This window comes from Mesoplodon densirostris, chromosome 8 (assembly GCF_025265405.1).
Source record: "Mesoplodon densirostris isolate mMesDen1 chromosome 8, mMesDen1 primary haplotype, whole genome shotgun sequence".
Lineage (NCBI taxonomy): Eukaryota > Metazoa > Chordata > Mammalia > Artiodactyla > Ziphiidae > Mesoplodon > Mesoplodon densirostris.
This window is the reverse complement of record NC_082668.1, coordinates 96,360,493-96,792,834: the sequence shown is the minus strand read 5'-3', so window position 1 is coordinate 96,792,834 and position 432,342 is coordinate 96,360,493. Positions and strand designations below refer to the sequence as shown.

At 39.4% G+C, this 432,342-nt stretch overlaps 5 protein-coding genes, 1 non-coding gene and 3 pseudogenes across 13 annotated transcripts; 7 read left to right on the top strand and 2 right to left on the bottom strand.

Moving 5' to 3' along the window:
- Positions 1 to 28,728: 28,728 nt before the first annotated feature.
- On the top strand, positions 28,729 to 35,034 carry LOC132494764 (52 kDa repressor of the inhibitor of the protein kinase-like; annotated as a pseudogene).
- Positions 35,035 to 35,083: 49 nt separating this feature from the next.
- TTN (titin) lies at positions 35,084 to 318,314 on the top strand. 5 transcript variants are annotated; one of them, XM_060105899.1, is made up of 312 exons: positions 35,084 to 35,174; positions 37,403 to 37,606; positions 39,093 to 39,380; positions 39,864 to 39,949; positions 40,062 to 40,306; positions 44,801 to 45,107; positions 45,472 to 45,624; positions 46,273 to 46,410; positions 47,910 to 48,041; positions 49,262 to 49,396; positions 49,992 to 50,129; positions 50,618 to 50,755; positions 54,037 to 54,330; positions 54,427 to 54,549; positions 55,737 to 56,018; positions 56,279 to 56,344; positions 57,058 to 57,316; positions 57,533 to 57,593; positions 57,706 to 57,921; positions 58,844 to 58,986; positions 60,241 to 60,446; positions 61,001 to 61,234; positions 61,345 to 61,589; positions 62,421 to 62,677; positions 62,795 to 62,959; positions 63,060 to 63,228; positions 63,336 to 65,029; positions 65,166 to 65,447; positions 66,241 to 66,507; positions 66,605 to 66,877; positions 66,979 to 67,242; positions 67,336 to 67,596; positions 69,245 to 69,505; positions 70,048 to 70,311; positions 70,404 to 70,664; positions 70,782 to 71,042; positions 71,470 to 71,730; positions 72,247 to 72,388; positions 72,477 to 72,642; positions 74,404 to 74,635; positions 76,084 to 76,368; positions 76,602 to 76,727; positions 87,225 to 87,413; positions 92,902 to 92,946; positions 104,418 to 107,171; positions 107,965 to 108,243; positions 110,643 to 111,206; positions 111,709 to 111,990; positions 112,091 to 112,369; positions 112,783 to 113,061; positions 113,159 to 113,437; positions 113,557 to 113,844; positions 113,959 to 114,237; positions 114,330 to 114,611; positions 114,707 to 114,985; positions 115,099 to 115,377; positions 115,479 to 115,757; positions 115,882 to 116,169; positions 116,295 to 116,573; positions 116,709 to 116,990; positions 117,091 to 117,369; positions 117,491 to 117,769; positions 117,883 to 118,161; positions 118,265 to 118,552; positions 118,792 to 119,070; positions 119,304 to 119,585; positions 120,655 to 120,933; positions 121,046 to 121,327; positions 122,106 to 122,384; positions 122,498 to 122,785; positions 122,940 to 123,218; positions 123,313 to 123,591; positions 123,695 to 123,973; positions 124,092 to 124,379; positions 124,499 to 124,786; positions 125,329 to 125,610; positions 125,871 to 126,149; positions 126,269 to 126,550; positions 126,698 to 126,976; positions 127,070 to 127,357; positions 127,526 to 127,804; positions 127,899 to 128,177; positions 128,279 to 128,557; positions 128,697 to 128,984; positions 129,128 to 129,415; positions 130,710 to 130,991; positions 131,212 to 131,490; positions 131,912 to 132,193; positions 132,310 to 132,588; positions 133,108 to 133,395; positions 133,507 to 133,785; positions 133,900 to 134,178; positions 134,268 to 134,546; positions 135,144 to 135,431; positions 135,568 to 135,855; positions 136,395 to 136,685; positions 139,656 to 139,943; positions 140,530 to 140,622; positions 140,743 to 141,028; positions 141,809 to 141,992; positions 142,199 to 142,288; positions 142,385 to 142,652; positions 142,761 to 143,021; positions 145,093 to 145,302; positions 145,504 to 145,581; positions 145,684 to 145,710; positions 146,122 to 146,181; positions 146,491 to 146,574; positions 148,450 to 148,524; positions 149,538 to 149,585; positions 150,683 to 151,087; positions 151,793 to 151,855; positions 152,215 to 152,286; positions 152,451 to 152,528; positions 153,108 to 153,197; positions 153,426 to 153,506; positions 155,090 to 155,176; positions 155,580 to 155,663; positions 158,329 to 158,433; positions 158,657 to 158,737; positions 158,884 to 158,964; positions 159,135 to 159,218; positions 159,462 to 159,563; positions 159,982 to 160,098; positions 161,884 to 161,964; positions 162,157 to 162,225; positions 162,459 to 162,542; positions 162,704 to 162,787; positions 163,073 to 163,156; positions 163,379 to 163,462; positions 164,255 to 164,335; positions 164,638 to 164,844; positions 165,748 to 165,825; positions 166,033 to 166,107; positions 166,314 to 166,406; positions 167,190 to 167,267; positions 167,464 to 167,637; positions 167,845 to 167,928; positions 168,120 to 168,197; positions 168,701 to 168,784; positions 169,045 to 169,128; positions 169,338 to 169,421; positions 169,618 to 169,956; positions 171,486 to 171,560; positions 172,604 to 172,678; positions 173,345 to 173,437; positions 174,035 to 174,112; positions 175,084 to 175,152; positions 175,305 to 175,394; positions 175,532 to 175,825; positions 176,663 to 176,743; positions 177,887 to 177,964; positions 184,025 to 184,108; positions 184,220 to 184,303; positions 184,387 to 184,470; positions 189,849 to 189,932; positions 190,236 to 190,319; positions 190,403 to 190,486; positions 190,620 to 190,703; positions 190,837 to 190,920; positions 191,050 to 191,133; positions 191,267 to 191,344; positions 191,747 to 191,830; positions 192,302 to 192,391; positions 192,663 to 192,740; positions 195,719 to 195,838; positions 197,200 to 197,268; positions 199,450 to 199,530; positions 200,429 to 200,503; positions 201,152 to 201,244; positions 201,684 to 201,746; positions 202,094 to 202,183; positions 203,992 to 204,039; positions 204,597 to 204,998; positions 205,170 to 205,448; positions 205,696 to 205,971; positions 206,136 to 206,275; positions 206,903 to 207,029; positions 207,122 to 207,385; positions 207,676 to 207,942; positions 208,079 to 208,342; positions 208,431 to 208,570; positions 208,728 to 208,854; positions 208,972 to 209,238; positions 209,347 to 209,613; positions 210,440 to 210,706; positions 210,799 to 210,938; positions 211,361 to 211,487; positions 212,278 to 212,420; positions 217,404 to 217,527; positions 218,061 to 218,327; positions 220,230 to 220,327; positions 221,011 to 221,179; positions 221,276 to 221,542; positions 221,649 to 221,915; positions 222,008 to 222,286; positions 222,378 to 222,786; positions 222,891 to 223,015; positions 223,118 to 223,384; positions 224,163 to 224,432; positions 224,525 to 224,827; positions 224,919 to 225,221; positions 225,471 to 225,658; positions 225,749 to 225,863; positions 225,970 to 226,254; positions 226,352 to 226,503; positions 227,199 to 227,346; positions 227,658 to 227,835; positions 228,130 to 228,251; positions 228,345 to 228,632; positions 228,740 to 229,036; positions 229,163 to 229,349; positions 229,822 to 229,937; positions 230,030 to 230,329; positions 230,443 to 230,742; positions 230,832 to 230,937; positions 231,027 to 231,223; positions 231,307 to 231,612; positions 231,711 to 231,989; positions 232,545 to 232,844; positions 232,951 to 233,253; positions 233,366 to 233,728; positions 234,037 to 234,339; positions 234,471 to 234,770; positions 235,613 to 235,909; positions 236,011 to 236,295; positions 236,386 to 236,679; positions 238,023 to 238,322; positions 238,430 to 238,738; positions 238,831 to 239,021; positions 239,417 to 239,846; positions 241,156 to 241,464; positions 241,598 to 241,746; positions 241,833 to 241,865; positions 241,964 to 242,093; positions 242,183 to 242,482; positions 242,576 to 242,893; positions 244,241 to 244,537; positions 244,648 to 244,947; positions 245,033 to 245,347; positions 245,439 to 245,587; positions 246,671 to 246,821; positions 246,911 to 247,192; positions 248,971 to 249,273; positions 249,963 to 250,265; positions 250,363 to 250,644; positions 250,740 to 251,039; positions 251,133 to 251,435; positions 251,531 to 251,839; positions 251,953 to 252,234; positions 252,357 to 252,656; positions 252,741 to 253,034; positions 253,125 to 256,091; positions 256,413 to 256,733; positions 256,832 to 257,116; positions 257,214 to 257,513; positions 257,805 to 258,107; positions 258,537 to 258,812; positions 258,916 to 259,215; positions 259,311 to 259,613; positions 259,780 to 260,079; positions 260,790 to 261,077; positions 261,438 to 261,734; positions 262,299 to 262,601; positions 262,703 to 263,008; positions 264,136 to 264,423; positions 264,518 to 264,808; positions 264,899 to 265,186; positions 265,594 to 266,181; positions 266,282 to 266,386; positions 266,842 to 267,039; positions 267,143 to 267,439; positions 267,757 to 268,344; positions 268,436 to 268,738; positions 268,847 to 285,952; positions 286,763 to 287,059; positions 287,168 to 287,755; positions 287,850 to 288,152; positions 288,270 to 288,566; positions 289,936 to 290,223; positions 290,336 to 290,635; positions 291,308 to 291,610; positions 291,700 to 292,005; positions 292,109 to 293,875; positions 294,197 to 294,490; positions 295,210 to 295,497; positions 295,615 to 295,914; positions 296,014 to 298,080; positions 298,182 to 298,484; positions 298,603 to 298,908; positions 299,003 to 299,293; positions 299,389 to 299,685; positions 299,815 to 300,120; positions 301,014 to 301,319; positions 301,405 to 301,686; positions 301,860 to 302,453; positions 302,575 to 302,862; positions 302,972 to 303,271; positions 303,757 to 304,059; positions 304,622 to 304,924; positions 305,026 to 305,610; positions 305,739 to 306,044; positions 306,160 to 306,459; positions 307,321 to 307,896; positions 308,007 to 308,312; positions 308,676 to 309,269; positions 309,391 to 315,050; positions 315,179 to 315,335; positions 316,093 to 316,784; positions 316,881 to 317,034; positions 317,570 to 317,872; positions 318,016 to 318,314. In XM_060105899.1, the coding sequence occupies exons 1-312, from the start codon at positions 35,084 to 35,086 to the stop codon at positions 318,312 to 318,314; spliced, it is 103,092 nt and encodes a 34,363-aa protein (XP_059961882.1). The 5 variants fall into 5 exon arrangements, with proteins under 5 accessions (XP_059961882.1, XP_059961883.1, XP_059961884.1 ...); XM_060105900.1 differs by lacking the exon at positions 104,418 to 107,171; XM_060105901.1 differs by lacking the exons at positions 49,262 to 49,396; positions 110,643 to 111,206; positions 111,709 to 111,990; ... (117 more) ...; positions 195,719 to 195,838; positions 197,200 to 197,268 and adding an exon at positions 89,563 to 90,135.
- Positions 318,315 to 337,487: 19,173 nt separating this feature from the next.
- PLEKHA3 (pleckstrin homology domain containing A3) lies at positions 337,488 to 362,582 on the bottom strand. Its single transcript, XM_060106302.1, has 8 exons — positions 362,169 to 362,582; positions 358,290 to 358,406; positions 351,645 to 351,800; positions 348,808 to 348,944; positions 347,119 to 347,283; positions 343,994 to 344,037; positions 342,238 to 342,353; positions 337,488 to 338,786 (listed from the first exon to the last, which is right to left on the bottom strand). Exons 1-8 carry the CDS (start codon positions 362,206 to 362,208, stop codon positions 338,659 to 338,661), a joined length of 903 nt encoding a protein of 300 aa, XP_059962285.1. The 5' UTR covers positions 362,209 to 362,582; the 3' UTR covers positions 337,488 to 338,658.
- On the top strand, positions 357,238 to 357,588 carry LOC132495397 (small ribosomal subunit protein eS26-like; annotated as a pseudogene).
- A 1,793-nt stretch (positions 362,583 to 364,375) lies between the features above and the next one.
- Positions 364,376 to 373,969, top strand: FKBP7 (FKBP prolyl isomerase 7). 2 transcript variants are annotated; one of them, XM_060106614.1, is made up of 4 exons: positions 364,376 to 364,706; positions 365,738 to 365,889; positions 370,819 to 370,949; positions 373,629 to 373,969. In XM_060106614.1, exons 1-4 carry the CDS (start codon positions 364,456 to 364,458, stop codon positions 373,788 to 373,790), a joined length of 696 nt encoding a protein of 231 aa, XP_059962597.1. In that variant the 5' UTR covers positions 364,376 to 364,455; the 3' UTR covers positions 373,791 to 373,969. The 2 variants fall into 2 exon arrangements, with proteins under 2 accessions (XP_059962597.1, XP_059962595.1); XM_060106612.1 differs by having other exon boundaries at positions 364,377 to 364,706; positions 370,816 to 370,949.
- Positions 373,970 to 377,670: 3,701 nt separating this feature from the next.
- On the bottom strand, positions 377,671 to 415,398 carry PJVK (pejvakin). 3 transcript variants are annotated; one of them, XM_060106287.1, is made up of 6 exons: positions 415,288 to 415,398; positions 382,431 to 382,626; positions 381,538 to 381,679; positions 380,120 to 380,237; positions 378,157 to 378,255; positions 377,671 to 377,963 (listed from the first exon to the last, which is right to left on the bottom strand). In XM_060106287.1, exons 3-6 carry the CDS (start codon positions 381,607 to 381,609, stop codon positions 377,671 to 377,673), a joined length of 582 nt encoding a protein of 193 aa, XP_059962270.1. In that variant the 5' UTR covers positions 381,610 to 381,679; positions 382,431 to 382,626; positions 415,288 to 415,398. The 3 variants fall into 3 exon arrangements, with proteins under 3 accessions (XP_059962270.1, XP_059962268.1, XP_059962269.1); XM_060106285.1 differs by lacking the exon at positions 415,288 to 415,398 and adding an exon at positions 385,456 to 385,695; XM_060106286.1 differs by lacking the exon at positions 415,288 to 415,398 and adding an exon at positions 385,456 to 385,695 and having other exon boundaries at positions 381,538 to 381,658.
- Positions 385,514 to 406,472, top strand: PRKRA (protein activator of interferon induced protein kinase EIF2AK2). Its single transcript, XM_060106284.1, has 8 exons — positions 385,514 to 385,736; positions 386,314 to 386,483; positions 390,013 to 390,094; positions 392,517 to 392,595; positions 393,644 to 393,761; positions 395,707 to 395,801; positions 402,275 to 402,449; positions 405,773 to 406,472. The coding sequence occupies exons 1-8, from the start codon at positions 385,672 to 385,674 to the stop codon at positions 405,928 to 405,930; spliced, it is 942 nt and encodes a 313-aa protein (XP_059962267.1). The 5' UTR covers positions 385,514 to 385,671; the 3' UTR covers positions 405,931 to 406,472.
- On the top strand, positions 397,769 to 397,875 carry LOC132495554 (U6 spliceosomal RNA). The gene has a single exon (XR_009533284.1). It is a non-coding gene; the product is annotated as a U6 spliceosomal RNA (small nuclear RNA).
- A 6,014-nt stretch (positions 415,399 to 421,412) lies between the features above and the next one.
- LOC132494763 (protein FAM136A-like) lies at positions 421,413 to 421,855 on the top strand (annotated as a pseudogene).
- Positions 421,856 to 432,342: the final 10,487 nt, after the last annotated feature.

The following is a 432,342-nucleotide window of genomic DNA, read 5'->3' as shown; positions in this document are numbered from 1 at the left end:
TCCATTTATAATAAGCAGAATCTTGAGCTGCGTCAAAGAGCCAAAAAATTTGCATTCACAAAATGAAACAGTGTCCTGCTCAAAGCAACAACAATTCATTTCTCCTCTCTCTTCACATGAGATGAGATTTGAATGTTATCAGCTGTGCATGAATTCAGCCTCAAAATGGAAAGCACAAAGCTGCTAATTTGGCTTTTCCTCAAGAATCCCCACACCATTATTCCTTATGTGGGTGAGAGTTTATATAACATCATGAACCACCCAAAATTGGGGGTGAAAGTTGGATGCATGACACTCCTCCAGATGAACTAGTCTTTGATTCTGGAGTCTGTTTGGCCAGATAGCTCTTCCTTCTGTTCAATGGAAATTTCATTTGTTTAAGCCAGGACTTGGCAAATCCAATTCTTTGGATCCTCTTTTTTATACCATAAAATTAACACCCTATCCTCCTAAGAGGACAAGGGAACAGAAAGAATTGTATAGACAAGAACGTTTGTGTGCATATATTTCCAGTTAACGTAATAAAAACCTAGTGAAATTAAAACATATTTTAACTATAGGCATTGCTGGAAAAACTGATGACTTTTCTTTAAACCAAAACAATAATAGGTACATAATTCGAAGTTTCCGATCTGTATTCTGATGGCTCCCTGCTATGTCTCTTTTCCCATTTAGAACTCACTTAATAACAATACTTGTGAAATAACAGCTCCAGAGCTGGCTAATGAAATAAACTTTTCCCTTTGTCATTCAGCAACAGTTCTTTTGCAAGAACTTTATTGATCCAATAACTACAAAATGACATTTTATCTTATATTAGCATTAAAAATCATAGAATAAAATCTTCTGAAGATAAAAATTCACAGGATGAAATACAAAGGAAGCTTATCCATGGCAAATAATCTCTAACCCTTGTTATTCTAATGATGCCAGAAAGCCGCCTTTCTTTGTAATAAGTATTATGCAAACCTCCATACAAACAGGCTGTTGGCAAGCAGGGCAGCTGGAAATGCAGACAAAGTAGGAAACTAGGTACCTGGCAGGATCAGGAAGGCTAAATGCCCATCTGCTCCAAAGTGTCTTTTCTAGCAGCCATTGCCATGCCGACCCTCAAAGGCCTACCTTTGATTCAAGTTAACGCAGCTCTAGAAGATGCCTCTTAAATGCACATTTATTCATTTCTATTCTTTTTAAAGGAGTAATAGAATTTCTCCTCACATCCTGGTCTAGGTAATCAGATGAACTAAGAACATTTCCCCCACCAAAAATCCCCGATAGATTCTTGTGAGGAAATGGGGTATGTGGGAACCTGAAAGATTTGTGTGCTGTGTTCCACTAAGTGTTGGGAAATATAGGACCAGAGGGGAAAAATAGCCAAACATCGGGATGAGGAAACTGAGTCAGCTTTGTTATCCTCCCTCGCAGTATGAATTTCCTACACATCTAGGCAACGTATGTGAGGAGCTGCCTGAGAGGAAGTTAGAGGCCACAAAAAAATGTCTGCATGACATTTTTTGTTATTCAATTAGAGGACTGTACTGGTTGAAGTGTCAGGGTGAGCCCTAAATCCACAACTGGTGTTCTTGTAAGAAGGCCATGACAGACCTGGAGACACAGAAGAGACACATGGGAAAAGGCCAAGTGATGTCAGAAGCAGGTTGGTGTAATGCAGCTGCTGCAAGCCGTACGACACCAGAGGTGGCCACCCCCAGAAGTGAGAGGAGCAACGAAGCATTCTTCCCTAGAGACTTCAGAGAGAGCCTGGTCCTACTGATGCCTTCATTTTGGACTTCTAGCCTTTAGAACTGAGAAAGAAGAAATTTCTGTTGTTTTAAGCCTTCCAGTTTGTGGTAGAGTCCTCCTTCAGTATCCCTGGGGGATTGGTTCCAGGATACCTCCTCCCCCCACAGATACCAAAATCCACCAGTGCTCAAATCCCTTACATAAAATAGCGTGGTACAGTGGGACCCTCCTTTATCCACAGGGTCTGCATCCACAGCTACTGAAGACCGACTGTTCTTTGTTACGGCAGCCTGAGGAAACCAATGCAAAATGTTTTAGAAAAATCCATACACGTCTTTCTCTGGAAAAAAAAATTCCCAGAGACGTTCACTGATAGACAGCAACCAGTGTTGCCAATAAACACTCCCAGGTTGTGCTTCAAGGCCTCAGTTCTCTTCTTGATTTAGGGGATCATCTTGGTATATTTCAGTCAATCAGCAACTATTCATCTTCTACATGAACATTTTCCCCTGAGTATACCACAGTGTACCAGATAAAGATATTAAAATAAAACTATAGGCCAATATCACTCATGAACGTAGACCCAAAAATTCTCAACAGAGTACTAACAAATCCAATCCAACAGTGAATAAATAAACTTACACATACAAGTGGGATTTTTTCCAGGTATGCAGGCTGGTCCTATATTCAAAAATCAATCAATCCACCACATCTACAGGCAAGAGAAGAAAAATCATATGATTATATCAATTGCTTCAGGAATAACATTTGAGAACATTCAATATGTGTTCATGATAATTTTTTTAAAACTCACAGAAAACTAGTAACAGAAGAAATTTCCTCAACTTGATAAAGAGCATCTACAAAAAAACCCTATAACTAACATCATACTTAATGATGAGAGACTGGACACTTTCTCCCCAAGACCGGGAAGAAGGTAAGAATGTCCTCTCTCACTACTCTCAGCCCACATTGTACTGGAAGTCCTACCTAGTGAATAAGACAAGAAAAGGAAACAAAAGTTCTGTAGATTGGAAAAGAAGAAATAAAATGCTTTTGTTTACAGAAAGCATGATTTTCTATCTATAAAATCCCAAAGAATCTTCCAAAAACTCTTAGAACTAATAAATAAATATAGCAAGTTCACCAAAAGCAGAAGGCCTGCACCAATGGTATCCAGGAGAAAGGCAGGGAGTTAGCAATAAAAGAATCATGGTGAATCAGGCATCTTTTGAGGCCAAGGCAAAAGGTGGGCAACCTGAATTTGTCTCTTTCCAACAATTGATTACAGACATCATGGATACTTGTAATCTAGTTGCAACATCTCACACTTTATTTTTCTTGCAGCTTCCTGCGTTATTTTGGGGGGTTTTGAGAGAGGTAAATTATTTGAAGGAGACAGTGCTCAACAGAGCAAGGGAATATTTGATGTGGAACATAAACTTTATCATTTGCTGCCATTGTCATTATCACTGAAAGAGAAAAATTAGAAAGACATTGTAATTATAATGTTGTAAAGCTGAGCTTTCCCCAACAATAACACATTAATATTAGAACAAAAGGAGTCTTTTAGCCTCTGACATCAAATCCCAGAGTGGATGATTTATCAGTTGGTACTGTGCTGCACTACAAGAATGAATGTATCTCCCGCGGATAAGTGCTTTTCCTATCAGCAAGGATGGACTCATGCTGCTAGTATATTTCTAAGATTTCTTGGTAGAAATCAGAGCTAAAATATGTCAGCCATTATATTATACTTTCAAAAGTAATCAGTTTCATAAAGTCATATATTGGTCTATTAATTAATTAAAAGATGGAAAACAAATGACTACTTTGGTACCTACATCTAACAGGAAACTTCAATGAAACTAATCATTTTGTATTTTCTAGATGGTAACTATAAGTACTTTCTTCATTTCCATGTTCTTGAAGGTAATTTTTGGTCATATATATCATTTGTCTAAAACGTAATTGATATTATACATTATCACTTAAAAGAAAACTAACTGATGTACCACAAAGGCCAAGTATTAAACATATATTTTATCAAATGCTTTATACATTTAATCATATAAACAGTGAAGCCCTGTTACAACTCCATCCAGGACTTATAAATGGATATGCAAGCAAAGCAGTCATAGTTTTAGTTCAAATCTATGGCAGCATATTATATAATTGCACAAATATTGATTTACTATTACAATTAAAAATGGATCATGAACCATGAAGAATGACTCAGGCTTAACAGAATGTACATGTGGGAGTCATGACCACAGTCTAAGGTTATGGGGCTGGTTTTCTTGACACTTGAATCCCATTCTTCTGTGCTCTGACTCTATCCCATCATAGGTAAAAATTCAGTAAGTTAAGGGATGGCACCATCTCACAAAGAACCTCGGAATTAGGAAAATCTATATGGTTTCTTTAAATGTGAGAAATTGTTCGTAGCAGTTATGCAGCACAGTGTGTCACATGTCATTAATGTCACTGTGAATTAATAAAAAACTTTTCAAGAGTTTTGGATCTTGGTGCTGTATATGTGTTTGTGTGTGTGTGTGTGTGTGTGTACACCTATTTCTTAGTATGAGTTCTTATCCATATGAATTAGGTAATATATAAAATTCCCAGGTGATGTATGATTAATCAGGTTAGGAAAACACCTCTTGTTAATGGTACCAGTGCCCTGAGGAACTGATGACCAAGAGTTAAAATAGACATTTCTTATTTTAACAGTGGTATAATACAGACATATATTTATGTGCATGCCAGAAGATAAAATACTCAGCACAACTCCCCAGTTTTTTAAATGTATGATTAAAAATCGGTGTTTCCAAACAGGATTCCCAGATTACTGATGAACAAGGGGAAAATACTCTTCAGATCTGTATACAAATATATCAGCTCCAAATATAAATCCATTTAAATTCCTCCTAGATAGCAATTCAGAGAGTTATTTCTAAGTAGAACTTAGAGGTTACTTTTATTTAAATGTAATAACAATATCATAAATCATGCTTGAGAAGCAGCAGGGTTTTTTTAATCCATTGGCTATTGTATTTGTATCTTCCATATAAGGTACTGAATGTGGCTTCTTAAAGATGGATTTTTCTAGTTCATTTTTCAAGGTTATACAGCATGTATGATTACTACAGGGACAAATGTTTTGTGTGTTCACTTCTTTTTTTACTGCTAATGGTTTATACATGCAAATAATGAAATGTATATTATGTCTACTAAGTACGTGGAAACAATGTAGAATTCACTTGCCTGATTCTTAGCTCCACTGAGAATTCTTTAAAATGTAATTTAACATTAAATTCTTGTAAAGGTAATCATTTTAATCTGATTTTCTTATACACCTTTTGCAGATAGGGGATATTTATTCTTGTATGAATATTGATTCATAAATGCTCTTAAGGAATGCAGTTGCTCCAATTCAAGAGAGAAAATTGTCATGGTATTTAATATTTGATAGGGAATATAATCCTATATAACATCCCATTGCAGAATAGTGACCTGTTTATAACAGGACAGTAATCACATTAAGTGAAGACAGTTTTCCAAAGTCAAATATAATGGTTTCTCACTATGGTATAGTCTTTCACCATGAAAAAGGAACTAGCTATTGAATTCGTTTCTCCTATACTTTCTCACCATGTCATTAATTTTAATGGGAAAAAGTTTAGAAGGTATGAAATAATAAAGAATTTGTTTTGCCTGGCACTAAGTGACTAACTGTATACTGCATAGATAAGTTAACCCAATGGTCATATTAAACATTTTTTAGGTTCATGGAACTTAGCTGGTGAAATTCACTGAAATTGAATTCCATGACAGCCACAAACAGGAAATATTGTCTAAGGCAATAAATAGGTGAGATGATAAAGACAAGATGTCAAGCAATAGCTATAACAATATGATTAAATGACAGATGGGACCGAGGATGGAAACCATTGAAGGAAATACAAACCCAGTTATAATTATGTGTTAGTGTTCTTCTCTGTGATGTTGGTTTAAAAAAATTGTGTCCTCTTGCTTTCTTCTGTTCTGGAGTAAACTCACATAAATGTACATATGCATACACATCCATACGTATCTACAAACTTGCATATAAATGCATCTAATTGTATCTATATTCATAATGGGTATCTTCTGAAAATCTTACAAAGACTTGGTATAGAAAGTCATCCCAGGCATCATCATCTGTCTCCATATGACCACTCCATCAGAGCTGACCCTGATAATCCTGGCATAGCTTCAGGAACACTCCTCCAGTTTAGTATGCAGACATTGTCATGTAAACCTCTAAGACTTAGCCTCTTTGAGCCAACCTGCACAGTTTCAGATTGGTAGAAAAGAGGAACATTTCTCCATTGTGTGTCCACACTTGGCAGCCCCTCCCCTTCACACCTGATTCTCTTTAAGAGTTAGTATAAGGTAGGAGGAAAATATTTTTCACAAATGTTTTAGAACTACACATCTTAAAGAATAAGTTGCCATAAGTCAACTGCTTGACTTTATCTGGTGTGTCTTTTAGAGCCTTGCTATAGAGGACTAGCAGCATCAGCATCACCTAGGAGCTTGGTGAAAATGAAGAATCTCAGATTCCACCCCAGCCCTACTGAATCAGACTCTACATCTTAGCAAGATTCTCAGGTCACTTTTATACATATTAAAGTTTGAAGAACATTGTTTTAGAGAATACTTTGGTTTCTAAAGACTTCAAGCCTTGTATGCAGTAACTTCATGTTGGTGACATCTGTGCTCCAAATTTATAAGATTCAAAATGGAAAAATTCAACACTGTCATAGGAATATTGAGACAGATTGACAGATTTCTATAGTAGAAACAGTAAAAGAAGTTAGAGTGGTAGGGATCATTCTGAAATCTGCAGAGTCCTGTTTGAGAATGAATTTAGGTTCAGGGATTCCACGTTTAATCAGACAGTTTTGACAATGTGTGGTATTTAAGCAATGCCACCAAGAACTCTGCAAAATAGTTTCCAGAAGAGTATGTTCTATTCTATGTTCTAAACCCATAGTGCTAGCCAACAAAGTCTCTTAGGGCCATAGTAGGTCAGGCAGATTATAATGACTAAAGTGCTTTTCTGTTTGAAAATATGCCAAAGATTTATTCAGAATGGAGACAATATTCTCTGCATTAAGAACTTCTTTTGGCAGGGTGGAGCGGGGGGTGGCGGGAAATCAGAAACCACTTGCAATTATATTCAGAGTTGTATGCCCCGCCAACGAGCATAAACAGCCAACAAGTCAATGCCAGCATTAAATGCCCTTTGGAAAGTTTACCAATGAGTTCCCAGAGCATACTATTTCAAGTGACCTAAAAACTTGAGTTATGGTGTGATCACGTAAACATTTTGCAATGAAAGTAACTAATCTAAATTTTAGATTATTAATGTTTATTGCTGCCATTTCTGTAAGTAGAAATTACCAAGGAAACTTTGTTGTTCATGTTATAAGCATTAAAGTATATTTTTGACTCCAAACACAGTACGAAGTTTATATGGCTATTTTAATAACATTGAGACATATATTAAAAATTACTATCATTGATATTTAAATTATATGACATTGGCTGTATAGTACATTATTGGAAATAAGCAAATTATAACCAAGGTTCACTGTCATTTTAATTTTTTAATGATGGATGTGACTTTACATGTCTAATCTAGAATTGTCATTTGGAGATAAATTAGATGAGATAAAATGCAGCCCCTATTCTGATGTTGCTCTGAGGAACCTAGAGGCAGAAATCTTTTTTTAATTGGATAAACATAGGCTTTTTGTTGAGGTTGTCTTTTTTTTTTTTTTTACTTATTTATTTATTTTTTATTTTTTGCTTTATGACAAATTTAATCAGTTATACATATACATATGTTCTCATATCCCCTCCCTTTTGCGTCTCCCTCCCACCCTCCCTATCCCACCCCTCCAGGCGGTCACAAAGCACCGAGCTGATCTCCCTGTGCTATGCGGCTGCTTCCCACTAGCTATCTACCTTACGTTTGGTAGTGTATATATGTCCATGCCGCTCTTTCACTTTGTCACAGCTTACCCTTCCCCCTCCCCATATCCTCAAGTCCATGCTCTAGTAGGTCTGTGTCTTTATTCCTGTCTTACCCCTATGTTCTTCATGACATTTTTTTTTCTTAAATTCCATATATATGTGTCAGCATACAGTATTTGTCTTTCTCTTTCTGACTTACTTCACTCTGTATGACAGACTCTAGGTCCATCCACCTCATTACAAATATCTCAGTTTCATTTCTTTTTATGGCTGAGTAATATTCCATTGTATATATGTGCCACATCTTCTTCACCCATTCATCTGATGATGGAGGCTTAGGTTGTTTCCATCTCCGGGCTATTGTAAATAGGGCTGCTATGAACATTTTGGTACATGTCTCTTTTTGAATTATGGTTTTCTCAGGGTATATGCCCAGTAGTGGGATTGCTGGGTCATATGGTAGCTCTATTTGTAGTTTCTTAAGGAACCTCCATACCGTTCTCCATAGTGGCTGTACCAATTCACATTCCCACCAGCAGTGCAAGAGTGTTCCTTTTTTTCCACACCTTCTCCAGCATTTATTGTTTCTAGATTTTTTGATGATGGCCATTCTGACTGGTGTGAGATGATATCTCATTGTAGTTTTGATTTGCATTTCTCTAATGAGTAAAGATGTTGAGCATCCTTTCATGTGTTTGTTGGCAGTCTGTATATCTTCTGTGGAGAAATGTCTATTTAGGTCTTCTGCCCATTTTTCGATTGGGTTGTTTGTTTTTTTGTTATTGAGCTGCATGAGCTGCTTATAAATTTTGGAGATTAATCCTTTGTCAGTTGCTTCATTTACAAATATTTTCTCCCATTCTGAGGGTTGTCTTTTGGTCTTGTTTATGGTTTCCTTTGCTGTGCAAAAGCTTTTAAGTTTCATTAGGTCCCATGTGTTTATTTTTGTCTTTATTTCCATTTCTCTAGGAGGTGGGTCAAAAAGGATCTTGCTGTGATTTATGTCATAGAGTGTTCTGCCTATGTTTTCCTCTAAGAGTTTGATAGTGTCTGGCCTTACATTTAGGTCTTTAATCCATTTTGAGCTTATTTTTGTGTATGGTGTTAGGGAGTGATCTAATCTCATACTTTTACATGTCCCTGTCCAGTTTTCCCAGCACCACTTATTGAAGAGACTGTCCTTTCTCCACTGTACATTCCTGCCTCCTTTATCAAAGATAAGGTGACCATATGTGCGTGGGTTTATCTCTGGGCTTTCTATCCTGTTCCATTGATCTATCTTTCTGTTTTTGTGCCAGTACCATACTGTCTTGATTACTGTAGCTTTGTAGTATAGTCTGAAGTCAGGGAGCCTGATTCCTCCAGCTCCATTTTTCGTTCTCAAGATTGCTTTGGCTATTTGGGGTCTTTTGTGTTTCCATACAAATTGTGAAATTTTTTGCTCTAGTTCTGTGAAAAATGCCAGTGGTAGTTTGATAGGGATTGCATTGAATCTGTAGATTGCTTTGGGTAGTAGAGTCATTTTCACAATGTTGATTCTTCCAATCCAAGAACATGGTACATCTCTCCGTCTATTTGTATCATCTTTAATTTTTTTCATCAGTGTCTTATAATTTTCTGCATACAGGTCTTTTGTCTCCTTAGGTAGGTTTATTCCTAGATATTTTATTCTTTTTGTTGCAATGGTAAATGGGAGTATTTTCTTGATTTCACTTTCAGATTTTTCATCATTAGTATATAGGAATGCCAGAGATTTCTGTGCATTAATTTTGTATCCTGCAACTTTACCAAATTCATTGATTAGCTCTAGTAGTTTTCTGGTAGCATCTTTAGGATTCTCTATGTATAGTATCATGTCATCTGCAAACAGTGACAGCTTTACTTCTTCTTTTCTGATTTGGATTCCTTTTATTTCCTTTTCTTCTCTGATTGCTGTGGCTAAAACTTCCAAAACTATGTTGAATAAGAGTGGTGAGAGTGGGCAACTTTGTCTTGTTCCTGATCTTAGTGGAAATGGTTTCAGTTTTTCACCATTGAGGACGATGCTGGCTGTGGGTTTGTCATATATGGCCTTTATTATGTTGAGGAAAGTTCCCTCTATGCCTACTTTCTGCAGGGTTTTTATCATAAATGGGTGTTGAATTTTGTCAAAAGCTTTCTCTGCATCTATTGAGATGATCATATGGTTTTTCTCCTTCAATTTGTTAATATGGTGTATCACGTTGATTGATTTGCGTATATTGAAGAATCCCTGCATTCCTGGAATAAACCCCACTTGATCATGGTGTATGATCCTTTTAATGTGCTGTTGGATTCTGTTTGCTAGTATTTTGTTGAGGATTTTTGCATCTATGTTCATCAGTGATATTGGTCTGTAGTTTTCTTTCTTTGTGACATCCTTGTCTGGTTTTGGTATCAAGGTGATGGTGGCCTCGTAGAATGAGTTTGGGACTGTTCCTCCCTCTGCTATATTTTGGAAGAGTTTGAGAAGGATAGGTGTTAGCTCTTCTCTAAATGCTTGATAGAATTCACCTGTGAAGCCATCTGGTCCTGGGCTTTTGTTTGTTGGAAGATTTTTTATCACAGTTTCAATTTCAGTGCTTGTGATTGGTCTGTTCATATTTTCTATTTCTTCCTGATTCAGTCTTGGCAGGTTGTGCATTTCTAAGAATTTGTCCATTTCTTCCAGGTTGTCCATTTTAATGGCATAGAGTGGCTTGTAGTAATCTCTCATGATCTTTTGTATTTCTGCAGTGTCAGTTGTTACTTCTCCTTTTTCATTTCTAATTCTATTGATTTGAGTCTTCTCCCTTTTTTTCTTGATGAGTCTGGCTAATGGTTTATCAATTTTGTTTATTTTCTCAAAGAACCAGCTTTTAGTTTTATTGATCTTTGCTATCGTTTCCTTCATTTCTTTTTCATTTATTTCTGATCTGATTTTTATGATTTCTTTCCTTCTGCTAACTTTGGGATGTTTTTGTTCTTCTTTCTCTAATTGCTTTAGGTGCAAGGTTAGGTTGTTTATTCGAGATGTTTCCTGTTTCTTAAGGTGGGATTGTATTGCTATAAACTTCCCTCTTAGAACTGCTTTTGCTGCATCCCATAGGCTTTGGGTCGTCGTGTCTCCATTGTCATTTGTTTCTAGGTATTTTTTAATTTCCCCTTTGATTTCTTCAGTGATCACTTTGTTATTAAGTAGTGTATTGTTTAGGCTCCATGTGTTTGCAATTTTTACAGCTCTTTTCCTGTAATTGATATCTAGTCTCATAGCATTGTGGTCGGAAAAGATACTTGATACAATTTCAATTTTCTTAAATTTACCAAGGCTTGATTTGTGACCCAAGATATGATCTATCCTGGAGAATGTTCCATGAGCACTTGAGAAAAATGTGTATTCTGTTGTTTTTGGATGGAATGTCCTATAAATATCAATTAAGTCCATCTTGTTTAATGTATCATTTAAAGCTTGTGTTTCCTTATTTATTTTCATTTTGGATGATCTGTCCATTGGTGAAAGTGGGGTGTTAAAGTCCCCTACTATGATTGTGTTACTGTCGATTTCTCCTTTTATGGCTGTTAGTATTTGCCTTATGTATTGAGGTGCTCCTATGTTTGGTGCATAAATATTTACAATTGTTATATCTTCTTCTTGGATCGATCCCTTGATCATTATGTAGTGTCCTTCTTTGTCTCTTCTAGTAGTCTTTATTTTAAAGTCTATTTTGTCTGATATGAGAATTGCTACTCCAGCTTTCTTTTGGTTTCCATTTGCATGGAATATCTTTTTCCATCCCCTTACTTTCAGTCTGTATGTGTCTCTAGGTCTGAAGTGGGTCTCTTGTAGACAGCATATATATGGGTCTTGTTTTTGTATCCATTCAGCCAATCTGTGTCTTTTGGTGGGAGCATTTAGTCCATTTACATTTAAGGTAATTATCGATATGTATGTTACTATTCCCATTTTCTTAATTGTTTTGGGTTCGTTATTGTAGGTCTTTTCCTTCTGTTGTGTTTCTTGCCTAGAGAAGTTCCTTTAGCATTTGTTGTAAAGCTGGTTTGGTGGTGCTGTACTCTCTCAGCTTTTGCTTGTCTGTAAATGTTTTAATTTCTCCATCAAATCTGAATGAGATCCTTGCTGGGTAGAGTAATCTTGGTTGCAGGTTTTTCTCCTTCATCACTTTAATTATGTCCTGCCACTCCCTTCTGGCTTGTAGAGTTTCTGCTGAGAGATCAGCTGTTATCCTGATGGGGATTCCCTTGTGTGTTATTTGTTGTTTTTGCCTTGCTGCTTTTAATATGATTTCTTTGTGTTTAATTTTTGATAGTTTGATCAATATGTGTCTTGGCGTGTTTCTCCTTGGATTTATTCTGTATGGGACTCTCTGTGCCTCCTGGACTTGATTAACTATTTCCTTTCCCATATTAGAGAAGTTTTCAACTATAATCTCTTCAAATATTTTCTCAGTCCCTTTCTTTTTCCCTTCTTCTTCTGGAACCCCTATAATTCGAATGTTGGTGCGTTTAATGTTGTCCCAGAGGTCTCTGAGACTGTCCTCTGTTCTTTTCATTCTTTTTTCTTTATTTTGCTGTGCAGCAGTTATTTCCACTATTTTATCTTCCACCTCACTTATCCGTTCTTCTGCCTCAGTTATTCTGCTATTGATCCCATCTAGAGTATTTTTTATTTCATGTATTGTGTTTTTAATCGATGCTTGATTCATCTTTAGTTCTTCTAGGTCCTTGTTAACTGTTTCTTGCATTTTGTCTATTCTATTTCCAAGATTTTGGATCTGGGAAATAGAATCTTGGATCATCTTTACCATCATTATTCTGAATTCTTTTTCAGGTAGACTGCCTATTACCTCTTCATTTGTTAGGTCTGGTGGGTTTTTATCTTGCTCCTTCTCCTGCTGTGTGTTTTTCTGTCTTCTCATTTTTGCTTATGTTACTGTGTTTGGGGTCTCCTTTTTGCAGGCTGCAGGTTCGTAGTTCCCGTTGTTTTTGGTGTCTATCCCCAGTGGCTAAGGTTGGTTTAGTGGGTTGTGTAGGCTTCCTGGTGGAGGGGACTAGTGCCAGTGTTCTGGTGGGTGAGGCTGGATCTTGTCTTTCTGGTGGGCAGGTCCACGTCTGGTGGTGTGTTTTGGGGTGTCTGCGGACTTTTTATGATTTTAGGCCACCTCTCTGCTAATGGGTGGCATTGTGTTCCTGTCTTGCTAGTTGTTTGGCATAGGGTGTCCAGCACTGTAGCTTGCTGGTCGTTGAGTGAAGCTGGGTGCTGGTGTTGAGATGGAGATCTCTGGAAGATTTTCGCCGTTTGATATTATGTGGAGCTGCAAGGTCTCTTGTGGACCAGTGTCCTGAAGTTGGCTCTCCCACCTCAGAGGCACAGCACTGACTCCTGGCTCATCAATTTGGGATGATTTGTTGTCCATTCATGTATTCCACAGATGCAGGGTACATGGAGTTGATTGTGGAGCTTTAATCCGCTGCTTCTGAGGCTGCTGGGAGAGGTTTCCCTTTCTCTTCTTTGTTCTCACAGCTCCTGGGTCTCAGCTTTGGATTTGGCCCCGCCTCTGCGTGTAGGTCGCCGGAGGGCGTCTGTTCTTCGCTCAGACAGGACAGGGTTAAAGGAGCAACCTCTTCGGGGACTCTGGCTCACTCAGGCCGGGCGGGAGGGAGGGGCACGGAGTGCGGGGCGAGCCTGCAGCGGCAGAGGTCGGCGTGACGTTGCACCAGCCCGAGGCGCGCCGTGTGTTCTCCCAGGGAAGCCGCCCCTGGATCCCGGGACCCCGGCAGTGGCGGGCTGCACAGGCTCCCGGAAGGGCGGTGTGGACAGTGACCTGCGCTCGCACACAGGCTTCTTGGCGGCGGCAGCAGCAGCCCCAGCGTCCCACGCCCGTCACTGGGCTCCGCGCTTTCAGTCATGACTCGCGCCCGTCTGTGGGGCTCCTTTAAGCAGCGCTCTTAATCCCCTCTCCTCGCGCACCAGGAAACCAAGAGGGAAGAAAAAGTCTCTTGCCTCTTCGGCAGCTCCAGAGTTTTCCCGGACTCCCTGCCGGCTAGCTGTGGCTCATTAGCCCCCTTCCGGCCGAGTTCTCGCCGCCAGCCCCAGTCCTCTCCCTGCGCTCTGACCGAAGCCCGAGCCTCAGCTTCCAGCGCCGCCGGGGCGAGCAGACAAGCCTCTCGGCCTGGTGAGTGCCGCTCGGCACCAATCCTCTGTGCGGGAATCTCTCCGCTTTGCCCTACCCAGGTATGTGGGGAGTTTCTTGCCTTTTGGGAGGTCTGGGGTCTTCTGCCAGCGTTCAGTAGGTGTTCTGTAGGAGTTGTTCCACGTGTAGCTGTATTTCTGGTGTATCCGTGGGGAGTGTTGAGGTTGTCTTGTATCTTTTTTACAGGTTAATTGAAATCCTTTAATAATGTTTATTAAAATAGTGGAACATGGATTTTATAAAATATATCATGCATTTGAGCCTGTTTTAATCATCTTGCATTCAAACAGAAATAGAAATGGGCACTTGTTTTAAATATATGGGCTATTCTGTATTACTCCTCTTAAACGTTACTATTTTGAAGTGCTAAAGACCTGAATTCTAATCCTAGCTCTGATACAGAAAAGCTCTGAGGATTATGACAACTAAAATCTCTATCCCTCATATTCCTTGCCTGTGAATGATTTTATAAATTAAACCATCTCTAAAAGTGCTTCCAACTCTCACTGATCACTAAGGGGTATTAAATACACAAGTACATCCTTGGTTTTCTCATTAGAACAGGCAGATGATATTACCAAGGACTTGGTGTTTGGGGGCCAAGTGACCAAGAGGCCAGCCAAGTTTAAGGATAAAATTTAAAGAAAATTTCCTGGGAAGAAGAAGGCAAATAAGAACTTTCTTTGCTGGGAATAGTACACACTTCGCGGTCATAAAATGTTCTCTTTATTCAACAGAGAAGAAAAGAAAAATATTATGGTAGGACTCCAAATAGAGTCAGTTAAAAACATGGTATACCCAAGCACAGGCTCTTATTCAGCCTCTAAAAGTCCCAGCCTCAATGCCCTTTAATGTAGAAATGCTGTTGCAGTCTATGATTCAGTTGAATGATAAAATAATTGAGAATATAGCACATAGTAGTTGTTGACAAATTATCCCTATGTTAGAAAAGAGACAGTTAATTGGCATAGATCTTGTCATTCTCTAGAAAAATGCAATCCTAGTTGGACGTTCTCTTTTTATGGAATGAGTATGAAATTGTGTAGTGGCGAAATAGAACATAAAAAGTCATTTGGACATGTTTAGCATGTGGAATCTTGAACTTCATAGGTAGGCAACCTCATAAGACTGTAGCACTCCAAACAGGGTTATCAACATGTCCACCCACACAATATCTGCTTTCAAGGAAAGCTCCGTGTCAGTTTCAGGCAATTAACAAATTTTAGCTTTTATTATATTGAAATGAAGTCAAATTATTTTTCTGTTATGATCTCTTTTGAAATAAGCTTTTACATACTTCTAATGATTTCTTCTAAATGGTTCATATAAATTAATGCTTTTTAAAAAAAGTATATTATTTGATTTCACTTTGATCTACTTTAGCTCTCATTCTCAGGGAGAAACTGAGTTAAAGTCACTGTTTTAAACAATATTTTTTATTGCATTTAGAGTAATTACAACTAGAACACTTAATAATTTTATTCTAAATTGAACTAAAGCCTGGACAAAAACATTTTTAAGTGCCCAACATGTTCAGATATCATTTTCCTTGTTTTTTAAGTTTTACTAGGAAGAGATTGTGTTTAATTAAGAATACATATATAAAAGGAAAATTTGATTTGTGAGATTATAAATTCTGCTTTTCAGAGCGAAGATAATCCTGAGAGAGAAATTATCTGAGCCTTATCTGCAACCCTGCCACCCATCCCAGACACAGAAACACACACACACACACACACACACTCTCTCTCTCTCTCTCTCTCTATCTCTCTCTCTCTCTCTCTCATTCTCTACCAGTCCAGTGTGACCAAGCCAAGGAGAATGAGGGGCAGGAACACAGTCACACAAGTCAGAGCCAAATAAGAAGAATAAAAATAGAACCTTAAGCTTTCAGAAGCACAAGTTTTCAAAGTGAGCCAGAGGACAGAGCAATAGCTATATATTTAAACAGAAGTAACTACAACTTTCTAATCACTTACCCTGTGATAGAACATAAACTGCAGTAAATCATGACTCAGTGTCCTGTTATGTATCCCATAAACAAGGGGGGGGTATCGTTGGTGTGCTTTACTTGGTGAATATGCTTATGCAGATGCTTCATAAACAGATGCAATAAATATATTCTCCTATGTCTTTTAATTTAATAGAAAGCTTTTTTAAAAAAAATACTCAACTTATATGTACATTGACCAGAACATGTTCTGTGTGGAAACTGCATTTTGCTTGGGTTTTGAGAAGAGCATTCCATAAGATATCTATATTCTTACTAAAGTTACTTAAAGATAAGGAAAATGTGGTTTTCGTGGTGTATTCCTCTAAGGCTGGGCTTCTCAACCTCTGCACAATTAACATTTGGGTCCAGATACATCTTTCTTGTGGGGACAGTCCTGTGCATCGTAGAATGTTCAGCAGCATCCACAGCTTCTACCCACTAGACAACATTAGCACACCCACCCTCAGTTGTGACAACTAAAATGTCTCCAGATATCACCAAATATCCCCAGCATAAAATCATCCTCAGCTGGCAACCACTGTTCTAAAGAACAAGTTAGCACAGCCTTGGTCAGGATCAAACAATACTGCTTTTTTAGCAAAATTTAGAAAATAAAATCCAGCAATTAATGTGGCCTTCACACAATTTTACTGTTGTTTCTTTATTTAACCTTTTTTTTTTTTTTTTTTTTTTTTTTTTTTGCGGTATGCAAGCCTCTCACTGCTGTGGCCTCTCCCGTTGCGGAGCACAGGCTCCGGACGTGCAGGCTCAGCGGCCATGGCTCACGGGCCCAGCTGCTCTGCGGTGTGTGGGATCTTCCCGGACCGGGGCACGAACCCGTGTCCCCTGCATCGGCAGGTGGACTCTCAACCACTACGCCACCAGGGAAGCCCTTAACCTTTTCTTTTATCAGCTTTTTTTCTTAAATGGATTATTACTATCCTGGATAGATTACTAAGGTTTTAGTTTAACAAATTTGTTATGAGAGCTGAAATTTCCAGCTTCTCACCCTCCCCCCAGTATAATGATGATGTTCAATCAAATATGTCAAATAGAAGCCCACAAAATTCATCAGATTGGAGTCTACATCCTCCTGGAATTTGAGCGGGAAAAAATGTGGAGAATTTTTTGGTAAGGAGGCTAGGTCCGTTTGCCATCGAAGTCTACATGTACACTTCTAAATGTCATGGATATTAATTCTGTTTAAATCTGTGCCTATAGTATAGTCTCTAAGGTTGTGGCTCTTTAGTCTGGAAATCCGTACTCTGACAAAATCCACCATAAAGCATGAGAATTTGTAGCTTAAAAACAAGTTTCTTCTCCTGTCAGTTCCTTCTCTCATCTCTCTATGTGAAGAAAATAGAATTTAACAAGATGACTATAGTCAAGAGTCTTGACATGAAGTTACCTTAATAGGTTTTATTTTTACTTTTGCTTTTGTTTTTTTAAATTCAGGGAACCTATTGGTGGTTGCTAGATGCTGGAAGATTGCAGTAAAAAGAAAATTGTTATTGTTTATAAATACTTCTGAAAATGAACACGCTTAAAATACAGCATATGTGTAGCTACTATCAGCAATTACAAATACCTTTTTTCTTTTTTAGTACTAGACAAAATTCCAGCATTTCTAGAAAATGTTTGACCCGCCCACCTCCAGGAAGGAGATTTGATTCCACATTGTAGTGCCTGGAATACTGGCTTATCGGTTGTGACAGACGTACAACACTAAAGCAAGGTGTGTGTGGGAAAGGAGTATATGGGAACTCTCAGTACTTTCCTCTTAATATTTTTGTAAACCTAAAACTTCTCTAAAAAATAAAGTCTATTAATTTTTTCAATGGATTTGAAAAGAAAAAAACACTAATTTTTGAAGTGATAAAAAAGTGAAATCTAGTCAAATTGCGGTTCCTAGGCATAAAATGGATTGATTGTTCTAAGCATCATTTAGATTTTTAATTTGTGACACTGTTTAATAATAAACAAACCTATTAAGAGAAAAATATTACAGGTCCCGAGAATTTTAAATTTCATTATTTTTTAATACTTGATAATTTAAATGTATGCAAATATTAAACTAAATATAAGGCCATTATATTTATAAAATTAGGAAACAAAAAAACTGCAAACCAGAGAGAAACAAAACAAAACCAATAAAATTATACTTATCAGCATTTGTCAATGTGTCAGATGACATGTTGTTGAAACTAATCACTACTTAAAATGTGAATATGGTTTTACAGCAAGCTACAAAGGAAGGAGAATTACCATCCAAAAGGTTGCTTGGTGAGCATGGAGTCAGAGAGGTAAGTTTGAGTTCATTATCATTAGACTCAGATGGTCTGACACACTTATCTTCACAATATGATAAAGGTTCCGAGAATGTGTGGCCCAACAGAGTGTGCCCTGTCTGCCTTCTTTCAGGTGGTGCTGGAAAGGATGAGGAGAGCCACCGCTTCCCTTGGTAACTCCTTCTACTGCACTGCATTTCTGAACAACATGCTCATGACTTATTAAAAGTCTTTTTTTTTTTTTTTCCTTTTTGCGTTATGTGGGCCTCTCACTGTTGTGGCCTCTCCCGTTGCGGAGCACAGGCTCCGGATGCGCAGGCCCAGCGGCCATGGCTCACGGGCCCAGCCGCTCCGCGGCATATGGGATCCTCCCAGACCGGGGCACGAACCCGTATCCCCTGCATCGGCAGGCAGACTCTCAACCACTGCGCCACCAGGGAGGCCCTAAAAGTCTTTTTTTCTTTGCATTCTACTCTAGCCTGAAAGCCATTCTGTCTCATTAAGGTAACTTTGAAAATCTATCTACCATCCAGGAACAGTCATTAGACTCAAGTCTGTTTCCTAATAGCAACCCTATTTCTCTGATTTTTGAGTTCTGGGGTCTGCCTCAGTGTTACCTCTACCCCTTAAGTGGATTGCCACGCCTACCCACTCACTGCCAGTGGCGGCCTTTAATGAGCCAATATGTCATTACTCATTCAGTATTAAAAACCCAATTAAAATGTTGATTGTCTACAAGCAGTAGCAAATGTGATGTGACATGTCTCTGGAATCATATTCTTATGTATTCAAGCATCTGTGTGTCTTGTGCTGTGAGGTGGTGTGCCCCGACATTCGATATAAAATCTGAGCTAAATACCTGAAGCAGATAAGAACTCATCATAGATGTAGATGCTGATCTTTCACACTTCTCTGGGAAGAATTGGTGGATGTTTCTATTTTCCATGAAAATCCTCCAGCTACCCTTCTATTTTTTCCTCCCTTCACAAAAGAAATTTCTTGAAAGAGGTTTATACACTTCCATCTCCCACCACTTCATGGACACATCTCCCTAATGTTAAAATGATGCTGAATCCAAATGGCACATTCCAGCAACCTTTGGAACCATTCATTTCTCCCTCATTCTTAAAGGATTCATTTCCTTTGGCTTTTGTGCTACCATTCTCACCTGGGTTTCCTCTTATTCTTCCTTCTCCATCTTTTTGCACATCTCCTCCTCCTTTCAACTGTTGCACTTTCTCAGTTATCCATCCTAGTTCTCTTGTCTTTTAGACCTCCCTGTTCTCCTGAGTGAGAGATCATTCACTCCCAAAGTTTCAGGTGCCAACCAAATGAGCCAATAGCTGCTGAAGGTTTATCTCCTGTTTAGACTCCCATTATAAGCTCCAGTTTCTACCATCTACTCTGCACCTCAGCTGAATCTCCCACTATCCCCTTAGTTTTGCCTATATCAGAACTTACCTTTCCCCAAGCTTGTGTCTCTCCTTATGTCAGTAAAAGGCGTTATTACCAACCCACTTACTTAAGCCAGAAGTCTTGGGATCATCTTTACATCCATTTTCCTCACTCCAAGGTCTCTAATTTTTAAGAACTCATAATCATCTCTCAACTTTGACCTCTTCTTTTATCTTTACTGACATCACCATGCTCTGGCCTGATGAGACAGCCTCCCTACCTGGTCTTCCTGTCCCTCAAAGATGGTCATTCTTGCCCTTCCTTGTCAGATATAGGCCCAGAAGGGTTATCACACAGCTGGATAGAAATAAAACTAGGCTAGAACCCAGATCTCATACCTTCCAGCTACACCATGTCTCTGGCTGGGGATTTTTCCCTGCTTTAGCCTGGGAAAGAAGGATCTCTTCCCAACCCCATTCATCTCTTCTTCCCCTCTTCCAGCAGTATGTCATGCTCCAGCTCTCCCAATAGGCTCTCAGGTCCAACTTCTTGAATATCATACAAACTCCTTTCACAACTTCTTGAATATCATACAAACTCCTTTCAAAGACATGGATTATCTACAAAGAAGGCATTACAGACAGTGGGAAGATGGTCCATCTTTGGTCAGGCTAAGGGATGTACCATACTTAAAGATCCCTCAGTTCTGAATATTCTTGAGTCAAACTCAAGTCTTTCAGTCTCTGGCTTTCCTAGAAGGGTGACTTCTGTTCATACCCACAATCTCATAGCCAGTCTATCCAGCAAGTAGAATTGAATCCACACTATTTCTGAAGCTATTATGAACTATTAAGTTAAATTGTTGGATTTATTAATTTGGAACTGCAAAAAAAGTTAATCTTATTCTTACCTTAGTACAAAGTTTATGTCTTTTACTCTTCTAAAAACTCTTTTAATAGAAGGTCCTCAGGAGGTACCACTTATTTATAGGAATTTCAAGACAATAAGACAATGGGGTGAACTATCCTCCTCACCCCCAAGTCCTATTTTAATATTATTACATTTTTCTATTCTTAAATGGGTCACTGATCTGGAATCATTGAATATAGAATGGATAAGAAGAAAAATATATTGAGTTATATCTGGAACTTTCTGTATGAGATAATGTTAAGGAAAAAACTGGAGACGTAGCATTAGTTTCTGCATAGTTATTTATCAGATACTACTTGCAGAATAAAGATGTGGAATATTGGAATCTGATGAATTAATCAACTTGAAAAAATCTTTCAGAAGGACACAGCAGGGAAAGGAATTATCAGGGAACAAGTTGAATTAAAAGATATTAATTATTGTGAACCATCACCTCCTGTTTCTTATTGTGGTTTTTTCACAGTGTCTATAGTGAAATCAGTAAAATCTAGTTATATTCCATTATAAAAGTATTTGTTCATTGTGATTTGGATTATGATTTAAATAATATTAGATTCATTTAATTCCATTGTAAGACTTATAGCCTTTTCTGAACATGAATGTTCCATCTTTTTCAAACACGTTAAAGGAATTTTTCTAAAGGAAAAGAAATTCCTTGCATGTGTATTTCTCTATTTTAAATAGCTTTTTCCTCTTATTATACATAGCAATAATCTTTATTGTAGAAAACTCAGAGAATATAGAAGAGCAAAAAATAAGAATATCAAGTTAACCCATCATCTACCACTCAGAGACAATTATTATTAACATTTTAGTATTTATATTTCCAGGCTTTTTGCTGTGTGCATGTGCACACACACACACACACACACACACACACACACACACACTTGTGTATATAGCTATCTATAAACGTATATGACATCAATACTCTCCAGCCAAAGACTATCAGCAGCATATCCAAAGTTAAACACGTTGGGCTTATTGTTTGTTGCAACAAAGACCACATACCGTAGGGAAGCACAGGGCACCTCAGTAACAGGGCGGTTGAAATAACTTAGGATTTGGGCTTATGTTAGGTGATTTTAGGGAATTTTAAGGAAACAGAGCCTTGCTGTGAATTGGAGGCAGAGGTGAGTGTATGTTTGGGTATCTTAATAAATGTTATCTATAGGGTGGGAAGAATGAAAAGAGGTAGAAGCTATAAACTAGTAAAGAAGCAGCAGTCACTCATATTAGCCAGGATAGACTTCTGGGTCATTTATGTGGCTTGGGCAGTGTTCATGTTTGTGTTCAGACAAGACAGTGGGGTGGTTTTGTTGTTGTCTTGATCCATCATAGTCCCAGAGTGGCCCTGTTCATGTTAATGTTCTGTGATCTTGTTTATATTCAACAAGAGGACACAGACCGAGCTGGGAGTGCCTGACCAGCTTCTGGATATCAGGGCCTGCTTTCTTCTCTTTCAAAGCTTAGAGAGTTTTGAAACTTACAGTACTTCCCTCCTTCTTTGGAATTTGACTAGTGTAGATCGTGCCACCCAAAATTATTTACTTGGTGACTTGCTCAGTCTTTTGTTTATGGCATCTTAGTTTCCCATGTTGCTTAAGATAGCCTGTCCAACCTGTGAGGTTCCACAAATATCTTTACGTATGTAGTTATAATATTTTATTATGTTCTTTTTACTTTTAGATATTTCATCCATTTAAGATTTATGTTACCGCAAAAAAAAAAAAAAAAAAAAAAAAAAAAAAAAAAAAAAAAAAAAAGATTTATGTTACATGGTATGAGGTGCTTTCTTTTTTTTAAGATTTTTTTTTTTTTTTTTTTTACGTGAACCATTTTTTTTTTTTTTTTTTTGCGGTATGTGGGCTTCTCACTGTTGTGGCCTCTCCCGTTGCGGAGCACAGGCTCCGGATGTGCAGGCTCAGTGGCCATGGCTCACGGGCCCAGGCGCTCCGCAGCATGTGGGAACTTCCCGGACCGGGGCACGAACCCGTGTCCCCTGCATCAGCAGGCGGACTCTCAACCACTGCACCACCAGGGAAGCCCTACGTGAACCATTTTTAAAGTCTTTATTGAATTTGTTGCAATATTGCTTCTGTTTCATATTTTGGTTTTTTGGCCACAAGGCATGTGGGATTTTAGCTCCCTGAGCAGGGATTGAACCCGCACCCCCTGCATTGGAAGGTGAAGTCTTAACCACTGGACCTCCAAGGAAGTCCCAAAGTTCTTTCTTCTGAATAAATATTCAATTATATCAGCACCATTGTGAACTAAACCATCATAAATTCATTCCTCGGATTTCCTTGTATCTATTTCTGGACACTCTGTTCTATTTAATAATTTATTTTTTATTACTGTGCTAATACCTGGCAGTTTGATTGCTGTACTTTTATAGTAAGTTGTAATTTCTGGTAAAGCAGGTTCCCTTTCACCATTATTCTGATTTTTCAAGAGCTACCAAATGGTCTATTGTATCAGTATAAATACTCCCTATTGGCAGACATATAAGATATGTCCAGGTTATATTTCCTATTACAAATTTTTAGAACAAGGGTTTTTTTCCATCATTTAATATGATTCTATGTGGCACAAATAGAGAACAAAACCACACATTAATGTGTCTCTGATCTGCTATAGGCTCACTTATTAGTAGGTGACACTCTGGTACACAGCTGTATTGTACACATGATTCAAATTCACATTTCCCCCAAATTAGCTGCCATGGCTCTATAACATTACAATGTGTCAAACCCACAAATGTTAAAACCTTCAATGTCAAGAACCCACGTAAACAATTCTCACCCCACTGGATTTATCTTACTAGTATGCACAGCCTTCTGACCCTCAGAACTTCAAGGATCAAATGCTTAAACTGACTAATCCCTTTAATATCTTTTTCTAGTGGTAATTCCTGCTCATACCCACTGCCAAATACTATCCCCTAAAGTCTTTAAACAAAACTCTTAGAAACAGAGGTATGAGGCAGACAGCTTGGCTTCGCTGGCTCTAACATTGACACGTGACATGGCTTCATCTTCAAAGCCCTTTTGTGTCATGAACTCATGAAAAACAATGTGTAGCTAGAACCTTTGGCCTTCTCCTGTGGCAGCAAGTTCTGACACTGAGAGAGAGATTTGCATTTCATGCTGACCTTCTCCAGGATGTTTGCTTGCCTCTTACACATTTTACAAAGAGAAGATTCATTCAGTGTCTCTAAGGACTGTTCTACATCAATAGTCTACAATCCAAGAGCATAATTATCAAACTGGAAGTGGATTTACTTACAAAAATATAAATTACTTGGTAAGTGTAAAGTAGTGATTGTTGTTAATGCCAGTGAGAAAATGTGAAAAACTTTACAACAGGGAATGTGAACTTTGTTAAAAACTCTTAAAAATAATGTTAATCACTTGTCAGTCAATCACACAGAAAACCAGGATCCTAGCCAGAGTACTCCTGGCTTTCAGTTTCAATTCCTATCAGAGGAACACCTGAGAGACATGATAGTTACCAAAGATCTTTCATATATGATAAATCCTACTTACAGATCAGGGGGTGGAGCCCCACTCCCACTCATTTTTTTAAACTTGCACTATATCTCATCAACTCCTCATTCAGTTGCATTTATGAGTTGCCTTTTAATGTTATGCCCTTGACTTTTGTTAAAAGCTTCCACCAAAAATATCAACATATAAATTAGGTCACTACATCTGTGATAGATACATTATTAAACACTTTATGTTCTGTATATCACTCAGTACCCTCTCTGTAAAGTTGTGCCTGATAAATTTTTAAAATTCAATGTTAAAAAAATTGTACTTCCCCAAGGAATTGGTATGCTTCCCTCTCTAGATTGAAAATCATGTCTCTTTATTCTTTAACTTTCAGGAAGCTCACCATCTAACCTGAAGATCATCTATAGTAAATAGAGTTGCCATCTTGGTTTGTGAGTTTATGTTATTCTTTGACATGGTTTTATTTTTCTACTCTGTTTCTATTTTCTCTGAAAGTTATTCTTTATTTCCATTTCTCATATTATTTTATCCACTTTTGCTGAAATACCTCAATTTTTTGTGTGTGGAATGAAATGTAAAGTTTCCTGCCAAAGTTATCCTCTCCATGAGAAGTTCTGTTTTTGTTTCACCTTACACTGCCCTCCTCCATCTCTGGGTTCCTGGGCACTTAGTGTACCAATCATTTTGATTCCTCCCTTCCACCATCTCCCCTGCTTTGTTACATAGCTCTCTTGTCTTTCCAACTATTAAGTGAAGGATGTTATGTTTTCTGTAGCCCCCATAGTTCTTGGTACATGGAAGACTCTCACAAATCACTTGAAAAGAAAAGGAAACAGGGAGAGAAGAAGAGAGAAGGGAGGAGGAAAAGAATAGCAGTCTGAACTTAATGTAAAAAATACATGCAGCCTGTAGGGAAGAAGGGGTAAGGAAGAAGTCTATTGGAAATTGAAACAATTATCCAGTAAATGAAGGTAATTGCTTAGGCTTGTTTAGCTTAGGGGGGAGAGAAATGTTTATTATTTTTTTAAATTTATTTTATTGAGGTATAGTTGATTTACAATGTTGTGTTAATTTCTGCTGTACAGCAAAGCGATTCAGTTATACATGTACATTTTACTTTTCATATTCTTTTTCATTATGATTTATTACAGGATATTGACTATAGTTCCCTGTGCTATACAGTAGGGCCTTGTTGTTTACCCATTCTATATATAATAGTTTGCATCTGCTAATGCCAAACTCCCAAAATCCTTCCTTTCCCCATGCCCCTCCCCACCTTGGCAACCACAGTCTGTTCTCTATGTCTGTGAGTGTTTCTGTTTTGTAGATAAGTTCATTTCTGTCATATTTTAGATCCCACATATAAGTGATATCATATGGTATTTGTAACAAGTTTTTATTATTGTCTCTATACAACTAGGTTAGGTCACAGTCAGGCAGGAAACACATGCAACTCTATAGCATAACTGAAGAGAGTTTAGTAAAGGGACTATTACAAGGTGTGGGCGGGTTCATGAACGCTAACAGGGGATGGTGAAGAGCCCTGGGAAAAGCACCAGTAGAAAGCCCAGCTAAAAACATGGCACAGGAACAATTACCAGAACCCAAAGAGAGTACCTGTAGGAAAGGGGTCCCCAACAAGAGCATGGTCACAAGTAGAAGAAGGATGCAGCCAAACTACAGCTAGGCAAGGAGGGAGCCAAAGGAATAAATACCCCAAACTCCCTCCTGCCAGCACATCCCATAGAATGGAAGGGGGTGGGTAGTGGATAGAGGGGCAGCCAGAGGATATACAGTACCCCGCACTTCACTTTCACACTAAGGGCTTGCTTCAAAAGGATTCTACGTTTATAATTAGGTGAGGAACTGTAGGCCACAAGGGTGGGGGGAGGAGGGTGGGGAGAGGAGGGTGAGGGGTGGAATTTGACTAGGAATTTGAAATAGATGGGGTAAAACACAGAGGTAAAAGGCCTAAATCTCTGCAACAGACATACAGAAACTTCAGAATTCCATAAGAACATAAATCATCGTTTAAGGTTCAAAGGGTCTTTCAAATATTTCAAAGCTTACCTTTGTTTTCAAGACAGTAGAGCTGCCTTCAGGGTCATTTTTAGATTTTTGTCCCACACAGGCTCTTTTTCTTTTGGAGAATCCTCCACCCCTTAACATATCAACCATATTAAAATGTACCCACCATTAATGCAGTTGACTAGTTAACATGTCTTTTTTTGTAGGCATTTGATAAACATCTATTATTTTTCATTTTTGCAAATTCCTTTTTATATTTCAGAGCAAAACTTATTTTTCAGCTCCAAAGACATTTTTGGTCCCAAAAGAGCCCTTAATTCTTAGGTCTGTGCCTGCAGTAGTCACTGGATAAAATGAGCCAGACTGCCTCACTTTGGTGTACGTAAATCTTATTATTTGACAGTAATATCACTACCAATGAGCATCTGCTTGTGGTTGGATTTTATCTGGTTTAAGTTTTCCTGTCACAACCTCCCAGAAACCCAGCTTATATCTTCTTTAAGATTCCAGTAGTTCTTGAGCTTTGCTTTAATTCCACGTATAAATGTCATGTCACCTTCTGAGGTCCTTCCGGGAAAGACATGACGTGTGTTTCTATGAGCTCACTCTTGGACTTCTCAAATATTTCTTAGAAAACACTATTCTGGATATTCAGCTGGGTAGTTAGATAATGGATCAAATTAATATTATCAAGCACAGAAATCATTTTCTTTTATGTCATGTTTGGCAGCAGCAAACAAACTAAATGCTTACCATCTGTCAGATTCTCCCTGTCATTTAATCTTCCCCCAAACCCTTTGAAGTAGATATTATAATCACCAATTTACAACTGACAAATCTGAGACTCCAAAATTCGAGTTGCCTAAGCCCATGTAGGGTAGGAGCAAAATTCCACGTGCCCCTGGAGTCAGTGCTACTGAGATACACAAGACCAACTTTTTGATCTTTCTTATTTTGATAGAAGTATCACATGTGTCTAAAATAAACTTTTCGTATTTCATGTGCCATTAAATGTGAGTGACTATTAGTACACCTGTAAACAATTGTAGAAAGCAATTAATTCAATCTTACTACTAAAGCACCTGTAACTGGAAGTAGTAAAAAAAGTAGGACAAAGAGAAGCCTCAAATTTTAAGCAGCACTTCCTTGCCCCCCATGTCCCCAATGTAGGTTTGCTTGCCTTTGTAACTCAAGGAACACAGACGCTAATCCATCAGAACGGGTTGTTTCGGTCAGCACATTCTTCCCTGTGCACTTCCTGAATTTGCTTTTCTATTTCTCTGTGTAAAAATAGCTCAATGATAAGCCTGTATTTCAACTTTGAAACACTTTATGAGTGGAAGGGACTTTATAGGTATACTATTGCCACATATTACTGTGCTTGTTATCTCCTTGAGAGCAGAGATTCTGTCTATTGCGTGCATTGCTATAATCCCAGTGCTTGAATCGTGTTTAACACAGTAAGAATGCACAAAAAAATTTAATGAATTATAAGAGACCTTAATTTTACTCTTTTCTCTCACAAAGGATTATTACATTAGTCTTAAAAACTGTACCCATTTCTCAAATAACCCCTAGTAAGTCCTTCCTTTGGTAACTGGTCCAATGGAGTATAAACAAAGTCTGACAGCAACCACAGTTGTGTAGATGGAGACACTGCCTGAGTTTTACACATATCCTAGTCTAGGTTTCAGTCATAGATTACTGAGAATTTATTAGTAGTTTATGTGAACCACAATCTCCAAAAGTACAGGAACCATAACTGTCTTGTTGGTCACCACTGTTTAGCCATCATCTAGCACAATGCCTGGCAAAAGTCTCCACTCATTAGACATTTGTTGAGCCAATAAGCAATGATAGAATCCCAAATTATAATAATTTAGCACAGTATTCAGCACCGAGCATATGCTTAATAAATATTTATTGAATTGCTATGACTATAATGTTCAAAAAGAGAATCACACCATGCATTCCAAAACTAAGTAGGCATTAAATTTGAATCATCAGCTGTTTTGGATTATCTGTGGGACTCCTCCCCACTGTTAAGGTGGTAAATTAAGATCTTACTGCATCAGCAAACTCCCCAAATCTGAGTAGTATTTGGTTTCCACTGGGCTAGCTTACTATATGCCAACTATGGAATATTTAATTTTAAAGCTAATGCTTAGCATGATATCACATATTGTCCATTATTGTTCACTAATCCAATAACATGGACTCTTTCCAGAGTAGTATATTAGCTATTTACTAACTGATCTCTTCCTCCCTTCCCCTCCCCTCCCCTCCCCTTCCTTTCTTCCTTCCTTCTTAACTTTGAATGTCATATAAGGATGTAAATGCCAAAAGGCAAGTATCTTGACAATACTGCAAAGTCTAAAAACTTCCAAAAACAATGAGTAGATAAGCAGCTTTGGAGGATAGACCCTTGACCTTATGTCTGTAATATATATGGTCCATCTTCCCTGCTCTTGAGCTCTCTGTATTGCACCACGTCAAGATGACACAAGCTTCAAGATTTTATTCATTCATTCCGTCTAATTCCCATAAAAATTAAAGTGGTTTGATTCTGGTTCTAACAAACATAACAATACATCACCATGCTTCATATGAGGTCAAGTGAATCTAAAAGCGTATATACAGGCCCTAACGAGCCGGCCGGCCTGCCCGGCTCCCCTCCCCGGCCCCGACGGGCGGGCCGGTGGGCTGCCCTGAGGAAGGGGGAGGGGAGGACTGGGCCGACCGGCAGTCAGACTATGAGGCCGAACTTCTGCACGGCCCCCCAACTGCACGTGGAAGAGCTCGCGGTTGGACCTGGCCTTTTTCAGGTTGCCGCGGGATCCAGCCGGATGCCAGAAGTGCATGGAGAATTGTAGGAGAGCCGACTTAGAAGATAAAACACCCGATCAACTAAATAAACATTATCGATTGTGTGCCAAACACTTGGAGACTTCTGTGATCTGTAGGACTAGTCCTTATAGGACAGTTCTTCGAGATAATGCAATACCAACAATATTTGATCTTATCAGCCATTTGAATAATCCACACGGTAGACACAGAAAATGAATAAAAGAATTGAGTGAAGATGAAATGAGGACACTGAAACAGAAAAGAGTTGATGAAACTTCTGAACAGCACCCAAAACATAAGGAACTAAACAACAGCAGTGCTCAAAACCCCAGTGCAGAAGAAGAGGGTGAAGAGCAGGAGGAAGACATTTTACTTTTAACCCTTGAAGAGAAGGAAAACAAAGACTACTTCAAATCTTTATTTGAAATTTTGATTCTTATGGGAAAACAGACCATACCTCTGGATGGACATGAAGCTGATGAAATCCCAGAAGGTCTCTTTACTCCTGATCCCTTTCAAGGCCTGCTGGAGTGCCGGATCCATTCTGATGAAGAGGTTCTGAGAAAGTGCTGTGAGACAACAGCAGTGAACACATTGTTCTGTTTGAAAACACAGCAGAAAAAGGTGCTAGAGATCGGGGGGGCTGCATTCGAGAGGAAACCCTCAGGGAAGTGAGAGGCTGTCACTTCTTTTCCATCGTCCCTGACGATGTGGTGGACATAGCAGGGGAAGAGCACCTGCCTGTGTTGGTGAGGTTTGCTGACGAAGCTCACAACCTGAGAGAGGAATTTGTGGGCTTCCTGCCTTATGAAGCTGATGAGCTGATCTCCCTGTGCTATGTGGCTGCTTCCCACTAGCTGTCTACTTTACATTTGGTAGTGTATATATGTCCATGAAAATACCAAAGAGACTTTTAAAATAGGCTTTCTCTTATATTTGATATTTGAAAAAGATCTGTAAGAAATTTGAATATCTTACAGAAAAGTGTAAGGTGTATACGTAGGCCACTTAATCACTGACTATCTTGACCTGTAGGCCCCCCGTTGAGTACATTAGTCATTGATAATCTGCCTGTTTTTTTTTTTTTTTTTTTTTTTTTTGCGGTATACGGGCCTCTCACTGTTGTGGCCTCCCCCGTTGCGGAGCACAGGCTCCGGACGCGCAGGCTCCGGACGCGCAGGCTCAGCGGCCATGGCTCACGGGCCCAGCCGCTCCGCGGCATATGGGATCCTCCCAGACCGGGGCACGAACCCGTATCCCCTGCATCGGCAGGCGGACTCTCAACCACTTGCGCCACCAGGGAGGCCCAATCTGCCTGTTTAAATGGCCCGTTTCACCTCCCATACTTTGGAGACCTAACTGTTCTTCCAGAAGATAGCATTGAAAGTACCATGTTACACTCTGTGATCTCTGCTAATGGCACTTTGGAATTGTATTAGTTAAGTCATTTTAGACATAACATTTATCACTGTGGATCCAGTTGTCAGGTATTGAGTTATCAGTTCTTTGAAGAAATAAATTGTGAGGAGGTATGGGAGGAAGGAATACTTTTTATAAACATTACAATGAAGCTCATGACTGACCTTTGAATATTAGGAGTTTTAAGTATGCTGTTAAAAATCTGTAAGGGACAGTTAAGAAAATTATCAGACTGTAATAGAAACATGTGAGCTCGCCAAACAAGGATTTCAGTGTAGATTCTGTCTTTATCAAATGAAGCTAAAGGAACAAGTTATAGTTAAAGTGTGAATGGAAGAGCCTTCCCTTGTTGTTCCACATCCGGTTGTTGCTGTTTGCGTTCCTTTACTGAGGCTACATCTTCATAAGCTTTTTGGCAGGTATATGTTGAACACTTCTGTTTCATGGTCAAGACAGGATCAGAGGCCATGGATACTGACAACTGATTTGTCTGTTTTCTTCTGTCTTTTTCCATGACTGTATCTACTGCCTCATCTTGATTTACAAGCAAAACCTACAAAACCTACAAAAATAAGTGTTTTGTGGTTTATCTAGGAATAATACAAAAAATATTACTGTTCTTTTTGGTGAAGAAAATCAATTTTGTATAGTTTATTTCAGCCTAAATAAAATGTGTATTTTGTTTTAAAAAATAAAAAATAAAAGCATATATACATACACGCACTCACCACACACACACACACACTTGCACACGTTTTAAATAGATAACCAGTTATCTATTTAACAATGCAAATCAGAAAGATCACATGACATTTCTAGTCTTGCTTCACTTTATGACTGGCAGGTTGCCTGTAACATAGTCTGTAATTGGGAATAATTTTTAAGATATATAACATGAAACTAGTTGTTTCTGAATAAAGCAATCAAACAGGATTTTGTCAGATAGCATCTGTAGTAGGAAAAATAATACCAACAATACAGATATCACTGCTTAAGAAAAGAAGACAAATGTTTAAATAAATATGTCATCTTGTCTATATAGCTATATTACATAAGTTGGCCCATATATTTTAGTCCTGTTTAATGTTAACAAGTTAATCACTGTAGAAATAATGACCAAGAATGAAATACTCAGGAAGTTGAAAAGTCTAATGCATGGCCTTCCACATCAGGGGAAATTTTTATTACAGACATAAATGTAACTTAAAATTTAAAATTTTAGTCTTTTATTAAGAAAAATCTCTTTTTATTATCAACAAGACAATTTTCTTCCCTCTTAGTGAAGCTTTACAAATCTCTCAGCTGAACTATTTTAAAGCTCTTCTGGTATGCTCTTTTGTATTTGAAATATCTGTTGCTTGAAATTAAATTCAGTTCTAAAATAGCAACTATATCATCTCCTAACTACTTCCCATTAGTAAGAGCAAACTCCAGAGATTAGTAAGGCAGCTTTCATGTGCCTGAAAAAGAACCCTATGGATGTTTCAAACAAAAGACTTGGCTGCTCATTAAGGATCAGTGCATGTATATTTGTAAATATTAATGCCAGGAAAACATGAAATCTGGAAAAAAGAAATCCTTACACTGTCTAGGCTAAATCTAAGCAGAGTTCAGATTTTGCCTTTCAACTTTATTTCTTGCAGGGCTGTATAAACACTTAGCTCATTAACATTGGCTTAACTCTCCCCAAAGTACAAGTGGATTCTGGAGAAAGTAGATAGTATAAATGAGCTCTCTTCAGTGCTGAGGTTTTTAGGCACTTGTTCTTTGAAAAAAAAAAAAAGGTGAAGTCTTACTCATGAGATAAACTCCCTCATCTGTTGTCATGATTGACAGGTCCATTTGGTTGGTTGTATGGGGGAAGGGAACAGGAATGGGGCCTCACTCAGGGCAGAGTCCTCAGGTTTGGAGCTGTTTTGTATAATTGGCCACAGGTGTCTTCTATTGCCATAAATTCTCCTCAGACCAGCTTTTTCAGATTTTAACTTGGGCAACAAGTACTCTTCCCCAAGCCTCAACAGAGTTAGTTTTTAAGTACGGTTCTATTCCCTTGGTAAAGCCCCTTTTGAGATGCTAAATTTAGCACTGCCAATCAGAAGAACAGGTGGTCTGCGCCGCTACCAAATAGGTCCCGCTCCCATCATGCTTTCCTCGGAGAGCCAATCAGCCAGCGCCCTGCCCTGAGATGTGGGGCTGTCAGCAGATCTGGCAAATATAAGGGCTGGGCCCGACCCTGACCCGTGAGCAGTCGTGCATTCCCAGCCTCGCCTCGGGTGTAGGGATTGCATAGAAAAGCAAAACTACACAGTCTTGACTGTGTAGTTTTGTTTTTAAGTTTAGAGGCTCACCGATTCATGCTGGAGATGGTCGAAAAAACCAACTCTAGATAGGACGTCGTTTCAGAAGCAACCTTGGGCTTAGTCCCACCCTTTTTGGGCACTCCTGAGAAATCAGGTGAGCAGCATCTTTTCTTTCTTATTAGTAGAGTCCCTTCCTTATCGATTTCTAGTTCCCCATTTTCTTTGTATGCTAAATGCCTATATAGAGCTGTTTGTCTAACTACTTGGTGCTGGTTCTGATCCTCTATTTGAATCTGCTTGTTAAATTCTGTTTTGAAATATGTGAAGGCTTTTCCTTTCAAAAGTTCGATGCTTTAGCGTATCAGCAAGGCAGTGATTCAAATTGTTTGAATGCACCTAATATTCTAAAAGTATTAAAAGTTGAGGTCTGAAATGGTGATAGAAATGCTTGCTTCTTTTATAGACTTTTTTTGTTTGTTGAGAATGTTCAAGGTTATATTACTCAGTGATAAAGTGAGACACACCAAGAATAGCTCTGATAAAATGCATGTGGTATCAGCTACACCCTGATGACTTTTTAAGGGAATCAACTGCTGAGGTATCAGTTGCAGGACAGTGACAGAACACTTGCCTGCTGTCAGTCAACGCTGGAGAGTTTATTTTGGGAGCATGACATTTTAGATGCATACCTTCAGCCATAATTAGACAAAGGCCTCTCAAGAGCAAATGCTAAAGCAACAAAATTTACCTGAACAATAGGAATAGAAGACCTGTTTGGGCCAGTTAATTGCAATATATATAGAAATTTGGAAAAAAAGAAAAACTATATAACTGTTTTCTAAAATACTCAGAATTTCACTATGTGTTTTAAATCAACTCATAATCAAATTATGTGACATAATTGTTGATGCTAAGAAGGGTAAGAAATAATGTTTCAGAGACTTCTTATTTCAAATTATACCTTGATTTCCCATCTTCCTGGAATTAGATTACTAATTGTAAATGCCTATAAATATATAGGTATATAAAACATAAATGGTGTAAAAGAATATAGCTATTTTTAGAAGATGCACTCACTTAGAAACAGGAAGAGTTTGACACAAAAAGTTATTTTTGTGTCCTAAAGATAATATGCTACACTAAGAAGTTCTTGGCAACAGTTTCTTTTGGATATTATCTAAATTTTTCAAATATAAATGTTATTATCTCAGAGAATTCTAGTTTCATTTTCTTTATAACTAAGTAAAAAGTTACAATAAGGTACAGAATTAGATGATTGCTCCACAAACTTTTAATAAATAGAGAATTTTATGAAAAATAGTAATGAAGCAATTGACAACTGAGAATCTGCTTTTTATACCAGAATAGTGGCATAGTCACATTCAATAACAAGGTATTTATGTCTCAGAAATTTCTTCTCATAATCTCTCTAAAACTGATAGGCAAAGTACTTGCTTCCACTTAAAAAAACAACTGCCGATTTCATGTTAATTTCTTTGATTTTTTTCATATTTGTGCTATGAAAGCGTAGGTGCTTTCACTTCAACTGCATTTCAGACCAGCCTTCCATTTTTCAGAGTTTGCACATTGTTCCTTATTAAGAACTCAAGTCAGTATTTTTCTTTCAGATCTATAATAAATACTGGCCTGCTCAATTAAATTTAAACTTTCCTGAATATTCACTTCAACAGTAGCAACATTTACTGAGCAGTTACAATATGAAGAAATATTAAGGACTAAAAAACACGGTATGCTGTCTACAAAAGGTTTGCATAGTTGACCAGGCTTTCCAAACTTTTCAAGTAAGGAAAGAAATTGCAAAGTTCAAGTTTTTAGTTTTGGTGACTATTTGAAATAATCACCTGGATTACTTAAGGTAATAGTGCCTGAATCTATGTCAACTTTATAAATACAGCTACAGTGTCTGAAAAATATTGGGAGGAAGGAAATTTTTTAAAACAATTCTTTCTGACATTGAACCAATGAAAAGATTCGTTTTACACTTTTCACACATATCTTTTATTATTCGTCACTACCCCTAGCTTCCTCCAGCTTTCCCTTTCTCCCAACTCTCTCTCAGATTTCCCCACCTTTGGTAAGACTGAATTTCCCTCTTCGACCACTAGGGTACATTCCTTGCTCTGCTTGCTTCGATTTTTTTTTCCCATCCCCCCTTAGACGTGCTACTCTGTTAGGCTACAAGTCAACTCAGAGGCCAAATTCAGGACACAAAAGAGAAGGCCTGCCCATCACTCCGGGCCCACAGACGATCTGAGAAGCAACCCATTTGGAAAATGTGTGTCTGCCGTCTTCAGAGTACCTCCAGAATGGCCCTAAGCTGTGACCTTCTAATTCTTTTCTCTTCCTTTTCAGAGTGCCTAAAAAGATGACAACTCAAGCACCGACGTTTACGCAGCCGTTACAAAGCGTTGTGGTACTGGAGGGTAGTACCGCAACCTTTGAGGCTCACATTAGTGGTAAGCTCACACGTTCACACTGTCCCTTTGTCTTCTTTGCCTCCTGTCCATTAACTTGCTGTAGGACTTGACACCAAGTTTAAGCCTTGCTTTGACTTTGTGAAATGGGCCCACCTCTATGGAAGGGTCATTGTAAGAGTATACTGTTCACAGAGTTCCTACAAAATCTGAAAATATAATGGCTTGAAAATGTTTTATTCATATTTATAATTCCACAAAGCAAAATAATTAGCATTGGATTAAATTAGCTGTCAGAATCCAGCTGCTAAATAGGGCAAAATTTGGTCATTCTATCTTTGGATTCAGCTGCAGAGCCAGACTGGAAGCCAAGAACTCCAGCCCAATAGGGGCCAGTCATGGAGCTGCTGGGCGAGTAGCCTGTGTTCCTGAGCCTCTGTGGGTTTACGTGGAAAATAACAGTACAACTGACTTTCCTCAGTGGCAGAACTTTCAGTGATGAGCTAACTCCTAAGTATTTTATTATTTTATTTTCAATCTTTATTAAGTGATTCTAGTCAATGAAAAGATTTTCCAATCATTTTTAAAGGACACCCCAAAATAATATATGCCACTCTGGTTCACATATTAAAGAGAAACAAACATTAACCCTAGAATTGTATTTAACAGGAAGTTCTTCCGTCTCTTTTTTTTCTTCTTTTTCTTTATAACTCAGTTTAGGGATGGTTTTGAAAATGGATGATTTCTGGGACCTATCATCATGTGACAAAATGGGGATACTCTATGAACTATATTGTAAATAATCTCAAAATTATTTAATCTCAAATTTAATCAATATTTTCTCCTTCTGCAGTATTATAACTGGTCATGTAAGATTTTATGGATTAATTAAAAGTTGATGCTTGATGTACCTCTATGGTACACTGTTCCTCTTTTTCTTTTCAACTTTATGGCTTATAATAAAGATGTAAAATGAGATTTCCTTTTCCTTTCTCTTTCCTTTTATTTTCTATGTACCAATCTTATTCATAACTGGATAACACTTTATTTTACACTGCACAAATAACATATTCTTCAATTTCTATTGTATATGTATATAGAGACCAGTTCAATTCTTCTCTTGTATGATAATCTCTGACTTCCAAGTAATTTACTTATTTATCTTGTAACACTCAGTAACTTCTGAACTGAGCAGAACACATATGGCTTCAGTGGGAAGTTTGCCTGCTTGTGGAGTAATGGAATCTGGCTTCCTCATAACTCCTTGTTCCTTCACACTTTGTGCTAATACATTCTTAGAAAAACACCACTGAAAATATTTGAACACCCATGAATTCGTTAAATAAACTATTCACTTGGCCACGGTGGGAGATTGGCTAATATAAGGACAACAAAATAAACTTTCTCTCGCTTATCCTCACCTCCTCAGTTTAAGGAGTTAGATCACCAGCCTTCATGCCAAAGGCAAAATAAACGGGTGCTCTGAATTTGCCTCATGCCTTCTGAATGCAGAATTTTAGTATACTTAAAGCAGCCAGCCGTGTCCATGTAGTCATTAGCTCCGTGATTCATGGTGGGCGAAGAGAATTTGACTTTTCTACCTGCACCTCCAAGAATCCATGTTGTTCTGAAAGACTTGGTTCGGCATCATCTCTTATTGTATGAGAAGCTGCCCCTCCTTTGTATGGCATTTTTACTGAAGCACATTTGAAAGGCAGGAGAGGTCACGAAGACAGTGTCCCTGTAACCCAGAGGAGGTAGAGGGCTGAGCGTGTCCTCTTGTGCTTATTCGGCTGAACTTTTAGATCCCTTTGCCGCTTTTGTTCTTCACTTGATTTTGAAGAGGACAGCAGTCACTTTTTATCTCACAGTTTCCTTGACTCTTCATTTTTATAAATCTCTTTCATGATTTTAATGAAGTCTATTAAATTGCATCAGATAGAACCCTGGGCAGGAGGGCAGGTGATGGCAGTTCTAGTCCTCTGTGTGCCACTGCCAGCTGAGGGACCTTGGAAAAATCATTGAGCCTTTTTTGGCTTCAGTTTCCTCCCCTATAGAATGAAGGTGCTGGCCTCCACCTGAACCCACAGACCTTCCTAATGGTCTGTAAGTTTACACTTTTATCACACAGCTGTCAAATTTTCACTATCATTAAATAGCATGACTCTCTGGATAGCTTTTATGGTTTAGGACAAGGAAGTGAACATAATGGGACAGAACAGAGGACTTTGCAGTGCCCCAAACATAAAGATGAATTCTTTGTTCTCCAGGTTTCCCAGTTCCTGAGGTGAGCTGGTTTAGGGATGGCCAGGTGATTTCCACTTCCACTCTGCCCGGCGTGCAGATCTCCTTTAGCGATGGCCGCGCTAGACTGATGATCCCCGCCGTGACTAAAGCCAATAGTGGACGATACTCCCTGAGAGCCACCAATGGATCTGGACAAGCGACTAGTACTGCTGAGCTTCTCGTGACAGGTAGGCTTTAGGGGACCTGCCTGTCCCCTGCACCACCCCCAGAGGGCATCTCCAGGACCTGGGGTAGGGAGTCCCCCAAAAGCTACTGAGCACAAGCAGATGCATCTCAAATCTAGAGAAGGGCCCACTGGACACTGCATTGATAGCAAAGTTGTTTGTCTTTTGGAATTTGGTTTTCCTCAAAAAAGTGGCTGAGAACTAGTTCCTCTATACACATATTAAGCACTCAAAATTATATTAAGGAAATATTAAAAATCGTGTTTCTGAGCAAGTAGAAAGGCTTGGAGCCTTGTCTCTATGCCTGTTAAGGAAATATGCGTATCTCCAGGAATTCACACTTTAACAAGCACGTAGATGATTCTGATACCAGTGGTCCACAGACCACCCATTTAAGAAATACTGCTCTAGCCTATAACACTTAATAATGCTTCATTGCCTTTCCATTTCTAAAAACATTGCACAGTAAGCATACACAGAAATAGGGCAAATACTTGTTTATGATTCAAATGCAGGACACAGTTTCCCCACAAAAGTTACCACCAGTCTTCGTGGCCTCTGTCATTTTTCTCCATCCTTTACTTCTTTGTAAGACATTAGTACAAAGAACATTGCATTACTTCACACATTACATAACAATATCTTTCATGAGCTGCATAATGTTATATATGTTTATCCAATAAACTGTACGTTCAGCACTGTTTAAGTATAGGGCTATCATTGACCAAAACAGAAGGAACATCAGGTAACATCAGGTATGAACTTTAACATACATCCAGAAAATTCAGAAAGGGAAAATGCACAAGGTTGACAGCATCTGCTGTTGTTTATTACTCAAAAACATGTCAAGATTAATCCCACTCACCCTTCACATTTATTTTATTAAAAACTTCTTCCAGCATAATTAGCCAAAAAAATCCCCTTTCTGTAGCATCTAACATTAAATCATGTCATTATTTGGATTAACATTTTAAATGCAAGTACATATTTGGGTTATTTGAATACTGATTAAGTTAGAGACAATTTAGGATTTTTTTAATTTAAATTAAAATTTAATGATTCTGTAAGTCACAGGTGTATCCAGCAAACCAACCACTGGAATTCATTTTAGTGCAACTTCCTGAAATATGTAAAGTTACCTTAACATGTTAATATAGTGCTAGATGTGAAGTTGGGAGGAAGTGCAGGAAATATCCTCTAGAAATGTTATAACAAGATCTAGGCTTTTTCTTAAAAAAAAAAATGTGGTGGCCTAGAACAGCTAAACAAGACAAAGCAAATCAAATATGGTGGCGGGGTGCCCTCTGTCACCTCCTGGCTCTGCTTTTACTGTCATCTGATGGATGAGCTGGGCTCAAGGACAGTCAAGTGTGTTTGGTTCAGCTAGCCATTGCCTGGTTTGGACACCAGAGCTGTAATCATTTAAAAATAGATTGTTGGGAGTGCCCTGGCTGGCGCCAGTCCTAATTTTCTTCCCTTCCTGCTGCAGCGGAGACAGCACCACCCAACTTTGTTCAACGGCTGCAGAGCATGACCGTGAGACAAGGAAGCCAAGTGCGACTCCAAGTGAGAGTGACTGGAATCCCTACACCTGTGGTGAAGTTCTACCGGGACGGAGCCGAAATCCACAGCTCCCTTGATTTTCAAATTTCACAAGAAGGCGACCTCTACAGCTTACTGATTGCAGAAGCATACCCTGAAGACTCTGGCACTTATTCAGTAAATGCCACCAATAGTGTTGGAAGAGCTACTTCCACTGCTGAATTACTGGTTCAAGGTATGTGCTGGAGGTTGAGAAACAGGGAGCAGGGAAGGGGAAGGATTTAGGACCAAGTGGTGTCAGGGGCCTACCTGCCTGCCCTCTGAGGTCTGGGGATGCTGTGAGTTAAAATCAAAGCTGGCATTTCAACACCCATGAAAAGTCTCTGAGATTCTGCACAGGAGTTTAGAATCATTGAAGCAATCTGTGGTTTTTAGCCCTACTAGAAACTGGGAAGTATTTCAGTTAAGTCACCTATGTTTTCAAATTATTGGCAAGCGATGGAATTTTTTTAAAAAGGATTCTAATTAAATTCATATCTAATAATAAATATTTTCTATGTTTAAAGCTAATTTATATTCATACAAAATCCAAAACTTTCTGCATTTTTGCCCATTGGGACACAGAAAATCGTATTGACTTTGTAGTCAGAATTAACGTAATCCCTTTAAAAATGGGTCCTTGTGTTCCCTCTAAATATTTATCTTTCCCTTCCTACAGGTGAAGAAGTAGTACCCGCTAAAAAGACGAAGACAATTGTTTCGACTGCTCAGATTTCAGAAACACGGCAAACTCAAATTGAAAAGGTTTTTTTTGTTTGTTTTTTTTTAAATATATATTGTCAGATTTTAAGCCTTTCAGATTGTTTCTTCATCAACAATTCCTCCTCACCATGGGCTTCGTTTTTCTCTTTTACAGAAGATTGAAGCCCACTTTGATGCCAGATCAATTGCAACAGTTGAGATGGTAATAGATGGTGCCACTGGGCAACAGCTGCCACATAAAACACCTCCCAGGATACCTCCTAAGCCAAAGTCAAGGTCTCCCACACCACCATCCATTGCTGCCAAAGCACAGTTGGCTCGACAGCAGTCCCCATCACCGATAAGACACTCCCCGTCCCCGGTCAGACATGTGCGGGCACCGACCCCATCTCCCGTCAGGTAAAGCCTTTTAAAAGGGATCATTATGCATTTTTGAATTAGGTTTAATCCAATAAGATGAGATATAAAAGGAAGAAATAAGAAATGTGGGGTGTGATAAAGGAGGTAAACCAAAAAGACACTGGTTATGATTTTCACAAATCCTCACTGTCCACTGGTAAATTGGAGAACTTTATAAACTCTAATTCTGAATTCTTATTTGTATACCATTTAGTATCTGCTTTAGGAGTCAAGAAAAAGCACAGCGAAATGAGAAGAGCACAGAATTTAGGGTTGGAAGCCCTGCATTCACTCAGCTTGATTACTTGTTAAAATGTGACTTAGAAAATAATTATAATAATAAAATAATCACTAATATATACTGACCACTTTCTCTATGTCAGACATTTGATTGGCACTCTGTGTATATTATCTCATTAAATATTCATAGCAACCTCTAAGAATTATCACCCCTAATTTTATAGCTAGGTGACCAGAGCTAAAGAAGTTAAATAATTTGCTTAAGGTCTTAGTCGTGTCATTTGTAAATTATAGAGAAACACAGTAAGAATTATCTCAAGGTGTGTTGTGAGGGTTCAGTGAAATAATTAGTTGAAGGTATCTTGTAGATATAAAATAATTATACAAGTGTTCTTCTGCTCTAATAATAAGTAAAACCTTCTAAATATTTTGCTTATGTTACTTTGTCTAGAATATAAAATGGATTTCTATTAGGTTTCTATGCTTAGTTAATATGGAGGTATATTAGAAAGTAAGACTGTATCATCAGGGCTCAGAAACTATTGGGTTGGCCAAAAAGTTTTCGTAACCTTTTACAGAAAAACCTGAACGAACTTTTTGGCCAATCCAATATATAAGCAAGTATAAATTATCCATAGCAAATTTGAAACTTTGGGATTTAGCTTAACATGCTGAGGTTTTTTTACATGATAAACTGATAAAAGGGGAAAATTTGGAGTAAATAAAAAAGTGTTTCTTGACCAATTTAATTTTTTAAATGTAGAGAAAGTTCCCCTGCCACGAAAAATTTTAAAAGAAGAATAATAAGTGGATAGTTGATCTAAAAAATATTCAAACTTATTGTGAAGTTACTGTAATCAAAACAGTATGGTATTGGTAAATGAATAGAAAATACATGGGGAAAGCAGAACAGAGGGTCCAGAAGTAGAATTCAAGTATCCAGGAAATTCAATGTTTAATCAAAGTGACCTTTTAGTTCAGTGGGGAAAAGGATACTTTACTTGATAAAGAATGCTGGCCCAGTTAACTATCCATTTGGGAAAAACGGAATATAAACTTCTACCTACACCATTTACAGAATAAATCTCAGCTTGAGTAAAGAGCTAAATTAAAAAATAAATCACAAAAATAAAAGGGAAGAAAATTTGTGAAAACAACTGTAGGGAAGAGCTTTTAAAAATAGATTTACAGGGCTTCCCTGGTGGCGCAGTGGTTGAGAGTCCGCCTGCCGATGCAGGGGACACGGGTTCGTGCCCCGATCCCGGAAGATCCCACATGCCACGGAGCGGCTGGGCCCGCGAGCCATGGCCGCGGAGCCTGTGTGTCCGGAGCCTGTGCTCCGCAACGGGAGAGGCCACAGCAGCGAGAGGCCCGCGTACAGCAAAAAAAAAAAAAAAAAAAAAAAATAGATTTACAGACTCAACAAGATAAAAATAAAAATTTATGTATGGCAAAAGCAAGGTCCTTGCTACACCAAACAGTGTATTTGTGAAAAAAATTTAAGGGTGCCTCTTCCTCGAGATATGTCATTGCCTCTGCCATAAAATATTAAAACAAACATACAATGGCTACAGTGTGAATTGTAGAAGCCTAGAAACAGTGCATAATCTACACAACTGTACATGTTGATGCTGGATAAGACCCTATAAATAAGCAAATGCAAACCGTGGATCTCGGGGGAAATGTTTGCAATACTTATGGCAAAGGACTAATACACTAGATGTATCAAAAAGCTTCCACAAATTAATTATTAAAGAAAAAACAAGCAACACAAATGAAACAAAAATTGACAAAAGACAAGCATTTCACACCAGAGGCAATGTAATGTCCAACAAATATATGTAAAAATGCCAGATATTTTCCAGTCTTTATTATAGTGGCCACTTTAAAGATATTGGTAAACACTCATATGAAGCCTTGACCAAAAAGCTAGTTTTAAAAACGTGTCTGGCTATCAAAAAAAGTGTTCTATCTCAGGCTAACTCTAAGTTTGCATACCACGAAATCACAAGACAGGCCACATGTGATTTCTGTGGGAGATAACAACCTCACCGTATTTTTAATCCAAGCCTAAGAGTCATTTAGAATTACAGAGCTTCCCTGATTCTATGGAGTATTTTGACTGTCTTAGAAGTACTGAGAATTCATTAATAACAATCCCAATTATTTAGCCCCCCAAATTTGCTTTAAAATAAGAAATTTAAATATCAATTTGTGGAGAAAATAATGGTTATCCAGGATAGGCAATTTCCTAAAATGTCTCACAGTCTGATCTTGATTTTTGTTGTAGAGAAAGGCAAACATATTTCATTGAATAAGGTGCATTGTATCTAGCTGTGACCAGGTGATAATTTTTTTTTTTTATTGTAAGAGCAGAAATAAGCACTTTCCTATAATGACTCAAATTACATTGATTTTCACAGTTATGGGCTTACCTGCAACCTGCTGCTAATCACTCATGTCATGCTAATCATGTCTTTAACTCTATTTGAATTAGACCCACTTTACTAGGTACAGCAAAAACAAGACATAGGTTGAAACTTGGAAATACATGTCACTTTGCTTTTCTTCAATTGGTGTAAACCCTACGTTATTCTAAACTGGTCTTTGTTATGGTTCTAAGGCAATCACTTTCAGAGTAGATACTTGTTCCCCTAGACCTACCTTTAGTTGATCACAACTCCATTTATAAAATGTAAACTGATTTTCACCAAAAAACCCTTCTTCAAGAAAATGATTGAACATTTCTTCATGAAACTGGTTAATATTGTAATGTACTATTAATTTACTCTGTAATTTAGAGCAGATATCAACTGTACCTTGAGCCTTAATTAGAATAATTGTTTCATTTATGATCAGTGTAAGTTAAGTACCCTATGTAGTGACAGAATACATTTATGAACATTTTCCTGCATGTAGTAGTTAAATGCAATGATAAGGCAATACTGCCACCTAGAGGGAAAAGTAGAATAAACCCTTTGGATCAAGAATTAAATTATGAAAAATTTCATCTTAAAATAATGCCTGGAAGTATTACTATAGATTAGGAACTGTCATTTTTGTCTGTAAATGCCTTGATTCAGTACCCAGATTCTTGAACTGATGCTATTTCAGTTTGGACACACATAAAAAACGATGAAAACTGTTTTGGAAGAAACCACTTTATCAATTTAATCAAGAACTATAGAATCCTTAGGTTTCAAATTATCCACTATAAGGATATTTAAAAGAAGACCAGAGTACAATACAATGAGGGCAAGGGTAAACAAAGACAGAATAAATTTAAAACAGCAGTTCACCATACTTTGACCAGAACAGCAGTTTGCAAAGTGCATTGCACAGCCTACACCCAAAAAAGTTCTGCAAAAAGAGTAATGAGAAAGCCTTGCAATTCACAGGGCATATGGGCATGATGAAGGCTGTGGGAAATCCTGCAGGAAAATTAAAAAAAGGTTTACCTTGTTTAGCCTTGAGTTGCACGAGCATTTTGATTACAGAAACCTTTCTTCCTTCAACACCTATTTGACATCCCCTCGCACCACCATCCCCAGAATTGGGAGTACAGAGAAATTTAGAGTTATGGTTACCATATTTGCTGTGTCCTTTCTTTGACTGTATTTTAAGGACACACCTTCTGCTGTCTTGACTTTTCTAAACACAAAACGGTGGGGCAGGGCACAGAATTCTTTAGTTTAGGATTAAATCTGATTCTCTTACAGAATTACAGCAGATGAGAATAAGGCCCACTGAGATTTAAAACAAATTACTTTCAAGTACATTACTTGCCTCTGTATAGGTTATTGAGCCACAGATTTTATTTTTATTTTTTAAATTTTATTTATTTATTTTTGGCTGCATTGGGCCTCCATTGCTGCGCGTGGACTTTCTCTAGTTGTGGTGGCTTCTCTAGTTGCGGAGCACGGGCTCTAAGTGCGCAGGCTTCAGCAGTTGCAGTGTGTGGGCTCAGTAGTGTGGCTCACAGGCTCTAGAGCGCAGGCTCAGTAGTTGTGGCGCACGGGCTTAGTTGCTCCTCGGCGTGTGGGATTTTCTTGGACCAGGGATCCAACCCGTGTCCCCCCGCATTGGCTGGCAGATTCTTAGCCACTGCACTACCAGGGAAGTCCCAAGCCATGGATTTTAAAACTCTGCCTTAAATTAAACACTTCTAGATTTTTCTTCCTTTATTCATATCTGATGACCAAGGGAGTAGTTCCTTGTCTTGGCATTCTTTGACCTCTGCCATTTGATTTTCAGGTCCGTGTCTCCAGCGGGGAGGATCTCCACGTCCCCCATCAGATCCGTTAAGTCTCCGTTACTCGTCCGGAAGGCTCAGATGCCCACCATGCCCCCAAGCCCCGAAGTGCCTCCCCCTTGGAAGCAAGAGGGCTACATGGCTTCATCTGAGTCTGAGATGAGAGTGACAAGTGCTACTCAGATCAGGACAGAGGAGAGATGGGAAGGGAGATACGGGATCCATGAGCAAGTGACCATCAGTGGAGCGGCAGGGGCTGCCGCCAGTGCTACCTTTGCGGCAGGGGCTGGTGCTGCTGGGGCTGCAGAGGTACTGTCAGAGCTTCCTTTCTCTTCCTTTCACGTCTGGTTTCTCCCAACATAATCCTGCCTTGAAACGCAGTCTGTGTAGGTTGCAGGGAAAGTGCATACGAACATAAGAGTATAACCGAAACTGAAAACCCAATTTGGCTTATGCTCTGTAAAAGCGTTTTTTAATTGGAACAAAGGCTCTAAATCTGTGAGCTTTTCATAAACGTAGGTTTTGACAGTACCTACCATATCTCTCTTGGCAGTGATAAATGCTTACGCATGTGTCTACTGTACTCTAGGTGGCTTGGTTTCCACTGTTCTTTTGTATTTTCTTCCGGGCGTGTCATTTCACAAAGTAATGTGCTTGGTCACTGCCAATCCAGGTGAAACAAGAAACTGACAAAAGTGCAGCTGTTGCAACCGTTGTTGCTGCTGTTGATATGGCCAGAGTGAGAGAACCAGTTATCAGTGCTGTAGAGCAGACTGCTCAGAGGACAACCACGACTGCTGTGCACATCCAACCTGCTCAAGAACAGGTAGGCCTGGGGCCCTGTGCATGCAATCAATGCTCACATCGCTTTGAGGGCAACACTAAGCCCACCATGGCCCAGACTCTTAGGCCTTTCGGAGCAGGAGGTGGTCTGAGACCCAAGGTGTTCAAGATACAAACATTCTAAGTACCTGGTCTAAGACAGCTAGACAGGTAAGAGTGAACTCTAAGAAAGTCAAGACAGGAGGTCAGACAAGGTATCCAAAGTATCAGGGAACTCCTGAGTTAAGACAGGCAAAGGTGGCCGAGAAAGTCAGCTGAACAAGACAGTACATGTGCGTTCAGAGCTGTAGTTCCAGACCGGTCCATCCAGAGCTCAGTCTCTCCAAGAGCCAGGCAGGAAAACCATTATTTCAGGGCTGCCATTACCTTTCTCTAACCTTCCCCCAAAGACCTTTGCTTTTACTTTCCTCAAAACAAACGTGACGCTTGATTCATAGCTGAAAGGTGTTATAAATCCAAGATAATTTCCCATCTCATATTTGAATAGATTTTCTGTTATCATTTAAAATCACTCTAGCTTTCCTCCTTGTCCTCTCCTGTGTGACATTTATGTCTTTATCCTGATTTATTTTTGTGACTTTTTATATGAGGCACATTACAGTATTTCTTTCCTTTCCCCTATGAAAATCAGATAAAAAAGGAGGCAGAGAAGACTGCTGTAACTAAGGTGGTAGTGGCCGCCGATAAAGCAAAAGAACAAGAATTGAAAGCAAGAACCAGAGAAGTAATTACCACAGAACAAGAGCAGGTGCACGTAACTCATGAACAGGTGAAAATGGTTTTTGATATGAAATTATTATGTGATTACCAGCGTCAACACAGATAATAATGTTTACCACGAAGGGTGTTGTTTCATGAGCAACACGGTTGTTTCACACTAATAAAATCCCCTGTATCTCTGTATCCCTGGGTACTGGATACCAAAGTCCCTTAGAGTCACCAGACGCTTCCCTTGTGTAGACAAAAGGGACCTCTGGGAACACACAGCAGAAGTAGAAACAGGGCTCTCATCTACACTGGCCTGGAGATGCACTGGCTAAATATGTGACTACGAGGGACAGAGAAGTAGATGCTGAGGTGGGAACTGGGAAGAGTGGAAAAGAACACTGAACACACAGTGCTTTGAAAATAGCTTAGCAACTGCTTTCTGACTCCTTAAGAGAACATTTGAACATGGATTTGAAATGAGATGGAGAGCATGGCCTTCTCGGGTGAAATAACCAGAAAAATTGAAAAAGACAGCCCCATGCTTGGAGGCATTCAGGAGCAAATTAGATGAGGCCAACCGATAGGGCTATTGGCCACCCAAGCCGACTGTCAGTTGGGAGGTTTGGGAAGATAACTCTCAAGCCTCTTTTAACCCTGAGATCCTGAATTTCAGTGATGACGCCTGAGAATGGCAAAGAGGCAAATGGAGAAAACTGCCCCCCCAGCACCCACTTTTCCCCCACATATACCTTAGGTGTCCAGATCCAAACACAGTATCTTCAGGGAGTTAAGGATTTGGAAAACATTTTGCCTGGGATGTGTACAAAACTTTTCTCCCTTTAATGTCTCAATTTTAGAAAAGTAAGTCTTGATATTCCAAACCATCACAATATTTAGGAAATTTTTCGAAGCAAAATTATTGTATAAATGTGGATTATGAATCATCTATACTTGATTTTTTATATATAAAATTAAAGGGTCAGAGAGTATTACTTCTAAGGTCTTCCATTCTAATATCCTGTGCTCTAAGATTTCCTTTAGATGACAAAGTGACACAAAATAATATTGCCATATATCCATTTATAAAAATTGGAAGTCCTTTTTTTTTTTTTTTTTTTTTTTTTTGCATGCGGTACGCAGGCCTCGCACTGTTGTGGCCTCTCCCATTGCGGAGCGCAGGCCCAGCGGCCATGGCCCACAGACCCAGCTGCTCTGTGGCATGTGGGATCCTCCCAGACCGGGGCATGAACCCGCGTCCCCTGCATCAGCAGGCGGACCCTCAACCACTGCATTGGAAGTCCTTTTAAAGAAGACTACACTCTCCAATTCAAAGCAGTGTTGAATCCAATTTTTTTTCTCTAAGCAACATAACTTATGGTTTAGGCAAATAAAGAGCATGGTCATATTAATGAAAATGAGATCATTTATTTTATTTAGTGATATCTCTAGAAAAAGGACTTTTCTTCTTTTACATCCTATTTTTTTATATTTAGTAAACATTATGTCACTTCCATTAGAGATCGGGAGACAATAAGGTTTTGTTTTTATCGTTGATTTCAGATAAGAAAAGAAACTGAAAAGGCATTTGTACCAAAAGTAGTAATTTCCGCAGCTAAAGCCAAAGAACAAGAAACTAGAATAACCGGAGAAATTACTACAAAACAAGAACAAAAACAAATAACACAAGAAACGGTAAGTCAAATTTTGTAAATACCTTGTAATTTGTTGACAAATATCATATTCCAGCCAGCTACATGTACCCTCTAACCAAAACCTCTAAGTGGAGGAGTCTTTTGTGTGTATTTTCTTTCTGTTGTTTCTCTATATCTAGTATTGAAACTCTTTCATGATGGAAATTCTGCTCTCATTACACAATTTTCCACTCAACTGATCAGTTTCAAGGAAATTGTCTATCTACTAGAATAGTTTGGGGCACATCAGTGACATTTCTAGAGCATAATTAAGTGGAAGATAGATATCACTCCAGCCCAGTTACCCACTGGTACAACCAGTTTTTTCATGCATAGCCTAAGCCCTTGGTCACTTAAATTGTAACACACAAACTTGACATAGTTGGAAGACACATGCATGCGTATGCCCCTACACACACACACCAGCCACAAACACTCCAACTAAATATCAAGGGAAAGTGAGGAATTGCTGGACATCAGAGAAGACCAGTACTTCTTCAAGAAAGGGCTCTAATTCCTGGTTGATCAACAGTGACCCAGAAGTGTTTGCTGCTTTTGTGCTGTAGAGCCAAGTTGGAAAAACCCCAATATCACCAAAATCTACTTCTCTCCCATGTATGAAATCAAGCCTTATTGGGTCTAGCAAGAGGCAACTTTTGAATTCTTTCATGTTCAAGTAGATTTCAGTGACACTGTGGTTGTTCCAACTTGCCCAGCCTCTCTTAATCTCAAGCTCTTTGTTGATCCCAGAGCTACTTTTTTAAAAAAGATCCAGCTTAGAACACTATATACTTAAAAGGCTGGCCAGAGGTCTTTGGATGAAATTCCCTCTCCTTACAGTGAGTGAGAGACTTTGAATGCACAGGAGCCCAAGTTGGCGTAATGAAGGGCATAGAAATCCCTGTTGCCATTGCAATGCTGGTGACTGGCGAGTTCAGTCTAACTGTAGTTGTCTAGCCATTTGCTAGCGGGTGCTCATTAAGTTCCCTAATGTGTCAACATATCTTAAAGATGAGACCTTTTCAGTTTCTAGGACAATTTACTCAGGGGCAGGTGGGCAGAAAAGAAACCCACTCCTGGGTTTTAAACACAAGTGTAGGCCCTCAAAATGGAACTGTGATAACACCGAACATTCTGTATTCTCTCGAATGTTGGAAGGATATCTTGCCATTTCTCCTGTGCCTTTTGAAACTCAAACCTTCATTTTACTCTGAAAATCAGATAATACAAAAAGCTGAGACAGCTGCTGCATCCATGGTGGTAGTTGCCACTGCCAAGCCCACAGACTTAGAAACAATTCTGGGAGCTCAAGAAGAAATTGTCACACAAGATCAAATGCATGTAACTCATGAAAAGGTGAAAACTTCCTGCTGGTGTGAAATTCACTCTTGTTTCATTCCATTTGCAAGCCACCTACATTTTCATCCTGGGTCTTAATCATCACCTTTTCACCTCCTTCTCTTCTTATGCCTCATACAGAAAACTTCAGAATCTCTCAGGAACCTTTTGCTGTCTATCTAGCTTTCACTGCCACTTTTCATTCCTAACTTTTCAGAATTTCTTTGGATTCTTACTAGTATGATATTATAATTCACCTTAATATTTAACATGTTTCTATTGAAGACTCCAGTGTACAAGTCAATTGATAAAATGCAAAATTATGTATTTTTTATGACTCTATTGGTATAGAGTCATAAAAAATTATGAGAAGAATAAGGTGAGAAAGAGAAATGCATCCTTTTATTGCTCATCACATTTTTTTCTTTTAGACTGAACTAATTTTGATATTGTTACCAATGAGACAGTATGGATGATCAAAGCAACTCAGATGATAAAATGTCCTTGCATAGGAAGAAATATTCTTCCTGTCTCAGCTTTGACTTAATTTCTTTTATTAGAGGCTATATGAAACTTAATGACCATTTTCTCATCTTTTTTATTGTATGACCAGATAATGAAAGAAACTAGGAAAACAGTGGTACCTAAAGTCATAGTTGCCATGCCCAAAGTCAAAGAACAAGATTTAGTATCAAGAACTAGAGAAGGCATCACTACCAAAAAAGAACAAGTTCAAATAACTCAGGAAAAGGTGAATACAGATATTCGAGATGGGAAAAGTTTCATCTTTAAACTAATTTCCAGTAAACCATTAACTACAATGTGATATGAATTATTGATCTGTATTTTCCTTTTTGAATCCCCAACTAAAAACCACATGGTGAATGTATGACTTCTTACCATTACTTTTATTTGCACATTTGATTTTCATTCGTCTGTAACATTTGTAATTCATTTTGTTCACCATTATCCTTTGCACGAAGATTGACATTTTTAGCCTGACTTCTAAAAAGCAATATAAGGAATCATCTGGAGATTTTTTCTTGTAGTTAACGTTTCTAAGGTTTGTGGTTCCCAGTCAGTGTGTACAAACACTGCCCAGTGCAAGTTAACTTCTTTTGTGTAGTTAACCCTGAATAACCTTGTCTTGCATCCCCACTAAGGGGGGGAGGGAAGTGTCATACCATATGCATCTGAAGCCCTGTACAATTTAAACCTGAATTTTACTATAATAATCAGATGAGAAAGGAAGCTGAGAAAACTGCCTTGTCTACAATAGCAGTTGCAACTGCTAAAGCCAAAGAACAAGAAACAATACTGAGAACTAGAGAAGAAATGGCTGCTAGACAAGAACAAATCCAAGTTACTCATGGAAAGGTGACTATTGCTATTCCAAGTGTGAAATCCCCTATTATAATACATTAACACTAAATCTCATGTGAAATCCCCTATTATAATGCATTCCAAATCTCAGAATTTCTTATGAGACACTATTAACCTGATTTATTTTTAGATGTACAATTGGAAACTAAAAAACTGAATTATTTATTATTGTTAATATTACTACATATTCCTTTCCTCACTTATCTCTTCATTATTATTTTCCATTTTTTATTATTAACAGCTAGAGACTCTCCAGAAGTTGATGATTGAGATTGCATGCAGGCTAATTTTAAGATACTCCATGGACATTAAAAAAAAGTGTTCAAGTAAATAATGACTCTTACTGTCAAAAAGATGTACATTTTGAAGTACAGTATTAAGTATAAATAAATCCATTATACTACAGTGTAGAGTATGGACTTATTTCAGGAAAAAACCCATAATTTTCATCATGTGAAACTCTACCTTTTTTTCTCCCTGTAAATATCAGATGAGAAAAGAAGCTGAGAAAATTATGGTGCCTGCTGTAGTAGCTCCCACTAAAGCTGAACAAGATGCAATATTAAAATCTAGAGAAGAAATTATCCAACCAGAGTAAATACACATCAATCATAAAAATGTTATTTGTAGCATGTATTTGTGGCTATGAAATTTCCATGAATTTACCTTCTTCCCAGGACTCTATACCCCGGGTGAACTATTTACCTAATTTTATTCTTTATTGCTAATATAGTAACTGGAAATTAGCACTAGTTTTTCAATTTCTTTAGCGTCATAACTGAGTCCTGTCTGTATTTCCCTCAATGCTGTTTTCTATCTCTACATCTTTGGGGTTTTTTTTCTAAGACACAATTTAAGATCAGCTTTTTTAACATTTACCTAAGTCTAATATTGAATGGCGTATCAGCCTTCTAGAAGTCTCATTGACGACAGAAATTCCAATATGTAACATACTTCATGAGTGATTATATTTACATTTTTGTTCTGAATCGCATAAATTTGACTGTCTTATTTTTGTTGTTAAAAATTAGCTTAAAAAAATTAGCTAAGAATGGAAGCTCAGGAAATGTCTAGACCCAAAGAAATAGTTACCACTACAAAATCTGCGAACCAGCCACACTGCCAAGAACTAGAGAAGGATTTGCCATTAAGCAAGAACAAATACATCTTTTTCATGAGGAGGTGAAAACTGATGCTGTGGATGTGACAAGCCTTGTTTCATCCCATTTCATCATCAGCTCTCCTGACTTTTCATCCATAATGAGTCGCTGTGCTCCTGCTGCTCCATTTAATTGCTTAACTGATCAACAGAACATTAGAGACCATTAGATTCAGTCCAGTCCTTCCAGTGCAGCAGTCAGCACTTCTAGTTGTGGAAAGTCAGATCAAATAACATTAGAGACCATTAGATTCAGTCCAGTTCTTCCAGTGCAACAGTCAGCACTTCTAGTTGTGGAAAGTCAGATTAAGTAACACTTTTCTTTGTGTCTTCTAAATTAATTCTCAGCTTTAAACTGGTATGAGTTAGGGTCTCCAATTCTAGTCCAATTCTTCTTCCTGATTATCTAGGTTCCAAAAATATGAGGGATATTAGAGTCAGTCCACTAAGAAATAAGAGCAGCTATCAGCATAGATTACTCATTTGTGGCTGTCCATCAATGAGTATATGGGTCCACCAGCATGTGTATATAGAGCTGACATATGTTAACTAAGGAAAAAACATATAGATGCTTCCCCAACTTAAAATATCTTACTATAGTTAAGATTCTTTTTTGCGTAAGTTTTAAATTAAGAATAACATTCATATATGTCAGTTAGCAAAGGACAATTTCTTTGAGCTTAAGTTTTCTCATTATTAAAATAAGTAAAATGAAAACTCAAACTATTTCATAGACTGGTTAAAAGATTCAAATGAGATATAATGTACATGTAATCATTCTATAAGCAAGGTAATTTATATGTGTGTGTGTGTATATAGTTGAAGATGTTAACATTTTAAAACATCTATAAAATTAAAGTCAACTAATGGCCTATATGGTTTAAAAAAAGAAACAACCAGAAGAATGAACTTAACCCACCTAATCCTCACGTATATTTTACATTCTTCTAAGATGCAACCTAAAGTGAAAATGGTATCTGCAATTCTTCAAGGCAGATTAGATTGTTTGTGGCTTCCTAGATGGAGAACTGGATGAAGCCTATAATCACTAAAGGCCCAATTTCGTCTCAGAAACACCTCATTTATATCTTACATGGTTCAGAGAATAATTTTAACAGATATAGAGGTAGCACACTTGAAAAACACTTCAGATGCAATCTAGATTCTATTCACAGCAGCAGAAAAGAAAACTGAACATTAATAAAATATTCCAGCATTCTTTTAAAGAGCACTGATGGACATGGTGATGTGATTTTTGCGATATGCTGTTTCCAGGTACTGCAGAGAATAATAACATATGAGCCATATCAACTGGCTTGCTTTCTTTAAAAGAGAAACTCCTTTGCGAAATGTGTTTCCATTTATGATAATCAGATTCATGGAAATGAGAAAACAACATTTCTTTTTCCTTCTTCACTGTAACTTACGATAGTAATGACAGTAAATTGAACTTTGCTGTGAAAGATTGTTCTCTTGAATCCAAATATGATAACACTTTCATTTTCATCACAGTATCTTCATTCATGTGTTTTAAGAAAGATACTTTCTAATAGACTAAAAATTTTTTATACCTAGGGAATCATAAGTAAATTAATATGTTCCCTGTGTGTTCACAAGTTTTCATGTTATCTCAGATTTGCATGTGACTACAATTCTGTAGCAACTGATTTTTCTGGATGGGAGTGTGACAGTATTGAGTGCGTTTTTATCATCACCTTCATTGCACCGACACTGGACTAAATGATCAGCAATAAAAATAATCAACGAAGAAAACCAGCCCCGAAGTCCTGATTTCACAAGTTCTAATTGACTGTCTGCCATGGACAAAGTACTAGACAAACTCAAAACCTCCTTTCTGTTTTACATATACATTGTGTTGTCCTATGTTGTGTTTATGTGATTTAATGTCTAATCTATTTAAGCAAGGATTCAGAGTGTATCTAACTAGATGTCCACACATTATAATAATCAGTGAAATATTAAATTCCTAAATGCATTTCTAAGTCTTATTTCTGGAGACATTAACATAGCTGTGTAACGTAGGTGCCGTCGGCCCATCGTGCCTTTAGACATGACTGACATTACTGAGTATTAATTCTGGAAACCTTGTCTGCAGGTGGGCGTTGGGGAAAAGGCAGAAGCTGTAGCAACAGTGGTTGCTGCAGTAGACCAGGCCCGAGTTCGAGAGCCCAGAGAACCCGGGCACGTTGAAGAAATGTATGCTCAGAAGACCACTCTGGAGTATGAGCACAAGGAACACGTTTCTGCCGCAAAGGTAGCTGAGCATCCGCCACGTCCAGCCTCTGAACCGCACATTGTCCCTAAAGCAGTCAAGCCTGGAGTGATCCACGCTCCTTCTGAGACTCATATCACAACTACAGATCAAATGGGAATGCACATATCATCACAGGTGAGTCTGGACCCACTGACTGTTCCTGGTAAAGCAAGCTTAACTGCTGTGGTCACCTGGTGAACACGGGTATCACTGAGTTCCATTTCCATGCAGATCAAGAAAACTACAGATCTAACAAGTGAAAGATTAGTCCATGTGGATAAACGCCCCCGCACAGCAAGCCCTCACTTTACCGTTTCAAAAATTTCTGTTCCTAAGCCAGAACATGGATATGAGGTAAGAAGTTAATGAGCTTGACAAAGAAATGTTAGGCTCAAAGGAAGAAAGTATCTAATGTGTGACGTAGGGTATCTTTGGCAAAAGCCGATGTGGGCCTCTTTTTGATGATGTCTGTTTGCTTTCACGGTGGACTCAGAAGCCCCTGAAGTCTGAAACTTGCCCAGCAGGGTGAGCCTCGGCTAGCAGTTAGTTATCTTACTCTGAGAAGACGCAAATCCATACAGGCTTCTTTCTTTTTGCATTTTGTAAAAGGTGATGTGTTACACAGTTCAGTTTTCCTTATTCTGTGAGACATTTCAGAGTAACTTATATGAGAATTGATACCAATAATAAAGACAGACATTGAGAAATCATGTGTTCGTATACTCACTGTAGCAAAATGGAGAGGTGGTCCTGTGTGGTAGTTGGGCTGGATTGTGGAATCACACAGCCCTGGATAAGTACCCTGGCCCCTGCCCCTTATTAGCTCTGTCATCAGGGGCAAGTTAGTACATGTAAAATCCTTAGCAAGTTGACAGGGCCTAATAACCCTGAATGTTAGTCACAACTGTTCTAACTTTACACACCCAAGGCATAGAATCGAAACTTTGTATGCTTCCAAGGATTGTAAGGTATATTTAATACCTACATTTGGGATAGTCTCAAATTACTATTGAAACCAAATAACCATGGACAGAAATAGAATAAGGAAGCCCTTAAAATATTTTTCTAAGCGTCTCCATTTTCACCTTTCATACAGATTTGTGGCCGAAGCCTAACTGTGCTGTTTTAAAGTAGTTCTTAGGAATTAACCAAGTATTTAAAATTTTTATTATTTTTGAATTTCCCACCGTAGTATTTTCAAATACAGCTTCATTGGGATGGTTAAGTGAAAATTATGACCGAGTTTTAGAAGACCTTCAGTCCCTTTATGATAAGAGCATAAAACAAGAAGCTCTAAGTATAACTCTGTAAGAAAGATTTTCAGATACATTTTAGAAACCGGCAGGAATGACAATGAGCTTTATAACTGGCTTATCTCTGACATTTCATTAACTATGAAAGTGATAATGAGAACAATAAAAAAGGGACCATATAGAAAAGAGACTCAGATTCACCCCAGGAATACTAGTGGCAAAGCAGGTCCGAGTAATGACTGGGATGACAGTTGAGTGACTTTATTTTCTGACTCCGTTTCTGTTCAGGCATCGATAGCCGGTAGCGCTATTGCCACGTTACAAAAAGAGTTGTCAACCACACCTTCTGCTCAGAAGGTCACCAAATCCGTGAAGGCACCTACTGTGAAGCCCGCTGAGGCTAGAGTGAGAGCAGAGCCCACGCCTTCACCCCAGTTCCCCTTTGTGGACACACCAGAAACTTTTAAGAGTCAAGCTGACATTGAGGTGAAGAAGGAAGTCGGGGTGCGCATCACTGGTGTCACAGCCCGTGAAGAGCACTTCGAAGAACTGCACGAGCGTGAAGCCAAGGTTGGTCACCGGAGCGCCCGCTGTCTCTTGATCCATTCCTATGGAGGAGGGCCAGGCGCTTGGCCAGTCTGTGCTACAGAAGTGGTCAGCCAGGTGTCCTGCCTTTCTCCATCACCATGCTCACACTTCATTTTATTGAGCACGGTGTGGGTCAGAGCTCTTTTTCTCAAGTTATTTTTATAATGTTGCATAGGCTAAGAGCTTATGAGGCTTCCCCTAATTTCCTGAGCATCTTGTAACATCCTGTGTAAAAATTGTAGGTAACAGAAACAGCAAGAATACCTGCACCTGTTGAAATCCCTGTTACTCCACCAACTTTAGTCTCGGTGAGTAAAGTTGATTGTGTTGGATCATATGCATATCTGATCAAATAATTCTCATATATGCAAAGATCAGTTTCTCAAACTGGAAAATTCCACGAGTGCATTTACAAGTACTAATTTTAAGACCACATAATCTTTGGCAAGGAGAGGGGGCGTTCTGTGTGACAGCCATCAGTCACGTATTCAACAGATTTAATGAGTTTCTGTTGTGCATACGGCACTATCACAAAACCAGTCTGGCCCTCTTTGAAACCTTTGTCTTACTATCAGAGAAGATGTACGTAAATAAGCGTAATATAATGTAGAAGGTGATAAGCCCTTCAACAGAAGGAGCGTCTGGAGGAAAGCTAGATTACTTCCAATTGAAGGTAGCATGGAAAGCTTTGCTGAAGAGGCAGCGTCTGCTGCTGAGCCTTCAAGCTTCGTTAGGATTTGAATATGTGCAAAAAACAGAGGGTACAGAGTTGCCCCATTATATGGTATTAATACAGTTCTACCCTATGAACCTGGAAATGCCCTACATTTATTTCAGATTGGGGATATTCCAATTTCCAAGGGAGTTTCTCTACTAATATTTCTAGAGTCTCGATCTTAAGAAAGCATTTTATGACATTTAGAGTGTGCAAGGTCAAACCACCCCCACATTTGCTACAACGCATAGAGATGATTCATGAATATGCACATGTAGCAATACTTCCTTTTTCTTCTCTCTTTAGGGCTTAAAGAACGTGACTGTTATTGAAGGTGAATCTGTCACCTTCGAGTGCCACATCTCTGGATACCCATCCCCCAAAGTGACATGGTACAGGGAAGACTACCAGATAGAAAGCTCCATTGATTTCCAGATAACCTTCCAGAGTGGAATTGCTCGTCTTATGATTCGTGAAGCCTTTGCAGAAGACAGTGGGCGATTTACTTGCAGTGCTGTGAACGAGGCTGGGACCGTCAGCACATCCTGCTATCTAGCTGTGCAAGGTCAGTGGCCACACCCCCACCAACCTTCCACACATGCCATCACTGTCGCCTGACACTGCTTTTCACCATACGGTGTCTGCACACCTCGTAATGGTGCGCCCTTTTGGAATTGAGGGGTTGATTAGGGGGTCAACTTAACTGTGATGCTAAGCAGAGGTCACTAATGAAACAAACTAAATATCTCACTTAACAAGAGAAACTTCTGTCTTCTTCTAGTGTCAGAAGAGTTTGAAAAGGAAACAGCTGTGGCTGAGAAAATTACCACAGAAGAGAAACGGTAACACATTTTTTGCTAATGAGTTTTGTTGTAGTACTGTTTTGCTTTTTCATTCCTTTCGTATTGGCAAATTGCAGTCCAGAAGCTAATATGAAGGGAATTCTCTTTCCAGCTTTGTCGAATCAAAGGATGTGGTAATGACAGACACGAGCATCACAGAGGAACCAGCAGGGCCTGGAGAACCTGCCGCTCCTTTCTTTATTACAAAACCAGTGGTGCAGAAACTGGTAGAAGGCGGGAGCGTTGTATTTGAATGCCAGGTTGACGGCAACCCAAAGCCCCACGTCTACTGGAAGAAGTCCGGTGTTCCTCTAACCACTGGATACAGGTATTTTGATGGCTGAATGATAGAGTTCTCTGTGATTTGTCTGATATGTATATGAAGCCAAGAGAGAAGTAGAATTTACCTACCCCACCATCCCTCAAAGGTAGGCTCTTTTGTTATGGAGCCTTCATAGTGTGCTTTGAGGTATCTTCATGTTTTCATACAAAGTCTTATTGAGAAACAAAGCTATGTGACAAAAGTGGATGGGTACATTTCTTTATATTCTATTTTGATACACTTATAGTGCTAGTGAAATGGAGAAAATGGTGTGGATTTTTACACACACAACATATTCTTCTAGAAGGGATTGGAAAACAACTTTCAGTAAAAATGCTTAGTAATTAAGCCACTAAAAGATAAAAGAAAAAGGGTCATGTAATGAAGAAGAAAGCTAGTTATACATGAAAATCTATGCTAATAAATTTGCTGCAATTGAATATAAAATTAGGTTTGAATTTCCTGCAACTTAAACAATCTAAAAATGTAGCCATCGTATCTTGAGAAGAAATATAGTGTACCAAAGGCTTAATATTGAAATGTTTAAAGGAATTTATTGTTTTGATTATTCATTTGATCTTCACATAAAACAATGAATAAAATAATGAGCAAAGAGAAATATCTAAGTGTTTAAAGGGCCTCATCATTTGCTAACATAAACACTGAAGCCCCTTATTTCCATACAGTTGATTCTGGTAGTATTATAGTCTGTTATTTATTTTAAAGAATATATATTACTATTATTTAAAATGAAAATTTTAACTTGCTTGGCCCACATTACTCATGCTCATGCATTTTCCTCAATTTTCAGCAATCTTATATTCTATGGTGGAGCTTAGTCCCATGTTTAGGATCACTGAATTTTATACCACAGATCCACATAAGGCTTACTTATGGCTGAATTTTTTGTTTGTTCATTTCCATAAAGATACAAAGTGAGTTACAACAAACAAACTGGCGAGTGCAAACTGGTGATTTCGATGACGTTTGCCGATGATGCTGGAGAATACACTATTGTTATTCGTAATAAGCATGGAGAAACTTCCGCATCTGCCTCCTTGCTTGAAGAAGGTGAGTGCAATTCTAAGTGGTTCCGTGTGCACAATAAGAATGGAAATGCAGGGAAGTAGCAGTGCCGTGTGATTGTCAAAAGGCCTGTTGCTATATCCTGGTTCTGATACTGGCTGTGTCCCCATCTGACCCATCTCTTGGCCTCAGCTGTATAGGAAATATTTTAGATCACACAGCCTCCAAAGCCATACCAGTGCTAAACTTCGAAGGTTCTAACAATAGTTTCTTTTCGGTACATTTATTTCTAAGCATATAATGCCTTTGAAAATGCAGGGGTTCTAAATCCAGTTGCCTTCCAGATCCAGACAGATACTAGTGATCGCAAGGCAGACAGTGGCAAACTGGAGAGAGTATACGCCCTGCCTCAAGGGGGCAGTAGCTCCCCAACTCCAGTACGTTGTTGCCAGGCATGCAGTACCAGGCTCAGTGTTGCTAGAGCTTACGATATTTTTTTTTTAACATCTTTATTGGAGTATAATTGCTTTACAGTGGTGTTAGTTTCTGCTGTATAACAAAGTGAATCAGCTATACATATACATACATCCCCATAGTTCCTCCCTCTTGCGTCTCCCTCCCACCCTCCCTACCCCACCCCTCTAGGTGGACATAAAGCACCAAGCTGATCTCCCTGTGCTATGCGCCTGCTTCCCACTAGCTATCTACTTTACATTTACATTACATTTACATTTGGTAGCATATATATGTCCATGCCATGGAGCTTCTGATGTTTTAAAGAAAAGCTAGAAATCAGGATTTTCAATATTTATAAGTAATTTGAAAAAAAAAGTGTAATAACATTTAGGTTAAACAAAATTTATCTGTGGGTCTCCATTATCTTTGCCTAGATATTCACATTTATAGTGGGTCATCCACGTTCTGTCTCATTTGAGCTGCACAAAACTCCTTAGGGTTAGGATATTATCCCCATTTGGCAAAGCACTCAAGACCCAGGAAGATAAATGAATTGCCAGAAGCCACATGGCAAATTAGGAAGACCTCTAGGGTTGATCCCAAAGGACTGACTACTAATATAAAATTCTTTCTACAATAGTAGTGGCTGCCTTGACTTGTTAACGTAAGTTTGGGTTTGAAATTCAATCTAATTAGTCTATATTGAGCACTTTGATAGTAAAATTTGGCAGATCTGGCTTTTGGTTATCAACTTTCCATGGTGTAGGACTTGCTTGAATGAATAGTGGCATGAAGGCTTTTTCATAAGAACATTAAAAATTAACTTATGTTCTTAACTCCTAGCTGATTATGAGTCACTGATGAAGTCCCAGCAAGAAATGCTTTACCAGACACAAATGCCTGCATTTGTGCAAGAACCTAAAGTGGGAGAAATAGCACCTGGATATGTATACTCTGAATATGAAAAAGAGTATGAAAAAGAACAAGCCTTAATTAGGAAGAAAATGGCCAAAGATACTGTAATGGTCAGAACTTTTGTGGAAGACCAGGTGAGTATAACAATAATGACCAAGTAAATCACTTCATACATTATACTTTCCTCCCACAATGCCCCTCTTTTTGTTTGATATTTTCATTTTCAAGTGATAGGTCAGGGTTAGACTACTATAAACATGTCCAGGTTCACTGCTGACGAGGTTCCTTAATCTTCATAACATGTTGCACATATGACTTTAGAAATAGGAATTACATATAAGCAGGAAAAACAAATACTAGCACAACCAAGTTCATTACTGCTAACATTTTTTCATTGGTAGGATGAACATCGCATATATAACCCATACTCTTAGAATGTCATTGACCCAAGACACCACAGCATGAACTGACAAAGATGACTGGAATGCAGATTTAAAAACAAAACAAACAATGACCCATCTAATTCTCACTGAGAAGCAAACAAAAAAGCAAAAACAAAAGCCTTCTAGATTTTTCTTCCAGTTAAAAATTTTAATCAAACCTTATCTCTGAAATGAATACTCTTAAGGAATTTCTATCAGTCGGCATATATCTTTTTTAATAAACTGCCATCTTTTTCACTGCGTAGGAATTCCATATTTCTTCCTTTGAAGAGAGACTTATTAAAGAAATTGAATACAGAATAATAAAGACTACATTAGAAGAACTTCTTGAAGAAGACGGAGAAGAAAAGATGGCAGTTGACATTTCTGAATCTGAAGCTGTTGAAGCAGGATTTGATTTAAGAGTCAAGAATTACAGAATTCTTGAAGGGATGGGTGTTACTTTTCATTGCAAGATGTCTGGGTATCCATTACCCAAGGTAAAATATAAACATTGATCATATATCCATGCCACAATAAGGACATAAATAGGTTACAGTATAACCATTTTATCTAAATTTTATTGACATATGCATGATATTATTTGCAGATTGCATGGTACAAAGATGGCAAGCGCATCAGACATGGAGAGAGATACCATATGGACTTTCTACAAGATGGCAGAGCTAGTCTGCGCATACCTGTTGTTCTTCCGGAAGATGAAGGCATCTATACCGCGTTTGCCAGCAATATTAAAGGAAATGCAATTTGCTCAGGGAAATTGTACGTGGAGCCCGCTGCGCCACTTAGTGCTCCAACTTACATACCCACGCCAGAGCCAGTGAGCAGAATCAGGTAGACTCGTGATAATTTGTGTTGACTAGTATTGAAATTGTTTAAAACACCAGATATCTCTGTAGCAAATTGCTATTGTGTGGCAGAAAAAAATTGAAGGATGAGATAGCACAGAAATTTGCCATTCGCAATACCGGCAGGTGCCCAGTTTTTATTTCTTGCCCCTATGTAAGCTGAGAAAAGCATTTTCATTGTGGAGCATATTATTTATTTTCCCAGTGCTGTAGCTAACGTAATGAAAGCTATAAAGGTTTATTTGACATCAGATTTTACATATGTTACCCTAATTTATACAACAACCTTGCCATGGAGAGATTATCATTGCTATTTTGGAAGTGGGAACACTAAGCTTCCATGACCCTGTGAAAATTGCCTTAGTTCACCCAGCCTGTGTGGTGGTGTCAGCACTTGAAATTCAGTCCACGCCAGTCTGGCTGCAGTGTATAGATGGGGTTTGGGATTTTTTCAAATATAATTTCTATGTTTTTCCTCTTCTGGGATAAAGAAGTATATTTTTCTTTTTCCATAAATGTATTCATGTGGTTGTTTAAGCAACCAGCATTTATTGAAATATTTTGGTAGTTGAATCAAAAAGTTTCGGTAACTAATTAAACCCAGTGGTGAGGGAGAGGTGGCATTAAGGACCATTCTAAATGAACAGCATAGCTTTGGGGGCAATAATAATGTATTCTGTTTTGGATCCCAGCAAGTTTGAGGTACCTTTTAATACGTACACAAAGTAAATTCTAAAATAACATTAAGAAAGAGCTTTGTCTCGCTGAGTTTTCTCTATGCCTCATGAAAATATTCTGCTTTGCCTTTTTCTTTCAGGTCCATCTCTCCACGTTCAGTGAGCAGATCTCCGATACGCATGTCCCCTGCACGGATGTCCCCTCTACGGATGTCCCCGGCACGGATGTCTCCTGGACGTAGGCTGGAGGAAACAGATGAGTCACAGCTTGAGAGACTGTATAAGCCAGTCTTTGTGTTGAAACCTACTTCTTTCAAATGTTTAGAAGGACAGACTGCCAGATTTGACTTAAAGGTCGTGGGTCGACCTATGCCAGAGACCTTCTGGTTTCATGACGGTAAGTATAAGTTTTTGCTCAAAAATCATTAAACACAAAAGTAAGCTTATATGTGTGTCTAACAATTTAAAAATAACGATTTTAACATGTTTTCTTTTTTACTCAATTTTTTTACAGGTCAGCAAATTGTCAATGACTATACCCATAAAGTAGTCATTAAAGAAGATGGTACCCAATCACTAATTATTGTCCCTGCAACACCCAGTGATTCTGGAGAATGGACTGTGGTTGCCCAAAACAGGGCAGGAAAATCATCAATTTCAGTGATTTTAACCGTGGAAGGTATTTGCTCTGAAGATTAAAAAAGAAATTACCTTATCACCTGGGATATAAACAGGTAGTTCAGCCCTACTCACTCAGAATCATGACCTTTCTCTTTCAGCTGTGGAACATCAGGTAAAACCAGTGTTTGTGGAAAAACTGAAAAATCTCAACATAAAGGAAGGTTCCCCACTTGAAATGAAAGTCAGAGCTACGGGTAACCCCAACCCTGACATCATATGGTTGAAAAACAGTGAGATCATTGTACCTCATAAATATCCAAAAATCAGGTAAATTTGCTTGAAAAATAATAAAACTAAGCTCATTACACAAATCCAATAACCAAGGAAGCCACAACTACTTCTGTACTGATGATTAATTTTCCCACTTTTAACAGAATTGAAGGAACCAAGGGAGAAGCTGCCCTTAAAATTGACTCCACTGTCAGCCAAGACTCTGCCTGGTACACTGCAACTGCCATTAATAAGGCTGGCCGAGACACTACAAGATGCAAAGTAAATGTTGAAGTTGAGTTTGCAGAGCCTGAGCCAGAGAGAAAATTAATCATCCCACGAGGGACATATAGAGCAAAGGAGATTGCAGCCCCAGAACTGGAGCCCCTCCATTTGCGATATGGTCAAGAGCAATGGGAAGAGGGTGACCTCTATGACAAAGAGAAACAACAGAAACCATTTTTCAAGAAAAAACTCACTTCCTTAAGACTCAAGCGCTTTGGGCCTGCCCACTTTGAATGCAGGCTAACACCAATTGGTGACCCAACGATGGTGGTGGAATGGCTCCATGATGGAAAGCCACTGGAAGCTGCCAACAGGCTCCGTATGATCAATGAATTTGGGTATTGCAGCCTTGATTATGGAGTTGCATATTCCAGAGACAGTGGTATCATTACTTGCAGAGCTACTAACAAATACGGAACAGATCACACATCTGCTACCCTTATTGTCAAAGATGAGAAGAGTCTCGTGGAAGAATCTCAATTGCCTGAGGGGAGGAAAGGCTTACAGAGAATTGAGGAATTAGAGCGGATGGCTCATGAAGGTGCCCTTACAAGTGTGACAACCGATCAAAAAGAGAAGCAAAAGCCAGACATCGTCTTGTTCCCAGAGCCAGCAAGAGTACTTGAAGGGGAGACCGCCAGATTCCGTTGCCGAGTGACAGGCTACCCTCAGCCCAAAGTCAACTGGTACCTCAATGGGCAGCTCATCCGCAAAAGCAAACGATTCAGAGTTCGCTATGATGGCATTCATTATCTGGACATCATGGACTGCAAATCATATGATACAGGTGAAGTCAAGGTCACTGCAGAAAACCCTGAAGGTGTGATAGAGCATAAAGTGAAGCTTGAGATCCAACAGAGGGAAGATTTTAGGTCTGTCCTTAGGCGAGCCCCTGAGCCAAAGCCTGAGTTTCACATACATGAACCTGGAAAACTTCAGTTCGAAGTACAAAAGGTAGACAGACCTGCTGACACCACTGAAACTAAGGAAATTGTGAGGTTGAAAAGGGCTGAAAGAATTACTCGTGAAAAAGTGCCTGAAGAGTCAGAAGAGCTGCGTAGTAAGTTCAAGCGCAGGACTGAGGAAGGCTATTATGAAGCCATTACTGCTGTGGAGCTCAAGTCTCGTAAGAAGGATGAATCCTATGAAGAACTTCTAAGGAAGACAAAAGATGAACTTCTCCACTGGACCAAAGAGTTAACTGAAGAGGAGAAGAAAGCTCTTGCAGAAGAAGGCAAAATCACTATTCCAACTTTTAAACCTGATAAAATTGAACTAAGTCCTAGTATGGAGGCTCCTAAAATCTTTGAAAGAATCCAGAGCCAAACAGTGGGCCACGGATCTGATGTACACTTCCGGGTCAGAGTGGTGGGGAAACCAGATCCTGAATGTGAGTGGTACAAAAACGGTGTAAAGATTGAGCGCTCTGACCGAATCTACTGGTACTGGCCTGAAGACAATGTCTGTGAGCTGGTCATAAGAGATGTGACGGCTGAGGACTCTGCCAGCATCATGGTAAAAGCCATCAATATAGCTGGGGAAACCTCAAGTCACGCATTCTTACTCGTCCAGGGTAATTTGAATTTCTTTCACTTGATGGATCTGTTTCTATTTAGCCATGAATATCCAGTAGTGTATTTCTTTTTATTTTCTTTTCCCATTATCCAAATTGTGAATTTAATGTGCTTTTTTTTTCCTTTTTCTTATAGCCAAGCAATTGATCACTTTCACACAGGAATTACAAGATGTTGTTGCTAAGGAAAAAGACACCATGGCAACATTTGAATGTGAAACCTCAGAGCCATTTGTCAAAGTGAAATGGTATAAGGATGGCCTGGAGGTTCACACGGGAAATAAATATAGGATGCTCTCTGACAGGAAAGTTCACTTCCTCTCCGTCCTGACAGTCGACACATCTGATGCTGAAGACTATAGCTGTGTACTTGCCGAAGATGAAAACGTAAAAACAACGGCTAAACTTATTGTCGAAGGTAGTAAATAATGATTTCATTCCTAAGTTTTAAAGGCACCCTTAGTATGTGATAAAATTAGCTATGCAATTTTCACTTCATAAAATGAGTTACTTGGGAATTAAATATAAGCTCCATAGCAAGATTCATGAATTTATACTGGTAATTAAGAATATTGACAATTTGGGTTTTTTATTTTTATTTTTTTTGGCTGCACTGTGCGGCATGTGGGATCTTAGTTCCCCGACCAGGGATCGAACCCGCACCTTTGGCAGTGAAAACGCTGAGTCCTAACCACTGGACCACCAGGGAATTCCTGACAATTTGGATTTTGAAAAGCAAGGTCATTCTGATATCTTGCTTTTAAATTTTTTATTGAAATATAATTCTGTGCTTTAAAAATACTTTTTAGGGCCTCCCTGGTGGCGCAGTGGTTGAGAGTCCGCCTGCCGATGCAGGGGATACGGGTTCGTGCCCCGGTCTGGGAGGATCCCATATGCCGCGGAGCGGCTGGGCCCGTGAGCCATGGCCGCTGGGCCTGCGCGTCCGGAGCCTGTGCTCCGCAGCGGGAGAGGCCACAACAGTGAGAGGCCCGCATACCGCAAAAAGAAAAAAAAAAAAAATACTTTTTAAATTAAAGTAACTCCTTTTAATTGACAATTTATTTCTCAGTCCAGCAGTTAAATATTAAGAATATTCCTGATAGTATGGGGGGTGGGGGGCGGGATAAGAGATTTACAAGGAATTTTCTCTATCCTAAGTCTAGATGCATAACTTTCCAGGGAAATTAACTTCTCCTTCTCTTATGCCTCAGGTGCAGTCATTGAGTTTGTGAAAGAACTTCAGGACATAGAAGTTCCAGAATCATTTTCAGGAGAGTTAGAGTGCATTATAACCCCGGAAAATATAGAAGGCAAATGGTATCATAATGATGTGGAGCTTAAATCCAATGGCAAGTACACAATTACATCTCGCCGTGGACGTCAGAACCTCACAGTCAAGGACGTGACCAAAGAGGACCAGGGAGAATACAGCTTTGTTGTCGACGGGAAAAAGACAACCTGTAAACTAAAGATGAAACGTAAGCCTTCCCCTTCCTGTCAGCCTGCAGTGAGCATCTCTATGGCTTATTGATAATAAATAATCATAACATTCTTTTTTCTCCCCATATTTCACAGCCCGCCCCGTTGCTATCCTACAAGGACTCAGTGATCAAAAAGTCTGCGAGGGTGACATTGTTCAGCTTGAAGTTAAAGTCTCCTTAGAGAATGTGGAAGGTGTCTGGGTGAAGGATGGCGAAGAAGTGCAGCCAGGCGACAGGGTTCACATTGTGATAGACAAGCAGTCACACATGCTGCTTATTGAAGACATGACTAAGGAGGATGCTGGACATTACTCCTTCACCCTTCCTGCCCTTGGACTGTCAACCAGTGGGCGCGTCTCTGTCTACAGTGAGTGCGACTTACATAGTCTTGTTGTATGCTGTCAAGTGAGCACACGTTTCCAACAACATTTGTATTCACAATTCTTTTGTGTGTGTGTGGTTTTGCAGGTGTTGATGTGATAGCACCTCTAAAAGACATTAACGTGCTTGAGGGCACCAAGGCTGTGCTCGAATGTAAGGTCTCGGTCCCTGATGTGACTTCTGTTAAGTGGTACTTAAATGATGAACAAATCAAGCCTGATGATCGCGTGCATGCCATTGTCAAAGGCACTAAGCAGCGACTTGTGATTAACCGGACCTATGCTTCAGATGAAGGTCCTTACAAGCTGATGGTTGGCAGAGTTGAAACCAGCTGTGATCTTTCTGTAGAAAGTAAGAATTGTCCCACGTCACTTAGTATTATTTTAAGCATTCTATTTTCCCAGTATAATAGTAACCAAGTGATTATTTTATTTTTCCCTCCAGAAATTAAAATTATCAGAGGTCTTCAGGACCTTACCTGTACAGAGACCCAAAATGTGGTCTTGGAAGTTGAACTGTCCCACTCAGGAATTGATGTCTTGTGGAATTTTAAGGACAAGGAAATCAAACCCAGTTCTAAATATAAAATTGAAGCTCATGGAAAAATATATAAGTTGACGGTTCTAAATATGATGAAAGACGATGAAGGGAAATATACATTTTATGCTGGAGAAAATATGACATCTGGAAAACTTACTGTGGCAGGTTAGTACATTAATCATTTAACCTAAGTTCTTATGTAGGGCAGTTGTTTTAACTTAAGAAATCATTGCTCATTTCCTCCCAAATTCCCACCAGTTTCCCACTTCCTTGCCTCTGCTTATGCTGTTCTCAAAACCAATAATACCCTTGACACTATTCCCATCAGCCTAAGTTCCAAATGTTCTTCCAGGAAGTCGTAGCTCAAAAGCCATCTCCTTTGTGAAGCCTTCCTTGATCTTCCCATTTGTAGAAGATCTTAATACTCCAACCTCAGGATCACTTTATGTGTGTTTCTTTCATGACCCTGACTCATATACTTGTTTTATTCCCCGTTTCTTCTTCCCACACCTGAGTAGATGCTCCCCAAATGTGGAATTGCTTCTTTCTCATCTTTGTGTAGTCCAATACGTTGCACATGATAGATTGATGAGTTAACGTTTGGACTGAGTTTTATTTAAACTCTCCTACTGTAAAGATGTATTTCTTTTTTTTATTGCTCTTGTTTCATTCACTTTTGTTTTCTTTGTTCCCTTCATACTTTATAATTAACCCAATGAATATTTTAAAAATATACCTCAATGTATGTGTCTGTGTGTCTCTTGTGAAATGAAGTAGACCATTCTCAGCAGAAGCCACCAGCTTAAAAATGAAGAATCAAAAGTCTAAACCAACTGTAAAGAAAAAACTAGGCATCATCATTCATTTGTTTGGTACATAACAATTTAGGTTTTGAGGAGATTAAATTGTGCAGTCCGTGGTATATAAGCAAGTCAAGTGGGAATAGTGTCTTCTTTGGTATGAAAATTTCATGGTTTATACTTTATTACATTATAAGATTTCCTCAAAGATTTGACCATGAAAAAAACTTCTGAAACAGAATTTTAGATTCTGCGCTTTGATATGTTTAATATAAATTACATGTTTTTAAATGTGTGGAAACAAGAAAAAACTATGAGCCTCTATGTGATTTCACCCAACATTTTTAAAGTACCTGCCATTGGCCAGACGCTGCTAGGAACTCAGGATACAAAAATGAATATGGCATGATATTTTTTTTGAGGAATTCACAATATAGAGAGGGACAGATACATTATCAACTAACTTGATGAAGGAGTAATTATTTCTGCCAGCGGATGATGGCATTGGAGGCAATGGGGGAAAACTTTGTAGAAGAGTAGACATTTGTCAAAACAGTGATTTTTTAGTATATAGGAATCCCTAATCTTCTAGAAACATTGATGACTATACATTTTGTTCAGCAAAATTTTTTCCAGTCAGATATTAGATGTATTTTCAGGAAATCATCCTTAGAAGACTAAGCAGAATGCTTTGAGGAAGGAACTGAGTTACGGGCCGTCCATGAGGTGTGCTTCACATTAAGGTTCTCATAGTTCTGTATAACCTAACAGTTGCTTTTCCTTTGCAAAACCTTTCTGATTCCAGTAGTTTCCCTGGTTATCAGTGATGCATACTTAGAATGAGGGGTTTCTGTGATACCTTCTTAAAGTACGTAAAAATAATCTTATTAGACATTTCATGATGTTCAGAATCATGTTTTAAAATTTGATGTTTTATATTTAATTGTGCAAAGATTTTTCTATTGTATAAATATTTTTAAAAGACTCACACTTGTACTTCTCTTGTTCCAAAGGGGGTGCCATCTCCAAGCCACTCACAGATCAGACTGTAGCTGAATCCCAGGAAGCTGTGTTTGAATGTGAAGTTGCCAACCCAGATTCCGAAGGAGAATGGCTGAAGGATGGCAAACACCTACCACTGAGTAAAAACATCAGAAGTAAATCTGATGGCCACAAAAGGAGGCTTATCATTGCTGCCACCAAACTAGATGACATTGGAGAATACACCTACAAGGTGGCCACTTCCAAAACATCTGCCAAACTTAAAGTTGAAGGTCAGTGATAGAATAACAGATTTATCCACTAAAAAATCGTATTATATTTTTGACAGTTATTCTAAAAGTCAAATGGTATAATCATTTTGGATGCCATAAATCCACATTTCATAAAATCATTATAAACTCTCGAAACTTCTTTCTGAGCCATGTACCACAAGGTGCAAAATTGCTTATGAGTTAATGTGAAGAAGCCACGTCTTAGGTTCCAGCTCTGTGGAGCAGCAAATTAGATGCTCTCAGTCCATATTCTTCTTTCACTCTTCTCCAATCCATTGATTAAGTTATTAATATACAGCTATGCAAACTACATCTCATTCAAGTATAGAAAAGACATTATACAAGGTATATTTCAAACTGGACCCCAGGTTTTCCTGAATAATCTCGAAGTGTCTTTTAAAAACTCTAGAGATGCTGCATAACTGCAAATTCTTTGATAACCATTCTTTTGCAATATGACCCGGTAACAATCTTATCTGGGACTTCTCTTACCTGAATGGTATCATCTTTATTTTCTAAACAAATCATAAATTTGTCTTCAGCTGTGAAAATTAAGAAGACTCTGAAGAACCTCACGGTGACAGAGACGCAAGATGCTGTTTTCACTTTGGAGCTCACACACCCTAATGTAAAAGGTGTCCAGTGGATCAGAAACGGGGTTGTGCTGGAATCCAATGACAAGTACACTGTCTCAGTCAAAGGGACAATTTACTCTCTGAGAATTAAAAACTGTGCCGTTGTGGATGAATCTGTTTATGGCTTCAAGCTTGGAAGGCTGGGAGCCAGTGCCAGACTGCACGTTGAGAGTAAGTTGACTTAGAAACACTTTACACGTAGCCAACTCGTGGTTACCATGAAGTTAACCATATCACTAAATGGCTTCAACTTTCCTCATTAGCCGTCAAAATCATTAAGAAGCCAAAGGATGTGACTGCCTTGGAAAATGCCACCGTTGCCTTTGAAGTTAGCGTTTCCCACGACACAGTGCCAGTGAAATGGTTCCACAAGAATGTGGAGATTAAGCCGAGTGACAAACACAGGCTGGTTTCAGAAAGGAAGGTCCACAAACTGATGCTGCAGCATATTTCCCCCTTGGACGCTGGGGAATATACAGCTGTGGTGGGGCAATTGGAATGCAAAGCGAAACTATTCGTGGAGAGTAAGTATGAGGCAGCCCCTGTGGCATTTCTAGGTGATCTCCATGTATTCATTCGTTTGCTCCATCTTTTTTTTACAATAAAATATATTAACCGAAGTGTTCTCTGATTTTCCCAAGCATTACATATTACAAAAACCATGAAAAACATTGAGGTACCTGAGACCAAAACTGCCTCCTTTGAGTGTGAGGTCTCCCACTTCAACGTGCCTTCCATGTGGCTAAAGAATGGGGTGGAGATTGAAATGAGTGAAAAGTTCAAGATCGTGGTGCAGGGAAAACTCCACCAGCTGATCATCATGAACACCAGCACAGAGGACTCAGCAGAATACACATTTGTCTGTGGCAATGACCAAGTCAGCGCCACCCTGAAAGTGACCCGTAAGTAAAATATATATACAAATATATATATATATATATATATATACATATACACACACACACAGAATATCCAGTAGACTCATTGTTATTCCATAGCCTATACTTTTTCTTCCTGACCAGTTACCTTGATTGAAACATCTACTGTGTCCACACTGAGTTAGGCATCTGGATAAAATTTTTGATTAGGGTAGCATTGAAAGGCTACCTATAAAGATGCTCCATTGTCTATCTCTTACTTTTTCTGTTCCCCTGTCACTTGACATTGTCCTGTAGAGGGGTACCTGGAAGGTATCATGGCTCATCTCTCTGAACTGTGATACCTAAACAGACCTACTAAGAACATTCCAAGTTTTCATTCTGTGCCTGTTATAACCCACGTCGTATTGACACAAAATCTCCTTGGGTGTATTTCCTTCCCCCTTTGCAGCAATCATGATTACATCCATGCTGAAGGACATCAATGCTGAAGAAAAAGACACTATTACCTTTGAGGTAACAGTGAACTATGAAGGCATCTCTTACAAATGGTTAAAGAATGGTGTGGAAATCAAATCAACTGACAGGTGCCAGATGAGAACCAAAAAGCTTACCCACTCACTGAACATCAGGAATGTTCACTTTGGGGATGCTGCTGAGTACACCTTTGTGGCTGGAAAAGCTACCTCGACAGCCACTCTTTATGTGGAAGGTATGGTTTCATAAATGTCATATCCATAAAAATAAATGGCAAACACACTATATAAAATGTTAGAGCATCAGCTAATGAATGGATAAATAAAATGAGGTATATCCACGCAATGAAATATTATTCAGCAATAAAAAGGAGGTACTGATACATACTACAACATGGATGAACCTTAAAAAACTTTATACCAAGTGAAAGAAGCCAGTCACAAAGAACCACATATTGTATGATTCCAGTTATAGGAAAAGTTCGGAGTGCACAAATCTGTAGAGACATAGATTGGTGCCTAAGTCTGAGGGGAGAACAAAGGGAGGGGTCTGGAGGGTGATGGCTAAGGGGTACATGGTTTTTTGGGGGTAATGAGAATGCTTTGAAATTAATTACAGTGATGGTTGCACAGCTCTGAATATACAGAAAGACACTGAATTGTATACTTTCACTGGGTGAATTGTATAGTATGTGAATTATATCTTAGCAAAGCTGTTGGAAAGATTAATTTTTTTACATGCTGTTCTCCAGCTCGTCATATAGAATTTAGGAAACACATTAAAGACATTAAGGTTCTCGAGAAGAGGCGAGCCATGTTTGAATGTGAAGTTTCTGAACCTGACATCACTGTGCAGTGGATGAAAGATGGCCAAGAGCTACAGCTGGTGGACAGGTCCGTTGGTTTGTTTGCCACATCCCAGTGATTCCCAGTTTCCTTTGAGTCATCATACATTAAACCTCAATTTCCCTTTCTTCCACAGAATAAAGATACAGAAGGAGAAATACGTCCACCGCCTTCTGATCCCATCCACCCGGATGTCTGATGCTGGGAAGTACACAGTGGTGGCTGGAGGCAACATGTCGACTGCCAACCTCTTTGTAGAGGGCAGAGACGTTCGCATCCGAAGCATTAAAAGGGAGGTTCAGGTAATTGTCCACATGCTGAATTTTTGGAGTAGTCATCAGTAGCTCCTAATCTATCGTTTTGTCACTTAATTTTTTTAACATATTTATTGGAGTATAATTGCTTTACAATGGTGTGTTAGTTTCTGCTGCATAACACAGTGAATCAGCTATACATATACATATGTCCCCATATCCCCTCCCTTTTGCGTCTCCCTCCCACCCTCCCTATCCCACCCCTCTAGGTGGACACAAAGCACTGAGATGATCTCCCTGTGCTATGCGGCTGCTTCCCACTAGCTATCTATTTCACATTTGGTAGTGTAGGTATGTCCATGCCACTCTCTCACTTCGTCCCAGCTTACCCTTCCCCATCCCCGTGTCCTCATAGAGAATGTCACTTAATTTTTTGACTTTTAAATTTTCTAACCACAGTCTTCTAAAAAAATGAAATCAGCTTATCCCTACCAGCTTACACTCTTGTGCTGACATCAACTTAGTCACAGTTTCCTCTCGCTTAGGGAATAAGTGTATCCTTCGCAGCTGTCTAAATACTTTAATGAAAGCAGCTGTAGACACTTCACTGTCAAATGGCCACTTACCCAAGCAACATCAGCCCTAAAGGAACTAAAATTTAAATTGTGGTGTTCGCACAGCAACTGGAATTAAGGGAATTCAGAACAAGGTGGCATTTTCTCAGAAGCCTTCTACCTTGGAGAGGCAGCTGTGTGGGGACTTGACTGGGAAAATTCCCTCCGAGGTCCAAGAGGAAGACCAGTTTGAGCAAAGCTGGATTCCTAGCAGGGATGCTGAGCAAACACCTTTGCTCTTGACTGCACATGTACAGCTTGTCCTCATGGGTGCCAGTCTTCCCACGTGATGTAACGGGGAGATAACATGTGAAGAGAAGTATCACTTGAGCTCATGTTTATCATATTGCTCGTCCAAGGAGAGCCAGGCATTACATTAGGCCAGAGTGAAAAAGCCTTCGATGCATACTCAGATAACCCACATATGTCCTGCATCCTTTATTGACCAATTCTGAACCTTGATTTTGCCACTTTTAAAAATGAGGATAATAGTTCCTACCTAGCCTACAAGGTTCACATCATATGCAATCACATTGAATAGTAACTTAAAAGAACTTTGTCAATGATAAACAGCCTTCAGATGTAAAGTGTCATTATCTCTTTTTTATTTTTATTTTATTTTATTATTTACTTTTGGCTGTGTCGGGTCTTTATTGCTGCGCGCAAGCTTTCTCTGGTTGCAGTGAGTGGGGGCTACTCTTTGTTGCAGTGCACAGGCTTCTCATTGCAGTGGCTTCTCTTGTTGAGGAACACAGGCTCTAGGCACTCGAGCTTCAGCCGCTGTGGTGTGCAGGCTGTAGTTGTGGCACATGGGCTTAGTTGCTGCACGCCATGTGGGATCTTCCCGGACCAGGGATTGAGGGATTGAACCTGTGTCCCCTGCACTGGCAGGCGGATTCTTAACCACTGCGCCACCAGGGAAGTACCGCAAAGTGTCATTATTTCTGTTATGATTAACTAAGGAGCAAACATTTAAGGATGAAATCATTGCCTTCATGCAGATGTAAGCAAAAGAAGTATGGGCACCTTTTGTCCAAGGATATGCAGGAAAACTTAGAATGTGCTATAACCAGTCAACTTTCTATATCATAAAATATAGGTTTGACATGCTCTTCAAATGAGCTGTTTTGGAAACAGGTTAAAACCGAAAGGACACCAGGGCTTCAATTTTCTTTTCCTGTTGCTCCATTAAAAGGTTATTGAGAAACAACGTGCTGTCGTTGAGTTTGAGGTCAATGAAGATGATGTAGATGCCCACTGGTATAAAGACGGCATTGAAATCAATTTCCAAGTTCAAGAACGACACCAGTATGTGGTGGAGAGAAGAATCCACCGGATGTTTATCTCTGAGACCAGGCATAGCGATGCTGGTGAATACACCTTTGTGGCAGGAAGGAACAGGAGTTCTGTTACCCTCTACGTCAATGGTAGGTAGAGATATTAACATATTTTGTGCATCCATCTGTAATAATCCTCCCTTTCAACTTACTGAAGTTCTGGTAGTTTCCAGGCAATTTCTCAAGAACCCATGGTACTCATATGTTTGAAGTCATTACATTTATTTTCATATTATACCTGTGGAAATGGGATGGTAGCTGTTAAAAGGACAAAGATGTCATTTCCAGAAGGCACCTAATGGCTAGATCCTTATTTAGTTTGGTCAACATTATTGAACATCCACTGTATGTCAATTATAACAGACCCCAAATGGGTTTCTAGGTACGGTTTTCAGCTGTTCTAGTTCTCTGCCCTTGGCCCTAACTGCTTGAATACTAGTAGCACTACCAAGTGATGGGGCATTTCCAGCCTCTGGTGGGGCATTTCCAGCCTCTGTTAGGGCATGCCTGGGAGAACCTAGGAAGCCACAGGTGAGCTCCATGCCCTAGGACCAGAGTCTGACTTTAGTGGGGGATTCCATATGCTACCAAGTCCTCAGAGGAGCACCACTTTCCTCATTAGAAACCTTAGAGCTGAATCTGCGGCTGGTCTAGATCCATTCCTGTCCTGACCTTGGGTCCTACCTGTCTGAACACATACCCCTGAGACAGATCAAGGAACAGTAAGAGTAATCTCAAGTTTCATAAAAATGAACCATATTGCCAACATCCCCTTGGTCCCTAGAAGACCAAATGGTCATGGTATCCAGTTATTATTATTTCTATATTAGTGGTAGAGAAACTGAGGCACAGAGAACTAAAGGTCTACCCATATGGCTGTGTCAGAAATCAGCCTCACAGAAGTCATTTCTCCCCATTTCTTGGTTCCATGAACGACCCAGTTTCCCTCAGTCATCACAACACCAAGAATATGTTTTAATTAGCATAACAGGAAAGCTGAATTTTTAAAAAAATTACCTAATTGCCTTTAGATCTAAAATGACATTCATTCATTCATACATACTGATTGCACTTCACTGGCCCCTGTATATTAAAAAAATGACTATTACATATACACAAATACCTGAAAACTGAACCTGAATGGGATGAGCCACCTCACCACATGATTTGCCCAAACGACTGTTAAAAATAGGTAACATATGGAAGTGTTCTAGCATTCTTTAGAGGACTGTCCATTGTCACCCTGATCCAGATCCCAGCCAGGAAAGGGGTGACCGTGTTATGCTGAAAAACTCAGCACTCCCAGCATCACCCCCACACACACACCAAATATCAAAAGTATCTCCCTCTACTTAGGGACAAAATTTCAATTTTTTTTCCTTCTTAGCACAAAGAATGTTCTAATATTCTGAGGCAAGTAAAGATATCACCATTCCGAAGTTTTGTTTCGGGGTGCATAACCACCTGGCAACAAATTAACGTAGATTTTCCTATGCTTTCCTGTGTTTTCATGGGCTATTTGTTTCTTTCCTTCCCAGCCCCAGAACCGCCCCAAATTCTGCAGGAGCTCCAGCCTGTTACCGTGCAATCTGGCAAGCCCGCCCGCTTCTGTGCTGTGATATCTGGCAGACCACAGCCCAAAATTTCCTGGTACAAGGAAGAGCAGCTGCTTTCCACTGGTTTCAAGTGCAAATTCCTTCACGATGGGCAAGAGTACACACTTCTGCTCATCGAAGCCTTCCCAGAGGACGCGGCCGTCTATACCTGTGAAGCCAAGAATGACTATGGAACTGTCACTACCTCAGCATCGCTCTCTGTGGAAGGTAGAAATGCCTTGCTACTTCTCAGCTTAAAGTAAAACCTAGGAAACCCGCTTTTGCATCCTCCCAGGGCATTTAAAAATACAGCTTGGAGCTCCTAAAAGTAGATTGCTACCTAACTTAGAAACTTTGAAAGGGCTCCACTGCCAGATAAATTAAGAGAACTCGGCATGCTTCATTCTGTGAGGTCTGTAGGCTGACTTACTCCTGACAAGTCTTGTGGTCCCTTCCTTTAGTTCCAGAAGTTGTGTCTCCTGATCAGGAAATGCCAGTTTATCCTCCTGCCATCGTCTCCCCACTTCAGGACACCGTCACTTCTGAGGGACGGCCAGCCCACTTTCAATGTAGAGTTTCTGGAACAGGTAGGTTTATAAGCAAAGGTAGAGTTGCTAATATTTAAAAAGAATGATGTGAGGAAAAGGTTTTCTTACCTCTCATGCATAATTTGAAGTTTCATGGGCATCTTGCAGAAAACTTACTTAGATTATTGAATTGAGAATTAGATCAGTGTTTTCCACTACTGGACTGTACACCTAAAAATGGTTAAGGTGATAAATTTTATGTTATGTGTTTTTTTTAACTACAATTTTTAAAAAAAGGAATGAATTCAGTGTTTTTCAATGTTTTAAACTTGAAAAATGTCATGTTTTCTTTATGATTGTAGTTACACTTTTGTTATCTCTTGAAAAAATACGACAAAACCTACAATTATTATTAGATTAATTATAATGGCATCTACATATGTTTTAAGAGTCCATTTATATGTAAGACGTTCAGTCTATGGACAGTGCTTGTGTGAAAAGCCATATCCCTTTGGAAGGTGGTATCCTGTAGTGGACAAAAGTGGGGGCGTTATGATCAGAGAGGTTGGATTTGAGTCTTGGCTCCACTCTGTGACCTTCGGCAAAGACCTGATTTCTCTGGTTCTCTTTCCCTCATGAATAAAGTGAGGATAATATTGCATTCAGTCTTAGAATGTATATTTCATGAGGGCAGGGATTCTGTCTTAGTACCGAGAACATGGTGCCTGAAAAGCAGTAGCTACTAGAAGGAAAGCTCTGTGAAAGCAAGGGTGGATCCTTGTCCTAGAATAGCTCCATACATAGTAGGTACTCAGTAAGTAATTGTTGATCGGACAAAAGAATGCTTGTTAAATGGCTGATATCAATCGCTTCAGATCATTGTCATGATTATGTCAGCTAACCCACATCAGCACGTATCGCAGCGCCCCTCATACAGTAATCCCTCCTTCTGTTAGGATTTTTAATTGGTGCATGTTTCCCAGAAACACCAGCCCCTCCCCTCACCCCAGGAGTCTGACCTTAGTAGAATGAGACAAAATGTTTAGAGCCATTTCTAGCCAATGATGATTGTAGACCTACCTCACATAGGGACAGGGTAAATCAACCTTATCCCAAACGAGAATCACTCCCTCATTTGCTTGACTGTTGTATACCACCATAAAGGGAAATTCTCCAGGCTCGGGCATCTCACAGCACTCCTAATAAACATTTGTTTTGCTTATTGTGCTTCTCCCATTAGGTTATGGCCAAGTCTCTGCCTTGCCAAGAGCCGTTTTCTTAAGCAAGTTAGCATTTCAGTTGGGCTTCTATCACCTAGTGATTTCCTCCTCTGGGATGGAGATGCTGATCTAGAAACCAAATAGACCTGTTTGATTTTATGAGCATAATTAAAGGATATGAGGTATATAAAGCACTTGCAGGCATGGCTAGCAAGTGACTGGTGCTCAATACATTAATTTTATTATGGCCATTGAGAGGAATTATAGAAACATAAAAGTCTGGTATTGGGTGACCAACATAGATAAATACTATAGACTTTGTGACTTCAGAGCATGGTATTTAAAAAATGCCAAATATTAAGAAATGAGGACTGATTCGGTAATATCCTACTAAAAAGAAAAATGCATTTTAATATCAAATTCACTAAAGCCATACTAAAGAATTTATCCATTCATTGAATTTTTAGAGGAAATTTTTCAAATAAATATATGTATATGGATTATCTAAAGTAGTAGTCTTAACTATATTTGCATAGTGCCCTTTAGTTTATAAGTCATTTTATAGTTTGCCTTTAAGGCATTGCAAGCATACATTTGAAGCTCTCTACAAGACTCCAATTGGGGTAGAAAAAGAAAAATATCTTTTCAATGTGACTGATGTCCTTAAATATTTGAATGGACTTTATAAATTCATGTGATCATTAACTCTCTATGTGTGGTAATATTAATACACATACAGAGGTTTTAGAACCCTTTCATAAATGTATTTTCTATATGACAAAAATTAAATTCACTGAATAAATGCCTTTTTAAAATAAAAGCTCACCATATCACGTTTCATGCCCCTCAGACTGAAAATATTCACACAACTTCCCTTAAGAAAGTAAGTGCAGCTCTGCTTTCTACAAATTGGAAAAAAATATGAGTCTGCAGAGGCCCCAGTCTCATGTTTTGGGGAACTCAGTACTTGATGAAGCATGGAGCATGGTCCTGAGCAATCTGGTGGTGCTTTTGTTAAGTGGAAATGTTATCTATTGAAGGTCTCTGGTGCCACCTACTGGTGGAAGAGAAGTTTGGAAAAGTAGAATTTTAAAACTTGTAGTAAAGCTAGCTTTTTGCTAGTGCTCACTCTACAGATAATGGTCAGTATCATTTGGTGGCTTACAGAGTGGCAGCTAGCTAAGTGAGATGGTAAGTTTAGCAATGAGGAATGCCCACTGTTCATTTAAGCTTTTTTTTTGTTTTATTCTACCAACATCTGTGTTCCTGCTATTGAGACATTACACTAGGTTCTAGGGATGCCAGGACCTGTCTCTTGCCTTCATGGAGCTCAGTGTGTAGGTGGGGAGACGTGCATGCACAGCTTGATCCCAAGGTTGTAAGTGCTGTAACAGCCCACCTACTCAGTGCTCTCTCTCTGGGAGAGAGCTGGAGAAAGATGCACGGACTGCACATTGAAGAATTAATAGGCTCATGAGCACAGTCGTGCTCCAGGCAGAGAACAACATTTATAAAGTCATAAAAGCTTGCCAGAACACTCCATGTGCTGGCAGCAAGTGGTTTAAGTATGGGTGGAAAGTGATGTAATGAGTGGACGAGAAGCTAGAAAAGAAGGCAAGGGCCGGATCCTAAAGTGTTGGTATTCTGTGCTTAGGACTTTAGATTTTATCTTGTTTACTTTGAGGAGCCACTGAGAGATTTTGAAACCCCTGGGTAACATGATCAGGGTTTCTTTTTAGAAACAACACTCTGATCATGAAAGGAGGAATGAACAGATGTGGGAGGTGAGACTGAAGGTAAGGGACCAGCAGAGAGGCTATCATATTATGATAGGCTTGGAAAGTGTTGACAACTGAGAGAGTCAGGAGAAAGATGGGGATAGATTGCGCAAGAGTCCAGGAGGTAGAATGAACGAGACTCAGGGACCAAATACAGTGGAGTGGTGGGGGTGAGGAACTGGGGCAGTGGGGTGGCCTCACAGAAGCCATGAGAGGCCAGTGACTGACGCAGAGAGTGGCAGCCCAGTCAGAAGTACCAAGTCCATTACCAAGACAGGTCTTGCCCTTTAGCTCATTTATTATTGGCAATTCATGCCTGTCCTCCTGCTTCACTCAATTCACCAGAGGAAGAAGTTGTCAGGCAGAATAAGCAGGGAACCTTGTGAGGGAGAGAGAGTGCCAAACTCTCCATCCTTCCCTTTCCATTGATGTTTAAACAAACAAACCAAGTATTTGTAGGATGACTTTTACATCCCATGTGATGATGGTATTACTTGTATATCCTATGGCCCTGTTTATTAGGTAAGTTATTGCTGATCCCTTGTGATGTTAGACATTCTCGCTTTAATGACTGACTTGGGCCTGTTGTTTATAAAGCCCTTTCCCCTGTGTATGTCATTGAATTCACAAAGCAATTTTATAGCCCATGAATAGCCCATGAATTATTATGCATCTTATTTTACAAATGAGAAGACTGGTCCAGAGATTAACTGACATGTCTAAGGTCACACAGCTGGTAAATTGTAGTCTCAGGATTGCATTTCCTACCTTACCTTGCTACCTAAGGAAGTAAAAAGATTTATTTCTTTAAAAGGGGAACTTGTAGTTTATAACAACTACCCTAGTAGGAAGCAGGGGAATATTCATAAACCAATATTTATGCAACAGTGCAAACAAATACTAGAGGATTGGACTATTAGAAGATCCCCATGGGTGGTTTTGAGATAAGGAAGTAATATAGTGACCACATTCCAAAAACAAGATGGCTTCTGATTTTTGGCTTTTGAAACAAGTAACTAAATTTGAATCCATGCTTGACTTACAGGGCTATTGCTTTAGTGGCAGTATAATATTTTTTGAAGTGCACATCATCTTAAACTGTAACAACATAGTAATATTTATCCTTGATCTGGGGTTTTTATTTTCTATCATTTTAAGATGGTTCAAATCCTTGTGTGGAAATAGCTAGTTTTATTTTTTTTTAATTTTATTTATTTTTTTATACAGCAGGTTCTTCTTAGTCATCAGTTTTATGCACATCAGTATATACATGTCAATCCCAATCGTCCAATTCAGCACACCACCATCCCCACCCCCTGCGGCTTTCCCCCCTTGGTGTCCATACGTTTGTTCTTTACATCTGTGTCTCAACTTCTGCCCTGCAAACCAGTTGATCTGTACCATTTTTCTAGGTTCCACATACATGCGTTAATATACAATATTTGTTTTTCTCTTTCTGACTTACTTCACTCTGTATGACAGTCTCTAGATCCATCCATGTCTCAACAAATGACCCAATTTCATTCCTTTTTATGGCTGAGTAATATTCCATTGTATATATGTACCACAACTTCTTTATCCATTCATCTATTGATGTGCATTTAGGTTGCTTCCATGACCTGGCTATTGTAAATAGTGCTGCAGTGAATGTGTCTTTTTGAATTATGGTTTTCTTGGGTATATGCCCAGTAGTGGGGTTGCTGGATCATATGGTAATTCTATTTTTAGTTTTTTAAGGAACCTCCATACTGTTCTCCATAGTGGTTGTATCAATTTACATTCCCACCAACAGTACAAGAGGGTTCCCTTTTCTCCGCACCGTCTCCAGCATTTGTTGTTTGTAGATTTTCTGATGATGGCCATTCTGACAGGTGTGAGGTGATACCTCATTGTAGTTTTGATTTGCATTTCTCTAATAATTAGTGATGTTGAGCAGCTTTTCATGTGCTTCTTGGCCATCTGTATGTCTTCTTTGGAGAAATGTCTATTTAGGTCTTCTGCCCATTTTCTGATTGGGTTGTTTGTTTCTTTAATATTGAGCTGCATGAGCTGTTTATATATCTTGGAGTTTAATCCTTTGTCCGTTAATTCACTTGCAAATATTTTCTCCCATTCTGAGGGTTCTCTTTTCATCTTGTTTATGGTTTCCTTTGCTGTGCAAAAGCTTTTAAGTTTCATCAGGTCCCATTTGTTTATTTTTGTTTTTATTTCTATTACTCTAGGAGGTGGATCAAAAAAGATCTTGTTGTGATTTATGTCAAAGAGTGTCCTTCCTATGTTTTCCTCTAAGAGTTTTATAGTGTCCAGTCTTACATTTAGGTTTTGAATCCATTTTGAGTTTATTTTTGTGTATGGTGTGAGGGAGTGTTCTAATTTCATTCTTTTACATGTAGCTGTCCAGTTTTCCCAGAACCACATATTGAAGAGACTGTCTTTTCTCCATTGCATATCCTTGCCTCCTTTGTCATAGATTAGTTGACCATAGGCGTGTGGGTTTATCTATGGGCTTTCTATCTTGCTCCATTGATCTATGTTTCTGTTTTTGTGCCAGTACCATATTGTCTTGATTACTGTAGCTTTGTAGTATAGTCTGAAGTCAGGGAGTCTGATTTCTCCAGCTCTGTTTTTTTCCCTCAAGGCTGCTTTGGCTATTCGGGGTCTTTTGTGTCTCCATACAAATTTTAAGATTTTTTGTTCTAGTTCCGTAAAAAATGCCATTGGTAATTTGATAGCTATTGCATTGAATCTGTAGATTGCTTTGGGTAGTAGAGTCATTTTCACAATATTGATTCTTCCAATCCAAGAACATGGTATATCTCTCCATCTGTCGGTATCATCTTTAATTTCTTTCATCAGTGTCTTATAGTTTTCTGCATACAGGTCTTTTGTCTCCCTAGGTAGGTTTATTCCTAGGTATTTTATTCTTTTTGTTCCAATGGTGAATGGGAGTGTTTCCTTAATTTCTCTTTCAGATTTTTCATCATTAGTGTATAGGAATGCAAGAGATTTCTGTGCATTAATTTTGTATCCTGCAACTTTACCAAATTCATTGATTAGCTCTAGTAGTTTTCTGGTGGCATTTTTAGGATTCTCTATGTATAGTATCATGTAATCTGCAAACAGTGACAGTTTTACTTCTTCTTTTCCAATTTGTATTCCTTTTATTTCTTTTTCTTCTCTGATTGCCGTGGCTAGGACTTCCAAAACTATGTCGAATAATAGTGGTGAGAGTGGACATCCTTGTCTTGTTCCTGATCTTAGAGGAAATGCTTTCAGTTTTTCACCATTGAGAATGATGTTTGCTGTGGGTTTGTCATATATGGCCTTTATTATGTTGAGGTAGGTTCCCTCTATGCCCACTTTCTGGAGAGTTTTTATCATAAATAGGTATTGAATTTTGTCAGGAGCTTTTTCTGCATCTATTGAAATGATCATATGGTGTTTCTCCTTCAATTTGTTATTATGGTGTATCACATTGATTGATTTACGTATATTGAAGAATCCTTGCATCCCTGGGATAAATCCCACTTGATCATGGTATATGCTTCTTTTAATGTGTCATTGGATTCTGTTTGCTAGAATTTTGTTGAGGATTTTTGCATCTATATTCGTCAGTGATATTGGTCTGTAATGTTCTTTTTTTGTAGTATCTTTGTCGGATTTTGGTATCAGGGTGATGGTGGCCTCATAGAATGAGTTTGGAAGTGTTCCTTCCTCTGCAAATTTTGGAAGAGTTTGAGAAGGATGGGTGTTAGCTCTTCTCTAAATGTTTGATAGAATTCACGTGTGAAGCCATCTGGTCCTGGACTTTTGTTTGTTGGAAGATTTTAATCACAGTTTCAATTTCATTACTTGTGATTGGTCTGTTCATATTTTCTATTTTTCCTAGTTCAGTCTTGGAAGGTTATACCTTTCTAAGAATTTGTCCATTTCTTCCAGGTTGTCCATTTTATTGGCATACAGATGCTTGTAGTAGTCTCTTAGGATGCTTTGTATTTCTGTGGTGTCTGTTGTAACGTCTCCTTTTTCATTTCTAATTTTATAGATTTGAGTCCTCTCTTCTTCTTGATGAGTCTGGCTAATGGTTTATCAATTTTGTTTATCTTCTCAAAGAACTGGCTTTTAGTTTTATTGATCTTTGCTATTGTTTTCTTTGTTTCTATTTCATTTATTTCTGCTCTGATCTTTATGATTTCTTTCCTTCTGCTAACTTTGGGTTTTGTTTGTTCTTCTTTCTCTAGTTCCTTTAGGTGTAAGTTTAGATTGTTTATTTGAGATTTTTCTTCTTTCTTGAGGTAGGCTTGTATAGCTATAAACTTCCCTCTTAGAACTGCTTTTGCTGCATCCCATAGGTTTTTGATCATCTTGTTTTCATTGTCATTTGTCTCTAGGTATTTTTTGATTTCCTCTTTGATTTCTTCAGTGATCTCTTGGTTATTTAGTAAAATATTGTTTAACCTCCATGTGTTTGTGTTTTTCACGTTTTATTCCCTCTAATTCATTTCTAATCTCATAGCGTTGTAGTCAGAAAAGATGCTTCATATGATTTCTATTTTCTTAAATTTACTGAGGCTTGATTTGTGACCCAAGATGTGATCTATCCTGGAGAATGTTCCATGCACACTTGAGAAGAAAGTGTAATCTGCTGTTTTTGGATGGAATATCCTATAAATATCAATTAAATCTATCTGGTCTATTGTGTCATTTAAAGCTTCTGTTTCCTTATTTATTTTCATTTTGGATGATCTGTCCATTGGTGTAAGTGAGGTGTTAAAGTCCCCCACTATTACTGTGTTACTGTCGATTTCCTCTTTTATAGCTGTTAGCAGTTGCCTTATGTATTGAGGTGCTCCTATGTTGGGTGCGTATATATTTATAATTGTTATATCTTCTTGGACTGATCCCTTGATCATTATGTAGTGTCCTTCCTTGTCTCTTGTAACATTCTTTATTTTAAAGTCTATTTTATCTGATATGAGTATTGCTACTCCAGCTTTCTTTTGATTTCCATTGGGTTTGTTTTTGATTGGGTTTGATTCTTTTGATTTCCATTGGGTTTGTTTTTGTAGGTCCTTTTCTTCTCGTGTGTTTCCCACTTAGAGAAGTTCCTTTAGCATTTGTTGTAGAGCTGGTTTGGTGGCGCTGAATTCTCTTAGCTTTTGCTTGTCTGTAAAGTTTTTGATTTCTCCATTGAATCTGAATGAGATCCTTGCTGGGTAAAGTAATCTTGGTTGTAGGTTCTTCCCTTTCATCACTTTAAATATTTCATGCCACTCCCTTCTGGCTTGTAGAGTTTGTGCTGAGAAATCAGCTGTTAACCTTATGGGAGTTCCCTTGTATGTTGTCGTTTTTCCCTTGCTGCTTTTAATAATTTTTCTTTGTCTTTATTTTTTGCCAATTTCATTACTATGTGTCTTGGCGTGTTTCTCCTTGGGTTTATCCTGTATGGGACTCACTGCCCTTCCTGGACTTGGGTGGCTATTTCCTTTCCCATGTTAGGGAAGTTTTTGACTATAATCTCTTCAAATATTTTCTCTGGTCTTTTCTCTCTTTCTTCTCCTTCTGGGACCCCTATAATACGAATGTTGTTCCATTTAATGTTGTACCAGTGGTCTCTTAGGCTGTCTTCACTTCTTTTCATTCTTTTTTTTCTTTGTTCTTTTCTGCAGCAATGAATTCCACTATTCTGTCTTCCAGGTCACTTATGCATTCTTCTGCCTCAGTTATTCTGCTCTTGATTCCTTCTAGTGTAGTTTTCATTTCAGTTATTGTATTGTTCATCTCTGTTTGTTTGTTCTTTAATTCTTCTAGGTCTTTGTTAAGCATTTCTTGCATCTTCTCGATCTTTGCCTCCATTCTTTTTCCGAGGTCCTGGATCATCTTTGCTATCATTATTCTGAATTCTTTTTCTGGAAGGTTGCCTATATCCACTTCATTTAGTTGTTTTTCTGGGGTTTTATCTTGTTTCTTCATCTGGTAAATAGCTCTCTGCCTTTTCATCTTGTCTATCTTTCTATGAATGTGGTTTTTGTTCCACAGGCTGCAGGATTGTAGTTCTTCTTGCTTCTGCTGTCTGCCCTCTAGTGGATAAGGCTATCTAAGAGGCTTGTGTAAGTTTTCTGATGGGAGGGACTGGTGGTGGGTAGAGCTGACTGTTGCTCTGGTGGGCAGAGCTCAGTAGAACTTTAATCCACTTGACTGCTGATGGGTGGGGCTGGGTTCCCTCCCTGTTGGTTGTTTGGCCTTAGGCAACCCAACACTGGAGGCTACCTGGGCTCTTTGGTGGGGCTAATGACAGACTCTGGGAGGGCTCACGCCAAGGAGTACTTCCCAGAACTTCTGCTGCCAGGATCCTTGTCCCCACGGTGACCCACAGCCACCCCCCGCCTCTGCAGGAGACCCTCCAATACTAGAAGGTAGGTCTGGTTCAGTCTCCCCTGGGGTCACTGCTCCTTCCCCTGGGTCCTGATGCACACACTACTTTGTGTGTGCCTCTAAGAGTGGAGTCTCTGTTTCCCCCAGTCCTGTCGAAGTCCTGCATTCAAATCCCATTAGGCTTCAAAGTCTCATTCTCTAGGAATTCCTCCTCCCATTGCTGGACCCCCAGGTTTGGAAGCCTGACGTGGGGCTCAGAACCTTCACTTCAGTGGGTGGACTTCTGTGGTATAAGTGTTCTCCAGTCTGTGAGTCATCCACCCAGCAGTTATGGGATTTGATTTTACTGTGATTGCGCCCCTCCTACCATCTCATTGTGGCTTCTCCTTTGTCTTTGGATGTGGGGTATCCTTTCTGGTGAGTTCCAGTGTCTTTCTGTCGATGATTGTCCAGCAGCTATTTGTAATTCTGTTGTTCTCACAAGAGGGAGCGAGAGCACCTTCTACTCCGCCATCTTTCTTCCTACTCGCTAGTTTTATTATTATTTATGATTACTCCTACTTTGAAAAAAGCCAAATATATCTAGGATGCCCAAATTCCATGACTCTTTCCATTTTAAAAACTTTCTGTTGTGCTGAGACCTTCCAATGCTTGTCTACTGGTAACAAAATAATAGAGATTTTTTTCTTCATCCTTTAAGGGTGTCGCTTTTAGACTTTGTGGAATGTTCATCTTCTCAGGTCTGTTTTTGATGGGTCTTTCTGCCTAACCAGAGTGCAGATTTTCCTCACTTCCTGTCTCAGTGGGTAACCACAATCTCAGATCAAACCCTTTATGATGACTGTTTCTCAGGACAGTCTTTTTCTCATTTGACTGAATATGTCAAAACCTCATCTTTGCTTCCATAGCATGACATGCAAATGGTAAAAAAGAATATAACTAAAATTGTAAAATTTCAAACATTATAACCCATCTATAAGCTGGATTTTTCTAGAATCATGTTTCCTTCTTAAAAATGAAAAGAAATTATATAAGATCAGATGTGGCATGCCCAAAAGAAAAGTATAATGTTATTTAGATAAATATAAAATTAGTCACTAATATAGTCAATATTGTGTTTGCGGGTAAATAAAAATATCCACTTGTTCCAGTGATTTAAAGATCCTTTTCCTTTCATGTTACAGATCTAAAAGTGTCTTGGTACAACAAAGACAAGAAAATCAAGCCATCTCGGTTCTTTAAAATGACTCAATTTGAAGACACTTACCAACTGGAAATTGCTGAAGCTTTTCCAGAAGATGAAGGAATTTATACTTTTGTTGCTAGTAATGCTATAGGTCAAGTATCAAGCACAGCCACTTTGAGACTGGAAGGTACAGTAAAACAACTTTACGAACCACATTTAAATATAGATCTAATCTCACAATGTCAGTAACAAATCACTGAGGATTTCACGTAAATCATCGTTGGTCCTACCATTCTCTTAATGTGACTAATTGTTTCCATGTTATATGTGATGTTCTCACTTTTCAGTTACCCCTTCTCATTATGAATCACAAACCATCATTTTTTATTTTGCCCTGCTTTGTCTCCATAGAATTTTGTAATGTGTTGCTCTCATCATCAGCTTTCATGCTTCCTGATCAGCATGCATCAGAATGGGGAGAAATATGCTAAAGAATTAGATAGATTTGTTTTCTCATCTGGCTAGGATGCAAATTCTAAAAAAAAAAGTCTTTAAATCTAAGAGTGTTACCATCCGACCATTGTACTGACACAATTCTGATTTCACAGAAGCTACAGTGGGTGATTTCAGGTCTGTACACCAGCTGGATGTGTTTACCGGCATTCAAAGAATGCCTGAGGGTTGAGGGGCTCCACTGTAAGATGGTTTAACATCTCTGTTACTTGGGGCTCTTCAGCTGCAATCAGAAACACTTCCTCGGTATCGGGGTGGGGAGCACTTTGATTCAAAATGAGATAGTATTTTTATAGAATCAGGCTGTTTTTCCTGAGCTAAATTAGTCTCTGTAATATTAAGCATATACAAATACATAAAGAGTTAGGGCAACTTTTGCTTTTTTCCTTGATTTTAAACACTTACTATAACCAGAGGTTTTCTTAATAATCAACGTATGTGGTTTACAAAAAAGAAAAGCTGGTTTGACAACCAGAGGGAAAAAAATCACAATAGAAAACAAGAATACCTAAACTTAATTGCATACTCCATGACTGCCTTCATGCACAATGTAGTGAAGTTCCTTAGACTAGTTATGTCTCAGCATGTTTGTCTGGAAAATGGAAGGAAACTTGTGTGACTTTGAATCAATGTGTGTATGTAGTGACATACGTTGACAAGGCATCAGGATTGGTCTGGATTCTAGTTCACCACTGAAATTTACAACAGATCTGTAGACAACTCCCAGTAAGTTCTGGTTTCAGTGCAGGGTAAGACATTAAAAGTTGGCATGCTTCTTTTCAGGATTTAGCAAACTTGAAGAAGTTACATCAGACTCTCAATGGCATGTCTCTTCATCAGTTTCATTTAAGAAGGAGCCCCTTGGCCAAAAGCCCATCTTCATCCAGCCTCTATCAAGCCTCAGGGTGCACAGCGGGGAGACAGTCAGATTCCATGCCAGGGTTTCTGGCATTCCCAAGCCAGAAATCCAGTGGTTGCATAACCAGCAACCAATCCTACCAACAAAAGATGTAGTTTTCCATTTTGAGGAGTCCACAGGCATTGCTTTAATGCTTATAGTTGACGCTTACTCAGAGCATGCCGGGCAGTACTCTTGCAAAGCAGCCAATAGTGCTGGGGAAGCCATTTGCGCAGCTATACTCACAGTGACTCCAAAAGGTAAAGAAAGCCTGGCTTGCTTCAAAGACTTTGATCTGCTGCATCCCTCCTACTCCCACTGTTACTAATGAGTCTCTGCTGTGTGTCTTGGTGCATATTGTGGTCAGTGCATAATTTATTAACAAAGTAACACCCAGGTGCCCCTAAGTCCTCAATTATAGTTTAATCAGTGTACTTTAAATCTCACTGAAGTATGTGTTCTGGGCATTACACTAGTTATTATTTGGTTAGGCATCAACTATGCTTGACATTTTTACTTTTCTAAACAACATCTCATCATTGCATCATTAATGATTTATTTGCTACCTATTTTTGATAAAGTATATGGTGGAGGGAGGACAAATGATATCCCGAATAGAGTCAGAAAAAAAGAGGGAGCGGCTATGTCATTCTGGATAGCTGCAATGACAACAAAAAGAAAGAAGCAGATACTGTATGGCATCCGCATGAGCCGTCATCATCCGTCCATCACTGGATCACTGGGAATGAATTTTCTTTTGTGTGACCCTGACATCCTGGAGCACACTGCATCTGGCATGCTGCTTCCAAGTAACAGTGACGTCTTTCATCTTCATCTTCCATGCCATGTTATGTTACTAACCTAGCCAGGTGACAAAGCTTAGATCCTAATATTCTTTTCTTTTTCTTGTCACTTGATTGTACAGTGCAAGCCCTAGCTAGGCAAAGTTCTGGGGAAAATGTGAGAGAGTCCACCAAGTCCCAGGCAGTGGCAGATTCCTGTTTCACAAAGCAGGAGAGCAAAATATCCCAAAGCGATATTAAGTCATTTCAAGGATCATCATATGAATACGAATTTCAGGTTTTTGAAGGCGTATCTCAAAGTTCCACCCACACAGCTGCATCCATTCGAGATGTAGAGTTGCACCGTACTGCATCCCTTTCACAAATTGCAGAAAGCACTGAGTTATCTGAGAAATGTGCTGAAGAGCCAATGGATGAAGCACCAAGGATTCTCCTATATCTTCAGGACCTCTCTGTAAAGTGCGGCGACATGGCTCAATTCCTCTGTGTTTTAGAAGAACCTTCCGTTGACGTAACCTGGACTCATGAAGGTGTAAAGATAGAGGAATCTAAGAGAGTGAAGCAGTCACAAAATGGCAATACTCAGTTACTTACCATATTTAATGTTCAGCTGGTAGACCAAGGATTGTACAGCTGCGTTGTACACAATGAGTACGGAGAGAAGACAACATCAGCAGTACTAAGAGTAGAAGGTGGTTATTTGATATTTAGCTCTGACTTGCTTCATTTCATCCTCATCGCTTTATGCAGCTTTTCCATCATGCAGATTGAATCAGTGAATATATTAAATAGGATACCCTTAAATTAGCACTGTATTCATAAATGACTTATGAAAGTCAGCCAAGTCATTGGCCAAATTTAAGAACATGTAACTTTCCAGTCTAGATTCAAGGAAGTTTAACTTTCAAATCTGAGTTCACGAAGTTAAGGTTTGTTTCTTTTCGTATGTGCTCTTTTTTCTAATATTTACCAAATGTGCCACCTAGGAAGTGTACCAAAGAAAGTTCAGATGTTAGAGTTCATCAAGTGTTTATTGAGTATTTATTATTGTTCCTGGCACTGTCTGGACCAAAATTAGTAGTCTTTAGATATTTCTCAATAAATGCTGCTGCTTTATAGTCTCAGATCCTCCCAGAATTGTAGAATTTATCTCACAGCAAGATCATTATTTTTGTTGTTATTGTGCTTGATTCACCACTGTGTCTAGAAGGGGCACAAATATATTTGTCTGGGCAAAGGATAACTTCTTCCTTCCCTCCCTGGACTTTCTTTTTGGATGCTAATAAAATGAGAAAAGTATTCTTCAGGTACTAGAAGCCTGTGCTGTGTGTCTGCAGCAAAGGACCTTCACTGAATCCCATGGAGGAAAACTGGTGGAAGAAGTTTAGGCATCTCCAAGGGTCTATGGAGAGCTGCGGCCTCTAGCTCTTCCCTGATCTGGCCATGTTATTGTTGAGGCATCAGAGATAAATGGGGGCAATACAGTGCTGTGTGCACAGCCATCTCTGCACTGAATTTTGAGATAGATTCATTAATTCACTTAATGTATCTGCAATCCTCACTCACCAAAAGGAGGATTTGTTTTTTCTTAATCTGACATTTTGGTCTATAGCTATTTCTGATTAATTTTCAAAGCCTAAGAAAGGAATAGCTCAAGAACTGAGGTCTAATTATGCAAATTAGGTAGAAAATTCCACCATCCAGAAAGCTGACCCTCAGTTTCACCATAGCTGCTGGCTAGCACAGTAATCACACAAGAAACTGTCTATCTGGAGGCGTTGTCTACAAGTCACGTAGGTGACAACTGTGATGGTTTCCGCAGCAAGATAATTGGGAGGCGGTGTGGTGTGGAGGTGGGAGAAATGTAGGTCTTTCAACTCGCTTCCTAAAGAACCTAGTGCCCTAGGACAGTGCTTCATCATCATGTTCCCAGGGTGGATTTGAGCTGGACATTTTTGCCTCAGGATTTCCAGTTCACTCAGTTCCAACAATTATATTATTAAAATGTTCTTGGGCTTCCCTGGTGGCGCAGTGGTTGAGAGTCCGCCTGCCGATGCAGGGGACACGGGTTCGTGCCCCGGTGTGGGAAGATCCCACATGCCGTGGAGCGGCTGGGCCCGTGAGCCATGGCCGCTGAGCCTGCGCGTCCAGAGCCTGTGCTCCGCAATGGGAGAGGCCGCAACAGTGAGAGGCCCATGTACCGCAAAAAAAAAAAAAAAAAAAAAATGTTCTTGGTGCGTGAGCTTTTTTTTTTCCCTTGGGAAGTCCAGGCTGCCTTACTTAAGAAAGTTAAAAGAGAAGCCACTTTTCAGAGTTTGAAGAGTGAAGGATCAGGCACAGTTATCTGATTATCTAATATAGGCCAGTCTTTATCTGTTCCTCTTCGATTTGGGCCTAATAATTTTACATAGGCTAGTTATCCATGAAAATCAGGTAGGAATGTGAACCCCCGTAAGTCTGTTTGAGTAGAGTTCTTATGTGCATAGTAAGCATAGATATATCCTAGTTTGGGGACTAATGTGCTGCTTTCCCTCTCATCCTAATGACATTCCATCTTCTCTAAATTCCACATGTGTTTTACAAACACAACTAATTTATTCCTTTTCCAAACTTTATTCTTACCTAGCAAAAGAATCGCAAACCAGAGCACTTACCAAAATTACCCTTGGTTCAGACACTAAAAGTATTAAAACACTCAAAGAGTCCCAAATTAAAACAACCCATGAAGTAAAGAGAGCATCATCAAAGAAAACATCAAGTTTGTCAGTAACTTCATGCCAAAGACCACAAGGAACTGAGAAGCCAGGGCGGCAAGCACACTGATTTGTGTCACGCAGATGGGAGAATGAGAGTGTTACCTGAGCACCTGCTTTCTCCGAAGCCACCCAGAGATGATTGTGTCTAAAGGCTGTGACTTTTCCTTATGTAATAAAAGTAATTTTAAGTTGAGGGCTCTTTGTTCTGCTCTTTAACATATAATTGGACTTCGCGTGATGTTTTAAAGGTGGTTCAAATCAAAGGAGTATTTACTAGCAGAAAACTCTTAATTCTGCAGGGAAAGCTGAGAATGGCCCTCAGTTTAAAGTGGCAAGTTAGAAAATGCATGTTCCTTCTAAATGTGATTTCATCTCCTACCAAGTAATCAGTCAACAAGACATTAAAAAAGAAATATTCCTTTTGTTTGTGGATTGCTTTTCTCAGTGCATGTAAAAGGCATGGGGAATTGTGGAACTAAAAGTGGAAATTTCATAGAGAACCTAAAATAAAAATGTTTTAAAATCTTTCATCATTGTCATGTACTTTACCAGTTCATTGATTTGTTTGGCATGGATTTTTGGGGGTGCATTTGGGGGATGTAGTTTTCTATTATAGTAAAGAGAAAATTGTGATTGTATGAATCATAAATTGAGGCAGAAAGTACATGGAATTAATCATGAAAATCTCTTGTTTTTGCATTCTAGCTCCTGAATCAATGTTGCATGAGCAGATTGAGATGGAGATGAAAGGTATGGTTATATTGAATGTGAGATTTAAGTAGAAATTCTGAAGGATTAATAGAATCCTTGAGCTGCCTTCTGTTAGTAGTATTGAGAAAAATGTCATAGATGTACAAATATATCTCCTACAGTATATATTACTGTGTTGCATGCCTGGTTTAGTATGCTGATAGTTACATGCATTTCACAGTAATTTGTTTTATGGTAATTTAAAATCTTATATTTAAAATTTATCAGCCATAATCAACTTCATGTTTGCAGCCATTTTCAAAAGCGTGTATTAGAAAAGGTTGTCATCTTAATGCATGAAATCATGAACTAGAAGTTTGTTTTCAAAATCACAGTGAATTAAATTGAACAATAGACAATAACCTAGCTGTCATTCTCAGAATGCAACATCATGAATGAATTATCATTGAGATGCTTTTTTATTTAGGGTGTGTGAAAATGTTACATTCCCATTCTGGTTTACACTTCATGCACATACATCATTTTAACATTGATATGTCTCTTACACTGGCTTGCAGATAGCTGCCTTATGTGATCCTTATTGCCTGCTTTTCTTTGCATAACATCGTGACTTTATGGCTGTATTAGTTCGAATAAACGCCTTCTCATTTTATTTTATTTTAGCTAATCATTTATGGTTATAGTTCTCGTATATATATCTTAAATAGTTAATTCTCCAAAAATACAATAATTTAATCTATAATCAAAAGGATCAGAAAGGGCGTTTATTCCACTCTCTGCAAGTCAGGTAAGATTTTCCTCTTAGCCATCAAAAGGACAGTTTTCCTGCTCTCAGAACAAATATGCACAGGAACATGTTATTTTGAAATGCATTTTTGCTTGTTCAAGAAGAAATTTCAGCAGTTTGAAGAAAAGACCAGACAACGAACGATTTTCGTGTCAGAATCTTTTAAACAGAGCATGGTGTTGCGTTTATTCGAACAAATATGGTGAGTGAAATTTTTTATGGATTTGTGAGAATCTGTAGCATGCACTTTATTTCATTTCCTATTTTGCAATTTCATTTATTTTCAACTTTTTCAAATACTATGGAAAATAGTAAAATGCTTTATAATTGAACTTTTTTTCAGAATTGTTCTCTGAGGAAGCATCTGGACATTCAGAAAGAGATACCCGTGTTGCCTTCTCAGATTCTGAAGACATAGACCACAGCTCCATGGCTGCTAAAAGATATGCAAGTAGAATATCATCTACAAGCTCCTGGCCCAAATATTTCAAGCCTTCTTTTACCCAAAAGCTTATGTTTAAATATGTTTTTGAGGGTGAACCTGTTGTTTTTACATGTAGATTAATTGCCTGTCCAACTCCAGAAATGACTTGGTTTCATAACAATCGACCTATCCCAACAGGTCTTCGACGGGTTATAAAAACAAAGAGTGATTTACATCATCACTCTTCCAGCTTAGAGGTTAAAAGGGTCCAAGACAGAGATACTGGAAGTTATAGATTATTAGCAATTAATAGTGAAGGGTCTGCTGAATCAACTGCATCGTTGGTTGTTTTTGAAAAAGGGCAAGATGAGAAATATTTAGAATTTCTGAAAAGGGCAGAACAGACACATGGAAATATGGAGGCTTTAGTTGAAAGGAGAGAAGATAGATTAAAGGTTGACCTGAGGTTTACTGGCTCTCCCTTTAACAAGAAACAAGACGCGGAACAACAGGGAATCATGCGAACTATACATTTTAAAACAGTAAGTCCTGGCAGGAAAACAGATTTAATGTATGATGAAGAATATTTAGAAAGTAAATCTGACACAAGGGGATGGCTTAATGTTGGTGAAAGTTTCCTGGATGAAGAGACCAAAATGAAGTTGCAGCATTTACGGGAGGCTAGAAAAATGTTAATGGAGAAAAAGAAATTATCTTTGTTAGATATGTCATCTGAAATAAGTTCAAGAACTTTGAGAAGTGAAGACAGTGATAAAGACGTTCTGTTCTCTCGAGAGGAAATAAAAAGCAGGTCTGTATCTGATCTAGCTGACAATAGGGATAAGGTAGATAATTCAACTGAGGGTATTGTCCAAGATCCACAGGTCCTTCCTAATCTAATGGATCAAAATGTAGAATCTGGAGAACCTCCCACAAGCTTTCAAACTACTGTTGATGAGGAAATTCTCCAGACTGAAATGAGAATGAGCCAAGAGGCATTCCTAAGAGAAAGTCTATCAAGGGACCATTTATATGGTAGGATTCTAGTAAATGAGAATATCCAAGCAAGAGAACAACTTGAGAAACTTATGACCCAAACGGAAATTGTAGAGTCATCTAAAGATATCATAAATGTAAGTAAGAATGAGGAAATATATGAGACCCCTGAAAAGGTGTCTCAAGTTACTATACCATACACCAGTGAATCTTTTGGTGCAGTTGTAAATATTCAAGAAAGTGAAGCATTAGATATTGACAGAATAAGAAAAGATGATTTGAGAGAATTTCAACACTCCACTTCCACAAAAGTTGATGAATTCAAAACTGAACAGGAAGAAAAAACCACAAGATTTTTTGAAAATTCTTTCCAGAAACATCCACAACGTTGCCCACCTTCATTTCTTCAAGAAATTGAACCTCAAGAAGTTTATGAAGGTGATAGCTGTGAATTTGTGTGTCATTTTCAAGGATATCCTCAACCCATAGTGACATGGTATAACAATGATATACCAATCCCATGTAATCGAGGCTTTATCACTCAGACCTTCAAAAACTATTCAACGTTAACCTTTTCTTCTGTCCATCCTCAAAATGAAGGTTTCATTACCTGTGTGCTGTTTAACCAATACGGAACAGTAAAAACAACCGGTGTACTTAAAGTGAAGTCAAAACAAAGGCATGATGTCGAAGCACATAGGGTCCCAGTGTTGCATGACTACACTGATGAGGAAGAGGAGCTGACATTGGTGTTTGACCAAGCAAAAGGCGTTCCTCCATCTCTGAGACAAGAAGGCCAAACAAGTCTCCATATGTTAAAAGCTAACCCACCAGTTCCTCCCTCTGCAGACATAGAACTGCTTTCCTTTCCTGTAGAAATTCAGATAACGGCAGCTACTCCTACCCCAGAACAGGATAAAGAGTCAAGAGAGTTGTTTCAACTGGAGGAGTTGGAGCCTAAAGCAACACCTCAAGATGAGGCTACTCGGTCACCAAAGCACAAATTTATATTTTCATCTGATATTACTAACGAGCCGCCAGAAGTGTTACAAGAAATGCCAAAGCATGCCAGTTGTAGAGAAGGGGATTCCATAGTCCTTGAATGTTCACTGTCTGGTGAGCCTAAACCAGCTGTGACATGGTTCCACAATGGAGTCCTTTTAAAGCAGAACCAGAAGTTCCAGTTTGAAGAAGTTAATTGTAGCCACAGGTTATACATTAATGATGTTAATTCTCAAGATTCTGGAAAATATGAATGTGTTGCTGAAAACAGTTCAGGAATGGTTGAGAGTGTTTCAGATCTAACAGTGGAACCTGTCACTCACAGGGAATATAGTCAATTAGAAAATATGGGTGGAATTTATGCCAAATATTCCAAAGATCAACACATTCAGGGAGAATCTGTAAGGGCACACTTTTATGATTATCCAGCCAGTCCTTTTACTCCCCAATCCAATATAAAAGAATATTCTATAGGAGAATATTTTCAAAGCCTTGAGACAATTGAACAGATAGACCAGAAAAGCCAGGTTTCTTGCACATCTTCTAGAGAAAAACTGCCCATATTTATGCACGGTGCTTCTAGATCCATAACAATCAACAAGCCTCTCCGAGCTGAACTCATACAATGTCAGGATGAAGAGAAAGAGGAACATGTAAATGAAAAATCAAAGCTACACCAAGCAGAGGGGACTGTCTATCCATTTGTTGATGATTTCAGTGAAGTTAAAATTAGGAAAGAAGTAAGAAATGATTTGGAGAAACTTGGTGGACCAGAAAGGGAAAACGTGCAAGAATATGCCCAAAGTGACTATTTATCAAATATCCACTCTGAGAGAACTTCTGATGGTTACAATACAAAAGAATCGTCCATCATTGTATACGAAGAACCCTTTGGTGAAGGGAGATACTACCCAGGAAAAAAGGTGAGGCATAGAATCATTGCATTTGAAAAGTTACAACACATAGAAAAAGGCGTTCTAGAAAAGAGACCTACCAAGAAATCATTTGTGAATCCTCCTCAAAAGAAGCTTGATGACAAAGACTTTCCCTTAAAGCAAAGAAAATCAAGATCAAGTAACCTAAACACAAATATGCATCAGGCAGAGGAAATGCCTCCAAACACTGAACAAGATTCATCTAACATTGTAATGAATTTAAAGCTGCTTTCTTCTCAAACTCATAAGGTATTTGAATTACAAGAGAGGGAACAACAAAAGGAAGTAGGTCTTACAGATCAATCTGCAGTTTCTGAAAGGACTAAACATGAAGCACCTGTTACATTTGACCTAAAGCAATTTCATGCTCAAATAGAAAATGCGGATGTAAAATTTCAAGAAGTTAGACTAGATAGTGATCAATCAGAAGAAGCTTATTTTCAAACCCAGCATCCTGCTTCTGAAACAACCGAGGCTGAGAGCATTGTATTTGATCTAAAACAAATGTATTCTCATTTAGGAGACGCAGCTGAGGAGTTTCAAGAGCAAGAAACTAGGCAACAGCAGGAAACACCATATAAAGAGGAAGTTCCTAGCACTGAAACATTACAATCTGATACACAGAATACCTCTCAAAGCGCACAAAGTAACATATTTACCGATCCAGAGATTTCTTCCAGTAAGGAGTTTTTAGATAGGACTGTGAGGGAGAAAAGTGGTAGTGATGAAAATGCCTCTTATCTGGAAAAACATATGCAGGAACAAAATTTAGAAATTGTAAATACTGATATTTCTCTTAAAACTATTTCTGAAGAGATCCATAGTGAATCGTGTGCGCTACTTTCAACCTCATCCACAGATGTAGGAAAAACTGATATTTCTGAGAAAAATGGGGATAGGAGTTTCATTTCGCATGTGAAAAAAGCAAGTGAGGAAAAGCTTATAGAGGTTTGTAAAAAGGAGGAGGAGCATATTTTGGAACCAGGGTTGGCATCATTTCAAAAGCAAGATGGAGGGACACAGGGATATGCTGCTGGAATTTTGGGAGACCACATAAGTGATGTTCAGGAAGCAGACACGTGCCGCAGAAAAATTTCCCTGAGTCAGCACTTTCCATTCTTGATGACTGAGGAACAACGGAATCCAAATGAACAAATGAGTGAGAAAGTGGATGCTCCTGGAAAAGAAAAATGTTATGAAGAAATTCAAGTTCAGAATGAAACTTCTTTCTCTAGTACTGAAAGAGAAAAGATAGAAACTTGTTTTTCTGAAAACCCTCCTAAGTTGGATGAGGCACACACAACGGAGGTAATGGAATGTGAGACCTCCCTAACACAGTACTTACTGGCTGCTGGAAAGCGTGAAGTTCCTGAGACTGCAGACACCAAGCACAAGGCAGATCTTGTCCAGAGTGAATCAGTCACATCAATGGAGGTCGAAGAAGTAACTTTCAGCACTGTGTATGAGTACTACAACCAACAACAGGAATCACTGGGACGCCCATTTTCTCCTGAATCTGATATTTCAATTGATGTGGGAAGTACAAGCAGTGAAGCACTCTCTGAGCTAGATCAGTTTTATACCCCACCATCCTCTGTTGAACATTTTGAAACTCCAAAGTCTCCTGATTTGTATCTTCCTCCTATAGACACAGCTAAAAAATCCTCAACAAATTTAGGAGGTAAGACTATTGAAAGGACCACACCTTTAGAGGAAGCTACTGAAAGGTACTCAACACCTTCCGAAGGCAAGGTAGCAGAAAGGTGTTCCACATCCCCTGGAGAGACCCTGGAGAGATACTCCACACCTCCAGGAGAGACCCTGGAGAGATACTCCACACCTCCAGGAGAGACCCTGGAGAGATACTCCACACCCCCTGGAGAGACCCTGGAGAGATACTCCACACCTCCAGGAGAGACCCTGGAGAGATACTCCACACCCCCAGGAGACACCCTGGAGAGATATTCCACACCTCCTGGAGAGACCTTAGAGAGGTATTCCACGCCCTCAGGGGAGACACTAGAGAGATATTCTACACCTTTAGGAGGAGAAACAGTTGAAAGATATTCTATTCCTACTGGAGGACCAAACCCCACTGGGATCTTTAAAAGGTGCCCATCAAAACTAGAAAGGGAGGACAGTCCATCAAGTGAGCATTTCAACACACCTACAGAAGAGAGAAGCTCAGCTTATGAATTATGGCGTTCTGATTCCTTTGGCACGCCCAATGAAGCCATTGAACCAAAAGACAATGAAATGCCTCCATCTTTTATTGAGCCTCTGACCAAAAGGAAGATCTATGAAAACACAACCTTGGGCTTCATTGTTGAAGTTGAGGGCCTTCCAGTTCCTGGTGTGAAATGGTATCGAAATAAATCTTTGCTAGAGCCAGATGAAAGAATCAAAATAGAAAGGGTGGGTAATGTGTGTTCTTTGGAAATCGCTAACATTCAAAAAGGAGAGGGAGGCGAGTACATGTGCCATGCTGTAAACATCATAGGGGAAGCAAAGAGCTTTGCACATGTAGACATTGTGCCCCCAAAAGAGAGAGCAGTGGCCCTCCCACCTCCAGTAACACATCAGCATGTCATGGAGTTCGATTTGGAAAACACTGGGTCATCAAGAACCCCTTCTCCTCAAGAAATTGTCCTGGAAGTTGAATTAAGTGAAAAAGATGTTAAAGAATTTGAGAAGCAAGTGAAAATAGTCACAGTTCCTGAATTTACTCCTGATCATAAAAGCATGGTGGTGAGTCTGGATGTTCTCCCATTGAATTTAGCAGATCCAAGTATGGCTTCAAGGGAGGGAGAAGACAAAGATTTAAAAATTGACTTAGAAGTATTTGAAATGCCTCCTCGCTTTATAACGCCTATTTGTGATTTTAGAATTCCAGAAAACTCAGACGCTGTGTTCAAATGTTCAGTCATCGGCATCCCAACTCCTGAAGTGAAATGGTATAAAGAATATATGTGTATTGAGCCAGATGATGCTAAATACGTGATTAGTGAGGAGAAGGGAAGTCACGCCCTTAAGATTCGCAACGTCTGTCTTTCCGATAGCGCAACGTACCGGTGCAGAGCTGTGAATTATGTAGGGGAGGCTATCTGTCGGGGATGCCTCACCATGGGAGACTCCGAAATGTTGGCTCTGCTGTCAAAGAAAAGTAAAGTGACATTGAGCAGTGTGAAGGAAGAATTAGTCTTAAGGAACAGATATTCAGACAGCTTTTTTGAATTTCAGGTGGAGGAAGGGCCTCCCAGGTTTATCAAAGGTATTTCTGACTGCTCTGCACCGTTAGGTACAGCAGCTTATTTCCAGTGTTTAGTCCGTGGCTCTCCGAGGCCCACGGTTTACTGGTACAAAGATGGGAGATTGGTGCAAGGAACAAGGTTCAGTGCCGAGGAAAGTGGCATAGGGTTCCACAACCTGTTCATAACAAGCTTAGTGAAGGAGGACGAAGGTGAGTACAGGTGTGTAGCTACGAACAAATCGGGCATGGCTGAGGCCTGTGCAGTGCTTACCCTAATTTAAAGCTCCTCATGTGATGTGTTAGTGCCCCCATAATGATGAGAACTCACTTGAATGCTTTCACACTTTCCAAATTATATAGTTCTAATAAATCTCCAAATACGTCTACTCTATTTGAACACATTACATTGAAAAACCCCAGGGAAAACCGTTTCTCTATGTGGAAATCTCATGTTTGTAATACATGTAAGTATTCTATTATCTAAACTGTGGAATTATCACCTGTGTCAATTCTGCTGTGAATCATCAAACACTATTAAACATCTCCTTGGCTACCTAATCGTTGGTACTTCTACTTTATTCTCCTTCTACTCCATAAAGTCCTTCAGCAGAATGCATTCTCTTTTAGCAGATAAACTCTGTATGTCAAGTAAAATGTAAAATGGAAGACCATGTCAGATGACCACACAGACAAATTGGTAAGGTAAAATCTCTCTGCCCTGAGTATAAGTCATTTTGGAAACGATAACTCTTTTGCACCCAAATACATGCTTATTTACTCAGACTTCGAACAAACCAAGCAGCAACAGAAACCAGCTTTGCCCAATTGGTAACTAACTCTATAATCTGTTTTACCTTGCAATCTTCATATTTATTTTTAGCTCTTTAAAAAATATTTTCATTATTAATATCCCTCTTCTTAAGTGTTTTAACTCTTGCTGCTTTTGAAGGGACCAATGGTGCTCTCTTGGTGGGTAGAGTTCACCTAGACATTTGCAGAATATGCAAATAAATATCTTTCCACTTTTGGAACTACCTCATTTTCTCAATTTCTGAGATAGCGTTAAGTGTAAAATGCAGCACTAATTTGATACTGGACTGGGGATGGGACAAGAAACTAGTATATTACATTTATATATAAATTTTAAGCTGCAGTACAATTTCAGAATCTTTAAAATTTAGAAAAAGAAGGTGGGACATCTCTAGTATTAAAGCAATATGGTAATTTATATTTCAGATTATATACAAATAACAAGATAATTAGCTTTCCTGTCATTTTCTTTGAATTTTATTTTTAAAACTAGAAATTAATAAGCATTCAAATTTAAGATGTATAAACATATATGTTTCTAAAGTGGCTGTTTTTGTTTTTCAAAATTATAATTATAGTAAATTCACAAAATCCTTAACGTACCTATGTGCCACTGTGAACTAAATCTTCTCATATAAGCTGTAATAAACATAAGGAAACTTAGTTTTTTCTTACCTGAAAACGAAGGGTTAGACCAAAAGACCACAGAGGTGATTGTTGAACTATGATTCTGTGTCATCCCAGTGGTAACTTTTCTTAATATAATTCGGAATACATTTTAGTTTTGCAACAGATGACAAGAGGAATAATAGAATATAGTAATTAGATTGTAAGACTTCTCTTCCTCCAACTGTGTAAATTACTGTCACCTAATGGCTATTTTCTCCCCTGCATTGAGCAATTTTTACATAACATGATCATATTAAATACATTAATTTTACTTTAATTCTAAAACATGAATCATTTAATTTAAATTTAATTTTCAAGAGAATCCATGTATCCAATCATGTTTATTATGCTTCTTCTGTCAAATTTTTTATTCCCACAATGGGACTTCCCTAAAAGCCTTTCAAATTAAAGAAGAAACTGGGAGAATGTGTAGGATATAGACAGAGCAGTCAGGCTTACACCCCACCCACCCCACCCCCCAAAGAACATTCGCTTTGCTTTCTTTGAGTCACCATAACTCATCAAGATAGATACACTATTGTGGAACAATCATTTCTGTTTCAACCAGTGAGCAGACAATATCTGTGATAATAATTATAGATATGATATATATCTATATATCACATTATAATATATCACATCATAATATATATTATAATATATATTATATATTATATGTATATTATTATATATAATATAATATATATATTATATAATATATATATCTAATATATCACATCATAAATCCCTTAAATAAAACTAATTCTATAGTTTAGGGACTTAAGGATTTATTCTACTCTGAGTCACATAATGGATGTTTAAATAAATTAGAAATTCAGGTCATGATAAACATGATAAGCACACTTTACCCAAACATACAGCATAACAATAGTTCAAACCTGTTCTTAAAAAAAAAGAAAGAAAAGAAAAAAAGTTTTAGTGCCATATTGGATTGGCAGTAAGGGCTGAAAACTATACTTTTATGCTTATAAAAAGGTGGGCTTTATTTGATTTTGCTCATTAGAATTCTGTTAGTCTTAAATTCATTGCACTTGAGGATATTCAGAATAACAATGACTGAATAAAGAAAAATAAGCCTTGCCCACCCTTGGCTTACTTATTAATTGTTGTAGATAATTAAATGGAATTTTTTATTTTCTGACTCAATGGCATATAACTTAAAAGCCTGAAATATGAATTTCTCTGATGCTGGATAAAGAATTCATTGTTTTATGCATAGTAGAGTTTAGACATAATTATTAGCTGCTATTACTACACGTATTTTTAACTACACCTTTCATGTTTCAGGACTCTTGAATTTCATCTAGTATCTTTCGTATAGTTAATATACCATGTTTAGAAGAAAGGAAAAACAATTGAAAATATTTCAACATGTTAGTGAGTAGGGGTATTTTCGCTATACTGACATTCACTCCCTTTACAGATATTTTGGGAGTTCAAGTGAAAAGGGAAAGCTGACATGAGTGATATATTATAGATTAAATGTTAAGTGGTCACCTTTGGTATGTGAAATTAATCAATGTTTTTACAGCTTACTAACTGAAATAATAATAACTGAGTTTGTATGCTACATGCTATAGGTAAGTTTTACCAGTATATTTATATAAGCCAACAGATACTGGAGTCCTGCCTTTTACTGCTTATACATTTGAATTAAAGCATAAGACTATTCCATGTGATGCAAGTAGAGTAAACTAATACAATAGTAAAACTGCTCTAGGTAAGGTAATAAAACTATTATTAACAGAGCTGTTCTATTTACCTAATAGATTTAATGAAAAGCTAATTCCTTGTTATCAAATTACATCTTTCATCCTGTCCATGATACTGTTTAAAGAGTATCTGTTATTCACTGTTTGTTTTCCTGTTCAATAATATTGTGTAGGTATTTCTCATGCAATAAAATATAATTAAATTTTTAATGTTGGAGTTTTCTCTCATTTCTGATTCTCCCATTTTCTTAACATAAGCCTCATTATAAAAGCTTTGTTGAAGTAATAGGGCAATTTACACAGGCAAAGGAAGGCTTGCATTTCTAGTAACTGAAAACAGTTATAAGCAGTAACTAGAACATAGATGTTTTATTTTGAAAATAAACAGTCTTGAATTTGACAATGAAGATCACTCTTAAACTCAAGAAAATTCTAAATGTAAATAACAATTCTGGATCTTTTTAGAAATTTATTTAAATGATCCTGAATTCTTTTTAAATTAATTAATATTTAGTGGAATTTTTATTTAAAAGTTATGTTTTAAAGAAAAACATTTGGATCCTGAATTCTTTGATTAGCAATATTTAGCCAGCCAGCAGTTTCTCAAACTTTAGAATTAGGACTGTATCACAAAGGAAAACTCATAAGAACATCTTTAAAATTTATAAACTCTAACACAAATGAAATGGACTGAAAGTTGCATCAGTACAGTATTTATAATCCTATAATAATCTAAGGTTAAAATTTTAGAAATGTGCCTTTTGATAAATTAATCTCAAGATCATCTAATGATTTCAGGAATAAAACAGAAGAAGGCCCTCAACTGGTGCATAATTCTTTGACGACTTCTTTGTTTGTTTAAGTAAAATTGATAGTAAAATAATAATCATTTTTCCCCATACAGAGTTTTCTAGTTCTCTTCTGTCTGCTGAGGAAGAAGGACCTCAAACCTCTAGCTCTGGCCTTCAGTTATCTAATAGAAATGAAACACTTGAACTTTTGTCTGAACCTCCAGTTCATTCAACTAAATTCGATTCCAAAAAGGAAGGCAGTGTCCCAGTTTTCATCAAAGAAGTGTCAAATGCTGAAATAAGCATAGGGGATGTGGCTAAGTTGTCTGTTACTGTCACTGGTATTCCCAAGCCCCAAATTCAGTGGTTCTTTAATGGAGTAATGTTAATGCCTTCAGCTGACTACAAATTTGTTTTTGACGGTAATGATCACAGCTTGATCATTCTGTTCACCAAATTAGAGGATGACGGAGAGTATACATGTATTGCCAGTAATGAATATGGACAGGCAATATGTAGTGCCTATCTGAAAATAAATTCCAAAGGAGAGGGGCTCCAAGAACCAGAATCATCAGAAGAGAAATCTTCTCTGGAAAAGCTCGAAGGTCCTTGTCCTCCTTACTTCCTTAAGGAGTTAAAACCAATTCACTGTGCACAGGGGCTCCCTGCCATCTTTGAGTACATGGTGCTTGGAGAGCCTGCACCCACTGTTTTGTGGTTCAAAGAAAACAAGCAGCTTTGCACCAATGTTTATTACACTATCATTCATAATCCTAATGGTTCTGGGACATTCATCGTCAATGACCCTCAGAAAGCAGATAGTGGTTTCTATGTCTGTAAAGCGGAGAATGTGTGGGGTGAATCCACCTGTGCCGCAGAGCTGCTCGTGCTTCTGGAAGACACACAGATGACTGATGCCCCCTGTAAAGCAACGTCCATGCCAGAGGCTCCTGAAGATTTTCTCCAGACGTCGTTAACGGTCCCTGCAGTGGAGGCACTTGACTCAGAACAGGAAACTGCAGCTCTTGTAAAGGACACCATTTTGAAAGCTGCTTTAATTGCAGAAGGAAAACAGCAGCTTTCTTATGAGCATATTGTTAAAACCAATGAACTGAGCAGTCAAGTTACTTTAATAGCTGAGCAACTGCAATCCACAGTCATGTTAGAGCAGGATATGCCCACTCCTGAAAGCATCAGTGAACTTCTTCCCATCAGTGACACTATTCATGTCCAGCCTATCAAGGAACCACCTCCCAATGTACAGCTGCAGGTTGTCCAGTCCCAGGACACCCTCCCCAAAGAAGATATTCTAATGTATCAAGAGCCTGAATTACAGGTGGTTCTATCAGATACTGAAAAAATCTTCCCAAGTGCCATGTCCATAGAGGAAATTAGTTCATTAACAGTTGAGTCTCTGCAAACTTTATTAGCTGAACCTGAAGGGAGTTATCCACAGTCATCAATAGAAGAAACGCCAGCCCATTCATATCCAACCTCTGTGGCTGAGGAAGTACTTTTACCAAAAGAAAAGATAGTATCCACAGTGGACAAAGAGCAAAGAGTGATCTTTCAAAAGCAAGAGGCACAAAGTGCTCTCATCCTGAATCAGAGCTTAGCTGAGGGACACGTGGAAAGTTTCCAGGATCCTGACATCATGATCTCCCGGGTCCCTTCAGAACACACGTGTACAGAAGGTGAAATCTTAATGGAAAGTGTGGATCAACTGGACAGTGCAAAGCAAGATTTCGCAGCCAGCGTTGAGGAAGGCAAGTCCTTAAGGTTTCCATTAGCAGCTGAGGAAAAGCAGGTACTGCTTAAGGAAGAGCGTTCTGACAGCTTGGCAATGCCCCCGAACCAAACCACTGAGTATAAAAAAGAGCCCATGGCAATAAATGGTGTGCAGGAGGTGCAGGGAAGTGACCTTCTTTCTAAGGAAAGTTTGCTTTCTGATATTCCTGAAGAGCAGCGGTTAAACCTGAAAACTCAGATCCGCAGGGCTTTGCAAGCAGCAGTGGCCAGCGAGCAGCTGAGTCTTTTCTCTGAATGGTTAAGAAACATTGAACAGGTAGAGGTCAAGGCCATAGACTTCACCCAAGAGCCCAACCGCATTATGTGCACCTACTTTATTACCTCAGTGAAGTCTCTAACAGAAGAATTAACCATCACTATTGAAGGCATTGATCCTCAAATGGCTAACTTGAAAACTGAACTTAAGGAGGCTTTGTGCTCTATAATATGTGAGGAAATGAACATCTTAACAGCTGAGGAACCTGGAATTCAGAAAGGAGCCACAATAGACTTGCAGGAAGAAATGGATTCTTTTTCTAATCCACAGAAGGTTGAAGCAATCACTGAACCAGAGGTTGAATCGAAATATCTTGTCTTAAAGGAAGAGATAAGTTATTTCAAGGTGGAAAGTCAGGTCAAAGCCGTGGGCGCCACAACTGCTTCCGCTGCTGTCTCTGATGAAAAACTGGATGAGACACCAAAACCATCAGAGGAAAAAGAGAAATCCTCTGAAGGTGGTACTGAGAAGGCTGGTACGTTAGAGATACGGGAGGCTGAAGGTAGCTCCCTCAGAGAGGGTGGTCCTGATGTACAGACGCCCTTGGTGGACACGATTGCCAAGGAAGGTGACACCGTAAGCCTCACGTCATCCATAACAAATGCCAAAGAGGTGAATTGGTATTTTGAGAGTAAACTGGTACCTTCTGATGAAAAGTTCAAGTGTTTACAAGATCAAAAGACATATATGCTAGTGATCGACAAAGTAAATAGAGAAGAACATCAAGGGGAATATATGTGTGAGGCCTTGAATGACGACGGAAAAGCAGCAACTTCAGCAAAACTCACTGTAGTCAAAAGAGGTTGGATTTTAAGGATTCAGTGAATCAAGCTCTAACATTCACTGGGTTGTAATGATTTCGGTTTCCTCACTGAATTTTTACTTATCTCTGCCATCGCCAGAATGCAGTTTATTTAGAGTAAGAATGAAATCACAGACAAAATCATGGTTATTAACTTTCCTCCTTTTCCCTTACTGCCTTACTGGGTGGTATGTTATATCTACACTACTACTTATTTTTAAAATGAAACGTGTTTTCATATATTTCATAATACTGATAAATGCTTTTTAGTCTCTTTCTATATGAAAATACTTTAATGATATGTAATATACAGCTGTCAGTGAATACCTAGTTACCCTGAAATCGCCAGTCTCATCCTTAACTTCAAAATAACCATGATTAATTGTCCATTTGTGTTTCTTGTTTCGATTATCTTTTTTGCTACTGTTTCACTTCATCACTTTATTTAGTAGATCATGTTTTTTCACATTATTCGCAGTGTTCCTAGTCAGCATGGTCTATTTAAAGAATATATCTTGTTGTTATGCATGTAAGCCAAGAGCATCACATCATTTTCATCATTTTTTCACAATTCACTGAAAAGTAACAATTGAATATATTGAAAGCTGCTTACTGTCTTCTTTTGCCTTCAGTGATCTTCCTCATTTTCCAGTCACTTGTCTTAAACTGCTGCAATCCACTTCACTAATTTCAACTGTTTCGCTCCATTAACAGCACCAAAAGTTAGAAGGAAAAGAAAAATGTGGGGTACCTGAGAAGGAGGCGTGCTAATGGGCTCTGCTTCCCTTTGCAGCTGCCCCAGTGATCAGGAGGAGAATTGAGCCCCTGGAAGTAGCCCTGGGCCACCTCGCCAAATTCACCTGTGAGATCCACAGCGCCCCCAGTGTCCGCTTCCAGTGGTTCAAAGCTGGCCGAGAAATCTATGAGAGTGACAAGTGTTCTATTCGGTCTGCAAATTATGTCTCCACCTTGGAAATCCTGAGAACCCAGGTTGTTGACTGTGGCGAGTACACCTGCAAAGCTTCCAACGAGTATGGCAGTGTCAGCTGCACAGCCACACTGACTGTGACAGGTAAATGCCATACACTGACACGGAAGTTATTCCATTTCATGTTATTGCCTATTTTACTTTTTGTAGAGGTGCAGGAGGTACTTGTCCTACCAACTGGAGAGACCAGTAGCCAAGATGGTAACACAGTGGCTAGGTAGTGCAGAGCCTATGAGAGACAAGAAGTCATTGTTTACAGTCATATTTCTAAAAACAGCTAAAGAAAAAAAAATTTTTATTTCAAGAGCAATGTGAAGGAATCACACAAGCAGTGGCTCCTGATAGTTTGGTTTGGGTTTTTGTTTTGTTCTGTTCTTTTTATTAAATGGTCTGGCTTGACCTCTAGCATAAAAAATTTCAGGACAGTTTGGTGCTACTAAAAAGTAAATGATGTCCAAATGTGTGTAATAATTTGGAACCAGTTCACCAATTGAGAACAGAATTACAAAATGAAAAAAGCCAAAACATAAGACTAAAGTCAAACAAATCCTAATAAGAGACAGGGAGCTAGTACAGAACTACAAACTAGGATTCTCACCCTAAGCTTTACTACTAATTGAAAAATAAGAGTAACTACACAAATATTCTGTTCTCAATTTCCTGAGGACACACAGGATGACTGTCAAGTAGGTAACACTCATCAGGTGTTGGGGGTTTTTTTTGGTTTTTTTGTTTTTTGTTTTTAATTTATTTATTATTTATTTTTGGCTGTGTTGGGTCTTCGTTTCTGTGCTAGGGCTTTCTCTAGTTGCGGCAAGTGGGGGCCACTCTTCATCGCAGGCGCGGGCCTCTCACTATCGTGGACTCTCTTGTTGCGGAGCACAGGCTCCAGATGCGCAGGCTCAGTAGTTGTGGCTCTTGGGCCTAGTTGCTCTGCGGCATGTGGGATCTTCCCAGACCAGGGCTCGAACCCGTGTCCCCTGCATTGGCAGGCAGATTCTCAACCACTGCGCCACCAGGGAAATCCTCATCAGGTGTTTGAATTCCCTCATTAGCAAAAAAAAACAAAAACAAAAACCTCTTTCCTACCTCTTTTTCTCTTTCTTTCTCTTTTGCTTTCTTCCTACAAAGGGAAAGTGTGAGTATGAACTTATGAACTATGGTTTAGGGTCAGAAGTAGCAATGACTTGTGCTGTTGACAGAAGCGTGCACGAAATGCCAGGGTGAGACTGTCCCTTTGTCTTCTTTTTCTTTTTCTTTTTGAAGTATAGTTGATTTACAGTATTACCTTGGTCACCTTTTTCAATGACAGCATGGAGGGGAAGGGTAAATGCAGCACGTGTCTTTTTTTTTTTCCCTCCTGTTTTTATTTTTTTATTGGAGTATAATTGCTTTACAATGGTGTGTTAGTTTCTGCTGTATAACAAAGTGAATCAGCTATATGTATACACACATCCCCATATCTCCTCCCTCTTGCATCTCCCTCCCACCCTCCCTATCCCACCCATCCAGGTGGTCACAAAGCACCGAGCTGATCTCCCTGTGCTATGCGGCTGCTTCCCACTAGCTATCTATTTTACGTTTGGTAGTGTATATATGTCCATGCCGCGTCTTTGACTTGAAAAAGCCAGGGTTTCCTGTAGCTTCCTCTCCTCTACAACTCTTTTATATCAGAAACTCCACACCCCCAGGCCCATGGTGACCCATTCAGTGGATTTCGCTTTGTGATCAGAGTCTCCGTACTGCCAAGTGCATGGCATTATTCTTAATGACACTTTGGGAAATTTCTTTACCCAAAATAGGCCTGTTCAGTAATGGGACTAACACTTGAGCTTCAAATCACAAGAGGAAAGAAGAAAGAGGAGGATTTTTTTTTTAATCGGAAAGAGAGGCTCCTAAAAGTTTGCTTCCAAATGCAGAATGGACATGGGAAATTACTGCTATAAATATTCTTACAAGTGTGAAGTGATTTAGCGGATACATTTAAAATTGTGCCATTTAAGGATTTGCTAGTGGTCGTCGACATGAGGGTTAGAGAGACTTTATAAAACTACTAAAACTTTTTATTACTTAATATCCCTACTCTTCAGAAAAGTCAAGTACATTTTCTTTATCTTCCTTGTATGGTCTTCTAATTTGCAGAATTAAAGTGCCAGCTGAATTGCTTATCAGATAATTCGAACAATTAATCAGCTCATAAAATGGGCAAAGCTTTAGCAATAGTGAGTCAATGTTGTGAAAGAAAGGAACATTTGTTCTTTCCTTTGATAGAGACATTTAAAGTGCCGTCTTGCTCCTCTATAAAAAAACACTCTCATCCCTTTCCTTTGACACATCTTTTCACCTTAATACATTACCCTACTTTAAGTAATGTTTCATGTCTATCTAAAGCTATTACTCATCTTTTTTCTTTCTTGGAATATGTAATTACAGCAAGAGTTTTGTAGGGACAAAATATAACACTGAAAACTTTTCTTTTTCAGAGGCATATCCACCAACCTTTCTCTCCAGACCTAAGTCCATAACAACTTTTGTGGGTAAGGCAGCCAAGTTCCTCTGCACAGTGACAGGGACTCCCGTGATTGAAACCATTTGGCAGAAAGATGGCGTGGCCCTCTCACCTTCCCCTAACTGCAGGATTTCAGATGCAAAAAACAAACACATTTTAGAACTCTCAAATCTTACAATTCAAGATAGAGGAGTTTACTCCTGTAAGGCTTCTAACAAGTTTGGAGCCGACACTTGCCAAGCCGAGTTGGTCATAATCGACAAACCACATTTCATTAAAGAACTAGAGCCTGTGCAATCAGCTGTCAATAAGAAGGTACACCTTGAGTGCCAAACAGATGAAGACAGAAAAGTCACAGTTACTTGGAGTAAAAATGGGCAAAAGCTCCCCCCTGGGAAAGATTATAAGATCTGTTTTGAAGATAAAGTAGCATCACTCGAGATCCCTCTGGCCAAACTAAAAGATACAGGAACGTATGTTTGCACAGCTTCCAATGAGGCTGGAAGCAGCTCCTCTTCAGCGACAGTAACTATCAGAGGTAAGGAGTGTGTGAATAATATTTCCACTCCCTTCTCTGGAGTCGGTGCATTTTGTGATTAAAATAATTTCATCCAAGCAGCCTTTTTGGTTTGGGGAAACCCTGGCATTGTTTGATTTTCTTTTTTCAGTCTTCTTCAGAATGCACCTATTCTTGTTTGTTTAAAACTGTCTGCCATTAACGAAGCTTGCTTAAAACTTCTTCTAAGAACTTCAAGTGTCTAGGCAATCCTTAACTATCTTCTTTCATAAAATTGCTCTTTGTATAAGTAGAATTTCGTTGGTTTTGTTTTTGTTTGTTTGTTTTAACCAAGAGTCTGGGAAAATGTTTTGGAATCATAGAAACATAGAAAGTTATTGAGTACACCACAGCCTTTTCAGAAATTTCAAGAAGACATTTTATGTGTGTTGTGTGTCTCTTTGTTGTATGATGTCTACTTTTCTTTTGTGTAGTTTATGATTCAGATATCTTTTCCTTTCTCATTTTTGTTAACTTCATGTAGAGCCACCATCCTTTGTGAAGAAGGTGGATCCCTCTTATTTAATGCTCCCAGGTGAATCAGCACGCCTCCACTGCAAGCTGAAAGGCTCACCTGTGATCCAGGTTACTTGGTTTAAAAATAACAAAGAACTTACTGAGAGTAACACAGTCAGAATGTCTTTTGTCAATTCTGAGGCTGTCCTTGATATTACGGATGTAAAAGTTGAAGACAGTGGGAATTACTCGTGTGAAGCAGTGAATGACGTTGGCAGTGACAGTTGCAGTGCCGAAATAGTTATCAAAGGTTTGTTTACTCTGTCGTAGTCCATTGTTTTTCTGAGAAAATATTTTCTTTTCAATTGCTTATAACACATGATTTATACAATGCTTTCATGCTTTTGTAGAACCTCCTTCTTTCATCAAAACTCTCGAGCCTGCAGATATAGTGAGAGGAACAAATGCCCTCCTTCAGTGTGAAATCTCAGGCACTGGACCATTTGAAATTCGCTGGTTCAAGGATAAGAAGCAAATTCGAAGTAGTAAAAAGTACAGGTTGTTTTCTCAGAAGTCTGTTGTGTCCCTGGAGATCTTTTCGTTTAATAGCGCGGACGTTGGTGAATATGAGTGTGTGGTTGCTAATGAAGTTGGGAAGTGTGGCTGCATTGCAACCCACTTACTAAAAGGTTAGTGCTTGAAAAACTGGTATCTCTTTAATAAATTGTCAAAATAGCTTTCTTAAACCAAGGAAGGAAAACTGGTACTTTCTTTTCTTCTCCTAATCTTTGAAAATATGTTTTGCCTTTGGCTTCACCTGGGACCCTGGGGAAAATCCAGTCTTTATCTTGAGACCTGTATAAAGATTTAACCTCTGATAACAAAAGTGAACTACATAATAAGCGATTTTGTCAGCTGATAACCGTTTATCTTCCTTGCTTCTTTCTCTTGGATGGAATTGTAATTCCTCTTGAATTTGATTTCTTCTAATTAACCAACACTATGGAATAGATGAATGTAATCTAGATAAAGTTCTTAAATGCATATGGTGTTGAAGTGTTTGGGAATTAATAAACTTTGGATGCTCTCTTTCTTTAATTAGAACCACCAATCTTTGTAAAGAAAGTAGATGATTTTACTGCACTAGCAGGACAAACGGTTACCTTACAAGCTGCTGTGAAAGGGTCAGAACCCATTTCTGTCACATGGATGAAAGGACAGGAGATCATTAAAGAAGATGGAAAAATCAAAATGAGCTTTGAGAATGGTGTTGCGGTCTTGATAATCCCTGATGTGCAGATTCGTTTTGCTGACAAATACACGTGCCTAGCTGAAAATGAAGCTGGAAGCCAAACGTCTGTTGGGGAACTAATAGTTAAAGGTTCGTGTAAGAACGTTTTAACTTTGAGTTGATATTTCCTTTTAAAATGAAACCTTAATACACACTTCAGAATTCTAACTATTTAATACCATTGTAGAACCTGCCAAAATCGTTGAGAGAGCAGAACTGATCAAGGTGACAGCAGGAGACCCAGCCACGCTGGAGTATACAGTCACGGGTACCCCAGAGCTCAAGCCCAAATGGTACAAAGATGGGAGACCTTTGATTGCCAGTAAAAAGTATCGAATAAGTTTTAAAAACAATGTTGCCCAACTCAAGTTTTATTCTGCCGAACTGCATGATAGCGGCCAATACACATTTGAGATTTCCAACGAAGTGGGCAGCAGCTCCTGTGAGACAACTTTCACTGTTTTAGGTTAGTACCTTTAGAAACCTGTGCTTCCATATTCCTTTGAAACCCAACAAACAACCAAAACTAAAATCACTGAGCACTGTTCCACATTGTTCTTTCTTCTCTTCTTGTGCTGTGAACAGATCGAGACATTGCTCCATTTTTTACCAAACCCCTACACAACGTGGACAGTGTGGTTAGTGGGACCTGCAGGCTGGACTGCAAAATCGCTGGCTCCCTCCCCATGAGGGTGTCCTGGTTTAAGGATGGTAAAGAAATAACTTCCTCTGACAGATACAGAATAGCATTTGTGGAGGGCACAGCCTCTTTGGAGATAAGCAGAATAGACATGAATGATGCAGGGAATTACACCTGTCGAGCCACAAATTCCATGGGAAGCAAAGACTGCAGCGGAGCCCTGATTGTGCAAGGTTGGCTGGAAACTGTGCCTTTCATTCTTACGTAGACGATGTTCAAATTAAGGCTTCTTCCCTTCAGTCGCGCCTCTTAACTCTCTGAAATTCTTTCTTATCCCCCTTCTTTAGAACCACCCAGTTTTGTAACTAAACCGGCATCAAAGGATGTTCTGCCTGGCTCGACCATCTGCCTGAAGAGCACCTTCCAAGGGTCTACCCCTCTCACAGTCAGATGGTTTAAGGGTGACAAAGAGCTGGTTTCCGGTGGAAACTGCTATATCACCAAAGAAGCTTTAGAAAGTTCCCTGGAATTCTATGTAGTAAAAACCTCCGACTCAGGCATATATACCTGTAAAGTCAGCAACGTGGCTGGAGCCGTGGAGTGCAGTGCAAAGTTATTTGTAAAAGGTTTGCATAGTTTTCTTGACATCTTTGTGCCACCATTGTTAGAAGTTCTTTCCTCTTTCTCACGTTTCTGGGTGATTTCTTTCCTTCCACAGAACCTGCCACATTTGTTGAAAAGTTAGAGCCATCACAGCTGTTAAAAAAGGGAGACGCCACCCAGCTAGCCTGCAAAGTAACGGGCACCCCTCCAATTAAAATAACGTGGTTTGCAAATGACAGAGAAATTAAGGAGAGCAGCAAACACAAAATGTCTTTTGTGGAGTCCACCGCGGTTCTAACACTTAAAGATGTTGCCACTGACGACAGCGGTGAATATATGTGTGAGGCTCAAAATGAGGCTGGCAGTGACCACTGTAGTAGCATTTTAATAGTCAAAGGTTTGTGTTCACATTGTCCCTTGTGTTACCAAAGTTGTGGCCCAGGGCACAGACTCCACCCCCATTAACTCACAATAATTCCTTTTCCACTATAGAGCCACCTTACTTTACCAAGGAATTTAAGCCCATTGAAGTGTTGAAGGAGTATGATGTCACGTTGCTGGCCGAGGTGGCAGGCACCCCTCCCTTTGAGATCACTTGGTTCAAAGACAACACAACACTGCGAAGTGGTAGAAAGTATAAAACCTTCATTCAGGATCAGCTGGTTAGCCTGCAGATCCTCAAGTTTGTAGCTGCGGACGTGGGTGAATACCAGTGTCGGGTGACCAACGAGGTGGGCAGCAGCACCTGCAGTGCCAAGGTGACTTTAAGAGGTTAGTGTCAGTTCTAATGACGGACCGGCTTTTCTGCGGTGTCAGTGAATTTTTTTTTTTAAGCCAGTTTTGCTGTAGAGCTGGTATTCATTGAGAATTCATTCTTCTACTAGAACCCCCAGCTTTTGTAAAGAAGATCGAGAGCACCAGCTCCCTTAGAGGAGGTACTGCTGCCTTCCAGGCTACTCTGAAGGGCTCCTTGCCAATCACGGTGACTTGGCTAAAAGACAACGATGAAATCACTGAAGATGATAACATAAGAATGACCTTTGAGAACAATGTGGCCAGTCTGTACCTCAGTGGCATTGAAATCAAGCATGATGGGAAATACGTCTGTCAGGCCAAAAATGATGCGGGAATACAGAGATGTTCCGCATTACTCTCAGTAAAAGGTTGGTTCAGAAAGTTTGCTGTGGGTTTTAGGAAAAAATGCAGATGTAAGCCTTTCAGCAGAGTGGTTCACAACCCACACCTATCCCTTTGTTTTCTACAGAACCTGCAACAATCATTGAGGAGGCTGTGTCTATAGATGTCACCCAAAGAGACCCAGCCACTTTGCAGGTTAAATTTTCAGGGACTAAGGAGATTACAGCCAAATGGTTTAAAGATGGCCAAGAACTGACCCTGGGCCAAAAATATAAAATCAGTGTCACTGACACGGTCTCTATACTGAAGATTATTTCTACAGAAAAGAGAGATAGTGGAGAATATACTTTTGAAGTCCAAAATGATGTCGGGAGGAGCAGCTGCAAGGCCAGCATTAATGTATTAGGTTGGTACAGCTTTTCTATGGAGAGAAACTGGGCATTTCTGTGCTCCTTCTTCTCTTGCAATTTTAGAGAAAATAAAAATTGGTAGATTGACCAACCATTTTTCTTTTCTTTTTCATTGCATAGATCTTATCATACCTCCCTCATTCACCAAAAGGCTGAAGAAAATGGACAGCATTAAAGGGTCTTTTATTGACTTGGAATGTATAGTGGCTGGGTCACATCCCATGAGCATCCAGTGGTTCAAAGACGACCAAGAAATAACAGCTAGTGAAAAATACAAATTCTCTTTTCATGACAATACTGCCTTCTTGGAAATCAGTCAGCTGGAAGGTACAGACAGTGGGACCTACACTTGTTCTGCCACTAATAAGGCAGGACACAACCAGTGCAGCGGCCATCTGACAGTCAAAGGTTGGCAATTTTTATCCCCGCCTCTCAAGAACTTATTCCTCTCTCATTTCTTAATTCTTACCTTGACTGATCATTCTAAAAGAAACCATTCCTTTCCCCTTTTGCTTCTTTTTCTTTCACCCCAGAACCCCCTTACTTCCTGGAAAAGCCACAGTCACAAGATGTCAATCCCAATACAAGGGTTCAATTAAAGGCGCTTGTGGGTGGCACTGCACCCATGACAATAAAATGGTTTAAAGATAACAAAGAGTTGCACTCGGGAGCAGCTCACTCAGTTTGGAAGGATGACACCTCCACCATTCTAGAGCTCTTTTCAGCCAAAGCTGCCGATGTGGGGACCTACATTTGCCAACTGAGCAACGATGTTGGCACAGCAACCAGTAAAGCCACCCTCTTTGTAAAAGGTCTGGTCTCTACATTTTTTCATTGTCTCGCTTGCCTAGATTTTCTTGGAGGGAGGGAAGAGGCTTAAGAAAATGATTCTCATTGGCCTTTGGCTTAAAAAATGTTCAATGTCACATGTTTTCCCCCATCTTTAGAACCTCCTCACTTCATTAAGAAGCCCAGCCCAGTCCTAGTGCTGAGGAACGGACAATCCACGACATTTGAATGCCAAATAACAGGCACTCCTGAAATCAGAGTTTCTTGGTATCTGGACGGGAATGAAATAACAGCCATTGAGAAACATGGCATTTCCTTCACTGATGGTTTAGCCACTTTCCAAATTTCTGGTGCCAGGGTAGAACACAGTGGGACTTATGTCTGTGAAGCTCGTAACGACGCTGGCACGGCAAGCTGCAGCATTGAGTTAAAAGTGAAAGGTTCGTTACTGCATCTTCTCTCCTTTCTGGCTGTGCTGCTGGCTAGTCCTCGGGTCTTCCTTTGTGTAAGCTGTTCTTTGTCTTCCTTTTGAATCTTTAGAACCTCCCACCGTTATCAGGGAGCTGAAACCCGTGGAAGTAGTCAAAGATAGTGACGTGGAGCTGGAGTGTGAAGTTATGGGAACATCTCCATTTGAAGTCACTTGGCTGAAGAATAACAAGGAAATTCGAAGCAGCAAAAAGTATACGCTGACTGACAGAGTGTCAGTGTTTAATCTCAATATCAACAAGTGTGACCCCTCAGACACTGGTGAATACCAGTGCATCGTATCCAACGAAGGCGGCAGCTGTTCTTGTAGTGCTAGAGTCTCTCTGAAAGGTCAGTTAGACACACAAGGAGCAGGCTACCTGATACAAATTCTGTCATGCTCTTTAACCTTGTATGATGGGTAGGAGTTCAAATATACCTCTTCTTTTCACACTGTCTACTTTAATCACAGAGCCACCCTCGTTCACCAAGAAGATAGAAAACGTCACTGCTGTTCTGAAAAGTTCTGCCACCTTTCAGAGCACTGTGGTGGGCTCTCCTCCCATTTTTATAACCTGGCTCAAGGATGATCAGATTCTGGATGAAGATGATAATATTCACATCTCCTTTGTGAACAATGTGGCCACAGTTCAAATCAGATCTGTGGATAATGGACACAGCGGGAGGTACACGTGTCAAGCCAAGAACGAGTCAGGAGTTGAGAGGTGTTATGCTTTCCTTTTAGTACAAGGTGTGTAAGCTAATCCCTTTCAAGAGTTAACCTGTGAAGACAATTTCACAAGCAGTTCCTTGGTTCCATGGAATTATTAATGCAACTCATCCACGTTTTCATTCTTACTACAGAACCCGCTCAGATCCTAGAGAAACCGAAGTCTGTTGATGTCACTGAAAAAGACCCAGTGACCTTGGAGTGTCTTGTGGCCGGAACGCCAGAACTCATAGTGAAGTGGTTTAAAGATGGGAAACAAATGGTGCCCAGTAGATATTTTTCAATGAGTTTTGAAAATAACGTGGCCAGCCTTAGGATTCAGTCAGTAATGAAGCAAGACAGCGGAGCGTATACTTTCAAGGTGGAAAATGACTTTGGAAGCAGTAGCTGTGACACCTACCTGAGAGTGCTAGGTTTGTATCTTGGCCCCAGTCAGCTTCCCTTATGTATATTTTTGTCCTTGGTAAACAAATGGCAACATATTAATGGATGTGTTTTTCTGTTTGCATTGGACAGATCAAAATATTCCTCCATCATTCACCAAAAAATTAAGCAAAATGGATAAAGTTCTAGGCTCTTCCATTCATATGGAGTGCAAGGTTTCTGGCTCACTTCCTATTAGTGCTCAGTGGTTTAAGGATGGAAAAGAAATAACTACAAGTGCAAAATACAGGCTCGTCTGTCATGAAAACACTGTGTCGCTGGACGTTAGTAATCTGGAATTAGAAGATACTGCAAATTACACATGCAAAGTCTCAAATGTAGCAGGGGGTGAGGCATGCAGTGGCATCTTAACTGTAAAAGGTTAGAATTTCTTTACCTCTTCCTGACCCTTCTCTGCGATTGCTTTTCAAGTATAACACTCTATGCTGGAGTCTTTTAAAAGTCTCCATAATTCTTTTTCTTTAAATACATATATATTGAGTTCAAGAAATAGTCAGTCATTACCTCTTTTCAGTAATGTTTTTTATATGTCCATAAAACTGTCAAAATAACCCAACAACAAGGAATTTAATTATATGTATTTCTCTTAAAATCTATAGAACCACCAAGTTTCCTAGTGAAACCTGAGCGACAACAAGCCATACCTGATTCTACAGTGGAATTTAAAGCTATACTAAAAGGGACACCACCGTTTAAAGTAAAGTGGTTTAAGGATGATGTGGAACTTGCCTCTGGACCTAAATATTTCATTGGCTTGGAAGGATCAACTACCTTCTTAAATCTCTATTCAGTGGATGCTTCCAAGACTGGACAATATACTTGCCAAGTTACCAACGATGTTGGTAGCGACTCTTGTACCACAGCGTTGCTTGTGACAGGTGTGCCAGTTTGATTGTTTTATGTTTCTGTCTGACCTGTGGCTCCTGTCCTTTCTGTAATCTTTTACAATATATGTACCCAGTCAAGAAAGTACCCTTCTTTCTAACACGGTACACGCTATTTGCCAGGCATTGTTCATGTTTTTCTCTTTCCTATGTAGTACCTAATTGAACTTTTGTTATTTATATCTGCTCTGTTCCCTCATAAATCTCCTCTTTTCTTTACTCTCTAGAACCACCAAAGTTTGCAAAGAAACTAGAAGCAACCAAAATAGTGAAAGCAGGTGACTCAGCACGACTTGAATGCAAGATAACTGGATCCCCAGACATCAGAGTTGTGTGGTACAGAAATGAACATGAACTCCCAGCCAGTGATAAATATAGAATGACTTTCATTGACTCAGTGGCCGTCATACAGATGAATAGTCTTGGTACTGAGGACAGTGGGGATTTCATTTGTGAGGCTCGGAACCCTGCTGGCAGCACAAGCTGCAGTACCAAGGTTATAGTAAAAGGTAGAAACCTCTTTCCTCTGTTCCTCATTACCTGAAACCCACCTTCTTCTCCCCGGGCTATCATAGCTCTTCATTCTTTTGCTATCATTTTTAGCTTCCATTTGAGATCATAGAACATTTTCCCAAACTAGTATCATTTCCATTTTTAGATGTTTTTTCTTCTTAAGATTTGCTTACATGTAGCCAATCACTCTGAGATATTTTTCTTGTTATTCCAATGCCGTAATTCTACTCACCTCAACACATTAGCCAAGCAGTTCAAATTTGATGTTTCCAAAATGCTCAAAAAAACAAAGTGGGCATTTTAAAATTAAATTTTGCCTTCAATCAACTTATAAATATATCATCATCCTCACTATAATCTTTATCTATCATTAAAAGCAAGGAATATTTACCATATATATACAAGGTTCAAGCAATACAGATTTTAACCTTACATTTACAACAGGACAATTATATATAATTTTCTCTCTCAAAAGTCAGTTCCTATTTTTTTAAATTATATCACTATACTTTGTTGCAAATAGTACTAGTACTTTCCAGAATTTTTTTCACAAAGTCCGAGTTTGTCATATTGTAAGGTGATTATTGCAAAAAACATTGGTTGACATGGAAGACTTAGAGCACAAATGTTGTGATAACTTCCAAGTGTCCCAATTGTAATGTGTATACAAAAAATTTCATCCCTGAAGTCAGGACTACATACCTCATGCAAATCATATTGATTCTTACACTTGGGTTTGGGGGTTTGTTTGGTTATTGTTTTGTTTTGCTTTACAGTTTTGTGTGTCAATCTTTATAGTCCCAGAAAAAGTAGTAAGGTGGAGTAGACAGAATGTTGAACTGCTCAGTAGGGTCACCTGAGGTCTAGCCCGGGTTCTTGGCCAGTGAAGCAGAGTGATTTTGTAAAGGCTGATGGCTTCTCTGAAGCTGTTACTCCTCAACACTAAAGTGATATGCTAGACCTATTATAGTATCTTGACTTATTCTTCCAATTTAAAAACAAAGAAATAAAAATATTCTATGAAGTTAAGTAACCCAATTCATGAGGAATTCTTGTTTTTTACAGAACCACCTGTTTTTAGCAGCTTACCTCCTGTGGTAGAAACCCTTAAAGATGCTGAAGTTAGTCTTGAATGTGAACTTCTGGGAACACCACCATTTGAGGTGGTTTGGTACAAAGATAAGCGACAACTCCGAAGTAGCAAGAAATACAAGATCGCATCCAAAAATTTCCATGCAAGTATTCACATTCTCAGTGTCAACACTTCAGATATTGGTGAATACCACTGCAAAGCACAGAATGAAGTAGGAAGTGATACTTGCATTTGTACTGTAAAATTAAAAGGTAAGCATCATTTCCTGCTCATGGCAGGAATGTGCAAAATGCTTATTTGTTTTCTCTCTTCTATTATCTTGACAATCTTTCCAACAATCTCCATCCATCTTTCCCTCTTCAGAACCACCAAGATTTGTCTCCAAACTAAACAGCCTCACGGTTGTAGCTGGTGAGCCCGCTGAGTTACAAGCATCTATAGAAGGCACCCAGCCTATTTCTGTCCAGTGGCTTAAAGAAAAGGAAGAAGTGATTAGAGAAAGTGAAAACATCAGAATTACATTTGTGGGAAATGTTGCAACTCTGCAGTTTGCAAAAGCAGAGCCAGCTAATGCTGGGAAGTATATCTGCCAAATCAAGAATGATGGTGGAATGAGGGAGAACATGGCCATGTTGACTGTTCTAGGTTGGTACAATATGGTGTGATAGGTCCTTGATACAAGGAGGTGCCAAACGCTGAGACGACTTACTAAGAGATACTGGTAGAACCTCCTGTTTTGAATTTCTAGAGCTATATCAGTCGTCACCTATTTCAAAGGTTTAGGGGAAAGGACCTTTCAAACACTCTTTTCTGTGTCCGTGAGCCTAACAAAAATGAGCCGTCTCTTTTATTATTTTCTCGATGGGTTAGGAGATGTAATCATGACTATCTTTTGTTGAAGCATGAAAAAATTGGGAGCCCAGCATATGCTACAAGGAAATTTTTTCCGAGAGTAATAGTTGTTAAAGCTGACCAGAACTCCAAAGATCAAAGTTTGATAGGCACGACTTGCACTTTCATCTTTGGGCATATTCATTTTCAAGTTTGCCATTGTTTGGATAACAACTTTCAAAAAACTGTCTTTAGCACCTTAAAGTAGAATAGAAATACTGAGTAATTCATAACAACATGTAGGCTTTGTTCTAGAGAGGGTCAAGTGCAAATCAATATATATCGACATTGATTTGTACATTGAATTGTTTTGGAAGTCAACTAATGCACCAACATATTTCTTAATAATAACTCGTATAATTTCATGACAGCGTGTAATTATGGAATCACATTTTAAGGTCTAGAGAAAGAGAGAGAGAGAGAGAGCCCTAAGATATCCCTATCATTGGAAGAAACAGTGTTAATGAATTTGATAGTAGAAACAAGGTAAAGGTAACAGGCTTTGACAGATGGCTATCACATTTTATTTCAGAGCCTGCGGTCATTGTCGAGAAGGCAGGTTCAATGACAGTGACTGCAGGAGAAACGTGCACTCTGGAGTGTAAGGTGGCTGGCACTCCTGAACTCTCAGTCGAATGGTACAAGGATGGAAAGCTGTTGACCAGCAGCCAAAAACACAAATTCAGCTTCTACAACAGAATCTCTTCCTTAAAGATTCTCTCTGTTGAAAAGCAAGATGCAGGCACATACACTTTCCAGGTTCAAAATAATGTCGGAAAAAGCAGCTGCACAGCTGTGGTTGATGTTTCAGGTTAGTTCAGATATGTTCTTCCCATCGCTTAAGGAAACTCCTTTCACACGCTTTCTTCTCTCAAGTGTCTTCTATTCTTTCAAACCACGAGTCTCTTGCCTCTCCTCCTGCAGACCAAATGGTTCCTCCCTCTTTCACACGAAGTCTGAAAGATACAGTTGGGGTGCTGGGTACATCTTGCATCTTGGAGTGCAAAGTAGCTGGATCATCGCCTATCTCTGTTGCCTGGTTTCATGAGAAAACCAAGATTGTCAGTGGAGCAAAGTACCAAACTACGTTTTCAGATAATGTCTGCGCGTTGCAGCTGAATTCTCTGGACTCATCGGACGTGGGCAATTACACATGCGTGGCTGCTAATGTCGCTGGGTCTGATGAATGCCGTGCTGTGTTGGCTGTACAAGGTCAGTGTTATACACTCACACCCTTTCCTATGAGTTCCTCTTTGGGTGCCTATCCAGGTTGACACACATTCAAAAGTGCTCTTCTTTTTGATTCAAAATTGCAACTAAATTCGATGCTTACAGGATCTTATCATTGACCTCCTTGTCTATGTAGAGCCACCCTCTTTTGTGAAGGAACCTGAACCTTTGGAAGTACTACCAGGCAAAAACATCACCTTCACAAGTGTCATTAGAGGAACACCTCCGTTCAAGGTTGGCTGGTTCAGAGGTGCCAGAGAACTGGTGAAAGGAGACAGATGTAACATCTATTTTGAAGACACTGTGGCAGAACTGGAATTATTTAATGTCGACATATCTCAGAGTGGGGAATATACCTGTGTGGTTTCTAACAATGCTGGCCAAACATCCTGCACTACCCGTCTCTTTGTAAAAGGTTTGCTCCAGTGCATTTGTGCTTCCTACTTTTTAAGGGACATCTTTGTTTGTGTTTTCACTGCGTTTAACTGCTGTGCTTTGTCACTCCCCAGAACCAGCTGTATTTGTGAAGAAATTAAGTGGTCAGTCTGTAGAACCAGGGAAGTCCATCATTCTGGAGAGCACCTACACTGGAACACTCCCCATTTCAGTTACCTGGAAAAAGGCTGGTGCGAACATTACACCATCTGAAAAATGCAACATAGTCACAACAGAGAAGACCTGCATCCTGGAAATTCTGAATAGCACAAAAGGAGATGCAGGACAGTATTCTTGTGAGATTGAAAACGAGGCAGGAAGGGATGTTTGTGAAGCTCTGGTATCTACATTAGGTGTGTTTCTTATTCTCAAATGATTGGCATTTGTCTAACATGAGGCATGGTTTGTGTGCTTTTCTTTAATTCCAGTTGCTGACTGTGAATCTTTCTTCTTTAGAACCACCTTATTTTGTTACGGAACTGAAGCCTCTGGAGGCATCAGTTGGAGATTCAGTTTCTTTACAATGCCAAGTTGCTGGGACACCAGAAGTTACAGTGTCTTGGTACAAAGGCGATACCAAGTTACGGTCAACTCCTGAATACAGGACCTATTTTACAAACAATGTGGCCACACTTGTTTTTAATAAAGTGAACATCAATGACAGTGGAGAGTACACATGTAAAGCAGAAAACAGTATAGGGACTGCTTCTTCTAAGACTGTCTTCAGAATTCAAGGTGATGATATTATTTTAGAAATTTAGAAGTTTCTTTTTTCCTTGTCTTCACTCTTATCTTTATGGGGAAATTTTTATTTCATCTGCTAACGCCTCAAGTATTACTTGTCTTCCGACAGAGCGCCAGCTCCCACCTTCCTTTGCAAGGCAATTAAAGGATATCGAACAAACTGTTGGGTTACCAGTTACCCTCACTTGTCGGCTGAATGGCTCTGCACCCATCCAAGTGTGCTGGTATAGAGATGGGGTACTTTTACGAGATGATGAAAATCTACAGACATCATTTGTAGATAATGTGGCAACTTTAAAAATTTTGCAAACAGACTTGAGTCACTCTGGCCAGTACTCCTGCTCAGCTTCTAATTCACTTGGAACAGCGTCTTCCAGTGCTAGACTGACAGCAAGAGGTTTGTTCCCATATTACTCTCTCTCTTTGCAAACCATGACTTCTTATTCATTGTCAAAGTAGAAATGGCCAATAAAAAAGAGAAAAACACCCACGTTGCCTTTTCTTCTCATCTTTCAGAACCTAAGAAATCTCCCTTCTTTGACATCAAGCCTGTGTCTATAGATGTTATTGCTGGGGAAAGTGCTGACTTTGAGTGTCATGTTACTGGTGCTCAACCAATGCGAATTACTTGGTCAAAAGATAACAAGGAAATCCGTCCTGGAGGAAACTACACAATTACATGTGTGGGAAACACTCCCCATTTGAGAATTCTTAAAGTAGGCAAAGGAGACTCTGGTCAATATACTTGCCAAGCAACCAACGATGTTGGCAAAGACATGTGCTCAGCTCAACTCAGTGTAAAAGGTATCTTCACATGGCGTTTACCAATATCGTTCTTTCCCATGTTGTGTAATTTTCTTTGAAAAGTTTCTTTAGTTTTTAAATGTTTGGGATAAAGTAACTGGATCATGTTGGAATTTGTATGTTAGTGGTGGAGGCAACATTCATCGAAGTTCTGTTTTCTGTTTATTTTGTTCTTTAAGTTAGTGTATCTCTAAGAGTAGTCTTATCAGAGGGTTGTTTAATTGAAATTTGTTAAATGTTGTTTCAACTCTCTCTTTTTTCACTCTTTCCTATTATATGGCATTCTGACTTACCATTTTGATCACATACCTCTATAATACATTAACTTACATGTTTTAGTTTCCGTATCCAAACTACAAAGATTAACTTGACAATTAAATTCTCTATTAAAAATATTAAAATTTATTTAATAGAAAAGATAATATATTTTAACACAAAATTCTCAGAAAGTACATATATTCTTACTAATAAACCAGATTAAAAATGTATTTATGGACTCTTCAGCTACAAACGTAAGCTGTTTTTTTCCTTTGACTTACTAGAACCTCCAAAGTTTGTTAAGAAATTAGAAGCTTCAAAAGTTGCAAAGCAGGGAGAATCCATCAAACTGGAATGTAAAATAAGCGGTTCCCCAGAAATCAAAGTTTTGTGGTTCCGAAATGACGGTGAACTTCATGAAAGTTGGAAATACAACATGTCATTCATGGATTCTGTGGCATCGCTCACCATCAATGAAGCCAGCACAGAGGACAGTGGGGACTATATCTGTGAAGCCCATAATGGTGTTGGGGACGCCAGCTGTAGCACAGCCCTGACGATCAAAGGTTAGACATGCTAAGCTGCTTTCTTTCTTCCTTCTCCTCTGATCTGGATTCTTTCTCAGCAATGTTCTGAGCTCCAAAATAAAAAGGCTAGTTAAGGGGATTTCCTTGCAATTCTTAAACTAGTTTTAATGACTAGTCATTTCTTATGTTAGTATACTGTCATATGGTCACACCAGGCACTCAACGATTTAGACTCTAAAATATGTTTTCCCTTTCATTAGGCAAATGCGCTCATTGCTTATCTTCTTTTCTTCTGGTAGCACCTCCTGTTTTCACCCAGAAGCCTTCTCCAGTAGGAGCCCTTAAAGGTTCTGATGTTATCTTCCAATGTGAAATTTCGGGAACCCCCCCATTTGAAGTGGTGTGGGTTAAAGATCGAAAGCAAGTTCGGAGCAGCAAGAAATTTAAAATCACTTCGAAAAATTTTGATACAAGTCTCCACATCCTTAATCTGGAAGCCGCCGATGTAGGAGAATATCACTGCAAAGCTGCTAATGAGGTGGGAAGTGACACGTGTGTTTGCACTGTCAAGTTCAAAGGTTTGTATCCATGGGCACAAAAATATTTATCTCTTGCTTTCATCTTTTCTTGCTTGACCAATAATGTGTGTGGCTGTGATTCTCATCTTTTCTCTCTAACCACATATTTCTTTCATTAGAACCCCCACGGTTTGTGAAGAAGCTAAGTGACACCTCAACCCTCGCTGGGGTTGCCGTTGAGTTGCAGGCCATAGTGGAAGGCTTCCAGCCCATTGCTGTCGTCTGGCTGAAAGATAAAGGTGACATCATCAGAGAGGGTGAAAACACTAGGATTTCATTCATTGATAATGTTGCAACACTCCAACTTGGGAGCCCAGAAGCATCTAACTCTGGAAAATATGTGTGCCAGATCAGAAACGATGCCGGAATGAGAGAGTGTTCAGCAGTCTTGACTGTCCTAGGTTAGTAACAAAGTACAGCCTGAGAAAAAAATCAGGTTGATTGACCCATGATCATTGCCTGCACCTATTACTCTTAGCCAATAATATACTGATTACACTCTTAGTTTGAAAGAAGACTTTGTGTTCAATGCAATATACTTCTTTCAGAACCAGCCAGAATCATAGAGAAACCAGAACCCATGACTGTCACTACTGGAAATCCTTTTGCATTAGAGTGTGCAGTGGCTGGGACACCAGAACTTTCAGCCAAGTGGTTCAAAGATGGGAAAGAATTATCTGCAGATAGCAAACATCACATCACGTTCATCAACAAAGTGGCTTCACTTAAAATTCCTTGTGCAGAAATGAGTGACAAGGGGTTATATAGCTTTGAAGTGAAAAACAGTGTTGGTAAAAGTAACTGCACTGTGTCTGTCCACGTTTCGGGTGAGTAGTGTGAGGTTTTTGTGAATATACCATTTTTCCTGGGGTAGAAAATAAGGCTTCTCTTTCAACGGAAAACTACCCTTCTCCACGTAGATCGAATTGTGCCTCCTTCCTTCATCCGCAAGTTGAAGGACACCAACGCCATCCTGGGGGCCTCGGCGGTTTTGGAGTGCAGAGTCTCCGGCTCCGCGCCCATCTCCGTGGGCTGGTTTCAGGATAGAAATGAGATCGTTAGTGGGCCTAAATGCCAGTCCAGCTTTTTGGAAAACGTCTGTACTTTGAATCTGAGCTTCTTGGAGCCCTCTGACACAGGCACATACACGTGCGTGGCCACCAACGTGGCTGGGTCAGACGAATGCTCGGCCGTCCTGACTGTCCAAGGTCAGTGCGCAGGGACCAGGCTGCTGCATGACTTAGTGTCTGCCTCACAGGGGATTTCTTTATTTTGTGTTCGTGTGTAGTCTTAATTCCCTTTTCTTCAAGGAGCAAAAGCACTACTCAATTGGATTTCTTTTTTCTCTTGATCTCTTCCACTCTTGGGGTATCTAGAACCACCATCTTTTGAACAAACCCCTGATTCTTTGGAAGTTCTTCCTGGAATGAGCCTCACATTCACCAGTGTCATTAGGGGCACCCCGCCTTTCAAGGTCAAATGGTTTAAAGGCAACAGGGAACTGGTGTCAGGGGAGTCATGCAGCATCTCTCTGGAAGATTTTGTCACAGAACTGGAATTGTTTGAGGTGGAGCCATTGCAAAGCGGGGACTATTCTTGCCTCGTGGCTAATGACGCTGGCAGTGCTTCCTGTACCACGCATCTTTTTGTGAAAGGTTTGCTCTTTTCTCCAAAACGTAAATCTTTAGCATTCTTTTCTTATTCTTTATTTGAAGATACCACTTCTGCCCTGCTGTTTTCTCCTTATAGAACCAGCCACCTTTGTGAAAAGATTGGCTGATTTCAGCGCCGAGAAAGGAAACCCCATCGTTCTCGAGGCCACATTTACCGGCACACCTCCCATCTCGGTGAGCTGGATGAAGAATGAGTTCCCCCTTACACAATCTCCAAACTGCAGCATTACCATGACAGAAAAATCTACGATCCTCGAAATTCTTGATAGCACAATAGAGGATTATGCACAATACAGTTGCCTCATAGAAAATGAGGCCGGTCAAGATATTTGTGAAGCACTGGTATCTGTCTTAGGTGTGTTGACAGTTACCTCTTCTTATTGCTCTCTTTTCTTTCTTTTAAAACATCCTCTTTTAGCTAGTATGATTGATTGATTACCATCCTTTCTACCTCAGAACCACCTTATTTTATTGAGCCTCTGGAACACATGGAAGCAGCCGTCGGAGAACCTGTAACTTTGCAGTGTAAAGTGGATGGAACCCCAGAAATTAGAATTTCTTGGTATAAAGAACACACAAAGCTACGATGGGCTCCTGCGTATAATATGCAATTCAGAAATAATGTTGCCTCCTTAGTAATCAACAAAGTGGATCCCAGTGACATGGGAGAATACACGTGCAAGGCCGAAAACAGTGTGGGGACAGTGGCTTCCTCAGCTGTGCTCGCTATCAAAGGTGATGATGGTTCTCCTAACAAGTCTTGCTGTGTGTTGACAGATCCACTTTCTTAAAAATGTCACAATGTTAATGGGTTGAATTATGCTGTGGGTGTTTTCTCTCTTGTAAATAAGGATTGTCTGTGACTCCCTTCCAGAGCGCAAACTTCCACCTTCCTTTGCAAGAAAACTGAAGGATGTTCAGGAGACCCTTGGCTTCCCAGTTGCGTTTGAATGTCGCATCAATGGTTCAGAACCTCTTCAAGTGTCTTGGTACAAAGATGGGGTACTTTTGAAAGATGATGCTAATTTGCAAACATCTTTTGTTCATAATGTAGCAACTCTTCAGATTTTGCAAACTGACCAGAGCCATGTTGGTCAGTACAATTGCTCGGCTTCTAATCCTCTTGGGACAGCTTCATCCAGTGCAAAGCTCTTCCTCTTAGGTGGGTAGCTGATCACATTACCCTCTTCATCATAAAGCAGTTTCACTGCTCCAGGCCACCAAAGGTCTGGTGCCACTTAGTTTCTGCTCCACGTCTGGGAGCATGAAAACTGAAGTCACCATGTTGGTCTTCGTTCTTTTCAGACCATGAAGTACCTCCTTTCTTTGATCTAAAGCCTGTGTCAGTAGATCTTGCTCTTGGAGAAAGTGGTTCTTTTAAATGTCACATAACTGGGACTGCACCAATCAAGATCACTTGGGCCAAAGATAACCGAGAGATTCGCCCTGGAGGCAACTACAAGATGACTTTGGTTGAAAATACTGCCACTCTGACGGTTCTCAAAGTAGGCAAAGGTGATGCTGGGCAATACACCTGCTATGCAAGCAACGTCGCTGGAAAAGACTCTTGTTCTGCTCGTCTGGGTGTACAAGGTACTTGTTCAAGCGAAGTAGTAAGGTCTTATTTCAACGTCTGAAAATATAGGAGAAAGCGTGTGCTTGAAAGATACGTTTAGGACTGTGGTCTAGGAGTTGGAAGTGATTGAATAGATCCAGGGTCTTCTAAGTGGGAGCAAGTTTTTTATAATGTTTATTTAAAAGAATATAAAACTGGTCAAACATAGACTGAAGGTCCACTTTCAAAGGCTGAAAACAGAGACTAGAGGGAGAGTGAACAAAAATTTTTCATGGAATTGCAAGAAAATCCAAGTTTGAAAGAAATTATCTTAGGACAATAAAAGGAAGTTGTCTCAAATGACTTACTTTCCACATTAGTTTATAAATTAATGGATTTTGTTCCTCGAGGGGCTAGCAGAGCCCCAAACTATCAAGCCCTTCAAGAAGAGTCAGATTGTGTCAACTTCTTTTCCTCTACTAGCCCCACTTAAATAACAGTGGAAGCCAGGGGACTGGGGAGTACATCAATATCTTACATCGTGGAAGGCAACCATGTCTCTCTGTAGCGTGTTCAAGGCTGCTGTGGTCAGAAATCAAACATTTAACTCAATGAGCTGCTGGTCTAACCCATGAGAGCATTTTTAAGGGTTTTTCTGGTGATAGTTTATAAATAACTTCAAATTAAAACAGAGTTAGATTTAGCAGCCCACGTGCTCTGTGATACATTGCTAATTATTTTTATCTCCCTAAACTTGAATTTTTTGATTCAGTTAATGAAGAAAGCGGTTGCTCTCCCCACTTCAAAGGGATATTATGAAGGTTGAAGAAATATCTATTTAAGGCCCATAAGAGAAAATGGCACTTTAAAATGTTAAGATATCTGACCCAATTTTGCTACTCTGACTCTTCATGGTACATAACTGATATCTTTGCAGCCACAGGAAATAGACTGTCCTGCACTGGTTCACGTACAAGAAAGTAATCAAACTCTCTCAATCCCTGTAAACCATAGTGTGATTTCACCAACAGATACACACTCTGACTATGATCTTGCACAAAGTGATTCTTTTGCTGGTAGGAGGATGGCACAAAAGGGATTAATGTCTCTTCCTCTTTCCTTTTGCAATAATATTTGATGTGGGTGCTTACAAAAATAAATATATTTTATAGGAATTTTCTAGTTAAGTCTCACCTAACTATTCTTCTTTGAACTGCAGCAAATAAATTTGTTTTCCAGAGCTAAAGACCTCTCTGTTTGATTTTTCACTTCATCCTGAATTATACATGTCTTCCCATCTCTTCCCTTGTGTTTTCTGTCTTGCTTCCATAGAACCCCCCAGGTTCATTAAGAAGCTAGAACCTTCAAGAATCGTGAAACAAGATGAATCTACAAGATATGAATGTAAAGTAGGAGGGTCTCCAGAAATCAAAATTTTATGGTATAAGGACGAGACTGAAATTCAAGAGAGCAGTAAATTCAGAATGTCATTCCTTGACTCGGTGGTGGTATTGGAAATGCACGCTCTCAGTGTGGAAGACAGCGGAGACTACACATGCGAGGCCCACAATGCAGCAGGCAGAGCAAGCAGCAGCACCTCCTTAAAAGTTAAAGGTCAGCTCCTACCCTTCTTTCATGTTTTTCACGTTAGCTTCCTCCTCGCTGTCCTCTCAATTCCCTGTTTGACTCTCCGTCGAGGTTCTAAACATTTTAAAGGACACAATAGAAAATCGAGTGTGATGTTCTCTCTCTATGGTGGAATGGAAAACTGATTCTTATTTGTAACTACATAGTTACAGAACACATCCTAATTTTCCTTTTTTCCTAATTTTAGCACCACCCGTTTTCCGCAAAAAGCCTCATCCCGTTGAGACACTGGAAGGAGCTGATGTTCACCTTGAATGTGAGCTTCAGGGCACCCCCCCATTTCAAGTTTCTTGGCATAAAGACAAGAGAGAACTTAGGAGTGGCAAGAAGTACAAGATAATGTCTGAGAACTTCCTGACGAGTATTCACATCCTGAACGTCAGTGCTGCAGACATTGGGGAATATCAGTGTAAAGCCACGAACGACGTGGGGGTTGACACCTGTGTTGGTTCCATCACTCTGAAAGGTTAGAGTGACTCCATCCTCTTCTGCGTACAGTTCTCCTTCTAACTTTAATACCCTGTTGGCCCCTCAGCTCTTGCCCCATCCTTTACCACTAGCTGTCTTGTACTTTTCCCCTCTCTCCTTTCTAAATCCTTTTATATTTAGTGCGCATCCCATTTCTAAATCCTACTAATTACCCTTTTAGACAATTTTCCCCGTAGGTCTTGGCTGGATTTAGAAAGCTAGAGAGGCCAAGATGTTCGACTCTTTCTGCTTAGTACAAACTCTAATGCATCTCTGCTCCCATTCACCAAAAATGCCTCTTCTTTAAGAAATAGAAACAACACATGAGCACCAGTTTGATTCCTAGCATTCATAGCTTTGAGGGAAATACTCATAGCCCCACACATTTGAAATCCCTGATTTTGCCTCTTTTTCCTCAGCACCACCAAGATTTGTGAAGAAGCCCAGTGACATTTCTGCCATCGTTGGTGAAGAAGTGCAGCTTCAGGCTGCTATTGAAGGCACTGAGCCCATTTCCGTGGTGTGGTTCAAAGACAAGGGGGAGATGGTCAGAGAAAGTGACAACATACGGATCTCTTATTCAGAAAACATTGCAACCCTACAGTTTTCAAGAGCAGAAACAGCCAATGCCGGGAAATACACCTGTCAGATCAAAAACGATGCTGGAATGCAAGAGTGCTTCGCCACGGTGTCCATCCTCGGTTAGTGCAGATAGAATGTCATCATGAATAGAAGGCACACACTTACCAGTACTCGTGTCTTCTTTAGTTTTTCAATGTGATTTTAACATTTGAACACAATTTACATCTCATTTCAGAGCCTGCAGCAATTGTCGAAAAGCCAAAATCCATAAAAGTGACCACGGGAGACACCTGTACCTTGGAGTGCATGGTCACTGGCACACCCGAACTCACTACTAAGTGGTTTAAGGATGCAAAAGAGCTGACAAGTGATAACAAATACAAAATAAGCTTCTTCAACAAACTATCTGGCCTTAAGATTATTAACGTGGCCCCCAGTGACAGTGGAGTGTACAGTTTTGAGGTGCAAAACCCTGTGGGCAAAGACAGCTGCACAGCCTCTGTTCATGTTTCAGGTTGGTTGGTTGGGCTTTTGTTTCAATGTTATGATAGTATAGTTCCTGGTTTACATACGTGTGTATGAGAAACTCCACATTCTACAGCATGACATGAGTCTGACATCCTCTGAATCAGCAAAATCAGAGGTAGTAGACCTATAGAGTTAGAAGAAAACCAAGTCCAAAAGTTCTATCCCTTCCTTTTGGAGGAATTTCCATAATTCAGGGTGGTAGGAGTAACACTTAATCCCTGGATGAGGAATAAGGATATGTGGTCTTCTACTGTCACTTATGCTGGAGTGATTCTCCACATAATGATTCACAGCAAAGAGAGACCAAAATTCCTAATAAGTCAACTAGCACATCTTGTCCACTGATTCTCAAGGCTTTCCACGGTGTGACCCCACTGGGAACTCTGTGATATCCTCACAGAAGGGCCAAATGGATCTAGGCATATTCCATCAAAAAGACAAGAATTCTCTCTTCAAATCATTTTATAACTGATGTCCTTGTTTGTTTGATTTTTGTCACATTCAGACCGAACTGTTCCTCCTTCGTTCACAAGAAAATTGAAAGAGACAAATGGTCTGTCTGGTTCCTCAGTGGTAATGGAGTGTAAAGTCTATGGATCACCTCCAATCTCCGTCTCCTGGTTCCATGAAGGAAACGAGATCAGCAGTGGGAGGAAGTACCAGACCACCCTGACGGATAACACTTGTGCCTTAACTGTGAACATGCTGGAAGAATCGGATGCCGGCGACTACACATGTATAGCTACTAATGTGGCTGGTTCTGATGAGTGCAGTGCTCCTTTGACTGTGAGAGGTCAGCTAAAAATAACAGCAAAATAGAATTGCATTTCATTATTTATTCAACATTTTTGTCATCAAAATTCAAAAGTAGTAAACTTTTTCCGGTATGTGCTTTTTCGTTTAGAACCACCATCTTTTGTTCAGAAACCTGATCCCATGGATGTTTTAACTGGAGCAAATGTAACTTTCACAAGCCTTGTAAAAGGAACACCCCCGTTCAGTGTCAGCTGGTTCAAGGGTAGCAGTGAACTAGTACCAGGGGACAGATGTAATGTGTCTTTCGAGGATTCAGTTGCTGAACTGGAGCTGTTTGATGTAGATACATCACAAAGTGGAGAATATACCTGCATCGTTAGTAATGAAGCTGGCAAAGCTTCTTGTACAACACATCTCTATGTAAAAGGTTTGTTTGACTGCCATTCTGCATTTTTACAATTAATGTACATGAAGTAATAGGTGTGCCTGTATCTGTGTGTGTATGTGCTTTATTTCATGTTTTTCAATTTGCCTGCTACAGCCCCAGCCAAATTTGTGAAGAAACTCAATGATTACAGCCTAGAGAAAGGAAAACCCCTGATCCTAGAGGGCACATATACTGGAACTCTTCCCATTTCAGTTACATGGAAGAAAAATGGCACAAATATAACTCCTTCTCAGAGGTGTAATATAACCACAACTGAAAAATCTGCAATCCTGGAAATTCCAAGCAGCACAGTGGAGGATTCAGGACAGTACAACTGCTACATTGAAAATGCTGCCGGGAAAGACTCCTGTTCAGCACAAATCCTGATACTAGGTTTGTTATGATTGCACATTCGTATCTTTATATACAAATAACCATCCTGGCATGTCTCCTTCATGACTGGTTATCTCTCTTGGCTGCAGAACCACCATATTTTGTCAAGCAGTTGGAGCCTGTGAAGGTGACCATTGGAGATTCTGCCTCTTTGCAATGCCAACTTGCTGGGACCCCTGAAATTGGGGTGTCCTGGTATAAAGGAGATACAAAATTGAGACCCACGACTGCCTACAAAATGCATTTTAGGAACAATGTTGCTACACTGGTTTTCAACCAGGTTGATAGTAATGACAGTGGAGAATATATCTGCAGGGCTGAAAACAGTGTGGGAGAGGTTTCTTCATCAACTTTCCTGACTGTTCAAGGTGATTGCAATATTTTTTAAGTGAATGAATGTGTTTCTTTTGAACAAGATTTAAAATATCTGGCGAGGGTCTTCTTTTTAGGAAAATCTTTCCAAATGCAAAACTTTCTGCTTAAGTAGTTCTGCCTACAGATTAGCAGTTGATCTTTTTTGATCGCCTTAACAGAGAGAGATAAAATGACTAAATCTTCAGTTGGAAGGATCATGTCATCATTTGTCTCTATAATTAAATCTTTCAGAAAAATGAGTAACTGTATTTTTAAAAATTCCACCCATGGGTGTCTCATGCACATTGCTAGAAAGCAGTCTTAAAAAGTAAGAAAATCTGCTACATGCCGGAGACGTACCTTAAGCCAATCAGTTTCTCTGTTGGCTTACATATTTTTACACCTAGCATGTGTCAGCGTGGCATCAAAGTAAAACTTTTGCTCCAAAAATTTACCTGCTTTTCTTTGAGTCCAAGTTAATTCAAGATATGGGAATACCTCCTGATATTTTTGTAGGACTCCCATTATTTATATAACAATAATTGTGAGAAGAATGTTCAGTAAATTCGAAATGTCCAGAAGTATTCATTACTTTAATTCCATTCCTACAGAGGAAAAACTCCCACCGTCGTTTTCTCGACAGTTGAGAGATGTTCAAGAAACGGTCGGGCTGCCAGTTGTTTTCGAGTGTGCTGTCAGTGGATCAGAACCTATCTCGGTGTCTTGGTTTAAAGATGGCAAGCCATTGAAAGACGGCCCCAACGTACAAACATCATTTTTAGATAATGTAGCCACTCTCAATATTTTTCAAACAGATCGGAGTTTTGCAGGCCAGTATTCTTGCACAGCTACAAATCCTATAGGTTCTGCTTCTTCCAGTGCCAGACTCATTCTCACAGGTGTGTGGATTCTTAAATTTCTATTTCTGTAATTAAAATTTTTATAACCAAATTTGATATTAGGGGAGGATGACTTGTGTGAACTGGGATGGTCAGGTATGGAGCCTGAAACCTTGTCTTTCTGCTCTCCTCTCAGAGGGGAAGAACCCACCCTTCTTTGACATCCCTCTTGCCCCTGTGGATGCTGTGGTGGGAGACAGTGCGGACTTTGAGTGCCATGTGACTGGGACACAACCAATAAAGGTCACCTGGGCCAAAGACAACAGAGAGATCCAAAGTGGTGGAAACTATCAGATTAGTTATCTGGAAAACAGTGCCCACCTGACAATCCTAAAAGTAGACAAAGGAGACTCTGGACAGTATATGTGCTATGCTGTCAATGAAGTGGGAGAGGACTCCTGCGTGGCTCAGCTCAATATAAAAGGTATCTTTGTATATCACATCCTAAGGGTGTGGTTTTATTAGGACAGATAAAATTTAGCACATTTTTAAACCACTGACATAAAAGTGTTTCAGAAGAAATAAGTTTCTCTAAAGAAAAGGTGATCTTTTAAAATCTGTATTTCTGTAAGTTTTTATATATCCTACATAACCCCAAGACCACTCCTTCCCCCCCTTTTTTCTTTTTTTTTTAACAAATATCTGGTTCTGTAAATGACCATAAGTTATTCTTATCATCCATCCCATAAATCAGAGAGCAGTTTAAAATAAGCTTGTGAAAATAAAGAAAAAAACCCCACAACACTGTAAATCAACTATATGCCAATGTAAAATTTAAAAATTGTTTTAATTTAAAAATAAGCTTATGGAAGGAGGCGAAAATGTTTAGGAACATTACACTGATATGCTGTATTCAGTTGGTCAGCATTGACTTTGAACTTAAAATATGACCTTTATTGAAAAGCCTCCTATTAGTAACCTACTTCTGGATTCCACTTCATATATCCTTGAACTTTCTTACAGAGCGGCTAATTCCACCAAGTTTCACTAAAAAACTCTCAGAGACAGTGGAAGAAACAGAAAGGAACTCTTTCAAACTCGAGGGCCATGTTGCTGGTTCCCAGCCTATTTCTGTCGCTTGGTACAAAAATAACATAGAGATCCATCCAACGTCTAACTGTGAAATCACATTCAAGAACAACACACTTCTGCTGCACGTCAAGAAGGCAGGCATGGACGACGCTGGTTTGTACACGTGCAAAGTGTCGAATGATGCAGGCTCTGCTCTGTGTACATCTTCAGTCGTCATCAAAGGTAAGTCACCTTCAGAGCCCCTGGCATGATGTGTTTTTCTTTACTGCCTATTAGACAGCCATGTGTGTTTCTTCTGACATCTCGACCAAGTAAGTTATAACAGATATGAATATATATTATTTAATTGGCTTGCCACAATTCCACATATGCTTACTAAAAATATATATATTAGTTGTAATTTAAGTACGTGGCCCAGGAAAGTAGGTGTCATATAATAAATGGACTATACCTTAGCTTGTAAATCACATCTCGAAATTCTCTCAGGTAGTTAGAAGTCTAAGTCTACTTTGAAATTCATACATAAGTGACATATAAATTTTTATGAGGCACAATTGTTTTGAAATTTTTTAAAATTTTCATCATTGAATATTGCATTACCTTTGCTTATTATGAGTTCTATCACATTCTGAAACATTCTCTTTTCTAAGGATATTTCTAAAGGATTATTTTCTGACATATATTGCCCAAAGCTTTTAGCCTGTAAATGAATATTAACCTCATACAAAAGGGTAAAATTTGCTCAGAAAGAAAAAAAATGGGTGGAAAGATGTTGCATATCATTATGAATACACAGTCATAGCTTGAGGCGAAGAAATAGACTGTATTGTTTAAGGAGATCTTCTCAATCTGATCCTCTAACCATAATGGCTTCATCCATATAACTTTTTTTGCTTTTTTTTTTTTCTTAACATCTTTATTGGGGTATAATTGCTTTACAATGGTGTGTTAGTTTCTGCTGTATAACAAAGTGAATCAGCTATACACATATATATATCCCCATTATCTCCTCCCTCTTATGTCTCCCTCCCACCCTCCCTATCCCAACCCTCTAGGTGGTCACAAAGCACTGAGCTGATCTCCCTGTGCTATGTAGCTGCTTCCCACTAGCTATCTATTTTACATTTGGTAGTGTATATATATCCATGCCACTCTCTCACTTCATCCCAGCTTACCCTTCCCCCTCCCCGTGTCCTCAAGTCCATTCTCTATGTCTGCATCTTTATTCCCGTCCTGCCCCTAGGTTTGTCAGAACTTTTTTTTTTCTTAGATTCCATATATATATGTTAGCATATGGTATTTGTTTTTCTCTTTCTGACTTACTTCACTCTGTATGACAGACTCTAGGTCCATCCACCTCACTACAAATAACTCAATTTTGTTTCTTTTTATGGCTGAGTAATATTCCATTGTATATATGTGCCACATCGTCTTTATCCATTCATCTGTCGATGGACACTTAGATTGCTTCCATGTCCTGGCTATTGTAAATAGTGCTGCAATGAACATTGTGGTACATGACTCTTTTTGAATTATGGTTTTCTCAGGGTATATGCCCAGTAGTGGGATTGCTGGGTCATATGGTAGTTCTATTTTTAGCTTTTTAAGGAAACTCCATACTGTTCTCCATAGTGGCTGTATCAATTTACATTCCCACCAACAGTGCAAGAGGGTTCCCTTTTCTCCACACCCTCTCCAACATTTATTGTTTGTAAATTTTTTGATGATGGCCATTCTGACTGGTGTGAGGTGATACCTCACTGTAGTTTTGATTTGCATTTCTCTAATGATTAGTGATGTTGAGCATCCTTTCATGTGTTTGTTGGCAATCTGTATATCTTCTTTGGAGAAATGTCTATTTAGGTCTTCTGCCCATTTTTGGATTGGGTTATTTGTTTTTTTTGATATTGAGCTGCATGAGCTGCTTGTAAATTTTGGAGATTAATCCTTTGTCAGTTGGTTCATTTGCAAATATTTTCTCCCATTCTGAGGGTTGTCTTTTCATCTTGTTTATGTTTTCCTTTGCTGTGCAAAAGCTTTTAAGTTTCATTAGGTCCCATTTGTTTCATCCATATAATTATGAGGCAGTTCATCAAAATCACTTTACAGTCTAACTTCCTTGAACAGCTGGGAGTTAATTACCAACTCTGATGATCTAGCTGGCCATGTCAGGGTGCACAGACAGTAGGTTAATATCATCAATAGATTAATATTACTAATAGCTAATATCATTGAGTTAACTTTTTATAATTCTAATTTCATCACTCACTTAATAGTATTTAAATGCGTTTGATTTTAAAAACATTTAGTTAAATGAAGAACGTGTACTTAGCGGTGGCTTTTTTACATTCATGATGGTTTTACATTGAGTAGATAAATACCTTCTTTAGAATTCTGAGGCTTTTTATCCATAGAGTCTAAAAATGAATAGATATCAGAAGTTTTCATCTTTGCAATCATGAATATTGCTTATTTTCCTTATATGTAGGTCTCAGAACCATTCAATAAAATCATTACATAACACCAAGCTATACATGGCCTTCCCATCATGTTACTGATATCTTCTTCACTGGTGTTCAGTTGAGCACTGAGCCTCAACGCCTCATTCCTTTGGGCAAAGGTTGGATTTTAAATGCTACTGTAGCTGCATATAATAGCTAAAGATGATCATAAGAGAAAATCACATATTAACATGTGGACTCATGGTTACTCAAATGTTGGCTTTCTTTCCCAAAGGGTAACAAACATTGTGTATCATGAGCAGAGTTCTCCAATAGGCCCTTCATTTTTAGGGTTCAGTGAAAATACAGCTGCATGCAGGTTTGAGAGAATCAACGGTGTGCTATATGACATCGAAATTTATAGGAACAGCCAGTGCAGTGTTTGCAGTGCTTAATGTTTGCAAAACACAGATGCTTGGGTAATTCATGGGCAGCATGGCATCTGTTCTTTGCTTGTTTTTAAACCTTTTTCTATTTATAAAATCCAACACATGTAACTATTGCTTTCAGAGACAAAGGTACATGATTCAGTTCTATTATAACAACCAGTGCTACCTGTTAGAGGCAAAACTTGTTTCTTTTCTGAAGTTTAATATTTTTTTGTTTTTATGTTTTTTGTTTATATGTAATATTTTTTGTTTTATGTTTTTATGTTATGTTTGTTTTTATGAAAATCCCTTTCTAATTCTAGCACCTAAGAAGCCACCTGTGTTTGATCAGCACCCTACTCCAGTAACAGTTAGTGAAGGAGAATTCGTGCAGCTCAGCTGCCACGTCCAGGGATCCGAACCGATCAGGATCCAGTGGTTGAAGGCTGGCAGGGAAATAAAGCCCTCAGACAGATGCAACTTCAGCTTTGCTAATGGGACTGCTGTGCTGGAACTCAAAGATGTGGCTAAAGCAGATGCGGGAGATTATGTGTGTAAAGCTTCAAATGTGGCTGGAAGTGACACTTGCAAATCAAAAGTGACCATTAAAGGTACAGACACCTCAAAACTATTATTTGGATTAAGTCAACTGCTTGTGTTTATTTGCTTATTACAATTTAAGTAAGAATGGAATTAGATTTTTAGAATTATCAGTTACTGCTCATTTGCAATTTATAGTCTCCTTATTATAATTGAGATATTAGGTAATTTAGTGGCAATAATTTCCACACAAATTTTCTGAAAGTACCCCAAGTTCACCATCACACTTCTTGACCTTTTTTTCACCATATCCAGAAGGATGTAACTAAGTGGAGTTCCAAAAATGATCCTATAATAATGTGACATAAGGTAGCCTGATATCATATCCCTAAAGGAAATCTATATAATAAAACCAAGTGGAGAAATATAAAACTTGATGCTGGTAATGTGACTGCAGTTCAATCTGCATGTAATAGCTACAACTAGTTATAAATGTCTATGAAACTGCTTTGTCTTCTATAGTCCACTCTCATATAGAATGTGTAATATTTGAGACATTGCCAAATTCTTAAAGCCTGTCTTTCAAAGGAAATTACTTATTACAATTTGAAGGTAATTGTGATTTTTTTAAAAAAATATGTAAACATGTTTTTTTAGACAAACCAGCTGCCGTCCCAGCAGCTAAGAAAGCAGCAGTAGATGGAAAACTCTTCTTCATATCAGAACCTCAGAGTATGAGAGTTGTAGAAAGTAAGTACTTCATGAAAATTACATCTTCATCTATCTTGTACATTTTACTGCTGATTTCATTTCAGAAAAACTGGTTTTGGAAAATTAAATTTTTATTGATTTGTTTTCATTGTTCCTTAGAAACCACTGCAACATTCATTGCGAAAGTTGGAGGTGATCCAGTTCCAGATGTTAAGTGGACAAAAGGGAAGTGGAGACAATTGAGCCAAGGAGGTCGAATTTTTATCCACCAGAAAGACGGTGAAGCAAAGCTGGAGATCAGAGGCACCACAAAAACCGATTCTGGATTATACCGATGTGTCGCATTTAACAAGCATGGTGAAATTGAAAGTAATGTTAATCTACAGGTGGATGAAAGGAAGCCACAAGAGAAAATTGAAGGAGATCTTAGAGCAATGCTGAAAAAGTAAGTTCAGTAAAATACCATGCATGGTAATGTTCCATTCATGGACCATCCCCTCCAAGATTCAGATTGTGAAAGAACGTTAGCATATAGACATTTTAACAGAAACAGATAAGCAAATACACAGTATTTGAGTGGAAGTTAGTGGTGCATTAACATCAATTTCTGAATAATCTTGAGAAAATTTTGAGAATGAGGTGAATTTTTATTAAAATTTTGAACAAAGGAAATGGCCTGTAGAGAAACCTGTGTGTCTAGGCATGAAATTTTTGTTTCTATGTATAATTTCTCTTGCTCTGAATGGTCTTCTAGATCAACCATTTTAAACATTTTCCATAACTGCCAATAATTTCAAAACCAATTATGTTTCAACATCACTGTTAAGCAATTAATCAACATTTAATTTCTACATATTTTCCTCATGATATATGTATTCTTTATTGATGCTTTCCATGGCTATTATTATTTTTCCTTATAATTCTTTCATTAGCCTCTTTCGTTGTAAAGCTTACAAAAATATTTTTGTTATCCTTTCTTAAACTCTGATCAAATTTCCATACTTTGTGACTATAGTCTGATCTTAATCCACTCCACCCCCAAACCCACAGTTTTGTTTGTTTGTTTCACAAGTAACATGGTAAAATTAGTAGTTCTTAAAAAAAAGGACACAAAACTATTCCTTTGTGAAAAAAATTTTATTATATTTATAATCTTTGAATGATGATAGACAATTCAAAATAAGTAGAAGACAGGTGATTCATGTTTATTTCTTATTTCATTTAGGACTCCAGCCTTAAAGAAAGGAGCTGGGGAAGAAGAGGAAATTGATATCTTGGAACTTCTCAAAAATATTGATCCAAAAGAATATGAAAAATATGCCCGCATGTATGGAATCACTGACTTCCGGGGTCTTCTTCAAGCATTTGAAATGCTAAAGCAAAGTCAAGTAGAAGAGACACATAGATTGGTATGATCTTTTGTATATAGTATCATCTTTAAAAATTCACACTTGAAACATCTAACATACGCCTTTTGAGTTTCCAGAACCCTACAGTTGTATAAGATCAGTTAATATAACCTAAGCAGCATCAAAAATGGAAGTTAAATATAATCATTTGTCCTCTAATTCAAATTTTATTGCATATGTAATACTTACGCTTTTTTTCTCCCTAGGAAATTGAGGAAATAGAGAAGTCAGAGAAGGAAGAGAAGGAATTTGAGGAGCTTGTATCATTTATTCAGCAAAGGCTGTCACAGACGGAGGTAAAATGAATTATGCTGATCACAAAATGAACAAATTATTATTGGAAATTACAAGGGAAGGAGTGACTAATGCATTTTAATTCTTTATTCTCCTAGCCTGTCACTTTGATCAAGGACATTGAAAATCAGACAGTTTTGAAAGATAATGATGCTGTGTTTGAAATTGACATTAAGATTAATTATCCAGAAATCAAGCTTTCATGGTACAAAGGGACTGAAAAACTGGAACCCAGTGATAAATTTGAAATAAGCATTGATGGTGATCAACATACACTCAGAGTCAAAAACTGTCAACTTAAAGATCAGGGCAATTATAGATTGGTGTGTGGTCCACACATCGCTAGTGCTAAACTAACTGTAATTGGTAAGGAAAAAGAGTTTTATTATTTTAAAAAAAACTTGTGAGATGAATTTACTACTGAATACATCACATGTGATATTGTACAAAATGTATATTGTGTCATACCCACAGAGCCTGCCTGGGAACGGCATCTTCAGGATGTTACTTTGAAAGAAGGCCAGACTTGTACCATGACTTGCCAGTTTTCTGTGCCAAATGTAAAATCTGAATGGTTCAGAAATGGCAGAATCCTTAAACCCCAAGGTAGATATAAAACAGAAGTGGAGCACAAAGTCCATAAGCTGACCATTGCAGATGTTCGAGCAGAAGACCAGGGTCAGTACACCTGCAAATACGAAGACCTTGAAACTTCAGCGGAGCTCAGAATTGAAGGTGGGTGAAAGACTGTGGCTGGAGTTATCACAGCGTCAGTCAGTGGCAAATGTTGTGCAGGACCCCTGCAACCCTGCCATCACATGTATCTTAAAGCGCTGTGTGGTCTCATTTACCAACATACGTACTCATAGCATTTGCTCACGTCTCAAAATCCATTTGAAATCAAAACGGAAGTATTCACATAAGTGCTGATTCTGTTACATAGTTCTTTTTTTTTTTTTTTTAATTTTTTTTTTTGCGGTACGCGGGCCTCTCACTGCTGTGGCCTCTCCCGTTGCGGAGCACAGGCTCCGGACGTGCAGGCCCAGCGGCCATGGCCCACGGACCCAGCCGCTCCGCGGCATGTGGGATCCTCCCAGACGGGGGCACGAACCCATGTCCCCTGCATCGGCAGGTGGACTCTCAACCACTGCGCCACCAGGGAAGCCCCATAGTTCTTTTTGACCTGAAGTAGATTTCAATCTAAACCATGACATGACTTTCTAACACTTATTTCTGTTAAATTTCATAATTATGCTAAATTCAGTAATTTTTTACAATTCTGTTAAATGCCATAATTCTCACAGCTATGATTTTGAATTTTAGAAATAAATCTTAGAAAGGACCAGATTTCATGGCTATGTATCTTGAGGATCTTGGCTAGGAGCTGACATTTTGTTTACAGGAATCAATTTGACTCTATCTGTATGAAACTTTATAGATAAAATTAACAACATATGTGATGTGTGATTAGCACCTATTTTTCAAAAATAATTATTTCATAGGAAAATCATATTCCAACCTCTGAATCTCTGAAATGAAGTGGAATCCTAGGACTTAGGAGCAACAATATTTATTTCCTAAAGACCTACACCTTTAGACTGTATTCAGCAACATTTGGCTCTAATCATGGGCTCTACTTCTAGGCGTTGCCATTTATAGCTGTTGAAATAACTATGTGACTTATTTACATAAGCATTTCAACATCTCTGACTTGCTTTACAGTGGATATCAAGGCCTGGTTGTATTTTAAAGTTCAGAAATTTTACATCTTTTTTCATTTAAAGGATCCAGTTGAAACCACTTATCATTTTTTAAATAATTGCCTCCTTTTATATGATCCTTCAAAGAAAAGCTCACCAGAGTACATATGACATCTAAGCTATTCATGATACTGCAGTACGTTGAATTCCAGCCTTCCAGATAAAATTTTGCAGAAGGACCTCCACGCCAGCCTATTCTCTTGCTACATACCCTGCCTTTCCCAGTGGGTGGACTTCATGCCTGCCCACGTGTGCTTACAAAGCAGGTTTCAGAACTCTTCAAAATGAATCCTTTGAAATTTAGAAGTGCAGATTTCCTACTGAGTTTGAAATTATTTTAACAGGGAAAGTTAGACAAGCCAAAAAATAAACAATTCTAGATCCTGAGTAGCAGAATTATTTTACAGAGGAAAGAAAGAATTTCAAAGGGGAATGAGAAGTGTACAGTAAAAATTTAAGTTTATGTGCCCTTTATTTTGAAGCCCCCATTTCACTAACTTTTTTTTATTTTTTTAATTATTTTATTTTTTGCGGTGCACGGGCCTCTCACTGTTGTGGCCTCTCCCGTTGCGGAGCACAGGCTCCAGACACGCAGGCTCAGCAGCCGTGGCTCACGGGCCCAGCTGCTCCGCGGCACAGGGATCCTCCCGGACTGGGGCACGAACCCATGTCCCCTGCATCGGCAGGCGGACTCCCAACCACCGCACCACCAGGGAAGCCCTCACTAACATTTTTAAAGTTTAAATTTTACTTTTGGGTTATAAGCACCCTTGACTATTGCCTTCATGTAAATATTGTAAGGACTTTCAGGGATTTCTTTAAACTTTCCCACATTGATCCTGTAGGAATACACTTAAGTATTGGGATAATTTTTTGTTACTGATGCGAAGAAGTGCACTTTCTTCTTGTTTTATCTGTTCAGCCTTTTTCTGCTATTTTCCAATCAGATAAAAAGATAAGAGACTTTAAACATCTGTGGGGAAAGCACAGTGAAAGAAATTCCTCCCCAAACAATCTAAATTTGAACTCTTTTTGTACTTAAACAGCTGAACCAATTCAGTTTACGAAGCGCATACAGAACATTGTGGTGAGTGAGCATCAGTCTGCCACCTTCGAGTGCGAAGTGTCCTTCGATGACGCCATTGTAACATGGTACAAAGGACCAACAGAGCTGACCGAGAGCCAGAAATACAACTTCAGGAATGACGGTCGCTGCCATTATATGACCATCCACAACGTGACCCCAGATGACGAAGGTAACTTAATTGACAGTGTCCCTGTGACTATATAATTTCAACTTTGTCTGTTTTATTTATTTCTACTCTAGTTTATGCTTATACTCTGTAGTTCTATCTAGATTACTTTTTTAGGAAAGAGGAATATAAATAAATACTATATTTAAGAAGCATTATTTACAAACATATCAGAAAACAAACGTTTCATGATGTTTTCCTTAGGTGTCTATTCAGTAATTGCTCGACTGGAGCCCAGAGGTGAAGCAAGAAGCACAGCAGAGCTGTACTTAACAACTAAAGGTCAGAAAACACCCCATTCAAATCACAGTGCAATCTTGGAAACAAAGTAGCCTGCCAAGACAATTCTAAATTTTAAAAAATATCATTTTTTTTCTTTTGCAGAAATCAAACTTGAGATGAAGCCTCCTGGTAAGTTAAAAAAAAGAATCAATCCTTACAATACATTCAGTGTAATTTTGTAAATGATAGAAGCCAAACTAACATGTCTAAAAATATTATTTCTTTTTTTCAGTAAAATATTATTCAGTAAAATTATTTTCAGTAAAATAATACCAATGTTAGGCTTTGTGAGTTTGGGAAATTAGAGATAATGAGGTCACATTCAGCTGATATCTAGGATCAAGTTTGGCGGTAGAACAAATTTTCACAGGGAATAAATTTGCATGTGTGGCTGCCTACAAAAGAATCTTAATATCTTTGTTTCTATATGTTAAATTCTGCTGTTGGAAATGCCTGACAATCAAACACATCTTAGTTGTCTAATAAATATCTGTGTTTTCAGTCTCTCGGTGCTTATTATCATTAAATGTCCCTTTTCAGATATTCCTGACTCCAGAGTTCCAATTCCAACCATGCCTATCAGAGCAGTACCACCAGAAGGTAAGATCCAGCACCATGACCCCTGGGCTTGAAGCTGCAGTATCCTACCACTAGGAACTTACCAATGCCAAACCATAGCATACAGCAAGAACAAATTCTTTCTCATCATATTCTTCACTGTGTAATTAAAAATCAAAGCAAAAGAGTAGTTACAATTATAAATAGATGCTAATTTTGTTTGCTCTGATTGTTGAATTGCTGCTATATCACCTTTGAAGTACTGAAAGAAATGCATGAGACTTTTCATCATATTTCACACAAAATAAGAAACCAAACTATGTTACTTATGATGGCATTTATTTTCTTCAGAAATTCCTCCTACGGCGGTTCCTCCCATCCCCCTGTTGCTACCATCACCTGAAGAAAAGAAACCACCAGCAAAACGTATTGAAGGTATTATATGTTATCTACCTAAATGTCAAAATATAGAACTATTACAGACCTGGAAAATGTCGTTTAATGCAACATGTTGGCCCTCTAGTGGTCAGCAGTTTGAATTGCCTTTCAAAATGTAAATTATATGCTCTTTAAGTATTAACTAAATATGTAAGAAATGTGCCTAAAAGTCTGAAAATCATCAGAAAAAAAAACAAATATGATGCTTAATATTAAAGTATTTTATTTTAAAGGAATCACTTAAGCATTAATGGCAAACTGATTTCACATTTCATATTTTCCTAACTACTACATAAAGCAATAAAATAATACAGTCAAATTCTAGTGAAGCTTATAGAAATAAAAAATACTAGTGTATAGTCAGATTTAAAATTATAGATTGTGTTTTTTCCCAATTACACTGTTAACTACGCTAAAATTCACTATTTTGTTATAAAAATATGATTTAGAATATCTTTGATATTTTTAATTTATTTTTTTAAGCTAAGGAAAGAGCTCTCCAATAACCTCATGAGTGTGCCAGGAAATTGTCCTTTTCAGATATTTCAGTAGATAAATTGTACTATTTGTGCCCCCAAACTGCTCAACTAATCAATCAACAGACTGCCTGGGACTTTCTAGAGTTCTGGGGAGTTCAGAATTGCTGTCAGAATTCTCCCAGCATCATCAGGAAAAAATTCTGCATGTCAAAGTCACATTTTTCCAAAGTCAAGCCACCATTACTGTAGTAGTTTCCATGGTTTGACATGCTAGTTCCCTAATATCTACTACAATTGGTGTCAAAAGCTTGAGCTAGTTTTCAGCCAGCCTCAGGGGAAATTCAGTTAAAAAAAAAAAAAAAAAAAACACTTCCAGTTTTATGACTACTACAATCTCAATAACAAAGAAAAGCATTTTTATAATTTATATGAACATAATTAACTATATTTCACCTACTTATGATAGCAAAAATGAATAAGAATCAAAAATCATAAAATAGATTTCCACTTATATTTGTTGTCAGGAATAATAATTTATCTTAATGAATGATTTGAGTGTTAGTGTCAACATGACTTAAGTTTGAGTGCCCACTGGGAAACTTGAGAAATTAAATCATATTTTAAAAATTCAAGAGTGTTATTTATTCATGAATACTAGGAGCCCATAATCAAGTTACGATCAGGGGCCAGGATCAAGGTATAATGTCAGAAATGACAAAAGAAAACTTCCACAATATAGCATAGGTGGGACTTTAATTTTACTAATTCACTTGTTATTCTTTTTCCTGAAAAATATAAGGTGTTCTTACCTAAGTGAAATGAAGATGAAAAGGTGTACCTCTTCTATTTATGATATCACTTGGGTCTACTCTAGATGTTTGAAAACTTTAAGCAGGCATAAAATCAGTGAAGATGTAAGATCACCCTTCATATTCTATCTCCCTCCAAAAAAATTGTTCTGTTTTCTAGTCCAAGATCTTTCTGAAACAGATATCTTGCAATAATGTGCAGAATCTCTTGTTACCATCAAAACATATTTTTTAAAAAAATATTTCAGGACTTACCTTGTGGTGCAGTGGTTAAGAATCTGCCTGCCAATGCAGGGGACATGGGTTCAATCCCTGGTCCTGGAAGATCCCACATACTGTGGAGCAGTTATGCCCATGTGCTGCAACTACTGAGCCCACGGGCCTAGAGCCCATGCTCCTCAATAAGAGAAGCCACCACAAGGAGAAGCCTGAGCACCACAGCTAGAGAAAGCCTTTGCACAGCAATGAAGACCCAATGCAGCCAAAAATAAATAAATAAAATAAATTTTTTTAAAAATTCAGTAAACCTCCCAGTTTCATGAAAATATTTTAGTAAAATTTACATCTGACATCTCATTTTTTAGTGACCAAAAAAGCTGTGAAGAAAGATGCTAAAAAAGTTGTCGCAAAGCCCAAAGAAGAGGCACCACCACCTAAAGGTATTATAATTAATCAAAATTCATTCTTACTGCTTTTCTCTTGGTTAAAAATTTAAATCCCAAATAGTGGAGGATAGAGGAAGGTTAAGAGTGTGAATTCACAAAATGGTACCTCTTCCTTTACTCACCCTCACCCTCTTCTTTGATTCAGTCCTCACTTTCTCTCAACTTTCTTTCTTTTCCCCTTTTTTTCCTCCCCTATCCTCCTGTGTCTGTGTCTACACATGGCACCCAATGGCAACACCAGAGAGTTCTCATTATCTCTGGATAGTGATTTAAAGAAGGTACTGCCCTCTGGTCCAACAGCTGGTCTTGATCAAGTCACACCAACAGAAGGTCAAGGGCTGGCACTAATTTTAAGTGGCCACTCCAGCACAACTCAGCACCCTTCCTGGTTCACCTGAGCTAAATGTCAATACTTGCAGGGAAAAAAAAATACCTTTTGCAGGGGGATCAATTTAGTTACTTTAAATTTTTATTATATCCTGGAAAATTTTTAGGAAGAAGATGGTATAACTAAATTTAAGCAAATAGTTTTATCCATCTGGCTAAGATTAAAGTACAGCAACCTCCTAAAAAAAGGAGAATCCAGGAGCATAGGGCACGATTCATTGAGACTTTTTTTTTTGTGGTCATTTGTGAGATGTTATAGAATAAGAAACATCTCAAAAAAGCATGGCTATTTCCCAAACTTTATTGTTAATCACTGAAAAAATTAAACATGCATTATTTTTAGCATCAGACATACTGAATATTCTCTTTATGTTTCATGTTAATTTAAATTGTTTTGAATCAACATAAACTAGAATAAAACTTCAGCCTTCCTGCGTTTTCATTAACATGGCATTGCATAGCATTTCTGGTGAGCTAAATTTGGATCTTATAAAAGCATTTGGTATATGGGTAGTAGTCACAGATCATACAAATGGCTTACAAGGGTATACAGGATTAGTAAGCATTAAAAAACTTATAGTCTAAAGATAAACATGTATTTTATGTTTTCAAAGTTCCAGAGGTTGCCAAGAAGCCCCCACCTCCTACTGCCTTAATTCCAGCAGAAGGTAAATGAAATATTTTATTCTATTTATTTCTGAGATTTGCATCTCTACGTGGTATTCTTATTTTATGTATCAGGCTTCCAACTTATTATAAAGTTGTAGAGTCTCCTCTGCTACAGTAAAATTAGCAGTGGAAATGATGGCTACTTCATACTGGTCTAATTCCAGGAAAGAAAAACCCAGGCAAATGTTTATGCAGCCTCAGTGCGGTGGACTCAGGGAAAGAAGTGGTGAAGGCTAGAAAGGGAGGGGATCCCTTATTGTTTCAACTGTAGCTAACACAAATGTTAAGGATCATATGAATAATGTTAGCCTTAATATCTTTAAAGTTGTCATATGAAAGCAACTAATTGATTTGGTTACATGATTTTAAATATTATCTTTATCAAATTGACTAAAAAGTTATATTCAATAGTCAAAAATATAGCTTTAAAATTAGTACTGTTGGGCTTCTCTGGTGGCGCAGTGGTTGAGAGTCCACCTGCCAATGCAGGGGACGCAGGTTCGTGCCCCGATCCGGGAAGATCCCACATGCCGCGGAGCGGCTGGGCCCATGAGCCATAGCCGCTGAGCCTGTGTGTCCGGAGCCTGTGCTCCGCAACGGGAGAGGCCACAACAGTGAGAGGCCTGCGTACCACAAAAAAATAAATAAATAATAAATAAACAAATAAAATTAGTACTGTTTTTGAAAGAATAGTTTGGAATTTAAGTAACTGCAGAAATATTAAAAATAAATTCCACAAAATGATCAAATATTAAGATATTCCATGGGGGGAAAAAAGGGTTTTACAAACTGGAGTGCCCATGAAACAATGGAAGATGTGTTCATTCGATAATATTTACTGAATGCCATCTTGTTCACACCAGAAAAATCCTCAGGTTAAGAGTAGAGTGTCTCTTGACCCTCCTGACTGTGTTCCATAATCAACAAAAATTTAAACAGAACCAACCCAAAGAAAACGTAAATGATCAATATAAGGCTGAGATCTCAGATACTGATATTGCTTGACTACATAGACTTTCATTTCGTGAAGTACTTGTATGGATATAATTAACATGTTCATATTATCTTTTTAAATTAATTAATTAATTTATTTTAGCTCCTGAAGTGATTGATGTATCCTCCAAGGCTGAAGAAGTGAAAATAATGACCATAACCAGAAAGAAAGAGGTTCAGGAAGAGAAAGAAGCTGTGTATGAGAAAAAGGAAGCAGTCTACGAGGAGAAGAAAGTTCACATAGACTCTTTGGAAGAACCTTATGACGAACTAGAGGTAGAACCATACACGGAGCCATATGAAGAACCTTACTATGAGGAACCAGATGAAGACTATGAAGAGACCCAGGTAGAAGCTAAAAGGGAAGTTCATGAGGAATGGGAAGAAGATTTTGAAGAAGGGCAAGAATACTATGAAAAGGAAGAAGGTTACGAGGAAGGGGAAGAAGAGTGGGAGGAGATTTCCCAAGAAAGAGAAGTCGTCCAAGTTCAAAAGGAGGCTTATGAAGGTATGTATTAACTGGGTGACTTTTTTCTCTTTTCCTCATTTTTTGCTCAGTTCTTTATATTTTCAAGGTTATTAACCTGATTTACAATGGATATGAAACAGATGAAATGATTTTTCTATTTTTTAAAGTTAGACATCTTTAGAAGCTTTTTTTTTTTTTTTCTTCTTCTTTTTGCGGTATGCGGGCCTCTCACTGTTGTGGCCTCTCCCGTTGCGGAGCACAGGCTCCGGATGCGCAGGCTCCGGATGCGCAGGCTCAGCGGCCATGGCTCACGGGCCCAGCCGCTCCGCGGCATATGGGATCCTCCCAGACCGGGGCACGAACCCGTATCCCCTGCATCGGCAGGCGGACTCTCAACCACTGCGCCACCAGGGAGGCCCTAGAATCTTTAAAAGCATCATTTTCTTCAGAGTTACTTTCATGCTTTGATATTGTATGTTGAATCATTTAATCGTATTACTAAGACTGAATTCCAAGTGCTCTTTTCTAATGCAGAGGTTCAAGTTTTAGTTTCACTGCCTCACTGCATCTCTGCTTGATCCTGCTTCTAAATCCAGCATGAGTAATCCTGTTAGCAATAAAGATCCCAAATACAATCATTTACACAGTTGTATATGATTCTTAACTTATATCATTTGCCAATTGATACAATCTATTAGAACTTAACCTATTCAAGCACCCCTTATTACTGTGTTTTTGTTAAAGAATCACGTGAGAGGAAAATTCCAGCAAAAGTACCGGAAAAGAAAGAAGTGCCACCTCCTAAAGGTATGTAATTGGAATTATTTATATAGATCACATCATTGACGTCATTATCATGGCTTGCTGGGCAAAAATGTATGAATCACCAGTTCAATCCAATAGGCACAACTTCTTCTGGAAGCTTCATTGTATCAGTGATTTTTTTTCTAAGAATATCTACCTACTTCATCTAATTCAAATGTAAAATGATGATAAAAAGATTGTTGTGGTAAATATAAAAAATAACCAAAATACTTGAAGTACAGAGGCTTGTACTTAAAGTTCAGTGCAACAAACTTGTCTCTCTTTAAAAAATGAGAGAAAAAGAGAGAGACTATTTTAATAGAAATTCTAAAAGTACTGCAATTTTTTTAAAATGCTTGCAGTTGTAAAGAAGCCCGTAGTTGAAAAAATTGAAAAGACTTCTCGAAGAATGGAAGAAGTTCAAGTCACCAAAGGTATTATCATTTAAAACATTTCTAGTACCATGTACACAAGTAATTGTTTACTGATATATAGTCACATGTTAGTTATTTATATAGTCATCTAAACTAAGATATTTTAAAATTTTGTGCAAAGCAATATTCTTCACAATACAAATATATTTGTACATATTTTTAAGTACCCGAAGTTTCAAAGAAGATTGTTCCACAAAAACCTTCTCGGACTCCAGTGCAGGAAGAAGTTATTGAAGTGAAAGGTATACATCTTTGTCTTTCAGCTACAAGTTTTAAACATTTTTATTTATGTGTATGACTATGTATACATATATTACTGAACAACTCACAAATCTGAAATCACCAAAATAAAGACATATTATATATATTATATACATTTTATGTTACACATTTATATAATTTAAGTAAATAATAACATTATCTTTGTTTTTAGTATCACTTTAAATTACATAATTTTTTTTAATTAAAGAAGGATTTGTGTTTAATCAGTAGTCTTCTAACTTTACTGTGCCATGCATTCCATTCCATATAATATTCCTCATCCCCTCATTTATATGAGTAAACCCTAATGGATTTGGGAAAGCACCACATCACGTGTGAAGAAGTTGTGTCTATTTGATTCCCATTTAATAATGTTTGATAAAGGCTGCATGGATTGTTTGTCCCTATAGATCAAAACGTGATTTGTTTTCTTGTCAATACTGAGTTTGTTCTCAAGCTATCATATTAACCCACTCATTCTGTGTCTAAACAAGCCATGTATTTGATCTAATGTCTTGAACTGGAAAAAGAAATACTAATGTGAAATACTCTCTTTAAAGTACCTGCTGTACATACAAAGAAGATGGTTATTTCAGAAGAAAAGATGTTCTTTGCTTCTCACACAGAGGAGGAGGAGGTGTCAGTCACAGGTATAAGGCAAATTTGAATATGGGGCTCAAATGGAAGGGCTTGAGATGGATTTTTATCCCTCTTCTTATCTAATTTGTGATTATGTAGATATCTCTGTCTCCTTGTGAATCTTTGTCATCTTTTCATTTCACATTTGTCTGTTTTAATTTGTATTTCAATATTCTTTGTAAATTGCAATACCACCCATAGTATGGCATACCATGAACTAAAATGTACATTTTTTAAAGTGCCTGAGGTACAAAAGAAAACTGTTACCGAAGAGAAAATTCACGTTGCTGTTTCCAAAAAGATTGAGCCTCCACCTAAAGGTATTAGTGATTTATTCTAAGTTTAAAATCTTTCAAAAGTTCCAAAGTAAATATCTGAATATGTTAATATTAAATAATAAACTTAGTCACAGTCCACAGACCTATAGCCACTATGTGCAAATGACATCATAGGGAGATGAGAAGACCATGAGGAGGGTTTTGGAGAGAGGAATGACAATTCCTGGAGGCTCTGTTCCCTGCTTCATGGAGCTTACAATCTAGTGGCCAGCTGTTTAGAAAAAGAAATAGTGTCCTGGGGGCTTCCCTGGTGGCGCAGTGGTTAAGCATCCGCCTGCCAGTGCAGAGGACACGGGTTCAAGCCCTGGTCCGGGAAGATCCCACATGCCGTGGAGCAACTAAGCCCGTGCGCCACAACTACTGAGCCTGCGCTCTAGAGCCTGCGAGCCACAACTACTGAAGCCCATGCACCTAGAGCCCGTGCTCCGCAACAGGAGAAGCCACCGCAATGAGAAGCCCGCGCACCGCAACGAAGAGTAGCCCCCGCTCGCTGCAACTAGAGAAAGCCTGTGCACAGCAATGAAGACCCAACACGGCCAAAAATTAATTAATTAATTAATTAAATCTATTAAGAAAAGAAATACAGTGTCCTGGAGCCAGCTCATACCCACTCACCAGAGCTGATGGTTAAATTTTCAGGAATTTTGCTACCCAGCATTTAACGCCTCCATGATTAAAAGTTAAATTATATAAAATTAAATAAGTTATATTTAAAACTATGGCAATAAATGCTCAAAACTCATTACTATTTTCCTATTTTACTATTATCTATGTTTCTGAGGTTATGTTGATGGCCTCTGTGTTGTGGAAATAGTGGATAATTAGGCGCTACTTCTCATCCCTTCCCAACTCCGAGACAATGACATCATCATTGGTAGCCAGGATGCACGTATTTGCACCACCACAGAGGCTGGAACTTGGAAACTGGCAGTGGCTACAAATTAGGGCTCCCCTCCCTCCACCGACCCTCTCCTACACCCAGTCAAATTGTTAAGCATTTAGGATACAAAAATTATTTAAGATAATTGAATGCAGTTGTTCTAATGCTGCAGCTTTATAAAAGTAAAGTTTCTAAAACTGGTGTCTGAGGAACAGACACTGGCACCTCTGAGGAAGGGGTGCTCCTACCTGTTTCTAGGAAAGTGGAGGTTCCTTCAGTTAAAAATGAGTAACAGGGGCTTCCCTGGTGGCGCAGTGGTTGAGAGTCCGCCTGCCGATGCAGGGAAAATGGGTTCGTGCCCTGGTCTGGGAGGATCCCACATGCCGCGGAGCGGCTGGGCCCGTGAGCCATGGCCGCTGGGCCTGTGCATCCGGAGCCTGTGCTCCGCAACGGGAGAGGCCGCAACAGTGAGAGGCCCACATACCGCGCAAAAAAAAAAAAAAAAAGAGTAACAGTCACATTTTCTAATTAGCCACTAGTTCATTGCCCTTAATCCTTGATTAACACGTAATTTTCTTGCATTCAATTGGTATAAAACCAGAATGTCTACTCTTTAAGTCTTGCAACAACATATGCCTTGTCAAAATGCACAATTTCTCAAAATCGACCCTTTTTTTTTTTTAAGTCCCTGAGCCACCCAAGAAACCAGTCTCAGAGGAAGTAGTCCCTGTTCCCCACCTTCCTAAAAAGGTGGAACCCCTACCAGCCAAAGGTAGAATCATATTTTTGAAAAACATTTCTTAATGTCTATCTTCTTGTACCTTTTTCTATTGGCTCTGTGTGTTAATGAGATAGTATCTGTAAACTATTTGTAATATATTTTAATTCTGTGTATGTTGATTTCATTAACTTGTGGTAATATGTTACACAAATGTCAATAATACTTTAGACTCCAGACCATGCTGATAGGGTCTTTGTCCACTTCGTGTAATATATGTAATGTCTGTATGGTTTTGATGTATTTAGCGTGTATTTTCATCACAAGTTACATGCTTGATATTAAATTACTTCTTAAATTCTTACACTCTTACTGAGGATTTATGCTTTAATGTAATCTTAAATGTCTCACAAGGAGGCTAGAGTTCTCAATTGTTTCAACAATGGTGTCTTTAAAGTTCCTGAAGTTCCCAAGAAACCTGTGCCAGAGGAGAAAAAGCCAGTTCCTGTGCCTAAGAAGGAACCTGCCGCTCCCCCCAAAGGTACACCAGAACTGATCACAGGCTGACCCTTTGCCCCAAATGCCAGTGCTTTGTTTTATACAGTCTTCGTACTTACTCTGCTGTCTACTTTGTGTCTTTTACATGCCCCTTGTGTTTTTCATTTATTTGTCAGCTTCGGGGGCTACACTCGACATACATTATTTGTGATACTGAACATTAAAAAAAGTTACTTTTAAAAAGTAACTATATCAAACTGCTGTCTTAAATTTTTAATATCTTCCCTCTCCTAGAGAAAGAAGAAATATTTATGAAACTAATTTTCTACAGGGCACGTTTCTAGGAAAAACTCTTTCAGCCCTCAACTATGTGACTTTTTCTTAATAAGAAAAAAAAACTTTCATGAGTTATGACAAGATACAAAGACTAACAGGAGGGTGTTTGGCAGAACTGAATGGTAATGGGGTAAAGATGTACACAGTGCTTCTGGGAACTGCCACTCTTCTGAAAAGTCAATAATGCCTACCCTTAAATAGTTGGAAACATCAACTTTTGGCATTTACTTTCACCATGTTTCTTGAGATATTAACTGAACATTGACATTTGCCATAAATGTTGCAATTATCTAATTAGTGAGTCAAGGGACCTTTCATATAGCGATGTTTGGATTCAAATGTGCTAATTCTTGCTTTAATTTTTTGGATTTGGTTGGTTTTGGGGGTTGTAGTGATAAAAGACACTACTTTATAGAGGCAATGAAGTAACAAACTGCACACATCTGGTCAGTTATAGAGAGATCCAGTATCATCCAGCTTAGGAGAAAGCAGGCTCATACATTTTAAGAAGTGTTCTCTTTTGCCTGATTTCTCAGTGTTTCCATTTTCTTCCTTAATCAAATCTGCTTCTCTCTTTCTCAAACTCTTGGCTGTTTCAGAATTCTGGGTCTTTTTCTTCTATTCTTTTTTTTAAATTGAAGTACAATTGTTGCACAATATTATATAACTTACAGGTGTACAATATAGTGATTCACAATTTTTAAAGGTTATACTCCATTTATAGTTATTATAGAATATTGGCTGTATTCTGTTGTACAATATATCCTTGTAGCTTATTTTATACCTAACAGTTTGTACCTCTTAATCCCCTACTGCTCCTCCCTACTTACCTCTCCCCACTGGTAACCACTAACTTGTTCTCTATATCTGTGAGTATGCTTCTTTTTTGTTATGTTCACTAGTTTGTTGTATTTTTTAGATTCTACATGTAAGTGATATTATACAGTACTTGTCACTCTCTGACTTATTTCACTTAGCCTAATACCCTCCAAGTCCATCCATGTATTTGCAAATGGCAGCACTTCATTCTTCTTTATGGCTGAGTAGTATTCCATTGTAAATATATACCACATCTTCTTTATTCATTTGTCTGTTGATGGACACTTAGGTTGCTTCTATATCTTGGCAATTGTAAATAATGCTGCTATAAACACTGTGGTGCATGTATCTTTTCAAATCAGAGTTTTTATTTCTTTAGGGTCTTTTTTTTAACCAAATGATTTTTAAGAATGATTTCTGATTATCTAATCATTAAAATATAATGATTATATGAAAATAAAATATGATTATAATAAAAAGGTTATATTACTAAAACCAGTACTAATACCAAAGCCTCTTGGTCACTCCTGGAGGAGACTCAGAGGCATGTCTCATTTATACATGAAAATAAATACACTTAGTAACATGTATGTATAAACATCCCATGTATACATAACATAATATATACATGTATGAATGTGTATCTGTATAACTACATCAAGATATTGCAAATGCAAGTGTAGAGGTGCAGATGTTCAAAAAAATTGCCAGTATCTTATTTAAAATGGAAAAAATTACTACTGATAATGCATGCTGTTAGAACTACACCAGCCACTTAAAAATTCAACATCATCAACACTTAAAATAGGTAAATTAAACCCATTGTAAACCTTCTTTGGGTCATAGACCCTATTGAAAACTATGGAGCCTTTTAGAGAAAAGCACATATATACATACCCACAAAATTTTGCACACAGAACTCCCCAAAGTCACTGACACACAGATGTCATACTGAGAGGGCTACCCTAGCTAAAGAGTGTTTCCTGAGTTTTATAGATGCTACAGGTGCACCAAAAAAGAAAAAAACATTCGGAAGAGAAATAGAAAAATAATAATAATGATATAGATGAAACCATTCTAATGACATCTTAGTCTAAGATAGTCTTAGATAAAGTATACCCATTGTTATTATGGATTCCATTTCTCAATACAAAGAGTAAAGGGATTTTTCTATATACTATATCCACACTCTATATTGTTTATATAATTACTGAGTAATTTGGTATTTTTATTGGAGTATAATTGCTTTACAATGTTGGACTAATTTGTTTTTATCAAAAGCATACCAATATATAAAGAAAGAATGAATTCTGTGCACATCCTTCTGTGTATATAATTCGTTTTTAATCTCCTAAATGCCTCTGTAACATTACTTGGGACATTTACCACATGTGACCTTTAGAAAACTATAGTTTAATTTTGTGCATTATTTTGCTGATGCATAGAAAACCTATAACATTAGTAAACTACGTAAAGATTTGTGTGTGTGTGCCTATATCCATTCATAAAAGTGACATATGGCTGAACTAACGTTCTATTTTAAAAACTTTAAGTCCCAGAGGTGCTCAGGAAACCTGTCCCTGAAGAGAAGATACCTGTCCCTGAAGAAAAGATTTCTGTTCCTGTTGCAAAGAAAAAGGAAGCTCCACCAGCTAAAGGTACAATGACTTGTTTAGTAAGGAAGCCCGTTTTTAGGTCTTGAGTATAAAACATTTTTGTGATTAATTATCTAATTTAGTTTGTTTCACTCAAAATGAATGTTTTATGGTGTAAGAATTCAACAAAAGTGTCTGTCCACCTGCCTACTTTCTTACAAAATATCTGTCCATTAGCTGCTTTGGAAAATATAAAGTTAACTCTCAAAATTAATGTCTTTTCAAGTTCCTGAAGTACAGAAGAGGGTTGTCGCAGAAGAAAAAATAACCATCGTCACTGAAAGGGAGGAATCTCCACCACCAGCAGGTAACCTCATCCCATTTCCACAAAATAACCTTGTCTTCCCTTCAAGCTTCTTTAATTGCATATCTTCTTTAATGGGCCTGCAAGTTCTATGTTGCTCATTTACTTTGCCTTTCTGAGTATTTTTAAATCAAATACTATCCTTTAAGTGCCAGAAATACCAAAGAAGAAAGTTCCTGAAGAAAAAAGACCTGTTCCTTGGAAAGAGGAAGAAGTTCCACCACCAAAAGGTATTGTCTCTCCATCTTTCCAAGAACTGTCTTTATAATATTATGTTCCTAGGCAAACAATGATTTTGTTAGTCTTGTGGTATATGTGCATCGTGAGTGTGTGTCTGTGTTTTGTGATGGTCTTCAATGAGATAACACTGAAGTTCTAAAAGCGCACAATGTTTTTAAAGTGCCCGCTCTGCCTAAGAAACCTGTCCCTGAGGAGAAAGTTCCCGTGCCAGTTCCTGCTGCTAAGAAAGCCCCTCCTCCCCGAGGTAGGATTTGTCTCAAGCCTCTGACAAAAATCTTTTAGCTGGTGGATTCTTTCTCCTATCTGGTGTCTTCTTGTACCGACCCTTTGTCTCTCTTGGATAGAATTTTTGTGTGTATATACTCGTGATACGTTATGTAATTTGCTAGTGAAAGTGGTGTACTGTGCAAATCTTCCCCAAACTTCAGGGAGAGAAAATTGTTAAGGTTCTTGGTTTCTAAGCTTCAACTTTAATCCTTTCTTAAAGCTGAAGTTTCTAAGAAAACTGTCGTAGAGGAAAAAAGATTTGTTGGTGAAGAAAAACCATCCGTTGCAGTTCCTCAAAGAGTGGAGGTCGTGCGGCACGAAGGTATATAATCAGAAGTGAGGGGAGAAATGAGTTTGCGTGTGTTTCCTCCAAGTCTTTTCTTCTTACCACATAGTTTACTTTAGAAGTTGTTCTTATCAGTGTCTGTTGTAGCCTCTGAGACTGAATGTTTTGTGTCTGCATTGGTCCTGAGTCATTCTAAGAGGGTGAGTGGGGTGCTGAACATGTGGTAATTGTGAAAGTGGCCTCATTTGGGCATAATCTGAATATTCTTCTCAGTCTTGTGCTGTACTGTCCCCTCATCTGAACTCAGCTCTCTCCTTCTTGTAATGAAGAAGCACTGTGAAACCACCCCCTAAGCAGAAGAAGAACATTACCCATCTATAGGGAACTCATGGTTATAATCAGTACTTCAATGGGCTGTTCAGGCTGAATTTAAAGTAAATCTTATCTTTTAAAGTATCCACAGAGGAGGAATGGAGTTATTCAGAAGAAGAGGAAAGAATATATGTTTCAGTTTATAGAGAAGAGGAAAGAGAGGAGGAGGAGGAGGAAGTGGAGGTTACAGAATATGAAGGTAAATAATGCAGATAAGCTAGTGGTGAGCTGGCATCTTGATAAGCTGTTTTCCTTCACAGATTATTTATCAGATTAATGAAAGTGACACAAATTCAGGGAACGTCTACTTGTCTTATTTGATGTATCTTTTGATCAAAACACAAGACTCAGGAGCATTAATTAAACATCCAAAGTATTCCTTGTCCATTCCCTCTAACTTGGCTCTGTAGGAAACAAGTCTTCATATTTATAGGTAACTAATGGTGCAAGTATCTCCATACACATTTATCCTTTCAGTAGATGGGACTTGGTTTCAGTATGGTGGACTGCCATAATCTTCACCTTGGTAGTCTAATGTCTAAAACATGGGTAACAAATAGCAGTGTTGATAGCACAACTCACTAATGTGTCCTGACTCACAGATTTTAAATGAATAAGAAATTATATACATTATTACATTCCAGAAGTCAAGGCCAGGTTTGAGAGTGAAGCACTCAACACATAGGGCTTTCCAATATTCCATGTATGGAGAAAACAGTCGTGCAATATCTTTCATTAGATCAATTTGTTATTCAGATGTTCACATACCTATAAAGCTAGTTCTCTATAGCTTAGGATTGAACAGCGAGCTTTATTTCAATGTTGGGATACCCTTTAAATGAATTAAGACACCCCTAGGTTTACTGCTGAAGTTCAGCATTCTGGCTGAAGCTATATATCTGAAAGAACTTTAATAAGAAAGTTTTAATGTAGCTCTGCTTTAAAGATTAATCCATAAGTTTCTCAGTAAATTAACTGTCTTCCCAATGAAAAGATGAATAGAATTGTACAGGCAGATGCCCTTGAGTGTATCTCTGGCTAATAAAAGGGGCCCTGCCTCTTCTCCACTTGGAAGAAAAGTCCATGTGAAATCCAGATGTGCAGTCTTAATGGAATGGCTTAGAACAGAGCAAGACTTGACTCCCTAGAGGAAGCCCACCAGTTCTGTTGTGCTTCCTGGGAAAGGCCAAGATGCGCATAAGTCAGGAATCTGATGGATTCAAAGAGGGTCCTATCCCTTCTAGAAATGTTTGGGAAACCATAACATGTACACAAGGAAAGTTCTCATTGCATGAATATAATTTCAGTTTTTTATACATTATAAATTTCTTTTAGTACTATAGACTCTGATTAAAAGGAAAGACATTTTATGATATTCTTATGTTTCCATTAAGCCCAAAGATTTAGGGAAAAGATGGGTAGCCTGTTAAGTTTACTCCTAGTGTTTGTAACTAGATCTTTGTATTCTATAATTCATCTTATACACATAGACTCAAAAATCATAGGAAGGCTCTTTCCTTGTCCACCATAGCTACTCTCGCAAAACCTGGGGGAAAAGTCTTGTTTCCAAGTCCTCAGTAGGTTTTTCGTATGTAATACAGGTTTTTTCTTTCTTATGGACCTACTTATGATTCCTCAAGTATATTTTTGAAACTTGTCTTCAAATTCCTGTGTTCTTGTTAACTTAGCCGCTAGGATTGTTTTTACGTCTTGCACTTGTCCTGTTCTTCCTGTGAATACAAGCACTGTTATCTTTATGTTATACTTAAAATTAAATTACTGAAACTTATTTTCTATGCTCTTTATTAAGGCATATGCTTTGATTAAAATCTTCTTCTTCGGGTATTTTAAATGAGAACAATCAGGGAGTTGGAAAGTGTTAAACTTTTACTATTTTACTTACTTTTTGACATAATAAAGTACAGCTAAAATTAAACATGAAAAACACTACAACCTATCTTCTTTGAAATTGATATCTTTAAAGTGATGGAAGAGCCTGAGGAATATGTTGTAGAAGAAGAGCTGCACTTTATTTCTGAGAAAGTGGACGCTGAACCAGCCGAAGGTAGACCAACTCTTAGATTAATTCTAGCCCCATGTGTGTTTGGCTTGTCCCATTCTTAATGTCCTCTTGTAGTTAATTTTTTGTCTGTTTTGAAAATGTTGATAAATATCATGTGTAATAAAAATATTCCTTAAATTTTTATTAAAAAGAAATCTTGAAATTTCCACAAATGTATTTTATAATCTTTTCAAGTGCCTGAGAAGAAAATTGTACCAAAACCGAAAACTCTTGCTAAAATAGAGGAGCCTCCACCAGCTAAAGGTACAATTCTCTCTCGAAGAAATGGGATACGATTTGTCTTAATAGCTATACTAATGCCTTTAGTTTGAATAACTGCCTCAGTTTTGTCAGCATATATGTGTAAACATTTTTACTGACTATAGACATTAATGTTTGTGTAAGTGTGTGATCTTTTCATAAAGTGAGTTCTTTGCCCCAACATTACACTTCTCCTGTAATGCAAACTAATATTCTTAAACCTAATATTTCTAAAGTTCCTGAAGTACCTAAGAAAATTGTGCCAGAAAAGAAAATTCCTGCTGCAGTTCCCAAAAAGGAAAAGGTGCCACCAGCCAAAGGTATATTGGGCTTTCCTTTATTCTTGAATAATGCCTGTCTTTTTAAATCTTAAATTGATACATTCTTCAAATTTTTATGACATCAACAAGAAAATCAGTGTGGCTATGTTTAGTGTTTTTCACATTTGTATGTCTGACCGTGTTGTGCAATGTCTTTTAAGTGCCAGAAGAGCCAAAGAAACCAGTTCCTGAAAAAAGGGCTCCCCCCAAAGTGGCTCAGATAGAAGAACCTCCTCCCACCAAAGGTAAACAAAACCCCCCAGCACAACAACTAGAAACATGTCTTGTCTTTCTCATCCTCTCACTGCTGTCCTTGGGTCACCCCTTCTGTATGGAGGTTATTGGTGTATGTTGGCCGCAAGGATATATTATTGCCTTGTCTATGGTGGACTATTACTTGTTGTGAAGTTCATTTGTGTGTACCTTGTAAAATTGTTATACTCTAAAATCACAATACTTTCTGGCTAATACATTTTTTAAAATTCCACTTTAAGTAATATAACTCCATAATACTAAAATTATCTTTCAAGTGACTGAGAGGCACATGCAAATTGCCCAGGAAGAAAAAGTTCACGTTGCTGTAACTAAAAAAGTGAAGCCTCCAAGACCAAGAGGTACATGGGGCCTTTCAATACACAGAATAATGTACCTACCCTATTCTCTTTACCAACTACACTAGTTATGGATGTTGGTTTTTTGTTGTCATTGTTATAGTTGTTTTATGTTTGAAATTGTGAAAATATCAAGTCTTTTATGTTTGAGTTACTGCTATACAACTACCTTTTTGTTGTTTGAATGAGGAAAACAGTTCTTTAAAGTGAAATCTGTCTTTAAAGTGCCTGAGGAACCCAAGAGAGCTGTTCCAGAAGAAAAAGTTCCAAAACTCAAGCCTAGAAAAGAGGAGGAGCCACCAGTAAAAGGTATACCAACTTTTCCAAAAATCAAAATAAGCTTTCAGGTATCAAAATAAGCTTATAGGTATAATTAATCTAGTGGAATTGGGATCCTTAGAGAAAATAATTTAAATATGTATACAAAGTAAGTAATATGCATATGCTATTCCATATCATCTCAAAACTAAATATTTCTGATACCAGAAAATATTGTCTCTTCTTCTCAAAAAAAAACAAAAACAAAAGTGAAACTCCATACAAACATGTAGATACTTTCCCTTAAAACGTATTTATCTTCTAATGTGTCTTTGTCTATAACTAAACTCCTTTGCAGAAATGCTTGTTTTGTGTGGCAACCTTTGATGAAATTAAAATTTTTTAAACCCTCAATTTTCTACATTGTGCCAGTAGAGCTTATGAAAACACCTTAGAATTAAAGTGAAGAAACTATTCATGTGATGCAACCTTCTGTCTAATGCTTGTTTGATAGTCATTGTTTATACTGTCTAGTTGTCTTTTTTTCTTTTATAAATATTACTTGATTTCTTAAAGTCATTCAATGTCTTTTAAGTATTAAGTAGCTTAGAAAAAAGTATATATATATATATATATATATATATATATATATATATATATATATTAGAACATGTTTATTTCCAAGTCTATTAATTTTTCTTACCACTTAAATGAAAACTTTAAACAATGAGCATGGTTATGGTCATCTTTGTCCTCTTTGTCCTTGGATTGTGCATACACAAGTTCTCTTAACACGTTATTCTGAATCTTGCAATTCACTTTTAATAATTACTCTTTTTAAAGTGACTGAACTCAGGAAAGGAGCTGTTAAAGAACAAAAGGTATCCATTGAAGTTCCAAAAAGAGAACCTCCAGCAGCTAAAGGTATATTGTGCTTTGACTAAATAATAAAATGAAGCATGAACCTACACAGCTCTTTGCCTGTTAGTTTCTAATTTGACTCTCATTCTTTATTGGCTTATTGTTGCCTAAAGGCAGGGAATCTAACATTTGAAATTATAAATAGCAAATGTACACTCTGTAATACCTTGGCCAACAAAGGACAGTCAGGGTCTCCCATAACCAGTGCATGAGACCATCACAAAGGAATGAGATCACAGCACATTGTCACTATGGTCCCTAAATGGGCTTCAAGTAAAATGCACCTGTTGTCAATATTATTCCAGAAGTAACTGTAACAGCAGAGAAAGAACGGGCTTACACCCAGGAAGAAGAAACTGTTTCAACACAATGGGAAGAGGAATATGAAGAATATGATTATAAAGAATTTGAGGAGTATGAACCAACAGAAGAATATGATCAATATGAAGAGTATGAGGAACATGAATTCGAACATTATGAAGAGTATAAAGAACATGAAGAATATGTCACAGGTATGAGCAGAACTGCAAACCTGGAACCACATTAAATGTGAGCAAAATCCATAGAACAGGATAAAATTTTGAATGCCCAAAGAAATTTGGAAAGAACTTTGTTTTGTTTGGCAAATTCAGAATTTATTTTTCTTGGATAACTTCTAGGAAAAAAAACTCTATAAATCGTAAAGTTACTGTTAGTGTTTGGTTCTGGGCATAATCTATTTCCTCTCCTTTTTGCTTATAAGAAAATGTCATTACGTTTCTTTCTCCAAAAGGTCAAGAGTCTATCTTCAAGCGCCCTTGATCATTCTAATACATGACCCAAAATTTCTCAACATATCTCATCCTGAAGCTTGTTATTATCAAACATAATAGGCTATTGAGAAAACACCCTACCCTCGGGTTCCCATCATCAAAACTTCACAAAGACTGCTTCAAAAGTAAACACAGAGAAAGCCAACACAAGCCATTGTGTTTTATCTTTGTGAAGCTCAAATCTGTAGGAATAAGTTTCTATTGGAATTTCAAAATGAAGCAATATTATTTCACTTATTCTATTTTTGATGTTTCACCGCCTAACTTTGAGAATGTTCTATGTAGTTTTACAAATAGAATTAAAAAACAATATTATATGGGGAGGAGTTTAACCATGATTTTGTCTACCTGAAGTGAAATGATAATATAATACGTAAAAGGGAGTCACAATTACCTAACTGAAGTAAATAGCAATAAAAACTTTTTTAGGTCTTTTATACCTTATTCTACTTGGATCTCTGATTCTCACTCACCTCTAGAGGCTATGTCTATGCTGTAGATAAGATATGTTATTTTAGTTCTTCATATCCATTGAAGAAATATCATTTTTTTATATTCTAACAAAAATGTCTAACATTAAATACCCTGTATATATTTTTAAAGAACCTGAGAAGCCCATCCCAGTAAAGCCTGTCCAGGAAGAACCGGTTCCCACAAAACCAAAGATCCCACCAGCTAAAGGTAGAGTGAGAAAAATATTATCAATCATGAGACCTGTGGTGCCTACACGTCTGTCCAACTATAAATCCATGTTGAAGTGGCAGTGTACCAATCGTGTGTGTGTTTGGGGTCATTATGTTGTACATCATATTTCTTATTTTTTTCTTCTTACTACTCTTAAGAAATTTGGTTCAGGTTTTTAAATCTGTTAATATTGATGTCTTAAAGTGCCGAAGAAAGTGGTTCCTGAAGAAAAAGTACCAGTTCCCATTCCTAAGAAACTCAAACCTCCACCACCCAAAGGTACATGGCAGCGTAATAACTACCAAAAACATCTTTTTTACTTATGTTCTATAAACGTGTCTTACTACCTTGTCTGATGTTCTTTGTCTTTACTGAATATATTGTTTGGTGCTGATTCTTACATTTCTTGGCGTTTCATGTATTTTTATTTACATGATGTTCGTGTGGTTGGTTCTAATGGTCTTTAATAATTAATATCTTTAAAGTGCCTGAAGAAGCAAAGAAAGTTGTTGAGGAAAAAATACACATTTCAATTACCAAACGTGAAAAAGAGCAGGTGACTGAACCAGCTGATAAAGGTATAATTTCCTTCCTCGATTGTGGTCTTTTATAATGTCTCTTTTAAAACTAAAGCAGCTGTGTTTTGCTTTTTTTTTTTCTTCACTGTTTTGTGTCTTTTATATTAATCGTTAGGTGGATGTTGGATGTAAAAATCTGTAAATACAGGATAAAAAGATAATGTTATCTTAAAAGGAAAAGTTATTTCAAAATATACCCATAGCTTCTTATACAGTGGCTGTGTCCTAACACATGGCTACAATACATATAAAATAGAATGTTTGGATTTAAAATCAGTGACCATTTGGCACATTCCTGACTTATCTAAATTGATGTGATGATATAACAATATTCACCACAGTTTAATACCTGTTTATTGATCCTAAAGTCATTTTGAAGTTTGAAAAAAAGAGTTAACTCAATGTCTAACCATTTTTCCCTGCTTTTTACTAAGTATTAAGTAACTTCACTGCAATTTCAGAAAGTATACTTATCCAGAAGTAAATTTAGCTTCTCAGTAAAGGATGTTTCATACAAGCAGAGATACCTGAACACTAAACATCACTTCACACTTGGTCTCTGCTACCTCAGACCTCCCTGAGTACTTTTGTATGTTTTTATTCCAGTAAGGTTCAGAATCCTTTCCATGGAGAATCTGAAGTTTCTTATAAATGAACAATCACATATCTCTTATATGAGAGGCACTTGCAGCATTACTGTATTTCCTTAAAATACAATAAAGCAAGCATTCGCTGGGTTCCCTGTTTCTGACAATAAAATTTCCTTATACTTAATGTTTTAAGAGCCCATGAAGCCCAAGAGGGTTGTCACAGAAGAAAGAGTACCTGTTCCTAAAAAAGAAGTAGCAGCACCTGTTAGAGGTACCTATATTCACTCTTTTTAATGTGTTGTTTGTCTCTTTTGGTATGAAATTCATGTTCAGTTCTATGTGTAAAGTTCTTCTGTGGGAAAGATAAAGCCTATTCCTTCTTCTATTACAAATGGCTATGTTCCTAACGTGTCTTAATCTTATTGAATAATTGGAAAATATCCAATGTAAATATAATATCTTTAAAGTGCCTGAAGTACCTAAAAGACAACCAGAAGAGATTGCCTTTGAAGAGGAAGCTGTAACCCAAGTAGAGGAATATTTTGAAGAAGAAGAGTACATTCATGAAAAAGAAGAACTCATAACTGAAGAAGAAGAGGAGCTCATAACTGAAGAAGTGGTACCAGTGGTACCCGTCAAAGGTAGATTGTATCTCCTGCCAAGGGATAAGCAGCAGCATCTTTTGTATCCAATTTGGTCAGATTCTGGGGTTTATTAGCACTGATGACCAATTCTGCTTATTTTAGAAAAAGACACTTTTAGATGCTGAAATATGATTTCTGTAGTTGCTTTTCACATTTTATATCTTTTCTGCAACATTTCCAAAATTCTTCATAATATCTTTAAAGTGCCTGAGGTACCCAAGAAACCTGTTCCAGAAGAGAAGAAACCTGTTCCTGTTCCCAAAAAGAAGGAAGCCCCACCAGCAAAAGGTACACCACCACTCTTATCATGAGCATATAAAAGACTTCCTCTGCATATAAATAGCTAATTATCTTGAGTTCAGAACCTTGTGTGTGTTACTGTCTATTCTTTGAAACTGTCCTGTTGTTTGTTAACTATCCTTTGTGTGGATGTGTTGTTACTGGTAGTAAGAACTTATCAATAAACAATGTCTTTAAAGTGCCTGAGATTCCTAAGAAGCCAGAGGAGAAAGTTCCTGTGCCCATTCCTAAGAAAGAGAAGGCTCCACCAGCTAAAGGTACATCTCTTTGTAATCCATCAGTGGAATAGTGTAATAAGTTACCCATGTATTGATAGTATAACTTGGTGAGCCTTATCAGTTCTTTCCCCATGATGATATTAACAATATTAATGCCAAGACAAGCTGGTTACTGGAGCAGTTTATTGTGTATTCATCTCTGAATTTTACCATCAAAGCATGCTGGTGCTTCATGCTTGGTTCCTCCTCTTTAGTGGAAAGTTCTTAGAGTAAAGTAAATTCTAACTGTAATACCAAAATGGACAAAATCATCATTTACCAGACATTGTGTGTTGTCTTTATCAGTCTATGTTTTTTCAGTGTTTTTTAATCTTAATTTTTGTGCATTTTCTGGCCTTTGTTTTGTGGCTGTTATAATTATTATTTTCATTCTTAAAGTGAAATTGTTAGAATGTCTTTGATGCTTCAATAAGGCCTAAAATTGCTAGATTCTTCTCTATGGGTGAAAAATTTGACACTAACCCTATTTGATATCTTTAAAGTTCCTGAAGTACCCAAGAAACCTGTACCAGAGGAGAAAGTGCCAGTACCGGTTCCTAAAAAGGTGGAAGCTCCACCTGCCAAAGGTACATGAACTTGCAATGTCATAAAATTTTTTAAATTTCAACTTTGCATATGAGTAAAAAATTAAATGGTTCAATTACGTGCTCTTTGGGGATGCAACGCTTTAGTATTCCTTTATGGAAAAGAAAAGATTTTATTTTAAAGGTAAAATGCTTCTTGAAGTAACTTGGTCATACTCTTATGACCTTAATCTTTTTGAAACTACGCTTAGACTCAAAATTTTAGGTTGTATAAAATGTTTCTCTAAATCATTTCTTTAAAGTGCCAGAAGTGCCCAAGAAACCTGTGCCTGAGAAGAAGGTGCTGGTTCCTGCTCCTAAGAAAGTAGAGGCTCCATCTGCAAAAGGTACGTCACTTCATCATTTAAAGTCCATGGGAAAAAACCTTACATTTACATATATTCACATACAAATTCCCTTATAACATTACATGTTTTAAACAATTGTCTATCTTGTTAGAAATATAAAAGTCAGATATTTCATGATTCCTTTTTATGTCTATTGCTCTAAGACATGTAAAAGAACACATTCTTAAAGACAAATAATATCTTTAAAGTGCCAGTGGTGCCCAAGAAGGTCATCACCGAAGAAAAGGAGCCAACACCTGTTCTGAAAAAAGTGGAAGCTCCATCACCCAAAGGTACATTAATCACGAACAAAACCAAGGCAAAAAAGGAAAACTAACTGGCATTATACAGCCTCACTAATTATAATTACTTATGTTGGTGACAGTTGATGCTTTATGATCACAGAATATTTGCTTTTCATGTTGTCCCACTGTTTTGAATATTGTACATAAAAGTGATGCTTGTCCAATTGAACAAATATCTTTAAAGTGCCAAAGAAACGTGAGCCAGTTCCAGTTCCTGTAGCTCTACTTCGGGAAGAGAAAGTTGTATTTGAAGAAGAAATTGTTCTTGAAGAGGAAGTTCTACTTGAGGAAGAGGAAGTTCCACCAGTGGAAGAGGAATTTCCACCTGAGGAAGAGGAATTTCCACCAGAGGAAGAGGAATTTCCACCAGAGGAAGAGGAAGTTCCACCAGAGGAAGAGGAAATTCTATCAGAGGAAGAGGAAGTTGCTCCTGAAGAAGAGGAAATTCCTCCTGGGGAGGAAGAATTTGTACCTGAAGAAGTTCTTCCAGAAATTAAACCTAAGGTGCCAGTACCTGCACGAGGTATAGCAGTTCTTCTTGAAGTCATCAGGCCTCTTTTGTGTTGAATTCTGCCTTTCCATCTTTTTGTTCATCTCTAATTTTATCTATGTTGCTTTACTCTCTATGTCTTCTATCATCTAAATCTTAGAAAACGTTCCAGACATGTGTGCTCTTATTGTTTTTTGTCTGTCTTGTGTGTCTATTTATTGTAAATCGTCTGAATGTCTTTTCAAATTTCATGATATGAAATGTTATTTAGTTGTTTGTGGCCTTATTCTTATGTGTCTTTTTGTTACATATACAGTGCTGTACATGTGATTTTTAATGTCTTAAAAATGAATGTTTTTAAGTGCCTGAAGTGCCAAAGAAACCTGTACCAGAGAAGAAAGTCCCTGTTCCAGCTCCTAAAAAAGTGGAACCTCCACCACCCAAAGGTACACCTCCCCAAAGTGAATACACATTCTTCATCCATACGTTCACCAGAAAAAATTATAGCTGAACTGGGATTTAGGAAAATTTATGTTTATAAACTAGATTAGTCACATTAATTTCTAAAAAAGTTCAGGAACACTGATATCCACTTTTTATTGGCTGCAAAGCAGTATTCAAGAGCAAAGATGGAAGGAAGTATTGTCCCAAAACTGCCCCAAAACTTCTACCCAATTCCCTATAATTTTATTAAACATAATAATTTTCATATAGATATTTTACAAGGCTAAATTATCTACACAAAAAATACCTGAAAAATATGATGAACAAATCTTCCTAAATGTCATCCTTCAACCATGTATATTAAGTGCCTTTATAACATCAGGATGAAAAGGTAAAAGAAGGAGTAATGTATTTATGAAAGCATTGCATAATAGCTTATGTCTTCTGATACATACATACAAATGGTAGCCCAGCAGGTTTTGATTTTAGCCTTGAATTTGTATCTTGCTGTGTTAGCCTGAGCAAGTCCTTTAACTGATCTGAGCCTAAAGTTCCTCTCCTATAAAATGGGGATACTAATGTCAGTTCTAGTGGGCTCAGATATTATTGTGAGGATAAAATAAAGTAAGGTATATAAAAGTACTCTATCACTGAGTGAATAGTATCCAGATTTATCATATTCAATCAGTTCATAGTACAGGACATAATATATTTATGCCTTAAAGCTCAATAATACTTACTGCAAAAGTTTATGACATCACTACTTAAAATAAGCATGACCTCTCCACTAGGTTAAATAGTCTTATAAGCAGTGAAACAGTAAAGCCGATCCTTTATTGGATTTTAGGAATTCAGAAATATTTTTTAGATAATGATTTAATTAATTTCTAGTGAAATTTAAGTGGATGAAATGACAGCATCTGTCCTCTGGTATTCAAATAGGTTGCTGATCCCTTCCTCCACAAAACCTAATTATATCGTCACACTTGGGCTCCTGACTTGCATTAGGTCCCTACCCTGAGCAACTGTTGCATGTTGGTCTTTCTCTGTGGACTTCCTGTGTTCTCTCTTTTTTGTCCCTTACAATAAATTCTTATCATGGAATGATGTCTTTAAAGTGCCTGAGGTTAAGAAGAAAGTGCCAGAGAAGAAAGTGATCACTCCCAAGAAAGAGGAGGCTCCTCCTGCCACAGGTACTGCTATTTCCAAGCGAATTAGACACTGCTGTTTCTTTCTTCACCTATAAAAGCCAAAATGTCCCATTTCCCAGTATTTGTTAACATAACTTACATTATCATGGTGTCCATTGTCTTTGTGTTTGTGAAATGAACTTACAAAATAAAATAATGTCTTGAAAGTGCCCGTGGTGCCTAAGAAGCCTGAACCAGAAAAGAAGGTGCCTCCTCCTGGTCTTAAGAAAGCAGTGGCTCCTCCTGCGAAAGGTACATCACTCCCAACAGGGGTGTGTTTGCTGCCCCGATGTTGAACTGTGATGCTCTTCACTTAGGGATGTTCCATATAGACGTTTGCATTGTGTGGTCTGTGTATAGTCATTAGTTGGGACTCTGCTGCACCCGTGTTTGTGCTGTGTCAGTTCTTCCACTTTGTGTTTGTGTATTTTATGTTGATTTGTCTATGTATGTTGTTCCTACAAAATAAAAATACTAAACTTGTATATCTTTAAAGAGCCTGAAGTACCTAAGAAACCAGTCCCTGAAGTATCCATTGCTCTCCCTAAAAAAGTAGAGGGTCCAGGGGCTTCCCTGGTGGCGCAGTGGTTGAGAATCTGCCTGCCGATGCAGGGGACACGGGTTCAGGCCCTGGTCTGGGAAGATCCCACATGCCACGGAGCAACTGGGCCCGTGAGCCACAACTACTGAGCCTGCGCATCTGGAGCCTGTGCTCCGCAACAAGAGAGGCCGCGACAGTGAAAGGCCCGCGCACCGCGATGAAGAGTGGCCCCCACTTGCCACAGCCAAAAATAAATAAATTAATTTTTAAAAAAAAGTAGAGGCTCCAGCAGTAAAAGATAGAATGTCTCTTTAATGGACCCTTTATCTGAAACCACAAACCTCTTATTTTTGTCTCATTAACTGATGCTATGAAATGTCAATGTTTCATCTGGTGCATGTGCATTCTGTTAACTGTCTTGTGCTGAAAAATGGGGAACTTGGTCTTTATGTACTCCTCTTGGTTCTTGCATTTTAAGCGCCTAAAACAATCAATATCTTTTAAGTTCCTGAGGTGCCTAAGAAAGCGGAAGAAAGACGAATCATTGTCCCTAAAGAAGAGGAAGTTCCACCAGTTGAAGGTAGATGACTTTCTAAGAAAATAGCGTTTTCAAAAGCATCATTGTCTTATTTTTGTCTAATATTTTCAGGAGGTAAATGCACATTTCACTCCAGAAAATAAATGTATTCACACTGTAAAAGCAATTATTCTTTACATAGTAGAAACTGGATAGGCAAACTAAAACCGATCGAATCTCTCTTCTTACATGCTTAGGCTGTTTGTTTCCTTGTTTGTTTTATTTGTTTGTTTGTTTTACTTTAATGAGAATCTTTGAAGGGAAACCGTATTTGCCATGGGAAATTTTTCTTCAGGTGACTTGGTGGGCAGTTGTGGGATTAGCTTCTCCAGGAGGAGTTCCAGTTAAGCCTAAGTAACTGGTGCAGGAAATCTGACTTCTACCCCTAAGTGAATGTTTGACTTCAAAAAAATCCACCTCCATTAAAAATAATAATAATTTAAACTAAATTCTTTCTGAAGTTCTTTCCAGTTCTAAAATTCTGTGAAGGGCCTAACATACTTTGAAGACGCAGTAAGACTTTTTTCAAGGATGAGTGAGTTTTCACATGCATTTAGAAGGCTGAGTTAACTATGCTGATAAGACAACCTCAGTTTTCAGATGTATCATTTTAGTCTAATATTCAAATGAATTATAAAAATAATTTACAAAATAATCATCTTTTTAAAGTGTTTGAGGAGCCTGAAGAGCCTATTCCAGAAGAAGAGATCCCAGAGGAACCACCTCGCATAGAGGAGATTGAGGAGGTGGCGCCACCTACAGGTACAGCTTCTTTTATGAGTTGGACATTTAAAATGTCTGGTGTTCCGAATATTTCTCAGAATTCATCTAAACCTGATATTCACCAGTATACTTTTCTTACATCATATCAATGATAAATTGAAGATTAATTACAACTGGCACCTGAAACTTTGTGTTCCTTTTCTTGACCCAACTTTTTCTACTGCGTGTACAATTCAGTTAGAATGAGAGAGAGAATTTTATGCTATTGACACTTTAATGTTTTTCTGGCCAGATGCTATTGTAATACTTTCTCCTAGTTTTCAATCCTTAGTTTTTTTCTTCAAGTGGGGAAAAATCTACTTCTATGGTGTTTGCTCTTTAGAATAATTGTTAGGCTATCATTGCTAAAGACTATGACAATCTTTTTATAGTTGATATTATGTTTGCTTATAGGATTTCCAAGTAATATCTTTCTCACCTTTAGAGTCAATACTTCATATAAGCAATTACCATTTAGGTTGCTAATATATTTTTTAAATAAATCAATGTTTTGTGTTTGGGGGTCTTTTTGGTATATGGTTGTTGTCCTGTTAATTGCATGTCATTTTTCAAAATGTCCATGAAATATCTTTTAAGTGCCTGAAGTGGTTAAGAAAGCAGTACCTGAAGCACCTACTCCTGTTCCTAAGAAAGTGGAGGCACCACCAGCTAAAGGTATAACAAATCCTTTTATTAAAGACAATATCTTTAAATTCCCATTCATTTTCTTTTTAAAAAACAAAAGTATCTTCATTCATTACTTTCTTAGAGTCATTTAAATAGGAAACTTATGAAATTGATTAAGAACCTGTCAAATATAATTCATTCGATTGTTTTAGCCTTTTTTGGAACGTTAATGAATGAGTATATGTGTGTGTGTGTGTGTGTGTGCATGTGTGTGTGAATTATTCCAGAATATTCTTATTTAGCTGAGAATTTTAATGGTAATAGTACATCTCTCTATACTTATATACATTACAATGGATCCTTCCCAACATTCCATTCCTAGATTTTATTCCATTACATAAGTCAAATTTTCTCGTGTAATTATTATAATAATGTCTACTGTGTTATTTTATGGAGGGGGGTTATCTGTTCTAATGCTTAGATAATAATTATTTTAAAGAGCCTCGTGTCCCTTTTGTAATATCTGGCCAGAGCATTCAAGATTATTACAAAACGTCTATCTCTCATTGTTCCTAATTAGGTTAATGCTTCCGTAGCACTCCTAATTGATTAAGTTATGCTGTCCCTATTGCAATAGACATCCTCAGCAGACACGATAGTGCCCAGCAGAACATGACACCTGTATCAAGGCTTAAGTACTCTATGATGGTAATCACTTGAAAAAAGCCTTCATCAAATTAAAAATAGTAGAAGTAGGCCCAATATTGGTAATCTCTGCTATTAAAAAAAAAAAAAGATAGCACAGGTTCTTTGTGGACATACCTTCTTCTAAGGTGTGGCTAGTACAAATGAGTGATTTGGAAAAATATCTTTATAGCCTCTAAAATTGGTGTCCAATTTTACAATAGAGTGACTTCTTAGACTTCGATTATTGTAATGTTGATGTTGTTTCTGATGTTTTTATTTCATGTTTATCATTGAGTATTGTCAGCTAACTGAAACGCCTCATATCTTTAAAGTGCCAAAGAAGGTTCCTGAAGAAAAAGTACCTGTTCCTGTTCAGAAAAAAGAGGCCCCTCCTGCCAAAGGTACATCTTCTCTTTTTAACCTGAACTTTCTTATAATCTTTTTCATTAAGATTTTTATGTTTTATGTCTACGTGTCTTGATCGTTTTTGGTGTCTTCTGCCTATGGAATCTTGCTCTTGACAGTCTCAAATATTAAAACTATATCTTTAAAGTGCCTGAAGTTCAAAAGAAAGTCCCAGAAAAGAAAGTCCCTGAAAAGAAAGTCCCTGTGCCTAAAAGAGAAGCTGTTCCCCCAGCTAAAGGTACTTTGGGGAAGATCTTTAATTTTCACGTGTTGCTGCATGAAAGCCTTTCTCAGCTGTTTTTATATTTTGAATTTACATCTTCATTTCTGCTGTGTTTAAAAAAGATAGATCTCTTAAAATAGATGCTCTTTCAGGGAGAGCTGTTCTTGAAGAAAAAATATCAGTTGCTGTCCACAAAGAGGAAGTAGTAAAAGAAAGAGCAGAATTAGAAATAGTGGAAGCACAAGTGGAAGAAGCTCGTGAAGAAGAGTTCCATGAGGTTGAAGAATACTTTGAAGAAGAAGAGTTCCATGAGGTTGAAGAAGTCCTCAAAGTAGAAGAGTATAGAGCTGAAGAAGTACATGAAGTTGAAGAAGTCCATAGGGTAATAGAAGTCTTAGAGGCTGAAGAAGTGGAAGTATATGAAAAACCCAAAGCTCCACCTAAAGGTATAGGGAATTGTGCAGATATTACAAATTATTATATGTTGCTCTAACTTCTTTTTTAAAGTACATTTCGTATTCAGTTTGGACATTAGAAACCCACTTACTTTCCATGATAAAATCATGAAATACTTTAAGCATGAGTTTAAACTACTTGATAACAATGATTGATATGGAGTAGAGATTAACCACAGAGTATAATTTTAGCCAACAAGATAATAATATTTGATATCTACTTACCTAAGGAGATAACATAATTCACGTTATGAATTTGTGGATTCCTTTTTAAATCCAAGTAAGAGTGTTACATGATTGTTACAGGTACCAAAATATCTGGCCAGTGTCATCAGTTGAGTGAGCAAGAAACTCCTCAGTTCACTGAGGAATTTACATGTCCAGGCAAAAGAACCATTGCTTTATTAGCATTTCAGTCAACTGTTCACAAACTGATAATTATTTATCCAAATCTTCCACCATTTTATGATATTTTCAGGAGAAATAACATTAAGGAAGGAAATGAAGTGTGGTAGTAGCACCTGCATTCTAGTATATTCTGAGGATAAACCTACAAATACATTCTCTGCAAGTCTACTCCAGCTCTTGAACAAATTAATAATATGTGTGTAATATGGAGGAATGTGTGTGTGCTTAGTATACACAGTAAATTTACAATACAGATGAAATTTAGCAAAATCAAGTCTTTTTTGGAAGTAGGTGTGGTATAAATTTTTTAAATATGAATAGAGAAAGCATTTTATGAGCCCTCATTGTACTAATTTTAGTCATCGTGGGCCATGATACTTCAGGAGTTCATTCTAAACCAAAACACTAATATCTTTAAAGGGCCTGAGATATCCGAGAAAATCATCCCTCCAAAAAAACCACCTACTAAAGTTGTTCCTCGAAAAGAGCCACCAGCTAAAGGTATTTTATTGGTGAAAAATTACTTAACTAATTTTACATACAGTAGCACCTTGGCTGCTTTACAAGTTTGAATTCTACTTGATGTTTTTCTTCTGTGTTTTGTGTTTCTGGAATGTCTAAAACAAACTAATATCTTGAAAGTGGGTGAGGGGCTAAAGAAAGTTCTATCAAAAAAGAAAGTCACTCTTATACTTAAAATACCCAAAGCAATATCACTACTAACCAAACAGTGAACCCAGTTTTCCTTCTTTGGTACTCTTTGATTATATATTCACTCACCTGTTTATTGATACATTCTTGTTTTCCTGTTAATTATTAATTTTAATGACCTAGTAAATATAAATACATTGTGACTGTGTGTTTAATGTCCCTGCTTTGTTCAGTTTCTGTTTTGTTTTGTTTTTTTTATTGTGTTGGGTCTTCACTGCTGCGTGCGGGCTTTCTCTAGTTGCGGCGAGCGGGGGCTACTCTTCGTTGCTGTGTGCGGACTTCTCATTGCGGTGGCTTCTCTTGTTGTGGAGCATAGGCTCTAGGCACGCGGGCTTCAGTAGTTGTGGCACATGGGCTCAGTAGTTGTGGCTCGCAGGCTCTAGAGCGCAGGCTCAGTAGCTGTGGCACACGGGCCTAGTTGTTCCGCGGCATGTGGGATCTTCCCGGACCAGGGCTCAAACCTGTGTCCCCTGCATTGGCAGGCAGATTCTTAATCACTGCACCACCAGGGAAGCCCTGTTCAGTTTTTAAACCTCTTGAATTTCACAATAAAAATGAAAAACAGTAGCTTATAAATAATATATACTTACAGCTTTAAGTCTCTGAAGCATTTAAGAATGTTATCACTGAAGAGAAAATATCAATTATTCCACCAAAACAAGCAGAAAGAGCACCAGCTGAAGGTGTCTTATTTGTTTTTCTTGTCAAGTTCTTATGATTCTTACATGGGAAATTCCCTTGGATTTTTGTTGTTGTATTTGTTATCAAAATTCAACTCATTTTAATTACTGTAATGTATTTGATAAAGTGATGTCTGTATTTTATACTGTGGCTATGTTCTTTTCTGTCTTTACATTTCTCTTACGCTCTACTTGTTAAAAAATCTTTATGAATGTTTAAAAGTAAAAGAAACTATCTCTACTGTCTCCAAAGTACCTGAAGTACCCAAGAAAATTGTGGTAGAAGAAGAAGTACGTGTTCCTGAAGAGCCTGAAGTTCCACCAGCTAAAGGTATCTGCCTTTGCTGATTCGCCACTAATACAAAACTCCCTTTTATTCATTTATTATGAGAAGAAAGAGAGAGAGATTGTTCTCCCCTCAATGCCACAAAATGGCTGAATTATGTAAACTTCAATTTATGTCCCATAACATAATCCTCCCTTTTGTGACTACCCTCTGGGAACACAGGCCTAAGCCTAAAAGTTGGTTTTATTTGTATTGATCCTCTTCTTAAGCAATATTTAAATATTGACCCCTCAACTTCTTTTTCAAAAATAATTCATTTTAGAAGTTATTTTGAAGTAGCTCTGGAAACAAATAAACATGTTCCAAGTGACAATAGAAAATCATGTTGTATCCAAAGGGCAAAGTCCTTCTAATATGACAAATCAACAACTCATCAACAAGGCCATCTAGAGAGATGCATTGATTGTGTGTTTAGATGACTTATAATTTGGGGATTTTTTGACATTCTCCTTGTTAGATGCCCCTGTTTGTCTTGATATTTTACACACAATGATGCAATTTTTTAAAATAAAACAAATATCTTTAAAGCACCTGAAGCACCCAAGAAAATTGTTCCAGAAGAAAAAGTTCGTGAAGCTGTTCCTAAAAAGCCTGAAGTTCCACCAGCTAAAGGTATACACTGATACTAATCACAACATGAAATAACGCTATGTTTAGTTATTCATGATTTAAAGTGAATGTGAGTGATGTAAATATTTGTATTTTGTTTCTTTATATTCTTAATATCTTATATTTGGTATTTATTACAATTAATATACTAATATCTTTGAAGTTCCTGAGGTGCCTAAGAAAAGTATTCAAGAAGAAATATCACCCATAGTTCTTTCTGAAGATGCAACGATGTACAGTGAGTGTAGAAAAACTGGTGGTTCTCTTTGGTTTGTCTGTGTTTGTCTTCATAGCTTTAAAAGTAAATATACTAATATCTTGTAAAATCCTAACATGCCAAAAATATTTGGCTAAAATTAGGTAATTTGAATGATTATTAGCCTCAGACAAGGTATATTTCCTCACCAATTTAAAAAATAAAGAGTCCTGTATGTATACCGTTGCCCAATTTTAGAAAAGTCATTTGTCATGTTGAATTTGTCATTGTCTTGTTAACCTGTTCTATGTACAAATGTCTTCTGCTTTTCAGCAATTCATTTTCTCAGACCATAAGGCAACTTTCTTTAACTTGATAATAATATTTTACTTGGATATGTAGAATCAAAATACTTCAGCATTAGTATTTTTTACTCTTTGCAACAATTGTTGTACACATTTTGGCAGTGCTATTCAAATACCGATAGATTTACAAGGCCATTAGAACCTCAAAAGAATTCTCAAACCATTTTTGGTTTTGCCTTCATGAAAAATTATAATTAATTAATTTGAAGAGTAAAATAATATGAGTAAAAAAGTATTCTGAATAGAATACTGTTTAATAATCTGAATAGTGAAAATGCCAGCAGTCAAGATATCCTTCCATTTATTTGAATGGAAAATTTAAATCCAATTTTTGTCACCCTATAATAATAGGTTTGGATAAAAATATATGATGACTCCCTCCTTAGAATACCCTTTCTATGCTTGAGTTTGGTTATTATTATCAGCCAGTCTTCCTTTCTGATATCTGGAGAAATCTTTATTTTTCAGTTGCCTTATTTTCCAAATATTTTATCATTCTTATTTTTCTTTTCTTCTTCCAATCTCTGAATGGTTTTCACATTCATATTGAATATGAAGCCATAGACTAGATTTGGTTTGAAAATATAGATAACTAGTTTCCTGGAACAGGAAAGGACTTAGATGAATTTCCAGTAGGTCAAATATTGGAGAATTCTTGATATGCAACTCAACATCGATCCTGTTCCTTAAGAAAAAAATCCATAAAAATTAACAATAGGGAAATTTTACCAGTATCTTTCTGCAGACAAAGTAAAAGAATTATATACTAGTCCCTGACCAGTGAATTCCTCAATTTTACCATCATGATCATAAAGAAATGCTGAAAAGTCCTATATCATAAAACTGGGAATGAGGCTTTTTCCTAGCCAGTGTGTTATTGTCACTAACTTGGATCTATGTAGTACTAGTCATTTGAGTTAGAGATGTGTATTATGTATTATGTTTTTCTTAACACTATTCTTCATCCACCCTGAAGTGCCTCTAATTGTATAAATACTAATATCTTTAAAGTTTATGAAGTATCTGAAGAATCATCTCCAGAAGAAAAAGTACTTGTGACTCATCCTCAAAAGACAAAAACCAAAGTAGCAAAAGGTATATAATACCAATGACCCAGTGAAGAAAATTTATTTTTGGCTCATTTTAAAAGCTCAATACTTTCCTTCACCATTTATAAATATAACTATACTCATATCTTTTAAGTGCCTGAACCACCCAAGAAAGTTGTTCCAGAGGACAAGATATATGTGACTATTCCTAAAAAGAGAGAAATACCAGCAACTAAAGGTACATTCCAACAACATCAAACTGGGATGAATATCTCTGGCTTCAAGACTCAAAAATTGCATGTTATATAATCTACTGTTTTTATAACTTCTAAGTGTAAACTTACTAATATCTTTAAAGAGCCTGATACAACCAGAGAAGTATTTCCAGAGGTGGAGTTACCTGAGGCTGTTCCCAGTATTCCAGAGCATCTTCCAACTGAAGGTATAATTCTTAGTTATGAAAATCTAAATAAGAAAACCTTTCTTCATCAGTCTGCAAAATATGTTCACTGCTTTGTGTAGATTTTCATGACCTTTAATGCTAAAATACTAATATCTTTAGTGTCCCTAATGTACCCAAGACAAGGAACTATCTATGACTTGCTCCTAAAAAGTCAAATCCCACTCATATAATGAATAAACATTAGAACAAAAATAAAATTTCTAATTTAAGGTTATAATATCTGCTAATATCCCTAACTTTCTTTGTAAGTCATGTCTTCATGTCTTTGCCTTTCTCAATTAAAAAATACTAATATCTTTAAAGAGTTGGAAGTCTCCAAGGAAGATGTTCCAGAGAGACAACCTCCTGTTACCAAAAGAAGAAAAATACCACCACCAAAAGGTAAAAGCCAGAAGAAGGTTGACTTTCTTATCTCATGACTGTAGTTGTACTCACCACGTGTAAAAATACTAATACCTCTAAAGCTCCAGATGCTACCAGGGAGATCACTTCAGAGACATGGGTCCCCCAAAGGAGCAGCTCGACTGGGTATATACATGTCCCCATGAGTCATAAGGGGGAAAAGTCCATAACTTTATACACATGGAGATGCTTGGGCTATAAATTTTATCTATGAGCCCTCCAGGGAAAATATATATACATATAATGTGCAGATGTGACCCAGATGGAAATAGCTATTGCTGTTTCCTTACAAAATAAAATTCAAACTAGCTAGAAAAAAAATCTATATGAGAGATCACCTATAACATTTATATCCCTGAAACTAGACTGAATAGGCTCACCCCACACCACTCTAAAGCAGAAATCAGTGCCATAAAATGACAGAGGTGCTTGGCTGTAGACTATAGGTTAGTAATTCAAATGCTCCATGGGGTTGAAATTCCAGGATATAATACAACTACCTGTTGAATTGCTCTTCTATTAAAATAAACTTACTACCAACAACAAGTGCATAAATTTGAAATAACTGAATTCCCCTAAGACTTAAATATCATAGAAATATTTTTAGAAAACCATGACTTAAAGAAAATAAAATATTAAATTCACTGTGGAACTGTTCTATCTGTAATATCATCTCTACCCGAGAGCCTTCTAAAACCAGGGCAGTTAAAACCAAAACCAGTTAAAGTTGGAATTCTGCCCTGAATATTTATTTGCTCCTCTCATTGTCTTTTATTTTTAAAGAGTCCTACGTTTTCTCATTTTGAATATTTCCAGATAAGTCAACAGATGAGAACGTTTTAAAACATCTCCCAAAATTCTTCACCATGCCCATGATATTCTGTAATTTAAAGAATATCTGAACATTGTGACAATATTTTCTCTAAAATATTTTAGTTGTTCTCCTTCCTCCTTTACTTGAAAAACAATCACCTTTTTAAAGTACCTAAGGGACTTCCCTGGGAGTCCAGTGGTTAAGACTCCATGCTTCCACTGCAGGGAACATGGGTTTGATCCCCTGGTCAGGGAACTCAGATCCTGCAAGCCGCCTGAGGCAGCCAAAAATAAAATAAAATAAAGTGCCTAAGGTGAGGGTACAAAATAAAGCCAATCCAGGTAAGGAGCTGTTTTATCCTCTTCAAACTAATAGCAAAAGGTACATTGTTAATTATTTAAAAATCAGTTTTTTTCACTTAAAGGTAAATTTTTATCTCAGTTCCTATGTATCTACCATTCAAAGAAATAAAATTACTAATATTGATAGTGCCTGAGGTGACCAAGAAAACAGCTCCCGATAATCAAGTATTCATACTGTTACCAAAGAATCAGATTTGGGGAGTGGGGAGGTCACCCAGTCTGGGACATTCCTGTAGGTGGGGTTTTGACTAAAACTCTTCATTGCTCTTCATCACTCTGAAGTACAATGAATTCATATCTTTAAAGTGCCTGAATCACCTCAAGAAGTTGTCCCTGTAAAGGAAATACTCATAGCTGCTCCCCCTGAAATTGAAACACCTTCCACTAAAGGTGTCATTCATTCTATCATTCCTTCCTTCATTTATTTAACAAATGCCCACTATGTGCATGGTGCTGGGGAGCTGGGGAATAATAAACAAAGACAAGATTTGACTCCTTTCTTCAAGACTTTGTACCTCATCCAGTTCTTGAAGGAAGCACCCTTGTAGACATAAAAGTCACTTTGGTTCAGTTAATGTCATTAATGTCTCCACTGATCCCTTAACCTCTAAGTATAATATAATACTAATATCTTCAAAGTAGCTGAAGCCGTGCAAGAAGTTGCTCCTGAAATGAAAGTATCTGAGGATGTTCCTAAAGAGGCAGAACCTCCACCTGTGAAAGGTACCTGTCACCTCTGAACAGATACTGAAGAAATTGTCTGTCTTCGGTTCTTAAAACTATGTTTTTCTAATGTTCTTCCTGACTCCTAAATGTAAACATACTAATATCTTTAAAGCACCAGAAGCTCCACAAGAAGTTCCCTCTCAAAAGAAAATGTGTGACTGTTCCTATCAAAACAGAAAACCCTCCTATTAAAAGTGTTCATTCAACAAATACTTCATAAGGAGGGTCTACAGGGTCATAGGACCTCCACTAGTTGCTAGAGAAGGGTGAGCCCATCTTCTCAAGGATGCTGCTAATCCCATTCAACTTAGTTGATTGGTGCGGCAAGGGGAGAACAGGCAGAGAAGAAACTTCTAAAAAACTACATTTCCTAACATATTATGGTTATTGTTTTCATTCATCATTTTAACTCCTAAATGTGAAATACTAATGTCTTTAAAGTGCCTGAAGCTGCTCAAGAAGGTGTTCCTGCAAAAAGAGTTCCTTCCAAAAAAAGAGAACCTCCATCAGTTAAAGGTACAAGTCCCCATGCTGTCAAGTTCAAGAAGAAATAGCTCCTGTAGCCTTGAAAATATTTTGCTGTTCCTACTGATCTTTGCAACACTAAATGTTAAAATACTGATTTCTTAAAGTGCCTGAAGCTCACCAAGAAATTTTCCCTGAAAAGAAAACATATGTGGTTCGTCACGAAACGACTGAAGCCCTTCCTGATGAAGGTATATGTTGCTGGAAGCTTAGAAATTTGGGGAAATGTCTTTTCCTTTATAAATGTATTTCCTGTTTGTATTGATTCTTGTAACTCCTAAACGTAAAAATATTAATATCTTTAAAGTGCCTGAGGTGGCCGAAGAAGTTGTCTGGGAAAAGAAAGTGCATCCTCCCCAAAAGCCTGAAGTTTTATCTGTCAAAGGTACATCCTAACAGCCCCTCAGGAGGGAATAGAGAGGGCTAGGGAAAGAACCGCCTTGCTGGCCTTGAAAGTGCTTTTGCGGTGTAAATGTGATTCTTGTCTGTGTTGATCCTCATGACTCAAATGTAAATTTACTAATATCTTCAAAGTGCCTGAGGCTCCCAAAGAGGTTTTCCCTGAAAAGAAAGCACCAGTGGCACCTCCTAAAAAGCCAGAAGTCCTACCTGTTACAGGTATTTGTCACAAACCTTAGGCCTAAAAAGGCATAGCTCTTCTGCTCTTGAAAATAATTTGTTCCAGTGATCTCATAACTTCTAAATGTAATTTTACTAATATCTTTTAAGTGTCTGAGGCTCCCAAGGAAGTTGTCCCTGAGAAGAAAGTACCTGTGATGCCTCCTAAAAAGCCAGAAGTCCCACCAGCCAAAGGTAGCCACCTCCATGTTGCTATGTTTGATACTGTCTGTTTGTCTTTACTCTGTCTAATCATGAAAATACTAATCTCTTTAAAGTACCCGAGGTGCCAAAGGCAGCTGTCCCAGAGAAGAAGGTGCCTGAAGCTATTCCTCCCAAACCGGAAAGTCCTCCCCCAGCAGGTAATGACAATGCTGTACATACCAGGGAGAAAAATAACTGCTATTTTAGCTAGAAAAAAATTATATGTATAAATCCCAGTACATACTGGGATATACGAATATATCTTGGTGTATGATTGCATGATATAGTCATTCATTATTTCCACCTTTTCTAAACACAAATTATCAATATTTTTTAAGTGCCTGAGGTGCCACCAGAGGAAGCCATCCCTGAAAAGAAAGTGCCTGTGGCTCCTCCTAAAAAGCCAGAAGCTCTACCTGCTAAAGGTATTTATCCTTCCGTGTTGTTGGTCTCCTGTTTTGGGGGCTGGGAAAAAGTGTTAAGAAGTGTCCGCCAGTTTCATAAATGATACTTGCTTGGGCAAATGTGTTGTCGATATTCCCATTTTATAGTTTCAACTAATAGATACTAATATCTTCAAAGTTCCTGAAGCTCCTAAAGAAGTTGTACCTGAAAAGAAAGTGGCTGTACCCAAAAAACCAGAAGTCCCACCAGCTAAAGGTATTTATTCCCACTGCTGTGTTAAGAATATATATTGTCTTGTCCTCTTCATGAATATTGTAACATACGCCTTCACTGTTCCCAAATTCTAAAAATACTGATATCTTTCAAATACCTAAAGCTGCTCAAGAAGTTGTCCCAGAAAAGAAAGTTCCCAAGACACCACCCAAAAAACCGGAAGCCCCACCTGTCACAGGTACATGTTGGCCCAGAGATCATTCTGTAGAAGAAATGTCTCTTCAGTTCTTGAGAATGATTTTAGTCCATTGCTATTCATTAACCTAACCATAAAACTACTAATATCTTTCAAGTGCCTGAAGTTCCTCAAGAAGTTGTCCCAGAAAAGAAAGTTCCTAAGGCACCGCCCAAAAAACCGGAAGCCCCACCTGTCACAGGTACATGTTGGCCCAGACATCACTCTGTGGAAGAAATGTCTCTGGAGTTTTTGAGAATGATTTTAGTCCATTGCTATTCATTAACCTAACCATAAAACTACTAATATCTTTCAAGTGCCTGAAGCTCCTCAAGAAGTTGTCCCAGAAAAGAAAGTTCCTAAGGCACCGCCCAAAAAACCGGAAGCCCCACCTGTCACAGGTACATGTTGGCCCAGAGATCATTCTGTAGAAGAAATGTCTCTTCATTTCTTGAGAATGATTTTAGTCCATTGCTATTCATTAACCTAACCATAACACTACTAATATCTTTCAAGTGCCTGAAGTTCCTCAAGAAGTTGTCCCAGAAAAGAAAGTTCCTAAGGCACCGCCCAAAAAACCGGAAGCCCCACCTGTCACAGGTACATGTTGGCCCAGACATCACTCTGTGGAAGAAATGTCTCTGGAGTTTTTGAGAATGATTTTAGTCCATTGCTATTCGTTAACCTAATGGTAAAACTACTAATATCTTTCAAGTGCCTGAAGTTCCTCAAGAAGTTGTCCCAGAAAAGAAAGTTCCTAAGGCACCGCCCAAAAAACTGGAAGCCCCACCTGTCACAGGTACATGTTGGCCCAGAGATCATTCTGTAGAAGAAATGTCTCTGGAGTTTTTGAGAATGATTTTAGTCCATTGCTATTCATTAACCTAACCATAAAACTACTAATATCTTTCAAGTGCCTGAAGTTCCTCAAGAAGTTGTCCCAGAAAAGAAAGTTCCCAAGACACCACCCAAAAAACCGGAAGTCCCACCAGTTTCAGGTATTTTTCACCCCACTCTTTATTCTATAGAAGAAATGCCTCCTCTGCTCTGGGAAATATTTTTAGTCCATTGCTATTCATTAACCTAACCGTAAAACTACTAATATCTTTCAAGTGCCTGAAGTTCCTCAAGAAGTTGTCCCAGAAAAGAAAGTTCCTAAGGCACTGCCCAAAAAACCGGAAGCCCCACCTGTCACAGGTACATGTTGGCCCAGAGATCATTCTGTAGAAGAAATGTCTCTGGAGTTTTTGAGAATGATTTTAGTCCATTGCTATTCATTAACCTAACCATAAAACTACTAATATCTTTCAAGTGCCTGAAGTTCCTCAAGAAGTTGTCCCAGAAAAGAAAGTTCCCAAGACACCACCCAAAAAACCGGAAGCCCCACCTGTCACAGGTACATGTTGGCTCTGACCTCAGTCTGCAAAAGAACTATCTCTTCTGCTATTGAAAAGTTTCCGTCTATTGCCTTTTGTTTACTGAAGTGTAAAACTATTAATATCTTTCAAGTGCCTGAAGTTCCTCAAGAAGTTGTCCCAGAAAAGAAAGTTCCCAAGACACCGCCCAAAAAACCGGAAGCCCCACCTGTCACAGGTACATGTTGGCCCAGAGATCATTCTGTAGAAGAAATGTCTCTTCATTTCTTGAGAATGATTTTAGTCCATTGCTATTCATTAACCTAACCATAACACTACTAATATCTTTCAAGTGCCTGAAGTTCCTCAAGAAGTTGTCCCAGAAAAGAAAGTTCCTAAGGCACCGCCCAAAAAACCGGAAGCCCCACCTGTCACAGGTACATGTTGGCCCAGACATCACTCTGTGGAAGAAATGTCTCTGGAGGTTTTGAGAATGATTTTAGTCCATTGCTATTCATTAACCTAACCGTAAAACTACTAATATCTTTCAAGTGCCTGAAGTTCCTCAAGAAGTTGTCCCAGAAAAGAAAGTTCCTAAGGCACTGCCCAAAAAACCGGAAGCCCCACCTGTCACAGGTACATGTTGGCCCAGAGATCATTCTGTAGAAGAAATGTCTCTGGAGTTTTTGAGAATGATTTTAGTCCATTGCTATTCATTAACCTAACCATAAAACTACTAATATCTTTCAAGTGCCTGAAGTTCCTCAAGAAGTTGTCCCAGAAAAGAAAGTTCCCAAGACACCACCCAAAAAACCGGAAGCCCCACCTGTCACAGGTACATGTTGGCTCTGACCTCAGTCTGCAAAAGAACTATCTCTTCTGCTATTGAAAAGTTTCCGTCTATTGCCTTTTGTTTACTGAAGTGTAAAACTATTAATATCTTTCAAGTGCCTGAAGTTCCTCAAGAAGTTGTCCCAGAAAAGAAAGTTCCCAAGACACCGCCCAAAAAACCGGAAGCCCCACCTGTCACAGGTACATGTTGGCCCAGAGATCATTCTGTAGAAGAAATGTCTCTTCATTTCTTGAGAATGATTTTAGTCCATTGCTATTCATTAACCTAACCATAACACTACTAATATCTTTCAAGTGCCTGAAGTTCCTCAAGAAGTTGTCCCAGAAAAGAAAGTTCCTAAGGCACCGCCCAAAAAACCGGAAGCCCCACCTGTCACAGGTACATGTTGGCCCAGACATCACTCTGTGGAAGAAATGTCTCTGGAGGTTTTGAGAATGATTTTAGTCCATTGCTATTCATTAACCTAACCGTAAAACTACTAATATCTTTCAAGTGCCTGAAGTTCCTCAAGAAGTTGTCCCAGAAAAGAAAGTTCCTAAGGCACCGCCCAAAAAACCGGAAGCCCCACCTGTCATAGGTACATGTTGGCCCAGAGATCATTCTGTAGAAGAAATGTCTCTTCATTTCTTGAGAATGATTTTAGTCCATTGCTATTCATTAACCTAACCATAAAACTACTAATATCTTTCAAGTGCCTGAAGTTCCTCAAGAAGTTGTCCCAGAAAAGAAAGTTCCCAAGACACCACCCAAAAAACCGGAAGCCCCACCTGTCACAGGTACATGTTGGCCCAGAGATCATTCTGTAGAAGAAATGTCTCTTCATTTCTTGAGAATGATTTTAGTCCATTGCTATTCATTAACCTAACCATAAAACTACTAATATCTTTCAAGTGCCTGAAGTTCCTCAAGAAGTTGTCCCAGAAAAGAAAGTTCCCAAGACACCACCCAAAAAACCGGAAGTCCCACCAGTTTCAGGTATTTTTCACCCCACTCTTTATTCTATAGAAGAAATGCCTCCTCTGCTCTGGGAAATATTTTTAGTCCATTGCTATTCATTAACCTAACCGTAAAACTACTAATATCTTTCAAGTGCCTGAAGTTCCTCAAGAAGTTGTCCCAGAAAAGAAAGTTCCTAAGGCACTGCCCAAAAAACCGGAAGCCCCACCTGTCACAGGTACATGTTGGCCCAGAGATCATTCTGTAGAAGAAATGTCTCTGGAGTTTTTGAGAATGATTTTAGTCCATTGCTATTCATTAACCTAACCATAAAACTACTAATATCTTTCAAGTGCCTGAAGTTCCTCAAGAAGTTGTCCCAGAAAAGAAAGTTCCCAAGACACCACCCAAAAAACCGGAAGCCCCACCTGTCACAGGTACATGTTGGCTCTGACCTCAGTCTGCAAAAGAACTATCTCTTCTGCTATTGAAAAGTTTCCGTCTATTGCCTTTTGTTTACTGAAGTGTAAAACTATTAATATCTTTCAAGTGCCTGAAGTTCCTCAAGAAGTTGTCCCAGAAAAGAAAGTTCCCAAGACACCGCCCAAAAAACCGGAAGCCCCACCTGTCACAGGTACATGTTGGCCCAGAGATCATTCTGTAGAAGAAATGTCTCTTCATTTCTTGAGAATGATTTTAGTCCATTGCTATTCATTAACCTAACCATAACACTACTAATATCTTTCAAGTGCCTGAAGTTCCTCAAGAAGTTGTCCCAGAAAAGAAAGTTCCTAAGGCACCGCCCAAAAAACCGGAAGCCCCACCTGTCATAGGTACATGTTGGCCCAGAGATCATTCTGTAGAAGAAATGTCTCTTCATTTCTTGAGAATGATTTTAGTCCATTGCTATTCATTAACCTAACCATAAAACTACTAATATCTTTCAAGTGCCTGAAGTTCCTCAAGAAGTTGTCCCAGAAAAGAAAGTTCCCAAGACACCACCCAAAAAACCGGAAGCCCCACCTGTCACAGGTACATGTTGGCCCAGAGATCATTCTGTAGAAGAAATGTCTCTTCATTTCTTGAGAATGATTTTAGTCCATTGCTATTCATTAACCTAACCATAAAACTACTAATATCTTTCAAGTGCCTGAAGTTCCTCAAGAAGTTGTCCCAGAAAAGAAAGTTCCCAAGACACCACCCAAAAAACCGGAAGTCCCACCAGTTTCAGGTATTTTTCACCCCACTCTTTATTCTATAGAAGAAATGCCTCCTCTGCTCTGGGAAATATTTTTAGTCCATTGATCTCTTTAAGCTAAGCATAAAACTACTAATATCTTTTAAGTGCCTGAAGTTCCTCAAGAAGTTGTCCCTGAAAAGAAAGCACCAGTGGCACCTCCTAAAAAGCCAGAAGCCCCACCTGTTACAGGTACCTGTCATTCACCTTAGATTTAAGAAGATAAAACTCTTCTGCTCTCGAAAACATTTTGCTCTAGTGTTCTCATAACTTCAAATGTAATTTTATTAATATCTCTTAAGTGCCCGAAGCTCCCAAGGAAGTTGTCCCTGAAAAGAAGGTGCCTGTGATGCCTCCTAAAAAGCCAGAAGTCCCACCTGCTAAAGGTATTTGTCACTGATCTTAGGCTTAAAAAGACATAACTCTTATACTCTGGAAAATATTTGTTCCAGTGATCTCATAACTCCTAAGTATAATTTACTAATATCTTTTAAGTGCCTGAGGCTCCCAAAGAAGTCGTCCCTGAAAAGAAAGCACCAGTGGCACCTCCTAAAAAGCCAGAAGTCCCACCTCTTACAGGTATTTGCCACAAACCTTAGGCCTAAAAAGGCATAGCTCTTCTGCTCTTGAAAATAATTTGTTCCAGTGATCTCATAACTTCAAATGTAATTTTATTAATATCTCTTAAGTGCCCGAAGCTCCCAAGGAAGTTGTCCCTGAAAAGAAGGTGCCTGTGATGCCTCCTAAAAAGCCAGAAGTCCCACCAGCCAAAGGTAGCCACCTCCATGTTGCTATGTTTGACACTGTCTGTCTGTCTTTACTCTGTCTAATCATGAAAATACTAATCTCTTTAAAGTACCCGAGGTGCCAAAGGCAGCTGTCCCAGAAAAGAAGGTGCCTGAAGCTATTCCTCCCGAACCGGAAAGTCCTCCCCCTGCAGGTAATCATGAAACTCTCCAAAGCAGTATTTTTAAAAAGAAAAACTCTCTTCTTAGTGCTGTAAAAATCTTTTTGCAAAATATTTCATATACTTTAGTCAATTCTAGCATTAAAATGAGCTTGTGTCTTTAAAGTGCATGAGGAGCCTGAGGAAACTGCCCTAGAAGAGCCTCCAGCTGAAGTTGTGGAAGAGCCAGAGCCTGCTCCTCCTCCAAAAGGTACTGGCCAGCTGATAGGTTGCCTTTGCCAATCTTAGCTCTTCTTGTCGCAAAACTTCTGGGCATTATGGGCTTTTCTCTTGTTTCTCACTCTTCTTCACTGATTCTAAAACATAAATTCTAATATCTTTAGTGACCGTGCCACCTAAGAAACCTGTCCCAGAAAAGAAACCACCTGCTGTCATTGCCAAGGAACCTGAACCACCACCAGTGAAAGGTATTTCCCACTGCCACTGCTTCCTACAGAAAAATGTCTGTCGTTACAAAGCTATGTTCTGCTGCTCAGCTTAATGATTTCCATATGTCATTGAAACTATGAGCTAATAACTACTAATATCTTTTAAAGTGCCCGAGGCGCCCAAGGAAGTTGTTCCTGAAAAGAAAGTGCCTCCAGTGGTTCCCAAAAAACCAGAAGCCCCACCTGCTAAAGGTACTCATAACTGTCCAGTGTTTCATGGAGGTGGATACAGCCTTTATCTCTTGAAAAATGTTTTGCTCTGTGTAAATGTGATGAGCGTTTACAAGTGATTCTTCATAATGTTAAAATACTAATATCTTTTAAGTGCCTGAAGTTCCAAAAGAAGTCCTTCCAGAAGAGAAAGTAGCTGTTCCCAAAAAGCCCGAAGTCCCACCAGCTAAAGGTACATGTTACTAATGAGATTCTGTAGAAAAGCACTCACTCTTGGTTTCAAAAGTCACTTACTATAGGAAACCCTTTTGTTTGTCAAACATCTTATATTAATAACTACAAACCTACTATACTGGATGTTTAGGGTTTTAAATGTTTTTAAATAGCATCACTAAAAAAAAAACTGGTACATCTGTTATAAGTATTAGAAGAGTTTACTAACATGGTTTTGTTAATCTTAATAGGCTACATTGTCTTCCCACTATGTGGATCCAAGAACAGATCACTGGCCTAATCGTGAATTTTGTTCTTGGATCTCTCCCTGGGTTATTTGAACTAGATGTGAACTAGATATGGTATAAATTTCATGTACTTCTCAACTACCCAGAAGTAAAACCAACTCATATCTTTTAAGTGCCAGAGGTACCAAAGAAACCTGTCTTAGAAGAGAAACCAGTCGTCCCTGTTCCCGAGAAAGTAGAGTCCCCTCCTCCAGAAGGTATATGAAATGCCATTTATGAGCTTACCACTTATGACTGTTTTTAATTTAAGCCTTGTTCCTCTTCTTTTCTAATTCAGTATCTCTTGGTCATTTTCTGTCCTTTAATTATTTGTCTTACTTCACTATTCTTAATTAGCTCCAATCTCAAATCTATTTTGGGTCATCAGTCAGCGGTATCTACACTGGCCATCATAAGCTGTTTCAACAAAGCTTCTCTAATGCACACAAAGTAGGACAGGAAAACTATTGACTATAAATAACATTAAACACCAAAAGGGCTTTTCAAGCATTCAAATCAATAGAAACAGAAATCAGTCAAACAAGATGGATTTCATCTTAACAAAAACAAGAAACGATATTAATAGAAACAAGGGAAGAAATCAAGATGACTATTTATTGTGTGATGCATTTTATGCATTTTAGAATATTGTTCCACACATTCAACTAAAATTAACTATATCTTTAAAGTATATGAAGAACCTGTGGAAATTGCTCCTGAAGAGAAAGAGCCAGTTCCTGTTGCAGAAGAGGAGGAACCAGAAGCCCCACCTCCAGCAGGTACAAGACAGGATTCACTGAATGGGAAAATACATCATTTGATTTTTATGTCTATTATATATCTTATTTAAGGTAAACTCTGTCTTCTGTCTCCTTCCTTAACATTTGACCTCATTGGCAAGAACAAAAGTCAATTGCACACATAAAACTTTTGTCCTACAGAGTTTAACAATGTGCATAGCAAAGAAATGTGTGATCTTTTTTATTTATTCATAGCATTAAACTTTTCATTGTAATCATCTGACTCTAAAAGAAATTCCTATCTTTCAAGTGCCTGAAGAGCCTAAGAAGATTGTTCCAGAGAAGAAAGTTCCTGTCATCAAAAAACCAGAACCTCCACCACCTAAAGGTACTTACAGTAAAATAAATATTTACTTCATTTTTGTGTGCTGTCTAAAACTTGACATTCTTTCCTTATTTTGTGTTGTTCTGTATTATGTGTTGAACTGTCATCTGTATGTTACAGTGCTGAACAGACTTGTCAAGTTTATGTGTACATATTGCATCTTGCAATTTTATATTATTAAACGCTACTAATATCTTTAAAGTACCTGAGATGGCGAAGAAAGTTGTCCCAGTGAAGAAAATCCCAACTGTTAAGAAGCCAGAAACACCGGAAGTTAAAGGTATTCACATAATCATTGACATCATAATTTTTTTTAAAGTACTCTGATATCTTAAAGTGGAATCCAATAAGTTGTCTTCATTGTTAGGGACAAAAATGTCCTTATTTTGCTTTCATTAATTTTAATGCTGCTCTGTTAATTATAGTTTCTTTATTCTTAACATTTTTTTCAATGTCTTTAAATATTCTTTTAAAAATAAAACTAATATCTTCAAAGTGTCTGAGCTGCCCAAGAAACTTGTTCCAGTAAAGAAGGAACCTGTGCCTGTTACCAAAAAACGAGAAGTCCGGCGAGAAAAAGGTACCTACCATGAAGAAAAAAATATGTATTTCTCTGAATGCTGTCTGCACATCTTAATAGTAGTTCTTAGAGCAAAAAATACTGAAGTATAAGTATATGCAAAAACAAATTTTACAGAAAAAAGGGGGAAATAATGAAGACAAAGAGAGAAAATGAGACAGACAAGTAGGAGAAATCCAGCCTATCCTGAGAGATAAGGCTGGATATAAAGATAACAGTCATATTTTGGAGTTCTTTGAATGCCAGTATAAGGCATGCACTTTAGTCTGTGGGCAATAGGAAGCTTCAGCGGTGTATAAATTAATAGGAGTTGGGCTTCAGATAACTGGCAGCAGTTCAAACTCTTAGAAAAGGATGATAATAGAAAAGAGCCACTGCAGTTACTTAAGGTCTTCAAAAATTGGATAAGATCAGTGGTGATAGAAATGGAAAAGGAGATTGGACTTAAGAGAGGTGGAGATTGAGTTGGTGTCTATTCTTAAAGCAATTAGGGAAATAGAGGAGCCCAAGATGATTGTAAGGGTTGAAGCTAAGCCATGAGGATGGTTCATTGGGTCCCCAAACTAAATTAATATTAGAAAGAAGATAGTAAATATATTTTTCAAGTATGGAAGTTGGGAACGTGCATCTGGAACTTAGGAAGGAGATCAGGGCTGGAGATGTAGATGTAGAAGTTATCACCATGGAAATAAGAGTTGAGAGTGCAGGAGTGATTGCTCAAAGAATGTAGAGCCAATTTTTAAAAGCATCAAAGTTGACCTGTGGAGAACATCTACACTTAAGGGTACACAGAGGAAGAGAAATAAATGAAGAAGGCTGCAAAGACTCATTTATAAAAAAGGGTGCCTTGCCTCCAAAGCCATTTTCCCCACAGTCTTATAAGATAAAGTACTTTCCCATGTATTCTTTGCCTGATCTTTGCAGTATCTTGTACACCTTCTAAATTCTTAATAGTAAACAAAATCAATATCTTTAAAGTGCCTGAAGTTCCCAAGGAAGTCATCACAGAAGAGAAAGTGTCAGTTCCTACCCCTGAAGAACCAGAAGCTCCACCTGTCCAAGGTACGTGACTACTCTATAAATCTTGGAAAGACGACAGTTGTCTTCATCATCTTGCTTTGGTTGTAGATGGATCATTTGTATTTATCTGTTGTCTGTCTTATGTAGTGAAATTATTGGTACTTTTGAAGTCTTCTGAAGAATATGTTATAATGTGTAACTAAATTGATACGTTGAAACTTAGCATTGCAGTATTCTATTCTGAATTCAGTCTAAAATATAAAACACTGTGTTTTTTAAGTTGAAGAGTCTCCTGAGGAAATAATATATGAAGAAAGAGCATCCATAACCATTGGTAGAAAAGTGACTCCCCCTGTTGAAGGTATACATACATATATATATATATATATATATATATTATATAAATATAAATTTTTTTAATCTCTTGAAAACTCCTGTTAGAAATACAAAAGTATTTATAGGGTAACATTCCTTCTTGAAATTTTATATAAAACATTCTAGCATGTGTTTGACTGCTTTATTTTTCAAATCATTATACTTCTTTTGAAGTAGAATCTTTGATTATTCTTGATGGTAATTATAAATTTCAAAAGATACAGTTTACTGAGACAACACTGGAATAATTGTATTGGATCCTCAAATGATAACCCAACATCAGATATTAAAAGTCATCTCATTTGCCATCAACATACATCAGATAGTCATTAGAAAGCTTGAGTATAAGAAAATAGAAATCTTACCTCTTTTTCTATGTAAGTGAATTTGTGTATTTTTGTTTTTGTGACTGTCATCTCTGCATCTATGTGAAATTTCTATGAGTCTTTGTGAAGGACTTTATATTACAGTCTCTTATCCTTTGTCAACATTCTTTAAAGAACGTGAAATTGAAAAGTATGTTAAGCCTGAAGAACCTGAACCTGAACCACAGCCAGAAGAAATACCAGTACAAGGTATTCAGTTAATTGGGCTTAAGTCTTCATCACCATATTCTTCATCTGATACGTATGTGTTTTGCGTTGTTCTACGTGTACAGCAAGTCTCTCTGCACCTGTATGTAAAATATTGTTTTAAATGTGCATCTCAGTCTTATGTATTCATGTCATTTGTACTATTTATTTCACATTAATGTGGCATATATGGATGCTTCCTTTGTTGTTTTTATTAGCGCCTATGCTGTATTTCTCATTATCTATGTACAGTGTTGATATTCTTATATTTTATGCTGGACACTTTTACGTTTTATGTTGGATACCAATAATATGTATTCAAAAAAGCACACTTTTTACTTCATAAATATACCAAAATTTCTACTGAATATACTGTATATCCACATACCAATTAACATATTCATATACTAATACTCCTGAAATACTCTTTTAAGAACCTGAACCTGAACCTGAAAAGAAGGTTATTGAGAAACCAAAACTCAAACCAAAGCCCCCAGCTCCTCCTCCAGCTCCACCTAAGGAAGACCTGAAGGAGAAAATGTTCCAGCTTAAAGGTATAAAATGCCACTTCCAAAGTTTTATTAACCTGCTCCAAACTTCTATCCAGACATCTGAAGTGGTACTTGCAAGAAATCTATTTTTAAAATATGTACTTTCGGACATGATCAAACTGTGGGAATTCCATAGAGACCTGTGTTTTATGCTGCCCTGGGTGCCTTGTTGGGCCATGCCTGCTGCCCCAAGAGTCAGAAAGTGCACCATTGTTAGCTTCATCCTGGCCATCTCAATCCAGGAGCTGTCCAACTAACTTTCTCATGCAGAATGGGGTGAAAGGATTTTCTGATTTCAAAGCGTGGCTGCTATGCATATCTTTGGGGTCTTGTGCATGTGGAATGTAGAAGAAAACTCTGCAAGATATTTTTAATTTTGCAGTAGCAAATTTATACAAAAGCCAAAACTTTGTTCTTAAAGAATGACATATGCTTTAAAATATACTATAGATAATATATTTATGGCATCCAATAGCTGATGTGTTCATAAACCATGAAAGGAAAGTATATGAACGCTCTGGCACTGCTTCCCCACTTTTTTTTTCTTTTTTCTTTTTGCAACTTAATAAAAACCCAATTGTGTTCCGTGGTTGTCCTCACCATAGCTAGGAAGAGCGGTTATGGATACATTTGATATCCAGCATCTCTTCCCATTGTTAAACTTTCTTTCATTCTCTTTGCATTTAGGTTTTTCTTTGAATTGATTCAACATTACTTAATTTTTTAAAATAGCATCTTTAAAAGCTGAAATAAACTAGCAAAATCATATTATTCTTTTTATTTTAACAAAATGTTGTCTTATTTTTGGTGTCATGAGATTTCATGAGATTTCCCAATCTAAAATAATCTAGATATAATCTTAGGTGAGCAATTTTCCCATACTCACCTACACATGTATACAAAGCCAGAATTTTCCATGGTAAGACTTCTTTCTTGCCTCTCTACAACCCTCTTGGCCTGTAGGGGAAGCTTCTGGCATTTTTAATCAGACATAGAAAAGTGATCACTTCTTAAAAGGCTACATATCTGTTGGTTAATATATTCCATGAGGACACACACTTAAATACATTTCCCTTCATGTAAAATTTATATGCAAAGGAAAATTTCTTCCTCCTGCAAAGAACAAAAATTATCTTCCTTCTCAGCCAGACTGTAACTTACTACTCAAGTTTGGAGTAAAACTGCAATCTGTTTTCATGGTTTGAACGCTTCTTGTATGTTCTTCAGTGGCTGTTCTTGGCTGTTATTAATGCTTTTGAGTTATAAGCAAAGCCTGGTTTTGATCCTTAGAGCAGGTATTTAATAATTTGCTTCAGATAAGACTAAATAAACAAATAATGAAAGTAAGATCATCTTCTTTAAAGCTGTTTCAAAGAAGAAAGTTCCTGAAAAACCTGAGGCTCTGGAACCAGTGGAGCTTACACCTCTGAAAGGTATTTCACAGTCTAGAAAACGCTCATATGCAGTATCCCTTCATCTGACTCCTTGCTCTTCCTGCTTTCTAGAATGTTCTTCTTCTTTCCTTTTTAAAAATAATCAGAGTAGTCTCATTGATTTCTTGTATTTTTGTATCTTTTATGGTCCTGCTTCATGAGTATTGCATTCTTTGTCTCCCATCAATTTCATACATTCCTGGATAGATGTTTTTTTCTTTATCTCATCTACATATGTCTTCTTGCATTTTCCTAAACTCAAAAATATTAAATTTTACTGGTTAGCTGACATTAATATCAGGACATGTTTTAGATTAAAATGCTGTGCAACTTCACCTGAACAACAATATTTTAGCCAGTGTTATAAGCACTAAAAATAAGTCCTGTTCTCCTTCTATAGTATTAAGGTGATTTATAGGGATTTCCTTGTGGCTTTCCTATCTCTTTTTTCTCGTGGACTCCAAGACATTCTTTCAGTGTACAGATCTCATGTTGTAGGGAAATTTCATTATCACTGCAGGTCATTTTTTCAAAATTTATTTCTCTTTAAACAATATTCTTCCCTATTTAAACTTAGACCCTAAAGAAAAATAAATGAATCATAAAACATCTATTAAAAATAAAATTGTGAATTTTTCCAATAAGTATGGTGGGTAACAGTGTTCTGTTTAATTAACACAACCAGACTCATAAGTTGAATCTGTTCTTGTTTCACTCTGGAATTTTGGAAAAATCACCCATCTGAATGTATATTTCCTGATTTATAAAATGGAGAATACAAAATAATATTACTATGGATGTTAACCAGTAAAGGATTATTACAAAGCCACGCAAATATTAAAATGACATGTAATGACATATAATTACTTTAAAAGTAATAACTACAATGGTGTGTTCTACACCTGAGTCATATGTCAGTAAGATCTTAAAATAAAATAATAATATGGAAAAACAAATACAAAGATATACTTTCACTATATCCATTAAATAAGAAAAGGATATTATGCCATTCCAACTTATGTTAATTAAATGCATGGGCATCTCCAGTTTGATCAATGAAAATGGTTTACATTACGAATATTGGTAACTTGAAAATAGTATCGAAGGCCAGCACAATTTATCATGGATAAAAAAATTTAATGTTTAACTGTGAAATTTTACTTAAAATATCAGTACTTGACAGAAAAAAGTCATTATTTAAAGTGAAATATTTACATATTTGCCTTCTGCATGTTTAAAATTTGAAGTAAGAGACTTAGGCATGGCTGTGTTTTCACATAAAACAAAAACTTTTTAATGAATTGCAAATGTCTTTTTTAAAGCACCAAATGGGAAATTTAGAAATAGCTAAGAATTCAGATTGTAGGTGTGTGAGCAAATATAATGTTACATGATACAAATAAATAATGCTTTAAATTAGATTTTAATTGAGATTAGTAGAGAGGTAAAATGGTTCAGTAATCAGTAAGTGTTTCTCTCTTTTTTTTTTTTTCCCATTCAAAACCATTAGGGCTACAGTAGTAATAGGAGGCTGCTGTATATAGTATCTTCTGCCATGCTTGATATTCACTAAAGATGGGATTAATTCGAAATTCCTTGGGTCCATTTTAGTTTAAATTCAAGAACATTTTCTTATTCATTAAAAATAAGCTCTAACACCAGCTTTCAAATTCTATAGTTCTATAATTTTAGGTTAGTATTAGTTCAAAAAGGGGACCTTAAGAAAGGATGCTTCTTAAGAAACTTATCAAACTCCAGATACTTTGGGTTTCTTCTCTCATCAGTGGAGAAGATTGAATAATGTCACTAACACCTACTATAGTTGATGATCAGGGAGATAATCAGAGTAGATATGGGCAATCTACAATTGCAGATTGGGGCAAAGATGCTGTCAAGAACCTTGTATTTGATGAAAGATTCATAAAGTCAATATAGATACTTTTAAGATGAATGAATATATTTGCCTGTAGTTAATGCAATTGAATTTCATCACAAGGTTATATAGATGTTTGCAGAGGAAACAACTTGAAGTGTATTCTTTGCTTTCAAATTCTGTGATATTTATATGTAACAAAAATTATTACTTATACAGTAGTTACTAGTTTTGAAAGAGACATTTTTCTTGTTGAAATTTACTTTTTATATGAATTCACTTCAAAATTTAAATCATATTCTTTTAAGTGCTTGGAGGTGAAAAGAAAGTTCGCAAATTACTTCCTGAACCTAAACCTCAACCAAAGGAAGAAGCTGTTCTCAAAAGCGGTATAGTATTTTTCAACTGTTATATCAGCTTGAAATACACACACAAAAAGGACTTGAAAGCTTACAAAATGTTTCTGTCCTTTGGTTTTCTTTTAATTAGATTCCCAATTTATCAAAATTCATCTGTAGTTATATTGAAAATTAAATGTGATCATTTCCATCTTTTTAAAAGAAGACAAACTTTGTGAGCAGAGTATCTTGAAATTTACATTAATAGACATGACTAAATTGATAATATTCTAAACTAATGACCGTAGCTGCCATTTTCATAATCAAATTATGTAGTAAAATACACTAAACCTCTTAAATACTCTAAATTACACCAAACTATTTAAACCTAAACTCAGCATTCAGTTGTAAAAAGTGTAACACAGGATTACCACAACTAATAAATAACATTTTCTAAAAACTTAACTTTTTTTTGACTTATAAAATATTAAAGAATTAGAAACAAGATATTTGAATGAAGAATCAAATTCTAACATTTTCTTCACATAGAATTACTTATTTCTAGGCTACATTTCTTTGGCCATCTCCACTTCAGTAAACTTTATACTTATTTAAATGCTTCTTTTCTCATTAAATTATGACATTGGATTGTGATTAGAATTTGTTGCTATTCAAATTATTCATTTTGTGTTTGGGTCATTTCTACCAGGGATTTAACTTTGAACAGACTATCTACATAGATATAAAGTGACTCTGAGTGTTGTTTTAATTAACGTAACAACCTTTGATTTTTTTTAAAGCATTTTTAGTGTAAATACCAAGTTTCCCAGTGCACTAGCTTGCATGCTTTTCACTTTCCTTTCTTTGTACATTATTTGCATTTGTCAAATTTATTCAACATCTTCATTTGTTTGTCTTGGTTTACATATAAATATTTTTGTCTTTTAAGTTCTAAGAAAGAGACCTGAAGAAGAAGAACCTAAAGAAGAACGTAAAGAAGTAGAAAAAATTAAAAAACCTGCAGGTAGGAATCTCAGTAACAATTTGTGAAATTATCTTTTAACAAAATGGACATTTAACAAAAAGTTTATCTTGTAAACATAAATGGAGTTAAATATAAATGTAGCTTCATATTTCATCTGTCACATAGTCTATGTTTTCCATTGTCTGCTTTCTGTTTAAATATTTTTATAGTACTCAAATACATTCATGCATTTCCCTGCACTTCATTATTATTATTATTATTATTATTATTATTATTATTTTGCCACTTAAGTTTTCCAGTAGAAACAGTTGTGAAATAATCAAGTTGGCTGCAAAATAACTTCATGGGAGGGTGTCAGAAATGTTTCATAAAATTTGGGTGCTTTTAAGTGGGCTGATTTTTATCATTCGCCTAGTCACAAAGAGTATATTTGGAACTATTTCGAAGTGATTTGGAAAGGGAGAGATAATGGAGTTGGGAGGCAAGTATAGGTGAAATAAAAGAAAGAAAAATAAGTTGAAGCAGAATCAAGAAGAGAAAATAGAAATTAATTGATAGACTATAAGGGTTTTTTTAAGCCATCAATAGAACTTTTGAAAAAAGTTTGATCTGATTATTTCAGATCAGTTGATTTCAAAGGATTCAAATCCTAAAATAACGCTAGAAAATCATCTTATTATCTTAAAGTGCCAGAACCACCTCCAAAAGCTGTTGAAGAGGTTGAAGCACCTCCAGCTACTGTGACCAAAAGGGAAAGGAAAGTTCCTGAACCAGCAAAAGGTACAAACTTCCTGGCATTTTCTTAGTTGTCTCTAAAAATACAAATATGCATCAATTAAAATATCATTACACTGGCATTAAGATTTGAACACATGACCTTGATCTGCTCATCTCATCCAGCTTAATTTTCTTTACCATTTCACTCTCATATCCACCCATTTGTTAAATAAATTACTAAGTTTTAAAAACTAAAACAATTGTATTTATGGGCAGTGAGATGAAAAACAACATTAGAACCAGTAAAACTGCCTTACTATATTTTCTATGTATTTTGTTTAAAATGCAAAATAAATTTGGAGTGAGCATTTGACTTGGTGACTATATGTGTACAAATTCTAATACCTTCCAAGATATGTTAAACATGCCCAATTTTGGTTTGACTTTGTGAAAAACTTCAAAAATAGTGTGATAATCTGCTTATTACTGTGAATTGTTTTAGTGCCTGAAATTAAGCCAGCAATACCTCTCCCTGCACCTGAACCAAAACCAAAGCCTGAACCAGGTAAGCAAGCTTATCCTCAATGTCGACAGCATATTCCTTCATGTTTCACACAATTAATGTGTAGCTAATAAGAAAAAGGGAGTAAAGTCCGCATGCATCAAATGATTTCTAATGTCCCAATGTATTATTAGATTATATTGCTATATTTTATTTAATATCATACATTACATATATTCAAATATATTATTATATTGTATATAGATTTTATTATAGTTAGAATATATTGTTCTCTGAAAAACCAGTTATTAGGAGATTTTAAAGTTACATCAGAGAAGGCAAATAGGCCACCAAATGATGTTTTAGGAAGTGACAAAGGATACATTAATGCAATGGACATCTTTCTACAGAAGTGAAAATAATCAAAGCACCTCCTTTGGAGCCCACACCAGCCCCTATCGCTGCCCCAGTGACGGTGCCAGTCGTTGGAGAGAAAGCAGGTACTTGTTCTGTGGTTTTCTTTTTGCTTGTTTGTTTTGATGGCTTAATAAAAACTTCATTAAAAATCAAGCTCTCTTCTTGTTGAAACATAGGCATCATTTCAATTGTGGGAGCTTATATAAATTCTCAATTAAATTTTCTTCATCTGCTACTCTATAGCAACCTAATCTCTCACCCATGGCTGCCTATTGTGTTTCAACTGGAATGTACATTCCTGCAAAACACCATTTCTTTATATGCTTTTGAGATTAAGTAATGAATATGTTCAGTGCTGATGAAAATTAAGATGTACAGATACTCTCTAAGGACATACGTATAGGAATCCCATGGAGATCAAATTTCCCATGTGCCCTGCAGGAATCATTTCTCATTTTTTAAAAAGATTGCATTTTGAGATAATGAAAAAGCTCTGGAAATGGATAGTGTTGATAGTTGCATAATATTGTGAATGTACTTAATGCAACTGAATTAAGTTGCATTAAAAATGGTTAAAATGGTAAAATTTTGTGGTTAAAATGGCAAATTTTATGTTAGGTATATTTTACCACAATGAACAGGAAAAAAAAAAGGACTGCATAGTTCAGCCTTTAAATTTATATAAGAATTTAGATCAATAATAATTTTCTTAAATGTACTAACTCAGTAGTACAGATATCTCAGGTACAAACAAAATACTTATTAGCTGTACATGAACTATTAGTAGTTCATCACTTAGGTGATAATCTCAAAACCAAAAATGATTTGACATGTATTGATCATTGATAAATACACGTCCTAACTATTTGATCTTTGACTACTTCCTTCATCTCTATAAATTTTAATTTCCTAGTCTGTAAAATCAGAATAATAACTATAACCACCTACTAGGATTATTGTGAGGATTAAATATATGCAAAACACTTAGCACAGTGCTTGGTACATAGTAAGCACTATAGAAATATTTGAGTTTTTATTGTGTTTAATAACATGAGACAATATACTATGTTCTTCTGGCTGTAGTTTAATTTTAATATTTATATTAACATATTTTGTCACTGATATTTGTGGTTTGGGCATTATTCTTTTAAGCTTTTATGATTTCTATGTGATAACTTTTATTAGTTCAGAAAAAGACGATAACTGCCATTGAGATAATTAAGTATGTATAAAAATACAGCTTTTCTCACATCCCCAGAGCCTGACACTAGGGAATTGATTCTACAGTTTATACTGCCCCTGAGTGAACTGAATTAAACTCTAAATGTAGGAACTGTCTTGGTTCTGCCTTAGTTCATTGTCTAATTAAGGTAAATCTTCAAAGGAATCCGTGCATTTGTAGAACATAGACCCTTTCTTTGTCCTTAGTCTTCTCCGGATTTATCTGCCCAACTTAATATAAAGAAAGCCCTTTAGTAACTTCTGGGTCATTTCCCTTTTGCCTACATTGATTCCTTGTTGACAAAAACGTATTTCCTTGGTTCACATAACCAGCACATACATAAACATATAAAATACTTTACATAGCTCAGCAAGAATAAAACTCTTTTTCACAAGGAAAGAGTAAGCCTTCCAGAAATGGGAGAATTACTTGCTGAAAGTAATTTTTTAATCCTGAAAACATTGGCAATTTAGCTTGGTCACATCACTCTCAGAATATGCCTTCTTGGAAATATCCAAATATTCTCCATGGAAGTCATATAAATCCAATTTTTTCTTTATGCATTAATATTTATAATAAAGAGCATGACTCATCCCATGTGGTTTACTACTAAGCATGAAATAAGTCTGAAAATTGTTTAAATGCTGAGTTTTTTTTTTTTTTCAAAAGCCAAAGCACCGAAAGAGGAGGCTGCCAAGCCAAAAGTTCCCATGAAAGGTAAGATTCATTTCCCTGTACCTGAATTGTAACCTTTCACTCTGGGAAACTTTACATTCAAGGGAAACTTTCTGTACGAGGGGGGAAAAATTCAAAATTTACATTAATCTTTAAGACTTCTAATTGATTCGGCAAAAACAGTATGTCTTCTGATATTGCAACTAATATACCTCTAATATTATTCAGGTGGGTAATACATATATAAAATATATACTTTAGCATAATAAACCCTATAAGTTCCTAGTTTCATTCTTCATATACATGATATTTATACATGACAGATAAAATACTTAGACGCTAATCTGGACATTATATATTTGGCTTTAAAACTTGAGAAAATGAAGAGCGTTTATTATTCATGGATTCCTTATGCCACCTCATTTCTTTCTGAAAGAAAGCAGGATAACTTCAATTGACCTTTCAGTTGCCTAGTCTTTAATTTTCTCTTCTTGTCTTCTGGTCACTCTATCACTGGTTTCATCCAGCAGACAGCCAGATATGCACTTTCTGACCCTTATGGAAATGCCAATTCAACTTTTAATTTTATTTTGAATTAGGTGTAGCCAAAAAGACTCCTTCACCAATAGAAGCTGAAAGGAAAAAGTTAAGACCAGGAAGTGGTGGAGAGAAACCGCCTGCCGAAGCTCCATTCACCTACCAGCTGAAGGCCGTGCCACTGAAGTTTGTGAAAGAAATCAAAGACATTGTCTTGAAGGAAGCAGAGTCAGTTGGCTCTTCTGCAATCTTTGAGTGTTTAGTCTCCCCCTCCACTGCAGTTACAAGCTGGATGAAAGATGGTAGCAATATCCGTGAGAGCCCAAAGCACAGATTCATCGCTGATGGGAAAGACAGAAAGCTGCATATCATTGACGTTCATCTTTCTGATGCTGGCGAATACACCTGTGTTTTACGTCTGGGAAATAAGGAAAAGACCTCCACTGCGAAACTGATTGTTGAAGGTAATTTCCAGTCTTATGAATACAGTCTGTATTAGACTTTAACACAGTAAACCTCAATAGCAACTTTTACTGTCATTTTAGACAAAACCTCGTTTCCAAGTTTTATTTCATTGAAAATATTGTATGTATTGAAAAGTCTCTGCAGATTCTTAATACCACAATTCTCCACAGAACTTCCTGTGCGTTTTGTAAAAACGCTTGAAGAGGAAGTCACAGTGGTCAAAGGACAGCCATTGTACTTGAGCTGCGAGTTAAATAAAGAACGTGATGTGGTCTGGAGGAAAGATGGCAAGATTGTGGTGGAGAAACCCGGGAAAATTGTGCCCAGCATCATTGGCTTGATGCGGGCCCTGACCATCAGTGATGCAGATGACTACGATGCAGGGACGTACACAGTGACCGTGGAAAATGCCAACAACCTGGAGTGCTCATCCTGCGTGAAAGTAGTAGGTTAGTACTTTGCTGGAAAATTTAGTTCTACTTATTATTATATTAAGAAAAGAGAAGAGAGAATTTTATTTCCCAGTATCAGGATATCAGTAGTCGTATACCTTATCTAAGAGGGGGAATATCAAATCATAGCAGATTAATCATGTCCAGTTTTGAGAATTTTTTCTGATTTCTGAAATTTACTAAGGAAGTTATTTATATTACTTGTTCAGATCATAATTATCTTTCTGACCTCACTGTCATACAGAAGTCATTAGAGACTGGCTGGTGAAACCCATCCGAGATCAGCATGTGAAACCCAAGGGGACAGCTGTTTTCACCTGTGTCATAGCAAAGGATACTCCAAACATTAAGTGGTTCAAAGGATATGATGAAATCCCCTTGGAACCAACTGATAAGACTGAGATAGTAAGAGATGGAAATCTTATACACCTCAAGATTAAGAACGCTATGCCAGAAGATATTGATGAATATGCAGTGGAAGTTGAAGGGAAAAGGTACCCTGCAAAGCTGACACTTGGAGGTATAAAAATCTTACCTTTTATTCTCAAAGATAAGTTTTGTATATGAGCCTGAGGCAAAACAATGTACACACACACACACACACACACACACACACACACACACAAACAAAAGCATCTTTAGGTTGTTGAAAGCCTTATGGTATTTCATCCTTTACCAATACAGATCGTGAAGTTGAATTGCTTAAACCGATAGAGGATGTTACCATTTATGAGAAAGAAAGTGCAAGTTTTGATGCAGAAATCTCAGAGGCAGACATTCCCGGAGAGTGGAAACTGAAGGGAGAACTTCTAAGGCCCTCACCTGTGAGTAATTTCTAATTTTAAGTTGTTAGTCATATACACAAATGAACCTATCTACAAAACAGAAACAGACTTGCAGACATAGAGAACAGACTTGCCAAGGGGGAGGCAAGATTGGGGAGGGATGGATTGGGAGTTTGGCGTTAGCAGATACAAACTATTACATATAGAATGGTTAAACAACAAGGTCCTACTGTATAGCACAGGGAACTATATTCAATATCCTGTGATAAACCAGAATGGAAAAGAACATTAAAAAATGTATACATATGTATAACTGAATCACTTTGCTGTACAGCAGAAACTAACACAACATTGTAAATCAACTATACATCAATTAAAAAAATAAGTTGTTAGTCATATAAAATAACTACATTCTGTAATCATGTTTGACATTCAGATTGGTTCAGTAATGATGGAGTTACTTCCAGCTTCTGAAGTCTCAAAGAGGGGAAGAAATTTGATGCATTATTTGTGGACAGCTCGGCAATTTTTTAAAAATTTTATGACAAAACACTTTTCCTTATTTTTATTATTAGTAGTATTACAGTTATTTTTATGACTCTGTAGAAATCTGTATCTGAAACATTCTATCTCATTCAAATGCTAACTAAAACTGTCATTTTTCAGACGTGTGAAATCAAGGCAGATGGTGGAAAACGCTTCTTGACTTTGCACAAAGTCAAACTGGATCAGGCCGGTGAAGTTCTTTACCAGGCACTTAATGCAGTCACGACTGCCATTCTGACAGTAAAAGGTATTGGCCTTTAGAACTCGTGGAGTGTGCTCAACTTCATCTTACAGTCCTCTGCATTCTGAAAAACCTCATTCTTAATGTTTGATTTTCAGAAATCGAACTTGACTTTGTCGTGCCCCTGAAGGATGTCACGGTCCCAGAAAAGCGACAGGCTCGATTTGAATGTGTCCTCACTCGAGAGGCAAATGCTATATGGTCTAAAGGACCTGATATAATCAAGTCATCTGACAAGTTTGATATCATTACTGATGGAAAGAAACACATTCTTGTCATCAATAATTCTCAGTTTGATGATGAAGGGGTCTATACCGCTGAAGTGGAGGGCAAGAAGACCTCAGCAAGATTATTTGTTACAGGTGAGAGCTGGTGAGATCTGCCTCTAACATCCCATAGTTAGGCACATGAATATCTGACTTTAAAGACAGAACACCAAGTTCTAACAGCTGTAAGTGACCATCGGCCCCATGACTTTATTTTCACATTGCCATCAAAACAACCCCCTTAATTTTTTTTTAATGGCGGATAGCTCCATTTGAAAAGGTGACTCAATAAATGCCATGTGAAACAGATTCTGTCTACCAGACAGATTAGAGTGGAATATTTCTGAACTAAATTGTATTTCTGAGCATATTACCTTGCATTGCAGGTATAAGATTGAAATTCATATCACCTCTTGAAGATCAAACAGTGAAAGAAGGTGAAACAGCAACTTTTGTCTGTGAACTTTCTCATGAAAAAATGCACGTAGTCTGGTTCAAAAATGATGCCAAACTCCACACAAGCAGAACTGTACTCATCTCATCGGAGGGCAAGCTTCACAAGCTGGAAATGAGAGAAGTGACACTGGATGATATATCCCAGATCAAAGCTCAGGTTAAGGACCTGAGCTCCACAGCAAATCTGAAGGTCTTAGGTATATGTGACCAACTATAACCAGAGAGCCAGTTTTTGGGTGGTGGGAGTGGGTAATAAACATTTTGCAACCTGTAACTCTTTAATTACCTTTCATTTTCACGTTCTTCTGATTATCTGCTGAATGTCTTTCACAGAGGCCGATCCCTATTTCACTATGAAATTACATGATAAGACTGGAGTCGAGAAGGATGAGATTATTCTGAAGTGTGAAGTGAGCAAAGATGTGCCAGTGAAATGGTTTAAAGACGGGGAAGAGATTGTACCTTCACCCCAATACTCTATCAAGGCAGACGGCCTGCGCCGCATCTTAAAAATCAAAAAGGCAAAACTGAAAGACAAAGGCGAATACATGTGTGACTGTGGCACAGACAAGACAAAAGCAAATGTCACTGTTGAGGGTGAGTTGTGTAAAATTTTTAAATGTACCCCATCTGAACCTGCAGTTTATTTGTTCAGTCATTTGAACAAAAGTCTGTATAATTTCAGCCCAACTAATAAAAGTGGAAAAACCTCTGTATGGAGTAGAAGTGTTTGTGGGTGAAACAGCTCGCTTTGAAATCGAACTTTCTGAACCAGATGTCCATGGCCAGTGGAAATTAAAAGGAGAGCCTTTAACTGCTTCCCCTGTAAGTCACAATGATCTGATCACACAGGCGGGGGGCTTGCTTGGTTGTTGGTGAAAAATGATACATTTTTGGTATGAAATCTCGATTATTTGTAGAAATAGCCAGTGATGAAAATGATGTTCTCCTTTCTCTTTCCCCCTAACCTCACTCCAAACAGGACCGTGAAATCATTGAAGATGGGAAGAAGCATATTCTGGTCCTTTATAACTGCCAGCTGGATATGACAGGCGAGGTCTCCTTCCAAGCTGCCAACGCTAAATCTGCAGCCAATCTGAAAGTGAAAGGTACACTCCACCTGCCAGCCACCCTTCTGTATTTTCCTTGCCAGGCTTCCTTATGGGACCCAGAATTGATGAATGGAATCATATTCTGGCTTCATTCACACCCTCTTCTTTTTTCAGAATTGCCACTTATCTTCATCACGCCTCTCAGTGATGTTAAAGTCTTTGAGAAAGATGAGGCTAAGTTTGAGTGTGAAGTATCCAGGGAGCCCAAAACATACCGTTGGCTGAAAGGAACCCAGAAAATCACAGGCGATGACAAAACTGAGCTTCTTAAGGATGGCACTAGGCATTCGCTGGTGATCAAATCTGCTGCTTTTGAAGATGAAGCAAAATACATATTTGAAGCTGAAGATAAGCACACAAGTGGCAAACTGATCATTGAAGGTAAACAGTTTTATCAGATAGGCCAACTTTAATTGCTTTTTTTTTTTTGCTTTTATATATCTTCCTTTAAGGACTGGAATTAATAAGGTTTTTTTTTTTTCTTGATAGGAATCCGACTCAAATTCCTCACCCCACTCAAGGATGTAACAGCCAAAGAGAGGGAAAGTGCTGTGTTTACTCTGGAGCTGTCCCATGATAACATTCATGTTCGCTGGTTCAAGAACGACCAGCGCCTGCATACCAGCAAGTTCGTCTCAATGCATGATGAAGGGAAAACGCATTCCATCACATTCAAACACCTCTCTATTGATGACACCTCTCAAATTAAAGTAGAAGCTATGGGGTTAAGTTCAGAAGCCAAACTCACTGTGCTAGGTAGGTGCTTTTTTTTTTTCAATTTATTGTATTCAATTCATCAGAAATTTGTGGAGTAGCTACTATATAAAATTCTTTCAATGGTTATATTGCATGAAAGCAACACCTGTCCTTAAGAAGCTATCACATATATTATTAGGCTTGTTTCTCAAATGTTTTTACCTAAAAATATGAGGATTTTAAAGGGATAGACTCTGGCTCACAAAATAGCCAGTTCAAATCAGAATTAAAACTCAATTAATTATTGAGCCCTGTCATGTTTAAAATAGAAATATAAATACTTCTTCTCCCCTCACTTTATCAAAATTATTTCAGAAAAATGTTTTTCAAGTCCCTAGGAATCACAGAACTTACATTAATAAAGCTCATTGTTTTTCCTGGGCCCTTAATATTAGGCATATTATATACAAAGTCTAACATATATAGAAACTATCAAAGGCAAACAATTGACATAAGAAAAACTAATCATGTGAATCTGAAAGCTTACAGGTAAACGAGGCATAAGAGATTTGCTAAGAAATTAAAAATTCATCTGAATAATGAAGGAACACATAATTAAGTTTGAAACTAAATGTCATTGTATCTTTCAAACTACTGTTAATAAAATACTTCAAAAATAATATAGATGGATAAGATTTTGATAAATCCCAGGCATTGATTCTGTTTCTAACTTTTAGAGAACTTTTGAACATAAACATGTTAAATGTTTGTGGAACCATGGTGCAATTTCTAAACATACCCAGACCTCTGTGAGCTGCCCCTTAAACTTTCCAAGAGACTGTCATCTCCTTAAGTGGTTAATAAAATTTTTTCACTTTACTTGCAGAGGGAGATCCATACTTTACAGGAAAGCTTCAAGATTACACTGGCACAGAGAAAGATGAAGTGATTCTACAGTGTGAAATTAGCAAAGCAGATGCACCGGTGAAATGGTTTAAAGATGGACAGGAGATAAAGCCATCTAAAAATGCTGTTATTAAGGCAGATGGCAGGAAGCGCATGCTAATCCTAAAGAAAGCCTTGAAATCAGATATTGGACAGTACACCTGTGACTGTGGGACAGATAAGACCTCAGGGAAGCTTGAGATTGAGGGTAAGGACATTTCCACGAGTTTCACTCTTGAAGCTGTTGGAGTTATTTCTGCCAGAGGCCAATGACACATGCTGACCCTGCACTTTTTCTAGATCGGGAAATTAAACTGGTGCGACCCTTGTACAGCGTGGAGGTGATGGAGACTGAGACGGCCCGCTTTGAAACCGAAATCTCGGAAGATGATATCCACGCCAACTGGAAACTCAAGGGAGAGGCGCTACTCCAAACACCTGTAAGGCTATTTCTGAACTTGTCAACACGTAGAGGAGCTGTATGAAATAGAAAAGGACAGGAGAAAAGTCAGACTGCATGCAGGGCATTTAAAACATATCAGGTTCTTTACCAGACCTCAAACCAGAGAGCTATTAGGGTCTATGAATGGGCTTGGACAGGTACACTTGCATTATTTTTGATCCAGCATAGTGGTATGAGGCTGTAGATATTCTGTAATGCTGCTAGTTGGTTCAAAATGATGTGGCTAAAATAAACATTGCCTTCATGAATAATATTTGTTAGCTTTCTTTCACAAAACTCAAAATTATATAGTCACCTCACCAGTTATTTGTAAGTTCCTTTAATTAAGATATTATATCCTCAGAAAAAAATACCAAAGAAGATGACTTCCTACGAAACCTTTTCTTTCTTTGGGTACAGGAGTGTGAGATCAAGGAAGAAGGCAAAATGCACTTCCTTATTTTGCACAACTGCCGCCTGGACCAGACCGGTGGGGTAGATTTCCAAGCTGCCAATGTTAAATCTAGTGCCCACCTCCGAGTAAAACGTAAGTATTATGTGTTTCTGCTGAAAACAAATTGTATAGTTCTGCAGCAAATGGATATGAGTGAAATTAATTGGATTTATTCAATTAATTAGAAAACATTATTAAAGTATAGAAACTGGCTTTCTTGTATTTACTTTTTGTCATCCTCATACAACTGTGGTTCAGATTCTAAAGTTCTGGAAATTTCACTGACCTTGCCATTTGAACAAAAGAAAATTAAGTTAGAATCTCCCACTTCGTAATTCTTTCACTCAAAGTAGATATGCATAGAAAAAGAATCTAACTCAGAACACTTAAAGACCCTTAAAGAAATCCTTCAAGTGGCTGTACAAGTATAGCACCATAAAGAAAAACTTTGCTGTGTGGGCATTTCAGACTCATTTCAGGCTAACATTTTTGGAAGGTGCAAAATTGTTTATGGGTTGGACAGGCTATGACATTGAGCGGCCCTTGTCTTCTCCCAATCAGAGGCTTGGTTATTTTGGAAGTCGCATACCTTACGTAGCAAAAGGAACTTGACGCCCGGCACAGAGACAGATGCAGCACTAATTTCTTGCTGACCTTATATATCAGAACGAAAGGGCCCCTACAGATATCCACTCTCAGGCCACTAGCTCTCCCCTTCTGGGCACCAAGGGGCCACGTCCACATGGGAGTGAGAACGGTGGGCAGTCCTGTGGCTCTTTCCTTCTTGAAGAAAGCAACCATGGAGATTAATAACTAAATCTGTATTTATCCTTCTGGAATTACAAAATGAGTCACCCAAAGCTTTTTCCTTCCTCTCGCAAAGCACGAGTCATTGGTCTTCTGAGGCCTCTAAAGGATGTCACAGTGACTGCAGGAGAAACAGCCACCTTCCACTGCGAGCTGTCTTATGAGGATATCCCAGTGGAATGGTACCTCAAAGGGAAGAAACTAGAGCCCAGCGATAAGGTAAGAAGCAGGAGTGCAGTTGCCTTGCCTTGCTCTTCCTTTTCCCTCAGTTCTTTCATCTTCACGTGTGTGTCCCTTGTTCTTTGCTTTCCTACGTCCATCCCCTCAGCTCCCTTTCCCTTTCTTTTCCCTACTCAAACCTGATTTCTGCTGAAATTGTAAAGCAGATTCTTCTCATTTTTGTTGGTTTAACCTGATGATATTTTTATTGAAATGGAAATTAACATTTTAAGTATGATCAAGTTTTAGGTTTTTGAAGAAAAGGCAAACACTCATTAGCTATAAGTGATAGTTTAATTCATCGAAAGACAGGAAGGATCAAAAAGGCTTTCTGATTCAATGCGTGCTAACAAGGGTACAGATTAAGATTTATGGCTAATTCTCTCCATGCTATCTAGTGTTCTGCATATAAGAAGATTAAGAGGAGAGGATGGAAATTCCATTTCAGGCAGTTGATCAAGTAGTTGAGATAACTTCTGGGCAGATATCTGCTCTTCAAGCATTTCTCCAAAGCTATTTTTAACCCTCAAGTGCTTTGTGCCAATTCTGGAATGCAAGTGGACTATTTAAAGTGCAACGGATGGTGCTGGCAAGAAAGAAGGGCTCTGTGATTACCCACATGTATGAACAAATATACTTTAAGAAGTTTTAGGGAATAACTAGCTTCTGGTGTTACCCCAAATTTCACCCATAAGTAAAAACCAGAGTGATTATTCAGATAGGCCCAAAATACAGTTTACCCAAATTGAGCTATGTATTTTTTCCCCTAAGACAATGCGTGTGTCTAAATTATCTTTATAATTCACCATTAATTTTTAATTCTTGAAATAAAATTATAGAAAATGCCCAACATGGGTTGGAAAGAAAGCACAAGGCATTTCATTGTTCTCTGTCAGTTTTTTTTCAATATTTTTAGAAAGAGTATCAAATGTGGCATCAAGCTCTCAGTTTAAATCAAGCTGTTAAGAATTATAGGAATGTAATTTAAAAGGGATTCAGTTTAACAAAGAGCCACAAAGTTGATTAAAGTATTAGAAGGGAAATGCCTTTGAACAACTGTTCTCAAACAAACAAACAAACAAACAAAAAACTAGTATTCTGCCAAAGTGATTGAAGGGTGATTCAGTTAACAGTCATCTGAGAGATAAAATCTGCCTGCTATACTGACAATAATGACCAGTTGATCTCCTGTTTCGAAGGATAGAAAAAGCAGCCATACGTTCAAATTGCAGCAAGAGAATTAAGTTTAATATGAGGAAACTGTCCTCACCGTGAGGTCTTCTAAATACTGAACTGGGTGATGGAGGCATCTCCACCTTCAAGTTTGCTTTTTAAAAATATACATTTGTCCAGTTAAGTGTGGTTTAACTACTTTCATGTCTAAAGGCAGAGACTTGGTTGACTTCAAAATCCTTTCTAGATCTATAAAATCATGATTTGAATAAAGGAACACTGCTTAAGGACAAAAGATATTATTCTTTTGCTACTAAATATTTTTTGCTCAAATTAAGAGCTTTTATTAAAGATCAGTCATTATTTCTAATGTAAAAACTGTACTATTTTATTTATTTTTATTTTTTATTTTTTTAAATTTTTATTAGAGTATAGTTGATTTACCATGTTGTGTTAGTTTCAGGTGTACAGCAAAGTGAATCTGTTATAAACATACATATATCCACTCTTTTTTAGATTCTTTTTCCATATAGGCCATTACAGAGTATTGAGTAGAGTTCCCTGTGCTATACAGTAGGTCATTATTAGTTATCTATTTTATTTATAGTAGTGTATATAAAAACTATGCTATTTTAAATTAAAATATAGACTCCTAAAAATCTGAGTTACATTTCTTTTACTAAAATACACACACACACACACACACACACACACACACATTTATCTTATTGTCACGGAACTTTTTTCTCAGGTTAGAAAGGATCACCTTACTATAATTCTATTGGGCCTTTTTGTGTCTCTCTTGGCATAGGAATTTTAATCTTTTACTTTAGCCACCTAAAATACTTCAGCCTTTTGTGAACTTGGTCGTATATTATCAAAAGTCTCTTTTTATAAAGAACTGAAATATAAACTGTGAAACAAAGTCATTTTACTACATTTTGCAGGTTTTGTTTAAATTAAGTCTATCAGAGCAAACTAGCTATTATCAATTTAATTCAGGCCTTTCATCTTCACTTTGGTATAGTTTTTGGAGGCTAAACATTCTGCAACCAAACAAAAACACATTATTAGAATAGAAAATCAAAAGAGAAGATTTCAGACATGAGTTGTGGTTTTTTTCCCCCCTTTGGCCATCAGTCCAGGAAAAGACTGCTAAGTCCTAAATGGCCACTGAGAATTTTGTATTTAAACTTTAATAGCTTGGTCACAGTCATAATGCCTATTGTATTATAGTAATATGCTTCCATTATAAGTTAACAATATTTTAAAGGAATAATCTCTAACATTACCTTTACATAATCTACCACAAAATCTTCAGCATTCACATTATTGGTTTATTTTTATAAGGTAGCTGTTAGTTTTTTGCCCTTTAACATAATCAGTGTATACTCTATATGAGCTATTTCCTAAGAACCACTGTGTTCTGAGCCAAGTTCTCAGTAACAGAATATTCTAGAGTAGCCTCAGAGGAATTTCAATGATAAAACAACATGTTAACAGATAAGACATATCTGTTGGTGGATTAGAACCTGAGATACATTTTCAAATAGCCCTAAATCACAGTCCAAATTTTAAATTCAAAATTTATATTGAAACGTCATCACAGGAACAGTTTTTCTCCCATTCAAGCACCATGTCCTTGAATAAGTAGCTGTGTTCCTAGGACATATCTTAATTACCTTCTCCTATTTATTTTCCCTTATTATGTTTTTGTCTTTCTCAATTATTAAGGTAGTTATATTAATAACCATGACCAGCTCTTCACTAAGGAAAAACCTTTATATGAAATTTTATTCCTGACTCTTTTACACCAGCATAATAAACAGTTCCACTGGTGAAAAATTTTGTATCAAATTCTTAACTGTAAGTGAACTCTGAAGCAAAGTCAATCTGTATGACAGGGTACAGTGTCTTATGGAATTTTTGGATGGTAGAACTGGAAGAACCTCCAACTGTCTTATTATTTACTGTCAGGATGGCCCTGTCTGTAGCCTGATTTTCAATTGCACATGCCACAATTATGGGACCTAAAGGCAGCCCATATCAAGGCAGTGTATTCTTTTCTTGTTTTTAATTAATTTATTTATTTATTATTTATTTTTGGCTGCATTGGGTCTTCGTTGCTGCGTGTGGCCTTCTCTAGTTGCAGCGAGCGGGGGCTACTCCCTGTTGAGGTGTGCAGGCTTCACATTGCGGTGGCTTCTCTTGTTGCGGAGCTTGGGCTCTATAGGCGCGCGGGCTTCAGTAGTTGCAGCTTGTGGGCTCTAGAGTGCAGGCTCAGTAGTTGTGGCACACGGGCCTAGTTGCTCCGCGGCATGTGGGATCTTCCCGGACCAGGGCACAAACCTGTGTCCCCTGCATTGGCAGGTGGATTCTTAACCACTGCGCCACCAGGGAAGCCCAAGGCAGTGTATTCTTTTTGACAATTCATTTTCCTACAGTCTGTACCCCTTCAAACCACCTAAGGTTGCATTTGCAACAAGAATTTATCATCCAAATGTTAACGGTAATGGCAGCATTTGTCTTGATATTCTAAGATCACAGTGGTCTCCTGTTTTAACTAGTTCTGAAGTTCCTTTATCCATTTGTTCACTGCTATGTGAACAATTGTAGCCCTGCCTGATACCTGATTTTACCAGTCATGAGGTGCAAATACATGAAAGGGAAGAAGAGGCAACATCTTCATTTGTGTTTTTGAACAAAATTAAGAAATTGTACAAATTATTTTAATCACAGTTTAATTGGCTTGCAAAATAATTTTAATTGCTAAAATAAATGGGAAGAATTCCAGCTCATTGCAAGGCAAACACCTTGCATTTAGAACATAAGTTTACTTTCAACTTACTATCTGCAATCATTTTTTCCCCTTCCTTTCATGATTTAGCTATTCTAAGTTCTTCCTTTATATATATAAACCCAGAAGCAGAATGGAGGCAAATATATATGTATGCATATAAATACACACATATAAATTTGCCTAGGCATTTCAACATAAAAGTCCTCCTAGTAACTATGTAAAGGTAACTGAGAAACTATAAAAGCCTAAAATTTCCTTAAAAGATTCCAAATTATTGGTTAGAATTATTTTCAAATACATATATACTATACAAATGATTATAAAACAACTTGGAGAGCACTATTTCAAACTGTTTACCTGAATGAACTAAATGCACCAAAAAATATATATATATATATACACACACACACACACACACACACACACATACATATATATATATATATAGGAATGCCGTTTCACATATTCTTTTTTTCTTCCAGTTTTATTGATATATAATTGACATACAGCACTGTATAAGTTTAAGGTGTACAGCACAATGATGTGACTTAGGTATATCATGAAATAATTACCATAATGTTTCGTGAACATCCATTATCTCATATAGATATTAAAGATATAGAAAAAAATTTTTTCCCATGATAAGAACTCTTAGGATTTACCCTCTTAACAACTTTCATATGTAACATAGAGCAGTGTTAATTATATCTATCATGTTGTACATTACATCGCTAGTACTTATTTATCTTATAAATAGAAGTTTCTACCTTTTGACTGCCTTCATCCAATGAACCCCCATCCTCACCCCCCACCCCCAGAAAACACAGATCTGATCCCTTCTTCTGTGAGTTTGTTTGTTTTTGAAGTATAATTGACCTGTAACACTATATTAGTTCCTGGTACATAACATAGTGATTCTATATTTCTATAGATTTCAAAATGATCACCACAATAAATTTAGTTACCATGCATATATTCTTAAACTGCATCTTTTTTTTTTTCTAAAAAAGGTGGTCACACGTTCAGAAGGAAGAGTTCATACACTTACTCTGCGGGATGTAAAGTTAGAGGATGCTGGAGAAGTCCAACTAGTAGCAAAAGATTTCAAAACGCAAGCCAACCTCTTCGTGAAAGGTAATCACATGGCTTATTTTTTAAAACATGTATAATGCAGAGGTTCATAAATAATGCCAACTCTCAACTATCTGTATATGGTAAGTACCACAGATCATTAAAATTCACCAAATATCAGAAAGTCTAATTTTACTTTTTGGCTTGACAAAATATTTCACAGACTACTAAAAAAAAAAAAAGCCAAAATTGGCTAGAATAGGTTTTACTTCCTTTTTCCATCCCCACTGTTTTTACTGCATTTCATAAACAGCTGGAGGGAGAATTATTATCAATAGGTATCTATCACTCTCTTAACCAAGAGTTGGCTATTATTTCCTTGATGTTTCATATTCTCTAAAAATGCTTTTCCTCTGTATATAAAAATAATGATGAAACATCATTATTAGACGAAAACATCTGAGTGGAATCAAAACTTACAAATGAAACTTAAAAACAGAAAAGCCCTCAAGATACGAGAGGAAAATTGAGGAGGTGCTGAAACTCTTGGAGAAAGAAAGGAGAAATACCTTGGCTAATTAGTATGATTCTTTCAGAACCCCCAGTTGAATTCACTAAGCCTCTTGAGGACCAGACGGTCGAAGAGGAAGCCACTGCGGTATTGGAGTGTGAAGTATCCCGAGAAAATGCTAAGGTGAAATGGTTCAAAAATGGGACAGAAATTCTCAAAAGCAAGAAGTATGAAATTGTTGCTGATGGCAGGGTCAGGAAACTTATTATACACGGCTGCACCCCAGAGGATATTAAAACATACACTTGTGATGCTAAGGATTTTAAGACTTCCTGTAACCTGAACGTCGTGCGTAAGTATTCTTCTTACACAGCACTTTTCACTTGCAACTCTTTGATAACAACAACAAAAAAAAACCCACTTTTTGCATGCCCTTCTTGGCCTAACCGCATTTCTTGGCAACTTACAGTATCGATACTGACGTAACATGATATTTTATGTGTTTAAAAAAAAGAGACAGAGGTCCTTCCACTACTACATCTGGTCTGAGAAAGGCAGAGTGATCACTTTTTGCTATGCTTCTCACTGAGTAGTGAGAGATGTGCTCTTTGTCTACATGGGGTAAGCCTACTGCAGGAATATCTCAATACAGATGAGGACAAATTGAATTTTAAAAGACAAGAAGGGTGCCATAAAAAAAAAAGGAGGGCTTCCCTGGTGGCGCAGTGGTTGAGAGTCCGCCTGCCGATGCAGGGGACACGGGTTCGTGCCCCGGTCCGGGAGGATCCCACGTGCCACGGAGCGGCTGGGCCTGTGAGCCACGGCCGCTGAGCCTGCACGTCCGGAGCCTGTGCTCCGCAACGGGAGAGGCCACAACACTGAGAGGCCCGCATACCACAAAAAAAAAAAAAAAAAAAAAATTTAAAAAAAAAAAAAAAGGAAAGGAAAGCAATTGCCACTTGGAAGGAAAATGAATTTTCAGGTATGAGGAACCACTAGAAAATGATCATGAAATTTCAGTCTGAATAGGAGCACACTAGAGGTCTGCTGTAATATGATAAAGCCCATTCACATAATGCTGTCTCTGAGAATAAGAATGGAAAAGAAGATGGAAAGAAGCCTGTATCCTTTGAGTCCTATAAATGAAGAGAGCACTAATGGTTTTTAGCACTACTTCTTCCTCTGGTGGAAAATAAAACGTCTTTTTTCAGAATGCCACATGCTAGCTCATTTTTTTCATTCATTCATTCATTTGTCCAGCAATAATATTTTAGTGTCTTTCTTTTTGTGCAGTATTTGCTGTTGGTTTAGTTGCTTCCCATCTGTCAACAGCTCATAGTGCCTTTGATTGTGTTTCCATGCATCTTGGTCTGTTTTATTCTTTCCACTTTGTGGCTGCTCTGCTTTCGCTTATGACAGAACAGCTTCTTGGGTCTCCTTCTTCCCTTTGTTACCTACTTTATCTCTATTCTAAGAAGGCTCAGCAACAATGAGCATATCTTCAAGCCTATTAGCCAGCACTTGTGTCCCAGAATTTCATTGATCAAGAAAGGGCATCTTGGGAAGGACTCACGAGGAACCCTGAAAGAAGGAAGGGCATGTGGGCAGCTCTCCAATCCTATATATCCACCGACTTAATTCTGGAGATAAATGAAACCAGAGATTAAAAAAAAAAATCACCCTTCCCTTCAAAGCATGTTGTTTTGTCACACTAATAGACTTTATACCTGACTTATACGTGACCTCTTTGAAGCTGACACACACCAAAAAAGCTGAATGTATGTGATTTCAATTGCAAACTCATGTCTCTTAGCCATAGACAAGACTGATTATAGATTTTCAAGCTGCACTGCCATTGAATTCTTCTAATTTCTCAAAGATTATGCTGCCTGCCTTAAATAAGATAATGATTCTTTGCTACTGGTGTTTCCTTTGACGGTATCAACTTTCAACTCTGGAGAGGTATCAATGAAGATTTTTCCTCCAGCTATCATTCAGAACTGAGCTGGCGATAGATAGATAGATAGATAGATAGATAAATAGGAAGAATTAGTTGGACATACATTATGCCACATAATTTTATGAAAACTAAAGAGATATGTAAAATGCAAAGTATCACAACTGAATGGCAGCTCCAAGTGATTTCCAAATCAGCTGTAGCCTGCTAATATGAAAAAGCCTGCAAAAGCACCATAGTGTGTCAGAGTGAATTTCTAGAAACCTCATTCTGAATTCTGATGACCTTCTCTTACAGCTGCTCATGTGGACTTCTTAAGACCACTCACCGATCTTCAAGTAAAAGAAAAAGAAATGGCTCGGTTTGAGTGTGAAATTTCCCGAGAAAATGCCAAGGTCTGTGATTGTGTGGTTGCTAACTTGTGTTTTCTGATCACTTTGTTTACTTTTGGTCTGACCAAAATGAAAAAAACAAAAAAAATGAATCAAACCTCTCTGTAGTCATCTCTTTACTTTTAGATTAACGATTATTACTTTAGTGTGAGAGACATACTTGATTTAATTGTTCTCTTTTTAGTATTACTGTTATTCATTTGCTATTACTTGAAAAACACTGGACTTGCAATCAGGAGATTTAGATATTATTCATTTGAACCATATGAAATTGATGTTTTCTTAGGTTAAAAACAATCAAATAAAAAAACAACAATCAAATATCAGCAATCTCATATGTCTCAACTCAGTACTCCTGGTTGCCATTAACTACCATTGGCAAGTCAACTTTGAGTCCTGGAAAACAAAGGAGTTGGTCTGCATGAAATCCAAGGCCCTCTATGGCTCTAATACATGATCCCGTTATTTTTAATAACTGGTAATAGTATCACAGCTGCTCATTTAATAATTGAAGCAGTTTGTTCTTGTTTTGGGGGGCTTGGTTATATTTACCACTTCGGTTCTTCTTCATAATGTAAAGTCTTACTGACTGCTTTTAGAAAAGCTTAGGATCATAGTTCCTCTTAAGGACACACATGTGAAGGAACAACAGAACTGATAAAGGTATTTATTTATCTTAAATATAGGTTCAGTGGTTTAAAGATGGTGCTGAAATTAAAAAGGGCAAAAAATATGACATCATATCTAAGGGAGCAGTCCGCATTCTTGTCATCAACAAATGTCTAGTGGCTGATGAAGCAGAATATTCCTGTGAAGTAAGGACAGCGCGAACTTCCGGCATGCTGACAGTCCTGGGTAAGAATGAAGTCTTTCTTTGCAGGAGTATATGTGTTGGGAAAAATAAAATTTCCAGTTTAATTCAATGTTTTTTGCTTTTAATTCTTCTTGCAGAAGAAGAAGCTGTCTTTACAAAAAATCTTACCAACATTGAAGTCAGTGAAACAGACACTGTAAAACTGGTTTGTGAGGTCTCCAAGCCCGGAGCAGAAGTAATTTGGTACAAAGGGGATGAAGAGATCATTGAAACAGGAAGATATGAAACACTTACTGTTGGACGAAAGAGAACCCTGATCATTCAGAATGCTCACCTGGAAGACTCTGGCAACTACAACTGCCGACTCCCAAGTTCTCGAACCGATGGCAAAGTCAAAGTTCATGGTATGAAAATTACAGTGAATACTATTGTATTTTAAGAAAATCATACTTGTTGCATGTAAGGTACAAATGCTTAATTTTTCAATATCTTGCAACTTTTTCTTTCCAGAACTTGCTGCTGAATTTATCTCAAAGCCTCAAAACATTGAAATACTTGAAGGAGAAAAGGCTGAGTTTGTCTGCTCTATATCAAAGGAAAGCTTTGCAGTCCAGTGGAAGAGAGACGATAAGACACTTGAATCTGGAGATAAATATGACATAATTGCTGATGGCAAAAAGAGGATCCTAGTTGTGAAAGATGCCACATTACAAGATATGGGCACTTATGTAGTCATGGTTGGGGCTGCCAGAGCAGCAGCTCACTTGACAGTAATTGGTAAGTTTGTTTGTGCTTCTTGGATTTACTTATATTTGCATCTACCACATTAGTACTTCTTCATACTATAAAATCTTGTTGATTGCTTTCAGAAAAACTCAGGATCATAGTTCCTCTGAAGAACACCCATGTGAAGGAACAACAAGAAGCTGTCTTTAACTGTGAGGTCAATACCGAAGGTGCCAAAGCCAAATGGTTCAGAAATGAAGAAGCCATATTTGATAGTTCAAAATACATTATTCTCCATAAAGACCTGGTCTACACCCTCAGAATTAGAGATGCACAATTAGATGATCAAGCCAACTATAATGTGTCTCTGACCAATCACAGAGGTGAAAATGTTAAGAGTGCAGCCAATCTAATCGTAGAAGGTAAGTCACTTATTTGACATTAGAGATTTTAAAAATCAATTTCTATTACGAAAACAATTAAAATCAACACTCTTCTTCTCCTTTCCAACAGAGGAAGACCTTAGGATCACTGAGCCTCTTAAAGATATTGAAACAATGGAGAAGAAATCTGTCACATTCTGGTGCAAGGTGAACCGTCTCAATGTAAGACTGAACTGGACCAAAAACGGAGAAGAGGTGGCTTTTGACAACCGTGTTTTGTACAGAATTGATAAATATAAGCACTCTCTAATCATTAAAGACTGTGGCTTCCCAGATGAAGGTGAATACATTGTCACTGCTGGACAAGATAAATCTGTTGCTGAACTTCTCATCATAGAAGCCCCTACAGAATTTGTGGAACACTTAGAAGACCAGACAGTCACTGAGTTTGACGAAGCTGTCTTCTCCTGCCAGCTCTCCAGAGAGAAAGCAAATGTAAAATGGTACAGAAACGGGAGAGAAATCAAAGAAGGCAAAAAGTACGTGAGAGCTTCTCAGTCTCTATTTCTGTAGCTATATATACAAGTTTGCCAATTTAGTGGTCATTATGCAAGCTAACCAATAATTCAATCTCTTCTTTTAGATACAAATTTGAAAAAGATGGCAGAATACATAGACTCATTATAAAAGACTGCAGGCTGGATGATGAATGTGAATATGCTTGTGGAGTAGAAGACAGGAGGTCTCGAGCTAGACTCTTTGTGGAAGGTACATATTAAGTGAAAGGACGATTTTTAATACTAGTATGTTTTTAAATGTTGTTAATCCCAATACAAACATGTTTGTATTTATTTCACATTTGCTTTTCAGAAATCCCTGTTGAGATCATCAGGCCTCCCCAAGACATCCTTGAAGCCCCTGGTACTGATGTTGTCTTTTTAGCTGAGCTCAACAAAGATAAGGTGGAAGTCCAGTGGCTAAAAAACAACATGATTATTGTCCAGGGTGACAAACACCAGATGATGAGTGAAGGAAAGATACACAGGCTACAGATTTGTGACATTAAGCCCCGTGACCAGGGTGAATACAGATTTATTGCCAAAGACAAAGAAGCCAGAGCTAAGCTTGAACTGGCAGGTAGGTCTCTTTCTTTTATTTTCAAACATCCTCACAATACCACAGATACTGGGTAGGTTTCAGATTTCACAGTTACTTAATGAGAAAATGTTTGTGAGAGCTTTTTATTCCTATTAAGCCTTGTCCACATGTTAACTATTCTAATTCCTCTTACCACCAAGTGTCCTGAGTAAGAGGAAATTGACAGCATTGCTCTTTACATGCGATAACCTTGCACAGCTCCTGGCACGTGGCAGCTGTTCGTTAACTCCTAGAATTAACCTATTGCCCTGAGAGTCTTCCCAGCAAACCCAGACCTAGAGACAGCCCCATACTTTTCTACTTTCCAGATCCCTGTGGGGCCTCTTAGGTCTGTTCTCATCCTGACCCAAGCTTCCAAGACATCCTTAGAGGTTGGCATTTTGAAAGAGCCATTAATGTACCTCTTGTGCATAAGAACAAGTTTATCTAGTTTATCTTGAACTAAGTATGAGGTGCCTATTTTATATAAAAAACAAAAAACCAAAAACATGTTCTGTGCACTATATTCAGGCCTCTGTTATTATTATTGGCAAAGAATGGAGATTTTTGTGGTTTCATATCATACTTAGTCCTCTATTCTTCAGAGTCTGATAATTTGCAAAATAAGCCGTGAGAACTCTAAGTCAGCTAGTGTTCTCTCCTGTAAAGTTACTGCACGTAACCAGTATTTGCTAACAAATGCATAGTAAAGAAGCTGTGGCATAGCTGGACTACAATAAATAACTCAAAAGCATTCACATATTATTTTTCTCACTAGCCGCACCTAAAATCAAGACAGCTGACCAAGACCTGGTGGTTGATGTTGGCCAGCCTCTGACCATGGTGGTGCCCTATGATGCCTACCCCAAAGCAGAAGCTGAGTGGTTTAAAGAAAATGAACCTCTATCTTCAAAAACTGTTGATACTACAGCTGAACAGACTTCTTTCAGAATTTTAGAAGCCAAGAAAGGAGACAAAGGAAGGTATAAAATTGTGCTTCAGAACAAACATGGAAAAGCAGAAGCATTCATCAATTTACAAGTTATTGGTAAGCCCTTGAGTCATTTGACTTTATTGGCAAAGCATAACTAAAAGCGTGATAACACACTAAAAAAAAAAAAATGTATATGTGAATTCCAGATGTTCCTGGGCCAGTACGTAACTTAGAAGTGACAGAAACATTTGATGGTGAAGTGAGCCTCGCTTGGGAAGAACCATTAACTGATGGTGGAAGCAAAATCATAGGTTATGTTGTTGAAAGACGTGACATCAAGAGAAAGACCTGGGTTCTGGCCACTGACCGTGCAGAGAGTTGTGAGTTTACTGTCACTAGACTACAAAAAGGAGGAGTTGAGTACCTATTCCGTGTGAGCGCAAGAAACAGAGTCGGCACTGGTGAACCAGTAGAAACTGACAGTCCTGTAGAAGCAAGGAGTAAATATGGTAAGAAGAAGTTTTTAAGTAAATTGTAAACTAGCTTATCTTTGCTTTTATCCCTGAGATAACCTAAAGCCCATGTTTTCTGGAAATCCAGATGTTCCAGGCCCTCCTTTGAATGTAACGATCACTGATGTGAACAGATTTGGTGTCTCATTGACATGGGAACCACCAGAGTATGATGGAGGTGCCAAGATCACAAACTACGTCATTGAATTAAGGGACAAGACTTCTATCAGATGGGAAACTACCATGACAGTAAGAGCTGAAGACCTGTCTGCAACTGTCACTGATGTGGTGGAAGGACAGGAGTACAGTTTCCGGGTTAGGGCCCAAAACCGAATTGGAGTTGGAAAACCAAGTGCAGCCACACCCTTCATCAAAGTTGCTGATCCAATTGGTGAGTCCATCAAAAAAAGGGAAATAAGTACTCCATTTAATCAAGAAATTAAGCTTATCGATTAAAATAAATCAAATTAAACAGAAGTTAATGAAAAGAACATCAGAAAAATTTGAACAAAATTGTAGAAATCCAGACTGGGCCTGCTTGTATCCAGTGAATATGGGGATGATAGAAATGATTACAGCATTATCTTAATAAGCTGTCACTGAACTAAATGGTATGCTCCAACTCTTTCTTCCAATCCAGAGAGACCAAGTCCTCCTGTGAACCTAAACTCCTCAGATCAGACTCAGTCATCAGTTCAGCTCACATGGGAACCTCCTCTGAAAGATGGAGGAGGCCCAATATTGGGCTATATAATAGAACGATGTGAAGAAGGAAAAGATGATTGGATTCGTTGCAATAAGAAACTTGTCCCTGAACTGACTTATAAGGTAGGGCATGTGTATCTAAAATAAATAGTCAGTAAATGATCATGGACTTAAATGTATATGTATTTTACAAATATTGATTCATAATTTTAGGTTACTGGATTACAAAAAGGAAATAAATATTTATATCGAGTATCTGCAGAAAATGAAGCTGGTGTTTCAGATCCATCTGAAATTCTTGGTCCTCTAACTGCTGATGATGCATTTGGTAAATGGATATTTTATTTTTAGATTTGGGAACAGCACATAGCTACTTTGGGGTACCAGGGATTTAAATACAGTACTGGAAACTCATTAAGTTTTCTTTTTGGTAGTTGAACCAACAATGGATTTAAGTGCATTTAAAGATGGCCTGGAAGTTATTGTGCCAAATCCTATCAAGATCCTGGTTCCAAGTACAGGCTATCCAAGGCCAACTGCTACCTGGTCTTTTGGAGATAAAGTACTAGAAGCAGGAGACCGTGTGAAAATGAAAACCCTATCTGCCTATGCTGAGCTTATCATTTCTCCAAGTGAACGTCCAGACAAGGGCATTTACATGCTGAAGTTAGAAAATCGTGTGAAAGCAATTTCTGGGGAGATTGATGTCAGTGTAATTGGTAAGGAACAAAACTTTTGTGATCTAAGGTGATTTGACAGTATTAACAAATATTGGTTCAAGCTATTAATGACTTCTGACTGCATTTTTTTTTTCAGCTCGCCCAAGTGCACCCAAAGAACTGAAATTCGGTGAGATAACCAAGGACTCAGTACTTTTGACTTGGGAACCACCAGATGATGATGGAGGAAGTCCATTAACCGGATATGTTGTTGAAAAGCGAGAAGTCAGCCGGAAAACATGGACTAAAGTGAGTTTTGAGCAGCAACTACAGAAAAGAGAGTGGAGGAAATCCCGGAATGTCGAGATGCCTTGCAAAGTTTTTATGTTTTTACCTTTACCTTGCTGAAAAAGTACCTAAAACCTTTTAAAATGTATTGATGCTAATGCTTCCTGAGGTAGTTCAACCAAGATTTGGTGTAATTGCCTCATTTTGTGAGCCTTACCAGATTTTCAACTAGGTTTATTAAAAAATAAAACAAAACTTACCTACTCACTTGGTACCTGATAAGTATCCAATATGCTCTTTTAAGCTATAAGCCATTCTAAGGACACTAAGTACTTAACTCCCTGGTGGTCATACTTCTTCTCACTCCACTAGATTACCTTAGTTTGCCTAATCTGCCATTTTCTCTCCTCAGTTTATACCATTACTGTTTTTTACCTTGATTTATCATATTTCTAATAACCAAGCTGGTAGAAAGAATCAACACCTTATTTGTCGACTTTTTAATGTGTACAAACCATGAAGCAGTTCCACCTTACATTAGGCGTCAAATATTATTATGTCTTACTTTGCAATTTTTTCCTTAATATGAAGTTAATGTAATAATAATCCTTAGCATTCAAAACAACTTCCATTTGTAACCCTGCTCATGGTAAAAATATTTTGACTTAGGCAGAGTTTTTGGAAAACAGTTTATTAACTGTATTGCTTTGTCCCAGGTTATAGACTCTGTGACCAACCTAGAATTCACAGTTACTGATCTTGTTCAAGGAAAAGAATATTTATTTAAAGTCTGTGCTCGTAACAAGTGTGGCCCTGGAGAACCTGCATATGTTGATGAACCTGTAAATATGTCAGCTCCTGCAAGTGAGTACATTCTTGATATTTTCTTACCTAGCCTCTTGTTACCTGTTTTTGCTTTTATTTTTATTTATGTATTTATTTATTTATTTGGCCGTGCCACGCAGCTTGTGGGATCTTAGTTCCCCGACCAGGGATCGAACCCATGTCCCCTGCACTGGAAGCACAGAGTCCTAACCACTGTACCACCAGGGAATGCCCACCTGTTCTTTCTTTTAGACCTGGAGTTGAAGTTATGGGGGAAAGACACAGGTTGGCAGTATGGAGATTTCACAGATGGCCTATCTAAGACTGACTCTCTCTTTAAAATGCTATAGCGGTACCTGACCCACCAGAGAATGTTAAGTGGAGAGATCGAACAGCCAAGAGCATCTTCCTAACATGGGATCCACCTAAACATGATGGTGGTTCACGCATCAAAGGATATATAGTTGAAAAATGTCCACGTGGTTCTGATCGATGGGTCGCTTGTGGAGACCCAGTTGCAGAAACAAAGTAAGTTTTTAAATTATTTGGCACAAAAGTAAATATTTACTCTTACTAAAATGGGCTTTCTTTTGGGAAATCTAAATGTTAAGTTTAGAACTTCCTTGGTGTGCCTGTCTGATTTTTAAAAGTGCTGCTGAACTTACCCTTTAATCAAGGTTTTCATTAGTTAAAATGTTGAAGCAATCCAGAATTAAAGGATAGTGTTATACCAGGAGTATGAATTTTGGAAATATTATGAATACTACACAATGGAACAGATTAAATGCATTAAGTAAAATATCCTATTTTGTTTCCTGACAGAATGGAAGTAACAGGTCTTGAAGAAGGCCAGTGGTATGCCTATCGCGTGAAGGCCTTGAATAGGCTAGGAGCTAGCAAACCAAGCAAACCCACAGAAGAAATCCAGGCTGTGGACACACATGGTACTTACTTTTGGTTTTTGCTTTATCAGTCAGACTTTTGACTTTAATTCTGCCCAAACTTGGTAACATCGTAAATAATCTTTTCCAATTCAGAGGCTCCAGAAGTTTTCCTCGACGTGAAGCTCCTTGCGGGTCTCACTGTAAAAGCGGGAACTAAGATTGAACTTCCTGCCACTGTAACTGGCAAACCTGAACCTAAAGTAACCTGGACAAAGGCTGATATGCTTCTGAAGCAGGACAAAAGAATCACCATTGAAAACGTTCCTAAAAAATCCACAGTGACGATCGTGGATAGTAAGAGAAGTGACAGTGGCACATACATTGTCGAGGCCATGAACGTCTGTGGTCGGGCCACTGCTGTGGTAGAAGTGAACGTCTTAGGTAAGGGAGGCTCTCGTTTTAAAAATGGGCAAACTCATTCCAGCTACTTTTGAAAATAAAACATATTAAACAAATGCTTTTCTCTGAGTGTGTAATGTCATCCACAGATAAACCTGGACCCCCAGCTGCTTTAGACATCATGGAAGTGACCAACGAGTCATGTCTTCTCACATGGAACCCACCACGCGATGATGGCGGATCTAAAATCACAAACTATGTCGTGGAGAGAAGAGCGACCGACAGTGATATGTGGCACAAGCTCTCGTCAACTGTCAAGGATACAAAGTTCAAGGCAACCAAATTAACACCCAATAAAGAATACCTCTTCAGAGTTGCTGCAGAAAACATGTACGGTGTTGGTGAGCCAGTTCAGGCCACTCCAATAACGGCCAAATATCAGTTTGGTAAGTTTCTCATTAATCAGGTGGCTAAAAAAAAAAAAAAAAAAAAAAGATACTTGTGTCAAAGTTGGATTTAGGTGTCATATTTATATACAGGACATATAACACATATGATTATCCTGTCTATAGATCCACCTGGACCTCCAACTCGCCTAGAACCTTCTGATATCACTAAGGATGCAGTGACCCTCACATGGTGTGAGCCAGATGATGACGGTGGCAGCCCCATCACGGGTTACTGGGTTGAAAGATTAGATCCTGATACTGATAAATGGGTTAGATGCAATAAGATGCCAATAAAGGATACAACATACAGGTACACCCAAGCTCTCCATCAAGATGTCAAAAAAAGCAGTGTATATAAATTTTCATTCTTTAGCATTCCTTTTGATTATACCTGATTATATATTACTATAAAATTTTAAATTATTTTTACTTATCTTTTCTATTACCACATAATTTCCAAAATGATATAAATTCCATTGAAGGGCACATTTCTTAATTTCTTACCATAAAATATAAACTGTCTGGAAGTTCCAAAGTGTTTGGTCCTCTAGTATATTATGGTAATGATTATTATTATAGATATTATAATTAGATTGGCACATGTGACCAAATCTAAAGTGTGTGACAGTTAAAAGGCAATTTTTAATTTATATTGAAATATTTCAGTTAAATATCCAAACCAGTTTTTCACAATTTAAATAAATTAGCTTCTTCTATGTGAAACAAACAGAGGTTTCTCCTTCTTATTGTGGTATTCAACTCACACTTTGTTCCTAATTCAGAGTGAAAGGTCTCACCAATAAGAAAAAATACAGATTCCGTGTGTTGGCTGAAAATCTTGCTGGACCTGGAAAACCAAGCAGATCAACTGAGCCAATCTTAATAAAGGATCCCATAGGTATTATTCATATATTTTCTGTGATTATTTTGAAGCTTATATTAATTCCTTTTGACAAACCTCAATAATGATTTCATTTCATTGGCTTGCAGATCCTCCATGGCCCCCTGGAAAACCAACCGTGAAAGATGTAGGCAGAACATCATTAATGTTGAATTGGACAAAGCCAGAACACGATGGAGGGGCAAAGATAGATTCTTACGTCATTGAAATGCTAAAGACTGGAACAGAGGACTGGGTCCGAGTGGCCGAAGGGGTTCCCACCACCCAGCATTTGTTCCCAGGGCTCATGGAAGGGCAGGAATACTCATTCCGAGTTAGAGCTGTGAACAAGGCGGGCGAAAGTGAACCCAGCGAACCCAGTGACTCTGTGCTTTGCCGGGAGAAACTTTGTAAGTCACTCTTAATTATTTCATCCCTGCTATCTAATCTCTTAGTGACTACTAGAAAATTTAGTGAAGACTGAATATTGGATAATAAGAAATTGAATTTTTTTTCCCTTCAGATCCCCCATCACCACCTCGCTGGCTTGAAGTTATCAATATTACAAAAAATACAGCAGACCTAAAGTGGACAGTTCCTGAGAAAGATGGAGGGTCGCCCATCACCAACTACATTGTGGAAAAGAGAGATGTGAGGCGGAAAGGCTGGCAAACAGTGGACACAACTGTCAAGGACACCAAGTGCACAGTGACCCCACTGACCGAGGGTTCTTTATACGTGTTCCGAGTTGCTGCAGAAAATGCCATAGGACAGAGTGACTATTGTGAAGTCGAGGACTCCGTCCTGGCCAAAGACACCTTTAGTATGCTAACTTCATCTTTGTGACACCATTTGTAGTGAATTGTCACTTTTCTCCCTGGTTTTTCTAACCACTGAATATTTTGCTTTCAGCCACCCCTGGACCTCCCTACGCTCTGACAGTGGTTGATGTGACGAAAGGACATGTTGACCTGAAGTGGGAACCACCTAAAAATGATGGTGGAAGACCAATACAGAGGTAGAATTTTAATTAACTCATAAAGAAAAATTTACATTCGGCTGAAAATTCTTTATTCATGCCCATGAAATGCTTTGTTATTTCAATAGATATGTCATTGAGAAGAAAGAAAAGTTAGGTACCCGTTGGGTGAAAGCTGCAAAGACCTCAGGACCTGACTGTAACTTTAAAGTAACTGATGTCATTGAAGGAACAGAGGTCCAGTTTCAGGTTCGGGCAGAGAATGAAGCTGGAGTTGGACACCCAAGCGAACCCACGGAAATCCTGAAAATTGAAGATCCAACAAGTAAGTAGTGTTGATTATACGAAGGATATTGTCTAGAGCTTGATGATGAGACTGTGGATGTGAATGTTTCACTCTCTTTTCAGGTCCTCCTTCACCTCCCCTTGACCTGCATGTGACTGATGCTGGGAGAAAGCACATTGCCATTGCTTGGAAGCCTCCAGAGAAAAATGGTGGAAGTCCTATTATAGGATACCATGTTGAAATGTGTCCAGTAGGCACTGAGAAATGGATGCGAGTTAACTCTCGCCCAATAAAAGACTTGAAATTCAAGGTTGAAGAAGGTGTTGTGCCCGACAAGGAGTATGTTCTGAGAGTGAGAGCCGTCAATGCTGTTGGTGTCAGTGAGCCATCTGAAATCTCCGAAAACGTGGTTGCCAAAGACCCAGACTGTAAGAACAGTTTCTTTTTATAATTAATAAAGTAGGCTTTACTCATGCACTGCATTTTGACACACCCTTTTTATCCCCTTTTGGATTATCTCTTACAGGCAAGCCAACAATTGATCTGGAGACTCACGACATTGTCGTCGTTGAAGGTGAAAAATTAAGCATTCCTGTTCCCTTCAGAGCTGTCCCAGTCCCAACCGTTAGCTGGCATAAAGATGGCAAAGAAGTTAAAGCAAGTGATAGATTAACAATGAAGAAGGATCATATCTCTGCACACCTTGAAGTTCTCAAGAGTGTCCATGCAGATGCTGGAGTTTACACCATTACCCTGGAGAATAAGCTCGGCTCAGCAACTGCCTCAATCAATGTCAAAGTCATAGGTAATCATTCTTTGATGAAACACCAGACATTCTTCACCTGTTGGGAAAATTGGTTAACTCTGCAATATTAGTATAAGTGGTTTCATGAGCTGGCCATTTGTAAACTAAATGTCATTTCAGATGATTTCTTCCCATATGAGAAGCAAAGCAATTCTGAAGAGATGAAATTGCTATTTAAACTCTGATTACACTAATTTACTTCTGTTGTAATTATTAGCATGTGAAGTACTAATTTAAATAAAAGATATGGCATACCCAAAGAATGTTTAAATAACCAATATTCATTTATTAATTGTATTTGCATGTTTTCATAAGTGTTCTCAACCAGGAGTGGTAACATTTTCTGCCCCCTTCCCCCCCACACATGGATGGTGTTTCAAAATTTGGGGGGCCATTTTTGCTTGGAACAAAGACTAAGGGGGAAGCTACTGACATTTACTAATTGGGAGCCAAGGATGCAAAATGGCCTGCAATGTCCTACTCAGAGAAAGAGTGTGCTCTTAAGATGCTGACTTTTCAGGTTACAATAATAATTGTCAATTTGATTTCTAATAGGCCTACCTGGACCATGCAAAGATCTTAAAGCAAGTGACGTGACCAAGAGTTCTTGTAAATTAGCCTGGGAACCTCCAGAATATGATGGTGGAAGCCCAATTCTTCATTACGTCCTAGAACGCAGAGAAGCTGGGAGGAGGACGTATATACCAGTCATGTCTGGTGAGAACAAACTGTCTTGGACTGTCAAAGATCTCATACCAAATGGTGAATACTTCTTCCGTGTTAAAGCTGTCAACAAGATTGGTGGAGGCGAATATATTGAACTGAAAAATCCAGTCATTGCTCAAGATCCGAAGCGTAAGTTTAAGCATGAATGTAATAGAGCTAAGAGTTAATATGCATTTTTTTTTAATTTTAAGAAGATGGGTTTCCCTATATTAACAGGTTTTTTCTTGTTCTTCAGAGCCCCCTGATCCACCTGTAGACGTTGAGGTACATAATCCTACAGCTGAGGCAATGACTATTACATGGAAGCCACCTTTGTACGACGGAGGGAGCAAGATAATGGGTTACATCATAGAAAAGATTGGTAAGGGTGAAGAGAGATGGAAGAGATGCAACGAACACCTGGTACCAGTCCTGACCTATACAGCAAAAGGCCTTGAAGAGGGAAAGGAATACCAATTCCGTGTGCGAGCAGAAAATGCTGCTGGTATTGGCGAACCTTCTCGGGCCACTCCTCCAACCAAAGCTGTAGATCCTATTGGTAAGTTGTGTTTAATGGGTTTGCCATTTTCCCATTGTAAAAGAAATGAGAATAGGTTTTGTCAGATATTTTAATCAGAATTGAAAACAATTACTGTTTTTAATCATTGCAGATGCCCCGAAAGTCATTATGAGAACAAGCCTAGAAGTGAGACGAGGTGATGAAATAGCACTCGATGCAACTATTTCTGGGTCACCTTACCCAACTATTACGTGGCTAAAGGATGAAAATGTTATCACACCAGAGGAAATTAGGAAGCGGGTAGCACCCTTGGTTAGGAGGAAGAAGGGTGAAGTTCAAGAAGAAGAACCATTTGTCCTGCCTCTGACACAGCGTTTGAGTATCGACAATAGTAAAAAAGGAGAATCTCAGCTACGTGTCCGAGATTCTCTCCGACCTGATCATGGCCTGTTTATGATCAAAGCTGAAAATGACCATGGTATTGCAAAAGCCCCTTGTACCGTCAGTGTGCTAGGTAAGTAGGTAAAACTACACCTTCCAATGGAAGAAAGTTAATATAAGAGTTTTGCGGGCAGTTAATAGAAGTGGGAAATAGCTTCAGCAAGGTATCCTCGGTCCCATTTTTTTCTCCTGGCTATGTAAAAGAAATCAACTGACCTTGTTATTCATTAGCTAATGTGATACAAAGATAGAGAGATGTAGGAAAAACAGAAGTTTATGTCACAGAAGCACACTGTCTTTAGAAGTTTAGAAGCACACTAAACATTTACATTTTCCATTGCTACACAAATTTTTAACCACTTCTGTCTTTCAAAATATCAGATATACCAGGACCACCAATCAACTTAGTATTTGAAGATATTAGAAAGACCTCAGTCATCTGTAAATGGGAACCACCCCTTGATGATGGCGGCAGTGAAATTTTAAACTACACTTTGGAAAAGAAAGACAAGATAAAACCTGACTCAGAATGGATTGTCGTCACTTCAACACTTAGACATTGCAAATATTCAGTGACAAAGTTGATTGAAGGAAAAGAGTACCTCTTCCGTGTAAGAGCTGAAAATAGGTTTGGGCCTGGACCACCATGTGTTTCAAAGCCACTTACAGCTAAAGATCCATTTGGTAAGGATCTTTAGCATTTAAACTTTGCCTTTTTATCATATGTTGGTATATATATTATCACAGCTTGTAAACTTGAATTTTTATGTCATACTAGGGAATTAATTCAAATGTGCCTTTTTAATTCTAATCAGAACCACCTGATGCACCCGATAAGCCCATTGTGGAAGATGTCACCAGTAACAGTATGCTAGTGAAATGGAATGAACCAGAAGATAATGGAAGCCCCATCTTAGGTTACTGGCTTGAAAAACGTGAGGTGAATAGCACACACTGGTCTCGTGTCAACCGAACCCTTCTGAATTCTCTGAAGACCAATGTAGAAGGCCTATTAGAGGGACTCACCTATGTCTTCAGAGTATGTGCCGAAAATGCAGCTGGACCTGGAAAGTTCAGTCCCCCCTCAGATCCCAAAACAGCACATGATCCAATCTGTAAGTAATTCCTTAAGAAGAAAGTGGGGTATAGCATGGTCACTATAATTAACAGTACTGTTTTATATGCTTGAAAGTTGTTGACAGTGTAGATCTTAAGTGTGATCAAAAAGTGGTAATTGTGTGAGGGAATGGTGGTGTTAACTAACATTATTGTGGCAATCATTTTGCAATATATACATGTATCAAATCATCACATTGTACACCTTAAACTTATATACATTATATGTCAATAATATCTCAGTCAAACTGGAAAAAAAATCAAACTAAATACTAGCAATGACTATAGACACATATGTTGAGGTTGCAATGTAAAATTTTAAACATCTGTATTTATAACTTAAAAGTTTCACAAAGCAATAATTACCCATATTACATGCAATACACTGTGGGGGGAAAAAGTGGGATCACATAAGCTACTGCACATTTTAAAACCATCAGTGAGTTGTTTTTTTTAAAAAAAATATTTATTTATTTATTGGCTGCATTGGGTCTTCGGTACCGAATGCAGGCTTTCTCTAGTTGTGGTGAGCGGGGGCTACCCTTTGTTGTGGTGCGTGGGCTTCTCATTGCGGTGGCTCCTCTTGTTGCGGAGCACAGGCTCCAGGCACACGGGCTTCAGCAGTTATGGCACCTGGGCTCAGTAGTTGTGGCTCGCGGGCTCTAGAGCACAGGCTCAGTAGTTGTGACACACAGGCTTAGTTGCTCTGCAGCATGTGGGATCCTCCCAGACCAGGGCTCGAACCCGTGTCCCCTGCATTGGCAGGTAGATTCTTAACCACTGTGCCGCCAGGGAAGTACCCATCAGTGAGTTTTGATTTCTGTGTCTGCATTCATTCTAGCTCCACCTGGGCCACCTGTCCCAAGAGTCACTGACACAAGTTCCACAACTATTGAACTGGCATGGGAACCCCCAGCTTTCAATGGTGGTGGGGAAATTGTTGGCTACTTTGTTGATAAGCAGCTGGTTGGCACAAATGAATGGTCCCGCTGCACAGAGAAGATGATCAAGGCCCGTGAGTACACTGTCAAAGAAATCCGAGAGGGTGCCGATTACAAACTTCGAGTGAGCGCCGTCAACACTGCAGGTGAAGGACCACCTGGAGAAACAGAACCCGTTACTGTGGCTGAACCACAAGGTACTTAAAAGTTACATACATAAGATGATGGATATTTTCCCAGTATGAGATTTTTTTTTCCATCTTTCTTGGGCTAATGTATGACTGTTCTCTTTCAACAGAGCCTCCAAATGTGGAACTAGATGTTTCTGTCAAGGCTGGAATACAGATCGTGGCTGGGAAGACTCTCAGAATTCCAGCTGTGGTAACTGGTCGTCCAGTGCCAACAAAAGTGTGGACCATAGAAGAAGGAGAGCTGGATAAAGACCGTGTTGAAATAGAGAACGTTGGAACCAAATCTGAACTAATTATCAAGAATGCATTAAGAAAAGATCATGGCAGATATGTGATTACAGCTACCAATAGCTGTGGTTCTAAATTTGCAGCAGCCCGGGTAGAAGTTTTTGGTAAGGAATATTACATGGATTTCCACAGGATTTTTCCTAAGTGATACTATCTTATTGCATTGATTTTTTTGTTGCCGTTTTATTTTTCAGATGTCCCTGGTCCAGTTCTTGATTTGAAACCCGTTGTAACAAACAGAAAAATGTGTCTGCTTAACTGGTCTGATCCAGCAGATGATGGAGGAAGTGATATCACGGGCTTTATTATTGAAAGAAAGGATGCTAAGATGCATACTTGGAGACAACCAATAGAGACTGAGAGATCTAAATGTGACATCACAGGTCTCCTTGAGGGACAAGAATATATGTACCGTGTGATTGCCAAGAACAAGTTTGGCTGTGGCCCTCCTGTTGAAATAGGACCAATTCTTGCAGTTGACCCACTAGGTAAAAAAGGTTTTCATTGTGTATATAAAGTAAATACTGACTGCTTCTAGTTATGTCATTTATGTATAGAGAGCTTTATGGCTTCAAACTACCAACAGTCTCAAGATCTATAGCTGGAATAATGAGAAAGTAATGAGAAAGGTAAACTAAATAACTACCAGCAACTTTAAGTATACCATGTTTACAATAATTTCAATGTAATTTTTGCACAAAACTGGGCATGGTTTTGCGTGCTGAAAACCCTGAATCACTGGAGCTTAGCATAACCTAAAAATAGTTTAGAAATATTACATCTTAGTAAGAAAATACACTGGAGTAATTAATTTAATAGTTCAGTAGTCAAAGAGAGTTCATTGTTTTTGAAAGATTATAGGACAGAAAACTGCCTTAGCGTAAATGCTTTAAGTCTTCCTTTAGCCCTCAAGTAGTCCCCACACTGGAAGGATGAGGGGGCACCAAAACCAGAAAGAGCCACCAAAGAATGGAAAACCAACCAAAGGAGATCTCCTTGACCAGTATAAACAAATAGGAAGCCCTAATATTGCACACACTTGGTAATGCATGCTGACATCCCATTCTAGAAAGCAAAGTCTTTGAGGATGCCCCGTTCCCCAAGAGACAGAGGAGTTGTTATTCCTCCTCCACCACCACCACCACCACCACCACCCAAGAACAGGAACAAAATTACCTCCTCACTGTAACAGCTTATCTCAAAACGTCTACTACAGCTCAGGTTGTGCCAGAAAGAACAGAACAGAGTTGGACTTCTACCACTAAGCTCTGCTTCTGGTCGCAATAATAGTCAAGAGTGGATTGGGTCTAGTTTCACCATGCAAAGCTTATTCTTTCTATCTTGTCCTTCAGGACACAAAACTACAGCAGCATTACATAAATTCTCTTTCCACCCCCTGTTAAACCTACACTTGAGGCAACATGGTTCAATGTATGTTCAGTAGACATATCCATTTTCTGTTAATAAGAAAGGAACACTTGCTCTTAGCTGGTCATTCAAAGCAAAACTTCACAGACAGCCCTCCTAGGTCATTAAAATTAGCAGCTTTCCCACTGACAGAGGTAAAATATCTAAAATGCTAAATATAAAAATGCATACATGCACCTCAATTTTTAATCAATAATCTTGACTATAGAGTTTACTAAGAAAAATTCTGACTATATGAATGCCTGTAATTCTGTTAACTGAGATATTCTGAGGATTTTAAAGACAGATGTAACAATATGCCAAACAGAAACCTATTTTTCACATAATTAATCTGAATTGAAATGTGATTTCTTACATGAATACTTATTTCATTCTTGTCATTTCAACCTGCCTCTGGTTAAAGGTCCTCCAACGTCTCCCGAGAGGCTTACATATACGGAAAGGACCAAGTCCACTATCAACCTTGACTGGAAAGAGCCCCGCAGTAATGGTGGCTGCCCCATCCAAGGCTATATCATTGAAAAACGGCGTCATGACAAACCTGACTTTGAAAGAGTTAACAAGCGACTCTGCCCAACCACATCTCTTCTGGTTGAAGATCTTGATGAACACCAAATGTATGAGTTTCGTGTCAAGGCCGTCAACGAAATTGGTGAAAGCGAACCATCCCTGCCTCTTAATGTGGTCATACAAGATGATGAAGGTGTTGAATCTGAACATAATAATCATTTTAATGCACTTTATCTCATAGGTTGAGCAAACATCCTTATGACTTGGCTATTTTTTTTCCCCTTTCCCTTCTCTTTGCAGTGCCTCCAACTATTAAGTTGCACCTGTCTGTTCGAGGAGACACCATCAAAGTTAAGGCGGGAGAGCCTGTTAACATCCCTGCAGATGTGACAGGCCTTCCAATGCCTAAAATTGAGTGGTCCAAGAATGAAACTGTGATTGAAAAGCCCACCGATGCACTTAAGATAACCAAGGAAGAAGTATCCCGAAGTGAGGCAAAGACTGAGCTTAGCATTCCCAAAGCAACCCGGGAGGACAAAGGCACTTACACGGTGACTGCTTCTAATCGCCTTGGCTCAGTGTTCCGAAATGTCCAAGTTGAAGTATATGGTAAGTGACACGCTTTCTTATATATAAAAAAAAGAAATCCAGTGTCTGTTTAAGAATTTGCTTCTCAATCGCCTCCTTTGGTTCCATTTCAGATCGTCCATCCCCACCAAGAAATCTTGCTGTTATTGACATTAAAGCTGAATCTTGCCACTTAACGTGGGATGCCCCTCTAGACAATGGTGGGGGTGAAATCACCCATTATGTCATTGACAAACGCGATGCAAGCAGGAAGAAAGCTGAATGGGAAGAAGTCACCAACACTGCTGTAGAGAGGAGATATGGGGTAAACTCTTCTAAGTATTTTCTTATGCACACTTAAAGGACATAACTCTGAATTAACACCATTCTAGCATGACCTTGGAATTTAATGATTAAACTCAAAACCACACACAAAAAGCTTAAGTATAGTTTTTAGCATTTTGCACATAAAGCCACTTAGTAAACACTTTGATATACAGATCCTCTTTTACTTGAGAGAGCCACTATTAGGTGCAATAAATTTACACATTCTCATTTTAAAAGACTTTCTCCATGTTTGAGTGGAGAAACTCAGATAACTGAGTTTATAGAAGTATTTTTTTTACAGTCTTCCCTACCAAAATAACTGGAATTTTAAAACAAGTGAAAATCAATGTAAGTATATTGTTTTTAAGAAATTATTATTCATCTGATTTCTAGATCTGGAAACTTATCCCCAATGGTCAGTATGAGTTCCGAGTTAGGGCAGTGAATAAATATGGAACCAGCGATGAATGCAAATCAGATAAAGTGGTCATTCAAGATCCTTATCGCACTCCTGGACCTCCGGGAAAGCCAGAAGTTTTGGAGCGCACCAAAGGGTCGATGCTAGTGAGGTGGACTCCTCCTCTGGACAACGGCGGCTCTCCAATTACTGGCTACTGGCTGGAGAAGAGAGAAGAGGGAGGTGCCTACTGGTCACGTGTTAGCCGAGCACCGATAACCAAAGTGGGATTGAAAGGCGTGGAATTTAATGTTCCCCATTTGATTGAAGGTGTTAAATACCAGTTCAGAGCGATGGCAATAAACGCTGCAGGAGTTGGCTCTCCCAGTGAACCATCAGACCTAGCTGTTGCAGGAGATCCCGTATGTAAGTATGCTTCCATTTCTGGAATTTATCAAGGGCAAAGCCACTAAATGGATAGTTCTGCTCTTAAATTTCTTGTATATTTCTATGCCAAATTATTTTATTTATTAAAATAAAAAGTTTCATACTTATATAGACTATCAGAAGTATATATGTATGTGTGTATACATACACACACACACTATGCACACATATTTAATATGTACATATACATGTATATGCATACACATACATACAAAAACTCATACAGTGTTTAAACACTTAGATTAAATCTAGTATTGTATGAGGAATCACAATAATAAGGACCCTGGACTATAAGCTCCTCTCTGTTCCCATACCTTAAATAAACCTCTCTCATTAATTAGCTACTGTGGAAGTTATCTCCCTCACTAAACAGTCAGACCCTCCAGTAGGAGTTCAACAAAAGCAAAAGGTTGTTAAATTTTCAATAGTATATATTGAATAAAGATATAAGATCTTCAAGCACAGTCTGTGAGGTCAAATAAAAGAAAAAAACAATTCTGAAAGATCTATGAGCAGATCAGTTCAAAAATCAAAATACCATGGCCTTAATGATTAATTTCATTTGCTATATAAATGGATTTTCTGTGGGAAAAAAAATTCAGCTATCTGTTAAAAAGACTTAAAATAATCTAAGTTCTATACAGAGCATATATAAAAAATGAATTAGTCATTCATCCTGTAAGCCGGTAGTAAACATATGCTATGTGCAAAGAGCTGTCCTAGGCACTGGAGAGGAAAGAGCTATGGTTAAAAAGATGAATGGAGTAAAAGAATTTCCATAATCGTAAAGCACTGTCAGAAATGTGATGGATTGTCACTTGATTAGGGACAGGGTCAATGGCTACAGTAAAGGGCTTAAGATTAGTTTGTGTTCAAAGGTTTACCAGCTAATGATGAAATCATTTTTTAATTTTATGGTAGGTTAAATTAAAATAAGCTTTTAGTAGAGAATATTGCAGAATCTCTTCAAAGGGATCTCAAAAGTAAAATAGCTTTTCACCGATTGTGTGTAAATAGAATATTGCTCTATCTAGAGCTAGTCAGTAATTTTTCTACTCCCAGTTAGTTGTTTGCTTTCTTTGTTTTAGCATTAATGCTAAATGAAAATAGATTTTCTTATATTTCTCTTCTCTAGAAGGTAATTTATTCCTTTGGCATTCCTATTTTAATATTTTAATAGATTAAAAATAAGATATGATCAGGTATAGTAAAACATTCTTATAGTATATAAATCTATCATCCCACTGGCTTCAAAATCTGATTTTTTTATTTTTTATTTTTTTATTAGATCCACCTGGGCCACCTTCTCGCCCAGAGGTCAAAGATAAAACAAAGTCAAGCATCTCACTAGCATGGAAACCTCCAGCCAAAGATGGTGGCAGTCCGATCAAAGGATACATTGTAGAAATGCAAGAAGAAGGTACTACTGACTGGAAAAGCGTAAACGAACCAGACAAACTTCTAACTACCTGTGAATGTGTGGTGCCGAATTTGAAAGAGCTCAGGAAGTACAGATTCCGAGTGAAAGCTGTCAATGAAGCTGGTGAATCTGAACCAAGTGATACAACTGGAGAGATCCCTGCCACTGATATTCAAGGTACTAGTCCTTAATCCATTTATGTATTCATCTTTTGATCTTATTATGAAATTGATTCATTTGTTGAAGACATGTCAATTACTTTTTTGAAAAAGGTGAGCTAAATCCTGTTATATTATCCATGGTATTACAGAGGTACCAGAAATTTTCATTGACATTGGAGCACAAGACTGTCTGATTTGTCAAGCTGGCACACAGATTAGGATTCCTGCTGTCATCAAGGGACGCCCAACACCAAAATCATCTTGGGAATTTGATGGAAAGGCAAAGAAGGCAATGAAGGTAAGAAAATTATAATTCTCTGCATCTCCCATTGACTCACTCTAAGGAATATTTACACTATAACTGACTATCTTCTTTTCTAATAGGATGGGGTTCATGACATACCTGAAGATGCACAGGTAAAAAAAAAACAAAAAACTGAAGTGATTCAGAATCGGATTGACTTCAATACTGCTATTATTTCATTCAGTGTATGACTGCTATTTTCTTTGTACAGCTGGAGACTGCTGAAAACTCATCCGTAATTATTATTCCGGAATGTAAACGATCTCATTCAGGCAAATACAGCATCACAGCCAAGAACAAAGCAGGACAAAAGACTGCAAATTGCAGAGTTAAAGTCATGGGTAAGAAAGACTTTAAAAGTTATTATGGAATAAGAACAAATTATTTTAAACAAGGCACCACTGTTTATATTGTGATTTGCATCCAACAGATGCACCAGGGCCACCCAAAGATCTGAAAGTCAGTGACATCACAAGGGGTAGTTGCAGGCTTACATGGAAGATGCCGGATGATGATGGAGGAGACAGGATCAAAGGCTATGTTATTGAGAAGAGGACTATTGATGGAAAAGCTTGGACTAAAGTCAATCCAAACTGTGGAAGCACTTCATTTGTAGTTCCTGACCTCATCTCTGAACAGGAATACTTCTTCCGCGTGCGGGCACAAAACCGTTTTGGTATTGGTGCTCCCGTGGAAACCATTCAGAGGACCACTGCCAGAGATCCAATATGTAAGTTTTTAAGTCTAAGATTAAAGTAGCTTCCTAAACTTGAAATATATTGTTATAAATAATGATTAATACTTTCTTTAACTATTTTTAAAGATCCTCCTGATCCCCCTATTAAACTCAAGATTGGCCTCATAACAAAGAACACAGTACACCTGTCATGGAAACCCCCAAAGAATGATGGGGGCTCCCCGGTCACCCACTATATTGTTGAGTGCCTTGCGTGGGATCCTACTGGGACAAAGAAAGAAGCATGGAAACAGTGCAATAAGCGCGATGTGGAAGAACTGGAGTTTACGGTGGAAGACCTGGTAGAGGGTGGGGAATATGAATTCAGAGTCAAAGCTGTCAATGCCGCAGGAGTCAGCAAACCTTCAGCCACTGTTGGCCCCACGACTGTCAAAGACCAGACATGTAAGTACCAATGCGTTATCTATCAGAGAATGTCCTCTTCGTGAATGCCTTCCTAGATACTCAAGAACAGTCCAAAATAAAAAGAGATGTCTCTGTACATCAGAAGCTACCATGGGTTGAGTCTGGACGTGGGCCCATTACCCAATCACTCAAGCCCTCAACTTCCACAGAATTATCATATTTCCTTACATATTACCTTTCCTTTACTGAAAGGAGATACTGTTTGGAATTTCCTTACTCTAATTTTTCTCCATGGCAGGCTGTTTTACTTACCAGAAGTTAAAACAGTTCCTCTGCATGCTCCTCAAAAAGGGCAGAAAGTAACCAGTTATTTGCTTAGCAACTGTTGAGACCCATTTATCTTCACAATCGAGTTTCTTTTTCTTAAGTAGAAACTTATATACCATCACAGCCATGAATAATCTGGGAACAGCATCAAAGGAAATGAGACTGAACGTCCTTGGTAAAGGTTACGTGGTTTTATTAAAACTACATGATTTTCTCTATTTGAGAAAAAGATATATCTACTTTAAGAGATAGGGCTTCCCTGGTGGCGCAGTGGTTGAGAGTCCGCCTGCCGATGCAGGGGAAATGGGTTTGTGCCCCGGTCCGGGAGGATCCCACATGCCACGGAGCGGCTGGGCCCGTGAGCCATGGCCGCTGAGCCTGCGCATGCAGAGCCTGTGCTCTACAATGGGAGGGGCCACAACAGTGAGAGGCCCGCGTATAGCAAAAAAAAAAAAAAAAAAAAAAGATAAAATATCCACACAAATATGGTAATAATTCTTCCTCTCATTATTGTTATCATCATTACTGCTGTGTATTTGTTAGTTCTCTCTTCTAAATATAGGAAAGCTGTAGTCACTACTCCCTGTGCATATTCTTATACTAAATTCATGAAAAATGGAAAATTGCTTTGCCTCTACTAGCAGTTAGTTATATTTCTTAAAGGGGGAATTCATCTCAGAACGAACAAAGTAGGTCCCCTCATTAACTCTGCATAAATATTAGGGAATATCATGAAAGAACTCCCAAGTCTAAGATACTATAGTTTCACTTCTCTCTGCCCTTTTTCAATATCTACAATCATAATGATGCCAGGTAAGAGAGAGACAGTAGCTGATACATAGCCACATGTAGATCAATAAAGGATGATGACCACATATGCCTGTTCCCTAAACTGGTATAAATTAGCTGAAGACAGATCTGTTCTTTATGTTAGGTAGGGCTATAAAGCCTGCTTATAGTAGATCAAATAACTTTATCATCACTGTGAATTCTACTTTCGATCCTTCAGTGTTTGTTTTATGTTCCTAATGACAACTTTTTTTTTTTTTAATAATCTAGGCCCACCTTCAATTGAGCTAAAAGAATTCATAGAGGTTGAAGAAGGAACTGATGTTAGCATTGTGGCCAAAATTAAAGGTGTGCCATTCCCAACACTAACCTGGTTTAAAGCTCCTCCAAAGAAGCCTGATAACAAAGAACCTGTTGTCTACGACACCCATGTCAACAAACTGGTGGTGGATGATACCTGCACTCTAGTTATTCCACAGTCTCGTAGGAGCGACACTGCCTTATATACCATCACAGCTGTGAATAATCTGGGAACAGCATCAAAGGAAATGAGGCTGAATGTCCTTGGTAAAGATTACATGGTTTTATTAAAACTACATGATTTTCTGTCCATAAACGTAATATCTGTCTTTAAGATCATTCTCCTAATAAAGTTTTCTTTTTTAAAACCATTTTAGGTCGCCCTGGCCCTCCAGTGGGACCAATAAAGTTCGAATCTATTTCAGCAGATCAAATGACATTATCTTGGCTTCCACCTAAAGATGATGGTGGGTCTAAGATTACAAACTACGTAATTGAGAAAAGAGAAGCTAACAGGAAGACATGGGTGCATGTCTCCAGTGAACCTAAAGAGTGCACGTACACAATTCCAAAATTGCTAGAAGACCATGAATATGTATTCCGAATCATGGCCCAGAATAAATATGGCATTGGGGAACCTCTTGACAGTGAACCAGAAACAGCAAGAAACCTCTTCTGTAAGTCGGACATGTTTCACATTCAAAGTCATTCTTATTTGTGTTTTTCAAAATTTCTTATAAATCACTGTGATTTTTGTCACAGCTGTCCCTGGAGCACCAGATAAACCAACAGTTAGCAGTGTGACTCGAAACTCCATGACTGTCAACTGGGAAGAGCCAGAATACGATGGAGGCTCTCCTGTGACAGGATACTGGCTAGAAATGAAAGACACCACTTCAAAGAGATGGAAGAGAGTTAACCGAGATCCTATCAAAACCATGACTTTGGGTGTTTCTTATAAAGTGACTGGTCTTATTGAAAGTTCTGATTATCAGTTCCGGGTATACGCAATCAATGCTGCTGGTGTGGGTCCAGCAAGTCTGCCATCAGACCCAGTGACTGCTAGAGATCCCACTGGTAAGCCTTAAAACCATTCTTTTTCCTCCCCCCACCCCGCAAAAGTGCCATGGAAAAGTCAAGAATACTAATGCATACTGGTTCTTTCCAGCCCCTCCTGGACCTCCATTTCCCAAAGTCACAGACTGGACTAAATCATCTGCGGATTTGGAGTGGTCTCCCCCACTAAAAGATGGTGGATCCAAAATAATGGGATACATCGTTGAATATAAAGAAGAAGGAAAAGAAGAATGGGAAAAGGTAGCTAACACTTGGCATTATGGAAATGTACTATGAATAAACTGAGTATTTAGTAGTTATTCTCAATCCCATTAACTCCTATCTGTATTTTTTTATTAAGAAATCAGAAAAATAACATATAACTTAATTGATAATCAAAACATCTCTTAGGTCAAAAAACCTAATCAAAAGTTAAGTCATGTTATTGTTAACTTATCTTTTGGCTATAAAGCCTGAAAAGATAGAATAAGTGATGCATATATGTGGAATCCAGAAAAATGGTACAGATGAACCAGTTTGCAAGGCAGAAATAGAGACACAGATGTAGAAAACAAACGAATGGACACCAAGAGGGGAAAGCAAGTGGCCGGGGGTGGGGTGGGGGTGGTGGGATGAACTGGGAGATTGGGATTGACATGTATACACTAACATGTATAAAATAGATAACTAATGAGAACCTGCTATATAATAAAATAAAATTCAAAAAAAGAACCTATTTTATCAAATTATATAATAAAATGTACCTATATATATATAAAAGGATGGAACAAGGAAACAGTACAGTTTTTTTTCAATCACTTGACAATATTTTAAAACATAATCCCTTCCATTCAGTATTTACCTGTAATATCTGATCCCTAGAACCTAAATTGGCAACAATTTTCCCAAAGAGAGTAAATATGCTGTTGCTATGCTTTGGAAAGCTATTAAAACAAAAAACTACAGTAGTCCTCCCCCTGATTCCCAAGGGATATATTCCAAGACCCCAGTGGATGCCTGAAACCATGGATAGTACTGAGCTCTCTCTATATATACTATGTTTTTTCTTCATTAATGGGCAGGTAGCATATACAGTGTGAATATGATGGACAAAGGGATAGTTCACTTCCCAGGCAGGGATGGAGCAGGATGGCCCGAGATTTCATTACGTTACTCAGAATGGAACGCAGTTTAAAACTGATGAATTGTTTATTTGTGGAATTGTTTTCCATTTAATACTTTTAGGTTTCCGTTGACTTCAAGTAAATGAACACAGAAAACAAAACCATGGATAAGAAAGGACTACTGTATTCTAATTATAAAATGCTTGTGATTTTTCCCTAGGCTAAAGAAAAAGAAGTGAGAGGAACAAAACTTGTTGTGACAGGATTAAAAGAAGGAGCATTCTACAAATTTAGAGTTAGAGCAGTCAACATTGCCGGCATCGGAGAACCTGGAGAAGTCACAGATGCCATTGAAATGAAGGACAGAATTGGTACTTACTAATATTTCTATTATTTTATCAATATTTGCATTTTGGATTGGAAATGAAAAGCACATTTGTTATTTTCAATTGTTTTCCAGTATTACCTGACCTTCAGTTAGATGCCAGCGTCAGAGACAGAATTGTGGTCCATGCTGGAGGGGTGATTCGGATCATCGCCTATGTATCTGGCAAGCCTCCTCCAACCGTTACCTGGAGTATGAATGAAAGAGCTTTACCTCAAGAGGCCACCATTGAGACCACAGCCATTAGCTCATCCATGGTCATCAAGAATTGCCAGAGGAACCACCAAGGCATCTATGCTCTTCTTGCCAAAAATGCAGGGGGGGAAAGAAAGAAGACAATTATCGTTGATGTATTAGGTAACAACTTTCAATTTGTCCACGTGTCTTTAAAAAATAACACTTTATTTCATCTACAATAAAGCTATATTATTTTTTTAAAAAACCATGTTACAAATATTTTGGAAAATAAGAAAAATCACCCACAATCCCATTGACCACCATTAGCATTTTTTTAAATTTCCTCCTTTTTTTTTTTTTTTTTTTTTTTTTTTTTGCGGTATGCGGGCCTCTCACTGTTGTGGCCTCCCCCGTTGCGGAGCACAGGCTCCGGACGCGCAGGCTCCGGACGCGCAGGCTCAGCGGCCATGGCTCACGGGCCCAGCCGCTCCGCGGCATATGGGATCCTCCCAGACCGGGGCACGAACCCGTATCCCCTGCATCGGCAGGCGGACTCTCAACCACTGCGCCACCAGGGAGGCCCCCTTTTTTTTTTTTTTTTTTTTTTTTCTTTTTGCGGTATGTGGGCCTCTCACTGTTGTGGCCTCTCCCGTTGCGGAGCACAGGCCCAGCGGCCATGGCTCACGGGCCCAGCCGCTCCGCGGCATATGGGATCCTCCCAGACCGGGGCACGAACCCGTATCCCCTGCATCGGCAGGCGGACTCTTAACCACTGCGCCACCAGGGAGGCCCCCTCCTTTTTTTTATCCTATCCATATTTTATATGGCTGTACTCCTACTATAAAGTCTTATGTGCTGCCTTTTTATATAACATGCCACCATAAGCATTTACTATGTTATTATATAGTTTTCATAAAAGCAGCTTTCCTGCAAACGTCCATGAATGTTTAACAGTTTGCTAAGGTTGACCATTTTCACATCATAGGACCTGTCAGTTATAATAAGACAAAAATCCCTTTGAAGGTGTCAGTATTCTAATTGAAGAGAAGCGTCATATTTGGTTATCAATATTGCATTTCTAGCCACTGAATATCGAGTTGAACTCTACGAGCCTTGTTCATGCCTCTCACTGGCTGCTCCACTCCAGTGATTTGCTCAGAAAGTGAAGCCCTCCCACTTAGATCTCTCTCTCAGCACATCTCTAGGCACAACCATACTCCAAACACACAGTTTTTATGTGAAAATAACCAGTTCTCTATTGAACATAATATTATGAAAACAGGTTTTGCTTTCATTAATGAAAATGGCATGAGGAAAAAGATCTCATTGAGCAATGGTCCTTCAAGCTTCTAGGTTGTTTCAAACTCCTAAACAGTCTTCTGTCCAATGGCTATTACTTTAAGAACTGGTATACTTCCAGGTTAAATTCCAAACCTCTCAAAGGTCATTCTGAGATTTGGGGTCTCCCGTGCTGCTCAGATTCACTGGTCACCCAGAAAAAAATTCTCTCCCCCTTTCCCCTCTGGAGAGTAAACTGGACACAAAAGTAGTCATGCCACTCTTCACCCCTCTCCTGTCTCCTTCTGTGCATTTTCCTCCCAATATTGCCCTCTTATCTGACTCACAAATTACTATAAAAAATGTATATGTGTGTGTATGTATGTATGTATGTATGTGTGTGTGTATATATATATATATATGTGTGTGTGTGTGTGTGTATAAAACTGTTCCTTCAGTTTCTACTAAAGCAGGGGCAACCAGTAACTACTGCAAACCTACTTCATTTAAAAATATGGTTGAATATAGACACAAGGAAAGAAAAACAATTAATAAACACAAAATCTCACTCTTTCCATAACAACATTTTTGTCTCCCTTTTAAAAACAGAGGGTAACAAATATTGAGCCCAGCAGTCCATTGATGTCAAACAACTGAAAACCTTTTCCTCTTATTTCCAGATGTGCCAGGTCCTGTTGGAATACCATTCCTGTCTCACAACCTAACCAACGACTCCTGCAAACTGACATGGTTTTCTCCAGAAGATGATGGAGGCTCTCCAGTCACCAATTATGTCATTGAAAAGCGGGAAGATGACCACAGAGCATGGACCCCAGTGACATACACAGTTACCCGACATAATGCCACCGTCCAGGGTCTCATTCAAGGAGAAGCCTACTTTTTCCGAATTGCAGCTGAAAATAGTATTGGCATGGGCCCGTTTGTTGAGACAACAGATGCGCTTGTCATAAGAGATCCAATAAGTAAGTACAATTGAAAACAATTTCATCTTTAGTCACTTCTTCACTCAGTTAATAGAAGACTATAGTGACAAAGTAGGTACACAAATGCCAAACATTTCATTCATTTGGCAAGCATTCATTAGGCAAATACATAGTCTCTGATGTTGGTAGTATTTGAACATGACTGTGAAAGAGATTGTGGGAATATATATGATTCTTCAAATCCTCCCATGTAATACTACATGGATTCTTTTTTTAATTTCCAACTTAATGGCATGAACATGAAGTATTTTCCTAACTCTAAAACTACCAACTCTGGGGACTTCCCTGGCAGTCCAGTGGTTGGGACTCTGAGCTTCCAGTGTGGTGGGGTGGCAGGCGGGTTCAATCCCTGCTCAGGGAACTAAGATCCCACAGGCTGTGTGGCGTGGCCAAAACATTTTTTTAAATAAATTAAAAGGCATTAAAACTACCAACTCTGGGGGACTTTGCTGAATTATTTGGCCTCAATGAACCTCTAGTTCCTCATCTGGAAATTAGATTGTATTGAGTGCCTTTCAGCTCTACTCATTTTATGTTGAGATTTCTTTTGTTACTTATCAAAACAAATAGTTTAATGTTTAAATGCAATCCTCAAAAAGCATTATTTACTACATTTTCTATTACATTCTTAACATGACATTTGTCTCACTGTCATTCCACACTTGCAGCTGTACCAGAGCGTCCTGAAGACCTAGAAGTCAAAGAAGTTACTAAAGATTCTGTTGCTTTGACTTGGAATCCCCCTAAGTATGATGGCGGATCCGAAATTATCAACTATGTCCTAGAAAGCCGTCTCATTGGAACTGAGAAGTTCCATAAAGTTACAAATGACAACTTGCTTAGCAGGAAGTACACTGTGAAAGGCTTAAAAGAAGGTGATACCTATGAGTACCGTGTCAGTGCCGTCAATATTGTTGGACAAGGCAAACCATCATTTTGCACCAAGCCAATCACTTGCAAGGATGAGCTAGGTATGTGTCAAATGCAGCTTACACTTTGAAAACGTGTACACTTATAGGTTTACCTTAAGACATCAAACTGACTTTCCTTTACAATTATACATTTCAGCTCCTCCAATGCTTGACCTTGACTTCAGAGATAAACTCACGATTCGAGTTGGTGAAGCTTTTGCCCTCACTGGCCGTTACTCAGGCAAACCAAAGCCTAAGGTTACTTGGTTCAAAGATGAAGTTGATGTGCTAGAAGATGATCGCACTCATATAAAGACCTCGCCAACAACACTTGCTCTAGAGAAGCTCAAGGCCAAGCATTCAGATTCTGGCAAATACTGTGTGGTTGTGGAGAACAGTACAGGCTCCAGGAAAGGTTTCTGTCAAGTTAATGTCGTTGGTAAGTATTATTTAGCAAGAATTAGAGACATTCTGTTCTTTCCAAAGCAGAAGTGGAAATAACATTTTGTGGTGTGATTTTTTTTTTTTCCTCAGACCGTCCTGGACCACCAGTAGGACCAGTTGTTTTTGATGCGGTGACCAAAGATTACATGGTTATCTCTTGGAAGCCACCTTTAGATGACGGAGGCAGTGAAATTACTAATTATATTATTGAGAAGAAGGAAGTGGGCAAAGAGGTTTGGATGCCTGTGACATCTGCAAGTGCTAAAACAACATGCAAAGTTTCTAAACTGCTTGAAGGAAAAGATTATATTTTCCGGATACATGCTGAAAATCTGTATGGAATAAGTGATCCTCTGGTATCTGATTCAATGAAAGCCAAAGATCGTTTCAGTATGCATCATATTTCTTTTCAGTGATTCAATGTTTGATATTGTTAACGGGAAGAATTAAGTTCCTAACATATTTTGCTAATGTTTGTTATAGGGGTTCCTGATGCACCTGACCAGCCAATTGTTAAAGAAGTTACCAAAGACTCTGCATTAGTCACCTGGAACAAGCCAAATGATGGAGGAAAGCCCATCACAAACTACATCCTGGAAAAGAGGGAAACTATGTCTAAACGATGGGCTAGAGTTACCAAAGAGCCTATCCATCCATACACTAAATTTACGGTTCCTGATCTTCTAGAAGGGTGTCAGTATGAATTCCGGGTTTCTGCAGAAAACCAAATTGGTATTGGAGACCCAAGCCCACCATCCAAACCAGTCTTTGCTAAAGATCCAATTGGTATAGTACTAAAGCATTCTTTCGGCTTTCATTTTATCCAACTTTGTTTTCAGCTATATTCTAACTCCTTTTTGGTTTTCTCTTTTATTATGTAGGGAAACCAAGTCCACCTATTAATCCTGAAGCAATAGGTACAACACATAATTCAGTTGATCTAACCTGGCAGCCACCACGTCATGATGGTGGGAGCAAGATTCTGGGTTATATTGTTGAATACCAGAAAGTTGGAGATGAAGAATGGAAAAGAGCCAATCACGCTCCTGAGTCATGTCCTGAAACTAACTATAAAGTCACTGGTCTTCGGGATGGTCAATCCTATAAGTTCAGAGTAAGAGCAGTCAATGTAGCCAGTGAATCAGATCCAGCTCATGTTCCCGAGCCAGTGCTAGTAAAAGACAGACTCGGTGAGTATAATGTTCTCAGCTGCCTTTGCAAGGAAGACAGGTTTCATTGTCTATGCTTAAGTGTAAAATATATTAACAAAACAAATTTGTAAGTACTGTTCTGTTTACTCTAGAACCCCCTGAGTTGATTCTTGATGCCAACATGGCAAGAGAACAAAACATAAGGGTTGGTGATACTCTAAGACTTAGTGCCGTCATCAAAGGAGTGCCATTCCCAAAAGTAACTTGGAAAAAAGAAGACAGAGAGGCTCCAATTAAAGCAAGAATTGATGTTACTCCAGTTGGTAGCAAGCTTGAAATTTGTAATGCTGCCCATGAAGATGGTGGAATTTATTCCTTAACAGTGGAGAATCCAGCTGGTTCAAAAACTGTCTCCGTAAAAGTACTTGTATTAGGTAAGAATTTTAGTACTTGTGATGTACTTAATGCAATAGCGTATAAAAGTAACTCTAAATACATTTTGAGTTCTTATCTGGATTAAATCACTTATATAACTGCATTACTTAACACTTTTCAGATAAGCCTGGGCCACCTAGAGATCTGGAAGTCAGTGAAATTAGGAAAGATTCTTGTTACCTTACTTGGAAGGAACCACTGGATGATGGTGGTTCTGTTATTACAAATTATGTGGTTGAGAGGAGAGATGTTGCCAGTGCCCAGTGGTCACCTCTTTCAACTACATCAAAGAAAAAGAGCTACTATGCTAAACATCTTACTGAAGGCAATCAGTATCTCTTCCGAGTAGCTGCTGAGAACCAGTATGGACATGGTCCTTTTGTAGAAACATCTAAGCCCATCAAGGCTCTGGATCCCCTATGTAAGTTGCTCTCTTTGGATACAAAAGTACTGTTTTACTGTTTTGAGAAGATTGTTTATTCATCATAACTTCTTCTTCTTAAAGATCCTCCAGGGCCACCCAAGAACCTACACCATGTAGATGTTGACAAGACTGAAGTCTCCCTTGTTTGGAATAAGCCAGATCGTGATGGTGGCTCTCCAATCACTGGATATTTGGTGGAATATCAAGAAGAGGGCACCCAAGACTGGATTAAGTTCAAGACTGTGACAAACTTAGAGTGTGTTGTTACTGGATTACAACAAGGGAAGACCTATAGCTTCCGTGTAAAAGCTGAAAACATTGTGGGTCTTGGTCTTCCTGACACAACTATCCCAATAGAATGTCAAGAAAAACTAGGTAATTTTTTGATTGGAATTATTTTCTTTCTTTTTTAAATTATTCATATTGTGAAAATCAAAATCTAATTTCCTCATGTTTCCTTTCCAGTGCCTCCATCTGTGGAGCTGGATGTGAAATTAATTGAAGGCCTTGTGGTAAAAGCTGGAACTACAGTCAGATTCCCTGCCATTATAAGAGGTGTACCTGTTCCTACTGCAAAGTGGACAACCGATGGGAATGAGATTAAAACAGATGAACACTATACAGTTGAAACTGACAACTTCTCATCAGTACTCACCATTAAGAACTGCTTAAGGAGAGACACTGGGGAATATCAGATCACAGTTTCCAATGCAGCTGGCACCAAAACAGTGTCTGTACATCTTACTGTTCTTGATGTTCCTGGTCCACCAACAGGCCCTATTAATATTCTGGAAGTTACCCCTGAACATATGACTATCTCATGGCAGCCACCTAAGGATGATGGAGGAAGCCCTGTGATAAATTATATTGTTGAGAAAAAAGACACAAAGAAAGACACATGGGGTGTTGTCTCTTCAGGAAGCAGTAAGACAAAGCTGAAAGTCCTACATCTGCAGAAGGGCTGTGAATATGTCTTCCAAGTGAAAGCAGAGAATAAGATTGGCGTTGGCCCTCCCCTTGACTCCATACCTACTGTTGCTAAACATAAGTTTAGTCCTCCATCTCCTCCTGGTAAACCAGTAGTTACTGACATTACTGAAAATGCTGCAACAGTGTCTTGGACTCTGCCAAAATCTGATGGTGGCAGTCCAATAACTGGTTACTATGTGGAACGTCGAGAAGTAACAGGCAAATGGATGAGGGTCAACAAAACCCCTCTAGTGGACATGAAGTTTAGAGTGACTGGACTCTATGAGGGAAATACATATGAGTTTAGAGTTTCTGCTGAGAATCTTGCAGGACTAAGCAATCCGTCCCCAAGTTCTGATCCAATAAAAGCTTGCCGGCCCATCAAACCACCTGGACCACCTATTAATCCTAAGCTGAAAGACAAGACCAGAGAAACAGCTGACCTGGTGTGGACAAAGCCTCTCAGTGATGGTGGTAGCCCCATTCTGGGCTATGTGGTGGAATGTCAGAAAGCTGGAGCAACACAGTGGAGCAGGATTAATAAAGATGAACTCATCAGGCAATGTGCCTTTAGGGTACCTGGACTAATTGAAGGAAATGAGTACAGATTCCGTATAAAGGCAGCTAATATTGTGGGAGAGGGAGAGCCAAGAGAACTAGCAGAATCTGTGATTGCAAAGGACATCCTTCATCCTCCAGAAGTAGAACTTGATGTTACCTGTCGTGATGTTATTACCGTTAGAGTGGGCCAAACTATCCGCATTCTTGCTCGGGTCAAAGGCCGACCTCAACCAGACATAACTTGGTCCAAGGAAGGCAAAGTATTGGCCCGAGAAAAGCGGGTTGACCTAATTCACGATCTACCTCGTGCTGAGTTGCAAATTAAAGAAGCTGTTAGAGCTGATCATGGCAAGTATATCATCTCAGCTAAGAACAGCAGTGGACATGCCCAAGGTTCTGCTATCGTTAATGTCCTTGACAGACCTGGACCTTGCCAGAATTTAAAGATCAGCAACGTAACCAAAGAGAACTGTACAATTTCTTGGGAAAACCCTCTAGATAACGGTGGCTCAGAAATAACAAACTTCATAGTGGAATATCGCAAACCAAACCAGAAAGGCTGGTCAATTGTTGCTTCAGATGTCACTAAGCGATCAATCAAGGCCAACCTTTTAGCCAACAATGAATACTATTTCCGAGTTTGTGCAGAGAATAAAGTAGGTGTTGGGCCAACCACTGAAACAAAAACCCCAATTCTGGCTATTAACCCTATTGATAGACCAGGTGAGCCTGAAAACCTTCATATTGCAGATAAAGGAAAGACATTTGTCTACCTAAAATGGAGGCGGCCTGATTATGATGGTGGTAGCCCAAATCTATCATATCACGTTGAAAGGAAGCTGAAGGGCTCTGATGACTGGGAAAGAGTGCATAAAGGAAGCATTAAAGAAACCCACTACATGGTTGACAAATGTGTTGAAAACCAGATTTATGAGTTCAGAGTGCAAACGAAGAATGAAGGTGGGGAAAGTGACTGGGTGAAGACAGAGGAAGTTGTTGTAAAGGAAGACTTGCAGAAACCAGTACTTGATCTGAAATTAAGTGGTGTGCTAACTGTCAAAGCAGGGGACACCATTCGACTTGAGGCAGGTGTTAGAGGCAAGCCATTTCCAGAAGTTTCATGGACCAAGGACAAAGACGCGACAGACTTAACAAGATCACCAAGGGTCAAGATTGCTACCAGTGGTGATTCATCTAAATTTTCTCTTACTAAAGCAAAGCGAAGTGATGGTGGTAAATATGTAATTACAGCAACTAACACAGCTGGCAGTTTTGTGGCCTTTGCCACTGTCAATGTTTTAGATAAGCCTGGGCCTATAAGAAACCTGAAAATTGTTGATGTGTGTAGTGATAGGTGTTCTCTTCGCTGGGATCCACCAGAGGACGATGGTGGCTGTGAAATCCAAAATTATATTTTAGAAAAATGTGAGAGCAAGAGAATGGTTTGGTCTACCTTTTCTGCTACTATCTTAACACCTGGTACTACAGTAACACGTCTCATAGAAGGGAATGAATATATTTTCAGAGTCCGTGCAGAAAATAAAATAGGCACAGGGCCTCCAACAGAAAGTAAACCAGTCATTGCAAAAACCAAATATGATAGACCTGGTCGCCCTGACGCCCCAGAAATCACTAAAGTAAGCAAAGAAGAGATGACTGTGGTTTGGACGCCACCTGAATATGATGGTGGAAAGTCCATCACAGGATACTATTTGGAGAAAAAGGAAAAACATTCAATACGATGGGTCCCTGTCAACAAGAGTGCGATCCCTGAGAGACGTCTGAAAGTACAGAATCTCTTCCCAGGACATGAATATCAGTTCCGTGTCAAGGCAGAAAATGAAGTTGGAATTGGAGAACCAAGCTTGCCATCAAGGCCAGTGGTGGCAAAAGACCCCATAGGTATGATGTTCTTGCTTTTTCTGGTATTACACCAACTCTTAATCTCAGGCACAGAGGTATTAGACAAATAAGTTAAATCCACGGCATCGAAACTGATCTTAGCCAGTAGTTTTCCAAATAGATCTTTTACCAAATCGCCTAAAATGTACAAACAATGGTAGATTCTAATTTTATGAAGGAAAATAAGGAGGACTGAGTAATTGAGAAATTGAATGTACTATCTGTGGTTAATTAAGGATGGACTATATAGAATTACTCATTAACGTATCACTAGTAGTTGTTAACCATGTGTAAATTTATCCTTATATAATTTACTTTCAGAACCACCTGGTCCACCGACCAATCTAAAAGTGGTTGATACAACCAAAAGTTCCATAACTCTTGGGTGGGGAAAACCGGTGTATGACGGTGGCGCACCAATCATTGGATATGTTGTGGAAATGAGACCAAAGAGACCAGATACATCACCTGATGAAGGCTGGAAAAGGTGTAGTGCTGCAGCGCAACTCATTCGCATGGAATTTACCGTGACCAGCTTGGATGAAAACCAGGAATATGAGTTCAGGGTTTGTGCCCAAAACCAAGTTGGCATTGGGCGCCCTGCAGAACTAAAGGACGCTATTAAACCTAAAGAAATCCTAGGTGAGGCCCTATGTTATCACTTGATTCATTCATGTTTCACTTCTCACATGAGTTCCCCACATTCTGAAGTCAACTGACGACTTTCGTGTCATCTGCAGAACCTCCGGAGATTGATTTGGACGCCAGCATGAGAAAACTGGTCACAGTGAGAGCAGGATGCCCTATTCGACTATTTGCCATAGTGAGAGGGCGACCAGCCCCTAAGGTCACTTGGCGAAAAGTGGGTATTGATAACGTGGTCAGAAAGGGACAAGTTGATCTGGTTGATACTATGGCCTTCCTCGTCATCCCAAATTCTACCCGTGATGACTCAGGAAAATATTCCTTGACGCTTGTGAACCTGGCAGGAGAAAAGGCCGTGTTCGTGAATGTCAGAGTATTAGGTGGGTTATAAACAAGCGTCTTCCTCCCCTTCAAAAATGCCTTGGTTAATAAGGAGGCTGAGGGGACTCGTATATATGATTTTGTCGTCCTTCACAGATACTCCTGGACCTGTGTCTGATTTAAAAGTTTCGGATGTCACTAAAACATCATGCCACGTTTCCTGGGCCCCTCCCGAGAACGATGGTGGGAGACAAGTGACACATTACATTGTGCAGAAACGTGAGGCAGATAGAAAGACGTGGTCGACAGTCACCCCGGAAGTCAAGAAAACGACCTTCCACGTCACCAATCTTGTCCCTGGGACTGAGTATTTCTTCAGAGTAACTGCTGTCAATGAGTACGGCCCCGGCGTCCCAACAGACATCCCCAAACCAGTGCTCGCAACAGATCCTCTAAGTAAGTTACATCCTTTCTCCCTCCTTTTAACTCCAGTCCCCAACCTCAGCAAAATCAAGATACCGAAACATTTTACTCCACTAATGAAAGGGCCTTCACTTGTAGAAACCGAAACAGTACAAATAAATATCTAACTCACTCACTGAAGACTTTTGATCTGACTCATCCGTGTCCTTTTTACTTTCAACATCCCGAACCATAGTTTCCATATACTTTGAAGCAAGTGGCATATGAAAACATGCATATTTCCAAAGGGATGGATTAGGTTACCTGGGTGCTTTTTTCTTCTAGGTGAGCCGGATCCCCCCAGGAAACTAGAAGTTACTGAAATGACAAAGAACAGCGCTGCGTTAGCCTGGTTACCTCCCCTGCGCGATGGAGGCGCTAAGGTGGATGGCTACATCGTTAGTTACAGAGAAGAAGAGCTGCCTGCAGGCCGCTGGATAGAGTACTCGGTGGTGAAAGACCTCAGCCTTGTAGTCACCGGCCTCAAGGAAGGAAAGAAATACAAATTTAGGGTAGCGGCCAGAAATGCCGTTGGAGTCAGTTTGCCAAGAGAAGCTGAGGGAGAGTATGAAGCCAAAGCACAGCTGTGTAAGTAGTCAGAGTCATTTTCCATGGGATAAAAGTTTATGAGGATTTTCTTTTGACATGTAGATGTTTATCCCTGAAGAATCTAGTTCCAGAAATACTTGAAATATAGTAGAGAACAGTGGTTTGGAAACATCTGGACCCACAACAGGTAGTAAATACACCTTAAATCATGACACAGGGCACACATACATATATATGACTTAGAAAAAGTTTCTTAGAGCAACACCCATTCTTATCATGTGTGCTGGCCTCAGATATTCTCAATTCATTTCAATCCCATTCTCTTTAAAAAGTATTAGCAGTAATGCAAACATTAATTTGAACCCACTAATGGGTTGCAATCCACAATTTGAAAAGCACTAGTATAGTTCCCCACCAGAGGAAATTTAACCTCCCTGCCAAATTAATGTATCTTCATCTTACTTTTAGTGCCACCCAAGATCCTTATGCCAGAGCAAATTATTATCAAAGCTGGGAAGAAACTCCGAATTGAAGCCCATGTGTATGGAAAGCCTCAACCCATCTGTAAATGGAAAAAAGGAGAAGATGAAGTTGTCACATCCAGCCACCTGGCAGTACATAAAGCAGACAATTCTTCAGTTCTGATCATAAAAGATGTTACTAGGAAAGACAGCGGTTACTATAGCCTCACTGCAGAAAACAGTTCTGGGACAGACACTCAGAAAATCAAAGTTATCGTCATGGGTAGGTTACGTGTTAGACAAATGGCCACCCAAATATGAGTATCAGAAACATTTTTTCCAGTCAAATCCCTATTCTTATATTTCTTTCCTCTCGGTTCACGCAGACGCTCCTGGACCCCCTCAGCCTCCGTTTGACATTTCTGACATAGATGCCGATGCTTGCTCCCTGTCATGGCACATCCCCCTGGAGGACGGAGGCAGTAACGTCACCAATTACATATTGGAGAAGTGTGACGTGAGCAGGGGTGACTGGGTGACAGCGCTAGCTTCAGTGACAAAAACTTCCTGCAGGGTTGGAAAACTGATCCCAGGCCAAGAGTACATCTTCCGGGTCCGTGCTGAGAATCGATTTGGCATTTCAGAGCCTCTCACGTCTCCAAAGATGCTGGCTGAGTTCCCATTTGGTATGTTTCTTTCCGGAAGAAAAAAAAAAATTGTGTTTTCTTTCTAGTCTGTTACTTAGACTAGAAACTGATATTTCCCTGATCTTCATCTCCAGATGTTCCCAGTGAACCCAAGAATGCACGAGTCACTAAAGTCAACAAAGACTGCATATTTGTGGCGTGGGATAGACCAGACAGTGATGGAGGGAGCCCCATTACCGGCTACCTGATTGAACGCAAAGAAAGAAACAGTTTGCTCTGGGTGAAAGCTAACGATTCCCCTGTCCGGTCAACTGAATATCCCTGTTCTGGCCTGGTAGAAAGCCTTGAGTATTCATTCAGAATCTATGCCTTAAATAAAGCTGGAGCCAGCCCACCCAGCAAACCAACTGAATATGTAACTGCAAGAACGCCAGTTGGTGAGTAATTTTTTTTTTTTAAGTATTATGAGGACACATTTAAATCTTGGAGTTTCTGAAGGTTACTATTTCCATTCAGGAATATGTTCTGGGTGATACTGTGAAACACAGAGTTTCAAATTTCTGCTGTTAAGATAAATGCTGAGAATATCTCTTTTGGTTTTAGATCCTCCTGGAAAGCCTGAAATTATTGATGTTTCCAAGAGTACTGTGTCCCTCATCTGGGCCCGTCCAAAGCATGATGGAGGCAGCAAAATTACTGGCTATTTCGTAGAAGCTTGCCAACTTCCTGGTGATAAGTGGGTACGGTGTAATACTTCACCTCACCAGATTCCCCAGGAAGAGTACACAGCTACTGGCCTAGAAGAGAATGCTCAGTATCAATTTAGAGCAATTGCCAAGACTGCGGTAAACATTAGCCAGCCTTCTGAACCTTCTGATCCAGTGACTATCGTGGCAGAAAATGGTAAGATTCTGTTGAACATTACAGGCAAAGGCGGCCAGCACTCATAATGTATATTTCTCCTAATAAAAAACTAAATCTACACCTATGGAAATATGGACAAGTAAAATGATAGGTACTTTGTATACAGACACTAAAAATTATGATTATGGAGAATCTTAATAATATGCTAAACTAAAAAACAGGATACAAAACTGTGTGGACCGCATAATTTTAACCATACACAGGCACAGGCACAAAAAGATGCCAAAGAGGACTTCCCTGGTGGCGCAGTGGTTGAGAGTCCACCTGCCGATGCAGGGGACACGGTTTCATGCCCCGGTCCGGGAAGATCCCACATGCCGCGGAGCGGCTGGGCCCGTGAGCCATGGCCGCTGAGCCTGCATGTCCGGAGCCTGTGCTCCGCAACGGGAGAGGCCACAGCAGTGAGAGGCCCGCGTACAGCAAAGAAAAAAAAAAAAAAAAGATGCCAAAGAAATGCACCAAAATGATAAGAGTGAAGCTTTAAGGATGCTGGAATGATGGGCGATCTTCACTTTTTTCTTTATACTTTCAGTGTTATCAAATTTCGGCATTTCTTTTATAATGAATAAGTTACTTTAAAAAAAATCCCACCTTGAAAAAGACAGCATATGAATTTCCCACTTTTATCAGTAAGCATTATATAATATAGCTTTGCATATATTAAATCCTTTAATCTTATTTCTTTCCAGTTCCTCCCAGGATAGACCTGAGTGTGGCTATGAAATCTTTGCTCACTGTGAAAGCTGGAACTAATGTTTGCCTGGATGCTACTGTTTTTGGTAAACCAATGCCCACAGTCTCTTGGAAGAAGGATGGGACGCCGCTGAAAGTATCGGAAGGCATCAAGATGGCCATGCAGCGGAACCTGTGTACCCTGGAGCTGTTCAGCGTGAATCGGAAAGACTCAGGGGACTATACCATCACTGCCGAAAACGCAAGTGGCTCCAAATCAGCCACCATCAAGCTCAAAGTGTTAGGTAACTAAAGCACTTCACTAGAATCTCATGTTCCACTTTGGTTAATGTGATGTCATAGAATTTACAAATAGGTGAGAAGAGATACCTATCTCGATGTATCTTTCTTCATCGAGGAATTATTCTCATCACAGAACAACAGCGTTTTACAGCCGCAAAGAACACTAGAGATCACATATTCCAGTTACCTAATTTTAGATATGAGGAAATTAAGATTTGGAAAAATTAAGTAACTTCCAAGGTCGTATAGGAAGTTAATGACAACACAAAGGCTGCAGCCCAGCTCTCCAGACCTCCACTCTACTCATTCCCTATTTCACATGTGTGAGTGAAAGACTTCACTTTTCTTTCTTATCCTTTCAGATAAACCAGGTCCTCCAGCATCTGTTAAAATCAACAAAATGTATTCAGATCGTGCAATGTTTTCTTGGGAACCTCCTCTTGAAGATGGAGGCTCAGAAATCACCAACTATGTTGTTGACAAACGTGAAACGAGCAGAACCAACTGGGCACAAGTCTCTGCCACTGTGCCCATCACCAGCTGCAGCGTGGAGAAACTGATAGAGGGCCATGAGTATCAGTTCCGAATTTGTGCTGAAAATAAATACGGAGTGGGCGACCCGATCTTAACTGAACCAGCAATTGCTAAAAACCCATATGGTAAGAACATTTTCCTAAGGCTTTTCTCTTTTTTTTTTAAAACATCCTTATTGGAGTATAATTGCTTTACAATGGTGTGTTAGTTTCTGCTGTATAACAAAGTGAATCAGCTATACATATACATATATCCCCATATCCCCTCCCTCTTGCATCTCCCTCCCAACCTCCCCATCCCACCCCTCTAGGTGGTCACAAAGCACGGAGCTGATCTCCCTGTGCTATGCGGCTGCTTCCCACTAGCTATCTATTGTACATTTGGTAGTGTATATATGTCCATGCCACTCTCTCACTTCGTCCCAGCTTACCCTTCCCCCTCCCCGTATCCTCAAGTCCATTCTCTACGTCTGCGTCTTTATTCCTGTCCTGCCCCTGCATTCTTCAGAACGATTTTTTTTAAGATTCCATATATATATGTTAGCATACGGTATTTGTTTTTCTCTTTCTGACTTACTTCACTCTGTACGACAGACTCTAGGTCCATCCACCTCACTACAAATAACTCATTTTACTTTTTAAATATTACCTTTTAGACTGGGACATTAACTTGTCAATCAATCTCTGCAGACCCACCCGGACGCTGTGATCCTCCTGTTATTAGCAACATAACCAAAGATCACATGACAGTAAGCTGGAAACCACCAGCAGATGATGGTGGCTCCCCCATCACTGGCTATTTGGTTGAAAAGCGGGAAACCCAGGCAATTAACTGGACTAAGGTCAACAGAAAACCCATTATAGAAAGAACGATAAAAGCAACAGGTCTCCAAGAAGGCACGGAATATGAGTTCCGAGTTACAGCTATAAATAAGGCTGGACCAGGCAAACCCAGTGACGTATCCAAAGCTGCTTATGCCCAAGATCCTCTGTGTAAGTTTTCATGAGAGAGTCCAATATTCTCTCTTATAATCAACATTCAACAACTGGGAATGAGGTTTTAATGAAAATTTTCTGTTATTATTTATCCTCAGATCCTCCTGGTCCACCAGCTTTTCCCAAAGTATATGATACAACCCATAGCTCCGTGAGTCTATCTTGGGGCAAGCCAGCCTATGACGGTGGTAGCCCTATCATTGGTTACCTTGTTGAAGTAAAACGAGCTGATTCTGATAACTGGGTGAGGTGCAATTTACCACAGAAGCTACAGAATACCCGCTTTGAGGTTACCGGCCTAATGGAAAACACAGAGTATCAGTTCCGCGTGTATGCCGTTAATAAGATAGGATATAGTGACCCCAGCGATGTGCCAGATAAACACTGTCCCAAGGACATTTTAAGTAAGTATTATCAGGAAAAATATACAGAACTCTTCTCATCAGTCATATTTTAAGAGGGAGTATGGAACTCCCTTATGTAGATTTATTTATTTATAAGTTTTAGGGTTGGTAACTCTACAAGTATCAACACATTTTAGGAGAGCTGGGTTGGTACTTTATGGTATTGTATAATAAGCTAAATGGAATGCAAGTATGAGAATTTCATGTCTTCAAAAGAATATGGAATATAGGAATTTTATTCTGAGAATAAAAAGATTTTTTAAAACTAAGTAGTGAGCTATTTATCATTCTTAGGTTTTTATTTTCTCTTCTAATCTACCCCCCTCCATAAGTATATAATGGGTAAGCTCTCCATCATCTTAATTTCTCGTCTCACCGTTTCTTCTATTCACTTATTCTCCCTAACCAGCGCTTCTTTTACTTTGAATTACTTGGTATTATACTTCACCCTCTGTGTACTTTTTTTCCTACAATGAAATGAAGAGTATATAGCAGAGTGCCTTCACTGGAAGAAAGCCAAAAACCAATCATCTACTTTTAATGTACAAAGAGTTTAAGAGTATATAAGGTTCATGAGATGAGATGCAGATCCTCCAGGGAAAACTTGGGTCCGCCTATAGGATACTGGAAAATAGAAAGATCAATAATTGCTACAGAGTTTTAAAGTCGTTGGCAACGGGACTTCCCTGGTGGCGCAGTGGTTAAGAATCTGCCTGGCAGTGCAGGGGACACGGGTTCGAGCCCTGGTCGGGGAAGATCCCACATGCCGCAGAGCAACTAAGCCCATGTGCCACAACTATTGAGCCTGCGCTCTAGAGCCCATGAGCCACAACTACTGAAGCCTGCGTGCCTAGAGCCTGTGCTCCGCAACAAAGAGTAGCCCCCGCTCACCACAACTAGAGAAAGCCTGCACGCAGCAACGAAGACCCAATGCAGCCAATAAATAAATAAATAAATAAATAAATAAATAAATAAAATAGTTGGCAAAAGTTTTGAGGATTATATTAAGGATTTTCTAAAGAACTAGAGATCAGTTATGGAAAGAAACATATTTTAGGAGTGATCAGGCCAGTTCTTGGAAATACATTTGACCATTATTATTCTCTCTTTACTCCAACATTAAACAGTTCCACCTGAGGGAGAACTTGATGCTGATTTGAGGAAAACACTCATATTACGTGCTGGAGTTACAATGAGACTGTATGTACCAGTAAAAGGACGTCCACCTCCCAGTATAACTTGGTCTAAACCAAATGTCAATCTAAGAGAAAGGATTGGACTGGACATAAAGTCAACTGACTTTGACACTTTCTTGCGCTGTGAAAATGTGAACAAATATGATGCAGGAAAATATATCTTGACTCTGAAGAACAGCTGTGGTAAAAAAGAATATACCATTGTAGTGAAAGTGCTTGGTAAGTCCACTTGAAAAAACAATCATTATATGTTTAAAATGTAGTCTATGTATTTTTTACATATTCATTTCTTATTTACCCACTATTTATTCAGATACTCCTGGGCCACCCGTCAATGTGACTGTCAAAGAAATATCCAAAGATTCTGCTTATGTTACCTGGGATCCTCCCATTATTGACGGCGGAAGCCCCATCATAAACTATGTGGTAGAAAAGCGTGACGCAGAGAGGAAGTCCTGGTCCACCGTGACAGCGGAGTGCTCCAAAACAAGCTTCAGAGTTTCTAACTTGGAGGAAGGAAAATCCTACTTCTTCAGGGTGTTTGCAGAAAACGAGTACGGCATTGGTGATCCCAGTGAAACACGTGATGCCGTGAAAGCTTCCGGTGAGCAAATAAGCTACCATCCCATCATTTTGAGTGACATCTTACCTTGGTTATCCAGGGCTTAGACTTATCGTTTCTCCTTTGCTTTAGAAACCCCTGGACCAGTTGTGGACCTTAAAGTGATGTCTGTGACCAAGTCATCTTGTAGAATAGGCTGGAAAAAGCCTCGCAGCGATGGTGGGAGTCGAATTATCGGATATGCCGTTGATATCCTGACTGAAGAAAATAAGTGGCAACGAGTCACGAAATCACTAAACTTACAGTATTCCATGAAAGATTTGACTGAAGGGGAGGAATACACCTTCAGAGTGAGTGCTGAGAATGAAAACGGAGAAGGGACCCCAAGTGAAATCACTGTTGTGGCAAAGGATGATGTCGGTAAGCCTTCAGCCATCATCTCCATTTTCCCTTTGTCATCAAAAGTGCCCTCTTGAGCCCTACTCACTGGCTTATGTAAAAATCCTTTAAAAACTATAACGACCAGAAAAAATTAACTGCCTGGCATTAAAAATAACAACAGGGCTTCCCTGGTGGCGCAGTGGTTGAGAGTCCACCTGCCGATGCAGGGAACACGGGTTCATGCCCTGGTCCGGGAAGATCCGACATGCCGCGGAGCGGCTGGGCCCGTGAGCCATGGCCGCTGAGCCTGCGCGTCCGGAGCCTGTGCTCCGCAATGGGAGCAGCCACAACAGTGAGAGGCCCGCGTACCACAAAAAATAAATAAATAAATAAATAATAAAAATAATAAATAAAAATAACAATAACTTATCTCTGCTGTTTTACAGTGGCTCCTGACCTTGACTTAAAGGACCTTCCTGATTTGTGCTACTTGGCTAAAGAAAACAGCAACTTCCGTCTTAAGATCCCCATAAAAGGCAAGCCAGCTCCATCCGTGTCCTGGAAGAAAGGAGAAGATCCTCTAGCAACAGACACAAGGGTCAGTGTCGAGTCATCTGCAGTTAACACAACTCTTTTAGTGAATTACTGCCAAAAATCTGATGCTGGAAAATACACAATCACACTGAAGAATGTTGCCGGCACCAAGGAAGGAACTCTCTCCATAAAAGTTGTTGGCAAGCCTGGCATCCCCACCGGGCCGATCAAATTTGACGAAGTCACAGCAGAAGCCATGACCTTAAAGTGGGGTCCTCCAAAGGACGACGGAGGTTCTGAGATCACCAACTATATCCTAGAGAAGAGAGATTCTGTAAACAACAAGTGGGTGACATGTGCCTCAGCTGTCCAGAAAACCACCTTTAGAGTCATGAGACTTCATGAGGGTATGGAATACACCTTCAGGGTCAGAGCCGAAAATAAATACGGTGTAGGAGAGGGCCTGAAATCGGAGCCAATTGTTGCTAGACATCCATTTGGTAAGTGTCTCAAGGTCAGAAAACATAAAGCAAAACGTGGTTCTGGCTTATTTATAATACATTCCTGATTATAAATCTTGCATTATCTACTTTTTCCTAGATGTGCCCGATGCTCCCCCACCTCCCAATATTGTGGATGTCAGACATGATTCCGTATCTCTAACTTGGACTGACCCCAGGAGAACTGGAGGCTCTCCAATTACAGGTATTTAGTTGGCTCTTACCCTACAGCGTTTACATTAAGATTTCTTCCAAATCTTCCTCCCTGAAAACAAGTTGAATCTGTGCTCCTTATTTATAGCACTATCTGCACATACAAAAATGTATTTTCCTTTTTTCAGTTCATTATGCATTCAGTACATGAAGCATTAAGCTAATTCATTAAGCTAATGCTTAATTTCAATGAAAACCTCCTAATGTAATAGTTAATAAAGGCTTTCTTAATGATATCTATTTTTGTAAGTTAAAGTTTTTTGATAGAAGGTGCAATAAATGTCTATTCCAAGAGGAAAAAATGGCTCTATGCCTAGGTAACAAAAGTATACATACAAGCAAGAATGATTACTTGTTCCGTGCATGTGTGTGTGTATGTATGTATTTAAAAATCAGGCTACATTTGTACTTTCTATGTGAACTGACACATCACTGGATCTTTTGTAGGGTATCATATCGAGTTCAAGGAAAGAAATAGCCTTTTGTGGAAGAGGGCTAACAAGACTCCTGTTAGGATGAAAGACTTCAAAGTGACAGGACTAACTGAAGGTCTGGAATATGAATTCCGAGTTATGGCAATCAATTTAGCAGGAGTAGGCAAGCCAAGCCTGCCATCAGAGCCAGTTGTGGCACTTGATCCAATTGGTAAGTCATTATACAAAGCAAAATCCACGTGTATTTTCTTCATGAAGAGAACATTGGTGTGTGTTTGACTGGGTTTCTTTGTCTGTTTTTTGCTTTATCTTAGATCCTCCTGGCAAACCTGAGGTTATTAATGTAACAAGGAATTCAGTGACTCTCATTTGGACTGAACCCAAATATGATGGTGGTCATAAGTTGACTGGATACATAGTGGAGAAGCGAGATCTTCCCTCTAAATCTTGGATGAAAGCCAACCATGTTAATGTCCCAGATTGTGCCTTTACTGTTACTGACCTTGTTGAGGGTGGAAAATATGAATTCAGAATTAGAGCAAAGAATACAGCAGGTGCTATCAGTGCTCCATCAGAAAGTACAGGAACCATTATTTGCAAGGATGAATATGGTAGGTCTATTTTACTTTTTTTTTTTTTTTTTTTTTTTTTTTTGTGGTACGCGGGCCTCCCACTGTTGTGGCCTCCCCCGTTGCGGAGCACAGGCTCCGGACGCGCAGGCTCAGCGGCCATGGCTCACGGGCCCAGCCGCTCCGCGGCATGTGGGATCCTCCCAGACCGGGGCACAAACCCGTGTCCCCTGCATCGGCAGGCGGACTCTCAACCACTGCGCCACCAGGGAAGCCCTATTTTACTTTTTATGCACATAAACGATAGTAAATTAAGCGTCCTTCCTTTTCTGATTAAAATGTTCTTTTTTTCTTTGCAGAGGCACCAACCATTGTCCTTGATCCCACAATAAAGGATGGGCTAACAGTTAAAGCAGATGACACCATTGTTTTGAATGCCATTAGCATTCTCGGCAAGCCTCTTCCAAAGTCAAGTTGGTCCAGGGCAGGAAAAGACATCAGACCATCAGACATCATTCAGATAACTTCAACCCCAACATCTTCCATGCTTGCTATCAAGTATGCCACTAGAAAAGATGCTGGTGAATACACCATCACTGCTACCAATGCTTTTGGCACAAAGGAGGAGTACGTGAAGGTGACAGTCCTCGATGTACCTGGTCCCCCAGGTCCGATCGAAGTCAGTAATGTTTCTGCTGAAAAAGCAACGCTTACATGGACACCTCCCTTAGAAGATGGCGGCTCACCAATTAAGTCTTATGTTCTTGAAAAGAGAGAAACCAGCCGACTTTTGTGGACAGTGGTTGCCGAAGATATTCAGTCTTGCAGGCATGTGGCAACCAAACTTATCCAGGGAAATGAGTACCTCTTCCGGGTCTCAGCTGTAAACCAGTATGGCAAAGGGGAACCCGTACAGTCCGAACCTGTCAAGATGGTAGACAGATTTGGTACGTAGAACATATAAAGGAATTGACATGTAAGCATTTGCAGCAGAATTTAGGAAATCATAGATTTCTCATAAATTTGCTTTCTTTTCAGGTCCACCTGGCCCCCCTGGAAAACCAGAGGTGTCCAATGTCACTAAAAACACTGCCACTGTCAGTTGGAAAAGACCAGTTGATGATGGTGGCAGTGAGATCACAGGGTATCATGTAGAAAGGAGAGAGAAGAAAGGCTTGCGATGGGTGAGAGCAACAAAGACTCCAGTTTCTGATCTCAGATGCAAAGTAACAGGACTGCAAGAAGGAAACACCTACGAATTCCGTGTCAGTGCAGAGAACAAAGCAGGAATTGGTCCACCTAGTGATACTTCAAATCCTGTTCTAATGAAAGATGTAGCATGTTAGTATTTATCTTTTTCAATACAGCTCATTTGGGAGTGCCAATATTTTATATAATTTATACAAAAGCCAAACCCTTAACACTTTTGTGCCTTTGTTTCCTTTTCAGATCCCCCAGGACCACCCTCAAATGCACGTGTCACTGATACCACCAAGAAATCTGCTTCTTTGGCATGGAGCAAGCCTCATTATGACGGTGGGCTTGAAATCACTGGCTATGTCGTAGAGCATCAAAAAGTAGGAGATGATGCCTGGATAAAGGATACGACAGGAACCACCCTCAGAATTACCGAGTTTGTCGTCCCTGATCTTCAGACTAAAGAAAAATACAATTTTAGAATCAGTGCCATGAACGATGCAGGTGTTGGGGAGCCAGCAGTGATTTCAAATGTTGAAATCGTAGAACGGGAGATGGCTCCTGATTTCGAACTAGATGCTGAGCTTCGAAGAACCCTTGTTGTGAGAGCAGGACTCAGTATTAGAATATTTGTGCCCATTAAAGGTCGTCCTGCTCCTGAAGTGACATGGACCAAAGATGATATCAACCTTAAAAACCGAGCTAACATTGAAAGTACAGAGTCGTTCACGCTCCTGATCATCCCAGAATGTAACAGATATGACACCGGTAAATTTGTGATGACCATTGAAAACCCCGCTGGGAAGAAAAGTGGTTTCGTTAATGTCAGAGTCTTGGATACACCAGGACCTGTCCTTAACCTGAGGCCTACTGACATCACAAAGGAGAGTGTCACCCTGCACTGGGACCTCCCACTGATAGATGGGGGCTCACATATAACAAACTACATTGTGGAGAAACGAGAAGCAACACGGAAATCTTACTCCACGGTCACCACTAAGTGCCATAAATGCACATACAAAGTTACTGGCTTGTCTGAAGGATGTGAATACTTCTTCAGAGTGATGGCAGAAAATGAGTATGGAATTGGTGAGCCGACAGAAACAACAGAGCCTGTAAAAGCCTCCGAAGTACCATCACCACCAGACAGTCTTAACATTATGGACATAACTAAGAGCACAGTCAGCCTGGCGTGGCCTAAACCCAAGCACGATGGTGGCAGTAAGATCACTGGCTATGTGATCGAAGCCCAAAGAAAAGGCTCTGATCAGTGGACCCACATCACAACCGTGAAGGGGTTAGAATGTGTTGTGAAGAATCTAACTGAAGGGGAAGAATATACCTTCCAAGTGATGGCAGTGAACAGTGCAGGGAGAAGTGCCCCTAGAGAAAGCCGACCCGTCGTTGTCAAGGAGCAGACAATGCTTCCAGAATTGGATCTCCATGGCATTTATCAAAAATTAGTCATTGCTAAAGCTGGTGACAACATCAAAGTTGAAATTCCAGTGCTAGGTCGGCCAAAGCCCACAGTTACATGGAAGAAAGGAGACCAGGTTCTTAAACAAACCCAGAGAGTTAATTTTGAAAACACAGCAACTTCAACCATCTTAAATATCAACGAGTGTGTAAGAAGTGATAGTGGGCTCTACCCATTAACAGCAAGGAACATTGTGGGAGAGGTTGGTGATGTCATCACCATTCAAGTCCATGATATCCCAGGGCCACCTACTGGACCAATCAAATTTGATGAAGTTTCATCTGATTTTGTCACCTTCTCTTGGGACCCACCTGAGAATGATGGAGGTGTACCCATAAGCAACTATGTAGTAGAAATGCGACAGACTGACAGTACCACATGGGTTGAGTTAGCAACCACCGTTATACGCACTACCTACAAAGCCACTCACCTTACTACCGGAGTGGAGTATCAATTCCGGGTAAAAGCTCAAAACAGATACGGAGTTGGACCAAGCATCACATCAGCATCTGTAGTTGCCAACTATCCATTTAAGGTTCCTGGGCCTCCTGGTACCCCTCAGGTAACTGCAGTTACCAAGGATTCAATAACAATCAGCTGGCATGAGCCTCTTTCTGATGGTGGAAGCCCCATTTTAGGATACCACATTGAAAGAAAAGAACGAAATAGTATTCTCTGGCAGGCTGTGAGCAAAGCATTAGTACCAGGCAACATTTTCAAATCAAGCGGACTTACAGATGGTATTGCTTATGAATTCCGAGTGATCGCAGAAAACATGGCTGGCAAAAGCAAGCCGAGCAAGCCATCTGAACCTATGTTAGCTTTGGATCCCATTGACCAACCTGGGAAACCGGTTCCTCTAAATATTACTAGACACACAGTGACCCTTAAATGGGCTAAGCCTGAATATACTGGAGGTTTTAAAATTACCAGTTATATAGTTGAAAAGAGAGATTTTCCTAATGGACGGTGGCTGAAAGCCAACTTCAGCAACATTTTGGAGAATGAATTTACAGTCAGCGGACTAACAGAAGATGCCGCATACGAGTTCCGCGTGATTGCCAAAAATGCTGCTGGTGCTATTAGCCCACCATCTGAGCCATCAGATGCTATCACATGCAGGGACGACATTGAAGCACCAAGGATAATGGTGGATATCAAATTTAAGGACACAATTATAATAAAAGCAGGCGAAGCATTCAAGCTGGAAGCTGATGTTTCAGGTCGCCCACCTCCAACAATGGAATGGACCAAAGATGGAAAGGAGCTTGAAAACACAGCAAAATTAGAAATTAAAACGGCAGATTTCTCTACTAATCTGGTAAACAAGGATTCACTAAGACGGGATGGCGGTGCCTATACCCTTACAGCAACCAATCCTGGTGGTTTTGCTAAACATATTTTCAATGTCAAAGTTCTTGACAGACCAGGCCCACCTGAAGGACCTTTAGCTGTATCTGAAGTGACATCAGAAAAATGTATATTGTCATGGTTGCCTCCACTGGACGATGGAGGTGCCAAAATTGATCATTATGTCGTTCAGAAACGTGAAACCAGCAGACTGGCATGGACAAATGTAGCTTCAGAAGTCCAAGTAACAAGACTAAAGGTCACTAAACTTTTAAAAGGCAATGAATACATATTCCGTGTGATGGCTGTAAATAAATATGGAGATGGAGAGCCACTGGAATCAGAGCCTGTGCTTGCACTAGATCCTTATGGACCTCCTGATCCACCCCAAAATCCTGAAGTTACAACTATTACTAAAGATTCCATGGTTGTCTGCTGGGGACATCCTGACTCTGATGGCGGCAGCGAAATCATCAATTATATTGTGGAACGGCGTGATAAAGCTGGCCAACGCTGGGTGAAATGCAACAAAAAGACTCTCACTGATTTAAGATATAAAGTGTCTGGACTGACAGAAGGACATGAATATGAGTTCCGGATCATGGCTGAGAACGCTGCTGGAATCAGCGCACCAAGTGCTACCAGTCCATTTTATAAAGCTTGTGATGCTGTGTTTAAACCTGGCCCGCCAGGTAACCCACGTGTTCTAGATACAAGCAGATCATCCATTTCAATTGCTTGGAACAAACCTATCTATGATGGTGGTTCTGAAATCACTGGGTATATGGTTGAGATCGCCCTGCCAGAAGAAGATGAATGGCATATTGTCACTCCACCAGCCGGGCTCAAGGCAACTTCTTACACTATCACCAACCTCACAGAGAACCAGGAATATAAAATCCACATCTATGCCATGAATTCTGAAGGCATTGGGGAACCTGCACTTGTTCCTGGAACTCCAAAGGCTGAAGACAGGATGCTGCCTCCAGAGATTGAACTGGACGCTGAACTGCGCAAAGTTGTTACCATAAGAGCTTGTTGTACCCTGAGACTTTTCGTTCCAATTAAAGGAAGGCCAGTACCTGAGGTGAAGTGGACCCGGGAACACGGAGAATCTTTAGATAAAGCTAGCATTGAGTCCACAAGCTCTTACACCCTGCTTATCGTTGGAAACGTAAACAGATTCGACAGTGGCAAATACATACTAACTATAGAAAACAGCTCAGGCAGCAAGTCTGCATTTGTCAGTGTCAGAGTACTGGATACACCAGGCCCTCCACAGGATCTGAAGGTAAAGGAGGTCACTAAGACATCTGTCACACTGACATGGGAGCCTCCTCTTCTTGACGGAGGTTCAAATATAAGTAACTATATTGTTGAAAAGCGGGAATCAACAAGGAAAGCATATTCAACCGTTGCAACAAATTGCCACAAGACTTCCTGGAAGGTAGACCAGCTTCAGGAAGGCTGTAGTTACTACTTCAGGGTTCTCGCTGAAAATGAATATGGCATCGGGCTGCCTGCTGAAACCGCAGAATCTGTGAAAGCATCAGAACGACCTCTTCCTCCAGGAAAAATAACTTTGGTGGATGTCACAAGAAATAGCGTGTCACTCTCTTGGGAGAAACCTGAGCATGATGGAGGCAGCCGAATTCTAGGCTACATTGTAGACATGCAGAGCAAAGGCAGTGACAAATGGACCACATGTGCCACAGTCAAAGTCACCGAAGCCACTATTACTGGATTAATTCAGGGTGAAGAATACTCTTTCCGTGTTTCCGCTCAGAATGAGAAGGGCATCAGTGATCCGAGACAACTGAGTGTGCCAGTAGTTGCCAAGGATCTTGTCATTCCACCAGCCTTCAAACTTCTATTCAATACTTTCACTGTACTGGCAGGTGAAGATCTGAAAGTCGACGTTCCATTCATTGGACGCCCTTCGCCAACTGCAACCTGGCATAAAGATGATGTACCACTGAAGCAGACAACCAGAGTAAATGCAGAGAGCACAGAAAATAACTCACTACTGACGATAAAGGAAGCCTGCCGAGAAGATGTTGGACATTACGTAATTAAACTGACTAACTCAGCCGGTGAAGCTACTGAAACCCTTAATGTTATTGTTCTTGACAAACCAGGGCCTCCAACGGGACCAGTTAAAATGGATGAAGTGACAGCTGATAGTATCACTTTCTCCTGGGGCCCACCTAAGTATGATGGTGGAAGCTCTATCAATAATTACATCGTAGAAAAACGGGACACTTCCACAACCACCTGGCAAATTCTGTCGGCTACTGTTGCAAGGACAACAATAAAAGCTTGCAGGTTAAAGACTGGATGTGAATATCAGTTTAGGATTGCAGCTGAAAACAGATATGGAAAGAGTACCTACCTCAATTCAGAGCCTACTGTAGCCCAGTATCCATTCAAAGTTCCTGGTCCTCCTGGCACACCGTTCGTAACGCTCTCCTCCAAGGACAGTATGGAAGTACAATGGAACGAGCCAGTCAGTGATGGAGGTAGCAAAGTCATTGGCTATCATCTAGAACGCAAGGAGAGAAATAGCATCCTCTGGGTTAAGTTGAATAAGACACCCATTCCTCAAACCAAGTTTAAAACAACTGGCCTCGACGAAGGCATTGAATATGAATTTAGAGTCTCCGCACAGAACATTGTGGGCATCGGCAAGCCAAGTAAAGTGTCAGAAAGCTACGTAGCCCGTGACCCATGTGATCCACCAGGAAGGCCAGAGCCAATCATTGTCACAAGGAATTCTGTGACTCTTCAGTGGAAGAAACCCACATATGATGGTGGAAGCAAGGTCACTGGTTATATTGTTGAGAAGAAAGAACTGCCCGAGGGCCGCTGGATGAAAGCCAGTTTTACAAATGTCATTGACACTCAGTTTGAAGTAACTGGCCTAGCTGAAGATCACAGATATGAGTTCCGGGTTATAGCTCGAAATGCTGCAGGAGTGTTTAGCGAGCCTTCAGAAAGCACAGGAGCAATAACAGCAAGAGATGAGGTAGAACCACCACAAATTCGTATGGATCCAAAATACAAAGACACAATTGTGGTTCACGCTGGTGAGTTATTCAACATTGACGCAGATATTTATGGCAAACCAGTACCAACCACTCAGTGGATAAAAGGTGATCAGGAGCTTTCAAATACAGCTCGATTAGAAATAAAGAGCACTGATTTTGCCACCAGTCTCAATGTAAAGGATGCAATACGTGTTGACAGTGGAAATTACATACTGAAAGCCAAAAATGTTGCAGGAGAGATATCAGTCACTGTAAATGTCAAAGTTCTTGACAGACCAGGGCCACCTGAAGGACCTATTGTTATATCAGGAGTTACAGCAGAAAAATGCACACTCGCTTGGAAACCCCCACTACAAGATGGTGGGAGTGACATCATAAATTATATTGTGGAAAAGAGAGAAACCAGCCGCTTGGTTTGGACTGTGGTTGATGACAATGTGCAAACTCTCAGCTGCAAGCTTACTAAGCTTCTTGAAGGCAATGAATATATCTTCCGTATAATGGCTGTCAACAGATATGGTGTTGGCGAACCTCTTGAATCTGAGCCAGTAATTGCCAAGAATCCATTTGTAGTGCCAGATGCACCAAAAGCTCCAGAAATCACAGCGGTGACCAAGGACTCAATGGTTGTTGTATGGGAAAGGCCAGCATCTGATGGTGGCAGTGAAATTCTTGGATATGTTCTTGAAAAACGGGATAAAGAGGGCATCAGATGGACAAGATGCCATAAACGTCTGATTGGCGAACTGCGCTTGAGAGTAACTGGACTCTTAGAAAATCACAATTATGAATTCAGAGTCTCAGCTGAGAATGCTGCTGGACTCAGTGAACCAAGCCCACCTTCTGCTTACCAAAAGGCTTGTGATCCTATTTATAAACCAGGACCTCCAAACAATCCTAAAGTCATTGATATTACCAGATCTTCCGTCTTCCTTTCTTGGGGCAAACCAATATATGATGGTGGCTGTGAAATCCAAGGATACATTGTTGAAAAATGTGACGTGAGTGTTGGTGAATGGACAATGTGCACTCCACCGACTGGAGTCAATAAAACAAATATAGAAGTCGAGAAGCTGTTGGAAAAGCATGAGTACAATTTCCGTATCTGTGCCGTTAACAAAGTTGGAGTTGGAGAACATGTCGATGTCCCTGGACCTATTATAGTTGAAGAAAAACTGGAAGCACCAGACATTGATCTTGACCTAGAACTAAGGAAAATTATAAATATAAGGGCAGGCGGCTCCTTAAGGTTATTTGTTCCTATTAGAGGTCGTCCTACACCAGAAGTTAAATGGGAAAAGGTGGATGATGAAATCCGAGACGCAGCTATAATCGACAGCACTAGCAGCTTCACCTCTCTTGTTCTTGACAATGTCAACCGATATGATAGTGGAAAATATACTCTCACGTTAGATAACAGCAGTGGGACAAAGACTGCCTTTGTTACTGTGAGAGTCCTGGACACGCCAAGTCCACCTGTTAATCTGAAAGTCACAGAAATCACCAAAGACTCAGTATCAATTACATGGGAACCTCCTTTGTTGGATGGAGGATCCAAAATTAAAAATTACATTGTTGAGAAACGTGAAGCCACAAGGAAATCATACGCTGCAGTTGTAACAAATTGCCATAAGAGTTCTTGGAAAATCGATCAACTCCAAGAAGGTTGCAGTTACTACTTTAGAGTCACAGCTGAGAACGAGTATGGTATTGGCCTTTCTGCCCACACTGATGATCCAATTAAGGTTGCAGAAGTCCCACAACCTCCAGGAAAAATAACCGTGGATGATGTCACCAGAAACAGTGTCTCTTTGAGTTGGACAAAGCCTGAACATGATGGCGGCAGTAAAATCATTCAGTATATTGTGGAAATGCAAGCTAAACACCATGAGAAATGGTCAGAGTGTGCTCGAGTCAAGTCCCTTGAAGCCATAATTACCAACCTAACTCAGGGAGAAGAATACCTTTTTAGAGTTGTGGCTGTAAATGAAAAGGGAAGAAGTGATCCTAGGTCTCTTGCAGTTCCAATAGTTGCCAAAGATCTGGTCATTGAGCCCGATGTAAGACCTGCATTTAACAACTATAGTGTACAGGTTGGCCAAGATTTGAAAATAGAAGTGCCAATTTCTGGACGTCCTAAGCCAACCATTACCTGGACTAAAGACGGTCTTCCACTGAAGCAGACTACAAGAATCAATGTTACTGATTCACTTGACCTCACCATACTCAGTATTAAAGAAACTCATAAGGATGACAGTGGACATTACGGAATCACAGTTGCTAATGTTGTTGGTCAGAAGACAGCATCCATCGAAATTATAACCCTAGATAAGCCTGACCCTCCAAAAGGACCTGTTAAATTTGATGAAGTCAGTGCTGAAAGTATTACCTTGTCTTGGGAACCTCCATTATACACAGGGGGCTGCCAGATCACTAACTACATGGTTCAGAAGAGAGATACAACCACCACAGTATGGGATGTTGTTTCTGCTACTGTTGCCAGAACTACACTCAAGGTGACCAAACTGAAGACTGGTACAGAATACCAATTCAGAATATTCGCTGAAAACAGATATGGACAAAGCTTTGCCTTGGAATCTGAGCCAATTGTAGCTCAATATCCCTACAAAGAACCAGGCCCTCCAGGCACACCATTTGTCACAGCCATTTCCAAAGACTCCATGGTTATACAGTGGCATGAACCAGTCAATAACGGAGGAAGCCCAATCATAGGTTACCACCTTGAGAGAAAGGAAAGAAATAGTATTTTGTGGACAAAGGTCAACAAAACTATTATTCATGACACCCAGTTTAAAGCACTCAATCTTGAAGAAGGCATTGGATATGAATTCAGAGTTCATGCTGAAAATATTGTTGGTATAGGCAAAGCAAGCAAGAATTCTGAATGCTATGTAGCCAGAGATCCCTGTGACCCACCAGGAACCCCAGAAGCAATAATAGTTAAAAGACATGAAATCACTTTACAATGGACCAAACCAGCATATGACGGTGGAAGTATGATTACGGGTTACATTGTAGAGAAACGTGATTTGCCTGAGGGTCGTTGGATGAAAGCCAGCTTCACAAACGTCATTGAAACTCAATTTACTGTGTCAGGTCTTACTGAAGATCAAAGATATGAATTCAGAGTCATTGCAAAGAATGCAGCTGGCACAATAAGCAAACCCTCTGACAGTACTGGACCGATAACTGCCAAGGATGAGGTCGAACTCCCAAGAATTTCAATGGATCCAAAATTCAGAGACACAATTGTGGTAAATGCTGGAGAAACATTCAGGCTTGAAGCTGATGTCCACGGAAAGCCGCTACCTACCATTGAGTGGTTAAGAGGAGATAAGGAAATTGAAGAATCTGCTAGATGTGAAATAAAGAACACAGATTTCGAGGCATTACTTATTGTAAAGGATGCCATTAGAATTGATGGTGGACAGTATATTTTAAGAGCTTCCAACGTTGCAGGTTCTAAGTCATTCCCAGTGAACGTAAAAGTGTTAGATAGACCAGGACCTCCAGAAGGGCCAGTCCAGGTTACCGGAGTCACCGCTGAAAAATGCACATTAACATGGTCTCCACCACTTCAAGATGGTGGCAGCAACATTTCTCACTATGTTGTTGAAAAGAGAGAAACAAGTCGGCTTGCCTGGACCGTTGTTGCTTCAGAGGTTGTAACCAATTCTCTGAAAGTTACCAAACTCTTAGAAGGGAATGAATATATTTTCCGTATAATGGCTGTCAACAAATACGGTGTTGGAGAGCCTTTGGAATCTGCACCAGTACTCATGAAAAATCCATTTGTGCTTCCTGGATCACCAAAAAGCCTGGAAGTCACGAACATTGCCAAGGACTCCATGACCGTCTGTTGGAGCCGTCCAGACAGTGATGGTGGAAGTGAGATTATTGGCTACATTGTAGAAAAAAGAGACAAAAGTGGCATTAGGTGGATAAAATGTAATAAACGCCGCATTACAGATTTGCGTCTAAGAGTAACAGGATTAACAGAAGACCATGAGTATGAATTCAGAGTCTCTGCAGAAAACGCTGCTGGAGTTGGAGAACCAAGTCCAGCTACAGTTTATTATAAGGCTTGCGATCCTGTGTTCAAACCTGGCCCCCCCATCAATGCACACATTGTAGACACCACTAAAAATTCAATTACACTTGCCTGGGGTAAACCCATCTACGATGGTGGCAGTGAGATCCTGGGATATGTAGTAGAAATCTGTAAAGCAGATGAAGAAGAATGGCAAATAGTTACTCCACAGACTGGCTTGAGAGCCACTCGATTTGAAATTTCAAAACTCACTGAACACCAGGAGTATAAAATACGAGTCTGTGCCCTCAATAAAGTTGGTTTAGGTGAGGCTACATCAGTTCCTGGTACTGTGAAACCAGAAGATAAACTCGAAGCACCTGAACTTGACCTTGACTCTGAATTAAGGAAAGGAATTGTTGTAAGAGCTGGTGGATCTGTCAGAATTCACATTCCATTCAAAGGTTGCCCAACACCTGAGATCACTTGGTCTCGAGAGGAGGGTGAATTCACAGATAAGGTCCAAACTGAAAAAGCAGCAAACTATACCCAACTATCAATAGATAACTGTGATAGAAATGATGCTGGAAAATATACTCTCAAGCTGGAAAACAGCAGTGGATCTAAATCTGCCTTTGTAACTGTGAAAGTTCTTGACACCCCAGGACCAGTACAGAATTTGGCAGTCAAAGAAGTGAGAAAAGATTTTGTCCTCCTGATATGGGAACCACCCATCATTGATGGGGGTGCAAAGGTCAAGAACTATGTTATTGACAAACATGAGTCAACCAGAAAAGCATATGCTAATGTGAGTAATAAATGCAGCAAAACAAGCTTTAAAGTTGAGAATCTTACAGAAGGAGCCATGTACTACTTTAGAGTAATGGCTGAAAATGAATTTGGAGTTGGTGTTCCAGTGGAAACCACTGATGCTGTGAAAGCAGCTGAACCTCCTTCCCCACCAGGAAAGGTCACACTCACTGATGTGTCCCAGACTAGTGCATCGCTGATGTGGGAGAAACCTGAACATGATGGTGGTAGCAGAATCCTGGGGTATGTTGTTGAAATGCAGCCCAAAGGAACAGAAAAATGGAGTGTCGTGGCTGAATCCAAAGTCTGCAATGCAGTTGTTACTGGTTTGAGTTCTGGACAAGAATATCAGTTCCATGTCAAGGCTTACAACGAGAAAGGAAAAAGCGATCCAAGAGTGCTTGGTGTTCCTGTCATAGCCAAGGACTTGACTATACAGCCTAGTTTTAAGTTACCATTTGACACATACAGTGTCCAAGCTGGAAAAGATCTTAAAATCGAAATTCCTGTTATTGGCCGACCGAGACCTGAAATTTCATGGGTCAAAGATGGCGAGCCTCTTAAACAGACAACAAGAGTAAATGTTGAGGGAACAGCTACATCAACTATTTTGCACATTATAGAAAGCAACAAAGATGACTTTGGAAAATACACCATAACAGCAACAAATAGTGCAGGTACGTCAACTGAAAATCTCAGCATTATCGTTTTGGAAAAGCCTGGACCTCCAGTTGGACCAGTTCGGTTTGATGAAGTTAGTGCAGACTTTGTGGTCATATCTTGGGAACCTCCAGCCTATACTGGTGGCTGCCAAATAAGCAACTACATTGTAGAGAAGCGAGATACAACTACCACCACTTGGCACATGGTATCAGCAACAGTTGCAAGAACAACAATTAAAATAACCAAACTGAAAACAGGCACTGAGTACCAGTTTAGAATTTTTGCAGAAAACAGGTATGGAAAAAGTGCCCCCTTGGATTCTAAACCAGTTATTGTACAATATCCATTTAAAGAACCCGGACCACCTGGCACTCCTTTTGTGACATCAGTCTCGAAAGATCAAATGCTTGTGCAGTGGCACGAGCCAGTTAATGATGGAGGCAGCAAAGTTATTGGCTACCATCTTGAACAGAAAGAAAAGAACAGCATTTTATGGGTCAAATTAAATAAGACTCCCATTCAAGACACCAAATTCAAAACAACTGGGCTTGATGAAGGCCTTGAGTATGAGTTCAAAGTTTCTGCTGAAAATATTGCTGGCATTGGCAAGCCGAGCAAAGTGTCGGAATGCTTTGTTGCTCGTGATCCATGTGACCCACCAGGTCGCCCTGAAGCCATTTTTATTACAAGAAGCAATGTCACACTGAAATGGAAGAAACCTGCCTATGACGGTGGCAGCAAAATAACAGGTTATATTGTAGAAAAGAAAGATCTACCTGATGGCCATTGGATGAAAGCCAGCTTTACTAATGTATTAGAAACTGAATATACAGTGAGTGGACTTGTAGAAGACCAAAGATATGAATTCAGAGTAATTGCAAAAAACGCAGCTGGCAACTTTAGTGAACCATCTGAAAGCACTGGCGCCATTACTGCAAGAGATGAAATTGATGCACCAAATGCCTCACTGGATCCCAGATACAAAGATGTCATCGTTGTTCACGCAGGAGAGACTTTTGTCCTTGAAGCTGATATCCGTGGCACACCTATACCTGATATTGTTTGGTCAAAAGATGGAAAAGAGCTTGAAGAAACAGCTGCCAGAATGGAAATTAAGTCTACTATTCAGAAAACAACTCTTCTTGTCAAAGACTGTATACGTAGTGATGGAGGACAATATATCCTGAAACTCAGCAACGTGGGTGGTACAAAGTCTATACCAATCACTGTAAAGGTACTTGACAGGCCAGGGCCTCCTGAAGGGCCTCTGAAAGTTTCTGGAGTTACTGCTGAAAAATGTTACCTGGCATGGAACCCACCTTTACAAGATGGTGGTGCTAATATCTCACATTACATCATTGAAAAGAGAGAGACAAGCAGACTCTCCTGGACCCAGGTTTCAACTGAGGTACAGGCCATTACCTACAAAGTCACTAAACTTCTTGCTGGTAATGAGTACATTTTCCGTGTCATGGCTGTGAATAAATATGGAATTGGAGAGCCTCTGGAATCTGAGCCTGTTGTAGCCTGTAATCCTTATAAACCACCAGGTCCTCCTTCACCACCTGAAGCCTCAGCAATCACCAAAGAGTCTATGGTCGTAACATGGGCACGCCCAGTGGATGATGGAGGTGCTGAAATCGAGGGCTACATTCTTGAAAAACGAGATAAGGCAGGCATTAGATGGACCAAGTGCAACAAGAAAACACTAACAGATCTTCGATTCAGGGTAACTGGCCTTACTGAAGGGCATTCCTATGAATTCCGAGTTGCTGCTGAAAATGCAGCTGGTGTGGGTGAACCTAGTGAGCCATCTGTTTTCTATCGTGCATGTGATGTTCTGTATCCACCAGGACCACCAAGTAATCTAAAAGTGACAGACACTTCCAGATCTTCTGTCTCCCTGGGGTGGAATAAGCCAATTTATGATGGCGGTGCTCCTGTTAAGGGCTATGTTGTTGAAGTCAAAGAAGCCACTGCTGCCGAATGGACAATGTGCACTCCACCAACAGGATTACAAGGAAAGCAGTTCACCGTGACCAAGCTTAAAGAAAATACTGAATATAACTTCCGTATTTGTGCCATCAATTCTGAAGGCGTAGGTGAACCTGCAACTATACCTGGTTCAGTTGTTGCTAAAGAGAGGCAAGAGCCACCAGAAATAGAACTGGATGCTGATCTCCGAAAAGTGGTCATTCTGCGTGCAAGTGCTACTTTACGCCTATTTGTCACTATCAAAGGTCGACCGGAACCTGAAGTTAAATGGGAAAAGGCAGAAGGCGTTCTCACTGACCGGGCCCAGATTGAGGTGACCAGCTCATATACAATGTTGGTAATTGATAACGTTACCAGATTTGACAGTGGTCGGTATAATCTGACACTAGAAAATAACAGTGGCTCTAAAACTGCTTTTGTTAACGTCAGAGTTCTCGACTCACCAAGTGCCCCTGTGAATTTGACCGTAAGAGAAGTGAAGAAAGATTCAGTGACACTGGCTTGGGAACCACCGCTTATTGATGGCGGGGCTAAGATTACGAACTACATCGTCGAAAAACGAGAAACTACAAGAAAAGTGTATGCTACTGTTACAAACAATTGCACGAAGAACACTTTTAAGATTGAAAACCTGCAAGAAGGATGTTCTTACTACTTCCAAGTCTTGGCTTCCAATGAACATGGGATTGGTTTGCCAGCTGAAACAACTGAACCTGTTAAAGTTTCTGAAACACCCCTCCCACCTGGAAGAGTAACTCTTGTTGATGTGACCCGTAACACAGCTACAATTAAGTGGGAAAGACCAGAAAGTGATGGTGGCAGCAAAATTACCGGTTATGTAGTTGAAATGCAGACCAAAGGGAGTGAAAAATGGAGCATCTGCACACAAGTTAAGACTCTAGAAGCAACTATATCTGGCCTAACTGCTGGAGAGGAGTATATCTTCAGGGTAGCTGCACTTAATGAAAAAGGAAAAAGTGATCCAAGACAACTTGGAGTGCCAGTAATTGCAAGAGATATTGAAATAAAGCCTTCAGTTGAGCTTCCTTTCAATACTTTCAATGTAAAGGCTAGAGACCAACTGAAGATTGATGTTCCATTTAAAGGAAGACCTCAAGCTACTGTAAGCTGGAAAAAAGATGGTCAGACTCTTAAAGAGACAACTAGAGTAAATGTTTCTTCTTCAAAGACTGTAACATCACTAACAATTAAGGAAGCTTCAAGGGAAGATGTTGGAACTTATGAATTATGTGTTTCAAACAGTGCTGGATCCATAACAGTTCCTATTACTATAATTGTGCTTGACAAACCAGGACCTCCTGGACCTATACATATTGATGAGGTTAGTTGTGACAATATAACCATTTCTTGGAATCCTCCAGAATATGATGGCGGCTGCCAGATTAGCAATTACATCGTTGAAAAGAGAGAAACCTCTTCTACAACATGGCACGTAGTTTCACAGGCAGTTGCAAGAACATCCATTAAAATAGTTCATCTAGTAACAGGAAGTGAGTATCAGTTCCGTGTCTGTGCAGAAAACCGCTACGGAAAGAGCTCCTACAGTGCATCTTCAGCTGTAGTTGCAGAGTATCCATTCAGCCCCCCAGGTCCTCCTGGTACTCCTAAAGTTGTGCATGCCACAAAATCCACCATGTTGGTAACCTGGCAAGTGCCAGTTAATGATGGAGGAAGTCAAGTACTTGGCTATCACCTTGAGTATAAAGAAAGAAGCAGCATTCTTTGGTCAAAAGCAAATAAGGGCCTCATCACTGATACTCAAAGGAAAGTCTCCGGCCTTGATGAAGGACTGATGTATGAGTATCGTGTATATGCTGAGACTATTGCTGGAATTGGTAAATGCAGTAAGTCTTGTGAACCAGTCCCTGCAAGAGACCCTTGTGACCCTCCTGGACAACCTGAAGTCACAAATATCACAAGGAAATCAGTGTCACTTAAATGGTCTAAACCACATTATGATGGTGGAGCTAGGATCACCGGATACATTGTTGAACGTAGAGAACTACCAGATGGCCGGTGGCTGAAGTGCAACTTTACTAATGTACAAGAAACATACTTTGAAGTAACCGAACTTACTGAAGATCAGCGTTATGAATTCCGGGTTTTCGCAAGGAATGCTGCTGACTCAACTAGTGAGCCATCTGAATCCACTGGACCTATCACAGTTAAAGACGATGTTGAGGCTCCAAGAATTATGATGGATGTCAAGTTCCGAGATGTTATTGTTGTCAAAGCTGGAGAGGTCCTTAAGATAAATGCAGACATTGCAGGGCGACCTCTGCCAGTAATTTCCTGGGCCAAGGATGGTGTAGAAATTGAAGAGAGAGCAAGAACAGAAATTGTCTCAACGGACTACAATACTTTGCTAACAGTGAAAGACTGTGTCCGACGAGACTCTGGGCAGTATGTGCTAACACTGAAGAATGTTGCTGGAACTCGGTCTTTGGCAGTTAATTGCAAGGTACTTGATAAGCCTGGCCCACCAGCAGGACCACTTGAAATAACTGGCCTCACTGCTGAGAAATGCTCTGTTTCTTGGGGACCGCCCCAAGAAGATGGTGGTGCAGCTATCGACTATTACATTGTAGAAAAACGCGAGACAAGTCGCCTCGCTTGGACAATATGTGAAGGAGAGTTAAGGACAACATCCTGTAAAGTGACCAAGTTGCTCAAGGGCAATGAATACATCTTTAGAGTAACCAGTGTTAATAAATATGGTGTTGGCGAGCCCCTGGAGAGTATGGCTATAAAGGCATTAGATCCATTTACGGTTCCAAGTCCACCCACATCTTTGGAAATTACGTCTGTGACCAAAGAGTTCATGACACTTTGCTGGGCAAGACCAGAGAGTGATGGAGGCAGTGAAATCTCTGGATACATAATTGAAAGGCGAGAGAAAAACAGCCTACGATGGGTGCGTGTAAACAAAAGACCAGTTTATGATCTGAGAGTGAAATCAACAGGACTTCGGGAAGGATGTGAATACGAGTATCGGGTATATGCAGAAAATGCTGCAGGACTGAGCCTTCCAAGTGAAACCTCTCCCTTAATTCAGGCAGAAGATCCCGTGTTCTTGCCATCTCCTCCATCCAAACCCAATATCATGGACTCAGGCAAGACCAATATAACTATTGGCTGGGTTAAGCCCTTATTTGATGGTGGGTCCCCAGTAACTGGATACACTGTAGAATTTAAAAAATCTGATGAAACTGACTGGAAAACTGCCATTCAGAACTTAAGGGGCACAGAATACACAGTAAGTGGACTAACCACAGGAGCCGAATACATTTTCAGAATAAGATCTATCAATAAGGTCGGTGCTAGTGATCCCAGTGATAGCTCCGATCCCCAGATAGCAAAGGAAAGAGAAGAAGAACCTGTATTTGATCTTGACAGTGAAATGAAGAAGACCCTGATCGTCAAGGCCGGTGCCTCCTTTACCATGACTGTGCCTTTCCGAGGAAGACCAGTGCCCAGTGTCTCCTGGAGCAAACCAGACACTGACCTCCGCACTAGGGCTTATATTGATTCCACAGACTCTCGTACATCACTGACTATTGAAAATGCCAACAGAAATGATTCTGGAAAATACACATTAACAATTCAGAATCTTTTGAATGCTGCTTCACTGACCTTAGTTGTCAAAGTTTTAGATTCTCCTGGTCCTCCAGCCAGTATTACTGTACATGATGTCACCAGAGAGTCTGCAGTGTTATCCTGGGATGTTCCTGAAAATGATGGTGGTGCACCAGTGAAGAATTACTACATAGAAAAACGGGAGGCCAGTAAGAAAGCATGGGTCTCAGTGACCAGCAACTGTAACCGCCTCTCCTACAAAATTACCAACTTACAAGAAGGGGCGATTTACTACTTCAGAGTCTCTGGAGAAAATGAATTTGGTGTTGGTGTACCAGCTGAAACGAAGGAAGGAGTAAAAATAACAGGTATGTTTTAAGAACAAAGAAAACCTACATATCCATATTCATTTTCCTAGACTAGTGTGAATCATTTTAATTACTGTTTAATCTTAAATGCTTTTGGTTCACACCTCGAACAATTCATACTATAGCACAAAATGAAATCTTACTACTAGAGAAAGTTTTTCATTGTTTAAAAAAAGTAGGGACTTCCCTGGTGGCGCAGTGGTTGAGAGTCTGCCTGCCGATGCAGGGGACGCGGGTTCGTGCCCCGGTCCGGGAAGATCCCACATGCCGCGGAGCGGCTGGGCCCGTGGGCCATGGCTGCTGAGCCTGCGTGTCCGGAGCCTGTGCTCCACAACAGGAGAGACCACAACAGTGAGAGGCCCGCGTACCACAAAAAAAAAAAAAGTAGATATTTACATAGCTGGAGTTGGATAATATATTCTGAATTTAAGTATAATTGAATTTGACTGCACATATATATATATAAACATATAGAGTGTGTGTGCAGAAATTGTATGATAGTGTTTCTGACAAGATTGTTCATCTCATTCCTACACCCATGATAAATTTGGGATAAATTTAATCATTTTATTTGGTCATTTGACACTTACTCGATTTGAATGCTATGACATGCTATAACATAAGATGACAAAGCCTGGGAAAGTTCTGCTTGGCTCAGAAGCCAAACTGATCATATAAAAAGAAAGACTCAAATAAAAGTAACTCTGTGGCCTTCATTAAAAATTTTTTCTTTTCACAATGCAGGAAGAACACATGTGGGGAAAAAATGTTGTAATAACTTCTCTTTCTTCTGATGTTTTACTTTCTTAGAAAAACCAAGCCCACCTGAAAAACTTGGAGTAACAAGTGTATCCAAAGATAGTGTTTCCCTGGCCTGGTTGAAGCCAGAACATGATGGTGGAAGCAGAATTGTACATTATGTCATTGAAGCACTAGAAAAAGGACAGGAAAATTGGGTGAGATGTGCAGTGGTAAAGTCAACCCATCATGTCATTTCTGGTCTGAGGGAGAATACTGAATACTTTTTCCGGGTGTTTGCTGAAAATCAAGCTGGTCTGAGTGACCCAAGAGAGCTTCTGCTTCCTGTCCTTGTAAAGGAGCAGCTAGGTATGTCAAATTTTATGCAGAAGCAAAATTTGAACTTATTTGCATTGACTTAAATTAATTTGCAATAAAACGTTTTTCACCTTCACCTTACATACTCTTATTTTTCAGAACCACCTGAAATTGACATGAAGAACTTCCCAAGTCATACCGTCTATGTTAGATCTGGTTCAAACCTTAAAGTTGATATTCCAATTTCTGGAAAACCACTGCCCAAAGTGACATTATCGAGAGATGGTGTCCCGCTGAAAGCAACCATGAGATTTAACACTGAAATTACCGCTGAGAACCTGACCATCAATCTCAAAGAAAGCATTGCTGCTGATGCTGGAAGATATGAGATCACTGCTGCCAACTCCAGTGGAACAACCAAAGCTTTCATTAACATCATCATACTGGACAGGCCTGGTCCCGCAACTGGCCCTGTTGTGATTAGTGATGTAACTGAAGCGAGCGTGACTCTCAAATGGGAGCCACCTAAGTATGATGGTGGAAGTCAGGTTACCAATTACATTGTACTCAAGAGAGAGACAAGTACTGCAGTATGGACTGAAGTGTCTGCGACAGTTGCAAGAACCATGATTAAAGTCATGAAACTGACCACAGGAGAAGAATACCAATTCCGCATCAAGGCAGAAAACCGCTTTGGCATCAGTGATCACATAGATTCGGCTTGTGTGGTTGTCAAACTACCATACAGTAAGTTGTCAAACTTTTCAAAGATCCCAGGTTTCCATATACATAAATGTTTTAAATGTCTGTATTAACCTGTGGGGATTTCTCTCTTTTGTAGCAACACCTGGACCGCCATCTACACCATGGGTCACTAATGTCACTCGAGAAAGTATCACCGTGGGCTGGCATGAACCAGTGTCCAGCGGAGGCAGTGCAGTTATAGGCTATCACCTGGAAATGAAAGACAGAAACACTATCTTATGGCAGAAAGCCAACAAAATGGTCATCCGCACCACTCACTTCACAGTCACAACCATCAGTGCTGGACTTGTCTATGAATTCAGGGTGTACGCAGAAAATGCTGCTGGTATTGGAAAACCCAGCCATCCTTCAGAACCAGTCCTAGCCATTGATGCCTGCGGTATGTATTTGTCATAAGGAGGACAGTTCTCACTACTTAAAAATGCAAACCTTCTTTCTGCAAAGCAAAATAATGTTGAAATAAGTGCCACTAATCTGCTTCCTGTCATTACCACAGAACCCCCGAGAAATGTCCGTATCACTGATGTTTCAAAGAACTCTGTCAACCTTTCATGGCAACAACCAGCTTTTGATGGAGGAAGCAAGATTACAGGCTACATGGTTGAGAGACGAGACCTTCCAGATGGCAGATGGGCCAAGGCCAGCTTCACCAATGTTACCGAGACTCAACTCACTGTCTCTGGCTTGACTCAGAATTCCCAGTATGAATTCCGTGTCTTCGCTAGAAATGCTGTCGGTTCCATCAGCAATCCATCCGAGGCTGCAGGCCCCATTACATGCGTCGATTCCTATGGTAAAAGCAGTTTTAGCAGTTTGAATCCCGACAGCAATTTAACTCAGTAGTTTGTCTTACTTTTGTGGTCATAATCCTAAGGATAACTTTTACTATGTACATTGTTAGAGTTTTAGAAGAAATTATGAGTTCGCTGTGAGTCTTAGGAAAATTCCATAACCCCTCCAGGCCTCTTGACTTAACTGTAAAACATGAGATTTGGACTACAGGATACCTAAAGGGCTTTCTGACTTCAACCTTTTACGATGCTTTGATTACATGAGTTGGTGTTTTCACTCTTCTATTTAAAATTTTCAGCATCAGTAATTAAAACCATGGTTGAATGCCCAGAGAATATTCCTCTGAAATAAGTGAAAGACTAAACAGAGGCATTAATGATGATAATATGAGCAGCCACTAACATTTACTGGGTACTTTCCATGAATTCTCTCCCCTAGTTCTAATAGCCTTAAGATAAGCCCATTTTACAGAAGAGAAACTGAGGTTTAGAGCACTTATATAACTTCCCCAACATCAAGCAGCTCATTAATGATAGGGTGGGTATTCAGACAGACTCCAGAATTCTCTCTACATGGCTGTCAGTCCAAAATACACATACTTGACCATTCTGGAAAATAAGTGGCACATTCAACTCAACAGTGCTTTGAACATTAAAATTTCATGAGAGTTAGGTACCCTGTGACACTTTTTCTAAAAGTCCCCATTTTCAAGGAGGAGTCTCTATGGTATCTGGGCAAAAGTATCCACTCCCATCCTCATGCTGAGAATCCCAGGGCTTCTCGTTATGAACCAGGCTTTGTAGACACTGAGTCAGTATTTGTGAGACTGTGAAGCAAGTCAAATTAATTGTGTTTCTCAAAAATTTTAAGCAGCCTGGCAGAAAATCAGTCCAGGGAAGTTTACAGCTCTGTGAGTAGATCATTCAGAATTCAAGGGTCTGATGTGAAATGCCCCCACTTGGATACCAGTGAACTGGGAAGGGAAAATAAAAAGAATCAGAGGTAGTCAGAGGAAGGAGAACTAGAATAAAAGAAAACATATAATTCAGCTTCTGCAATGATGCTCCGCTGCCATATCCCACTGCATCACTGGAATAAAACACCTGATAGATGTTAAAATACATTTCAAGGGCATTTAAGTCCCTGTGAAATTAGTGCAGTGTCACTGGGGTACAGAGCTTACTCACAATCTTTCTTCCCCATCTGTGATAAAAGAGTGGCTTGTAAAATTAAATGTAAAATATAAATAGTATTAGAACTACTTCGTGTGTATTATTTAATAAAGGCCAATGAGCTTACTTTGAAGTTGTTGCAATTATTTATTCCATCCTTGTGATTTTCTAAATATTTCTCATCCATTTTTCTTGCAGGTGGACCCGTAATTGATTTGCCTCTAGAATATACAGAAGTTGTCAAATACAGAGCAGGTACATCTGTGAAGCTCAGAGCTGGCATTTCTGGCAAACCTGAGCCTACAATTGAGTGGTATAAAGATGATAAAGAGTTACAAACCAGTGCACTGGTGTGTGTCGAAAATACCACTGACCTTGCAGCTATACTCATCAAAGATACAACTCGCCTTAACAGTGGAAGCTATGAATTAAAACTAAGGAATGCCATAGGCTCAGCCTCAGCCACCATCAGAGTGCAGATCCTTGGTAGGTGGTGAATACGGACCCACATCATATTTTGTTTGCCTAAAACTTAATAATTTTAAATTAGAAGCCTTTTAAAATTTACTAATCTACCATTTTGTTTTTTCATTCACAGACAAACCAGGACCTCCAGGTGGACCAATTGAATTTAAGACCGTCACTGCTACAAAGATAACTCTTCTCTGGCAGCCTCCAGCGGATGATGGCGGTGCAAAAATCACTCACTACATTGTGGAAAAGCGTGAGACAAGCCGCGTCGTATGGTCTATGGTGTCTGAAAATTTGGAAGAGTGCATCATTACGACCACCAAAATTATCAAAGGAAATGAATACATCTTCCGGGTTCGCGCTGTGAACAAATACGGAATTGGTGATGCACTGGAATCTCACCCAGTGGTAGCAAGGAATGCATTTGGTGAGACATGATTTCATTAGAAAACTAAAATCAAATAAAATGAAAATTTAAAAATAAATATAGGGGCTTCCCTGGTGGCGCAGTGGTTGAGAATCCGCCTGCCGATGCAAGGGACACGGGTTCGTGCCCCGGTCTGGGAAGATCCCACATGCCGTGGAGCGGCTGGGCCCGTGAGCAGTGGCCGCTAAGCCTGTGCGTCCGGAGCCTGTGCTCCACAATGGGAGAGGCCACAGCAGTGAGAGGCCCGCGTACCGCAAAATAAATAAATAAATGAATAAATGAATGAATGAATAAATAAATAAATAAAAACTGGGAATTCCCTGGTGGTCCAGTGGTTAGGACTTGGCACTTTCACTGCCGAGACACGGGTTCGATCCCCGGTTGGAGAACTAAGATCCCTCAAGCCATGCAACGCGGCCAATACATACATACATACATACATACATACATACATACATACATACTATTCTGCTAGTTTATGAATATGTTTTCAGAGCTTGATTGACTTTTATTTTCTTGTTCATCATATCGCTTCTCATTATCATCCTTTTCACCAGGTAGAAAGTATAATAAATGAAACTAATATTCTTAGATAGGATTTGAAGATTAAAAGGTAGAATTTATCAGTAATGTTGATCCTTTGAACTCATTTTCCTCTTCCTTTCTAAACAGTCACACCTGGGCCTCCGAGCGTGCCAGAGGTGACAAAGATAACCAAGAATTCGATGACTGTTGTCTGGAACAGGCCAGCTGCAGATGGTGGTAGTGACATAAGCGGCTATTTCCTTGAGAAACGAGACAAGAAGAGTCTGGGATGGTTTAAAGTCCTAAAGGAGACGATCCGTGACACCAGACAGAAAGTGACAGGACTCACGGAACACAGTGACTATCAATACCGAGTTTGTGCTATAAATGCTGCTGGACAGGGTCCATTTTCTGAACCATCTGACTTCTACAAAGCTGCGGATCCTATTGGTAAGTGTGGTGTCTTCACCTATGTCTTCTTTCATGTCACCAAACTGTACATGATTATGTAATTACGGTATTGTGATTGGCCATGCCAGATCCTCCAGGCCCACCGGCTAAGATAAGAATTGAAGATACAACTAAATCATCCATCACTCTTGGCTGGAGTAAACCCATCTACGATGGGGGCAGTGCTGTTACTGGATATGTTGTTGGCATGAGACAAGGAGAGGAAGAGGAATGGACTGTTGTCTCTACAAAAGGAGAGGTCAGAACTACAGAGTATGTGGTATCTAACCTGAAACCTGGAGTCAATTACTACTTCCAGGTATCCGCTGTAAACTGTGCCGGACAAGGGGAACCTATAGAAATGACTGAACCCGTACAGGCCAAAGATATACTTGGTACGTACCTACTGGTATGATTGTGTTTTTATTTTTTTAATAGAGGAAATCACTCATTTCCTTGCTTTAAAATTCATTGTATATGCCCATTTTATGTCTACAGAGGAACCAGAGATTGACCTAGATGTGGCTCTCAGGACCTCCATTATAGCTAAAGCCGGTGAAGACGTACAAGTGTTGATTCCCTTCAAAGGCAGACCTCCACCTACTGTCACATGGAGAAAAGATGAGAAGAATCTTGGCAGTGATGCCAGATACAGCATTCAAAACACTGATTCATCTTCATTACTCATTATTCCTCAAGTCACTCGCAATGATACGGGCAAATATATTCTCACAATAGAAAATGGCGTTGGTCAGCCAAAGTCTTCAACTGTGAGCGTTAAAGTGCTTGATACACCAGCTGCCTGCCAGAAACTACAGATTAAACATGTTTCTCGAGGCACAGTCACATTGCTCTGGGAGTCTCCCCTCATTGACGGAGGATCTCCCATAATTAATTACATCATTGAGAAGAAAGATGCCACCAAGAGAACATGGTCTTCAGTGTCACACAAGTGTTCTAGCACATCTTTTAAGGTAACAGATTTGTCAGAGAAAACTCCATTCTTCTTCAGAGTTCTTGCAGAAAATGAAATTGGAATCGGGGAACCCTGTGAAACTACAAAGCCAGTGAAGGCTGCCGAAGTACCAGCTCCTATACGCGATCTCTCAGTGAAAGACTCAACAAAAACATCTGTTACCCTGAGCTGGACCAAGCCTGACTTTGATGGTGGTAGTGTCATCACAGATTATACTGTGGAAAGGAAAGGTAAAGATGAACAAACATGGTCACATGCTGGCATAAGTAAGACATGTGAAATTGAGGTTAGCCAACTCAAGGAACATTCAGTCCTGGAATTCAGAGTGTCTGCCAGAAATGAGAAAGGACTGAGTGATGGTGTCACTATTGGGCCAATTACAGTGAAAGAACTTGTAATTCCACCGCAAGTTGACCTGTCAGAAATCCCTGGGGCACAAGTCACTGTGAGAATTGGGCATAATGTGCACCTCGAGTTACCTTATAAAGGAAAACCCAAACCATCTATCAGTTGGCTGAAAGACGGTTTGCCACTGAAAGAAAGCGAACATGTTCGTTTGAGTAAAACTGAAAACAAACTTACTTTGAGTATTAAGAATGCAAAGAAGGAGAATGGAGGGAAATACACCATTATTCTCGATAACGCAGTTTGTCGAAACTCATTTCCCATTACAATCATCACACTCGGCCCACCATCAAAGCCCAAAGGGCCCATTCGATTTGATGAAATCAAGGCTGACAGTGTCATCATATCATGGGATGTGCCCGATGATGATGGAGGAGGAGAAATTACCTGTTACAGCATTGAGAAGCGAGAAGCTTCACAAACTAATTGGAAGATGGTGTGTTCCAGTGTTGCCCGGACAACCTTCAAAGTTCCTAATCTAGTCAAAGATGCTGAATACCAGTTTAGAGTTAGGGCAGAAAACAGATATGGAGTCAGCCAGCCACTTGACTCAAACATCATTGTGGCAAAACACCAGTTCAGGATTCCTGGCCCCCCAGGAAAGCCAGTTACATACAATGTGACTTCTGATGGCATGTCCCTAACTTGGGATGCTCCAGTTTATGATGGTGGTTCAGAAGTTACTGGATACCATGTTGAAAAGAAAGAAAGAAATAGCATCCTGTGGCAAAGAATTAACACATCACCAGTATCTGGAAGAGAACATAGAGCTACTGGACTAATGGAAGGCCTGGATTACCAGTTCCGTGTATATGCTGAAAATTCTGCCGGCCTAAGCTCACCTAGTGACCCAAGCAAATTTACCTTAGCTGTTTCCCCAGTAGGTAAGTGACTGAGGATTATTCAAATATACTTAATTCCACAACTGAATGTGTTAGTGACAACTCAAACACTGCTTTTCTTCCATGTATCACCTTCTCACATATTTCCTTGTCACTAGAGAGCTGGTCAAGTAAAGCAAGGGGGATGATTTTCAATCAGTCTAAAAGAGCAATTTAAAATTCTTTTTGTTAAAGACTCTGATACAAAAAAAATTGCAATTAATGGCTAAAATGAGTTTGGGGGATTTATTTATTTTCCTTCCACTGAAGATTAAGAGTTGATTACAGAAATAATGATGCCTTTAACTTGCATCTAATTTTTAGACCCACCTGGCACCCCTGACTACATTGATGTCACCCGGGAAACCATCACTCTGAAATGGAACCCACCACTGCGTGATGGAGGCAGTAAGATTGTGGCCTACAACATCGAGAAACGGCAAGGGAGCGATCACTGGACCAGATGCAACTTTAGCGATGTCAGCGAATGCCAGTACACGGCAACAGGACTTAGTCCTGGGGATCGATATGAGTTCAGAATACTTGCAAGAAACGCTGTTGGAACCATAAGCCCGCCCTCACAGTCTTCTGGCGTTATTATGACAAGGGATGAAAATGGTAAGCATTTACAACCAATTTCCAATGTAACTAAGAGCATTCACATTTTAAAATATATATACATATATATATATATATATATTGGGCCCCTGGTCTATAAAAATGGGAAGAGAAACAACGTTTCATACAGATTACCAAAGGTTGTTAGGTGGATGAATTAGATTTTCTACCTTTCAGATGAAGAGGAGAAAAAAATGTAATTAACATCAATTCTTTTTACCACGTCTATTATTTCATTTCCATATAAATAGCATGCAAGTGGGAATGAGTTTTTAGCTTTGTGATTTCAGTCATTTATAATAAATAAAGAAAAAAAAGTCCCAAGAATAACTGTCCCTCTCGACTGAAGTTACCAAAATTCAACACAGGTCCAACAGCACAATTATCACCTTGCCTGAGTGCAGCTGATGGCCCGGCACAGGAACTTGTTTGAATATGCAGCAGTATTAGGAAGTAAATGATCCGTAAATGTTTCATTTCTCTTTTTGCAAGTGGAAATGCAAGATTAATAACATGCCAGATATAACAAAGGCGATAACCTAATAATATGCAAATGTTTAACCCCACACTCTAAATTCTCAACTATCAATCCTACTTTCAAAATAGCCTTTGGTATAAGCATTACTCTTTCAGGCTTTATGATATGGTGCTAATGAAAAACATGCTTATTTAAGTCTTTATTAAGCCAAACTAATGCATATTATCTCTTTCTTTTATAGTTGCACCGATTGTAGAGTTTGGCCCTGAGTACTTTGAGGGTGTCACTATTAAGTCTGGAGGGAGCCTTAGAATTAAAGCTTTGGTGCAAGGACGGCCAGTACCTCGAGTAACTTGGTTCAAAGATGGGGAAGAAATTGAGAAGGGGATGAATATGGAAATAACTGATGTCCTTGGATCCACCAGCCTCTTTGTCAGAGATGCTACTCGGGACCATCGTGGTGTATACAGAGTGGAAGCCAAAAATGCATCTGGCTCCACAAAAGCAGAAATTACAGTGAAAGTACAAGGTACTCCTAAAATAGCTTCTTAATCTTACAATGTACAGGACTTGGATTAAAGACATGCCTGATTGCATTTTAATGGACAAGGAGAAAGAAACTAACTCTGGAACCTTTTTCTTATAGATACACCAGGAAAACCAGTTGGGCCAATAAGATTCACCAGTATAACTGGCGAGAAGATGACCTTGTGGTGGGATGCTCCACTCAATGACGGCTGTGCTCCCGTATCGCACTACATCATTGAAAAACGGGAAACCAGCAGACTTGCTTGGGCGCTAATTGAGGATAATTGTGAAGCCCTCAGCTATACCGCCACTAAACTAATAACTGGCAATGAATACCAATTCCGTATTTCTGCCGTCAACAAGTTTGGTGTCGGCAGGCCACTGGATTCTGACCCAGTGGTTGCTCAAATACAGTACAGTAAGCAACCATTTTTACTAAGTGGTACTATGTCATAAGGTTAACTTCCAAGCAAATGTGTCTAATTGGTTTATTTCTTTCTTTGTTTTCATTTTACAGCTACTCCTGATTCCCCTGGCACTCCAGAACCTAGTAATGTAACAGGCAATAGCATTACCCTGACATGGGCAAGGCCAGAATCAGATGGTGGCAGTGAAATTCAACAGTACATCCTTGAAAGGAGAGAAAAGAAAAGCATGCGATGGGTGAAAGTGATCAGCAAACGACCAATCTCTGAGACAAGATTCAAAGTCACCGGTCTGACAGAGGGCAATGAATATGAATTCCGTGTCATGGCTGAAAATGCTGCAGGAGTAGGACCTGCAAGTGGTATCTCAAGACTAATCAAATGTAGAGAGCCAGTCAGCCCACCAAGTGCTCCCACTGTGGTCAAAGTGACAGACACATCAAAGACAACTGTGAGCTTAGAATGGTCTAAGCCAGTGTTTGACGGAGGGATGGAGATAATTGGGTATATTATTGAAATGTGCAAAGCTGACTTAGGAGACTGGCACAAGGTGAATGCAGAAGGATGTGTGAAAACAAGATATACAGTTACTGATCTACAAGCAGGTGCAGAATACAAATTCCGGGTTAGTGCTGTCAATGGTGCTGGAAAAGGAGACAGCTGTGAAGTGACCGGCACCATTAAAGCAGTTGACCGATTATCAGCTCCTGAGTTAGACATCGATGCCAGCTTCAAGCAGACTCATATTGTGAGAGCTGGGGCCAGTATTCGCCTCTTCATTGCCTATCAGGGTAGACCGACTCCAACAGCTGTGTGGAGCAAACCTGACTCTAACCTTAGCATTCGGGCTGATATCCATACAACAGACTCCTTCAGCACCCTCACCGTGGAAAACTGCAACCGAAACGACGCAGGGAAATATACCCTTACTGTGGAAAACAACAGCGGTAGTAAGTCAATCACATTCACCGTAAAGGTGCTAGACTCTCCAGGCCCACCTGGCCCAATTACCTTCAAGGATGTGACCCGGGGATCTGTTACATTGATGTGGGATGCCCCTCTCCTTGATGGGGGTGCCCGAATCCATCACTACGTGGTAGAGAAACGAGAAGCCAGTCGCCGTAGTTGGCAAGTGGTCAGTGAAAAATGCACTCGTCAGATCCTCAAGGTCAACGACCTGGTAGAAGGCGTTCCATACTATTTCCGTGTTTCTGCAGAAAATGAGTACGGTGTTGGTGAACCCTATGAAATGCCAGAACCAATGGTAGCCACAGAACAGCCTGCTCCACCGAAGAGACTTGATGTCATTGACACAAGCAAATCCTCTGCAGTCTTAGCTTGGCTTAAACCTGACCATGATGGAGGCAGCCGAATCTCTGACTACCTGCTCGAAATGAGACAAAAGGGATCTGACTTCTGGGTTGAAGCTGGTCACACCAAACAGCTGACTTTCACGGTGGAGCACCTCACTGAGAACACTGAATATGAATTCCGCGTGAAGGCCAAGAATGATGCTGGCTACAGTGAACCCAGGGAAGCCTTCTCTTCTGTCATCATCAAGGAGCCTCAAATTGAGCCCACAGCTGATCTCACTGGAATTACCAATCAGCTCATAACTTGCAAAGCAGGCAGCCCGTTTACCATTGACGTGCCAATCAGTGGTCGTCCCACCCCCAAAGTAACATGGAAGCTGGAAGAAATGAGACTTAAGGAGACAGATCGAGTGAGTATCACAACAACAAAAGACAGAACCACCCTGTCTATAAAGGACAGCATGAGAGGTGACTCTGGAAGGTACTTCTTGACCCTGGAAAATACAGCTGGTGTTAAAACCTTTACCATCACAGTTGTGGTCATCGGAAGGCCAGGGCCAGTAACTGGTCCCATTGAAGTCTCATCTGTCTCAGCTGAATCATGCATCCTATCATGGGCTGAACCTAAAGATGATGGAGGCACCGATATTACTAATTACATAGTTGAAAAGCGTGAGTCAGGTACAACAGCTTGGCAGCTTGTCAATTCCAGCGTCAAGCGCACTCAGATTAAAGTCACTCATCTCACAAAATACATGGAATATTCTTTCCGTGTCAGTTCAGAGAACAGATTTGGTGTCAGCAAGCCTCTGGAATCAGCACCAGTCGTTGCTGAGCATCCATTTGGTAAGAAAAATAAAAATCATATTTCCAAGTCTCTATTATTAAATATTTCCCCTGAATTTTATAAAACTGTATTCATATTTGATACCTTTGCTTATATTTAGTCCCACCAAGTGCACCTACCAGACCTGAGGTCTACCACGTGTCTGCCAATGCCATGTCTATTCGCTGGGAAGAACCCTATCATGATGGTGGCAGTAAAGTCATCGGCTACTGGGTTGAGAAGAAAGAACGAAACACCATCCTTTGGGTGAAAGAAAACAAAGTGCCATGCTTAGAGTGCAACTACAAAGTGACCAGTTTGGTAGAAGGACTGGAATATCAGTTCAGAACGTATGCACTCAATGCCGCGGGCGTTAGCAAAGCCAGTGAAGCATCAAGACCTATGATGGCTCAAAACCCAGTTGGTAGGTATCAGAATTTAAGGGTACATTTGTTTATCATCATCATCACCATCATCGTCATCATTATTGGTACTAGCAAAATTCAGAGTTGCATTTAACCTTATTTTTGCATCCCTTCCAGATGCACCAGGAAGACCAGAGGTGACAGATGTCACCAGATCAACGGTGTCACTGATTTGGTCTGCCCCAGTGTATGATGGAGGCAGCAAGGTTGTAGGCTACATCATAGAGCGTAAGCCAGTCAGTGAAGTTGGAGATGGTCGCTGGCTCAAGTGCAACTACACCATCGTATCTGACAATTTCTTCACCATTACTGCTCTCAGTGAAGGAGACACTTATGAATTCCGTGTGTTGGCCAAGAATGCAGCAGGCGTAATTAGCAAAGGATCAGAATCTACAGGCCCCATCACTTGCCGAGATGAATACGGTAAAGAATAGTCAATGCTCTCCTTTTAAGTTATCACAATTTCTATAACAATAAACTATCATATATTCATTCACATCTATTTTGCCTATGACAGCTCCACCCAAAGCCGAACTCGATGCCAGATTACAGGGTGATCTGGTTACCATCAGAGCAGGCTCGGATCTTGTTCTTGATGCTGCAGTTGGTGGCAAACCTGAACCCAAAATTATCTGGACCAAAGGGGACAAGGAACTAGATCTCTGTGAAAAAGTCTCTCTGCAGTACACTGGCAAACGAGCAACTGCTGTGATCAAGTTCTGTGACAGAAGTGACAGTGGAAGATACACTTTAACGGTGAAGAATGCCAGTGGGACCAAGGCCGTGTCTGTCGTGGTCAAAGTTCTCGGTAAATATGTCAAATGATCTTTGATTTTCATAGCTTTCTCAAGCGTGGGCAGAAAGAAACACCTTCCTCATTGCTCATCCTTACACCTGTTTCAGATTCCCCGGGCCCATGTGGAAAGCTCACCGTCAGCAGAGTAACAGAGGAGAAGTGCACTTTAGCCTGGAGCCTTCCTCAGGAAGATGGAGGTGCAGAAATAACTCACTACATCGTGGAAAGACGTGAGACTAGCAGACTCAACTGGGTGATTGTGGAAGGCGAATGCCCAACCCTATCCTATGTGGTTACCAGACTCATCAAGAACAACGAATACATATTCCGAGTGCGGGCAGTAAACAAATATGGCCCTGGTGTACCTGTTGAATCAGAGCCCATTGTCGCCAGAAACTCCTTCAGTGAGTATTAACACTCAAACAGTTCAGCAGTTGAAATGTAATGGGATCAGGGAGAAGGGAGGACAGTCATAGCAATGGTGATTTTGTGTGATTCTGATCATCCTTTTATTTTCATAAAAATATAAACAGCTATTCCATCACAACCTGGCATACCTGAAGAAGTTGGGGCTGGCAAAGAGCATATCATCATTCAGTGGACAAAACCTGAATCTGACGGTGGCAACGAGATCAGCAACTATCTAGTAGACAAACGTGAGAAGAAGAGCTTGCGCTGGACACGTGTGAACAAAGACTATGTGGTGTATGATACCAGGCTGAAGGTGACTGGCCTGATGGAAGGTTGTGATTACCAGTTCCGGGTGACCGCAGTAAATGCTGCTGGTAACAGTGAACCCAGCGAAGCTTCCAACTATATCTCTTGCAGAGAACCATCATGTGAGTTCCAAGAATCATACATAACCCTAATGCCCACCAAAACCACATTACAAGTAATTTTCCAACATGCCTTTTCCAATAACTTGTAGAATTTGTGAATGGTCTAGAAAGGCATATGCTTATTAGAAGGATCTTAAATACAGCCTAAGACAGAAAACATTTCAACTACTACTTCTGTCAATAAGTTAGCAGTTACATTGCTAAAAACTGTTGCAGTATTTTTCCAATCTGTGAAAAAAATAAACTATTCTACTACCAATATGAAAGGGATGTATTTTGCAAATCTTCCTAAGAATGGAGAGAATTTTGTTGTAATGATAATAACTACTGAAAAGAAAAAAAGACAACATCTCTTTTAAGAGGCTTAGCAGAACATAAAGCTTCTTGTATTTTAGTGAGCACCTAACAAAGTAATTGTCACAAGAGCTTCAGAAATAAGTGGCAAGTCCTTGTACAAAGTTTAAGCCCAAGAACTAAAAGGAATAAATCACTTGGATTGAATTGAGGAAGTAGAAGAAACTTATTCCTGTACTTATTAGCAATGTAGAGGTGACAAGTGATATTAACCCTGTTGAAAGCTGAGCAACTAAAGAACAGTCCCTGAGAATGGGTACTGTTAGCAATGAGCTTAGCAGGACACAGCATAGCTAGCCAAAGTGGCCAGAAAGAAACATCTACCTTTCTAAAGAAGTTTAACTCTTAAAACAATAATAATAGTAATAATAGAGCATACAGTGCTATCCTGCAATATCAGAAGAGCCTGGTTACAGAGAGTATCTTGGTGAGTGTGGACAAAGAACAATAATGCCTCAGTGAGTCTTGAAAACCAAAAATACAAATCTCAAGCTTCCTTATTTGTGTAATACCTGCATGCTTATTTTAAAATTTCACAGATACCCCTGGACCACCTTCTGCTCCGAGAGTTGTAGATACCACCAAACACAGCATCAGTTTAGCCTGGACCAAGCCCATGTATGACGGTGGCACTGACATCACAGGATATGTTCTTGAAATGCAAGAGAAGGACACTGATCAGTGGTACCGAGTGCATACCAACACCACAATAAGAAATAATGAATTCACTGTGACAGACCTTAAAATGGGCCAGAAATACTCCTTCAGAGTTGCTGCTGTGAACGTGAAGGGCATGAGTGAATACAGCGAGTCAACTGCTGAAATTGAGCCCATGGAAAGACTAGGTATTTATAATGTAAGGCTTTAGGTGAATTATTTTCTCATCACACCTGTTCATGAATTAATTAAGTTTTGACATTTACTTTCCAGAAATACCAGATCTTGAGCTTGCAGATGATTTAAAGAAGATTGTGACCATCAGAGCTGGAGCCTCGTTGCGGCTGATGGTGTCTGTATCTGGAAGACCACCACCCGTCATCACATGGAGCAAGAAGGGCATTGACCTTGCAAGCCGGGCGGTCACTGACAACACTGAGAGTTACTCTTTACTTATTGTGGACAAAGTTAACCGGTATGATGCTGGAAAATACACCATTGAAGCTGAAAACCAATCTGGCAAGAAATCAGCAACTGTCCTTGTTAAAGTATATGGTAAGTATTTGTCTTAAAATCAACTATGCTGTGAGTAGATCCTTTAAAAAGATACATCTTGACCTCTGATTATCACCTCTCTAAAAGGAACTATGTTATTTTCCTGCCCCCCCAAAAATCTATCAACCAATCAGGCAAATAGGGAGTATGGATCTTTCTTTCTCTTGTTTTAGATACTCCTGGTCCCTGTCCTTCAGTGAAAGTTAAGGAAGTATCAAGAGATTCTGTGACCATTACTTGGGAAGTTCCCACAATTGATGGTGGAGCTCCTGTCAACAATTACATTATTGAGAAGCGTGAAGCTGCCATGAGAGCATTCAAAACAGTAACTACCAAATGCAGCAAGACGCTCTACAGAATTTCTGGACTTATAGAAGGAACCATGTACTATTTCAGAGTGCTGCCAGAAAATATTTATGGCATTGGAGAACCTTGTGAAACATCTGATGCAGTTCTGGTCTCAGAAGTACCTTTGGTGCCTGTGAAGCTAGAAGTTGTCGATGTCACCAAATCGACTGTTACCCTTGCCTGGGAAAAACCACTCTATGATGGTGGTAGCCGGCTCACTGGCTATGTTCTTGAGGCCTGCAGAGCTGGCACCGAAAGATGGATGAAGGTTGTCACCTTAAAACCCACAGTCCTAGAGCACACTGTTATTTCCTTGAATGAAGGTGAACAGTACTTATTTAGAGTAAGGGCACAAAATGAGAAAGGTGTGTCAGAACCAAGAGAGATCATCACAGCTGTGACCGTACAAGACCTCAGAGGTATGTACCAAATCACCAAAATAACAATAATGGTAAAGGAAAATGAAGGAAACATTCAGAATTCATGACACTTTGTCATTACAAATAATACTTATGAATAAATGCCTACTTTTTCTCATAGTGTTGCCAGCAATCGATCTTTCTACAATGCCTCAAAAGACCATCCACGTCCCAGCCGGCAGACCAGTAGAGCTGGTGATACCAATTGCTGGTCGCCCACCTCCTGCTGCCTCCTGGTTCTTTGCTGGCTCTAAACTAAGAGAATCAGAGCGTGTCACAGTTGAAACTCATACTAAGGTAGCTAAATTAACCATTCGTGAAACCACTATCAGAGATACCGGAGACTATATACTTGAACTGAAGAATGCAACCGGAACTACTTCAGAGACCATTAAAGTTATCATTCTTGGTAAGGATGAGAGACCAAGACACAAGCAAGCTGTTGTTGTTTAGTCACCCAATTTTGATTTGAAGTGAAAATTAACCTCCGGGATTTCTTTTTTTTTTTTTTTTCATAGACAAGCCTGGACAACCAACTGGGCCTATCAAGATTGAAGAAATTGATGCTACTTCAGTGACCATTTCCTGGGGACCGCCTGAACTGGATGGTGGTGCTCCACTGAGTGGCTATGTGGTAGAACAACGTGATGCCCATCGTCCAGGGTGGCTGCCAGTGTCTGAATCAGTGACTAGAACAACATTTAAGTTTACCAGACTCACTGAAGGAAACGAGTATGTGTTCCGTATCGCTGCGACAAACCGCTTCGGGATCGGCTCGTACTTGCAATCTGAGGTTATAGAATGTCGCAGCCGCATCAGTAAGTCCTGGATGCCCCCCACCACCACCACTCTCCCCACCTCTGATTCTAAATATTAACAAGAAGGAATTTGTTCTTAATATACCCTCATGTAAGTAAAAATAGGTCAGAAAGTTAATCCCAGGGTCTTTCCAAGGTCTCTAAACCTCCTTTTCTTGGAAGTTTTCAACAGAGTTGGGTTTTTTTTTTAATGGAAGAAAGAGAGGAGGAGGGAATTAGGGAAGGATGGATGGAAGGAAAGGGGGGAGGGAGGACTGGCTGTTACAGTGAGAAACAGTACAGAATACATGCTTAATAAATGTTTATAAAATTGAAGAAAATGAGGAACAGCAAGAAAAGTACAAAAATGAAAACATGAGAAAAACAGTTGCAAGAGTCTTATATGTACCATTTTAAGATGGTATATACAAGACACACTTATACAAATGTATGAGTCTTTAATTTATTCATGGTGCCATGTTGTGTTAACCTCTGTCTTGCTGCAGATATTCCTGGACCTCCAGAAACGTTACAGATATTTGATGTCTCACGTGAGGGCATGACACTTACTTGGTACCCACCAGAAGATGACGGTGGCTCCCAAGTGACTGGATATATTGTGGAGCGCAAAGAAGTGAGAGCAGATCGATGGGTCCGTGTAAATAAAGTACCAGTGACGATGACACGGTACCGTTCCACTGGCCTTACTGAAGGCTTAGAATATGAACACCGTGTCACAGCCATTAACGCGAGAGGAACTGGAAAACCAAGCCGTCCTTCCAAACCCACCATTGCCATGGATCCAATTGGTAAATACCTTCTGTATAAGTTTACTGAGGTATAATTTAATGTGGTAACAGTCACCCTTCTGAAATATAGAATTCTATAAGTTTTGTATAACCACCACCACAATCAAAATATAGAATATTTCCAACAGCTCAAAAAGTTCAGTTGTGTCCTCTGTCATCAATCCCCTCCCCACTCCAACCCCGGGCAACTTTGGGCAAATAACTTTTTATATTCTTCTGTTGAGTCTATTTCTCCCTCTTTAAAATGGAACTCACAATACACACCCTATATCACAGTTGAAATTGTAAAGCAAGTTAATATTTTTGGAAGCACTTTAAAAACTGATGGCAAATGTAAGATAGTATTAGTGATTATAAACAAAGTACAAATAAGACAAAGGAAAAACCAAGAGCTTTAAGTAATGTTAACTGATTTAAATGAATTAAACATTTACAAAATGAAAAATATTCTAATGTTATAGTCCATGTTTCCACAACTCAGTGAAATTGTTAGGTGGCACATTTGATTTTCAACTTTGCAGAAACTGTAACAAGTATGTTGTTGTCTTATTCTTATTCCCAGCTCCTCCAGGAAAGCCACAAAACCCAAGAGTTACTGATACAACAAGGACATCAGTCTCCCTGGCCTGGAGTGTTCCAGAAGATGAAGGAGGATCTAAAGTCACAGGCTACTTGATCGAAATGCAAAAAGTTGATCAATATGAATGGACCAAATGCAACACCACCCCAACCAAGATTCGGGAGTATACTCTCACACACCTACCTCAGGGCGCTGAATACAGATTCCGTGTCCTAGCTTGTAACGCTGGTGGACCTGGGGAGCCCGCTGAGGTACCAGGAACAGTCAAAGTCACGGAAATGCTTGGTAAGACATATGATCATTTACTTTCTGCTGTAATTGCCTTAAGACTTATTTCCTACACCCGCCTCCCAAAATGCTAACTGTAACCCTACCTTTCTTCCCAGAATATCCTGACTATGAACTTGATGAAAGATACCAGGAAGGTATCTTTGTAAGACAAGGTGGGGTCATCAGACTTACCATACCAATCAAAGGAAAACCATTCCCAATATGTAAATGGACCAAGGAAGGCCAAGATATTAGTAAGCGTGCCATGATTGCAACCTCTGAAACTCACACTGAGCTTGTAATCAAAGAAGCAGACAGGGATGATTCTGGCACTTACGACCTGGTTCTGGAAAACAAATGTGGCAAGAAGGCTGTCTACATCAAGGTCAGGGTGATAGGAAGTCCCAACACTCCAGAAGGGCCACTTGAATATGACGATATACAAGCTCGCTCTGTAAGGGTCAGTTGGAGACCCCCTGCCGATGATGGTGGTGCTGACATCTTAGGCTACATCCTCGAGAGACGAGAAGTGCCTAAAGCCGCCTGGTACACCATCGACTCCAGAGTCCGAGGTACATCTCTGGTCGTAAAAGGCCTCAAAGAAAATGTGGAGTACCATTTCCGTGTTTCAGCAGAAAACCAGTTTGGAATAAGCAAACCCTTGAAATCTGAGGAACCAGTCATACCAAAAACACCACTGAGTAAGTGCTCTTCCAACCATAACACTGTAAAAATCCTCTCAGTGCTCTTTTGTTTCGAAAGGAAAGCCACCAGCTTACAAGAGTTGGGACTGCACTCTAACACATGTGTTTTCCACTTGCATTCCTAGACCCTCCCGAGCCTCCAAGCAATCCCCCAGAAGTACTAGATGTGACCAAGAGTTCTGTCAGCCTCTCCTGGTCCCGGCCCAGAGACGATGGTGGTTCTCGGGTCACAGGCTACTACATTGAACGCAAGGAGACATCAACTGACAAGTGGGTCAGACACAACAAGACTCAGATCACCACCACAATGTACACCATCACCGGGCTTGTTCCCGACGCAGAATATCAGTTCCGCATCATCGCACAGAATGACGTTGGCCTAAGCGAGACCAGCCCTGCTTCTGAACCAGTTGTTTGCAAAGATCCATTTGGTAAGGAAAGAGTTTCCAAAGGGGTTAGAATCAGAGAGGCAAACCACCTTTGCTCTTTTTCTTTTATTTCAGCAGGAAAGCTGATTTCCTTTTCAACTGTTTTCAAATATTTTAGATAAGCCAAGCCAACCTGGAGAACTCGAGATTCTTTCAATATCCAAAGACAGCGTCACTCTACAGTGGGAGAAACCTGAATGCGATGGTGGCAAAGAAATCCTTGGATACTGGGTTGAATATAGACAATCTGGAGACAGTGCCTGGAAGAAGAGCAGTAAGGACCGCATCAAGGACAGGCAATTCACAATAGGGGGTTTGCTGGAAGCTACGGAGTATGAATTCAGGGTTTTCGCTGAGAATGAGACAGGGCTGAGCAGACCTCGAAGAACCGCTATGTCTGTAAAGACGAAACTAACATGTAAGTAGCTGTTAGTTCTCTGCTTATGGTTGACAGACTGAGCAACATGTTAAGGCTAATTCTTCCTCTGGGCTAAGCAGATCTCCAGAAAGCTTTACTGGAGAGCAAGTGTTTGGAAAGAAATCACTCACTCTGGCATATGCACACACGGGGAATAGTTGATGCATTCTTGAGGAAGTCATTCCAAGCACATAACCTCAGCAGTGAACTGTTAGGTGCAGTGAACTGATTCCTAAAGCAATTTCTCCCTTGAATACAATGTTTTTTTTTTTAATACTCCTAGTAAGACTTGAAGGGTCAACAAAGGTACCCCACTTCAGTGAACGTAAGTAAGGGCAAATCTACAGATTTATAGAGAACTAATATTTCCCCAAAACCCTATATATTGTTAATGCCTCCCGATCATAAAAAGTCACTCTACATAATAATATGATGATGTGCTCATCATTCCAGATGATCCTCCAGTCACTGTGAAGCCTTTTTAAGAATTAGACTCGGGCTTCCCTGGTGGCGCAGTGGTTGAGAGTCTGCCTGCCGATGCAGGGGATACGGGTTTCTGCCCCGGTCTGGGAAGATCCCACATGCCGCGGAGAGGCTGGGCCCGTGAGCCATGGCCGCTGGGCCTGTGCGTCCGGAGCCTGTGCTCCGCAATGGGGGAGGCCACAACAGTGAGAGGCCCGCGTACAGAAAAAAAAAAAAAAAAAAAAAAAAAAAAAAAAAAAGAATTAGACTCATATGTAAATAATGGTGTCTAATAAAGTATTAATCAATAGGATGAATTCATTCCTGATATACAAGGACAGAGGATTATAGATTCAGTAGTAACAATAATGCATTAATGTTATCTTTCATACCCTTCAGCTGGAGAGGCCCCAGGAGTACGCAAAGAAATGAAGGATGTCACCACCAAACTGGGTGAAGCTGCTCAACTCTCATGCCAGATTGTTGGAAGGCCTCTACCAGACATTAAATGGTACCGATTTGGTAAGGAGCTGATACAAAGCCGCAAGTACAAAATGTCTTCAGATGGACGCACACATACTCTAACAGTAATGACCGAGGAACAAGAAGATGAAGGCGTTTATACCTGCGTAGCTACCAACGAGGTTGGAGAAGTAGAATCCAGTAGTAAGCTTCTCCTGCAAGCAACGCCACAATTCCATCCCGGTTACCCACTGAAAGAGAAGTATTACGGTGCTGTGGGGTCAACGCTTCGACTTCACGTTACATACATTGGCCGTCCAGTACCTGCCATCACTTGGTTCCATGGCAAGAAACTTTTGCAAAACTCAGAAAACACTGCTATTGAAAACACTGAGCAGTATACTCATCTCGTCATGAAGAATATCCAACGTAAGACTCACGCTGGGAAATACAAAGTTCAGCTCAGCAATGTTCTTGGAACGGTGGACGCCATCCTTGATGTGGAAATACAAGGTATTTTATTTTCATTTTCAGTGGGTTTTTTTTTTTTTTTTAAAGAAAAAAGAAAAATATCTTGGGAGACACACTACAGAAACCACTCCAATTGTATTTTCTCCCAACAGATAAACCAGACAAACCTACAGGACCAATTGTGATTGAAGCTCTATTGAAGAACTCTGTGGTGATCAGCTGGAAACCACCTGCAGATGATGGAGGCTCCTGGATCACCAATTATGTGGTAGAGAAATGTGAGGCCAAGGAAGGGGCTGAATGGCAATTGGTGTCTTCAGCCATCTCAGTGACAACCTGTAGAATTGTGAACCTCACAGAAAATGCTGGGTATTACTTCCGGGTTTCGGCTCAGAACACACTTGGCATCAGTGACCCTCTAGAAGTCTCCACAGTTGTGATCATTAAGAGTCCATTTGGTGAGTACAACCTCTACAGTCTTCCTATGGCAAAATTCCATCTGTATGTAAAACTTTTTTTTAAACAGAAATAACTTTTGAAAGGAGATAGCAAAGATTCAGCTAAAGTACAAGTGCCTTTTATCTCACTTAAATTGAATTTTTGCTTATCTAAAAGGGCACATGTATACCCTATCCCCTTTTTCTCTAAAAAGGAACTTTGTGTTTTGGTAAGTTTCTCAGCATAAAGTAACCAATTTCATTTTTCTGGATTAGTTATTCTTAATAGAACTTTAGGTTCATAACATTTTTTATAAAATACGCTCTTCATAAAGCTGTTTGTTTCACCCCGTGAGTCACATGCTTTTTGTTTGTTTTAAACAGAAAAGCCAGGTGCTCCTGGCAAACCAACTATTGCTGCTGTCACAAAAGATTCTTGTGTTGTGGCCTGGAAGCCACCTGCCAGTGATGGAGGTGCAAAGATTAGAAATTATTACCTTGAGAAGCGTGAGAAGAAGCAGAACAAGTGGATTGCTGTGACAACAGATGAAATTCGAGAAACCGTCTTTTCAGTGCAAAACCTTATTGAAGGTCTTGAATATGAGTTCCGTGTGAAATGTGAAAACCTAGGTGGGGAAAGCGAATGGAGTGAAATATCAGAACCTGTCACTCCCAAATCTGACGTCCCAATTCAGGCACCACACTTTAAAGAGGAACTGAGAAATCTAAATGTCAGATATCACAGCAATGCTACCTTGGTCTGCAAAGTGACTGGTCATCCAAAACCAATTGTGAAATGGTACAGACAAGGCAAAGAAATCATCGCAGATGGATTGAAGTACAGGATTCAAGAGTTTAAGGGTGGCTACCACCAGCTCATCATTGCAAGCGTCACAGATGATGATGCCACAGTCTACCAAGTCAGAGCTACCAACCAAGGAGGGTCTGTGTCTGGCACTGCCTCCTTGGAAGTAGAAGGTAAAAACAAATCAGCAAACATCATTTTGGTGCTAGATTACATATTATTAATTGGGGGGGTGCTCTTAAATAGTGTTGGGAATTGCTAAATTATATTCTTCCTTCTTTTATTCTGATACAGTTCCAGCCAAGATACACTTGCCTAAAAATCTTGAAGGCATGGGAGCAGTCCACGCTCTCCGAGGTGAGGTAATTAGCATCAAGATCCCATTCGGTGGCAAACCAGCCCCAGTGATCACCTGGCAGAAAGGACAAGATCTCATCAACAACAATGGCCACTACCAAGTTATTGTCACAAGATCTTTCACATCACTTGTTTTCCCCAATGGAGTGGAGAGAAAAGATGCTGGTTTCTATGTGGTCTGTGCTAAAAACAGGTTTGGAATTGATCAGAAGACAGTTGAACTGGACGTGGCCGATGTTCCCGACCCACCCAGAGGAGTCAAAGTTAGTGACGTCTCACGAGATTCCGTCAACTTAACATGGACTGAGCCAGCTTCTGATGGTGGCAGCAAAATCACCAACTACATTGTTGAAAAATGTGCGACCACTGCAGAAAGATGGATCCGCGTAGGACAGGCCCGAGAAACACACTATACCGTGATCAACTTATTTGGAAAAACAAGTTACCAGTTCCGTATAATAGCGGAAAATAAATTTGGCGTGAGCAAGCCTTCTGAGCCTTCAGAACCAACCATAACCAAAGAAGATAAGACCAGAGCTATGAACTATGATGAAGAGGTTGATGAAACCAGGGAAGTTTCTATGACCAAAGCATCTCACTCTTCAACCAAGGAACTCTATGATAAATATATGATTGCTGAAGATCTTGGGCGTGGTCAGTTTGGAATTGTCCACCGTTGTGTTGAAACATCCTCAAAGAAGACATACATGGCCAAATTTGTTAAAGTCAAAGGGACTGATCAGGTTTTGGTAAAGAAAGAAATTTCCATTCTAAACATCGCTAGGCACCGAAATATCTTATACCTCCATGAATCATTTGAAAGCATGGAAGAATTAGTTATGATCTTTGAGTTCATATCAGGACTTGACATATTTGAACGCATTAACACAAGTGCTTTTGAACTTAATGAGAGAGAAATTGTAAGCTATGTTCGCCAGGTCTGCGAAGCACTTGAGTTCTTACACAGTCATAATATTGGACACTTTGACATTAGACCAGAAAATATCATTTACCAAACAAGAAGGAGCTCCACCATTAAAATCATAGAATTCGGTCAGGCCCGTCAGCTGAAGCCAGGGGACAACTTTAGGCTTCTGTTCACTGCCCCTGAATACTATGCACCCGAAGTCCACCAGCATGATGGTGTCAGCACAGCCACAGATATGTGGTCACTCGGGACACTCGTGTATGTGCTGTTGAGTGGTATCAATCCATTCCTGGCTGAAACTAACCAACAGGTAATTGAGAACATCATGAATGCTGAATATACCTTTGATGAAGAAGCATTCCAAGAGATCAGCCTTGAAGCCATGGACTTTGTTGACCGGCTGTTAGTGAAAGAGAGAAAATCTCGCATGACAGCATCTGAGGCTCTCCAGCACCCGTGGCTGAAGCAGAAGATAGAAAGAGTCAGTACTAAAGTGATCAGGACATTGAAACACCGACGTTACTACCACACCCTGATCAAGAGAGACCTCGACTTGATTGTGTCTGCAGCCAGGATCTCCTGTGGTGGTGCAATTCGATCTCAGAAGGGAGTGAGCATTGCTAAAGTTAAAGTGGCATCCATTGAAATTGGCCCCATTTCTGGGCAGATAATGCATGCAGTCGTTGAAGAAGGAGGATATGTCAAATACATATGCAAAATTGAAAATTATGATCAGTCTACCCAAGTGACTTGGTACTTTGGTGTCAGACAGCTGGAGAACAGTGAGAAATATGAAATCACCTATGATGATGGAGTGGCCACCATGTATGTCAAAGACATTACCAAATTCGATGACGGTACCTACAGATGCAAAGTAGTCAATGACTACGGGGAAGACAGTTCTTATGCAGAGCTGTTTGTTAAAGGTGTGAGAGAAGTTTACGACTATTACTGCCGTAGAACCATCAAGAAAATTAAGCGCAGAACAGATACCATGAGACTCCTGGAAAGGCCACCAGAATTCACACTGCCTCTCTATAACAGGACAGTTTATGTGGGTGAAAATGTCCGGTTTGGAGTAACTATAACTGTCCACCCAGAGCCTCGAGTAACATGGTATAAATCAGGTCAGAAAATCAAACCAGGTGATGATGATAAGAAGTACACATTTGAGTCTGACAAGGGTCTTTACCAATTAACAATCAACAGTGTAACTATGGATGATGCTGCCGAATACACTGTTGTCGCAAGAAACAAATATGGTGAAGACAGCTGCAAAGCAAAGCTGACTGTGACCCCACACCCACCTCCAGCGGGTACCACCCTAAGACCCATGTTCAAACGGCTACTGGCAAACGCAGAATGCCAAGAAGGCCAAAGTGTCTGCTTTGAGATCAGGGTGTCTGGCATCCCCCCGCCAACATTAAAATGGGAGAAAGACGGTCGGCCACTGTCCCTCGGGCCTAACATTGAAATTATCCACGAAGGCTTGGATTATTATGCTCTTCATATCAGGGATACTTTGCCTGAAGACACGGGTTACTATAGAGTCACAGCCACAAACACTGCTGGATCCACCAGCTGCCAGGCTCACCTACAAGTGGAACGCCTGAGGTACGTCAAACAGGAGTTCAAGACTAAGGAGGAGCGCGAACGACACGTACAGAGGCAAATTGACAAGACGCTAAGAATGGCTGAAATTCTTTCCGGAACTGAGACTGTGCCACTGACACAGGTCGCCCAGGAGGCACTGAGAGAAGCTGCCATCCTTTACAAACCAGCCGTCAGCACCAAGACTGTAAAAGGGGAATACCAACTTGAGGCAGAAGAAAAGAAGGAGGAGAGAAAACTCCGCATGCCTTACGAAGTACCAGAGCCACGCAAGTACAAACCGGCCGCCATAGAAGAAGACCAACACATTAAGCAGTTTGTGCCCATGTCTGACATGAAATGGTACAAAAAGATACGCGATCAATTTGAAATGCCTGGGAAGATGGACAGAGTTGTACAGAAAAGACCCAAGCGCATCCGCCTTTCAAGATGGGAACAGTTCTATGTGATGCCTCTTCCACGCATCACTGATCAATACAGACCCAAGTGGAGGATTCCCAAACTGTCCCAAGACGACCTTGAAATGGTGAGACCAGCCCGCCGGCGTACACCTTCCCCTGATTATTACTTTTATTACAGACCCAGGAGACGTTCTCTCGGTGACATCTCGGATGAAGAATTACTCCTGCCCATTGACGACTACCTGGCAATGAAGAGAACAGAGGAAGAGAGGCTGCGTCTTGAAGAAGAGCTGGAACTGGGTTTTTCAGCCTCACCCCCAAGCCGGAGCCCTCCACGTTTTGAGCTTTCGAGTCTGCGTTACCCTTCCCCACAAGCTCACGTCAAGGTGGAGGAAGCAAGAAAAGACTTCAGATACTCAACGTATCACATCCCAACGAAGGCGGAGACCAGCACGAGTTACGCAGAGCTGCAGGAGCGGCACGCCCGCGCCTGGCACAGGCAGCCCAGGCAGCGGCAGAGGATCATGGCCGAGAGAGAGGACCAAGAGCTGCTGCGTCCAGTCACCACCACCCTGCGCCTCTCGGAATACAAAAGTGAGCTGGACCACATGGCGAAGGAAGAAAAATCTAGAAAGAAATCAAGACGCCAGAGAGAAGTGACTGAAGTAACGGAAATTGAGGAAGAATATGAGAGCTCCAAACACGCTCAGAGAGACACTTCCTCCTCGGTGTCCAGGCTGCTGAGACGCCGGCGCTCCCTGTCTCCGACCTACATCGAGTTGATGAGGCCGGTGTCCGAGCTGATCCGGCCGCGGCCACAGCCAGCTAAGGAATATGAATATGAAGATGACGTAGAAAGAAGGTCTCCTACCCCAGAGAGGACTCGCCCACGTTCCCCCAGCCCTGTGTCTAGTGAGCGTTCACTGTCAAGATTTGAGAGGTCGGCAAGATTTGATATCTTTTCCAGGTACGAGTCCATGAAAGCTGCTTTAAAAACTCAGAAGACATCAGAAAGGAAGTATGAGGTTTTGAGTCAGCAGCCTTTTACGCTGGACCACATGCCTCGAATCACACTGAGGATGCGCTCCCACAGGGTACCGTGCGGCCAAAATACACGTTTTATCTTAAATGTTCAGTCTAAGCCAACTGCCGAGGTCAAATGGTACCACAACGGTGTAGAACTCCAAGAGAGCAGTAAGATTCATTACACCAACACTAGTGGGGTCCTGACCCTGGAAATTCTGGACTGTCATATTGATGACGGCGGAACATACCGTGCCGTGTGCACCAACTACAAAGGTGAGGCTTCTGACTATGCAACCCTGGACGTCACGGGAGGGGATTACACCACCTATGCTTCCCAGCGCAGAGACGAAGAGGTCCCCCGATCTGTTTTCCCTGAGCTGACGAGAACAGAGGCATATGCGGTTTCATCATTTAAGAAAACATCTGAGATGGAAGCTTCCTCTTCCGTCAGGGAAATGAAATCAGAGATGACAGAGACAAGGGAAAGTCTCTCATCATATGAACACCATGCATCTGCAGAAATGAAAAGTGCTGCAGTCGAAGAAAAGTCGCTGGAAGAAAAATCCACACACAGGAAGATCAAGACGACTTTGGCAGCAAGAATTCTCACGAAGCCAAGGTCCATAACGGTGTATGAAGGCGACTCTGCAAGGTTTTCTTGCGATACAGATGGTGAGCCGGTACCGACTGTGACATGGCTGCGTAGGGGACAAGTCATAAGCACTTCCGCCCGCCACCAAGTGACCACCACAAAGTACAAATCAACCTTTGCGATCTCTTCAGTCCAGGCTTCGGATGAGGGCAACTACAGCGTGGTGGTAGAGAACAGCGAAGGGAAGCAAGAGGCACAGTTTACTCTGACCATTCAAAAGGCCAGGGTTACTGAAAAGGCCCTGACATCACCACCGAAAGTCAAATCCCCAGAGCCTCGGGTAAAATCCCCAGAAGGAGTCAAGTCTCCAAAACAAGTGAAATCCCCAGAACCGGTGACTTCTCACCCAAAAGCTGTATCACCCACAGAGATAAAACCCACACCAACAGAAAAGGTTCAGCAGCTGCCAGTCACTGCCCCACCCAAGATAATTCAGTCCTTGAAAGCAGAAGCTTCTAAAGATATAGCAAAGCTGACCTGTGTGGTCGAAAGTACTGTACTGTGTGCAAAAGAGGTCGCCTGGTATAAAGATGGTAAGAAACTGAAGGAAAATGGGCATTTCCAGTTTCATTATTCGGCAGATGGTACCTATGAGCTCAAAATCCATAACCTCACTGAATCTGATTGTGGAGAATATGTTTGTGAGATTTCTGGTGAAGGTGGAACTTCCAAAACTAACTTCCAATTTGTGGGACAAGCCTTTAAGAATATCCATGAGGAAGTTTCAAGCATATCAGAAACCAAGAAAGCAGCTCAGAAAACTGCTGAGTCAACAGAAACCAAGAAAGCAGCTCCAAAAACTGCTGAGCCAACAGAAACCAAGAAAACTGAACCAAAAGCTCCTGAACCAGTTTCCACAAAACCAGTAATTGTTACTGGGCTGCAGGATACAACTATTTCTTTAGACAGTGTCACTAAATTTGCAGTTAAAGCTACTGGAGAACCCCAGCCGACTGTCATCTGGACAAAGGATGGAAAGGTAACCAGTTCTTAAATGATCCTTAATCTTATCTTCTAAAACAACTAACCTCTTCCCTCTTTCCCATCTCCCAAAGAAAGTTTAAAATTAGATCACTTTTTAAAACTCAATTCACGTGCATTCTACAGGCTATAACACAAGGAGGTAAATATAAACTCTCTGAAGACAAAGGAGGATTCTTCCTAGAAATTCATAAGACTGATACTTCTGACGGTGGACTTTATACTTGTACAATAAAAAATTCAGCTGGATCTGTGTCCTCTAGCTGCAAATTAACAATAAAAGGTAGGTTGGCTTTTATTCTTACCAATAGTTTTCAGAAAACAATATGAAGGAAACATTTCTAAACACTATTCCTTACACACACACACACACACACACACACACACACAAAGTATTCAAATAAAACTGTTTTACCAAGTTACAGAATACCATTTGTACACAAATGTACAAATACACATATTTGAAGTTAGCATATACTTTTATATTTATTAAGTGTCTAATTGTATGTGGTGTTATATAAGATTCCATAGAGATTATATAAGATTACTGCTCCCAGGAACATTTAAGAATAACATCAGGTGATTATACAAAATGGCACTTCTTCCCTAAAACTTCACTCTTGCTAATTTTCTAAAGCAGTGGAAAGTTAATGAAAGAATTGTATCAGTTTTCCCAATAAAAATTAGCTTGCTTTCATCTCAGTCTTCTAAAACATAATTCAATTGTTTTAATTACTCAAAATCTCCTAAATCCACCCATCTCCTAAATCCTTCAACTATTCTTTTCAAAACTTTTTTTTCCCTTAAGTCGTAAAAATCATTCTTCTGTTTAGTTTAGTTTAAATAATCATTACACTGATCTCCAAAGTCATGCATGACAACTTTCCAAGACTGGGACTGAGAAAGAGTTAGGTATCACCTACACTGCATGTGTTAAGTTAATATTTTTTCTTTGTATACTATTCACTTACAGAATCCACAAGAGAAGAGGGTGGGGCCTCTTTCCAATTCAGTTTGCCTTATAGAGCTTTCTTTTTCAGCTGTAAAAGACACTGAGATACAGAAAGTATCTACACAAAAGACCTCCAAAAGTACATCCCAGAAGAAGGCGGCTGTCCAAGAAGAAATTTCCAAAAAAGCCCTAATTTCTGAAGAAACCAAGATGTCAGAGGTTAAATCTCCAGAGAAGCTGGCCCTCAAGGAGGAAGCTTCAACAGTTCTGATTTCCGAAAAAGCCAAGAAATCAGAAGCGACCTCCCTGGAAAAATCCATTGTCCATGAGGAAATCACTAAAACATCACAGGCATCAGAAGAAATCAGAACTCAGGCCGAGATTAAAGCATATTCTACTCAGATGAGTATACCTGATGGTCAGAAAGTGACTTTAAAAGCCAACATTGCTGGTGCCACTGATGTGAAATGGGTATTGAATGGGGTAGAGCTCAGTAACTCCGAGGAGTACAGATATGGCGTCTCAGGCAGCGACCAGACGCTGACCATCAAGCAGGCTGGTCACAAGGATGAAGGGATCCTCACCTGCATTGGCAAAACCAGCCAAGGAATCATCAAGTGTCAGTATGATCTGACCCTGAGCAAAGAACTCTCAGATGCTCCAGCCTTCATCTCCCAGCCCAGATCTCAAAATGTTAACGAAGGGCAAAATGTTCTCTTTTCTTGTGAAATCAGTGGTGAGCCGTCGCCTGAAATCGAATGGTTTAAAAACAACCTGCCAGTAAGTTGAGTTATGAATATATTACTGAAGAAAACTTTAAATACTCCCTCTACTCCTGAAGAGCTCAAAGAAACCCTTTTTTTCTCTTCTTTTTAGATTTCTGTTTCTTCAAATATCAGCGTAAGTCGCTCCAGAAATGTGTATTCTCTTGAAATCCGAAATGCCTCAGTAAGTGATAGTGGGAAATACACAATTAAGGCCAAAAATTTCCACGGCCAATGTTCAGCTACTGCTTCCTTAACGGTCCTTCGTAAGTATATCTTTACCATTTTCCTTACTTGCTTAAGGCCCTTATCTGAGTTTTTTTGTTTGTTTTTTGCTTTTGTCTTCTGAGCCCAGCAAACTCTCTGGAGCCTCATTAAGTTCCATGTGTAAGAGACACAGGCCTCCTGTGTGAATTCATTCTTAACGGTCAACGTTTCTTTACAGCGAGACAGAAACATGGATAAGTTAACTTTCAAAGCAAAGCTACCAACTGTCCTATTACCTGTATTTTCAGAATGCACAATATAAAAATTATTTTCTGTATGACTAATCATTTTTCTCCTAGTGATTCTAGCACCTGCATGTAACGTAATGATAGAAAGATAAGGATTCGTTTCTGGGAGACACTGAGCTAGCTCTTGACAACTGTATGTATGTATTTGCTTATGCTTCCACAGCAAATTGTTTGTGTTGCGTTTCTGTGTGTGTGTCTAAGTGTTCCATTTCTGTAAGTCAGTGTCAGATGTCACCAATTAACCAGATGACATTGGTGTTCACTGTGTATCTGCTATGCTCCACAGCTCTAGTTGAAGAACCTCCCAGAGAGGTAGTATTGAGGACAAGTGGTGACACGAGCTTGCAAGGAAGCTTCTCGTCTCAGTCAGTCCAAATGTCTGCCTCTAAGCAGGAGGCCTCCTTCAGCAGTTTCAGCAGCAGCAGTGCTAGCAGCACGACCGAAATGAAATTTGCAAGCCTGTCTGCCCAAAGCATGTCCTCCATGCAAGAGTCTTTTGTAGAAATGAGTTCCAGCAGTTTTATGGGAAAATCTAGTATGACACAACTGGAAAGCTCAACTAGTAGGATGCTTAAAGCAGGCCTAAGAGGTGAGCAATCAAATTACTGGTAGAGGTAGAGGTAGACAAGCCTAGTAGCATGGTAGAGCCCTTAGTACACACAATTCAGTAGAAAGCAAATTGTTATATTTTCAGTGATCCTAAAACTTTTTTGTTGTTGTTGTTCCATAAAGGAATTCCACCTAAAATTGAAGCTCTTCCCTCTGACATCAGCATTGACGAGGGCAAAGTTTTAACAGTAGCCTGCGCTTTTACGGGTGAGCCTACCCCAGAAATAACATGGTCCCATGGTGGAAGAAAAATTCAGGATCAAGAACAGCAAGGGAGATTCCATACTGAAAACACAGATGACCTGACAACTCTGATCATCATGGACGTACAGCAACAAGATGGTGGACTTTATACCCTGAGCTTAGAGAATGAATTTGGATCTGACTCTGCTACTGTGAATATAAATATTCGATCCATTTAAGAGGGCCTGTGCTCTCATATTCAGACATTCTTAACCTTTCCTGAACGATTCACATAGACTAATCTTTCTGATCTGTAAATACTTTTTAAAAAATGTAGTTTTGTATCAACCTAAATGAGTCGAAGTTCAAAAATATGCACTTCAATCTTTTCTTAATTGTTGACCTAAGAAGATTATACATTTTCTAGTGACATGTACATACTGTATATAGCCGAATTAACGGTTATAAAGTTTTGTACCATTTGTTTTATGACATTTTACAATGTAACTGTTGAAACTAACTGTTGGTAGGAGAAAGTTTCTTATGGAACGAATACCCTGCTCAACACTTAATCAATCTTTGTGCCTCAACATAATGTTGATGTCTAAGTATGCCTCAATGGGTCGAGAAATTCCCCATTGAAGATGTCCTATCCACCGACTTGATGCTGTGCACGTCACCTGATATGTGCACCAATACTTACTGAATCAGAAATGTAAGGCATTGGTGATGTTTGCATTTACCCTCCTGTAAGCAACACTTTAACGTCTTACATTTTCTCTGATGATGTCACCCTCAAAATGATGACTTAAATATTACCAGAGCAAAGTGCAACGGCCAACACTTTGTTCGCTCATTTCACACTGTCTCTGACCATAGAGAGTGCCTGGGTAGCTTGGAAAAGCAACATCACCTGGCCATCCCCTCATTTAACCAAGCTGTTCATGCGTTCCTATGCCAGAGCAGTGCCAACTCTTGGAGGTCCCGGGGTGCAGCCAACGCCTTCGTGTGGTAGCTCTAAATTTAAATTACACCAGAGAAACCGGGGCAACTAAGCAATGAGCCACAGCAAAAAATAAAGAACAACAACAACAAAATAAAGCTGTCGTTAAATTAAAAACAACAAAATATTACTAACTGCCCAAAATATCAATTTGATGTAGTTCTTTTCATGCAGGTTTAAATTCAATTGTTAGTTATAATTGTTGGACCTCCTTGAGATAGTAACAACAAAATAAAGCAAGCTATCTGCACCTCAAAATTTGTGACTGGTTGTTTTCTGTAAAATTCTGGGGTTGGGGAGGTATGTGCCTTTGCAAATCACAGAAATGATCATAGATAAGAAGGAGCAATTCAAGTTCTTCACAGCAAATATTTAAATCACGATGTTGAATGCATCCCACAATTTTTTTAAAGCATAGATATGATTCTCATGGATAAAGTTACCCCCAAAAGTTAACAAAAATTCCCCAAAATAATAGATCAAATCTTCTAAACTTATTATCAAGAAAAATATTTTTATGGGAGCTGAATCGTTAAATCCAGAGATACTGAACATCTATAATTCACGATATTTTGTGCCAGACAGCAACGCAAAGATGAGCAAGATGAAATAGACCCTGTCCCTCAAGGAGTATAGAAAAGAATATGACAATTTCAGGGAAAATGATCAATTGTGCAACTGAATTCATTACTGACTACTGCAGCTCCAAACTGAGACAGAAGTCTTCAAAGCTAAAGAACTCGTTTTAAATGGTATAGTCCTACTAGGCTTTTCAAAACAACTTCATAATAAAATATCTAGCACCAGAAAAATCTGTATTTATCCACCTCAATTAGATAATCCTAATTGTAAACTTATAAAGTTGATTCTTTGCCTAAATTACCCCCTAAATGTAAGTACAAGCGGCCAAAGCTGAAGCAAATGCACTGTCAATTCTTACTCGCCCAAAGAAGATCTTGGGTCTTCGTTAATTTATTCAGCAAGTGTTCTGTCTTAAGTCAGATTCCCTAAAAGCAGAGCCTAAGACTAGACTCTAGTATAAGTAATTTTTTGAGGGACTGCTCTCAGGAAAAAGGAAGTGAGGGAAGCAGAGTAGAGGAAGAAAGCTAAGCAAGACTGTGGTCTCCGCGGGAGCTTCAGCCGCATCCCACAGGGAGCATAAATTGCATCAGAGTTGGTTCCACCTGGGAGCAAAGGCGCTGACCTTCTGTACCCGCTTATCTGCCACTTAGTGCCTACAGGCTGGGGGCTTGTGGGAGCGGGGGCGGGAAGAGGGAAATAACGTCCGGGGTGAGGGGCACCCCTTGGCCAGAGCAATCTCTGCAGACTAGGGCAGCTAAACAGCCAATACACAAGAAACTGGGCCGGGTACACATCACCTGGATCTGGGAGGTACGGACAGCACCCACTACACCATCTAAAAACTTGAAATGCCAGTTCTTACCTTAAAACGAGAGAGGCAGGGATTCCTGAGGACAACTCCCAGCCCTGACAGGCTCATGTTCTAAGGAGTCCTATCCGTGGCTGAGGCGCAGTCCGTGCTGCTCAGAATTCTGAAGCTTAAGGAACTGTAGCTGCAGCTCCCCAATCCAGAGATCCATTTTGGGCCTGGGAGAAAGGGGAGGGGCTAAGATCTATCCCAGGAAGGAAATCCACGCCAAGCCGAGAGGCCCGACTTCTTTTCAACCAGTAGCAGAAGCCCACGCCTCTGAGAGCGGCAGGGCGTGGCCAAGGGGTCACACGTGAGAGGACTGCGTAGGGAGGACCCTGGGAAGTCTCTCAGAGGCCCTTCGGCTGGAACTACAAGCACCCCTTCCCCTGTTTACCAGCAAGCCTCCCTCTGAGAGCGCCTCCAATAACGGCGCTCCCCCGCGTAGGGTGGGTGGGGATTCCTGTCAATCCCACCCCACCTCCAACAGCCCCAGGAGTGCCTTCCCAGCAGCTTTGCATTTCCGGTTCAGACCACCTTGTCTCTCCCCCCCCCCTGTCGGCAGGGGGCGCCAGAGAGCAGCAAGCAGACGCCTTCTTCCTGGTTCAACCCTCCGATCCACAAAACCTGAGTCATCTTCACTCTGTTCCTGCCCCTCTTTCTGCTGAATCCTTCCTGTCTATTTTATAAAGCCCCCACTTGGCTACACTCATAAGCGGCATAGTGTAGGAATTACATATGCGCACTCAAAACCCAGAGTACCAACCCAAATCCAGCATCTGCTATTTGCTAACTTGGGTCACCTGGAGTAATTACTGACCTTCTGTATCCCTTGATGTTCTCACCCATAAGGTGGGAAGAACAGCATCAACCTCACAGGTTTTGTGAGGATTAAACAAATCACTACGTGTGAAACTCTTAGAACAGTGCTGCCACAGCACCCAATAAACACCAGCAATCAGTATTATATTAGAGACCACCATGCAAAACATCGAAGTTAGGGACCAGAACAACATTTTAGAGGGGGTGTAACACAGACCTCACTTGTAATCACCAGATGTATCATTTTGCTAGGGCTGCTAGAACAAAGTACCACAACCCTTGGGGGGCGGCGGGGAGGAGGCTAGGAGTCCTAAATGAAAGTGTCAACAGGACTGGTTCCTTCTGAGACCTGTTAAGGAAGGATCTGTTCCAGGCCTCTCTGCTTGACTCGTAGATGGCCACCTGTTCACCTAGCATTCTCCCTGCATGCATGTGTGGGTACAAATATCCCCTGTTTAGAAGGACATCAGCAATATTGGATTAGGTTTCACACTAATTTTACCTTATTTTAACTTTATTATCTGTGTAAAGACTATCTCCAAACAAGGTCACATCCTGAGGTACTGGGGTTTAGGACCCCAACATATCTGTGGGGAGGGGTACACAGCTCAACCCATAACACTAGACAAGATGGGCATGAGACAGCACATCTTTAAAAGACGTGTCTTGGTCGAGTTTCTCAAAAGATGAATTTATTCTCTCTAACCAGTAGTAGCCAATTATATAGATGAACCATCTAGAGGTAGGGAGGTAGGTAAATCAGAAACAGCCAGTAAAATAACAGGTTAAATTGACAGTCTCCATGGTGAGACATTCTTCTTCAAGAATAATGTTTTATGATTGTGCTCCAGGAAAACAAAGTAATTTGTATTTGTTTATTCAGCCCCAAATGTAATTTTAAGAAAATCGGGCAGAGAAAACCTAGTTTCCTTGTAATAGGAGAAAACAGTGTCTGCTAGGTAAATAGAAGGACTTTTGCAAGACAGATTGGCCACCTTTTCCTGGTGGCACAGTGGTTGAGAATCCGCCTGCCAACGCAGGGGACACAGGTTCGAGCCCTGGTCCACGAAGATCCCACATGCCGCAGAGCAACTAAGCCCTTGCATCACAACTACTGAGCCTGCTGCACTCCAGAGCCCACGAGCCACAACTACTGAAGCCCACGTGCCTAGAGCCCGTGCTCCACAAGAGAAGCCGCTGCAATGAGAAGCCGGCGCACTGCAACGAAGTGTAGCCCCCACTCGCCGCAACTAGAGAAAACCCAATGTAGCCAAAAATAAATAAATATATTTATTTTAAAAAAAGAAAATAGATTGGCCCATCGATTTTGTGTGTGTGTGTGTCTGCGTTGGGTCTTTGTTGCTGCACGCAGGCTTTCTCTAGTTGCGGCGAGCGGGGGCTACTCTTCGTTGCAGTGCGCGGGCTTCTCATTGCAGTGGCTTCTCTTGTTGTGGAGCACGGGCTCTAGGCGTGCGGCCTTCAGTAGTTGTGGCATGCAGGCTCAGTAGTTGTGGCTCACGGGCTCTAGAGCACAGGCTCAGTAGTTGTGGCGCTAGAGCTTAGTTGCTCTGCAGCATGTGGGATCTTCCCGGACCAGGGCTTGAACCTGTGTCCCCTGCATTGGCAGGCGGATTCTCAACCACTGCACCACCAAGGAAACTCTTGCCCATCGATTTTTATTCTAAGGGTATAAAAATAGTCTTATGCCTTTTGGTATGTCTGGGTCAATATTTCCCAAACTCTTCCTCGAGATGTTGGTAGATATTATGGGAAAATTGTCCCACAGACAAATAAACTTAGGATTTGGGAAATCGTACTTCTCTATGCAGGAATTCCCAGAGCCTTTGATGAGCTAGTGTGTGTTGTGGTCCTCCAAGAGGCGATACAATGCTCCCCGAACTTATCTGATGATGGAACTGTTTTCACTGGTACTGTACATGATGTAGGCTGAGACAGGCCACAGTAGGTGGAAACATGGGAGGTGTGAAGAGGATTGGATCTTGGTAGAGGAGGAACTGGGTATCACCTAAGAAATGAAATTAAGTGCTATGATAAAAAAAAGAAAAATCCAAAGCGTTTGAGAGCACATTGCTAGGGCACCTGATCCAGTCAGAGAATTGGGGAACAGTCAGATTAGAGGAAGTCACATGTAGAAGCTGTGACCTAAAGTGTGGGGTGAATTGAGAAGATAAGGAGCTTTCAGGCAGAGGATCCTTGCGCCTACAGAGGTCTGGGGCAAGGAGAGCACGACACATTCAAAAAAGGAGAACAAGTTAATAAGGGGGTGCAAGAACCTCTGAAGGGCTGGAGGTGAGAAGCAGGGCAACATTGCAAAAGGCCTCTTATACCATATTACGGACTTTGGGCTTTTCTCTAAGAGGTAAGGGAAATCATGAAAGAGATTTAAGCAAACTAGTTACTTGATCAAATTTTACTTTTACAAAGTCTTTAGCTGTTCTGAGAAACTATGACATGTATTTGCCATTCTATGCCCAAGAGCTTATTTCCTCGCAGGGGACTCCACTCATAGGAAGACCTTCACCTATCACCAAATTTCTAACCCATAATGTCCCTGTAATTACCATTCCTAGGCTTTATAGCCATCCGTGGAAAGGTCTTTCCTAAGACTGGGGACTTAGGGAAACATGTAATAAAGCCAGACTGGTAGACTCTCCAGGTAAAGGAAAAGGTGTGGGAGAGGGGGTGACTTGTGGAGACAGGAGGGCAACTTACTGCCGCAATTCTTCTCGGTGACGATGACCACTGCTGTGGAACTGCAACGGAGGTAGAAGAATCTGGCCCAACAAGCCAAGTTCTGAGGATGCGATGTCAGGAATGTGGCTCCTGGGGATGACTCCCACTTACTCCTGCTCCATTTTAAGAAAAGGTGGGAAGCAGGTAAGAGCAGTGGGCAGGTATGCCAACGCTTTCCAATCTGTCAGGAAATCACTGCAAAAGATAGCATGTCCTAAAAGTGAGGATTCCGAACCTGAAATTCATGCTTATCCTAGAATCTTTAGGGGTCCCTGAGCTCCCTGAGATTATGCATATATTTTTTCTCCTTTTTTTTTAAGGGACATTGTTCTTAGTTTTCATTTCATTTTTAAAGATGCCAATGATTCAAAAAGTTTAAGAGATACTGCCCTACACATTTCAGAGAGGGAACCAGCAGATAGATGCCCAAGCCATCTCAGAAGTATCTACACACAGCTCCCTTAAAAACAGGATAAGCCCTGCTTTGGAAACCACTTCCATGGCTCTGGTGCTTGGCATTCCTCTCCTTCTGCAGCCAGGAGGGGCCTCTGTTAACAAGCCTTGTGTTGGTGTGTACAGTTGCCCCTCAGTATAGCGGGGAATTGCCGGGGCGGGGGGGGGGGGATTGGTTCCAGGACCACAGTGGATACCAAAATCCACAGATGCTCAAGTCCCTTATATAAAATGGCGTAGTATTCGCATATAGCCAAAGCACATCCTTCTGTATACTTTAAATCATCTCTGGATTACTTATAATGCCTAATAGAATGTAAATGCTATGTAAATCGTTGTAAATACAATGTAAATGCTATGAAAATATTTGCTGGTGCAGCAAATTCAAGTTTTGCTTTTCGGAACTTCCTGGAATTTTGTTTTTCAAGTATTTTCTACCCGTTGTTGGTTGAATCCAAGGATGTGGAATCCATGGATACAGAAGGCCGACTGTACTTACCTACAAGCTCTCCTGAGCCAGCAGAGCCTCAAAGACAAATGCTCCTTGCTAAGGATATAATAAGTATAAATTCCCTGAGTTATAGGGGAAATCTCAGGGATGTGGAGGGAACCTGGTCTGACACCAGCCTCAGCCTCAGAGAGGAACATGGGGGCAGAATTCTTCTCTGCAATTGTAACGGGAATGAAGCCAGCTCTTTGTTGACAGCCTCCAGTCCATCTGACATCACTGCAATGTTTTTAGACTTTAGTCAGGACACCTGACTCCTCATTCCCCCACCTGCTGAGAACCCTGGCCCACATCCATACGGGGGGCTGGCTGTCCCTCCCCTACTCCCACTTCCCTGCCTCAAACAACCCAAACAAGCTGGAGAGAAGGGACACCAGCAGGCCCATCTGGCCAAGACCAGAAGGGAGACCGAGATGCCCTGTCCCGATAAGCAGAAAGACCACCACAAGGAAGAGAATGAGGCCTCCTGGAGAGGGCCTCCAGGAGGAAAGCGGAAAGTGGAGTACACTGAGATCCAGAGCCTTCGGATAACGTGCCCAAATTCACACAGCTAGTAGCAGAGCTGGATCTAGAAGCCTGGTCTCCGTTTATCACTGTGGTCTTGCCACCCCTCACGACTGCAAAAATCAAACCTGCTGGGGGGTGAGATGGCCAGAGAGAGGGTTTAAGGAGAAGAGGGCCCTGTTCCCCTTCCAGGTCATTACAGCTCCAGGGCAGGGTAGACAACAACATCCCTTCAGGTCCCTCCCAGAAAAAAGGGCCCCTGCATAGTCAATTCCTCTTCTCCAAAAGCTAAGGCCAGAAATACTGATCGTTTTTTTGGCATTTGCAATATAGCCAGGAAATAGGGTGCTTATCTGACCCAGGATATCATAGGAACAGACAGAGGTGGCAAAGCCAAAAGCTTTGTGGAAACAATGTTACGAGCCCTAAAGAAATAACAGAAAAGAACCTTTCCAACCTACAAGGAAGGAGGCATCCTGACAAAACCATCAGCTGGATTCTTGGTGGGTGCTGAGACAAAGGGAAACCAGCTGAGACCCTAGAATGTTTAAGGTAGGGGACTGCGGCCATGATAGGGGAAGTTTCTGAAAGCTGGGAGTTGCGTAGATATTACTCCAGAGGACTTGGAGGGTTTGGTTTTCTTCATTTCAGTTTATGACTAGGATGAGTATCTTTTCACTCAAATTTCTTTCTTTCAAAAAAGAATCCTCAAAGTAATGGTATGAATGAAGAAGTATCCTTACAAGGACCATACTTTCCATTTTTCCTTAATACACAAGGCGGCTGTGAAAGGGATTGAAAGAGCATGGCCTTCAGCCTGGTGACCATTCTTTGAGTTCCTTTCTCTTTCCCCATCTTAGGGAGAGAGGAATTTGATGGTGATGGTGATAGTGACGGCAGTTTCTGTCACATGTGCTCTAGATCAGAAAATCATCTTTAGTTATTAACCTGCTGACATGAGCACACGTTGCTAGTTTCATTTTCCAACCCTGTGTGAAAATGTCTTGACTCGCTTAGGACAGAAAACCAGAGATAGAAGCAAAAGGCCAGGTATATCAAGATCAACATTCACCTAATACCACCTCCAACACTGCTTCTCAAACTTTAAAGTGCATAGGGACCACCTGCACTTGCTCAAACGCAGACTCTGGTTCAGCAGATCTGGGGTGGGGACCTGGGAGTCTGCATTTCTAACAAGCTCCCAAGTGAAGCTGATGCTGATGATCCTCAGACCATGCTAAGAACAACCTGGAAAAATGTCTGGCCTTTCACACTGTTAGATGATGGTCCCAAACTTTAATGCTTTTTATATACACCTCTTCTTAAATGCAACAGTTAGGAGTGGGAGTTTCCACCTGGCTCAGTGGTCTTCAACCCTGGCTACCCATTGGAATTACTGAGGAGCTTTTAAAAATAACACTGTAATTGGTCTGGGTCAACCTAGCATCAGGAAGTTTAAATGCTCCTGGGGGTTTCTAATGAGCAGCCAAGGTAGGGAACCCCTGATCTCGCCAAATAAGATGATCCATTTAATGTTTCCACTTCAAGGTTAACTGTTATTCTCCTAATATCTTTTCTCACATCACAGCACTGACTTTAACTTAGCCAAACAGAGCTTACATTTAAGTATGCAGCAAACGAGTAGTCATATTTGTTTCTAAAGCAAAGGTTACCCTTCCTTAAATTTCCAAAATTTTTCTTAGTGACATGGCAAACTTATTAAGCATTTTTCCCCACAGTGTTGACATGGCTCAGTTTTACTGATTTATAAAATTGCTACAATACTTTAAACAAGCAGGATTTTCATAACAAAAATATCGAGTACACCTTTTGGCATTTGGAAGGAAAAAGAATGCTCACAAAATAATTATACATATATTTTAAATGAAGTTTATTTTTCCCTCCCGGGAATAAAAATCCTATTCTGAAAATGTTTCAAAATTAGAGTGCTTAGTTATATCAATCTAAAGCCATTTTTGCTATTAGGTTACTAGGTTTATTTAGAGACTAGCTTTTCAATCAATTTCAATATTTCCAATTTATTTAACTTCTAAAGTTACAAACTGTTCATTTAAATACCCACAAACTCTTATTGCAAGAAGCATATGTATTAGTTAAAACTAACCAAAAATAGACATTTAAAAGGAAAAAATAAAATAAACCATGTGTTTGTTTCCAATAATATTTATGCACACAAAAAGCTATTTAAAAACAATCATGATATTTTCTAATGCTTGCTTATTTTATGTTAGTGTGCAAATGTAATACTATTCAACTAGCTAACTAAAAAAGTAAACATTTAGGAAAGCCAACTGTAGTTAAGATAGTCAATTTATCTCAACTATTAAAAATGAAACAGTGAGTTTTTAAGTACACTGGAGAATTAGAAAGCAAAGATGAATACTAGCAACATAGTGCTTAGTAAGTGGTCAATACTGACTGAACAAAATTTTTTGAAGAGGTGGATAAATATATACCCTATCCTAAATCTAGATGCCTCCAATAACTCCCCACTCTTTCCAAGTAATTCATTTTCCAAGAGTCCACCAAATATGGAGATACTGAGGAGGCTATTTTGGGGAACTCTATAACCATCAATCAAAATGGGAGAAAAAGTTACAAATATCAAATCCTGTTGTACACCTGCAACTAATATAATGTTATATGTCAATTATACCTCAATTAAAAAAAATAAACCTCTATTTTGTATGAGCCATTAAAAAATAGAGAAAAAGATAAAAGAGTGAATAAGAAAAAAAAGGAAAGTTAGAATTGGAAAAGTTCATATGACTTTCTCTGGCTAATTACAGGTAATATTGGAAAGCTCTTAGAAACTTACTTTGAACATTCAACCATGATTTTAATAACATTCAACCATGATTTTAAAAACATTCAACCATGATTTTTATAACATACAGCCATGATTTCCTCAGAGCTCGTAAAAAGGAAAGGTTGAGATAACATAGAATTTTGACAGAGGGCAAAACAAACAAACAAACAAACAAACAAAAAAACACATGAGTCTTTTACTGTCTCTAGAGCAAGCTAGAGACTTGAACTTAAAAACATCATCTAAAAAATTATATCCATTCCTTTACTCCCAGAAGAAAGAAAAACACCTGCAGGTTTCAAATGTGACAGTGACAGATGCAAACATTATAGCTGAGGAAGTCACATGTTCCCCCAAAGAAACTGTTATGAGGACAAAAAATGATAGGTCATTGGTAGGTACATTTTGCTAGGCTTCATGACTTAAGCCAAATTTAAGGACACTGTGTGGCCAACGTAGCCTGATTCACAAAAGCAAGAAAGAAAACTTGCAGTCTGTACACTCTCCCCCCAAAAGTCACGACCTGTATTTTAAAAACACAGCAAGGAGAAAGAAGGGCAACTTGTCTAAGGAGGTTTGCTACTTACGCAAAACCACAAATGAACTAAAACTCTTCTCCCAAGTGATGACTAAGGGTGATCTAAATGCAAAAGGTGACACATGCAAAGCACTGGTATGCTATAGAATTTCACTTCCTAAACTCATACTTTTTAAAGTTTTTTTAAAGTATGGCACTGTTTTTTTTTCCTGAGCACCACATCAAGGTTGCAAAGGTCTTTGAATTCACAAAGACACTGCTAGTAAGTTAATGGTGTGCATTACTCATGCACATATATACACTTGGCCTGAATAGAGAGATGATGGGTTATTTTTGTTTCCATTTAAAAATATATACACATGATTAAGTTCACCCTCGTGTGATAGTGGAAACTGAAAACAGGGAATCAGTTATGAGTTGTTCAACTTGGTTTATTGTGAGTGCTTGAAAATGGAATCTAGCAAAATTCTGCAAAGTCAGACCACAATCATTGCCCTATATTCTGGATGACAGAATATCCTTGCCACCATTCCCACACCTTCCCCACCAAGCCCACAGCAGACATCATTAATCAAGTAGGTAGGTCACTCTCTGCTGATCCTAACCTCAAACTTAGAATCCCCAAAAGCCACAACTAACTGAGCAGAGTTGGCACAGAAGGAAAAAAAACCAAGAAGACAGTATGCCAATGGTCAGGTACGTTAAACCACAGGTATTTACTGCCTCACACTTCTTTCTGGGCAACAACCGCAAAACAAGAAAACAAACAAAATAATAAAGTCAAATAGGAGTTGTATATATGACTTGTATTCTAAGGCCTCACCCAAGATGGGGTGTCACGACAAGGAGCTCTAAACAATCGTCTGGGTATGCCAGTTCTGAAGGCATGCTGAAACACCTGTATAACCTAGTAACCACAAATGCCACAGGAAAAGGGGAAGTATAGAAATTTCCTATTTAATTTAAGTACAGAGTCTGATTCTGATGGTAAGACTTAAAAGGTATTTGTTGTATGCTCATTTACCATACAAATTTGGCAACTGAAGGTTTTTAATCATGTACACATTCCAAGACAGAAATCTAGATGCTTTTTTACCATCTCTAGGCCACTTCTGATTGCTGCCAAACAAAAAACACAACTCTATTTTGACCAAGTAATGGTAGCTTCTACAGCAAACTTATTTTATCCTTTGTAGCTCAACTTGTAAAATCAATTGTAAAACTAAATATAAATAACTAAACATATCTCAAAACAAAATGGTTCCAAGTTGCATTGTCCACAACCAAAAAAAATGCATACAGAACTGTACACACACACACTCACACACACAATTAAAGAAAAGCACTAGAAACTCCAGGATTACTTTCAAAAGAAAATGGCCTCATTCTAGCTATCTAGAAAAAGCCATCAATTCATAGTTCCTTGCATAGAAGGGTTAAAAAGGAAATAAAAGAGCGAGAATGTCAGGTCAGTAATGGCAGTGGTCAGAATTATTCTACTGTCACACACAAGACATACTTATAAAGATATGTAGAGTCACCTTCTCCTTTATTACCAGCTGCGCCACATAGATGTGCCACTGTTTACTTAACCACCTTGCTTTTGATGAGGGGATCTGAATGACTGCATAAAAGTCACTTACACTTACATAAAACAAAAGTCAATGTGTGGGCTTCCCTGGTGGCGCAGTGGTTGAGAGTCCGCCTGCCGATGCAGGGGATGCGGGTTCGTGCCCCGGTCTGGGAGGATCCCACATGCCGCGGAGCGGCTGGGCCCGTGAGCCATGGCCGCTGAGCCTGCGTGTCCGGAGCCTGTGCTCCGCAACGGGAGAGGCCACAAGAGTGAGAGGGAAAAAAAAAAAAAAAAAGTCAATGTGTAGAGGAAAGGTCTGGAAGGGCACGTAGCAGAAGAGTGGTTACCCTTGGGAGAGCGGCGGTGACAAGGTGAACTTTCACTTTATTCACACTGTCTAAATGATTACTTAATAAAGAGAATATATTCAGGTACAGCTTTAAAAAAAAAAAATAAGAGGAATCGGGGGGAATAACCCAGCTCTCTCAGAGTCTGAAGTCCAGAGTGCTGAGACAGAAAGATGATAGCACTGAGCGGGACTGAAATGCTTTCCTAGGACCCCTCCTTTTCACTACACATAAGTACTCTTCATTATTCTTCATTCCTAAACTGCTACATCTCATCCAAGATGACCACCTCTGCCTACTAATACCAAAAAACGGTGGGAAAGAAAAGAGTGTGTGGGTATAGCTCCTGACAGCCATGGATCCTTTCATGACACTACTCTCTCTCCTGTGTTCCTAACTGTCCCCATGCTACCAAATCTGGTAATATACTTTATATTGAGATTTAAGTGGGTGAAACAGTCTTCGTGACAACTTTCAACAGCACAACTATCAACAGCATCCTCCTCTCACTCTGACACTAAGGAGGAAATTCATTACAGAGTCATGTATTTTACTCATCTTTGGTATTCTGAATATATTACCCCTCACTGATGTCAAAGGAATTACTTAATTTGTTAAGATTCCTGTATATTAATTCATTTGTTTTATCTATCAAATTAATCAAAACATAATCCTCCCTTCCATAAGTTCTGGATTTTATAAATTCTGGGTTAGTTATTTATTCAGCAACTAATGTTAGTCCAGAAGCATATGAACTAAAATACTAAATGAAGAGGTAATTTAAACACTTAAGTGTTTCAGGATATAGTTACAAAATATCTACCATTCTAATCAATCGCATGTGAGTTAACCTTGGTTCTGTGTATCCCGGTTGCTCTTGTATTCTTGTACTTTAACATCCTGGTTACCAAGCTAAATTGAGGTAATGCAACTGGCCCATAGTAAGTGCTTTATTATCAAAGAGACCAACAAAAGACTATCTGGGGGGAAGGGGTGCACATTACAGGACAGAAGGGGGAAGTTCCATCCTATGCAAATATACTAGCTTAGCTGCTGCATTTGGGAAAGAGGCAGCATAAGGGCTCTAAAGATGCAGACATTAAAGTTCCAGAGATGAAATGTCAAAGCAAATAATGAGACATAATAAAAATAATATATTTACATCTAGGGAGGGGGAAATGCCAGCATCAAGCTAATAGCAGGCGCTGTTTGACCCTGCCCATGACTACCTGTTTCATCTGTCCTACCAAAGTCATCCTGGTAATTTGCAAAGAGGTTTATTCACACTAAGAAACTGGCCATTCTTTTGTAGAAAAATTTCTAGCATCTCTAGTGTACTGATATTTACAGCCCTTTGTCACAACCATGGGACTCTAGTGAGAGAGAATGCAAACCTCCTTACAAATGAAAATTCCCCTTCCCCGAAGTATGCAACTCACTATCCATAAGAAGAGTAATGTGAGCACCTACTCACATTTCACCTCTAAAAATTAGTATTCAGTGTTATCATATACACTCTTAATCCAGACACAAAGACGACTTAAAATAATTGAGCAAATGCAGACATTCTGCTTTATGTAAGTTCATAACATTTTCTGAAAAGTATACAAACATTCACTAGGTCATAGGTGCAGTGACTGGCGTCTACTATTTCTCTATTTCTGTACTCTATATATTCAGAGAATCTCATCTACTGGCTGTAAGGCATATAAACATCACCTCCTTAATTCTGTTTTCTATACTTCATATTTAGATGATTAAAATAAAACTCAATACCAATAAAGCTTAAAAGCACATCAAAATTGTTATTATATGCTTTTAAAACTTTTAGCATAACTATTACTGATTGGATTTTTAAGGCTTTAATGTGTCTTAAATAACATTTAACCTGAGCATTTCACGTGAAGTCTAGTTAAATGCAGCGTCAATAATATCAAACACTAGAGAATTCCCTGGCGGTCCAGTGGTGAAGACTACGCCTTCCAATGCAAGGGGTGCAGGTTTGATCCCTGGTTGAGGAGCTAAGATCCCACATGCCTTGTGGCCAAAAAACCAAAACATAAAGCAGAAGCAAAACTGTAATAAATTCAATAAAGACTTTAACAATGGTCCACATAAAAAAAATCTTTAAAAAAACAATAATAATAATAATAATATCAAACACTAGATTTTCCCATATATCAATAATTCTTCCTTTGGTGAAAACATCTTTATTCAAGTCTAAATGGGTTATTGAATTAAGACTGATAGTACTACTAATAATAATGGTAACAATATTTATAATAGCTAATACTTATTAACACATACTATGTGCCAGGCACTGGTCTAAGTGCTTCATATGTATTGATTCTTCTAATCCTCACAACAACCCTATGAGGTAGGTAATATAGTAAAACCATATTAATTGAAAATCATTAGAGAGCGGAAAGAACGAATTACAGAATAATACTTTCTAAAATTTTCTACACATTATTACAATTTAAACCTACACTTCCAGTTAAATATAGTAGACTGACCAACATGTCAGAACAGACTACATAGCCATGAGATTTCAACAAGTTTATACAAATAAAATCCAGGAGGAGGTGTGATAACTAACCTAGCAGAGTAGAGGAAGTTAAAGCCTATGTACCCAGAAGAGAGGAGCCAATACACTCAACCAAACACTTAACAAGTTCAGAACCTGAAAGTAGTAGGTGCTGCAGAAAAAGGGGATGAGGCATAGGGCTGAAATTAGGACTAGATGTTTATAAAATGGGCAACTGGACCCCAGGTCCTCTCCCCACTCTCCACAGCCAGACAACCTACCCACTCCCAAACTCCATCCACTGGAGAAACTGAAGCTGAGGGTCACCAAACATAGAAGACGACTGCGGTGGGGTGGGGCAGGGTATGTGGAGGCCGAAAATAGAAGGATTAAGTAAAAAACCACATACAAACTGTGGAGTCCTCAGCCCTTTTTTCCCACCCTGCTGCTAGAACGAGGAATCCTTCCTAAGGAAACTGAATAGCTCCAAAGAAAAGACCTCCTCGGAAATTTAGGGAACTCCAAGACAAAAGGCCAGCTCTCTGCCTGAGGCAGATAACTGATAAACCCAGCCCACACATAAAGAACTATGAAGTTAGCTTTTTAGTACCTAATCCTTAATATGAATGGATGACCTCTCCAACTTTCTAAGAAAGCCTTCAGAATGGAAGACACAATTCAAAACAAACAGAACAGGAAACAATGCAGGAAACAGGAAAGACATGAGGAAAAAACCCATAATCATCCTCATGAAAATGGAACAGAGAAAAAAGATATCTTAGAAATTAAAAGATACAGCTAAAAAAAAAATTCAACAGGAGAGCTGGAGGAACAGAAAAAGAACAATTACAATACTACAACTGAGGAGAGAAAAGAGGATCAATTAGAGGTCCAACATTCTTTTAAAATTAGAGGATCAGTCTGGGAGGTCCAACATACAAATGACAGGAATTCTAGAAAAACAGGATGGAGAAAATGGAGGAGAGAAAATTATCAAAAAGATAACACAAAAAGTTTCCCAGAATTGAAGTAGACAAGTCTGCAAATTGAAAGATTCCACCAAGTCAAGTACCCATCAACATGAATGAATAAAGACCCACACATCCTCATGAAATGCTGGGCATAAAGAGAAGCTCTTAAAAGCTTCCAGAGTGTAAAAACAGGTCCCACAGGAATCATGAAGGCTATAAGACAATGGAGCACTGCCTTTAACATTCTAAGAGAAAATTACTTTCAACAGAGACTCCAAACTACCAATCTATCAACAGTAGAGACATTTTCAGACCTGTAAAGCTTCAAAATCTTTACCTCTCATGCACCTTTTCCCAGGAAGTTTTTGATAGCGGATATATTTTGACAAAAAAAGTACAGTAAATCAAGAAAAAAGATCCAATAAACAGGAGATCCAACATGAGACTGAAAAACAAAGGGATCCCAGAATGACCACCAAGCCATGCACGGGTCTGGAGAGCAATGGTCCAGATGGCAGAAGATGAAGGACTGTGGAAAAAATGTCCCCAAAGGGAAAAGAAAAAAAAACAAAAAAAAGGAACTGATGGATTATCTAATGTTTTTTTAGCATTTAAGCCTTTGGATACTCATCGTGACAGGTATATTAAAAACTAAGCAAATTTTAAAGTCAGGAAATTATTATTGTAATTCAAGGAAAAATAAGATTCTAGTAGAAAGGAAACAATGATAGGAAATAATTGATAATGATCAATAAACAACATTTATATCTATTGATTTAACAAAAAAGTTGTGATTAAATCTACATTGGGAGGGGTGGGGGAGGTGAGGATATAAGTAAAGTAATCCTGTCTGCCATAAAAGGAATTCAAAAAATCATTTTTAAAATTGACAAATCAAGAAAGCGTAATAAAACATATTTTCAAGGAAGGTAAATACGAGAACAAACCACTAAGAGCTAAAAGTACTTGTCTCCATGGTTCTAAGAGGAGGAACTACTCCTTTTCATTATAAGCCTTCTACTTCTACTTGAGCTTTTAAATTATGTGCATGAATTACTTTAGTAAAAAGAAAGCTAATTTTTTTTTTTTCTTTTTGGCGGTACGCGGGCCTCTCACTGCCGTGGCCTGTCCCGTCGAGGAGCACAGGCTCCGGACGCGCAGGCTCAGCAGCCATGGCTCACGGGCCCAGCCGCTCCGCGGCATGTGGGATCTTCCCAGACCGGGGCACGAACCTGTGTCCCCTGCATCGGCAGGCGGACACTCAACCACTGCGCCACCAGGGAAGCCCAAGAAAGCTAATTTTTAAAAAAAGAAAAGAATTCAAACTTACAAATTCAGTATGAATTCAAAGAAAGGAGGATTGTGGAACTGGAAAGCATGAGAAGGAAGCCCTATCTACCAGCTACAGTTCCTTACCCCATCAGGGCTATTCACAGAGAGACCTCCTCAAAGGAGCTCCTGCAGCCTAACCAGGCTTTCTTACAGGCCAGGATATTCCCTCTGCACCAAGTGGCAGGAGCAACCGACAGACCCAGAGGCACTTCATTTAATAAAAGTGAAGAATTGGTAGAGTCCAAATTAATGATACTATGTGTATGGAATCAGTATAAACAGCAATAAAATATTGCCATATTACAAGGATACATTTCCTGAGATCTTATGATAATTTCTAAACACTAAGTATAATAACACACAGTGGAAAATCTACAATTCAGGGTGAAGTTCCATGGCGACAGTCAAAATGAAGATACTTTATCTCTTGCCTTGGAATTTAAGCTTAAGCAATAGCATCCATTTCTGGACTTATCCTGATTAAAGATAACACAATAATTCAGTGTAATATAACAAAGTTCAAATTTGGTCCATTTACAAAAGAATTCTCATCAAAGTTGTTTTAATCATAGAAGCCTTGGATTCCCACACAACACAAACCAGGTACTTGAAAAGTAAAGCAAGTACTAGTTCTGCTTAGATCACTGATATACCAAGAGTCTCTAAATTTCTCAACAACCCCATGGCATAGATAAAGCAAATCAAGAACAACCAATAGTTACACATTACAGAAAGTCCTGACAAACTAAAATTCTTATGAAATTGTTCTTATTTGGTTCATCTTTTTCTTAAAATTCAAAAAAGTCAGGCACACTTGAAAATACATTGGGCTCCTCAAAATGCAAGGTTCCCTGAAGCTTTATAGGTTGCTTCATGCTACCAACTCACTGATCAAAACCTAGATGTAATTCAAGATACATTGATATCCCCTAAAAAAAAAATGATTTCACAAATGTGTTGGTTCCTAAGGGAGAAAAGGTGGCTCCAGTCACAATAAAAGCCATACTTACGAATATAGCAAACTTGTTCAAAGGACCTGTTTCAAGGAAAAAAAAATGATATGAACCAGAAATAACTGTATTTTATTTTTTTAAATATTTACAGAAAACTGTTCAGGAACTCATATTTTTTGATAAAGCAATAGAAAATGGATTTATTTTCCATGAGTTCAAAAGCTTTGTTATAGTGTTTTCATTATAAACCTACTGGTTCAAAAAGAACTACCAGAGAAACTCCCACAATTAGTACCACCTTGACCTTCATAGTCTTATCACCACTCATTCTTACTACAAAAAATAAAAAATAAAAAAAATAGAAGCAGCAAAAAATCTGATTACTCGCTCAACATGAAAACTTACTACATTATCAAACTTCTTTTTTCTCAAATTAGACATATGAAGTATAACATATGAGCAGAAAGATTCCTCTTAATATAGTCTAATGACCTGTGTGCTATTTAAAATCACAAATACTTTAAGTAGCATAGAGTTTATCTAAATGTATATTAATGTATATAGATTACGTCCATTTTAAACTTAAGAAAGAAAGCCTATAACTACAGACTTATTTTAATAAGGAAACACCAAATATTAATTCTTTTTTAAAAATTCTCACATAAACTTACAAGAGAAATTTAAAATGAATAGGATGCACTATTCTAACCTCACAGGCAAAAAAAGCTAAAAATATGCCTCATTTGTGTATTTACTATGAGGTCCAAAGATACAAACAAAATCAAAGCAATAAAGAATATTATTACCACTGATAAAGATTAGACAAACTATCAATAAATGTAAAAAATACAATGTATTATATGATGAGTTTGAATGCAAAAACCACATATTTATTAAACATATGATTAACTTAAAAACACCAAACCAGTTTGTTTTAAAGTGCTCCTCATCCAAAACCTTGGACAAAACCATCACTCCAAAGTGAACTGAAAAAACAGTTTACAAGGCAAACACTGACAATAGGTATGGACAGGCACTACCAAAAAATGCTATTTGTTCTTTAATTAAATAATGCCATTCTCAAGTTACGTAGGGCAGTACCTTGACAGATTCCTTTTTTATAAATATTCATAAATAAAAAATGTCTAGATATTCTAAGGAGCTGCAAACATTAATACCTTACAACAGCAGCCTACGTCTATTTTCGGAAAAAAGCACTAAAATCCTCTTCCATTGCAAGTCATTTATTTCTCTGGTTGAAGTGAGCAAGGTCACTACAATATTAACCTCTTTTCTAGAACAATGTAAATAACAAGGTATACACATCTTAAATTTGGTAGGTCATAAAAGTTAGGATGCAATCATTTTTTTTGATGCAACAGAAAAATAAATAAGTAAAAATTAAATACTTTAACCCAATATTTGGTATCGACAAATCAGTAGTGTCAACTTCATATACAAAGGACAGCACAATCTGGTTTTTAAAAAATCCTCAATGTCATGGTATTTGGGGTAAAAATATTTTGAATATTAAATGTTTCCTTTTTGCTTAAAGGAATATAATACAAACACCATCAAGCTGCGACCGTAACTCACTTTCAGCTGGGGTAAAGTGACCATTTGGTCCATGGCACAAGTTACATATATCACACTTCTGTCAAACTGAAACCTTAGGTTTATAAGATTTCATGTTTATAAGCTACAATACACACTGACTAAGATGTCAGTCCCTCACAGTATTTTAGAAAAATATCTACATTTGTCCTTACAGATGTCAAAATGTTACACCATCATTTGTTCAAAAAAAAAAAAAAGATGCACATTCATACTGTGAAGTTATTAGGAAAATACTCTTGCAAATAAACTATATAAAGATAAAATACACTTCAAAGGTATGTGGGTTGTTTTTTGTTTGTTTGTTTTACAATATTCTATAAAGTGCAGAGAAATCCTAAGGGAAAATTACTCCCTATAACATAGTTTAATTACAGCAGCTTTTGCATAGCAATACTTAGAGGAAGTTGGACACTTCCGTTTCCTCAGGAAGAGAAGGATGGAAGAGGATCTTCCGATTCAGATTTTTTTTTGGCCATAAGTCTGCTTTCTTCAGGAATGGTTGCTGATGCCAAATCTCCATTAAGTGTATTTCTGGAACAGTGAACAGGTCCTATTAAGAAATTGATTAAAAGGTTAAACATCCTATCAATATTAACTCCAGTCCTCCATGAAAGAATATTTCCTATTCAGGGACATGAAATTCCTTTAGCTTCTTGCTAACTTTTTGATCGTTTGTTTACGAGTAAAAATGTAACTTTTCTAGTATTGGCAGTTGTAAGGAGAAACTCCAGAGTTCTTGAGAAATTATGAAACTATCTGAAGTAGAGATACTTGTTTTGTTCATTGCTAGAACCAAGGTTGGCACACACCAGCAGCCAATAAGTATCTGATGAATTGAATTTAGTCTTTCTTAACTATTGCTTTTCCAACCTGATCGTTTTAATGCTGTTGGTATCCTCCTCATTTTCTAGGCAAAGAAACCAAGTCCCAAAAAAGATTACAAGCCTAATCCAAGAATCACACAATTGGTAACAGAACTGGAACTAATTCAGGTCTTGCTCTTTTCATCACAAGACTTTCTTTTTTTTTAATATTTTAATTTTATTGGAGTATAGCTGATTTACAATGTTGTGCTAGTTTCAGGTATACAGCAAAGCATCACAAGACTTTCTGAGCAAAGCTGACAAGGTATGTCGCAGTGAAAGTTCTCACATCTCCATTTGGGATGCAGCTCACAAAACTATCACTGCAGCTGCCAAGTGAGCACATCAAACACATTGGCATGGTCCTATTCACTTTCACATGTACATTTTTTTTTAATTTAGCATGAACATTTATTACTTTTATAATTTAAAAAAATCTAGTTAATAAAAGTAGAAGCAGCTGAATCTCTCAAGGAAAAGAATACGCTGCAATAAAGACTTTCAACTAAGATTGCTAATTTGTAAAACAAACTTTCTAAGAAAGAGCACTAGTTCAGTCTCTGCTTTGTCAACTAACTGGGACGCTAAACTTTACGATAAACAGAAGGAAATCTAAGGATAAAACTCTGACCTACCCTACACTTGCCAATTTTAAAAAGTTCTAGAGAAGTGAGATATATGTATGTATATAAATATTAACGCATGTGTATATAAATATTAATGCATGTATGAGTGTGGGTGTGTGTAACTAATTTTGTTACCCTCCTTAACAGCTATATTGGGGGGTGTTAAATGGAATATTTACACTTAGATCTTATAAAAACAGTTTTCAAAAATTCAGAACCAGAGTGCCTAAAAGAGAAGAGAGCTAAGGAAAATGGCTGGCTTTAAAAAAATTAATTTAGCTATCACAAATGAAAATGACACCCTTAAAAAAAAGAAATGGCAGGACTTCCCTGGTGGCGCAGTGGTTAAGGATCCACCTGCCAATGCAGGGGACACGGGTTTGAGCCCTGGTCCAGGAAGATCCCACATGCCGCAGAGCAACTAAGCCCGCAAGCCACAACTACTGGGCCTGTGCGCCACAACTACTGAAGCCCACACGCTCTAGGGCTTGGTGCCGCAACTACTGAGCCCGTGTGCTGCAACTACTGAGCCCGCACGCCTAGAGCCCATGCTCCACAACAAGAGAAACCACCGCAATGAGAAGCCCCTGCACCGCAACGAAGAGTAGCCCCCACTCACCGCAACTAGAGAAAGCCTGTGTGCAGCAACGAAGACCCAACGCAGCCACAAAATTAAAAAAAAAAGAAATGGCATCTAAAGAAAAGTACAAGGCGGAATAGAACTCTTTCATAAGCTCTGGATGAAAAGGGTCATATATAAAAGGCAGAAAGAGCAAGGTAAATCGGAATGTATGTTAGCTGCTCCAGGTGACATTTTTTCCCATACTTAAGCTCTTTAACCATCTTCCTCTTTTTCTTATCACTTCCAAGATCTAGTAAATTGGCCCAGGAAAGTTTCTTTCTCCCAACCCCTTCTGACACTCAATCCTTTTCCTTCTTTCATTTCTTTACTCATTGCCCCAACTTATATTCAAAATGATAATGAGCATAGTGTTCTATATCAATAAATAGATTAGTTCTGTAAGAAAAATGGGCATTAAAAAAAAAATGCAGGCTTCCCTGGTGGCGCAGTGGTTAAGAATCCTCCTGCCAATGCAGGGGACACGGGTTTGAGCCCTGGTCCGGGAAGACCCCACATGCCGCGGAGCAACTAAGCCTGTGTACCACACCTACTGAGCCTGTGCTCTAGAGCCCGTGAGCCACAACTAGTGAGCCCACGTGCCACAACTACTGAAGCCCAGGCTCCTAGAGCCTGTGCTCCACAACAAGAGAAGCCACCGCAATGAGACATCCATGCACTGCAACGAAGAGTAGCCCCCGCTCGCCGCAACTGAAGAAAGCCCACGCACAGCAACAAAGACCCAACACAGCCAAATATAAATAAATAAATAAATTCATTTTTAAAAAATGCCATCAACTTCTAAAAATCTGAAAATGATCAGCAGGCCCCTTTAGAATCTCAACCATTTTCATGAACTTTACATTTCTCCTCTAATTAAACCTGTTTAACCTTCTGGTTAAGTAAAGCAACTCTATCTTATGCAATGTTTTCAATTTATTCAAATACTAGAAATCCAACACCATTGTTTAGTCCCATTTCAGCCACACTATAAATCAGCTGGGCTCTTCTAGGCCATCTAAAGAATTTAACCACCATTCACCATGTCATTTCCATAAGGGAAATAAAATCTTGTTCCAAACAGCTGACTTACAAATAAACTCTTGGAACACAATCTGTTGCTTAATTGAGAACTGTATATAATTTCTATCCCACATGTTTCATGGGCAATAGTAAAGACTCTGAAAAGCAAAAGTCTATTAATGGAGTTGTAATAATAATACCGTATTTGCATTCACTGAAAATCATGGTCACTACTGTCGAAGTAGATATTCTGACAGACTTTCAAAGGTTTTTCTCTGAAGAGAAAAATAATTAAATTTTAACATAAATCACAAAACCTTTCCTAATGTATTCAATCACAGTATGCTGACTCTTTAAAAATAAGGAAGAAAAAGGTACAGGAATAAATGTTATTATAATTCATCACCACCACCAGAAAAAATTATTGTCCTTGGCCATTTCAAATTCTTTAAGTAACAATGCTGATTTTTTTTCTTTGAACTTAGAACTTGCCTTTATTTTCCCCTAGAATCCTACCTACAATTTATGCTTTCTTCTAACATGTTTTTTAAACGCAAACACAATGGGAATATAAATTACTAAGAGATTACTAAAATGCAGTGGGAGTAAAAGATTTTGATATTACATATATAAATCTAAGATATGGTATTTACAAAGAGATACTTTGTACTTCTTAATAACAAAGGTGACTGTAAGAGGATATATGAGCTTCTGTTGATTGTGTGCTAGTTGCTCAGCTCTGAATGAAGGAATTAATCCACGGGCAAAGTACAGTGTTCACTGTCAGTATCCTTCATTTCAACAATTAGAGAGCCCCACACCAATTTTGCTGAACAGGCCAAAGGGAGAGACACAGCCCTTCTAACTTACTATCTGGGTCTTCGAGAGGAACATCATTACAAGAGTCTGTATCTGAGTAGGTTCTTCGGCGCCGCTGGGAGAGTCGGTGAAGTGTAGACACTGTTTCTTTTATAGAGTGGCTACTCCTGCAAGTTAAATAAAAAGCATTAAATTGTAAGGACTTCAACAAATGAAAACACCCTCAACTGCAGTTTTCAATGACTTCTCTTTAAATGAAAGAAGAACTATTTTAATACCCAAAGTTCTATTTTAGCAACATTCTACTCCTTCAGAGGTCAGGCCACAAACAAGTCAAATCATTTAGAATCTAGTTGGTAAGCTGGGGAATACAGCCTCTGAGCCAAATTAAAAGGAAAAGAGGTACAATGAAGAAGTGATTTCTTTTATAGAGGAAGTCCAGCTAGAGAGTAAACATATCAGATGGTTAACAAGTGTTTAAAAACTAAAAGTTATGGATTTCACAAGTGCATGCATCTAGCGTCATCCATAGCCAATCTGAAACAGCAGAGCAAAGGGGACGGGCAAGCAGCGTGGGAGCATGCTAGGAGCCAACTCACTGAGAGCAGCAAGAGCGGATAAAGACAGCAGCAAATGGAGGCTAGGAAAACTAGCTTTAAAAAATCAGCTTGGAAAACTAGAAAAATCAACCTAAAAAATTCAACACAGAAGCAAATCACCACCACTCGACAGCACCTCAACTACCACTGGATGACAGCCCAACATTACTGTTCTTAATGACAACTCTGATTCATCAAAAAAAAAAAGTTTAAAAATTCTTATTATATCTTATTCAATAAGGTAGAAAGGATAAAATACAGGTCAAAAATTTCTGTCATAAAGATAAAAGTTTGTTAAAGGAATCAAGCTTTTATTTTTCTGAAAAATTCAGTTGATGAAACTCTTCATTCCCCGATAGGATTATATACACACATCACTGGACTCTTCTCAGCACATAATAGTTCAATCAATTACATAACCATCAGAGGGAAAAATAAAGTGACAAAATAATAAGGGGGTTCAGTTAGCACTTTTTTTTTTGGAAGGCACTCAATAGATGTTTACAGAATGAAAGATTAGTTAAATTCTATAGTGCTTTACAATTTTCTAAAGTTTCACACGTGTGATTTCATATAATCCTACAATAACCTTTTGTTCCCCCTACCCCTATATTAATGTAGAGAAATAAATGCTAATGTCACTATAATTTCATCATTTTCCAAAGACAACCAGAATAAGACAATCATAGCAACTTAAAGGAATGTTACCTACCAAGATAAATAGCCTGGGATATTGGCAAAATCTAGAACGTAAATTTTTTAAATGTGTTGATATGAATACATACTTTAAAATATCAATTAGTTTTTCTCTCTTTTCAGTAACACCTTAGCTCCTATTATAACAACAGCTCAGCATGAATATATGATGCTATAAAAAACTGTAGTAAAATAAGCCTAAGCTTGGAGCCTTAATACATCAAAAATGGATTTCTATTAACCATCGTTGGATATAATTTACATCTAAAAAAAGGATGATAGCTGGCAAGGTGCTTACCTTGCTGACTAATTTATTCACTCATTTTTTTCTTTACCTACTACCTACTGGGGCCAGGCCCTATACTAAGCACTAAGAAAAATAATGCTGAGCAAATCAGAACCAGACTTTGCCCATACAGAGTTTACATTCCACTTTATGTTAAAGACCCAAAGAATTTCCCTAAGTAGGTATAATTTTGAGAGAACTTGGTCAAGAGAAAAGGTTATTTTACCTCTCTGAACTGCAAGAACCAGGGTGGCTGACAGAACGCTTCATCTAGAAATTTAAAAAGAAAATAAGCATAATTCATATGTCAAGTAGAATAAGACAGCTCTAATATATTATTATTATCATAATTAACATAAATTTACTCAAAGAAAAAGATGGCTGGCCAAAAAAATTATTTTTTACAGAGCCAAGTAACATTATTAGCACAATATCAAGCTCTCTCCCCAATAATTATTAACTGAAATCTTTCTCAACACATACAAAAACATGTGGATTATTTTCTCAATATTAAAAACTAAATTTTATAATATATATATAATACATGTGTTTGATAAAGATATAAAAAACAGTATACTTAACAAGTCCCCAAAAAATCACACTATTTGTGATGTAAAGGAGTATCTAGCAAGCCAGAAAAGAAAATAATCTAATAAATGTCTCTTTTTTTTAAAGGGCAGAGCTTCTCCTTACCATTCATTATTCAAGTAGCTATTACACAGATGTTCTAAAGTGTGGTTTTCATGGAAAACAGCATTAATAATTCAAGTCTTTTAAGAACTCAGAAGAGGAACCCTAAGCCTCAAATAGGTTTCTAAAAACATACACTTAAAATATAAATAAATAAATAAAATCTGAGTCAGCAGAGTATTAATATGACAAATACGAAACATAATTTAGATCTAACTACTCCATCAAAAAAACAGAGGCAGCCAAGTAGATTATTTCAATGCTTAGCAAAGTAGCAAAAAAGCAACGTTTATATCAAAGGCTAAGGATGGTTGCTTTATATACAGGGGCTCAAGAGTCTTACAAGTGAGTCCAAGTCTAACAGTTATGTTACGTAAATGCCTTCTACAGTTGCTCTGAGAAATCCCAGTTGAAATGAGAACAATTATGACCCATCCAATTTGTAGTCCAAGGATATCTAATATGATTAAAATAAAGATACAACTGGACATTAACATCTCCTTTAACAGAAATCATCTCCTTTAGGATTACTCACATGGCAACACCCCCACTACAATTATCTGTGGATCAAAATGACAATTGTTTAAACTTCTATGATGATTTGAAATATAACTGAATGCAAGTTAATTTAAAGAGGGACACGATGAGATAACCATATAAAGTAGGTATAAAGATCAAGTTAATTTTAGAATTCTCAAATTTTTCAGCTTTTTTATTTACTCATGTCGTTAAAGAAAAAGAAAGAAAAAGATTTCCTCTTGAAGACTGTCTGACCTTACTTTCTATGCTACGTGTCTCCAGAACTATTTACCATAAGCCACAATTTTTGCCTTATGTATGAAGTAAAACGGCACAGTGAGGAAAAATAAGTAGCCTCTAACCAGTATTTCCTAGATTAACTTATTGATTTCTTGTAATGTTTCTACTGATAAAAAGTTTTAGTTTAAAAGAGACAGTTGTTATAGCTTCTTATACATAAAATACACATATGACCTCTCTGGACTATACAACATTTATAACAGAAGGCATTCTCCTCAGAAGTTCAATGCAGAAGTTAGGCAGGTTTGAGGTGTTTTCATTATATTTGATTCTATAAAGTCCATCTTAAAAAAAATACAGTGTACCCCTTGTATATCAAGCTCAAGAACATAGCACTATACATCCATCTCAAAAGATCAGGATTTTTTGTTCAACTATACATGTTATTTAGCAGTCCACAATAAACCTAAAATTGTTCTAAAAAGCAACATTGTCAAACTGTGATCTACTAAACAACACAGTCCTCCGAGTTAAAAAATAAACAAAAGGGTTCAATCATCAAATAAATTTCAGAAACACTACACACCACCTCTCCTCAGAGATTCATAATACACTTTAGCATAAAAGAGGTTCTAAGAAGTCCTACATCAGCGAAACCCAATTTGTTTAAGTTAACCTAGAACTTCCCAAACTAATCTGGCCATAAAACTCATTTTCATGGTACACCTATCTCAGAGGACGCTGTTGGTCCATCATAAATTATTTAGAAAACAATGATCTAGAGACTTCCCTAGTGGCGCGGTGGTTAAGACTCTGAGCTCGCAATGCAGGGGGCCCAGGTTCAATCCCTGGTCAGGGAACTAGATCCCACGTGCATGCCACAACTAAGGAGCCTGCCTGCCTCAACTAAGGAGCCCATGTGCTGCAACTAAGGAGCCAGTGAGCTGCAACTAAGTCTCAGTTGCACAGCAACCAAATAAAAAAAAAATTTTTTTGAACACTTTAGGAAAACAATGATCTAAATAAATTTAGGTAATAATCTTTACTAATTCTCATATGACCAAATTTGCTGTGGTGGGTAAGAGAACCTCGGAATAAGTTGTACCCTATTATTTCTGCCAATAAATAGGTCTGCAGGTAACTGCTAAAATAAGAGCCAGGCGGCATTCTTCATTCCACAAAAGGGCTCACGAAAATAGCTTGATGAAAAAAATGTAAGTTTTCATCAAACCTCATCTCACCTCCAAGTTCCCCACAGCATGCTAGGGCAAGTTTATTACCTTGTAAAGGACAATGAATCCATCACCCTTGGCAAAAAAGAGTACTCCCTGTTCAGAGTAATCAGAAGATAAGAACCTAATGTTAAGGACCTAACATTAAACAGGTTACATCTACCTCTGATGTAAAAAACACCGTATTTTACAGATGAAAAAAATGAAGTCCAGAGAGATTAAGTAACTTGCCTACTTGGAAGATTCAAATCCAAATGCTGACTATAAAATACTGTTTCCCCTGTAACATGTTGTTTCGAATCTCTTACAGCTCCTCTAAAGATTTATTTAATTTTATCCCCTTGTGAGTAAATCTTCACCCCATAGTGGTGTTTTTACCAAACAGAAGAGTGTTACCCAACCTTTTCATGTCACAGCACCCACAGAGCACTATAATATTTTCCTGACACACTGGGGTAAATGGCATAGCCCTTCCAAGGGGAGGGGATCAGGACCTTGGCTCATGTTGAGCCCATCAGCTGAGAGGCTCCCATACAGAATCTGAGTACAGTAAAAAAAAAATTCAACCTGTTGACTATTTCCCTCCTACTGCCAGTTTCCAGCCTTAAAAATAAACACAAAAAACAAAACCACATGCAGTATCACTGGAAGAAAAACCAGAAATTCCAACCATTTGAACAGGAGAAGGTGACACAGGAGAAACTAAGGGATCCGGATGGCACAGCTGAAACATCTCGGGTTTAAACTTGGCATTCGCTATCTTCACACATTCCTCAAGCGTTGTGATGAATGTATTACACGTGGCACTAAGCAGAGAAGAGGCTTCATTCATGTTCTGAAAAATTACATGCAAAGAGTTGAACAGACTCACACACAACTATGTGGATTCACGTACCACCTTACCATCAAGTAATGAAACATTACCTTCAATGGATACCTTACTAGGTTATGCTCCAATCTGTTTAAAATGCATTACCTTAGAAAGTTGAAAGCAATGCATGAATAAGAATTATCTGTCTCTCAGGTAAACAATGTATGAAATTAGACTCCAAGAAAAAAATAACTCTTACATTTAAACAAAGTATCATATTGAAAAACTGTGTACAAAAATTTATCTTAAATAAACCTAACCTAGACTGTAAGTTTCTAACTATCAGAATTCCAAAGGTAGTCACAGCAGTGGAACACCATGAGGGTTACTGAGTGCCAGGTAGAATTCATGTCTACCTGATGCACATTCTCCCATTTCTTCCTTGGTAGAATAAAAACTCCAAGTTCTTTTTGGGACAGCAGAGTGCCTTGCTCCTGGGGGATGAATATAGACTGGTCTAAGACAGTCATGTCTATTCCATGACCCTTTGTCAAATACTCATTTTTCCTAGTTTTCGTGGACCCAGACTAAAAAGATAATGAGAAGTCTGCTGGGGTTTCTGGGATTTTCATTCCCTGATAAAAGCAAAGGACAGCAAACTGAGATGGTCTCTCTCCATCCTGGCTACCCCACTGCCTCCTGCTTCTGTGCGAACTTGTAGTCACCTTGAAGGCTAGGGCATGAGGAGAAAAAGCCAACACACCAAAAATGGCAGAGTGGAAGGATAGAACAAGATTGGGCCCCCGACACTGTCCCTGAGCCAATGGAGCAGATATAAGGGCACCTGCCTGCAGAGAGCCCGTGGTGAAACAGCAAGTGCCTTAGGGTTTAATGTACTTGCATCTAAAGGCATCCTACCTCACCTAACATTCCTACCTAGTAGGAGAAGGCCACAGGAAAGTAGGAAGATTTCTTGTCCCACTTCTCCCAAGTTAGGCAAAAGGGGACTGGGAACCAGGCTGGCCTTTCACCCAGAGAGCAGTAAGGCTCACTGGTCCTACTTCACCAGAAAGAATGAGCCTATTTCATAGCCAGGTCCTGCAAATCTGAATTTTTATTCCTACATCACTGCTCTGAGAATGATTCTTTTTTTAAATTAGTTTATAAAGCTAAATTATAAACCCTCAGTAGTTAAGCTAGGACCTAATTACAAAAGAAAGAGCACAGCAGCTGTCCAATGAACTCATGCAGTTAGTCTGGAGAACAAAGCCGGTAATGCTTCTTTCCCACCCCAACCACCAAATAATCAATTGGCTGCAAAGACAGGCCTTGATTCCTTGGAGTAATGTGCTGCTTGCTGCTTTACTCTGGTTATACAGACATAGTCTAAAAGATCCTACAAACTTCCAGATAGTCTACAGTACGAAGAGGTCTGAATAGCTGAGAATAACTCATTTTGAAAATGCTTCTCTGTCATCTTATGTAAGAAGCTCACCCACCATGTGCTGCAAAGCATAACCAGACATGAACGGATCATCTTGGATATACCTCCATGCTGGGAGATGAATGATTCTCATCATGGTGAACAAATTCTTGGATCGTATGAACTTGCTTCATTAGGAGGTCACAGTAGAGGCGAAGCTCAGACATTTTGGTTTTCAGAGATTCACTGGTTTCACTTATTTCTGAAAGGAACATTTGCAAACATTCAATTAGACTATTTTCATACTTCAGAGGCAAAACAACAAAATGGAATCATTAAAAAGTAAGGCAGGGCTTCCCTGGTGGCACAGTTGTTGAGAATCTGCCTGCCGATGCAGGGGACATGGGTTCGTGCCCCAGTCCGGGAAGATCCCACGCGCCGCAGAGCGGCTGGGCCCGTGAGCCATGGCCGCTGAGCCTGTGCATCCGGAGCCTGTGCTCCACAACGGGAGAGGCCACAACAGTGAGAGGCCCGTGTACCGCAAAAAAAAAAAAAAAAAGTAAGGCAATAGATATGAATACCTGTAGCTTAAGAGGTGTGAGACCTTGGAAACAGAATGTAAGGTTTTCCCTGAGGAAACATCTTCTCTTTAGATAGCTGGAAAAAACTGGCAGTCATATGTCTGACATGAAGTTTAGGTAGATTAACTTCCAGAGACAGGCTGATGACAATGAATGTCTTATACAGGATATTTCCATTCCATTACTCATCTTTAATTTGATAAGCACTTGTATTTCTTTTTTTGTGAATTGGCTTTTCTTGTCCTTTACACATTTTTCCAGTTCTGATGTTTGGTTTTTCTCTTAGTAATATATAAATTGATAAATTTATAATTTATAAAAGTTCTTACGCATTAAAGACAGCAATCTTTCATCCCTCCAAAATACTGCAAATACTTTTCAAGACCTGTCAGCTTTCTTTCAGTTTTCTTTATTGTATTTTGGTAAACAGAAGTTTTTCACTTTTATGTAGTTACAACTGCTCTATATAAACATTCATTTATTTTCTTCCGTTCCTTTCACAGCTTCATTTTCACATAATATTGGTTTAAGAATTTTTTTTAATTAAGAGCCTATGTTCCTTTCTTTAATATATCCAGACAGACTAAACATCCAACCATAATCTCAGCCACTCACTTACCAATACCTTCTAAACTAGATGTGCAAGCAGCAGAGGAAGGAAAAAAAGTATACACAGTAGATCCTGGTGCTTCTCCATATTCCTGGAGCCAGAGGCACTGCTTTGTGGTACTAGTCATGAAGCCCCTCTAGCCAGAGTAGACCAAAGCAGCTCTATCTGCCCATTTAACCTAAATTAATTTTTACCCAAGTTTAAGGCCATTCCTTCTTTTTAATTGTAGCAATATATATATATAACAAAATGTACTATTTTAACCATTTTTAAGTATACAGTTCGATGGCATTAAGTACATTCACATTACTGTACAACCATCCATCTCTAGAACTTTTTCATCTTCCCCAACTGAAACTCTACACACATTAAACACTAACTCCCCTTTTCCCCCTCCCTTAACCCCTAGAAATCACCATTCGACTTTCTGTCTCTAATTTGACAACGCTAGGTACCCCACATAAGTGGAATCATACAATATTTGTCCTTTTGTGACTGGCTTATTTCACTTAGCATATATTCAAGATTCATCAGTGTAGCATCTGTCAGAATTTCCTTCCTTTATAAGGCTGAATACCATTTTATGTAGATACCATACTATGTTTATCCATTCATCTGTCTATAAACATTTGGGTTGTTTCTACCTTTTGGCTATTGTGACTATACATTCCCTCTTTTTTTTTTTTTTTTGATGAGGACCATTTTTGAAGTCTTTATTGAATTTGTTACAATATTGCTTCTGTTTTTTTGTTTTCTAGTCGCGAAGGCACATGGGCTCTTAGCTCCCCAACCAGGGATGGAACCCGCACCCCCAGCATTGGAAGGCGAAGTCTTAACCACTGGACCACCAAGGAAGTCCTCATTCCTTCTTATCCTACCCTTAACCATATTCTATCTGTGATGTTCTTTCACATATTTGAAAACTGTTATAAATTCAATCCTTAGCCTTCATTTTTCAATGACCCATAATTTAGTTGTTTTCACTAATTTAAGTAACTTCTATTGTTTTTTAATTACAAAAGTAATACATGTTCAGTGAAAATTTTTGAAAATCAAAAATATATAGGAAAAAAACTGCAATCTCACTACCAAGATATAAATACTGTTATTATTTTCACATTATATCCACATATAATTGAACTAATACCATAAATTATTTGCTTGGCTTTTTTTTTTTCTTTTTGGCCACGGATGCATAGCTTGCGGGATCTTAGTTCCCCAACCAGGGACTGAACCCAGGGCCGCGGCAGTGAAAGCGCCGAGTCCTAACCACTGGACCAACAGGGAAGTCCCTTGCTTTGCTTTTGAACAGGCAATATCTGTAGCTGGTAAAGTCAAAAGGTATGGTCAAAGGGTATAAAGTGAAAAGTGAGTCTCTCCCACAAATTCCCTTTCCAAAGGTAACAACTTGACCAATTCTTACATATCTTTCCTGAGCTGGCCAAGGAGTGGCTATGTAATTTTGAATCCCGCTTTTTTCAATTATCACTTAACTTTGGGCATCTTCTCATATCATTATAATTCCTTGTAAACATTTTACTGGCAACATAATATATCAGCCTATGAAAGCACTATATAGTTTACTGAACCATTCCCCTAAATTTAAACCTTGGCAATGTTTATAAATTTTTTCACTATAATGAACAGCTATGTACATAGATCTTCTACATTTCTGATTATTTCTTTGGGATAAATTACTGTAAGTGAACATGACAATTTACATTTATGTTTAAGAAAATATTCTCACCACAAAGGAAAAATTTATAGTTACCTTTTTCTTTTTTCGTCCTAGTATCAGACAAACAGGCTTTGGAGCTCCCCAGAGCAACCAGCCACCTTTGTCTTTCAGCTGCATTCACTGCCTTCATGTAGAAATGCTGCTCTCCTGGAATGATTAATTCCATTCTTGTGTTGTCTGCTGAATGGACTACGATGATAAACAAAGGGGAAATATAGTCACGGACTCAAGTAATTTGTGGAGAATCAAATCATCACTTATACAGTATTAGATGTTTCAGACCTAAAACAAAAAACTCTGATTCAAGAGGCAGGCAGTGCCACCTCCTTAAGGCGCTATCCAGGGGCACCCTCCAAGCCACCATTCTCACATATACCCAGACTGGCAGTGGTGTCAAAGTGGTGGTAGCATGTGAACAGAAAACGACAACAAATTAACTACTGAAAAGTGAGATCTAAGAACTCCCTCCCCTGGGGCCACCAGTACACCTGTCACACTTATCACACTCTTTTTTTACTAATTTCTTTGAAAGCAGCTTGTGTTTTCGTACACCGCCCATCCCCCACCCAAGCCTAGAATAGTGCCTGGCATAAAGTGCAATAAATGGTAACTAAGGTAAGCTTCCATCAGAACAACAGTCCGCAACTAATGAGCATCTCATAACCACCTGGAAAGCATAAGTGTTTTAAAAATCTCCTCTTCCCCTCCACCGTCCTCTTCCTCTCCTACACACACCCTCATCCTGGATCTCTGACAAAAGAGAGCTAACCATATCGTATGCTGAGCCAATCGTAAATCTTGGTTGTAAGATTAATTTGTGTTACATTGTCATTAATCAACAAATATTTACTCTGCTCAGAGCAGTGCTGGTAGAGGGGAGGACAGAAGAGGAGAAGAAAGGTGTCTTTGCTCTAACAGAGGGAACAATTTTATCCAGGAAACAAACCGATACACTAAAAATAAAACACCTAAACGTTGAACTCTTTGGTACAGAGACTTCATGTGTGATTATACTGAAAGGTAAGAAGAGGCAGGAAGTTAAAAAGTCTTCAAGAAGAAGGATCTGACGACAGCAGAACTTGGTTAAGAGAAAAAACAGCACAAGAAAAGCCCTAGATAGGGGCTTCCCTGGTGGCACAGTGGTTGAGAGTCCGCCTGCCGATGCAGGGGACGCGGGTTCGTGCCCCGGTCCGGGAAGATCCCACATGCCGCGGAGCGGCTGGGCCCGTGAGCCATGGCCACTGAGCCTGCGCGTCCGGAGCCTGTGCTCCGCAACGGGAGAGGCCACAACAGTGAGAGGCCCACGTACCGCAAAAAAAAAAAAAAAAAAAAAGAAAAGGCCTCAATAAGGAACTAAACACAATATGTACTGAGGATATCAGGAGACAGGCCTAAATAGAGCCTTGTGTTGGATTACAAAGTAATGATACATTCGTGAATAAACAAGCTGAGTGGAGCCAAATTATGAGGGGCCCAGAGTGTCTGGCAGAAGCCCTAATTTAGATGATTACTTACTGAAAACATTGACCAAATGCTCAGTGTACTATGGCAAATAAGTGCCACAAAAACTTTGCTATCTTATTATTCTACTTATATAGACCATTCTTGGATACAGATTGTAAAATATATGATCATGCAACAGTCAATGATGGGTGCAAAAAATTTTTGGCTAGGATATAACTACTGAAATCCCAAAGCTCCAGGAGTAACTCTTTTTTGCTACTTGCTAATATTAGTGAAAGCGCCAATAGATACCTTTAAAGAAAACAATGCTCTAATTTCCAAAGATGTTGCTACAAAATGAAACTACAATAAGATTTAGTTTCATTTTAAAAAATACCAGAATTTATGTGTCAGTCAAGGGTTGTCCCCTCCAAAGTAGTTACCTGAGAAGGCAACAAACTTAAGAACAATGCTCCCAAAACATCAAGCTCCTAGGAAAAAATAAACTAAGACCTCTACATGCAAAACTGCAAAACATTACTAAGAGAAATCAAAGACCTAATTAAATACAGGAATATATCATGCTAATGGATCAGAAGACTCTTGTCAAGAATACACTTCTCCCAAAATTGATGTATAGATTCAATGTAACTCCAATCAAAATTCCAGCAGGTATTTGTAGAAATTTATAAGCAGATGCTAAAACGTATAAGGAAATGCAAAGGGCCAATATTAGCCAAGACAATGCTGAAAAAGAACAAAGTGAGAAGAGTTAGGCTATCAGACACTAAGAAGTATAAAGTTAAAGAAATCAAGATAGTGTGATATTGACACAAGGATAGAAAAACAGGCCCACGAACAAAAGACAGTCCCCAAAAAACCCACACATACATGGTCACTTGCTTTGTGATGACCTTACAGTGCAATGGGTGAAAGGTTGCTCTTTTCAATAAATGGTGCTCAGTCAACTGGAATCTTGACTCCTACCTGACACCATATATAAAAACGAATTTTATGTCAACCACCAACCTAATATAGACCTAAATATAAAAGGTAAAACAATAAACCTTCAAGAAGATTTCTTCAATAGGACATAAAAAGTTCTAATTAAAAAAAATTTTGACAAATTGGGTATTACTGAAATTAAAAACTTCTGTTCATCAAAAGATACCATTAACAGAATGAAAACACAAACCACAGATCAGGAGAATTATCTGCAATATGAAAACTCATTCAGACTATACGAAGAACTCCTACAAATCAATGTGAAAGACAGCCCAGTTTAGAAATTGGGCCAAAGACTTGAAAAGGGACTTCAAAAGAAGAGGATGTTCAAATGCCTAATTAATATCTGAAAAAATACCCAACATCATTAGTTATTGAAAAAAATGCAAGTTAAAGCCACCATGAGAGGGACCTCCCTGGTGGCGCAGTGGTTAAGAATCTGCCTGCCAATGCAGGGGACACGGGTTCGAGCCCTGATCCAGGAAGATCCCACATGCCGAGGAGCAACGAAGCCTGTGCACCACAACTACTGAGCCTGCGCTCTAGAGCCCCCACAACTACTGAGCCTGCGCTCTAGAGCCCGCCAGTCACAACTACTGAGCCCACATGCCACAACTACTGAAGCCCGCGTACCTAGAGCCTGTGCTCCGCAACAAGAGAAGCCACCACAATGAGAAGCCCGCACGCCACAACAAAGAGTAGCCCACACTTGCCGCAACTAGAGAAAGCCCGTGCACAGCAATGAAGATCCAACGCAGCCAAAAATAAATAAATAAATAAATTTAACAGTGATTCAATCCGTTAGTGTCTTAAAAAAAACAAAAACCACCATGAGCTAGCACTAGGTATAGCAGAAGAATTCAAAATCTTCAAATTGCTAATACTAAGCTTTGGCGAGCATGAAAAGCCACTGAAACTCTCATACTAGTTGGAAAACAAATTGGTACAATTACTTTGGCATTATCTGAGACAAAAAGTCTCTCCTTGATCAAACTTGTCGGGCTCTTCTGAGCCCTCTGCTTGATTAGGCCCCATCTGGGGCTTCCGGCTCTGTCCTAGTAGAGTCCACTTTTAGCAAACATCCTGCTAAGTTAGTTTAGCCAGAATCCCCCACCCTCAATATCTGATCACCCTCCTTATCTGACCAAATTCCACTTCCCACCACCCCCAGGTAATATCTGATCACCCTGACCTGTCTCCAATAAGAATCCTGTTAGGTCGGTTTAATCAGAATCCCCCTTTATCTCTGAAGTTTCCTCCTTGTAATTTTCCATCCACTGATTCCCCTATCCCGCCCCCTGCCACTCTGTTCCTTGGCTATAAACTCCCACTTTTCCTTGTTGTATTCAGAGTTGAGCCCAATTTCTCTCCCCTACTGCAAAACTCCATTGCAGTAGCTCCTATACCTATTCCAACAGGCCTGAGTAAAGTTTGCCTTACTGGGTTTTTTTAATAATTTTTTTAATTGAGGTATAGTTGATTTACAACATTATACTAGTTTCAGCTGTACAACATAGTGATTAAAAATTTTTATAGACTATACTCTATAGTTATTATAAAATATTGCCTACACTCCCTGTGCTGTACAATACATCCTTGTAGCTTATTTATTTTATACGTGGTAGCTTGTGCCTCTTAATCTTTTACCCCTATCTTGATCCTCCTCCCTCCCCTCTCCCCACTGGTAACCGCTATCTTGTTCTCTACATCTGTAAGTCTGCTTCTTTGTGTCTTACTGTTTTAACAAAAGTCAAGAATAGTATTTTCTTTAATATCTGTTAAAGCTGAATGTATGAATATTCAATGTCTCCCTTAGCAATTCCACTCGTTCTAGATTATAATGAACAGAAATGCATATATATGTTCAACAAAATAAACATATGAGAATGTTTATGGCAGCTTTACTTATTATAGTCCCAAAATGGAAACAAAATGGAAAAAACAAACAAACACCCATCAATACTAGAATGGAGAGCCAAACTGTGGGACAATCACACAATAAAAATATTACACATCAGTAAGAATGGTGAACTGTTACAAAGAACGACATAGATGAATTTCACAAATATAATGTTGAGTTAAGCCAGACGCAAAAGAAAACATTGACTTATTCCATTTATATAATGTTCAAAAGCAGGCAATATTTAAATATGGTGATAAAAGTCAGATTAATGGTAACCTTTTAGAGAGATTAGTGGCTGAAGTAACATGATTATTATCCCAGCATCTAGAATGCTGATAATATTCTAATTCTTGATCTGGGTGGTGATTACACAAGTGTATTCACTTTGTAAGCATTCTTAAGGCTGAATATTGAAGATCTGTGCCCATTTCTGTATCTTATTCTTTAAACAAATAACAAGGACAACAAAAATGCCGCCATGGCTTGAAAAAGTGCTAGAGTTGCCTTAAGAATTCTGCCACTAACAGCCTTTTAAATATCCTCAAGGTTGTCAAATCTTTGAACTTTGAATGTAGTTTGATTTCTGACGAGTCAGAATCTCATTTGGAATCAAATATGAAGAATAAGATGAGATAAAACCATCATTTTTTTAATATCTTTTTTTCTTTTTGGCCGCAGTGCGTGGCACGTGGGATCTTACCCCAAAGAGGTACCAAACCCTGTGTGCCCCCTGCAGTGGGATCACAGAGTCTTAACCACTGGATGGCCAGGGAAGTTCTCATAATTTTTTTTAAAAATAAAAATTCATGCTTTGAATGTGCTTTTCTTGTGTGATTTATAAAAATAAAACAAAATTACACCCCATATAGTTCAGGGAATATGCAAGTAACAATGCTGAAGTCTTTCTATATCTTAAGTAGCCATGACCCCCTGTAGGGTTTAACACGCCCTTCTCTAGTGCTTTATTTTTTCCTTCAATTCTCTTTGAAGAATTCAATACTTTTCATTATCATTTTGTCTGATTTCTCCTACCTACTTGCACCCTACATATCCCAACCACACACACAAATGAATCAATGGTCCATGAAACCTTCCTTCATGAAAATTACAGCATGACTTACTGCTTTTTTCTCCCCTTTTGAAAAAGCACAGTATGGAAAAGGAGTGGGGAAGGTAACTTTACAGTAGAGAAATCTGACAGACACTACAGCAGACAGGTGGTCAAGGTTAATGTCAAGAGTGATATGTCAGCTCTCTCGGGTCCTCACTTCCAAGATGACCAAGAAAAGAAGGAACAACAGTTATGCCAAAAAAGGGCCATGGCTATGTGCAGCCTATTCACTGCACCAACTCTGCCCAATGCGTGCCCAAGGACACCATTAAGGTCATTAATTAACACAGTAGAGGCCACAGCCATCGGGGACATTTCAGAAGTAAGTGTCTTCGATTCCTATGTGCTTCCCCACCTGTACTTACATCAAAACTACATTACTGCGTGAGTTGTGCCAGTCACAGCAAGATAGTCAGGAATCATTCCCGTGAAGCTCGTCCCAGGTGGACCAAACACTCCCACCCCAGTTTAGACCTGCGGAAGCTGCCCCATGACCTCCACCTAAGTCCACGTAAAGAGCTAAGTCCTTATAGACTGAAGAAAAACCATCCTCTCCAAAAAAAATATTAAAATGGAAATTATACATTGGGAAAAATGTTGATAGCATGTACTCCTGATATGATGTGATCTTCCTCCCTAAAACCCATAACCCCAGTCTAATCATGGGGAAAACACCAGATAAATTCCGATAGAGGAGCTTCCTACAATATTCCTGACCAGTATTCCTTGAAACTCTCAAGATCATTAGAAAAAGAAAGGGAAAACATCTCTATTACCCAGAAGAGCTTATTTCCAATTCAGCAAAGAACCAGAGTTTATGACTCTGAGTTCATACTTTATCAAAAACCTGCGCTGGCCTCATCATCTTTAGAGTTCAGCTTCCAATCTTTACAACACGCTTCAATGAAAATGAAAGAAAACACTTGTAGACTCAGCACGGACACTAAAGTGGCATCCACAAGAAATTGCTTTTTCAAGTCCACACTGGAAGACTAGCACTAGTACTTCGAATTTCAATTAAAAGTATATTTATAGAGGGAGAAATATCAAAAATTGTGCCTAACAATGCTAAGTGCCACTTCTGAATGCTAAGGAGATAAATGGCATTAGAAGATCCCTTCCTGGTTAGAAATGCTTTTCTCCTCTTTTTGCAGTATGCTGAAGAACCCTTTACTTACCTAACTACAAATTCATCGAATTCCATATATTCACTTACCTTTAATTTCACAAACTGCCATCTTTATACTTCCTTTGCTCCCTTTGCAAACATCATCTTGTGAATCATAGTAGGACAGGATTCCATTATCTAAAACAAACCAACGAGGCTGCCAACCTACAAAGATCATAAATAACAAAACAGCAATAAAAAAGTACTTTAATCACACAGAAAACTATGATTACAAAATTTACCATCCATGTCATTTCTTGGCTCTAAAATAACATTCTGACAATGAAATTTTTAATTGCCAAGATCTGCCCAAAATACTCTTGCATCAATCTCCATTTTGCTGGAAGAGATTTCTGGAGAAACCTCTAGATCAGAATAAATATGCGGAATAATACCTTTATTCTGGCTTACAACCTTCTCATTAACAACCCATCAGACCCATCTTCAAAAATAGCCCTACACACAGAAAATAGCCCAAACACAATTGCCCCTTTTTTCTAAGGGAAACAGAGTCAGGTTATAACATAATGGAAAAAGCAACAGAAGACATGGATTCTAGCCCCAGTTTTGCTATCATTCTTTGTCCCAGGTTGAATAATCTGAGATGAATCTTTCATCCCATTAAATATCAAAAATTCCCAGTCTCCAAAATGAGTGAATTGAACAAGAAGACCTCTCAGGTGCCACCTCGCCCTCTAATTCTGCAATGTGGCTTTCCTCTCTCCTGTAAAATACTCTGCCTAAGCCAACTCCCTTGCACACAGTGAGTGCTGAATGAATTACAGTCTCTCACACAGAAGTTGCATACCCTGTGGTGAGAGCATGGAGCCACCACTCCTCTCTCCTTGCCCTGCTGTTGCACAGCTCAGGCAGAAATGCTAGAAATTGAAATCATTCATTTAATTAGCATTGACTCAATGACTACAGCACACAACCATCACAGACTTGGCTCTAATGCGAAGCTGGGGGTGATGATGGCTTTCCTTGAAGCTCAACTCCCACTCTTGCAAGCCAGACTCAGTGTTCCCTGAAATCTTATCAAGCATGCCACTAATTTACAACAGTTCACTGATTAATAACATGGTGACCATGCTGGAGGCAGTGCGACGGCCCTTGTTCTTTCTGTGACTGTTAACTGGTCACTTTAGACACTGTCTGCTATAGTAATCAGTTCCGTTTTTCTGGGCCAAATAGTACCAAGACAGTGACAGATAGGGGAATCATTCTTACACCCTGATATAGACCCAGGATTTACCTCCCCAAAAGGCTTTACCTATAACACTTTTGAAATGACAATGCTGAGTCATCATAAAAAGGTTAACAGCAGGGAATGTGATAGTACAGTTCAGAGGGATGGATATCCAAAACCAAGTTTCAGAGACTCGGAAAATTCTTTTTATGAAACTCTATATTCCTTAATGAGGTCTAGCAAATTAGAAGGTAAGTTCTTCTGGTACATGAACTTTATCTCGTTCATCACTGAATTCCCAAAACCTGGGAAAGGCACACAACAGGTGCTAAAAAACAATGTACTTCTCAAGTGATTGAATGAATGAATGATTACAGAAAACTGAGATATTGCCTGTTACCCATCAGAGTACAGATATGCAGTATATCCAGTATATCCATAATGTATTGGGCATGCACAGGAATGATGAGGATGGTATCTTTCCAAACATTAATTCACCTTGGCAAACAAATTATAAGAAGGTTATGGTGAAAATACACTCCTCTATCCCCAGTCTAGTGTGCCTAGAGGACAAATTGTGATTTTGTAAGCCTGCATTATTGTGATTCTGTATCTCTTTAAAATAAATATTGAGCAAAATGATTAATTTAGAATTTGTACCAACTTGAAAAGTGACTATAGTTAAGTATATTAATCTAGCTAAGACTGTTAATGATCTCTACATACCTCTTTGAAAAAATATTTAATAAAACAATCTCTAATTGATTCACACATATATATAAGGGCTATATCTGTGAAAAAATTCATAGCTATTCCCTTTTCTAATACCTTTTCAAAACACACATTCTTTTTATCTCAAACTACCAAATGATACTGAAATTCTTATTCTCTACAAAGGATTCTTAAAGAACACTGTCATCAAACTGGAAGGTTCTTTAAAGATCACTTAGTATGAACAGCTATTCATCCTTCTGACCTAAGATGAACTAAAAGTAATAATCAGCATGCCACTGAGCCAAATTTAAATTTTAAAAATAGAATTCTTCCAAACAAAAGATTTCATCAAGCTTCTACACTGCATACTAGCAGTTAACTTAAATGCTCTGCAAAGATTAAAACCTTAAGTACACAACGTTAAAAGCTCAACCAGCTGGTGCTCAGCGACAGGAGATGAGAAAGAGGGCCAATAAGACCACATTTAGCTCCAGGAATAAATTTTGACTCATCTTAGTAATCACCCATTGCTCTGGGCTATGCATAAGATCCTCACATGACCTCCCAAGCCACTGTGCGCTTAGAATGTTTGCAATGAGATGATCATCTGCATCTCAAAGCATAGTAACTACCATCTCAAAGTTAAACTAAACAGCATAACTGTTCTCACAACAGCCCATGTGAAAATGCCTAATAAAAAAAATTCGCTTCGTTTTTTAAATGTTTCCTATTAAAACATACCAGTTACAGAAATAAAGTGTTTGACGTTTTAATGCAAACAAAACATCCATGTATCATAAATGTTAAAGCATTCGCTGCTATAAATCTGTCTTTAACAGTCCAATTAATCAAAAAAACAGAGACAACTGTAGCTCAGTGCTTATGTCTTTAAGTGTTTATGTGCAAATTTTGCACATGGTCAGATGGACACAAGTTGAATGTCTGATACAATTACTAAGGGGTTCAATACTTTTGGCAGAGTGAACAAGTGGGCAGCAAATCAAGATTGGCCTATTACACTAAACGAAGAAATCTGTTTGCTATTTAATCTTACTTTAAATCCACTCCCCTTTAATTTGGTGAGATCACAGAATTCTGGAGTTGGAAGACACCTTCAGGATAAACTAGTTGATCACCCCTGCCCTATGAGACAGATCTTGAGAGAAAAAGTGACTTGTCCTTACTGTTAGCTGATGGCAGAGATGGGACTACAACTCAGATTTAAGGCTCTTTTAATAAGCCAGACTGTTGGTGTCATGGAAAAGGGCCCTTCCCTGCTGGTCTCTCATTTCTACAGAAACACCTAGTTCTTCGGTGTTCTTCCTTTCAACCAACTTCATGAGTGAAACTGACTTGCCTGCTCCACCTTCTGTGTCTTGCACCTTCTCCACAATTTCTCACACATTTACCTGAATACCAAAACATAAGGATAACTCATTGACAATCAACCCCTAAGAGAATATAATCTGGGAACAGCTTCCAAAATCTTGCTTGTTATGCTTGAACAACTTCAACGAAGAGAACTTTTAAAATAAACCGTGTTGCTAAGGAAAATTAAAAGAAACAGTGAAAAGAATTCCTAAAACGAAATCTTGATTTTAAAGGGCCCATTACAGTCCTATGCCCCAACAACTCAGTTATCAACAAAATGCTGAATTAAGTGTGAGTAAAGGCAGAGACTGCAGAAACACATGTAGAGTGACTAGGAATGGTTCCGGAAGCTACAGGAGAAAACAGAAGTATTATTACACGGGCAAAGAAATGGTCAGGTGCACTTCCCACCCTCAGGATGGTGCGCAGCCTCGAACTGTCCCCTGCAGAGGCCAGATGGGCACTTACAAGGGACAGAGAGAGCGATTAAGCCCGGGAACCAGACAGAGCCGATTCGCTGTGAGGGTCCCCGCCGGCCTGGCGGAGGGAGGAGGAGCCCCTTACCCGCCTTCTCCGCAGCCTCCCTGCCTGAGCCTGTCCAAGTCCTCTCCCCGCCGCCCCCACCCCCACCCCGGTCAGCCGAGCCCTCATACCCGTGAGATAGTTGGTCCACTTGTACAGAACTCCCTCCATGCTTCAGAGCCCGGCGCGGCGCATCCTCCTGGCCCGGCGCCGGCCGCGGTGAAGGGGGAAACGCGGGGCCTGGGCAGCCCCTCCCGGCCCGCCCGGGCCCCTCCCCGGGCGCCCCCAGCCGACACACAGCAGCCCTCAGCCCGCGCTTGCTGCCGGGACGTGGCGGCCCTCAGAGGCCGGGACGGCGGCCGCCGCGTCGTGCTTGGGGGCCTTGAGACATCCCCGGGCGAGCCCCGTTGGCGTCGGCAAAGTCGGGACAGCGGCCGGCCTCCCGCTCGCGCTTCAACCGCCCGGCTGCTCCCTTCCGCGCCCCGGCGCTCCTTCCTCCTCGCCCGCCTTCCTTTCCCCCCGAGGTCTCTCGTTTATTTTCATTGACCCCGACGTCGCTTTCACTTCCTGGATGAAAGGGGCCGGCTCGTCCCGGAAAACCCCTCCCCAGCGGCGGGGCTGGAGGAGCGGCCGCGGCTTGCTGCCACTCAGCCGAGCCGGAGGCTGCGCGAGGAGGGCGGGCCGGAGCCGTGACTCCTCCTCATCCTCCCACAGGCCCTCGGCTGGCGGCCCTGGGCTCCCCGCTCTCGCCCTGGACACCGAGCCCCGGACCGACGGCCCCCCCAGGGCCTAAGCCTCAGGGCCCGGGACCGGCGGACTCGGACCTGGCTGCGTGCGCAGCCCCCGGGCCGACCCGAGGACTAGCCGCTCCCCTCCCCCACCCACGTCGCACTCGTAGGCCTCTCAGGTTTTCCTGTAACTGAGCCTCAGGTCTTTCTGGTGGTTGTTTTTTTTTTCCAAAAAAAAAAAAAAAAACCTCCTATTTATGTTTCCTTCGTATCCTTCTCCCATTCAGGGGGCCCGAGAAATTATCTTCTAGGAAGTCAGTGTGCCATTGAGAGTCCTCCGGCAAGGAACCGCGAGGAACTGTCACCACGCCGACAATGAATCTTAGCCACAACTTCATTTAGAATATAAAACACGGAAGCAAGGGTTGGACTTTATTTTTAAAATGGAAGTTTTCTCTAGCCTTTATGATTTTTTAAAATCCTGTTTTGAAATGACCATCCCCTTGTATAATTGACAATAATTTTCAGATTTCTGTAATTTCACAAGCTTTAAGCAAAGCCGATATAAGCAGGCTCGGTGCTGCGGCTTTTAGGCTTTTAGCATCACTGAGGCGGATAACACCTCCCCTTCCAGAGCCTATTTCAGGCCTTCGCTGAGGTCCTTCTGGTTTGGGAAAAAGTCTTCGGGTATTCGCTTGGAAATACGGCGAACTGACGGATAGATGGACAGATGGAAATGTATTTAATAAATCGAATACGTATAGTTAAATGTTAATGATAGAATCCAAGTAGTGGATATAAGGCCGCGGTGATGGGGTAGTAAAATTTATTCTGTATGTTGTAAAGTTCTTCATGCTAAAATGTTGGGGGTGAGGATATAAGGCTGGCTTTGTGTCGGACTTGGTCAAATCCCTGCTGCGTATTAGCCGTGAGATTGAAACAGAATGCCCAATACTCAAATTACCTAGTTTTCTCGTCTGTGGAATGTGGATAATTACCTGTGTCGCAGAGTTGGTAAGAAAAGCAAAACTGTTAGGAGCTTTACCCGCACTCCTAGAAGCCCTCAAATCAAGGGCGACCGCGAGTGGTGAGGGAAGGAAATGCAAACCAGCAGCTGGTCCCGAATCGTTGGAGTCGGCTCTCGGGAACAGCCGTTAACCCCGCTTCGGGGAGCAGCGGTACTAGTGTGTGGCTTAGCCTAGTACCGCTTAATGCATGACTTCGACCCCGAGAAGGCGCTTCAAAGACACCGCAGAAGCAGAATGCCTCCCCCGATGCCCACCAGTTCTCTAGGGATCTGAGGAGACGCCTTTCATGCCCAGAAATGACAATCATATCCTCGGACTATGACATCCCATCAGAGTCTTATTTCCTCTTTTGCCAGTTTCAAAAGGTAACGCGAACGTTACTATCGAACCCTGAGGAAACTGTAAATTATGCGGTCTTAGCGAGGAGATGCGGTGCAAGTGTGGAGTGCTGCCTTAGCGACTGAAGACAGCCAGCCAAAGCGCGGGGTACCACCAGGACGAAACCAGCAGCCGACGCGCAAAAATTCCGCTGCTGGGCGCGCCGCAGGGAAAGGGGGCGGGGCCACGCTTCGCCCCGCCCCCGGCCTTTTATGACGTAGAACAATGCCTGCCACGCGTCGGAACTAGACTGCTGGCGCGGCCACACCGCGCCAGTGACACGCATGAGGGAACGCGGTGGTCATCTGGAGCCGACTCTCGGAATTATGCATTTCTTATTTAGGTTAATCATTTTCTTTTACCTGTGGGGCATTTTTACTGCTCAGGCACAAAAGGCAGAGGAGAGCATAGAGGAAGTGAAAATAGAAATTTTGCATCGTCCAGAAAATTGTTCTAACACAAGCAAAAAGGGAGACCTGCTAAATGCCCATTACGACGGCTTCTTGGCTAAAGACGGCTCGAAATTCTACTGCAGGTAGGAAATGATGCGAACAGCTCCGGCGTCCAGTTGATGCACTAAATCTAGCCTCCCTCCACCAACCAGAAACCTAATTTGTTGTTTGATTTGTTCTTGTTTTTTAACAGCAAGAGTTTAGCCTTTTATTTCTAGGGGGGAAATCAGATTTGATACAGTATTTCCCTATTATATGGAATATTATTTTAAATTACTGAAAATGTTGGCCCAAGAAATTATTAAAAATACACACATCCATACACTCCGCCGACCAGCACCACTACCCTTGGTACCTATAGAAGTAAGTCAAGGTACTGTTTGTAAGAATGCTCACACTTTTCCTTTGCTGTGGGCTGGAGCCTCCTTACTGAGGACTACGTAGAGTTGTTTAGGAGATATTACCTGGCCTTCAGAAGCACGATATTTACTGGCTGAAGGCCACTTTCCAGCTGTATCAAGAAGCCACTACAATGACTTTCTCTGGTGACTTCCGGACCCTGTGTCCTGCCTGCCCCCTCATCCCACCACTACTTACTCTGATTTAATTGATGATTTATTACTCAGAGGTAGAATGTCTTTTCTCCTTCTGTGCTATTACCCTATAAAAATACAATTGGGGAAAGTTAGTTCTTTGCATCTAGAATAGAGAAATTTAATAAGAAGAAAAGATACAAATTTTAATCGTGGTTCAAATGACTTTTTGAGGCTAAACCTGTACCATTATTTTTGAGACAATCCAGGCAGCTAGTTAGGGGCAGGAGACCCATTAAAAAGTTAACTGTTGAGTAGTTTTTGTAAAGATGACAATCAAAAAAGAAAATGAGATGACCCCTAATGACTATCTTTGGGCAGATTATACCTCTGTCTGGCTATTACGAGGGAAGTTTGAGCCAAACACCCCACTAGGGGGTTCAGAATGAATCTTAATATAGGAAAAGAGATGGTTAGAGAGGACTCCAATTTTAAATTGGAACTAAATGCTCAGCTGTATTTTAAAGTTTGATTTTATTTTTCTTGAAATCAACTTACCTAGGTGTTGTTTTTAATTATAGCCGGACACAAAATGAAGGCCACCCCAAATGGTTTGTTCTTGGTGTTGGACAAGTCATAAAAGGCCTAGACATTGGGATGACGGATATGTGTCCTGGCGAGAAGCGAAAATTGATTATACCCCCTTCATTTGCATATGGAAAGGAAGGCTATGGTAAGGTGTTTTAACATGTATGTCTCTAAGTTATATTTAAAAATAAATCATAGACTTCGGGTATATAGTCGAAAACTCAAAAGCAGACTCTCAAAGTTAAATAAGATATAGAACATAGGGTCCAATAAACTTTAGCTCTATCGAGTCCAGTCATCATTAAAGAAAGAGAAATTAAAAAACAAAAATGATATACCATTTTCACCCATCAGATTAGCAAAGACATAAAAGTTGGCAAAGGTATGGAAAAAACAGCAGTCCCATGCATTATTGCTGGGAATGTAAATCATTCGACCTCTTTAGCAATTTCTATCAAAATTTAAAATGCACATATCCTCTGATCCCATAGTTCCATTTCCAGGAATGTGTACCAAGGTACATCTTAAAGAACATGGATTGCAGACTTTTTGGGGTAGCAAGACTGCAAACTACCCGAGTATCCCTTAGTGGGAAATTAGTTAACTAAGTTATGCTATATCTATACAGTGGATTATTGTGCAGCCAGTAAAAAGAATGAAGTAGAGCCATATGTTTTAATGTGTTAAAGATAAAATGGGATAGAATATATTCCTGCAACAAATATTTATTGAGCATCAGTGCCAGGCTCTATTCTAGGCACTGAGCATAAAGCAGTGTACAATGCAGAAACAGTTTCCTAACCTCAATGAGAGCTTACATGTGAGAGGGGAAATATCACATATGCATCACGTATCTACAAAGACTATCTAAAAAGTACACCATCTGATGGTATTAAATGTTCCTGGGAAGGAGGCCTGAGGGTCAAGGGTAAGGAGATTTCCTCTCATTCTGTAATATATTATAGTATTTAAATTTTTTTACTGTATGCATGTACTAAATTTTATATTGAAGTATAGTTGACTTAAAATACTATATTAGTTTTAGGTATAAAACATGGTGACTCAATATATTTATAGATTACACACCATACAGAATTATTACAGTATTATTGACTATGTCCCCTGTGCTGTATATAACATCCCAGTTGGTGGGAATGTAAATTGGTACAGCCACAACTGAAAACAGTATAAAAGTTTCTCAAAAAAGTAAAAATAGAACTACCATATGATCCAGCAATTCCACTCCTGGGTATTTTTCTGAAGAAAATGAAAACACTAATTTGAAAAGATATATGCACCCCAGTGTTCATTACAGCATTATTTACAATAGCCAAGATATGGAAACAACTTAAGTGTCCATCGATGGATGAACGGATAAAGAAGATGTGGTACACACACACACACACACAAACACACACACACACACACACACACACACACTCTGGAATATTACTCAGCCATGAAAAGGAATGAAATCTTGCCATTTGCAACAACATGGATGGACCTAGAGGGTATTATGCTAAGTGAAATAAGTCAGACAGAGAAAGACATGTATTAATTTTTCCAAAATTAAATTTTTAAAAATCACTAAAGTTAGAAGTGGAGCGGAATAGAGAAATTTTTAAGAGGGGAAAATGGGCAGTGTGGTAGAGGGCTGGTTTCTATATTGCATTCTCAGTTGGGTCCTTGCTTCCTATTGCTGTGTGAAAACTATAAAGATTTTTCTTTTGGCCATACCCCAGGGATTGTGGGGATCTTAGCTCCCCGACCAGGGATTGAACCCATGCCCCCTGCAGTGGAAGTGCAGAGTCCTAACCACTGGACCATCAGGGAATTCCCCAAAGAAAGAATCTTTACCTTCTCATTCTATTTAGAGCCCTTCTGAACCCCACGTATTTGAAATATTTAGTATATAATTAAAGTAATTAAAGATTTTCTACAATGAAATGTTGTCTTTATCCCCCAATATTGCGTTGAAATGGCACACCCTCTTTAAGGCTGTTAGTTTACTCATTAGGCAGAATGGTTCCCTCGCCTATTCTTTCCAGCAAGAGTAGGGGATCACTGCCCCAAATTGGATTGGAGGGAAGTTAGTGGTGCAAATCAGATCCAATCAGATTTAAAGCTCCTAAAGAGACAGTTCCAGATAACTACAGCTTCACTTTCAAAGCTTTTCGCCAATCGTTTGGTTCCATCAAAAAAGCTCCCACAGGGCTTCCCTGGTGGCGCAGTGGTTGAGAGTCCGCCTGCCGACGCAGGGGACACGGGTTTGTGCCCCGGTCTGGGAAGATCCCATATGCCGCGGAGCGGCTGGGCCCGTGGGCCATGGCCACTGAGCCTGTGCGTCCGGAGCCTGTGCTCCACAACGGGAGAGGCCACAACAGTGAGAGGCCTGCATACCGGAAAAAAAAAAAAAAAAAAAAAAAGCTCCCACAGAACCATAATTAGTGTATCCTATTTTTAGTTGTAAAGGAACATAGGAGAGGGAGAGAAAATTGAAGATAAATTGGACGCAGTCTTGTCCTAAAAACGCTGTCATGGGTTGAGGTCAATTCTAGGCAAAATGATATAGGCAGAGTTTGCCTTTCAGTCTCCTTAATCTCATTTTCAGAGTTTCTCTTTCTCTCTTGTAGATACCTCCACATTCTGCCTGCTACCAGGGCACCCACATCTCTCATCAATAGGTGCTCATCTTGGGTCCTGTTACCCTGTGACAAATGAGTACTTATCTTATCCTTTTTGTAAACTAATCTATGCTTAGATACAAATGACTACCCAGTCTGCCTAAGCTATTAATAAGCCAGACCCTTGCTACAAAAATGTAGAAATTTGACTTGAAGTTAGTTCATATTCAATTTGAGGTGTCTTCAATAAATATATAAAAATAATCTCACTAGTAACATCACCAACACCTACATTTTACACGTAAGGAAACTGAGGCCCGACAAAAGTGTGTTCTTTGGAATGTAGTTAACTGCTAGTTTACCTGCATTATTTATAATAGCTTACTAATAGCTTGAATTCAGTTATTTTAAAAGCTGCTGTGTATACCATAAGTAACTGCTTAACAAACAATATCTTGATTGAATAAGTTTTAAATAAGTTGTTATTAAGACCTAACATTAGCTATAACTTTATTTTAGGTAGTACTTGAAGAAGTCTTTTCCTGTGCGCAGTATCTTTGCCTAATGTCACAGAGCACCCCTGCATGTCTTGAAATGCATGTGACTTATTAGTGCTTTAATTAACAGTACATGTGGTATGTACAGATTCTTTACATTAACTCCTAATTCTTTGATCTGCTTCTCTAAATACAAGTAATTCTATAGCAAATGCATATTTTTCTCTTCTTTATACTGTAATTTTTTAGTAAGATAAAACTTAACTGGCAATATATTCTATGTTTACAGTAGAATTTTTGGGAAACTTAGACTTGTAATATTTTTTAAGAAATTTGAATTTGTGTTTTGAATTCGTTTTTAATTATTGTCAGAAGAAGTTATTTTTCTGTCATAAAGAGGTCTTAACTGGACAGAATAGGAATGGGTTTTGTAAAAATGATCAATCAATCTCTAGCTCTTTTACTATAAAGTCAGGTAATATGTGGTATGTTGGTTGGGATGGTCACATTAGTCATGTAATATGTGGGTAGATTTTTCTATGTCCTGGCTTTGGAGATGGCTGATCCACTTATTTTGGCTGTAACTTTCAAGCTTTTTTCTTTGGATTATATAAATACTTTAGCAAGAATTCTCCACTTTTTCATTTAAAAAATTACTATTTGCTTCAAAGGACAAACTTAGCCATTTTTTAAATAAATGATAGAGGCCATTCATTCAACAAATATTTGAGTAACTATAAAGTACTGGTGACAAAAGCCACCCAGTGCCTCTTAGCAAGTCATTTCTGCAGGTCATTTTTATGAATGGCCCTCTGAAGTAGCCCATAGATTGCTAAAGTCATCTGTGACATCACTTAATAGATTAACTTTATTAAAGAGAGCTATTTAATACTTAGAAGGCTTTTTTGCGATTATAAATTTCTTCATGAAATTGTTACTGGTTTGTTCTGTCATTGCACTATTTTTTGTCTATAAAGAATTTGAAAGACATGTATACTAATACATATATTTTATTCATACTTCCAAATAACTGAACAAAATCATTTTCTAAAAGATACCTATCTTTGAAATTGTTCTGCCTGTGAATTTCTTCTCTGCACTAGCTCTCTCCTGTATAACGTTGGGGTATATTAATAAAAATTACATGATTTAGGTCTTCCCTGGTGGCTCAGTGGTTAAGAATACACCTGCCAGGCTTCCCTGGTGGCGCAGTGGTTGAGAGTCCGCTTGCCGATGCAGGGGACACAGGTTCGGCCCCGGTCCGGGATGATCCCACATGCCGCGGAGCGGCTAGGCCCGTGAGCCATGGCCGCTGAGCCTGCGTGTCCGGAGCCTGTGCTCCGCAACGGGAGAGGCCACAACAGTGAGAGGCCCGCGTACTGCAAAAAAAAAAAAAAAAAAAAAAAGAATACACCTGCCAATGCAGGGGAGACGGGTTAGAGCCCCAGTCCAGGAAGATCCCACATGCCACAAAGCAGCTAAGCCCATGCGCCACAACTACTGAGTCTGCACTCTAGATACCATGAGCCACAACTACTGAGCCCACGTGTCACAACTACTGAAGCCCACATGCCTAGAGCACATGCTCTGCAGCAAGAGAAGCCACCGCAATGAGAAGCCTGCGAACTGCAATGAAGAGTAGACCCCGCTCGCTGCAACTAGAGAAAGCCCACCCACAGCAACAAAGACCCAACGCAGCCAAAAATAGATTAATTTTTAAAAATACATGATTTATATTTATTTCCATTTAATCAGGAAATAATGGTCCCCTGGGTCTTTAGAACTGACTTGGTTTGAAGACATATGGAAAAAAGTGTTCCTAAGAAATATTTAGAAAGCAATTTTTATAAATATGAAATAATATAATCATAATGCTATAATGGCTATTTGTAAATAAATATTTGAATGTCATCTTCATGTAAGTTAAAGTGTTAAAATTTACACCTTTAGCAGAAGGCAACATTCCACCTGATGCAACACTGATTTTTGAGATTGAGCTTTATGCTGTGACCAAAGGACCACGAAGCATTGAAACATTTCAACAGATAGATATGGACAATGACAGGCAACTTTCTAAAACTGAGGTAATTCAAACAGATTTCATATGTACAATCTAATTTTTTGTCACATCTGTGTTATAGCTATTATTTTTACTTCTACCTAGTATGGACTGATTAATTTGCTTTTATAGAGCTGGTTACCAAAAAACTAAATTCGAAGAAGAAAATGTAGTTTTTTAATGTAAAACTTGAAACTAAGTCAGACTGTTTAATTTCCTTTCTCCCTGCAAAAGGGTCATTAAAATACCAAACTAATCTCTACGAGGCATTTCTGGCATCTAGCCGACAGGAGAAGATCTTTTCAAGCAGCACTGTAGGAATTTGTAACTGGGCAAATAATTCCCACCTCATAGGATTGTGAGGATTACATGAGATTATTAAAAGAGCTAGGAAAAATTTGAACTGTGTAGCCCAGAAAGTTGGTAAACAGGGTCCTGGAGTTCAGTTACCTAGCTTCTGCATCCTTAAAAAGCTAAAAATAGAGTTGTCATGTGATCCAGCAATCCCACTCCTGGGCATATATCCAGACAAAACTATAATTCAAAAAGATACATGCACCCCTATGTTCATAGCAGCACTATTTACAATAGCCAAGACATGGAAGCGACCTAAATGTCCATCGACAGACGAATGGATAAAGAAAGTGTGTGTGTGTGTGTGTATACACACACACACACACACACACACACACACTGGAATATTACTCAGCCGTTAAAAAAGTGAAATAATGCCATTTGCAGCAAGATGGATGGACATAGAGATTATCATACTAAGTAAACTAAGAGAAAGACAAATATCATATGGTATCACTTATATGTAGAATCTAAAAAAATGATACACAAATGAACTTATTTAAAGAATAGAAATAGACTCACAGATGTAGAAAACAAACTTATGGTTACCAAGGGGGAAAGGAGGAGAGGAGGCATAAATTGGGAATTTGGGATTAACAGATATACGCTACTATATAAAAAATAAACAACAAGGACCTACTGCATAGCACAGGGAACTATATTCAGTATCTTGTAATAACCTATAATGGAAAAGAATCTGAAAAAGAATAGATCATAGGGCCTCCCTGGTGGCGCAAGTGGTTGAGAGTCCGCCTGCCGATGCAGGGGATACGGGTTCGTGCCCCGGTCTGGGAGGATCCCATATGCCGCGGAGCGGCTGGGCCCGTGAGCCATGGCCGCTGAGCCTGCGCGTCCGGAGCCTGCGCGTCCGGAGCCTGTGCTCCGCAACGGGGGAGGCCACAACAGTGAGAGGCCCGCATACTGCAAAAAAAAAAAAAAAAAAAAAAAAAAAGAATAGATCATAGATATATAGATATTTGTATAACTGAATCACTTTCTGTGTACCTGAAACATTGTAAATCAACTATACTTCAATGCAAAAAAAAAATGATAATAAAATACCCAGCCTTGTTTAACACGATCTCCAAATCGTTGTGCTTTGCTCTCTTTAGTTATTATATGTATTAATACATGATTTATTTATATAATATACATAATTTCCAATAGAAATATAATTGAGTTACATACATAATTTTAAATGTTTTAGTAGCCACATTTTAAAAAGTAAAAAGAAACAAGTGAAATTAATGTTAATTAATTAACTCAATATATCTAAAATATTGCCATTTCAAAAAAAAAAAAAAAAAAAGGTCTTCCCTGGTGGCGCAGTGGTTGAGTCCGCCTGCTGATGCAGGGGACACGGGTTCGTGCCCCAGTCTGGGAGGATCCCACATACCGCGGAGCGGCTGGGCCCGTGAGCCATGGCTGCTGAGCCTGCGCGTCGGAGCCTGTGCTCCGCAACTGGAGAAGCCACAACAGTGAGAGGCCCGCGTACAGTTAAAAAAAATAAATAAAATAAAATAAAATAAAATATTGCCGTTTCAACATGAAACCAATATAAAAATTATCAATGACATTTTTTATTATCTTCAAAATTTGTTGTGTATTTTACCTTTACAGTAGCTTGTCTCAGTTTGATCTACCACATTTCAAGTGCTTAATGGACATATATGGCTAGTAGCTACCATGTTAGGCTGTGCTTATAATGTGTCTTTGCTTAGAGAAATGTCACATAGAGAAAAGAGAATACTTCAGAATACCTGTTCTTTATTTGACATTAGAGAGATGATCATAATTTGTAGATTGGGGGAGAGCTATAGAAGCATAGAAAAATTAAGAAAATTAAATTTTATTTCAAAACCTGTAGTTGGGTTTTTTATTCATTATACATATTTACTATTGGGTTGGCCAAAAAGTTCATTCAAGTTTTTCATAAGATGGAAAACCCCGAACGAACTTTTTGGCCAAGCCAATAACTTTATAGATTATAGAAATGCCAATTTGGATTTTATTCACTAATGGAAATCCTTAAGCGGGAGTTTCCTTTGATAATGTGGATAGTGTAGATTATTGGAAAGCATTTAGTTTCAACAAAATTCAATTCAGATGTTAATCTGAGTATGTACCACTAACCACCTATAACCTTGGGGGAAGCTAGTTTGAAGATCAGTTTCTCTTCAGAAAATTGCTTCAAAGGTTGAAAAAATTAAACCTCAAATAGCTTTTTAAATTTTTATATCACTTATTATAAGCAGTCTTAGATATGAGTTTCTTTATGTAAACATTTTCTCAAAGTTGCTGGAAATTTCTTGTGATATCTTTTTATTAAAGAAATATTATTTTGGCCTAGATAAGTCATTACCTGAAAAAGGAATTTGAAAAGGATGAGAAGCCACGGGACAAATCATATCAGAATGCAGTTTTAGAAGATATTTTTAAGAAGAACGACCATGATGGTGATGGCTTCATTTCTTCTAAGGAATACAATGTCTATCAACATGATGAACTATAGCGTATTTTTATCTCTAAATTTTCTTAGCTATTTACTGTACTTTATATGTAAAACAAATTCACTTTTCTCTGAGTTGTATTTTCTATTTTTCCCCCATGAACATATTTTGATCCCTTCAATACATGTAATTTTGGAATAATAAATGTGAGGCTGTTTTGCAAAATTTAACTTTCAAGTAAGGCATGATTGTGTTTCCTATTGCTTTATTCTGTTAACATGAATTGCAGCACCATAAAATCGACCTCTGCATCCTAGTGGGCAGCTTTTCCCCTTCAGGTTATAGGAGGACATCTATGTCAAAATCCACAAGCTTGGGCTTCCCTGCTGGCGCAGTGGTTGAGAGTCCGCCTGCCGATGCAGGGGACACGGGTTCGTGCCCCGGTCCGGGAAGATCCCACATGCCGCGGAGCAGCTTGGCCCGTGAGCCATGGCCGCTGAGCCTGCACGTCCAGAGCCTGTGCTCCACAACGGGAGAGGCCACAACAGTGAGAGGCCCGCGTACCACACACACACAAAAAAATCCACAAGCTCTTCTCAACTCTAACCTTAACAGCATGTATAGTTATGTAAATATCCAAATTTTAATATTTAAAGTGCCCCATATTTTTAAAATATTTAATAGGGACCCAGGACTTAACATTTCATTTGTTTATACATTTCACAGCATTATGGATAGTAGGATATAAAAATCATAGGACCGAGGAATCTTCCTTTAGTATGCATGCAGGAAAGTATTAGTTGTATAACTCTGTCAGAGAGCCTCAACATAGTCTGTACTTTTTGGTGCAAGTTTCTGGCCTTAGGTATTTGTTCCAATGACTAATGTTTGAAAGACATTTCATCAGACCAAAGGCTTTGTGCCTCTATCTTAGAGCAGGCATCATAAAGTCTGTACTGCTCTGACTCTTGCATTCCCTCAGACATCATTATACGGCTCTTCCTTCTCGTAGGCCTTTATATCTACCATCCCTAACTTTTTGTCTTGATAGTTTTAAATTGATGCTACGCTATTTCTTAGTCTCCCTTTCTCTAGGTATCTCTATCCTATGTCACTTCTCACAATGTTCTTGTTATTAACCATGATCGAGCATTACAAACTGGTATGCCATCAAGTTTTTGATAAATATGTAGAACTTATTTCACACGAGGATATCAGATGAGGATGCAGATGAAGATATAAAGTGCGATGGCAGTTTTGTGTCATGGTCAAATCATTGTGGTCCAACATGTTAAGAGGTAAGAGATGCTGTAGAAGATCATGTTGGTACCCAAGAAAGGACACATATTTATTGGAACATGTAAGATATACTTACTGTGCATGTAGAAATGTGTGGTTAGGCAGTAAATAGCTCTATTCAAAACAATTGAGTTCAAAACAAAGTCTTTTCCATTTTCTGAAACTTGCTCTTTCCAAACCATTGTTCACTGTTCATCTTTTAACCTCTTTAAATATACTGCTAGAAATCCTATAATTTAAAAGTATAAGGGCAACACAAAAACCACTAGATTAGTGGATATCACATATGCATAGCACAGTTAGACACTTTGTAAAATAAAAACCTTTACTATCTTTTCTTTCCCCCCGATATTTCTTCATTCCTATCCCTATTTTTATAACTCCTCACTTAATCATCAACTTTTATCCCTTTACTTCCCTCAGAAAAACGTGCTCCGTTCAAGTAAACTAAGTTGCTAATACAATATTATGTTTTGGTTTGGAAACTGCCCCCATTCTCTATATCCATATCAATAAAAGTCACTAGAGGTTTTTTTGATCAGTATACTCATATTTGCACCTGAATCATATACTCTGCCCCAAACAAAAATACTGTGAAGGCTATATATGGAAATTATCCTATGATACAAACTTTCTAATTCTAACCTTTCTGTCCCATTGTTTTCATACCAAGTGCTTCTAAATTTACGTTTATTTATTTATTTATTTATTTTTGGCTGCTTTGAATCTTCGTTTCTGCGCATGGGCTTTCTCTAGTTGCAGCGAGTGGGGGCTATTGGGCCTAATCAAGCAGAGGGCTCAGAAGAGCCCGACAAGTTTGATCAAGGAGAGACTTCCTGTCTCAGATAATGCCAAACTGTTTACCAAAGTAATTGTACCAGTTTGTTTTCCAACTAGTATGAGAGTTTCAGTTGCTTTTCATGCTCGCCAAAGCTTACTATTAGCAATTTGAAGATTTTGAATTCTTCTACTATACGTAGTGCTATCTCATGGTGGGTTCTTTTTTTAAAACACTAAATGGATTGAATCACTTTTAAATTTATTTATTTATTTTTCGCTGCATTGGGTCTTCGTTGCTGCACGCGGGCTTTCTCTAGTTGCGGTAAGCGGGGGCTACTCTTCCTTGAGGTGTGCAGGCTTTGCATTGCAGTGGCTTCTCTTGTCGTGAAGCACAGACTCTAGGCGTGTGGGCTTCAGTAGTTGTGGCATGCAGGCTCAGTAGTTGTGGCTCGCAGGCCCTAGAGTGCAGGCTCGGTAGTTGTAGCGCACAGGCTTAGTTGCTCCAAGGCATGTGGGAGCTTCCCAGACCAGGGCTTGAACCTGCGTCTCCTGCATTGGCAGGTGGATTCCTAACCACTGCACCACCAGGGAAGTCCCTAAACTTATGTTTTAAAAAATTATAGATGATGGTAAATGAACATGGAGATTTACTCTAAAACTCTAATCACATTTAAATAGTTAAAAAGATAAAATGTTGGGCCTCCCTGGTGGCGCAGTGGTTGGGAGTCCGCCTGCCGATGCAGGGGATACGGGTTCGTGCCCCGGTCTGGGAGGATCCCATATGCCGCGGAGCGGCTGGGCCCGTGGGCCATGGCCGCTGGGCCTGCGCGTCCGGAGCCTGTGCTCCGCAACGGGAGAGGCCACAACAGTGAGAGGCCCGCATACCGCAAAAAGAAAAAAAAAAAAAAAAAAAAAAGATAAAATGTTAATCCTTCCACATACATATAGTATACAAGTATTTCGTATTTACATAATTGCCTAATGACTTCATAGGCATATGCATAGTAGTGACTGTTGTACTATACTCTTTGATTTCTGGAACTTTAACACAGTATTTTTGTAATTATTTTAAAATGGTGTATAGTAAATAATTTAGGTTGCTTGTGTATAAAAAAATTTCAGATGTCTTACAGAGTAGATGCAAAAGATCTCACAGAACTAAATACGTTAAATGTTTTAAACATTTTCAAAGGAGAAAAGAAATAAACATGTCCCAGCTGCCTTAACTTTAAAATGACTGTAGTGAGTTTTTATAAAGACAAAGCTGGCGAGCACATATATATGTACATCACAGAATGGCAGCCCATTACTACTATCAGTCATCCTTAATTGTGTACACAAAACCCCACACTGAGCTCAGTGTGCTTTTAATTTGATACCACAATTAAACATTTAGGATTACATTAAATTATTAACACATTTTTCTCATTTTACCAGACCTAGGGCAATAGTTAAAGCACCATAAAGTTGCCACTTGTGTACTCTTGTCATTCTTAGATTTTGAATTAAAAGCCAACTAAAAATAAAATTGATATCTAGAAAATTTCTATGTAAAATGAGACTAAATCCCAAAATATACTTCTAAAGTGACTGGCAGATTTTACGAAGGAATATCTATATTCTGAATTTTATATTTAAACCTTTTCCAATATAAACATTATTAATCTTCATGACAATTTATGAGGTAGACACTATTATCATCTCTATGTTATAGATGGGAAAAATGATGCCCAGACAGGTTAATTTCTTGTTCCCCTACCTCTTTAATTTGCTACAACTCATCAAAGCAAACCTAGATAATTTTGGAAAGGTGTGTGGCACAGTTGCACCTAAAGCACCAGCAAGATACATTGATTTTCCATTTTATTTCATTCTCTTGTGCCAAATATCAAAACAAGGAACTGCATGAAGTCTCACATACTTCTGCCCATCGACAGAGCACTGAAAGCACCCATAAACCGTCTCCCTTTTAAAGTTCCCCATGCCACAGAGTATGCAAGGTCCTTTTGGAATACTGTGATTAAGTAAATTAACTCGGATATGAGTCCCTTCTTTGAGTGAAATATCACTCATGCTGAGAGATTTGTCATAATAGTCAGAAAAAAGATCATCTAAGTAAAGCTGTGAACGAGAAATGGCATCCATCACTCTTCTATCTAAAAGGACAAAAAAAGAAATGTGTTAAAAGTCAAATAAAAAATGTATAGCCAAACTGCAATTATAACTATGTGTGAATCTAAACCATCAGTCATGAAATTTGGCTTTTAAATTTAAATTCTTAACACAGGATTACTGAAGAGATAACCTCAAGTGTTAATCTGAGAAGAAAAAAATCTTCAGTGGACATACTTCTTTCAAATAGTATATTTCTCAATCTGTAGAGCAGTGCAAATGTTGCCGTTTCTTCCATTTCAAATCCTCCTTTTGACACTGAAGTGACACAAAGGTCTATAAAAGAAATTTTAGAAGATGTTATAATTTGAACAACTCATATTTTATTGGGAGTTTTAATTGTGGTTGAATTCTGGTATGTGCCATTCATTTTATTTTTTTAAGTTAAATTTTACATATTTTTAGAAAAGGTAACATTTACATGGTACAAAATTCAAAGAGTACAAAAAGAGGATACGGTGACAAATAAGTCTCTACGTTGACCCCAGCCTCAGTTTTACACCCCAAGGTAACTACTGTTGTGTGTACTTCCAGAAATACTCCAAATATTTTACATGCATAAAGAATATGTATATATGTATGTAAGTATGTATATATATAAAACTGTTTAGGCTCAAATAGATACACATTTCTTTAAAATATCATAGAGATTATTCCATGTCAGGATCTTCAGTGCTACATAATTCCTAGTGGCTTCACAGTATTCTATTATGTGGATGAACCATTATTCAACTAGCTGCTGATAATATACCTTAAGGTTATTTCCAGTCTTTTGCTATTATGAACTGACTATCCTTATACCCCCATCATTTCATATATGTATATCTATAGGATAAATTCCTAAAAGTGTAAATAAGGCTAAAATGTATGTAATTTAAAATTTTGATGGACATATCAGTTCTATCAGTTTACACTTCTAGTGATCAATATTACTGTAACAACCTACACCCTTGGACTTCCCTGGTGGTCCAGTGGTAAAGAATCTGCCTTGCAACACAGGGGATGCAGTTTTGATCCCTGGTCAGGGAACTAAGATCCCACATGCTGCGGGGCAACTAAGCCCATGAGCCACAACTACTGAGCTCGTGCACCTCAACTAGAGAGCCTGCGTGCGGCAAACTCTAGTAGCCCATGCACTCTGGAACCCGAGCACCACAACTACAGAGCCCACGTGCCCTGGAGCCTGCATGCCACGACTAGAGAAGAGAAAAGAGAAAACCCGCAGGCCACAACTAGTGAGAAGCCCGCGTGCTGACACGAAGAGCCCGCACGCCACACAAAAGATCTCGCGTGCCCCAACAAAGATCCCGCATGCCTCAGTGAAGATCCCACATGCTGCAACCAAGACCCGATGCAGCCAAAAGAATAAATAAATAATAAATAAATAAATCTTAAAAAAAAAAAAAAACCTACACCCTTTAGTGTCCCAGATAGAATTTAATTAGTATGATTTGTTTCTGGACTCCCTACTCCCTCCTCCGACAGAACTGCAGAAACAGAAGCAGGTCTAAAAATGTTCATAAATCACCATGGCTAAGGGGCTCCCTTGCCTAGTCCTTTGGGCTACACCTAGACTTGAGCTGGCTGGTCTAATAATCTTAAAACCTGTGAAATGCAGAAATTTAAACTGAGCTGCACTGCAGTATTATATAAGGTGACAATTTGGGGGAATTATTTGTAACTTTAAGGTTTTAGGGAGAGTCCAGAGTTGGGGGAGCTGGGTCTATGAAAGGAAAACCGGAAGAAAGGTTGTCTTTGGGTACCCTGGTTTGGATGCCTTGACATCTGCGACATCTTACTGTCTACCTGCTCTATTTGCCATCACCAAAAGCTACCTATTAGATGATAATTTTTTATTTTCCCATATAAGTCAAGGAAATACTGTCAGTGGATTGTGTTCTCACTCAGCTGTAATTGTAAGTGGGTGGTGGGAAGACTACAGCCTTCCCCAAGAAACAAGGATGAGGTAATGAGTAAGTAAGGACTGGAGGGTCTTTCCCAGTTACTTCACCCAAACATAATATTGACAGTACTGAGAGCAGCACTCTTCTATTATTAGACACTCAGAAAGAGACAGAGATTCTCATTAAATCCTTCTTTAAAAATATGATCATTTCGGTGTTTCATGCAAATCACTCACCAAAGGCACCATCCAAGTAAATGAAGAGTTCGAAAACACTGAAAGCTATGGTTGTGTGTGCTGGAAAAACAATAGCTTTGTCCCTTCCCTTGGGGTTCTGTTCATCCATAAAATGAAACTATATTAAATAAATTAAGTAACATGGTTAAGGAGCACAACACATAAGGATATATTTTTGGAGAAACAAAACATTCCCTACAATCCTACCAAAAACAAACATCCCCACCCCTACAAGCAAAGAATTCTCCTACTTGAATTCAACTGTTTCTAGCAGAGGTCCAAATTAATGGTCCATTGGAGACTTGTGATCTATATTAGGAAATACCTCTCACTACTTTCTCAGTTACTTTGTATCAGAGCCAATGATTAGTGCTAACACATGGGTAATGCTCTCTGGCATAGAAACCTTTTTCTTTCAACTGCAAACCAACTGCCTTTGAGTGCTACAGTTGTTTTTAGCCTGTTCTGTCCACTGTTCCAAAGCAATTACCAACAATTAAGTAAATGTTTCGCTCAGTTCATGCCCCCAAAATGATCCAATGTTAAACAATTTGGTGGGCACCTAAATGTAGCCACTGAACAGAATCTTCATTTGCAAAGATTTGAAACGATTATCATTGTACCCTATCTTTCTAATAATTCATTTTAATAAAACAAATCAAGTCATTATTATGTGTCATTATTAGGTGAATGACAAGGACAAATAATACCATAATTGAGCTAAACATTAAACACAAATAGCTTTCAACATTTTTAAAAGGAGTTAACATTGAATGAAGCATGTTTGGCCATTAACAATATTATTTTAGAAAAATTAATTTAATATAAAAATATAAACTCGGGCCTCCCTGGTGGCGCAAGTGGTTGAGAGTCCGCCTGCCGATGCAGGGGATATGGGTTCGTGCCCCGGTCTGGGAGGATCCCATATGCCGCGGAGCGGCTGAGCCTGCGCGTCCGGAGCCTGTGCTCCGCAACGGGGGAGGCCACAACAGTGAGAGGCCCGCATACCGCAAAAAAAAAAAAAAATAAAAAAAAAAAATAAAAAAAAAAAATAAACTCAACTTTTTAAAATTCAAGTAAAAACTGTATCACTTAAAAATAAAATCAAAGAACTCAACATAACCACTCAATTTGTATTCTTAAAACAGCATAATAGTAATATGAGGGACTCCATCGTGCACATTATTTCACAAGGATTAGTGTTTTCTAACATTATTTTACATGTTTATAATTCAAATTTTCTTGGATTTTTTTCATATTCTAAAACAAAACCATTGGTGTGCAAAACCCTATATACAATAGCAGCTTTTTAATCTCAACATTTGACAAAATACACAAGGCTCATTAGAAACTGAATACTTAAAAAATTCCCATCGCAGCTTTTTAGTAAGAGAAGTCTAATGAGTCTAATGGTTTACCCTCATGGCTTCCCCACGAATTCCAGCGTGCACAGACAGTGAGCACTGTCGTGTGGTTCGGATGCTTTCCATGACCACACACAATACTGCCTTTCTGCTGCTCCTTGACTGACGTATCAAACTGTGGTCAAAATTAATTTTTCTAAAATCAAGAAGACAGACATTCACAAGAATCTGTAACATCTAACTATGTATAATCAAGTACATTTTTTGATTATCATGTGTTACTATTCACGATCCACCTTAATTAAAAGTAAATCAAGGCAGTCCTAATACAAATCAGAAGGTGTGCTCAAAAGAAATTTAATAATCTGCCTCTCCTTTCTATTTTGTTAAAACATGCATACTATAGGAGTCTGCTGGAGGAGACTCTCTTAGTGTATTTGCTGCAAGCAGATTCCTGAAGTCTTATAATCTTATAATTTAGCAAATGCGGCAGAGCCAAAGTGATTTTGCAGAACAATTAAATATTTTTTAAACCAAATGATTCCAGATATCTACACTGATCCAAAGCTTGGACATGTTACTAATTTGCAGTATTTCAAATAAATCAAACAAATTACTCTAGTAAAATATAACCCGAATGTTTTAAGCACTCTTTGTAATGACGTTTATATAATTTAAATATTTAATAAAAACATGGAAGTAGGGCCTCCCTGGTGGCGCAGTGGTTGAGAGTCCGCCTGCCGATGCAGGGGATACGGGTTCGTGCCCCGGTCTGGGAGGATCCCATATGCCGCGGAGCGGCTGGGCCCGTGAGCCATGGCCGCTGGGCCTGCGCATCCGGAGCCTGTGCTCCGCAACGGGAGAGGCCACAACAGTGAGAGGCCCGCATACCGCAAAAAGAAAAAAAAACAAAAAAAACAAAAAAAACATGGAAGTATTATACTGACCGCGTAGTAATTTCCTTGAGTAATGTTGATACTTCCACTTCATGTTTGGTTACTACACCAAATGAAGCTTTTACTGCAACTGAATCTGATCCAGTAACATTAATCCCAACGTCGTTCACAATATGGTTGCCTCGCCTTCCATACAGTGAAACGTCTGATTCATCTTCATAATTCAGTAACTGATAAGATGAAACACCTTTAAGAAAAGGAAATCAATATTTTAAATGTCTTGAATTCATCTACTGTAAATATGTATAGTAGCACATTAATTTACCATTTAAGACTTGATTACCCAAATGTTGAGAATGGCAACATCTTAAACCAAGATTAAAAACAGCAATTCAATTAATTTGACAACAAGATAAATAAATATCCAGAGTACTTTAAATGAATTCAAATTCTCTTTCAGCCAACAGCATACTTAAGCATCAAGATCCACTGGCTAGCTGAAAGAAAAACAAGTGTTTATAAGAAAAATTTGTTAAAATGTCAATATTAGCCTGTTAATACATTTCAGCTTACCAACCGCAGTAACTGAATCAAAAAATAAATACAAATTACTTTCATCGCATTTAACCATGTGAGATAGGCAAGACTGAATAATACCCCCATTTTATAGATGAAGAAATATACTATTATGTCATATTCTAAGTTGATTTGGTTAAAACAATTTTAAAATAACTGAAATTAAATTATACAATAAATAATCTTATAAAATACATTTGAAATTATTCAACCAATAAGAGATTTGATACTATACAAATGTTAGGCATTGTTAACAATATTATTACTGTCACAGTAATAAGAGTTGCTTTTATCAATGAAAATACATAAATATTATGAACATAGGTAGCACAGACAACCTATGTTTAGATTACCAATAATATAGCTGAATGAGTAGTCACTCCCAAACAGACATTTAAACTTACCAGCTGAAATTTCTCTGTCTCCTAGAAGAATATCTTTCAGTGTAAAAGGTGTTGAAGTAAATTTATATCTAGGAAATAGAAAACATCTCTTCTTTTTTACCACCAGACTTAGAGGTTGGTATTTGTCAGCCTCACTGAGGCTTGGAACGGGAACTAATCTCCCTCCATCTCCAACTTGTTTGACAAAGCTCTTGGTAGCCGCAGCAAACATATTAATACGGTATTAAAACGTCATGAACTGCAACCCTCAGATAACAAATCCATGTTTTCAAAAAAAAATCAGGCATAAAACTAAGTCTTGCTTGATTTTAAATATAATTATACACGTTAAAAATACAAAGCATGGTTTCACTGAGTAGCTTACCAGTGTACAGTTTACAACACTACCTCCCCTGGTGTGCTCAGGTAATGAATTATAGATTAACGGTGTAAAATGATATACTAAAAGCAAGTCTAATTTGGAATTGCAGTCTATAACACTAAAATATACACAGAAAACTACTAATCTTTAAATATTATCAATGTCCTTGATGACGGTCACAGCTGATAGTGGTTTGCCAGGTTTGAAGGAAGCATATATAGCCCTACAGGGAACAACAATACGTTAGCCACTAACATTAGCCCTGGACGCCATCCACAGTGGAGCTAGTCCAAAGGGAATTCCTTCACAAGTCCATTGTGCCAATTTTGGCAACAGAAAAGCACTATTTCTGTGTTATGGTACACAGTTCATTCTTTGAACATTTCATTCACTTTCTTTGTATGTTTACAAAACCAAGTGATTAATATAAAAATAAATTCACAGAATATAAGGAAACAATTGTATGCAGAACTTTATAAAATACTAAATGAAAGCCATATTACATGTAACTGCATAAAATCTGCCTTAGGAGTTTCTTATGAAGCTGGCACATAGTGTCTCTCTGATATAGAGTACTGCTGCATTTATTTTCTTTTTGTTTCATCATTACTATCCAGTTACTCAACCTTTAAAGAGAGCTGTATAAAGTTTAGACTTGTTTTTAAGAGATTTTATGGCTAACAGTAAATCTTAGAAACAAATCTGAGTGCTGAAATAGTGTACTGTCATAGCTATGTGGATGTTAACGTAATTTTGAAATAGTGGCTATGTGGTACTTAAAATAAGATATTCATTAAAACAGCAATGGATAGTAATCGATATACAAACATTTATAGAGGGGTAGAGGGAGGAAGAAAAAACAGACTTAATTCAAGCCTCAAATAATGTAAATCACTTTGATTAGACTCCGGACAGCTTTTTCATTTGCTTTCAAGTACCCAGTGTTCGAAAGAAACAAACAAAAAGTTCCTAATAAGGACCATTCCTGTGAATAGCATTGTGCAAGGCAATCTTCCAGAAACGAGAAAGCACAAGGAGTCATTCCTGCAACTGGCAAGCAAAACCCCTAGAAGCGATACGACATCTAACGTCGCTGTCTGATCCCCACCAAAGGTGGTGCATCCCAAGCAAACGCCATTGCAACCAACACAGGTGTGCAGAAACAGCATTTAATTAGAATCGGGTCCACAGAAAAGCCTTCGTTTACACCTAACGTGCCTTGCTGGGATCCGCTAGCCCAGCACTCATCAGGCGACGAAAGCCTAGAAGACAATGGAGCCCACCCGGGGGTGAGAGGAGTGGGTGTCCGGACGTTCCCGCGAGCACCTAAAAGCAGGACTCCAGGACAGGAGCCCACCGCAGCCCTCAGGAACGGGTATACCGCGAGTCTCAGGCTTCGGGCCCAGGCCTAGGGAGGCTCTCCGGCAATTTAGCATTTGGAATTTTGAAATCATTTTCTTAAAGTGACGCACGGCTCCTCTTCCCCGTCCCCCGCAACCCCCACCCCCCCAAAAATGGCTGAGCTTCAGGCCTCACAGACGCTGAAGCTTGCCCGCCCGACGACAAGCCTCTTTCTGGGCAAGGAGCGGCCTCCTTTTGAGGACACACAACTGCGGTCTCCACTAGCCGCTGGGCCGAAGGTGGCGCACGGGCTGCAGCTGTAGAGGGCCAGGGCTGCGAAGGGGGCGGGGCCGCCGAGGAGCTCTACCCAAGCCGGGACAGCAGGAGGCGTTACCTGGAGCCGGGACCGGCGCTATCGCACAGAGGCTCCGCCTCCGCCCCCCGCCCATCCCCTGGAGGGACGCAAGCGGGCAGGAGAGGGGGAGTCGGAGGAGGGGAGGAGGTGGCGGCGTCGGCTCTAGATCGCTTCTCTCGGGGACCGACGACCCGCGGAGCGAAGACGTCGCTCCACACTGCTCTTCCTCCCGCCGCAAAGCCGTCCCTTCTGGCCATGTCTCAGAGCAGGCATCGCGCCGCAGCTCCGCCGCTGGAGCTCGAGGACAGCGGGACCTTCAGGTCAGCGCCCGGGCGGTCGGGACCGAGCGGGGCAGGGCCGGGAGTGGTGGGCAATAGAGGAGGGGGCGGGGGAGCCGGCTGTCCAGCGGCATTCTGGGTAAAGCCCCTTCCTGGCGCTCGCGTCCTGGCGGCTGCGGGCGGGCGCTCGGCCCCGCCTTCTCGGCGGCGAGCGGGCCGGGGTCTACGGCCCGGCCCCGCCCCTCCTGCGGCCTCGGGAGGCGCGGGGTGGCCGGAGGTGGTTCCCGGCCGCCGCCTGGGAAAGGGGTTTGTAGGCTTGGTCCCGGGAGGTTGCAGCACCCGTGCGTACCTCCCGATTCCCCCGCGAATTCCTCCTACCCGCATTCAAGTTATCTCCCTCAAGACCTCCCTCACCCTGCCCGCCGCCCGCCGCCCGCCGCCCGCCGCGCGCCGCAGCGGGGCGGCGAGACTGTCGCGCCTTGCCAGCTCTAGCCCTGGCCGACGGGGAGCTTCGGTGCCTCCGGCGTCACCGTTGGTGGCAGTTAAAACTAGTCTTTATTTGCTTCTGCTTCCCTCCCCGCTTTGACATGCAAAGCACAGCTTTTTCTGTTTTTTGCAGTTTGGGGAAGATGATCACAGCTAAGCCAGGGAAAACACCAATTCAGGTATTACATGAATACGGCATGAAGACCAAGAACATCCCAGTTTATGAATGTGAAAGATCCGATGTGCAAATACACGTGCCCACTTTCACCTTCAGAGTAACCGTTGGTGACATAACCTGCACAGGTCTGTATGCACAATGAACCCCGATGACCATGTGGGTTGGCGGGTCAAGACTTGGTATTGCTTCTTAGTTCGGAAAAGTACCCTTTTTACCAGAGACAACGGTGAGGAGCAGGCTTTTAAAACTGATACCTTTCTCAGGTCATTGGGACTTTCCAGCTTCCTGATTCTCCCTAATTTTCTGTTCCCCAGACACCAAGAGAAGCTCAGAAACATACCCTAGGATCCTCCTAGTGATCTTCCAAGAATTAGGGAGAAGCAGGAAAGGCTCTTGGAGCAGCCATAGCTGAATCAGTAGGTGCTGTCAAATTTCATAGGTTATAGCAGATGCCAGGAGGCATGACCCCAGAATTTTCTGAGCTGCTCCCCTCTCTGTATGGACTCATTTGGCACTTTGGGCCCATTGTACCACACTCGGTTCTGTATCCAAGCAAAATGAGGAAGGCGGAAAGCTCAACTACACTATATTGCATAGCAGCTTCTAGTTCCTGGCACTGTACAGTATTTTAATAAGATGTTATCACCTTTTTTATACATGAGGAAATAGGTCCAGAGAGATTATAAGAAACATGCCCAAGGTCACACAGCAATGAAGTTTCAAAATTAAGATTCACCTTATTATGGTCATTGAACCTGAGCAAATGATAACTGAAGTAGCCCATTTGTAAATGTAGATATTTTATTCCTTATGTATCTATTTAATTGCAAACACAAAAAATATTGAATACTAAATTTAATTTGGAAGAATGCCAAGAAAAAAATTCAGCAAGAAGGCTGAAGTTCCACCATCTGGTAATCTGAAGGCATCATTTGTTTGTGTCCCTGAAAATCTGGAGTCCGCTATTTTCATTGAAGCCACTTTAAGAAAATTTTGAAGCTTTTTTGTCTATGTGGGGCAGGTGGATTGTAGCTAGATTCTAGCTAGAAGGTTCCTCATATGAACCATGGAATCAACATTTGCACTACTGCTTTAGCTGGTCTATTTTAAAATATTCAGTGAAAACTCAAAAGTAGCCTTTTTCCCTTCAGTGTGTTTTAGATCAGAGATTAACAACCTGTGGCAACTGCTTAGTCCCCCTACTCTTCTCACACTGTCCTGTCTTCCTGTGCAAGCTTATCTACCTCCGTGGCTTCAAATACTATCTAAAGGCTGATAATTCTGAAATCTCTGTCTTCAGCCCAGGTGCAGTTACAGAACAGTGTATCTGCCTGTGCTTGCTAGGCATTTTTGCTTGGATGACCCAAAGACACCTCAGTCTCCCACTGTCCCAAACTGAATCCATCTTCTCTCTCAAATCCATTTCCCCTGCATTCCCCAGCTCAGTAAAGGCACCACCGTCACCCGTCTGCTTACAGTAGAAATTTGGGTTTCACCTTCTTGACCCCTTCTCCCTCTGCCTAGGTGTCCAGTCTGCCACCAAATCCTACTTCCTAAATATCTCTCAAATCTGTCTGCTTCTCTCATCTTTCTGTTGCTACTATCCAAGCCACATGGATTATAGTTGCAGCCTCATAGCTGCTCTTTTAGCTTCTATCTTGTGTCCATTTTCCACACAAAAACCAGAGTGTTTTTTCTGGCATTCACATCTGTGCATGTACTTCCTCTTTTTAAAATCCATTCAGTGGTTTTCCCATCACCCTCTGGATGAATATAAATTTAACATCATTGACAACCTTACTTCTCCAAATGTGGTCGACAGCAGCATTGCTATCACCTGGGCACTTGAAAGAAGTGCAGAATATCAGGCCCCATCCAACACCTACTGTTAGTATACATTCTAACCAAATTCCCAGGCAACTCCTAAAGTTTGACAAGCACAAATTTAGGAGACCGTTCTTTGACCTCTCCTACCCTTCAACTCTCTAGGCTTTTACCTCAAAGTTCCTTTCCTCAAGCTCTTACTGTCCCCTACAACCTGGGGCCTGAGAACACCATGCTGTGTGTTACCTCTGAGGCTCTGCGTCTGCCTACAGTGCTCTCCTAATCCCCCAGCTCTCTTCACCTAACTTTTACTGATCTTTCAGGTCCTTGTTTAGTTACCTCCTCCTTCATGAAACCTTTCTGAATCCTTACCAAGAGTAGGGGAGCTATCCCTTTTGTAGGCTACCCTACAACCTGCACTTAGGCCTGCTGTGATACTCCACATTTCAGACGTCTTTTTTTTTTTTTTTTTTGCGGTACGCGAGCCTCTCACTGTTGTGGCCTCTCCCGCTGCGGAGCACAGGCTCCGGACACGCAGGCTCAGCGGCCATGGCTCACGGGCCCAGCTGCTCCGCGGCATGTGGGATCTTCCCGGACCGGGGCACAAACACGTGTCCCCTGCATCGGCAGGCGGACTCTCAACCACTGCATCACCAGGGAAGCCCCCAGATGTCTTTTTATAGACAGAATCTCACACATTAGGCTGTATAATCTTTAAGGGCAAGGACCCTGCTTAGTTCTCTACTACAGTTGACCCTTGAACAACACGGTTTTGAATTACGCAGTCCACTCATACGAGGATCTTTTTCAGCAGTAAATACTACAGTACCATACAATCCACGGTTGGTTGATTCCTCAGTTACCGAGGAAGCTAGAAATGGAGGAACTAAAGATACAGAGGGCTGACTATAAATTACGGGTAGATTTTCAAGAGCGCAGAGGGTCGGTACCCCTAACTCCCACATTGGTCAAGGGTATATCCTTAATACCTATGTTAGTGGGTAAATAAGTGTGGTTTATGTGGTCTCCGACACTTGAGAGCCATGCTTGAAATTTATTCCATGTTCCTTTTCTTTCCTCCACACAGGAGGAATGGACATCAGCATTCTGATATCACTTTGGAAGGGTTCTCAACACCTAGTTTGAAGTCAGAAGGAAAAAGATTGAATTTACAATTTACTTGTGTGGTTGCTTGCTAAAATTAGGCATCAATCTCAGTGATTAGCCAGGCCTAGTCCCTTCTGCCTCCTTAGCTACCCATGTAAGGGATACAGATTATTATATGGAAGACGCTTAATGTAGTCTCTCAACTTCTTCCCTATACAGACCTTCCCCCACTGTATCCAGCAGGTAGTCATGACTGCTTAGCCAAGCAGAGGGGTTTAGTTCAGTACAGGAGGGGTTGTTACAGTGAACGTGCGCAGTGTGCTGTCAAATGTGTTGCTGTAAGTGGCTCCTTTAAAGGAAACTCCTTGCTATAGAAGAATTCCCTTTCTACGAATAATGGAGTAAGTTGCATTTCTTCAGGAGGAATGACATAGTCTACTTTATTACTTTATGTAATAAGCATGTATAATGTATACCTGTATAACGATTTTTATACAGGTATACAAAAATACATAGAATTTTTTAAATCACAGGGATTTTTTAATGTATTAACTTCATATGGTATTTTATTTCAGTGTATAACTATGCAAGTGTATGTTTTTATTACCTAGTGTGTATGTATATAAAATGTGTAGTGACTTTGTTTTGTATTATGCAAACATCTATGTAAGCCTCACATTTTCACAGCATGTAAAGAGGTTTTTTTTTTTAACCTTAATTCAGGTGAAGGTACAAGTAAGAAGCTGGCGAAACATAGAGCTGCAGAGGCTGCCATAAACATTTTGAAAGCCAGTGCAAGTATTTGGTGAGCTAAATTTCTTTGTATTCTGCAGCTCAAAATTATCATGGCTGAGGTAAGATTAAAAGTTTGAACATGCCCACAAAAGCAACAAAGTAAACAGTTGTTAATATCTAGCTCTAAAATTCTATTTCCTTGTGAAGACCTGTCATCCACTAAAGACAACTTTATCCATAAGAAATTAAATCCAGCTATTAATTAGTAGATGAAGGCTCTCATGAACTAGGCTTTCTTCTTTTTTTTTCCCAGATGAGGTGCAACACTAGAAAACCAGAGTGTTTCTGGCAAATATCTTACTGGATTAAGAGTTTGTTTCTACACTGAAGAAAACAAGGTGTGAGACAGAAAAAGATCAGCTAAAAGTATTCTTTTAGAAATTTGAATTTGAAAGGAGACAAAGAGATTTCCTTCTAAATGGGATGTTAATTCTTTTTTTTTAAGTAGATTTATTTGATTGATTGATTGATTTTTTGGCTGCGTTGGGTCTTCTGTGTCTGTGCACGGGCTTTCTCTAGTTGCCGAGGGCTTCTCATTGCGGTGGCTTCTCTTGTTGCGGAGCACAGGCTGCAGGCGCGCAGGCTTCAGTAGTTGTGGCTCGCGGGCTCTAGAGCGCAGGCTCAGTTGTGGCGCACGGGCTTAGCTGCTCCACGGCATGTGGGATCTTCCCGGACCAGGGCTCGAAACTGTGTCCCCTGCATTGGCAGGTGGATTCTTAAACACTGTGCCACCAGGGAAGCCCCTGGGATGTTAATTCTTGACAAATATTTCCAAAATAAATTTGTTATCACATTAGGTGCTTTTGGAAGGAGCACTAGTCCTGGAGCATCTCATGTATTGTAAATTGGTGTCCTTTGATTTCTAATGGGCACATCCAGGAGCACATTTTGCCTGCAAATTCTTCCCTTTACATGCACTCAAGTATACCTGGAGTACAATCTGGTATATCTGCTCACAGCTGAGAGCAGAGGCCCATGGGAATTTAGGATGGGTTTTTTGTTTCCTAGTCATAGAAGAACTTCTGGCTTAGGGATATATGGATATTTAGGTTCTCATGCAGCGTTCTTCCCGTTTACTTAGTAATTCTAAACCTTTTAGGTAGTTTAGAACCAACCAGCAAAAGCCTTGGATCTCACAAAGTGATGCTTGATTCTCTAGGGTCATACATTATAAATGATTTATGCTAGCTTTCTGGACATGCCAAATGGCATGGCGGGTTTTGGATTTTCCCCTTGCTGGTGACGGCCATGCCATTTCTGTGCAACCCAAAGGTCAACCCAAAGTGTTGCATATATTCATAGAAATTAGTATACAGAGTGTCCTTTCTGCACATGGGCACTTCACTTTGTCAGCAAAAAAGGCTAACAAACCTTACTATGTATTTGTGCTTCTTGACAGATAAGATGGGAATTGCTAAGCTGTAAATCAGGCTTAAAGTGGCCTAATATGATACAGAGACTTTCTCACTTCTCCATCACAATTACTTGGGTAGCTTCAGTATACAGCATTGTAAGTGAATATTCGTATCTCATCAGCTTATGTAAAGCTTGAAATTCTGGCAGGTAGGAAAGAAACTTGAGGAGATGGCAATAACAACCTCACTGGTCATGGAAGAAATGACTCTAAGCTGCCTAGGTGGCAGTAACCTTGAAATGCAGCTTGTTCCACGTTAGGCATCCATCACCCAAGTAACTACTAAGTTCACACTACTTAGAAGAGGTTGTTCTCTTTTTCTCAGTAACTCACAGTCCCCGCATGCTCAAATCAGATTCATACTGGCCATCAATTTTATACAGGATACATATAAATCTTAGGAAGATTATCCTAGCATAGAGCAGATAATAGATCAAACCAGGTCTTTCTTCCCTAATTATCTGGATGAAAAAGCTACATTTATGATCTGTATGGTTTACATTGCCAGGCTAAACTTCCTGTTAGTCTTCCGTTTTTTTGTAGTTGTAACAATAGTGTGCTTTATTTAAATACATTTTTATTGAGCATCTATTATATATAAAGCACTGCAAGGCTTATGAGGGTAAGTAATACATAGGCCCTACCACTAAGGATTTTATAGTCTGAACAGGGGAGAGGTGTGGTGAGGGATAGACAAATCACATGTATTTGTAAGAGTGTACAACTTATGGTAAAATAAGTTGTTTAAGAAAGGGTCAAACCAAATGTTACAGTGGTTCAAAGAAGGGAGAAATTATGTTCCACTGGGGTAAAAGAATAGGCTTCTGAGAGGAAGTGGCAATTGAGGTATACCTTGAATGATCGATAGATCAGATTCTCATAGAAGTGGTGGGCGAGAAGGGTATTAGAAGGAAAGGCAACAGCAAAGGCATGGAAAGCTAAATTGAAAATGCTTGTCCTTTACTTAATAATTTGGGGGAGATTATTTTGTTTTATAACACTTTATAAAAATGTTTAGCTTTGCAGTTCCTGATCCCTTAATGCCTGACCCTTCCAAGCAACCAAAGAACCAGCTTAATCCTATTGGTTCATTACAGGTAAGTGGCACAGTTTTTCCATACTTAACTTTTTGGCTACTGAAAAAAATGCCATAAATTTTGATAATATCATAAGGGCTGAGAGAAGGAATTAATATTTTAAAGATGGTATATAACGTTTTGTGTTCCAGGTTATGATCATTAGATGTTAAAGTGCTAACTTGAAATTATTTTCCTATTTTTTTATGTTTTGGATTTTCTTCCATATACAGTATCTGCCTTTGGTTTGTGGAATTCTCATTTGAGATCAGCAGGACCTCAGTGCACATGGGTAGAGTGTTTTATATTTTAAGAATATTTCTTGCCACTCTTGTGACAAATCTCTACTTCTGTTGAGACAGAAGACAGAAGACATAAGAACCCAAACTGAGTTACCTAACTCAAGAAAAGGGAAGTCGTTTGCTTATTTGCTTATGCTACCAAAAAAATATATTCAGCTTTGAATTTCTGCGTGCAGAATATCCTCCTTGCAGACTATCCATGTGCTCTGTTGGACAACTCCCCTCCCTATTATCCAACCAGTCCTTTGGTCTCTTTCCTCCTCTGTGAGATTTTCTGTAGTTTTCTTCCCCTTCTTTCCTCAACCTCGTCCAAGTGTGTTTGTTTGCTGCCTGCTTCTCATCTGCTCTCGATCGAATGTAGTTGGTTAGGCAGCCATGGGTATGGAAAGTTATAGTTAGGAGGGGAGAGGCTTTAGGAACTGATGGCTGTGAGACCTGTAACTGTCCTCTCTGACATTCCCAGAGGCTGAAAGTAGCTTGTCTTTCTGTTTGAACTGTTTGATATCAACTCACTACAGCTTAATGGAAGAGCACCATTCACAGTAGGAAACTGCTTCCGTTTTGGTATTGTGGGCCTGTAAGATATAAAATGCAGGAATATCTCTGGGAAATAGAGGGCCTTCTCTCATTTTTTTCACTGCAGAATATCATTATTCTTTGCAAACATATAAATAGATATGGGATCAAAATCATGAGAGAATATCATTTGTGTGATTGAGCCACTGCATAGTAAAAATTACTAATAAAGCCTCATCTCGATTTTCTAGGAATTGGCTATTCATCATGGCTGGAGACTTCCTGAATATACCCTTTCCCAGGAGGGAGGACCTGCTCATAAGAGAGAATATACCACAATTTGCAGGCTAGAGTCATTCATGGAAACTGGTACTTATTCCTTTTTACCCTCATACAGTTGAAGACATTTGAAATATTTTGAGAAGATGAATGACCATAGAAATTTCTGTTGTGATTTCTTTTCAAATATTTCTATGGGGAAAAAACCTGACACTCCTAGTCTACTGTTTCTAACTTTCTGCAGTTGAATTTTTTTTAAATTTTTTAAATTTATTATTTATTTTTGGTTGCGTTGGGTTTTCGTTGCTGCGCGCAGGCTTTCTCTAGTTGCGGTGAGCAGGGGCTACTCTTTGTTGCGGTGCGCAGGCTTCTCATTGTGGTAGCTTCTCTTGTTGCAGAGCACGGGCTCTAGGCGTGCGGGCTTCAGTAGTTGTGGCATGCGGGCTCTAGAGCACAGGCTCAGTAGTTGTGGCGCACAGGCTTAGTTGCTCCATGGCATGTGGGGTCTTCCTGGAACAGGGATCAAACCCATGTCCCCTGCATTGGCAGGCAGATTCTTAACCACTGCACCACCAGGGAAGTCTTCTGCAGTTGAATTTAAGTATAAATATTTGGCTTAAGAATACTTTACTTCTTAATTTGATATTTTTTAAAATCATGGGTTGGTAATGGAGAAACAAATAAATGACTCTTTAAACAGTCTTCATTGATATAATAGCGACTTAATCATTTTGGAGAAAAAAGCAGTAGTAAATCTCTTGGAGTTTCAATAGCTATTCTAGAAGATAGGAGAAATTAACCTTTTAAATTACAACTTCTATGTTGTAAAGGCCAGACTATGAGAAAAAAGTCACTTAATAAAGTACTCCTGAGGATTCCTATTTTAACTTCTCTAGCATGTTTTTGTAGAGTGGCTTGAAATGGAACTTTACCTTGGTTAGATATTAGTCTTAAGTAATAAGCAGCTGTTTGCCCTTGAGAGGTAGTGTGGGCCAGTGCAGAAAGCCCTAGGCCAGAAGCAGGAACCTCAGCTTCCTGTTCTTGATGCAGTCCTTGATTTGCAAGGTTAGGTAAATTGCTTAATCTCCCTGCCTGGATCTCAGTTTTTTTTTGTTTTTTTTTGCGGTACGCAGGCCCCGCACCGCCGCGGCCTCTCCCGCCGCGGAGCACAGGCTCCGGACGTGCAGGCCCAGCGGCCATGGCCCACGGGCCCAGCCGCCCCGCGGCATGTGGGATCCTCCCGGACCAGGGCACGAACCCGTGTCCCCTGCATCGGCAGGCGGACTCTCAACCACTGCGCCACCAGGGAAGCCCTGGAGCTCAGTTTTTAAATCTGTAAACATGGAAGTAGATGATATTTATAGTGTCTTTCAACTCCAGCCTCTCCTATGCCCTTCTTATTCATGTTAAAGAAAGAAATTCCACATAGCTATCAGTGTATAGGAGATTATAAGCAAGAAATAGACATTGAGAGATAGGAGTTGTAATTCAAATGTACCTTGGTAAATTTGAATATCTAGTCAGAATTAAACCAAATATGGTTCATTAAAAGCTAGACATAGGGGCCTCCCTGGTGGCGCAGTGGTTAAGAGTCCGCCTGCCGATGCAGGGGATACGGGTTCGTGCCCCGGTCTGGGAGGATCCCATATGCCGCGGAGCGGCTGGGCCCGTGAGCCATGGCCGCTGGGCCTGCGCATCCGGAGCCTGTGCTCCGCAACGGGAGAGGCCACAACAGTGAGAGGCCCGCATACCGCAAAAAAAAAAAAAAAAAAAAGCTAGACATAGGGAGATATACTTTCTGTTTTTCTTTAACAGATGTAACTATTAAAGATAAACTGTTAAAGAAACGTCTTCAAAAATGTAACCATTAATAGTTGTATGAAGCACAACAAGTAAAGATGTCAGGTCAGTAAAAGAATAGTATACAAAAGCCATGAGATTGTTCTCTGACCAAACACAGTACATTAAACATTTGGTCATTCTCTATGGACACTAGTTTATTTTCTAAACCTACTATTTCTTTTTCTTTATTTAGGAAAGGGGGCATCAAAGAAACAAGCCAAGAGAAATGCTGCTGAGAAATTTCTTGCCAAATTCAGTAATATCTCTCCAGAGAACCACATTTCTTTGGTGAGTAATGATCGGAGGTCTACGATGTTAATGTGATTAAACATCTGTTGCTGTAGGAAACTTCTCTAGATTTCTTTTTGCATAGATACTTCAGAGTTGCAGTTTTAAACAAATCTCTTAACTGTTGAGTAATACACTACCCCAGTTTTAGCTGCTTGCAGTATGTGAGCCAGGATCACAGGCGTGGCCAGGTAAGAGAGTTTGGGAGGCACAGTCAAATTCAGAATATGATGGTATCTAAATGTGGTAAGTCACTAGTGCCACTTTTGCCTTCAGGTTGACAATTCACTCCCATCTCTTGGTTGATCCATTCATTTATCCACTCAGCAAACATTTAGGGAACTCATATTATGTGCCAAGCTTGATGCCAGGACTGGCATTTGGTGAATAAGATAGTCTCTGGCCCTAAGGAGTTTGTAGCCAGCCTACTGAAAGAGAAAAGAACCCAAGAGACTGGTCCTTCCAGAGGCGTCTTGGGAACGTAGAAGAAGGATCCAACTAAGACGGGGTTTTAGGAAGACTTCTTGGAGGAAGTAATAGCTGAGCTGAGACCTATGGGCTGACAACAGGAAAAAAGAATTCCAGAGAGAAGAAAGACCATGTACAAAGACCCAGGAGTGAAACACTTTATGTGATCTAGGACCGCAGAGTAGTTTGGGATGGCTGGAGCATATTCATAGATTTGGAGGGAGGGAGTCTCAAACAATGAGGCCGGAAAGGAAAAGAGGGATTGAATCTTGCAGGAACTACTATGTTAAGGAGATTGAACTTTATCCTGAGGGTAGTGCAAAGTCATTAAATACATTTCATATGTAAAGGACAAGATCTAATTTATACATTAGAAGGGAAATCACTGGCTGCATTATGGTGAGTGAATGAATATTAGAGTCAAAGAGACCTGCTACAATGCTGTTACAGAAAAGCAGGTGAGAAATGATGGTGGCCTAAACTAAGGTAGTGGCAGTTGAAATGATCGATTTAAAAATTATTTAGAAAACTGAAGTGAATGGGGCATGGTAACTGATTGCATGTAGGGAGTAATGAAAAAGGAAGAAATAAACATTTTTAGCTTGGCAACTGAGTAGATGGTGGTACCATTCAATAATATGGGGAACACAGAAGATGAGTAGGATTTGAGGGGGAGCAGATAATGAGCTAAACTTAGGATATACTGAATTTGAAATGTTTGTGGAATAGCTAAGTGAAAATGTTGAGTAGGCAGCTGGCATTCAGATAGAGAACTTAAGAGATCGGGCTACACATAATATATTAATTGAGATTCTGATATTTGTAGATAGTTATGTATGGTGGTCCATTATCTGAGAGTAGGATGTTAGGTAGGAAATGAAAAGTGAAGACTATAGGAGTGTCCTAAGCTTCTGATTAAAAAAAAAAGGGGGGGGCTCATTCTGTAGGGAAAAAAGACTACATCTGGATAAGTAATATAATTTTGGTTTTGCTTTTTTAATAGAAAAATATAAAACACTGCATTCACTTCTTTTAAAACTGGATCAGAGGTGAAACCATAATCACAAAACACAGTTAGGTTTGCAGGTGAATTCTGTTAAATCATCAAGGAAGAGAGAATCTTCCATGCTATTTAAACTCTTCCAGTTAATATATGTAACATAGGGGAAGCTTCTAAATTTATTTTCCAAAACTAACATAACACTAAAATCTGACAATAGCAAATCCCAATGGCAAAAATTATGGATTAATCTCCCTTATGGTGAAACACCTTAATATTCAGTAGAACATTAAAAGAATAATATACCATAGACAAGTAGGGTTTATTTTAGGACTGTAAGAGTATTTCAGTGTTGGTAAATCTATTACTATAACTAATCACATTAAGGGGTCAAAGGAGAAAAACATTATCCTCTCAATAGATGCCAAAAAAATTTTGACAGTCATTACTGATAAACTCTTTTAAAATATCCCTATTGTGATTTAAAATGTACACCTCAGTGCTCGCTTCAGCAGCACATAAACTAAAATTGAAACGATACAGAGAAGATTAGCATGGCCCCTGCGCAAGAATGACATGCAAATTCGTGAATCGTTCCATATTTTTATAGCCAGGACATGGAAGCAACCTAAGTGTCCATTGACAGATGAATGGATAAAGAAGATATGGCACAGATATACAAAGGAATATTACTCAGCCATAAAAAGAAACGAAATTGAACTATTTGTAGTAAGGTGGGTGGACCTAAAGTCTGTCATACAGAGTGAAGTAAGTCAGAAAGAGAAAAACAAATACCTTATGCTAACACATATATATGGAATCTTAAAAAAAAAAGTTCTGATGAACCTAGGGGCAGGACAGGAATAAAGATGCAGACATAGAGAATGGACTTGAGGACATGGGGAGGGGGAAGGGTAAGCTGAGACAAAGTGAAAGAGTAGCACTGACAGTATATACACCACCAAATGTAAAATAGCTAGTGGGAAGCAGCTGCATAGCACGGGGAGATTAGCTCTTAGCTCGGTGCTTTGTGACCACCTAGAGGGGCAGGATAGGGAGGGTGGGAGGGAGACGCAAGAGGGAGGGGATATGGGGATATATGTATACATATAGCTGATTCACTTTGTTATACAGCAGAAACTAACACAACACTGTAAAGCAATTATACTCCAATAAAGATGTTATAAATAAATAAATAAAATAAAATATATACCTCAGAAGAAAAATCAAAATCATGGGTACATGTTTACATGTCTTATCCATTCCCATTAATTTCAGAAATAAGGTAAGGATGCCCACAGATACCTTTTTTTTTCTTTTGGGTCACACCATGCGGCTCTTGGGATCTTAGTTCCCCAACCAGGGTTTGAACCCAGGCCTTCAGCAGTGAAAGCGCTGAGTCCTCACCTCTTCCCAGGACTGCCTGGGAATTCCTGATACCGTTTTTTTAAAACATTGTTCTAGAAGTATCAACCAACATAATCAGAAAACAGTAAGAGGTTGGAAATAAGAAAAGAGGAGATAGAAACGATCATTAACTATAAATAATATAATTGTATCCCTATAAAGCCCTAGAGAAAAACTACCAGATATAATAAGAGAATTCATCAAGGTAACTGATCATAAAATTAATATACAGAATCAGTAGCTTTCTCATATTATTTCTGTTACAAAGGTAACCACCAGAATAATCAAAAATAGAGAGGTGAAAATTATTGCTTCTGGAAAGAGGACTTGAAGGTAGGGAGGAGGACTGTTGCTTTTATAATTCTGTACTATTTAATTTTTTTGTTGTATGTGTGTATTACTTTGAATAATAAAATGTATGAAGCTTGATAACATTGGTCATTTTATAGCAAAATAGAAAATCTGTCCTGAAAAAGCATACTAGAAAAAATTAATAGTTTCCCTATTTATGAATATTACAAAATGCAATATAGAAGATCCTATTCTCAATAGTAGAAAAGAGGTTAATATGACAGGGAATAAACTTAGAAAGAAATATGCAGGACTCATGAGAAAAACTTTAAAATTCTAGTGAGGGATTTAAGAGAAATTGAATAAGTGTAAAGCTATCTATTTTTGATAGAAAGACTCAATACTGTAAATATATAAAAATGTAATATAGGGCTTCCCTGGTGGCGCAGTCGTTGGGGGTCCGCCTGCCGATGCGGGGGACGCGGGTTCGTGCTCCGGTCTGGGAGGATCCCACGTGCCGCGGAGCGGCTGGGCCCGTGAGCCATGGCCGCTGGGCCTGCGCGTCCGGAGCCTGTGCTCTGCAGCGGGAGGGGCCACAGCGGTGAGAGGCCCGTGTACCGCCAAAAAAAAAAAAAAAAAAAAAAAGTAATATAGTCTGAGTCAAAATCTACCAGAATTCATTTTGGATCTTGATACAACTTTACTGAGTTTATCTGGAAAAATAAACTCAAGAATATCCAAGAAAACTGAAAAGGAAGAGTACGGGAGGTGGGGTTATACCCTACCAGAGAATACAACATACTATAAAACTATAGTAGTTAAAACAGCTTTTGTATCTCAATAGACAGAGGATAGGTATAGATGCCAATCCATATAGGAAGACAGTATATGACAACAGTGAGATTTAACATCAGTGGGTGAGAGGATGAATAGTATAGAAATAACTTACAGCCACATTGTGGGGGAGGTGAGGGGTGGCAGAATACACATGCACACAGGTGTATGATATATTTAGGTTGCTACCTTATTCCTTACATTAAAATAAATTTCAAATGGATCAAAGATTTAAACGTAAGAATTGGAACTGTATGAGAAAACATGGAAGAGCTTTCCTTTTAAAATTCTTAGCATGGAAAAGCATTTTTAAGCATAACTTAAAACATAGAAGCTGTAAAGTAAGATTCATAAATTTAACTACATAAAACCTACTGCACAGCAAAATGTCTGTAAATAAAACCAATAAAAACAAAGTAAGAAGAAACTGTTTTGAACACATGAGTAGGAAGGGACTGTTTTCAATACCAAATATAAAGCTTACACATCAATAAAAAAGGCAACCCAGCAGAAGAAATACAAATGGTGGGGAAAAAAATGTTCAACTTTATTCATGCATGTTAAACAAGATACTATTTTCACCTTTAGTTTGACAAAACCTACAAAGTTTGACAATACCTGGTATTGGCTAGGGTGTGAGAAAACAAACACCCTCCAAGACACTTGATGGAAGTATAAATTGGCTTATAAATCAGTTTGGAAATATTAATATTTATCAAAATTAAAAGCATACATGTTATTTGACTCAGCAGTTCTACTTCTAGAAATTATTCTGTCGAGCAAGTCATCCAAGTGCAAAAGAGTTTCATTGTAACATTGTTAGTGAAAGTCAGAAACCAGAAACAACCTAAAACCTACAGTTGGAGACTGGTAAGGTAACTGTAGTGCATGTATGTGCAGTGCAGTGATATGAGAAAACTTAACAGTATCAGGTGTAGAAGAGTAAGCTACCATTTTTGTCTAAAAAGATTATACGTGTATGTGCTTAAACGTGCACAGAATGCGTACAGAAGTATACTGAAGAGGTGTTCAATAGCAAGTATCTCTGGGGAGTGGAGCAGAAGTCTGGGGAAGGGGCGGCAAGGAAAAGAGACTGTTCTTCGTATGTATTTGTTCTTGTTACAGGTAGCCTTTTACTATATGGATGACCTATGATTTTTTTAAAAACAGCATTTTTTGAAGTTCCAGTCAAGGAATGTAAAATTCTACTTAGTAAATTTTGCAAATTATGCAAAAGTTACCCAATTCTTTATCATGGCCATCCCTATGATCTTTTGAAAATCCCTTAACCTCTGTTAAGCTCATTGATAAATACGACCAAAGGACAGGTTGCCCTACTTACTTCAGAGAGTAGTTTTTTGTGGTTTTTCTAATGGCATAATATATGAAAGCAATTTAAAAACCACAAACTAACATGGAACTGCAAAGTTTCTTTTTTTTTTTTTTTTTTGCGGTATGCGGGCCTCTCACTGTTGTGGCCTCCCCCGTTGCGGAGCACAGGCTCCGGACGCGCAGGCTCAGCGGCCATGGCTCACGGGCCCAGCCGCTCCGCGGCATATGGGATCCTCCCAGACCGGGGCACGAACCCGTATCCCCTGCATCGGCAGGCGGACTCTCAACCACTTGCGCCACCAGGGAGGCCCACTGCAAAGTTTCTAAGAACAGAAGTGAAAAAGTAAAGATAGAGGGGAAAATAAAGAAAGAGGAAAAGGAGAAAAGAAAAAAAAAAAAAAACTCAATTGGGTTCTGGGATAAGTCTGATAAGAATTTTTTGACATCATGCCATTCACTTGAACGTCTTGTTCTCAAACTTGCACATTTCACCTTGTCTACAGTTTCTTTGTTTTCTGCTTTACAGCTGTCAGTTACAGAGACTGGTATTTAATACAAGAAGCCATAAAGATATGAAAATTACTTTATATTTTAATTTGTAAATTGCTCCATTAGGCAGACTCAATTACAGCTGACCCTTGAACAACACAGGTTTTAACTGCTCAGGTCCACTTATATGCGGATTTGTTTCCATAGTAAATACTACAGTCCACGGTTGGTTGATTCTGTGGATGCAGAACCGTGGATACAGAGGAGGGCCGACTATAAGTTATACATGGACTTTTGACTGTGAGGAGTGTCGGCTGCCTTAACCCCCATGCTGTTCAAGGGTCAGCTGTATCGCAGACTTGTTTATCCTGCTCTTAAATATGTTATACATCTTAACGTGACCATCAGAAATTTTGACTGAGACCTTTATACTATACAAAAGTATTTTTAAATACTTCCAGTGTATTATTGCACATTCTTTTTTCTTTAACATTGTGGTGTTTTTTAAATGTGTGTACTTGTTAGTGCTATCTAGTTAAAATCGGAAAGTTTCAACATGCTTTATAAAGTATTAAATGTGAGTGCTTAATTAATACTTATAATAGCGTTGGAACCCAGTCCAAGAGTCTTAACTTTCATCTCTGTTTTTCAGACAAATGTGGTAGGACATTCTTTAGGTTGTACTTGGCATTCCTTGAGGAATTCTCCTGGTGAAAAGATCAACTTACTGAAAAGAAGCCTCCTCAGTATTCCAAACACAGATTACATCCAGCTGCTTAGTGAAATTGCAAAGGAACAAGGTTTTAATATAACATATTTGGATATAGGTATGATTTTTTTTCTTTAGCTTATGCTAAAACCTGTTTATTTTTTTAAATGTTTGAGGAGCAAAACCTCTATTATAATTTTTTTCATTGATTGGGGATTCTGACTATATATAATTACTAGAACGGTAACATATATCATTGGTATGTCCCATTCTTATAAACAATAAAAATAGAGGTAACATCTATACAGTTATAATAATAAAAACAACAATAGCTAAGAGTTATAGAGTTACTATGTGCCAGATACTGTTCTAAGGACATAACATATTTCAACCCACAGAATCCTCAAACTGTGAAGTAGATTCTATTATTCTTATATATAAGTGAGGAAAGTAAGACAAAGAAAGGTTGAGAAACTTGCCTGAGATAACATAGCTGCTAGTCAGTGGTAGAGCCAGATTAGAAGAGTCCCTGCTGATACAATAGCTATTAAACCAGCCCTGATGGGCAGCTTGACACATAAAAAGGCACCCACATTTCTAGAACAAGTACCAAGTTTGTGGGGGTCAGGCCAGACATCTTCTCTCCACTTTATCACTGTGTACCACTTCTGGGAGATAAATGGGGACAATTTATAGTTTTATCTCATCTCAGCTATGAACTTCTATATTTTTTCTAGCCCACAATCACTCAGATAGACAAATGCAGACAGACTGGAAAGCAGTCAGTGTGGATTTTCTTTTAATGCAGTTTATCACTGGCTAATTTGTTTGTATGTGTGTGTTCATGTGTGTTTTTGGTGTCTTGATTTAACATCAGTATAGTATGTGAAGAATCTGATACCCCTTATTCTAGCCTTAGTGACCTGGGGGACCTAGCTTGTCACAGCTACTAGCACTGTGACAGTAGGGTGTTTAAGGACTGAAAGAACGTCTGACTTTCTCTGCTACTTCGGGATTGAATGATGGGTCAGGTACAGTGCCTCAGTATACTGAGAAGTATGCAGAACCTGGGGATTAATGCAGAAAGATGATCAGAAACCGCAGCTGATGGAGAGACCATTCATTCAAAAAAGATGTCTGAAGTATCTACACATTGTTGGGTGTTTGAGACACAGATGAATAAGCCATGTCATGAATATGACTATGGAAGGTTTTGAATCTGGGAAAAGAAGGAAACTTGAGATGGTTTTTTAGATTACAAATTAGTGATGACTTTGAAATGCTCCTTAGCAATTTTAAGAACTAAATAGTTCTTGTAAACATAGAACAGCAGTTTAAAAACCACAGTCAACCTGACTAACTTCTATGTAATTACTTTCAAAAGAACCTCAGTGTTCTCCAAAGAAGATCTACAAATGGCCAAGAAGCACGTGAGAATATGCTCGCTATCATTAGTCATCAGGGACATGCAAATCAAAACAATAGTGAGGTACCAATTCACACCCAGTAAGATGGCTATGGTGAATAAAATAGAAAATAACCAATGCTGGTAAAGATATAGAGAAATTGTAGCCCTCATATGTTACATGGTGAATGTAAAATACATGTAAAATAGTTCAGCTGCTGTGGAAAATTTGAGGAGTTTTGTTGCTCCTCAAATGAATTATCATATGACTTAGCAACTCTACTGCTAAGTATGTACCCAAAAGAATTGAAAGCTGGTATTCCAACAGATACCTGTACACACATGTTCATAGCAGTACTATTCACAATAGCCAAGAGGTAGAAACAGCAGAAACAGCCCAATGTCCATTGACAGATGAATGAATAAACCAATTGTGGTATATACATGCCATGAAATATTATTCAGCCACGAAAAAGAATGAAGTTCTGATATATGCTACAACATGGATAAACCTCAAAAATATACTAAGTGAAAGACAGACAAAAAAAGTCACATATGATTCCCTTTCCATGAACTATCCAGAATAGATTAATCCATAGATTGGTAGTTGCCAGGGGCTAGGTGGTATGGGTGGGGATAGTGTTTTCCCTTGGGGTGATGAAATGGTGAGAATGTTCTGTAACTGGATAGAGGTGGTGGTTGCACAACATTGTGAATGTACTAAATGCCACTGAATAGTTCACTTTAAAATGGTTAATTTTATGTTACATGACTTTTACCTCAATTTAAAAATGAACCTAGGGCTTCCCTGGTGGCGCAGTGGTTGAGAGTCCGCCTGCCAATGCAGGGGACATGGGTTCGTGCCCTGGTCCAGGAAGATCCCACATGCCGTGGAGCAGCTGGGCCCGTGAGCCATGGCCGCTGAGCCTGCGCGTCCGGAGCCTTGCTCCGCAACGGGAGAGGCCGCAACAGTGAGAGGTCCGCGTACCGCAAAAAAAAAAAAAAAAAGGAACCTAGATTTTAGAACTAGAAAGCCTCTTCACACATTAAATAATCCCATTGTATCTGGATATTTTATACTATATTGATTCTAGCTGAAATAACATTTAATCATGACAATTTCAAACAACTCACCTGTTTCTACTCCTTTCCCTGTCTCAATAAACCATCTTTAGTAAGAGTGATTCATCAGATGTTAAGACCGTTTGTTTTCAGGGTTTCAGTGTTGTTTTAAAACATCCTAAACAAATATACAAAATGGAATTAAACTCTCTGCAGAGACTTAATAACCAAAGAACATGACATCACAAGGGAGGTTTTGCCCTGAACCGTGTATTTCCTGGTTCAGTGTCTACTGAAAATAACTCTAGACTTCAGAGTGGAAAATACAGCCTCTCCAGTCCTCTAGCAATGTTTTTTTTTTTTTCCCTTTTAAAAAAGTCGCTGTGGTTCAGTAATTTACAAACACTGTTAAACTAACCACATTAAAATTGCTTTGGGAGCTCTTTGAAAATGCAGGAATGTGGCCACTCCAACCCCTAACCCTGCGTTTCTGATAGAGCAGGCTTAAGTGAGGCCCAGGCACCTGGTTTTCTTTAAAGTTCCCCCAGGTGATTATGAAGCACAGCTGTGTTTGAGAACCACTGTAGCTGGGCAGTTTGTACAAGAATGACAAAGATGATAAGTGAAGTAGTATACCATGGATGCTTAGGAAGAAAGACGGTAATAACAATTGTATTGTTTTTACAAAGGATCTGTTTGGTTTTGTTTGTTTTTTTTTTTTTTTTGCGGTACGTGGGCCTCTCACTGTTGTGGCCTCTCCCGCTGCGGAGCACAGGCTCCGGACGTGCAGGCCCAGCGGCCATGGCTCACGGGCCCAGCCACTCGGCGGCATGTGGGATCTTCCCAGACCGGGGCACGAACCCGTGTCCCCTGCATCGGCAGGCGGACTCCCAACCACTGCACCACCAGGGAAGCCCAGGATCTGCTTTCTATGCACGTGGCATTAATCATCATGTTTGAATGTGTCATTGCAGAAGAACTGAGTGCCAACGGACAGTATCAATGTCTCGCTGAATTGTCCACCAGTCCCATCACAGTCTGTCATGGCTCGGGGATCTCCTGTGGCAGTGCACAGAGTGACGCAGCTCACAATGCTCTGCAGTATTTAAAGATAATAGCAGAAAGAAAGTGAACTTGGAACAACTTAGAAAACCCTTCAGTAGCACATAAGAAGCTCCCCTTTCTCCCCCTTCCCAAGTAAAACATTTACTATAATGTTTGAGTTTGTGTGTTGGTTCTAAATCTCTTCATAGATTCCATCAACACTCCAGATTTAATTATCTCCTGGTAGTTGTTATTAAGATGTTTTTAATGGCTTCGACTTTGTATTGGTATATTGTATTTATAAACTTTGTACCACAGGCAGAGTGTAGCACCCATTTTACAATGCCATGTACACAGAAGGTAAAACCTGCATGATTGTTGTCGTTGATGAGGAGGAGGATAAAGTAAAACTGCTAGCAACAGGCTTTCCTACTGGTGCTTAACCTCTTCTTTGTGCAAGGCTTCGTAAAGGGATTTCGAAGGAAGCCCCTTAGAATTAGCGTTGAGGAACGCACTAACAGGTTTTAATTGAACGTGATTGTTAAATTTCAGGGAACGTGATTGGTCTGCTGTGTATTTGAATCCATGTAATAAAGAGCTGTTGTTATAATGGGTTCTGTTCACTTTATTAAAGTGCTACTGACTCGACTGTGGCCCTGTTCTTTTTAGCCATTCTTGTAACATTACAATGTGGATACTGTGTTATTTACATATCTCTAGTTTACTTCTTAGAGTCAAAGGTTAAAAAAAAAAAAAAAAAAAAGCAAAAATTTACAAATGTATACGTGATGAATCACTTCCATATTTTCTCTACGCATATGCAGTGTTGTCTTATGCTTTGACATAACCATTCATAGATGAATAGTAGTTGAAAAAGCATTAGAATTACTGAAACAGAACTTTCCAGTGCACTCAATTCAGGTACAAGAATGTTTCAAACAAAATAGTGAGTGCTTCAAAGGTTAGGGAATATGTCTCATGAGCAAATTTAAATTTTGCCTTTTATGTTTTCATATATGATCTCATAACACCTCAAGTCTGCCATCTGTCAGTGCCAGCTGATAGTGCTACATCTGTAGATCAGGGAATACCTCAGAGAGGGAAGAGAGCTCTCAGTGATAAAGGTAGATGTTGACAACCTCAAGTGTCAGTCTAGCAGGAAGTATGTAACAAATGTTTTTCTGTCTGCAAAAAAGATGATAACCTGAGTGCAATCCTTTGAGAATAATAAACCTACATAATAAAGGGAAACCAGTGTGTGTAACTTGTTTAAAGCTTTAAAGAACATTTAACTTAGTTTCACGTTATAAGCCATATACGTCAATTAAATCAGGATTTTAGTTATTTTGGGGGTGAGGTTAAGGAACACACAAAGACTGGAAACAAAGTTTAGGCATAAAGTGGAGCATTAAGATTGGATTAACCTTGGGTATTTATGAATGCTCTGGAATACAGACAGGGCACAATGAACTCACTCTAGAGATGACATCAGACCCTTCTGCACAGTAAAATGCCCACTGTGAAGAGGATAAGTTGGGGGGAGGTTTCATAAGGTGTTGGAAGATGAAGATGAGGTCCAACAGGGGGAAAGGACAATGTACTTGGGTTCTAAGTAGTTGAAATGTATTGAAAAATGATGAGATCTGAGTATAAGGTACCCAGAAGCCATGTTCTTCTTCCTTCTGCCTGTGCTTTCTCTACTTCTGGCTCTGGAAGAAGCATGTGTTCTTAAAAATACTGTTCAAATGCCACCTCTGTCAGACTGTCCAGATGTGCCAGGGAGTTCCCTGCACCATCAGGTGTTCTTTAACAGCATTTTGTCAAGGCTCTTAACCAATCTAATTGGTTATACTGTTAACCATGTTAGGTGAGTGACTCAAATAGGCTGAACAGGCAACCATTCCTGTTGCATTAGATGCATCAGTAGTGGGGAAATATGCCGTGTGGAGTTTATGACAAGTTCCAACGGGAAAATCACAATGTGGATGCCAAGGATTCTGGGTCAAGACCATGCCATCTATAGCGGAGAAGTAAACACCTTTCAACAAACAACTCCTGATGTGTTAGTGTGCCCTGGTAGAGATGTAGCACCGTATGATGGGATGCTTAGTAGCCATGTAGCCAAAACCACCAATAATGAGCTGGGTTCTTTCAGTCCCATAAAGTCATAAGGTTGGGTTGAGCCGCGTCGCAAACCATTTGTAACATGGAAGATACATCTAGGAGCAAACACATGTGGCCTGAGGGCACAGTATGTTACACAAGCAGGCAGCCTGGACTCCCAAGTCATCTACCACTGTTGCACCGGTGCCTCTCCCTCAGTTCACACCTGTTGCCAGTGATCCTGTGTGGCCAGTTGATAGAAGAGGAAAATGTCTGAATTTGACTCATGGATAGGTAAGGCCAGTACATGGCACAAAATGAAAATACCCAATGGCTATACTACAGCCCACAAAGGGGTGGCCTTGAAAGATAGTGATGAGGGGAAATCCTCCCAAAGGGCAGAGTTTCAGGCAGTACACCTTGCCATCCATTTGTGTGGAAAGTGGCCCAAGATTAGAATATACTTGAGCAGTGGCAACTGGTGTGGCCAGCTGGCAGGGGCCTGAAAAGTAACAGACTAGAAGACTAGGGACAAGGAGATCTGAGATAAAGCTACATGGACAGGCACAAAGTGTGAAGAGCTTCGTACTGCCTGTTGATCCATACCATGAAGGATCCATGATGGAAGAGGCCCTGAACAACCAAGTTGGCAAAATGACATCATCCAGTGTCTGGGATGGAATTGCCACTGTAGCAGGATTGGAGGCTACAGCTGACCCAAAGGGATGGGTGCCCACATACCAAGGCTGATCTAGTTACATTCACTGCTGAATGTTCAGCCTGCCAGTAACAGAGACCAATGCTGAGTCCCCAATCCTTCAGGAAACCAATCAGCCACTTGGTGGCATGTCAACTTACAGCGGTCCCAGGAGAAAGATGATTATCAGCTGTAGCCCCAAGACTCGTTTCAGTGTTGGGGACTGTAGTTTATTTCACTAACTTCTTCTACGTTTCCTGTAGGGAAAGAGGCTGGAATCCTGGAGAATGCTCCCAGAACTTATTCTAATGCTGCTAGGGTGACCTCTGGCTTTTTTTTTTTTTTTTTCTTCTTTTTTTTGCAGTACGTGGGCCTCTCACTGCTGTGGCCTCTCCCGTTGCGGAGCACAGGCTCCGGACGCGCAGGCTCAGCGGCCATGGCTCACGGGCCCAGCCGCTCCGCGGCATGTGGGATCCTCCCGGACCGGGGCACGAGCCCGTGTCCCCTGCATCGGCAGGCGGACTCTCAACCACTGCGCCACCAGGGAAGCCCCCAGAACTTCTTCTAAGAAGTGGATTCAAGCAATGCAAGGGGTGGACTATCACTGTGGTCCATCACCCAGATCCCACTTAAGGGCTGAAGGACTTAATCATCCCAGCTGCAGGGAGTCCTGCAGGTGGGCAGTCCTCAGCGGGCAGCAGGACCAATTACATAATTTGTAGGGCCCGGTGCCAAATGAAAACCTAGGACTCCTTGGCCAAGAATTATGAAGAATTTTAGGACAGAGACAGCAGCGTGTTAAACTACGTGTGGGTCTGTTTGAGTGTGGGTCCTGTGTGACCATATGAGTTGCACGTACGTGAAGGCAGCTCTGGCTATCAGCCCTCTTCAGAATTGCCTCAGTTGAAAAGAGTCACTGCATCCAGGGTCACCTTCCCTTTTTCGGGCAGCCTGCTTCCACTGACTGGGCAACAAAGACCTCACCATCTTGCTCCAACTTGGGACAATTCCAAAGGGCCCATCAGCTTCAGAGTTTCCTAGGGGTCCAGCTGATAACGTTTGTTGAGACTGTATCACAATCCAACTTCTCCTCCTGTCCAATCCCAATTTCTTTTTATTCCTTTCAAAGATGGTGATCCCCAAAGCATTCCCTAAATAAACGTCCTGCCCCTGTCTCTTCCTCAGAGTCTGTTCCCTGCAGAGCCCAACCTGAGATATGCAGTTATAGTTTAGGGTGAAAAGAAAAATCAGATACATCATGTTACTTATCAAAAAAATTACAACTCTAAGATACTTTTACTTCTCTTTAGATCATATGTCTTTTGCCTTTTATTTAAAAAAAATGTTTTTGTAGGTCTGTGTGGTTGGTGTGTGTATTGCTCCGGTGGCAGGGCGCATTTGGATTTTGAAAAGATTCTTGTTGACATCCAAAGGACATGCAGGAAATGAAATAGAAGTGATCCTAATTTGAGGACAAAGCCTATCATGAGTAAGGCTACATCTAGAATAACACTGCACGTCAAGGGCCAAAGGACAGTTAAAAATCAGGGAAGAAGCCACATTGTAATATGAGTTCTAAAAAGTACAGATTCCAACCTTGAACACTTCTGAGTATTAGAACTAAGCAGCAGCTCTTAATAGAGTAGGGGGAAAAAATCAACTTATTTTGATGCATTAAAGTACAGCTTGGGCTTCCCTGGTGGCGCAGTGGTTGGGAATCCACCTGCAAGTTCAGGGGACACGGGTTTGAGCCATGGTCCGGGACAATCCCGCGGAGCGACTAAGCCCCTGCACCACAACTACTGAGCCTGTGCTCTGGAGCCCACAAGCCACAACTGCTGAAGCCCGTGTGCCACAACTATTGAGCCTGCGCTCTAGAACACGCAAGCCACGACTGCTGGGGCCCGCGCACCTGGAGTCTGTGCTCTGCGACGGGAGGGGCCGCCAAGGTGAGAGGCCCGTGCCCTGCGCCAAGGAGTGGCCCCCCCGCTCACCGCAACTGGAGAGAGGTCCACGCGCAGCAACGAACACCCAGCACAGCCATACATACATACATACATACACACACACACACATAAATAAACAAATAAACAAATAAATAAATAGATGGTAGATTCAGTGCTGGGTGCTATTACAAATATTTGCATTCCTATTCATGAGCTTGTACCTTCATTCCACTGCATTCTGCTTCACGGCCAGATGGGTGTGTTACTGCACAGTATTTATTGATTTGAAATTCAGAAAGTGATAGGAATACCATCTATGCCTTATTGCTTGGATTGTTTTGTTTTGCTCTATATTTCTAATGAATAAAGATAGATTTCAATGGCAAAAAAAAGCAGACTAAGGATTTAATACTTGGTTCATGCAAATAAAAAGGACTTAAGCAATAAGGACTTAAGCAAATGCCCTCTTTTCATTTGCTAATGGTAGGAAAGTAATAAAGATTAGTACTAATCAAGAAAACCAACTCATGTGGTGGTACTTTTGTCCTATCCACCATCTTCTGCTTCTAAGCACTGGGCTAAGAACACATTTATACTGAGCTTTAGAGTTTTAAAGAATAATACAGCTAGACTTTATTAAGGACTTACTGTTTCCTGACACCAGACAAAACATTTTACATGTATATATAAAGCCATTTTTCTGAGAAGCTACGGGGCACAGTAATTAAGTGAGCAGCTCTGAAGTCAGACTGCCTAGGCTTGAATTCCAGCATTTAAACTGCTGCGTGATTCTGGACAAGTTGCTAAACCTTTCCATTCCTCTGTTTCCTCATCTCTAATATAAGAGTTAATTGACTTCTGCTTCCAGCATGAAGGAGTAACAGATTCCCGGCCAGCCCTCCCTCTGTAAACAGCTATGAAACTGGACAAAAGACACAAGGCAGGTGTTATCAGACATTGGACAACAGCACATACTGTGAACCTGAGAGGGGGTGAATCCAGGGGCACATTCTAGACGGTGCATGTCAAAGATTTTATTCAATTCTTTCAATAATGAGGGAACTAGTAAGATGTCCTGGCCAGTTCAAAGAGCATTTGTGGAGCTAGGGTATTTCTTTTCAGGAGAATGAGATTGCTGGGTGAGATACAAAACTGTTTAAACTATAACTTTGGGGGTTGTCTGTTCCACTAGGCAGAAATCTGCACTTCTACCAGGAAAAAAAAAAAGTCTACAAGTTAACATGCATCATCACTAAGTCTGGAAACTTAAACCAAGGATAAGCAGCAAGGTGAAGTACATTACCCTGGCTAATCCTAGCATAGCCTTCAGTCCCATGTCACTGAAAGGACATGCCACCCACTTTTTTTTTTTTTGCCTCATATCCAAGTATTAGATAATTTATCTTAATAAGTTCCATTTCCTCATTTAGAAAATGAGGCATATTCATTTATAACTCTCTGAATCCTGTTGTCATGCCTGCAAATTACATGCCTGTAATTCTAAATGGAACCTCTATTATCAACTAAAGGGATATACAGAGCAGTGTTTTGCAAAGCATTTAGAAGGATAACCTCCTAGACTGGCGTAGTAAAGGATGGTATTAGAACCTTGCTACACCTAGGTGTTTACCCTTAATTTGAATGATACTAAAATATAATTTCATACTACTACTAAGAGTTAAATTACCAAGAGATTCCTGGGATTTAGTTACTGTGTCAAGTGTTTTACGTGGATTATCTCAATTAATGCTCACCTCAACCCTCCAGGATAGGTACTCTGATTATCCCATTTTACAGTTGAATAAATGAAACTTAGGTAGACAGGTAAGAATATCTATCTAAAGCCATCAATCTGGGAAGACCCGAGCCTTCTGACTCCAAATCCCGTGTTCTTTCCAGGACCTCATAGTATCTGATCACTTCGGAGTCACTGTTCCACAGCATCCTTAATTCCAATGTTTTTTTGCATCAAACAGACTCTTCAAGCCTCAGTTTCCTCACCAGTGAAATAGGGATAACCTGCTCTACCTTCCTCCCAGATCATTAGGAAGATTAAATGAGATAATGAATGTGCAAGTATTTTGAAAACCTTGAAGATACACACAGTGTAAGGCATTCTCCTTACAAAGCTATGAAATTGGGATGACTCACTCAAACATAAATTCCTTCTATAACATTTCAACTAAGCCTTGAGGTACAGGCTTATGGGATCAGCAGAGTAAACATTAAAAAGTCTGCCCCAGGGACTTCCCTGGTGGTCCAGTGGTAAAGAATTCGCCTTCCAAGGCAGGGGACGCGGGTTCGATCCCTGGTCAGGGAACTAAGATCCCACATGCTTCGGGGCAACTAAGCCCACGTGCCACAGCCACAACTACTGAGCTCGCACGCCTCAACAACAGAGCCTGCACGCGGCGCGGCAAACTACAGAGCCTACGCACTCTGGAGCCCACACGCCACAACTAGAGAAGAGAAAACCTGCACGCCAAAATGAAGAGCCCGCGCGCCACAGCTAAAGATCCCGCATGCCTCAACGAAGATCCAGCGTGCCGCAGCTAAGACCTAACACAGCCAAAAAAAAAAACACAAAAAAACACAAAGTAATAATTTCTTAAAAAAAAAAAAAAAAAAAAAGTCTGGCCCAAGGACAGGACCCAAGGTCATTTATGGCATTCTCTGAATCTCTGCAGCACTTCCTCTTCTTACAATCTGCACTTTATTGTCTGATGATGGGCCTTTTTTCTTAAATGATACTGAGAATTTTGGTTGCTATTTAACAGTTTCGATCAGCACTGTCCAAAAAAAAGCCATAATGCAAATCACATATATAAATGTTCTAATAGACACATTGCTCATGGAGGATAATCTGCTTTATTCAAAGTCCACTGACTTAAATGTTAATCTCATCCAAAAAATACCTCCACAGAAACACCCAGAGTAATGTTTGACCAAATAGCTGGGTACCATGGCCCAGCCAAGTTGACACATAACAACCCTCACACCCCCTTGAATTTTATCTCATCTATTTCTTTCACTGGGAACTCCAGTTAACAGGCTATAATCACTGTTATCACTTTCTCACCTTATTCTTTCATCTTAATAACGATTTAATCCTACCATTCTGACAGGTTCCCTCAGGGTCACTCATGAGCTTCTCATTGCCATATAGAATGGTAATTCTAGAACAGTGTTTCAGAAAGTGTGTTCCACAGCTTTTTTTTTTTTTTTTTTTTTTTTTTGCGGTATGTGGGCCTCTCACTCTTGTGGCCTCTCCCGTTGCGGAGCACAGGCTCCGGATGCGCAGGCCCAGCGGCCATGGCTCACGGGCCCAGCCGCTCCGCGGCATATGGGATCCTCCCAGACCGGGGCACGAACCCGTATCCCCTGCATCGGCAGGCGGACTCTCAACCACTGCGCCACCAGGGAAGCCCCACAGCTTATTTTTAATAGCTTTTATACTACTAATAATAATTTTTTAAAGATTCCATATATAAATACATTTGGTAAACTCTGGGTTAAACAAGTTTATTTATGATAGGTCTTATCAGGTCCCTTTAAAATATCACAGCTGGGATACAGTGAGTAGCATTTTCCAAATTTATTTTGATGTCAGAATAAACACCTTGTGGGATTAGCTGAGAGGAACACACACTTTGGAAAACACTAATTTTACCTCATTCTGTAAGTTTTTATAATTCTTATTAGCTTATAGCACAGTTCTGACACAATATATGCACCTTTTGTTTTTATTTTTTTCCTACCTTATTCCTAAGATCTTGTCTTACTCCTTCTGGGTATAAAGTGTATCATATCTTTTCACAAGTCAAGCTTCTAGAATTGGTGCTGTACACACAGGATGTGTTCACATAAGTGAGCTTTACCTTGTTGCTGATAATTTAAAACTTAGCAACTGCCTTGAACCATAGGAACTTCAGCACATTGGTCACTAGGGGAAGACACACAGCACTGGACCATCCCACCCCTCAAATCCTCCAAACTACTATTCCAGCCACTCACAAACCACACCCTGTCTTAGGTAGAAGATATGAGCTACCTTCTGCTTCGTGCTCTTGTGGTCAGTGAGCTCAGAGTGGAATCATAGGCAAAGCAGAGCTCATGCAAGAATGATCAAGCCGAGATCAAGCTGAAGATCCACTGAATTTGGTAGACGTTAGAGTAAAACTCCCTTAGGCTTGCCCCCCTACCCGGTTTAAAGAAATCACGTTTTCCCTTAGCATTTAATTTCAGGACCTGTAAATATTACTGCTTTTTAGGTAAACTGTATCATCCTAAATCAATTTACTGGGGTAATAAAAGATAATTCCATTAATATAAACTGCTCCAAGGGGATGCTGATCAAGCAATGAATTTTATTTCATTTGAAATGAGGTCAGTATTTAATTTTGCAAGTTAAGTAACCTTGACTTTACTCTTGAAGGGAGCCTGAGATAGATGAAAGGAAATTTCCTTTTCATTCATGTGAGAAACAGACTTTTTTTTTAAAAAACACCCATATTCATCAGTGTGACCGTTAGTCCAAGAGAAGGCAATCGGTATCTTTACCAACAAAGCACCTTCCGTTTGAAGGATTGGTACTGGCCCCCTCTGTACAGTATTGTAAAACCTGAAGGAAAAACCATAGCCAAGTGCTACTACCAGGACAAGATCGATATTTACTATACCTATTTCACAGTGAAGATACCTTTTCTGGAAAATTCCTCATAAGAAAACTGAAATTCAAGCTGCCGCTCTTTCTTCAGCCACCACTGCTCAATCCTGCCTTGTGTGAGCCTGACGTTCTCTCCCTTTTTCAACAAAAGATGTCAGAGACCAGGACGGCCATGCTGGGGATAGGGGAGGCTGCGCGGGGCAGACCAGGCTTCCATGTATCGGGACCCTCGAGAGCTCCTTTAGGAAGGGAGGGGTCGGGTAGGACATGCAGGTGCGGGAGTCTGGGGGGCAGTAGGTCCCAGGGCGAGCCACAGGGAGCAGCGGCATGAACCGGGAGCAGGGCCCGGAGACTCCGCCCTCCTAGCCGACAGCAACGCTTGAGAAGGCAGCCCCAGAGTACTGCTCCTTGAGGGGCGGGGTCGCCGGGTTGGGAGGCGGGGAGGTGGGAGGGCTTTGGGACCGAGAACGGGAGGACTGGCCCAAGGGATTGGAGCGGGCGTGGCAACAGCTTGGAAATGAAGAGCTGGGAGCAGTGAGCCCCTCGGGGAACTAAGATAGTAGATGTGCAAGGGGTGCGGTATGAGGGAGGAGAGGGCACGGGGAGGAAACGTACACAGTTTAGAAATTGCTGGGGAAAGAATGAGTCTTAATAATTAGGGAACACCACCAGAAGATTAGAAATAGAAATGTACAACTTCATTCCAGCAAAATAGATTTGCACTTGTCCAATGGAAGACAGGAAAAGGGGAAAATATTTTTTTAAAATGTATGGCTGGTAAAAAATAAATAAGATAAACAATGTAATATTTGGGTTAAAGACAAAATTATAAGCAAAATCCCCAAATATTTAGTGCTGAATGACATGAAACCACGTGTGAAAATTTTTGCAACACAACAAGCAGTACCTAAAGAGAAATATAACTCTAAGTATATTTGAATAAAAATACAAGAAAAATAATCTCCGAAATCAAAGATTACAAAAGGCTACCAAACAGAGCAAAGAGAACAAGGAGGGACATAAGGGCAAACAAAAAAAATCAATAAAAAGAGCAAAAATATTGGGGATTATTAGTGAAACCACAGACAATCCTACTACACAGACCTCTGGCAGAATTTAAGAGAAAAACAAACAAACCATCCTAGAGAGAGAAGAGGCAAAGAAACAAAATGTGTAATAAAAAGTGGAAAATAATTACAGACACAGAAAATTTTAAGAAAAGGTAAACCAATATGAGCAACAATGTGTAACCCATGTAACCCCAGACATCTGAATAGACTACTAACCATTAAAGTAATTGAACTGGATATGGAAACATCCAAAAAAATTAAAAAGCTCAGGACTGAACAATCTTAGAGATGAGTTGAATCAAAGTTTCAAAGAACAAATGATTCCTCTTTTGTATGAATTGTTCCAAAAAATAGATGGAATGAAAACAATTCAACTACTATTTTGTAGCAACTACTATTATATAACCTTGAAATTGAACCAGATAAGGACAGTATAAGAAAAGACAGTTATAGACAATTTCTCAGTGGGGCTAAAGATTTTCAGTAAAAGTTAATTATGTTGCTGTATTGTTCCATTTTAACAGGAGTTTTTTAAAAATATATTATAACTATATGGACACTATACTGTGAACTCAGTGAAGACAAAGACCAGTCCACCTTGCTTTCTATTTTAATGGCAACACCTGGAACAGTTCCTGATAATTTGTAAGCACTCAATAAATACTGGTAGAATGAAAAAGTGAATTCCTAAGGCCCACTTTTCTGTCTAGCATGAATTTATTCAACAATCTTTAAACTTGTCTGTGGTAGGTAGAATAATGGCCCCTCAAAGATGTGCACAGGCCTGACCCTGTGAATATGTTAGGTTACATGGCAAAGGGGAATGAAGGTTGCTAATCAGCTGACTTTAAAATAGGACAATAGGGCTTCCCTGGTGATGCAGTGGTTAAGAATCCGCCTCCCGGGCTTCCCTGGTGGCGCAGTGGTTGAGAGTCCGCCTGCCGATGCAGGGGACACGGGTTCATGCCCCGGTCCAGGAGGATCCCACATGCTGCGGAGTGGCTGGGCCCGTGAGCCATGGCCGCTGAGCCTGTGCGTCCGGAGCCTGTGCTCCTCAACGGGAGAGGCCACAGCAGGGAGAGGCTCAAGTACTGAATTAAAAAAAAAAAAAAAAAAAAGAATCCGCCTCCCAATGCAGGGGACACAGGTTCAAGCCCTGGTCCGGGAAGATCCCACATGCCGTGGAGCAACTAAGCCCATGTGCCACAACTACTAAGCCTGCGAGCCACAACTACTGAGCCCACAAGCTGCAACTACTGAAGTCCACGTGCCTAGGGCCAATGCTCCTCAACAAGAGAAGCCACCACAATAAGAAGCCCACACACTGCAACGAAGAGCAGCCCCCGCTCACCACAACTAGAGAAAGCCCATGTGCAGCAATGAAGACCCAACACAGACAAAAATAAATAAATAAAAATAAATAGGACTTCCCTGGTGGCGCAGTGGTTAAGAATCCACCTGCCGGTGCAGGAGACATGGGTTCGAGCCCTGGTCCAGGAAGATCCCACTTGCCATGGAGCAACTAGGCCCATGCACCACAACTACTGAGCCTATGCTGTAGAGCCCGCAAACCACAACCACTGAAGCCCGCATGCCTGGAGCCCGTGCTCCACAACAAGAGAAGCCACCGCAATGAGAAGCCTGCGCACCACAATGAAGAGTAGCCCCTGCTCTCTGCAACTAGAGAAAGCCCGCACGCAACAATAAAGTCCCAGTGCAGCCAAAAATAAATAAATAAATACATTTTTAAATAAATAAATAAAATTTAAAATAATAATAAAAAAATAAAATAAAATAAAATAGGACAACCTCCCGGATTATCCAGATGGGCCCAATGTAAACACAGGTGTCCTTAAAAGAGGAAAGATCTTCTACAACTAAAGACAAAAAAGAAGGAACCAAAACAAGTTGGATAGGAGAGGTGGACTCATGATATAATCAAGTCCCATACTCCTGGGCAACCTACAAACTGGAGAATAATTATAGTACAGAGGTTCTTCCATAGGAGTGAGAGTTCTGAGCCCCATGCCAGGCTCCCCAGCCCAGGGATCCTGCACCAGGAAGATGAGCCCCCAGAGCATTTGGCTTTGAAGGCCAGTGGGGCTTGATTTTTGGAGACCCATAGGACTGGGGGAAAGAGAGACTAACCTCTTAAAGGGTACACACAAGATCTCACAGATCCAGGGCAAAGCAATAATTTGCTAGGAGCCTGGGCCAGACCTACCTGCTGGTCTTGGAGAGTCTCCCAGAGAGGTGGGCTGGGGTGGGGCTGGGGGATTGGACGGGTAGCAGTGGGGGGTGGGAGTGAGGGGATGGGGGTGGCTGTGGCTCACCCTGGGGCACGCAGACACTGGCAGCAGCCATATTTGGCTGTGTTACACATTCTACTGTGTAACACTGATGCTGGCGGCCGCCATCTTCAGATCCTCCCTCTAGCTCATTAGAGCCAAGACCTTGCCTCACCCAACAGGCTGTAGGTGCCTCTAGACATGCCCCTAGACACGGCCCTACCCACAAGAGGGCCAAGACCCAGCTTCACCCACCAGTGGACAGGCACCAGCCCTGCCCTCCAGGAAGCCTACACTAACCTCTAGACCAGCTTCAACCACCAGGGGGCAGACACTAGACCCAAGAAGACTACAATCCCACAGCCTATGGACTCAGCCTGCCCACAGTAGGCCAGACCCTACTTGGGACCAGCTGGGCCCTGGCCCTGCCCACTAGCAGGCCAATACAAGCTTCAGGACACCCTGGACCTCATACCCAACCAACAAGGTGTTGGTGGGAGGAACCAACACCTCCCCACCAGCAATCTGACAGCAGCTATGGGATCGCTGGGTGCTGAAGCCAGCTCTAGGACCCGGCTCTGCGTGCCAGTGTCCAGCACTAACCCCAGGGCCCCCTAGGATTCCACAACCAGCTGCCTCATGACAAGGCCCCCCTAACCAGCAGCATCTGCACAAGGCAGGGCCTGACAATCAACAGGGTTAGGTGCCAACCAACCCTACCAGACCACCCACATAGTCAGCCCGCTACAACAGAAGGACGCATGCAGCCCTCTTAGGGGGCATCCCTAGAGCCTGGGTGATGAGAGGGGAGAGCACTGCTGGGATGCACAGGACGTCTCCTACAGAGGGCCCCTTCTCCAAGGTCAAGAAACATAACTAACCTACCACATACATCAAAATACAAATAGCAATTTAGAAAAAATGAGGCAACAGAGGAACATGTTCAAGATGAAGGAACAACATAAAACCCCAGAAAAAGAACTAAGCGAAGTGGAGATAGGCAATCTACCAGAGAAAGAGTTCAGACTAAAGGTGATGAAAGAACTCAGGAGAAGAATGGACGCACAGAGCAAGAAGTGAGAAGCTTTTAACAAAGAGTTAGAAAATATAAAGCACAACCAAACAGAGACGAAGAATACAATAACTGAAATGAAAAATACACTAGAAGGAATCAACAGTAGACTAAATGATACAGAGGAATGGATCAGTGAGCTGGAAGACAGAGTAGTGGAAACCACTGCCGCGGAACCGAAAAAAGAATGAAAAGAAAGGAAGACAGTTTAAGAGACCTCTGGGACAACATCAAGTGCACTAATATTTGCATTATTGGGGCCCCAGAAGATGAGGAGAGAGAGAAACCTTCTGAGAACATATTTGAAAACAATAGCTGAAAACTTCCCTAACCTGGGAAAGAAAAGAGTCACCCAAGTCCAGGAAGTGCAGAGTCCCATACAGTATGGGACTGTACCTCTGTACCCAGTGAGAAACACACCAAGACACACTGTAATTAAAATTACAAAAGTTAAAGATAAAGAGAGAATATTAAAAGCAGTGAGGGAAAAGCAACAAATAACATACAAGAGAACACCCACAGGCTATCAGCTGATTTTTCAGCAGAAAATCTGCAGGCCAGAAGGGAGTGGCACGATATAGTTAAAGTGATAAAAGGGAAAAGCCTACAACAAGAATACTCTACCCATCAGGGTTCTCATTCAGATTTGAAGGAGACATCAAAAGCTTTACAGACACACAAAAGCTAAAAGAGTTTAGCACCACCAAACCAGTTTTACAACAAACGTTAAAGGAATTTCTCTAGGTGAAAAAGAAAAGGCCACAACTAGAAACAAGAAAATTACAAAATGAAAAACTCACCAGTAGAGGTGAGCTCACCAGTAAAGACAGGAAACCATCCACACACAAAGCTAGTAGGAAAGTTAAAAGTAGTAAAATCACCTATATCCACAATAAGCAGTTAAGGGATACACAAAACAATTAAATGTAAAATACAATATAAAAAAACAGTAATCAAGAGGGGAGGAAAGTACAAATGCAGAGTTTAAAAATGCATTTGAAATTAAGAGATCAGCAACTTAAAACAATCATGTATATATAGATTGCTATATAAAAACCTCATGGTAACCACAAACCAAAAATCTGTCGTACATATACACACAAAAAGAAAAATTAATCCAAACTTAACATTAAGATAGTCATCAAATCACAAGAGAACAAAAGAAGAAAGGTTAAAGAAAAAAAAGGTAGGAAGCCCTTCTCTCACCGCACTCTTCTAATAAATCCAAGTCTCTTAAAGTTCCAGACTTTGATTCAGGATTCAAGGCATAGAATCTGGCTCAGAATTAAAATTTATAGAATTTAATTCATGCAACTTTCTTCACTTGGGTCAGGCATGTTGGTGGTAGTCTTAATAGAAATGGACTACGATGCACTGGGTAGCAATAATATCACATAAAACCCTCCCAAACAAGATGGCACAATACTGATTAGCCAGATCAGAAAAAACATATTCCACGGGACAAACCAGTAGACCTACTGGTCTAAATATCACTATTTTCAAACTGCCCATCTTGTGACAGTCCATAACATTTATCAACTCTTTGAAGCCTGAAACCTTATGTATAATTTACTTATTTAATATATTATTTATTAAATAAACAATTTATTTAAAGAAAGAGAACAAAAGAAGGCACACACACACACAAAAAAACCCTACAAACTCAAAACATTTAACAAGGGGAGTCCACGTGGGCGCCGGCGCGGCAGGTAGCAGCGTGGGGTCGTCATGGCGGAGCTGCAGCAGCTCCAGGTGCAGGAAGCATTGGACTCTATGGTGAAGAGGCTGGAGAGAGAGAACATTGGAAGATGCAGGGCCTCATGTTCCGGTGCAGCACCAGCTGTTGTGAGGGCAGCCAGGCCACCATGCAGCAAGTGCACCAGTGCACTGAGCGCTGCCATGCACCTCTGGCTCAAAGCCAGGCCCTGGTGACCAGCGAGTTGGAGAAGTTCTAGGACCGCCTGGAATGGTGCACTATGCATTGCAACGACAAAGCCAAAGATTCACTAGATGTGGGGAGTAAAGAGCTTCAGGTGAAGCAGCGGCTGGAGAGTTGCGTGACCAAGTGTGTGGATGACCACATAAACCTCATCCCAGTCATGACCAAGAAGATGAAGGAGTCTCTCTCATCCATTGGGAAACAGATGTTTGCTATTGGCCATCGGGGCTGAAGGCAGGAATGTATTTAAAAAGAGGAATGGGGATTTGGGTTTTCTAAGGAAAGTTTATGAATGAGGAAATTAAGGATGGCAGCAAGTTTAAGGCCTATGTCACTTGCCTCTGGACACTGGTTCCTTTGTGTTTGAATCCTACAAAGTGAAAAAACCTGGTGCTAAAATTTGGGTCAGAGATAGCACAGGAGAGTTTTTGTGAGCCTGAATTTCATAAGCTTGAATTTCAAGTGTTTTTCCTGGCAACAGGGAGCCTCCCTTGTACCAAACCAGAGCCCTCCAAGGTACCAGATTCTCTTAGTACACAGATACCAGCAGGCTGGCAGGTTCACCTGACCTGCTTATGAGCTGGTGGAATGTGAGGAGAGGTGTTTCTATTTGTTGTCAATCTCCTGTTTACCAGAAGGATCACGACAACATTTTCCACAAACTGGAAATAAAACAAAATCCATGAGGTCACTAATTTAGAAGGGGAAAGGGGGCTTCTGGGGATTTGTTTTGCTTGGTTTTGTTTTATATACAAGGGCATGACGTTACTTTTAAGATGTAGAGTTGGGAGAGGTCGTTTGGATAAAAACTTTGAAAGAGTCCTTGCGGATATTCATTTCTGCCGTTAAAATGTGGATGCACATTTCTTAAAATTCTCACACATGACATTTTTCAGCCTGGAGACCCTGCAAAAATATAAGAAGTGCTATCATACTGGTAGGGGAAGCAAACCTTCCCTCTAACTGGCAGCCATGATGAGCCCTGAGGCTGACTGCAGCAGAGTCAGCTGAGTGAGAAGACAATCTTGCAGTGACACTCACCCTTGAAGGGAAAGGGGATTGTGATTGTGCGATACGCCAGTATTCAGGAATGAACAGCAAAAGAGGCATTGTTAGCTGCTTAATTAAGAGTTATGAAGTACTGGCTTTGGAAAAATCTGGTTTTCATAAAACAAGTAGAATGAAAGCCTAAACCCAGTATTGCTTACTTTGCCGCCTGTAATAACAGAGCTCTGTTGAAACAATCCCTTGGCAACACAAAGGTCAAAGGAGAAAAAGTCAGCAACTCAGGGGCAAGCTGTGACTCCTTCAGAGCAAAAAGTGGGACAGCCTTCCGTTACCAAACACCACTTGTGCGACATGCACTGTTCTTGCCCCAGTTCTGGCACCTTATCGTTTTATTAAGGACCTTGTGTTTTTACCAGCTTATTACTTGATACTATAGCCTGTCTGTTTGCTGCTTCAAGACTGTGATATATTTTCCTAGTGGTTTGGTTTTAAAAATAAATAAGACTTGGGCCTCCCTGGTGGCGCAAGTGGTTAAGAGTCCGCCTGCCGATGCAGGGGATACGGGTTCGTGCCCCGGTCTGGGAGGATCCCATATGCCGCGGAGCGGCTGGGCCCGTGAGCCATGGCTGCTGGGCCTGCGCATCCGGAGCCTGTGCTCCGCAACGGGAGAGGCCACAACAGTGAGAGGCCCACATACCGCAAAAAGAAAAAAAAAATAAATAAATAAATAAATAAATAAATAAATAAGACTTAATTTTTCTTCCAAAAAAAACAAACAAAAAAACATTTAACAAAATGTCAGTAAGAACACTGGAGGGCATTATGCTAAGTGAAATAAGTCAGACAGAGAAAGACAAATACTGCATGATGTCACTTACATGTATAATCTAAAAAATACAAAAAACTAGTGACTATAACAAAAAAGAAGCAGACTCACAGATATAGAGAACAAACTAGTGGTTACCAGTGGGTAGAGGGAAGGGGGGAAGGGCAAGATATGGGTAGAGGATTTTTTTTTTAAAGTGTTTTTTTTTTTAAAGGAAAAAAGAGTTGGTAGTTGAGACACACTGCAGCCATAACTTTTAGATGTTTTTAGATACCAGTTTGAGGGTGAGGAGACTAACTTTTTCCCAAGGGAAGTGTAAATCTTCTATCTGAATTTGGAGGGAAAAGCCTGCTGATGCAATCTGGCCTTGGCCACAGGCAATAATACCAGTTATGCCCTCACAGCGTGATAGTGGGTGATATGCATGGAGAGAATCTGAGCTATGTTTTATGGTTTACGGTTGGGCAAATTAGGCATTTGGCAGGCAGGGGAATACTGTTTGGAACTTTGCTCAATAGGAAGCCATCATTACCAAAGCCTCGATGCCAAAGAGAAAGCTTGTTAATTCAGCTTTCCTTGATGGCTAATAACTTCTAATAGTCATTATATGGGTTACTTGGTCCTGCTGGGTCCCAGCATATAAGCTTCTTCCTGATCAAAGTTACCCCCATGGGTAGGCTGTGATTAAACGTTTTAATCTCTGTCTCCATGAAGTTCTATTATCCTAGTCCAAGAGACTGAATTGGCAATCTCTAACTTCCTTACCTTTTTTTAAACACAAGAATATAATTTTAAGAAAACTTTTGCTTTGAAGTAATTATAGATTCACAGGAAATTGCAAAGGTAGTACAGAGAGGTCCCCTGGACCTTTCACTCAGTGTCCCTAAATAGTTACATCTTACATGAATATAGTACATTATCAGAACAAGGAAATTAACAATGGTTCAACTTGTGCATACATCTAATTTTTAAATTTAAAGTATACACAACATAAAATTTACCATCTTAACCATTTTTAGGTATATAGTTCAGTAGTGTTAAGTACATTCACATTGTTGTGCAACCAATCTCCAGAACTCTTTTCACCTTGCAAAACTGAAATTCTGTACCCATTAAACTCTAACTCCATAGATAGCTAGTGGGAAGCAGCCTCATAGCACAGGGAGATCAGCTCAGTGCTTTGTGACCACCTAGAAGGGTGGGATAGGGAGGGTGGGAGGGAGACACAAGAGGGAGGAGATATGGGGATATATGTATATGTATAGCTGATTCACTTTGTTATACAGCAGAAACTAACACACCATTGTAAAGCAATTATACTCCAATAAAGATGCTTAAAAACAAAACAAAACAAACAAAACACTAACTCCCCATTCCTCCCTCCCCACAGCCTCTGGGAATCAACCTTGTACTTTCTGTTTCTATCAATTGTATAGATGACTTATGTAAGTAGAATCAGACAGTATTTGTCTTTTTGTGACTGTTTTAATCACTTAGCATAATGTTCCCAAGGTTCATCCATGCTGTACCACGTATCAGAATGTATTTCCTTTTTAAGGCTGAATAATATTCCATTGCACATACATACTCCATTTTGTTTATCTATTAATCTGCTGATGGGCACTTGGGTTGCTTCCACCTTTTGGCTATTGTGAGTAATATTGCTATGAACATGGGTGTACAAATATCTTTGAGACCCTAATTTCAACTACTCTGGGTACTGTTAGGGGCTGAATTGTGTCCCTCTTAAATTCATGTTAAAGTCCTAACCCCCAGAATATCAGAATGTGACTGTATTTGAAGATAATTCCTTTTAAGAGGTAAGTTAAAAGTGAAATCTGGGGCTTCCCTGGTGGCACAGTGGTTGAGAGTCCGCCTGCCGATGCAGGGGACACGGATTCGTGCCCTGGTCCGGGAGGATCCCACATGCCGCGGAGCGGCTAGGCCCGTGAGCCATGGCCGCTGAGCCTGCACGTCCGGAGCCTGTGCTCCGCAACGGGAGAGGCCACAACAGTGAGAGGCCCGCGTACCGCAAAAAAAAAAAAAAAGTGAAATCTATTCCAATCTGGCTGGTTTCCTTATAAAAAGGAACTTTGGACACACTGAGAGACATTTTCTGAAATGTATACTTTTTAGTATGGTCTTAATATTTTTCATTCTTTTTTCTTAAAATTGCCTACAATATTCTTTGAAGTTGCAGTTTACAATAAGTACATTTAGATTGTTGACATCTTCAATTGCTTCTTCCTCATAGACCATAATATTTTCAATTGAGAAACTACTTTCTCTGCAAGTGCTGAGGTACTTGGTAATTTGGGGCAAATTCTAAATGGAGGATATTCTAAAATCTAACACTGTTTTTGTTGTGAAATGTGTAAAATTTCAGCACAATATTTTCACAGGTACTGTCCCTTTGTTATCGATCCTAGTGCCTTAAGCAACAAAAAGGATTTATAAGACAAAATGTGTCCAATAAATGGTCTCTATAATTCTTTAGAAAATTTTGCCAGATTTAAATGCTGCAAAACCATTGGTTGTTCTCGTTCATTCCATTCAGATAAAAAAATGTAAAAGTTCTTCTTACAAGTCCAGATGCTCCAAAGCTCAGTTAGAGAATTTAAAAGTTACATCTACATTGTTTGAGCTCTCAGCATTCAATTTGTTCAGTTCCTTCCTTGTGCTTGAAGGGATAAAATTCAGTGTCTTCCTGTTTGGAAGTTTTCTTTTCAATAATTGCAATTCACTGAAAACTTCAAAAGCTGAAGTTTTTAGCACTCTACTCATTGAATATTTAGATTAACAATTTCCAATTGATTTTGAGCAAAGTGAAACCAAAATTTAGAGAACTTGTTATAAAAATGTTTGATACCATTGCAAGATACCTAGAATGATTTAAAAAGTAGTACTTCAAAGTACTACTCAAAAATATTAAAATTCAAATGATGATATATAGTAAAAGTAGAATGTAACCATTGGAAAACTGTGATTTTTTTTTTTTTTTTTTGCGGTATGCGGGCCTCTCACTGATGTGGCCTCTCCCGTTTTGGAGCACAGGCCTAGCGGCCATGGCTCACAGGCCTATCCGCTCCGCTGCATGTGGGATCTTCCCGGACTGGGGCATGAACCCGTGTCCCCTGCATCGGCAGGTGGATTCTCAACCACTGTGCCACCAGGGAAGCCCAAAACTGTGAATTTTTTATTCAACATCAGTTGTGCTACAATTTTGTAATTCAGGTACTTTAACTGGGTATATATAAATATTTGTTAAATTTTTTTTTTTTTTTTTTTTTGCTTTACTCAGGCCTCTCACTGTTGTGGCCTCTCCCATTGCGGAGCACAGGCTCCGGATGCACAGGCTCAGTGGCCATGGCTCACGGGCCCAGCCGCTCTGCGGCATGTGGGATCTTCCCGGACCGGGACACGAACCCGTATCCCCTGCATCGGCAGGCGGACTCTCAACCACTGCGCCACCAGGGAAGCCCCTGTTAAATTTTTTTTTAACATCTTTACTGGAGTATAATTGCTTTACAATGGTGTGTTAGTTTCTGCTGTATATCAAAGTGAATCAGCTATACATATATATATATACCCATATCTCCTCCCTCTTGTGTCTCCCTCCCACCCTCCCTATCCCACCCTTCTAGGTGGTCACAAAGCACTGAGCTGATCTCCCTGTGCTATGTGGCTGCTTCCCACTAGCTATCTATTTTACATTTGGTAGTGTATATATGTCCATGCCACTCTCTCACTTCGTCCCCGCTTCCCCTTCCCCATCCCCGTGTCCTCAAGTCCATTCTCTACGTCTGCATCTTTTTTTTTTTTTTTTTTTGCAGTACGCGGGCCTCTCACTGTTGTGGCCTCTCCCGTTGCGGAGCAACAGGCTCCGGACATGCAGGCTCAGTGGCCATGGCTCACGGGCCCAGCCACTCTGCGGCATATGGGATCTTCCTGGACCGGGGCACGAACCCGTATCCCCTGCATCAGCAAGCGGACTCTCAACCACTGCCCCACCAGGGAAGCCCTACGTCTGCATCTTTATTCCTGTCCTGCCCCTAGGTTCTTCAGAACCATTTTTTTTTTAGGTTCTATATAATATTTGTTAAATTTGATAACTGTTTTATTAGTAAGATTTCTCAGCTTGTTTGAACACGTTATGAACTAGTTTTGAACTATAGCCAATTCTTTGTATATTTCTACTCTGGAGGTTTTGTAATTTATTGAGAACTTTGTTTTTATCACAATACTGTAGCCTCCAATATTTTCATTTTCATAGCAAAGTTGAATTTTTAAACTGAATTTATAGTATCATTCACAAAAATGGGGTCAGATATTTCAGTTTTGACATAATTAACTCCTAAATGCTTTACTTCAATTACACGAGTTGGAGGAAAAATTGAACTACTTTTGGAATTATTTCAATTGATTTTCTATGTGAAGCGTCTTATGACACTGGTATGAAGTTGTCATTATTTTGCACTATTTACAATAGCCAAGGCATGGAACAACCTAAGTGTCCATCGACAAATGAATGGATAAAGACGATGTGATACACACACACACACACACACACACACACACGCACGCACGCACACACACACAATGGAATATTACTCATCCATAAAAAAGAATGAAATAATGCCATTTGTGTCAACATGGATGGACCTAGAGATTATCACACTAAATCAAGGAAGTAGGAAGACAAATACCGTATGATATCACTTACATGTGGAATCTAAAATATGATACAAATGAACTTATTTACAAAACAGAAATAGACTCACAGACATAGAAAACAAACTTATGGTTACCAAAGAGGAAGGGGGGGGCGGGGGAGAAATAAATTAGGAGTTTGATATTAACATATACAAACTACTATATATAAAATAAACAAGGACCTACTGTATAGCACAGGGAACTATGTAATAACCTATAATGGGAAGTAATCTGAAAAAGGATAGCTGCATAGATAGATGTATAACTGATTCACTTTGCCGTATACCTGAAACATTGTAAATCAACTATATTTCAATTTTTAAAAATTGACATTATTTTAATTATATACAAAATTCTTTTGCTAATGGAGCCAACACACTAACAGCTATTGGTACATGTTAGTGTACATGTAAGAAAGTTGGACTCAATATGAGCAAAAGTAATTTAGAAGTAGATACACGTGACCTGAATGAAAGTTATGCTTCACATAGTGATGTGAAAATGCACCTTTTGCTGCTGCGTGTGTTAAATCATTGTCTTCAGGCATGACGTTCTTAAATAACAACTAACTTTTCAAGTGCATGCTGATGCCTTTTCAGCAGATTTGAATTTTCTGGCTTTTTTTTTTTCATATTCTGGTTTTCATGTTAAGAGATTGAATGGACAAACAGACTATGGCTATACCATATATGACAACAGAACTCTTGCCCACAACCTCTGCAGCAATCAGCCCAGAACTGCCAGGACTCAGTCAATGGCTGCCAGCTTCCTCATTTTTGCCTCGATTTCCAACTCAGGACCAACCAAAGAAAGCCAAATATACTTCCCAAGCTAAACGTGTAAGATATACTGCTTCTAGTTAGCATGCCTCCATCTTCCCCATGTCAACAGTTTCCAATCCAAGCATATCTGAAAAAATTTTTTCAATATAGAACTTTCCCACCCTCCTATCTGCCTTTGGGTTTCTGCCAAAGGCAAGTGATGGTGGCTTCCCTGCTATATAGCAACCACTGAATAAATAGCCTTTGTGCTCATGTGAATGGTCTTCATCCATTTCCACAGTGTGGTCACTGATGTCATGGTGGATGAAATTACCAGTGGTGGATGGTAAATGTTGATAACATTTTATGCAAGTTACATATTCTTCATTAACTTTACTGAGAAACAGAAATTCAGTACTTAACTTTTAGTCCTGGTTACTGCTATAGAAATCCTTTTCTATCAACCTTTGAATTCTATGAATGATTTTTCACCTAATAGTAAAATTTTCTTCCTAGTATTGAATGGTACCTACTAATTTCTCTAAACATTGATAAGTGGTCACAGCAGAACCTGAAGAATCTGTCTCGTTATGTAACATGGCAAGAAAATTCCTATTTCATGCTTTGACGACTCATCAAGGAAAGACAACTGCTTGGAATAAAGAGCCCTCACAGACAAATGCATTAATACAATGGCTATGAGCAGTAATGTACAGGTGGTAAAGGTAGTGTGGATGACAAAAAATACAGATTTACATTCTCTGTTATCATTTAGAAACGCTTTTTGAAGACTCTCGCGTTGTCTGGATTTTTGCCAAGGGAAAACATGTAACAGAAAAATAAAAACCCACTATCTTTAACCATCAGTATTTTTGTTTCACTAACAGGTCATCAAAACAGAACCCACTTGGGCTTCCCTGGTGGCGCAGTGGTTGAGAGTCCGCCTGCCGATGCAGGGGACACGGGTGCGTGCCCCAGTCCGGGAGGATCCCACATGCCGCAGAGCGGCTGAGCCCGTGAGCCATGGCTGCTGAGCCTGCGCGTCCGGAGCCTGTGCTCCGCAACGGGAGAGGCCACAGCAGTGAGAGGCCCGTGTACCGCAAAAAAACAAACGAACAAAAAAACCCCACAACAGAACCCACTTGTACTGGTAGAAGTGTTCAGATTTCTACTCCTGGTGGTAGACAACAGATGCCACTCACTCAGCACTAACCATTCCCAGCTCTGGCCTCAGCACAGAAGACATATTCCCTGTCAATTCCGATTTGTGTAAGAATGTCGTTAGCCGGATGTACAGGCATGTACTTGCTCCCATGGAGTTTCCATAACATCTCTATATTCTCACTCTTAAATAAGAGCTTTATTTCAGATTCATACAGGCTCTTTTGTGGTTTTTTGTGACATTTTCCTCCTGCTCCCCAAGGATGAAATTGACAAGAAGGTAACATTTTTTTTTTTTTAATCTCAATTGGCTCATTTAGGCAACAAGTTCACGTGCTAATGAGAATAGAAGGTGAGTTTTTTAGAGAGGAGGGCTGAGAGAAGGATTTTATGATTGACAAACAACTGGACTTTTCCATTGAAAACAAATGTTCTTCTCCTTTCAAGTTATGTTAGAGGATTCTGGTTTTCATACTGCTTTAAACCAGGGTTTAGCTGAGATAGGATTTTGTTGTTCCAAAATCAGATCATTTTAGGGCCACCTGAAATTGCTGAAGTCATCCAGGTAATTGCACTAACATGAGTCTAAATTTAAATGGTACCTTTAGTCACTCATCATTATAATAGTGACCAGATGCAGTACAGAGTGATGGAAAAACCTAAAGAAGAAGCTAGAGGCAGGCCATCTATGTGGTTTTCTATGTTCCTGCTTTCTCTGTCTTTAGAGGTATATGCCTTACTGGATGAGTCTGTGAGGAATGGAAACAACTGATTTCCCCTCCAGTTGTTACCTGTTGTATTTTCCCATTTAACTAAATTAATCATTTTCATAGAAACCTTCATTTAAAAAAGTTTCAAAACAGGGCCTCCCTGGTGGCGCAGTGGTTGAGAGTCCGCCTGCCGATGCAGGGGATACGGGTTCGTGCCCCGGTCTGGGAGGATCCCATATGCCGCGGAGCGGCTGGGCCCGTGAGCCATGGCCGCTGAGCCTGCGCGTCCGGAGCCTGTGCTCCGCAACGGGGGAGGCCACAAGAGTGAGAGGCCCACATAACGCAAAAAGGGAAAAAAAAAAAAAGTTTCAAAACAGACTTGCTTGCATGATTTTAATGTAATGAAAAAATTCAAAGTTATTTTCTTCAGATCCTTTCATTTTCTTCTGTCTGCAAGCTCCAAGTGGAGCTGTATTCATTTATTCATTCAATAAATATTTCTTGCATATGTACAATATGCCAAGCGCTGTTTTAGGTAAAGATGACAGATTTGTAAGAATCATGTTAGATGTCTCAGCTCTAGCAACTGTCTAAATATTCAATCCCATGTTATTTAATGACCGCATTTAAACTCCCCCCACCTCTGCACTGTGCAACTCACCTCCTCCTCCTTTGTGAATACTACTGGGGTAGGCTGAATAATGGCCCCCGAAGATGTCCTTGTCCTATTCCTCAGAATCTGTGAATGTTACTTTAAATGGCAAAAGGGACTTTGCGGATAATTACATTAAGGATCTTGAGTTGAGGAGATTATCCTGGATTATCTGGGTGGGCCTTAAATGCAATCACAGCATTCTAATAAAAGAAAGGGGGCAAATTTGACTACAGAAGCAGAGATTAGAGAGATGTGGCCACAAGCCAAAGAATGCACACAGCCACCAGAAGCTGGAAGAGACAAGGAACAGATTCTACCCCAGAGCTTCCAAAAGCAACCGGCCCTGTCAACATCTTGATTTTAGCCTTGTAAAGACTCATTTTGGACTTCTGGCCTCTAATGTAGTAAAGAATAAATATCTTTGTATTAAGCCATTAAGTCTGTGGTAACTTGTTAAAGCACCAGTAAGAAACTAATACACGTACAGGCCTAGGTTTTGAGTATAATTGTACTTTATAGAAGTGGAGTCTAGGATGTATCTAAAAGCACTAATGTCATCCATGACATAGCAGTTTTGCAAATTTCCCCCATTGACTAGAAAAAAGGAAAATTTCTTCTTTATCGTTCCCCATATCTACTGAGAAGGCAATACAATGTGAGACGGCACGTTGGGGATAGACAGGCTTTTTCAGAATTTGTCAAATTTGAAGCGCGCATAATATACCTGCATGGATTTGTTGTCAGGATTTGTCCCAGAAGCTAACAAATGAAAGATAAAGCATCTAAATCAATAACCTCAGGGCTTCTGTTGAGCTGCACCTCACAGGCCTGCAAGCCCTGTACTTGTCCAGACTCAAGGCAGAAGGGAGAGCTGGGCTCAGCAAC

Excerpts from the sequence above, each read along its gene's own strand:
- TTN (XM_060105899.1), top strand. The coding sequence starts at position 35,084 with ATGACAACTCAAGCACCGACGTTTACGCAGCCGTTACAAAGCGTTGTG. Across the intron at positions 162,788-163,072 it reads AGAACCTCCTCCCACCAAAG|TGACTGAGAGGCACATGCAA; the intron begins GTAAACAAAACC and ends TTATCTTTCAAG. Across the intron at positions 232,845-232,950 it reads CATTGCTCAAGATCCGAAGC|AGCCCCCTGATCCACCTGTA; the intron begins GTAAGTTTAAGC and ends CTTGTTCTTCAG.
- PLEKHA3 (XM_060106302.1), bottom strand. The coding sequence starts at position 362,208 with ATGGAGGGAGTTCTGTACAAGTGGACCAACTATCTCACGG. Across the intron at positions 347,284-348,807 it reads ATTCATCTCCCAGCATGGAG|AACATGAATGAAGCCTCTTC; the intron begins GTATATCCAAGA and ends GTAATTTTTCAG. Across the intron at positions 344,038-347,118 it reads CACCTTCTCCTGTTCAAATG|ATGAAGCGTTCTGTCAGCCA; the intron begins GTTGGAATTTCT and ends TTAAATTTCTAG.
- FKBP7 (XM_060106612.1), top strand. The coding sequence starts at position 364,456 with ATGAGGGAACGCGGTGGTCATCTGGAGCCGACTCTCGGAATTATGCAT. Across the intron at positions 365,890-370,815 it reads ATATGGAAAGGAAGGCTATG|CAGAAGGCAACATTCCACCT; the intron begins GTAAGGTGTTTT and ends TTACACCTTTAG. Across the intron at positions 370,950-373,628 it reads GGCAACTTTCTAAAACTGAG|ATAAGTCATTACCTGAAAAA; the intron begins GTAATTCAAACA and ends ATTTTGGCCTAG.
- PJVK (XM_060106285.1), bottom strand. The coding sequence starts at position 385,510 with ATGGGCGGGGGGCGGAGGCGGAGCCTCTGTGCGATAGCGCCGGTCCCG. Across the intron at positions 382,627-385,455 it reads AGCGCCGGTCCCGGCTCCAG|GTGTTTCATCTTATCAGTTA; the intron begins GTAACGCCTCCT and ends CTTTTCTTAAAG. Across the intron at positions 381,680-382,430 it reads CTCAAGGAAATTACTACGCG|AAAAATTAATTTTGACCACA; the intron begins GTCAGTATAATA and ends TCTTGATTTTAG.
- PRKRA (XM_060106284.1), top strand. The coding sequence starts at position 385,672 with ATGTCTCAGAGCAGGCATCGCGCCGCAGCTCCGCCGCTGGAGCTCGAG. Across the intron at positions 385,737-386,313 it reads GAGGACAGCGGGACCTTCAG|TTTGGGGAAGATGATCACAG; the intron begins GTCAGCGCCCGG and ends TGTTTTTTGCAG. Across the intron at positions 392,596-393,643 it reads ATCCTATTGGTTCATTACAG|GAATTGGCTATTCATCATGG; the intron begins GTAAGTGGCACA and ends TCGATTTTCTAG.